Raw genomic sequence first — 448,161 nt, forward strand, 5'->3', positions numbered from 1 at the left:
CCTCTGAGATCTCTGCGCTCCTCCAATTCTTGCCTCTTGCACCTCCCCAATTTTCATCGCTCCATCATTGGCGGCCACGTCTTCTGCTGCCTGGGCCCTAAGCACTGGAATTCCCTCCCTAAACCTCTCCGCCTCTCTCTCTCTCTCTCTCCTCCTTTAAGACGCTCTTTAAAACCTACCTCTTTGATCAAGATTTTGGTCACCTGTCCTAATATCTCCTTATGTGGCTCGCTGTCAAATTGTGTTTGATAATCGCTCCTGTGAAGCGCCTTGTGAGGTTTTACTACATTAAAGGTGCTATATAAATGCAAGTTGCTGTTGTTGTACCTAGAAGAGGATAGAAAGATGAAATGGTCACATGATTGCATAAAAGAAACATATACCACGAGGCAGTGCACAGCTTCAGAGTAGATGTTACAGATGTTGGGTACGGTAGCATAGTGGTTATGTTACTAGACTAGTAATTTGGAGTCATGAGTTCAAATCCTACCATAGCAGCTGGGGAATTTAAATTCATATTAATTAAATAAAATCTGGAATTAAAAAACTAGTACCAGTAATAATGGCCATTGAAACTACCGGATTGTTGTAAAAACCCATCTGGTTCACTAATCCCCTTTTAGGGAAGGAAACCTGCTGTCCTTACCCGGTCTGGCCTATATGTGACTCCAGACCCACAGCAATATGGTTGATTCTTAATTGCCCTCTGAAATGGCCTAGCAAGCCACTCAGTTGTAAAATCTCGCTTAAAAAAAAGTCATAATAAGAATAGAACCAGATGGATCACTAGGTACCAGACACGACAAAGGCAAACCAAGCCCAGTCGACCCTGCAAAGTCCTCCTCACAAACTTCTGGGGACTTGCGCCAAAATTGGGAGAGCTGTCCCACAGACCAGTCAAGTAACAACCTGACATAGCCATACTCACAGAATCATACCTTTTAGCCAACGTCCCAGACTCTTCCATCACCATCCCTGGGTATGTCCTGTCCCACCGGCAGGACAGACCAACCAGAGGTGGCGGTACAGTGATATACAGTCAGGAGGGAGTGGCCCTGGGAGACCTCAACATTGACTCCGGACCCCATGAAATCTCATGGCAGCAAGTCAAACACGGGCAAGGAAACCTCCTGCTGATTACCACCTACCACCCTCCCTCAGCTGATGAATCAGTCCTCCTCCATGTTGAGCACCACTTGGAGGAAGCACTGAAGGTAGCAAGGGCACAGAATATACTCTGGGTGGGGGACTTCAATGTCCATCACCAAGAGTGGCTCGGTAGCACCACTACTGGCTGAGTCCTGAAGGACATAGCTGCCATACTGGGCCTGCGGCAGGTGGTGAGCGAACCAACATGAAGGAAAAACCTTCTTGACCTCGTCCTCACCAATCTACCTGTTGCAGATGCATCTGTCCGTGACAGTATTGGTAGAAATGACCACCGTACAGTTCTCGTGGAAATGAAGTCCCGTTTTCACACTGAGGACACCATCCAACGTGTTGTGTGGCACTATCACCGTGCTAAATGGGATAGATTCAGAACAGATCTATCAGCTCAAAACTGGGCATCCATGAGGTGCTGTGGGCCATCAGCAGCAGCAGAATTGTATCCCAGCACATCTGTAACCTCATGGCCGGCATATTCCTCACTCTACCATTTCCAACAAGCCAGGGATTCAACCCTGGTTCAATGAGGAGTGTAAGATGAGCATGCCAGGAGCAGCACCAGGCGTACCTAAAAATGAGGTGCCAACCTGGTGAAGTTACAACTCAGGACTACATGCATGCTAAACAGCGGAAGCAACATGCTATAGACAGAGCTAAGCGATTCCACAACCAACGGATCAGATCAAAGCTCTGCAGTCCTGCCACATCCAGTCGTGAATGGTGGTGGACAATTAAACAACTAATGGGAGGAGGAGGCTCTGTAAACATCCCCATCCTCAACGATGGCAGAGTCCAGCACGTGAGTGCAAAAGACAAGGCTGAAGCGTTTGCAACCATCTTCAGCCAGAAGTGCCGAGTGGATGATCCTTCTCGTCCTCCTCCCGATATCCCCACCATCACGGAAGCCAGTCTTCAGCCAATTCGATTCACTCCACGTGATATCAAGAAACGGCTGAGTGCACTGGATACAGCAAAGGCTATGGGCCCCGACAGCATCCCGGCTGTAGTGCTGAAGATTTGTGCTCCAGAACTAGCTGCGCCTCTAGCCAAACTGTTCCAGTACAGCTACAACACTGGCATCCACCCGACAATGTGGAAAATTGCCCAGGTATGTCCTGTCCACAAAAAGCAGGACAAATCCAATCCGGCCAATTACCGCCCCATCAGCCTACTCTCAGTCATCAGCAAAGTGATGGAAGGTGTCGTCGACAGTGCTATCAAGCGGCACTTACTCACCAATAACCTGCTCACCGATGCTCAGTTTGGGTTCCGCCAGGACCACTCAGCTCCAGACCTCATTACAGCCTTGGTCCAAACATGGACAAAAGAGCTGAATTCCAGAGGTGAGGTGAGAGTGACTGCCCTTGAAATCAAGGCAGCATTTGACCAAGTGTGGCACCAAGGAGCCCTGGTAAAATTGAAGTCAATGGGAATCAGGAGGAAAACTCTCCTGTGGCTGGAGTCATACCTAACACAAAGGAAGATGGTAGTGGTTTTGGAGGCCAGTCATTTCAGCCCCAGGACATTGCTGCAGGAGTTCCTCAGGGCAGTGTCCTTGGCCCAACCATCTTCAGCTGCTTCATCAATGACCTTCCCTCCATCATAAGGTCAGAAATGGGGATGTTCGCTGATGATTGCACAGTGTTCAGTTGCATTCACAACCCCTCAGATAATGAAGCAGTCCGTGCCCGCATGTAGCAAGACGTGGACAACATCCAGGCTTGGGCTAATAAGTGACAAGTAACATTCGCGCCAGACAAGTGCTAGGCAATGACCATCTCCAACAAGAGAGGGTCTAACCACCTCCCCTTGACATTCAACAGCATTACCATCACCGAATCCCCCACCATCAACATCCTGGGGGTCATCATTGACCAGAAACTTAACTGGACCAGCCACATAAATGCTGTGGCTACAAGAGCAGGTCATAGGCTGGGTATTCTGTGGCGAGTGACTCACCTCCTGACTCCCCAAAGCCTTTCCGCCATCTACAAGGCACAAGTCAGGAGTGTGATGGAATACTCACCACTTGCCTGGATGAGTATAGCTCCAACAACACTCAAGAAGCTCGACACCATCCAGGACAAAGCAGCCTGCTTGATTGGCACCCCATCCACCACCTTAAACATTCACTCCCTTCACCACCGGCACACTGTGGCTGCAGTGTGTACCATCCACAGGATGCACTGCAGCAACTCGCCAAGGCTTCTTCGACAGCACCTCCCAAATTCGCGACCTTTACCACCTAGAAGGACAAGGGCAGCAGGCACATGGGAACAACAGCACCTGCACGTTCCCCTCCAAGTCACACATCATCCCGACTTGGAAATATATCATCGTTCCTTCATCGTCGCTGGGTCAAAATCCTGGAACTCCCTACCTAACAGCACTGTGGGAGAACCTTCACCACACGGACTGCAGCGGTTCAAGAAGGCGGCTCACCACCACCTTCTCAAGGGCAATTAGGGATGGGCAATAAATGCCGGCCTCGCCAGTGACGCCCACATTCCATGAACGAATAAAAAAAGTGCCAGGAGCCTATCCAAGATGCTCAAGAGTTGGTTCCCATCAAGAGTCAAACCATCTGTGGCAGATTTAAACAATATTCCAGGATACTGGGCCTGGCCTGTGAGGAATAGTTGCATGTCAAGCTAATCAGTTCAAAAGCTCTGCAGTTCAAGCCTGCACATGTGGAATTACTAAATGGAGTAGCAAGAGGTTCTTCAGACCTAAGGAGCTATGAATCAAATACTCAGAGGCTTATGCAAAAGCAAAATACTGCAGATGCTGGAAATCTGAAATAAAACCAGAAAATGCTGGAAACACTCGGCAGGTCAAACAGCATCTGTGGAGAGAGAAAGAGTTAACGTTTCAGGTCGAAGACCTTTCATCAGAATGGTTCTGACCTGAAACGTTAACTCTGTTTCTTTCTCCACAGGTGCTGCCTCACTTGCTGAGCTTCTCCAGCATTTTCTGTTTTTATTTCAGATTTCCAGCATCTGCAGTATTTTGCTTTTGAAAGGGATGATGGTGCAAGGCCAAAGGGGGGAGTCATAATGGGACAATAAAGAAACACAAAATGGATCCAGAGGAGGTGTAAATGGCAACAGCAGAACCATTCCTCAGAGGCTTATTATCTCTTCTCTCAAAATCTGATTCCGAATTCATACTTTCCAGGTCAGTCGATTATTGGAATTGAATAACTCACTCAATGGGAGAAACATATATCAAGTTTGATCAAAAGTTTTTCATTCCATGAAACAGTGTTAACATAAGAACATAACTAATAGGAGCAGGAGCAGGAGTAAGCCATAGGGGCCCTTGAGCCTGCTCCACCATTCAATAAGATCATGGCTGATCTTCGACCTCAACTCCATTTTCCCGCCCTATCCCCATATCCCTTGACTCCTGGTGTCCAAAAATTTATCGATCTCAATCTTGAATATACTCAACGACTGAGCATCCACAGCCCTCTAAAGATTTGCAACCCTCTGAATGAAGAAATTTTTCCTCATCGGTCATAAATGGCCAACCTCTTATCTTGAGACTATGACCCCTAGTTCTAGTCTCTCCAACCAGGGGAAACAGCCTCTCATCATCTGCCCTATGAATCCCTCTAATATTTTATACATTTCAATGAGATCAGCTCTCATTTTTCTAAACTCCAGAGATGAAAGGCCCATTTTACTCAATTGCTGCTCAAAGGGCAACCTTCTCATCCCAGGAATCAATCTAGTGAACCTTCGTTGCAGCCCCTCTAAGGCAGGTGTATCCTTCCTTAGGTAAGTAAAGACTATACACTGTACTCCAAGTGTGGTCGCAACACAGCCCTATATAATTGCAAGACCTCCTTACTCTTACACTCCAACCCACTTGCAATAAAGGCTAACATACCATTTGCCTTCCTAAATGCTTGCTGTACCTGCATGTTAACATACTGTGATTCTTGTACAAGGACACCCAAATCCCTCTGAATACCAACATTTCTTAGTCTCTCACCTTTTAAGAAATATTCTGCTTTTCTATACTTCCTACCAAAGTGGATAATTTCACATTTCCCCACATTATACTCCACCAACCACCTTCTCACCCACTCACTGTGTCTATTATGGATACCAGTGTTAATATGAAAAAAAGTGTTGAACTCAGCTCCCAAATTATGTACATTAATTTATGTAATACACAGGTATAATTTCAAAGTTTGCAGATGACACAAAACTCAAATGTAGTAAACAATGTGGAGGATATAGACTTCAGGAGGACATAGACAGACTGGTGAAATGGACAGACACGTGACAGATTAAATTTAATGCAGAGAAGTTTTAAGTGATACATTTTGGTAGGAAGAATGAGGATAGTCAACATAAACTAAATGGTATAATTTTAAAGGAAATGCAGGAACAGAGACACCTGGGGTATATGTACACAAATCTTTGAAGGTGGTGGGACAAGTTCAGAAGGGCATTAAAAAAAAGCATATGGGATCATGGGCTTTATTAAGAGGCATAGAGTACAAAAGCAAAGAAGTTATGCTAAAACACTGGTTTGATCACAGATGGAGTATTGTGTTCAGTTTTGGGCACCACACTTTAGGAAGGACGTCAAGGCCTTAAGAGAGGGTGTAGAAGAGATTTACTAGAATGGTACCAGGGATGAGGGTCTTCAGTTATGTGGAGTGACTGGAGAAACTGGGGCTGTTCTCCTTAAAAGAGAAGGTTAAGGGGAGATTTGATAGATGTGTTCAAAATCATGAAGGGTTTTGATAGAGTAAATGTGAAACTGTTTCAAGTGGCAGAAGGATCAGTAATCAGAGGACACAGATTTAAGGCAAAAGTGCCAGCGGAGACATGAAGAAACATGTTTTTTTTAAAAAACGCAGCGAGTTATGATCTGGAATGCACTGCCTAAAAGGGCAGTGGAAGTAGATTCAATAGTAAACTTTCAAAAAGGAATTGGATAAATACTTGAAGGGAAAAAATTTACAGGGCTATGGGGAAAGAGCAGCGGAATGAGACTAATTGGAAAGCTCTTTCAAAGATCCAAAACAGGCACGGTGGACTGAGCCTCCTGAGCTGTACCTACTATGATAACTTAACCTGTCTATATCAGTTTGCAGCCTCTTTGCATCCTCCTCACAGCTTACTTTCACACCTAGGTTTGTATCAGCAAACTTGGATACATTATACTCAGTCCCCTCATCTAAGTCACTGATATATATTGTAAACAGCTGAGACCCAAGCACTGAACCTTATGACACACCCCACAAGTTTCAACCCACCAACCCGAAAATGACCCGTTTATTCCTACTCCCTCTTTTCTGTCCGTTAACTAATCCTCAATCTATGCTAATATTACCCCCAATCCCTTGAGCCCTAATCTTGCATAACAATCTCTTGTGTGGCACCTTAGTGAATGCCTTTTGAATATCCAAATATAAATATACCACATCCACTGGTTCCCCCTTATCTACCTTGCTAGTTACATCCTCAAAAAACTGATAAGGAAATAGTGTTTGACAAATCTTTCATTAACTGTATTGATTCTGCCTAGTTATATTATGATTTTCTAATGTCCTGTTATTATGTCCTTAATAATAGATTCTAGCATTTTCCCGACTACTGATGTCAGGCTAACTGGCCTATAGTTCCCTGTTTTCTCTCTCCCTCCTTTACTTGGTCTAAACAGTCAAAGAACAACAGCAATTGAGTTAAAGATCTTTATTTGAGCACAAATGTTTTAAAGGACATGTGCATGGAATTATTTTTAAACAATGAAAAGCTAACACCATACATTCCACTGGAAAGCTTGTTCAAGCAAATAAACATCCCACTTACATTTGTGAAATCAAAAAAAATTACATCAGCTCACTTTGATATGATTTTAATACATACAATACTCAAATTATAAAGGTAAGTCCTGTAAACCAAGAGCTCTGAAGCTAAAGGATGACAATCCCTAAATTGATACTGTACTCATTCTGTCTAGTTTTGTGCTAAACTCATGTACCCAGATTCAGTTGGTAGTACAGCACTTGTTATATGCCAAACTAACCTGTAGGGGGAAGAAAAGAGATCTTTGTGAATAACTCAAACAGGAATTTTGCAACTACATCCTCTATGTGTTCTAACACTTCAGTGGCAATTACACTGCATAGCACAAAAATGGTTCAATCTTCAAGCTCAGGGCTCTGAAAGATCAATTTCTATGAGTGAGGTCTGAGAACAAGCTCGTTATCATCATGGGAGTAACCGTCATAATGAAGGGGCTGTAGCGACAGTGCTGGAGAGCACTGGACTTCCACTAGTGATCAAGAGGCCAAATCCCAGTCTCAACCAACATTCACACTTGTGGTTTCCTATGGGCTTGGTTTAGCCAGTTATCTGGGAGAAGAGCAAAAAAGACGAGATAGACACAGCTCAACCAAGGAGAACTTTTAACACAAGTCCATGGGTCTATCTTGCCTACCTGAGGATAACTTTTTTTTTTGGGGGGGGGGGGGGGGGGGGGGGGGGGAGTTGTGGAGGTGGGATAGTAAAAAGCAAAAAGAGAAACTTACCAAAATAAATAAAGTTTGCTTACCATCTAGGTTGTGCAACCTTAACCCTAATGCAGTATGAACCAAAAAGAATTCTGATCATAACAAACCCAATTTGGAAGCCCTGATCTAAGCACACTTTTTGACTTGCTGGTTATTCTGTAGCCAGCATTCAGTTGCACAATAATAGGGCAAAACAGGTAAGCCAATTTAACCTAAGGGGGTTGGGGGAGGGGGAAGCTTTGGGAGTGCAGGCCCCAGTTACACAGAAACCCATTTACCTAGGATTATCAGAAGATGCCAATGACTAAAGGGAACCTTTTAAAGTAAGTTAAAAAGAAAACAATTCTTTTTTAGCCCCAAATGAATTAAGACCAACTGGTCATCCACACAATTCAGAGTAATCATCAAATCTGACCAATTAAATCCTTAAGAACCTTCTTGCAAATACTTGCTCCTCTCCTTCCCCTAAATACTTCAGATATAATTTAAAAAAGGGGGGGGGGGGAATGGGTTGACCACTTTATGTAGATGATTCTTACAGGGGCATTAGTGTTTCAGAGCAGACATCAAGCAATTTGATGAAGGAAAAAACTGCACATATAATACTACTATTGCCTAAAAGCACACCTTTAAATGACCACAAAAAGCGACAAAAAAAAACCTGCAGATGCTGGAAAATCAAAAAAAACTCAAGCACATGCTGGAAACACTCAACAGGTCAGTCAGCATCTGTGGAGAGAACGATCTGTTAATGTTTTAAGTGTAGACATTTTGTCAGCACTGGAAGAAATTACAGGTGAAGAGCATTTATAAAAAAGAACAGGGCAAAGGGAAGGAGGGGGAAAAATTGGGTGCGCTTGTGTTTCTTCCCCCCCCCCCCCCCACCCTTCCCTTTTTTAAAAAAAAATGTTCATCTGTAATTTCTTCCACTTCTGATGAAGGGTCTACACCTGAAACATTAACATGCTGATTGATCTGCTGAATGTTTCCAGAATTTTCTGCCTTTAAATACTCAATTGTTTTTAAGTAGCCAAATGTTTGAAAATTTACAATTGGAAGAAAATAACTGACGAGAGGACAACACAATCAACTATGTACTTAAAGCTTTTACTCCTGAACACACGGTATTGTGACGTGCTGCCAGGTTTCCATCATGCAACTTTTCCAAACATTTCTTTAAAATAAAGAAACACTAAGCCTAGTCACCGTACCAAAAATCAATCACACCCCACACATTTATCCAAGCTGAAGTAACGCTATTGAATAATAGATGACCAGCTCTTGCATACAACACCAATAGTGTTGAACGATACTTCAGGTGCTATTGAAACCTACTGTGTTTAATGGATTGTTGAAGATAGTCATCATTACAATTAAGACTTTAAAAAGTTAGCTTGATATTTTACTCTTCCTTCTGCAAACGTACCTCCCCAATGATCAACAAACTGCCCAATAATTCTTCATACAGGAAAATATGAAAAAAAATATTTTTCAAACCACTGAGCAGCTGTTTCCCTAAAGTAGGAAATGCAGCAATAGTACCAAACAGTCTGTTCAAAACCCTTTGATTAAAGCCAAATATATCCTCCCCCCCTCCACTTCTTACAGGTAGACACACAAAATACACATTTTGTCCAATGAAAGTGCATCTTTATAAAGAACGTACAAAGAGGAAAGTTTTGAAAAACAGCAATTTCCAGTATTTAGTTTCCTTGGAAGGTGTTTTGTGCAGCAGCTGATGCAGCAGAAGCTGCAGCAGTGCGCACCGCACTGCTGGTGAAGACCCCCTGTGAAAATTCTTCCTGTGCTCTCTGAAAGCTGGCCCCTGTTCTGCGGAATATTGAATGTACCTGGAAGGGGGTGGGGAGAGAGAAAAAAAAACACAATCTTAAAAAAAGATTTAATTCAGATTTGTCCAAATTTACACCAGTATATTTCTTATTCTTCATCATCATCAACTTGCATTGAAATAATGCCTTTAAATGTAGGCAAGCATCACAAAGTGCTTCACAGAGGCACAAGGACAAGAAATAGATGTGGAGTCAAAAAAAGGGAGATATTTGGAGAGGGTGATCAAATGCTTGGTTAAGAGGTGGGTATTAAGGAAGGATTTAAGGCTGGAGGGTGGGGGGAGAGGTTTAGGGAGAGAATTCCTATCCAGTGGGGGGGATGCACAAGGCAGAGTCAAAGGAACGGAGAGTTTGGGGAGGTGGGGATTGTGGCCCTGGCAGAGGTTAGAGATATAGGGAGGGGCAAGGTCATGGAAGGATTTAAACACAAGGATTAAAAAATTAAGTGTGGGGCATTGGGGGACTGGGAGTCAATATAGGTCAACATGGGTTGGGGTGAGGGGTTAGTGGGATAGCATACAAACAGCAGGTTTTTGGATGAGCTGAAGTTTACAGAGCGTGAAGGATGGATGGCCAGGAGAGCACTGGAAGAGTCAGGTCTGGAGGCGTCAAAGGCTTGCTTAAGGAAGGTAAGTTGATGGAGGCAGGCAATGTTACAAAGATAGAAGTAGGCATTCTTACCCTTTGCATCAGAAACAAAGACAAGATTGCACACACTGTGAAGAATACTGCTACCACCATCATGACCACAGCCACAGCAAGGTTTGCTTTTACCCAACTAAGAGCTGCAATCCAACCACTGAAAAGAGAAATACAAATGGGTCTAAGTTAGTTAGTTGGTGGTACTTCATCGCTATTTTACAGAACTCAAGGACCATTGTTAAGGCAGGAGGCAAACCATTCTGGTTGGCTGAACTACTAAACAAATTGCAAAAACATGCCACTTCATAAACACAATAGGAAGATGAAGTAAGAGTCTTGGGGAAACCAGTGTAGTTCTACATTACTTACAGAAACTATATAAAGCTGCAAGTTTTTTTTCCCAAGAGAGGGTGCAGAAGATTCACTGTTGCCAGGTATTATGAATTTGAGTCTGCTGAATATATCGACTTGGGTTCATTGCATCAGCTGCTCCCACTTTACAGTTGACTTCTCACTGCCCTATATCTCCTAGCGCGACAGTCGGTCCCAGGAGTGCAACAATGAAACTCCCTTGTGTTCTGGACCAGATCTCTGTGTCTTATGCACGCGTACTCCTGCAATCACTCTGAAGATGGACTAGGCGAGATGACGTCCTGTTCAATTTGTAAGCTGCTTTATTCCACAGTAAGCAAAACAGACAGAATAGAGTACAGAATTTGATAAAAATCAGTATAACTTCTGTTTGCATACCATTGCAAAAATAAAGAATAAGTGCATAATAACCCACTCAGTGGACCCTTTACTTAACAAAGGCACTAACACTCCCTGACCAGAGCAAAGAATCTCCCCCTTGCAGCCTGGTGCTGCCTGCCTTTTTGGTCAATCGCTATTTTGTAGATTTACCATTTCCTACCATGCAAACATCTTAAAAATAAATCCCCTGGTTGATGATGATTTTGGTTTGGCAGCTCTTATAAATGAGGGATGAGTGCTGGAACATTTTTTCTAGTTGTGGCATTTATCTCAAATACAGCTAGATGCAGACTACACTTTCTTTCCTCCCCCTTCTATTCTGCCCCTACTTATTCTAAAACTCAAAAGTGCACCCCCACTGAACCAGTGTGTGACATTCTGCCTTTTCCACACCAGGCTCCCTCACGGCCTCAGAACGTGATTGCCAATTACATGTAATATACAGCACAGGAACAGGCCGTTCGGCCCAACTGGTCCAGGCTGGTGTTCATACTCCACACGGCCTCCTCCCACCCCTCTTCATCCATCCCTATCAGCATAACCTTCTATTCATTTCTCCCTCATGTACTTAGCATAGATGCCCGTAAGGGAAAGCTAGATATTCGCCTCAACTACTCCATGTGATAGCAAGTTCCACATTCTAACCACTCTGAGTAAAGTTTCTCCTAAATTGCTTATTGGATTTATTAGTGACTGTCTTATATTTATGACCCCAATTTTGGATTCCCCCACAAGTGGAAACATCTTCTCTACATCTACCCTATCAAACCCTTTCATAATTTTAAAGGCCTCTATTAAGTCACCCCTCAGCCTGCTCTTTTCTAGAGAGTCTTTCCTGATAGTTATAACCTCTCAGTTCTGGTATCATCCTTGTAAAACATTTTTGCACCTGCTCCAGAGCCTCTATATTCTTTTTGCAGTAGCCTGGCGAGATAAATCAAGAAATGTGTGTGTAGGTGACAACCCACCCCCACCCCCCTACCCAAGGCTTGAGTTTTAAAAGCCTGTACAATGTAGGAGGAAGGGAACATTGAGGAATGCTATGGGCCTCAACTACTGTATGTGGTGGCAAGTTCCACATTCTAACCACTCTCTGGGTAAAGAAGTTTCTCCTGATTTCCCTATTGGATTTATTAGTGACCATCTTATATTTATGGCCCCTAGTTTTGGTCTCCCCTTTGAGTGGAAACACTTTCTCCATGTCTACCCTGTTGTGTTTTGTTTGACACTCTGGACCCATGTTTATTGGGAACTGGGCAGAGACTGTCCAAACCCATTTCACATACGATCCAGACGCAGAGGACTCTGAACTCATCAGACTGGGCTAAGTTCAGTTACAACTGCTTTCCCTTCTGGGACAGTGTTCTTACACACCTGATGTAATCTGAAGTCTTTAAAATTATTGAGATAGTCATGGTATGATAGTCATAGAATCATTACAGAAACAGGTGGGGGCCATTCGGCCCATTGAGCCCGTGCAGGCTCTTTGTAAGAGCAATCCAGTTAATCCCATTCCCCTGCTCTTTCCCCATAGCCCTGCAATTTTTTCTCTTCAAATATTTATCCAATTCCTTTTTGAAAGCTACGATTGAATCGGCTTCCACCACCCTTTCAATGAATTCCAGATCATAACTACTTGCTGCGTACAAAAAAGTTTTTTCTCACGTTGCCTTTGGTTCTTTCGCCAATCACCTTGAATCTGTGCCCTCTGGTTCTTGACCCTTCCGCCAATGGGCACAGTTTCTCTTTATTTACTTTATCCAAACCCTTCATGATTTTGAATACTTCTATCAAATCTCCTCTCAACCTTCTCTGCTCTAAGGAGAATAACCCCAGCTTCTCCAGTCTATCCACATAACTGAAGTCCCTCATCCCTGGAATCATTCTAGTAAATCTCTTCTGCACCCTCTCTAAGACCTTCACATCCTTCCTAAAGTGCGTTGCCCAGAATTGGACACAATACTGCAATTGTGGCCGAACAAATGTTTTATAAAAGGTTCAACATAGTTTCCTTGCTTTTGTACTCTATGCCTCTATTTATAAAGCCTAGGATCCGTATGCTTTTTTAAACCACTTTCTCAATCTGTCCTGCCACCTGCAAAGATGTGTGCAAATATACCCCCAGGTCTCTCTGTTCCTGCACCCCCTTTAGAAATGTACCATTTAGTTTATATTGTCTCTCCTCGTTCTTCCTGCCAAAATGTATCACTTCGCACTTCTCTGCATTAAATTTCATCTGCCATGTGTCCACCCATTCCACCAGTCTGTCTATGCTCTCTCGAAGTCTATCACTATCCTCCTCGCCGTTTACTACACTTTCAAAATTTGCAGATGACACAAAACTTGGAACTGTGCCCTGTACACCCAAGTCCAAGTCATTAACATATCAAAAAATGCAGTGGTCTTAGTAATGACCCCTGGGGACACCACTGTATACCTTTCTCCAGTCTGAAAATCAACCGTTCAACACTACTCTCTGTTTCCTGTCACTTAACCAATTTCGTATCCGTGTCCACTGCCCCTTTTACCCAGTGGGCTTCAATTTTGTTGACAAGCCGATTATGTGGCACTTTATCAAATGCCTTTTGAAAGTCCATATACACTACATCAACCGCATTGCCCTCACCAACCCTCTGTTACCTCATCAAAAAACTCAATCAAGTTAGTTAAACATGACTTGCCTTTAACAAATCCGTACTGGCTTTCCTTTATTAATCCACACTTGTCCAAGTGACTGTTAATTTTGTCCCGGGTTATCATTTCTAAAATTTCCCCACCAAGGTTAAACTGATTGGCCTGTAGTTGCCGGGTTTATCCTTACATCCTTTTTTGAAGAAGAGTGTAAAATTTGCAATTCTCCAGTCCTCTGGCACCAACCCCGTATCTAAGGAGGATTGGAAGATTATAGCCAGAACCTCTGCAATTTCCACCCTCACTTCCCTCAGCAACCTAGGTTGCATCCCATCTGGACCGAGTGACTTATCTACTTTAAGCATAGCCAGCCTTTCTAGTATCTTCTCTATCAATTTTTACCCTATCCAGTATCTCAAGCACCTCCCCTTTTACTGTGACTTTGGCAGCATCTTCTTCCCTGGTAAAGACAGATGCAAAGTACTCATTTAGTAACTCAGCCATGCCCTCTGCCACCATACGTGGATCTCCTTTATGGTCTCTAAACGGCCCCACCCCTTCTCTTACTACCCGTTTATTATTTTTATGCCTGTAGACGACTTTTGGATTCCCTTTTATGTTGGCCACCAGTCTATTCTCATACTCTCTCTTTGCCCCTCTTATTTCCTTTTTCACTCCTCCTCTGTACTTTCTATATTCAGCCTGGTTCTCACTTGTATTATCAACTTGACGTCTGTCATACAGACTTTTCTGCTTCATCTTACTCTCTATCTCTTTTGTCATCCAGGGAGCTCTGGCTTTGGTTGCCGTACCTTTCCCCTTTTTGGGAATGTACCTAGACTGTACCCGAACCATCTCCTCTTTAAAGGCTGCCCAATGTTCGATTGGTTTTGTCTGCCAATCTTTGATTCCAATTTACCCGGGCCAGATCCATTCTCAACCCACTGAAATTGGCCCTCCTCCAATTAAGATTTTTACTCTAGATTGCTCCATAACCTTCTCTATAACTAATTTAAACCTCGTGATACTATGATCACTGCTCCCTAAATATCCCCCCACTGTCACTTGCTCCACTTGACCCACCTCATTCCATTATGAGTATGTAAAACATTGGCGTTTTTTCCAGCTCGCCCAGCATTGAAAGGAACGACTGGGTCGATGGCAGGAAGTTGTATCTCATTTAGAATTTTAAGTTACTGAGGACATGAGCTAGTATATAAACACAGAATCTTGAAACATATAATGCAACAAATCATCAGACCAGTTTTGGAAAGTACCCCAGGATGAAGAAAACCCACAATTTCAGCAGAAAAGCAAATTTTAAGGAGCTAGCTCACTTCCTATGGACATACAAACATAGTACAGTAGGACCTCGCTGTACCAACCTCTCCCACCAAAGCTACAGATTTACTAGAGGTCTGCTTACATTTGTTTGTGATGTTTGTTGCACCAGTCAAACCCAGTGGCACGACAGAACTTTGCAGATCTGTTCACACTGCTGCACCCTCTTGATAGATCAATCTGCCTGCATTGCAAACATTGCGGATACAGGGCATTGCCCCAGGCTGGTAAATCACAAGTTCCTATAATGGAACTCTGGACCTCACAATTTCACTCTATTGAAATGATCTTGTCCCAGTTGTTTTGGTAGGGCAGATAGTTGATAGCACACCCATTTTTAAAAAAAGGAACACCACTTCAAACAAAGACGAAGTTAAATTAAAATCTGGTTGAATCTTTTACATTATTGAGGTAATTAGCAAAAAAGTCTCTCTGGCTGGTTAAAGATTTTATGCAACCAAGTTTTGTATTTATATACACAAATTTGCAAGCTCATTTGAGCCCAATTCTCTTCTTCCTGCCCCTCGAGAAGTTCCTTGGGACATTTTGCCATGTTAAACGCTCTAAATAATTATTGTAAAACTAAACTAACAAGTCTACCATGGATTATATGAGTATGCAAAGTGTCATATAGGAGATTGAAAGAATATTATTCAAAATACAATATCTCTTCCCCACACACACCCACCCCTCCCCCCACAACCAAAATAAAGGGGACTTATCTAGGACAGGTACAGCTGAACTAATCAGTACTCCCTTGGGTTAGGTTCCAGCCAGCAAGATATTTGGGCATGGCGATCAGAATTCTGTACAGCTAAGAATCAACTTTTAAATGACATCAAACTGCATTAGAGTTGGCCTTTGCTTCAGTAGCAAATTTAATCTGGTCCGGTAGAAGTTTCTACAGTTTAGCCAAAACAACACAAAATTAGAATTAAGGGTGTGGGAAATAACGCAAAACTATAAATACTCTGTACAGTCTACTCCTCAATCCAAAATTGGTTAATTTGAAATTACTAGATAATTCAAATTCTTTTTGCACTTTTCCTGAAGGCTAGCGTTTTATTTCCCTTGGTTAAATCCAATTACTGGTCAATTCAAATCACTGGATAATTCAATTTTGCTTTTGAGCAAAAAAAACTACTCGAGTTATCAGGAGTAGAGTGCGTTCTGATGAGCACTTTATATTATCTTAATTATTTAAGCCAGACAAATGTTAGGAGAGGTTTGTATTGTCAGAAACACATGTAATTCATTTGTAGCACCATCTTTCTTGTGCCAGTATAGAAGAATATTTGCTTTGGGGCAGCAAGAGAAATCTAATCATCGAGTGGTACAGCAACCATAAGAAATGTGCTACAAGTGGACAACAGTCACAAAGGGATCTGCCAAGGCAAGCTTGTTTTGGGATTCCTGAGCCCAGACACAGCAGAGCAGGCAGATTAAGGAAATGGAGAGGCTTTAAAAAGAAACACACACACACAGCAAGCATGAGGATTGAGAAAGAATGGTCAGTATAAGAAATACGTGCCTCTCCAGTGACCAGAATAGTCAGCACGGAACGGGTCTGATCAGCTGCCTATACAGGCTACTGAAATCTGTTGAAGAAAGGGTATAGAAAAAGATGCAGAAAGCAACAGATAACTCACAAAAGACTCAAAACTCACACTGAAGAGTTACGCTTTTCTTTCACTTATTGTGGAATGGAATGCTTACCTGACACCCCATTTGGGAATGCCAACTGCCTGAATGACATAGAGAGCAATTTGACAGAAGAACACAAAGAAGAAGAAAAAGAAGTTGAACGAACTGTCGGACCTGAAAAACAAGATTCAGAAAAGTCAGTTCTTACAAAAACATTCTCCCTGGACATTTAACCCCTCCCACTTGCTCAGTTCATTCCATCAGTACCGTAACACTGAATGTGTGTTACATGAGACAACTACCTCTAAAATCAACTTTATAATCTTAAATGATTCTGTTACCTGGAAGTAGTAATGCTTGGCTGATGTCAAGATCTTGCTGTAACATCAACATCAGTGTTTTAATCCCACAAATTTTAATTTTGTAGTTTCAGCCTCATCACTGGATCTCAAGATTTGATTGGATTTTCATCTTAGCCTTCTGAAGAAATTTGGTTCTAGTTTTAGTCTGGGTCTTTTGCTCTCAAATTTTAGTCATATTTACGCTTGAATCTCAAAACAATTTTCTTTTCTTTCCCCATTTTTATTCTCATCTTTTCAGAATATTGTTTCAAAAACTTGTCATAATTATGTCACGATCCTTTCATCTCTGAAGAGTCAAAAAATGTTGAGAAGCAGTAATTTGGGATTTTATTTATCCATTTCAATTTCAAATGTTGTGCATTACTGATCAGTGTTGATTTAGACCTAGAAATCATTGAGATAATTTTCTTTAAGTGGCCTGTATTATTCTGCCAGTGAGAGCAGACAAGTGAGCCCCTTCAATGTCTGTGGCAGTTCCATCCTTGAAATGGCTGCCAAGGGTTGAAGACCACATTTAAAATTGAAATTATCTACGTAAACTTGTCATGCTGTAATTATACTCTCTACTAATGGGGGCACTGCAGCGCCATAACTGATGGCAGGATGTAATTAGTGTGAACAGTTTACATAGGCAGTTTCCATTATAAATGTGGACATCGGAATTTATAATCAAAATATAAAATAAGGACTGATGGTCCTTTACATTAAAATAGGGCCTCCATTACATCTGCTTGCCCTGGTCCAATTATCCCCCGTACTCTCATCCTGCTTCATCTGAAGATTACATTTGGTCTTGACTCTCCACGTGCAACCCCAATAACCCCCCACTCCCACAGCACTGACCCAGGCTACGCCTTACCTGAAAGCCTTGTAAACTGGCCTATACCAACAGAGGAAGGCACAAGGAGTGAAGAGTAAAAACCACAAGATTGCCAAGCCAAAGTCTACTCCATAGTCTGCTTTAACAATAAACTCAGCCAGGCAAGCAAGGAGGTTCAAGAATAGTGTGACTGCATGAACTGTTGGAAGAAAAATTTCAAAAAAAGCAAGATTTCAATGACTTAGACTAGCACATTTAACCAGGTGATCACTTCAAAGCAACTACATTCTAAAGTCAGACAATTATAGAATGTTACGAGTAGAAACAGGCCATTCAGCCCATCAAGTCTTTGCCAGTGTTTTTCTTCGCGTGAACTACCTACTTTCAAAAGGCAAATGGATCTATACTTGAAAAGGAAACATTTTCAGGGCTATAGGGAAAGAGCAGGGGAGTGGGACTAATTGGATAGCTCTTTCAAAGGGCCGGCATAGACACGGTGGGCCGAATGGCCTCCTTCTGTGCTGCATTATTCTATGATTCTATAAACTACCTAATCTAAATACAATCTCCTGCTCACGCATCCCCTTTGACAGTCCTCTTTTTCAAGCAATTATCTAATTACTTTTTAAACAGGATTTATGGGGTCTGTTTAAACAATGGCTTCAGAGAATTCCATAATCTAACCACCCTGTGTTAAAAAAAATTCCCAACCTCCCCTCTTATTCCTTTTCTGATCATTTTAAATTGTTACCATCTCATCAACCAGTGGAAACATTAACACAACAATCATAACTATTTGTAATCTTGTGGACCTCTATCAAGCCATCCTATAAACTTAACACTAATGAAAAAAAGTTCCAACTTCTAAAGTATCTTTTCATAACTAATTCCTCATCCTTGCTAACATCCCAGTAAACCTATACTGCACCTTTCCATTGCTTTTCTATCCTTCCTATAATGGAAGGCCTAAAACTGCAAATAAGATTCCACCTGCAGCCTAACTAAGGTCTTGTATAAGTTCAACATCATCTCCTTTCTTTAGTGTTCTATACCCCTCGATACAAAACCAAGGATTCTGTTTGACTTTTTTATGGCCCATCAACAAGAACTGCCACCTTTTCCTCTGTATCTGCATGCTGGGGTCTCTCTGCTCCCCTACTCAATTTACAATCTTGCCATTTAAGGTGCAATTCCTTTCCCTATTCTTACTTCCAAAGTATACTATTTCATATTTTTCTACATTGAATTGAATTTGCCACCCATCCGCCCATTCTGCTAGCCTTTCTCTACTCTTCCACAATTTGCCAGAATCCTAATTTGGTATCAGCAAATTTCAATTCTCATGTCCGGGACATTTACCCTATACAGTAAGTAAAAATCTCCCCATACATCAGAATTAACTGTTTACCAAAAATGGATAATTTAATCATAGTTTTCCTGCCAACACTAAAAATATACCACTCACTATATCTTTCCACTCTGAGAAACTTTCTTTTATTTCTACCCTTTGCTTTCTGCCCTCCAAACCACCTCTCTCTTCATGTCATCATATTCTCCTTAAATCCATGAGTCATTATGTCCACCATAAGTCTCTTACATGGTACCTTATCAATGCTTTCTGAAAAACTATACCCACTCCACTTCATTCAACTATCCTTTCTGTTTCTTCAAAGAATTTTATTAGGTTGGTCAGGCATGACCTGCCTTTTAGAAATTTGTTCTGAATGGCCCTGATTAATTCATGTTTCCCTAAGTGCTTAATAATTTCACCCCATATTATGGGCTCCAGTAACTTACCAACAACTTAGTTATTGACTTTGCTTCTTTGCAGGCTCAAGTGCAACCCATTTAAGATAACAAATCATGAAAGCTCCAATATAATGTAGTGGCTTTGTCACAGAATAACGCTAGATAATAACTGGGCAAGATGATGCATTGAGTCATACTGAAACCTGTACATACAAGCAGGTCCTTCAGTACAGACTCCACTCAACTGCCAATAAAGGCTGCGAGCTCTGCCCTGGATTCAAAAACGGTGTTTGTGCTATTTCTTTATTTAAAAATCAAAGCAAGCAAATCTCTCCAGCAGTTTAAGTATAGCAAAACACCCTGATTTCTGTTTAATGAACTTTGTGATTTGAGACACCCTGGTTGCTGATGTGAACGAGTCAAATTAAGCAGAAATACACATTTTGCATGCCTGAAACTTTAAAGAAAACACCTCTACTCGAATTTTTATAAATACTCAAAATGAACGGCTCATTTCATTTGACTAACTTATAATGTGGTAGAGCCCTTGAGGCTGGATCAACTAGCTCAGTGCAGATTAAGGGTGCAACATGGGACCTTTATCATATATACAGGTCAGTTACTCACTTGTCTTTTACCAAATGAAGCATGACTACAACTTATGCTGCACCCCGATTTATTAGCTTACATCAATAAAATGGTTGTAACTTACACATCCACAAGTAGTACAGCATTTTTACAGTCCTCTGGAAGCCTGCTGGAATGTCTGCTGAGAAGTCCTGGTAGAAGCATGGTTTGATGGGGCAGAACGGAGGGAAGGGGGGCCAGTTATTTCTTTTTGCTGTATGGAAGAATGAAGGAAGTTTAAAAAAAAGCTTTCAGACTTGTTAAAGGGGAAGTGTATTCTTCTAAAATGCCATAGAATTTGCAATGTTCTAAAGAGAATTATCAGTGCAAGTCAGCACCCACTGGTCATACTTTCAGCTGCTAAGCTTTATGCACTGAAATGGTTACTGCAGTCTAGGAACAGATGCATTGGGCAGAACTTATTCTGACATGACATTAGACAGTTCTGATATCTATGCACTTACTGGATAACTGCTTTCATTATATTTAACTTCATGCAACAATTCTCCTTTAAAGGCCCCAAGTGTAGGCTTAATAGTCTTACAACACAGTGGAGGTATTGCAACTGCTCAATCACTTCTGGAAATGATCACAGTTCAAGGAGGTAGTTTGTATTTGATCCTTTCCCAATTTTTAAAATCCGTCTTGCCCCAATACCTACGTTTATTCTACAGTGATCTATTCCCAACATTTCAAGGCGCTGTGCATTGATGTTTCAACAGGCTGCGTTGCTCAATTAAGTCCTAATGCTTATAAACAACAACTTGCATTTATATAGCAGCTTTAACATCACAAGACAGCCCCAAGTGCTTTATAGCTGAGGGTTGGGCCAGAGCAGCAATAATGAAGGAATTAGAGGAGATGGTCAAAGAAATGGGTTTTAAGCAAGCTTTTTAGGGTGGGGAAAGATGTAAACAAGGTGGAGGGTTTAGTGAAAGAATTCCACAGTGTGGGGACAAGATGTATGAAGGCGCTGGTACAGTAGAGATAGGAGAGAAAATGGACAGAATGAGGAGAGTATGAAAGGTGGACAATGTGAGCAGGAACATACAGCTGGAGGAGATTACTCAGGTAGAGCACAGCAAGACCATGCAGGAATTTGTAGACAAGGATTAGAATTTTAAAGTTGATGCACTGAGGGATAGGGAGTCAATGGAGATTAGCGAGGACAGGAGTGATATGCAGGGAGGACATATAAACGTATAAGGTTAGCAAGTCCTTACAATTATAATTTTCATTATTCAGTTCTTGCTCCTTGCGGTCTAGTTCTGCAGCTTTTTTCTCTAGTTCTTCCTGCTGTCGAAGTAGTGCCAACTGTGCAGCTGTAGCAGTGGCCTGAATAGTACATAAACAAAATGTAAGCAATCGCGAAATCCAAATATCTTTGTAGAAAAATTGCTCAAGTTTCTAATTTTCCATTTCTCCAAAACATTTTCACTTTGTGGTAGAAGCATAGGACGATCCAACTTGCAGACGTCCGTCAGGGGCACCGTGTCCAGCTGATAGTTATACAATCCTAATGCAGGACTGGTTCTGCTAATTTTCTCCCCCCATCTTGGATCTCTACTGCCAAGCAATGCTCAATCAAGCAGTCCAATGTTGGAAGAGGGGGAGGAAGCACTGGGTTGCACAGCAAGGTCCCACATTGCCATTTCAACTTTGGAATTCAAGCCCAAATCTCCCTTTCTGCTGGCTGCAAGTGTCCTACATGAAATGAGCTTATACCAACTTAATCCAGTTCTTGGTGTACACAAACCCACAGCAAAAAGAGACAATCTCATGCAAAGAGATTATAAGGTTGATGTGTGAAATTAAAGAATTATAATGGTGCATTAGGAAGCACTCTTCCGAGACTGAAATTGAGTTATATTATTGGGCCCAAGTCAGGGGAGCTTTACTTGGCGCCCCTTAATGTGAGACTGGAAATGGGGATATCTGCTGCCGTCACTGCAGCAACAGAGCCAAAGTGGAAAAGTGAGCCATTTTCAGAACTACTACAGCTCACACTGAATTTTTTTTTAATGAATTCTTGTGCACGTCTAATGTTGAAGGCTGTAAAACAAGATGATAAACAAACTTTCTCCTGCTGTATGGACAAACTGCAGTGATGTTGACAACAAAATTGAAGTAACTGATTTTTCAATTCAAGAACGAAGCACTATATGAGAGAAGGGGTCGGGGTGGGGAGGTGACCATATGGCCAATGTGGTGACAAACCCCATTAAGGGGGACTATCTTAGTGGTTCCCCACCCTCAATTTGAATGTCCACTTATTCAGTTGTACATACAGGCTCATGAAACTACTAAAACTACAAAAAATTGGGTTACAGTCTCAGACTGCGATTTGAACTTGGGATGCCTGTGTTTGAAGACCATCAGGATACCAAGATTTTTCAAACTAAATCGATACAGAAATCTATCTTTCCGATAATTGATCAAGAGGATATTAAACTGTGAGAATACACAACGGTAACCCAATTTGTAATGTTGCAGTTAATAAAAAAATCTGTCTTTTTCAGTACGCAGCTAGTTTGCCTACCTGATCCTATCTTCCTTCTCACCTTGTCTTTACATTCGAAAGGATTTCCCCCTAATAACCTGCAGGTCTCTGAGTACTTGTCATTGTTATTTGGAGTAGACAATGGACTGGATAAGGTAGTCAGAAACTTCCTGGCCTGCTGTAACAGTAGTATCTGCAATACAAGCTAGACAGTCTATCTCCATGATCTTCAATAGCTGTAAGGGCCCATCTCAAAAGTTCTCACTCCTACCTGAAGTGTACACAGTCATTGCTACAAGTTATGATCACACACAGTTAGGGTTGCACACTACAAACACCCCAAATTGCAAAAAACTCTCATTATCAGAATGAATGATGTAAAATAAAAATGATAGGTACTCGACCATTTCATCCCTCTAAATTGTGGAAAATTGCCAAGCTTTTTTTTTTACAAATTCTCAAAAAAAGGCACAGCTGAAAGGAAGAGTTCTTCAAATACAGTAGACACATCTGGTGGGTCAAAAATATTAGAATACTAGCAGATTTAAATCTGCCTCAAAAGCAAAATATACCATTTCATCAGAATAAACTTTCAGCTGGAGGTTCAAAGAGAAACCAATGTAACCTTAGATACATTTGGAGCATGACTGAACTTTTGAGACAGACTCTTGTCTTACTACAATAAGTACGTAGTACTGGTATTAATCTAAAAGCAACTGCAATTCTTCAGAAGATACTATTTATAATAATTCTGAAGTCAAATATCATGACTCAATACTAACTTTTCAGGTACGGTAATTTACTGAGTTCACTTCAGCTGTGAAAGTGCTTCAACATTGAAAGCTCAAGTGGTTTATAAAGGTCACTAGAAATTCCTTGTTTGAATTACTGTCTTGTAACTTGCCCCTGCTGCTGGTTAATTGCCTGTGAAGATGAATTCCGAGTGTGATAATACACCCTGCGCCGATTGTAGGTTTGGCAGCAGGAAATAGGGAACAGACTTTTTAAAAACAGTAACTTTAATATAAAAGTTGCATATATACATGAAACGACAGAAGAAGCCATCAAAATTGGAAGGACTCTGTAAAACATGTTGACTTAGAAAAGTACTTTTGTTAGAGGAATTTTGTAGCCTTAGCAATATTAATGAATCTCATTGTCACAGTGTAGGACCAAAAACAGAGATTCCTCAGGGAATGGTTGCTTAAATAGCAGCATTCTCCAACAGGCATTTCAGCATCAACTATTTGAGCTGGGAACAAACGCAGTGCCTATCACAAATAGATATCCTAATCCTCTTTAATGGAGCTTACACCAGCGTGGGTTTGGCACTCCACTATAATTGCAGCCCTTTCTGTGCATTATATAGCATTTCTAAGTTTCCTGAAATCCATGTTGTATATTGTGGACATCACCCGACTCCTTACCTTCATTTGCTGGCATCAAGTAATAATACTACGAGAATGAATTGCCATCAATCTACAGATAAGCATTTGCTTTCCCGTCACTAGTATTAGAAACCAAATCGTACTGAGATTTCAGTGACTTCTCAGCTTGGCAAATTGGGAGTTGAGAACATTATACTGGGAAGGTACCAATACGATCCCAAATGAGAAAAAAATAAATAAAAAAGACCTAAATCTATCCCATATCTAATTCAAAGTTTTCTTTATGGAAATTCATATTTATAACACAAACAAAAGCCTAGACTAATTCATGTAAAGTGGATCAAGTCCAAGTAATTGCACATGCAGGCCAGTGGCACAATACATTGATGTTGCAATATGCTGTATCATGGGAATGGTCAGCAAGCTTTAGGACTGATTTCCTGCATAGAGTGTTTTCAAGAGCAGACTGCCATTTTTCTACTCAGAGGAAGTCCCCAAGTTACATCAGGCAACTGCCACACAGGTGACTAATTATAGGCAGACAATGGCAAAGGCCTGAAAGCAACTTGCCTCCCCACCCTCTTAAATCAGGGAAATTGTACACAGTGGGTCCAGGATTAAACTTTTTATTGCTGTTAAAAAATTTGATACAAAACATAAAACATTGACGATCAGCAATTAGTATAGTTGATACAATCTGAGGTAAGGAAAGGTGAAGAATACTTATTTCAAGAGGTTCACCAAAACGATTGTCAGATTTTAGATATCCACATTATCTATGACTGACTACATAGATAATTGTTAAAAAATTACATTTATATAGTGCCTTATCACATCCTCAGGACATTCCAAAGAGCTTTACAACTAACTGAAGTGCAGTCACTGTTATGTAAGAAAACACAGCACCCAATTTGCAAACAGTAAGGTCCCACATAATGGCAAATGAACGGAGACCAGATAACCTGTTTTTGGTGGTGTTGGTTGAGAGAGGAACGTTGGCCAGAATACAACTCCCAGCTCCTCTTCAAATAGTGCCATGGGATCTTTTACATCCACCTGGGCAAACAACATCTCGGTCTGACGTCTCATCTGAAAGATGACACCGTCGACAATGCCGCACTGAAGTGTCAGTCTTAGATTATGTGCTCAAGTCCATAGTGGAGCTTGAATCCACAAGCTTCTGACTTACAGATTGGAGTGCTACCAACTGAACTAAGCTGACTAGTTGGTTTCTACAAGGTTTTGCATTTACTGTAATACTCCGTAGTGCTAACTGCTTAACGGATTGGTATAATGTTGAATCACCATTCCATACCTGCGGACTGGGTTCTACTGTAGGCTGCAATATTGCTGGCTGAGAAGGAATAGTCTTCTGACCAGCTGGCACTTTGGTATCTGAATTAGGAGGTGTCTAAAAAGAAACAAAACCAAGTTAAGAACAAACTAAAGTGCTAATTTTGAATTAAGCAGCTACAATCCCTCACAATCATTTTCCACACAGATGTGCTAGGAATGAAACCTGCAATAAGGGTCATTTGCGAATATATAAAATATACAACATATAAAAGTAACATTTGCATTTATATCATGCCTCATCTTACAAGCAGCAATGAGGTGAATAACCAGTTAATGTGTCTTTTGCTGGTGTTGGCTTAGAGGAATGTTGGCCAAGACAGCAGTTGAACGTGTTGTTTTCCTTCGGATACTGCCATGACATGCAAGGCCCACCTGAACCAATGAAACAGGTAGAGCCTTCATCTAATGTCTTATTTGAATTAATGTGGTACTGAAATAGGTTTGAATTCTGAACTTATTGCTGTACAGATTTGCAACCAAAATGTCAATTTAATTGATTCTTTCTGAATAGATGGGCAAGAAAGAAATTATGAGTTCATAAATCGTTCTGGTTTTATTACTGAATCCAAGATTTGTAGGAAATCCATATGTAGAGTCACTGACAGGCCCGTTATCTACGAATAATGGATTTTTAATGTGTGATGCCCAATTTGGCTCTTCAGTTGTCCTACATAAACCAACTCAATTAAAAAGAACCCATTTCATTCTTGGCTTATTGCAAAGACATCAAAGTTTCATGTACAACTAATAATTACTTTATTACATAATTCTATGTAGACAAGGATATAACCAGTCAATAATCATTGTGAACAGAATAACTTGGTTTTAGAACAATTATCTAACATTGTTTAATTTAGGTGAGAATTATAGTATCACAGACTTAACTGGGTTAAGTTATTTGCATATGAGCAATATTCAGCTTTGAGAATTACAGTGTGCGCTTAACAAAGTGAGCCGTTTCAATTTATATAGCAAAGTAACAGGTAGCAAGCATATTCTTCCTGTTTAAATCTACATCTTAGATGACGTTAATATAAAAGGAGGAACAAGTCGATGTGCCTTACAAACCAGGACCAGTCTCCTGTCTGTACTAAGTTAACTGATCTCAAGACAGAGGGATGACAGGAGTGCTACAACTGGTCTCAGTGTCCTGGATTAGGAAAGGACAAAACATTCCCATTCCTGATGCCTATCCAGTGATGCCTGTTGGAAATACACAAATGTCAGGTGAGGATTGTGTCGTGCTCAGCATTAGTTGTGTTTGCTCTGCACTTTCACAGTCAAGCCTACTTGAGTGAGGTAACACAGGACAACAGGAGTTCATGGACTGTACTCCAGTAAGGAATCAACATCTTCTAGTGAGGAGGGGAGCAGGAAACTAGCAAGAAAAAAAATTAACTTGTATTATACTAACTGCCAGGAATGCCTGAATAATGCAGATCTAAAATAACCCGGGGATTCCTCACGCGTTTCCAGTAGTTACTAAGGAACTTCTAACTCTATTATTCATGTCTGTAATTTTGCCAAACCCTATTATTTCCCCACACAATTACAAAATCAAGTTTAGCCTTTTAAGTTATGTTCTATAATATTTCAAATCAGTTCCACCATTGCATTAGACCAAAATATAAGATGGGCATTTAAAATGAAACTGCCACTAAACCAAATTTCCAAATGGGGCCTTTCAAAAATATTTCATAATTAATATACATCTTCTTACCAACTATATGTGCAGTCAAAATAAAGGTTTGACACGTTAATAATTTACACACCAAGATCTTTTTAAAGGAGGAATTCCCAGTGGATGACATTATAAATTACAAGCAACTTTTGGACAAGTTTAACTAGTAAATTACAACTAGCTATAACTTCCTGCTGGGTTGTGTTCAAGGCCGCCCTCAGTTACTCATCATCCAACAATCCATCCATCCTCATGAGGAAACACTGCAACTTTTCTGGATCTCTCCACTCCATCGAGCTAAGATCAAAAACTCATACGAAGACTTGCAGCCAAAACCGACCTCTGAGCACAGTATGTAGGTAAACAATCACTTTCTTCGCAACTCAGATTTATCCTTAAGGACAGCTGTGGATTGCTACACATACATGGCTTGAACTAGAAATAAGGAGCACTGCTAAAGTTCACTTTCTGGCTGAGCAGGAAGAACGAATAGCAACAGTGTGCCATCAAACTTACCAGCCTAGAATTCTCTGTGAATGGATTAAAGTCATCAATACCTTGCTGGTTGGCACTAGTCAGCTGAGTTACTGATGGATCCTGAGAAGACAGAAACACAATGGCTGTGAGCACAAGTACTATTGGGCAAACTTCACAGTATTATACAAAACAAGATTGACTCTTCCTCCTTCCCTGGGAGGGTGCGTACAGAATGGAAGCTAGATTAATTCATGGGTAACTATTAAACATAACTCAGAGCATGATATTATTAGCTTTCCTCTCATCAGTTTCTCTTCCTCTCCCTCCGATTTAAGCAAGGTTGTCTTGTTACCCACAGGGAGAAAGGTTGTTAGAATAATGGAATGACTAGCTGCAGATTCCAGTCCTCCACCCCTAGCCTGCCATCTCCTGAAGTACCAACTCAGAGATATACTGATTCTTGACTGTTAGGCCCCCTCTGGTACCTCACCCAAGTGTCCATTTTTCATGTGAACCTAGACAGCATCAGCAACAATTCGTTGAGTGGACCATAGCCACCTATACAGTTTCAATCAAGGGTTAGGACTGCAAATTTAGGAAGCAGAAACCCTGCTGATTTCCCCTTCCCTAGCCCAAAGGCACCATCCCCGAGATTAGATTAGTCAACAAGGACACATTATAGGATGTTCAGACCATTATCCTCTGGTATCACTAAATTCAGCTAGCAACAGAAATGCACAGTTACTGCATTAAAATAATTGTCTTACAGGTATGGTAACATGATGACCATCCACCAGTAGGGAACACTGAATGGTAACAGTTTATTATGTCAAGAACAAAATGTAGAGATTATTCACAATGAAATCATGTGAGCAGCCTTTGCAAAAGTTCTCTGGGGATGAGAAGGGGCTTATGTAATCAACTTTGAATTGCTGGTAATTGAATGTGGGACCTCTGGCCTGTGCAGTTCAATTACTATACATACCATATTTATCAACTGAGCCATTGGGGAGAGATGGATTTTTTACTTTAAAAACTTATAAAAAAGGATTGAGTGCAAATCTACTGATCTTTAATGCCTTCAATTTACTGCCTAGCCTTTTGTTTCACATCAGCATCATTAGTTCTAAACATTCCCTGGATTGTCTTTTGAATGGTGTCTCTGCCCAAAAGGACACACCCCAACATTGGCAAACAAGAAATCAATTTGTCAAATTTGAAGATGGAGCCAGATATTAAATTGTACATTGTATGAACAGTTATAGTAATGCATGTCAGTCTCAGCTTATAAAGTTACACCTGCAATTTTGCAACTGCTTCAACATCAGTTTACAAGTCTTGTCCAAAAATAAGCACGTTAAACTTCTCTTTTTGTCAGGGTGGCTTCCAGATTTGTCAGCAATATTCCAGTTTCTTGCCCAAGTGAACTAAAATAGACTAGCTGGTCATTATCTCATTGTTGTCTGTGGGACCTTGCTGTGACTACATACACTTCATTGGCAGTGAAGCACTTCGGGATATCCTGAGTTCATGAAACACATGATTTTAATGCAAGTATTTTGTTTCTATACCCAAAATTGAAGCAAATGCACTTTCAGAAAGAGTCACTAGATAATTATCAGGAGCAGGAACCCATTCTAACCTGATGAAATTGATCCAATTTTAGCTCTGCCCTTTGCCACTCCAATTGAGGTCAACTAACTCATCATAAAATATGTTTCGTGAAGGTTCAACATTGGAATGTGTGCTGGACAAAGAATCTTATACTAATCAACTGTGTATTTCAAACACCAGCAGCAACGACATCCCGATTAACAATCTGTTTGAACATTACAGAATGCAGTAACAATTGGCACATACAGCCATATAAATACTGTGGCTACAAAAGCAGGTCAGAGGCTGGGTATTCTGCGGCGAGTGACTCACCTCCTGACTCCCCAAAGCCTTTCCACCATCTACAAGGCACAAGTCAGGAGTGTGATGGAATACTCTCCACTTGCCTGGATGAGTGCAGCTCCAACAACACTCAAGAAGCTCGACACCATCCAAGATAAAGCAGCCCGCTTGATTGGCACCCCATCCACCACCCTAAACATTCACTCCCTTCACCACCGGCGCACTGTGGCTGCAGTGTGTACCATCCACAGGATGCACTGCAGCAACTCACCAAGGCTTCTTCGACAGCACCTCCCAAACCCGCGACCTCTACCACCTAGAAGGACAAGGGCAGCAGGCACATGGGAACAACACCACCTGCACGCTCCCCTCCAAGTCACACACCATCCCGACTTGGAAATATATCGTCGTTCCTTCATCGTCGCTTGGTCAAAATCCTGGAGAACCTTCACCACAAGAACTGCAGCGGTTTAAGGCGGCGGCTCACCACCACCTTCCCAAGGGCAATTAGGGATGGGCAATAAATGCCGGCCTCGCCAGCGACGCTCACATCCCATAAACGAATAAAAAAATACATAGGCTGCCACTGTTGGCACAAAAAAAGGTTAAAACTACAGGGTAAAATTGAATCATTACCGCAGAGTGAGGAGGGATTAGAAGGCTATTTTCTAATCTCTGGGATTAAATTAGTTCAATACTTCAATTAATGTCCTAGATTAGGTTACAATTAATGTCCTCGATTAGGTTATTACCTCAATTACAGCCCTCAGTAGTTTTAAGCATTGACCTACATTGCATCTGGTGAAAAGATACACAAGCTGGCTTTCAACTTGAGTAGCAAAATTAAATTAAACTGTAAACACATAGAAAGATAGTCAAACCATCAGTATGCATCTTGTAATACAAATTCAACTTTTAAATCATTTCCCCCCCATCCTTTCTCGTTTTGATTATTTTTGGTTAGTGACTGTTGATAACAAGAGAACATGCTTCTCGTTACTAAACTCGACCGTATTGGACTGCTTAAATTGAAATGGGTTAAGGATTCTCTCAGCTGTTGTTAATTTAGGTCCTTCAGTTTCCCCTTTTCCACACCCTCCGTCAGGACTTCACAAAAAACAATCGACAACGAATCAAGAGAAATTAAAGTTAGTCGCAAGAGAAATATGAATGACAAAAGCCATTTGGCCTATCTTGGTTTATCCATCCAAAAAGACCCTGCAGTCATCTCATCGCAGCATCCATTTGTTTTCTAAATGATTTCAGGGTCTTATTTTAATTCCCTTTCTTCTTATTCACCTCCATTATTCTGCCCGTAAGTCCATTCCATGTGTTGATCACCCTTTGTGAAGAATGTCCTGAACATTGACCTAAATTTGCCTTTTACTAGTGTCACCTCTCATGGTTTAGTTTGATTTAAATTTCCAGATTTACCTTTCCCATACCCTTTACTATCTTGGATCACCTCTCGGTTGCCTCTTTTCAAGGCTGAAAAGCCAAGTTTCTCCCGTCTTTTTCATATCTCAGTTCTCTGTCACTTGGGATTAGCCTTGTGGTTCTTCTCTGGGGCTCAAATGTCTTCTTTGCACCTTGGTTACCTGAACTGGACACAGTGCTCAAGGTAGTTTGACCAGAGCACAATACATTTTGAACATGACTTTCACAGACTTGTACTTCAGTGTTTTGGCTATATAGTTCAGCGTTTTATTTGCTTTATTGATTGCTGTTACATAGTGGTACAACTCAAAGTCTCTTAAGACTGTAATTTTTTGTATTTGTTTAATTGTTAAGAAAGTGCACTGGTTATGAAATTTCTTCTTTCAGAATGCTTAAAGGGATCACATATTTAAATAAACAGATTGGTTTTGCATCAGTATCAGGGCCAAGGCAATTAGTCAAACTGGAATACCAGCAACTTGCATCACATCAATAGAGAAACTGAGTTTGGATCTATATTACTTCAATGCAAATTAACGTGTAATATAATGCCTGCATTCCTAAAATACAGACAACCGGTTACATGATTATCATCCACCTAGTCACCCGAGGTACTTTGCTCACGATCCCCTACACTAGTGGGAACACACATTTAGTGTCTTATATCCTATGATACCCAAAAATCTAATTTTTAATGATACTGAAAATTAGCACGTGACAATTATGACACTAGTGACAACAATCTGAAATCATAAATTGATTTTAAATAATATCCAAGAAACTTATTAAAAAAGATATCCTTTTGCTATCCCCAATAGTTCAGTGACTTAATCCAGTGAGGAGCTGAACCAGCCAAAGCAGAAATGTACCAGGTTCAATCCCAGCCTATATCGAGCCAGGGCAATGGTAGTGATATTACAATAGGCCTCACCCTCCCAGTTTTGGGGGGGGGAAAATCAACTAAAATCCTGTTCCTGATTCCTATCTAGCAACGCCCGCAGAAAGCACGCCTGTGGATGTCAGGTTCAGCCCACCACATCTATGGTTAAATAGTCTACTGAGACTCAGTTGTGCCTTGGATGAGAAATGGCCTCTTGGTAAAGATAACCATATGGCAACTACTTTCCATGGAACCAAACCACAAGGAGTCGATCTTCAGGAGAAGAGGGGACAAGAGAAATTAAAGATACATCTTTTTGCAGCATACAAACTTCCAATAGCACAGAAAGACTCTTTTTCAAACGAAGTAAACTGCTTAAACTATAGCCTAATAAACTGCTCCAGTATTCCTAACTGCGCAGATACCACCTCCCTTATGCACAACTCATTAATCTCAGTCAACACTGGTCACTGTGCTTTATGTTTGGAACTGCTAGTTCGAGGCAGCCTGGGAGGAAGGTTTGTGTGTGGAACTCTGAACTCCACTTTACTACGAAACGATGAATTAAAAAGCGTTGTTAAACGTCACTTACAGGCTAGGTGCAACAGTAGGCAGAGAGATGTGGCTGTCAGGTTTTATCACCATTACAAATTTGTTGGTGGTGCCTACCACTGTCCCCATACTGTGTAAAAGCTTTAAATTTGTTTACAGTTCCAAGCAGGACCAAAACTACCCCATTTTTGTGACCATCCACCTGCCAAAAATTACATGTGAATTTGTTTCTAAGAAATATGTTTGTTGCTACACGTTATGCTTCCATGCTAAAGCAGTGTCGACACTGACAAAATAACTCTGATCCAAGGGATATTTTAAAACACCCAATTTATATGGCATAGTATATAGAAATTATATAACAACAGTAGTGGTATGACAAATCCTTTTGGAGTTTATAATGCACATTAAAAGTTTTTCTGTTTAGAATTTCTTCGGAAGTGATTTGAAAATGTGTGCGTTGGGGATCCCCCTGCAATATTGACACACTCTTTGGGACCCTTGGCCCAAACTTCCAAAAGACAGGGTCACCTACTCAAAACAGAGTTTTCAGTAGAGATTTTCAAAAAAAGTTATGAACAGAAATAACACGGCATCAGCAAAGAATATACAGAAAACTAATGGAGATTATGGGCTTCTTAGAATCTGTGTTTGGGGGGAGGTGGGGGTGTAATAGCAGTTTGAAAAACTACTTTCAAAGGAAGCTAACAATCTGTCCATCAGAAACCGGTGGATTTTGCAATAGACCAATAATGGGAAGTGTGCGACGGGGCCAATGAATGTTTGATTTGACCAGTCTCGCGCACACACACGCCTCTCCCAAGTACATTTACTATTAAGTTGTGGACGAATTAACTTTATCAACTAGGTACTTTAATAGTGCAGCTCCAACAACACTCAAGAAGCTCGACACCATCCAGGACAAAGCAGCCTGCTTGATTGGCACCCCATCCATCACCTGAAACATTCACTCCCTTCACCACCGGCGCACTGTGGCTGCATTGTGTACCATCCACAGGATGCACTGCAGCAACTCGCCAAGGCTTCTTCGACAGCACCTCCCAAACCCGCGACCTCTACCACCTAGAAAGACAAGAGCAGCAGATACATGGGAACAACACCACCTGCACGTTGCCCTCCAAATCACACACCATCCTGACTTGGAAATATATCGCCGTTCCTTCATCGTCGCTGGGTCAAAATCCTGGAACTCCCTTCCTAACAGCACTGTGGGAGAACCTTCACCACAGGGACTACAGCGGTTCAAGAAGGCAGCTCACCATAATCTTGTCAAGGGCAATTAAGGATGGGCATTAAATGCCGGCCTCGCCAGCGACGCCCACATCCCACGAACTAATAAAATAAATATCAAGCACAGTATCTGCATCAAGTAGTACAGCTGCTTAATAAATATGCTTTTTAAACTCAACTTTTGTTTCTTATGGAGATAACATATTTAAAATCTTTTATGCACTGTTCTTGGGATGGCACATCTTGTTTTAGGTTGAACACACTTCAGTAACTGATACAAATGATTTAGAAACAAAAACTGATGTAATTAAATTGGGAGGAAAAACTGGATCCAGTAAAAGGAAAAGCAATTTAAACTACTTACTTCTTTGTTTATTTTACACACTTACTTTTTAAATAGGCTCCATTCCTTCAAATTATTTTATAATAAAACTCAGTTGGAACTAAAAGAGGGGCGCGCTGTCCAAAATATCAACTACATTTGAAAAATATGCCAATGAACACCTCCAAGCAGTATGTTTCTGCTCACTTCCACATTAAATGGCCATCTTTGAACCTAAACAGAGAAGCTCCTTACTTAATGATTACTTTTGAACAAAAGGAAGCAGTTATAAGTGCACAAAGCAGAACATGTAACGGGGTAAAGTATGTGGTTTACTTGTTCAGTTACAGTTTATGGCTTGATGGGTAAATACATGGTGTGGCACTGAGCCACGCAGACTAGGAAGATCATAGGTTCTGTAACTGATCTGCATCAAGTTAGCCAATCTGAGCTGGAGGCTACAATGGGACTCATATCCTTGGACTGTGGGTGCAGGAAAGGGAGGGAAAAGGGGATAGAGAATAAGGAAGAGAAGAGAAAAGAGAAAAAAAGGTTTGTTATCCAATTGCCACTGCTGGAAGTTTATCAGTGACCATCAGGCAAGAAATGGAATTGGACTTGTCTGTCATGGCCATGGTTTGTCACCAAAATTCTCTGTTCAGATTCACTTGATGAATAGAAACAACATCATGGTGCAAGAACATAGCAGCTCTGTGATAAATATCTCACTGATGGCCTATTGCCCAAATTGCATTGCAAATACTTTTTCAATTCTGCACAGCCAAACTTAATAGTTTTCTTTGGGGCAAAGTAGCAGAGAGCTACTGCCACCACATCCCATCATGAGTTGTTATATTTGATTGGGATGGGGAAAGAACAGAAAAGGTGGAGGGAGAAGGGTGAAAATAAGAGAAAAATAAAATGAAGCTTGAGGACCAATTCATTTTCAACTGTATAAATTTTCCAATATTTGTCAAAGTATAACAACATGATGCATCAGATTTATAAAAACGGACAAGAGATATGTAAAGTTCGGAAGAAATATTAAAAATTGACTTAGGGGCTTGATAATGATTCATACATCTCACACAAACTATCAATGCTGTAAGTGTTGTGAAGGAATAAAAATCAGGAGTTACAAAAGGTGTAAATATATAGCATCACATCAAAAGTGAATCGAAAGCTAGCTTACTTCCTTCTTGGAGCCACACTTTGATAGGTTTGTGCTTCTGTAAATAATTATGCAGAACGGGATGTTCTCTAGGGCTGTTGCAGCTAGTAAGGAACCATTAAATATACTTCAGATAGTATATTTGAGTATCTCCTGTGAGGTTCTGAACAAAAAAAAAATCTGCGCGGATTGCAACATAGTGAAGGCACCAAACCTAGAACCAGTTAAAGTGACTAAAAGACATGGAATTTAACCAGTTAAACTTGTATTCGCTGATTAACTTTTTTTTGGAAAGTCACATCTCATTTGTTAAAAATGAAATTGGAATTAAGTAAATCAAAATTTAATAAAGCTACATTACAAAGGATCTGGATTGAGAGAAAACTATACTCAGCCTTAAAAATTATTCAAAAATGCTGTATTTTCAATTACTTTATATTTACATTTCAAGTCAGAATTTTAATCACATATCAAATAAATGTACACATCTTTATGAACTGAAATGCACAGGAACTCTATGCACCAAAGCTTTAGAAAATATGCATCTAAATCCAAAAAGATCAAAAACATTTGTGCAACCCAGGCACTAGCTTCAAAGAGAAGTAGAGCAATGAAAAATTGCATCAGACACAATAGCACATCATTTTAGTGGAAAACCTGATGGAAGATACTAGATTTACTGAACATGCAATGGCTTCCCACTAATCAGTTTCCCTCCCAATTTCATTCTTGGCTACCCTATCTTCTATCCATTCTACTTTTGCTTCACAAACTGTTCTATAATCCAACTGAGCTTCCATCAATACTGACACACTAGTTCAAGCCAGTAGTGTCAAACTGCTAGCCATCTCACTACCATACAATATAAATCAGTAAAAGCTAGTAACAAAAACAGGATCTGTGGTTTAAACAAAAGTACATAACAAGCTGCAAACTGTTAAGTGGAACTGCGGCACTCAAGTGATTTATTTTCCATCCATCATTACCCAATGTGTAGCCTCCATTTATAAATATACATGGAATAACTTTATATTTTTATCCTACCACATTCAATTGGTCAATTGTGTTCAATATTTACCTTATTAAAATGTTGCAGCCACTTTTCTCTATCAAAACTGCGTCAGTCTATATTTTCAGTTGAGCCCACTTCAGCATGCAGCTCTAAGGACACTTCAAATCTGTTCCTAACTACAATCTCTAACATGCATAGACACCGCCATGCATCAAGCATCTTCACAGAAACAACATTATAGTGCAAGAACACAGCAGTTCTATGATAAATGTCACACTGACAGTCTATTGTCCAAATTGAGTTAGCAAATTCTTGTTTCAATTCTGCACAACCAAACTTAATATTTTACCTGATGACAGGTCATCGACCTGAAACAATAACTCTATTACTCTCTCCACAGATGCTCTGAGTGTTTCCAACATTATCTGTCTTTATTTAGTATTTTAACTTTTTCTCTCTATATTGAGATGGGATAAATATCACATGTTAGCTAACTTCAGTTGCTGAACAGGCTACCCCCAGTGAGAAATAATACTAGTAAGGAGACAATAAAGGAGTTTTTTTTCTTCCCCCAATCCTCTCCTTGTCCTATTTTGAAGAGACTAAATCATACTAGAGTGCATTCCGGAGGTACTGGTAGCCTTCTAATACTTCAACTAACTGGCATTTCCAAGTGCTGACATGAATAGCAAGTGTCTGCAGGTCAACAGACCATGGGGGCCATCACAGCTGAATTCAATATTGTGCAATAAGATGAATTCTTAACAGGGGGTACATTATGAAGCAGCCACCTGTAGCAGGAATTCTAGCTAATTGCCTCTGGGTTTTGGAAGAAAAACCGAGGCCAAATGCACCACCATCGCTGTCACAGCCAACTTATATCAGCTAACCCATCGCAGACTAGGAACTGATCGAGGAATCTTTCTGGTCCAAAAGAAAAAAAGACTGAAACTGGTCATTCCATCCCCCGCAAAATTCACACCACAATATGGCGGTGAAACACAGCCCAGGAAGGTCTTGGTTCAGTTTTGATCTGGGCTGCGTTTGCCATTCTCAAATTGGAACACAAAAATCCCAATGCACCCCTCACCACCCTCACTTAGTGAGGGAAGTCCAAAACTAGGGGTCATAATTATATGATAGTCACTAATAAATCCAATAAGGAATGCAGGAGAAACTTCTTTATCCAGAGAATGGTTAGAATGTGGAACTCACTACCACATGGAGTGGTTGAGGCGAATAGCATCGATGCATTTAAGGGGAAGCTAGATAAACACACGAGGGAGAAAGGTATAGAAGGATATGCTGATATAATGAAGTAGGGTGAGAGGAGGCAGGCGTGGAGCATAAACACTGGCACAGACCAGTTGAGCCAAATGGCCTGTTTCTGTGTGGTAAATTCTATGTAATAACAAGAAGGAAGAAAAATGTGGTGAATCAATTATGACAACTGATGGTCAGATTTTTCTATTGAGGTTAACTCTGGATTTAAAAAAAAAAATCAAAACTAAAACCACGACAGTATTATAGTTGGGCGGGAGCAATAGCTCCAATCTTTGTGACATGACGACTGCTATTGACCTCTCCTAAAAGAATGAGCGAGCTGCACCTGCTTCAAAGCAAACTCTTAGCCCAACCCTGTCAGACAAGTTACTGAAACTTTCAAAATATTTTCCACACAACCTAACCCCTCACATGCGGTTAACAAGGGTCTCGGTCCCTGGTACATTTTCCAGTTACTTTTGGTTATTAAAAACAAAAAAAAAAGACATTAAAAAAAAGTACAGCCCAACAAACAGAATACCATGTCGCGGCGATCTAACTTGATTAACCGTCCACGTTTGTCCCGCCCCTTCTCGACGCCGAATGGCGCAGAAATGACGTCCCTGGCTCCTCAATTGGTCAGCGGGCACGTCAATCACCGCCCAGCAAGTTAGGCTTACTCAGGAATTTACCTCAATCGTTAGGCCCACCCAAACATTTGTTTACTTTCCCACCACCACCACGAACTACCAAATGAAATACAACAAATTAAAGACACTTATTAATTTTTTTTTTACCTGAAAAGGATTTATATCCACCGGATCCGCGAACGGGTTAGCGTCGAATTCCGACATCTTTTCCTAAAGTTTGCAAACAGCTCACTTCAACCCCCCCGAGCCGCTCGCGCTCACTTCCTTATGCCAACAGGCCGGAGACAGTGGCACTGCGCACGCGCGAATTACAGGTCGCTGTTGCCAGCCGCGACGTCTGTGACGTCACAAAAGAAGGCGGGCGCGTCGCCGTCGCGTCTACGTCATCGGAACAATGGCACAATAGAACTTTGCAAACTAACAGAAAGTTTTGTTGCGTGAACCTGGATCACAGGCATCATCCAGCATGACCCCCCCCCCCCCCAATAAAATATATATATGTCGGATATTAAAATAAAACCTCAATTCGTAGCTCCCCCCTTCTCCTGACACCTTCCCATGCCAGCGCAGTAGATGCAAGACCTGCCCATTCACCTCCCACACCAACCATCCAGGAGCCCATACATTCCTTCTGGGCGAGACAACAATGTAACTGGGCTTCCTCCAACCTAGTATACTGTATTCGCTGTTCACGATGCGGTCTCTATATTGGGGAGACCAAATGTCGATCACTTTGCTGAACACCTCCATTCTGTTCACAACCCCGAGCTCCCTGTCGCTTGCCACTTTAATTCTCAATCCTACTTCCAGCCTGACCTCTGTGTCTTTAGCCTTCTACACTGTACCAGTGAAGCTCGAGCAGTAGCACCTCTTCTTTGTACTAGGCACTTTGCAGCCGTGTGGCCTTAATATTGACCTCAACAATTTCAAGCCTTAATCACAGCTTCTATTTTCACTAAGACAGTAGGTACTGAAAACGTGGAGTAGGTGTACCAATGCTTCCAGGGCTAGGGGAGGGAGCGGGTTCATACTTGGTGTGGGGATCCCTCATCAGTATAACGTTGGTTGCTTTTTTCTTCCACCAGATTCTTGGGCAGCTGGAACCTGCTCTGCTTTGCTAGATTTTAATCTCCAACTCCCCCTCTCCAACTTAACTAACCTGCTTTAACTTTTCATACATTCTCTGGGTTTCATATATGTCCTTTATTTTTTAAATTTCTCTCATGATGTCTCCTTTTGTCTCACGCTAATATCACTTCTGTGAATCCACCATCTCCTGGTCTTCCCCAATCACTTGACAGGTCAAATTTTTATTTGCTTGTGTATATATTTTTCCCCTCTCCTTTCTCTCACTCTGTTACTTCTTATGAATGATTCTTCTGTAATATATTCTGGTTCTGATGAATGGCAATTGCCTGAAACATTAACTTTGCTTCTCTCCACAGATGCTGTGCCTGACTTGCTGGGTGTTTCCAGCATTTTCTGATTTGTTTCCAATTTCCAGCATCTACAGTAATTTGTTTTTTGCTTTTTTCAATTCATAGACTGGCTCAGTTGTTCTGGAGGTTGAGGGTTCAAGCTCCACTCCAGGATTTGACACTTCAGAACAGTACCTTTCTGAAGGAATGTGGCATTGTGGAGAGGTACTGTCTTTCAGATGAGAAGTTACATCAAGATGCTGTCTGTTCAGGTGGACAGTAAAGGCATTATTAAGAGAAAAACAGGGAGTTATCTTGATGTTCTGACCAACATTTCTCCCTCAAAAAAGCTGGTCATTTATTATTTGTGGGACTTTGCTGTGCATAGATTGGCTGCCATATTTACCTACACGACAAATGTGACACTTCAAAAGTAGTTCATTGAACTTTGCAGTGCCTTTGGGGGGGGGCCAGAAGATGTGATAAAGTACTATATAAATGTAAGTTTTCTTTCAACAATATAGGAAGGATAAATCAAAAGCCTGTTATTCATGGATTGTTATAGAGCACCTGCCACTCCAAACAATCTTATATGGAAGCACTAACAGTGCTGTATATCACCTCAAGCTCAAATTTCATCCACAACAGGTAACCAGCCCAAAGCGAACTACAACTCCCGGTAGGCACTGCGGACACGCACGCAACGTGGTTGCGTAACGGCGATGACGTCAAACGTAGATGCGCGTGGGTAGCGACGTCTGCCTGAGCGGAGTAATGGCGGCAGTGAAAGGTGAGCGGGAGCTTTCAATTGAATTAAAATCAGGGGGGATGGGGGGATGGGAAAGAATGGCGTCCGTCGCCGAACGATGGCCATTTCTGGCACTGAGGCTGGACGTGAAGTCGGGTAGGGATTGTCCGGCGGCCCCTGGACGGACATCCCATCAGCAGGAAACCGCGTCCCATGTCCATGTAGGGTTGCCAACTCTCCAGGATTGCCCTGGAGTCTCCAGGAATTTAAGATTAATCTCCAGGACGCTGCGGTGAGCAGCACAGGAGAAAAATAAAATCATAGGGACATTAAAAAAAATTGTGCTGTTTTCATTTTCTTTAAACACTTTTTTGTTTATTAGTTATAAAACATTTAGGAGTTGGGGGGGGGGGTGGAAGGCTGATTGACAGTCAAGAATCATCTAATTGAGTCATGAGTCTTTTCGCTTTCCAGTAGGTGTGGGAAGACGGTCATGAGGATGGATGTACTGGGTGGACCAACGGCAGCAGAGCGGGGACGGGTCAGTGGGAGGCGGGATGTCATGTAACGAAATCTCCAGGAATACAAGAGTTGGCAACCCTTATTCCCGTGTGTGTAATTTTGCAATATTAGACTATTATTATTGCATATTTTAAGGTCAGCCGGTAGCACACTTGCCTCTGACTCAGAAGGTCGTGCGTTCAAGTCCTACGTCAGAGACCTGAGCACATAATCCAGGCTGACACTTCAGTGCAACGCTGAAGGAGTGCTGCGCTGTCAGAGGTGCTGTCTTTTGGATGCGATGTTAAGCCGAGACCACTTCTACCCACTCAGGTGGACTTAAAAGAGACTATGGCACTATTTCGAAGAAGAGCGGGGGAGTTGTCTCCGGTGTCCTGGCCAATATTTATCCCTGAACCAACATCACAGAATCATAGAAATTTATGGCACAGAAGACGACCATTCGGCCCATCCTGTCCGTGCCAGCCGAAAAAGAGCTATACAGCCTAATCCCACTTTCCAGCTCTTGGTCTGTAGCCTTGTAGGTTGCAGCACTTCAAGTGCATATCCAAGTACTTTTTAAATGCGATGAGGGTTTCTGCCTCTACCACCCTTTCGGGCAGTGAGTTCCAGACCCCTACCACCCTCTGGGTGAAAAAAATTCTCCTCAGCTCCCCTCTAATCCTTCTATCAATTACTTTAAATCTATGCCCCCTGGTTATTGACCTCTCAGCTAAGGGAAATAGGTCCTTCCTATTCACTCTATCTAGGTCCCTCATAATTTTATACACCTCAGTTAAATCTCCCCTCAGCCTCCTCTGTTCCATAGAACACAACCCCAGCCTATCCAATCTTTCCTCATAGCTAAAATGCTCCAGTCCTCGTAACATCCTCATAAATCTCCTCTGTACCCTCTCTAGTGCAATCACATCTTTCCTGTAATGTGGGGACAGAACTGTATGCAGTATTCTAGCTGTGGCCTAACTAGTGTTTTATACAGTTCTCGCATAACCACCCTGCTCTTATATTCTATGCCTTGGCTAATAAAGGAAAGTATCCTGTATGCCTTCTTAACCACCTTATCTACCTGTCCTGCTACCTTCAGGGATCTGTGGACGTGCATTCCAAGGTTCCTCTGTTCCTGTACACTTCTCAGTATCCTCCCATTTATTGTGTATTCCCTTACCTTGTTTGCCCTCCCCAAATGCATAACCTCACATTTCTCCGGGTTGAGTTCCATTTGCCACTTTTCTGCCCACCTGACCAGTCCATTGATATCTTCCTGCAGTCCACAGCTTTCTTTGTCACTATCAACCACACGGCCAACTTTTGTATCAGCTGCAAACTTAATCATGCCCCCTACATTTAAGTCTAAACCATTGATATGTACACCACAAAAAGTAAGGGACCTAGTACTGAGCCCTGCGGAAGCCCACTGGAAACAGCCTTCCAGTCACAAAAACACCCGTCGACCATTACCCTTTGCTTCCTGCCACTGAGCCAATTCTGGATCCAACTTGCCACTTTCCCTTGGATCCCAAAAAAAAGATTATCTGGTCATTATCACATTGCTGTTTGTGGGATCTTGTGTGCAAATTGGCTGCTGCGTTTCCTACATTACAACAGTGACTACACTTCAAAAAGTACTTAATTGGCTGTAAAGCGCTTTAGGACGTCCTGAGGTTGTGAAAGGAGTTATGTAGATGCAAGCCCCTTGTTACTTTGAAGTGACTATTTCAGAGTGCATGCACACCAGCAGAAAAAAAATTAAAATGTAAAGTCAATTTCTGTTAAGAAATAAAAATGCAAATTTGAAATAAAAACAACGGACGAAATGCAGTCCCTGAAAAGAGGAGAATAGAGGTGAGTTCATCTTTAGGGTGTGGATACTTGGTTGGAACTAAATCTATTGCTTCCTAAAGTTGGATGAATATTCTGCAGTTTTGCTTGATTACCTTTGGGAATCGGAGAATTTATGCATTCTTTCAAGAGATTAAAAAGATGGGTTATAGAGTCCACGGTAGGATGATTTACATGGTCTGCAGAAGGAACTATGGCTCCTTGTCACTCCATACTTTCCTATGCTTGTATCTACTTGCCTTTTTTTGGAGTGCATTGTATTTCCGTTTTATTATACACATGATCACTGGTCTGAATTAACCTGCACTCTGTTTGGTCTCAGCAGGTTCAGATTTGTGGCTTTTTTGAGCTGGTCACTACACTTCAGGAATAATCAGTGAGAGACAGATCAATAGGATTAACGTAATTATTCCAAATACAGTTCAGGGACTGACTTCTTGATATTTAACATATGCTGCTATGATTAAAATTCAGTGAATCAAGAGTCCACTGGAATCAAGAAAGCCCGCTGGACCTGATTTACTGGTCACGAGTGAACTGGTACCTGGTGACTTGCAAGAGACAATAGGATATCAGTCATGCTTTGTGGCTTGGCAGCATGTATTCAGTTTAAGCCCTGTTAGGTAAATAAAATGAGAAATGGCCTGAACAATTTTAGACTCATACTGATGTGCAGGTTGTCGACAGGTTTCCGGATGAAATCAGATGATAGTGAATAATCAATCAATCGAATCCTCTCTGTTAAGTATGAAAAAATGGACTTGATGTCTTGCATGTTTTTAAAAAAAAATCTTGAGTATTTCATAGAATGATTCAGCTCATCGTGCCTGTGCTGGCTCTTTGAAAGAGCTATCCAATTAGACCCATTACCCTGCTCTTTCCCCATAGCCCTGCCGTATTTTCCCCTTCAAGTATTTATCCAATCCCCTTTTTAAAGTTACTATTGAATCTGCTTCCACTACCCTTTCATATCATAATTGCATTCCATATCATAATAATAATTCACTGCATAAAAAATATTCTCCTCACCTCCCTCATCGTTTCTACACTATTCTGCACTATTTCTACACTTTTTTATTTGTTCATGGGATGTGGGCGTCACTAGCAAGGCCAGCGTTTATTGCCCATCCCTAATTGCCCTTGAGAAGGTGGTGGTGCAGTCCATGTGGTGAAGGTTCTCCCACAGTGCTGTTACGTAGGAAGTTTCAGGATTTTGACTCAGCGACAATGAAGGTACAACGATATATTTCCAAGTCGGGATGGTGTGTGACTTGGAGGGGAACGTGCAGGTGGTGTTGTTCCCACGTGCCTGCTGCCCTTGTCCTTCTATTGTAAACAATTTTACAACACCAAGTTATAGTCCAGCAATTTTATTTTAAATTCACAAGCTTTCGGAGATTTTCTCCTTCCTCAGGCAAATGTTTCAAGAGCTCCTTGAAGCCTACGCATTTATACATATTGAACAATACATGGTGTTTACAGACCATGTATTGTTCAATATGTATAAATGCGTAGGCTTCAAGGAGCTCTTGAAACATTTGCCTGAGGAAGGAGAAAATCTCCGAAAGCTTGTGAATTTAAAATAAAATTGCTGGACTATAACTTGGTGTTGTAAAATTGTTTACAATTGTCAACCCCAGTCCATCACCGGCATCTCCACATCTTGTCCTTCTAGGTGGTAGAGGTCGCGGGTTTGGGAGGTGCTGTCGAAGAAGCCTTGGCGAGTTGCTGCAGTGCATCCTGTGGTTGGTACGTACTGCAGCCACTGCGCCGGTGGTGGAGGGAGTGAATGTTTAGGGTGGTGGATGAGGTGCCAATCAAGCAGGCTGCTTTGTCCTGGATGGCGTTGAGCTTCTTGAGTGTTGTTGGAGCTGCACTCATCCAGGCAAGTGGCGAGTATTCCATCACACTCCTGACTTGTGCCTTGTAGATGGTGGAAAGACTTTGGGGAGTCAGGAGGTGAGTCACTCGCCACAGAATACCCAGCCTCTGACCTGCTCTTGTAGCCACAGTATTTATATGGCTGGTCCAGTTAAGTTTCTGGTCAATGGTGACCCCCAGGATGTTGATGGTGGGGGATTTGGTGGTGGTAATGCCGTTGAATGTCAAGGGGAGGTGGTTAGATTCTGTCTTGTTGGAGATGGTCATTGTCTGGCACGAATGTTACTTGTCCCTTATCAGCCCAAGCCTGGGTGTTGTCCGGGTCTTGCTACATGCGGGCACGGACTGCTTCATTATCTGAGGGGTTGCGAATGGAACTGAACACTTTGCAACCATCAGCGAACATCCTCATTTCTGACCTTATGATGGAGGGAAGATCATTGATGAAGCAGCTGAAGATGGTTGGGCCTAGGACACTGCCATGAGGAACTCCTGCAGCAATGTCCCGGGGCTGAGATGATTGGCCTCCAACAACCACTACGATCTTCCTTTGTGCTAGGTATGACTCCAGCCACTGGAGAGTTTTCCCCCTGATTCCCATTGACCTCTATTTTACTAGGGCTCCTTGGTGCCACACTCGGTCAAACGTTGCCTTGATGTCAAGGGCAGTCACTCTCACCTCACCTCTGGAATTCAGCTCTTTTGTCCATGTTTGGACCAAGGCTGTAATGAGGTCTGGAGCCGAGTGGTCCTGGCGGAACCCAAACTGAGCATCGGTGAGCAGGTTATTGGTGAGTAAGTGCCGCTTGATAGCACTGTCGATGACATCTTCCATCACTTTGCTGATGATTGAGAGTAGACTGATGGGGCGGTAATTGGTCAGATTGGATTTGTCCTGCTTTTTGTGGACAGGACATACCTGGGCAATTTTCCTCATTGTCGGGTAGATGCCAGTGTTGTAGCTGTACTGGAACAGTTTGGCTAGAGGCGCAGCTAGTTCTGGAGCGCAAGACTTCAGCACTACAGCTGGGATGTTGTCGGGGCCCATGGCCTTTGTTGTATCCAGTGCAGTCAGCCGTTTCTTGATATCACGTCCCCAGATATTAGTGAGGAGGACTTTGCAGGGTCCACTGGGCTTGGTTTGCCTTTGTCGTGTCCGGTACTTAGTGGTCCGTCCGGTTTTATTCTTATTATGACTTTTCGTAGCAAGATTTTACAACTGAGTGGCTTGCTAGGCTATTTCAGAGGGCGATTAAGAATCAATCACATTGCTGTGGGTCTGGAGTCACATGTAGGCCAGACCGGTTAAGGACGGCAGGTTTCCTTCCCTAAAGGACATTTGTGAACCAGATGGGTTTTTACGACAATCCGGTAGTTTCATGACCACCATTACTGATACTAGTTTTTTTTAATTCCAGATTTTATTTAATTAGTTGAATTTAAATTCGCCAGCTGCCGTAGCGGGATTTGAACTCACGACTCTAGATTATGAGTCCAGGCCTCTGGATTACTAGTCCAGTAACATAGCCACCATGGTAGCGTACCCGTATCATGTCGACAGGTACAGCCTTCTAATCTGAGTATTTAAAACCACTGAACAGAAAGATTGCAGAGTTAGAATCCTCAGAACCATGTTCTGTAGGCTATTGCAACAAAGTTTTAATATTGCCCTCAGCTTGTTTCCCCTCCCTATATATAATGCCGGTAAAAGAGGACCATCAAACCATTCCCTTGGTTATGTTTTGTAACTCGGGTATCTGGTTAACCGTTATAATTCAGTCGTGGCTTATTGTTTGTATTGCAAACCAGTGAGATATTTCAGAGAGGCAACAGGCAAAGTGTTCATTGTAGAGGAACGGCGCCAGGTGTAGGACAGAGTCTTAGTACAGAAACCATGCCTGCACAAGGATTGGCGATCACATAGCACAAATTAGACAGAGCTGGCATCCTTGCTTCTAGATTCTTCTGTTACAATAAATCAGGAAAGTAATGAATAGCATTCAGGCAGCCTGCCTGCACAGTCAGCAGTAAATGCAGGTTAACAAGTAGGCAAATTAAAGGAAACAAAAGTGTTCTAGTTTTAGCCATGCAGAAATTTAGTAATCAAAATAAACAAAGAAGGACTGTGAGAGACTTTTCCAGTACCATGAAGATAATGAGCGAACCCTCGGACATGGGCTGTGATACTGTTTGGAAGGAGGCCAGTGGGAAAGGGTTTACAATAGTCTTACTGATTGACTTGTAATATAACAAATCAAATACATATTATAGATTGATGAATGATATCTGCGAGTGATTCCAAGGCAGTAATCTAGTAAAGGAGCTCAGATCAGGTTTTTAATGTAGAATGACAGATACCTTGAAGTGATTTCAAGGTAGTAACATAATTCAAGGGTTCAGTTACTGTCAGAAAGTGCAATAATAAAGGTTTATTTGCCCAGTTGTAACCTGCCAGGGATCAGCTAACTTGTCGTAGACCAGGGATTGAATGCTTTGGTCTGTAAACTTCAATACCATGTCATATGATAAATGATTGACTGGATCATCAGGCAGCTGATTGGATGTTTCCTCTTGCCCCCTCTCCCACAGCTGTTCGGAAGATGTTGATTTCTTGCTGGGATTCTTTCTGTGGACTCATATGACGTCCGGTACTCTGTCCAAGTGGTATAATTAATGTGAGAGGCTTGATGTCTGTCTATTTGACTGCAGAGGGCATCACCGTGTAAGAACATAAGAAATAGGAGCAGGCCATTCGGCCCCTCGAGCCTGTTACGCCTTTCAATAAGATCATGGCTGATCTTTTACCTCAACACCACTTTCCTGCCCTATCCCCATATTCCTTGATTCTCTTAGTGTCCAAAAATCTATCGATCTCAGTCTTGAATATACTCAACGACTGAACATCCACAGCCCTCTGGGGTAGAGAATTCCAAAGATTCATAATCCTTTGAGTTTCTGAAGACCTCTCTTCCAACTTCGCCACCATCTTGGATATTATAAAGACGTGTACTTATCAACCAATTGTGGGCAATGCTACAGGCAATTTACTTTTGTAACAAAAGAACAGTTCAGGTCCATCAGTGTCCACACTATCTACCAGACAGTATAATCTCATGCACCTCCCTCCTGGCTTGTCCAGTGCAATCTTGTGAACCTGGAGATTTGAACGATTGGATCCCAGAGCGGGTAAAGACTAAAAATTCTGCTTGGCTTGTAAGAATTTGCTACAATTTATTGTACTGTGTAGATTAGCAGCTTTATACTACATGATTGGTCAGAATGTTAAAACTATGCCCTGTACCTTGATGTATCTTTATTCTAACCTATACCAAAATTGGAAATCAAGTATCTAAGTGTTGCGCTGTAATTTGGAGACCGACGGAGATCTTCCATCTTTTGTTCCCCCAGTGTTTCCGCTGAGGTGTGTTGTGCAGCACTACGCCTGGGGGAAGGTTGGCCTGGAGAGTGAAGTGGCCAAACTCATTTCAAGTGGTGATCCCTCGGTAGTTATTGAACAAGAGAAACCATATGCTGAGGTATTTTGTTCACTTCACTTCAAAACAAATCCGCGATCCTTGTTTTAAGTGGGATGTGAGCTTTAAAGAGTGTCTTGCTGTCAGTATTTTCTTGGGAGTGCGTGAACTTTTCCAAGTTATTTTTGTTCTTCTTTGGCCGCTGTCCCCGTGGCGCTGGTGCCTCTCTGGCCTCCACCAGTGCTGCTCCGAGCCAGCTGCCAGGAGGCATTGAGACCGTCCTGCGGTGGGCTCTGATTTTTTTTTTTGCTGTCTGTTTTTCTTTCAGAGGTTGTGCTTGGTCTCTCTCTGCCCAGCTCTTCCCATAGGGAAATTGGATCGATCGGAAGCTTGAGGGATGTGGCAGGTTGCTAACATGAGCCCACATCCCCATTCTCTTATGGTGCTGTGCTCTTAGCAAAAAAAAAAATCATTCTAAATCAGCTTTGTCCTTTTTTTTTTTAGGTTAGCTTGGCTCCGCAGTAGCACTTTCACCTGAGTCAGAAGTTCTTGGATCAAGTCCCATTTCAGGGGTTTGAACACATAATCTAGACTGGCACTTCAGTGCTGTACTGTCGGAGGTGCCTTCTTTCAGACAAGACATTAAACAGGCCCCATTTGTCTGTTCAAGTGGGTGTACTGTATGGATGTAAATATAAGAAATAGGAGCAGGAGTAGGCCAATCGGCCCTTCGAGCCTGCTCCGCCATTCAATAAGATAATGGCTGATCTGATCCTAACCTCAAATCTAAATTCATGTCCAATTTCCTGGCCTTCCTCATCCATATTTGCCCAGTGATCTAATGTCTAGGCCATTCAGTCCAATCCAATTCCTCCTCCACTCAGACTCACCATTCCCCACTCCCCAATCACACTGTTCCTTAACTGATCCCGGGGTTTTTGCCTCCACTTCCGTACCTGAAGGTCTGTTCAATGTGTTGATCACTTACTGACAAGCACAGAAAAGAAGTGTCCCAGTTACTGTAATGTTGATTCTTGTGACAACTATATGAGCAGCAAACAAATCTGTGTTGTGGTAAATGAAACTTTTCTACACTGGAAAACATTGGGTCACCTATGGGGAAGAGGGAGTGCCGATAAATTCAGATGGCAGTCTTAAAAAAAATATATTCAGGATAACATACAAAATTATTCATAACATATTGCATTTATTTATGGTGTTACTGTGTTAATGAGCAACACCATAACACTGAAACTACATGCAATATAATTAAGAAAACACATTTTACAATCTGGCAAAATACAGAAATTATTAGCTAGCTTGAAAAGTGATGTTTTGTTGTGATTTTTCTATTAGTTATGGATGGGAGCACATCCCAAAGGGGACGCAGTGATCTGCGACAACAGAATTTCCCAGAAGACTCTTGGGCAATGGATTGCAGAGCATCCCGACTGTTTGGGGTCAAAGGCGAAAGATATTTTGCAAGGACAGCTGCCTTTTTTGTTCAAGGTGCTTTCGGTCAACATCTCGTTATCTATTCAAGCTCATCCAAACAAAGTAAGCAGAGAAATGGTTAAGTGGGGCTCTTAATGTTTCACCAGTTAACTGGGCAAGTAACCTCATTTGTTGCATAGAATCTACACTTCGTTTGATCTTGGTCATATTTTTTGTATGTGCACCTTTTAAATTCTGAACAAAACCGTGCCTTTAAGAGAGGAAAGCTTTGTGGGGAGAAAGAATGTCATTTCAAAAGCTGTTGAGCTGAATTACGTCATGTACATCGGGGAGACTTAATATTTTCGGCAGTATTTCCACTCTGCAAATGTTGACACACTTTCAGATGCCTCACACCTGACGTTTAAAGACAGTGGTAGCTATCCAAAGGAAAATAGTGCTATTATTGCAGAATTTCATCTTACTGGTATCCAGCAATGTAAACAACATGTTAGTAAGTTAACACAGAACTCTCAAGACATCCTGCTTGTAGCACACTGTCTGTCTGGCTCCAGACAGGCAGAAATCTGATGAACTCTGGCATCCCCTCGTGGGTCCCAGGTTGCTCTAAGATAACAGTGGAAAAAACAGATCAAAATTTGTACGTTTCACTGCCTTTTCTTCTGGATGCGAAAAGCAGTCATTTTAAGAAAAACATTCCCTCTTTGAGGGATGATAAACTGCTTCATTTATAACCCACGTAAAATCAGTGGTACAGAGTGAAAAAGAATGCAGTGGACCAAATTGCATGTCCACATTGATCGTGCATACAAGCAGACTGAGCTAACATTGTGTACATGCTACTGTGCAGCACCTTTGTATATACCCTTCCACCTGGACTGACAAGTGCTTGCAGCCACTCGTAATGACCAGCAATGCACCCACCTGTGTGGATTAGTTAAATATGTACATGACTATCTGCGCATAAAATTAATGTTTCCAAGTACGCTGAAGCAAAGAAAACGACTCCACTCATGGCCCTTTTTATATATTGATGGCGGCTGGTGGTGATGAGGATTCACGTACTCCACTTTCACCTCTGCCACTTTTTAATTCCAGCCCAGGCTGTTTGAACAAAAGTCTTCTGTCTCTCTGCCAACTGTAAGGGTCCTAATTGAAACAACGTTTGAGCAGTCTCCGTCAAGTACGAACACATAGTAGAGAACTATCCCTAATTTAACTGATGCAACCTGAATGCTAGTTTCACTTGAGAGGCCATAAATATGGCCGGTGTATGTTTACATAGGGTGCAGTAGGAGGCCCTCCTTCTAAGGCTGGAGTTGAGGCACTGGGGGAGCATATCCACTTTTACTATTTATAACAGAATCATAAACATGTTACTTATACATGTATGTACAATTTTGCTCAAAATGGTGAAGCAGAAATCCTCCCACTTTATTGGGGCAGAGTGGGGCAAGCTTCGCCTCCACTTTATTTGGGACAGAGTGGAGTGAGATTTGCCCTAAGCCTTTGCTCTACTTGACTCGCAACTGCTTCATCCTGTTCCTGTTCCCTGTCCCAGGGCTTAAGCGCAAAAAAATTGTAAATTGTGAACAATATTTTTTTTTTACAGAAATCAACACACTGTGCTGAATTATTTATAAAGTTTATGCGGTCATTTTCTGAATTGTTCAGATTTTGAAGATTAGTCTGCACTGCATTGTTCATAGTTTATGGAGTTTTGTCTTCCAGGAGCTAGCTGTACAACTCCACGCTCAGTTTCCAGATCGCTACCCAGATAAAAACCACAAACCAGAAATGGCCATAGCGCTGACTCCGTTTGAAGGGCTGTGCGGATTCAGACCGGTGGAGGAAATTGTTGGATTTTTGAAAAGTAAGATATGAAACTCCCCTGATATGTACTGGTAAGAACTTGAGGGAATCTCGACGAGTAGATTTGTAGATAAAACACTCCATGCTTTTTCCATATTCTAAATATACCGACATGTTAAGCCTAGGAATCTGTGGAGCAGTTGTGAGAGTTTAGTCTTCCTATTAATATCACTGTGTGCGAGCTCTGAACGATCAGTGATGAAAGTGTCATGTGGGCTCATTTGGTAGCACTCTCACTTTCGAGACTCATGATTCTGGGTTCAAGCCACACTTAGCCTAGAGGTGCTCAAGACTATACACTGCAGTGCAGTAATGAGGGAATGCTGCATTGTTTCACGTGCCATCCGTTTGCTTGCTCAGGTGGACGTAAACGATCCTATGTCACTATTTGAAATATAGAGGTGTCCTGGCCAACACTCTTCCCTCTACGAACACTGGCAAAAAAGTGTTATCTGGCATTCATTTATATGCCGTTTGCCAGACATTGCTGTGTGCAAATTGGTTGCTGAATTTACCTATGTAAACAGCAGTGATTGTGCATCAAAAGTAATCAATTAGTTGTAAAGAGCTTTGGGATGGACTGAGGATGTGATGAGGCACTATATAAATGCAAGTTCTTTCTATTATCTATGGCACCGTAATAGCTGGGATATCACTTTTTAATGTATTAATACAAAAATATTTTCTGAAGTCAATGGCATAGCCAAAGGAAATCAAACTATATTTAACAAAAAATGGTTTAATGTCCTTTGTTGCTTTTTATTTCCCTTCCTGATTTTTCTCCTGTCATCTAGCATGGCTCTTCATTCAAACATCACCCTCCAATACGGAGCAGGCTCGAGGGGCCGATTGGCCTAATCCTGCTCCTATTTCTTATGTTCTTATGTAATACCTTGTGTAAGTGGTCATTTTCAAAATTGAGTATGGATGGTTCAACTGTACGAGTCCTCCCAGTCAAGCCTGACTCTCCCGTCATCTAACATCTGCACATATGCATTTTCAGCAATTACCAGTATTAATCAGGGGCAGGAGGGCAAGCTGATGCTCTCGCTCTACTTTCCCCCTCTCCACTATCCTAGTGGTGCTGATGAAGTGTTACACCCAAAGTATTAGCCTGTCTTTCCCTTGCGGGTACAAACCGAGATGTGTGTTACCAGCATTTAGCAGATGTCTGACACTCACTGTTTTCCTTTTCACCTCTGAAACACGTGTGTGTTGTTGCAGATGTCCCGGAATTCCACGCGGTGATTGGCAATGAAGCTGCAGAAATGCTTGAAGATAGCACCGGTGACCCGTGCAAGTTATCTGATGCTTTGAAGAAGTGCTTTACTAGAATGATGAACTGTGAAAAGAAGGTCTTTGTTGATCAGCTGAATGTGTTGGTGAAGAGGGTGTTGGAAGAAGGTTCGTGACATTAACAATCAGGCTGAAGAACAGTGTTAAAGTCAAATGTAAATGAGTTTGCACTTACTGAACTAATGTTTGTAGTGAGATATTTCTTAAACATTCTTACAAGCAACATATGGAACTCTTAAACAAATATTTATATTTATCTACCACATCACAGCTGTCAGAAATGTCTCGCTGACACAAATTACTTGAAGTGCAGTCACTGTTATGCAAGTATGTGTCACAGCCATTTTGCACACAGCAAGATCCCACAAGCAGCAATGAGATGAATGACCAGTTGGTCTGTTTTTGATGGTGTCGGTGAGAGAGGAACGTTGGCCAGGACACCAGGAGATCTTCAACCTCCACAGGGATGGACAGGGCCTGTTTAATGCCTTATTTGCAGGACCGCACCTGTGGCAGTGCCACACTCAGTAATGCAGAGTGTCAGCCTGGTCCTGGAATGTGGTTTGAACACTGAGGTGAGAGTGCTACTGACTGCACCAAGTTGACACTTAGTAGGTAAATGACCAAAAATTAGAAATATAGAAGCATATAGCACAGAAGGGCCATTCGGCCCATCGTGCCTGTGCTTGCTCTTTGAAAGAGCTATCCAGTTAGTCCCACTCCAGCTGCTCTTTCCCCATAGCTCTACAAATTTTTCCTTTTCAAGTATTTATCCAATTCCCTTTTGAAAGGTACTATTGAATCTGCTTCCACCACCCTTTCAGGCAGTGCGTTCCAAATCATAACAACTCACTGCGTGTATAAAAAAAACTCATCTACCTTCTGTTTCTTTTGCCAGTTATCTTAAATTTGTGTCCTCTGGTTACCGACCCTCCTGCAAGTGGAAACAATTTCTCCTGATTTACTCTATCAAAACCCTTCATAATTAAATCTCATTGTTAAATCTCCCCGTAACCTTCTCTGTTCTAAGGAGAACAATCCCAGCTTCTCTGTGGTTTAAATGCTGCAATTAAAACCACAGATGCTGAGAAATAAGATGATCAGCATTGGTTCATCTTTCTCCCCTATGTTTCAGCCGTGCTCCTTCGTTGGAATCAGCTGATAAAGTCTCCTGGCTGAAATACTAACCTTTTTCAAACGCCTACTGACTGCGCTTTATATTTTCAACATTTTCTGTTTTCAGATTTCCAGCATTTGCCATTTTAACTTTTCACTCCTTACCCTATGCGTTACAACCCACAGTTTGGAACTAACAGAAGTCCCATGTTCTGTAGCTGCTGCAGGCAAGGACACTACAGGAAGTAACGGTGAGCTGTTGCTGCGGTTGCACTCCCAGTTTCCAGGTGACGTTGGGTGTTTCGTCATCTACTTTCTGAACCTGGTAAAGCTGCAAGCCGGAGAGGCCATGTTTCTGGGAGCTAATGTACCCCATGCATATCTTTATGGAGGTGAGACTTGAAGACTGCTTATAAAATGACAAGGCAAAAATGACAAGTGTCACCATGAACGTGATAAAGTGTAGTGATTTGGCTGGTCAATTTTTGCAAAGCTACACTGTACGGCTTTTTGTCACATGTTGGTAAAGCACAATTGTGGGTTTTTGGGTCCACTTGAACTGTGGAAAAAAGCCAACAGTACAATTATATGTCCGTCCACATTTAGACTGGGTCTGGAGAGAGCATTTTGAGTTATAGATGTGTGACCAGTGGGAGCAGTTTGAAGTGATGAGTCGAGTATTGTGCAACGTACATTAGCTTAAATGCAATATTTTTCCTATACTGTCTTTGTAGCAATCAACTATGCTAAATGTTGACACAAAAGCGTGACCAAAAATCGTGACAAAAAATAAGGTTTGAGGCAGAAATGCACCAGATTTTTAAATAATTTGGATCGCTCAGAATGATTGCACTGATATCTTTACTACTTTCCCCTTCAATCTTGTTTTAAGAGGAAATTTGACCAAATCATGCAGTAAAAATGACACTCTAATTCTGGAATCCGGTCCCGACCTAGCTCCGAAATGGAGTAGCGTGATTCCCCTCTCCGGGGAGGCTGTATACGAACAACAGCAGACAGGGAAAGGCCTTCTGGTCCATCCAGCCTGCCCCACGTTGTATAACTCCAGTGTAGTTTCACACCTTGGGAAGTCCCTTGAATCCTCCGTGCACTTTTATAAGCTTACCCAGATTTTCCTCTGTACCGCTTTGAGTGTGACCTTCCCACCCGTGCTTACGTGCGAATCAACACCTGCGTGGAGCTGTCTCTTGCCTGACTCCGAGTTAATTTCAGTGTTTGGAAACAAGGTGCTGCTAACTGCAAATTGATGCTGTAGGTTTGAGAGTCTAAGGAGTTAGTCTACGTGGTGTTAGCTGCTTTTAATGAATATTCATTCCACATATGTATGACAATATTGGGGGAAAGGCTCTTTAGTTTCACTGGATGTTTTCCAGTTTTGCAACCAGCCTTTGGTTCTGCAGTCAGGATAATGAGCTATTCTGAAATTAGGTGCTGTTGAAATATTTCAGTGATAGCATGTGAAATATCTAGCATGTGCTGATTAACTTTCATTTATCTGTTCTAGATTGTATTGAATGTATGGCGTGTTCTGACAACACAGTGCGAGCTGGCCTGACTCCAAAATTCATTGATGTTCACACCCTTTGTGAAATGCTCAGTTACACACCTGCACCAGCTAGTACGAAGATCTTCCCGTTCATTCGGGATCCTTGTGATCCGTGTGTTTTTGCGTATGACCCTCCGGTGCCTGATTTCACAGTGATAAAAATAGAGGTAAGGCTTGAGCTGTTGATCTGGAATTGTCACTCCGCTGCTGCCGAATACTTGAGATTTTCCCCATTCCTTGACTGGTGCATCTAACGTACGTACCAGCTCTGGCATTGCAGTGAAGCTGTTTCCATTTTTGCCATGACACCAAAGCTAGCGTGTAAAGAAATATTGACCCCAGCGATCTGAGAGGTGGCTTCACACCCAAACTACAGATCGCAGACTGAAGGGTGAACGCACTCTTCTGGTGTTGGACTAGCGAAGCAGAATGTGTAACGACAGTGAGGATGCAATGGAGAAATCAATATGGATTACATAGAATTTACAGCACAGAAATGAGCCATTCGGCCCAACGGGTCTATGCAGTGTTTATGTTCCACATGGGCCTCTTCCCACTCTATTTACGTTGTTTAACCCTATCAACCTATCCTTCTCTTCCTTTCTCCCTCGTGTACTTATCTAGCTTCCCCTTACGTGCATTTTTGCTATTCGCCTCAACCACTCTGTGTGGTAGTGAGCTCCACATTCTCTGAGTAAAGAAGTTTCTCCTGCATTTGTTATTGGATTTATTAGTGACTGTCTTATATTTATGAGCCCTAGTTTTGGACTCCCCCACAAGTGGAAATATCTTCTCTACATCGACCCTGTCATAATTTTAAAGACCTCTATCAGGTTACCTTTCAGTCTTCTCTTTTCTAGAGAAAACAACCCCAGCCTGTTCAGTCTTTCCTAATAGTTATAACCTCTCAGTTCTGGTATCATCCTTGTAAATCTTATTTGCGCCTTCTCCAGTGCTTCTATATCCCTTTTGTAACATGGAGACCAGAACTGTGCACAGTGCTGTAAGTGTGATCTAACCAAGGTTCGATGTAAATTATGCAAACGCACTGATCAGTACATACTGAGGAGAGGGCTGAATCTGTCAACTTCCATATCACCTGAGAACTTTATAATCAAAAAAATATATATTTTTAACCCAGGTTCCAAGTTCAATGAAACGATACATGATATCCTCCATTGATTCTGCAAGCATCCTGCTGGTCATTAGGGGCGAGGCCACAGCCATCGCTCCCCCGTCTCAGATCAACATCCGACGAGGATCCGTGCTGTTCGTCGCGGCCAACGAGAGCGTGCCCTTGGATATCTACTCGGTGGATGGGATGCTGCTTTTCAGGGCCTGCTGCATGCTGTAACCGGTCTCAACCTCCACTCCATATCCTTGTGATTAAAAAAAAAATGCACTATACTGTAGAACTGAACAGATTGTAATGGCCCAATACATGTGAAAGAGGTTAACCCTTTGACTTAAGTTTTGAATCTTACAAAAAAAAATAGCACTATTGAAATTTTCATTAAATAATTAGATTTTTTTTTCTGTAAGAAAATCCATTTGCTCTCTTTTCCTATCGCTCTTTTTGTTTGCTTTATTTCGGTTGGGATGATCTAGTGTCTTTTTTTTTTGTAGCTTCGTACTGCAACAACAGCAAATTTGTTTCAGTTCTTAACTATTTAGTTCCCCGCCCGCCCACTCCTCCGATCCATGAGGTTGCTGAATTAACACAGTACAGCCCAGCTGTTTCACGTTGCTTACCTCACTTTCCCGTAATGATATGCGGTCAGACATTATTTAATTTGCTGTTGAGCGTCGATGCCCGATTCCCAGTTGATTGGGGGGGTGAAAACCACGTCAAAGGGACATTGTTGCTTTGGGAGTCGGAGCCAGAGTTGTTGCGTTACTGAGGTAAAGAATAATGGTCCATCTTAGTGACATTTGATATCTGATATCAGGACTGTTGGGCTAACTCTGGTAGCTGCTATAAATCCTAGCCATTCTTTAAATAGAATAGGGCATTGACTTTTATTCCTGCACTAAAACGTTTTAATGTGCTGATAGTAGGTGAGGATTTCTTCACCAGTCCAGCTGTATCATCTCAAAATTTGGATAATGCACCAGATTTTTCAATTTTAAGGGAATTGTGTCTTTGGAAACTCTATCCTGTTGTTCAGAGCCCTCTGATAATTGTGTTGTAAATCATAGAATCGTACAGCACAGAAGGAGGCCATTCGGCCCATTGTGCCTGTGCCAGCTCTTTGAAAGAGCTATCCAATTAGTCCCACTCCCCTGTTCTTTCCCCATAGCCCTGCAATGTTTTCCTTTTCAAATATTTATCCAATAGTACATCATAGTATTGATTTTGTTTTTGATCATGTTTAAAACCGTACCATAATATATTATTAGGACATTGATATGGAGGGCCTTGTTCAAATATTTTAGATACGCTTTGGAATTCAGAAGAAAGAAATAATTTATTCAACTGCTGCTAGACTGTTCAGAGTGAGAGTCTCGGTGAAACTTGTGACTCTCTGCGAAGTCTTGAGACAAAGCCTACCTGTGACAATCCCCATGGGAATGGAGTCTCTTTTCAGCAAGTTTCTGGCCTGAGTTACTAACTGGCCGGTTACACCCCAGAGTTTGCAGTGGAATGAAATACCTCCAGCCCTGCATCCACTGCATCCGGGGAATGGACACTGGGAAGTGGAGGTATGACTGCACCCAATGCAAAGCAAACTTTCAAAACTTTTCAGCCAGGTGCTTGAACCACCTGCAGACTTTCAAAACTTTTGAAAAAGCTATTGTTGGCCAAGAGGCAGCTATCTCGTCAGCCTTTCCCCAACGTTAAATGTAACCAGCATTTGGTTGCCAGTGAGAAGAGCTGTTCTTTGCTCGACAGACTGAAGGGAGAACTCGCAGCTGGCATTATAACTCCAACCTGCCTGTTCCACATTACTGTAAGCAGTGGGCTTGTGTCAAACCAGTATCTGCAGTTTAACTGCATGCTGACATTCTGTCGGGGCTGTCCTTGAGTGATTGTTACAGACAGGTATCTAAACAGATGGTGTTGAAGACATGCTGACTTGTGTTACATTTGCTAATTTTATTTACAGTGAAAGTTTACCTCAGATCTGAAACATATTATGCTGCCATAAAATGTTGATCCTTTGTATAGTCTGGAAGCTGAGTTAAAATGAGAGCGAGAAAGAGGATACTTAATATTTTAATGAAGATATATACATAGTTGGAGTAGAATTTTTCCGCTAGAGTTTTATGAAGCTGAAGGAAAAATGTTAAACCTTTTTCTTAAATTGAGAACCCAAGGACATGATGAAGGTTGAAAACAGTAAAAGAGGTTTGGCTCCTTCAAGACACAATGCAGAAACTATTTTGAATTTTCTCAAAAGTGGAGGGGAAATGTAAATTATTCATATTGGCTGTCTTCCGCCAAACAAGTTGAGGTGTGCTCCCATGCTTAATTTTTTTATAATGGGCTTAGTTTAATATTGAACAGTCTTGAACTGATCTGAGTCATTTGCTGCCACTTAACTGGTTTAAAAAAAGACACGTAATTGTTAGACGCTAACATAAGGAAAGGCAGGCGCGACAAAAGAAAGTTACAAGTCAGGTAGAAGGGCCTCTGGCGCTTTTGTATGACGTGGGGAGAAGCTTGCCGCAGAGCAGACCCATGCTCTAATGCCCAAGTGCTGGCCAGTGATCTAGAAGTTCAGCTCTTGCACTTAGCAGCCTGCATTATGTGCTGCCTCCAACAGGCGATTTTGGAACCCAAGATCCTGGATCCTGGAACGCTGTTGGGTGGTGTACTCTGCATCCTTGCTACTGCTGGATCTTGTTGGCATGGGAGTACCATTCGCTGCAGTTGGAGGGGATGTTATCAATGTACAAACATCATTAAGCTTTAGCTCCTAATTGTTCAGCTTCTAAGCAGGGTTAATGATTGATCATAGCCACTGTGCACATCTAGAGATGGTGACAATTAAAAAGAAAATGGTTGGAAATCTGAACTGTAGTTCAGTCAACATCAGTAAAAAGAAAAAAGAAACAGGCTGAACGTTTGCATGTACACCCTTTGCAGGATGGAACAGAAATAGAAATTAGCAATTTCCAAATTAGCTCGCTCTCGATGAAGCCCAGCCGAAGGGGGATGAGCTCAGAATTGTGACTCAGATTTTGAAGGTATGTGGAGAACAGCCAGTATAAACAGGCAGGTTCATTCTACACTGATTGTTTATCCCAGCTGCCCCTCCCTCTTCTCTTCCAGGGAGAACTCCCCAGGGCCAATTTCTTCACTATATGTGAGCTGCTGCTTCTACTCTTGAAATGTTGCACATTTAGAGTTTTAAAAACAAAAATAAAATGACGTGCTCCTTAAGGAATTTGCACCTGCTACTCTGGGGGTTATGATTGATAAATCTTCACTTGGTATGGAACTGAGCTACAGAGACCAGGAAGCACTCAATTTTGATTCATGGGCTATGTTGTGTTCTTCAGTTGATCTCAGCAGGTGGGGTGGGGGAGGAGGCTTGGCCTTGATACCACCCTCCCCCCCCCCCCCCCCCCCTTGCTGACTCTCACTGTCTAGGCTTGATGTTGAAGAATGATGTGCTGCCACACCTGTCAAACCACATTGAGGGGAATTGTTTTTAAAACGGTACGGTAGTGTCGTGGTTATGTTACTGGACGAGTAATCCAGAGGTCTAGACTAATAATACAGACAACGTGAGAATTTGAATTCAATTTAAAAATCTGAAAATAAGAAGCTGGTATCAGTAAAAGTAACCACGAAGCTGTCGGATTGTCATAAAAACCCAACTGGTTCACTAATGTCCTTTTAGGGAAGGAAACCTGCTGTCCTTACGCAGTCTGGCCTATTTGGGACTCCAGTCCCACACCAATGTGGTCGCCTAGCAAGCCACTCAGTTGTGTCGAAACCACCCAAGACTACAAGGGATAGGCAATAAATGCCAGCCTTGCCAGAGACACCCACATCCTGAGATTGAAATTTTAAGAAACTCTGCATGAAGGTAGGAACCCAATAAAGGTGGGAGCAGCCATAGTAGCGGCATCCATGCCTGTTTTCCCTTTAAGGTCCCTGAAACTACCCATTGAACCTGGATTAAGGTTCCAAATCTAGTCATAAATAAGTTCTCACTTTCTCCAGTATTCAAACACTCTCGCAAGGTGTGGAAGGGTTCACTGAGAATTGAAAGATACAGGGAATGAGATCTGATGGACTGAAGATGATGTATGATCCTTTAATTGTGTCAAAAAGAAGCAGGTTGGTCAATATTTTGCTGTTTAAACACACCTTTGGTTTTAAGAGTGAATTTGGTGATCATTGCAGTTTGCTCAGTGTATAATGGTATGAATGTAAGGAGTCTTACAACACCAGGTTATAGTCCAACAATGGTATGAAATGATCACAAGTATAATGGTATGAAATGATCACAAGTATACTGTAACTAGAAGTATGTTCAATTATTTACCCATGTTCTTAGCTGAAGACTGGGATAATTGGTGTTCGTGACGATAATAAGGTGAAGGAATGTATGATCACTGACATGATGTGCACAGTTTGAAATAAAATGTGGGATTACTTTTTCATATGTCAAGGCTTTGTTTTTAATCCATGTTTTCCTTTTCACAATCGTTTACAGAGTCACTGTGTAATCTAAAATTGATAGATGAAGAAAAGCTGAATGTTAGATTGTGACCGGGTTAGGCATATTCAGAGGAAAAGGATCTTCCCGTCATCTGTTAGATGCCACCTTCTGGCTTCTCGCTCTAACTAAACTCCCACTGGTGCCTATCCTTGGTGTCCTGTTTGCCCCGACGTTGAGCTTCAGATCCCTTATTCTAACCACTGTCAACAACATCTCTATGTTTCCTGCCTCCTTTATCACATCACTCCCCCCCCCCCCCCCCAAATGCCACTGAAAATCTTGTTACCTCCAGGCTTAGCTCTGCTAGCTAAATCGATTTGGCCATCTGCTAACAGTACAGATGTGGGCCGTAATGTTTTGGGTGGAACTGGAAAGACAAGCGTGTTCCTAAATGGAGAAAACGACGGCAGTCATCAGAAGTATGATTCTAGCCGGGAACACACCTGTGGGCTCCACTTCCACCAGCTAACGCTGATATCTTACCAACAATCGGTACTTCCAGGACACAGGAGTGGAGCCAGTTGTTATAACCTGGAATGCCCTGCCTGAAAGGGTGGTGGAAGCAAATCCAATAGTAACTTTTGAAAAGGGAATTGGAAACATCGAAAAGGTCGGGGCTATGGGGAAAGAGCCAGGGGAGTGGGACTAATTGGATAACTCGTTGGAAGAGCCAGCACAGGCACGATGGGCCGAATGGTGTCCTGCGCTGTATACATTGGGGTGGGGGGGGGGGGGTAATTGTTTAAATCATAACACTCCCAGCCCATAGGGGGCGCTGTCGCACTCACATTCCGGAGTTACGCTTGGCCGGGCCTGGGTCCTTGTCGGCAGTACTATGGTTACAGCGGCAGGGGAGGTCATAATGTGCGGCGGCGGCCGGGTAGGGAGTGAGGGAACTCGGGCCGAAGCCGAACTCCCAGCCGCTGGAGGATGAGCTACAAGCCGGTACCCACCAGCGATGGTTACGTGACCGGTAAGGTGGCGGGTCAGGGTCCCAGATGTGGGGGGGAAAATCATGGTCCCAGATGTGGGAGTCAGGGTCCCAGATGTGTGGGGGGGGGGAATCAGGGTTAGGGTCCCAGGTGTGGAGCCCAGGTACTCGCAGAGCGGTATCAGAACTCCCTGCTCATAATTATAATAGCCTTAATTTAATAATATAATGAAATGTTTGTCATTTATCAAGTTTTTTATTATAAATTATATTAATTGTTTACCAATTTATTTTTTTAATGATTTTGTTATATTAAAGTTCATAAAGTATTAAAATTATAAAAGTAAATTACCAATAGTATTGTTTAGTTTTATAAAATTGAAAATATGAACATAAAATGTTGTATTCTAATTTTAGTTTGGTTCTAAAATGAACAAAATAAAATGCATAATGTTTAAAATTTTACATAAATGTATTTTGTTCACAATTTTATTATGTTAAATTTTAAACGAATTTACATAGAATTTACAACATGGAAATGTCATCTGTGCAATCCATGTCGGTGTTTATCCTCCACTCTACAGTAGTACTAATCCCAGGTGCCTGCCCTGTTCTTTAGTCCCCTTTTCAACCACCTATCTAACCTATTCTTAAATTGACATGGTCTCTGCTTCAATCACTAAGCATTTTACAGCTCAACAACTCTAGGTGTAAAAAAAGGTTTTACGTGCTCAGTGCCCTAATTCTCTTACATTTAATCTTCTATCTGTGCCTCTTCATTCCAAACCCCTTCAATCACTGGAAACAGTCTGTTTCTATCTTCTCTCTCCCATCCCTTCATAAATTTAAACACCTCTATTAAATCACCCCGCAACCACTTTTGTTCTAATGAAGAAAGATCATCCAAAATTTCAAGTCTTTCTTTGTATTTGTAGTTCCTTATACCAGGCAGCATCCGAGTGAATCTGTGCTGTACCCTCTCTATTGTGTCAATATTATTCGTATAGTGTGAAGCCCAAAAGTGCACAATACTCCAACTGTATCTTTCTAAGGCGTTAAGTAGATTCACCATTACATCTTGACTTTTATATTCTATATCTCTTGCCATAAGAGCTAGTATTCCACTAGCTTTCTTTAGCCACTTATAGAATCATAGAAGTTACAACATGGAAACAGGCCCTTCGGCCCAACATGTTCATGTCGCCCAGTTTATACCACTAAGCTAGTCCCAATTGCCTGCACTTGGCCCATATCCCTCTATACCCATCTTACCCATGTAACTGTCCAAATGCTTTTTAAAGGACAAAATTGTACCCGCCTCTACAACTGCCTCTGGCAGCTCGTTCCAGACACTCACCACCCTTTGAGTGAAAAAATTGCCCCTCTGGACCCTTTCGTATCTCTCCCCTCTCACCTTAAATCTATGCCCCCTCGTTATAGACTCCCCTACCTTTGGGAAAAGATTTTGACTATCGACCTTATCTATGCCCCTCATTATTTTATAGACTTCTATAAGATCACCCCTTAACCTTCTACTCTCCAGGGAAAAAAGTCCCAGTCTGTCTAACCTCTCCCTGTAAGTCAAACCATCAAGTCCCGGTAGCATCCTAGTAAATCTTTTCTGCACTCTTTCTAGTTTAATAATATCCTTTCTATAATAGGGTGACCAGAACTGTACACAGTACTCCAAGTGTGGCCTCACCAATGCCCTGTACAACTTCAACAAGACATCCCAACTCCTGCATTCAATGTTCTGACCAATGAAACCAAGCATGCCGAATGCCTTCTTCACCACCCTATCCACCTGTGACTCCACTTTCAAGGAGCTATGAATCTGTACTCCTAGATCTCTTTGTTCTATAACTCTCCCCAACGCCCTACCATTAACGGAGTAGGTCCTGGCCCGATTCGATCTACCAAAATGCATCACCTCACATTTATCTAAATTAAACTCCATCTGCCATTCATCTACTACTTTAAAACCCCCAGATCCCTCTGCTCTTGCACATCATCCAACTTTGCACCAATTTTTACATTTTTAGTTTTTCAAAATTAAACATAATGACACAAGAACAATATAAAATGTTATTTTCACCAATGTATTTTATCAAGGTTATAATTTAATAAAGTTTTAATTTAGTAAATTGAAGCAATTATATTTTTAAGTCATAATTTTTATATTGTATAATTAGAAAATTGAAATTAGTAAGTTTTTGACTTTCTATAATTTTGTTTAATATTGAAAAAGTGTGAATTTTATTTTCTAATTTTAATGTAGTTTTATTTTAATTTATGACTATTATAATACAATTATAAAATGTTATAAAATTTTGATCAGAATAAAGTTCTAAACAAAATAACCTAAAATTTAATTTTGTTTGTAATTTGATCAACTGCCAGAGTGGCTCAGTCGTAAACCCATTAAAAGAGCTGAAACTTTTCGAGTATATGATATGATACAGATTCCCTGGTCAGTGTTGAATTATTTAAGCCGGATAGTGTTGGTGGATGACTTCAGCACCCCTGTGCTAGAGAGGGGAAAATCAACCAGAGTTTCTACTCCTGATAACTATCTAGTAACATCTGCTGCAAAGTTAGCGCTTTCAAGAGGGAGGTAAAATGGACACTTTTTTAAAAAAAAAAATGTTTTCTCTTTCCTCTTATAATCTATCCCTTTGGGATCTGTCTGGAGCTTGTGCAATCTGCTCCCCAAGTCCCTTGTTGAAAGAGAGTTCTTAGTACTATTAGACACATCTCTTCCATCTAATGTTTCTCCTTGCACTCCTATAGCCCTTTTCTATAGCCTTTGTTCAGATCAAGAGCTGTTGGAGAAAAGATCTAACCTACATTTGTAACACCTCATGAGCTTGTTTATTTCTAAAAGCAGAACATGTCAAAATTAGGCCTTGTTTTTAAAATCAAAGTGAGTCATTGTCACTACTAATGGGTATCACTTGCTTCTGCACCTGGGACACATCTCGAACCTGGACATGTGATGTTTTTTTTTGCTTTCAATCACAGCTGCCATCTTCTCAAGAAGAAGAAAAATCCCCGCAGATTATTTATGTCTATCTTATGTTTTCAAAAATTGAGTGTTACTTATGAGCGAGCTGATTTGTTCATCGGAATAAGAAACCCAGTCAGTGTAAAGATGCTGGCAGTGTGGAGGGAGAACCAGATTCCTGTTGCTCAGTGGCATCAACTGCGAATCAGAATCTTGTCAAAGGAGAAGTTAGCCCAGTGCTGAAAAAGAAAAGAAAGTACTCGAGTGGATTTCCCGGTGCAGAAAACAAGACATCAGTGGCTAGAAATTTCTCTATCCATTACATACCTCTTGGGCAGAGTTGCATAGCTTACGGGTTTGTCTGAAATTCCTTTACTTGGAGGTGTTAACCCATTTATTTTAACCACCAAAATAGCAGAGAGGGCATTCAGATGAATGCATTGAGCATTTGTAACTATTATTCCACAATGTAACTTCAAGGCCGTAATAGATGTGAGCTTTGACTTGGGGAATAAATGTAACTGATAACACCTTGATGCTCCTTCCCGATACTTTTTACTCATGCTCAATGCAAAAGTCAGCTTCCATACACAAACCCATGCCTCATATGAGCCGAAACTTCACATAGTGCATACAATTTCTCAGATGGTGTTGCTTCTGGGCAAACAATGAACCCTTCTACCGCTGGGTTGGGTAACAGAAGTAATATATGGTCCACCTGGCGTATAGTCCAGATTTTCTCAAACTGCCAGAAAACATCATGCTACCAGTCCATGCAGTTCAGGCTAAGATATACTAAATTGAATTGTATTAAAAAGTATGATTATACAGAAGCAAGAATAAATTAGATTTTAAACTGTCCTCAATTCTCACCATTACTTTAAAACTATTTTTCTCAAACTAAGTGTTAGATTTTTGTTTGGCATGGGTATTAAGGGCTATGGATCAAAGGCAGGTAAATGGGGTTGAGGTACAGATCAGCCATGATCTAATTGAATGGTGGAACAGGCTCAAGGGGCTGAATGGCCTACTCCTGTTTCTATGTTAATGTGCAAGATAATTTCAGTAATTGGAATGAGCATCCTCCATTTAAAGTTGAGTTCTTCAAGTATGTCTGAAATAGATCTGGTCAGTGTTCAATAGATCACAAATTTAGGTGTGTCAGAAAATAGATTTGTGCAAATAAAAACACCTGTCGTTGCATATTTAATCTTGATGGTTCAGACTAAATCTGCTTGCCTTTTAAAAAAAAATTGCCTGCTCTCTTTCAGATAGGACGCAGAGTTGGCCATCATTTATTTGCTGTTCGATTCTGACAATCCTTGTTTTTCTGTTGGTGGTCATCACTTTTCCAATCACTGGATGGTTTGTTGTAAAGGTACGCAGTCTGAAACACCGAATCTGATTTGTACTTTTCCTCTCCCTCAGTGACCCTTTCTGTAACGGCACTGCACTGCGGTGTAGTGGAATTAAGTCGTAGAGAGCAGGAGGCCCCGGGCCTCTGGTCTGTGCTGAGTTACCTGATCTAAGTTGGCACAACTGTGGGCTACGGATGGAAAAAATTCAGCCAGATCTCCTGCTCTTGATCCCTATTCAGTGACTCCTTCTGGAAAATGTGTGTGTGTTTGTGTCGACGTTAGGTGAGAATAGGATCAGGTTTGTCTGGTACTGGAATTCTGAGTTTTGGCAGAAAAACTTTTCTTGAAATAAAAAGGAAGAACAATTGTAAAATGGTATCAACTTCACTGAAAGGAAGCTGTTAATTTATATAGTGCCTTATCATATCTCAACAGGCAATGAGTTAGCTTGGACGCAGTGACTGTTATGGAGGGAGCAATATTGCACATAGTAAGATCCCACAAACAGCAATGAGATGAACGACCAGTGAATCTGGTTCTGGTTCTGGTGCTATTAGTTGAGGGAGGGACATTGGCCAAACTTCCACTTAGAATGTTGGATTCGCACGGAGGGCCAATCTTCCAGCATTTACTGCTCCTCCCCCTACCCCAAACCAGCTTCCCTGTCCTAATATAACCCAGCAGCTGCATTTCAGGAATGTGATTAACACCAGGAACTGTGGACGCTGTTAAGTTTCATGACCAGAAACATTAGTTTACAATGATTTTGAAGAAGTCAAATTCTGCTTTGATTATACGGGACTCCAGGAAATAGACTAATGTTTTGGGATTGCCTCCTGAGATTCTGTCCCGTTTTTCCTTGGAAGGAGCAAATCATTGGCCTCAGTTGTGACTTAGGAACAGCTTATACTGCCACCATTGACTTGTAGATGCTTCACAGTGTTGGATAGAGGGAATTGGTTCTTACTAAAAGCTGTTTCTCTTTTCAACGACAGTCGGTGCCACAGTATGAGCGGATTGTCGTGTTCCGCTTCGGAAGGATCGTAAGCACCAAGGGCCCTGGATTTATCCTCTTGCTTCCTTTCATTGATCAGTGGCAGAAAGTTGATGTCCGGACTAAAGCTTTTGTTATCGCACCATTTGAGGTATGTGACCTTTTCAGCCCTGGTTTCTAGAAGGTGACTTAGATGAAGGGACCGAGTGTAACGTATGCAAGTTTGCTGACGATACAAAGCTAGGTGGGAAAGTAAGCTGTGAGGAGGACACACAGAGTCTGCAAAGGGATATAGACAGATTAAGTGAGTGAGCAAGAAGGCGGCAGATGTGGGAAAATGTGAGGTTATTTATTCACTTTGGTAGGAAAAATAGAAAAACAGAATATTTTTTTAAATGGTGAGAAACTATTAAATGTTGGTGTTCAGAGAGACTTGGGTGCCCTCGTACAAGAAACACAAAAAGTTGGTATGCAGTTACAGCAGGCAATTAGGAAAGCAAATGGCATGTTGGCCTTTATTGCAAGGGGGTTGGAGTACAAGAATAAGGAAATCTTACTACAGTTGTACAGGGCTTTAGTGAGACCTCACCTGGACATACTGCATACAGTTTTGGTCTCCTTATCAAAGGAAGGATATACTTGCCATAGAGGCAGTGCAACGAAGGTTCACTAGATTAATTCCTGGGATGAGAGTGTTGTCTTATGAAGAGAGGTTGAGCAGAATGGGCCTATACTCTCTGGAGTTTAGAAGAATGAGAGGTGATCTTATTGAAACATATAAGATTATGAGGGGGCTTGACAGGGTAGATGCTAAGAGATTGTTTCCCCTGGCTAGATAGGCAAGAATTGGGGGGCATATTCGCAGGATAAGGGGTCAGCTATTCAAGACTGAGATGAAGAGGAATTTCTTCACGCAGAGGGTTGTGAATCTTCGGAATTCTCTACCTCAGAGGGCTGTGGATGCGAAGTCATTGAATATATTCAAGGCTGAGATCGATAGATTTTTGGACTCTAGGGGAGTCAAGGGATGTGGGGAATCGGGCGGGAAAGTGGAGTTGAGTTCGAAGATCAGCCATGATCTGATTGAGTGGAGCAGGCTCGAGGGGCCTTATGGCCTACTCCTGCTCCTATTTCTTATGTGCTTAAGGTAAATATGAGGATAGAAATGACTGTTGATGATATTAGCAAAACAAGCACCAAATGCTGGTTTTGCCAGGAGCCACAGATGAAGCTGAGACAAGGACCCACATTATGTCCTAAATCATGAAAGTGCTAAACTGGGTCACGAGATCTGAATTCTGACTGTCATTCAGGCGTGTAACGCACACCAGGCCATTGTATGCGTATAATCTCACACTGCCCGTGTGATCAACTGCACATTATTCCCCCAGGCACCTGCAGTATGTTTATTTTTAAATTCTACCTCCCAAAGACAAGGACATGGGCACCAGACACCCTCCAGTTCCTCACGCAGAAAGCTTTTGAGCAGCTTATAAACTATCCCTCTAAATGTGGAATTTAGCTCACTCCCCTCGATTCGCGTTCCCGGTATATTATTTTGTTTCTCTGTTTTAGTCGTGTGGAAAAGTCCTCAAATTGTTATTTTCTGTTTAGTTTTTGTGCTGTGGGGTTAACTCGCTGGCTGTCAATGTGTGCCCACGATCCTGCGGTGCGATGACGTTCACACAACGATATTGCTGCCTCGTGCCCTTTCCCTGCACAGGGCAGCAGTATCCTTGCGTGAATGTTGTCTTGCTGAGGCATGCACGTTCGAAGCTCCCAGGTTTGATTCCTGGTCTGAGAATGAGTTACCTGATCCCTGTCAGGGAGTGGGAGGGGCAGTTGGGCTGTGCAATTGGCTCCTGTGCTAGCGAAAGGGAAAGAAATCCCCTTGATCGCTGTCTAGTTCCAGTTGTTCCTGTTGGAAAATGCACGTGTGTCTGTGTGGACCTTGCACAAGAATAGGATTGGGCCCTGCTTCGAAGCTTGCTGCTGTCAAATAAGCTGGTGGCACTCCCCTCAAGGAATTTGTAATTGCTCAGATCTGATCAGAGACCAACATTTTCCGGGACTGTTTACACAAATTTGAGGTTCTTGGGAGCGGCACGTCGCACTGCGCGGGCCAAGTGTCGGGATTTGTGAAATGTCGCACCACATCAAATCATTTACCCTACTAGTGGCCCACCTGCGTGAGGTACTGGAGGGTGTCTGGTGCCCATGTCCTTGTCTTTGGGAGGTAGAATTTAAAAATAAACATACTGCAGGTTCCTGGGGGAGTAACGTGCAGTTGATCACACGGGCAATGTGAGATTATACGCATACAATGGCCTGGTGTGCGTTACACGCCTGAATTACAGTCAGAATTCAGATCTCGTGACCCAGTTTACAGAGGACTTTGAACCTACGAGAGTGAGAGAGCCCTGAATATAACTCCCAACCACAGTTTACTTTTTCTGCCCCCCTCCCCGCTGGTTTTTGCCCCTCCTCTGACTGCACTGACTCGTGCTGGAGCGTGGTTTCACGGGAACTTAGAATAACTAGCACATCTTCCATGGCATTGCTCATGGGAGTTGGAGGCTACCCTACTTTATAAAGAGTGGAGCATTATGCCACCTTATCAACAGTATTATTCTGCTGCTAGCAATGCAGCTTTGTGTAATTGGTCTGTCCCTTATAAGACTGCCTAGTCTAGTTGCTTTAAGTAGGCACACCTGGGGTCAATTAGAGACTAATTGCAGTTAGACACCTCCCGAGCGCAATTACAGCGTAATTGTTTCTTTTTAGGTTGGCAACTGCTTGTAAACCCTTGCCTCCTCCCCAAGGTCTGACAATATCTATAAGAAATGACTGGCTTTTTGTTGTGTGTGATACAGAAATTTGCATGTGAGTCAAAATGTGACACCTGAAGCATGATGGGTGGGTCTCATAACTTTTATTTGTATTTTGGCACATCTCCAGAGAATATATTGTTTTATAAGAACAAGAACATCATAGCACGTAAAACATAATGTATTATCCTTCTGCCAAAATGTAGATGTGTGTCTCTTTAAGCCTCCACAGTCTAACTGCTGTTAAGTAAAGACTGGGTGAGTTCATACAGAGGTCCAAAAAAACACTGCAGACATTCTTGTCTGGTATTTAGTGTTCTTGGAGCGTTCCATGATTTCTTTATACTTTTCTTTCAAGTGTAATGTAAAAATTTGAGTGCGCCATTTTGAAGTGTGACAAGCAGAAATTGTGCACCAGGCGTACCTTTTTATAATATGATAGATATATTTACAAAATGGAGTTGTAATTTTTTTTTTCTTTGTTACTCCATAAACAGCAAAAGCATCGTCTAATCTCACAGTACATCACGCAGAAGGAAGGGTAAACTTTCATCTCTTTCACACAGGCAACAATTAAAGATGGAGCTCTGATCTTTATCGGTGCAGAAGTCCACTACCATATCTTGATTCCAGTCATTTCTGTGGTAGCAGTGCAGGATATCAACAGCACCTTGATAGACACTGTTCACCACGTGATGATGAACTACCTGCCCCGGAAAACGCTGGTGACCATCCAGGTGGATAAGAGTAAAACTGAAGCACAATTAGCGGTGAGGAACATAGGAACAGGAGTAGACTATTCAGCCGCCTCGAGCCTGTTCTATGTGGAATTCAGTTAGATCATGGCTGATCTGTATCTTAACTCCATCCACCTGCCTTGGATCCGTAACCCTTAATACCCTTGCCTTTGGAAAATCTATCAATCTCTGTTTTGAAATTTTCAATTGACCCCCCCCCCCCCCCCGCCCGCCAGCCTCAACAGCTTTGTGGGGGAGAGTTCCAGATTTCCTCTCCCCTTTGTGTGAAGAAGTGCTTCCTGACATCACCCCTGAACGGCCTAGTTCTAATTTTAAGGTTGTGTTCCCTGTTGTTCTGGACTCGCCCACCAGAGGAAATAGTTTCTCTCTCTCTATCCTGTCAGCTCCTTTTAATTATCTTAAACACCTCCATTAGATCACCCCTTAATCGTCTATACTCAAAGGGAGCTTTTTATTTTGACTGCTACATTGAGTGCTGATGCCAGGGCTATGAGGTTTGCTTGCAAGACAGCCTTTTGCTGCCTTGTTCATTGTATCAGTCTCTGCTGCTGTTAGAATTCTGCTGTAAAACTGCTCGCAATTACTGAACAAGATGCTGGTGCTTGGGTTTGCACCGTCCAGGAACAAGAAGCCCCATCTGTTTCACTGTAAAGTAATTGATTTTTGCATAAAAATTGCAGAATAACTTGAGATAGTTCACACTCCGGATTTTTTTTTAAAGTCAGCTTTCTCCCCTCTCCTGAAGACTGTGACTCAAGTCACGGTTCTAAAGCATGGAGAGGCCCTCTAGTTCTTCATAACCCAACTGGCGATTCTTCGTGTGTGAGGGTCGGCACTGAGTGCTTTTCCATGGAGGGCTTTGCATCCAAGCACAATTCTCTTCTTGCGCCCTGGAACGTTTTGCAATGTTAAAAGGCGCTATATAAATGCAAGTTGTTGTTCCCCCTAATAACCACATGCAGCAAAGATCAGAAGCGCGAGCACTGGCTGATTTTCCCCCTCCCTAGACTCGGGTGCTTCATCCGAGCTGCGATCAGCTAACTCAGCACAAAATGTGGATCAAACCCAAGGCCCTTGGGTTGTGTGGCTCATCACCTGATGCATTAACCTACTCAAAAAAAAAATCAGGGGTTCAAGGCTTTTTTAAGAAAACACAATTGCTAAAATTAAAATGTAGCTTTTATGTTTTGTAGGAGTTGAGCACATGGTTTAGGCTGACATTTCAGCAGGGTACTGAGAAAGTGCTGCCTTGTCCCAGATGAGATAAACTTAGCATATTTGTCTATTCACGGTGTCTGAGGTGGATGTTAGAGGGTCCATGGCCTATTCAGAGGAGAGCAGGGAGTTCTCCCAATGTCCCGGCCAATATTCCTCCCTCAACCAACATCACCAAAAAAAACCCTACAGATTGGTCGTCATTCTTGTCACTGCTGCTTGTAGGATCTTGCTGTGAAAAATGGCTATGATATAAGTATTCTATTGTCTGTGAAGTGCTTTGGGATGTTTCTGAGATACATGACAAAGCACCATACAAACAAAAGATCTTTCTTTAAATATAATGCCAAGCCAAAGAGTGTCAACAGTAATGAACCAGGTTGTGAGTCCAGCCTATAAATTCTTTTGTACCTCTGATTTTCCTGCGTTCCCGATGCCATTTTAGTGGTTCATGACAGACTACATTGCATGCTATCGCTTGCACCTGTGACAGAGCTGCTTTGACTCACCATCTCCTATGAGCTATCCCTCACGTAGTTATCCTCTTTCGCTTTACGCTGAACCTCATGTAACTCCTGCAATAGCTCAGTTGGTTAAAGCCAGTGCTGAACTCAACCCTACAGACCAGAAGGTGCCAGCTTCGACTCCTGATTTGTGCTGAGTTAGCCGATCGGCGTGGTTGTGCATTGGAGAAAATAGGTAATCCTTGCTGGAAGGAGCCCACACTGTGTGTGTGTGTGTGTGTGTGTGTGTGTGTGGGGCGAGGGTGAGATTGGGCCTTCTCATCATCAACGACTTGTATTTATATAGCGCCTTTATGGTAGCAAAATGTCCCAAGATGCTTCACAGGAACGTAATCAGACAAAATTTGACACCAAGCCGCATGAAGAGATATTAGGGCAGGTGACCAAAAACTTGGTCAAAGGTGGGTTTTAAAGAGTGACTTGAAGGAGGAGAGGTTTAGGGAGGGAATTCCAGAGCTTCGGGCCTCGGCAGCTGAAGGCACGGCCGCCAATGGTGGGACGATTTAAAATGGGGGATGCGCAAGAGGCCAGAATTGGAGGAGCGCAGAGATCTCGGAGGGTTGTTGAAGCTGGAGGAGGTGACAGAGATAGGGTGGGGCGAGGCCACGGTCAAATACTTATCAGCATTCGTGTAAAGAATAGCCACTTGGGTGAGCTATCGGCTGGCACGGGGTGTCCATGGAATCGTGCTGCAGCTGAGGCAGTGCCTACAGGAGAAGGTGGGGACTGGAGTAGGGAAGAAATACACCATTTAATGTGTGTGTGTTTATTTTGAAAATCGCAATCTTGAACAAAAGGTTTGAAGTGCTGAAATGTTTTGTTTTTTTTTTACTTGCAGTTTGAGATCAACGAGAAGACCAAGGACTGGGGTCTAGAAGTGGAACGAGTGAACCTGATTCTGCACAGGGTGTTAAAACCAACGGAAGAGCTTCTCCGAGAATCTGAGGCAGTTTTACGCAGCTCTCGACGAGACAAGCTAACTGTCCCTCTCCGGAAGCTAGCTATGCACATCCTGAAAAAGAGTAGCTCAGGATCAGCACGTTCTCCACTGTCTTCTGCACAGTCTTCGGCACAGTCTAGTGAGAGTGAAGGTTAGGCAAAGTTCTTCTAACATAGACTCAACTATAGAACACTTGTGAAAATTTATGGCAAGTTCAGCTCTCTGGAGGCATAATGCAGCAGGGTCCAAGTTTAAACCCACGTTCTTATTAATTTGCTTCTATTTCAAGTTGCTGGTGTGAACAAATTTCGGTGTTCTGTTTTATTATTTATCCACCAGTGAGTCAAGAGCACAAAGTGGAGCCCTCTCCAAACCTGTAAGGCCACTGAATTCAAACAGGACAAGCTAGAAAACAAGAAATACGAACACAAATAGGACTGCGCTGCCAAGGCTTATAGGCCACACGTGGCTCCAAGGGATGTACTCCAGAACCCCCCACCCCTCACCTAGTGGGTGAAGACACTGCCTGGTGTTACACAAAACCACACAAACCAGAAGGTGCCAAGCTGAGTTGGCTGATCTCAACCAGGGGCCACAATTGACCTCAGCGTTCCTGGGCTGGGAAGGGGAAGCAAAGAAAAATCCGCCAAGATTCTCGTAACCGATGGTTGCACTAGTACCCCTTGCTGAAAGGTGCGAGTGTACGAGCACCGTGGGAGAACAGGGTCAGGCTTGGCTGTGATGCCCTCCACTGGCCTGCTGTTGGTCCACAGTCCAGGTTCCCACAGGTCCCTGTTTAACCATACTCTAGCAAGAGTCAGTGCTTTTTGGTAAATTTGGTGTAAAACTACTAATTGTATTTTAAAACACAGGATTGGCAATATATTTTAGTAGCTAAGTTAATGGAAAGGTGTTAGTGCAAAGTGCTGGTTTTATTAAATGGTTTCCTTTTCTGCCCCATTTTTTCTGCAGTCCGCCTCCCCCCCCACCCTGACCTTCTGTGCTGAAAGAGTTAACTCCTTACTAGGAAATAGGGGTTGCCAACCCTCCAGGATTGTCCTGGAGTCTCCAGGAATTTAAAGATTAATCTCCTGTACACTGCTGTGAGCAACCCCAGAGAAAAATCATAGGGGTGTTTTTTTTAAAAATAGTTTTTCTTTCATTTCCTTTGAAGACGTTTATTTATTAGTTATAAATATATTGGAGAGGGGCAGTCAAGAATCATCCACTGGGAATCCAACAACGAGTCTGTTGGCTTTCCAATTGTAAACAATTTTACAACACCAAGTTATAGTCCAGCAATTTTATTTTAAATTCACAAGCTTTCGGAGGCTTCCTCCTTCCTCAGGTGAACGATTGGCTGGGGAAGGCGGGGATGCGCAAGAGGCCAGAATTGGAGGAGTGCCGAGATCTCGGAAGGTTGTAGGGCTGGAGGGAGGTAAAAGATCGGGAGGGGCGAGGCCATGGAGGGATTTGAACACAAGGATGAGAATTTTAAATTCTAGGCGTTCCCAGACTGGGAGCCAATGTAGGTCAGCAAGCACGGGGGGTGATGGGTGATTGGGACTTGAGAACCATCTACGTCACCCTTCCCTGGAGCCTGTTCGATATCTTGTTAGAGGTTTTGAGCCCAAAATTGCACAAAGCATTCTAAACACTAACTCAGAGAGGAAGTTTACCTCAGATGGCTATCGATGGGGAAATCCCAAACTCAAGTATGGAGAACAAGTCTGGCCACCCAGCGAATGCCTGGTCATCACCACCTAATAATTTCCCTTCTCTACTTCTTTCGCTGGATACCCACTGATCGTGAATTAATTAATCAATCTCGAGAAACAATTAAAACCAACACACGCGTTAGGATACAGGCAGCAGAGTTTTGGATGAGCTCAAGTTTTCGGAGGGTGGAAGGTGGGTTATCTGTAAATTAAACTCTCTGCCTTAACCAGATAAGCAATTAGGGGAAACCTGTGTGAATTTTTTTTCTCTCTGAGATGTTTGTGTTCCTTTATAGCCAGTGTTCAGATCCTATCTGACGAGGCTGAACCTGAAGAAGTTGAGAGTATCCTTATCAATCCAGACTGGGTACTTTCTAAAGTGAAGGTCCTTCTTTCCGAGGAGCTGGTGAAACAGATTGGAGCCTGTTACCTTTTCAATGTTAGCCAAAGGAATGGAACTCATAACTTGTATTATCTGGACCTCACCAAAGGTGACTTAAAGTTTCCTCATATACCTTGTCTAATGCAGATCTGTACAAAACGGGCGAAATTGCTTTTTATTGAAAAAAAATGGGAATATATTTTTGTTACACTATTTTGAAGAGTGTGATTGTACTCACTAGTGATTAGATGCACCAGTGGTAGTGCTGCTGAGTCGCTTGTTAAACTGATAATGAGTCACTTAATGAGCTGAAATCTGAAGCACCTACCCTTGGCGCTGGGGCTGCCAGTGTGTGGCATATTGCCTGCAGTGTACCATACGCAGCCCACGAGCCCTGGTGCTTATATGGTTTCAATTTGTCTTAATATTTCTTGCTGGTTTTAAGATATTATTCGCGTTTTTAAGTTCCATTAATGATAGCAGAGGTTTTTTAATCGCTATACTCACTGATGATGTTCGTCTTGTTTGAATTTTGTGGATCCAAGGGCTGTTCTTAGCATTTCTTCCTCGATGGTGAGGGAGAAAGGAATAGGAGGAAATGTTGATAGTGTGGGAGGAGGCTCGTATGGACCGACATGGACCAGTTGGGCCAAATGGCCTGTTTGTATGCAGAATATTCTATGTAATTAGTGTCGGCAACTGGAGAGATCTGTAAATGAGTAGGAACATTGTTTTAAACTATCACGTGGTCCGCGAGGAACCTAACCAGCTCATCAAGACAGAAATTTCACAAATAACTTGTGGAGGTTTTCCTTCTGGTTGACTCAGCTTGAAAAATGTGGGGGAAACCCACCGAACCAGCCACATGCTCAGCCCGCAGCAACAACCCTTCCCCACTCCGAAAATAAAACATCGCAGCTCATGTTCAAGCTGTTATTGGTGGGGACCACTCCCGGCTATCATTTGATAACAAGTTATCATCGACTCTTGGAACAGGCCAGCGATTTTCCTAAACTGTGAGGAAGAAAATCGTTTGACAGATCCTCAACAGGAGTCCTGCCATAGAAGTAGAAAATTTGACACCGCCATACAGGACAAATGCAGTTGAACTGTGCCTCTTGGATTGACGATGTCTTTAAAATCTGGCTTACATGTTTGACGCGAACATGCGTGCAAAAGAAGAAATGGGAGTTCTGATTTACTTTCTGTTTGGTACTTTGTGCAGTCCTGTGTAATAATGCCACACCAGCTTGCATTTGTATAGAGCCTTTAAAGTAGCAAAAACGTCCGAAGGGGCTTCACAGGAGCGTTATCAAACAGAATTTGACACCGAGACGCAGAAGGAGATACTAGGACAGGTGACCAAAGGTTTGGTCAAAGAGGTAGGTTTTAAGGAGCGTCCTAAAGGAGGAAAGAGAGGCGGAGAGGTTTAGGGAGGGAATTCCAGAGCTTAGGGCCTAGGCACAGCTGCCAATGGTGGGATGAAGAATATCGGGGATGTGTAAAAGGCCGGAATTGGAGAAGCGCAGAGATCTCGGAGGGTTCTCGGGCGGGAGGAGGTCACAGAGATGGGGAGGAGCGAGGCCATGGAGGCAAGAGAATAACAAAGTGCACTCTGGTGCTCACAGCCTGCCATTCTAAATTGCCGATCCATGGGACCTTTCACTAATCTGTGCCTCAGTATCACTTCATAGTTAGCATACAAGACCTGTGAAAACAAAGCCACCCATAGCAGGACTTGGACAACATCCAGGCCTGGGCAGACAGGTGACAGGGAATATCAGTACCACATCGGTGCCAGGCAGTGACCATCCTCGAGAAGAAAAGATCCAACCACCTCCACATAACCTACAATGGCATTGTCATTGCTGAATCCCCCCTATCATAAACATCCTGGGGGGGGGGGGGGGGGGGGGAAGTGAGTCACCATTGACCAGAAGCTTAGCTGAACCAGCCATATCATCAAAACGGCTACAAGAAGAGGGCAGATGTTGGCACTTTGCGACGATTGGCTCACTCCTCACCTCAAGACCTGTCCAATGTCTACAAAGCTCAATTTATAAGTGTGATGGAATACTCATGACTCACTTGGATGAGTTCAGCTGCAATGAGACTTAAAAAGCTTGATGCCATCCAGGATATGATAATTGAATGGCGGAACAGACTCAAGGGGCTGAATGGCCTACTCCTGTTCCTATGTTCATATAGAGCTGTCTGCTTGACCAGTGCCCTGCTATACTCGGCTCAGTATCCCAGCCCCTTCACTGCTGATGCCTTATGGTTGCAGTTATGTACGAGCTACAGGATGAACTACAGCAACTCACCAAGTTTACTCCGACAGCTCCAAGCTTCATGACCTCTCCCACCAAGAAGGACAAGAGCAGCAAGATCCCAGAAACACCATCAGCTCCAGATTCCCCTCCAAGTCACAAACCATCCTGATTTGGATCGCCGTTTCGTTCATTGTTGCTGGGTCAAAATCCTGGAATTCCCTACCTAACAGTTCTGTGTGAGCACCTTCGTCACACGGACTGCAGCCGTTCAGGAAGGCGGCTCACCACCAACACCACAGGACAGCTAGGGTTGGGCAATAAATGTGTCTTCACTATGTCACTCACATCCCAAAAACACATTTTAAAAAAAAATACAGTCAATACATTCACAAAGTCAAAAATACTCGTGTAGGACTGATTAGATTTTCGTACACAAATTTCATAAAATACGATCCGATTGAAGATCAATTTCAGATGGAATATTAGATCCTCTTCTGAGGTTGGGGCTCGGGTATCTAGCCCTTGTTACATCTGACCAGGGAGCGGTTGATGCTTCATTGCCCAGCACCAGTGTTCTTTTATAATAAGGCAAAAATCTAAGCAAGATGTTGCGATTAATTATTAACCGTCTGTAACCTCCTCTTGCTAAATTTCAGATTCTGGTAAGGCAGGCTACGGCATACCTGACATAGACCCTGATGTGACTCTTGAAGTGACAGCAGAGACCATGCAGGCCTTGTTCTCGGGGAACCTGAAGCCTTTATCAGCCTACATGAGTGGACGGATACGCATACACGGCGATTTGAAAATTGCGATGAAGCTGGAGGAGCTAATCAAGAAACTGCACCAATAGTGATGTAGCAGAGACATAATCCCACACCCACCCTGGGCAAAGACTCCTGAGTTTCATGTCTTTATTTTATTTACATTTCAGTTATTTTCTCAGAAGTTCTGTACTAATGTATTGTTAATAGTTTATGGACCAATAATCCATTCCTGAAAAAATAAACTTGTAATAGTAGGTTACATTGCCCTGTTCTGTTATATATCCTTCAGGTGCTCGGTCACTATTAGCTTTGCTACTCTCACCGATGTCTCCCCTATGTTTTTATGCAGCGAGTTGTTACGATTTGGAGTGCACTGCCTGAAAAGGTGGCGGAAGCAGACTCAATAGTAACTTTCGAAAGGGAGTTGAATATATACTGGAAAAGGAAAAATTTGCAGGGCTATGGGGGAAAAGAGCAGGGGAGTGGGACTAATTGGATAGCTCTTTCAAAGAGCAGGCACGATAGGCTTGTTCGCCTCCTTCTGTACAATTCTATGTCGTACCGGCTGTACAACTGTGTTGAACGTGCTCACTGTATATGTTAAGAAAAGTAGATATTTAAAAAAAAATGATTGTCTTTATTACAACAGTGACTACAGTTCAAAAGTACTCCTTTAGCTGTAAAGTACTTTAGAACATCCTGAGGTCGTGAAAGTTGCTGTATAAATGCAAGTCTTTTTTAATGCTCCTTGAAGGTGAAATGCCAAGGCTCCTTTATCTTGATGTGTATGTACTTGGAAGCTATACTATTTTTACAAAATCAAAATCAGTCTACGAATGAAACAAATGTGAAGAAATTAGTGCAATTTTATTGTGCTTGTAAAATATAATCAGGGTTAAGGAGAAATTCTGATTTATTTCTATATTTATTCTCTGCAGTTTGACGCTCAATAAAAAATGTTGTACTGCGGTCCAAATAAATTGTTACACTTTGTTTTTAGGGCCTGTGCTGTTGTAACCAATGATTCATTCCATACTTGTGGATTATACAAATAACATGCAGCATCCAGTATACAGTACCCATTTTCTATAACGATTAGATGCAGTTCATATTCTTAAAGGTGTTAGGCTAGGTGCATAGAGCTGCAGTTTTTTTTTGGGGGGTGGGGTTTGGGGAAGTTTCTCCCTTTTCCTATAATTTTTATCACCCAGCCTAATCTCTTGCAGCTGGGAGGACAGGTGCACAGCCTGTAGCTAGCCACTAGGAGGCACGAAGCATCACCTCGGTGTGACTCGCCCCGCCAATATGCCCTTGCACCTCTGCTAAGAGATGCCACAGCCTTTGCTCTGTGCCATCCAGCTCAAAGTTGCTCAGATCCACTGAGACCTATGGATCCAAATCTGTCCTTGAGGTCTTGGTTTGATAAGTCTGCTCTGGTAAATATAGATGGGCCAGAAACAAGCAAAATCTTCCAGATCTCTCACAGCCAAAGTTGACTGAATAAGTCTTCAGGGGCAAGGATTAACCCCATTCCCCTCTCTGGTGAAGTTTCTCATCATAGAAGCAATCAGCTCTAAAGCAGCTATTAAAGGATGGACCTTTCGTGCTTTGACACCACCTATAGAATCTTTGGGGTCATGGGCAGCATCCTTGTCCAGTGCCCTGATACTGCTTTTGCCATTTCTACCACCTTCATTCTGGTCCAGTCTGCCTCGCCTGTTATACTGGGAGGGCTTGAGGATCTTTTTGATTGAGATAAAATCTTGGGGATTTCTGATTCAGAGGCTGAGAGGAGGATGACCATGCTCTCTGGCCTTGTACCTCACTATCTCCTTGGTGCCACCTAACCAGTGATGTTGATTTGTCCTTTCAACCATGGTGGTGACCTTCCATATGAGCCTTAGCTTTTCACATAGGTTTTTAAAACATTCCATCTGGCTATTGACCCACAACTGGCCCAAATTGGCACTAAAGTGGTAACCTTACTTTAGAGATGGCTGGTTTGGTTAAAAAGAAAAGTATGGATGGCTTGCTGAGTTAAATCCCCCAACAATGACAGTTCTTTAAGTGCATCTTTACCTATTTCCCCTGGAGTTGGCCAATGGTATGGACTTATATGGATTTTTCCTTCACCTCCACTGTGAGCTCTCATAAATTCAGTTTGGGATCAGTTCGATCATGGCTGATCTGTACCTCAACTCCATTTACCCTGCCTTTGCTCCATATCTCTTTATACCCTTACCCAACAAAAATCTGTCAATCTCAGTTTTGAAATTTTCAATTGACCCCCAGCCTCAACAGCTTTTGGGGGGCGAGTTCCAGATTTCAAATAAGATGATTTAGTTCCTTGAGATCGTCCAACACATGCTGATCACTCCATGTGATATTTTGAATGACTAATTATACAACTGATAAAATATTAACAATATACAGTCTACTCTCAATGCAAAGTTATTTATTTCAAATTATCCGACAATTAAATGTTTTAACACTTTGCTGTGTTATTGCCGTTGCTTAATTCAAGTTATGGGATAATTCTAATTTTTAGTGCAAAAAAAAATGACTTTAGGTTATCGGGTATAAATTGTAATTTTATCCTGAGATGGGCATTTGAATTAGACTTAATTCGGGAATTTAACTCAACAGGAGTGAGTTTGAATTTCCAATGCTTGCATCTGTTGTGCATTAATTTGGTGGTGGGTGACTTCAGTTGAGTTTTCTGCCGCCAGATGGTGCCAAACTGCTGGAAATTGCAGAGCTCGCTGAGAATTAACATTGAGGAAGAGAGAAAATAGAATCCTTTACCTTCACTTATCTCTAGCATTGTTAGGGGACGTGTTTTATTGTAACAATAGGCGTGGTGCAAACAAAATGTTATTTTTTTGATTGTGCAGGAATTATTAAGTCAACAGCTGGTGCTTTCTTAATTAACAACATGTTTGTTACAATATTGGACCCGAGGAATTGCAGGATCAATTTTCCATATTGAAATTTGGAAATAGCCTTGCAAACAGAGGGGGAAAAAAATCAAAGAGCAAATAACAAGTTGCATTTATATAGCGCCTTTAACGTAGTAAAACGTCCCAAGACACTTCACAGGAATGTTATCAAACTAAATTTGACTCTGAGCCACATGAAATATTAGAACAGATGACCAAAAGCTTGGACAAAGAGGTAGGTTTTAAGGAGCGTCTTAAAGGAGTAGAGAGAAGCGGAGAGGTTTAGGGAGGGAATTCCAGAGCTTAGGGCCTAGGCAGCTGAAGGCACGGCCACCAATGGTGGAGCGAATAATATAGGGGATGCGCAGTATTTAATACAGTATTTAAATCAATATTAACAAGGTGAGAAATTTTAAAACATACTTTAATGAGAAATATAAAATACAAGAGCAGCTGCAGTTGTTAGCCGTGGCTCAGCACTCTCACCTCTGAGTCAGGAGATTGTGGGTTGGAGTCCCATTCCAGAGACTTGAGCACAAAATCTAGGCTGACACTCCATTGCAGTACTGAAGGAGTGCTGCACTGTCCAAGATGCTATCTTTCGGAAACCTAGAATCCAGACCTTAAAGATTCCATGGCAATATTTTGAAGAAGAGCAGGGGAGTTCTCCCTGGTGTCCTGGTCAATATTTATCCCTCAACCAACATCATTAAAACAGATTATCTGGTCATTATCTCATTGCTGCTTGTGGGATCTTGCTGTGCGCAAATTGGCTGCTGTGTTTCCTACATTACAACAGTGACTACACTTCAAAAGTACTTAATTGGCTGTGCAGCACTTTGAAACGTCCGGAGGTCATGAAAAGTGCTACATAAATGCAAGTTCTTTCTTTGCATTTAGGAAACAATTCAAAATTAATATAATTTTTAGTTGTCTACTGACTTGCTGTGTCTTTTCACGCTGCGATTTATTTGGTGGATGATTTGGTGACATTTATCGCCAGCATTCCCTTAAAGCTAAGGGGGATCCTGTTCCATAGAACGAGTTCACTTATAGATTTAAAATATTTGGTTCGGCTTCTCATTGAGTTAAGGTTCTATTTGTCTGGCGGTGCGTGGAGTCCGGGAGTGCCAGTAGTTCAGTAAACGATTAAAAAATCCACAATAGCAACAGCCGGTGAGCTCCCACTGTAACACGTCCCTTTAATAAATTGCCAAGTCTTGCATATAAATGCAGCATCATTTACAAGTATACAATACGGGTACTTAAGGACAACATTGGGGCAGAACTCGTCTATAAAGCGATATAACTGGAAATATAATATACAAGTGCTACTGTATCGCTTACGTTTGGGAAATAATTGAAAATGATCTATATTATATTGAACGTTAAGAGCTGACGGTACTTGACTATAATAGTGCAGAATATGTTTGTCAAAAATATTTAGTAATAGTCTAGATAAAATGTGTTGTAAATATTGAGGGTAGAGAAAATTTCTTTAAACCTTTTCGTTTGGGTATTGTTACATTTTATAGAGTTCTTTTAAAAAAAATAAAACTCGGGTTTCAGTTTTGGCTTTGCATTCCCAGGTAGTTTATGTATTGTGTTAAAATCAACTGTATATAGATTGCTTCCGAAGATCAACATTGAAAACCTTTTACCATAAACATTTCAGTTTTTATGAAGGTAGGGGCGGAGAAGCTGTGGGAATGAGACCGATTACAGGCAGCAGATTGGGTTCGTGACAAAATGCATCTTTGCTGAAAAGCAAGATGATCATTTCAATTCCGATGCGATGGATTTGGTTAATTGGATGGTCGGTGATCGAAGAGGCTCCAGCTGCGTCTCAAAAAATATACAGGAGGAAAAGGAAAAATGATATCCCACACTCAACTACCACACACCCCATGCACTAGACAGTAGAACCTCAATACGGTACCTAAAGACAAGCCAAATGTTGTAAATAAGACTTGAAACGAAATTGCAAGGGCTATGGGCAATGAGCAGGGGCGTGAGACTATTTGGGACAGCTCTTTCCAAAGAGCCGGCACAGGCACAATGGGCCGAATGGCCTCCTTCTGTGCTGTCTGGTTCTATGAAGAGTGAGCCTGTTCTATGGAACAGGACCCCCTGATTTACTTTTAAGGAAACGTTGATGTCAAATTTAATTCTGATTTCAAGCCACCAAAGAAGACACAGCAAGTCAGTAAAAGATTATATTAATTTTCAATTTATTTCCCAAATGTAAGCGATACAGTAGCACTTGTATATTATATTTTCAGTTAAGCAGGTTTTGAAATGCATCACTTTGTTAATATTTATTTTAATGGCTGTTTTACTCGGCAATCTTTGATTTTTTAAAAAAAAATAATGTTTGTCAGATCATTATTTTGGCAGAGATAAAATAGCCAACAGAATTGCTGGAGATCTGAAATAAAAGCAGAAAGTGCAGGAACCACCCTACGGGTCTGTCAGCTTCTGGGAGTGCATTTACACTGCAAGTGCAAGGTTGCTTGTTTCTGTTTGGGCACTGAGACTAATGTTTAGTGTAAATCCGGAGTCAGCACCCGAACTGACTCCAGTGTGAGACTCCCCGTGGGGGAGCGGTATCTCCACATTGACACTACACTCAAGTGAGGTGTCACATTGGGGCTCCCTCAGACCTCCTGGTCACCCCGTCAGCCGACTCTGCAGTTCATTTAAATATTTGGACCCTGCCAACCATTCCCTCTAAACATTTAAATTTTAACCGGTGGAAGAGGAGCTTTGTGCGTGAATGTAGCGACAGATGCGCAGAACTCTCTCATGGGCATTAGAATGGGAATTCCTGCTAAGCAGTGTAAACCAATATGGTGGCCACAAGCCACATGTGGCTAATCGGGAATCCAGATGTGGCTAATTTGCATTTTTGATTGGAAAATAATTAGCTCTTTCAAAGAGCCTGCATGGACACAATGGGCCGAATGGCCTCCTTCTATGCTGTAAGATTCTATGAGTAATAGACAACACCATTGGGCATGTGATCTCAATATTCGCATGTGAACCTTAATCTTTTTGTGCATTTGATGGTAAAATGGTGAGAGGAAAAGTAGAGTGTTTGACTGTTGAAGTGTTTTACATCCTTGGTTACTTATTCGTTATCTGCCAAAATGGTGTGAAACATGGGGGAAAGCGCCAGATTTCAGCACCATAGAAACACCAGCAACATCGTATATCCCTCTATACCCATCTTACCTATTTACATGGGTAAGATGGGTATAGAGGGATATGGGCCAAGTGCAGGCAATTGGGACTAGCTTAGTGGTATAAACTGGGCGACATGGACATGTTGGGCCGAAGGGCCTGTTTCCATGTTGTAACTTCTATGATTCTATGATTCTAAGAGGAGAGCTGTCACCGTGGTCAGCTCGACCACTTGGAATAACCGGTCCAGGCCAGCAGAAAAAAGCAAACCCAACCAATAATGAACAGGTCCAACAGGGCACGTTATGGTAACGGGCAGGGAGCATCCAATCACGTTCAGGATAGAGAGTGGGGGTGGGTCTGGATGGAGAGCGGGGGTGGGTCTGGATGGAGAGCGGGGGTGGGTCTGGATGGAGAGTGGGGGTGGGTCTGGATGGAGAGGGGGGGTGGGTCTGGATGGAGAGCGGGGGTGGGTCTGGATGGAGAGCGGGGGTGGGTCTGGATGGAGACCGGGGGTGGGTCTGGATGGAGAGCGGGGGTGGGTCTGGATGGAGAGGGGGGGTGGGTCTGGATGGAGAGGGGGGGTGGGTCTGGATGGAGAGCGGGGGTGGGTCTGGATGGAGAGCGGGGGTGGGTCTGGATGGAGACCGGGGGTGGGTCTGGATGGAGAGCGGGGGTGGGTCTGGATGGAGAGCGGGGGTGGGTCTGGATGGAGAACATGGTCTGAAACTTAACTGGACCAGCCACATAAATACTGTGGCTATAACAGCCGGCCAGAGGCTGGGTATTCTGTGGCAAGTGATTCACTTCCTGACTCCCCAAAGCCTTTCCACCATCTACAAGGCACAAGTCAGCAGTGTGATGGAATACCCTCCACTTGCTTGGATGAGTGCAGCTCCAACAACACTCAATAAGCTTGACATCATCCAGGACAAAGCAGCCCACTTGATTGGCACCCCATCCACCACATCAAACATTCACTCCCTTCACCACCGGCGCACCGTGGCTGCAGTGTGTACCATCCACAGGATGCACTGCAGCAACTCGCCAAGGCTTCTTCGTCAGCACCTCCCAAACCCGCAACCTCTACCACCTGGAAGGACAAGGGCAGCAGGTACATGGGAACACCACTGCCTGCACGTTCCCCTCCAAGTCACACACCATCTTGACTTGGAAATATATCACTGTTCCCTCATCGTCACTGGGTCAAAATCCACTGTGAGAGCACCTTCATCACACGGACTGCAGCGTTTCAAGAAGGCGGCTCACCACCACCTTCTCGAGGGCAATTAGGGTTGGCCAGAAATGCTGGCCTTGCCAGTGACACCCACATCCCATGAATGAACAAAAAAGAAGCAGGGCCGGGTTTGGTTGGAGAGCTGGGCCAGGTCTGGATGGAGAACAGGGCCGGGTCTGGATGGAGAACAGGGCCGGGTCTGGATGGAGAGCAGGGCCTGGTCTAGATGGAGAACAGGGCCAGGTCTGGATGGAGAACAGGGCCGGGTCTGGATGGAGAACAGGGCCGGGTTTAGATGGAGAGCAGGGCTGGGTCTGGATGGAGAGCAGGGCTGGGTCTGGATGGAGAGCAGGGCCGGATTAGGATGAAGAGCAGGGCCGGGTTTGGATGGAGAGCAGGGCCGGATTAGGATGAAGAGCAGGGCCGGGTTTGGATGGAGAGCAGGGCCGGGTCTGGATGGAGAACAGGGCCGGGTCTGGATGGAGAACAGGGCCGGGTCTGGATGGAGAACAGGGCCGGGTCTGGATGGAGAACAGGGCCGGGTCTGGATGGAGAACAGGGCCGGGTCTGGATGGAGAACAGGGCCGGGTCTGGATGGAGAACAGGGCCGGGTCTGGATGGAGAACAGGGCCGGGTCAGGATGGAGAGCAGGGCCGGGTCTGGATGGAGAACAGGGCCGGGTCTGGATGGAGAACAGGGCCGGGTCTGGATGGAGAACATATAAAATGCCCAGGAAAACTGAGAGAGATTCTTGCCCTTTGATGCTGTTTACAATAAATTCAGTGTTATTTATTTATATGAAGTTTGCTGATTTCCTTCAAAGGTATAGTATCAGTATCATAAATATTGCAGAGACAGCTAAAATACAATGTTCCGAGGTTCAGGCCACAGATCTGGGCAGAAGAGCTTTGCACGAAAACCCCAGGCACTTTATCCCGTGCAGATTTCTTCAGAAGCTAAGAAGCCTTCAGCAGAATTCTGACTTGGTATAAGGGTATAAAGGCTGATTCCTGGTGACACTGACATGAAGTGGCCAGGAGCTGGGACAGTTTTTTAATAAAAATTTTCTCTCTAGTTTCAGCCTGCGTTTGGACACAATTTAATCAATCACATTTTTCACCTTTAATCTGTCAAAACATTTTTGAAAAAGTCACTTTGTGTTACCATCTCGGTTGGTGATCCATGGAAAGTCATAATTATGACACTGGAGTCAGAGTTGGTTTGTTACCTGCTTTCTGACGGACTTCAGTTGCCAGACTAAGTCGCTGCTGTTGACCGATTTGTGAGACCCAACAGAATTGGACGGCAGAGCTGGAGGGCAGAGTTGGTGAAATCTGATTCAAAGCATCCCCAGCACCGGTTCAGGCCCGAGTGCTTGTCCCCGTTCGCAGCCCCAGCTGCAACTCATACGTTAGGACGTTCAAGTATTTACGGCTCAGTGGGTAACGCTCTTGCATCTGCGTCAGACGGTTGAGGGTTTAAATCCCAATCTGAAGACTTGAGCATGTAAGCTGACATTCCAGTGAAGTACTGAGGCAGTACTGAGATGTTAAACCGTGGCCCCGTCTGCCCTCTCAACTGGACGTCAAAGATCCCACAGCACTATCTTGAAGAACAGCAGGAGAGTTCTCCCCAGTGACCTGACCAATATTTATCCGTCAACCAACATAACTAAAAAACAGATGATCTGGTCATTATCACATTGCTGTTTATGGGATCTTGCTGTGCGCAAATTGGCTGCCATGTTTCCTACATTACAACAGTCACTACACTTCAAAAGCACTTCATTTGTTGTAAAGCACTTTGGGACATCCTGAGGTCAGGAAAGGCACAATATAAAATGCTTCTTTAAGTTCTTTCTTTTCATACCTCAGGACATTCAAATATTTTTCTGAAAAAAATGTTTTTCTTTTAAATGATTTCCCCCCACTATTCTCTGCTCCACGCATCAGCTGGTGCTGCGTGTGGCTATATTGACATCTGGCATCTTACCCAAGTGGCTGCTTATCATGCGTGGGTCAAAACAGCGCCAGCGGGGTATTTGACTATGGAAAGCATCACGATGGAACCTGACCATGTCTACACATGTATACTTTCCAGCAGGGATCACTGAATAACTATCAGAAGCAGCAATGTTGGCTGATTTTTAGGGCTGTAGTGGCTCCCTAACTGTTGCTCCAGGTGAGGTTAGCTAACTCAACATAGACTAGCGATTGAACCTGGGATCTTGCTGTGACGCTGTGGGGGGAGAACGTGTATTTGTGAAGTGTTTTATTTTAATTTAATTACTTTTAACGAGGTGTGTTATTGCCGTGTGAGGAGGCTTTCACATTCCCCACCGCCATTAGAGCCAAATGCAAAACTCCCATTATTGAACATTTCTATATGTTTGAATTGCTGTCCAGTGGCAGAGATAAACATCACCACTAGTTACATGACTGACCGTCAGATGCATCATTGGCCCAGTTATACTACATGCTGCATCCAACAGCACTTTCAATTCTGGGAAACGGCATGAGACTAGTTTCACACCTCTCCGGCCTCACACTCTTTATTGATTTGTTCTCGGGATGTGGGTGATTCTTGCAAGGCCACATTTATTGCCCATCTTTGGATGTGTTGAGAAGCTGGCTAGTTTCCTTGATCAAGAGTCAGATTACTGAGTCTGCAGCAATGATTGGACCTGGTTCTGAACTCCAATCGCCAGGCATGTCATCGTGATACCACCTTGCCCTCAAAAGAGATACTTCCTGTAGTATAGTGGTTATGCTACTGCACTAGTAATCCATTAGAACATGAATTCAAATGGCAGTTTGAGAATTTTAAGATTTTTGCTAGTCGAGGGTATTAAGGGATATGAAGCCAAGGCGGGTAAATTGAGTTAGGATACAGATCAGCTATGATTTCTTTGAATGGCGGAACAGGTTCGAGGGGCTGAATGGCCTACCCCCATTCCTATATTCCTACTACCCCACCCAACCCTAAGAAGATTAGACATTCTTGGGACTGAGGTACCTTGTTGGGGCAGAGTAGAGGGAGCTTAATGCTGTGTGTGACCTGGTAGTGACATATACTGACATTGGATGCCTGAATTGGGAGAAGTGTTTCATTTCTCAACACTAACATCCCTCACCTTGATCAGCACAAAATCCCAAATAAAAATGGATAGGGGTTAGAAAAATAAATAAATAAAACAAATTGCAGATTAGACAGCAGTATATACATGTTTATTAAGAGCCCACGGATGCATCGATTGTTACTATTTCTGTAGCATAACATGGTGCGGCTGAGCTGAAAGGGATGAAGATGAAATACGTTAAAAGAGCTTGCTACATGTCTACAATAGTGAACAGCTGTATCTGAAATGTATACGATGCAGTCCCAGCAGAAATGGCCCATCGCAGAGGGTCCACTACAATGGGAGCCCGGCAGTAACTGGAGCACTGCACTGCACAGCTGAATGTAGAAAACATGTGAACTTAAATTTCGATTTTTTGGTAGTGACAGCAAGCTCAAAGTCTTTCCCATCTGTCATCAACAGCAAAAATAAAACAACCAGAAACAGATCTTATAAGCTAATTCCTGTGGCCTTCCAATATAGGCATGCTGCTGGCTGGTTTTGAATATTTCAAACTAAAATTTGCAGGGCTTTGGAGAAAGAGCAGGGAGAGTGGGACTAATTGGATAGCTCTTTGGAAGAGCCGCCACAGGCACGATGGGCCGAACGGCCCCCTTCTGTGCTCTATGGTTCTATGAAATTATTTTTTTTTCAGGGGGGCAGCAATATAGAAATAGCTGAAATACTATTACTAAATATATTGGTAACTGAGTTTTACTGTAAATTTTAAGAAGTAAAATAATCAAAAGCGAATCTCTGACTTTTGATGAGACATCACAGTGGAATATTTGCATTAATCTCTGTTCAATTACAAAAGTCACAACAATTCCATTAAAAAGGCAAAACTGCAAATGCTGGAAATCTGAAACAGAGACTGGAAATTCTGGGAACACACAGCTGACTAGTTGTTATCTGTGGGAGAGAATTAATGTTTCAGCCCTTCATGAGAATTGGAAAAGGAAAGATGAACTAGCATTTTGATACAATCAGAACAAGAAGAAAGAGACCAACAAAAATCAGGACAAAGAACTGCATAGATCTTCTTCAAATTTCTGACTTTTTTTGTAAGCCAGCTCGGTTATTTGGATTACAGAATTCCCAGAGTATAACGATGATCCCAGTACTGGGATAAAGGCAGAAAAGGCTGGAAACACTCAGCCCAAACATTAACTTGTCTTTTCTATTTTCAGCTACCGATGGATTTCTGTTTCTTTTTCAGATTTTCAGCTTTTCAGGTCTTTTTAATTAAAAAGGAATCAACGCTGGGCTTCAGAATAAATTTAGAGCTTTCCACAGGCCCGGGTAACATATCTGTACCATTCCTTCAGGTGGTATTTTAATGCAGTCCTGAACCGGTTGATTTTGTACAAGTTAGAATTTGCGTTGAAATAGGGCATAAAGAGATTTGATCCAGGCACTAACTACCAGATAAAATCAAACACAATTTGAGGTTAAAATTGCACTGGGCAATAATAGTAACATGAAATACCTCTGCTATTTTCATGGAGGCACCAACCATTTATTTTAAACGGGTTCATGGTTAAAATAGCGGGCAGAGGAATTTCCTATAACGGCCCTGTAGGATAACACAGGGGGCTTAGTGTTGTTTAAACTGCATTTACTACCTGGTACCGTCATTCAGTAAGAGGGTGTTTTGATATACAGGGTAAGATTTGATTGGCACTGAATGTTTCAAGCTGTTGTGGTGGTAAAGAGAATATATAAAACAGACATTGAAACGGATGACATCTTATGACCTTGGTGCAAAATTTGTAAATTTATGTGTATATATATGTGTGTGCATATATGTGTGTGTATATGTGTATATATATATGTGTATAATATATATGTGTGTAATTATATACGTCTGTATATATATATATATACACACACCAGAGTATTTGCGCTGCGTTATGTGTAAGCAGTTAATTATTTCACCATTATCTCCATATCTCTCTTTAATATTTTCCGCTGACACACAAGACGGATCGGACTGATATTAACTGAGCCAAAATACAGGGATATATACAACAGAGGTTTCACAGTAAGATTCTCCCAGCGAATTCACCAAATCTCACCGTTAGCTTGAATTTGAAACTACGATTTTATTGTAACTAAGTCTTCAAATTCAGGATTTTTTGTGCAATGGGAATCACGAAAGGAATGTTCGGATTTAAAGGTTCTGGTCATTGATAAGAACAGTTGCTTTCATCGTTAAAGACTTAACATCCTAGGTGTGAATTTTGTCTCAGTTTCAACATAAAAAACAATCCAACACTTGTGTTCAGCTAATGTCTAGATTTTCCTCTTTATTTTGTTGCTACTTCTATTTGTAGACATTATATGCATCACTTGCGATTATCTGGAGTTATTTCAACTGGACAAAATGACTACCTGAAAAAATAATCTGTCACATTTTCATTCTGGGGAACTGTCATAAACTGTTGAATTTCTCCCGTCCTGTAGGATTCGGTTAGCTGGTGAGATCGCGCAAATTTCAACATTACATTTTTAAAGCTCCATTTAACTCCATGAATTTCTGAAGCTCATTATATCTAAATAGGGACTGGAATCATTTTGAACGCCCGATCCAGCTGCAAATTCGTTCAGAGGTGGGATTCAATTTCTCAGCCCCAACAGCAAATCTCAACACAAAGGTTCAGATAATATCTCCAAACATGTTGTAAATAAATGTACTTTGTTAATTTTATAACATCAATCATTTCCCTTTGATCTCAACCCAGAATGTTAATTCCATAAATTCTCACTGTTGAGCTGTCGTTTCATCGTTGATAAAGTGCATCGGTTTTTATAGAACTGACCAAAAAAGATACGGATTAGTGGAGACAAAAATTCCCCAGAATTGATAAAATATATCATAATCTCACTCCGAATGTACACCCTCATTCGGAGTACGTGAAGTGCTTTGAAGTGATGAAAGTTTATATAAAGGCATTATTTTATCTAACCGAGTATGGAAAGGCAAAATATTATAGCAAAACTCCACAAATGGTGTTTAAATATTTCCGAAATATGGGTCCAATGGAGATTGGGACGAAGTTTTATTTTAGATTGGGTGTGTTGGATGGAGAGCAGAACACACGGCGCCAGGTGAGGCTGGAACAATGGGTTGGATGTTGGATTTTAGTTTAACAACATGCATGAGCGCGTCTGGTTGATTTCCTTCGGATTCCCTTTCTTTTTCTGCACATTTGCTAAGTGCACAGTGTTGCACAACTATTCCAAGACGCTCCCCAACGCTGTAATGTGCCTATAACCGGCTCATGATTGGTATTGTACGAGGGGAGCAAGCGGCGAGGTGGGCTGGTGGGGCACTGAGGTCCTGTAGGGAATCAGACGCTACATCCTTTGCATATATATATATATATATGTGCGTGTGGGTTTAATTGGGTAAAGAACATTTTGACCATTATAGCTCAATGAAACTGGCCCCTGAACACTGTCTTCCCGTCCCCATTACAAATATTTTGAGCCGATAAAGTGGCCGAAATATCCAAAATATATATATCGGATAATACATACATATATAGATTATATTGGATAATATGTATATTTCTGATAACATATATTCATTAGACATCTATCTATCTATCTATCTATCTATCCATCTGTCTGACTGTCTGTCTATCCATCATGGACATAATCCATCAGATACATACCGAGTGTGAGATTCCAGGTGAAGAGGCGAGCCGGTGTCCTCACTCTGACCGTATACATTTGAGGTGCGGTGAATGTGTTGGGGGTCGGCTGTGCCCGGGTTTGTTAGCGATCTCCCCACTCTCCCCCCGCCCCTCTCTGCAACCATCACCGCGCCTTCTCTGCAGTTTCTGACCCTCAGTCTCAGCTTCCACGCTGGGCTCTGTTTCCTGCGCGCCCATTGTGGGAGACGTAATCATTTATACAAAGCATGTTACAAATAGATTTAGAGCATTGTGATTTTATATTAAAATGCATTTTAGAATTGCACACATCCATAGGAGATAAATTATAGGATGTATATCTGGGGACTGCTCACTATGTCTCTATACAAGGGGGACTAATGATAAAGTGGGATTTTTGGTTTATCCATCCCAGTGATAGTGTTTCTCTCTCTCTCTCTCTCTTTATCTCTCTTTCTCTCTCACTCTCTCGCTTCCTTCTGGAGAGGCTGTTGCTCTAAGGAGGAGGAGGCGCGGTACCTGGGAGAGGCTGCGCGCCGCCGGGGCTGGCGGGGGCGCGCCCGGAGATCCCAGCCAAAACTGACAGCTCAGGCACAGGGGTTTGTGGGCACCCGAAGCCCAAAACTGCCGTCAAAAAAAATGCCTCTTGGACTCGACGCGGCGCTTCGAGGAGCCGAGCCCGAACCCGAACCCCAACCCCAGGCTGAACCCTGCAATCTGTGCCCGGTGGGAGCCTCCGCCGCCGCCTCGCCACGTTTAGCCCAAACTGTGTAAGTTACGGTGCCAAATTCCGACGGCTCTCGGGCGTGTTCTGACTTACAGAAGAGCAATCCCTACATCAAACGGTAAGAAAGAATTGAATTTATTCACATTTCAGTCACCTTTAAATTGTGAAACTGATTTAGGCGGTAAAGGCATTCAGAAACCCATTGCAACTAAAATATAGTTTGCAAGAGTTCATCCTCAAGGTTCTTATTACCACAAATAAAGAGAAGATAAAAGTCAATCGGACATCATTGTTATAATAATAATAATAATTGAATTGTGTTTTCAAACCACATTTTGTCTATTTCCAAAATATAATTTTTCTCTTCAATAGGACATAATATTCATTCAATTGAATAAAACCTGTATCTCCCTCATTGCTGCCCGGTTCTGAGAGACACAAACACGTCGATTATTCTTTAATTAATATTTTATGACACAAACAATCCCCACCCTCCAAAAAAAAACAGTAACGAAATCTCGTGATTATGGAAGGAAATTGATTTAAAGCTGGCGACCGACGAATCAGAAATGAATCATAAATCCCCAAATTAAGTGCCAAACATCATTTTTCGATTACATTTATCTTACGTTACACAGAAACCTTTGGAGATCGGTGCACGGTATAATTTGATAGTGTCAATCTTACACTGATCTCTCTCCTTTCATCCGTGTCTTACATGAAAGACTGAATTGTTTGAAATCATAATCTTAATTTTAAAAAAAAGCTAATTCTGAAATTCTGAATTTCAGAGTCGAAAATACAAGTGACCTGACTCTGCAGTGTTTGAAATAGTTCCAAATTTGAACCGATGGCCGGAGACGAATTAATTTTTAATATCAGATGATAGAATTATTTAATAGTTTCTCTCTTCATAGGTAGCCAATACTGTCTAATCTTGATTCCCGGTGTAGCCAGTGTAATGTCACTGTCACAGGCACTTTAAAAATTCTAAACTTTAAAACTTGATTTTTTTTTCCTAGTATATATTTGGGGACTTTGTGACATTTTGCTAATGGGAAATGGGCGAATTAAGAAGCGGAGTGATCTTCCTATTTTCTCTCCCCACACCGGTCTAAGGCTGAATTAAATGCGGGATTACTTTTAGTTACCAAATCTCAAACAAAACAAACGCACGTTTGAGTTAACACATCAATAGAATCGCTTCTCGCCCCGTTTTAATAAAGTCTGGATCAATCTCCGCCGTTCAAGGAACACTAAAAGGTTCATCTGTGCTTTTGTATAAAACACCATCAGCTGAGGATTTCATTGTAAGTAACTCTCTTTTCTCCAACTCTGCGTTTAGATCAAGTCCAACTGCGAATGAATCTTAACTGTTTGCTTAGAGGGAATTTATCACCATCTAAAAATGGACAGAATTCCTGCACATTTGAATATTTGTGTTAAGGATGGAACACAATGTGTTGTGTGTCGTGTGTGCTTTAATTGGATGTCATCATGTATTACTGCCGGGCTAATGACATCCGGCCTGGGAGCTGGCTGCTCATATCTTCAGTTATGTGGTGACACTGGTGAAGCTGGGCTGTTCTCCTTACAGCAGAGAGGGCTGAGAACAGAGAATGTTCAAAATTATGGAAGGTTTTGATAGATTAAATCAGAGGAAATTGTTTCCACTGGCAGGAGGATCGGTAACCAGAGGATTTAAGGTAATTGACGAAGGAATCGTGGGGGGAGATGAGGACAATTTTCTTACGCAGTCAGTCATGATCTGGCAGGCACGGCCTGAATGAAGCAGATTCAATAGGGACTTTCAAAAAGGGAATTGGAAAGGAAAAAATTGCAGGGCTTTGGGGAAAGAGGAGGAGGAGTAGGGCTAATTAGAAAAGGTCTTTCAAGGACCGGGCATAGGCATGATGGGTCGGATGGCCTCTGTAAGGTTCCCTCTCTCCTGGTAGCAGTGCTGTAGTCTGCGGCGGGATCTAATAAACTATCCTTAAAACGTTACTTGTATGTTTTTTTTTTCCCTTCACTTTAGAGGGGGAAGATGGTAGACAAATTACTGATCTTGAGTGCCTGGTGTCTGACCAGCTTCTGGGTTGTCCAAGCCTGCCCAGAGCCTTGCGTGTGTCAGGATAAATATTCTCACCAGTTCGCCGACTGCGCTTACAAGAATTTCGCCTCAGTTCCCGACGGTTTGCCTTACAACGTGACAACCCTCAGCCTTTCCGCCAATAGAATCAAGTCCTTGCTCCGAAACTCTTTCGTCGGCGTCGCTCAGGTGACATCCCTCTGGTTGGCGCACAACGAGATCACCAGGATTGAGGAGGGCACCCTGGCGCCTCTGTTGCAGCTGAAAAATCTTGACCTTAGCCACAACCGGATCGTGGACTTCCCTTGGCAGGACTTGTACAATCTGACGGCGCTGCAGCTTCTTAAGATGAACAACAATTTCATGGTGGTCCTCCCCAGAGACGCTTTCTTCACCCTCAAGGACCTGCGCTCCTTGCGCATTAACAGCAATAAGTTCCACACAATATACGAGGACACCTTTGATTCCATGACCTCCTTGTCCCACCTCCAGATCTACAGTAACCCTTTCTCTTGCGGCTGCGAGCTGCAGTGGTTGAAAAGTTGGATCCTCAAGGCTCTGATCTCCATCCCGGAAAAACAGGACATCCTGTGCTCGGCGCCCGAGGAGTTGAAAGGGATGGCGGTGGTGGAGATGCCCGAGTTGCATTGCACGGCCCCGGTGGTGTATCTGACCTACCAACCGAGCAACGACAAGGCCGAGCTCTATGAAGGTTACATGCTCATCCTGCACTGCAACGCCACGGGGAATCCTCCGCCCGAAATCACATGGAAGATCCAAACGGCCAACAAGGAGATTGAACTCAACGAGGCCAACGTGGCGGAGGAGAGGAACGAGCTTCTGACTGCAGACCGCAAGCAGAGCCCGGACCGCTTCGTGGCTTTGAAGAACGGCACCCTCATCATCCCCCACTTGACCAAGTACGAGGAGGGGCTCTACACCTGCCTGGCCACCAACCCAATGGGAAGCAACGAGTCCTCCCTCAACGTGGTGGTGACCCCGTCCCAGAAACACGACCCCGGTTACATCAAGGACCCCATTCTGACCTCCACCGGGGGACGCAAGCCCGGCCTGAAGATGGGCAAGAACAATGTCATCAGTTGGCCCAAGGTGGAAGGGAAGGGGAAGACTCCAACGGCCACTGTGAGCAACGCTCCGGCCCGGGGACCCGTCTTGGTGTCGCCAGATGTGCCCCCCGGCGCACAGAACTGCGCCAAGAAGGAGGGCAGCCACTACATCTCCAACCACGCCTTCAACCTGAGCTCGGAGATGAAGCAGCACACTTTCGATTTTGGGGTGATCGCTTTGGAAGTGACCGAGACCGACGCCAGGGTGCAGCTGACCCCATTCCAGAGTTCTCCTAATAAGAACAACCTGGAGATGCTGTACCTCTGCACCGAGGGGGGTGGCAGAGAGGCTTCGGTGGTCCAGTGGTCCATGATTGAAAGCGGCGTCAACTCCTACCGCTTCCAGGGCTTGACTCCGGGCTGTAATTATACCCTTTGCCTCACCTACACCGGGCAAGATTGCCAGGTCCAAGTCGTCTTCACAACCAGGAGGAAGGTCCCATCCCTCCTCATCATGGTGGTGGTCAGCTGTTTTCTCCTGGGCCTGGCCACCATCCCACTGCTGGGGGCCACCTGTTGCCACCTGATGTACAAGTACCGAGGCAAGACCTACAAGCTGATCATGAAGACACAAGCCCAGGAGAAGCCGGAGAAGAACCCGCCCTGCACCTTCGAGGCCAGCGCCTCTTTCCACGGCTCGGAAAAGATCTACGACCCCAGTGAGGTCGGGGGAGGGAGTCTGGTGGCCGAATCCATTCCCGAGTCCCACAGCAAGGTCAACCAGGACGAGTTCGAAGCGGGCTCGGAATACAGCGACCGGTTGCCCCTCGGGGCGGAGGCTGTTAATATCGCCCAGGAAATCAACGGGAATTACAGGCGGCCGGTGCGCTGATCGGTGGCCGGAAACTTAAATCAAATCTAACATACCCAAACCGTACAATACACCAAACCTGTGGACCTTCACACGCCGTATCGTGTTTTTCTATATAATTCCAGGACTTTGCTGTTAATTTGCCAACAATCCCTGGGATCTGTGGATTGAGAGAGTCAGATCCAGGAATCCATAGGGAATTTCCGTCTGGTGCTGGAAAAAACGCAACTGAGACCAGCCTTCGAGAACAGCTCTAGAAATATTTGTTCTGGTGTCAAAATATATTGGTGCTCCATCGATCAAACCACAGCTTTGTCCTTCCTTTGTAGAGTCCTACCTACAGCATGTCTAATCGCCAAACCCTCATTGAGTATTCCCTCCCCCTCCCCGTCAATATAGTGAAGTAGATGTGTGTAGCTCTTAAGTGTTTAACTAGTACAATGTTGTTAAATTACATTCCGCAAACCAATCCTGCAGATTTACACTCGGTGCAAAAAACTTGACTTTGTCGTGTTGAGAGATTCGTCCCTTGCATCCGTTTATATCAAAGTGATGTTTTGCGTGCGTACAGAGTGCATTTAGTGTAAAGGAGTCCGGGGTAATTCTCCCACTCCAGAAATCGAGCGATCTTGTTGTGGGTTCTGGTGTGTGTGTGGTGTCTGGTTTTAATTCGATCAACTCTCGCTCCTACCTGCCTTTTCTTTTGATATACATTTATCTCTGTATTCAATAAATTAAAAAAAAAATCAAAATTCAGATCTAACTTATTATTTGGAATTGGTTAGAAATCTTCACTGATGAAAAGACATCGATTTTATTCGTATGGAAATAAACCAAATAGTGTAAGCAGAGATTTATTAAAGCAAATTATAGGTTATTATCACATGGCCAGCAGAAAGAAAAAAATACAAAATGAATTGATCCTTCTGCTCACTTGATTTCACTCCTCCAGACCAGAAACCCACCGTCTTCCCATGGACCCCCATATCTTTCCATGGACCCCCATCTTTCCTTAGACCCCATTGTCTCCTCATGGACACCAGTCTTCGCATGGACCCTACTGTCTTCCCATTAAAACTTTGCCAGCTGCCTGAACGAGGACCTGGTTTCATTTCTCTTCCAAAAGACATTATTGTTCACCAGTGCAACACTCCCACAGTACTACACCGGAGGGTCAGCCTTAGATTACACACACACACACACACACACGAGTCCTGATGTGGGGTTTCGGACTCAGTGTTAACTGTATTATGTCAGTTTGACCGGAAGTTAACAAGTTCCATTCAAGTTAACGAAATAATTAAGATTGATGCTAACTTTCTAACATTTATGAATCATAATCTATTATCAGACTGCGACTTCTACTAAATAACTGATATTTTTCAGCAGTTGGTGAAGTCAGGTTAAAAACACTGGGTTTCATTGAAGCTTAAGAATTTGATGACATTGGGATGTAGGAGTTTTAGTGGTTTTGAGTTAAGGTTATTTGTTTATAGTTCCTTTCCCCCTGATAATTACAAGATGGCTGGGAACTTGTCCCAGCTTTCAGCTAACAGTCACGGTGTTTGTTACTTAAAGATGCAGTAAGGTTGAAGGCAAGCAGGCCGACGTGACCTTCAGATTTACATCATCGCCAGCTGGGAGGTGTATAGTCTTTGTTCTGTGGACCCAGGATGGCAGGAATGAAAGCGGAAATTCCATAAGTAAATCAGAATCACAAAACATAACCTTACAACAGGTCTGTGCAGTGTGTGAATCTACTATACTGAACCACTGTACTGCAACATGTGAAGAACGATTTGGACAATTGCCTAGGCAGCAATGCATATTATGGGCTTTTCTCACATCTCACTTTGAAATTCTTGTGACCAGCCTCCTCGTACCAATTTGAGGAAATACTGCCTTAAGTCACTGGGTCCATGTGGCAAGGACAACACATCATTTCCATATAAATGGATTTGAACATTTTCAGCAAGGGTTTAAATGGCAGTTAGTCAGATCAATCAGAATTGAATTATTCCAAAAGGATCTTTGAGCTTGGGCGGCCCCTTGTGACATGGGGAGTGGAGGAGGGTGAAGAAAGAGGGAGAACGCGAATAGGAAAATCACCAGAACACATCTTCCTCTGGGTGCCAACTTTGATGAAGGTTAAAGGGATACTTTAGGCTCGAGATTTAAATTGAACTAAATGGGACTCATCAGTACCAGTGATGGGTCTGTCTGGTTTTGTACCGTCGGTGGCATTGGGCACAGGCAGATCCCGTCAGGCAACCCACCACTAAACCAAAATCAATAGCTGGTAACGTCAAACGACGGTTATAAAATCCCAGTTGCTGGCGCTGTCAAACCAGTGTGGTGCCCACCAGGGGCAGGCGTCAGTGCCTCCCTGTGTGGAGCTCCTGGTTTTATTGCTATGAAATGACTTGACGAGCACCATAATCTATAGCAGGTACCTTCATTAATGCCACCTCCTCTGAAGAATTACACGCGTCAGTGTTTTGGGATTGATTCTCAAATTGTAGTTGATGAATGAGCAATTCCGAGGGGTTGACTGCCATTTCCATTCGAAGCACAATAGTTTGTTACGAGAGCAATTTGATAACTATATAATTTACAGATTGCAGCTCGCAGTGAGATATTTTTACTTTGTCCCATTCCTCCAATGTTCCCCCATTCCCTTCACCCTATCAATGGCGGCTGTGCTTTCGGCCATCTAAACCCCCAAGCTCTGGAATTCCCTCCCTAAACCGCTTCCACCTTTTAAGACCTACCTTTTTGATGAAGCGTTTGGTCACCTCTCCCAATACCTCCTTTGGCTGCGGATCAACTTTTTTGCTCTGATAAAGCTCCTGTAAACTGCCTTGGTGACGTTTTACTACTTTACAAGGCATTGCATAAAGACAAGTTGTTGCTGTAACCCTACCCAGTGTGAATAACTGTACAGGATCCTGACTGCACCCAGCTACAGAAAGTAATCTGAAAAAAGAGCATGTATTCAGTTACCAGAGTGTGTGCAAATTCTCGTTGAACTCATTGAAAAATAACTCCAAAAAGTTAAGAAAAGTCCGAAATCATAATGATCGTATTTTATTTTATAAACAGTGAAAGAGTAAAACAGCAACACGGTAAAATACATCTAAGTCTCATTAAAAAGGAGCCACTTCTCATAAAAAGGTGATTAGTCACAGTGTTTTAAATGCACCATTGGACAATGTCTCATTGGAAACAACATTGGCATTTGATATTAAAATGGCTAAAACACATTGGAACAACCCAGGCCACTGTTGATGCTAATCCTGCAAGAATCTCAAATGTTTTTGGCTGCAGAGATCAGCAAGTGTTATACATTGAAAGAGGAAACATAATCGTGCAATCCTCAGAGTTTTAAAAAGGAACTTAGCCCTTCTATATCAGTTAGTGATGTGTTGAATTAACAGGTCAAGGCTTCATCAATCTCAAAATGACATTGGAAATGGCAGAATTGCACAGCAGTCAAAAGAACCCAAAGCCGGCCAAGTTGCCTCACTTGTTATTTGGCAATTGAATCAAATGATAACAGGCCCCAACTCAAAACTCTTCCTCAAGCTTATCATAGAATTGTAGCAACTAACCCGACAATACTGACTTGCCTCATGAATACAAGTATTCTCAGATTCTAACTCTGATTACTTCCACAAGTAATCTCACTCAGAAATTGCAGGATACAATAAACCTGGGCTCCTCGTCATTCACTGTCTGCATATTTATGTAGGGCTTCATATTTCAACATTACTCCTTTACTGAGCAAAATATTCCTTCAAGAAACACCAAACTGCTTCATTCAACAATGCCATTGGCTTTAGGTTACACACTAGAACGACTCTTGGTTCAACTCCCATTCAACAGAAAACCACAAAATATTTTCACTTTGGTTTACCAGAGCAAATGACAAAACAAAACACACGCGTGACCACACTAGACTGCTTTAAAGATCATTCAATAAATGACACGAGTCATGGATCAGACAAGCTTTAAACTCTGGCTGGTCCTACAAGTGGTCACACAATTTTTTCCACAGATTCATATCTTCCCACCATTTGAAATGATCCAACTGCTTCGAGATCAGAGCGACAACGGTCACTGTTGAGAGGACCCCGAAACTTTGAGGGTAGCCATATTTGGCTCTGCCATTATTTTCACTTGTAAACGAACGTGCAGCGTTTAATGGGTCCGCTTGGGCCTAAGGGGTTTCGTCTATTGTCACAAAGCTAGGAGACCCAAATTATATGTGCTCACCACCAGCCTGAAATACAGACAGAGTTGGGTGGATTTTGGCAACATCTTGGCACCAGGTGCCCTTTTCAACAAAGGTCAACCATCAACCAAATCTACTGCACCATGGCCTGTGTAAATTTAATACGGATATTTCAACCCTCACATTTCCATTTGAATCTAGCAATCATCTCAGCAAGGGACATCTGGCTGGGATCGTTCCCAAATTTACCTAGTGATGGGTTCTTGTGACTGCAATGGTTATGTATTCAGACTCATGGTCAACTACCTCTCAAGGTGATGAGCAATACTATTGCCCAGCGATACATCCAAATTAAAAAAATTTATCTCAACTCCTTCAACATAAACGCAGGATACTCCTGGCAAAACCGGTCTGGAGCTCAGTGGATGAGCTGTAACTTCAATCGCAGGATCAACGATCAGAAGCAATAAGCCTTCCAAAAAAAAAAGGAAACATGAACCTCTTGGTCATGAGTTCACTGGTGTAATCGTGCAGGAGAGAGCTCAATTAAAATTTAAAAACTCGGTGAGAATATGGTGTTAAATTTTCCATAATTCTTGGGTGTTTTAGCAAAAAAAATTTTGCATATTATTTTTTTTAAAATCAGTTGCTAAACTAGAAAACCTAATATATAAAATTTAAGGAAATGCAGCTTTGATTTTTTTCAGATTCTTACAATACTACAGTATAGTTTGTATTTTTTTTAAAAAAGTAGTTTTTGATGACACTTGGGCGAGATTTTATGCATCTCTTTGGAATCAGTTTACTCCAATTACATAGTCTCAGCTCTCAAAGCAGCTGCTTGTAGACATCTTCAAACCAGCACACAACACCATTAGTAACAAAGTCCTAGAAAGACAAGAAAACAATACAGGGAATAAGTATCTACTAGTAAATTACCCCTGGTGTTGACATAGGTCAGTTGATGAACACAAGCTTGTCTTTAAATATACAAGATGGCAGAGTTGGGAGAGTGTTCAGAAACTCGCCCCATAGAGCTACCTAGTGGCCAGAGCCTGTAACTACACCGTGACAGTTGACATAGCAAAATACGACCAAAAGTTGCAACAGGAAGTAAGGTGTATAGACAGGAAGTGTGCAACCTATACATGATTTTTACTGTAGATATATGACTGACCTGCTGGTCTAGATTAGTTGCATCAACAAAAGGAACTCTGATTTACACAGGATCCTATTCAGTTTCACACAGATCAGATTTATCAAGTTCATCTTTGCTGTGTTTGGAGGAACAGTTCAGTTCCCCATTTGTAACTGCATCAGTAGGTGAGCAAACCGTGGACCTCCTGGAGCTAATCAATGAAGGATTGTTCAAGAGCGTGAACATCAGCCACCATCTTGTCCGAGCTTGTTTGGACCTTGCCGTCTTCGTAAACTTTTGACTGGGCACCAACAGAATCCTCCCTGCAAGTAGCACCAAAACATACATCACATCACAATGGTCCATGAGGCTCGGAATCTCTCTGGCACGTAACACGTACAGCAGTTTGGGAAGCAGAGTTGGTTGGAGCAGAGGAGTTTCTGCAGTATGGGCGGAGGAGCTGGGAGATGCAAAATTGTGGCATTACACCACCACTGGCAGGAGAGTGTAATTACAGCGTGACAAGATTACATAGGCAATTTACACTATAAGCACGGATACTAAAATTTATAGTGGGATGAGTGAAGATGCAAGATTGTCTAAGATATCAACCCTGCATCCAGGTACTCAAAAAGGGCTCCATTTTCAGAGCTCAGGATGTCCACCTGTATCTCAAGGTCCTATCACAAATTTGTATCATTTTACAATGCTATGGATTTCAATTAAAGTGGCTGATTTTAAAAAAGGCACTGGGGGAGCAAGCCTTACAGCAGCAAGAGAGGGTGCAACAATTCTCTTATTGGCACAAGGGATTAACTGGGCCTATTAACTGCTGCCCATCTCCACTCTGTGCTACTTGGTTTACTTACTTACCACTGGGGCAACTGAGCTTCTCCTATTGAGGAAGAGACAGGTTTTCGGGGCAGAGCAGAGGTGGCTTTATTCTGCGTCTGGCTGCGCCACACCTGACCTGGGGAGTGCACGACATGGTACGGCACTCGATACAGACTGTGTGTAGGGTTGACAAACCCCCCACGATTGTCCTGGAGAATCCAGGAATTAAAGATTAATCTCCAGGATACGGCTACGAGCAAAACTCGGGAGAAAAATCACAATCACAGGGACATTAAAAAAAAATGTAATTTTCTCATTTTCTTTGAGCATTTATCAGTTCTAATAAAATATTGGAGACGGGATAAAAGGGTTGTTTGATTGACAGGGAAGCATCCAGTTGCGAGGGAGGGCGATGCGATGAGGATGGACTTGTTGGCCGACCAATGTAGAGAGTGTGGGGGTGGAGCGGTCGTGATGAAACCTCCAGGACAATGCCCAGAGTTGGCAATCCTGTGTGCCTGAAGAGATCGTTCTATTACCTGGAACCAACATTCCCCACTTTGGCGAGCACAAAAAAAAAACAGGAACACATCAGTGGATCCAATCCTGAATTTCTAAAATAAAAAAAGGAATGTTGGGGTATCTCCCAATTACAATTCCAGCCTTTTCCCTTCCCTTATACGGTCACTGACCTTCTTCAACATTTTTGCCTTCATCACTGCTGCTCATCTCCGAGCCTCGAGAGTGGAGTAGAAGAAAGCAAAAAGCTTTCATTACTGGATGAGACTGGCTGACCTCCACCACCAGGAAGTTGATGTAATTGTGGTAGCCTGCAGAAAAAGGAAAAGAAAGTGATTCTCTCATTACAGCACTTTTATTGACTTGAGGTTTCTTGACCTTTCTTGTTGCCAGTTCCTAGCTGTTAAAAATCGTGCCTGCACATATGCAAGGCAGGGATGGAGAGAAGAGAGAGGAGAAAATAGCTGGGCAAATGTTTCCTGGAGCTCTTCCCCATTTAATGGTCACTACAAGAGGCAGGTCACTCACCCAACACTGAAGAGTTCGGGGGGGGGGGGGGTGAAAGGAAAAAAGGAGCCATATCACAAACAAATTCATGCAAGGGGAAACACCACACTCCTAATGGACGCAGTCAAGTACAGAAGGAGCACGGTGCTACAACGGGGGTTCCTACGTTCAGCCCGCAGGGGTAACGTGCCTTCTTGCTGTCATCGTGGGATCAGCGGAGTTACTGAGAGTTTCCTCCCCCCACCCCCACTAATTGTAAACAATTTTACAACACCAAGTTATAGTCCAGCAATTTTATTTTAAATTCACAAGCTTTCGGAGGCTTCCTCCTTCGTCAGGTAAATGTCATTTACCTGACGAAGGAGGAAGCCTCCGAAAGCTTGTGAATTTAAAATAAAATTGCTGGACTATAACTTGGTGTTGTAAAATTGTTTACAATTGTCAACCCCAGTCCATCACCGGCATCTCCACATCATCACCCCCACTAACACTGCCTAGGCTCACTTGGAGTGGCCAGCACCTGTGGAACTACACACCAGCAACAGCCAGGACCTTTAGAAACTGGGAGGAGGCAAAAGAAAAAGAAAACCTTATTTGTAAAATACTAGCCAATCTCCTGTGGTGTTGCACATAGACTTCAGTCTTCAGGTGAAGTAGGGGATAATTGAATCAGGGCATGCAGACGAAATTCAGTCTCCATTTTAAAGTCATACGTTCTGTCCTTACTTTGATCTTATAATATTTAAATAGCAAAATGTACAGCAGTTTGGGAATCAGTAGAATCTAGGAGTTTCTCTGCTGTACAGGAAGAGGGGCTGGGAGATGCAAAGTTGTAGCACTACAGCACCACCACTGGCAGGTGGGTCTAACTACAGCGTGACAAGTTTACATTATAAATTAATGTGTCCATGCTTATAACAGGTAGATGCTAGATTTTTAATATATTATAGATTTTATCTGCTGACATTAGAAGCCAGCAAGTAAAAAACATTTCATGGTCATATCTGCCACATTTTCCACTATGAAACAAATATTTTGGATCCCAATTATAATTTGTACAGATTAGATTTGGCATTTGAAAATATTCCTTTTATGGAGAGCATTTGCTTGCTCCATAAAGGAGCTACCTAGTTAGCAGCTGAGGCTTTGTTACAAGCAACAAGCCCATTGAAGAGTTTTTTTGGTACAAGGAGAATGTCTTGTATTAATTGTTTGTAAAATGCATCTTATAACATTAGTAGCTGGATTACATAAATTCGACATCAAGTTGCAGCAGTGAAGGGATTAGAAAGTCCTTCGAAAGTAATGTTGAAAGTAAAGGAGCCAACTGGACACACACCACTACCATTAAAGGGGAGTAAACAGTCAAAGCTCCAGGACTGCAGCGATAGATCTTACCAACAATTTACAATAGAAATCAAGCTTTTTTTTGTTAAGAAAAAGGAAGAGGGGGCAAGGAGATGAAAACAGTAGCACAATAGTCTCATGTCCCAAACACACCATTATGCGGTGTTCAAAAGGTAATGGAGGTGGAAACTTAAACACACAAAGTTCAGAATAAGTTATGTTGGTTCATATCACATCAGGAGTTTGGCAAGAACAATTTGACTGGCTTGATTGATTTTTTGCAACACTTGAAAGTTTTGTTTTATATACACAAAAATTACAAGCCTTAAAAGGCACAGCTTTAAATGTAAACTTGACACTTTTACAGTATAGTGATACTACAGCAGGTTAAACTAAAAGGATTACACGACAACACCCAAGAAAGTTACCTGGGTCAAATAGCTCCACCCCACGATTTATAAGGCCGAGGTCCAAGCGACAAAAATGAACGATGTTGTACAGAGCTGTAAAGACCACTCGCCACACGCCGGCAATGACCCCGATCAGGACATTGAACGTAAAGAGCAGGTATGTGAAGATGTACAGGCTTCGTCTACAGAGGAAGAGAAACTTAAAGCATTAAGGTGCGTTTCTTTCCAAAACTTTTAAATACAGACAGACTGGACATTCATGAACTGAAAATGATGGTCAGCAAAGTCCCAACCCACCTAGAGTGGTGGTTGCACCAGTGTTTTGATGAAAGTGGGGTTTGTTGTGCACAGGCTGGAGTACGAGCCACAGGCTGGAGTACGAGCCACAGGCTGGAGTACGAGCCACAGGCTGGAGTACGAGCCACAGGCTGGAGTACGAGCCACAGGCTGGAGTACGAGCCACAGGCTGGAGTACGAGCCACAGGCTGGAGTACGAGCCACAGGCTGGCTCTTGGGGTTTGTGGCCTTTTTGGAAGGGTGGTGATGGGGGGCAGGAACACACAGTGGGAAATTAATTTTCTGACTGGTGCTGCTCCTATTCAAGCACTTAATGCACCCACACTAGACTCCTGTGTGTTCACAAGACATTAACCGACAGTTGAAATAAAAAACGCTTATATGAGCATTTTATATCATGCAAACAGCACTGGTTGGAAAAATATACCCCAAAATTCCTGTCCTGGCCAACGATTATCCTTCAACGAACATCACCTGGTCATTTATTTCATTGCTGTTTCTGGGAACTTGCTGCGTTTCCTTACATTACAACACAAAGTAAGAGTATTTCACTGGCTGCAAAATGCTTTGAGGATGTGAAAGACACTACATAAATGCAAGTGCTTTCTTTATAACGTGCTTGTACTAAAGCAGAAATTATTAGCAAACTCCCTCTTATCTGCAAATCACAGCTTTTGCATGGGGTTTGGTCAAAGGATCTTGACATTGTATTAACTGCATTTACTGAGTCTGCCCATTATCTACTATCTGAGGTAGAGTTGAGAAGATAGTTTGTCTACTTGAAGTTCTCGCCCAGTATGGAAACCTCTCCCCCCTCCCTCCTCCCCCCTCCCTCCTCCCCCCAACCACTCACTACATTTAAGTGACAGGTGAGCAAACACCACCTCTTTGTAAAATGGGGCCATTCTCGTTTAAAAATTTACCTACAACAGTTTCGCCCCCGCAAAATTCCCCGAACTCATAACTACGGTAAAGGTGTTATATAAATGCAAGTTGTTGTTTGTCAGTATATTCTACTCAACGGGGTGGGGAGAGAGGGGAACGAGAAATAAATATATTTGAGCACGGTCACTGGGGAGGAGTCCAGTGTGCACAGGTTTCCCTACTGGGGGTGAGAACTTCAAATATACAAAAAGTCTTCTCAACTCTACCTCAGATAGTGGATAATGGGCAGACAGGGCAAATGCAGTTAATACAATGTCGATTAACTAAAAGAAAACTTATAAATACCCACAACAGACCAAAACCTCTCGTACCTATTAGTGATGCTCAAGTGTTTGCCATCCTTCTGAAGGAACAGTAGTCGAGCTAATATGTGTTGAATCAACATGACCAGAATCAGTGTTAACCAGAAGGGCCTTTGAAGGAGAAAGAGAAAAAGTAAGAAGTGACAATCCAAAGAGATCATTACACATGCGAATCATCACCCTTATTGCAAGATCCATTTAAAACACTAATGGACCCAGACCCAAGGCAAGTGCAATTGGGGTTTTATGGAATTGTTGAAAGGCCAAATTTACACCAATAAAATTCAAACTCAAAACTTGATTTGCAGAGAGGACGATGACGGATTTCCCTCCCGACCCTTGGGCAGACTGAATGAATGTCGCGGTCGTCATGTTTGGGCAATTTGAATCCAGTGCTCAGTGGACGCAGATAGAATTTTCTACATTTTTGGCACTAATTTAACGTCCGGATGCTCAGACTGACCATTAGGAACAAACGCAAAAAACGTCTGCTCTGGGAGGAGACTCTCTTGAAGCTGGGTTTGCTGTGCAGCAACGTTTGGGAGGTCCACACAGACTCGAGTCTGCTAAAAGGGTTAAATTATGAGGATAGGTTGTATGGACTAGGCTTGTATTCTCTCGAGTATAGGAGATTAAGGGGTGATCTAATTGAGGTGTTTATGATTAAAGGAGCTGATGGGGTAGATAGAGAGAAACTATTTCCTCTGGTGGGGAGAATCCAGAACAAGGGGGCATAACCTTAAAATTAGAGCTAGGCCCGTTCAGGGGTGATGTCAGGAAGCACTTCTTCACACAAAGGGAAGTGGAAATCTGAACTCTCGCTCCCAAAAAGCTGTTGAGGCTGGGGGGCAATTGAAACTTGCAAAACTGAGATTGATCGATTTTTGGTAGGTAAGGGAATTAAGGGTTACGGAACCAAAGCAGGTAAATGGAGTCAAGATACAGATCGGCCATGATCTAACTGAATGGCAGAACTAGCTCGAGGGGCTGAATGGCCTACTCTTGTTCCTATGTTCCTGTAGGTGGCATAAAAGTAGAATAAAAAAGGACGATTCAGTGATCTGGACCTTCCAGCTAGGAGCTGTAATTGCACGAAGTAGGAGTCAGGAAATCACGAGTCCCACAACTCTGGATTTTTTGTCCGCTGGCGGATTTATCAACTGGTGCTCTCTGCGAGCGTCAGATTACAAAATCTCCCCTTTAAAAGCCGAAACAGTCTCCCAACACAAACACAGCACTCGGGCACAACACGGGCAAATTAGCAAACCGCTGGCGGACAATTTGTATGGAGCATTCCAATTATCAACTCGGAAAGTTCACGAGCCAGTCCTGCAGCCTCAGTGAGCGTGAGCTTTTGGGCTGGGGAAGAAAGGGGCCCTACAGCAAACAAAATAAAAAAACCCAAAACAACTGTTTGCCAGCGACACAAAAAGTACACGAGCAAATTCCAAATCCTGGAGCCTAGCGTTATTTTAAAATTGCGACTCATTTGAGCAGGAAGAGATTGAAATGTTTCTGCACATTGTACTCACCATACGTCCTCCACGATCTTAAAGATAATCATGTTTTGTTTGTAGATAATGGGAACGACAATTAAAACGGCAAATAGAAGAAAACATGTTAAGAATACCAGCTGCTGAATGAGGAGACCTAAAAATGGGAGAAATCACAAGAATGAGATGCCAACAGATTTTCAGACAGTCACTAGATTTAATGTCATTCTACGGCAGACTAAATCAGCCAGACACACCCAGCATCCACGCTGTTCCGATTCTCTGCCGACCTTCCCCCACGTACTGAAATGGGGCTGCACCTCCAGATAGCCAATAGGCCCACCACTTTCTCAAGGGCAACAAAACGCCGGCCTTGATAGCCGAATGAATTTTAAACAAATTTAGAAACAGGGGAGCAATGCAGTTTTAGCAACAAAATCTTAACATAATGACTCAGTAGTCAGAGAAACAAGAGAAAAACCCAAATATAATGGATAGCAAGTTCAGTTGCAGCCATAATATCAAAGCATACTGACAATGGCTACTTACAACTTGGGACAGGAGTGTTATTTGATTCTTGGCAATTGCCTTTACTCCAGAATCATTTTAAATGCCTCAAAAAGGTTACCCTGTGCAAAGATTATGGTGTAATTCCTGGATCTGCTATTATATTGGGGGTCACAGCTTCCACTAAAGTAGGTTAAAGAAGTTACATACCAACGAGTTAAAGGCAAAAACACTAATCTGTGCGCTGCACAATTTCCAGGCCACGGAGATTTTAACACCAGCTCATTTTAGGCCGGCTTTGCAGTAAATAATTTGAATCCTTGAAATACTTGTACACAAGTAACAAAAATAACAGTTGATAAGAGTAAATAAGGAGGCAGTTTGCACTGGCAGAGGGGTCAGTAACCAGAGGACACAGAGGGAAGGTAATTGGTAAAAGCACCAGGGGCGAGGGGAGGAGAATTTTTTTTTTAATAAAAACACAGTGCGTTGTTATAATCTGGAGTGCACTGCCTGAAAAGATGGTGGAAGCAGATTCAATAGCAACTTTCAAAAAGGGAATTGGATAAATACTTGAAGGGTGAAAAAGAAATTTGCAGGGCTATGGAGAAAGAGCAGGGGAATGGGACTAATTGGATAGTTCTTTCAAAGAGCTGGCACAGGCACAATGGGCTGAATGGCCTCCTTCTATTCTTTAAAAGATTGGAAGGAGGAGGGAATTGCAAACTTTCAGTGGGCTTCCACCAGTTACATGGCCGGGATTATAAAACTGTATCCATTTTATCTTTGACCTCTTCCCTCCCCTAAAATTTGAAACAATTAGAAATGATCCATCGCTGGTTACCTAAACAGACGTGTGCTATCTGGTAACTGGTGAAGCGCATCCAACAGACGACGGCAGATCTCGAGGGTCTGATGCGCTTCTTGCAATTGAAGACTTTTTGTGCGTCCCCTCTATGGAGGGCCTGAAGGTTGCCCCTGTAACAGAGCAAAATCCGAGTGAGCAGGTAGTTAAATTTAATAGTGTTTACATACCAATATGCACAGATACTCGATATTAATTTAAAAATTACAATTAGACTGTTTGCGAACACCAAGGAACACTGCAACAAGAGTTGACCATTCGGCCCCTTCAGTCTGTCCTGCCATTCAATTAGATCATGGCTGATTTGCATCAATTTACCCGCCTTGGTTCTTTATTCCTTAATACCCATTCCTGGAACATCTCCACTACCAATGGGTACGGCAGTGCATTGGTAATGGTCATAGACTGGCAATACAGAGGTTCAAACTCCACCAGGGCAACCAAGGGCGAGCAATAAATGAGGCATTCTCCTCAATCCTCTCAAAGTTCTAGATTCCCTTTCTTCTTAGTAGTTTAACCAGAGGTAGAAAGGACAGGGGCAACATATCACAGAAGATGACAAGTTAGATAATGACATAGAATTTACAGCACAAACAGGTCATTTGGTCTATGCTGGTGTTTATACTCCACACAAGCCTCCTCCCACTCTACTTCATCTCACCCTTTCTCCCTCATGTGTTTATCTAGCTTCCCCTTAAATACATCGGTGCTATTCACCTCAACCATTCCATGTGGTAGCGAGTTCTAACCACTCTCTGGGTAAAGAAGTTTCTCCTGAATTCCTTATTGGATTTATTAGTGACTATCTTATATTTATGGCACCCTGTTTTGGACTCCCCCACAAATGGAAACATCTTCTCTATGTCTACCCTACCAAACCCCTTCATAATCTTAAAGACCTCTTATTAAGTCACCTCTCAGTGCAGTCTTCCCTTTCCTAAAGAGAAGAGAGTCCCAGACAAGCCAATGATGGTACAATAATTCCATTAATGCTACTCAATGGAAATAGAATTCTATTTAAAATGGAGAACAGAAAGCAGCAAGATTCACAGGGATAAATTGGAATGTTTACATTGATGGAGCTTCACAATTTACTAACATTCACACACAAATGCTCTTAGCAAACTACATGCCAGAGTTCCAATATTGAGACAGGTATGGATTGCAGAAAAATGCATTCATCTTAAAAGCTGTGAATTATTCTTCACTGAATAGTATTTGTGCACATGAAATCCATTAGTAAATACAATCCCTCCCCTCCAGATACTGGGCTGGCAAAGGGGAAGATTTAAATTATAGTTTGTATGAAGAATAATGGAATGGGAAGACAATGGATCACACTCACGAAACAAAACCCAACAGACAAAGACCCAAATTTAAACTGCGCATTAAAAACAAATCATTTAGTTCAGTTTGAGCAAAGATAAACACGAGTGCCTCACCATCCTGGCCTTAGCTGAAGCAAAATATCTGCAATTGAGAGGCATATGCCACAAATATCCTTCTGCCAGCAGTACCTTAGAATCATGCAGCACAGAAGGAGGCCATTCGGCCCACTGTGCCCATGCTGGCTCTTTGAAAGAGCTATCCAATTAGCTTTCACCATGGCCCTGCAACTTTTTTCTCCCCTTCAAGTATTTATCCAGTTCCCTTTTGAAAGTTATTATTGAATCTGCTTCCACCGCCCTTTCAGGCAGCGCATTCCAGATCACATCCATAACTACATCCAAGTCTGCTTACAATACAGGACAGATTTTCCTCTTCGGTCCTGGGATGTTAGCTTGCTGAGGCAGAAGCCTTAATGTGAAAAATCAGACACAAGCTGCTCGTTATTTTCCATTAATTCAATTTAGGGGGCAGCAAATGGGGAGTAACTTGCACCCGGTTTTCTGATCGACCCCGTCAAGCTCTAGCACTGAAGAGGGAAATGGACGAGTACACATCGAGCTTTGGGTTGCAGAGATTTGTTTGCCTTGGTTACATCTAGACTCTACTATTCCATTGCTCTCCTGGCCAGCCTCTCAACATTCACCCTCCATAAACTACAGCTCATTTAAAATTCTGCTGCCCGTATCCTAACTCTCAACAAGTCCCATTCACTCATTGCCCTGTGCTCACTGCCCTACAATCAGTTTCTGGTCCTGCAACGCCTTGAATTTAAAATTCTCACCCTGGTTTTCAAATCCCTCCATGGCCTCGCCACTCTCCATCTCTATCCTCCTCCAGCCCTGCAACCCTCCAAGATCTCTGCGCTCCTCCAATTCTGGCCTCTTGCGCATCCCTGATTTTAATCGCTCCCCCATTGGCGGCCATGCCTTCAGCTGCCTAAGCCCCAAGCTCTGGAATTCCCTCCCTAAACCTCTCCATCTCTGCACCACTTTGACCAAGCTTTTGGTCACCTGTCCTAATATCTCCTTGTGTGGCTTATTGTCAAATTTTGTCTGATTACGCTCCTGTGAAGCGCCTTGGGACATTTTACAATGTTAAAGGCGCTATATAAATGCAAGTTGTTGTTGTTGAATGGAAATATAAATTTCTCAACCATCATCAAATGAATAAAATGCACATGTACTAGGTGCAATTCAACAGAAAATTTGTCTCCTTATCTGAGGAAGGATGTCCTTGCCATGGAGGGAGTGCAACAAAGGTTTACCAAACTGATTCCTGGGATGGCAGGACTGAGGAGAGATTGGGTCCACTAGGCCTATATTCACTAAAGTTTAGAAGAATGAGAGGTGATCTCCTCAAAACATATAAAATTCTAACAGGACTAGAGAGACTAGATGCAGGGAGGATGTTCCCGATGGCTGGGGAGTCCAGAACCAGGGGTCACAGTCTCAGGATACGGGGTATGCCATTTAGAACCGAGATGAGGAGAAATTTCTTCACTCAGAGGGTGGTGAACCTGTGGAATTCTCTACCACAGAAGGCAGTGGAGGCCAAGTCATTAGATGTATTCAAGGAGGAGATAGATATATTTCTTAATGCTAAAGGGATCAAGGGATATGGGGAAAAGCGGGAACAGGGTACTGAGTTAGACGATCAGCCATGATCATTTTGAATGGCGGAGCAGGCCCGAAGGGCCGAATGGCCTACTCTTGCTCCTATTTTCTATCTAAAATATAATAAAACTCATCCACAATTAGGAGAACAAAAAAAAAACTATTGGAACCTCCAAGAATTTTCTGCATCATAACTAGTCAGTCATGGAAATTTAAAAAAGTAAATGAAAATATCAAGTACCATTTTGTTGTACATATACTTACAGAAAATGGTTTATTAAAATAACAAATCAGGCTAGATTTTCTGTTCACCGATTGCAAATGGGCAGAAAATCTGCATCATTGGGTGCGTGTTTTTTTAAAAAAAAAAGTTACCTGTGTAAAACCATTGACCTCATTAATGTAGACAGGGTGACAAAACAGGAGACACCGACTGCAGATACGTAGCAGACTGTTGGGAAAAGGGAACGCATTAGTAGGCAGTAGTAGAGGCGGGTACAATTTTGTTTTTTAAAAAGCATTTGGACAGTTACATGGGTAAGATGGGTATAGAGGGATATGGGCCAAGTGCAGGCAATTGGGACTAGCTTAGTGGTATAAACTGGGCGACATGGACATGTTGGGCCGAAGGGCCTGTTTCCATGTTGTAAACGTCTATGATTCTATGATTCTATTATTTTTCATCGCACCGTTCAGATGTTATACAAACAGAACTTTGATCGTCTCTTCCCAAACTCCTAAGTGTTAACAGAAACCCATTAGCACACGAATGGTGATTAGGTTCAGTAGAGAGCACTCCCACATTGGCTGTCGCAGTGTTTATAGTCCAAGCTGTGGGCAACCAACGAGGAAATCAATGCATAGAAAGATCGGCCCTCTGATGGGTGTTACCATAAGCAAAAAAAAAACCCAAACCACCTCAAATCTAGATACTCAGTCTTCCACAATGCTTCGGCTTTTAAACCATTTGCAGGAATTTGCTCGGGTCACCTTAACTTTTGGGCGGATTCTGTACAGATGATTAATGTCCTGATGTTCAAATATTTAACTCGTTAGCACGACGACAAAAGTAGCCCTCGTTTGATTCAACAGAGGGACGTTTGACTCAATGCACGAAGAGCAAATTTCCACTCTGGCGTACCCACACAATGTCGGTTTGACGGAGAATTCAGAGACTTCCCTTCACACCAGTAAGTGGAATCGCATTGTTACAATTAAGCAACCAGTTAGATACAGATAGGAAAAGCGAATCAGTCTGCAAGATGAGAGCTTGTAATCTAGCGGTGAGCTGCTGAATGTGAAATGATTTTCAACCATAATAAAATTAAATGATTTCCTTTCATCAATAGAAAGATTATTAATAAGTCAAATAAACTGAAGTCAAACTTGAACATTTCCTTATCGCAGTATGACCCTAACAATTTTTAGATGGCTGGATAAAGGGGAGAAGGTTGTTGGTAGTCATTTTTAAAAATACCCATGCACGCAGACTAAATAGCAGCCAAGCTGGTACCTTCGATGATCCAAAAGTAATATTTGACAATATGGAGAACTTCAGTCCTATTTTCCGAAAGATTGATACCAAATCCCTCCAGTACGTAGGAGATCTCCTCTCGGACTCCATCCCGCATCTTCTGTAGAGTAGGGACAACGTGCACTACAAGCAAGAGAGCAACCTGTAGGGGGAAAACCAGTGGACAGCCAGGATCAGGGGGATTTATAGCGAGGCGAAAACAAAAATATAAAACCCTGGAAATCTGAAATGAGGAAAATCGAAAAAAAAGACAGGTTATGGTTAACACTTGAGATGTAACCATCAGAAGTGGCCACAACTCGCTGGGTCAAAATCCTGGAACTCCCTCCCTAACAGCACTGTGGGAGAACCTTCACCACACGGACTGCAGCGGTTCAAGGCAGCGGCTCACCACCACCTTCTCAAGGGCAATTAGGGATGGGCAATAAATGCTGGCCTTGCCAGCGGCGCCCACATCCCATGAACGAATAAAAAAAAACGTAACCTTTCATATGGTGACTGACCCAATGTACATTCCCAGGAATGTGAGTGTTCATAGCTGTATTTAAATAACAACTTGCATTTATATAGCGCCTTTCACAACCTCAGGATGTCCCAAAGCGCTTTACACAGCCGACGAAGTACATTTTTCGGAGTATAGTCACTGATGTAATGTAGGAAACGCGGCAGCCAATTTGCACGCAGCAAGGTCCCACAAAATATTGGCCAGGACATCGGGGAGAACTCCCCCTGCTGGTCTTTGAAATAGTGAAACATGACCTTTTGGGAGAGGGCAGACAGATTTAACGTCTCATCCAAAAGACTTAAACCCCACTACCCCTCCCCAAACCCCGTACTCATGCGACCATTCCACAGGATGTGTTCAGATGAAAGCCACACAAACAAACAAAAACTGAATTTTGATTTAGTAATGAAAAAATAATTTCTTTTCCTGAAGGGAAGGTATCAGCCAAACCATGCAGACTCAATTTTCCTTTTCTCCTACACTCAAAAATAAAAGCATAAAATATATTTTCCTTCTACAACATTTGGAAGAAATGCCTCATATTTTCTTCAACCATTTCAAGGTGATGAGAAAGGCCTTACTTCTGTTAATTATTGCCTCATGTGGCCTTAAAATTAAGCACAGAGACCAGACCTGGATTACAGCTAGTTAAAATACTGACTGAAAATTTAAAGAGATATTTAAGTACATACAGCAGAAAACATGACCAACACCTGACAGATGAATATAAAGTTGGTGATATAGATTTTTTTTTTAAAAAGATCTATTTTCAAGCCAATTGTTGTTACCTGATAAACAGAAATTATTGCCACAGTCAATGACACAACAAGTTTTGTTGGAATGCGGAATCCTGCAAAAGAAGGCAGAATAAACCGATGGCAAAAATTCAGCAAGAAGTCCTCTCCTCTCCAGACCCCCCCCCATCAACATTCGTCACAGAATGAGCATGTGAACTACTTTCACTAATGCAGGGAGTACTCAAATGTTCCAGTGTGAGGGACCCCTGCAAATATCAACGCTCTTGTTCAGAGAGCTTCAAAAAAATAAAGGCAGGGCCAGCAACTTAAGAGTTAGACGGTGCTACTGCTGCAGAAACAAACAGTCTCATTATTACTGGCAAAGAGAGACAATGGAGCTGGGAAAATCGGTCAGAATTACAAGGGTACTGAGAGAAGGTAAAGATTTCACACAACGACTCCACAGATTCCCCATAGAGCTCAACAGGAGACTTCTAGGACAGTGTGGACCTCAGAAGTTTTAAAACCAATGCACTAACGTGATTCTTCAACCAGCTTGCGTCACTACAAAAGGTAACTCGGAGAAGCTGTACCCGACTTTTCACCCCCCCCTCCCTTCTTCCAAGGGCGGACTTTGCTTTTGTGATGGGGTTTAAAAAAAAGTGATAGTTTTCCTGGGGGAAGCCGGGCTTGTTCTCCTCAGAACAGAGAAGGTTAAGGGGAGATTTACCAGAAGTGTTCAAAATGATGAAGGGGTTTTAATAAAAGAGAAACTATTTCCAGTGCAGGAGGGTCAGTAGCCAGAGGACACAAATTTAAGACAATTGGCAAAAGAACCAGAGGATTTAAAAAAAAACTCAACCTTCTCTGTTCTAAGGAGAACAAGCTCGGCTCCCCCAGGAGAACTATCACTTTTTTTAAAACCCCATCACGAAAGCAAAGTCCGCCCTTGGAAGAAGGGAGGGGGGGTGAAAAGTCGGGTACAGCTTCTCCGAGTTACCTTTTGTAGTGGCGCAAGCTGGTTAAAAAAAAACTCAAGCGAGTTATGATTGGAATGCACCACCTGAAAGGGCGGTGGAAGCAGATTCAATAATAACTTTCAAAAGGGAATTGGATAAATACTTGAAGAGGAAAAAATTTGCAGGGCAATGGGGAAAGAGCAGGGGAGTGGGGCTAATTGGATAGATCTTTCAAAGAGCTGGCAGAGGCACGATGGGCCAAATGGCCTTCTTCTGTGCTGCATGATTCTAAGAGATGAAGGAGAGGCCATTGAAGAGAAATATATGCAATCATCATCTGCAACCTTATAGAAGGTGTACAGGGATGGAGCAGTCTAACCCAGGTATAGTTGGGAGTTGCGATAGTTTGTAAAATGGTTTTAATACACCAACTTCAGCTTTAAATGGTACCTTCTACTGGCAGATAGATGTACGATCGTATCAAGGTCCCTATCCTGGACGAGAGGCTGGGCTGCTCTGTGCTGGCACTAGAGGAGGGGGAAAAGCAAACATACATGAAGCTCTTTGAACTACTTTTATTGGAGTCACAAAACAGCATTACATCTGAATGGCCATTAAACACAGGCTCCCATAATAGATCAGAGGGTCAACGTCTATTAAGTTACTGAGCTGCATTGACCAGGCTCCAGGCCCATGTTGAGTTAGCCGATCCCAGCCAAGTTGGCGGTAGGGACATTACAAATGGCTTCAGCGTCCCTTGGACCCGAGAGAAGTGCTCAGGGTTTCTGGTGGCCTTTGCTGGAAAATGCACGTGCGCGGGGATAGGCCCAGCTGCGAGGACCACCGCAGTCAAACAGCCCGGGGTGGTGGAGGAGGAAGAAGAGGAGAAAATTAATGAAAAATAAAACTGAAGTCATTCTCTGACCTGTTTCGGGAAGGTTTCTTTCTCAGCAAAATCTTTAGGTAATCCGTGTAATAGTTATCAGCCAGGCACTGAGGAGGAAACAAGATTCTGGTGAGTGAAAAGGCCCAGGTTTGGCAGCTCATTCAATGTTCACAAGTGATCAGGCAACAGCACAAACTTGTGTTTGACTTTTGGTGAACTTAAGCCCCCAGTTATACTGCCAGCTGCGCTGTACTGGGGTGTACTATTATCAGTGATGTGAGCAGGCAGTGGAAGTTTGGTCGTTCGCTCACACTGGCGTAGGGCAGGCAGGGGGCGGGGATATGGCCCACGGCCCCCGCCTGCCCGAAAGCAGCCGACTGCAACGTGTAGCTCTTTCCCAGTCATTAGAATCAAGCTGATTGGTGTAGCAGCCCACCAGGGTAATTTTTTATTTAACAAACATCACTAAAAGTTATACCATAGCCAATAACCAACACTTAGCGGAGAGTGTACATCGGTTAGGCGGTTTCTAAATGTCGACTAACTGGGGCAAGTGGGGAATTCAAAGTTCTTGTGTCTTTGTCTTAATGGGCCAGTCTTCTGGTCCATTGTCTGCATGGATGTGATAGAGGGCAGGTGGATGATACAATGGGTTAAATTACTACCTTTCACCTCGAGGGCAGATGGATGCTACAGTGGGTCAAGACACTACACTTTAGCTCTGGGGCCTACCCTCTAAAGCAGGCCAGACTGATGGAATTGAAGTTTCTCAGTCAAAAACTAATTCATGTCAATCCCACGCAGACCAGTCTCAGTCCAGCTTAGAGTGCTCGAGACACAGGACGTAATTGGTAATCTCACTTGGGGAAACCATGGGATTGCATGCATGGTTAAAAAATGCCACTTTAGTGCAGTAGGGGGTTCCCTTCAGAGGCTGGGGCAGAGTAGAGGGCCTTTTACACCTCAATTACTTTGAAGGATGAAATAGCCCCAGGCGCAAAACTGTGAACTAAAACAGAGCAACCAGTGCCATCAGATGTGTGGAGTTCACATATGCTCAGTTTGCTGTTGCCAAGTCTACCCTGAAATATAAATGGGTCAGATTCAGCAGTGAGGGACCTGTTTATATTACACAACTGCTTCCCATTGGGTATCTCTGCATCTAACCGTGCTATGCTTCACCTACAGATGCTGGGCGGCTAAAATGGAAAGTATTTCAATCACCAACATCCCTCATCTTGATAAGCACAAAAGCCTCTGCTTGCTGCATTCAGCTACAGTAGGTGAGACGCATCAGAAGGTAATAGACTCTGCTCTTGCCAGGTTAACAAAAGTAACAACAAATCGAGTTTTATAGAAAATATAAACTCGGATTTAATGCAACACAAGCCAATTCTGGCGCACTGAGAATCTCAGAAGTGCACAACTGCTGTAGGCTTCTATTAATCTTGGAACCTTTCTAGTCCAATTTCTGTTCAAATTATCCATGTGACCTTACATCACCTCCCAAACTTCTGAAAGTCCAATTCCAATGGATGGGAGGCACCTATAAATTTCCAAGATTCAAAACTACAGCACCATGGAGCCTTTAAAGAGAGACTGGGTTATAGGGTGAACCGGATTCCTGAATTCTTTATGCTGAAAGTCTTTCGGAGCTGAAGACACAAGTAAGGACAAAAAACCTGCTTCCAGGACCAGTGAAAGCCAAAGAAATGCAGCCTATTTAGTTTGTCTACAGGCTAACAAACATCTAGCTTTAAAAAAAAATTTAAACAAGTTCTACAATGAATCCACTTTCAGCTGCTTTAAGTACATGAGGAAATCTAACTGAGCTGGTGGTTTAATATAATATGCAGCAGACGGACACAATGAGCAACTTCACTCTTTGCTGTCGTTAGGAACGCGGATTAAAATGAGTGGTTACAGAAATCAGATTACCACCTAAAGCAGACCAGGATTAACCAGATACACACCATCAAAACTAGCAGTAGAAACCAAAGACAGAACAAGTATAAACCCGCTGGCAGGCGTCAGCCAGGGAATCGAGGCAATTGTACCACTGCCTCATTGAAGATCACAGGATCCCCCTAATTAAGTTTGTTAGATTACAGTATAGGCTGTTCAGGACTTCAATCCCGAGATCATAGGAACATGAGTAGGCCATTCAGCCCCCTCGAGCCCACTCCGCCATTTGATAAGATCATGGCGGACTTGTGATCTAACTCCATATACCCTCCTTTGGCCTATATCCCTTAATACCTTGGGTTGGCAAAAAGCTATCTATATCTGCCATTACTCAACCAGCAGAGGCAAAACCCATCCTTGGACCAGCTCAGTGAACTATACTTGCTGACATTTTGATTGCTCACAAGCTCAACCTGGGTCTCTCAGAGCAGAGATACTGTCATTTTGAACAGTTGGTTTGGAATCGATGGCGCACATGGGATTAACAAAAATCAAGTGTTAAACAGGAAATGGCCATTCAGCCCATTCTCCCCAATGTTATCATATACAATTTGCATTCTCATGACCTCACAGCATATTTAAAAATTTTATGAGGGAAGGCCATTTAAACAGAGTTAAAATTCTCAAGAAGCCAAACTGGAAACTTCCTCCAGTTAAGTCTGAAATAATCATTTACATCTACAGTGAACTGACACCTTCAATCCCATTTACAGCCAGATCATCTATTGAAAAGCACTCGGTACCAAACGCTTATGGAAGTCTATTCATCAACCATCGTGGGAAAATCATTTCTGTGAATATCTCACACAAGGATTGAGTTATTTTGTATTTAAGCCCTCTAATTTTGGGATCGCAATTGAAGACTAAAATCAGTGATCAGTAGGCAATGGTAACAGTCAGCAGTTGTTTACGAATGGGGAAGGTAATTCAGCAAGATCTACAGGCCTCCCCATTACAGCATTGGTTCTTGAATGTTTCCAGGGTTTTTGATCCATTAGTCTATCCAGGAGTCCATTCCATGTGTTGGTCACTCATTGTTGTGAAGAAAATATTCCCATTAACAGCCCTACTTTGAAACGACGTCCTCTTATCCAACTCTCAGATCAATATTAATTTCCTGGATTTGCCTTTTACGATGTTATCTATCTCCATAAGGTCACCCCTCAGACTTTTCATCTAGGTATAAAGTCCAAGACCAGAGTCTCAGTCAGAAATTTAAGCTAAATTTGACACTTACTTGACGCAAGGACAGATTTCCTGATGTCTCAACATTCCTCACCAGCAACACAGGATAAACGAGACTTAGAAACGCCAAGCATAAAAGCTGGGGGGAACTTCTCAGTAGCGAATAGTATTTGTAAAACTGGAGAGTGAAACAGATCAGATACTGAAACTTATTACAAAATTACGCAAATCTCTTGCTTCACCTTCAGATTTTCTTCCATCGAGTGGACTACTCAACTTACATTCATTTCTCTTACATGCCCCCCCTTCCCAGCCAGAAAGACTTGCATTTATATAGTGTCTTTCATATCCTCAGGATGTCTCAAAGTGCTTTATAATCAATTAAGTACTTCTGAAGTGCAGTCACTGTTGTAATATTGGCAACGCGGCAGCCATTTTACACCCAGCAAGGTCCCACAAACAGCAATGAGATGAATAATCTGTTTTAGGTGTTGGTTGAGGCAGGACACTGGGGAGAACTCCCCTGCTCTTCTTCAGAGTAGTTCAGTGGGATCTTTTACATCCACCTGAGAGGTCAGACGGGGCCTCGGTTTAAAGTCTCATCCAAAAGACGGCACACCTCCGACAGCGCGGCACTCCCTCAGTACTGCACCGGGAGTGTCAGCCCGGATTGTGCGCTCAAGTTTCTGGAGTGGGACTTGAACTCCACGATCTTCTGACCCAAGAGAGAGTGCGACCCACTGAGCCAGGACTAACACCCAACCAGGTGGTTTGTGGAGGCTCAGGGCTCAACACAGAGAAGACCCTGTGTCTCCATTATGGAGAGGAGCAGGACAGCTGGCACACATTGGTGTTCCTATTCAGGTCAATGATTTCAGCTCCTGAATTTGGTGAGCTACAGCACTGAGATAACACAGCAACTACTAAACAGAGGGCAGTGGGTTCAAGTCCCATGGCCTTGCATCACATCCATTGGTCAGATTTTCAGATAACAGCTATTTGCCAGGGCACCAGATGGCTAGCCTGTGCCAAGCACAACATTCCACATCGAGTGGGAAGTAAAGCAGGGCTTAAAACTTTGGCTGATTATAGACTACCACCGATAGCCCTGCAAGTGATAAACAGGCCAGCCCCCAAGTGGGAGTTGAAGGTAAGTAGTGTTGCCAATCCTCCAGGATTGCCCTGGAGTCTCCAGGAATTGAGGATTAATCTCCAGGACATGGCTACGAGCAAAACCCAGGAAAAAATAATTGGGACATTAAAAAAAGTATGACTTTTTCCATTTATTATTAGTTATATAAATATTGGAGACCGGATAAAAAGGCTGTTTGACTGATAGTCAAGCATCATCCAATTGGGTAATTAAGAGCCGGTTATCCTTCCAATTGGCTGGGAAAGGCAGTGCGTAGCGATGATAGTCGTGTTGGGCGACCAATGGCGTGAGCGTGGGTTGGAGGCAGGAAGTCATGTGATGAAACCTCCAGGAATACCTCCAACCAGAGTTGGCAACCCTAACGGCAAGAGTGTAAAAGGTATTTCTGGCCATATCTACTGGGATAGATGGACTCTTGCCGCATTCAGGGAGCTAATATTTGAAAAATAATTAAGTTTGATTGCAATCAAGGCAAAAGCCGATTGAGGTTACTCCTTGGTTCTCAGCGTGACGAAGCAAAAGGAACTGAGTCTTCAGGAGAAGAGAAAAGGAGCATTGTACTGGTTTTCTACAAATCACTTCAAGCTGCAACAATAGTAATACTGTTTGTGCAGTAATTAGCGTTAGAACAAATCTCAGATAAGACAGTTGCATAAGCAAAAACAAAATAATTACCTTGGATGATAAAGGGCATTCAACTTTCTGCCAAACGAGAACACCACAATGTAGCCAGGATAAGAAACTGCCCAGCAGGTATCCCACTTTGCTCTTGACCGTTGCACATGCAAGAAGGGGATAGTACAAGGCTGGATAGTAAAGCAAGGCCATGCTCTTCCAGTACTCTTTATATATATATAAAAAAAAGGACAAAGAGATTGCAATTTTGGTTGCAGCAGAGAACCCAATAGTTCGCGAGTTCTTCCTCTACATATTTATTTATTACAATATTTCCTGCCCGTAGATGTCACTTTGTGTCACAATTTCTGGAGTACCAAAAATATTTTTGCTTTCAATGTTCATAAAACACTGCCATGTAAAACACAGCCACTTTATAAAAATAAATACACACAGTGTGCTCAGAACACTCAGCAGGTCAGGCAGCATCTGTGGAGAGAGAGAGATAGAGAAACAAGAGTTAACGTTCCAGGTCGATGACTCTGCACAGATGTTGCCTGACCTGCTGAAGGGTTCCTGCGTTTTATGTTTTCGTTTCAGATTTCCAGCATCCGCAGTATTTTCCTTTCATCTTATAAAGAGACCACAGCCAGGGTACCCGTCGTAGATAGTCATTTTTCCAGTGTGTCGAGTGAAGTTTTATTTATACCAAGCGTCACTTGCATGGAAGTAGATTTGTGCATGTTGCTTTGTGGTACAAAATTGCTCCTTTGGAGGCCAATCTCTTTCTAAAAGGCTACAAAGCACAATATCATTTTAGTGCAAGCCTCCATTCTTCAGTTAACCAGCCATTGGAATTCGCAATCTGTTGTGGTAAATGAACAGTTGGTCACTGAAAGGTCAGTTGTGTTGGAACATGGACCAAGGCAAAAAAAAAGTTACTTTAATTCATTTCAGACCTTGGAACTGAAAACATTCCACTTAGAAATACCTGGTTATTATTTTTAAAAGGGTCCCTTTCAAGTCACAGGGCAATTGACCTTCAGTCCCGAGTTTTTTTAAAATCATATAAGAGTTTCCTGCCTAAAGTAAAAGCAATTTTGTCAGTTTACCTGCGGTCTCCTTTGTGGATTCTGTGATGAAGGGTAAAGGATGGTCGTCCAGAACCACGACACACAGGGAACAAAAGAGAACGCCAAACACAGCAGCGGCAATCCCTCTATGGTAATCATGCTCGAGGAAACCAACTGGACTGTAAATATACAAGAGCATTTTACCTGTATTAAAATTAAGTGATCAAGTAAAGGAAAATTATTACTGTATGTGGCTTTGATCTGCATTAAAGTACCCTGATCAAATATTATTTTATCAATAAGACACTGTCTTAAGGGGAAGCTAGATAAGTACATGAGGGAGAAAGGGATGGAAGGATATGTTGATGGGGTTAGATGAAGTAAGGTGGGAGGAGGCTCTAGTGCAGCATAGGCCAGTTGGGCCGAATGGCCTGTTTCTGCACTGAACTACGATGTAAATGCGTAGGACGTATGAGGGAGAGAAAATGAAAAGCAATCCATTCATAAATGCTTCCTAATTCATTACAACAACTCGCATTTATAAAGTGCCATCAACGTAGTAAAATGTCCCACGGCATTTCATAGGAGTGTTATCAGACAGAAATTTGACATTGGGCCACGTAGAGAGATATTTGGCCTGGTGCCTAAAAGCTTGGCCAAAGAGATAGGTTTTGAGAAGCGTCTTAAAAAGGAGGAGAGAGAGAGAGAGAGAGAGAGAGGTGGAGAGGTTTAGGGAGGGAATTCCAGAGCTCAGGGCCTGGGGAGGTGAAGGCACAGCCACCAATTGTGGAGGGAAGACAATCGGGGATGCGCCAGAGGCCAGGACTGGAGGAGCGCAGAGATCTCGGAGGGTTGTAGGGCTGGAGGAGGTTACAGAGATAAGGAGGGGCTTTCTCGAGCATCCCAGATTTTGAAGGATGGGATACACTAACACTGCAGTTACTGATCCAAGACCAGAGGCTGCAGTTTGGGTTCCAGTCAGACAGAACCCTGTTTACACCACCTGGCTAGAACACTAGCCGACTTGCTCAGGAGGCAGCTCCATGCAGGTCTGGATAGACATGTGTACAGGGCTCTCCCCCAACAGTTAGACATTTAAATGTTTATTAGAGAGGGGAGGAGAGAATCCCTGCTCTTTCATTGGCCGTAAAGCGCTTTGGGACATCCTGAGGTCGCGAAAGGCACTATATAAATGCAAGTCTCTATTAAAACCTACCTGACCTCAATTTAAAACGTGCCCAGGAGAACTTCAAACAACCCCAAATGCTCTGTGAGCCAGGTTTACCACTGCACTGGATTTGCCTCCAGTGAGTCCCAGTCTGCTTAACAAGTTGCATTTATATAGTGCCTTTAACGTAGTTAAAATGTCCCAAGTCGCTGGAGCGTTATCAGACAAAATTTGACACCGAGCCACATAAGGCGGCATTAGGACAGATGGCCAAAAGCTTGGTCAAAGAGGTAGGTTTTAAGGAGCGTCTTAAAGGAGGAGAGAGAGGTAGAGAGGCGGAGAGGTTTAGAGAGGGAATTCCAGAGCTTAGGCAGCTGAAAACATGGCCGCCAACGGTGAAGCGATTAAAATCGGGGATGCGCAAGAGGCAAGAATTGGAGGAGCGCAGAGATCTCGGAGGGTTGTAGGGTGGAGGAGGTCACAGAGATAGGGAGGGGTGAGGCCATGGATTTGAAAACAAGGATGAGAATTTTAAAAAACGAGGCGTTCCCAGACCAGGAGCCAATGTAGGTCAGTGAGCACAGGGGCAATGGGAGAACGGGACTTGGTGTGAGTTAGGATGCGGGCAGCAGGCTCCAGATTCAGTTTGGCACCTGGATTTACACAGCCAAGTTTTATGCCAGTAGAATTCACTTCACAACAACGCTAAACTTGACAATGTAAACGCACTGATACTGGATCAGATTTACCCGAGCTCTCGTGTCAATGTGATTACTTTTGTGTGTTTTTAAACAATAGGAATTCTTAATGAGGTTAGTTGTGTCGATCTTACAGAATATTGTTACACATGCATAAAGAGGGGATTAACCTCATTTTTTGAAACCTTCAGGTTTTAAATCCCACTTTAATGAGTAACCATGGACTGTACCATCTCAACACTGAGTTGGGGGGAGGGGGGGACATTTTCAGAAGAAAAACATTGAGCTGAAAACTTTGCCCAAACAAGTGAGAATATGAACATGTTATATAATAAAGCCAGGTCTTGGTGAAAGCTAAACTCGGGCAGCTCACATATTTCCAGTTTATAATGAACACTGGAGGAGCTAAAGCACGTTTAAAAAGTTCAAGCAGTGCTTTTATTGGGCACTGTGTACAAGTGTTACGAGACTGCCCAGTAATCTGATCCATTTTATCGAAGGCAATATCCAGGATGAGAACAGAAACAAGGCAGACACACTTGTACAAACATTGCTAAGTAGATGAGTTTTCAGTACTCCCACCACACTTAATGCGGTGATGTATATACACCCATGTCATGGGTTTGACCTCCGAAACCTTACAGTTCAGTTCATCCAGGGTTCAGGCATTGAATTTGGGGGCCTGAGGAAGAGCAGACACTTAACTGTAACAGGCCGGGCACTGCGTTGCAGAAACTCCTGCACAATCTGCGCCGCTTAACAAAGAACGACAGGAAGACCAGCACCACAAACTGAAACAGAGAACAGAGAACAGGGAAGAACTCAACATATCGAAACATAGCACCCGGCCGAAGCCCCCGCACGATCTTCCATCCATTCTGACTTAACAGATTATTCCAAACGCTTCTAAATTCTTCCCAATACCGGTTTCCCCCACTAATTTAACCCCTCTGGTCCTGGTTTCTTTACCACATTTAAAAAAAAATCCTGTCCGAGCCATGTAATATTCTACCTCAGTGAGGTCTCCCCAGTACTGGCCCTTAAAGGGGAGCTGCTTTGAATTTTCCTCAACTTTAATTTCAATCACATGGGGTGAAGGGGGGGGGGAAAAGTTCGGGGAAAGATTTACACCATTTGCTATTTACAGCACAAACACATACAAGAAACAACAAAGTTGCTTTTACCTTTTACATCCTCAGGATGTCCCAAAGCGATTCAGTCAATAAATTGCTTTTAAAGTGTATTCACTTTTTTAAAAAAAGGCAAACACAGCAAGATCCCACAAGCAGCAGTGCAATAAATTTTAGTGATGTTGGTTGAGGGATAAATATTGGCCCAGGACACCGGGAGAACTCTATCCGTGCTGTATAACTCTATGACTCTATATGGGATTAGAGTAGACAGGGCTGATGGCCGGCGCGGACACGATGGGCCGAAGGGCCTCTATCCGTGCTGTATAACTCTATGACTCTATGACTCCCCTGCTCGCCTTTGAATAGTGTCACCAGATCTTTTACATCCACCCGAGAGGGCAGACGGGGCCTCGGTTTAACATCTCGTTGAAAATACAGGACCTCCGACAGTGCAGCACTCCACTAGTACTGCACTGGAGCGCAAGGAACAAAGGAGTTTAAAATTCGCACGACAAATGGTAAAACAGTAGAAATCTTCCCGCAATAAGGTTGAGAGAGTTACACAACAATATTGTAAATTACTTGACTCTTTATTTCACTCCTACTCACTAGTCTTGCTCACTTGAGGAGAGACACAAGACAACTTAAGACTCAAAGAAATTCATTCGAACCCACACATTAAAAGCTGAATGAAGTAAAAAAGCAGCAAACTTACAGATATACCTGCCGCACAGATATGATACGAATCAACTCGGATGGTGGGCTGACAGGGCGTTACAACACTACCGAACAAAGAAAAAAATATATAAAAGCAATATTTACTTCAGTCATTACAAGTTCCATGAAAAAAAAAATTGAAATGAACTTTCGAATCAAAACCAAACTTACTCCCTGGGAGGGTCGGTGGGTTCGTCTATGTACCAGTCAGGATAGTCCATATAGTCGACGCCATCAAATTCACTTCTGGAGGCCATTCTGTGCACTGTTCCTCGCTTGGTCAGCGACCCAATACAATGCTTCTCTGATCCTTGGAATGTTGCCTTTTAAGTGTGGGTACCTTGTTGCTCCAAGTGCATTGGACTGCTGATCTGGATTAATGAGCAGAGTTGATGAATGGATTTTTTTCCCCCCCTCTCTTTCTCCTAAAGACGTGTTTAGCACCTCTGGGACTAACGTCAAAACAGGTCACACTGGGAAATACACAGTTAAATGGCCAGTCAGCAGCATAGTTATTTAAACAAAGAGCAGTGCATCAACAAAATGCAACAATAAAGCCAAACACAACTTGGCTTGTGAATACAACCAGGAGGTTTGTTTCATTTAAGGCATCAGATTCAAAAGACTTTGCAATAAGATGTATTAAAAAAAACATGGCATTTGAGTCCGATAATTATATATTAGGCCAAAATCAAAATTCCATATTATTAGTGAAAATTAACTGACACAAAAAGAGAAGTTTCGAAATAATAACGTACTAGCTCAATAGTTTTAGTAGTTCTGGCATCTGGTGGGACAGTCTGACCGTTAGAGACAGATCCACTTCAATTAAACTATTGAAATAAGGAGTAATGAGAGGCCACCTTTTTAAAAGTTAATTTTTAGTTGTTTGGCAGTCATTAAGACTTGCCGTGTTTTTAAACTTAGTTTAGACTTTCTTTTAAAAGCGTACCTGTTTTGTGGCGTAATTAGTTACTTTCCAGCTGGGCAGATAAGCAAGGTTGCACTTTTCAATGATTGCAGCGTGCGATATCTCTTTAAATCAAAGCTGTCATATTGCCGGCAAACCAGTAGAAGCAAGTTCTGGATTTCCGCGTTTCACTGCGCATGTGCGGTCGCTGGAACTTGCTCCTCCATTTTGCCACTAACGGTGAGCGCTGTTGAGCACTCCGTTATTTAGCGAGTGATTTCTACCCCATGGTCTTGGACCCTGGTTCAGACGCTGAATGGAACGTTGAGGAGTTATAAAACTACTAAAGTAACAGCGTTGTTTCATTTCGCCTTCACCATATTACCCGACTAAATTGGTATCTGCAGTTCCCAGAGTTTAAATGCCTGGTTGTTTGCTGAACAACTCCTGCGTATTTAAACCGTCCCCTCCTCCTTCATCAAATTCAAAGACCAGAAGCAAGAAGAAGCCAGACTAGCTGCTATAGGAGGAGCCCATGGTCCATCTGTGTCCAGTACCACACACACTTTACCTCCTCTTCCAAAAAGGCTACGCCACCTCCTCTTGCCCCAATAAAGTCGTCTAAACCCTCTTGAGCTATTGGCCAGGAAACAAGTTACAAATACACCAGACAGCACCTGTAACAATTCGGGGCTCCAGTCAGAGGAAACTCCCCTCCCAATGGGGGTGGGGTTTAAACCAATTTCATTCCACCCATCGGAAAGAAACACCAGACCCCCCCTCACTCGTGAGGGTTGCAAGTAAAAGTACACTTTGACAAAGTGCTAAATAAGACAGGAAATATATATATAGTCATTAAAAAAACATTCTGGAAGTGTTGTACTGGTCCTCGTGCTCCGATTCCAAGCAGGGTTAGAGGGTGTTCGAAGGTGCTGGTGTTGTGTCTGTGTACTTGTGTCTCCCATTCTAAGAAATGGGATATGCTTTTTTAAAAAAAATACAAGAGATCCGGACACAGTGACAGTGTTAGGCTGAATGGAACGGGACAGATTGCTCAACAACAAACTTCACGTTAATTGGTTCTATCATAGGAACAGGAGGAGGCCATTCAGCCCCTCGAGCCTGTTCCGCCATTCAATTTGATCATGGCTGATTTGCATCTTAACTCCATCTACCCTCAGTCAGTGATCCCTTTGTATATTTAATTACACTGCTGGGTAAGATTGCTTATGACACGCATGCACCAAGCAGAGTGTGACCTCCAAATCTTGGGGTCTAGAGCAGGCTTCCTAGAACTAAAAAAAGGGGCAGAAAAGCAAACTCTCCTTTTTTCCAATGACCCCACACTCGAGTAAGCAGTCTCAGAACAGAACATGCAGTCAACACCTTAGAAAACGATTCAGAATAGTAAAGCTGTATAAATAAATTGACCAACATATGGAGGATGCAAGATTCAGTCTCCCTGTTACATTTATACACAAAGGGTTGGACCCACCACTGTGGGCTGAAGCAACCAATCCAAGAATGACTCCAAATTTAGGCTCAAACCATCTTGCAGAGATTCCACTTTAGATTAGGGAGCCACTAACCATCTCATTGGAACTGGAGTTTGCCCTCATGACAGATTCAGGAACAAATGTGCATCTACGGGCAGCTATAATGCAACAGAGAGAGCAAGAGCGAACAGTACAATGGTGAGAATGCAAGGCTGTCCTATACAGACGGAAGCAGCATGGTAGCTCCACACAGCTGCAGTTTAGCCTTGCCACTCGAGGAAAGACTGACAAGGCCACATTTATTGCCCATCCCTAGTGCCCAGAGATGGTGGTGGTAACTGAGGGGCTTCAGAGTGCAGTTAAGAATCAACAATGTTGGAATCACATGTAGGCCAGATCAGTCAACAACAGCAGGTTTCCTTCCCGAAAAGGACATTAGTGAACCAGTTGGCTTTTTAACAACAATCACTTTTACTGAAACCAACTTATTTCCAGATTTAAAATGTTTTTTGTTAAAAAAAAAGTGAATTCAAATTTTCAAACTGCCATGGCGAGATTTGAACTCACGTTCTCTGGATTACTAGACCAGCAACATACCACTACACTACTGTACCCAAGTACCCGAGGACACTACCTCCAGAGGAGGGTTTGGTGCCTATGACTCCACAAGTGATGGGTTCTTTATATACAGGTTTGTCTCCAATGGTACACTTGCCACAAGGGAAAATTCTCTTGAGGCACTGAGGAGATCACAGGTTGGACATCATACTGGTAGCTGTAAAACTGCACCCGATGAGAAACTTTCTTGTTTAAACTTTAGTCCAAAAACATCTCATGTGGTCCAACAGAAGACCTTTGCATTTCTACTGTCCTGTCGGCACTTTGTCAACATTAGCAATTGTGATGGCTTTTCAGCGGAGATATGCAGGGGGTATCTGAAGTATTCGAGCTTTGAAAGATACAACTCCACAGCACTGCAGAGGCAGCAGTATAACTCCCGAGCTGCTAGCTCACCACGCTAAACCAGCCATTGGTGTCAAAAAGAGTACAAAATGAAGACTACTTTTGATCTGAATGAATAGGAAAATTCCGAGGTTGGAGCTGGAAACTTGGCACCAAAGATCGATGGGCACATTTATTCCAGATCACAGACAACTAACATAAACTGGGAAAAAATTATTTTACAGGTAGAGGAGCAGTCTATTCAGGATTGCTGCCCTTGTACCATTGCACTTGGTTTGGGTGGAGATCACTGAATTAATTGGCCTGCTCACAAGTGAAAGGGAAGTGACAGTTGGTTTTGTTGCAAGAACAGGTTTCATATAACGAAGAACCAAAAAAAGAAGTAAAAGTCTAACAATCACAACAAATTCACAATGGTAAATTGAATTTACAGCACAGAAACAGGCCATTCGGCCCTACTGGCCTATGCTCCACACGAGCCTCCTCCTACCCTACTTCAACTAACCCATCAGCAGAACCTTCTATTCCTCTCTCCCTAATGAACTCATCCAGCTGCCCTTTAGATTACAACAGTGACTACACCTAAAAGTTCACTTTAAAATACTGTCCCTTTTGATTTTTGAGCCCGAGTTACATTCATTTTACTGAAAGATGAATCAGGAATACAAAGTTCAGATGGTGAAGAAAAAAGATACAAAGTCAGGTTTTCTTTACAGCCCTTTTGAGGTCGAATCCGAAGATTACTTACTGGCAAAGTCATAACCCCCAAATTCCCATGCAGTCAGGTGACCCAATGCCTCAAGCAGCAACCCATAGACTTCTTCACACAAAGGATAATGGAACTCTCGAGGGGCTGAATGGCCTACTCCTGGTCCTATGTTCCTAACACATGGACATCACCACCTGGCCCCCTTAGAACTAGCTTTTTGGACCATAATCATTCATCATCAGTGCCTCAGCAGTCTTGCCTCAGTCTGTAAAATAAATTTATACAAAGTTGCAAAGACCTACCATGCTAGTGGATCAGTTCACTTTCACCAGTCTCTGGTTCAGGCCTTCCACATGTGCACTTCCAACACACACGATGAATAAGACGTCAACAAGAGGGCCGATTTTTAAAAAAAACTGAATTTACAGCACAGAAACAGGCCATTCGGCCCTACTGGTCTGTGCCGGCGTTTATGCTCCACACGAGCCTCCTCCCTCCCTACTTCATCTCACCCTATCAGCGTATCCTTCTACTCCATGTATAGAAATTTACGGCACAGAAGGTAGCCATTCGGCCCATCGGGTCTGTGCCGGCAGAAAAAGAGCCATCCAGCTTAATCCCACTTTCCAGCTCTTGGTCCGTAGCCTTGTAGGTTGCAGCACTTCAAGTGCACATCCAAGTACTTTTTAAATGCGATGAGGGTTTCTGCCTCTACCACCCTTTCAGGCAGTGAGTTCCAGACCCCCACCACCCTCTGGGTTAAAAAAAAACTATTCCTCAGCTCCCCTCTAATCCTTCTACCAATTACTTTAATTCTATGTCTCCTGGTTATTGATCCTTCTGCTAAGGGAAATAGGTCCTTCCCATCCACTTATCTAGCTTTAAACGCATCTATGCTAGTCACCTCAACTACCGCCATGTGGTAGTAAGTTCCACATTCTCACCACTCTCTTGGGAAAAGTAATAAAAGGCAGGTGCAAGTTATAAATGCACACTTGGTGAAATAAACCAGAAGTAGTTCATTCTTCAGTTTCTTCCCTTCCTGATAGTGAAAACTCCTTGCTGTTGACATTCTTTCAATGTCACAAAATCTTACAGCACAGAAGGAGTCCACTGTGCCTGTCGCACTAGTTGCAGTCATACTGTAGTCAGCACACTGCACAAACTACCCAGGGCGCTCTCACTACTGGTTCCATTTTGGGCTTGGAAGAATCTGCAGCATAATCCTACACATTTGGCACCAACATTTTGTGGACAATATGGGCACCAAACATGCAGTATTGAAACATGAAATAAAAGCTGCAGATTTTGCGCAAGAACATTTACGGAATTTTTGATGGGAGAACAGGGACACCGCATGGCATCGATGTTGGTGTCAGCCTTGACTCAGTGATAACACTCTCATCTCAGAGTTAGAAGGTTGTGAGTTAGAGTCCAACTCCACGGACTTGAGTACAAAAATCTAGGCTGGCACTCCCGAGAGGGTGCCGCACCGTCAGAAGTGCCGTCTATCAGATGAGATGTTAAACCAAGGCCCCGTCCGCCCTCTAAGGGAGACGTAAAAGATCCCATTGCACTATTTTGAAGAGGAGCAGGGGAGTTCTCCCCGGTGTCCTGGCCAATATTTATTCCTCAACTGACATCACTAAAAACAGATTTTCTGGTCATTATCGCATTGCTGTTCGTGGGATCTTGCTGTGCGCAAATTGGCTGCCGTGTTTCCCACATTACAACAGTGACTACACTTCAAAACGTTACTCCATTGGCTACAAAGCGCTTTGGGACGTCCTGAGGTCGTGGAAGGCACTATATAAATGCAAGTCTGTCTTTCTTTCTTTGAAGCTGTGCATCACCACTTGACCAAAATCTTTACTCTTCAGAAGGATCCTGAGTCAATAAATATCTTGTCACTAGAGATAAATGTGTAACCTTTGAGAGTTTAGAGAACATTCTGCAGATTCCTGTGTAAATATTTGTATTGGACTCAAATTACACTCCCTTCCCGAGATGAAGGCAAATTGGGTACAAATTGTTTCACTTCCCCTGCAGAGATTGGAGACTGATCAGACAGCCTTTTTCCCGTTGATTCACAATTGACCCTCCACAAGGACCAGTTGTATTAAAAAAAAACCCTCTAAATACTGATTTGCGCAACATTTTCATAATTGCTAAGTCAGAGAGGGATTATGATGTTAAATGATTTTAAAATCATTGCAGGTTGTGATAACAAAACAAGAAGTTGAATATTATTTTGTGTAACCTTAACAATTAAAGCTTCACAGGAAAAATACTTGCTGTTCTACCAAGCCAGCCATGAATAATGAAGTAAGCATGCAGAACTGGAGTGGTCGGCCAGTGAACATTGTGGAAAAGGTCATAAACCCACTGAGCAGTCTACAGATTTTCTTTCATTAAAAAGAAGTCTTCAGTCCGCTGCTTTTAGCACCACATTTGTCTCATACCGACACGGAGACACAGACAATTTACAGAACAGAGCAGTTAGCGCCTCCCCAACAAAGATCAACTCTCAGCACAGGCCAAGGATTAGACTTGGAATCATTGGTTTGTATGGCGTTTCACTACAGCGGACGGTACCTAGACCAGCGTAGGATAGCCATGGGGTTCAGCTCTGGCGACACCCGTTTTAGCCACATGCACTAACTTTAGCAGAAAACACCTCACGCACACTCTCACAATATGGGTAAATGTACTTCACACGTGTGTGTGTGTGTGTGTGTGTATTTCCTTAAACATCCACCGAGGAAGTAAAGTTCTCATGATCAAAAAACACTTACAAACTCTTCCTTTTCATCTTACAAACAAACGCACAAAAAAAGGTTAAATCGCATAATATTGCGATCACATGCCCAATGACAGGGTCTATTACTCATTTTTTTATTTACTAATCAGAAACATAATTAGCCACATCTGGATTTCCAATTAGCCACATGTGGTTAACGTATTGGACAACACCGGCCCAGACCCACTGGGTCATTAGGGGAGCCTGCGTCTCCTTTCTAAAAGCTCTTGATTTATGCTGTTGCTTATCTGGTCACAGGATCTGTAGCTTTAGCCTAACGTACCACTCCCCCCCTCTAGGGTTACAAGGTTGTGGGTTCAAGGCCCACTCCTAGCATTTGAATACATCTTCTTGGCAGACACTTGGTGCAGTATTACGAAAACCCTGCATTGTCAGAAGGGCTGTCCTTTTGATTAAAACAAGGCCCTGTCTGCCTGTTCTGGTGGTTCAGGTGAAGGATAAAGTTCCCAGGGCATTATGAAAGGAGTATTCCCAGTGTCCTGGTCAACACTGCTCCCTCTACCCTCAAAACCAAAGACAAGTTACTTGGTTGTTTACCTGTTTGTTGTTTGTGGGATCTTACCATGTTTCCCTACACTTCAAAGTAATTCATTGTGTGTGATGCTCTGAGAGACGTCTCAAGATTTGATAAGCCGCTATATAAAGTTTTAAGAATACCCAACTCATCAAATATTTGGGATTGATTCCTTGGTGGACGTATTCCACCTCCGCCCCCATGGGATAAAGACCCCTCTCTCTGTTGCTTGTAAGGGCCCCCAAGATTAAATGAGTTGGCAGTCCCCAACCCATTATTTAGTTAGCATGGTACATGGGCCCATAATTTGGATGGCACAAAAACTTGCATTTATACAGCACCTTTAATGTAATAAAACGTCCCACTGTGCTTCACAGTCGCATCAATCAAAATTTGACACCAAGCCACAAAGCGATATTAAGACAGGTAACCAAAAGCTTGGTCAAAGAGGTAGGTTTTAAGGAAAAAGGAGAGGTTTAGGGAGAGAACGAGAGCTTAGGGTCCAGGCAGCTGAAGGCACGGCCACTAATGGTGGAGTGATGAAAATCAGGGATGCTCCCTGCTGTGTTAAAAGGCATTCTTCGGAGGTTGGCATTTTAGGGCAGTAGAAGGAGCTTTGCTCTTCATCTAATCTGTACTACCTGTGACTTTGATACATGAGCTGTTAGGTGCAATAACTGGGAAAGTATTTCTTTTCCCAACACTGAATCTTCACGTTGTTGAGCAAAAGTTCCTCCAAAATACATCTGTTTCATTAAACACAACATACTTTAGCCAGACATGTTCACTGTGCTGCATCTGGCACAGCTACTACATAAAACAAAACTTTATGGCCCAATAATCCTGTTTTGGGAACAGCCTCAGTGTCATCTTCCTGCTTCTAATCATGAAACAGTTGTTTAGTCAGAATTATTTGAAGAACACATTCAGGATTAATCATCAGATCAATCTAACAAGTTTAAAAAAAAACCCATCTGTTTCCGTACTAACTGAGATCTCCCAGGTGTTTAATTTCAAAGGTCTGTGATGTTCAGCAACTTATTTATTAAAAAAAACCCTTCCCACCAGAGCTAAACAAACTGATCAAGGATCAAGTCTCACTGATGAACAGAATTTAATATGCAAGAAGTTACACAAGAATTTTTTTTTAAGACTTGCATTTATATAGCAACTTTCACAACCTCAGGACATCCCAAAGTGCTTTACAGCCAATTAAGTACTTTTGAAGCATAGTCACTGTTGTAATGTTGGAAACAAAGCAGCCAATGTACGCATAGCAAGCGCCCACAATCAGCAATAAGATAACGACGAGATAGTCTTTTAGTTGAGGGATAAATAATTGGCCAGGACATTAGCACTTCGAATAATGCCATGAGATCTTTTACATCCACCTGAGAGGGTAGACGGGGCCTCGATTTAACATCTCATCCGACTGATAGCACCTCCAGCAGTGCAGCACTCCCTCAGTACTGCACTGCGAGTGGTCAGCCTAGATTATGTGCTCGAGTCTCTGGAGTGGGGCTTGAACCCATGACCTTCTGACTGAAGTGAGCGTGCTACCACTGAGCCACAGCTGCCTGAATGACGCATACAGGGCGGTTGAATGAGCCACTGATCCAGCATCAATCACAGCATGTCAACAGGTGGGAGGTGTTTAACCATTAAACCCCACTTACATGAGGAATGTTTGTCGGATGGCCTTTGAAATGGTTTGTCTCGAAATTCTTAAGATAACCAGTATTTCCCAAAAAGTAGGACTACGTAACCTTGCTGACTTGGAATAATTCACAAGTTATAAGAGGCTTGTTGTAGCAAACCAGCACACATTCCTCATTGTACTGTGGTTCACGATTTTAAGGCACATTACTGTAGGAGAGATAGGGGTCCCACTTCACAGACACTAAGGTTAAAATGCAAGTCCAGAGTTACAGCCTGACTGTGCAGTGAGGTTGAGACTGGAGGAGATAGCCTAACTGGTCAGACACAAGGAGTGCAAATCCAGTGCAGCGTCATATTGGATGTAGAAACTTCACTGGAAGACTTTTTAAACCCACCTGCAATTAATTTGTTTAGACAATGCCATAGTCATCATTCACAGTCTAAAAATCTAACTACTAGGAGAGAAACTCTACATGTGTATGGAGGTAATACGACAACAACTTGCATTTAGTTAAACATCCCAAGGTGCTTCACAGGAGCGTTAATCCGACAAAATTTGACACCGAGCCACAGAGATATTAGCATAGGTGACCAAAAGCTTGGTCATTGAAGTAGGTTGTAAAAAAACGACTTAAAAAGGAAGAGAGGTTTAGGGATGGAATTCAGGTAGCTGAAGGCACAGCAGCAATGATGGGGCGTTGGAAATCAGGGATGCGCAAACGGCCAGAATTGGAGGAGTGCAGAGATGGTGGAGGGTTGTAGGACTGGAGGAGGCTACAGAGACAGGAAGGGGGCGAGGCCACGGGAGAATTTGTCCACAAGGATGAGAATTTTAAAAAAGGCATTGCTAGACCAGGAGCCAATGTAGGTCAGAGCACAGAGGTGATGGGTGAACAGGATTTGAAGCGAGTTTGGAGACGGGTAGCAAAGTTTTAGATGAGCTCAAGTTTAGGGAGGTTGGTTGATGGGTGGCTGGCCAGGAGAGCATTGGAATAGTTGAGTTTTGAGGTAACAAAGGCATGCAGAACTGAAGTTTCAGCCAGATAATCTGTTCTTTTTAGGTGCTGGTTGAGGGATAACTATTGGCCAGGACACCTGGGAGAATCCCCCTGCTCCATCTTCAAAATAGTGCCATGGGATCTTTTACATCCACTCAAGAGGGCAGATGGGGCTTTGGTTTGACATCTTATCCGACAGTGCAGCCTGGATTTTGTGCTCAAATCTCTGGGTTGAGACTTGAGCCCATATCCTTCTGACTCAGAAGTGAGTGCTACATGCCAAATCACAGTTGACAAACTATTGTAAACAGACTCTCCAAACCTGGACTAGCCAGAAATTACCCAAGAGTCTTGGACGCCAGTCACATACGTTATCCAATTAATAATTACATTTTAACTTTGGCAGAATGTTTATTCTCAAACATTCCACGCTAAATATTGCAAAGTACAAAACAAGTAGATGGTTTGATGCGAGGGCGAAGTGGTACAAATAAATAACATCATTTCACAAGTTGTGGTAGATGTTACTCTAGGTCAAATACCATATGTCCTTTTTCAGACAAGATTGGATCATAAACCAAATAAAAAGTTTTTGTAATTAACATCTGCAGCCAATGCCCCTAACCATATTTTACCTTTAATCTCCCCCTCCCACACACAAACCACCATAAAGCACCCAGACTGTTTACTAGAGATTACACGTTTGACCGTAATTATCCAGTACAATTGGTTCACAGTCTCCCATCTGCAAGGGAGTAAGAAAATTAAAATTATATAGACTATACAGGCCATTTGGCCCAACAGGTTCATACTCCCTTCCCACTTCATCGAACTCCATCAACAGGTCCATCTAGTCCTTTCTTCCTCATGTGTTTATCTAGCTTCCCCTTAAATGCATCTGTTATTCACCTCAATAACTCTTTGTGGTAGTGAGTTCCACATTCTAACCACTCTCTGGGTAAAGAGGTTTCTCCTGAATTCTCTATTGGATTTATTTCTGACGAGCTTATATTATGGCCCCTAGATCTGGTCTCCCCCACATCTACCCGATCAAACTCTTTAATAATCTTAAAGACCTATGGTTCCCATTCGAACCCAAACTCCTTTCAACCTGGTATCAACTGGAGTCTTCACTTTCAACACTAAAACTACCTTAAAGTTTTCAGTCGCTACACTAACTTTTCTGACTCAGAAGCCTATTCATTGATTTATAAATCGCCAGTGGATGAGAGCCCAGTACCTGGAAGATTGATCTTTAAAACAAAAAAAAGGAAACTCACTAAGTTGGAAAAACTACAAACTTATACAGTGAACGAAGTTTATCTCTTACTCCAGACCCTCATTTTCAGATCAGGGACCACTCCAATATAAAATCATTAATTGCAACATTAACTTTAATTAGCAGGAGTTATTAATGGTGCTGTTTTACCTCTTGTGTTGGTCCAACTTCAAACCAGTGTAAATACACCCGACTCCATCGTCTGAATGGATTTGAAGGAATCCGTCACTGCAGCAGCCAGTCCCGTCTGGAGGGAGTTTAAAGGCAAAGTCCAACCAATGCAACCACCCCACTCGTTAGATAAGTGATAGGAGGAGGAGGGCACTTTAAATTGCTGTGCAAGTTTGCCCAGGTACACAAGTTGTAGCAGCGGATCAATGTGCACCTTTTTACATAATCTAACCCCCCTCACTTCTTATAAAAGGGGAGGCTTAAAACACACAAAAAAATGTGCACCTTTCTGTTTTGTGCCTATTCACTACACTAATCAGCCTGGCTTGTAGAAGCACAGACATTTCTCGGGTGGTTGCGCCCGCCCGCTGTATTTTATCAAATATCTTAAGCTTCCTGGTGCAATTTGTACCAGACTTGGGGAGAGAAGAAGAGGAGGAGGAGAGGAGAGGGAAAAAGTTCATGAGCTTTAAGAAAAAAAAACTAGTCTTACCTGCAACCCTGTTCTTTAAAACTCTCCTATTTAATTATTTCCTTTGTTGGTGAAAGAGGGTTGAAGTTAATCTCTCTCACACACAATGTTAAACAAAAGGCACAGTTTTTTTTAAATGTTCCAGTTGGTTGAAATCCTGACTCCCTTTAAACCTTCCAATGCCGTGTTCCCAATTAAATGCGTTTGTTGTCACTTTGAGTTTAAAAACTGCAAATGTAACTGAATGCAGTTAACTTTTATGACTCTGTGGTAAGGTTCCCACTGCAAGTGTGGACAGGTTTGAAGTGCCCGGCCCTGTGTTTACTAATATACTGTCAACTTGCACTAATTTTGGTTTAAAAATCTCCCTGGTTTTGGCTTATCTTATTTTCAGCTCTGGCTGCCTGGCCCCTCTTCCTCAGTCTTGTCCGTGCCCGGATGGCCCTGGAGAGATGTGGTACGCTCGAGGCCTTCTGTGACCAGTGGGCACCGTAGGGTCTAAAAGTGTCTTATCGACACTAGCAATAATAGTCTAATTTAATGGGTGAGGTTACTTTTGGTTTTGTTGATTTATTTGAAGCATCTTAATGGGACCACACCTTAGACTACTGCATTTGTGATGCTGACTCCTCTCTGGTAATACTGGGGCAAGTCAGTGCCACCCCTGTTGGTTCAATTAAAATAAGCCAGACCAAACAACAGCTAAATCCAGGTATGTAGTCTTTTTGATTCCTGTAGGGCCACACCCAGAGAATTTAGAGCCAAAGCTTGAGCACTCCAGGTGTGCTCATGGGTTACTGCTGGATTTTAATCACCAAAACCATGCAGTATACTGGCACAGTGCACTGGAAAGCCACCCACCACTGGAAGGACCACCCTGCCCATTGGGGTATTGGGTTCCAGCGTTACCTTTGGGAAGGATGTTGGCCCCCACCTTGTGATAGGTTTACCCTTCCAGGTCCTGTCAATCACCTGGCCTGGCTTGTAATTTATCAACCTAGCCTTAGAATGCCACCAAGATCAGGTCTTGGATCACCAAGTCTGTGGCAGGATTCAGTTGGTTCCAATCTCCAACTTGATGCCAAAGAGACCTGTTTACCCCCTTCCCAAAGTGTAAACTATCACTTGGGTTGTGACTCTTTCTAATTGGGTTCAGGTAACCATTCAAGGCAATGTCTTAATGGACAGAGTGGCCCCAAGGCACTCCACAAAGGAGAAACAGACACCAAGCAACATTAGGAGGGAAGGTTGGAAGAATGAGCCTTTCAAAAGTTGGAAGAGAAGTGACAAGGCAGAGGGGTCCAACGAGGGAGTCCCACTGAGTAGGGCTGAGAGAGACCTGAGTGATTAACTATTAATACAATTATGAGGCTGCTTCCCTCTTATCCTGGTCAGTGAGTGTTGTGATGGCAGCATGATCCTACAATGACAGCTGGTTCTGTTGTCAAACAGATAGTTCCCCAGCCTAAGGGAGACAGCGCAGACCCTCGTCACAGGGAGACAACACAGACCCCGGTCAAAGGGAGACAGCTCAAGGTCAAAGGGGGCAGGGTGAAATTGGTCTCTGCTGATAACTGTGATTTCAAAACAATTACGAATTAAACATGAAGTACAAAGAGTGCCCTTGATGGTTTACCTGATAAAGGCAGCGTGTAACTGAGCCACACAGACCAGGAAGCTCTCGGGTTTCTGTGCTGCATTAGCTAATCTCGGCCGGATTGCAGTAAGTGAGTTACAGCTGGCCTTAGAGCTGCTGGGCTTCGGAGAGCTAAATCAGTGCACCTAATTGTGACTACTATCCAGTGACCCCTGCTGGATAGTGGGTGGGTGGGTGGGTAAGGGCTAATCTGCGATGTCTCTTGTAGTTGAATTATCAGTCAACACTCACTGTTTAGACTTGTAGACGATATTTGGTTATTTGGGCAAGGGGTCAGAGGGCTGGCACTTTCCGTGGAATTGTACCTTAGCATAAGTCAGTGTCTCGGGCGGTGGGGGAGAGGGGAAAAAGATTGGAGAGGCCAAAATAATGTCTGTGAAGTGTCACATTGCTTCATTCAGATATTGTGTGTGTGTGTGGCCTACAGTTCAGTCCTGGCCCTCAGTATACGGGTGAATGCTGTAGTAAATGGGGCAGAGGTTGGGGTAAGGCACATTATTGGGACACAGTACAGAAAACTTGTACCTGAGCTGCACTAGGTTGAACCTGGGAGTATCTGGTGCTGAGAATCGAATGAAAAATATTCCATTCGCCATTGCTAGCGTCTGTTTGTGAATTAAAAGTTCACTATAAACATACATTTTTTTTTATAGAAGACATATTTCGTGATATTTTACCCAGTGGTTTTAATAATATTAACGGTAATTTTGGGGTCTGTGTCCCACCATCTGCGTTCAGTGGTTTTGATTGTGTGGCTTGACCGCTGCCTTGTTTCCACGAGAGCCTCTAGGTGGCACTGTTGGTGCTGTGACATCTGGAGGTCACAGTTCAAAGTTGGTCTCTAGGGAATTAGCAGTGGCGACAAATGACCGATCTGAGCTGCTGAGTCCTCGTTCTTGAAGCAACAAGTTATTCAACGTGTTTCAGTTACACCAGTCAGAATACACTGACCTCCCACTGGGGAAGGTGCAGTTTCCTTTTACATGTCAGTGCACTGATTCGCACTACGTGGTGGGACTTTAGCCCATTTTCCCCAAATGGAAAGCTCCAAAGTTTGAGCCATGTTATCAGACAGGAGATTGAAGGCTCCAACACGCATTGTTAAAACAAAGCTATTGCTAGTATTATGAGGGGAGATAATTTTTTTTACGCAGTGAGTTGCTATGATCTGGAATGCGCTGCCCGAAAGGGTAGAGGAAGCAGATTCGATAGTAACTTTCGAAAGGGAATTGGATAAATACTTGAAAAGGGGAAAAAAATGAACGGCTATGGGGAGAGAGCAGGGGGAGAGTGGAACTAATTGGATAGCTCTTTCAAAGAGCCAACAGAGGCACGATGGGCTGAATGGCCTTTTAAAAAAATTCGTTCATGGGATGTGGGCGTCGCTGGCGAGGCCGGCATTTATTGCCCATCCCTAATTGCCCTTGAGAAGGTGGTGGTGAGCCGCCTTCTTGAACCGCTGCAGTCCGTGTGGTGAAGGTTCTCCCACAGTGCTGTTAGGTAGGGAGTTCCAGGATTTTGACCCAGCAACGATGAAGGAACGGCGATATATTTCCAAGTCAGGATGGAGTGTGACTTGGAAGGGAATGTGCAGGTGCTGTTGTCCCCATGTGTCTACTGCCCTTGTCCTTCTAGGTGGTAGAGGTCGCGGGTTTGGGAGGTGTTGTCGAAGAAGCCTTGGCGAGTTGCTGCAGTGCATCCTGTGGATGGTACACACTGCAGCCACTGTGCGCTGGTGGTGAAGGGAGTGAATGTTTAGGGTGGTGGATGGGGTGCCAATCAAGCGGGCTGCTTTGTCCTGGATGGCGTCAAGCTTCTTGAGTGTTGTTGGAGCTGCACTCATCCAGGCAAGTGGAGAGTATTCCATCACACTCCTGACTTGTGCCTTGTAGATGGTGGAAAGGCTTTGGGGAGTCAGGAGGTGAGTCACTCACCACAGAATACCCAGCCCCTGACCTGCTCTTGTAGGCACAGTATTTATGTGACTGGTCCTGTTAAGTTTCTGGTCAATGGTGACCCCCAGGATGTTGATGGTGGGGGATTGGGCAAAGATAATGCCGTTGAATGCTAAGGGGAGGCGGTTAGACTCTCTTTTGTTTTTGATTGTCATTGCCTGGCACTTGTTTGGCATGAATGTTACTTGCCACTTATGAGCCCAAGCCTGGATGTTGTCCAGGTCTTGCTGCATGCGGGCATAGACTGCTTCATTATCCGAGGGATTACGAATGGAACTGAACACTGTGCAATCATCAGCAAACATCCTCATTTCTGACTTTATGATGGAGGGAAGATCATTGATGAAGCAGCTGAAGATGGTTGGGCCTAGGACACTGCCCTGAGGAACTCCTGCAGCAATGTCCTGGGGCTGAGGTGATTGGCCTCCAACAACCACTACCATCTTCCTTTGTGCTAGGTATGACTCCAACCAGTGGAGAGTTTTCCCCCTGATTCCCATTGACTTCAATTTTACCAGGGCTCCTTGGTGCCACACTCGGTCAAATGCTGCCTTAATGTCAAGGGCAGTCACTCTCACCTCACCTCTGGAATTTAACTCTTTTGTCCATGTTGGGACCAAGGCTGTAATGAGGTCTGGAGCCGAGTGCTCCTGGCGGAACTCAAGCTGAGCATTGGTGAGCAGGTTATTGGTGAGTAAGTGCCGCTTGATAGCACTGTCGACGACACCTTCCATCACTTTGCTGATGATTGAGAGTAGACCGATGGGGCTATAAGAGTCTGTGATTTTAAGACCATCAAATGGCGATCAGTGACTGGGCCGGTTTTTAAAACAAACCCAGTCCGATGGTAGCCCTGATTCATTTAGACTTTCGTCACAGGACTGGGAAATACTCAGTAAATCTTTTCCTCCTCTCCTAGCCTAGAGGTCTGAGGCTGACAGTAGTGTCAGTAACTGCTCCCTGTGTACGGTTAGAGCTGCTTTAATATTTGTGCAAAGACCTGTGCTTGTGGTCAGACCTAGTTCCTGCTGCTTGGGCCTTATCGTAGCCGGCCAGCTGCAACCTGTAGGTGGCTATGAAGTCGTCTTTTACTGGGCCTTAGTTGCAGCTGGTTGCACAAGGTGAGGGAGCAGCGTCACCAACAGAATCTTCGAGCAATACGAAAGCTCTGTGCTCGCTGGCCTACATTGGCTCCCGGTCCGGCAAGCCACGATTTTAAAATTCTCATCCTTGTTTTCCAATCCCTCCATGGCCTCGCCCCTCCCTATCCCTGTAACCTCCTCCAGCCCTACAACCCTCTGAGATCTCTGCGCTCCTCCAATTCTTGCCTCTTGAGCATCCCCCGATTTTAATCGCTCCACCATTGGCGGCCGTGCCTTCATCTGCCTCGGCCCTAAGCTCGGGAATTCCTTCCCTAAACCTCACACCTCTCTACCCCTCTCTCTCTCTCTCTCTCCTCCTTAAAACCTACCTCTTTGACCAAGCTTTTGTCCACCTGTCCTAATATCTCCTTATGGGGCTCGACGCCACATTTAGTCTGATTACGCTCCTGGCTGAAGAGCCTTGGGGACATTTTCCTACGTTAAAGGCGCTATATAAATGCAAGTTGTTGTTGTTAGCCAACTCGGGATCAGACCCAGAACTTGCTGCATTGATTGTTTTTTTAAGCGAAAGACTTAAAAAAAAAATATATAAATGGGAACACTTGAGGTAAAATCACTCGGTAAATTTTAAGAGTATAACACTGAGCATAGGGTTATTGAATTGTTAACTCCATGCAACATGTTTTTCTAGATCAGTTTACCTGAGTTGCTTTGAGGTGCTGTGCCTTAAGCTTTTTTTTTGGCAGGTAAAGGAGACGGCCTTTGTCTAACTCATCACCTTGGTTATTATAAGGCATATACACCATTGACTTTGAAGTGCACTCTGTTTGTTTGATGCAGCGCTTTGATTGGTGGTTGGTTGCTGCCTAGATTCTCGACAACAAACTGCACAGATTGTGTGCACCTTGTTCCCAAAAACCAAAAGTGATGAGGGAACAAGGGCCGTTCTTGCATTTCAGCACAGAGTACCTGTTCATTATCTCATTAGAAACTGAGCCTTAAGGTACCCGCAGTGTGTTCTCGGCCCAGGTAATGTGACGCTGTCTGCTTTGTGAATTCTCCTGTTGCTGTACTTTTAAACAATGGAAGAAGTGACAACTATTGAAAATCCATGACCTGGGAAGATTACCCCTTTACGTCACTCAAATCCAGTGGAGTTTAACACTCTTTCTTGCTTTTTGTTGCAGGTAGCACTTTCATCCGGCGATAGCTCTTTGGAGAGGGGCAAACGACTCCCCCGCAAAGATATGCACAGGCCGCGGTTAAAAATCGAAAACAAGGAGTTAGACTTTGAGTTTGAAATTGTCAACGTGCAGTTTAATGAACTGGGACGATATGCCTTGAGACTGACTGTCGAAAACCCGCTCCTGGAAGGCTCTGGGACTGGCGTGCGGCTGTGGGTGAACAATGGTGATGTGCTGTGCACAAACACGGGAACTACTGATATCATCGCGCAGACCAATCTCAACGAAATCTACCCCGTCCTCAAGAAGAAATTTGTTTTCAGGCTTCCTAAAGGTAAAATCATTTCATGACAAAAGTATTCCGGTTGATATATACGAATTTAACTTAAACCATAGAAAGTGCAGAATTTGAGCATTGAAGTAGAATTTTATTTGTGTTTACTGTGGGCCTGATTCTCAAATGTCTACAACATCTATAGCCCCTTTAACGTAGTAAAAAGTCCCAAGGCACTTTACAGGAGTGTTTTCAAATAGTATTTGACTCCATACAATCTCATTCTATGTGACACCGAGCCACATAAGGAGATATTAGGACAGGTGGCCAAAAGCTCGGTCAAAGAGTTGGGTTTTAAGGAGCGTCTTAAAGGAGGAGAGAGAGAGAGGCGGAGAGGTTTAGGGAGGGAATTCCTGAGCTTAGGGCCTCGGCAGTTGAAGGCACGGCCGCCAATGGCCGAGCGATGAAAATCGGGGATGCGCAAGAGGCCGGAATTGGAGGAGCGCAGAGATCTCGGAGGGTCGTAGGGCTGGAGGAGGTGACAGAGATAGGCAGGGGCGAGGCCATGGAGGGATTTGAAAACAAATGTAATATCTAGTGCAGAAGGTGCTGGAGAAAGCAGCAAATGAAAGCAATTTCACCTCTGAGACCTGAGGTTGAGTGCGGCCCAGACTGATTTGCTCCCTCTGGGTATGGTTTACTTTTGCCCTCTCTTACTTCCTTGGTCCTTCCTCTTTTTTTCTGGTTCTATATTGAAAAAAAGGATCCCACATGCCACTAGTTTTGGGCAGTCCCGTCCAGCCCTTAGTGAGTGTGAATCCACAGCACAAGAAGCCATGATTCAGACTTTGGTGGTAGTCTGACTCAGGATGATCAGACTGCTGACTGGTGCCAAAAAATGGTGCTGTTAGACAAAGCCCAGTGCCACCAAAACAACTTCAAATACCTCTCTATGAGGTCCCTCTAGGAGGCAGCTACCACCAGTAGATAATTGGCGATTGGTCCAAACTGATGCAGTCCCAACTTATCTTTTTTACATAATGGTGGCAAAATCTGTGCCAATAAACCATTCTGAATCCACTCCCTCCACCATCGGCACACCGTGGCTGCAGAGTGTCCTAAACACAGGATGCACTGCAGTAACTCGCCAAGGCTTCTTCAACAGCACCTCCCAAACCTACGATCTCCACCACCTGGAAGGACAAAGGCAGCAGGTGCATGGGGACAGCACCACCTCCAAGTTTTCCTCCAAGTCACACACCATCCAGACTTGGACATATATCGGCCGTTCCTTCATCGTTGCTGGGTCAAAATCCTGGAACTCCCGACTTATCAGCACTGAGGGAGTACCTTCACCACACGGACATCAGCGGTTCAAGAAAAAGGCCCGCCACCACCTTCTCAAGGCCAACTAGGGATGGGCAATAAATGCCAGCTTTGCCAATGATGCCCACATCCTGAATTAAATAAAACCTTACCGTGCCCTGTGCAAGGCTCCCAGTGGACTCCATACAATCTCATTCTATGGTGTGTGTACTGAAGATATAAATATGGGCAATTAGTCAGAGGGTCCCTGCCTGGCAATCCTGCGCAGCCCGCACCTGTGCATGCCGGATTTTGTCAGGACCAGGAGCAGATCCACCAGGGAGTCCTCCGACCAGTTAGGATGGCTGATGTTGGAAATCTGCAGAGAGTAGTGTCAAGGCACATCATTAAGGGGGCGTAGATGGAGCTTTATCCTTTATCTAACCTCCCCTGCAAGCGTTTGATGCTTCCCTCACCTTAACATCACATTGCCGTTTGTGGGATCTTGCTGTGCGCAAATCCAGCGAAAGAAGTAGAGAAGGGAAATTATTAGGTGGTGATGACCAGGCATTCACTGGGTGGCCAGACTTGTTCTCCATACTTGAGTTTGGGATTTCCCCATCGATAGCCATCTGAGGTAAACTTCCTCTCTGAGTTAGTGTTTAGAATGCTATGTGCAATTTTGGGCTCAAAACCTCTAACAAGACATCGAACAGGCTCCAGGGAAGGGTGATGTAGATGGTTCTCAAGTCCCAATCACCCATCACCCCCATGCTCGCTGACCTACATTGGCTCCCGGTCCGGGAACGCCTCAATTTTAAAATTCTCATCCTTGTTTTCAAATCCCTCCATGGCCTCACCTCTCCCATTCACTGTAAGCTCCTCCAGCCCTACAACGCTCCTTCAATTCTTGCCTCTTGCGCATCCCTGATTTTCTTCGCTCCACCATTGGCGGCTGTGCCTTCAGCTACCTAGGCCCTAAGCTCTGGAATTCCCTCCCTAAACCTCTCCGCCTCTCTACCTCTCTCTCCTCCTTTAAGACGCTCCTTAAAACCTACCTCTTTGACCAAGCTTTTAGACACCTGTTCTGATATCTCCTTATGTTGCTGGGTGTCAAATTTTGTTTGGTGACGCTCCTGTGAAGCGCCTTGGGATGTTTTACTATGTTAAAGGCGCTATATAAATGCAAGTTGTTGTTGTTAAATTAAGCTGATTGTCACAGAAGATTCAACAGAGATGTGATCTATCAGAGACATAGGACAGTTTTTTAAAACATTCAATCCCAGGATTGGGCATTTATTGCCCATCTCTCGTTGCCCCTTGAGAAGGTGGTGGTGAGCCGCCTTCTTGAACCACTGCAGTCCGTGTGGTGAAGGTTCTCCCACAGTGCTGTTAGTGGGAACTGATGAGATCTCGAAACCTTCCCTCCGTGGTTGACTGAAACCATTCTCCAAACGAGTTGAAACAGGTCATGGTTGTATCTTGGAGTTTGGTGCCATGGCCTCTCTGGCAGTAGTGAGAGCAGTCCTCCTGGTGCACCAATGCCCTTTGGAATTGAAGTCTCCATGCAGTTGACCAGTGGGATTTGAGACAGGGTGATTTGACCTATAGAAATTGCCTTCTGCAGGAAAGGCCAACTATATTCCTATTTAAAGACCCGTAAAAAACATTCAGACTCATAGCGGGGGTAATTCACCATCAGAATTACCCCCTTAGGGTAATGAATAGTCTGATTTTATGCTGACAGTATTGGCTCCTGCATTGAGCAACATGTTACAGCATAATTATCTCTGTTTACTATTCCTTCCTTATGTGGCTCAGTGGGTAGCACTCTTGCCTTGAAGTCAGAAGGTGTGGGTTCAAATCTCACTTCAGGGACATGAGGACAAAGTCTAAACTCACACTTCCAGTGCACTACTGAGGGAGCGCTGCACTGTCGGAGGTGCCGTCTTTCGGATGAGGCGTTAAACGCAGGCCCCCGTCTGCCCTCTCAGGTGGATGTAAAAGATCCCATGGCACTATTTCGAAGAATAGCAGGGGAGTTCTCCCCGGTGTCCTGGACAATATTTATCCCTTAACCAACATCGCCAAAAAAAAAGAGATTATCTCGTTGTTATCCCATTGTTGTTTGTGGGAGCTTGCTGTGCGTAAATTGGCTGCTGCGTTTCCTACATTACAACAGTACTTCATTGGCTGTGAAGCTTTTCGGGACAACCTGAGGTCGTGAAAGGTTGATAGAAATGCAAGTTTTTTTTTACAGGATACTGTCAAAATGATAAAAACCATGATGTACGGCTACGTATCGAAGCCTTTCGAATAACGGGCTCATCTATAAAGAGTGGAAAGAAGGCAGGAGAGGCATTTTTTGCCATCTACCCGCGCACAAACGCACCGAGAATAAATGTTTTCGCGAAGGAAAACGAGGACTTTTACTGCTACAGCAATATCATGGCACTGCTGCGTGCTCAGGACGATGTGCTCACCATGCATTGTGGGAGAATGGCTTATAGTGTCTCTTTCCACGAGGTGCGACTCCCGAACGATGTGCCACGGCACGATTCTACACCGCTGATTAACAAGGAGGGAGGTCACACTCATCCCGTTACCCCAAGCTCACCGTCAGTGCCAACACTGGACATGCCTCCATCTTCTACACCGTTACCACAGCAACGGACACCAACTCTGGCATCGCATTCACCCATCCCTCAGGTAGGGGCTGAATATACTGATGGGACTTTGTTTAAATTGGATGTGAGAGGAATTCCCCGATGGTCAACGGGGGGTGAATTGTCAAATTCCTGTTGTATGTTGTAAAATGGTATCAGTAAAAGTGACCATGAAGCTGTCGGATTGTTGTAAAAACCCAACTGGTTCACCAATGTCCTTTAGGGGAGGAAACCTGCTGTCCTTACCCAGTTCGGTTTAGGTGACAGCCGTGGCTCAGTGGGTAGCACTCTCATCTCTGAGTCAGAAGGTTGTGGGTTCAAACCCCACTCCAGAGACTTGAGCACATAATCCAGGCTGACACTTCCAGTGCAGCACTGAGGGAGTTCTGCACTGTCGGAGGTGCCGTATCTCAGATGAGATGTTAAACCCCGTCTGCCCTCTCAGGTGGATGTAGAAGATCCCATGGCACTATTCGAAGAAGAACAGGGAAGTTCTCCCTGATGTCCTGGCCATTATTTATCACTAAAACAGATTACCTGGTCATTATCTCATTGCTGTTTGCGGGATCTTGCTGTGCGCAAATTGACTGCGTGTTTCCTAAATTACAACAGTGACTACACTTCATTGGCTGTAAAGCGCTTTGGGCGTCCTGAGGTTGTGAAAGGCGCTATATAAATGCAAGTCTTTCCTTTCTATTATATGTGACTCCAATCCCACATCAATGTTTGACTCTTAGCAGCCCTCTGAAGTGGCCAAACAAGCCAGTCAGTCGTATCAAAACTTTACCAGCAGTTCGAGAATTAAAATCCATCTGTCATCCTCACGCTATCATAATATTTATTGGTCACAATCAAAAGACCTGGGCCAGACCTCGGCTTATGTAGGATTAGGTACTGTCTTATGCCCGTGTGTGATATAAACATATACCAGCAGAAGGTGTGCTGGTTCACTAAGGATAGGGAACGTGCCGTGTAATCCTGTTTGGGGTGGTGGGCAGTTGCAGAGATTTTGTGGCTTAGTTGGAAGCTAGAAAGCTCCTGAAAAACATGTAAATAAAGTTGTGTTCTGGAGATATCTGACCCGAGCACAGAAAAATTCAGGCCGACACTTCAATGGAGTGCTGAGGAAAAGACTCGCATTTATATAGCGCCTTTCATGACCTCAAGACGTCCCAAAGCCATTTGCAGTCAATGAAGTACTTTTGAAGTGTGGTAACTGTTGTAGGAAGCAATATAGGAAACACGGCAGCCAATTTGCGCACAGCAAGATCTCACAAACAACAATGAGATAATCACCAGATAATCTGTTTTTAGTAATGTTGGTTGAGGGATAAATATTGGCCAGTGCACCGGGGAAGAGCTCCCCTGCATTTCTTCGAATAGTGCCATGGGGACTTTTACGCCCACCCGAGAGGGCAGACCGGGGCCTCGGTTTAATGTCTCATCTGAAAGACGGCACCTCCGACAGTGCAGCACTCCCTCAATACTGCACTGGGAGTGTCAGCTTGGTCCTACGACCCAGGATTGCTCAACTTGCTGCTGTCGCTAAAGGCTGTCGGCCATTCAGCCAATCGTCAATCCGAGCTGTTGGATGTCCCTACTAGGCTGACTTTGCTGCTGCCGCCTGCTTCTCCCGTGGGCTTTTAGTGTTTACGGTTTTGTTTTCGCCCCCCCCCCCTAGCCTCAACTGCAGAATGAACCCGTGGAAGAAACCAATCCGGCTCCATCACCACATCCTCCTGAAGAAAGTCTACCTCCTAGTCCGGAGGAGGACCACCAGCGGTTGCCTAGCGATGCCAGCTTCCATCTTTCATCACCTGAGCACACGCCTGTGCGGACCCCTGAACCACTTCCCCACACACGTGTGAGTATCATGGCTTAGACGGAGCTTTTTGTAAAGCAGGAAACAGATTTAAGAATGTTAAGTACAGGGAATGGGGTCATGCAGTAGGGTTAGCACCCTGACCTTTCACCAATGTCTTGTCCAGAATTGGACAAAAGTCCCCTCCTGTTTCTGAGAGCCCCAATGGTTTTTAATTGGGCTGTGGAGGCCTAAACTAGTAAAGATTTTTGTGATCCAATCCCTCCATGGCCTCGCCCCTGCCTATCTCTGTAACCTCCTCCAGCCCTAAAACCCCCTGAGAACTCTGCGTTCCTCCAGTTCTGGCCTCTTGCGCATCCCTGAATTCTTTCCCCCCACCATTGGCGGCCGTGCCTTCAGCCGTCTAGGCCCTAAGCTCTCAAATTCCTTCCCTAAACCTCTCCACCTTTACGTCAACCCCTTACGACCTACCTCTTCGACCAAACTTTTGGTCACTTGTCCTAATATCTCCTTATGTGGCTCCGTGTCTGATTCCGCTCCTGTGAAGCGTCTCGCGGACTTTTTAACTACGTTAAAGGCACTTTATAAATGCAAGTTGTTGTTGTAGTCCTCCGTAGTACAAATCTGTCAATAATTCATCGTTAATTAGCACTGAATTGACAGCCTCACTCATATAGGGCCAGAAAGAGGCAAGAAATGAAAATTGCCATAATGCTGCAGTAGGGGGGGTGGAGTTGAGGTAAAGACACGTGTTGGGAGGGAAAGGGGGGGGGAGAAGATTTAAAGTTAGCAAAAATATGAAGGTGTTTCTATCTAAAAAACCAGGTGCATGATTTTGCTTCACCTGGTGCAGAGCAGAAATGTACCTGCATTGCTGGAGCCGAGCAAGTGAAGCTTTAATTTGCCACTCTGTGCCATGGGGGACCTGGAAGTGATTGACACTGATGCTGAGTGAAAAAACGTGCAAAGTGTTCGATTTCCTCAGTGCTGACATTCCTCATCACAATGAACAAAGAATCATCCCTTCTCTCTCCCCTTCCTTCTCATTCTCTCTCTGTCAAGGCGCACACACAGTTTTTGGTAAACACTGTTCCCTGAATAACATTTGCTTGACCTGTATTCCCTTGAGTGCAGGAAATTGAGGGGTAATTAAGATCGAGGTGTTTAAAATGTTGAGAGGATTTGGTAGGGTGGACATGGAGAAATTATTTCCTCCGGTGGGGGAATCAAGAACCAGGGAGCACAATCTTAAAATTAGAGCTTGGCCGTTCAGGAGCGAAATCAGGAATCGTTTTTTTCCACACAAAGGGTAGTGGAAATCTGGAACTCTCTCCCCAAAAGGCAGTGGATGTTGGGGGACAATTGGAACTTTCAAGACTGAAATTGATGGGTAAGAGCATCAAAGGATATGGAGCAAAGGCAGGAAAATGGAGTTGACGTGCAGATCCGCCATGATCTAATTGAATGGCCTCCTCCTGTTCCCACTTGACATTTGGGATAATTTTGGGGAAGGAAAACCTTCTCGACCCTGACAGATTATTGAAGGTTTCTGAAGTAGAGCCGTGCTTTTCGTGTGTAAAAAGATCGCAAGAAAACAGCTTTGCAGCAGAACATAGCGAGCCATTCAATATGGCGATGTATTTTCTTTAGAAACAGCGCACAGCAACGTGAGAAACACTGACAGGAGATAAAAGCTATCAAAGCTAGGGCAAAATAACAAGGAGAAGCATCGGAGAATGTGCCATCAAAAATTCTGTTTTAAAAATGATGCTGACCGCCCCCCCCACAAAACAGCTCTCTGATAAGGTGTTGGAGGCTTCATTGTTATTCTACGAGCCTTCTCCCAGAAGAGCAGATCTGTCGGACTAGGCTCACCATTAAGGCACTTTGAAGGTGCTCAAAATACTCGGAGCTTTGTGCACTGTTCCTGTGAAGGATATTTGAGGTGAAGTCACCTGGGAGATGAGACGAGCCACGTGAAGCAATAGGAATTCCAGCTTTGCAGTCTCAGCTCACCGAGCAGGCGTACTAAAACTACCGTAGGTTTTAATCCGAAGGCAACGTTTCCCAGCGCATGGTCCGTCTCGCAGATTTGTCTGACGTGATGCTTTACCAACGCTTGTGGCTAGGGCAAGTGATTCATTGCCACTCAATATTTCGACACAAGACCGTGCTACACAGAGTGAGCGTAGGATCCCATGGGATTCGCCTTGGGATGTCCCACTGAGTCTGCCACTTAAACCTTCCGAGGTACAGATTTCACCCACCATTTGTGAGGTTCCACCACCGCCTTAGCACAGAAATCACCTGTTTTGGGGGGAAAAAAAAGTTGGGGTGGGTTTCAGTATTGTTTTCAGCTTTTTTTTTTAATGTTTCCATCTCAGAAACGAAAGGGAAGAAGTTTTCCTGAGTATTTCTGATCTATCAACAGTGGGAGTCTAAGGGAGCCTGAAAAAGATTTGTGCCAGTTGGAAGGCAGTGTGCAATTTGACCACGGCCCCTAACTACGCTGCCCGCTTTGATTCTGAAGCTCTTCTGAATTTCCAACTGCTGTAACTTGGAGCGGTTCAGTTACAGTCCTCAATATTTTTGGACCAGTTGTTGCTTCTTCCCTCCCTGTTCCCAACACACCCATTCGAGTCTTGCTTTGGCTCTGTTTCGAAAGCTTTCCTGATCTGAAAAAACGTATTTGCACAGTGAGATAGTGTCGCAGGAATCGATAAAGGCAACTTTCGAGGCAGGTGGGTGCCATGGTTGACCTGGAAGTGTTTGATGCTGACACTGGGGCAAAGGGAGGAAAGTGCCCAATTTCCTCATTTGTGATATTCCTCCTCACAATGAACACACAGTCCTCACTTGTCTTCCCCTCCCGTTCCCCAGCCCTTGCGTGCGCACACATGCAGAGGCCTGGACTAATAATCCGGAGTCATGAGTTCAAATCCCGCCACGGCAGCTGGGGAATTTAAATTCAATTAATTAAATAAAAAATCTGGAATTAAATACTAGTATCAGTAATGGTGGCCATGAAACTACCAGATTGTCGTAAAAACCCATCTGGTTCACTAATGTCCTTTAGGGAAGGAAACCTGCCGTCCTTACCCGGTCTGGCCTATATGTGACTCCAGACCCACAGCAATGTGGTTGATTTTTAATTGCTCTCTGAAATGATGTGGAGATGCCGGTGATGGACTGGGGTTGACAAATGTAAAGAATCTTACAACACCAGGTTATAGTCCAACAGTTTTATTTGAAAATCACTGCTCTCTGAAATGGCCTAGCAAGCCACTCAGTTGTAAAATCTCGCTACGAAAAGTCATAATAAGAATAAAACCGGACGGACCACCCGGCATTGGACCACTAGGCACCGGACATGACAAAGGCAAACCAAGCCCAGTCGACCCTGCAAAGTCCTCCTCACTAACATCTGGGGGACTTGTGCCTTCATCGTCACTGGGTCAAAATCCTGGAACTCCCTTCCTAACAGCACTGTGGGAGAACCTTCACCATACAGACTGCAGCGGTTCAAGAAGGCGGCTCACCACCACCTTCTCGAGGGCAATTAGGGATGGGCAATAAATGCCGGCCTCGCCAGCGACGCCCACATCCCATGAATGAATAAAAAAAATGCGCATGCATGCACACACGCGCACTCACACTTACATGTATTCTGTGGTTGATAGCTAACACTATCCTGATTCAAAAACGTATTCACAACAGCGAAATCGTCTTTATTGTCACAGGATAACCTAAAGGGAACTCTTGCGGATTGTGATTGACTTGAGGAACAGCTGACATCATTAACATCTGGTCCACATGTGCTGCTTGTAGCAGACGTTGACGGGAAAGCTGCAGTCGGGGAAAACCACTGCCACAAGTAGCATTTCTGTTTTGTCAGTGCTGCTGGCACTGGGTGGGCTCTGGTGCCAACAGATGGGGCAATGGCATGGGAGGTGCGAAGGAATGAGAACGGAGGGAGAGCAGGAAATAAGGAGTTAAGTCGAGTGACTCACCTCCTGACTCCCCAAAGCCTTTCCACCATCTACAAGGCACAAGTCAGGAGTGTGATGGAATACTCTCCACTTGCTTGGATGAGTGCAGCTCCAACAACACTCCAGAAGCTCGACACCATCCAAAACAAAGCAGCCCGTTTGATTGGCACCCCATCCACTACCCTAAACATTCACTCCCTTCACCACCGGTGCACAGTGGCTGCAGTGTGTACCATCCACAGGATGCACTGCAGCAACTCGCCAAGGCTTCTTCGACAGCACCTCCCAAACCCGCGACCTCTACCACCAAGCAGGACAAGGGCAGCAGGCACATGGGAACAACACCACCTGCACGTTCCCCTCCAAGTCACACACCATCCCGACTTGGAAATATATCGTCGTTCCTTCATCGTCGCTGCGTCAAAATCCTGGAACTCCCTCCCTAACAGCACTGTGGGAGAACCGTCACCACACGGACTGCAGCGGTTCAAGAAGGCGGCTCACCACCACCTTCTCAAGGGCAATTAGGGATGGGCAATAAAATGCCGGCCTCGCCAGCGACGCCCACATCCCATGAATGAATAAATAAAAAAGTTAGAAATAGAAAGAAATAAGGAGAGAAGTCAGAAAGAGGGAGAGCTTGAAATAAGAAGAGAGAGAAGTAATAAATAGAAAGAGGGAGACGTCAGAAATAGGAAGAGCGAGAGCAGGAAATTCGTTTGGAAAGTTCCAAAAGGGCAAATAAAACAATTTGATTAAAATTGTGAAATCTGAACCTTCAGAGACTGAGAATTTTTGGCTGATGAATGTAGTTATAAATGAGGGGATTTCTGAGAAATTTCAGTTCAAGGGTTGTAAACAACAGAAGACACTCTATGCCTGGTGACAAGGCAGTGATTGTGACACTTTACTCACTAACGAGTAGATTATCTAATTAAATTGCTGCAAAAAAGAGACCACTGAATTGGCTACATTTTATGACCTATAACTTCAGGTCAGCTTGTTCCTTTACATTTCCAGCCAAGAGCACATGCACTAATAGTCAAGTAGTACATTAGGTAATTGAAAATAAACTTAAACTGGTGCTGTTTTAAAAATAAAAAGTAGCTACGAGTGAGTTACAGGTTTATATGTGGAGAGACTGGAGAGCCTGGGGTTGTTCTCCTGGAGAGCAGAGAAGGTTTAATAGAGATTTAATTGAGGTGTTCAAAATTCATGAATGGTTTTGATTGAGTAAATAAGGAGAAATTGTTTCCAGTGGCAGAAGGGTCAGTAACCAAAGGACACAGATTTAAGGTAATTGGCAAAAGAACCAGAGGAGAGATGAGGAAACATTTTTTTATGCAGCGAGTTGTTATAATCTGGAATGCACTGCCTGAAAGGGCGATGGAAGCAGATTCAATAGTAACTTTCAAAAGGGAATTGGATAAGGTTTTGATTAACTGTCCTAATATCTCCTTATGCGGCTCAGTGTCACATTTTGTTTGATAATGCTTGTGAAGTGCCTTGGGACATTTTGCTACGTTAAAGTCGCTATATAAATGCAAGGGTATTAAGGGTTATGGAACCAAGGCAGAAAAACAGAGTTAAGATACAGATCAGCCATCGTCTAATTGAATGGCAGATCAGGCTCGAGGGGCTGAATGGCCTACTCCTGCTCCTCAGTTCCTAAGTTGGCAGGTAACTCTACTCTGCCTGTCATTCTATCACATTGCGCAACTGCCTGAGTTGATTCTGATATCGAATTACCTGTAACTCATTCCCAGCTATTGATTGATTTATATGTATAAAAAAAGCACAGACTTAATTCTTTTTCATCCAGGACAAAGCAGTCCTCTAGATCGGCAGCCCATCCACCACCTGCACGTTCCCCTCCAAGTCACACACCATCCCGACTTGGAAATATATCGTCGTTCCTTCATCGTCGCTGGGTCAAAATCCTGGAGCTCCCTACCTAACAGCACTGTGGGAGAACCTTCACCACACGGACTGCAGAGGTTCAAGAAGATGGCCCACCACCACCTTCTCAAGGGGCAACTAGGCATGGGCAATAAATGTCGGCCTTGCCAGCGACGCCCATATCTCAAGAACGAATAAAAAAAATTAAATACTAACACACTTGCCATTCGTGGAATGTCCACTAGTGGCTGCACAGAGCTGGTGATGTGATGGAAGGGGCTGAAATGTCAAACGGTGAAGCTGTATGTTTTTCAAATTTGCCCACAGGATGCGGGCGAGGCTGGCAAGGCTGAATTTAATGCCCATGTTACGTCACACATTCACCGGGCTCTTTTGGCACAGCTGGAGATCGCTAACGACAGTATAACTGTGGGCTGCTCCACAGCTTTGTACCTCCCTCCTCCCATCTACTTTATTATTCTGTGTTTATTATGTGTGTGTAAGAAGGTTCCATCAGCAGCGATTTAGTGCTGCATTATGTTCCATTGTGCCTTGGAATCCTCGGGGAAGCGAGCAAGGAAATAGGAACGGTGAATTATTAATTAATTAGAGCAGATATTTTTAGAAGCTTCATAAATGGTGAGACACAGACCTGAGAATTGGGGTGTAACAAATGTTGTCTCGATGTTGAGAAAGGGAGTGAGAGATGAAATAGGGCAAATTAGCATCAGTAAGTGGGGGAAATTATTGAGCATCTTATGTGGTGCTGTCAATGTTCATCGAACCAACACCGGGCCCATAGTGAAGAGGCAGCATGGGTTTTAGAAGGCAGTGATTGATCCTTCAGATATGGATTGGAATTCAGTGAGGGATCGGCTACGTTAGTGGCGGTGTTCAGCCGTGGCTCAGTGAGCAGCACCCTCGCCTCTGAGTCAGAAGGTTGTGGGTTCAAGTCCCGCTCCAGAGACTTGAGCACGAGAGCTAGACTGACACTCCCAGTGCGGAACCGAGGGAGCGCTGCACTGTCGGAGGGTGCCGTCTTTCGGATGAGACGTTAAACCGAGGCCGCGTCTGCCCTCTCTGGTAGATGTAAAAAGATCCCATGGTCGTATTTGAAGAAGGGCAGGGGAGTTCTCCCCGGTGTCCTGGGGTCAATATTTATCCCTCAACCAACATCACTGAAACAGATTACCTGGTTATTATCACATTGCGGTATGTGGGATCTTACTGTGCGCAAATTCGCTGCTGTATTTTCTACATTACAACAGTGACTACACATCCAAAAGTACTTTATTGGTTGTAAAGCACTTTGGGATGTCCTGAGGTTGTGAAAGGCGCTATATAAATGCAAGCCTTTCTTTCTTAGTATGCTTTTCTCAGACACTATTTTATCATGCAAATGGCCTGATGTTTTGAACCCTGCGTCTTTCACCTTCTGATGCACTGAATTAGTACAGTCCTGGCCTAACAATTAACGCTGATCACCGTGAATTGCTTACTCGAATTCACATAGGATTCCCACTACATCTTCTGCTGAATTCGAAAGCTGAAAATGCTGAACGGCAGACCCATTTTACACAGTCTACAATCGAATGAACGGACGTGAAGGTGGCTGAATACAGTGACACCTCTATTCCTGGCCAGAATGGAGATACTTGGTTAATTCCCCCATCAATCACGCCGAGAGACCGCACCACCGTTTGTGAATGGGATTGATTTTATGCACATAATTTGTATTCCGTAACTATCCTCCAGTCACTGCATTTTGCTGGAGAAATCACCCCGCTTTTATCGGGAGAAGTTGCTGTAGTTTCGGTCATGAGTTCTGCTTGCTCTAGTTCGTAGAGACTCTTTTTAAATAGACCCTGTGGACTGTTTGCTGTAGTGCGCTGTTTAAACAGACTCTGATTGCTGTAAAATAGACGGTTTGCTGCGAGTCCTGCCGTAAGTCCTGCCCCGCCTCCAGTGTCAATAGACACTCTGAATGAATGAAGATAGAGACGTGGGCTATACCCCAAAAGCAGCTAGACAAAGTACATACAACTAGAATAATTATTTGAAAGAGTCTGTTGTTCTCCCAGCTCCTGGCAAATTCTTGAAATGACACAGTTCCCTTGTTGTCACCTACTTACCAAGCTCGATACACCTGATCATATATCAGCACTGCCTGAGTGCTGAAAGATTCTTGTGTTTTATACCTTCTAAGTCCTTTGAGATTAAAAACAGTCTCTTTAATGATTCTTTGTAGCTGTCAACTTTTAAGGTAACAAATCGTACACAATTGACACATAGCCTTGGTCATCCCAAGAAATCACAAAACACTGAGCTGGCAGTGGCTCCAAAGTGCATATTGACTCATTACGCCAGTTATAAGCCACATTTCTGTCTGGGAAAGCTGCTGGGCAGAACACACAATATCGGCTTTTTAAACACACCATAGCCATCAAAGAGAATCTTTACCGTAACAAGTTCTTGATCAAAAAATTCTGTGCACGTACGTTAGACAAATCAATCTCAGCCACCCATTTCAGGTCTCAAAAAGGTAGATGGGGCTCAATATTAAAATTAAATTGCCGGGTGCATTGGGGGCGGGTCGGGTGGGGGCTGCGAAAATGGCAAAAATCCCCAGAGGGTTCAGAAGCCAGCTCCAACCCCCCAACTTCCGAGTATCCCACAGACGCGCGGGCGTTCCCGAATCCGGAGGCCTCGCCGGCAATTAAAGCCAGCGGGACGATAGTTAAAGAATCAAATGTACCTCTTTGAGGTACTTAAGGTACTTTACTTCTGACATATTCGGTAGTTAAAACGATTTTAAAGTTACCTGGGCGGCTTTCCCACGGCTTCCGATTCATGCCTGGTGGAAGGGCCGGATCAGGCAAAAATAAACTAAATAAATTAAATAAAAAACCATTGCACAAAGTTCAAACACAAAATAAACCTGCCTTTCCACCCTGCTCCGATGTCCGATGTCCCTCTCTGATCTCCCCCTCTTCCCCCCGCCGATGTCCTCCCGATCTTCCCTTCTCTCCCCCTCCCCCGCCGATCTTCCCTTCTCTCCCCCTCCCCCGCCGATCTTCCCTTCTCTCCCCCTCCCCCGCCGATCTTCCCTTCTCTCCCCCTCCCCCGCCGATCTTCCCTTCTCCCTCCCCCCCGCCGATCTTCCCTTCTCTCCCCCTCCCCCGCCGATCTTCCCTTCTCTCCCCCTCCCCCGCCGATCGTCCCTTCTCTCCCCCCCCGCCGATCTTCCCTTCTCTCCCCCCGCCGATCTTCCCTTCTCTCCCCTCCCCCGATCTTCCCTTCTCTCCCCTCCCCCGATCTTCCCTTCTCTCCCCCTCCCCCGATCTTCCCTTCTCTCCCCCTCCCCCGATCTTCCCTTCTCTCCCCCTCCCCCGATCTTCCCTTCTCTCCCCCCCCGCCGATCTTCCCTTCTCTCCCCCCCCGATCTTCCCTTCTCTCTCCCCCCCCCGCCGATCTTCCCTTCTCTCCCCCTCCCCCGATCTTCCCTTCTCTCCCCCTCCCCCGATCTTCCCTTCTCTTCCCCCCCGCCGATCTTCCCTTCTCTCCCCCTCCCCCGATCTTCCCTTCTCTCCCCCCCCGCCGATCTTCCCTTCTCTCCCCCCCCGATCTTCCCTTCTCTCTCCCCCCCCGCCGATCTTCCCTTCTCTCCCCCTCCCCCGATCTTCCCTTCTCTCCCCCTCCCCCGATCTTCCCTTCTCTCCCCCCCCCCCCGCCGATCTTCCCTTCTCTCCTTTCCCGCCGATCTTCCCTTCTCTCCCCCTCCCCCGATCTTCCCTTCTCTCCCCCCCCGATCTTCCCTTCTCTCCCCCCCCGCCGATCTTCCCTTCTCTCCCCCTCCCCCGATCTTCCCTTCTCTCCCCCTCCCCCGATCTTTCCTTCTCTCCCCCTCCCCCGATCTTCCCTTCTCTCCCCCCCCCCCCGCCGATCTTCACTTCTCTCCCTTCCCGCCGATCTTCCCTTCTCTTCCCCCCCGCCGATCTTCCCTTCTCTCCCCCTCCCCCCATCTTCCCTTCTCTCCCCCTCCCCCGATCTTCCCTTCTCTTCCCCCCCGCCGATCTTCCCTTCTCTTCCCCCCCGCCGATCTTCCCTTCTCTCCCCCTCCCCCGATCTTCCCTTCTCTCCCCCCCCGTCGATCTTCCCTTCTCTCCCCCTCCCCCGATCTTCCCTTCTCTCCCCCTCCCCCGATCTTCCCTTCTCTCCCCCTCCCCCGATCTTCCCTTCTCTTCCCTCCCCTGATCTTCCCTTCTCTCCCCCTCCCCCTGATCTTCCCTTCTCTCCCCCTCCCCCGATCTTCCCTTCTCTCCCCCTCCCCCGATCTTCCCTTCTCCCCCCCGATCTTCCCTTCTCTCCCCTCCCCCGATCTTCCCTTCTCTCCCCCTCCCCCGATCTTCCCTTCTCTCCCCCTCCCCGATCTTCCCTTCTCTCCCCCTCCCCCGATCTTCCCTTCTCTCCCCTCCCCTGATCTTCCCTTCTCTCCCCCTCCCCCGATCTTCCCTTCTCTCCCCCTCCCCTGATCTTCCCTTCTCTCCCCCTCCCCCGATCTTCCCTTCTCCCCCCCCGATCTTCCCTTCTCTCCCCTCCCCCGATCTTCCCTTCTCTCCCCCTCCCCCGATCTTCCCTTCTCTCCCCCTCCCCGATCTTCCCTTCTCTCCCCCTCCCCCGATCTTCCCTTCTCTCCCCCTCCCCCGATCTTCCCTTCTCTCCCCCTCCCCCGATCTTCCCTTCTCTCCCCCTCCCCCGATCTTCCCTTCTCTCTCCCTTCCCGCCAATCTTCCCTTCTCTCCTCCCTACTGATCTTCAATTACATTGCGATCGCGTCGGAAAAGGTAAATTTTTTCATTATTCGGATTTGCTACGGGTACCTTCACCCCGCCCCCCCCCCCACCCCGCTGCCAACCCGCCCCCCCCCCGCTGCCAACCCGCCCCCCCCGCTGCCAACCCGCCCCCCCGCTGCCAACCCGTCACCATTTCAAGATTGAGCCCATAGAATCCATCTTCGAACTGGGTCAGGCTAATCTACTAGAATTTTTGGAAAGCATTCAATAAGATTATTCATGCGACACTTTAAGGAAAGTAAGGTTTTGGGCACGGTGGTGTAGTGGTTAGATTGCTGGACTAATATCCAGAGAACGTGAGTTCAAATCCCACCGTGGCAGTTTGAGAATTGGAATTTAGTTGAAAAAAATATCTGGAAATAAAAAGCTGGGTGTCAGCAAAAGTGACCATGAAGCTGTCGGATTGTCGTAAAAACCCCAACTGGTTCACTAATGTCCTTTTAGGGAAGGAAACCTGCCGTCCTTACCCGGTCTGGGCCTATACGTGACTCCAGTCCCCACAGCAGCATGGCTGACTCCTAACTGCCCTCTGAAGTGGCCGAGCAAGGCAATCGGTTGTATCAAATCTGTTACTCAGCGGTTCAAGAAGAAGGCCCAACCCCACCTTCTCAAGGGCAACTAGGGATGGGCGATAAATGCCGGCCTTGCCAGCGACGCCCACATCCCGAGAATGAATAAAACAAAGAGATTCATTTGGGTTGAAATCGTGCTGTGTGATTAATAACAAAACGTGTTCCTGTATTTGTGTAAACTTCCTTTCTGCATCATTTTCCCAACGGGTTTATTTTAAATGAGCCAACGCCGCCTTTAAAACAGCACACAAAGGGAATTCGAAACAAATACATGTTTGTCACAGAGTGTGTTCTCAGTCCATTTGAATTAATGGCAAATTAGCGTCTGGATTTGAAAACTGGCTGGACGGCGGTGTCCTAAAGATGAATAATTCCTGGCTCCTGACCCCTGGTCTAATGTAAGTGTGTGGACATTGGCTGATGGCTTGGCTGTGATGCCCCTCATGGTCGAATAGGCTGATGAAGTATCGGAGGGCAGGCAGCGCCTGTGGAACTGGGCTCCAGAAAGTCAGGGAGGAGGAAAGAAAAACAGAATAGATTGGGAAGGCGCATCCTTTGCTGCCTCTCTTTAAGAAGTATATTCATCGGAGAGGTGACGACACACTCGGCTTCTGTAAGTCTGTTCAATGCTTTTCTCTTTTCAATTAAAAATTGTGGCCTTGAAATGTTTTCCACAGAGAAGATATTCTGTAAACCTCTGCCAAAGATGAGAGTGCTTGATAGTCACTGAAGTAGTTCAATCACGCCTAATTTACTAGCTAAATTGTAATCAATGAACCTTGAGACAGTCACTTACAAAATAATTGGATTTATGGGTTGGATTATGTTTTTTATCTATGTGTTCGGATTCTTTTTCCTAATGCAAAAGCTGAACCAGGACTGTTGTACTTAAGAAAAATTATTATTCATTCCTGGGATATGGGCGTTGCTATCAAGGCCGGCATTTATGGCCCATCTCTAGTTGTCCTTGGAATCAAGAGTGTGGATGTGGACAGTGCTCGTACCTCTCACCTGTCCTGGTTTAATCGGACATTCCAATTTTTGCAGGTGAACCTCGATTCTGTCCCACAGTCCTGAGTGCAGAGCGGCATTCCCAAATTTTAAAATGTTCCCGCCAGCCTGTTGGTCACGGACCTGTTTTTGGAGGTACGGGAGTTGGGAGCAAGGGCACATCTGAAATCAGCTCAAATTAGCTTCCTCCTGCTTCCCATTGGGATCAGCACCTCGTTGTATTTTGATGGTAAAAAGAAAGAAAGACTTGCATTTATGTGGCGCCTTTCAGGACGTCCCAAAGCGCTTTACAGCCAATGAAGTGTAGTCACTGGAAACCAATTTGCGCATAGCAAGATCCCACAAACGCCAATGAGATAATCACCAGATAATCTGCTTTTAGGTTGAGGGATGAATATTGGCCCAAGACACCAGGGAGAACTCCCCTGCTCCCAGAGTGTTCATAGAAAAGGCCTCTATCTGAAACATTGGGGGGTTATGTTAGCCTAACCTGCCTGGCGGGTAACTGGTGGGATAGGATCAGACACCTGTATTACACTCCCAACGCAGTATTTTTGGGAAATACTGGTTATCTTAAGAATTTCGAGATAAACCTTTTCAAAGGCCGTCAGACAAACATTCCGCATGTAAGTGGGTTTTAATGGTTAAACGCCTCCCACCTGTGATTGATGCCGGATGAACGGCTTATTCAACCACCCTGTATGAGACATTCAGGTGTCAGCCGTCGCTCAGTGGGTAGCCCTGAGTCAGAAGTTTGTGGGTTCAATCCCCACTCTGGAGACTTGAGCACAAAATCTAGGCTGACACTCTGTACTGAGGGAGTGCTGCACTGTCGGAGGAGACATTAAACCGAGGCCCCGTCTGTCCTCGCAGGTAGATGTAAAAATGCCCACAGCCACTATTTTGAAGCGCAGGGAAGTTCTCCCCGGTGTACTGGCCAATATTTATCCCTTGACTAATACCTAAAACAAAAACCCAGATTATCTGGTCATTTATCTCATTGCTGTTTGTGGGATCTTGCTGTGCGCAAATTGGCTGCCGCGTTTTCTACATTTCAACAGTGACTACACTTCAAAGAGTACTTCGTTGGCTGTAAAACACTTTGGGACGTCCTGAGGTCGTGAAAGTCGCTATATAAATGCAATGTTCTTTCCTTTGAATTCATCACAGTGCGTGCAGGGAGTACAGGCTAAGGAAGGTGTGAACAACTGGACCAATTGTTGAAGATGCCAGGTTAATGCCAGTGTACAGTACCAGCTGTAACGAGGAATGGAAGAAAACCTCACATTTATATACAGCGTTTTATCACATCTCAAAGTGCTTCACTCACCATGAATTACTTTGAAATGCAGTGACTGTGGTTTTGTAAGTAAACATGTAATATCCCCTCTATATTGTAAATACACCAATTTTAACTGACTGTATATCATTGCTTCTGTCGGCTGCGCAAACAGTGAGAGCTACGTTTTATTCTGCGCAATGGCGATTAGAAAATAGAAAACCATGAACGTTGGAAATAAAATACAAAAAACGGACAACAGGTAGAGGGTAAGGGTAGGTTAACACGTCGGGCAGGGAGTTCGCCAGGAACTGTAGCAGGATGAACACATCACAGGATCGACGAGGAGAAATCGGGACATGTTCACGGACAAACGGAAGGAGGGAAGGGGAGAACAACAGGTAGAAATCAAGAATTCCAACCTCTCCGCTGTCTTAAAGGCAAAAACCAGAAAACGCTGGACTCGCTGTTTGGAGATTTACAACAACAAACAACTTGCATTTATATAGCGCCTTTAACGTAGTAAAATGTCCCAAGGGGCTTCACAGGAGCGACCGAGCCACATAATAAGATATTAGGACAGTTTGTCCAAAAGCTTGGTCAAAGAGGTAGGTTTTAAAGAGTGACTTAAAGGAGGAGAGAGAGGTAGCCAGGCGGAGTGTTTAGGGAGGGAATTCCAGAGCTTAGGGCCTAGGCAGCTGAAGGCACGGCCGCCAATGGTGGAGCGATGAAAATAGGGGATGTGCAAGAGGCCAGAATGGTGCCAAGGGATGAGGGACTTCAGTTATGTGGAGAGACCGGAGAAGCTGGGATTGTTCTCTTTAGAGCACTGAAGGTTAATGGGAGATTTAATCGAGGTGTTCAAAATTATGAGGGGGTTTTGATAGAGTAAATAAGGACAAATTGTTTCACTGGCAGGTGGGTCGGTAACCAGAGGACCAGAGATAATTGGTAAAAGAACCAGAGGGCAGATGAGGAGAATTTTTTTTTAATGCAACGAGTCATTATGATCTGGAATGTGCTGCCTGGATGGTGGATGCACACTTGAAAAGGAAAAAATTTGCATGGCTATGGGGAAAGAGCAGGGGGAGTGGGACTAATTGGATAGCTCTTTCAAACAGGCAGCCCAGGAACAATGGGCTGAATGGCCTCCTTGGTGCTGTATGATTCTATGATTATAAGATTCACTCAGCGTCTGTGGAGAGAGGAAGGTAGGATTAATGACCTTTCATCAGAACCCATATGAACTTAGAGGTTTTTAAATATAATATATCTTTCAACAAAGGAGATAGAAAATTTAGACAGTTATACTAGAGTAATATAGTGCTGCTGTTACCTGCAAGGGAAGTTCAAAGCTATAAACTCAGGGTTCAAAGGTTGTTTATAAATCATAATGCGTCATTCTCTTGGTTTTTACGACCTTGTTCAAAACACCTTTTAACGCTTCCCATTATCTCTAATTATCTCCTATAATTAAGCCTTGTGACAGCTGAAATGTTAAAAGGTTGTTTCGTTTTACACTCAGCAAAGGCACCAAAACAGTACTTAGCTGCTGCAGCTATGGAAACAATGAGCGGGAGAGTGCTTGGTGTAAATTGTAGTTGCAGTATATTGTAGATGCTGTATGTAGCTGCAGTATATTGTAGTTGCTGTATGGAGACCAAAGCAAGAGGAAGAGTAAAATAGTTTGAGAGAAAAAAATTCAATGCATGGTGCGGAACTGAGCCATTTAAACTGGGACCAGAAAGAAAGATCTTGCATTTATATAGTGCCCTCCATTGCCTCAGGATGTCCCCTCTCGCTTTACAGACAATGACGTACTCTTGAGGTGTAGTTACTGTAGGGAAACGCAACAGCCAATTTGCACACAGCAAGCTCCCACCAACAGCAACGTGATAATGGCCAGATAATCTGTTTTTAGGGGTTGCCCTCCTTTGAAATAGTGGCCATGGGATCTTTTTACGTCCACCTGAGAGGGCAGATGGGGCCTCGATTTTAACGTCTCCCTGTTTCTGTTACTGCCACGTTTCCTTCATTGCAACAATGCCTACACTTCTGGGCTGCAAAGTGCTTTGGGGAATCCTAAGGTCGTGAAAGGCAATATATAAATGCAGATTCTTGCTTTTTTTCTTTCAATATGTGTGGGGGTGATGTCACAGATAATAGCTTATGGAATTCAATTCATAGCAGCTGATCTGATCAACACAGTTACTAGTCCATCATAACTTATCGAACCTACTTACGTCAATCGGAACGAATTTCATTGATCATTTGCAATCTCTCACCCTCCCTCCGTGTCTCCCGAATGCATTCCCTGCCAGCTCCAGGTGCAGTTCTCCTGATGAGGGCTGTGGTCTGGGCCTTGCCCTCCCAGCGAAAGCAGTCGATGATGAAGTGAAGGTTCTGTCAATATAATGGCCCAGATTTTGCGGGAGCGGGGCATCTCGGGCGAGCCTGGCTCGTTAGACATTTTTCCCTCACCCTTCGGCTCAAAAACGTTTTGCCCTGTAACTTGCTGGAAGTGGGAGCTGATAACAGCACAGTGAGGGCAACGGGGCACTGGGACTTTGGTGAACGACGGGACCGACAGTCCATCTCCTTAACCGATTGACATTTAAGGATTGAGAAAGAAGCAGACGAACAACGGAGAAGAAACTAGGGTGCGTTAAGAGTCAAATCAGGTACAGAAAGAGAACTAGAGGGCAAGACAGGTTGGATTAAGAGAGAGAGAGAGTGGGGGGAGAAAAGAGGCAGGAAGGAAAAAATTAAAACATTGGGGCTCGCGAAATAACAGTGAGCTCAATGGCGTTATTAGTGGCGAATTGGAGGAGTGAAACGTGGGAATCCAGAACTTGCTTCTACTGGTTCACTGGTGATATGACAGCCTCGAATTAAAGGGATACCGCACGCTGCAATCAGTGAAATCATTGAAAAAATGTAAACTTGCTCATCTACCCAGCTGGAAAGTAACTAATTACGCCACCAAACGGGTACACTTAAAAATACAGGTCTAAACTAAGTTTTAATGACTAAAAATTAACTTTTAAAAAGGTGGAGCCTCATTACTCCTTATTTTAGTAGTTGTTGGTCATTAAAATTTTTTTTTAAAAATTAAGAAATTAAAAAAAAACTTTTCCCTCTGTCTCTTTTATTAAATTCAATTATTTCTTACCGTCTCTTTCTTTCGCTGTCTATAACTTTTTACATTGATTTTATTGTTGTGCCTTTCACTTCCTGGTTGCCAAGCCTCCAGAAAGAGTTGACGCAGCGGGTCAAAAATGCTGCGATCTGATTGGTCGAGGGGAGAGATCGCTCCTCCCTCTCCTCCCAGGGTCCTAGCTTCACCGGAACTGACGCTGGGATCTTCTCTGCTTCCTATTCGAGGAGGTGCCTGAAGAAGAGACCGCGGTAACGGTGCTCGCCGGTCCGTAGATTTAGACTGTTGGTTCGCTGCTCCGAGCGATTTCTGCGACTGGTGGCTATTCGCAACTCATGGTGTATCCCTGCCTCGCCAAAAGTTGCTGGGTGATTTCCCCCTTGAAAGCGGCGTTTTTTTTTTGCTGCAAAATCCGGGCCAATACATCTTTGAGAAATTCTCTTTGTTTTTTCACCTTCTGCGTTCCCAAGAGTGCCGACTCTCACTTAGGGTAGAACTGCATCGTAGGGTATCTCATGCAAGTGGTGGATGAGAACAGAAATAAACTGTGTCGAGTAGCAGGAAATGGTAACTTCTTGGTTTCTGTGGTCCCACCATTGCGAGGGCCCCAGTCGAGGCTCAGCACCACCTTATAGGGAGTGGAGGGAGGAATTGGAGAGGAGCTCACCTTGAGATACTCTTCCATTCATTGGTTGCTTTGGTACATAAGACATAGGAGCAGGAGTAGGCCATGCGGCCCCTCGAACCTGCTTCGCCATTCAATAAGATCATGGCTGATCTTCCACCTTAACTCCACTTTCCCGCCCTATCCCCATATCCCTTGATTCCCTTGGTGTCCAAAAATCCATCGATCTCAGTCTTGAATATACTCAACGACTGAGCATCCTCTGGGGTAAAGAATTCCAAAGGTTCACAACCCTCTGAGTGAAGAAATTTTCCCTCATCTCGGTCGTAATCGGCCGACCTCTTATCTTGAGACTATGACCCCTAGAGCTAGGGTCTCCAGCCAGGGGAAACAGCCTCTCAGCATCTACCCTGAAAAGCCTTCTAAGAATTTGGTACGTTTAAATGAGATCACCTCTCATTCTTCTAAACTCCAGAGAGTATAGGTCCATTCTACTCAGTGCCCAGAAGGAAATTGGAGGCCGAGTGCTTGGGGTATGAAAGCAGGAATAATAAGAGGAAAATATCAAAATGTTGAGGGGTTTTGATAAATAGGGAGAAACTATTTCTCTGCAGTGCAGGCTGTGAGACTGGGAGATCCAAAACCCAATACAGCTGGCAGGAGAGTGTAATTAAAGAAAGAAAGAACTTTCATTTATATAGCGCCTTTCATGACCACAGGAGGTCCCAAAGCATTTCACAGCCAATGAAGTACTTTTGAAGTGTAGTCACTGTTGTAATATAGGCAACGCAGCAGCCAATTTGCGCACAGCAAGATCCCACACACAGCAATGTGGTAATGACCGGATAATCTGTTTTTTTAGTGATGTTGGTGGAGGGATAAATATTGGCCAAGACACCGGGGAGAACTCCCCTGCTCTTCTTCAAAACGGTGCCGTGGGATCTTTTACGTCCACCTGAGAGGGCAGACGGGGCCCTCGGTTTGACATCTCATCCGAAAGACGGCACCTCCGACAGTGCAGCACTCCCTTAATACCGCACTAAACACTACATGATGTGCTCAAGTCTCTGGAGTGGGACTCGAACTCACAACCTCGTGTGATGCACTTTATTTATGAATGAGCTCGGAGGGTCAGTGATCTATTGGAAACAAGCTGAGGAGTGCACAGCTGTCGGGTTGGGACCGAGGGGTGCTATTAGTGGAGAAGAACACTGATGCTCTCGGGTCTGTGTGGAGATAAACGAGGCCTCAGTTGTTTTGTTTTCCCCGTTGGATGCGTCTGATTTAATTCCTAATTACTGTTTACTCTAAAAGGCAGCAATCACAGGCTGTTTCGGCAATGCAGCCTGTTAGCCACGGCTGCAGAGGAAGGAAAGGTCGATGTACGAACTGCTTCAGAGCAAACTGTGACGGGAGCAGGGCAGGCTGCTCAAATCGCAGCCGCAGAGGTCAGTGGAAGAAAATAAGACACGTATTCAGGGGGTAACGACAGGGAATTCAGCAGCAGCCCCTCAGGGGTTTAGCGAAAGGGGGAAAACGGCAGGAACTAAGGTGTGAGGTACCGTTCCAAGCACGAGACAGCTGGGGAATGCTTTAGCTGTCTGTTCAGTACATGAAGTGGTACCTAAACCGTCGGTGACAGATTGGGAACCCCGAGCTACGGCTTGTAATGAGGGAGTAGTAGCGAGCACCGTGTGGGGTAGGGCTATGTCCCCACGGCAGGAGTCTTGAGGCTTTTCCATTTATCACAAGGACAAGCTTAAAAATAAGGTGCTTGCCTTACAAAATAAAATTGTGGTATTGCCCACGTGCTCAGTGTGGAAGGCTGTTACTTTTTTTTATATATGTCTCTTTAAATATTTTATATATAACTAACAGATCTAATGATGACTTGCAGGTTGTGTGGTTTTTTTGATAATGGGGTGTGATCAGCAACGTGACAGGGAAAGTGTGACAGGAAGTAGGTGTAACACTTACAGTAGGTGTGTATTATATCCAAGACTTTTACAATGTGGAAAATGCTCTTGTGTTTATTTGTACCATTCTTTACGTTAAAGGCACTATCTAAATGTGTGTTGTTTAACACATAATCTTCAGATATCAAATTTTAAAAGTATAAAAGCAAGAGCAAGAAAGCCTGTCATTTCACGCTGGTTTATTCCAACCTGGAGATCACACTTTAGGGACACCCGGGAATCTGCAGACTTAACCGTTAATTGCCCTCAGGATTTATAGCAACTGGGCTTTGTGGCTTAAAGGGACAGGCCGTCTTAAACACAGCTCCAACCAAGCAGTAGAAACATACATTTATATGGAGTGATGTTATAGCGCATCACCCAGCTTGACACGAGCAATCCATGGGAGAGCTGTTAGTAATCAATTAAATCTCAAAAATATAATTAGGAAAAGCAGCAGGCCTCTCAACAAAAACCACGAAAATAATAGATAGAAAATAGTCCCAGTTTTTTTTGTGTGCTGTGTTTCGCAGTTCCACCTCGTTTAAAATTCGCAGTGTTAGCCCAATGATAAACGAGGCCCAGTCCAGCTCGAGGTAAACTGTATTATGGAAGCTGTTCATCCCACTTTAAATGAGTGTGGTGCACAGGGTCAGGCTCAGCGTCGATGGCTTCTGTGGTTGAATAGCCCATTGACATTTTGGGGCTCAATTTTCGTGCAGTGGTGCAATTCAATCCTAAATGGTTAAGGACCGGTGCCAATCTAGCCAGGAGCGTAGTCTGCTTAACAGTCCACAATCTTTCTGGGTAACCTTCATCTGCAAACTTATTCCCAGCAGCAACTCCAGCTCAGAACTATTGCCTAATTGGGAAGGGGGTGGTGGGGGTAGAGAGAGAGAGAGAGAGAGAAAGAATACATTGAAAGGAAAAAAATTTGCAGGGCCACGGGGAAAGGGCAGGGGCCGTGGGACTAGCTGGATTGCTCCTGCAGAGAGCCGGCATAGGCTCAACGGGCCGAATGGCCTCCTTCTGTGATTCTATTGTGTAAAGAGGATGTTTTTAATTTCAGTGCAAATAGATGGATGATGGAAATGTGAGGATAGGTGATCTTTGGTTATATTTCCTGGAGGTGAGTGAGATGTTTTAAAATCATGGAATCATACAGCACAGTGGGAGGCCATTCGGCCCATCATGCCTGTGCCAACACTTTGAAAGAGCCATCCAATTCGTCCCACTCCCCCACTCATTCACCATAGCCCTGCAAATTTTTCCTTTTCAAGTATTTATCCAATTCCCTTTTGAAAGTTATTATTGAATCTGCTTCCACCGCCCTTTCAGGCAGCGCATTCCAGATCATCACAACTCACTGAGTTTTAAAAAAAAAAGTCTCCTCATCTCCCTCCTGGTTCTTTTGCAAATTATCTCAAATCTGTGTTCTTTGTTTACGCCCCTCCCACCAGCGGAAACAGTTTCTCTTTATTTACTCTATCAAAACCCTTCATAATTTTGAGCATCTCTATTAAATCTCCCCTTAACCTTTTCTGCTCTAAGGAGAACAATCCCAGCTTCTCCAGTCTCTCCACATAACTGAAATCCCTCACCCCTGGTATCGTTCTGGTAAATCTCCTCTGCACCCTCTCCAAGGCCTTGGCATCCTAATAAAATAACAAAAGGGAATTGACCGGGTCATGCACCAATCTTCCCTCTGGTAGGGGAATCCCAAACAAAGGGAGCTTCCTCGGGGAGGGGGAGGTTCTCCCGATCGGGCGCTGTAACTTTGGTAGAGCATCAGCGGAGACCCCGTTCATGTGTCTATGTAGCTGATCCAGGGTGGCGGGGGTGGGGGAAGCTCCCAACTTTGGAATTTCGAGCTTAGCCGGTTAAAGGTGAATCCAGGACGGCCTCTTCACGCAGTGTGGGACTGGCACTGCCTCAGTGGCCAAAGGAGCAGCCAATCGAAGGGGTAGAATTTCCAACTTGTGACCTGGACGTAAATCTGGCCATGGACGTCAGCCGCCCATCATAGAAACTGCCCCACTCGCCTTGCCGTTCAATTAATGAGACCAAAGGAAATGAAAGTGAAACGGTTTCTATAACGGGGGACCGATGCCCAGGACCATAGATTGAAAATCCACCCCAAAGTGTTTAAAAGGGAGATGGATCCTTATTTGGGAAGTAGGGGGTGTTAAGGCATGGAAAGAAATGGCAGAAAATTGAGATTAGAAGGATACAGCAGCCATGACTTACGACATGATGAATTAATGGACTAGAGTTACATAGAGCAACATAGAGCCTACAGCACAGAAACAGGCCATTCGGCCCAACTGGTCCATGCTGGTGTTTAGGCTCCACATGAGCCTCCTGCCACCCCTCTTCATCTCATCTCCCTACCCCATCTCAGCTCCTAAATCCTGGCAGGCTGGTAGATTTAGTCAGTAATCAATTAACTTTGGAGCCCCTAATTCGTGCTGATTGATCATGTAAAACTTCACCACTCAAACATCAAGGGGGTTCAGTTCAACTCATGCAGCAGATTTTGAAATTTCAAGATTCTATCGACTGAAAAACTCATTGGCAAAAATAATCACAACTACCTAGAAATGGGATTTCTTCTATTGATCCATTCAGACTTGTAGAAAGAAAGACTTACATTTATATAGCGCCTTTCATGACATTTACAGCCAATGAAGTACTTTTTGAAGTGCAGTCACTGTTGTAATGTAGGAAACACGGCAGCCAATTTGCGCACAGCAAGGTCCCACAAACAGCAACATGATAATGACCAGATAATCTGTTGTAGGTGTTGGTTGAGAGCTCCCTTGCTCGTCTTCAAAATAGTGGTCATGGGATCTTTTATATCCACCTGAGAGGGCAGACATGGCCTTGGTTTAATGTCTCATCTGAAAGACGGCACCTCTGACAGTGCAGCGCTCCCTCAGTACTGCACTGGAATGTCAGCCCAGATTTTGTGCCCAAGTCTTTGGAGTGGGACTTGAAACCCACAATCTTCTGACTCAGAGGAAAGTGTGATAACCACTGAGCCATTGCTGCCACCTATGTAGACTTTGTCACTGCTGTATAATATCTGTGTGTACTGAACTCGCATTTTACCATCCAGAAACTGGAAGGAAAAATAACGATTTGTAGAGGTTAGTAAATGGCTCTGCAATATCTGCTTAACACCTTCATTCTCTCTGCCACTTTATTGAAGGCATAAACCCATTTGAAATAAGTGAGTTAAGCCTCTATTAAAATAACATTCACAACAATATGTAAACACATTAAGCATCATACATTAATATCACATGCAGTAATTTTGAGGCTAATGTCCCTTAATCGTATCCTGCAGATGAAATATACTGAAAGATGATACAGCTGTGTTAAAAGAGATGGTAAAACAATGTGCACTATCTGCGTTCAACCATTTTACAGGACTGATATGTAACATTTATCCTCCAACAGACTAAGTGATTGTGTTTCTGAATTGATGTTAATAGCATTCCACTAAAGTGAGGACCTAATTCATCAGTGTTGACAGCAACAAGACAAGAACTGTCTGTCAGGCTGCGAAAATGCATCATAGGAGCACCAGGGGATTGTGTGTTTTTGGGGGTGCGCCCGTTATATCGTCACACGTCACGGGGCGGGGTCGGCCGGTGAGAGTTTGAGCATCTCAGCTGGCATCTCCATGACAAAAGGTTACAAGATAGCTCAAACCCTTTTAACGGAAGGTTAGCATTGTGCACAGTTCTGGCCTCTATATTACCAAAAAAAAGGATATAGAAGCACTGGAGAAAGAGCAAGAAAAAGATTTACAAGGATGAAACCAGAACTGAGAGGATACAACTGATAGGAAGAACTGAATAGGCTGGGGCTCTTTTCTCTAGCAAAGAGAAGGCTGAAAGATGTCTTTAAAATTATAATGGGGTTTGATAGGGTAGACGTAGACAATATGTTTTCACTTGTCAGGGGAGTCCAAAACTAGGGGCCATAGATATAAGATAAATATCCCAGTATCCACAACCTTTTTGGGGAAATAAAAGAGTTCTAGGCTTCCACTACCATTTGCTATTTAAAAAGTGCTTCCTGATTTCACTCCTAAATGGCCTAGCTCTAATTTTAAGATTATGGCCTCTTTTCTCCCACCAGAGGAAATAGTTTCTCTATATCCACCATATTGAATCCCTTTATAGTCTTAAATACCTCGACTGGATCACCCCTCAATCTTCTAAACTCAAGGTATTACAAGTGAAGTTTATGCAACCGGCCGTCATAATTTAACCCTTTAAGCCCCAATGTAATTCTGGTGAACCTGCTCTGTACGCCCACCCGAGGCCAATATTTCTCTCCTGAGGTTTGGCGCCCAAAACCGAATGCAGTTCTTTAGATGGGGGCTGACCAAGGCTGTTTACAACTGAAGCATCACTTCCTCACTTTTGTATTCCAACCCCCTTGAGATACAGGCCAACGTTTCATTCGCCTTTTGGATTACTTTTTGTGCTCTAGCTTTTAGTGATCTGTGCACATGGACACCTAAATCCCTTTGCTCCTCCACAGTCTCTCACCATTAAAAAAATCTTCTGGTTTGCCTTTCTTAGGTCCAAAGTTACATTTCCCCACATTGAACTCCATTCGCCACAGTTTTGTCCACTTACTTAATCTGTCTATGACCCTCCTCCCATATACACAACTTTCTGTGCCTCCTAACTTAGTAAACAATTTTACAACACCAAGTTATAGTCCAGCAATTTTATTAAGTGTCATCTGCAAACTTGGATTTTTTTTTTATTCGTTCATGGGATGTGGGCGTCGCTGGCGAGGCCAGCATTTATTGCCCATCCCTAATTGTCCTTGAGAAGATGGTGGTGAGCCGCCTTCTTGAACCGCTGCAGTCCGTGTGGTGAAGGTTCTCCCACAGTGCTGTTAGGAAGGGAGTTCCAGGATTTTGACCCAGCGACGATGAAGGAACGACGATATCGTCCTTCATTTAAGTCATTGAAATAATAGCTTGCTATCCCTTAACTTGTTGCTGCGGATTTTGTGATACAGAATTATTTTAATTAAAAGTTAAGGATTATTTTACAGTTGATGTGGGAATTTACAGTTAATTTGGTAAAATATTCTTTTGTTCTTCTAATTTTCTCCCGTCCTTTCCTGACTCTTTCTGGGACACGGTTCCGCAGGCATTGAACGGCCTTTCATGCCTTACCGCAGGCACGATTCTTCGTGCGTGACCTTTGACACTGCATGTTGGCAAGCTATTTGACTATGGGGAGGAATTGAAGATGAGCCCGTCCTCATTTCACTAGACAGTGATCAGGAATAGGATTTTTGCTGATTTTCCCCCTTCCCCATTGGAACCATTGGTAGCCCACTTTCACCCCAGGGGAGATCATCTAGGAACAGGACGCAATAAAAACAGAAAATGCCGGAGAAGCTCAGCAAGTGAGGCAGCATCTGTGGAGAAAGAAACAGAGTTAACGTTTCAGGTCGAAGACCTTTCGTCAGAACTGGATTATTCTAGGAAAAGGAGGAGGCCATTCAGCCCCTCGAGCCTGTTCCGCCATTTAATTAGATCATGGCTGATCTGTTTCTTAACTCCATCTACCCGCCTTGGTTCCGTAACCCTTAATACCCCTTACCCAACAAAATCTATCAATCTCAGTTTTGAAATTTTCAATTGACCCCCAGCCTCAACAGCTTTCTGGGGGAGAGAGTTCCAGATTTCCACTCCCCTTTGTGCGAAGAAGTGCTCCCTGAATGACCTAGTTCTAATTTTAAGGTTATGCCCCCTTGTTCTGATCTCCCCCCACCAGAGGAAATAGTTTCTATCTATCTACCCTATCAAACCCTTTAATCATCTTAAACACCTCAATTACATCACCCCTTAATCTTCTATACTCAGCATAGACTACAGATCAAACCTGGCACCTTCCTGGTCTCAATGCCTCAGTTACAGAGTCCTGTGAAATATTCAACATGGGCACAGGATATGAAACCTGCCTTAAATAATGTACCAGGCTAATATTTCCTGTGAGGGTTTTAGATGAGATGCGAGTTATTACTTCAGTCATTCAGATGGTGACTTTTGGATCACAGCAGATTCTGCAGGCGATGAAATTTATTCTGCAAATTGCTTCTGAAATCTCAGTGATAATCTAAACTGCTGCCCTAAAGGGATTATTAGTTTTTGCAGTTTATATCTCAAACTCTCAGTAGGCAAAGGTTGTAATGAAAGAATGTCGGAAGTCCTGGTGTCATGTTCCAAAAATGTAATTCATTGCTCTAACTTTAAAGAACAGAAACTTAATGATATTCATGAAAAATATTGAGGCAACATTGTACAAAGTGTAGCCTTCCTTCTTTAAAGGAAAAGAAGGAACTTGTATTTCTATAGCGCCTTTCACGGTGTCCCAGAGCCAATTAAGTACTTTAGGTGTAGTGCTGTTTACTGTTGTAATGTAGGTAACGCACCAGCCATTTTGTGCACAGCAAGCTCCCACGCACAGCAATGTGATAATGATGATAATCTGTTTTTAGTGGTGTTGGTTGAGGGATACATATTGGCCAGGACTTCCCTGTACTTCTTCAAAACAGGATCTTTTACGGCCACCTGAAAGGGTCTCGGTTTAAAGTCTCCTCTGAAAGACAGCACCTCCGACAGTGCAGCACTCCCTCAGTACTGCACTGAAGTGTCAGCCCAGTGTTTGTGCTCCAGAGTGGGACTTGAACCCACAACCTTCTGACTTAGAGGCGAGAGTGCTACCCACTGAGCACTGCCTTCCCCAGCCAATTGGAAAATGAACAGACTCTTCATTACCCAATTGGGTGAATCATGACTGTCAGTCAAACAGACTTTTCTCCCCCCGAACTCCAATAATTTTTATAACTAACGAACAAAAGTGTTCAAAAAAAAATGAAAAAGGAACAATTTTTTTTAATGCCCCTATGATTTTTTTCCCTGGTGTTGCTCGCAGCAGTGTCCTGAAGATTAGTCATTAGTTCCTGGAGACTCCAGGGCAATCTTGAAGGGTTGGCAGCCCTAGAGACGAGGCTATGTGGGAAGAAATTCTGCAGCATGTCTATAAATGAAACTCAGAGAGACAAAAAGTACGGTGGAATAGGCAGAAGTTCACGTACGATCTGGATGGTGCATGGTCTGGCACTCATGGACAAACTATCCTTCCTGAGATGTGGAGACCATTTGGTTTATTTGGTAGCGGTGAGTTGGTTTTATAAGGCCTTGCTTTCTATTGATCTATTTGTACAAAAAAAAGTAGATGGGGAATTTGCAAACTGTTTCAGATTTTGGTCACTTAACTAGTTGACCGGATAAGCTAGATCTTTCAATCTGGCTTGTTTTTCCCAGTTAAGTAGATGTTGCTGTGATGACCTTTGTCAGTTAAACTCTATTGCGTGTATAAAGGTTGGTATAAAATGGTTCTTGCTCCACTGAGGCCCCATCGTTTCCTAATCTGTCATTGTTATTGTAAATTAATGTTTAACTGGCCTCTCTGCTATAGTTTCCTTCCTGATCCATTAGCTCGATTACACGGTACAATCCCAACACGGTCAGTTGCGTGGTGTTAAGTGATTCAAGGGAACACTTATTGAATACTTGGTTAACCAAATTCCATCTCCTTGAGAACATCAGACTCATAAAGCTGCGTGTGAATCTCCTTTAATAACTGAGCGTAACAAAATAAAACAAATAATTGAAATAATCTAGACATATTATTTATCTTCTTGATGTCAGAGTAGGCCCTATCTAATCTTTAACAATTTAATTCAGGAGTTACTGCACATCAGGGGACCTAGAATACTATTGTTTCCTTCCTAGTGTTTACCTTGGATACAAACGGCCAGTGAAAAGGCATTATATTGTCTAGTGCTTTAACCCAAGCAAGAGGAACCCAAGCTGCCTCACTGTGGTGGATGTTATGAGAATATAATATGGATAACACACTAGCTTCACGGCCAAATTCTTTTGGAGTGAAGAACTAAGGATCATGTGATGTTTGATTTGGTTTTCTGTATAAGTTTTAGATTTCTGTAGGGTTTACAATTCAAGATGAGTCACAGTCCATTTTAGGTGACTTTGCAGATAGATACAGAAAGTCAAAAAGATGGTTCAATCCAGATGGGTAACTTCACAACGAAAACTTGCATTTATATAGCGCCTTTAACATAGTTAAACGTCCCCAAGGCACTTCAGAGGAACGTTTTTTTTTTATTCGTTCATGGGATGTGGACGTCACTGGCGAGGGCGGCATTTATCGCCCATCCCTAATTGCCCTTGAGAAGGTGGTGGTGAGCCGCCGCCTTGAACCGCTGCAGTCCGTGTGGTGAAGGTTCTCCCACAGTGCTGTTAGGAAGGGAGTTCCAGGATTTTGACCCAGCGACGATGAAGGAACGGCGATATATTTCCAAGTCGGGATGGTGTGTGACTTGGAGGGGAATGTGCAGGTGGTGTTGTTCCCATCTTCCTGCTGCCCTTGTCCTTCTAGGTGGTAGAGGTCGCGGGTTTGGGAGGTGCTGTCGAAGAAGCCTTGGTGGATTGCTGCAGTGCATCCTGTGGATGGTACACACTGCAGCCACTGTGCGCCGGTGGTGAAGGGAGTGAATGTTTAGGGTGGTGGATGGGGTGCTAATCAAGCGGGCTGCTTTGTCCTGGATGGTGTCGAGCTTCTTGAGTGTTGTTGGAGCTGCACTCATCCAGGCAAGTGGAGAGTATTCCATCACACTCCTGACTTATCAGACAATATTTGACACCGAGCCACATATTAGGGCAGGTAACCTAAAGCTCGCTCAAAGGGATAGGTTTTAAGTCACGTGTTAAAGGAGAAGGAGGAGAGAGAGGTAGAGAGGCAGAGAGGTTTAGGGGGGCAATTCCAGAGCTTTGGGCCTGGGCAGCTGAAGGCACGGCCGCCAATGGTGAAGCGAAGGAAATCGGAGATGCGCGAGAGGCCAGAATTGGAGGAGCGCGGAGATCTCGGAGGGTTGTAGGGCTGGAGGAGGTTACAGAGATAGGGAGGGGCGAGGCCATGGAGGGATTTCAAAACAAGGATGAGAATGAGCAATGCCCTTGGTTGCATCAATAAAAGAGAGCGAGAGAGGAGTAAGGTTCTGAAGGAGAGGCTGGGAGGTGAGAGAAGGATCGGGTGCCAGGAGATTTGTTTCTTATTGCAAGATTAACATCTGAATAAAGCAAAACAAGAAACAGATCTGCCAGAAAGTTGTATTGAATCAATAAAATGAATTTTTAAAAAGGTCAATAAGAGCCAGGCCCTCATATAATCGGGTAACTTGGACACGGAAATAAAATAGGAACACAATGTGAAATAGTTCCAAAATAAAAATATTCAGTGTTAAATGCTATCTCAAGAATTATATGATTATCTGCTGCTGACTTCACTGGAGCGGGAGGAGGATGCTCCCTTTTCAGTGTTCTCTTGCCTTTGAAAGTGCGGGATTTTTTTTTGCAGCGGGCAAAAATATGAAGGTGATTGATTTCCCCAGATATTACCAGTCATGTCTCTTGCAGTGGGCCAGCGAGTAATCAGATTTACCCGCACTACTGTATTCACACACGAGATTAAGCTCCGTGGGTGTCACGTCATTGCTGCAAATAATAAGAATACAAACCTCATCGCAGAGACTCGTTTATAGGTCAACAATGACTACATTTATGTGCAGTCAGATAGATGTGTGAGTGCGTATGTCAGACCCTGTTAGATCAGAGCTGGAGAATGCCCAGGAGACACCTGGCTGGGTGAGTTAGTTTCCAGTTCCGCTGAGGCATGAAATAACAGCGCAACTTACTGACTTGCTTAGCCACATGTGCGTGTTCGTTCCCCCGCCTTTCGTTCTGCAGTGATTCTTCTCGATTCCTTGCTGATCGTTGCTAGTTTGTCCCTTTTGTCCTAGGGTCAGTATATCGAGAGGGGGGGGGCGCGTAGGTACCAACTGGTAAACGATACGTTCAGGACTGAGCCAAAGAAGGGAATGGGAGGCTGGGAGAGGGGACTGACATGGGAAAGCCCAGAACAGACACAAGAGCAGGAACGGGCCAGGAGCGACTTTGCTTCCTGGAACGGGTGACTGCACCTTTCTGGAGCAAGCTTCAGTACCATCAGCCACAATGGCTTCATGTAAAGCGACCCCCCCCAACTTTCAGCCCTCATGCAGTGACCTAAATTTCCAGTCTTGTATGTTACAAGGAATTACACAGAACTTATCGCACAGAAACAGGCCATTCGGCCCAACTGGTTGGTGCTCCACACGAGCCTCCTCCCTCCCTTCTTCATCTATCCTCATCAAGATATCTTTCTATTCCATTCTCTCTTTCGCCTTAACTACTCCTTGTGGTAGCGAGTTCCACATTCTAACCACTCTCTGTATAAAGAAGTTTCTCCTGAATTTCCGATTGGATTTATTGGTGACAGCCTTATATTTATGGCCTCTAGTTCTGGTCTTTCCCACAAGTGGAAACTTCTTCTCTACCCTCTCAAACCCTCTCATAATCTTAAAGACCTCAATCGGGCCACGGTTCAGCCTTCTCTTTTATAGAGAAAAGAGCCCCAGCCTGTTCAATCTGTACAACCTCTCAGTTCAGGTATCATTCTTGTAGATCTTTTTTGCACCTTCTCCAGTGCCTCTATATCCTTTTTATAATATGGAGACCAGAACTGTGCACGGTACTCCAAGTGTGGTCTATTTATTTACGAGTAAATACTGTAATCTCCCCATATTTTCCCCCTGTACATTTTTGTAGCTATAGATAAGATAAACCAATCTTCAAGAACTAAGAGGGCTCTTATTTTTTGATGGCGTCATTACACATGGTGTGCCTATAGGTGAACTGCAGTTAATTGTCCTTTAAATGTATTTTCTTATTGATTTGGTTGACTGTTCCCTTCAGTTGTTTCATAATGGAAATTTCCAAAAGATTAAAAATTAACAGGTTTTTAGTTGCTATGAAACTCTTAATGTGGATATTTTGGGGAATGTTTCGAAACCCTCAGAGGTCAAGTGCACTAACTCTGTAGTCTATTAGGTCAGTGTTGAGTTGCTCAATCTAGTTGCAGCTGTACTGGATCAATCCCAAGTTCAACACTGAGTACCGGGAAATAGCCATGGTCATTAACTATTGTTAAATTAAGAACTAGACTGCAGGGGTGGGGGCCTGGAGGGCCGGAGAACATGGCTGGACAGGGATGGCCAGCAGGATTGGGTGGGAGGACATAAAGGGCAAGATGGGGTTTGATGTGGTGGAGATGGGGTTTTCTGGGCTGGAAAGTTGGAGGGTGGGGTTCGGTGATCTGGAGAGAGGGAGGAGGGTAGGGGTGGAAGGTGATGGATTATTAAACACCCCTTTGCTGTGCTTCTCACTGTCCCAACTAGTAATAGTTCATAGCAGTGGGATATAAACAATATACATTAACCCTTCACAGCCAACACAAAAATTACAGAGAATGGCAAAAGGGAGACAATTCGACAGAACCTGGGGCGCAGTAATACTGCACTTTCACACTGGTCTGAAATGGTTGTGCATCAATGTGTAAAGTGACAGTATAAGTCGGATCTGACTGGCATCTGAGCCCACCAAAGCCAAGCAGGGTGAGACCCCCCTCCAAGAGGCTGTGTCACATCGCGCAGGCTGTGGTATAACTCCAGTTATTACCGACTATACATGATGGCTGAAGCAGTGGTGATCTGGACATGAATCCAAGCAGATTTTCAGTGTTTTCCTTTAACCTTGAAAGAAAAGAAAGAATTGCATTTATATAGCTCCTTTCATGACATGCCAAAGCACTTTACAGCCAATTAAGTTCTTTATTGACGTGTAGTCACTGTTGTAATGTAGGAAACACGGCAGCTAATTTGCATAGAGCAAGATCCCACAAACATCAATATGGTAATCACCAGATAATCTCTTCTTTAGTAATGTTGGTTGAGGGACAAATTTTGGCCAGGTTACCAGGGAGAATTCCCCTGCTCTTCTTTGAAATAGAACCGTGGAATCTTTTAGCTCCACCAAGAGGGCGGACGGGACCTTGGTTTAAGGTTTCATCCGAACGACGGCACCTCTGACAGTGCTGCACTCCCTCAGTACTGCACTGGAGCGTCAGCCTAGATTTTGCGCGTAAGTCTCTGGAGTGGGACTTGAACCCAGGACCTTCTGACTTAGAAGAGAGGGTGCTACCCACTGAGCCACAGCAGCCACCTCAAGTAATAACATATATCGGATTTATACCGGAGTGTTTGACTGATGGCAGTCATGGTCCTGGACTAACAACCCAGAGGTGGTGAGTTCAAATCCCACAGTGGGAAGTTATGAAATTGAATTCAGTGGATGTGGTCATTTGAGAGCTGAGAAAAGCAATGACTATAATTGTTATAAAAACCTCGCTGGTTTGCCAATGCCCTTCAGGGAATGGAACCTACCGTCCCTACCTGATCTGGCCCACACGTAACTCCAGTCCCACACCATCTGGCTGACAGTTAATGCCCTCTGAAGTTGGCTAACAATTGTAAAGACCTTTACTTCCAAGTCGACTAAGGACGACCTTCAGGCCAATGAGGGATGGGCAGTAAATGCGGCTTTGCCAATATCACCCACATACTGAGAACAAATTAAAAAAAAAAATTGTTAAGTTTATTTTGCAAATGATGAAGCTGCCACAATTGCAGGATCCAGTCCTATCCTACTTCTGGTACAGCACCCTCTGGTTATTCTCTGAGTAATTCATTTTGAACTTTGCACCATCTGTAAATTGGAGCTCATCCAAAACTCTGCTGCCCGTATCCTAACTCGCACCGAGTCCCGTTCTCCCATCGCCCCTGTGCTCGCTGACCTACATTGGCTCCCGGTCCGGCAATGCCTCGATTTTAAAATTCTTATCCTGGTTTTCAAATCCTTCCATGGCCTCGCCCCCTCCCTGTCTCTGTAACCTCCTCCAGCCCTGCAACCCTCCGAGATTTCTGCTCTCCTCCAATACTGGCCTCTTGCGGATTCTCGATTTTCATCGCTCCACCATTGGCGGCCGTGCATTCAACTGTCTAAGCTGGTCCCTAAGCTCGGAAACTGCCTCCCTGAACCTCTCCGCCTCTCTACCTCTCCTCCTTTAAGACGCTTCTTAAAGACTCTTTGACCAAGCTTTTGGTCACCTGTCCTAATATCTCCTCATATGGCTCCCTGTCAAATTTTATTTCATAACCTCCCTGTGAAGTGCCTTGGGACGTTTTACCATGTTAAAGGTGCAAGTTGTTGTTGTTTTAAATATCCTCTGGTCAGTTAAGGGACAATTCATCGCAAATCATCAATTACATCCCTTGCATAAATTTGCATTTTACCGTTGCCTTGTTCCCAGTAACCTTAGTGTATTGGGATCCTGGAATTGCAGGCTTCACTTTCCCCACAGGGAATAATTCCAAATCTTTCATGTTGAAAATTCGGAATTATTTTCTGATGTTCCGGTTGCCATGGCGTTGGTCGCTGAAAGGAGCTTTTTAACCGCGTCGGGAGACTAGAGGCAGCAGAAACCCAGCACACATGAGCGAGATGGTGAATCTCTCATGGACCGCTGATGGACAGGAGGCAACTCGCAACACGTCTTGTGCACACAATTAGTTAAACCCACAGGAATTCCACCAATGCAGTCTTAATAAATCCTTCGCTATAAGAAGCCACTTACCCAATCTGAGCACAAGTTCCATAATTGCGACAATTTGTTCTTACTGCAGTCTGCATAACGTAAATTGATAGATAAACCTTTTTTTTTTCAAAAAAAATAAAAGACAGCTTTATCCTGTCCTGTGATAAATCACTTCAGGTTAATTTTACAAACAATGAGAGCTCCTGTGATTCTGCTTGTTTCTTTCAATCGTTCCAAACCCTGTGGATAATATTAAGCTGCAGGACATTAGAAATTAATTCATTTTAATTAGCGCCTGGTGTAGTCTGTCTTAAAGTCTGTAAATGGGAAACAGTGAGTAATAGAAACCTCCCCCCCCCGACCCCAGTGAGTAATAGAAACCTCCCCCCCCCGACCCCAGTGAGTAATAGAAACCTCCCCCCCCGACCCCAGTGAGTAATAGAAACCTCCCCCCCCCGACCCCAGTGAGTAATAGAAACCTCCCCCCCCCGACCCCAGTGAGTAATAGAAACCTCCCCCCCCCGACCCCAGTGAGTAATAGAAACCTCCCCCCCCCGACCCCAGTGAGTAATAGAAACCTCCCCCCCCCCGACCCCAGTGAGTAATAGAAACCTCCCCCCCCGACCCCAGTGAGTAATAGAAACCTCCCCCCCCCGACCCCAGTGAGTAATAGAAACCTCCCCCCCCCGACCCCAGTGAGTAATAGAAACCTCCCCCCCCGACCCCAGTGAGTAATAGAAACCTCCCCCCCCCGACCCCAGTGAGTAATAGAAACCTCCCCCCCCGACCCCAGTGAGTAATAGAAACCTCCCCCCCGACCCCAGTGAGTAATAGAGACCTCCCCCCCACCCCAGTGAGTAATAGAGACCTCCCCCCCACCCCAGTGAGTAATAGAGACCTCCCCCCCGACCCCAGTGAGTAATAGAGACCTCCCCCCCCCGACCCCAGTGAGTAATAGAAACCTCCCCCCCGACCCCAGTGAGTAATAGAGACCTCCCCCCCACCCCAGTGAGTAATAGAGACCTCCCCCCCACCCCAGTGAGTAATAGAGACCTCCCCCCCACCCCAGTGAGTAATAGAGACCTCCCCCCACCCCAGTGAGTAATAGAGACCTCCCCCCCACCCCAGTGAGTAATAGAGACCTCCCCCCATCCCAGTGAGTAATAGAGACCTCCCCCCCACCCCAGTGAGTAATAGAGACCTCCCCCCATCCCAGTGAGTAATAGAGACCTCCCCCCCACCCCAGTGAGTAATAGAGACCTCCCCCCATCCCAGTGAGTAATAGAGACCTCCCCCTCACCCCAGTGAGTAATAGAGACCTCCCCCCCACCCCAGTGAGTAATAGAGACCTCCCCCCATCCCAGTGAGTAATAGAGACCTCCCCCCCACCCCAGTGAGTAATAGAGACCTCCCCCCCACCCCAGTGAGTAATAGAGACCTCCCCCCCACCCCAGTGAGTAATAGAGACCTCCCCCCCGACCCCAGTGAGTAATAGAGACCGCCCCCTCCCACCCCAGTGAGTAATAGAGACCTCCCCCCCACCCCAGTGAGTAATAGAGACCTCCCCCCCACCCCAGTGAGTAATAGAGACCTCCCCCTCCCACCCCAGTGAGTAATAGAGACCTCCCCCCCACCCCAGTGAGTAATAGAGACCTCCCCCCCACCCCAGTGAGTAATAGAGACCTCCCCCCCACCCCAGTGAGTAATAGAGACCTCCCCCTCCCACCCCAGTGAGTAATAGAGACCTCCCCCCCACCCCAGTGAGTAATAGAGACCTCCCCCCCACCCCAGTGAGTAATAGAGACCTCCCCCATCCCAGTGAGTAATAGAGACCTCCCCCCCACCCCAGTGAGTAATAGAGACCTCCCCCCATCCCAGTGAGTAATATAGACCTCCCCCCCGCCCCAGTGAGTAATAGAGACCTCCCCCCCACCCCAGTGAGTAATAGAGACCTCCTCCCCCTCCCACCCCAGTGAGTAATAGAGACCTCCCCCCTCCCACCCCAGTGAGTAATAGAGACCTCCCCCCCCACCCCAGTGAGTAATAGAGACCTCCCCCCTCCCACCCCAGTGAGTAATAGAGACCTCCCCCCACCCCAGTGAGAAATTGAGACCTCCCCCCCACCCCAGTGAGTAATAGAGACCTCCCCCCATCCCAGTGAGTAATAGAGACCTCCCCCCCACCCCAGTGAGAAATTGAGACCTCCCCCCCACCCCAGTGAGTAATAGAGACCTCCCCCCCACCCCAGTGAGTAATAGAGACCTCCCCCCCACCCCAGTGAGAAATTGAGACCTCCCCCCCCCACCCCAGTGAGTAATAGAGACCTCCCCCCCACCCCAGTGAGTAATAGAGACCTCCCCCCCACCCCAGTGAGTAATAGAGACCTCCCCCCTCCCACCCCAGTGAGTAATAGAGACCTCCCCCCTCCCACCCCAGTGAGTAATAGAGACCTCCCCCCCCACCCCAGTGAGTAATAGAGACCTCCCCCCTCCCACCCCAGTGAGTAATAGAGACCTCCCCCCCCACCCCAGTGAGTAATAGAGACCTCCCCCCACCACAGTGAGTAATAGAAACCTCCCCCCCACCCCAGTGAGTAATAGAGACCTCCCCCCCCCACCCCAGTGAGTAATTGAGACCTCGAAGACCAGGAAGGTTCCAGGTTCGATTCCCCTTCTGTGCCGATCGCAGCAAGGGCAGCGGTAGTGGTTAATTGGCCTCAGTACCCCGCCCCTCCGTTAAAGATTTCCGCACCTTCTCACTTTCCAAGTGTAGAAAATAATAAGCCAGCAGTAATGTATTTGTGAGATGTATGCTCTCGGTTTGTGGGTGGGATGAGAACTAATTGGGCAGGGGGAGAGAAGCAGAGGTCATCGAGCCCACCAAGTCTTACATTATCACCCTGTAGGGTCTTCCAACAGAGTGTTACACCACAGCGGTTATGCTGCGGTCGCCTGTCCCCAGTTCGTGATTAACCCCTCCCGCCTCAGAATTGGGATCTCGTACTACCACATATTGTTAATCATGCTCTCAGCTGGGGTAAAGAGCTTTAATTTTAGGTGTAATGAGCAAAGTCGCTCATTTAGTGCATCGAGATTAAATTATAAGTAGCAAATGTTTTACTTATAAAATGTGATTTTTGTGTGTTTTTATATCCATAATGTATGTGTTGAAAACTTAATTAATCCATTAGAGTTTTTTTGTGGTTTCCTGAAATGGATGACCTTAGAATTAGAGCGCAAAAGATTTATATTAAATTCTCCTGCAATTGTCTTTTTCTTTTCCCAATTTTCCACCTTTCTCATCCTTCCCAATGTGCCTCATCCTACCGGGATGTGATTCCATGGTTCTTGGTAACTCTCCAGTGGCCGGTGGGTGCTGGTAGCCAGTTTGACCACAGCCGAAAGAAAGACTGACTTGCATTTATATAGCGCCTTTCACAACCTCAGGGCGTCCCAAAGTGTTTTACAGCCAATGAAGCTATGCACTGAGCCATGGCTGACACCGTGATGAGGCGGCCAGGAAGGGTTGTTGACCCAAGGCCACTGGACTCATTTAAGAAGCATCTAGATGGTGGAACGGGGAGACGGTGGGGGAGTTCCTCAGGGCAGTGTCCTAGGCCCAACCATCTTCAGCTGCTTCATCAATGACCTTCCCTCTATCATAAGGTCAGAAATGGGGATGTTCGCTGATGATTGCACAGTGTTCAGTTCCATTCGCAACCCCTCAAATAATGAAGCAGTCCGAGCCCGCATACAGCAAGACCTGGACAACATCCAGGCTTGGGCTCATAAGTGGCAAGTAACATTCGCGCCAGATAAGTGCCAGGCAATGACCATCTCCAACAAGAGAGAGTCTAACCACCTCCCCTTGACATTCAACGGCGTTACCATCGCCGAATCCCCCACCATCAACATCCTGGGGGTCACCATTGACCAGAAACTTAACTGGACCAGCCATATAAATACTGTGGCTACGAGAGCAGGTCAGAGGCTGGGTATTCTGCGGCGAGTGACTCACCTCCTGACTCCCCAAAGCCTTTCCACCATCTACAAGGCACAAGTCAGGAGTGTGATGGAATACTCTCCACTTGCCTGGATGAGTGCAGCTCCAACAACACTCAAGAAGCTCGACACCATCCAAGTTAAAGCAGCCCGCTTGATTGGCACCCCATCCACCACCCTAAACATTCACTCCCTTCACCACCGGCGCACTGTGGCTGCAGTGTGTACCATCCACAGGATGCACTGCAGCAACTCGCCAAGGCTTCTTCGACAGCACCTCCCAAACCCGCGACCTCTACCACCTAGAAGGACAAGAGCAGCAGGTACATGGGAACAACACCACCTGCACGTTCCCCTCCAAGTCACGCACCATCCCGACTTGGAAATATATCGCCGTTCCTTCATTGTCGCTGGGTCAAAATCCTGGAACTCCCTTCCTAACAGCACTGTGGGAGAACCTTCACCACACGGACTGCAGCGGTTCAAGAAGGCGGCTCACCACCACCTTCTCAAAGGCAATTAGGGATGGGCAATAAATGCTGGCCTCGCCAGCTATGCCCACATCCCGTGAACGAATAAAAAAAAAAAATCTGCATCAAATGGGCCTCGTTCATCGTGCGATTGTTACTGCTGTTTTCCATTCAGCCACCGATAAATTAGGCTTTGATTGCAATCAATGGGAGAATCACCCTCCTGCATGTCCTTAATCTCAGCCTGTCAACTTCAACCTGTCACCTAGAACATGCAGGGGACTCCGGGGTGCTAGACATTTCAGATTGTTAGTCACAGGCCATTGCCTTTGACGAGCCCTGAGCTGTTATTAAGACTTACTGCTAGCAGTCGGACAATGCTCGATTGAACAGTCAAGAGGCGAAAAGCTCGACAGCTATAACAACACGTTTAGGGAGCAGCAAAAGAAATTTAGAAGGTTCATTTCACATTGACAGCAAAATCAAACTAGATCAAAGCAAAAAGTGCCTCAGGTGTTTTAAAAAAAATGTTATAAATCAATTTATTAAACTTTTATAAGTAAATATTTTCGCTTTTCTGAAGGGGAATTTCATCATCAATGCACTTTTATTATAAATTGCTAGGTCACTTGAGAACAGGTCATGTTTGGGTGTGCAGTGGTCACGTAGACTGGAGTTATACTGCTAGTATGAGGTTGCTAAACTTGGCCTGTATTCCCTTGAGTACAGGAGATTGAGGGGGTGATCTGATCGCGTTGTTTAAAATGTTAAAAGGATTTGATAGGGTAGATACGGAGAAACTATTTCCTCCGGTGGGGGAATTAAGAACACGGGGACATATCATTAAAATTAGAGCCAGGCCGTTCAGGACAGAAATCTGGAATTGCTTTTTCACGCAAAGGGTGGTAGAAATCTGGAATTCCTTCTCCCAAAAGGCTGTGGATGCTGGGGGACAATTGGAGCTTTTCCAGACTGAGATTGCTAGATTTTTGTTAGGTAGGGGTATTGGGGGATATGGAGCCAAGGTGGGTAAATGAAGTTGAGGTACAGATCAGCCATGATCTAATTGATTGATGGGGCAGGCACGAGGGGCTGAATGGCCTACTCCTGTTCTTATGTTTCTAGTCCGACATGATGAGTTTTTCACTTGTTCCAAAGCTGGTTTCAGGACCCAGCAGGTCCATGTTATGGATGTCAACTCTCCACACTTGATATACAGAGCTCCACACTTGATATACAGAGCTCCACGCACGGTACACAGAGCTCCACGCACAGTACACAGAGCTCCACACTCGATATACAGAGCTCCACACTCGATATACAGAGCTCCACACTTGATATACAGAGCTCCACGCACGGTACACAGAGCTCCACGCATGGTACACAGAGCTCCACGCACGGTACACAGAGCTCCACGCACGGTACACAGAGCTCCACGCACGGTACACAGAGCTCCACACTTGATATACAGAGCTCCACACTTGATATGCAGAGCTCCACGCACGGTACACAGAGCTCCACGCACGGTACACAGAGCTCCACACACGGTACACAGAGCTCCACGCAAGCTATATGGAGCTTTACATAAGCTATACAGAGCTCTACATATGCTATACAGAGCTCCATGCATGATTGAGAGTTCACATATATATGAAGCTCTGTGTATGACTGAGTGATCCCCCCATGATTGAGAGCTCCATGCAATATTTAAAAGGGAGCTGAGGTTACTTTGCTTGAAGTCTCCTTTTGCTTTTTTGTCTGATTTATTGATTGGGAGAACCAGAATGTTTTACAATAGGGTTTCAGATCCCTCCATTTTTGAATGTCACTATTCCAGAATCCTTTTATCTTCTTTTGTTGGCTTTTCATGCAACATTCAAAAGAGCAGCCAGAGTATTTCAGCTCGTCATTTTTAAAGTCAATTTAACGGCCAAGAATGATGATGAAAGGGCTGGAAACCAATCGATGTGCTGCTCTGAATACGAACCATTCAACGTATTTGTTTCAAGATTGTTTTTCAGAAATCAAAAGGTTGTGAATGTTGAACAAAATCAATAGTCTCTGCAGATAATATTGTGACAATTCAATTTGGGACTGGATGAAAGGATAGTGAAGCTTAAAAATAAGGTTACAGTAAATGAAAGATTGGCTCCAACTTGGTTTTGCATCAGTCTGATAACGTTCAATTGTCAGAACTGCCTTCTTCATCTCCCCTGTGCGTTGGTTGTAAGTCTCAGTCTAATGGACTTGGCATAAAATTGCCTTGAATTTGGCACTAGATTGGCCGTCTTGCTCAGGTCATGATAATGTCATCATGTCACGGTCCTTCACTTGCTCCCTTTTCCAGCCAGAAGGTCATGGGTTCAAGCCCCACTCCAGAGACTTGAGCACAAAATCCAGGCTGAGACTGCAGTGCCAGTACTGAGGGAGTGCTGCACTGTCAGAGGTGCCGTCTTTTGGGTGAGATGTTAATCTGGAGCCTTGTCTGCTCTCTCAGGTGGACGTAAGATCCCATGGGACTATTTCGAAGAAGTGCGGAGGAAATCTCTCCAGTGTCCTGGCCGATATTTATCGATCGACCAACATCACAAAAACAGAATATCTGGTCATCATCTGTTTTTGGGACCTTGCTGTGCACAAATTGGCCGACACGTTTCCTACATTACAACAATGAGTACAGTTCGAAAGTACTTCATTGGTTGTAAAGCGCTTTGGGACGCCCTGTTGTTGTGAAAGGCGCTATATAAATGCAAGTTCTTTTCTTTGGCGTTGTTGCGAGGCAGAAACCGCTTCACAATTATGTTAAAGTTCGGATGTAAATTCACCGCTAGATGTTATAACCTTAAATACCATTTACCTAACATTCTGCTTTAATGTGACGACACAGTAAGGGGAATGGATGAATATTGACTGATTGTTGCACCCTGTTATTATGAAACTGGCTTCAGTCTTCAATACACGCAAAGGAGTCGCTTCATTCATGACAGTTGCTTAATTGGCAAGGCTTTTGTTGAATATTTGATGCTCCAATTCCCGATAGAGAGTGAGAGGGGATGTGGTGTTTGCTGTATTATTGATTTCAATTCCAAGGATGCAGATGGATATTCCTGAGGCTGGTCTGAGGATTAATGATTTTGTGCAAACAGAAAGGAATGAAGAAGTGATGAGGATGTTTGACAGGCACCCGCCCCTACAGGAAGTGACCGCTCGCACATCTCGGAGCCTGTATTTCTATTGCTGATGTAGCGTTGCTGTGCAGCAATGCACAAATTGCAGTATAACTCTGGAGTCGGCAGGTCGCAACCTGTCTCTGGAAGGGAACATTGCCAGAGGCCCCCTGAAGGAAGCTGCCTCATACTGCGTGAATCTGATCCCATATGAACGATGACCCCCATCCCCCCCCCGCCAGTGCAGTGCACTCTTGCCTTTTAGGTTGTGGGTTCAAGTCCCACTCCAGAGACTTGAGCGTAAAGTCTAGGCTGCCACTCCCAGTGCAGTTCTGAGGGAGTGCTGCACTCGGAGGTGTTAGGGTTGGGTTGCACTCTAAACTTTTGCACTGGGTGTGTGGAACCTCCTGCCCCAGGTCTTATGGTCATACCTAGTGCGAAAGTTTAAAAAATGCAGCCCAACCCGAACACCTCGCCAACCCGGTTTTGGCACCGCACTGGGCGGGGGGGGTCATAGTTCACTTATATAGCACCTTCCACAACCTCAGGATGTCCCAAAGCGCTTTACAGCCAATGAAGTAATTTTGAAGTGTAGTCACTGTTGTAATGTAGGAATCGCGGCAGCCAACTTGCGCACAGCAAGATCCCACAAACAGAAATGTGATAATGACTGGATCTGTTTTCAGTAATATTGGTTGAGGGATAAATATCAAGCAGGACACCAGGGAGAACTCCCCCTGCTGTTCTTCGAAATAGTGCCTGGGGATCTTTTATGTCCACCTGAGAATGCAGACTGGACTTCAGTTTAACATCTCATCTGAAATACAGCACCTCCGAGTGCAGCGCTCCATCAGAACTGCACTGGGAGTGGCAGCCTAGACTTTATGCTCAAGTCTCTGGAGTGGGACTTGAACCCACGACCTAAAAGGCAAGAGTGCTACCCACTGAGCCACAGCTGACACTGTGACACTTGAGAGAGAGAGATTTCATCTGGTCAGTCTAGTCTGGGTTCGAGCTCAGGTACCAGAGGTAAAGAGTAGAGGCCTAACCCACCACTGACCCGACTCTCCTCCATCTGTTGTTGTTTTAAATAATATCCACCATCATTAATTTATTTGAAAGGCGTTATGTTTTTGATCAGTTTTTTTGTGCGGCTCACAGCAGCTAATGAGATCGCAGCTCACCGTGCTGTCACATGTTAATATGTCGACATAGCGCAATTAACAAATCAACACAATGTGAAGTTGACTGACAGACATTCTTGCATCTGCTGGCTACTGTGCACCTCTCAGAATGAATTACAAGACAACAATCCAATTGAGGGGTTCGGGTGACGTCGAGAGCTTTTATGCATGCCATCTGAATTCTGGGATTGGATTAACTTCACTTAAACCTATCAGCAAGTCCTTTATGCAATTTGTGCTTGTCAGTTTTCCTTGGAAATACCTCACTCTCTCAGTCTTCCCTCCACCCCCCCCCAATACAATCTTTTAAAACTTAAGGCTGACATCACCTGACCAATATTTCCTCTCGCCTCATCTACTCTTTCCACTCTTGCTTTGGGCCTTGGCCGTTCACCTCAGCTCCCTGGGAACAAAAAGCTGCAGCAAGTGAATTTGAAAGTGATTCTCCGTGGCCTATTAATGTGGACATAAGACCTATTGTGTGGGGCACACGTATGTTAATTCTACTTAAGTTTGGTATGAGGTAAGGTCCATGTTTGATGTCCGGTCTGGGCTGGAGCAGCTGATCTTAGACCTTAGGCTAAGGATTGAAGGGAAAAAAAAATGCCAGGGTTCCTCCTCATGATCGCTGTCCCAGTGACTCCTCTTGGAAAGTGGGCCTGAGGAGTGATCCAGCTTGGCGGCGATGCCCTTCACTGTAGAATAGCTGACTGGCACTCTCCATCTAGGCTCATGCATGAAAAATGGCCACTTGACTAAGTGACTGGAGGCTGTGGCACCCTAGCGAGAGTTAGCACCTTTAAGAGAGGGAGGGAGGACATTTGAAACACATGAGCGGCTTTGCATGTAGGAAGATTGGACATATGGGGCGTCCATCACTGTGAGGTGTGCAACTTTCTTGCCTTGCTGCACCTCGTAAATCTGGCCAACAGGTCTTAGAGAGGGTGCAGAGGAGACGTATCAGATTGATATCAGGGATGAGAAACGTCAGTTATGTGGAGAGACTAGAGAAACTGATTAGAACGTGTTACTCACTACCATGGAGTGTTTGAGGCGAATAGCATGGATACATTTAAGGGGAAGCTAGATAAGTACATGAGGGAGAAAGGAATAGAAGGATAAGTTGATGGGGTTAGATGAAGTAGGGAGGGAGGAGGCTCGTGTGGAGCACAAACACCGGCATAGACCAGATGGGCCAAATGGCCTGTTTCTGTGCTGTAAATTCTGTGTAATTCTATGTAAACTGGGACTATTCTCCTTAGAGCAGAGAAGGTTAAGGGGAGATTTAATAGGGGTGTTCGAGATTATGAAGGGTTTTGATAGAGTAAATAAGGAGAAACTGTTTCCACTGGCAGGAGGGTCGGTAACCAGAGGTCACAGATTTAAGATAATTGGCAAAAGAACCAGAGCGGAGATGGGAAGAAATTTTTTAGTGCAGCGAGTTGTTATAATCTGGAATGCGCTGCCTGAAAGGGCGGTGGAAGCAGATTCAATAGTAACTTTCAAAAGGGAATTGGATAAATATTTGAAAAGGAAAAATTTGCAGAACTGTGGGGGATAGAGCAGAGGAGTGGGACTAATTGAATAGTTCCTTCAAAGAGCCGGCACAGGCACGATGGGCCGAACGGCCTCCTTCTGTAAGATTCTACGAACAGCCCCTGAATTGAGGCTTGTACGTAGGCAAGGGACAAGGGGGTGGGAAGAGAGCCTGAAATTCCCAATGGGCTATGAAATAAATTCTTTGCTTTCGGCTCAGGGGAAAATTGGCTCCTAACCGTTTGTACCGGGGAAGAAGAACTCAATCTAGAAAACAGGATTCATCATGGACTGTCCCAAGTTACCCGTCCTATCTGCATTCTGCAGAGTTTTGTTTATCTGGGCAGGTCCGTGGAACAATTGTTCATATCTCCCTCCTCACAGCTATCCAGTTGCATCTAATTTTCCTCAACCACATTGTGTTGTCATACGTGTTGCGGTCGTGAACTTGTCGTGTGATCTCAGTGTTTACGATCACGTCAGTCAATTTAAACACAGCTGCTTTAGCTGTGGCTTTTCAGCTGTTCGTTGTGTGTGCCGTCAGCCCCCTCCCCCAGTCGCACCGAGAGTATGACCGTGCTCAGGGCTGCTGAACGAAAAAAACAAGTTTGTTTTTATGATAATGGGATTTTCCCCGGTGTTTTGGTGACTGAATTCCACAATTTATTCATTCTCCTCTTAAAAAAAAAACACCGTTCGCTGACCCTGGCCACACTTACAGAGATCTGCTAAATTTCTACATGGGGATCAAGGCAGGACTTAAATGAGAGAAGTTAATTTTTGTTCAACAATACTGCTTTGCCCTGTATTTTTATTACAAACTAGGGGCTCTCTTGCAGTATTGCTTGCAGCGAGTTAGAGACTATGTTGTTTTGCAGAGTATTCTGCAAAATAGCTCCATGTATAATTTTGCTGCTCAATTTGTAAAATGCCCTGTGCCTTTAAGGGCTAGTTGCCATAAATAGGCACATCCAGAGGTCAGTTAAAGGCTTGTTCTTGCAGGGCACAACCTGAGGTCAGCTGGATGGTAATTGTCGCCATGGCGATCGGAAGCTGGTTGTAAATCCCCAAAGTCAGAAAACCAGCAAAAAAAAAGAGGACGGGCCTTCTTTTATTGTGTACTTTATAAAAGAATGATTGTTTTTGCACTTGTAACAAAGTGTGACACTTGGAAGTGTGACGGACAGGTGCAGATGTCAAGACTTTACGGAAGCAAGCCTCCTGTGGCATTGCTCATAGTAAGTCAGGCAATGTAAGGTCATAATATACGTTGTACCATGTAAAGTGTAGGTTGGGCCCCTTTAAGGCTAAAGCCTGGTGTTAATAAACACTAGGTTCATACAGAGTAAATTGAGAGGCTGCTGCTGTTTAGCTAACATTGGGTGACCTCATACAGATGTTAATTAAGAGACTATGGGCATATTGGCTCCAATCATTTTTGGAGAGTTCCTTTAAATGTGACATTGGAAAGTGTGACAGGTACGTATGATGCACACACATTATAGAAGATGGACCCAAGCTTACACTTATGACTATTATCCAATAAATAGTTGTGAAAACAAAGTGTTAGTTTGTTTTAAAGAGCCAACCCTGGCTCAGTGGGTATCACTCTCGCCTCTGAGACAGAAGGTCATGGGTTCAAGTCCCACTCCAGAGACTTGAGCACAAAATCCAGGCTGACACTGCAGTGCGTTTCTGAGGGAGTGCTGCATTGTCAGAGGTGCCGTCTTGCGGATGAGATATTAAACCGAGACACCCATCTGCCTTCTCAGGTGGATGTAAAAGATCCCATGGCACTATTTTGAAGAAGATGGGGGAGTTCTCCCTGGTGTCCTGGGCCAATATTTATCCCTTAACCAGTATCACTAAAAAACAGATTATCTGGTCATTATCACATTTGTGGGATCTTGCTGTGTGCAAATTGGCTGCCGCATTTCCTACATTACAACAGTGACTACACTTCAAAAGTACTTAATTGGCTGTAAAGCGCTTTGGGACGTCCTGAGGTAGTGAAAGGTGCTATATAAATGCAAGTCTTTCTTTCTTAGTCACTAGCTTGTGTCATTTTGAGTGTCTCCTCACAATTGATAAAATTGTAGTAAACGTTAATTCACGACTATAAACGATAGTGAGGATCAAAAATGAATTTGAACGGTTGTTAAATGTAAACAGATTCTTTGAGCAGATTGGTTCTCCACTGACCTTGGGGCTAAATAAAGGCAGCTGCCATTTTGTGATTCCAATTACTGTAATTTTCTGTTTGCCTTTTCTCTCCGTGTTACTGTCACTGCAGCGGTGATGGTATTTGTCAAGATAAATTGGATTGATTTGGTTAAAGTCATGAAACAAATAGGCTGCAAATGCAGTCAATTGACAAAATATTAAGACAGCACGATTCAGGAACGGCTCTGTGATTTGTGGGTTATTCTATGTCTCTTAAAGGAAATCTGACAGTATGCGAACAAGGTGCAAATGCAATCATATTACAGTTTGGACAAAGGATGATGCGGGAGCTGATTTCCCTGTTTCCCCGCCTGTAATTGGATTGATTGAGCGCAGTGAACACTGTAAAACCCAATAATTAAACAGGTTAATTAGTATTAAGTCCAATAATTTATGGGTCCCTTTCAGGTGTGCGATCCTCCACACCCAAGTTTCCTGGATTTGCTGCATCCCACTGCTCCATTACACCCAGGAAAATCTGCCCTATCATCTTTTTCTGAAAGAAACCCTCACCAGTTTTCTTTGCCAGTTTTTCTGCCCTCCCTCCCCTGAAGGCACTGACTCCTCACTGGCAGTCTGTTCCAGGGGGGTTTTTCACGTTCCGGTGTCTTGCTTAAGTGGCCGTTTCTCATGCGGGTGCTCTGACAGTGAGTGTCAGCAGGCTGTTTGACTGCTGAGGGCTTCACAGCTGAGCCCAACCCTAGTCCCCGACCTGACGTACACAGACAGACAGAGACACACGGATACACAAAGACATACAGACACATACAGACACACACTCGCTGACACATACACACGACAGACAAACATGGATACACAGAGACACATACAGACAGGCACGGACTCACAGACAGACAGACACACACACACACACACTCGCGGACACATACACACAGACAGACAGAGACAGACACACATGGATACACAGAGACACATACAGACAGACACGGACAGACAGACAGACACACACACACTCGCGGACACATACACACAGACACACATGGATACACAGTCATGGACAGGCAGACAGACACACACTCGCAGACACATACAGACAGACAGACACGTGCAGACAGACACACATGGATACACAGACACATACAGACAGACACGGACACACACACACAGACAGACACACACACGCAGACACATACACACAGACAGATAGACACAGGGGTTGCTGGTTCATTATCAGGACACTGGCCAGCTGTAGCACTGATAAATACAGCATTTGCCTTCACGTGGAAAATCAGACAGGTCTGAACACACGTTGAAGCAGCAATACCGACAGAGCGAAAGTGGAATCTCCCTCAGCCACCAGTTTGGATTTGCTCCATCTGTTGATGGCGTGCAGTCAGCCCCGAGCAATCAGCAGATAGACAAAAACATCTGACTTGCTAATTTGCCCCAGCTCACTTCAATCTTGGTTTCATTAACACTCGGACAGATTGTATTTTCACACAGACGTCCTTGGAGAGATGATTCCCTTCCGAGAAGAGAGTTAAGAGCCCTGTGTGTATAATGTGCCAAGTGTAGAGAAAGATGTGTGTACTAATGATTACTAATAATGAGGGAGAGGATGATGGTGCTCAGAACCCACTAGTATATGATGATGAAGTTTCACACTCATTAGTAACTCAGCAGTACAGGCCCCGCCGAGAATTAAGGACGATATTTAAGGGGGATTATGATTAAGAGAAACAAAAAACAAAGAATTGCTGAGGCATAGCAAAATTATAAACAGAAAATACAAGAGCAACACCAACAACTTAGTGCCTTTAACATAGTAAAACATCCCAAGGCCTTTCACAGGAGTGATTACCAAACAAAATTTGACACCGAGCCACATAAGGAGATATTAGGACAGGTGACCAAAAGCTTGGTCAAAGAGGTAGGTTTTAAGGAGCGTCTTAAAGGAGGAGAGAGAGGCGGAGAGGTGGAGTGGTTTAGGGAGGGGGCGGACGTGAAAACAAGGATGAGAATTTTAAAATCAAGCAGGAATTTCCCCCACAGTCACTCATGCTTCTGTGCCCTCAAAAAGTATTTTCATTTATAGAAACGGCTCCAGCTTTTGCAAATGTTTTTTTCTCTTCTATATTATTTATTTTGCTTTCGTGGTTTAATTTATCTTTAAAAAGTTTCAACTCTTTCTCCCCCCTGCCACACACCTCATAATATGGGCCATTCCAAGGCTTTAAATCTTCAAGGGCTGGGGAAACAGTATAGATGAGCGCACTGTTTCTGGGTGGGACGGGTTTGATGTACGCGATGGTATTTCCTCATCCCTGATGTATGTCCGCAGGGAAACCTGGCTGACTCACTGTGTATTTCTGGCCTCGCCCCCTCCCTGTCTCTGTAACCTCCTCCAGTCCTACAACCCTCCGAGATCTCTGCGCCCCTCCAATTCTGGCTTCTTGCGCATCCCCAATTTTCACCCCCCACCATTGGCGGCCGTGCCTTCAGCCGTCTAGGCCCTAAGCTCTGGAATTCCCTCCCTAAACCTCTCCGCCTCTCTACTTCTCTCTCTCCTCCAAGCTTTTGGTCACCTGTCTTAATATCTCCTTATGTGGCTCGGTGTCAAATTTTGTCTGAAGACACTCCTGTGAAGCGCCTTGGGACGTTTTTACTGTGTTAAAGGCGCTATATAAATGCAAGTTATTGTTGCTTTTAGCTATTTACAGTGTAATCCTCTGTGCATCCTTCACACCTGGCAACCAGCGGAAATGTTTCCCCAGTGGAATCTCAACAGCCACTGAAACACGCACAGCTGCACTGGCCCAAGAAATGATTCCTGGATGAAAACAGAATGAGAGAGAAAGATAGGTTCACACTTCAGTTCAAAACGGGTTTCAGATCTGCAGCGAAGTGAAATTCGAAACAAAAGTTTTATTATTTCTGCTATTATTCCTTCACATAATTTGTTATTAAGATGTGTCGATATTTGCTTCTGAAAAGCATTTGTTGCACTTTCTCCATTTTACCGAGTTAGAAATAGTTTCAGGTTTTCCGAATGTCTGCAGGCGTCTCTCTTTCATTATTTTAACTTATCCTGTATTTATACAAGAGTTTTTCAGGGTTCTCATTAGTATTCAGTTTAACACATCAATCTCCACCCCACAGGCAAGAGGATATCTTAAATGTCACAGGATTTTCCCTGACTCAAATTGGTTTTAACAACATGGATTACAAAAGGCACAACTGACACTAGCGCTGTGTACAATGAGACCTTGGGGACATACAAGTGTAGGCAATCTGTCTCCCCAGTGTGGGCGGAGAGGAAAAGAATGATTGTCTCTCGGCCGATGGCTACTTGTCCAGTGTGGATGCTCCAGTGGCTCATGCTCTCTATCTCGCTGTGCGTTTCTAAGGAATATATAGAGAAGGCATTTGGATGTGTGGAATGGATTACGAGGCAGTAAAAGGGGCTCAGACGGCATCGTAAAGTGCGAGAGCGATGCTTAAGTAGCTCTTTCATGAAGATTGAGGTTGCATTACGACCAGTAATTCACTGCCAAGTATCCAGCTTTTATACACTGTGGGGAATAGTTCACGCCTGCTGCCACTTCACACTGCCATGTGGTCCTTCCAAATGTTGAATCACGATATAGGATCTCGTATAGTACCGATTGATTTTGGATGGTGAACTGTCAAGGAGATCTCCATGTAATATATAGAGGATAGCCTATCAGTAATGATGTATGCCAGGCTTTTCATAGTCGTCCAAATCCCATAAATCACAAGCGCGAGTGTGTTCTGATTTGACTTTTGCACGACTGCAGGAAGCATGGAGCTCGCTATTTCGAAGCTTTGGAGTTACGCTGTGTGAATATCAGTATATGAGAAAGAAAGACTTGCATTTATACGATGCCTTTCACAACCTCAGGAAGTCCCAAAGCGCTTTACAGCTAATTAAGTACTTTTGAAGTGTAGTCACTGTTGTAATGTAGGAAAGCTTAAAGTGTTCATAGGAAATTCCTTTCTCCACTATTTTAACAGAAGCGTTAACCAGCTCCTGAGACGTTAACCCGATTAAAACAGATGAGTTAATACCTCCACTAAAATAGCAGAGAAAGGAATTTCATACGAGTGTGTTAAGCATCTGTACACTATGGTTCACACTTCATAACTTCAAGGTCTGAGTGTTAAATTGGATGGGTGCACGTCTCCTGGGAAAGTTATTGTCTGGATAAATTCTGCAACACCGTGTGTTACTGCTGACTGCTGTAGTTGTTTTTCATTTTCTTGCATGTTAAATTTCAGCTGTAAAATTAATGTCAACTGATGGATAGCTTAAAAGTAATTGCATTAGCTAATCGTAATCTACAATGGTTTCCGAAACCGTTGGTTAATAAAAACAAAGTGAGTATTGATAACACTGTGTCAGGCTTGAGTTGGAAGCTGGACTTACAGCAAACAGTCTATTTTATAGTAAACAACAAGCAGAGTTTATTTAAACACCACACTACGTCAGTCTATTTACTCAACAAACAGAATCTGTTTAAAAAGAGTCTCTACGAACTACAGCAAACAGATCTCATGACTGAAACTACAGCAACGTCACCCGATAAAAGCAGGATTATTTCTCCAGAAAAATTCAGTTACATAATGCGTAAAATCAATTCCAGTCACTTTCAGCAGTGCGGTCTCCAGGTGTGATTGATGGGAGAGTTTTCCAACCATCTCCATTCTGGCCGGGACTTGGGGGTCTCACTATATGAAGCGTAATAAAAATTATCAGAGATCTGAGACTAATTGCGTAACAACAGATCTGTCATCAACTTCTATTCCCAGCAGTTCTCTTGATTCCCTCCTCCCTCCAAACGCATGTGTTGTTTCTGACCCTATGGCTACTGTTTCCTTCAGTGTCCTCTCCCGGTACCATGTCCCACAGCTCCATTACCCCTCTGGGTGAAATAGTTCTCCTGCCTTCCCTTCTTCCTCCTAACTCCCTCAGTTTTAACTTGTATCCCCTGGGATTTGAATCCCTTGTCATAATGTACAATTTTCCCGAATCGATCTTGAAAACTTCCGACGGGCTCACCTTGGAAAACAAGTCCAATTTCCTTAATCGTTCCTCATAGAATCGTAGAATGATACGGCACAGAAGGAGACCATTCGGCCCATCGAGCCTGTGCCGGCTCTTTGAAAAAGCTATCCAATTAGTCCCGCTCCCCCTGCCCTTTCCCCGTCGCCCTGCAAATTATCCCCTTTCAAGTATTTTATCCAATTCCCTTTTGAAAGTTACTACTGAATCTGCTCCCACCGCCCTTTCAAGTAGAGCATAAGTCCATAACTTAAACTCCTTGGGAAACTGCTCCTTAATAGCTCACATTTCTGATGTTGATCTTTACATTTTATTGTTTAATATTTTTAGCACGTGGTCGCACTTTTATGCGGCGGAGTTGTATCCAGTTATTGGCCCGTTATCGTGCTGGCCAGGCTGTCCTTGCAAATGCACCCCAATGGCCCTGAGTTACACCAATCTCCGGACAAGAAGAGTAACAATTGGTGCAGCAGAATCTTTGAGAAATGATCCACAATTGCCATTCGGAGCCCACTCTGTACGCTCATAATAATTGTTCCTGTGCGCGGTGCATTACAAAATTTCAAGCTGTTTCGTAGGCTTAATAAAATATAATGCTCTGGGCGATGTGGTCACGTGTTGTGTGCAGGCCTTTGCAGGTATCTGCTTTCTTCTATAAAAGCTGTGGACTCAGTTGAATTATTCAGAAGGCTTGCGATGGGAATCCCATGTGACCCCTGATTTTATTTGATTTTATTTTGGTTGACTACCTCCGACCAATGATGAATATTCCGCTTTTGTGACTAATCGTTTCCAAGGGCCGGGGTGATGACCCGGGCGACTGTTTGCTGAAATTCTGTGCGAGGGAACTGGCGTTAAACCCTTTGGAAACTTAAACGTCATCAAGCTTGGAAGCTGCGACTGAATCGATCCAAAATTGGACAAGATATTATCCATAAGGAAATGAATTAGTTGAGGTAGTAAGGTGTATATTTAGTGGCCATCTGTATTACTAAATGTAACGTATGACATGAGAGTTGTAGGGTATTAATTCCCTCTTGGACATTGCCAGAATTCATAGGAGAGCTCCTCTATTAATTAGTCCCACAAAGAGTTTTGTTTATCGCACCAGCTTCAACTGAGACTTTGCATTTTTAAAGAGCTTTGACGACGTACACAGACCAGAGGACGTTTGAGAAGACTGCACAGGTACATCTATTGAATATTGGTCCTTTGTTGGTTGTATTGGAAGGGAAAGAAAGAAAGGACGTGCATTTATATAGCGCCTTTTACGATCTCAAGATGTCTCATAATGCTTTGCAGCCAATGAAATACTTTTGAAGTGTAGTCACTGTTGTGACGTAGGAAACGTGGCAGCCAATTTGCGCACAGCAAGATCCCACAAACAGCAATGAGATAATGACCAGATAATCTGTTTTAGTGATACCGGGGAGATACTTCCCTTCAAGACCTGCCCCTGCTCTACAAAACAGTGCCATGGGGTCTTTTACGTCCAACTGAGAGGACAGATGGGGTCTTGGTTTAAGGTCCCTTCTGAATAATGGCACCTCCGACAATGCAGCACTCCCTCAGCTCTGCACTGGAGTGTCAGCCTGGAGTTTGTTGCTTAAGTCTCTGGAGTGGGGCTTGACCCCACGACCTTCTGACTCAGAGGCGAGAGTGCTGCCCACCGAGCCATGTCTGAGAATCAGGGCAATGTTCAGCGTGGAATAATTTTAATTGAGCACAGAGCCAGAGACAAGAAAACAAAGGTCACTTTTGTGAGGAGAGGTTTGGAGAATGTTGATGATATTTTCAAGCATTGGACCAGGACTTTAAAGATGACACATTTGGACTGGAATGTGAATTCTGCTAATAGGATCAGAACAGAAATCTGTGTAAGCTCCGTTCAGCTACCCCTTTCTACAAACAGAGCATTAAGCCACTTGAGAGAGGAAAGCAGCATCATTTACGAGTATACCGTTATGTTCTATTTCTAAAAGACAAGAGAGGGGGTTTTAATATATTTTGGCGCTTTTTACGTTGTGGTATTGTCAAGTTTAAAAAAATTAAACCAATTAAAAGTTTCAGCATGGTATTCTATCACATCGGAATATTGTAGCATTAATATATTCGGTGTTAACCCCTTCATTAGTCAGTTGTGGTCATGTTGATGCTCTAAACGTGGCATTAAATAATGGTTGTCGAGTGATTTACCTGATTGTTATTTATTGTTGAAAATATATTAAATCTTGCTTCTGTGTGCACTTCCTTACTTTCTGTTGTCATCTTTTTGTCATTCTAAATTCGTACGTCCCCATTTAGAATGGAAACTGCCCATGTAAACAGTTCATGCAGTAATTACACCCTCCTGCCAGCAGGGGCACTCCAATGCCTCCATTTTGAGTCTCTCAGCTCCTCACCCTGTATTGCTGAGAAACTCCCTTGGTCCACCCCACTTTCCATGGTCCACCCCACTTTCCTTGGTCCACCCCACTTTCCATGGTCCACCCCACTTTCCATGGTCCACCCCACTTTCCTTGGTCCACCCCACTTTCCTTGGTCCACCCCACTTTCCATGTGCAACACCACGGCAGATCAACTAATGTATAACAATCGTCTCACCTCGGGCATCGCAGTTTCTTGCTTGTGCGAAGTATGTATCACACTGCCACCTGATTGATTGATTTATCTGATCTCTTTCCAACCTTGGCTGTTTCCTGCATTAAGGCCTTTGGGTCTTCACCTAGGTCGCTCAATAAAAAAAGCTGGTTTGTTTGATTGACACTTCCATTGATCGCTCAAGGCCTTGACTCCTGACAATTTTCCCGATTGTCATGGGCCCAACCCAGTCCAACAGACACAGATCTACCAGTGGAGAAATAAGAAAACTGGGCATTAATTGCATCTAAGCCAGCCACTCCAGGCCCTGATTCCCCATCCCCCCACCCCCGCCACCTGCTTTACACTGTGTGTAGTTTTTGACCACTTGAATTTTGTGTTCTCCCTCATCTTTCTGTCGTGACACTTGTTTGTTTTAGTTAGTAACAGCAACAACTTGCATTTATATAGCACCTGTAACAGAGTGAAACGTTCCAAGGCACTTCACAGGAGCGATTATCAGACCGAGATTTGACACCGAACCGTATAAGGAGATATTAAGATAGGCGACCAAAAACTTGCTCGAAGAGGTAGGTTTTAAGGAGCGTCTTAAATGAGGAGAGAGAGGCAGAGAGGTTTAAGGAGAGAATTCCAGAGCTTAGGGCCTCGATGGCTGAAGACACGGCCGCCAATGATAGGGTGAATGAAAGCGGGGATGCACAAGAGGCAAGAATTGGAGGAACGTAGAGATCTCGGAGGATTATAGGGCTGGAGGAGGTTACCAAGATGGGGACTCCAATAATTCTCAAAAATATGGCTAGGACATGGTGGCATTCGCCATCGCTCACCAGTTGAGGGATTGGCTGTGCAACATGGATCTCAAAGATGCATCCTTCTAAGTACCCCTCATGAAGGAACATTGGAAGGGTTTCTTCCCACTCCAAGTGACGGAAACTTGCAAACACTACAAGGCACCTTTGTCCAATGTCTTGGCCAATTGCTTGTCTGTGGTGAAACCCAACCAGTGTCTAAAAGAGTTCAATGCGTACCTCCATTTGATTTATTGCTTGCAGGAATAAAGGGCAGACTTTGGGTTATCCAACTGGGTATCCAAGCAGAGAGAATCCATTGTTTATGTAATAGCAATATTTAAAAAACTATTGCAAAGATTCAATTGAATTTTTTTAACACTTTTTATAAAAATGATTATCATTTTTCAAAAATGCCCTCAAATTAGTTCCACATTTTTGCACTGTGGGAATTGCTGGAGTGCGGAAATGGACAACTGCCCCTTTTAACACCCCCGCCAGAGAAAATATATTTTTTTCGAAGCCAGGTCGCCTCGCTCCATACCGTGCTTCTATTCTTTTCTAAACGTCTCCTGCGATCGTTTGCATTTTATGTGCAGAAAGGGTTTGCACTGCCCTTTCATGCATCTGTTGGTGCAGTTGGAGCTTTCAGTAATCACTCTCGTAAGCTTTGACCTTGAGTATCCCATTGTGCACCAGTACATGGATTATTCTTTTCCTTTCTGCATGCTCGCTCAATACCAACATGTTTCTGCAGATGAAGGTTATTATTAAGTAGTTGAGGCATAATTGGGACTGACTCTAGGCATTTTAATGCATTCATCAGCAAACCCTTTATGTAAGCGAATAATCAAAGCATTGAAGTCTGTGGTGCGTTTTGAATTTAAACAGGAAGTTTTGATATTTGGGGGCAAATGTGGCTTTTAATGGATGAGGTGCTTGACGTCGTATAACAGATCAGTGGTCTGTATTAAAATGGCTCACAGCGAATGTGTGTACGAGAAGCTGCCTTTCTCGTTTCCCTTCAAGACCTTGATCTGTTCAGTCTTTCCTCCTTCCTCCCCAGCCTGTGGAACTGTTCCTCGATACTGACCAAATGTGACGGGTCTCAGGCCTGAAGTGTAGTTTCAGGCCGGACGCTGTTAACAGGCACAGCAACTCTTCTGCATTTTGGCAGGAGGCTCGCACATGAGCTAGCCATTCCCATCTTAAAGGAGGAAGACTTGCATTTGTATAGAGCCTTTCATGGCATCAGGATGTCCCAAAGCTCTTTACAGCCAACGAAGTACTTTTGAAGTGGTCACTGTTGTAATGTAGGAAACACGGCAGCCATTTTGCGCACAGCAAGATCCCACAAAGCAAAGTGATAAATGACCAGATAACCTGTTTTTAGGTTTTGGTTGAGGGATAAATATTGGCCAGAACACTGGGGAGAACTCCCCGACTCTTCTTTGAAAGAGAACCATGGGATCTTTTTACGTCCACCTGAGAGGGCAGGCGGGGCCTCGGTTTAACGTCTCATCCGAAAGACGGCACCTGCGACAGTGCCGCACTCCCTCAGTACTGCACTGAAATGTCAGCCTAGATATTTTGTCAAGTCTCTGGAGTGGGGCTTGAACTCACAACTTCTGATTCAGAGGCGAGAGTGCTGGAGAGAGATGAGCATTGCTAGAAAGTCCTGAATAGACACGATAGCTGGTGAGTGCACACCCCAAAGTGAACAAACTCACAACCGTGGTGAAAATAAGGACCCCTTATTACGTCCGTTCACCAAACAGTGATCTGTAATCCAGATTTATTCTTCGATTATTACAGTTAATGATTTCTGAGTTTGTAAAATGATATTTTGGGATACAATATATGAGTAATTTGAGACATGACGTGGTGAGTGTAACAGGCTTTGGGAGAAACAGGTAGCTGTGGACCTATGGTTCCCAAAGCTCTCCATCACTGGGGGTTTCCTCGTCTCATGTCTGGGTCTGTTGTAGACTCATTGATAGAGATTGATTGCTCTGATTAGTCAACAGTTCCATTATCATTGGATCACGCGACTACCAGGCTGGTGGAAGGGGAACTAGACGGACCTTGGTCTTTTTTCCTCAAGCAATTTCTATGTTCCTAAGTTGAGAATGATTTTTTCACTGATTTAGGTGGTGGAAACACCCCCTGGAAAGACTGAACCGACACTCACATCCGCCACCAATGACTGGCACGTCTCAAGACCTGGCAAGGAGTCAGTTAGCATAATACTGCACGGAGCAACCGACCTGCCGGCCCTCAGTGACGGCTCTGTGCCTCAGCCCTTCGGGACAGCGTGAGTACCGAGCTCTGTTGTTTCTGGAAGGAATGTCGTAGAATGAATGAATCGCGGAGATGTGGTGAGTGGGACAATGCCTAAAAGCGTTACATTTCCTGATGGACCCCCCCATGCTCCCCGGATCTTCTGTGCCAAGTTCCTAATATACGTTCCCACTGCATTAAACTTCATGCTGGGAATTCATAATAAATAAATAAAAATTTCTATTTATTTCATTTTGATGAGGCACAGAATATATTAGGTAGTATTATACTTTACTCTGTATCTAACCCATGCTGTACCTGCCCTGGGATTGTCTGATGGGACGGTGTAGAGGGAGTGTTACTCTGTATCTTACATAGAACTTACAGCACAGAAACAGGCCATTCGGCCCAACTGGTCCATGCCGGTGTTTATGCTCCACCTCCCTCCCGACATCATCTCACCCTATCAGCATATCCTTCTATTCCTTTCTCCCTCATGTACTTATCTAGCTTCCCCTTAAATGCACTCACCAGCTATTGTATCTTTCTAGCAATGCTCATCTCTCTCCAGCACTCTTGTCCCTGAATCAGAAGTTGTGGGTTCAAGTCCCACTCCAGAGACTTGACAAAATATCCAGGCTGACACACCAGTGCAGTACTGAGGGAGTGCTGCACTGTCGGAGGTGCCGTCTTTCGGATGAGTGGTTAAGCCCTCTCCGGTGGATGTAAAAAGATCCCATGGTACCCTTTCAAAGAAGGGCCGGGGAGTTCTCCCTGGAGTTCTGGCCAATATTTATCCCTCAACCAAAACCTAAGAACAGGTTATCTGGTCGTTTATCACTTTGCTTTGTGGGATCTTGCTGTGCGCAAATTGCCTGCTGCGTTTCCTACAGCTGCCAATTAGTCGGATTTGCCAATAAAGGGACGGGGAGGCCGCTAATCATCCCAGCCCTGCTCCAGAATATCTACCTCCAGAGGAGGTCCATCAGTATTATAAAAATGGAATACTCTGGAAAAGAAACATTTTGATTTGGTAAATGTCAAAAAATCTGCGATACCAAATATCAGCCTCGCACAGTTACTCCGATAGTTAAAACTTGTGGCTCTTTGTCAGATGCGGTTTGTTTTTGAGCTTTGCAAGTTTGCCCTACCCCTGACATCGATCCTTCTGATCAGGGTGGAGCATATATATAATGAAAGAAGTGCTTTGTGCTTGAAGTTACTGTGTACTGAATGTGGCCTCTGATTTCCACATGGCAAAGCAAAGTCAATGAGCTCATAAACTATTGTTAAGATGCAGCCTGATTATACCCATTCATAAATCATATGACTGCATTAATATGCAATTACTTTATCGCAGCTTGACGATGTGTTGTTGGACGGGTCGAACAGTATTAGTCTCACCGTTATTAAAATGGCTGGAAGCTCTCCACATTTCTCCAGAGTATCAGTAACGCGATGATTTATACCTTTATGTTCGTCTGCATTAAACAGGAGCTTGGTTACTGGAGACCAAGCAATTGGCAGGGTTCGGCTGACTGTTTCGTTCTTATTGACGAATGTTAGGTAGAAGGGACAAGGCCCGAAGAGTAGGTCACCACCAGGACATGGGCTACTCTTTTGGTTGAATTCTGGCCTCTTGCGCATCGCCCACTTCCTTCACCCCACCATTGGCGGCCGTGCCTTCAGCTGCCTCGGCCCTAAGCTCTGGAATTCCCTCCCTAAACCTCTCCGCCTCTCTACTTCTCTCTCCTCCTTTAAGACGCTCCTTAAAACCTACCTCTTTGACCAAGCTTTTGGTCACCTGTCCTAATACCTTCTTAGGTGGCTCGGTGTCAAATTTTTGTCTGATAATCGCTCCTGTGAAGCGTCTCGGGGATGTTTTACTACGTTAAAGGTGCAAATTGTTGTTGTCAGATGTTAAACCGAAGGCTCGCCTTCCTGCCTCAGTGCTTAAGGTGGACTTTAAAGGGGGAATTTTACCAACTTCGCTTGGCGTATATTGGAAATTTGGGGATGCGCAGTGCAAGCAGGAGAGTCTCCCTACTGGCCATAAAAACTAGGAATTTTACCCCTGGAGGAGCCTGTGGTTAATACTCGAAGAGAGCAGGGCGTTCTCCCCTCAAGGATAACAGGCGGCCGATCACACCCGCCAGTGTACCGTTTGGCGGTGACAGTTAAAATCTACCCCCTTGTATTGGTTGTGAAGCATTCTGTGATGTCCTGTGGTCATGAAAGGCGCCATTTAAATGCAAGTTCGTTCGTTCTTTTAGTCAGGCCTCTGGTTTAAGTAAAATACCAGAAGCCACAATTCTTTTTATGTACCAAACGTGTGCTAAAGACATTTAAAGCCCATTTTTTTATTTTGAAAAGATAGCTCAAAGTACATCATCTTGGCTGCAGTATCAGGGGAGTGCTGCATTGTCAGAGATACCGTTTTTCAGATGCTCTGCTTGTTCAGATCCCACGACAATATTCGAAGGAGGACGGCATGGTTTCCTGACATTTATTCCTCCCCCAGTCAACACCACCAATAAACAGATTGACTGGTTGTTTATCTCTTTGCTGTTTGTGGGATCTTGCTGTGTGCAAAATGGCTGCCACCTTTGCCTCCATACTGTATTTCAAAGTAATTCATTGTACGTGAGGTGCTTCTGACACATGTACTACATGTACCTTACAAGTATCGCTCACCAGATGCTTGCCTTGTATTTCCTTGAGTTTGGAAGATTGAAGGGTGAGCTGATCGAGGTGTTTAAGATGTTAAAAGGATTTGATAGGGCAGATACGGAGAAACTATTTTCTCTGGTGGGTGGAATCCAGAATAAGGGGACATAATCTTAAAATTCGAGGTAGGCAGTGCAGGAACAAAATCAGGAAGCACTTTTTCACACACACCTGGTAGAAATCTGGAACTCTCTCCCCCAAAAGGCTGTGGATACTGGGGGTCAATTGGAGCTTGCAAGACTGAGATCGATAGATTTTTGTTAGGTAAGGGTATCAAGAGATAGGGGGCAAAAGTGGGGAAATGGGGTTAGGGATAGATCAGCCACAATCTAATTGAATGGCGAAACAGGCTCGAGGGGCTGAATGGCCTCCTCCTGTTTCTATGCACTATATAAATGCAAGTCTTTCTTCTCAAAGGGGACAGTTTATTATTGACTGTGTTCTCAGTTTTTTTTAAAAAAAACACTACAGTTCAACAAAGTCATAATTCAAAAAAAAATGCTAATCCAGAAATTTGCTCGGTTAATTTGGGAAGGTTTGGTCTCACAAACTGACAGCTGACCAACAATCCCCCTCCCCACCCAGTCAGAGTTCGATGAAATCATTGCTTCGATGCAGCTTGCCGCCGATCATGAATTTTTAACAATGCACAAACTCTCGTAAACCTTTTAGCTCTGTGGCTTTCCTCCGAATGCAATCATCACTTTCTAGAACAGGTGCTATAAAACATTACAAATCATTGCCCCCGGGGGCAGCTTATAAACAAAGAAAAGAGAGAGACTCCTACGGACCTCTTGAGTGAACCAAATGTGGCTTTTTTCTCCCTTATAATCCTTTGATTATATATGTATGTATGTATATGTATGTGGGTGTCTGTGTAAAATTGGAAGGTTGTAGTCTTGGAGGGTTTTGATTAGACAAGTACATCCATTATTCAATTTGTTTATCGTGAACTGGAATCAGAGAACCCGGCTGCCAGAGTAATTCATGCTCTCGTGATGGAAGGCTTATGGCTTCTTCACAATAACAGATCCACTGTCTAGATAATGTGAAATTAAATGGCCGACAGGAAGTTTGATTCACTTGAAAGAACAAAGCGTTAACAAAAACATTGTTACTGGATGTGAGACAAGGTTGGCTTTAAGAGACAGGTATAGTGCCAGTGTAATGTTTGGGAGAGAGGCGGGCTCGGAGCCAGGTGAAATTTAACCTTTTTAATTAAAATACAAATCTGGATGCGTTGCTCTGTGGCCTGCGATTAAAATATAAATTTTTAAAGTTTGGTGCGGCTCCGCAAAATGTCTTTTGTCCCATAAATGACAAGTGGAGCAAAATTCCAGCAAAATGTATTATAACCAATTACCAACAGCTCCGTTAATCAAGCCCAATGAGTACAGTGCCCTTTTTATCTTTATAATTGTATAATCTATCGATCGTTTAATATAACCAAGGTAATTATCTATATATTAAATTAAAAATCTCATGTATGCATGCGTTTCCGACCATCAGCTTCTCTTCCTATTGGCGCTATTCTTGCTCGTGTTTTTAATGTCAACAGTTAACGTTACAGATACCCATGGAATGAGTTATAATGGGAATTTCCTATGTAAACGGGTCCTGGTGATGTGGTATTTACAGCCTGTGGCCACCAGGTGGCGATGTAACTGCACAATACCCTGTATCCTCTCTCACACTATGAGCAATGCCAGGGGAGATGTACTAGTACTGAAGGATTTATTAATGTCTCTCCTATTTTCTTCCCCGCCTCTACTGAAGGTGCTGGCTCTTACGGAGCTCCAGTTCCCCAGGTTCTGCCAGTTCCCCTCCAAGTCACACATCATCCCTACTTGGAAATATATCGCCGTTCCTTCATTGTCGCTGGGTCAAAATCCTGGAACTCTCTTCCTAACAGCACTGTGGGAGAACCGTCACCACACGGACTGCAGCGGTTCAAGAAGGCGGCTCACCACCACCTTCTCAAGGGCAATTAGGGATGGGCAATAAATGCTGGCCTTGCCAGCGACGCCCACATCCCATGAACGAATAAAAAAAAAGTCCTCCAATAGTTTGCTTGTGTGGCCTGTCCTCATGTGTGAATCTTGATGGTGAGTGTTGGTAGGCTATTCACTTCTGGGAGGCATCACCACTGAGCCCAATTCAATTGTCACCAGAGAACCACACTCCTGAACTTCCCAGTGGGGAGTCACTGGCGAGCAACCAGAAGCTGGAATCTTAATTGGTTGCTTTTTCCTGTCTTTAGCTTCATGCAGTGGGACACATCTACCACAAGCTCTAGCTGTCTTCAGTTAGCCCAGGGCCACAGCACTCTCCAACAAACTGTCCATAAATTACCAAACTGAGGAAATGCTCAATTATCTTCTCTTCCTCTCACCGTCTCCTCTCATACTTTCTTCCCTCTTGCTCTCTTGCTCCCACCTCTTCATCTTAGTCTCCTCCCTCTCACTCTCCAATCCTGTCCTCTCCCTCTCACTTTCACCCTCTTTCTCACTTTCACCCTCCCTCTCACACTTACTCTCTTCCTCACCTTCCCCTCATTCCCCTTCTCGCCACTCCCTCTCCTCTTCCCCCTCACTTTCCATCTCCTCTTCTCCCCATTCTATCCCCCTCCTTCCCTCCCTCTTCCTCACCTCCAACCCTTCTGTCTTTCCCTCTCTCTCCTCCTCCCTTTCCTCCTCCCTTTCCTCCTCACTTTCCTCCTACTTTCCTCTCCTTCTCTCTCCCTTCCTCGCTCTTCCCATTTCCTTTCTCTCTCCCCCCTCACTACCTCCATACATGCCAACCAGGAAAATAGCAAAGGCTCACCGACAGCTCGAGAACAGTCGGAAAATAGCCTTATAACTTGTGAAGACAAGAAAGTACACTGAGAGTGCAGCAGGACTCAGGCTTGTCATAACTGTGGCTGCAGAATTCCATCACTTTTATTGCAGGAGAAAAACAACGGAGGTATTCAGAAGCACAGAACAGCAGTGGTGGGTTTATTGAATGGAATGTGAGTTCTGAAGGTGTACGAGTTATTTTCTAGCAAAGTCTGGGGCATACCCCCACTCCCAGGAAAGTGTAGATTTCTGACACTTCATTTGGTGCATTTTGAGTCGACAATAATTCTGCCTTTCAAGTCAAAGATAATTTTTTCATAAAGAGTAGTTATCGATATTTTAAATATGAAAATTAATCGCAGGGACTCCCATTCAATTTTAAATGCCTTTTCATTGGGACTGTAATGCCAGATATGTCATTAACTTGTGAACTGAAATCTTTTACAAAAACACGCCTTCCATAATCCTAACCTGCACTGCATTCTATATTCACAATACAGCTCTTGAATGCTTCCTTTTAAGTCCTGTTATGTCGCCTTGGGCATGGTGTAACTTGCAGAGGATCGTGTTTGTGATGTGATTTGAGTTCATTTTAAGGCTGTGAATAATTGCCAGCCGTTGGGGGTTTCTTGCTGTTGAAGTAGTGCAGTACTGGCAAAGATTGGGCGATTGGCTTTCTGACTATGTGGAGCCAGTGAGGGGGGGGCCCTCCCTTTCCCGGGCCTCAGAAGTGCCAGCCGTGCCTCAGTGGGCCTCCTGAGTCAGAAAGGTCGTGGGTTTGAGTCCCACTCCAGAGACTTGAGCGCAAAATCCAGGCTGACGCTCCCAGTGTTCTCCCCGGTGTCCTGCCCAATATTTATCCCTCAACCAACATCACGAATAAAACAGGTTATCATCTCATTGCTGTTTGCGGGATCTTGCTGTGCGCAAATTGGCTGCCGCGTTTCCTAAATTACAACAGTGACTGCACTTTAAAAGTACTTAATTGGCTGGAAAGCACTTTGGGACGTTCTGAGGTTGCGAAAGGCACGATATATAAATGCAAGTCCTTTCGTCATTTCACGTCAGCCTGTGATTTCCTGATATGCTGCGGCCGAGGGGAGATGTTAACCCCACCCCCGTACACTTGGAAAATGGAACCCTCTGCGGAATTTCTTATTCTAGGTTCCCTTTGGCCTTTACTGTGATTTAAAGCATAGATGAGGTCATCTAATTTGGATGGGTAAGATTCACGAGCTGATGAGACGGAATAGTGATACGCTTCCAGGAAAGTTATGATTCATACACGGGATCAGAAGTCACGTGAACGATAAGATCACACGATGGACACAGACTCTTAGCTCATCCATCCAGACGCAGCCAACAGTTCCTCCCCCTTCTCCCAGCATCCAGCTCCTTCCGAAGATGTTTTTGCATATTGTGCGAGACACTTGCTAGAGCTGCCGTCTCTCACTGTGTGGTTTCCGTGCTGCCTAAAGTCAGCTTGCTTGTGGCTCAGTGGGCAGCACCCTCGCATCTGAGTCAGAAGGTTTTGGGTTCAAACCCCACTCCAGCACAAAATCCAGGCAGACACCTTAGTGCTGTATTGTTGGAGGTGTCATTCCTTTGATGAGACGTTAAACTGAGGCCCTGTCTGCCCTCTCAGGCAGACGTAAAAGACCCCACGGCGCTATTCGAAGAAGAGTAGGGAGCTCTTCCAGTGTCCAGGGGGCATAATCTTAGAATAAGGGGCTGCTCTTTCAAAACTGAGATGAGGAGAAACTTCTTCACTCAGAGGGTGGTAGGTCTGTGGAATTTGCTGCCCCAGGAAGCTGTGGAAGCTACATCATTAAATAAATTTAAAACAGAAATAGACAGTTTCCTAGAAATAAAGGGAATTAGGGATTACGGGGAGCGGGCAGGAAATTGGACATGAATTCAGAATTTGAGGTTAGGATCAGATCAGCCATGATCTTATTGAATGGCGGAGCAGGCTCGAGCGGCCGATTGGCCTACTCCTGCTCCTATTTCTTATGTCCTGACCAATATTTATCTCTTAACCAACATCTAAAACAGATTAACTGGTCATTTATCTCATTGCTGTTTTGTGGGATCTTGCTGTGTGAAAATTGGCTGCCACATTTGCCTGTATATAAAAGTTGAAAAGCAAGTCATTTACACGTGAAGAGCTTTGGGATGGCAAGAGAACATGAAAGGTATTTAAAAACTGGATAGCCAGGTGGTGAAGGATAGAACACTAGAGCCTGGTCTTCAGTTGCTTCCAAGCCTTTATTCAGAGTTCCACACAACAACACACACCACACCCCAGATCAGCTCTCTTATAAATGGACACAAGGAAGTTCCCAATTGATACACACCACCTGAATACAATTAACACTAATTGATCACATGGATGCAATTAAGTTCTTTCTTTATTTCCTTCTTTTCTTTCTTCCCTCCCTCAAACCTCTTTACCACCTCTCTCCTCACCTTAAAAAGCCTTCTTAAAACTTACCTCTTTGACCTTCTTCTAATTTGTCTCCCACTTGTTGCTCAGTGTAAAGTGGGACTGTCTCTAATGCGAGAGGCTCTGTATATAAACGTGAGTTCTGTTTGTAATTTTCCTGCTTCCATCCCTGATTTCCATCTTCTTGGCTTCCTGCTGCTCTCCCTCTGAGAGGGACAGTTCTGTCATCAGCACAGGAACCTTAGGAACAGGAGGAGGTCATTCAGCCCATCAAGCCTGTTCTGCCATTCAATTAGATCCAGGCTGATCTGTACCTCAGCTCCGTTTACCTGCCTCAGTTCTATATCTCTTAATCTCTGACCCAACAAAAATCTATCGATCTCAGTCTTGAAAATTCCAATTGACCCCCAGCGTCCACAACCTTTTGGGGGAAGAGAGTTCCAGATTTCCACTACCCTTTGTGAGAAAAAGTGCTTTGTGATTTTGCTCCTGAATGGCCTAGCACTAATTTTAAGATTATACCCTCTTGTTCTTGATTCCCCCACCGGAGGAAATGGTTTCTCCCAATCTACCCTATCTAATCCATCTATCAGTTCTGATCTGTGTAGGGTTGGCATGGAGAAACCAAGCTATTTGGCAGTGTCCATTCCCTTGGGTGTCAACCTGGCTGAAAACTAAACAAAACTCAACCACGGTGAGTGCGTGTCGGACTTGAGATGATAGCTACCTGCTATCGAATGTATTGGAGGCTGGGATTCAAATCCGGGCTCCGAATTGGAGTCAGAGGGACCAGGGCCATCCCTAAGAATTCCTAAAGTGGTAACTCTATCACCGTAACCTTGAGCTCATCCAAAATTCTGCTGCCCGTATCCTAACTCGCACCCAAGTCCCGTTCACCCATCACCCCTGTGCTCGCTGACCTACATTGGCTCCCGTTCCGGCAATGCCTCGATTAAAAAAATTCTCATCTTTGTTTTCACATCCCTCCCACGCCTCGCCCCTCCCTATCTCTGCAACCTCCTCCAGCCCTACAACCCTCCGAGATCTCCGCGCTCCTCCAATTCTGGCCTCTTGCGCATCTCCGATTTCCTTTGCTCCACCATTGGCGGCCGTGCCTTCAGCTGCCTAGACCCTAAGCTCTGGAATTTCCTCCCTAAACCTCTCTACCTCTCTCTCCTCCGTTATGACGCTCCTTAAAACCTACCTCTTTGACCAAGCTTTTGGTCACCTGTCCTAACATCTCCTTATGTGGCTCGGTTTCAAATTCTGCCTGATAACGCTACATTAAAGACGCTATGAACATGCAAGTTATCGTTGGCCAAAGGTGACATTATGTCAAACCATTCCTCTTAGATAAGAGACATGACGAGATGGGGAGAATGCTGCACCTTAGCTAAACTGAAAGAGGTGATGTTTGAAATGTACGTGTGACCCCCCTTCGGCCCCCAGCGGAAAGATGAGCTCAATGAGACTTTTGAGCAGAGAGATGAGAACGGGATGTGTCAGGTTTATAGCACCATTTCACTATTCTTTAAGAAAAAACAATATTTATTACTTGTAGCCGAATGCTTTGATGCTACATCCTCTGACAGTAGGTGCCTAATTAAGCCGATGTACAGATATCTGTTTGTAGCCTAAAGCTGATCCGAGTCCTGTCCTGTGGCAGGGGGTCTCGTTGTGAGGTATGTGTGACCGAGGCCTGTTCTCCTCCCCCCTCTCACAGTGTGGCGAAAGAATTAAAAGGGATTGCTGATAGATTCTCCCTGTTTGGGCATTCAGAGCAATCTGCTATTTTCTTGAATGAGCCCAATTTGAACTCGCACTACATTTAATTTAATATCTAATGAATAGTGCAGCGAATTCACATTGTAATCCTCCTCCTCATGTGAAGCCATCAGTCCTCGTTGTTCTATCCAACGTGCTCACGATGAGTAACGTACTGTGACTAATCTAGTTTAATGCGCGTCTGCGAATACATAACTGTGTGCAGAAGTAAGTGGGGATGCTGGAAATCAGTGATTTTAAAAATCAGAATATTCTGAAAATGCATAGCAGCGAATTCTGATAGAGAGAGATAGAGAGAGGTGGACTGTGCCAGCAAGTAGAAGGAAGAGGTACTGGCAGCACAGGTGATGGAGGGGTCCGGGAGGTCGAGTTCTACAAGGCCTTGGTGAGGGTGCGGAGGAGATTTACTAGAATGGTACCAGGGATGAGGGACTTCAGTTATCTGGAGAAACTGGGGTTGTTCTCCTCAGAGCCGAGAAGGTTAAGGGAAGGTTTAATTCTGAATTCTGACGGGTTTTGGTAGAGTAGATAGGGAGAAACTGTTTGCACTGGCAGGAGGGCCTGGAACCAGAGGACACAGATTTAAGATAATTGCCAAAAGAACCAGAGGGGAGATGAGGAGAATTTTTTTTTTAATGCAGATCTGGAACGCACTGCCCCAAAAGGGCGGTGGAAGCAGATTCAATAGTAACTTTCAAAAGGGAATTGGATAAATACTTGAAAAGCAAAAATATGCAGGGCTATGGAGAAAGAGCAGGGGGGAGTGGGACTAATGGGATAGGTCTTTCAAGGCACGATGGGCCAAATGGCCTCCTGCTGCACTGTAATTTTTCCCCTTCATGTATTTATCCAATTTCCTTTTGAAAGTTTCAGGCAGCGCATTCCAGATCATAACAACTCACTGCGTTAAAAACATTTCTCCTCACCTCCCCCATTCGGCCCATCGTGCCTGTGCTGGCTCTTTGAAAGAGCTATCCCATTAGTCCCACTCCCCTGCTCTTTCCCCATAGCCCTGCAAATTTTTCCATTTCAAGTATCCGATTCCCAATTTATCCCTTTCAATTCCCTTTTGAAAGTCATTATTGAATCTGCTTCCACCGCCCTTTCAGGCAGCGCGTTCCAGATCATAACAACTCGCTGCGTAAAAAAATTCTCCTCATCTCACTGCTGATTCTTTTGCCAATTACCTTAAATCTGTATCCTCTGGTTACCCACCCTCCTGCCGGTGGCAAAGTTTCTTTTTATTTACTCTATCAAAACACTTAATAATTTTGAATATCTCTATTAAATCTCCCCTTAACGTTCTCTGCTCTAAGGAGAACAATCCCAGCTTCTCCAGTCTCTCCACATAACTGAAGTCCCTCATCCCTGGTATCAGTCTAGTAAATCTCCTCTGCACCCTCTCCAAGGCCCTGACATCCTTCCTAAAGTGCGGTACTCAGAATTGGACGCAATACTCCAAAATTAAGCGGGGGTTGGGAGGGGGAGAGGAAGCCAGAGTCCAGAACGAGGTATGAATTCACGTGGGTGTAAAATAAACCATCTGGAAGCTTTATGAAGCTAGCTAGCAGATAATTATCACTTTGGGACCAACGGTGATGCATGATAACAACAGTCAGTATATGTAGAGTGTGGCTGATTAACACATGGAGGGAACCTGCTGATAGGGACTGCATCAAAACAAATGTCAGAGAGAGAGAGAGAGATATCAACTGTTTCTTTTCAAACCAGACTGTCATTAATTTTTGATCTACTGATAGCTTTGAGGGCTGGGGGAGTGAGAGGTCAGACAGGTCACAGGAAAAATGGAACATCATGAGCTATTGGCGAATGAGGAGGGCCCAGGAGATATTGCCTGACTCTTTAGAAATATCTAAAGGACCTATGGAGAGTCCATATGGTCGCCATGCTCACAGTTACTGGCTCATTAAAAGCTGGAAATACTCAGGCAGCCCGTCAGCATGTGAAAAGAGAAAAGGTAAGTTAATGAGATGCTCTGTCAGGTTCGGGTCTGATGAAGTATCTCCAAGCAAAATCTTAAACCCCCCTCTTTTCTCTCTGCCCATGTGTGGTTTCAAGCACCTTTTTTTGCTATTATTTCTGATTTCCAGGACTCGAATTTTTATCTTTTTACAATGAGGGAGGTCATGGTATCAGCTCAGACACGGCAATAGAGTTTACTCCGAGCGATATTTGCATCCAACTATGTAAGGGGAGGGGGAGGAGAGGGAGGGGTTTTGGGGGGAGGGGGGGGTCTAGGGAGGGATGAAGTGTTTAGTCACGGTACTCCGGCCAACATGAGTGTGGGGCGGGCTTGATGGATGAGCTGGCCTTTCCCTGCCCGTCGATTTGGTATGTTTGTATGTGTCGTTTGAAGTTACCATCTACGTTATTTTAATGGAGCCCCACTCTCTAAAACTCCCCCTCAACCTCCTCCACCTCTTCACCTCCCTCTCCTCCTTTAAACCCACCTCTTTGCCAAGTTTTTGGTCTCTCCTTCTAGCATCTCCTTCTTTGGCTCAGGGTCCGTTATTTCCCCCCTTTGCCTTTCTGAAGCACTTTGGGACGTCTTTGTTTGCATGAAAGGTGTGAGTTATTGTTTGCAATAAAAAGGCTTAAATACTCCTTTAAAATAAGGGACAAAATAATTTCAGACCAAGGGAATACCTAATATCGCACAGGGTCATTTCTAAGCTATCAAGTAGTTTAAAATAATTAAGGGGAGGGGAGTAAATTCACATTTTAATGGAAGTGGGAGAGAAGCTTGCTTGACTCCTTAATTCGTCACTTTCTAACGAGGTTACATTTGAGAATTGTTCATCGTAAAAAAAGCACAAGCCCTCTGTCACTGTTCGTTAACAAAAACTGGGAGAATGGAACCAACGTGAGCAGTTTGAGTAAACTTGCCCCTTTTAAAACCATGACGGTTAACTAGCACGAGTTCAGGGTCAATCTTGTTTAACCAGAATCCGTTTGTTAACTCTCAGTTTGTCACCCAGCGTAATGAACTGTTTGTAGGGTGAGTCTGTCTGTAGGCATGTCTGTGAGGTTGACAATTACCCTTGCAATGCAAGTGCGGAGAATAAGGGCGCTAAATTGGGCCGCGTAGCGCCCGTTGTTTCGGCGCTGCACGGCCTCTCCAACATCCAAGATGGCGTCTTGGCTGCGCACGCACGTTTCCAGCGTGACGTGCGCCGGACGCCATCTTGGTATAGGAGTTAGCACAAACGCAAATACTGAACGCTGGCTGCATGTAAAGTGAGGAGAAAATGGATACAATCAGTGAGCAACGCTGATTTAATGTGATAGACACCATTTTGGGACTTAACGCTCAACTCAACGCACAGTCTTAACCCTGACCGTGCGAACGTGTCTTAGAGTGCCTGCAGGACCCCCACCAGCGCTAATTAAAGGGACCATGCAGGATTTACGGGTTAGTGGCTGGACTATTGCTTCTGGCTGCCGAGACATTTGTAACTGTTTTTGGCGGTCTCCTAGACTTGAATACAAGGACTAAGGGACATAGCCTAACATTTAGAGCACGGACATGCAGGAGTGAAGTTAGGAAATGCTTCTACACGCAAAGGGTGGGGGAAGTTTGGAATGCTTTTCTACAAATGGCAGTTGATGCTAGCTCAATTGTGAATTCTAAATCTGAGATTGATAGATTTCTGTGAACCGAGGGTATTAAGGGATATGGGGCTAAGGCGGGCATATGGAGTTAGGTCACAGATCAATAATGATCTCATTGAATGGCGGAACAGGCTTGAGGGGCTACATGCCACTGCCACTTGTTGCCTCCTGATATGCGCCACCTTCTGCAAGAAAGCGGGACGTGTGTCTGGGTGATGTGCCTGTCATGGTTGAATAGCTGCCAGCATGTGAGTTGTGGGTGGGCGGCTTGAAATAGTGGTAATGTGTAAGGGTGAGAGGAAACATCTGATTGGAAGAGTTGAATACTGATGGAAAGAGTTTGTTGGTATGTGGGTGATGGATGCAGCTAGTGTTGCAGTTGGTAGGAGACGCCACTTGACAGTTGACCTCACTCACCTTGACCACTCGTGTCAAAGCATTGAACTTCTTCCTGCACTGCATCAATGTTCATGATGCTGTGTGCCTGGCATTGATTCGTCCCCCGCTGCCTCCCACTGCCTTTTGGCCATATGTCTGGGGGGGCCTCTTGCAGATATAGGATGTCCCTCCTTCTGTCCACCTCTTGCACCAAGGCCTCTAGTGCATCAGCAGAGAATCTTGGTGCACGCACTCTCGCAGGCCTGGTACCAACTCAGATCAGCAGATTGGTGAGGTCTGGCATGCAGATTGGAGGATGTGGGATTTAGTAGTGTGCACCCTTTATTCAATGTTTTAACATAACTCATCAGTGTGTAAACATAGGGATCGGAGCTGCATCTGAGTTTTGCATGTGCGATGTCTGATCTCTGTTCAGACTCCGAGCAGACAGCTACTTTCAGCAAAGAACAGGTACCAGCCACCTTTAAGAGATTTTTAAGAGACAGCCAGCCTTTAAGAGACTGGAGCTCCCCCTGCTGGTGGAAAGTGCAAATTGCATTGAATCCTCCTGACAATGCTGATTCGGAACGCTGCTTGAAGGTACGTCCTCAGGCCGCACGAAAGTCTCGTCCCGCCTGCGCAGGGACCATTGGGTGCGGGGTAATAGCGGATCGCGCTACCCGCGCCCAATCACAGGGGGAAAGATTGGATAGGGCCTAAGTGTTAAGAAGGAAAGCTGATTCTTAGTGAGGCCATGAGACGGGGCCTGCCGTGTCCGCTGGCTCGACGAGGGACAGAGAGCAGAATGTAAAATTCGGGAACTTTTGCCGTACTTTGACCAGACATGCGTTGGGCACTGAGTGTATCTTCACTGCCGGTTATCTGCCTGTGTAACAACAACAACAACAACAACATATAGGAACAGGAGTAGGCCATTCAGCCCCTCGTGCCTGCTCCGCCATTTGATAAGATCATGGCTGATCTGTGATCTAACTCCATATACCCGCCTTTGGCCCATATCCCTTAATACCTTTGGTTGCCAAAAAGCTATCTATCTCAGATTTAAATATCGCAATTGAGCTAGTATCAATTGCTGTTTGCGGAAGAGAGTTCCAAACTTCTACCACCCTTTGTGTGTAGAAAAGTTTTCTACTCTCGCTCCTGAAAGGTCTGGCTCTAATTTTTAGACTGTGCCCCCTACTCCTAGAATCCCCAACCAGCGGAAATAGTTTCTCTCTATCCACCCTATCCGTTCCCCTTAATATCTTATAAACTTCGATCAGATCACCCCTTAACCTTCGAAACTCTAGAGAATACAACCCCAATTTGTGTAATCTCACCTCGTAACTTAACCCTTGAAGTCCTGGTATCATTCTAGTAAACCTACGCTGCACTCCCTCCAAGGCCAATATGTCCTTCCGAAGGTGCGGTGCCCAGAACTGCTCTCAGTACTCCAGGTGCGGTCTAACCAGGGTTTTGTATAGCTGCAGCATAACTTCTGCCCCCTTGTACTCCAGTCCTCTAGATTTAAAGGCCAGCATTCCATTTGCCTTCTTGATTATTTTCTGCACCTGTTCATGACACTTCATTGATCTATGTACCTGAACCCCTAAGTCCCTTTGGACATCCACTGTTTTTAACTTTTTACCATTTAGAAAGTACCCTGTTCTATCCTTTTTTGATCCAAAGTGGATGACCTCACATTTGTCTGCATTGAATTCCATTTGCCACAGTTTTGCCCATTCACCTAATCTATCAATATCGCTTTGTAATTTTATGTTTTCATCCACACTGCTTACAATGCCATTTGCATTTATATAGCGTCTTTAACATAGTAAAACATCCCAAGGCGCTCCACAGGAGCGATTATCAAACAAAATTTGACAAAAGCTGACAATGAGCCAATTTAAAAAAAATATATATATTGTGCTGGAAAGATAAACAAAAATAAAAAGTGTTGTGGAACCTCCATTATATCTGCACTCCCGATTATCCGCCAGAACTTTCAACAGGGCAGGGCCTCATGAGGGACATCCTTTTGTGTGTTTTCCCGTCTGCCCTCTCAGGTGGATGTAGAAGATCCCATGGCACTATTTCGAAGAAGAGCAGGGGAGATCTCCCCCGTGTCCTGGCTGATATTTATCCCTCAACCAACGCCACTAAAAACAGATGATCCGGTCATGATCACATTGCTGTTTGCGGGATCTTGCTGTGCGCAAATTGGTTGCCCTACCTTACAACAGTGACTACACTTCAAAAAAAAATACTTCATTGGCTGTAAAGCGCCTTGGGATATCCTGAGGTCGTGAAAGGCGCTATATAAATGCAAGTTTGTTCTTTCTTTCCTTTCTATTTGGCTGGTTCCTGCTCTAAGGCCTGATTCCGCAGGAAGTCTCTGATCTTCACCAATTGGCGAGTTGAGCAGTCTGTTGGTGCCGCTATAGGCCATGCGCCCCTAACGTGTAAATGAGCCCGTTCCTTGGGGATTCGGGAGGGGCTCAAGGCCGGGCAGAAGTGGAATCTCAGCTTGGCCGCCGTGGAATTCGTGCCCTTACCGAAGATCGGGCCTAGTCGGCGAGTATACGCGGGTCCTGCTTTATCGGTCCGACAGGCGGGTCAGCCCGCTCCGAGAGGGGTCAGATCCTGACCGTTGCGCGCTCCGGGGACACTTGGACAGCGAGGCGTCTTCCGAAGCGAACAGCGTCCCCCCTCAGGAGTCTGCGGACACAGCGGCGGGCGAGTGCGCGCAGACCCGGGCGACTCTGGCCTACTGCTCGCCGCGGCGGGCCAGACAATGGCAGAATTCACCTCTCGGCCCCTCGGTCAAGGGTTTGTGTCCTTCTTCAGGGCAACTGGAAAGAAAAAAACTGGAAGAAAGGAGCGGAGCGTTTAATGAGGCTGTGTGTGCGGAATTGGTACTGCCTGATTAGCAGCGCTCGCTCATTACCTATCGTGCCTTAAGGGCCTGAGGTAATGATAATCCTTTTGGGTGATCCTGATCAGGCAACTCTTCAGAGCACGGAAAGTAACCACCCTGTTACACGCTGATCCCTGAAAGAAACACGCATTAAATCAGCAAGATTAGCCATAGGGGTCTCACGAGGACCGGGATAGGGGGGGGGGAGAGGGATGTTAATGGTCTCTGCCACCGTGCCCTTTGTCTTGCTGCTGTGGAGCAGGCCTTTAAGCCTTCGGAGGAAGAGCCAGATGTGTGTTTACGTGATCGGCTCTGATCGAGGGAGAGATGTCCCCGCCATTAAACCAGGATTACCAAACGGATTGCTTGTCGTGGAGCGACTGAAAGTGTGACAACTTTGTAAAGATGATCCGGGGTTGCAGCTGGGAGCCCGGTGGAATTTGTTGAACGCGTTTAATTAGCTCTTGGAAAAGGAGGAATTCCTTCCTTCCCACGTGGAGTTTCCTTTCACAGCTGCTTCCCACCGCTCGGTATTTTGTTCGGGAAGGTGAGCAGGGAGCAGACATTTCACCCCCAAAGGCCAACAGCATCGGCAGACCCCAGCACTAGCGTCCTATAACCAGCTCTGTTGAAGTGAGTGTTTACAGCAGTTTCAGACTGGAGCTATACTGCCACTCTGCCAGTGCGAGGGGAGAAACAATTCCCCTTTCGGAGTGAGGGGATAGCGGCAGTGCAGCTCTGGAGTCAGATCGGCGACCCGACTCCTCGATGTGCTCGAGGAGGAGAAATGAAACCCTCAGCAGCTAGGCTTTCAAACCAGAAGTTCGTGTCGCAGGCTGCAGTATAACTAGTTTTCTTCGGAGTTCAGTTGGGCAGGAGGACGTCTGAACTCACTGCATCACGACACTAGCATCACTGGACGCACCGTGAAAGAAAGTACAGTTCATCGGGTGGCCCAACCCGTCTCACATAAACCGTGTGATCGCACAATGGGGCCTGAAACTGGCTTCAGAACCCCAGAAAAGTTGAAGGCCGCAAAATAGCGGTGTAACTCTGATCTATGCATCCACTGCACACTGTGTGCAACTTAACAGTATCCTTAGAGAGGGAACTCGCTACCACGAGGAGTAACTGAGGCGAATGGCATCGATGCATTTATGGGGAAGCTAGATAAGCACATGAGGGGGAAAGGAATAGAAGGTTGGAATCTGGAATGGACGGCCTGAGGGGGTGGTGGAGGCAGATTCAATCATGGCCTTCAAAAGTACTTGATAAGTACTTGAAACGAAAAGAATGTGCAGGGCTACGGGGATAGGGCGGGGGAGTGGGACTAGCTGGTTTGCTCGTGCATAGAGCCAGCACGGACTCGATGGGCCAAATGGCCCCCTTCAGTGTTGTAACTTTTCTCTGATTCTAAGGATATGTTGATAGGGTGAGATGAAGAGAGGTGGGAGGAGACTCGTGTGGAGCATAAACACCAGCATGGACTAGTTGGGCCGAGTGGCCTGTTTCTGTCCTGTACATTCGATGTATTCCAATGTAATTCTATCCTCCAAATTCTCTCTCTTCATTGCGATAGTCTGGCACACACAGCTGGAGCATTAGCACTGATTGATGTTGCAGTTCAGGCTGACTTGTGCCATGGAACTGCCTGTTGAGGATGAATTAGTGAACAGGGGATCTCAAATAATAAAAACTACAACAAATCGTACTCATTAAGGAGAGGCGTCCCATTCAGGGAGATGTGTAAAGCAGAATCGGGAACTCACTGGGCTGTGCCTGGTATGTGCCAGGGGCACAGTGTGACTCTCAGCAATGGGGGAACGTTCGCTGTGGTCACGATTCTGAGGGAAATTGTAAAATTTATCCGAAAGAAACGGTGAAAGGGGAAATCATCCTGCTCTGTTTAAGACGTCACTTATCGCACAGGAAATCAACAACAATTGGTGCCTTTAACGTAGTAAAACATCCCAAGATGCTACACAGGAGCTTAGTCAGACAAAAATTTGATACCAATCCACATAAAGAGATATTAGGACAGCTTGGTCAAAGAGGTAGGTTTTAAGGAGGTCTTAATGGTGGAGAGAGAGGCGGAGAGGGTCGTGGAAGGAATTCCAGAGCTTAGGGGCTAGGCACGGCCGCCAATGGTGGAGCGATGGAAACCAGGGATGAAATCCCCTCCCCACATTATGTGATAACTGCCATGTTGTTTGAAGTTTTACTTTATTTGCGGTTTCCGCTTTTCAGTGACGCACACGTGACCCTTTAACCCCAGAGTGGGGTCCTGGCCTGCCTCTGATGGGGAGTGATGCAGGACGTAGTCTCTCACGGCCTGTGCCTGATCCGGTCATCCCAGCGGGGAGTGCAATTTGGGAACGGATTCCGATTGCCAACACTGGTTGGTGGTACTCCGAGGAATTTCATCACATGACCTCCCGCACTCAACTGCCCCGCCCACGGGCTCCCGCCATTGGTCACCCGACACGTCCATCCTCGAAACGCAGCACCTAGCCCCGCCCCTCCGCCACCGATTGGATAGCGAACAGATTCTTTGTTACCCAGTTGGACGATTCTTGGCCGCCGGTCAAACAGCCATTTTTTCCCGCATCTTTAAAATTTTTATAACTAATAAATGAAAGTGTTCAAAGAAAATGAAAAAAGACCCACCACTTTCTTTCAACACCCCTATGATTTTCTCCGGTTTGCTCGCAGCAGTGTCCAGGAAATTCATGCTTAATCTCCAGATACTCCTGAACGATCCTGGAGGGTTGGCAACCCTAGGATAGATGGGAAAATCATGGCAGTAGGCACCAGAGAGCTTTCGAGATGTGATCCCTGCCGGAACTGCATGATTGTGGATTCACCCCCTTGTACCCCTGGGGCTGTCAAAACCGGGGTTTCAAAAGCGTTCAGAGGTTGAATGTCCGATGCACTTCCAGAGGGTTTGGAGAGTGGAGACTCCTTTACCAGCACCCCCACTACATATAACATTGAACGACAGCGGGCAGGGCTCAGAGTGTGCGTCTATCGGTTCCTGTTGGCCGAGTCTGATTTACAGCCAGACTGTAAATTACAGACTGCCCCAGGCTGGAACCGATTCTGTGGCCTTTAGTGTTTTTCAGTTTGCAGTATCCATCTCACTAATTCTGTGAAATAGGCCTTCGCGTTGTGATGAAATAATCTTTTACGGTAACGTTTTATTTTGCTTCCATAGTAAAAGTGGATCTGATGAAGAGGCAAACCAAGTAGCCCAGGGTGTTACCCATGCCACCATCCATCTGACCCACTCCCCATCCTGGGAGGAGAAAGTAACCGTGGAGATAGATGAGGAGAACACCAAGGATGAAGGTGAGAGTCACGGTCACCAGATTGATTAATCTCCCGCCGGTTTCATTTCTGATAAACTTGAAAGTTTCCTCTGAATCTTTCTCCCCATATCTTTTAAACTGTATTCAAATTCTCAAATTGCCATGACAGGATTTGTACTCATGTTCTCTGCAATGTTAGTCCTGTAACATTACTGCTACACTACTGCACGCCCTTTACTGTGTATGATTTCCTCTCCCCGTCTCACCCCAAACCAGGGCTGTAACCGTCAGCCATATCCTCCCTCCATACTGCCATCTTCTCCTTGAGCCCCCTCACCCTGCTACAGCTCATCGCACTTGCAAAAACCGCCTCAAAACCCTGACCTTTGAGCATCTCCCCTTTGTGAGACACCGTGGGACATTTTGCTTTGTTAAAGGTGCTGCCGGAGGGTCGGTAATCAGAGGACACAGAGAGGGGGGGATTAAACAGAGAGGGAGATTACACAGAGAGGGAGATTAAACAGAGAGGGGGAGATTAAACAGAGAGGGGGAGATTAAACAGAGGGGGGGGGATTAAACAGAGAGGGGGAGATTACACAGAGAGAGAGAGATTACACAGAGGGGGGGATTAAACAGAGAGGGGGAGATTACACAGAGAGAGGGAGATTAAACAGAGGGGGGGATTAAACAGAGAGAGAGAGAGATTACACAGAGAGAGGGAGATTAAACAGAGGGGGGGATTAAACAGAGAGGGGGGGATTAAACAGAGAGGGGGGGATTAAACAGAACGGGAGATTACACAGAGAGAGAGAGAGAGAGATTACAGAGAGGGAGAGATTACACAGAGAGGGAGAGATTACACAGAGAGGGGGAGATTAAACAGAGAGGGGGAGATTAAACAGAGAGGGGGAGATTAAACAGAGAGGGAGAGATTACACAGAGAGGGGGAGATTAAACAGAGAGGGGGAGATTAAACAGAGAGGGGGAGATTAAACAGAGAGGGGGGATTAAACAGAGAGGGAGATTAAACAGAGAGGGGGAGATTAAACAGAGAGGGAGATTAAACAGAGAGGGGGGATTAAACAGAGAGGGAGATTAAACAGAGAGGGGGAGATTAAACAGAGAGGGAGATTAAACAGAGAGGGGGAGATTAAACAGAGAGGGGGGGATTAAACAGAGAGGGGGAGATTACACAGAGAGGGAGATTAAACAGAGAGGGGGAGATTACACAGAGAGGGAGAGATTACACAGAGAGGGAGAGATTAAACAGAGAGGGGGGGATTAAACAGAGAGGGGGAGATTACACAGAGAGGGAGATTAAACAGAGAGGGGGAGATTACACAGAGAGGGGGAGATTACACAGAGAGGGGGGGATTAAACAGAGAGGGGGAGATTACACAGAGAGGGAGATTAAACAGAGAGGGGGAGATTACACAGAGAGGGGGAGATTACACAGAGAGGGGGAGATTACACAGAGAGGGGGAGATTACACAGAGAGGGGGAGATTACACAGAGAGGGGGAGATTAAACAGAGAGGGGGGATTAAACAGAGAGGGGGAGATTACACAGAGAGGGGGAGATTAAACAGAGAGGGGGAGATTACACAGAGAGGGAGAGATTAAACAGAGAGGGGGAGATTACACAGAGAGGGGGAGATTAAACAGAGAGGGGGAGATTACACAGAGAGGGGGAGATTACACAGAGAGGGAGAGATTAAACAGAGAGGGGGAGATTACACAGAGAGGGGGAGATTACACAGAGAGGGAGAGATTAAACAGAGAGGGGGGGATTAAACAGAGAGGGGGAGATTACACAGAGAGGGAGAGATTAAACAGAGAGGGGGAGATTACACAGAGAGGGGGAGATTACACAGAGAGGGAGAGATTAAACAGAGAGGGGGGGATTAAACAGAGAGGGGGAGATTACACAGAGAGGGAGAGATTAAACAGAGAGGGGGGGATTAAACAGAGAGGGGGAGATTACACAGAGAGGGAGAGATTAAACAGAGAGGGGGAGATTACACAGAGAGGGAGAGATTAAACAGAGAGGGGGGGATTAAACAGAGAGGGGGGGATTAAACAGAGAGGGGGAGATTACACAGAGAGGGAGAGATTACACAGAGAGGGGGAGATTACACAGAGAGGGAGATTAAACAGAGAGGGGGGGATTAAACAGAGAGGGGGAGATTACACAGAGAGGGAGATTAAACAGAGAGGGGGGGATTAAACAGAGAGGGGGAGATTACACAGAGAGGGAGATTAAACAGAGAGGGGGGGATTAAACAGAGAGGGGGAGATTACACAGAGAGGGAGAGATTACACAGAGAGGGAGAGATTACACAGAGAGGGGGAGATTACACAGAGAGAGGGAGATTAAACAGAGAGGGGGAGATTACACAGAGAGGGGGAGATTAAACAGAGAGAGGGAGATTACACAGAGAGGGGGAGATTAAACAGAGAGGGGGAGATTACACAGAGAGGGGGAGATTAAACAGAGAGAGGGAGATTAAACAGAGAGGGGGAGATTACACAGAGAGGGGGAGATTACACAGAGAGGGGGAGATTAAACAGAGAGGGGGAGATTACACAGAGAGGGGGAGATTACACAGAGAGGGAGAGATTACACAGAGAGGGGGAGATTACACAGAGAGGGGGAGATTAAACAGAGAGGGGGAGATTAAACAGAGAGGGGGAGATTACACAGAGAGGGAGAGATTACACAGAGAGGGGGAGATTACACAGAGAGGGGGAGATTAAACAGAGAGGGGGAGATTAAACAGAGAGGGGGGGATTAAACAGAGAGGGGGAGATTACACAGAGAGGGGGAGATTAAACAGAGAGGGGGAGATTACACAGAGAGGGGGAGATTAAACAGAGAGGGGGGGATTAAACAGAGAGGGGGAGATTACACAGAGAGCGGGAGATTAAACAGAGAGGGGGGGATTAAACAGAGAGGGGGGGATTAAACAGAGAGGGGGAGATTACACAGAGAGGGAGAGATTACACAGAGAGGGAGAGATTACACAGAGAGGGGGAGATTACACAGAGAGGGGGAGATTAAACAGAGAGGGAGATTAAACAGAGAGGGGGAGATTACACAGAGAGGGAGAGATTACACAGAGAGGGAGAGATTACACAGAGAGGGAGAGATTACACAGAGAGGGAGAGATTACACAGAGAGGGAGAGATTACACAGAGAGGGGGAGATTACACAGAGAGGGGGAGATTAAACAGAGAGGGAGATTAAACAGAGAGGGGGAGATTACACAGAGAGGGAGAGATTACACAGGGGTGTTAATTGATAAAAGAACCAAAGGGGTGATGAGGACAAATGTTTTTACGCAGCGAGTTATGATCTGGAATGCGCTGCCTGAAAGGGCGGTGGAAGCAGATTCAATAATAACTTTCAAAAAGGAATTGGATAAATACTTGAAAAGGAAAAATTTGCAGGGCTAAGGGGAAAGAGTGGACTATTTGGACTATCTGGCACAAGCAGGATGGCCCGAATGGCCTCCTTCTGTGCTGTATGATTTTATAAAATCCCCAACACATAAACCTTTGCGACTCGTCGGCCTGTCAATTTAACAACAGCAACGTACCTATTTAGCTGATTTCGCGCTCACCCGTGACAAAATGCCTCAAGATATTTTACAGCAGGAAGCGGGAGAGCGGTTACAGGAAGTGACCTCGCCGCAGCAGCCAAAATGAGGTTTGATAAAATTGGAAAACCTGCAAAGAATGTGTAATTAGCATCACGAGGGCGTGCTTAACCTCCGAAAACCATATTGCAAAATCCCAGTAAGTCTTTAACTAGTTCTGCCAAGGAATTTTGTGATTAGACCTGCTTACAAATGAATGACTAATTTGTCTAATTAATACTTGCCACTAAATCAGCAGCTTATTGTTTTATGAAACACTGGCAGGCTTGTCCAGGGTAAGGCCGTTTAACAGCTAATTTCCACAGTCACAGCTGCCCCCTGACGGGCAGTCCCTGTTGACGCCAACCACTGACAATGTGTCTCTCCGGTTGCTGTGCGTAACGGCACCGTGATTGTGTTCACGATGATTTCCTTGGGATGGTCTTCCTCGCAGGGCTGTAAAGATGAAGGGCATCTCCCTGCCCAGTGACCTGCTCCATCCTCCCCCTCTGGGTCATCGTCTTCCAGTTGAGCGACGCCACATGACTGTTCTCCAACAGTGTGCCAGCGACTGAGAACATAGGAACAGGAGGAGGCCATTCAGCCCCTCGAGGCTGTTCCACCATTCAGTTACAGCATTGCTGACCTGCACCTCAACTCAATTTTCCCGTCTTTGCTCCATATTCCTTAATACCCTTACCCAACAAAAATCGATCGATCTCAGCCTTGAAAACTCCAATTGACTCCCAGCATCCACAACCTTTTGGGGGGAGAGAATTCCAGATTTCTACTACCAAAAAATGCTTCCTGATTTCGCTCCTGAATGGCCCACCTCTAATTTTAAGATTAGGTCCCCTCCCAATACAAAGGAAAAGGAACAACTTTTTTTTTTGAAAGGAAAATCTAGAACATTCTGACACAGGCCCTAAACATTGGGTTTTACGAATTTGTGATGTCCTTGTTTCCACCTGCATGCTCCCATTGATAGAGTTGGTCCTGGGCGATTTATTCCAAAATATTGGACCTTTAGACGTAGGATGGTCACTGACTGGAACCCCCACCATGAAGGTCCTCAATTTCCCCCCTTCCACACCCCCCCCCCAACTGACGGATTGTGGATCTCCTGGGTGTTGGTTTCTCCGACCAGTGGGCGAGCGACTAAACAGGGATCGTTTTATGATGCTCTGCTCCCACTGTGAATCCTCTTTGACGGTGAGCATGGGGTAGAGATGGGACCATAAGGCCAGATTCCCCAACCCAGGCTTGTTGATGGTGAGACTCACAAGATGACCCCTTAACAACTCCTCCTCCAAATTTAAAGGAGAAGTATTTTCCAACCCCACAGCATTCCCTTTAAGTGTTTCGCCTGAATCAGTGGGGGATAATTTTAACCAAACCCACGTGAAACCTACACGATTGGGCACAATGCTGGTTTTGGATTCCTTCCAATTTTAACAGAGAGTAATATTCCGGTCTGGCAAGTTAGGTTAAAATCACCCTCACGTATTTCAACAGAGCAGGAAATGAGGTGACATTCAGCCCTCTCTGATACTTCTCCAGATGCTTTAGAAATGGTGGTTTGGGGGCAGGAGGAGATTTCCTGACTGACGCCGTTCCCGTACAAACCCTTAACGTTCTCGTACCGAGGACGAAATTTCCCGTGACCCTGAGCCACGGACAATCAACCGCCCGGTGAGGGGTGTGGGGAAATCTGGCCCTAAATTCCTCCCCGTGCTGTTTCAATTCAAACGTTAAGCCATTTCTCTTTAAGCGAGTCAAAGCCAGCGTGAAGAGAGCTCGGGGTGGGGTGAGGGAGGGATTTGGTAAGAGTGTGTTCAGCCGTTTGTACGGGAAGAGCGCCAGTCGGAAAATCCAACTCCGGCAAGTTTTCCGTGGAGGGAACCAAAATTGGGGTGAGGAGGAAGAGACTGTGATTGATATAAAAACAAAATGAAATGGCCTAAGGTTATCCCGCGATATTGGATCAGCGTTATGCCCTGACTGAAAAACAAAGCAGATTAATGTTTTGCAAACTTCAATCAAGCTGAAAATAATATTTTTTTTTTGCGAGGAACGGATTCCCCAAAAGCATTCAAGTGACCAACAGATTGTTTGGGAAATGGTGAAGGCCTTGGGAACGCAGAGTTAATATATTTTCCATCTGTTCGTCCCCATCCCCCGGACGTGATGGTCTTAAAACTGGCAATCTGCTTATTCTGTTAGATTGAACATCACATGGTCCTGACGTATCCTTAGCATTTCTGCCTGATGCATCATTGATGCTTATTGATTGTTTCTCTGCCTCATAGGCAGCTATTGATGGCTCGGCTCACTGCCTGATTAGTTAGTTAGAGCAACCAGTGCATGATACGTGACTTTCTAATTAGCCTGAAGACCTTTCATGTAACCTGTTAAGCAGGCTGACACTGAATTGAATTTAAATGTGCTGACTGTCAAATGCTGCCATTTAAATATTATATTTTCTAATATTAGATCTTCTGTCGTAGAAGCATGGAAGGAGGCCATTCGGCCCATCGAGTCCGTGCCGGCTCTATGCAAGAGCAATCCAGCTAGTCCCACTCCCCCGCCCTATCCCCGTAGCCCTGCAAATTTTTTCCTTTCAAGAACTTATCCAGTTCCCTTTTGAAAACCATGATTGAATCTGCCTCCACCTCCCCCTCGGGCAGTGCATTCCAGATCCTAACCACTCGCTGTGTAAAAACGTTTTTCCTCATGTCGCCTTTGGTTCTTTTGCCAATCACCTTAAATCTACGTCCTCTGGTTCTTGACCCTTCTGCCAATGGGAACAGTTTCTCTCTATCTACTCTGTCTAGACCCAGTCATGATTTCGAATACCTCCATCAAATCTCCTCTCAACCTTCTCTACCCCAAGAACAACCCCAGCTTCTCCAGTTTATCCACGTAACTAAAGTCCCTCATCCCTGGAATCATTCTAGTAAATCTCTTCTGCACCCTCTCTAAGGCATTCACATCTTTCCTAAAGTGCGGTGCCCAGAACTGGACACAATACTCCAGTTGTGGCCGAACCAGTGTTTTGTAAAGGTTCATCATGACTTCTTTTGTACTCTATGCCTCTATTTATAAACCCCAGGATCCTGTATGTTTTTTTAACCGTTTTCTCAATCTGCCTTGCCACCTTCAACGATTTGTGCACATATACCCCCAGATCTCTCTGTTCCTGTACCCCTTTTAGAGTTGTGCCCTCTAGTTCATATTGCCTCTCCTCGTTCTTCCTACCAAAATGTATCATTTTGCATTTGTCTGCGTTAAACTTCATCTGCCACATGTCCGCCCATGCCATCAGCCTGTCTATGTCCTCTTGAAGTCTATCACTATCCTCCTGACTGTTTACTATCCTTCCAAGTTTTGTGTCATCTGCAAATTTGGAAATTGTGCCCTGTACACCCAAGTCCAAGTCATTAATATATATCAAGAAAAGCAGTGGTCCCAGCACTGACCCCTGGGGAGCACCACTGTACACCTCCCTCCAGTCCGAAAAACAACCGTTCACCACTACTCCCTGTTTCCGATCCCTTAGCCAATTCTATATCCATGTTGTTACTGCCCTCTTTATTCCATGGGCCACAATCTTGATGAAAAGCCTACCAGCACTTTATCAAATGCCTTTTGAAAGTCCATATACACATCAGCTGCAATGCCCTCATCTACCCTCTCTGTTACCTCATCAAAAAACTCTATCAGGTTTGTTAAACACGATTTGCCATTAACAAACCCGTGCTGGCTTTCCCTAATCAATCCACCCTCGTCCAAGTGACTGTTAATTCTGTCTCGGATTATCGTTTCCAAAAGTTTCCCCACCCCTGAGGTTAAACTGACTGGCCTGTAGTTGCTGGGTTTATTCTTACACACTTTTTTGAACAAGGGTGTTATATTTGCAGTTCTCCAGTCCTCTGGCACCACCCCGTGTATCTCCGGATGTTTGGAAGATTATGGCCAGTACGAGCGCAATTTCCACCCTTACTTCCCTCAGCACTGTCGGAGGTGCCGTCTTTCGGATGAGATATTAAACCGAGGCCCCGTCTGTCCTCTCAGGTGGACGTGAAAGATCCCATGGCACTATTTCGAAGAAGAGCGGGGGGAGTTCTCCCTGGTGTCCTGGCTAATATTTATCCCTCGAGCAACATCACTAAAAAAACAGATTATCTGGTCATTATCTCATTGCTGTTTGTGGGATCTTGCTGTGCTCAAATTGGCTGCTGCGTTTCCTACATTACAACAGTGAGCACACTTCAAAAGTACTTCAATGTAAAGCGCTTTGGGACGTCCTGAGGTTGTGAAAGGCGCTATAGAAATGTAACTTCTTTCTTTCTTTACCCAGCTGTTCTCAAACAGGGCGATCTCTCGCTAAACCAGGGTTTACAAATATCTGCTTTTGTCTTAGTTCCAGTTGAACTGTGCTTTCTGGCAATCAATGCCCTGGGTGATGTCTCCTCACCACCCATCTGAATGAAGGGAAGACTCATCTAGGAGCTATCCTGGCACAATATGTTAATGGGCACTGAATGGGAAAGTGCATCTCATCTAGGGTATTTTTTTTAGTTCCAAGGATTTATAGTCTCCAAGCCAACAAGGTGTTAATGGATATATTGACATTCAAGTGAGAGACTGATGAATAAAGGTTTGAGCAGTGAAGCTGGAGTTTTTTTTTACAGGTTGTACAATGCCTCTGAGCTGTCATTTTAGACAAAGAATATCGACCAGGCTTCCAATAAAGGATTGTATTGTGTAATTTGTGTATGTTCAGAAGGAGCTTGCATTGAACCACTTCAGGGATACAGATCCACTAAAGTCTGCTGCACAATTCCAGCATTCTTCCTTTTGGAAGGAGCGGTTTGGGATGCCAAATCCGGGGACGGATTTTCCAGCACCCTGTGCCAGGTACTATTGGATCACCTGTGTGCAGCGAGTACAGGAAAATCTGCTGGGGAGGAACGCAGGAAGTAAGGGAGTGCCGTCCGTTAATTCAAGACAATAGAAAAGTGGGCAGGAAATTTGCTCCTCTGAGCGAAGTGTTTGTTACTGTCCGAACACTGCAACGTTGCACAGGAAACTTATAGAAGCAGTGGATCTGCGCCCCCAGTATGGCTCGTACAGAATGAGCACATACTTTATTTTTTTTGGGAGGGGCAGAGATAGGGTTGCCAACCCTCCAGGGTTGATCTGGAGTCTCCAGGAATTGAAAATTAATCTCCAGGACAGCAAAAACCGGGAGAAAAATCATAAGGGCATTAAAAAAAAATGGTGGTTTTGTTTGATTTTCTTTGAACACTTCTGTTTATCGGTTATAAAAATGTTGGAGCTTGGGGGGTGCGTGGGGATGGCTGTTTAACTGATGGTCAATAATCATCCAGTTGGGTAAAGAAGTGTCTTTTCACTTTCCAATTGGCAGTGGGAAGGCGTTGCAATGCGAGAATGGATGTGTTGGGTGACCAATGGCGGGACAGTTGGAAGCAGGAGGTCATGTGATGAAACCTCCAGGAAAATGTCCGACCTGCGGCCTACAAGGCCTCCAATCGATAGCCCACTCTCTCCAGCTTAACTGCTTGTTCGGAACTTGTAGGCCGCAGGCAGCTATCTCAGATCAGTATTAATAGAGTTTGCACCCCCCCCTCTGTCACACCAGATAAGAAATGCTTTGTGATAAATGAGGGAAGGGGGTCAGGATAAGTGAATTTACTGCAGAAAATGAATTTGAATTGCAAAGTGAGACACAAAAACATTTTTTATTTTTGACACAAAAGCCAATGGAATAAAGTCAAGCTCTGATCTCCTCTCTCCTTATCTTTGGTCCTCACCTTTCAACAAATCCACATACTTTTACCTCGAATTTTGGTTGTGGGAGAATGACACCAAACTGACCCCTGACCCCTGTCCTGTGCCCCATAGGCCCATTGGAGCCTGACTTTGAAAACAGAGATCTAGCTGCCCGTAAGCAAAAATGATTCTTTCTCATCTTCAACTGAAGAAAACAAAATGCCTCAGTTTTAAACACAATTCGAGTTACAGGTCTGAGAGAGGGCCGAGCCAGCCCAGAACGCCAAGTGTGCTTTCCCTTGGTACAATGTAGCATCATGAACAGGGATGCTGAGCTGGCTCAGCATGTTTGGAAAGCCATCATGATAAGGCCTAGAGTTGGCAGCAGATCAGGACATTCAAGTGGGTCTCTGCTGCCATCAGCCATGGGGAACCCAGTAAGCTTATATAAATGCCATGGTGTCAGCTGTGTGAGGTTCATCGTTGAGTCAATGCCTTTGGAGTGAGGTACTAGTGCCTATACATATATCTAAATTACATTAAAAGGCATACATGGGTCGTACGTTGCATTGAAAACTGCTATTCAAACATTTTCTATGGAAATTACCATGTTACAATGTCCACGTTTGCTTGTTGTACTTCCCTGTGATGCCAGTAGATGGAACTCTCATTGGAGTTAGACAGCAACAATGGGTAAGAGAGAGACTGTGTCCACTGAACATGTGCAACGCCACAGGTGATACATTAAAAGTCTGGCCTAGAGTGTGCATTTCCTGTAAATGCTGCACTTTCTTCCTGTAACACATTCCCCATCACACCTTGTTGATAATACGCCCAGTGTTGAGCAAGAGTGTAGCCTCTACCTCAAGAAAACGAAGGACGCACTTGCATTTCTATAGTGCCTTTCACAACTTCAGGACATCCCAAAGTGCTTTACAGCCAATAAAGTACTTTTTGAAGTGTAGTCACTGTAGGACAGGCAGCAGCCAATTTGCGCACAGCAAGATCCCACAAACAGCAATGTGATAATGACCAGATAATCTGTGATTTTGGTTGAGGGATAAATATTGGCCAGAACACCGGGGAGAACTCCCCTGCTCTCCTTCAAAATTAGTGCCATGGCATCTTTTACATCCACCCGAGAGAGCAGGCAGGGCCTTAGTTTAACATCGGAAAGACGGCATCTCCGACACTGCTGCACTCCCTCAGTACTGCACTGAGGTGTGACAATGTAGGTTTTGTGCTTAAGTCTGTGGAGTGGGACTTGAAGCCACAACCTTCCTGAACTCAGAGGCGAGAGTGCTACCCACTGAGCTCCAGCTGACACTAAGCCGGGGAGGATCTGCTGTTATATTGAGAAGATAGGTTTATCCTATTTTGCAACTCACCCAGTATAAAGTGAGTGAGCTTCAGAGCCATTTGCAGCACCACATCCCCATTATAATCAGTGCATTATGCAATTGACTGTACAGCCTGATGGGAGCACTTAGTACACTACAACTGATTGCAGCTCAGTACATTTATTCATATGAAAATGCTTCTATTTGTGAAGAATAAAGGCGGTTTTGTGTGCTGGCGGCTAATTATGAGGGGAGCAAAGGTGAAGCTGGCAGCATGATTACAGGCTGTTCAGTGACAAAATCACATCTGGGCTTTAATGGCTGCTGGATTGAGTTGACTGAAGCTATGTGCACAGCATAGATATTGAGACAGGGGAAAAGCAGCGTTTAGCCATCGACTGGCCCACCATATTCTGATGGCTGGCTACAATACCGTCCTTTCATACTGGGAAATGTTACAGTAGTAAAGCTCGTTAAAGGTCACCGCTCAGCTCACAGAGGCCGCATGTCGTGATGTGAGGTAATCACACCTTCTCCCGCCTCCGAGACGTATTGGTTGCTATTGTCAAGTGAAAGTTAGCTTCCGCGCTTTTTGAAACAGAAGATGCTGGAAATGAGCGGCAGGTCTGTCGACACCTGAAAGAGAGAGAGAGAAATATTTTAACGATTTCCCCCATCTTTCTCTTCTCAGAGGCTGACCGAGCGGCCTGTGCAATCCCAGCATTCGTGCTTTTGTTCTCCATTTGTTTTTGCTGTCTTCGCTCTGCTTGCTTAAGTTCGCAGAGGTTCAGGAAAAAGTGTTTTGTGTTCTTTCGAAACTGGAAATAGAATTGAAATCATAGAATCGTACAGCGCAGAAAGAGGCCATTCGGCCCATCGTGCCTGTGCCGGCTCTTTGAAAGAGCTATCCAATTAGCCCCACTCCCCTGCTCTTACCCCCTCGCCCTGCAATTTTTTCCTTTTCAGGTATTTATCCAATTCTCTTCCGAAAATTACTATTGAATCTGCTTCCACCGCCCTTTCAGGCAGCACATTCTAGATCATAAGAACTCGCAGTGTAAAAAAATTTCTCACCTCCCCTCTGGTTCTTTTGCCAATTACCTTAAATCTGTGTCCTCTGGTTACCGGCCCTTCTGCCACTGGAAACAGTTTCTCCTTATTTACTCTATCAAAACCCTTCATGATTTTGAGCACCTCTATTAAATCTCCCCTTAACCTTCTCTGCTCTAAGGAGAACAACTTCTCCAGCCTCTCTATGTTAATATTAAAGATGGTAGGTTTATTATCGGAGATGTCGATCTGGGGACTTCAGATGCGTAGATGGGCCTTCCTAGTGTCAGTGGAATTACTACAGAGACTGTTGATTTATTCCAGAAAAGTAGAATAAAACCTTGAAGCTGAGCTCGATCCCTAGCATTATCTTCCAGCTCCTTGTCGTGTAATATAACTTCCTGTAAAAAGAAAATTTTGCATTTATATAGCGCCTTTCACAACCTCAGGACGTCCCAAAACGCTTTAGAGCCAATGACGTACTTTTGAAGTGTAGACACTGATGTAACGTAGGAAACGCAGTAACCAATTTACGCACAGCAAGATCCCACAAACAGCAATGAGATAATGACCAGATAATCTGTTTTAGTGATGTTGGTTGAAGGATAAATATTGGTCAGGACACCGGGGAGAACTCCCCTGCTCTTTGAAATAGTGCCATGGGATCTTTTACATCCACCTGAGAGGGCAGACGGGGTCTTGGTTTAACATTTCAGCCGCAAGACAGTGCGGCACTCCCTCAGTACTGGAGGGTCGGCCTAGATTTTGTGCTCAAGTCTCTGGAGTGGGACTTGAACCTACAACCTTCTGATATAGAAGCAAGAGTGTTACCTGTTGAGCCATAGCTGACACCAAAGTTTCAAGTACAGATTTTTTCCACCTCTGAGTTTCAGTCTGTGTCTTGACTTGATGTACAGGTTCAGCGAGTGAGTTGTTCAGTCTCTGCTGGGTCATTTTTGGAGAAAGAAAACAGATCCGGAAAGTTGCTCTTCTCCACCTTTACCCCCTGCTCTTAGTGGGGTAGATTCTACACGCGCACACTCCAGATATGGAGTCTCACCCGTCGGGAGCACGCATCGGGAAATGGTGCGCGCTCAGCCCGGAATTTTCAGCCCACTAATTTTAAGGAACACCAGGCAGGATTGAGCAGGAGCAGAATTAACCCTTTAGTGCGCTCCGCTCTATAGCAAAGGGGGGAGATTTTTAAGCTAACCCGCCCATCGGCAAACTGACGCGATCGGGTGAGATGCTGGTTTTACCCTGCCTGATTTCGCTCTCCATTGGAGCCAGCGGAGAGTAATATTGGGCGGAGTGTAAAACCAATCCTGTGGGGTTTCCCGCCCTGCGAGTTAGGTTAAAATTACCCCCATAACCTCTGGTTTCTTTTACCTGAAATTGTGGCGTTATTATATTGGGGGCGAAACTCTTAATTTTAGCAAAACAAAAGGATTTATTTTTTTCCGAAATGAGCAGCGTCAGGAATCTTACTCCCTTTTTGTCAGTCGCACAGGCCGAGTCTTTATCCTGTGCGTGTACACTGACGCAGGGTGATCAGGAAGAATATAAAACATAGCGAAATATGCAGGAAGCAAATAGCACCAACACACTAGGGTAGAGAATTGAGCTTTTAATGTTTGATTACATTTCAGTCACTGAAATGCACTGCTAATCTCGACTGATCCTCTCCCTCCCGTGTAGACCAGCTGTTGCTTAATTCTTGCTTTCCGGCATGGCTGCCTCCGACTATGAATTAATTGCTGTTTCTCTTCATCCTCCTGCTCATGATCGTCGTCATTCCCCACTAGCAGCCATAGGCGTTTTCGAACAGCGGGAAGCTTGTGCCAAGTAAGTCCTCGTCTGCTAGATCCGTCCGCGTTCCAAGTCATTAAGAGTTGTTCTTTTTTTTTTGCACTGCACTCTTCTTTTTTCAGTTCGACGTTGCAATTATTAAGTTGCTACTGGGGAAATTTATACCCCACTCCCCCCGCCCCCCCCCTAGTCTCACGCAATATAAAGATGTCCCAAACGCACCGTTGACCACATTCGGCCCCAGAATGCGATTTTAAAGGTGTCAGCTGTGGTTGAGTTGGTAGCACTCTCGCCTCTGAGTCAGAAGGTTGTCTCGCTCCAGACATTTGAGTACATAATCCAGGCTGACGCTCCAGTGCAGCACTGAGGGAGTGCCGCACTGTCAGAGGTGCCGTCCTTCGGATGAGACATTAAACCGAGGCCCCGTCTGCACCCTTTGGTGGACGTAAAAAGATCCCATGGCCACTATTTCGAAGAAGAGCAGGGGAGTTCTCCCTGGTGCCCTGGGGCCAATATTTATCCCTCAACCAACATCACTAAAACAGATTATCTGGTCACTAATTTAATTGCTGTTTGTGGGAGCTTGCTGTGCGCAAATTGGCTGCCGCGTTTCTTACAGTGACTACACTTCAAAAGTACTCAAATGGCTGTAAAGCGCTTTGGGACGTCCTGAGGTTGTGAAAGGCACTATATAAATGCACATTCTTGCGTTTACAGCTACAGTATGAGAGACAAGGAGGTACACCAACTTCTGCCTGATCGGCAATGGCACCAGAAATGTGCAAGAAGTGACAAATTACATTTAATATTTTCACGAATAAATAGAATAAGACCCACTTAGTTATGATTAATTTTTGATTCGATGCAAACGTCACTATTGTCCTTCATTGGCTTTTGCATTCACCCTTGAAATGACTGAGCGAAGGTAACCTTTTGTCTGCCTGGTGTTAAATGGCACAAATGGAATGACTTTTGGCAGCCTTCCATTTCCTTTGCAGGGTTCGCTCTGAAAGGTCGCGCATTAAAATAATGCAAATCCTATTTGCGCTCTGATTTCTTTATTTTTATCCTTTCGAGCTCATTAACATGTTGGTTCTTAGTCACTGCCAGTTGAACATTTTACTCCTTCCAATCAATAACAGCATTAAATAGTCCCAGGTCACGTTTGGCACAAAGCACACGCAGTGTAGGGACATTACCCCAAACATAGAACCACACTCTTTCAATGAGCTTCAATGTGAACCTTAGAACAAAAAACTTTCATGAGCTTTCAAGAAAGAGCTTTCTGCTTGGTCCCATTCCCTGCCCATCTGCCAAACACTTCCAAATGTTTCTTTATCAAATATTTATCCATTTCCCATTTAAAAGCCACTATGGATTCTGCTTCCGCAAGATTTGTAACAACCCTCTGTGTGACAATAATTTTTCTTATCCTCTCCCTTTGTTTTTTTTGGTGATAATCTTGAATTTATCCCGTCAACACACTGACCAGTGGAAATAATTTTTTCTGAGATACCTTATCAAAACTCTCAGAATTTTGAATACCTTTTAATTTTTTTCATTCTAATGAAAAGAGCTCTAGTTTACATAAGAACATAAGAAACAGGAGCAGGAGTAGGCCATTCGGCCCCTCGAGCCTGCTCCGCCATTCGATAAGATCATGGCTGATCTTCTACCTCAACTCCACTTTCCCCCCCGATCCCCATCTCCCTTGATTCCCCTAGAGTCCAAAAAACTATCGATCTCAGCCTTGAATATACTCAAGGATTCAGCATCCACAGCCCTCTGGGGTAGAGAATTCCAAATATCCACAACCCTCTGAGTGAAGAAATTCCTCCTCATCTCAGTCTTAAGTAGCCGACCCCTTATCCTGCGACTATGCCCCCTAGTTTTAGACTCTCCAACCAGGGGAAACAACCTCTCAGCATCTACCCTGTCAAGCCCCCTCAGAATCTTATATGTTTCAATGAGATCACCTCTCATTCCACCAAACTCCAGAGACTATAGGCCCATTCTACTCAATCTCTCCTCATAACCCAGGAATCAATCTAATGAACCTTCGTTGCACTGCCTCTAGGGCAAGTATATCCTTTCTTAGATAAGGAGACCAAAACTGTACGCAGTACTCCAGGTGTGGTCTCGCCAAAGCTCTGTACAATTGTAGCAAGACTTCTTTACTCTTGTACTCCCTTGCAATAAAGGCCAACATACTATTCGCCTTCGTAATTGCTTGCTGTACAGCATGCTAACTTTCTGTGTTTCTTGTACAAGGATATCAAATCCCTCTGAACATCAATATTTAATAGTTTCTCACTATTTAAATAATATTCTGTTTTTCTAAACTTCCTACCAAAGTGAATAACCTCACATTTCCCCAGGTTATACTCCATCTGCCACCTTCTTGCCCACTCACTTAACCTGTCTGTATCCCTTTGGAGACTTTGGGCATGATTTGAACTTTGAAAAATGGGTGGGTTGGGGTCAGGGGGGCATTCAAAATCGCAACCGTTTCAGACCCGTCCCCAACCCGCCCATTTCCGGTTTTCACCGGGGTGGGACCAGGGGTGGGCGACCAACCCGGTCTCAGGAGGCGGGGTGATAACTAAAATCTTTCAAGAAGGCTCCGGGCCTCCATTTTTGCAGAATTTGCGATTTCAACCTTTTGGGGGCCGGGATTCCCAGGCCTTCTATTACACGCCATGTGAAAGGAGGTGAGAAGACCCGAAACTGCAGGTGAGTGCCTTTCTGGCAAGCTTGTGGGCACGGGGAGGACCAGAGGGCTTCCCCCAGGCCCAACAAGCCTACCTGCAACGACCCCCCAACCATCGCGAACCCGCCCCCCTCCACATCTCCAACCCCTCCCCAACAATCGTGGACCCCTGTGATGACCTCTGATCCTGACACCCCTCCCCTGTGACTGACCCCCGATCCCTCCCCCATGACGGACTCCCCCCAGTGACCCCCATGCCCACTGGTGCCCCCGTTCCCAGCAGTGCCCCATGCCCCCATGCCCATCCATGCACCCAATGCCCCCACGCCCAATCCATACAATCAAAGACTTACCTGAACACGTCCTCTCCCTGGCTGGTCTCCCATTTGACTGAGACCAGCCTGTTAATGAGGGTTAGTGCGTTAGAGTCAGTGCGTCAGGGGTAGGGTTAGGGTTACTGTGCAGGGGTAGGGTTGGGGTTACATCAGGGTTAGGTTTAGGGTTATGGTTGGGATAGAGGGTTAGGGTAACTGTGTTTGGGTTGGGTTAGGATTAGGGGGTAGGGTTAGGTGTAGGGGCATTAGGGTTAGGATTAGTGCTTTTGGGTTAACGTAACATTGCGTTAGGGTTCGGGGTTAGTGTTAACCACAAGGATGCGAGTTAATTTTTTCATATGAAGCTAAGTAATAATACAATTTCATGGAAATACCACACAGCGATGTCTTCTTACTGTTCAGAATCCACACTGAATTCCATAACCTTAGATTCAATCATAAAGTAAAACGGGTTGGTGTTGGGTTATGGTTAGGGTTAGGGTAACACTGCATTAGGGTTAAGTTTGGGGGTGTGGGCAGGAAGGAGCTCGTCCCCTCTTGTGTTTGTATTCTCATTTCTCGGGTTTTTTGTTTCACCGGGATCTGCCACTTCTGTTTGGCTCCTGGTTTTATATTGCTTTTGGTTTTATTTTAGTAGTTTTTCTTGCCCCATGCTGGTGGTGTGGTTGATCCTGGTCCCCATCAAACTCTGACTTTCTGGTATGCTTTTTGTGTCTCCTACTGTGATGACAGATAAAAAATATTTGTTTAACGCATCTGCCATTTCTTGATTCTCCATTATAATTTCTCCTGTCTCACCCTCTAAGGGACCAATGTTTAAATTTGCTGCTCCCTTCCTTTTTACATACTTGTAGAAGCTCCTACAATTCGTTTTTATATTTTTTGCTAGTTTACTTTCATGTTCTATTTCCTCCCTTTTTATCAATTTTTTGATCGTCCTTTGCTGGTTTCTAAAACTCTCCCAATCCTCAGGCTTACTACCCTTCTTGGCAACATTATAGGCCTCTTCTTTTAATCTAATACTATCCTAAACTTCTTCAGTTAGCCATGGATGGATGCCTTTTCCCATGGAGCTTTTATTTCTCAATGGAATGTGTATTTGTTGAGAATATTGAAATATTTCTTTAAATGTTTGCCATTGTTTATCAACCATCATACCCTTTAATCTAATTTCCCAATCTACCTTAGCCAACTCACCGCTCATACCTATGTAATTGGCTTTATTTAAGTTTAAGACTCTAGTTTCTGACGTAAGTAGGTCACTCTCAAACTCAATGTGAAATTCTATCATATTATGATCACTCTTCCCCAGAGGACCCTTTACTGTGAGATTACTAATTAACCCTGTCTCATTACACAACACAAGATCTAAAATAGCTTGTTCCCTGGTTGGTTCCATGAAGTATTTGATTTGTCCAGTCTATATGAAGATTAAGGTCCCCCACAATTACTGCATTACCTTTGTTACAAGGCAATGCAGTAATCGTGGGGGACCTTTTTATTATTTCATGATTAATACTCTGTCAAACGGTATTGCTACTATTTGGGGGCCTATAAACTACTCCCACCAGTGTTTTCTGCCCCTTGTTATTTCTTATTTCCACCCATATTGATTCTACTTCCTGATCTTCCGGCCAAGATCCTTTCTCACCACTGTCCTTATGTCATCCTTTATTATTAGGGCTACACCTTCTCCTTTTTTCATTCTGCCTGTCTTTTCTAAATGTTATGTACCCTGGAATATTTAGTTCCCAACCTTGTTCACTTTGCAACCATGGGCTCAATTTTAAAAGTAAAAAACAGATGGGTTGGGGGCGCGGGGGGGGCATTGAAAATTGTCACCATTTCAGACCCGTCTCCAACCCGCCCATTTCCGGTTTTCACAGGGGCGGGACGTGGGGCGGGCGGCCAACCCACTCCCAGGAGGCGGGTTGGGCCTTAAAACCTTTCCAGGAGGCATCAGGCCTCCATTTTTAACTAATTCCTGATTTCAACCCCCAGGGGGCCGGGATTCCCGGGCCTTCTGTTTTACGCCTCGTGAAAGGGGGCAAGAAGGCCCGAGACTGCAGGTAGATGCCTAGAAAGGCACAGCTTGAGGGCCCGGGGGAGCAGGAGTGCTTCCCCCAGGTCCAGTAAGCCTACCTGCACCAAACCCCCCCACGCAATCGCAGACCCCCCTCCGATCGCGGACTCCCCCTGATCGCGGACCCCCGACCCCGATCATCGCCCTCTGACCTCGATCCTCCGACCCTGATCTCCCGATCCCCCGACCCTCCCCCTCAACGATCGCTGACCCCTGTGATGACCCCTGATCCCGCCTCACCCTGTGACTGACCCCCAATCCCATCCCCCATGACTCGTGACCCCCGTGCCCATCTATGCCCACCTGCGCCCACCCGTGCCCCTTGCCCACCCATGCCCCCCCATCCCGCCCCCCACCCCCACTCCATGCAAACAAAGACTTACCTGCAGACGTCTTCCACCAGGCTGGTCTCCCGTCCGACTGAGACCAGCCTGTCAATCAGACGGTCAGTCGGACGGGAATCTGACAAAAAAAAGAAAAGTCAAAATCTGAAGGACATCCAGGAAACCCGTACTAATGGGCTTCCCGACCTCGAATTGACCCCGTCACCCTCTTCCCGGCTCCCTTTCAAATTTGAGCCTCATGTCACTGTAATGGCATTTAGATCAAACCCATTGATCTCTATTTGTGCAACTAATTCTTGGCCTCCTTTTCAGCTGTGCTCATCTCAAAAGGGTTTTAAGGGTTTAGGGTTAAAAGGGATTTAAGTGCCGAAAGAGTTTAGGATTAAAATGGTTAGAGTTAGGGTATTAGCTTTAGGGAATTAGCGTAGAAGGGTTTAAGGTTAAAATGCTTTTAAGGGTGTTCAGGTTTTTGGGTTAAAGGGGCTGCATTAGGATTTTGAGTTAAAAGGTTTTTGCTTAAAGATTTTAGCTTAAAAGGTTTTAGGATTATAAGGTTTTAAGTTAAGAGGTTTAAGTTAAACGGGTTTTAAGTTAAAAGGTTTTAGCTTAAAAGGTTTTAAGTTAAACGGGTTTTAAGTTAACAGGTTTTAGATTAAAAGGTTTTAGCTCTAAAGGTTTAAGTTAAATGGGTTTTAAGTTAACAGGTTTTAGATTAAAAGGTTTTAAGTTAAAAGTTTTAAGTTAACAGGTTTTAGATTAAAAGGTTTTAGCTCTAAAGGTTTTAAGTTAAAAGGTTTAAGTTAAATGGGTTTTAAGTTAACAGGTTTTAGATTAAAAGGTTTTAAGTTAACAGGTTTTAGATTAAAAGGTTTTAGCTCTAAAGGTTTTAAGTTAAAAGGTTTAAGTTAAATGGGTTTTAAGTTAACAGGTTTTAGATTAAGAGGTTTTAGCTGAAATGGTTTTAGCTTAAAAGGTTATAAGTTAAACAATTTTAATTTAAAAGGTTTTAAGTTAAATGGGTTTTAGCTTAAAAAGTTTTAAGTTTAAAGGTTTTAGCTTAAAAGGTTTTAAGCTAAACTGGTTTTAAGTTAACATGTTTTAGTTTAAAAGGTATTAGCTAAAAACATTTTAAGTTAAAAGGTTTAAGTTAAACGGGGTTTAAGTTAACAGGTTTTGGTTTAAAAGATTTTAGTTTAATAGGCATTAAGTTAAAAGGTTTTAGGATTATAAGGTTTTAAGTTAAAAGGTTTAAGTTAAACGGGTTTTAAGTTAAAAGGGTTTTAAATGAACAGGCTTTAGTTTAAAAGTTTTAAGTTAAAAGGTTTAAGTTAAATAGGTTTTAGTTTAAAAGGTTTTAGATGAATAGGTCTTAGCTTAAACGGTTTTAAGTTAAAAGGCTTTAGATTAAAAGGTTTTAGCTCAAATGGTTTTAAGTTAAAAGATTTTAAGTTAAAAGGTTTTAGCTTAAAAGGGTTTTAGATTAAAAGGCTTTATGTGAAAAGGGTGTAGCTTAAACGGTTTTAAGTTAAAAGGTTTTAAGTTAAAAGGGTTTTAGTTAATAGGTTATATGGTAAAGGGTTTTAGCTTAAAAGGTTTTAAGTTAAAAGGTTTAGGTTAAACGGGTTTTAAGTTAACAAGTTTTAGATTAAAAGATTTTAGCTTAAACGGTTTTAAGCTAAAAGGTTTTAAGTTAAACGATTTTAAGTTAAAACGTTTTCAGTTAAATGGGTTTTAAGTTAAAAGGGTTTTAAATTAACAGGCTTTAGTTTAAAAGTTTTAAGTTAAAAGGTTTAAGTTAAACATGTTTTAAGTTAACAGGTTTTAGTTTAAAAGGTTTTAGATGAAAAGGTCTTAGCTTAAACGGTTTTAAGCTAAAAGGCTTTAGATTAAAAGGTTTTAAGTTAAAAGGTTTGAGCTCTAAATGTTTTAAGTTAACATGCTTTAGATTAAAAGATTTTGGCTTAAACGGTTTTAAGCTAAAAGGTTTTAAGTTAAACGATTTTAATTTAACAGATTTTAAGATAAAAGGTTTTAGGTTAAAAGGTTTTAAGTTAAATGGGTTTTAAGTTAACAAGCTTTAGCTTAAAAGGTTTTAAGTTAAAAGGTTATAAGTTAAAAGGTTTTAAGTTAAAAGGTTTAAGTTAAACGGGTTTTAAGTTGACAAGTTTTAGCTTAAAATGATTTAGCTCCAAAGGTTTTAAGTTAAAAGGTTTAAGTTAAATGGGTTTTAAGTTAATAGGTTTTAGATTAAGAGGTTTTAGCTGTAACGATTTTAATTTAAAAGGTTTTAAGTTAAACAATTTTAATTTAAAAGGCATTAAGTTAAAAGGTTTTATGTTAAAAAGTTTTAGGATTATCAGGTTTTAAGTTAAAAGGTTTTAAGTTAAATGGCTTTAAGTTAACAGGTTTTAGCTTAAAAGGTTTGAAGTTAAAAGGTTTTAGCTCTAAAGGTTTTAAGTTAAACAATTTTAATTTAAAAGGTTTTAAGTGAAAGGGTTTTAGCTAAAAAGGTTTTAAGTTAAACAGGTTTTAGCTTAACAAGTTTTAAGTTAAAAGGTTTTAGCTTAAAAGGTTTTAAGCTAAATGGGTTTTAAGTTAACAGGTTTTAGCTTAAAAAGGTTTTAAGTTAAAAGGTTTTAGCTTAAAGGTTTTAAGTTAAAAGGGTTTTAAATTAACAGGCTTTAGTTTAAAAGGTTTTAGCTTAAAGGTTTTCAGTTGAAAGGTTTTAGTTAAACATGTTTTCAGTTAACAGGTTTTAGTTTAAAAGGTTTTAGATGAAAAGGTCTTAGCTTAAATGGTTTTAAGCTAAACGGCTTTAGATTAAAAGGTTTTAGCTTAAAAGAGTTTTAGATTAAAAGGTTTTAGCTTAAAAGGGTTTAAGTTAATAAATTAAAGGGTTTTAGCTTAAAAGGTTTTAAGTTAAAAGGTTTAAGTTAAACTGGTTTTAAGTTAAAAGGTTTTGGCTCTCAAGGTTTTAAGTAAACAAGTTTTAGATTAAAAGATTTTAGCTTAAACGGGTTTAAGCTGAAAGGTTTTAAGTTAAAAGGTTTTAAGTTAAACAATTTTAATTTAACAGATTTTAAGTTAAAAGGTCTTAAGTTTAAAGGTTTTAGCTTAAAAGGTTTTAGCTTAAAGTGTTTTAAGTTAAAAGGTTTTAAGTTTAAAGGATTTTGAGTTCAAAGGTTTTAGCTGTAAAGGTTTGAAGTTAACAAGTTTTAGATCAAAAGATTTTAGCGTAAAAGCTTTTAAGTTAAAAGGTTTACATTAAATGGGTTTGAAGTTAAAAAGGTTAAGCTCTAAAGGTTTTAAGTTAGCAAGTTTTACATTAAAAGATTTTAGCTTAAAAGGGTTTTAGCTTAAAAAGGTTCTAGTTAATAGGTTATAAGTTAAAGGGTTTTAGCTTAAAAGATTTTAAGTTAAAAGGTTTAAGTTAAACGGGTTTTAAGTTAACAGGTTTTAGCTTAAACGGTTTAAAGTTAAAAGGTTTTAGCTTAAAAGGTTTTAAGTTAAAAGGGTTCAAGTTAATAGGTTATAAGTTAAAGGGTATTAGGTTAACAGGCTTTAGCTTAAAAGGTTTTAAATTAAAAGGTTTTAGCTTAAAAGGTTTTAAGTTAAAATACTTTAGTTTAAAAGATCTTAGCTTAAAAGGTTTTAAGTTAAAAGGTTTTAGCTTAAAAGAGTTTAAGTTAAAAGGTTTTAGCTTAAAAGCTTTTAAGTTAAAAGGTTTAAATTAAATGGGTTTGAAGTTAAAAAGGTTAAGCTCTAAAGGTTTTAAGTTAGCAAGTTTTACATTAAAAGATTTTAGCTGAAACGATTTTAGCTTAAAAGGGTTCTAGTTAATAGGTTATAAGTTAAAGGGTTTTAGCTTAAAAGGTTTTAAGTTAAAAGGTTTAAGTTAAACGGGTTTTAAGTTAACAGGTTTTAGCTAAAAAGGTTTTAAGTTAAAAGGTTTTAGCTTAAAAGGTTTTAAGTTAAAAGGGTTCTAGTTAATAGGTTATAAGTTAAAGGGTATTAAGTTAACAGGCTTTAGCTTAAAAGGTTTTAAATTAAAAGGTTTTAGCTTAAAAGGTTTTAAGTTAAAAGACTTTAGTTTAAAAGATCTTAGCTTAAAAGGTTTTAAGTTAAAAGGTTTTAGCTTAAAAGGTTTTAAGTTAAAAGACTTTAGTTTAAAAGATCTTAGCTTAAAAGGTTTTAAGTTAAAATGTTTAAGTTAAACGGGTTTTAAGTTAACAGGTTTTAGCTTAAACGGTTTTAAGTTAAAAGGTTTTAGCTTAAAAGGTTTTAAGTTAAAAGGGTTCTAGTTAATAGGTTATAAGTTAAAGGGTATTAAGTTAACAGGCTTTAGCTTAAAAGGTTTTAAATTAAAAGGTTTTAGCTTAAAAGGTTTTAAGTTAAAAGACTTTAGTTTAAAAGATTTTAAGTTAAAAGGTTTTAAGTTAAACGGTTTTAGCTTAAAAGGTTTTAAGTTAAAAGGTTTTAGCTTAAAAGAGTTTAAGTTAAAAGGTTTTAGCTTAAAAGGTTTTAAGTTAAAAGGGTTCTAGTTAATAGGTTATAAGTTAAAGGGTATTAAGTTAACAGGCTTTAGCTTAAAAGGTTTTAAATTAAAAGGTTTTAGCTTAAAAGGTTTTAAGTTAAAAGACTTTAGTTTAAAAGATTTTAAGTTAAAAGGTTTTAAGTTAAACGGTTTTAGCTTAAAAGGTTTTAAGTTAAAAGGTTTTAGCTTAAAAGCTTTTAATTTAAAAGGTTTAAATTAAATGGGTTTGAAGTTAAAAGGTTTTAGCTCTAAAGGTTTTAAGTTAAACAATTTTAATTTAAAAGGTTTTAAGTGAAAGGGTTTTAGCTAAAAAGGTTTTTAGTTAAACAGGTTTTAGCTTAACAAGTTTTAAGTTAAAAGGTTTTAGCTTAAAAGGTTTTAAGCGAAATGGGTTTTAAGTTAACAGGTTTTAGCTTAAAAAGGTTTTAAGTTAAAAGGTTTTAGCTTAAAGGTTTTAAGTTAGAAGGGTTTAGCTTAAAAGATTTTAAGTTAAAAGGTTTTAAGTTAAACGGTTTTAGCTTAAAAGGTTTTAAATTAAAAGGTTTTAGCTTAAAAGAGTTTAAGTTAAAAGGTTTTAGCTTAAAAGCTTTTAAGTTAAAAGGTTTAAATTAAATGGGTTTGAAGTTAAAAGGTTTTAGCTCTAAAGGTTTTAAGTTAAACAATTTTAATTTAAAAGGTTTTAAGTGAAAGGGTTTTAGCTAAAAAGGTTTTAAGTTAAACAGGTTTTAGCTTAACAAGTTTTAAGTTAAAAGGTTTTAGCTTAAAAGGTTTTAAGCGAAATGGGTTTTAAGTTAACAGGTTTTAGCTTAAAAAGGTTTTAAGTTAAAAGGTTTTAGCTTAAAGGTTTTAAGTTAGAAGGGTTTAGCTTAAAAGATTTTAAGTTAAAAGGTTTTAAGTTAAACGGTTTTAGCTTAAAAGGTTTTAAATTAAAAGGTTTTAGCTTAAAAGGTTTTAAATTAAAAGGTTTTAGCTTAAAAGGTTTTAAATTAAAAGGTTTTAGCTTAAAAGAGTTTAAGTTAAAAGGTTTTAGCTTAAAAGAGTTTAAGTTAAAAGGTTTTAGCTTAAAAGAGTTTAAGTTAATAAATTAAAGGGTTTTAGCTTAAAAGGTTTTAAGTTAAAAGGTTTAAGTTAAACTGGTTTTAAGTTAAAAGGTTTTGGCTCTAAAGGTTTTAAGTAAACAAGTTTTAGATTAAAAGATTTTAGCTTAAACGGGTTTAAGCTGAAAGGTTTTAAGTTAAAAGGTTTTAAGTTAAACAATTTTAATTTAACAGATTTTAAGTTAAACGGTCTTAAGTTTAAAGGTTTTAGCTTAAAGTGTTTTAAGTTAAAAGGTTTTAAGTTTAAAGGATTTTGAGTTCAAAGGTTTTAGCTGTAAAGGTTTGAAGTTAACGCGTTTTAGATCAAAAGATTTTAGCGTAAAAGCTTTTAAGTTAAAAGGTTTACATTAAATGGGTTTGAAGTTAAAAAGGTTAAGCTCTAAAGGTTTTAAGTTAGCAAGTTTTACATTAAAAGATTTTAGCTTAAAAGGGTTTTAGCTTAAAAAGGTTCTAGTTAATAGGTTATAAGTTAAAGGGTTTTAGCTTAAAAGATTTTAAGTTAAAAGGTTTAAGTTAAACGGGTTTTAAGTTAACAGGTTTTAGCTTAAACGGTTTAAAGTTAAAAGGTTTTAGCTTAAAAGGTTTTAAGTTAAAAGGGTTCAAGTTAATAGGTTATAAGTTAAAGGGTATTAAGTTAACAGGCTTTAGCTTAAAAGGTTTTAAATTAAAAGGTTTTAAGTTAAAATACTTTAGTTTAAAAGATCTTAGCTTAAAAGGTTTTAAGTTAAAAGGTTTTAGCTTAAAAGAGTTTAAGTTAAAAGGTTTTAGCTTAAAAGCTTTTAAGTTAAAAGGTTTAAATTAAATGGGTTTGAAGTTAAAAAGGTTAAGCTCTAAAGGTTTTAAGTTAGCAAGTTTTACATTAAAAGATTTTAGCTGAAACGGTTTTAGCTTAAAAGGGTTCTAGTTAATAGGTTATAAGTTAAAGGGTTTTAGCTTAAAAGGTTTTAAGTTAAAAGGTTTAAGTTAAACGGGTTTTAAGTTAACAGGTTTTAGCTTAAACGGTTTTAAGTTAAAAGGTTTTAGCTTAAAAGGTTTTAAGTTAAAAGGGTTCTAGTTAATAGGTTATAAGTTAAAGGGTATTAAGTTAACAGGCTTTAGCTTAAAAGGTTTTAAATTAAAAGGTTTTAGCTTAAAAGGTTTTAAGTTAAAAGACTTTAGTTTAAAAGATCTTAGCTTAAAAGGTTTTAAGTTAAAAGGTTTTAGCTTAAAAGGTTTTAAGTTAAAAGGTTTTAGCTTAAAAGGTTTTAAGTTAAAAGACTTTAGTTTAAAAGATCTTAGCTGAAAAGGTTTTAAGTTAAAAGGTTTAAGTTAAACGGGTTTTAAGTTAACAGGTTTTAGCTTAAACGGTTTTAAGTTAAAAGGTTTTAGCTTAAAAGGTTTTAAGTTAAAAGGGTTCTAGTTAATAGGTTATAAGTTAAAGGGTATTAAGTTAACAGGCTTTAGCTTAAAAGGTTTTAAATTAAAAGGTTTTAGCTTAAAAGGTTTTAAGTTAAAAGGTTTTAGCTTAAAAGGTTTTAAGTTAAAAGGTTTTAGCTTAAAAGCTTTTAAGTTAAAAGGTTTAAATTAAATGGGTTTGAAGTTAAAAAGGTTAAGCTCTAAAGGTTTTAAGTTAGCAAGTTTTACATTAAAATATTTTAGCTGAAACGGTTTTAGCTTAAAAGGGTTCTAGTTAATAGGTTATAAGTTAAAGGGTTTTAGCTTAAAAGGTTTTAAGTTAAAAGGTTTAAGTTAAACGGGTTTTAAGTTAACAGGTTTTGCTTAAACGGTTTTAAGTTAAAAGGTTTTAGCTTAAAAGGTTTTAAGTTAAAAGGTTTAAGTTAAACGGGTTTTAAGTTAACAGGTTTTAGCTTAAACGGTTTTAAGTTAAAAGGTTTTAGCTTAAAAGGTTTTAAGTTAAAAGGTTTCTAGTTAATAGGTTATAAGTTAATGGGTATTAAATTAAAAGATTTTAGCTTAAAAGGTTTTAAGTTAAAAGACTTTAGTTTAAAAGATCTTAGCTTAAAAGGTTTTAAGTTAAAAGGTTTAAGTTAAACGGGTTTTAAGTTAACAGGTTTTAGCTTAAACGGTTTTAAGTTAAAAGGTTTTAGCTTAAAAGGTTTTAAGTTAAAAGGTTTCTAGTTAATAGGTTATAAGTTAATGGGTATTAAATTAAAAGATTTTAGCTTAAAAGGTTTTAAGTTAAAAGACTTTAGTTTAAAAGATCTTAGCTTAAAAGGTTTTAAGTTAAAAGGTTTTAGCTTAAAAGGTTTTAAGTTAAAAGGTTTTAAGTTAAAAGGTTTTAGCTTAAAAGGTTTTAAGTTAGAAGGGTTTAGCTTAAAAGATTTTAAGTTAAAAGGTTTTAAGTTAAACGGTTTTAGCTTAAAAGGTTTTAAGTTAAAAGGTTTTAGCTTAAAAGGTTTTAAGTTAATACATTAAAGGGTTTTAGCTTAAAAGGTTTTAAGTTAAAAGGTTTAAGTTAAACTGGTTTTAAGTTAAAAGGTTTTGGCTCTAAAGGTTTTAAGTTAACAAGTTTTAGATTAAAAGATTTTAGCTTAAACGGGTTTAAGCTGAAAGGTTTTAAGTTAAAAGGTTTTAAGTTAAATAATTTTAATTTAACAGATTTTAAGTTAAAAGGTCTTAAGTTTAAAGGTTTTAGCTTAAAAGGTTTTAGCTTAAAGTGTTTTAAGTTAAAAGGTTTTAAGTTTAAAGGATTTTGAGTTCAAAGGTTTTAGCTCTAAAGGTTTGAAGTTAACGAGTTTTAGATCAAAAGATTTTAGCTTAAAAGGGTTTTAGCTTAAAAAGGTTCTAGTTAATAGGTTATAAGTTAAAGGGTTTTAGCTTAAAAGATTTTAAGTTGAAAGGTTTAAGTTAAATGGGTTTTAAGTTAACAGGTTTTAGCTTAAAAGGTTTTAAGTTAAAAGGGTTCTAGTTAATAGGTTATAAGTTAAAGGGTTTTAAGTTAACAGGCTTTAGCTTAAAAGGTTTTAAGTTAAAAGACTTTACTTTAAAAGATCTTAGCTTAAAAGGTTTTAAGTTAAAAGGTTTTAGCTTAAAAGAGTTTAAGTTAAAAGGTTTTAGCTTAAAAGCTTTTTAAGTTAAAAGGTTTAAATTAAATGGGTTTGAAGTTAAAAAGGTTAAGCTCTAAAGGTTTTAAGTTGGCAAGTTTTACATTAAAAGATTTTAGCTGAAACAGTTTTAGCTTAAAAGGGTTCTAGTTAATAGGTTATAAGTTAAAGGGTTTTAGCTTAAAAGGTTTTAAGATAAAAGGTTTAAGTTAAACGGGTTTTAAGTTAACAGGTTTTAGCTTAAAAGGTTTTAAGCTAAAAAGGTTTTAAGTTAAAAGGTTTTAGCTTAAAAGGTTTTAAGTTAGAAGGGTTTAGCTTAAAAGATTTTAAGTTAAAAGGTTTTAAGTTAAACGGTTTTAGCTTAAAAGGTTTTAAGTTAAAAGGTTTTAGCTTAAAAGAGTTCAAGTTAAAAGGTTTTAGCTTAAAAGAGTTTAAGTTAAAAGGTTTTAGCTTAAAAGCTTTTAAGTTAAAAGGTTTAAATTAAATGGGTTTGAAGTTAAAAGGTTAAGCTCTAAAGGTTTTAAGTTAGCAAGTTTTACATTAAAAGATTTTAGCTGAAACGATTTTAGCTTAAAAGGGTTCTAGTTAATAGGTTATAAGTTAAAGGGTTTTAGCTTAAAAGAGTGTTAGTTAATAAGTTATAAGCTAAAACCATTTAAGCTAAAACCTTTTAACTTAAAACTCATTTAACTTCAAACCTTTTAACTTCAAACCACTTCAGCTAAAACCTTTTAACTTAAAAACTCTTAGGCTAAAACCTTTTAAGCTAACACCAGTTAATGTAAAAGCCGTTTAACTTAAAATGTTTAAAGTTAAAATCCTTTAAAGTTAAAACATTTTAACTTAGAACCTTTTAGCTGAAAGGGATTTGGCTTAAATAGTTTAAGTTAAAACCCTTTTAAGCTAAAACCTTTTAAGCTAAAAACTGTTAACTTAAAACCCATTTAACTTAAACCTTTTCAGTTAAAACCTTTAAAACTAAAGCCTATTACCTTAAAACCCATTTAAATTAAACCCTTTTAACTGAAAATGTTTTAGACTAAAACCTTTTAAGCTAAAACCTGTTCACTTAAAACCCATTTAATTTAAACCTTTTAACTTAAAACTTTATAATCCTAAAACCTTTTAAGATAAAACCTTTTAACTTAATGCCTTTTAAGTTAAAAGGTTCTTCGTTGAAATGTTTTAACTTTTAAGGGTTTTAACTAAAAAGGGTTTTAAATTAAAAGGGTTTGATAGGGTTTGACGTTAAAAGGATTTTAATTAAAAAGGCTTTTAATTTAAAAGGGTTAGTATTATCGTTTTAGGGGATTAGGTTATTAAGGAATTAGCCTAATATAGGGTTAGGGAATTAGGGGGTTTAGATATTCGGGAATTAGGGTATTAGGGGGTTAGGGCTAGGGCTAGGCTTAGGGCTAGGTTTAGGGTTAGGGCTAGTGTTAGAGCCAAGGCTGTACTATTTTAGGGTTAAGGTTAGGGGTTAATGTTTAGGGTCAGTGTTAGGGGTGAGGACTTTAGCATTAGGGTTTGGGCTGAACGGGATTTAAGTGTCCAAAGAGTTTAGTGTTAAAAGGGTTCGAGTTAGGGTATTAGGGATAGGGTATTAGCTTTAGGGAATTAGAGTCTAAGGGTTTAGGGTTAAAAGGGTTTTATGGGTTAAAATGGTTTTAAGGGTGTTCGGGTTTTAGGGTTAAAGGGGCTGCATTAGGGTTTTAAGTTAAACGGTTTCAGCTTAAAATGTTTTAAGTTAAATAGTTTTAACAGGCTGTGGTTTAAAAGGGTTTTAGTTGAAAGGTTTTAATTTAAAATGTTTTAACTCAAAAATGTTTTAACTTTAAAGGTTTTAAAATTAAACGGGTTTTACATTAACAGGTTTTAGCTTAAAAGAACTTTAGCTTAAAAGGATTTAAGTTAAAAGGTTTTAGTTTAAAAGATTTTAAGTTAAAAGGGTTCTTACTTTAAAGGTTTTAACTTTAAAGGTTTTGATTTGATAGGGTTTGAACTCTAAAGGATTTTAATTTAAAGGGTTAGTATTATCGTATTAGGGGATTGGGGTATTAAGGAATTAGCCTATTATGGGATTTGGGGATTAGGGTATTAAGGGTTTTGGTTATTAGGGGTTTGGGGAATTAAAGATACTGCGGGGGGGTTTGGATATTAGGGCTTTAGTGAATTGGGGTATTGGGGGTTTGGGTATGGGGGCGCTAAATTGGGCCGTGTAGCGCCCATTGTTTCGGCGTTACACGGCCTCTCCAACATCCAAGATGGCATCTTGGATGCGCACGCACGTTTCCTGCGTGATGTGCGGCAGACGCCATCTTGGTATAGGAGTTAGGGCAGGCGCCGATAACAAACGCTGCAATCATGTAAAGTGAGGAGAAAATGGAAACAATCAGTGAGCAACGCTGATCTAAAGTGATAGACACCATTTTGGGACTTAACGCTCAACTCAACGCACAGTCTTAACCCCGACCATCTGAATGTGTCTTAGAGTGCCTGGAGGAGCCCCCCCACCTGTGCTATTTAAAGGGACCATGCAGGATTTACAGGTTAGTGCCTGGATTATTGCTTCTGGCTGCCGAGACATTTGTAACTGTTTTTGGAGGTCTCCTAGACTTGAATACTAGGATGAGGGGACATAGCCTAACATTTAGAGCCAGGATGTACAGGAGTGAAGTTAGGAAATGCTTCTACACACAAAGGGTGGGAGATGTTTGGAACGCTCGTCTGCAGACAGCAGTTGATGCTAGCTCACTTGTTAATGTCAAATCTGAGATTGATAGATTTCTGTGAACCAAGGGTATTAAGGGATATGGGGCTAAGGCGGGTATATGGAGTGAAGTCACAGGTCCACCATGATCTCATTGAATGGCGGATCAAGCTCGAGGGGCTAAATGCCACTGCCACTTGCTGCCTCCTGATATGCGCCACCTTCTCCTGCAAGAAAGCGGGACGTGTGTCTGGGTGATGTGCCTGTCATGGTTGAATAGCTGCCACTTTGTGTGGCCTGTGAATTGTGGGTGGGCGGCTTGAAACAGTGGTAATGTGTAAGGGTGAGAGGAAGCATCTGATTGGAAGAGTTGAATACTGATGGAAAGAGTTTGTTGGTATGTGGGTGATGGGGGGTGTAGTCTGTGGAGCAATGGATGCGGCTAGTGGTGCAGTTGGTAGGAGACACGACTTGACAGTTGACCTCACTCACCTTGACCACTCGTGTCAAAGCATTGAACTTCTTCCTGCACTGCATCAATGTTCATGATGCTGTGCACCTGGCATTGATTCATCCCCCACTGCCTCCCACTGCCTTTTGGGCAAATGTCTGGAGGGCCTCTTGCACCCGCACCCCCCAAACCCCCCCCCCCGCGGATATAGGATGTCCGTCCTTCTGTCCACCTCTTGCACGAAGGTCTCTAGTGCATCAGCAGAGAACCTTGGTGCACGATCTCTCGCAGGCCTGGTACAAACTCAGGTCGGCAGATTGGTGAGGTCTGGTGTGCAGATCGGAGGATGTGGGATTTAGTAGTGCGCAACCTTTATTCAATGTTTTAACATAACTCATCAGTGTGTAAACATAGGGATGGGCTCTGCATCTGTGTTTCACATGTGCGATGTCTGATCTCTGCCCAGACTCCGTGCAGATAGCAGACTGTTATTTTCAGCAAATAACAGGTACCAGCTACCTTTAAGAGATTTCTAAGAAACATCCTCCCTTTAAGAGGTGGTGGTGGAAAGTGCAAATTGCATTGATTCCACGAGCAAGGCCTGGAAAGGAAGGCTGATCGCAGGTAAGTGCTCGGGTGGGTCCAAACTTGCGTCCTGCCTGCGGAGGGTCCATTGGGCGCGGGGTACGAGCGCATCGTGCTACTCCCGCCCGAAACGGACCATTATCCAATTTTTCCCCCTAGGGGTTTAGTGAATTCGGGTGTTTCGTATTAGGGGGTTAGGGCTGGGGCTAGGCTTGGGGCTAGGTTTTGGGTTAGGGCTAGTGTTAGAGCCAAGGCTACACGATATTAGTTTAGGGTTTGGGGTTAATGGTTAGGGTCAGTATTAGGGGTGAGGGTGTTGTGTATTTGGGTTAGGTATTAGGGTATGGATCAGGGCTTTAGCGTTAAGGTTAGTGCATTAGGGTTAGGGTTAAGGTTAGTGCATTAGGGTTAGGGTTAAGGTTAGTGCATTAGGGTTAGGGTTAAGGTTAGTTCATTAGGGTGGGGTTAAGGTTAGTGCATTAGGGTTGGGGTTAAGGTTAGTGCATTAGGGTGGGGTTAAGGTTAGTGCATTAGGGTTGGGGTTAAGGTTAGTGCATTAGGGTTAGGGTTAAGGTTAGTGCATTAGGGTGGGGTTAAGGTTAGTGCATTAGGGTTGGGGTTAAGGTTAGTGCATTAGGGTTGGGGTTAAGGTTAGTGCATTAGGGTGGGGTTAAGGTTAGTGCATTACGGTTAGGGTTAAGGTTAGTGCATTAGGGTGGGGTTAAGGTTAGTGCATTAGGGTTAGGGTTAAGGTTAGTGCATTAGGGTGGGGTTAAGGTTAGTGCATTAGGGTGGGGTTAAGGTTAGTGCATTAGGGTGGGGTTAAGGTTAGTGCATTAGGGTTAGGGTTAAGGTTAGTGCATTAGGGTTGGGGTTAGGTGGTGGGGTTCAGGGTTACGGATAGGAATTAGTATTGGGGTACACTGCTTTGGGGTTTTGGTATTAGCTTTAGGTTATTAGCGTTATTGTATTAGGTTTAGAATGTTAGACTTAGGGGTTAAAGGTTAGGGTCAGTGTTTGGGGTTAGGGTGTTGTGTATTTGGGTTAGGTATTAGGGTATGGATCAGGGCTTTAGCATTAGGGTTAGGGTTAGTGCATTAGAGTTTGTGTTAAGGTGAGTGCATTAGGGTTTGGGTTAGGGTTAGTGACACTGAATTAGGGTTAGGGTTAGTTACACCGCATTAGGATTAAGGGTTAAGGATTGATATTAGGAGTAGGGTATGGGGTCGAGTTAGGGTTAGTGACACTGCACCGGGGTTAATGTAACTAACCCTAACTCAAATTCTATCCCCAAGGTGTTGGGGTAGAGGGTTAGGGAGTTAGATTTAGCGTGTTAGGGTGTTAGGGTTGGGGTTAGGGGTTAGGATCAGGGTCAGGGTTGGGGCATAGGGTCACATTCAGGGGTGAGGTGGTTTGGTTCAGGGTTAAGGTTAGGCGGTGAGGGTTTTCAAGTTACAGTTATGGGCTGCGGGTTAGGGTTATGGGTTAGGGTGACCCTCAAGGATGTGAGTTAATTTCTTCATATTAAGCTAAGTAATAATACAATTTCATGGAAATACCAAACGGTAAGAATTTCCTAGTGTTCAGAATCTTCAATGAATTTTGTAGCTCTCGAGTCAATCAGAAAGCAAAACGGAGCACTTTAATAATCTTGATGAAAGTGGTCCTTTTGTGAGTGATGCTGACCTACATCAGACTTGATGAAAGAGAGAAATCTCCAGTGTAATAGAAAAAACATCTTTCCTCTTCAATAAATCCAGCTGTTGCCCAACCAAAAAAAATTAAACACTGTATTTATATTTTCACTTTCGAGTACTGAGTAAGTTTTGCAGCTTTTACGATATCCACATTTTCTCTCCGTTTAAAAAATATGGAAATAATCTTCAAAAATGAACTAAGCCGATTAAAAGGAAATCCGGAAAAAATGGCTTCACACAAAGGGTTCTCTAATGTTGGGAATAGAGCAGGATAGTGAGAATGTGAACTTACTGACCCCACCAGAGTCACAGCGTGGTGATCAGAAGGGGGAATATCGTCCGGGATGAAAATTAGGAACACAGGAATTGCTTGACAAAGAAAGACCAAAGTCCATCTACTTCCCCTTCTACCAGCCTGGTAGTTGCATGATCCAATGATAATGGAGTTGTTGACTAATCAGAGCAATCAATCTCTATCAATGAGTCTACAACAGACCCAGACATGAGGCGAGGAAAACCCCCAGTGGTGGAGAGCATTGGGAACCTCCCGAGCATGTTGCACTCACCACGTGTCATGTCTCAAATTATTCATGTACTCTATCCTAGAATGTTGTTTCCAGAAAGAAATTGATCTAATTTGCATTTGAATGAATTAATCCTAACTGCATCCATCATCTCCTGAGGGAGCCTGTTCCATGGATTCACCACTCACTCATTGAAATATTGTTTTGAATCTGCTCCCCTTCAAGTGCGGGCCGCGTCCTCTGGACAAGCTCAAATGGCTTGTCGTGGTCCTACATTGTCTAATCCCTTTACACAATCCTAAAAACAGCAATTATATCACCTCTCAACCTTCTCTTTTCCAGTGAGGACATGTCCAAAATCAACCGAGTGTTTGAAAGGGAGACAAGGGTTAGGAAGTAAGGGTGGAGAAAGTGGGGAATCGAAATTACAAAATGAGGAACAGGAGGAGGCCATTCAGCCCCTCGAGCCTGTTCTGCCATTCAATTAGATCATGGCTGATCTGTATCTTTACTCTATCTATCTACCTTGGTTCTGTAACCCTTAATACCGCTGCCTAACAAAAATCGATCAATCTCAGTTTTGAAATTTTCAATTGACCCCCGGCCTCAACAGCTTTTTGTGGGGGATTTCCCCTTTGTGTGAAGAAGTGCTTCCTGACATCACCCCTGAACGGCCTAGCTCTAATTTTAAGGTTATGCCCCCTTGTTCTGGACTCGCCCATCAGAGGAAATAGTTTCTCTCTATCTACCCGATCAAATCCTTTAATCATCTTAAACACCTCAATTAGATCACCCCTTAATCTTCAATACTAAAGGGAATACAAGCTGAGTCTATGCAACCTGTCAGACAACGAGCCAAATCGTACATTCCTGTTCCCATGTTTCCATGTCTGTGAAGTTAAGGACTATTGCAATCACTGAATGTTTCATAAATTGATGGATTTTCAGGACAAACTTTAAAAGCTTGTTTGTTTTTTGATGCATTCCTTGAAGTATTAATTCCTAAGTTGCTGTCTCTTCCCCTGCTGTGCTATTGATGTTGTCTGTGCTTTCTCATCTCATCTAGAATGAAATCCCATGTGTTAGAGATTGTTTCAGTGGATTTGCATCGAGTGCTCTTTGCCGTACTCAAAATTAACTTGGGGGGGTGAGGGGGACATAGAGGTGCCAAGTGATCCGCCTTAGAGTGCAGGTTTCCACTGCAAACTGAGTTTCTTATCTCAGATATGAAGAATTTGTATTGTTGAACTTGTTTCAGGGTTCAAGAAAATCCAACATCAAATGAAAAATAAACCAGAATTAGGTTAATAACAACTCAACATTCAGCATCTCCTGCGAGCTTACAAACTCCATTTTGAAGACAATTGGCTTGAATAGTTTGGATCTAACTGGTTGTTTAATTGATAGATTCTCAGGTTCTGATTGTTAAGCCATAAACTCTACTCAATCTGATCTAAAACACTGATACTTGATGAAGTAAGAAAATGTCTTTAAATGCTGTACTGAACTGATGGTTCCCTATAAACTGTGTCGAACCTGTGCTTGTCAGCTGTTTAATGACCAACGAATGACATCAGTCTTGGGGGAGGTTGATGTGAACATTTTGGGGTTGAGGTGGCTCCAAGGGTTAGTAAAGGAATCCATCTTGTATGAAAAGAATTCCTTTATATGAAATTCCAGTTTTATATTAACCTCTATGGTTGAACACCTAAGCCTTGGATTTCTGTAGATGGTTAACGGTACAATTTCTGTACAGAGCTCGTGAGCAGTCTGCTTCTAAGGCCAGGTCACACGCAGTTCACATTTAGAGATTAAGTTACCTGTAACTAGCCATAATAATTCATTGTATGTCTGGATAGTGCTAAACACCAGTCTGTTAGTCTTGGTTAGTGGTGGTTCGAAAGATATAAAAATGGCGAAATTGTAATGTAAGGTTGGGTTTGGGGCAGGCTTGATGGTTCAGCTGGTCTTTTCCTGCCTGTCATTTTCGTATGGTATTGACATCTTGAGGGTTGAGCTTAATGGACTGTAATAGGACCGTAAGAGATAGGAGCAGGAGTAGGCCATTCGGCCCCTCGAGCCTGCTCCGCCATTTACTGAGATCATGGCTGATCTCATTTTTACCTCAACTCCACTTTCCCGCCCTTTCCCCGTATCCTTTGACTCCCTTGCTGATCAAAAATTTGTCTAACTCAGCCTTGAATGTATTCAATGACTCAGCCTCCACAGCTTTTTGGGGTAAAGAATTCCAAAGATTCACGACCCTCTGGGAGAAGAAATTCCTCCTCATTTCCGTCTTAAACAGGCGACCCCTTATTCTGAGACTATGCCCCCTAGTTTTAGATTCCCCCATGAGGGGTAACATCCTCTCAGCATCTACCCTATCGAGTCCCCTCAGAATCTTGTATGTTTCAATAAGATCTCCTCTCATCCTTCTAAACTCCAATGAGGATAGACCCAACCTGTTCAATCTTTCCTCATTAGACAACTCTTCCATACCCGGAATCAACCTAGTGAACCTTCTCTGAACTGCCTCCAATGCAAGTATGTCCTTCCTTAAATAAGGGCAGTAGAACTGTACGCAGTACTCCAGGTGTGGTCTCACCAGCACCCTGTACAGTTGTAGCATGACTTCCCTGCTTTTATACTCCATCCCCTAGAAATAAAGGCCAATATTCCATTTGCCTTCTGGATTACCTGCTGCAGCTGTAATGTGTGCAGCAAAGTGTCCTTTGTAATCTTGAGGTTAGCCGTGAGTGTGTAACATTTAGCTTTTAATATACGGCAAGTGTTTGCCTAAATGCCACTGGGCACAGAATCAATGTAATATTACAGAACTTACCTTCCTAACAGTCTCCTTGGATTTAGATGTGTGTAGCTTCCCATTTTACTTTTTGTGCAGTGTTTAGTTTGCGGTAGAAATGTTGTCTTGCTTTTATCTCATTGCTCCACAGTGGTGATCCTGAATATTGCAGACAGCAGAACCAAAGAGCTGTTGGCCAGCTACCGTGTACCTGTCACCTACCTGCAGATGTTTCATCATTACCATATCGAATTGATACAGGTAAGCTCTGCAGGTGGATGTGGAAGATCTCATGACTCTATTCGAAGAAGAGCAGGGGAGCTCTTCCTGAGCCCTGGCCAACATTTATCCCTCAACCAACATCGCTAAAAACAGATTATCTGGTCATTATTACATTGCTGTTTGTGGGATCTTGCTGTGCGCAAATTGGCTGCCTTGTTTCCTAGATTACAACAGTGACTACACTTCCAAAAGTACTTCATTGGCTGTAAAGTGCTTTGGGACATCCTGAGGTTGTGAAAGGCGCTATATAAATGCAAGTTCTTTCTTTTCTTTCTATGGAGGTAATACAGAATCATAGAATGGTTACAGCACAGAAGGAGGCCATTAGGTCCGTCGAGCCCGTGCTGGCTTTCTGCAAGAGCAATCCAGCTAGTCCCACTCCCCCACCCTATCCCCGTAGCCCTGCAGTTTTTTTTCCTTCAAGTACTTATCCAATTCCCTTTTGAAAGCCACGATTGAATCTGCGTCCACCACTCCCTCAGGCAGCTCATTCCAGATCACAACCACTCGCTGTGTAAAAAAGTTTTTCCTCATGTCGCCTTTGGTTCTTTTGCCAAACACCTTAAATCTGTGTCCTCTGGTTCTCGACCCTTTTGCCAATGGGAACAGTTTCTCTCTATCTACTCTGTCTAGACCCTTCATGATTTTGAACAACTCTATCAAATCTCCTCTCAACCTTCTCTGCTCTAAGGAGAACAACCCCAGCTTCTCCAGTCTATCCACGTAACTGAAGTCCCTCATCCCTGGAACCATTCTAGTAAATCTTTTCTGCACCCTCTCTAAGGCCTTCACATCCTTCCTAAAGTGCGGTGCCCAGAACATATGATAGAAGTTATAAATAATTATGAAAAGATGGGAGAGGCTAGATAGAAGATGTTTCCAATAGTTGAGGGATCCAGTGTGATGCAGCACGGACCCATATACACCAGGAAAGGCCAGGTTCCATCACTGGCCTGTGCTGAGGCGTGCAGTGAGAAAGCTGCAGTGAGTCTCAGCATTCATGGGCTCAGGGGAGAAATCGGCCAGCATTCATGGGTCAGCTAGAGAATTACGGGTTAATGCTGTCAGCCCACCTTTCCCTTTCAGATCCTGTGCACTTCCAGCATTTTCTGTCCTTAACGCTGAAATTCAGTTCACTTCTCTGTGCTTAGAATGGGTCAGCTTGGCTCGGTTGGTACCACCTCAGTCAGAAGGTCGTGGGTTCGAGTCCCACTCCAGTACTTCATGGTCAAGGCTGACCCTCCAGTGCGGGACTGAGAGAGTGCTGCCCTGCTGGAAATGCCTTCCCCTTCAGATGAAATGTTAAGCTGAGGCCCATCTGCCTGCTCCGTCAGTTCAGGTGGATGTTATAGATCCCATGGCACGATTCAAAGAAGAGAGAGGAGATCTTTTGGTGTCCTGGCCAATATTCCTCCCTCAGCCAACGCTGCCAAACATCGATTAACTGCTTATTTATTCAATTGCTGTTTGAGGGACCTTACTGTGCACACAATGGCTGCGGAATTCACTTCATAACAGTAATTGTATTGCACTAGTAATTTATTGTATGCACTTTGGGAGGTCCTGAGAAATGTGCTATATAATCATTATTTTTTATATTCATTCGTGGGATGTGGGCGTCGCTGGCGAGGCCGGCATTTATTGCCCATCCCGAATTTCCCTTTCTCCTGCTCTCAACAACAACAGCAACTTGCATTTATATAGCGCCTTTAATGTAGTAAAACGTCCCAAGGCGCTTCACAGGAGCGATTATCAAACAAAATTTGTCACCAAGCCAACATAAGGAGATATTAGGGCAGGTGACCGAAAGCTTGGTCAAAGAGGTAGGTTTGAAGGAGCGTCTTAAAAGGAGCAGAGAGAGGTGGGGAGGTTTAGGGAGGGGTGGGACGGGAGGGGGTGGGGTGGAGCAGCCTCTAAAAATCTGCATTAATGTGGTTTCTTGGTTGACTTGCTAAAGCTCATCTCTAGGGAATGCCTGAATGTGACTGTGAATCAGGACAGGGATTTGACGGTGTTTCTATCCTTGACTAGAGCACAATGTTCCAGCTGTACTGTTTTTAAGCCTGTGTTTCTTTTACTATATACATAATTAATTTTATACAATTATTAAATATAATATTAAAAGCAGTAACAGTAACAAAGTCAAGCAATTAGTGAAACAAATGGTGCAGCCTCCTACAGCGTGTCCTTCTAGTCCCTTCTCCCTCATGTACTTATCTAGCTTCTCCTTAAATGCACCTATGCTATTTGCCTGGGCTCTGTGGTATATGTGCTCTGAGTGTCTGTGTGGTATATGTGCTCTGAGTGTCTGTGTGGTATATGTGCTCTGAGTATCTGTGTGGTATATGTGCTATGAGTATCTGTGTGGTATATGTGCTGTGAGTATCTGTGTGGTATATGTGCTGTGAGTATCTGTGTGGTATATGTGCTCTGAGTATCTGTGTGGTATATGTGCTATGAGTATCTGTGTGGTATATGTGCTGTGAGTATCTGTGTGGTATATGTGCTCTGAGTATCTGTGTGGTATATGTGCTATGAGTATCTGTGTGGTATATGTGCTGTGAGCATCTGTGTTGTATATGTGCTATGAGTATCTGTGTGGTATATGTGGTATGAACTATATGTGCTGTGAGTATCTGTGTGGTATATGTGCTGTGAGCATCTGTGTGGTATATGTGCTATGAGTATCTGCGTGGTATATGTGCTGTGAGTATCTGTGTGGTATATGCGCTGTGAGTATCTGTGTGGTATATGTGCTATGAGTATCTGTGTGGTATATGTGCTGAGTATCTGTGTGGTATATGTGGTGTGAGTATCTGTGTGGTATATGTGCTATGAGCATCTGTGTGGTATATGTGCTATGAGTATCTGTGTGGTATATGTGCTGAGTATCTGTGTGGTATATGTGCTGTGAGTATCTGTGTGGTATATGTGCTGTGAGTATCTGTGTGGTATATGTGGTGTGAGTATCAGTGAGTACACACATTGGTTTGAATTACGTTCGAGACTCCATCCATCTTGAATTGTCATTCTGGGGCTTCCCTATTGGAGCTGGCACTGCGATCAATCCCCATGTTTATTGGTATCTGATTGATGTTGATTTTATTTTTTGTGCCTCTTTCCCTCCCAACTCCACCCCCCACACCCCCACCCCCCCAACTCCAGCCCCACCCCTGCGTCCCATCTGGCGTTCGTTTATATGCCACCGTCGTCCGAAAAGGCAGCGTCATTCCTCGGCAGGAAGGGTTCGCTTTCACTGGCTTCGAGGTGGGACCCGCACTGAAATCGGACGTGTGCGACGAAATAACGTATTTGGAAAAAAAAAACCACACCAAAGGATCATTGAAAGAATTCTGATATTAATCTAGGCGATTCCACTGTGGGTTAGCCACAATTCTCCATTTGTACAAAATAATATTCGCTTTAAAAAGCGACCTTATTTACAGATGTGATAACGCTAAACATGTATTTAGAAAACTGAGAAGGGCATCTGTTACTCAAAGGATATTAATATTAATGCATGCAGATGTTAAGTTAGTGTGACTGTTAATTGCTCTGATCCAGAAAGTACACTCTGGGTTATTAATGTCAGATTACTGTGTTGCTTTGTAAACTTTTCATACTATCCCGTTTCTATTAATGGGTTAACGCCTCTGAAAACAGAATCGAGGGGGAGGAGCTTGAGATGAACACATCTTATGTTTGTATCCACGGTGTAATTTCAGGCCACCGCGGCCCCCCCTCACCTCCCTGTGCCTGCTGATTCCTCTGGTGCCATGGCAACCGAGGCGTTAAAAGCATTACAAATTCAATCATTATCAAATGCTCCTGTCTGAATCCTCAGGTTGGCCTGTCAGACCCCCTTTTTTTTTTACACTGAGGTTGTGCGGCTGATGGGCGTCACCGACGGCCCCGGGCTCTCCACCGTCGATGACGTGGGTCTGTAAAGGCGCCATCGGATTCAGGGAACTGGTTTCGCAAGGAACCAATGCGGGAGAATTTGTCCGTCGCCCATTCCACTAATTCAGCTAACTGAGCCTCTGCGTCGCAGGGCAGATCCCAACTACAGGCCCCACCGAGCAAAAGGGGGAAGAGCCTAGACAGAAATTTCTGTACACACATTGTAGCCCTGATGGGGCGGGAGGGGAGTTTCCTCAAAATGGCGGCAGTGGGGGGGGTGTCGAGGTGCGTTCCCGACACGATCCTGCCCCTCCCACCCCCACCATTTTAACCAGGCAGAATTTGGAGGGCCGCCCGCAGGCGGGGCTCTGCTTGACAGGTTGCCGTCGCGGCCTGATGATGTCATCGGTGCCGCGCCGCCATTTTAACTGCAGCAATCGGGGGGCCCGAAACCCGGCGGGAGACGAGGGAGCGTCCAGGGAGAGGCCGAGGTAAGTGTTCTTTTTAACAGGTTTTTGCGAGGACTCCTTGTGGGCCAGGAGGAGCAGGAATTCTCCTGCACATCCCGCAAGGGATCCTTGGGCCTCCCTGGCCCTCACCCCCCCCCAACACTAACCATATGCCGATCACCATCCCCTTGGGTCCCCGATGGCGTCAACTCATGCCCCAATTCCCGCTCCCGCCCACTGGCGTTGACGTCATTCCCGCTGGTTTCGGGCGGGAGACGGCTCGGCGCTATTTAAGTGAGGCCCGGGAGTTAAAATGGCGCCAGGCCTCATGCTAAGGTTGCCAACCCTCCAGGATTGCACTGGGAGTCTACCAGAAATGAAAGATTAATCTCCTGGACGCTGCTGCGAGCGAAACCCCTGGAGTCTGTTTACTTTCCGACTGGCCTGGGAAAGCAGTGCGTCGCAAGGATGGACATGTTGGGTGACCAGTCGACCAAGGGCAGGAGTGCAAAGGTCGGGCGGTTGGAGGAAGGACATCAGTGATGAAACCTTCAGGAATACGTTCAACCAAAGTTGGCAACCCGACCTCACCTGACCTCTGTATGGGGCGGGGGGGGGAGGGGTTTCCCATCTGCCCCAGCACCCTGTCCGTCCCAAATGCGCCCCACCTTAAAGTCGGGGCTTCTATGTAAGTGCTTTGTAAAGGCACTAGTAACGGTCGAACGATGGAGAAGATTGTCCGAAGGACTGCTGGAAATCGGAAGGAACAGAAAATGCCGGAAGGACACAATCGGTCAGTCAGCATCTGGGAGAGAAATGGTTGATGGGTTTGGTGCAAGAGAATGTTAACCTGTATTTCCCCTTCTTAAATTGACTGACCTTGTGTGTAATTCTAGCAAGTTCTGTTTTTATTTCAGTAGTGATGAAGTCGCAGGGGTATGGCGTCCAGGAGTTTGGGATAGGTCAGCGGGTTGAAGGAGAGGGCTAAGGGGATACTCCATCTTGTTTACTAAATGGCTTTACGTTGCTGTCAGGTTCTTCTTCGAGCTGTGGAGAATCCACTGAAGGATCCCTCGGGCCCACTCCTTGCGGTGGCTAGAATAGTACCCGACTATGAGTCCTACAAGTAAGTGTCTACATTACAACAATCTCACTGCTTAATACCTGAAGTTACAATATCCCTACACAATTCACAGAACCACACAGGGTGCAAGCTGACTCCAGCGCTCAAATGTGAAAGAACCTCGTTGCGTTGGACAATGTGCCGTGAAGCGTCTTGTAACGCTCACTGCGAGTTGGATGTAATGCTCAAAATTGGAGTGCGAGGCGCCGAATGACAATGAGGTTTAAAATCTCTGACTAACCGTTCCCAACAGCTGCTCCATCTCCGAGGCCTGGATTTCTCAAGATATCTTTCTGATATTCGAACTGACTGGCAGTGGTTGTCATGGAGTCTGAGCACACTACAGTCACGTCTACGCTAATGGTTACAATGATTGCCAGAGAGATATGAAAACTGTACTCAGGACTTGGCTTTGGCTTTAGTTATCAGTTGGATCTAGCATTCACTTTAGCTATTTACAAGATCAAGCACTATATCCAGAATGTGTGTATGCATACATCTGCCTCGAGGTGAACGCCAGGTAGGGACCCAAGCTGTTCCATCATTACTTATTAATCTTCACACCTTTGGTGGGCTTTGACCCTTCACCTAAGTCTCTCAATTAAAATCAATGCAGACACAGCACAGCCTATTTTGTGGAGCATCATTATTTATATGTAATGTGTTCTTGTAGATTGATGTACGTTAATTGAGAAACCTAGGTGAAAGGCCAAGTCCCACCAAAGGAGAGCAGAGTAGTGAAGACCACGAGGTGGATCAATAAGTAATGGTGGAGCAGCTTGGGCCCCTGCCTGGCGTTCACCGCGAGACTGGCTTGCCCAATTTAAGCCTGGCTCTCAGGAGAGACGAGCTCCTTCCCCACAAGGAGTGTGGGGAAATTGAGCGATGAGTTAATGAGCGTCAATATTGTAAAGCCTCCTAGCAACCAGCTGCAAAGCGTCATTAGGGCAAGGCTGGGAGCAGTGGAGTGGCTGGTGAAGAGTGTGCAGCACAAAAGGAATCCATAAGAAGGATAACAATGCAGGTGGGGTTGGATTTTTTGAAGTATGATAGACGTAAAGACATTAATAGATTTTTTTTTTTAAAACAGAGATGCAATGTTGATGAAGACGCCCAGGCCGGCTGGCATTAATGTCACCACAATAAAGTACCCGAATCTACACCAGTCCTTTTTTGATGTTCTTCACAGCACCAACCAAGGTCACCCACAGGTAGGTGACCTGCTCACGTCAAGGTGTCCCAGTGTGCCCGGGACTGTTGATGTGGTTGAGTCAGAGAGACTTCAGTAATTTCCCCCTTACTCTTCCTCATATACAAACCCAATCGCCTGGAATTTCCGTGGGAGATCTTCGGTAGAAAGCTGCCGGAATTCCCCGGGGAAATGGGGCCAAATTTACGCAGGGCGATCGGGAGAACCCGACGGAAATTGTCCCCCAATTTCTTTGTACCTTTTAGTTTTACTTTGATCACTGTGTTATCACCCCTTCCCCGTCACTGAAACTACTCAGGTCCAGGTCCTAAACTGTGGAATTCCCTCCCTAAACTTCTCTACCTCTCTCTCTCCTCCTTTAAGACGCTCTTTAAAACCTACCTCTTTGACCAAGCCTTTGCTCACCTGTCCTAATATCTCCTTATGTGGCTCGGTGTCAAATTTTGTTTGATGATCGCTCCTGCGAAGCACCTTGGGACATTTTTACTACGTTAAAGGCGCTATATAAATGCAAGTTGTTGTTGTTGGTATATCTCCATAGAGATTGGACAGCTCTTGAGAGCTGAAAGAGTGAAAGACAAATAGGAGTCATTCAATAAACCAAAGCAGTGATTTTGCCGTTTGGAATCATTGACAATCCAATCGAGCCGTGGGGCTCAACTGCAGTCAACACTCAGCTGACCTGCGTTGACCTATTGCATGGAAACTGAATGAGCCAGTCAGAATCGAGCTACTGGAACCCAGTGGAGTGAGGAAGGGTGAGTTGGAGATACTTCCTGCACTGTGTAGAGTTGGCACGTACACTAAAAGTACAGTGTGGGGCTTTTAAAGCCAGTTTACGGCTAATGGCTGGAACTCGGTTGGGAAGTGAGCTGGGGGAGATGTAACTCACATGAGTTTTTTTTTTTGGGGGTGGGGCGGGTTAGTAGAGGGGGCCGGTGATTGGAAAGGGGGAATGGCACCATCGTTCGGGGCAGGGGGCGTTGGCACTGGCAAGGGGCGGGATTAATATTGGGGAAGGGGGGAAGGCATCGACTGTTCGGAGCTTGGGGGGGGGCGGATAGGAGCGGTGAGAGGCCTCGGGAGGGAGAATTGGGTGGGAGACTTGATCTCCGCAGTCCTCGGATAGGTTGGTGAGCTGAAGAACGACATTACAGCACCAATAACCTTGGGGACAGAGCTGGAACGACTCAACCAGAGGTAAGTTCAAGCAAGGGTGGAAATGGTGTCACAGGAAGTAAGGGTTGCACTTACAGGAAGTGCGCAATATCTAGTCTGTGACCGTCACAACTTAAAGCATCAGGCGTGCAAATTCTGCTTCACGCTCCCGGTTCAAATGTCATCTTCATACAACAAACCGCAACTGAACAATCTAAAAATATATCAAAAACAGGAAGGAAGCCAGTCATTTCCTGCTGGTTTATACTGAGTTTCATAATCTGTCCGCTCTTCAAGGGAAAGAGCCAGGAATTTACGAGCAACTGCTAATCTCACCCCCCCCTCCCCGTGACAGCAATCAGCCTCTAATTGACCTCGGTATGTGTCCATTTAGCTCCCTTTCCTACAGGGAGCAGCTGAGCGATGACCTTAAAGGGACAGGCCAGGTTAAGTGCAACTCCATCTTAGCAACTAGACATCAAAGCGTGCTCCAGACCCCAGAGGACTGATAATAAGCAATGTCACGAGAGATCAAACAGTAGCTGTTTTATTACCTTCCAGTGTTTGCGCGTGTGCGCACACAACAAGGAAGATTGACAGATTGAAGGCAAACAGAGCAACCATTGCAAAATTCTGGTCCTGATATATCGATGTGGGAGCAATTTAGAGTACTGCCCATTATTTTATGTGTCAATAATTATCAGCTACTCAATGAGAGGTGATTTTCTTTCTCTTATTGATTATTGATTTTAGATTGGAGTTTGGCATGAGTTGGGGAAGAAGGAGGATATCAGTGAGACCAAGGAACAACAGATGGGCAAGAGCAGCTAGTCGGGGAGATGTAGCACAGGATGGGGGTGTGACACAAGACGACACGTAGTGTGACAGCAAGAGATGCAGAAGGAGATGCTCCAATCTGGTCCATCTCGGATCAGCTGGTTCTGGAAGAGGGAGGTTTAACATCTCCTGCAGTGTGAGCGAAATTGTCCACAGCAGAATCCTGCCAAAACACAACCGGTCAGGACGGACAAAAGAAAAACACACTTGGCCAGACTTGGATACCACGGTGCTGATTACTGCGTTCCGCAGGTAGGGAAGAGATTTGGACTTGGGTGTGTCAGCTTTCCTGTAGTATTATGGGCTGCATACAGTGACACTACTACTGCAGGCCAGGATGGAAATGATTGGGTAATTCCCCCATCAATCACGCCTGGACCCCGCACTGTGGCTGGGATTGATTTTATGCACATAATTTGTATTATGTAATAATCTTCCACTCACTGCCAGTTTGCTGGAGAAATCGGCCTGCCTTTATCAGCTGCATGTAGTGACTCCACTATTCCAGGCCAGAACGGGGAAGTAGCTTTTTTTAAACAGACAGCTGCGTATAGTGAACACCAGACACTATTATTAAAGCACAAGGGAGGTTTACAAATATTATTATTCCATCAGTTGCAGATCTCAATATATAATTAGCAAGTCGGGGCAGAATGAAAATAGATTTTGCCGCAGCTCGTTTGCTAGCTTGGATTGCCGTAATTTGAACACAGACTACGAGGGCTTTTTTCAATTCCGAGTACTTTCACAGTGCTGCTGTCTGCCCAGCATGCATTGGGGATTAAAGGTTTTACTGTCACTCTCTATTACCGTCTGATGCTGCCTTATCTTTCCCCCTCGTGCAGCTTTCGGGAGGATCAGACTGGCAGCCGCCAGGAATCAAGGCCCCGAGTGTGTCAGCCTTCAACAGCCAGCTCTGTCGGTGCTGTACTTTGCAAAGACTGTGTTTCCGTTTAGTTCACTATCACTCGAACCCATGGCTCGCAACAACTTTTGTTTTATCGTGACGCAACCGAAACCCTGAGTTAGAATCATTCAGCACAGAAGGAGGCCGTTCGGCCCGTCGAGCCCGTGCCGGCTCTTGGAAAGAACTATCCAACTAGTCCCGCTCCCCCCCCCTTGCTCTTTCCTCGTAGCCCCGCAAATTTCTCCTTCTCCAGTACATATCTAATTCCCTTTTGAAAGTTACTGCTGAACCTGCTTCCACCGCCCTCTCAGGCAGTGCGTTCCACTGGCTGCGTAAAACATTCATGAAACAGAAATCGGATTTTCTACTTTTATCACCAGGCTGAATTCATAACTGGGATTTAAGCAAAACAAGTAGTCCAGTAACCCCTCCCCCAACGAAATGACGTTCTGCGGAAAGGGTCGTGACCCCAAACATTAACCCATCCTTTCAGATGACGGTGAAACACACTATTTCTTTCAGGTTTCCAGTCTTTGTCTTTTTTCTTTTTCTCTCCCCACTAGATTAGGTTTAGTTTCTGATTACCCCCTCAACCAGTCAGGTCTGTTCTAATTTCAGTGGCTTAGCCTTAACCTCTTTAAAAGTAAGTGGGCCGGTGCATTTGTTGAAATAGTAGAGAAAGGCATGTCATCCAAATGCCTCCGTCCTTGCAAATCCTCCGGCCCATCTCCAGCCTTCCTTTTGGGCTGATTCCTACCCAGTGAGGAGCAGCATTCCCAGGGAGGAGCAGCATTCCCAGTGAGGAGCAGCATTCCCAGGGAGGAGCACTGGTTGGAAATCCCGAGACCGCAGCCCCCGATCGTCTGGTCCTTTATGGACATGCGTCAGTCCCTGGATGACTGTCATCTCTTCACTGCGCCCAGGCAATCCAACCCGCCCAGGGTTAGCCATTAGCTGAAAGACATGGTCCCCCTCCCCGCAAATAAAGCCTCCTGAACACGTGTGGCCAAGTCCATGAGAAGGAAGGGTTTGAAATACTAAATAATACCTCCTTTTAATGAACATGATGACATCCCATGACTCACACAAGGGAGTCACAAACATGGCAACCCATCCTGTGAAACCAACCCCTCACTAGTAGTGAGATGATTAACCTTTGAATCTTTTTTTTATTCGTTCATGGGATGTGGGCGTTGCTGGCGAGGCCGGCATTTATTGCCCACCCCTAATTGCCCTTGAGAAGGTGGTGGTGAGCCGCCTTCTTGAACCGCTGCAGTCCGTGTGGTGAAGGTTCTCCCACAGTGCTGTTAGGCAGGGAGTTCCAGGATTTTGACCCAGTGACGATGAAGGAACGGCGATATATTTCCAAGTCGGGATGGTGTTTGATTTGGAGGGGAACGTGCAGGTGGTGTTGTTCCCATGTGCCTGCTGCCCTTGTCCTTCTAGGTGGTAGAGGTCGGGGGTTTGCTGTCGAAGAAGCCTTGGCGAGTTGCTGCAGTGCATCCTGCAGAGATGAGACAGTACACACTGCAGCCACATTGCGCCAGTGGTGAAGGGAATGAATGTTTAGGGTGGTGGATGGGGTGTCAATCAAGCGGGCTGCTTTGTCCTGGATGGTGTCGAGCTTCTTAAGCGTTGTTGGAGTTGCACTCATCCAGGCAAGTGGTTAATCTGGTTTTGGTGCTATTGGTTAAGGGGTGAATGTTGTCTGGGATACTGTTGTAAACCGTGTCCAGCAGAGATGAGAACTCCCTTAAATAATGCTGTTGAGTTGTGATCATGCCTGTCTAGATCAAGGGCATAACACGAGGGTAAATTGAGGGCATCCTGGGCTCCCAGCGATGAACGTGCTCAAGGGAGCATTGGAATGAAAAACCGCCTCAGGCAGCCGCACAAAAAGGCCGCTAGCCAATCGGCAGCCCCGTTTTAAAACTCCGCCCGATTTGCTTTTCCATTGAGGTCAGTCAGGCGGAGTGTAAAACAGGGCTGCCAATCGACTCCCTCCTGTTTTGTGCTACTGCCTGAGACAGGTTTGTACCTCTGTGAGTCGGTGACGTGGGGGGGTGGGGGGTGATGATATTACAGTACCGATTCTCCCCACTCCTCTTCGAGCTCAGCTCCTCACCGGGAAAGCGGGAATGCTGGATTTACCCCATCCATGTCGAATTGAGTACACAGGCAAGGTAGTGATAGGGGTCTAAAGGTACATTGAGAGTATTTGGGGTATAAATTTCTGTAGGGCTGTCGTGCAGATCGGGCGATAGCGAGTCGGCGAATAGCCCAAGAGGGATTTGTACAGAAGGAGCGAATTCTGGTACAACTCTATTATGAGGTGATATTCACATTTAAATTACGTCTGTTGGCTGGTGTAACTGACACGTGTGAGTTTCAGGCACAGATCCACACTCCAGCTTCGAATATTTATGAATACCCTCCCCTGTTATTTGTTTTTAAATCAAATTTTGCAGAGGCCGAGCTTCTGTCTGGCACCAACAGGCACCTGTTTACTCCCCAACATTTCTTCTTGCTCTGTCTCATCTCTGCTGGACAGTTTCCAACAGTGAAAGCAGCACGAGGACTACATCTGACCCTTTTGCGTTATTCAGGATAAAAAGTTCATCTTTCCTATATATATGCAAATAATACTCATTCACATTGAGAGGATTACGGGCAAAACTACAATTGTCGAGGGAAACTTTTGTCCTTTGTGCCACTGATGAATTTTCTCCTGCATTGCTTGATGTAAAATAAACTCACTGGCTTCTGATTAGGACGGATGTTTGTGTGTGTGTGAGTTTGTGTGTGTGTGAGTTTGTGTGTGTGTGAGTTTGTGTGTGTGTGAGTTTGTGTGTGTGTGAGTTTGTGTGTGTGTGTGTGTGTGTGAGTTTGTGTGTGTGTGAGTTTGTGTGTGTGTGAGTTTGTGTGTGTGTGTGTGTGTGTGAGTTTGTGTGTGTGTGAGTTTGTGTGTGTGTGAGTTTGTGTGTGTGTTTGTGTGTGTGTGTGTGAGTTTGTGTGTGTGTGTGAGTTTGTGTGTGTGTGAGTTTGTGTGTGTGTGAGTTTGTGTGTGCGTGAGTTTGTGTGTGCGTGAGTTTGTGTGTGTGTGAGTTTGTGTGTGTGAGTTTGTGTGTGTGTGAGTTTGTGTGTGTGTGAGTTTGTGTGTGCGTGTGTGAGCATTTGTGTATCTGCGTGCGTATGTATGTGTGTACGTATGTGTATCTGTATGTGTGTGTGTATGTGTGTATGTGTGTATCTGCGTGTGTGTGTATCTGCGTGTGTGTGTGTATCTGCGTGTGTGTATCTGCGTGTGTGTATCTGCGTGTGTGTATCTGCGTGTGTGTATCTGTGTGTGTGTGTATCTGCATGCGTGTGTGTGTGCGTATGTGTTATGCATGCGTGTGTGTATCTGCATGTATGAGTGTGTGTGTATCTGCATGCGTGTGTGTATCTGCATGCGTGTGTGTATCTGCATGTGCGAGTGTGTGTGCATTTGTGTATCTGCATGCGTGTGTGTATCTGCATGCGTGTGTGTATCTGCGTGAGTGCATGTGCGTGAGTGTGTGTTCCTGCAAATAGTGGGGAACCCAGTCCCAGCTTCCGAAAGACAACGGGGTAGATCTTGTCTCTCTGCGATAGTGTAAAACAGGTGTTAGTGAGTCGTAGCCGGTTTTACATCTCGCCCGATATTTATTTCCATTGAAGTCCGTGGAATGTGAAGAAACCAGCTCCGGAGCGGAGAATGTGTGTGCGAGTTTTTTATGTCCTGCTTTGTTTTTTATCCTTTGAGCAACAGCCGGTGAAGATTGATCTGTTTGCTCTATGTAGTGAGACGGCAAATGCGAGTTTAAAGATTTTGTGGACAAAAATTTATCTGGGCTCGTTTTCGGGCCCAGAATCAACGCTGCATGGACATGGCGGAAGATTTGGGGGAATACTTTCTATTTGAAGTACCCCCCACCCCATGCCTAAACTGAACTAAATGAGGTAAAAAAATAAATCTTCAGATTTTTTTGCCACGTTTTAAGCAGAATACTCCCTCCCCAAAGCTAATGATTCATGTACAAGCCACACTTTGCTGCTTAGCTGTGAGCTTGGACAGTCGATATTGGCTGGTTTCAGTGTCAGCCCTGTCCCAGTGGTAACACTGACCATCGCGGGTTCAAACCCCACTTCAGACACTGGTGCACTTTATCACAGCTGACGCTCCCAGTGCAGTGCCGAGGGAGTGCTGCACTGTCGGAGGTGCCGTCTTTCGGATGAGACGTTAAACCGAGGCGTCTCAGGCGGATGTAAAAGATCCCATGGCCACTATTTCGAAGAAGAGCAGGGGCGTTCTCCTCGGTGTCCCTTTATTTATCCCTCAACCAACGTCACTAAAACAAATTATCTGGTCATTTATCTCATTGCTGTTTGTGGGAGCTTGCTGTGCGCAAATTGGCTGCCGCATTTCCTATATTATAAGAGTGACTACACTTCAAAAGTACTTCATTGGCTGTAAAGGGCTTTGGGACGTCCTGAGGTTGTGAAAGGCGCTATAGAAATGCAAGTCTTTCTTTTATTGCTCGTACAGATATCTTCAGTGGAGCCACTAACCCTCTCCCTACACAAACTGGCACTGCAATATTGGGCAGTGGGCTGAGGGGAATTTGGAAATAGCTGCTGAAGCCCAAGGGCAGTAAAACCTCTGGTATTTGGTGTCTGGTGGGAGAGAGAGGGAAAGAAACTCATATTCCTACCCTCGCCTGCTCTGGTTGTGCCACCAATAGGCTGCGTTCCGGAGAGATGTTGGAGGTGTAACTCCCTGCTCACCCATCACTTCCAGTTACTGCGTTAAAGGCGAGCAGCCATGAAAATGGACAGGACACCCACCAACAAATTATTCATTAAAAAAACAACACGGTTAAGCCTTTTTATTAGAAATGGATCTCGCTTTTACTGCCAGGATCAGCCAGTATCTTTTGAAATGCACACATTGCTTGAGAGATCACCAGCCAGCGATAATTATATTAGGATAAGATTGATTTTAGCTTTACTTGTGCTTTTTCACGATACTGGTCTGTCCTTCTCTGAAAGCCAGATGCTATACAATTTGTTATCCAAAAAGATGTCATGTATATTCCACTCATTAATCTCAAGTTTGCACATTTCTTACAGGAATTCCATTGTGGTATACCTGTTATATAACGGAACTGACCCTCAATAAATCAATCTTTCTAGACTATCGTTTTATCCCTTTCCTGCACTATACTAAATCATCATTGTGTTCTTCTTTACGATACATTGTACACCACACGCAAAGAGGCCCCAGGATGGCTGCTGAGGGAGATGGTAAAATGTCCCATTGGTGCAGTCGGGAGAACTTTCCTGAGGTTAGGACTCTGGCAGTCGTGCACTGTGAATTACCACCCAGAATTTACTGGGTGCAATGCTCCAGTCTTGGATGTCTCGTAGAAACGTAGGAACAGGAGTAGGCCATTCAGCCCCTCGAGCCTGTTCCGCCATTCAATTGGCCGATCTGTATCTTAACTTCATCTACCTGTAACAAAGGATATTAAAAGACTGGGGATTGCACTAAAATTCACTCCCTTTTAAATAGGATAGGACCTATTTCCAGAACTCTCTGAGAAATAGTCGTGTGTGTGAGATTCTGAGACGAATGGAAATGCCTTCTAGCTGATTGTGTCACCCAGTCCTCTTGTGGAATTTGTCAGATTTCCTTTAAAACAAATTGATAATTTGCACTCTTACACAGATCAGCAACTCTCTGGTTGTGTTACAAATGGTGATTGGTGAAATAGTGATGGATGCTGTCAGTGAATAAAGGATTTCCCCACAGAGACATTCACAGAGACTCTAATAAAGACTCAAACACTAACAGCGTGACATTTATGATACTTTAGAGAGGGGAAATGCTCAGGTCTATCAATGTGAATCTGTGCAGTGAGTGACTGAATCCTACCCTGGGTGCAGTAAAAGGAAAACAGGCAGAGCCCTCAGCTACAGGGAGCCAATGTCAAGATATCCCCATCCTGAGGTCGATTAGATGGTAATTGTTTCTGTGCCGATCGACAGCTGCTTGTACATCCTCGGCTCGTCCCCAGATGAGAAAGAAAAACCGGCAGGAAACGACTGGCTTTCTTTCTCTTTAAAAGATTGTTTCGCATCTGCGCCAAAATGTGACAGAACTATTTTGTAGATTTAACGGAGTGAATCAGCCTCCTTATTTTCTCTTCATCTGATCTTCCTGAACTACACTTCATTCAGACACATCCTTATGAAATGTGTGAGTCAGTATTTACTCCAATATTACAGCAACTTGCATTTATATAGCGCCTTTAATGTAGTAAAACATCCCAAGGCGCTTCACAGGAGCGATTATCAAACTGAAATTTGACACCGAGCCACAGAAGGAGATATTAGGAAGCTTGGTCAAAGATATAGGTTTTAAGGAGCATCTTAAAGGAGGAGAGAGGGGTAGAGAGGCGGAGAGGTTTAGGGAGGGAATTCCAGAGCTTAGGGCCGAGGCAGCTGAAGGCTATGGTGGGGGGAAGGTGGGGCGATTGTTTAATGGATGCATTAAATAATCGCAGAGACTTCAGCTGGTATCTGGGACACAACCTACTGACACAACCTAATGACCTCTTGGGTAAGGTGCTGGTCATTCATGGAACTGTATCCCAGCAACAGTCAGCCCCAACTTAAACCAAACTGTCCCAGGAGTTTCGTGCTGTTCCCCGCAAATTGCCTGCCCAGATCCGCGCTCCTTCACTTCTCTCACTGGTATGTTTCATCAGTGCGACCCGTACCCTACTGCTGCCAGATCAGCTGCGGCCTAAAGCTGCTGAAATCTCCTTGTTCTGAGTCAGAAGGTCGTGGGCCCGAGCCCCACTCCAGAGGCTTGAGCTCAAAATCCGGGCTGACACTCCAGTGTACAGCACTGAGGGAGTGCTGCACTGTCAGAGGTGCCGTCTTTCGGATGAGACATTAAACCGAGGCCCCGTCTGCCCTCTCAGGTGGACGTAAAAGATCCCATGGCACAATTTTGAAGAAGAGCAGGTGAATTCCCCCCCGGTGTCCTGGACGATATTTATCCCTCAATCAACACCACTATAACAGATTATCGGGTCATTATATCACATTGCTGTTTGTGGGATCTTGCTGTGCGCAAATTGGCTGCTGCATTTCCTACATAGCAACAGTGTCTAGACGTCATTGGCTGTAAAGGTGCTTCGGGACGTCCTGTGGTCGTGGAAGGTGCTATATGAATGCAAGTTCTTTCTTTACACAAACTGGCAATACGATAGTGGGCAGTTGGCTGAGGGAAATTTGGAAATAGCAGCTGAAGCCCAAGGGCAGTAAAACCTGTGGTATTCTAGCTGCTCCCTCCGATCTCTCATTTGTTGTTCTTTAAACTGAAGGTCTCAGTTTTCAAACTGAATCGGAGCGGATATTTTAAGACTCACCGTTACCATCGCCACAATGCCCCTCAGTCTCCTTTGCTTTCCTCCCCTCAAGCCCAGGGACTGTTGCTTGGATACGGCCCTGAGGTGGTCAGCTCCTCTCTAGTGTCTTGTCTACGTGCCCATTCCTCACAAATGAGCCTAGACAAAAAGTTTAATGAGCTTTTTTCTTTGACCATGAAGCATCACGGCCGATTATGTCCGAGGAAAAATACTGGGGGTGCTGGAAATCTGAAACAAAACCCGACAATGCTGGAAACGCTCGGCAGGTCTGTGGAGAAAGAAGCAGAGTTAACGTCTCAGGTCGATGGTCCTTTGTCAGAACTGGAAGAAGTTGAAGATTCAACAGTTTTTGAGCAAGTGCAGAGCCAGGGGAAGGAGGGGAGGAAAGAAAGGCCATCATCCTGAAACATTAACTTCTTCCTCCACGGATGCTGCCTGACTCGCTGAACATTTCCAGCATTTTCTGGGGTTTTTTTTTGCAGCTGTGAGCACTTTCTAGAAGGAGTCGCCAGACTGGGATCAGCATTGGGAATTCGGGATGGTTTTTCCCTCTCTCTGACACTGGCTAACTTGACACCCAAATACTGCCCCCTGGTAAGGTCACGTAACTCAGCACAGAACAGGGATTGGATCTCGGCCTTTTCTGACCTGTTTGGCTCGGTTTCACGCTGGGCAGGAGAGTTTGAAAGACTTTTATTTTTTTAACTTGTATTTGGCCCAAGGCCTTCTTATGCTTAGATAAGCAACGTGTCTGCAGGGCCACAGGCACAAACTGAGCTCGCCAAGGACTGCATGCCATGTTTTGCTGGGGGAGGAATAAGAGTCACGTTAATTAATGGGAAGCATTGATGTGACATCTGCATTTAACGGTCCCTTTGGGAAAGAAACATTAAAAATGAAAGGAATTATTTAATACTTGATTTTAAGCCATTCTATTTAAACAGAGTGCACAGAGGGGGATGGTAAAATATCCAGGCCATCCTCCTTATGAAGAGGACCTTGTTCATTTAGTGTTAGCTTGTCTCAGTTGCCTCTGAGAGAGAAGGTTCAGATGCACTCCAATGCATCTAGGTTGTTCTCTCAACTAACGCCATTAAAAAAAAACATGTACTGGCCATTCATCTCAGTACTGTTAGTGGGATCTTGCTGTCCACAAAATGGCCGCTGCATCCGCCAACATGAAAACAGAAAATGGCTGCACTTCAAAGTAATTGATTGTATGCGAGGTGCTTGGACACTTCTCTGAGAGACGTGGCTGGGCAATATATAGATAGAATCATAGAATCATAGAAGTTTACAACATGGAAACAGGCCCTTCGGCCCAACATGTCCATGTCGCCCAGTTTATACCACTAAGCTAGTCCCAATTGCCTGCACTTGGCCCATATCCCTCTATGCCCATGTCTTCCTTATTTCGTCTATTCTGAGGTTTCTTGTGGGATAAATCCATCGTGGCACCTCCAAAGCAAATCAAAAAATGTTCAAGTCCGTTCCCTCTGCAGAACCAATAACCTTTTTAGCATTGCATCTCTCGTGTAAAGGAACTCCACACTTAAAACCTACCTCTTTGACCAAGCTTTTGGTCACCTGTCCTAAAATCTCCTTATGTGGCTCGGTGTCAAGTTTTGTTTGATAATCGCTCCTGTGAAAGGCCTCGGGACTGTTAAAGGTGAAAGGCGCTATACAAATTCAGCTGTTGTTGATGATGGAAAATGTCCTATCTTCTGCTGGATTTTATCTGTCGATCTCTGGCGCGGGGCATGGCACCAATGGACCATTACCCCTTCTGCCAGCTCATTGCAAACACTCTTTGGTACAAATGCTTATCAGCCCTCGGGTGGTCTCTGGAGCTGTCAGCAGGAGCAGCACACTCCCCGCATCTGGCAGGGGTTCCCAGCGGCCAAGACTGGTGGCACTATGATGAGATAGAGTCAGCAGTGACAATTCTGAGCAGCTTGTCGGGGAATACTTTGATTTTTTCATCTCTTTATTTTGTTTTTGTTTGTTTTTAGAAACAAAATCTCTTAATTGTTATTGTAAGATCGCATTTAACATGCAAAGAATGACTGGAACTTTTAAAGGGGCAATGTCTGTTTTTAAAAAACAAAACAAAGAGGCAAGCCTCCCGTTCAATGCATTTACAAGACAACCTTAATGTCACTACAGAGCAGTTTGGGCTAAAGTTGGGGTGTGGATCCAGAGTTGGGAATCAGAAATCGCTTTGCGCTGGCCCTGAGGTTGTGGTCTTTAGAGGCGTCCAAGATTATAAATGGGATTTTTAAAGGTAAACGCAGAAAAAAACACTTTAAATTAAACTGTGAGAGTAGAACAAAGAGACACAGGTTCAAACCAGTAAAAGGCAAACTTACGACTGGTGTAAGGAAGAGCGATCAACGTATGGGTTGGGCTCCCAGATAGAGTAGTGGGACAAGAACTCAGGAGTCATCAGATGCTGTAATGGGGGGAGTGAAGGGACATTCTGGATCGACAGAGATGGGCTGAATGGCCTTTCTCATGCATAGTTATCCTATGATTTTGTGACCCAGGCTGTACTCAGATATTATAGGGTATGATCAACCAACATCACTAAATCAGACTACCTGGTCAATATCTCATTGCTGTTTGTGGGATCTTGCTGTGCGCAAATTGGCTGCTGCGTTGCCTACATCACAACAGTGACTACACTTCAGAAGTACTTCATTGGTTGTAAAGCACTTTGGTGTTAAAGGTTGTGAAAGGTGCGATATAAATATAAGCCGAACTTTTTATGATGATCAGTGTGTCTGGTTCTGTTTTATAGGTGTCTCATGCAGGCTTTCCTCAGGAGCAACCAAACTGGAATTATTCCTTCCTGTTCCAGGGCCGGGACTGTGCCACCATCTTCACTGCAGGAGCTGCGCTCGTGCTCGAGTACTATTCGATCACCACTGGTGCGTGCGCACTTTTCTCCGGTGGTAGATGTGAATGGTAACGCCTCATTGTACAGAGACTGTGTGTAACCTTCTCAAATCTCAGCCGGGTTCGCTTAATGTTCAGTGAACTTTGAACTAAACTGCCTTTGGGTTTAGGGCCCAGGGAGAGAGTGAAGCCAATGGAGCCTCCGTGTCTCCCTCTCCTGCCTTTATACTGTCGTCACGGAAACCTGGGCCTGTGTCATGTGACAGACTCACAGTCCCAGTTCCTCACGTGTCTCAGAGTCTGTGGCGTGGCGATGTCGTGGTGCGCTGGCACCGTGGCGATGTCGTGGTGCGCTGGCACCGTGGCGATGTCGCGGTGCGCTGGCATCGTGGCGATGTCGTGGTCCGCTGGCATCGTGGCGATGTCCTGGTGCGCTGGCATCGTGGCGATGTCGTGGTGCGCTGGCATCGTGGCGATGTCCTGGTGCGCTGGCATCGTGGCGATGTCGCGGTGCGCTGGCATCGTGGCGATGTCGTGGTCCGCTGGCATCGTGGCGATGTCCTGGTGCGCTGGCATCATGGCGATGTCGTGGTGCGCTGGCATCGTGGCGATGTCGTGGTGCGCTGACATCGTGGCGATGTCGTGGTGCGCTGGCATCGTGGCGATGTCCTGGTGCGCTGGCATCGTGGTGATGTCGTGGTGCGCTGGCATCGTGGTGATGTCGTGGTGCGCTGGCATCGTGGTGAGGTTGTGCTGCAGTGACATCATGAACTGGGAGAGTGGTCCGTGGACACCAGTCATGATGCCACTGGAACTTTGTGGTGTTGTGAAAGGGAGACCTTCACACAAAATATCTGTTGCCAGGTAGACTTTTTGTGGGGAAATGTATTTTGGGGTAGGACAAAGTTCAAGGGACATCACGATTGAGGAACGCTGTCCACGTTTCACTCTCCCCGTTTGTGATGCCTCCGGAGCATGACATCACCATGACATCACCAGAGCATGACATCACAGTGACGTCACCGGAGCATGACATCACCGTGATGTGTCCAGACCATGACGTCACCATGTGGCAGAGGGGAAGCTCACACAAATGGCAGTATGTCCTCTTTATTTTGTTAGCACACCCATTACACTTCCACATAAACTCCCGGCTGTGCTATTTTGCCAGCCTGTTTATTTTAAACAGCGAAACGATTGCATTAAAATAGAACAAATCTGGACCCGTTATCCCGAGAGGCAGACTCTGAGACCCACAGCTGTGAGTCTATCACCGAGATGTGAGGGAGCCACGTTTCGGAGTGTAAACACCCAAGGGCTGCCTCACAGATGCCAGTCTCCCTAGAATTCAAACGTACACCTTATTAAAGCAGCTTTACTGTGGCATCTCTTCCCAGCTCGAGGAGGTTGGTGAGTTCTGATTAGTCCCTGTGATTCAGTCGCTCCATAAAAGCCCTTAGACAGAAGCCATTAGCCCAGAGACAGAAGCATTTTCATTCCCTGGGTAACAAAGTTAGAATCACAGAGCCAGTAATCCTGTGTGTGTGTGTGTGTGTGTGAGACAGTAAGGGTAGGAGGGGAAACCAAGACCCCCAGATCAGGCCAGCCGACTGCTTGTAGCTGTTAACATCTCCATTATAGTTTTACAATTCAAACCGGTTAATTGGGTAAATATAAAAGTGGATTTTCTGTTCAATGATGGTCTCATGGTGCGCTCATTTCAAATTGGTATCTGCGCTGTTTTACTGGTGATATGGTTCAGTCAGTCTGAGGCCATTAGCTGCAGAGTACAGTATACAGCTGATAAGGCCCCTTGTTTTACTGTGAAAGTCCACACCCATTCTCACCCTAGAGCCTTGTGTGCGAGTGTTTGTACTCAGCACTGTGCTCTGATTGATGGTGTACCCACACCCTCACCCGTTAAAAGAGATTTTGCTCAAGTTTTATAAAATGCTCGCAAAGTCCAGCAGATCCCCCTCGGGTTGACTCTGCAGTGGGGTTTTACTCAATGCAGCATCAGGTGGTCTTCTCCAGGCTGCGCTCTAAAGTGGGATCTGTACCCCAATCTCACTCTGGTGTTATACTGTCGCAAAGTGGAAACAATATCAATTCGTCCTTAGACCCCAGACTTCCCGGGAGGCCATGGAACTGCTGTTCCATGAAACTATTCCCTCTGGTGGAGGGAGTCCAGATCAAGGGGGCATAACCTTAAAATTAGAGCTAGGCCATTCAGGGGTGATGTCAGGAAGCACTTCTTCACACAAAGGGGAGTGGAAATCTGGAACTCTCCCCCACAAAAAGCTGTTGAGGCTGGGGGTCAATTGAAAACTTCAAAACTGAGATTGATAGATTTTGGTTAGGTAAGGGAATTAAGGGTTATGGAACCAAATTATTGGAGTTAAAATACAGATTGGCCATAGTCTAATTGAATGGTGGAACAGGCCCGAGGGGCTGAATGGCCTCTTCCTGTTCCTACTGTCATGATCCCTGTACTCTGACTGATTGGACTGTGATTAACACACTTTATTGTACCATTATCACCAACAGTGATGAACACCGTCAGTTGGCAAATGCGCAGCCCACTGGGAATCTCGGTGGTGCCCCTGAACCAGGGCGTCTACCACACGTTAATGGCGGAAAGCGGAGGCCGTGGGGTGCGGGTAGATGGCCTACCTGTGCAGGTGAGCTGTTTTCGCGTTGGACGCCTCTTTCGTTGGAAACGAGTCCCTCGGTCGCAAAATGTGTGAGATGGGGCATTGGAATATAAACAAGAAAGGGGGAGATCCAGAGACCCCCCCACCGCCCCCACCACCCAGCTGGAAGATGCCGGGTGAAGGAAGGGTCACCTCAGCTGTGCTGCCCCCCACAGTCAAATAGGCCACTGACGCCCTCTGTCTGTTCTCACAAGTGAGGGATGGCTGATCGGGCGAGGTGCAGGAGCACTGGTGTGGAGATCGTATCCCAGCAACTTCAGAAGGAGTGGGGGTAGGGGGGGGGGCAGGAAAAGGATAAAAATTGGGTGCAATGGAAGACGAGGAGGAATCAAATATTTCAACAAACAAGCAAAAATGACATTCTAAATGGCACAATCTGAATCTCTTTCCGTGACCAAGTTAGGATGGAGTGAACTCTGTTGGGTTTTTGATAAAGGTTTATTACAGCAGGCCTGGTGCCCTGCCTGAACTACCCTGACTTGTGCTCCAGAACTAGCTGCGCCTCTAGCCAAACTGTTCCAGTACAGCTACAACACTGGCATCTACCCGACAATGTGGAAAATTGCCCAGGTATGTCCTGTCCACAAAAAGCAGGGCAAATCCAATCCGGCCAATTACCGCCCCATCAGTCTACTCTCAATCATCAGCAAAGTGATGGAAGGTGTCGTCGACAGTGCTATCAAGCGGCACTTACTCACCAATAACCTGCTCACCGATGCTCAGTTTGGGTTCCGCCAGGACCACTCGGCTCCAGACCTCATTACAGCCTTGGTCCAAACATGGACAAAAGAGCTGAATTCCAGAGGTGAGGTGAGAGTGACTGCCCTTGACATCAAGGCAGCATTTGACCGAGTGTGGCACTAAGGAGCCCTAGTAAAATTGAAGTCAATGGGAATCAGGGGGAAAACTCTCCAGTGGCTGGAGTCATACCTAGCACAAAGGAAGATGGTAGTGGTTGTTAGAGGCCAATCATCTCAGGACCAGGACATTGCTGCAGGTGTTCCTCAGGGCAGTGTCCTAGGCCCAACCGTCTTCAGCTGCTTCATCAATGACCTTCCATCTGTCATAAGATCAGAAATGGGGATGTTCGCTGATGATTGCACAGTGTTCAGTTCCATTCGCAACCCCTCAGATAATGAAGCAGTCCTAGCCCGCATGCAGCAAGATCTGGACAACATCCAGCCTTGGGCTGATAAGTGGCAAGTAACATTCGCACTAGACAAGTGCCAGGTAATGACCATCTCCAACAAGAGAGAGTCTAACCACCGCCCCTTGACATTCAACGGCATTACCATCGCCGAATCCCCCACCATCAACATCCTGGGGGTCACCATTGACCAGAAACTTAACTGGACCAGCCACATAAATACTATGGCTACAAGAGCAGGTCAGAGGCTGGGTATTCTGCGGCAAGTGACTCACCTCCTGATTCCCCAAAGCCTTTCCACCATCTACAAGGCACAAGTCAGGAGTGTGATGGAATACTCTCCACTTGCCTGGATGAGTGCAGCTCCAACAACACTCAAGAAGCTCGACACCATCCAGGACAAAGCAGCCCGCTTGATTGGCACCCCATCCACCACCCTAAACATTCACTCCCTTCACCACCGGCGCACTGTGGCTGCAGTGTGGACCATCCACAGGATGCACTGCAGCAAACCGCCAAGGCTTCTTCGACAGCACCTCCCAAACCTGCGACCTCTACCACCTAGAAGGACAAGGGCAACAGGCACATGGGAACAACACCACCTGCACGTTCCCCTCCAAGTCACACACCATCCCGACTTGGAAATATATCGCCGTTCCTTCATTGTCACTGGGTCAAAATCCTGGAACTCCCTTCCTAACAGCACTGTGGGAGAACCGTCACCACAGGGACTGCAGCGGTTCAAGAAGGCGGCTCACCACCACCTTCTCAAAGGCAATTAGAGATGGGCAATAAATGCCGGCCTCGCCAGCAACGCCCACGTCCCATGAATGAATAAAAAAATGTTTAACTCGGCCCTTAATCCAAGTGCAAACTATAGATCTGAGTGGACCTCCCCATTAGACTTCACCTTTGCCTGTGTTGTCCAGTTTTCTCCTAAAACCAGCCCCATACCTGCGCCATTCACCCTCAACAGATGTTCTCCACAGTTGACATTTCCTCAAGGAAGGAGTTCTCCCTGTGTCCTGACCAATATTCCTCCCTCAACCAACATTGCCAAACACAGATTATCATTCTCCTTACTGCTTCTTGTGGCACATTACAACATGACAAGTCACTACATTTCAAAGAAAATCATTCAATTGTTTCAATGATGTGCTGAATACAAGTATTTTTCCCCCCATCTCTATCTGGAGTAATTCTGCAGGCGCAGCAGGGGGCTGAGCTTATAGAGGGTTGTAACATTGTAACTGCTATCCTCACGGCCTACGCTCCCTGTGATCACGGCTCCCTACTGGAAGCACAGGGTTGTGGAATTACCCTTTGACCTTCAATCCTGCTTCCAACCAGATATTTATCCCTCTCCTTTTTAAAGGAGTTAACCAACGTTGCTTTACAGTACAGGTAACACAAAACCTCATTGTATATTTTCTGTCTCTGCACAGGGTAACTGCTTGAGAACGACATCCAACACCAGTCCAACCGTAGGGCTTATTCTCCGGCTTATTGGCTCTGAGGTAAGTTTGACTGAAACATAGAAACATAGAAAATAGGAGCAGGAATAGGTCATTCGGCCCATCGAGCCTGCTCCGCCATTCAATATGATCGTGGCTGATCCTCTATGTCAATACCATATTCCCGCTCTCTCTCCATATCCCTTGATGCCTTCTGTGTCTAGAAATCTATCTCTCTCCTTCTTAAATATATTCAGTGACTTGGCCTCCACAGCCTTCTGTGGTGGAGAATTCCACAGGTTCACCACCCTCTGAGTGAAGAAATTTCTCCTCATCTCAGTCCTAAATGACCTACCCCGTATCCTGAGACTGTGACCCCTCGTTCTAGAGCCCCCAGCCAGGGGAAACATCCTCCCTGCATCCAGTCTGTCTAGCCCTGTCAGAATTTTATACATTTCAATGAGGTGACTAAATTTGGTTGCATCCCTGATTTTTCCATCGCTCCACCATTGGCGGCCGTGCCTTCAGCTGCCTGGGCCCTAAGCTCTGGAATTCCCTCCCTAAACCTCTCCGCCTCTCTTTCCTCCTTTAAGACGCTCTTTAAAACCTACCTCTTTGACCAAGCTTTTGGTCACCTGTCCTAATATCTCCTTATGTGGCTCGGTGTCAAATTTAGTATGATAACACTCCTGTGAAGCACCTTAGGATGTTTTACAATGTTAAAGATGCTGTATAAACACAAGTTGGTGTTGTTGATGGCTCATCCCACCGTTTTCTACTCTCGTTTATCACTTCCCATGACCTCAAGTCTGTAGAACCCCTTATCTCCCTTTGTCTTTCCTTCCTCCTATATGTTGCACTCGTGTCACCCGAGCACTACTCCCTAATTTATCTCACTGCCTTCTCTCCTGCTGCCATCAACCTTGGTGCTATCTTGCACCTTGGGCCTTGGGCCTTCATCCAAGTCTCTCAGTTAAGAATATAAAGCCTTTTGACTTGTGCAACGGAATTTTATGTGCGTGTCATTCCATGCATGAAGTATACCAGAACAGGCTTCAATTAGAAAATCATTACTAATTAAAATTCAAAGAGACCTTCACAAGAAACACTGGACCAAGGTTTTCCATTTGGTGACACAAAACACCACTTTACTGATTAGAGGGCAAAGCAGCACTGACATTACATAGGATCAGCAGGAGGCCATTCAGCCCCTCAAGCCTGTTCCGCCAGTCAATGAGATCATGGTTGATCTGTATCTTAACTCCACCTACCCGCCTTGGTTCCGTAACCCTTGCCTATCAATCTCAGTTTTGAAATTTTCACTTGACCCCCAGCCTCAGCTGCGTTTTGAGGGAGAGAGTTCCAGATTTCCACTCCCCTTTGTGTGAAGAAGTGCATCCTGACATCACCCCTGAACGGCCTGGCTCTAATTTTAAGGTTATGCCCCCTTGTTCTGGAATCGCCCATCAGAGGAAATAGTTTCTCTCTATCTACACTATCAATCCTTTAATCATCTTAAACACCTCAATTAGATCACCTCTTAATCTTCTATGCCCAAGGGAATACAAGCTTAGTCTATGCAACCTGTCCTCATAATTTAACCCTTTTAGCCCCGGTATCATTCCGGTGAATCTACACTGCACCCCCTCCAAGGCCAATATATCCTTCCTGAGATGCGGTGCCCAGAACTGAATGAGGTGCTCTAAATGGGGTCTAACCAGAGCTTTATATAACTGTAACATAACTTCCACCCCATTGTATTCCCAAGGTAAAGGCCAAGATTTTATTATTTTTTGTACCTGTCCGCCAGCTTTTAGTGATTTCTGTGCTTGGATCCATAAATCTCTCTGCAGTCTGACCAGAATCTGGTGTAAACAAGTGTTCGGCCTCAAACTGGTACATGACGTATGACTTAGCCCTTAAACTCTCCATTTACAAAAATCTCAATGAGGAGAAAATGAAAAACAAACACATGGATAAAACAAATAGCTTCCGCGGCTACATTTGAACCCATTGTACATGTGCATGAGTTCTTAGTAATCACCCTTCACTGAACTAAGATGAATGTTTCAGCTAAGGACTATCCTGCCATTAAATGATTTGCTGTCCCTATTACAGTCCCACAGCTACTGTCAGAAGAAACTATATTAAGATAATTATGTCAGAGTAACTGGCACAAACAGTAAAACAATACTTCTCAGACACGTGTGGCACAAAACAATCACTCACAAATAATCTAATAATTCAGTAATAACAGAGGAACATTTGTCAGGACATGCAGGAAGACTGTAACTGGCTTTTTCTCACACAGTCTAGCAACGTAGAAATAACTGCAGGAAAGACACCTACTGAAAGATTTGCATTTATATAGCACCTATTGTACGACCTCAGGATGTCCCAAAGCACTTTACAGCCAATGAAGTGTAGTCACTGTTGTTATGTAGGAAATGCAGTAGCAAATTTGTGCACAGCAAGATCCCACAAACAGCAATGTGATAATGACCAGATAATCTGTTTTTAGGTGTTGGTTGAGGGATAAATATTGGCCCAGGAGACCTCCCCTGGTCATCTTCGAAATAGTGCCATGGGATCTTTTGCATCCATCCACCTGAGAGGGTAGACTCAGTTTAATGTCTCATCTGAAAGCCTAGATTTTTGAGCTCAAGTTCCTGGAGTAGGACTTGAACCCACAACCTTCTGACTTGGGGACCAGAGTCCTACTCGCTGAGCCACAGCAGTTTGTATTCAACTCAGAATGACAATCAATGGAATGAAAATCAGAGGGGTTCTATTAACGGCCCCCTGCCATATTACCGCCCAAACAGTGACGACAAGAATCTACCCCATTATCTGTGTTTCATTTTCAATTCTAACATAGTGCTCCTTTTGTCTGTTTTGAAGTTATTTTCTGTTTTCTCCCTCTTTTACTGCATTGTAGTATCCTCCAGCCGAGAGGGAGCCCGGGCAGTCTGGTTCGAGGCTTTTTATTGCTCTTGGCGATGGCAATTGGGGGTTGCTTATAGCATTAAGTGGAGCAAATTATTGTCATACGTTTTGTTGAATATTTTAGACTTTGTAACAAAATGAACTGTACTCAATGGACAACATAGGTCCTGAAATTGTGTTACCCGTTCATCTGAAATTCCTTCCTCTTCCTGTTTGACAGAAGGCAGAAATAAATGGGCTAACAGCCTCTGCTAAGATAACAGAGGAAAGAGTTTCAGACGGCCATGCTACGCGTTTGCAAGGCAGCATCCCGTGGAGCCATTGCAGTTTCTAATAATGAATACCATTCTTTTGTTGAACTTCATTTCACTTTAGTGTGTCCTTGTGGTAAAATACGATGCATTAATATGAGTCGGAATAAAGCATAATGATATGGTGATTTTATTGATATTCTGTGGGTGCCTTGGGGTTTGGTTGCTGAGGAGTTCACAGTGGTGGTACTTATGAGTAATTGCCCATGGGTCAAACCGAGAGACTGTGCGTGTGATACATTATTCACAAGGGTACAACTTAGTGCAGAATTAATTTGTTTTATTACAGCTGCTTGCCAAAGTAAATTAACAGTTCCAGCCAAGCACTAAACTACCGAGGTATTTATTTTTGGATGATTGTTGTGACACTGTTTTATGGGACAGTAATTTGTATCTTTTGTGGTCAGGCTTATGTGTGTAATTTAATATATGCAATGGCCACTGTTTCAGATTTCTTTATTAAATCCCAACCTAATCAACGCAGCTGTCCCCGCTGTTATTTTCGCTTAACATCAGGGCACCTCAGATATCACCAGCACCGGTCCTTGTGAATTCTCCGTCAGAGAGATAGCCCAGGGAATATCAGTTTACAAGATATCTGATGAGACCATAATAGACTTATGTTTATATAGCACCTCATCACGTCATGGAAACATCTTAAAGGGCTTCACGTAATGAATTATTTGTGAAGTGCAGTGATTGGTGTTATGTAGGCAAAAGTGACAGCCATTTCCTGCCCTCAAGGTCCCACAAAGAGCAATGAGATGGACAATGAGCTAGTTTGTTGCTTGTCGTGGTGTCGGGTGAGGAGAGATGTTGGGCAGGACACTGGGACATCGACAACGTGGCATCTGTAATGTAAAAAAGACATCCCTGGGCTCCTCACTGAGCAGCTAAGGAATGGGCGCCAAGCTTCTGTGGGAGGGTTAGGGGGTGGTGACTGAAATCTTGGTCAAAGAGATGAGTTCCGAGAGATCTTTTAAGGCTGGAGAGGGAGGTAGAGAATCAGGAAGGCATTTGGAGAGGGAGTTCCAGAGAGTAGGGCTGAGACAATGGTAGAGCGGAGGGAGGGGGGAGCTACAGAAGAGGCCGCAAGATTGTTGCAGAGGTAGGATGGGTGGGGGCCATGGAGGGATTTGTATAAGGATGCGGCTTTTAAATTCGATAAATCAGGGGATGGGGAGGCAGTATGAGTCTGCAAGGATAGGTGAGCGAGACTTAGTGTGGAACAGGATACAGATGGATGAAGTTTTGGATGACTTTGAGTTAGTGGAGGGTGGAGTTCGGGAGGTTCTAAAGAAGAGCAATAGTGAAGGTGTGGATAAGGATTTTTGTTGGCAGTAGGGGCTGAGGTGGGCAATATTGTGGAGATAGAAGTGAGTGGTGATGAATAGCATAGCATTTGAAACTCAGACTCTCATCACCAAGACTGCTTACTTCAATCTCCGCAACATTGCCCACCTCTGCTCTATCTTGCCCCCACTGCTGCCACACACTCTTAACATTAACTCCATTCCGCTGCTTGGCTGATTGCTCAGGTTGTACGTCACCCTGCTGCTCTGTGCAGCTGCGGGCGCAGTTATAGGGACTAGGCCACTCAGCCCATCCAGGCCTGAGCAACGTTAAAAACGCATTCAAAAGAACATGCTTATGATGTCCCTACATAAAGTGAGCTGAGCAAATCCCTCCCCCTACCCCCCCAACTTGTTCAGCCAGTTTTGTTTACTGAGGGTCTAGAGAAAGGAACTCTGAAATTTACTTTATGTGTCAGATTGAACAAAGTCCACGAACAATCTCTTTTCCTCCCAATAAATAATAATGGAACTTTTTACAGGGAGGGTGAAGCATACACTGTGGGGGAAACCAGATGATTGTCTGGTTTGTGCTGATCTGTGGCTGTATGTGAAGAACTCTCAGGATTAGATGATCCAAAGCTGGTCTCACTGCGAGTCCTTGGATGGCCTCCCCTTCCTAGCTGTTGTATGTGTTGGGATCTTGGTGGATGGACAGGGGAGGTAACTAGCTCCCAGGGGATTGTCTGAATAACTAAAGATCAAAGCTCAAGTATTGGTTGTGCATTGAGCTGGTCGGAGGTTCAATAATAACCTTCCAGAATGTCAACTGCCTTGGTGCGTGAGACACCATTTCAAAGTAGTTCCCTTGAGAAGAGATCTGAGCTACTAATGGTTAAGAACCCTTCCGCATAATTACTCTGAAACTTGAAATGCGGGGGAGGGGAGGGAAAGAGTGTAGAAACGGGCCTTATTAAGCAGAACCTCTGCTACTAAGCAAGATGGCTCTCTCTGCATTGAGTGGAAACCTCCTTCTGACTATCTACAGGTTAAAAAAGTTTTGATTTTGAAAAGTATCTTTCAGTTTCTACACAGTACGATTAATTTTCTCCCGTGCAGCTTTTTCCCTTATTTGCACTGTCTAGTTTTGCAATCAATGCTAGCTGATATTTACATGGTATTTACAGCACAGAAACAGGCCATTCGGCCCAACAGGTCTATGCCAGTGTTTATGCTCCAGACAAGCCTCTTCCCGTCTTACCTCATCTCACCTTAACAACATAACCTTCTATTCCTTTCTCTCTCGTGGAATTATTGATTATCTCATAATTTTATTTGTTATGTCTCAAGTTTATGTGACATGACTAGTTTCCCAAGGCAGTAGAACAAGCAACAGTGCACAAGGAGAATTTTGGCTCCATTTTGGCAGCCATCTTGATTAATGGTGCAAGAGAACCATTGGCCAAAAATACAGCTGAAATACGTGTTTTTTTGTTGTTGAGTAAAATTAAGAATAAATTAGTCGTTAACTAAACTGAATATTTTTTCACCAATTCAATTTGGAATAAATTCCTTATGAAGATAAACCTAAAATAAACCTAAAATTCAAGATAAAGTGAGGAGAAACTTCTTCACCCAGAGAATGGTAAGAATGTGGAATTCACTACCACAAGGGGTAGTTGAGGCGAATAGCATGGACACATTGAAGTGGAAACTAGATAAACACACGAGGGAGAAGGGAATAGAAGGATATGTTGATAGGGTTAGATGAAGAAGGGTGGGAGAAAGCTCACATAAGCACCGGCATGGACCTGTTGGGCCGAATGGCCTGTTTTTGTGTTGTACATTCTTTGTAATTCTTTGAGACAGAAGGATTTTTATTTTTATTTTCTTTTGCCTTTGCACTCCCAGCAGTTGGAGCCTCACCTGCCAAAAGAGTAGATTAGAAATTTAGGTGCACACTGCTCCCAATTTTCTGACAATGGTTGGAAAATGGTGGGCAGGTCTCAGCCGAATTTCCGATACGTGCTTTTGGCAAGAAATGGGAGTGTCTCAGGTGGACGTAAAAGATACCATGGCACTCCTTTTTGAAGAAGAGCAGGGGATTGCTCCCTGGTGTCCCGGCCAATAATTATCCCACAATCAACATCACTAAAAAACAGAGTATTTGGTCATTATCACATTGCTGTGTGTGGGATCTTGCTGTGCACAAATTGACTGCCGTGCTTCCTGCATTACAACAGTGACTACACTTCAAAAGGAATTCATTGGCAGTAAAGCGCTTTGGGACGTCCTGAGGCCGTGAAAGGCGCTATATAAATGCACGTCCTTTATAGAGCAAGTACAAAAACTAAATGCTTGGTACAAAGTACAGAAATTGAGACGTTCAAACAGTAAATTAGCCATGTTAAATTAACAACTAGTTTTCACTCAGAAGAGGCTAAATAGCACTTGATCCTGTCTTGTACAATTTAATTCACAACTTCCCTTCTTATTACAGTATATAGGCTTTGTGAACAAACTTGGGGTCACTAACCACCACTTCTTGATTTGTCATCTCTCTCACCCTTTCCAAATTTGGTGTCCCCCACCCTAGACCCAAGTTTCTCATTTTCTTTTTGAAAATTAGAAATCTCTCCTTTTTTTTTGTTTCCTATTATTTCTTTCCCTAAATTATTATAACTCTAGCCGAATGAATGCTGCGGATATGTTAAACATGATAGAGGATATTCATCGTTGGCTATTGATAAAATGCATCCGCTCAGTGAGCACACACATCCCCCCCACCGTGTGATAAGGTTGTAGCGTCTGTGCAGTTGGTTTCATGACTAATGAGTTGGATACAATGGGGGCACGTGGAGAATTAATGTCTTTGTGGGACAGAATTTGTCAGTCTCACCCTCGCACCACCCCACAGGAGCTCGTTCGGACAAGAGCTAATTGAATAAAAGTGGGTGAGGAGGGCTGGTAACGCATGTTGTTTGGTGGTTCAGGGAGAGGTGGCTGATAAACCAACTTTACTTTCAGCACCACGGACAGCAGCTGCATTCACCGTCAGTGTAATCGCACAAAGCTGATAAACTGTTGCATTTTACATGACCTGGGCTCCTGAGACCAGTGGGCATCATTTCCATTTGACAGTGCCTGGGTCCAATTCTCTGATGTTGGACAGGGATTGTGTGTTTTTTTTTTGTTGCAGTAGAGGCTTGCATTGTACTAATGAAATACGGAATAACTTCCGACAGCATTAATGAGGTAAGGTAGGTCAAAGAAACCAAGAACAGCAGATTAAAGCTGTGCTGTTCACATAATGAGGGATAGGTATCTGGGGAGTAGAAAAAGAAAAGGAGTTGAGAAGAGGCTGGAAGCAGGCTAACTTAGCATTTTCCCTAAAACGCCCTATCCATGTACTCAAGAGAACGATGGTTTGTTAGAGATAAGCATTTTGGAGTAAATTGCTGTCAAAAAACACACATTCAAATCTCTAGCCATAAATGATCTTTTCCTTTATTTAAGTGGGTATAAGATCTCGTTTGAAGAGCTACAATGCAACATTCTGTTCGCACTGCACTGGGCTGTCAGCCTGCATTATACACACACGAGTCCCGGGGGGAGGGGAGTTCCCTCGGAGCTTCTCCCGCTAGAACTTCGACGGAAACGCAGCGGAAACCTGCTCACGCGCACAAACTGCCGGCGTTACAGAGGCTGAGCGGGAGCAGTTCCGAGGAAATTCACCCTTCCTAGAGAGGAGCTTGAATCTAAAACCTTGTGAGGTGAGAATCGTGAACCGTGAGCCAAACTGGCAATATTTACAACAGAGGTCACAGCTTCGTATTGAATAACCTGGTAACTGATCACTTAAAAAATCATGTTTGTAATAACTATTAACCCAGTCTTGCACTCTATCTTGTACTCGTGTTGCAAAAGCATGTATCAATGTTATAATGACTGAGATTAAGCTGCCTTATAGAGCCCCATCTAAATACTCAACGGTTAGAAGGAATTCTGATTAAAAGCAGCATCTTTCAGTTTTATTCAGCCCATTTTGCTTGATTTTAAAAATGTTTGCTCATACAGTAAAGTAAATGCTGATAATGTTTATCGGGATTGCAGACTTGGAGAGATTACCGAGCCAGAGAGCACTGGGGAGCTTAATTATTAAGCAGAAACGTTGCTGAATCATCCTTGGGTTTATGACTGTCTGTAGTCGTCTTAATTCAGGCTGACTGGCTTCTTTAAGCCAATATCACCAGCACTTCACTGTTCAAACAAAAAAAAACTGAACAGAGTAAACCAGAAACAAATGTCCATGCCCGTGATTCTTTAATTATTTTGTTTTGAAAATGGTTAAAAACAAAAAGATCTTTCATCACCCGAAAGAAAAAAGTACAGGTAAATGTTTAAGGCAAACCCTTCATCGGAACCTGAGATAGATAGCTTTTTGGCAATCAAAGGTATTAAGGGATATGGGCCAAAGGCAGGTTATTGGAGTTAGATCACAGATCAGCCATGATCTTATCAAATGGCGGAGCAGGCACGAGGGGCTGAATGGCCTGCTCCTGTTCCTATGTTCCTATGAACCCATTCTGATCGAGTTCTAGAAATTACAGCACAGAAAGAGGCCACTCACCCCGTCGTGCTCTTCAATTGGAACTGCCTGCTCCAATTCCTGCCCTTTCCCTATATCCTTTCTTACAAAAATTAATATTTTTTAAATACTTACCCAATTCCTGTTTAAATAATATAATAGTTTTGGCCTCAGTGGCCACTATTCTGATAACCCTCCGTGTGGGAACCAACTCCCAACCTTCCCCTGCATTCTTCTATTGATAACCCTAAGTCCAGGCCCCTTTATCATTGATTCACCACGATCACCATTTCTTTTATCATGTTTTTCCGTTCAGAACGCCAGTTCTTTTTATGTCTAGAGGTTTAGAATTTCTCTTTCAGTCATCTCGACATGCAGGTGAGCAATAGGGGTTTGAATCGTTCACACATTACAAGAAAAACCAAATTAAATGTTGTACAACTGGCTTCGTTTGATTGACTTTATAAACCACAGGAGCAAAGCTACAGGAGTTTACACCTTGAATAACTCCTAAGATTCTTACTGCCTTAAATGACTATCTATCGGTATGTACCAAGATGGCTCTTAAGGGAACTTTGTAATTATTGTCCATGTAATGCTGAGTGTGTCTAATACAAATCCAGATGGTGGACATTAATTACCTAAAGCGTCAAGTTGGCTCAGTTAGTAGCACTTTTGTCTTTGAGTTAGAAGGTCAAGGGTTCATGTCCCACACCAGAGACTTACTGACACTCCAGTGGAGTGCTACACTGTTGGAGCTGTTAGGTGTTAAATCAACTCCCCGCCTGCCTGTTCAGGTGGATGTAAAAGATCCCATTGGACCTTTTTAGCATGAGCAGGGAGTTCTCCTGCAGCCCTAGCATTCATCCCTCAACCAACACCATCAAAAAAGACTAACCTACCATTTATCTTATTTCATGCACGTGGGATCTTGCTGTGCGTAAATTGACTGCTGCGTTTACCTACATAAGAACTGGGGCTACACTTCAAAAGCGCTTTGGGACGTCTTGAGGACACGAAAGGCGCTGGATTAAAAACAAGTCCTTATAGCAGAGCGTCATTTAGTTAGAATAGGTTGCGGGTTAGGATTTGGGCCTTTACAGATGACTCCTGTTTAAAAGAATTCAAAATACTGCGGATGCTGGAAATCTGAAATAAAAACAGAAAATGCCGGAGAAGCTCAGCAAGTGAGGGCAGCGTCTGTGGAGAAAGAAACAGAGTTAACGTTTCAGGTCGAAGACCTGATGAGATTTAGGCCCATCATTTCCTGCTAAACAGGCGCAGTTTCATTTCTCTGGCTGGTCTCCAATCAAATTGTTATCAGACAGCGGGCTGCGCAAGTGTCCAACAAGGTCATCGACCTGAAACGTTAACTCTGTTTCTTTCTCCACGGATGCTGCCTCACTTGCTGAGCTTTTTCCAGCCTTTTCTGTTTTTATACATGAATACAATGTGGCCTGAATGTTTTTGCTCAGCCCTCCCATTAGAAAGTTCGACATTTGCACAGCCCGCCGTCTGATAACAATTTGATTAGAGACCAGCCAGAGAAATGAATCTGCGCTTGTTTAGCAGGAAATGATGGGTCTAAATCTTATTAACGTGTAGAGTAAATTGGTGTCTGTCTTGTTTTGAGAGGAAGTGCATGGAGGTGCATTACTTGTGTCATTAAAATCAATCATATCCCACAGAGCTCTCTTTGACCACACATATGAGTTAAAAGACACAATATTATATTTCCACCATGTTAAAAGTGATGTTTGTGTCATTTCCCCTCTCCTCATTGGGCTCATTCTCACTTCAACTGAATCCATTGAAATCGATGCAAAATTGGGCAGTCAACTGGTTTACAAAATACGCACGAGGTGTTGGTTAATGGAGACAGACAGGAACACTTAGCGTTGTTAAAAGCGCAGGTATAACCTGGGGAAAATCCACTCACACCAACTTGCGAGGGAAAATATAACCTGTTGTTACTTGATTATAAAAGAAATTTGGTCAAAAGCCATGTCTGACCTGTTAAATAAACCAGGAGATTGATGCATACTGTCAGAGCACTGAGATACAATGATAGGCTCGCAAAATGAGCTTTTCAGCCTTGAGAGTAATCTATCGAGACGTGACCTTGTAGAGGTAGTAAATGTAATGGGAGATTACTTGCTGGACCTTGCACACTGCCACTTTTGCCTGTGAACAATCGTCACTGCAGTGCAAAATAACCCACTGTATGTGAAACTGTTAGAACAGTAATGAGGAAACTCCATTTCTGGCCTGCATAAGGGGCAGTGAGCTCAGCATCCAGCAGTGAAACCGGCTCGTGAGGTGTGGGTCTGTGCCTCCATGGGGGCATAAGATGTCACCTCATTTCTATTACAGTGCTGCCTCTGGTGCCAGGGGTGCATTTAAAGCAGTGGAGAAAGCCCTCTGTAACCAAACTAGAGTCAGCAGAAGCGAAGAGTAGAAGTGAATGTGTCACTTTGTTAGAAAGAATGAACAAACTTGCATTTATATAGCGCCTTTCACATCCTCACGATGTGCCAAAGCGCTTTACAGCCAATTAAGTGTAGTCACTGTTGTAATGTAGGAAACGCGGCAGCCAATTTACGCACAGCAAGATCCCACAAACAGCAATGAGGTAGATGACCAGATAATCTGTTTTAGTGATGTTGGTTGAGGGATAAATATTGGCCCAGGACACCGGGGAGAACTCCCCCCTGCTCTTCTTCGAAATAGTGCCGTGGGGATCTTTTATGTCCAATTGAGAGGCCTGACGGAGTCTCGGTTTAACGTCTCATTCAAAAGACGGCACCTCCGACAGTGCAGCACTCCCTCAGTACTGCATTATGGTGTCAGCCCAGATTATGCGCTCAAGTCTCTGGAGTGGGACTTGAACCCACAACCTTCTGACTCAGAGGCGAGGGAGTGACCCACTAAGCCAAAATGCTTCATTGTCTGTTGTGGAAATGACTCCATAAAAGCAACCAGAACTTTTCTTTATATATTTCAGCGACCGGATTCAATTCTGGCCGCGGCTAATCCCCACCATTTGCCGACCCTGGACTCTAAACCACTGGGGACCCTCCTGAACATAAACCAGCAACAAGCCACAGTTGCTGCCCTATCTACTGTCAGCCCAGACACCTCCTCAGGACTATACCTGTCAAATATGGAAGAGTTGACCCAATCTCCAACCCAGGATGGGACTGCAGTGTTCCCAAGAGCACCTCATGCAAAGGTACTTTCAAAAGATTTTAATTTTTACAGATGGAAATTTGAGGGAGCAGTGTTGCTCTTTCTAGAGGGTGCAGCAGTGACAAGCTGCAGCCTTTTATGTTTATTTGCTGTTTCACTCATCGCTCTCCAGTTTTCCACATAGGTGCTGCTGTGCGCATATATATAAGGCAGAGATAATTGCTGAGACTACGATCTAAGTGGTTCTGTACTTGGAATCAATATTTAAGCTAGCTCCTTCAGCCTAGAAAATCACCATGGCAAATGGGGAATTCAAGCCTGCCTCCTGCCAGGCCTGTCAATCCACAGGACCCTTGTCCAGTGTCACTTTGGGGGTAATTTTAACCTAACTCGCCAGGCGGGAAACCCACAGGATCGGGTGGCAGGGCTGGTTTTACACCTCGCAAAATATTACTCTTCATTGACTTCAATTGACTAAAATCAGACAGGGTGTAAAGCCAGCATTTCACACGATCCTGTCAGTTTCCTGACGGGCGGGTTAGATTAAAATTACCCCCATTATCTTCCTTCTTCTGACGAGGAAGCTGTAGCTGCAGCAGCTGTCAGAGCATTGCCTCTCCTCAGTGCATGATGACGTTTGGGTTGTGGTGTTCCCGATTGTGATCACCGCAGGTGTATCGAGAAGTGACTTTTAGCTTATTAGGGAGAAAATCAGTGAAAGAAAATGAAAGGACGGACTGAAGAACATAAGAAATAGGAGCAGGATTAGGCCATTTGGCCCCTCGAACCGGCTCCGCCATTTAATCAGATCATGGCTGATCTTCAACCTCAACTCCACTTTCCCGCCCAATCCCCATATCCCTTGATTCCCCTAGAGTCCAAAAATCTATCGATCTCAGCCATGAATATACTCAATGACTGAGCATCCACAGTCCTCTGGCGTAGAGAATTCCAAAGATTCACAACCCTCTGCGTGAAGAAATTCCTCCTCATCTCAGTCTTAAATGGCCGACCCCTTATCCTGAGACTATGCCCCCTAGTTCTAGACTCTCCAGCCAGGGGAAACAATCTCTCAGCATCTACCCTGTCAAGCCCCCTCGAAATCTTATATGCTTCAATGAGATCACCTCTCATTCTTCTAAACTTCAGAGAGTATCGGCCCATTCTACTCAACCTCTCCTCCTAGGACAACCCTCTCATCCCAGGAATTAATCTCGTGAACCTTCGTTGCACTGCCTCCAACTTTATTTATTCAGTAAATTAGTAAACAATGTTCTGACCACTGCTCAATCTTGCATTTATATAGCGCCTTTCACAACTTGAGGACGTCCCAAAGCGCTTTACAACCAATGAAGTACTTTTTGAAGTGTAGCCACTGTTGCCATGTAGGGAAATGCAGCAGCCAAATTGCGCACAGCAAGATCCCACAAACAGCAATGAAATAGATGATTGGATCATCTGTTTCAGGTGTTGGTTGAGCAGTGGTCAGAACATTATTATTTACTTATTTACTGAATAAATAAAGTTTACCAGAGCTTTATTTCTGTAAGGATTTGATTTTATAAAAGTGGATGTTATTTTGCTGTTTAACAAACCGTACGCATAATAAGTTAAACAAATTTGCTAAAATGAAATCATGTGGAACAGTAATCCTGGTTTTGTCAAGTTGCAATTATTTTTATTGAGAGATTAAATGAAAGCCTTTTATTTATGCAGCACTTTTTTTTACAACCTCAGAAACATCTCAGTGTGTTAGAGTGAAGTGCAGTCACTGCTGTTATGAGGGAAAATGCAGTGGCCGATTTGTGCACAGCAAGATCCCACTAACAGCAAATCAATGAATGAATCCATTTTGGGGAGTGTTGGTTGAGAGTGGAATGGCACCTGGAGAACTCCCTGCTCTTCTTGAATGTCTGCCTGAACCAACGGGAACAGACAGACAGGGCCTCGTTCTAAACACCTTATCCAAAGGACTGCAACTCCTCGTTTATGGTGGCGGAGTGGGAGAAGTTCGGAGGGAATTCACCCCCTTATGTGTTGAGGTCCTGGAGTGGGTTTTGAACCCACAACCTACTGACTCAGGTGAGCAAAGGTGACATTCGGTGTCAGGGACTACTGCTAACGATATCAGCGTACAAATGCTAATAGGCCAGTATAATCTTACTATTTTGCTGGAGGCGTTAACCCATTTAGAATATGAAAGAACTTGCATTTATATAGCCTCTTCCACCACCTCACGGCATCCCAAAGGGCTTTACAGCCAATGAGGTACTTTTTGAAGTGTAGTCACTGTTGTAATGTAGGAAAGGCAGCAGCCAATTTGCGCACAGCAAGATCCCACAAACAGCAATGAGATAATCTGTTTTTAGTGATGTTGAAAAAGGGATAAATATTGGCCAGGACTCTGGGGAGAACTCCCCTGCTCTTCTTCGAAATAGTGGCCATGGGATCTTTTACCTCCACCTGAGAGGGCAGACGGGGCCTCGGTTTAACGTCTTATCCAAAAGACGGCACTTCTGACACTGCAGCACTCCCTCAGTACTGCACTGGGAGTGTCAGCACTAGATTTTGTGCTCAAGTCTCTGGACCCACAACCTTCTGACTCAGAGGTGAGAGTGCTGCCCACTGAGCCACAGAGAATAAATGGGTAAACAGCCACATTAAAATAATAGCAGACAGAAGAAGATTGCACGACAGTATTAAGCATTCGTCTGTAAATATCTGCACAGGAACTTCTCGGTTACAGCTTGTTACTTTTGACTTGAGCTTTGAGGATCGCTCATGTCTTCAGAAAGTAAACAGTGTCCATGTGGTGCGTCATCTTGTGGTGAAATATATTCTTTGCCAAGTGCAGTAAGAAGTGAGGCAGGAGCGCAGGTAACCTGGGGGTCTTCAGGAGTACAAGCCCTGTCCTATAGCTCTGATATCTTTTGAAAATGTAAACGTCGCCTCTCCATAAGGAAATTCAGCTGGTCGATGCCTTCTTTTCTCCTCCAGTTCGCCCTCCAAAGGACAGTTGTTAAGAGGCCCATCCAAGCAAACATTCCATCTTAAAGCTGCCAGAGCAGGGTGGGGAGCATGTATCAGGACGTGTGCTGATTCGTGGCCCCCTCCCAATACATGGTCCTGATGTGGGTTGGCAGCATTGCCGGGAGTGCCAAAATTGAGTCCTGTGGGAGATGGAGGATTCTCACTGAAGAGATTTGTTACATGACCCCTAGCTCAGCTCATCTGCTACTGAATCTCTCATCCATGCCTTTGTTACCTCTAAACTCGACTATTCCAATGGCCTCCTGGCCGGCCTCCCAACTTTCCGCCCTCTTTAAACTTGAGCTCATCCAAAACTTTGCTGCCCCGTATCCTATTCTCAGCTTTCTGATGGAGGGACTTGAAAACAAGGATGAGAATTTTAAATTCGAGGCATTGCCGGACCGGGAGCCAATGTAGGTCAGCGGGCACAGGATGAGCGGGACTTGGTGCGAGTTGGGATACGGGCAGTAGAGTTTTGGATGAGCTCAAGTCTGTGCCCCTGCTCTTTATAAAACAGCGTGACGTCCAGCTTATCCTGAGCAATGCCACGGAAGACCCATTAGTCTTCATCAAGTTCTCCGGGACTGTCTATGGATTAGACGGTGAGAATCGGGCTGAGGGCAGACAAGGACGACCAGACGTGGATCAATTGAGGCTTTCAACATCAGTCAGATATTAAAGTTCTTGGCATTACTAAGAGAATGAGAGAGCCTTTTATTTTTTATTTGCTCGAGTGCCTGTAGGCTACAGTTGTAGTTATTAAGATTTTTTTTTCCGCTCACAAACTCTTGATCTTTTGTTATTTGAGTTATAATGCAAAAGGGAAAGAAAAGGCCCCTCAGGCATCTCACGCCTCCCATTCTCCACTGCAGAGCCTGTCAGAGAACAAAGGGAAAATAATTGAAAGGTGCCTGAACTGGTGAGTGGAAAAAAAATACATTTTGAAGAACTATATGCTTCGGTGGATGTTGAAATCACCCGAAGCTTCATCTCAAGCATAATGTGGTCGCTGGAAAGTCGAAACGGGAGCTGTATGGAGTACTCATTTCAGTTAGAGAGAGCGGCCTTTCCCCATTGATTGGCATTCCCCATCTGATTCCCCCTATATCGTTGCTGGCATTTTCAAAAATAATTGCAATATATATTTAATAAAAAACCTTATTTAACAAAACCTATTACTTGTGTCAGAAACACGGGAGATTTTATCAGTAGGGGCAAGCCTTTGGAACAGATAATTAGTCGTTCTATATACAGGGGGAGTTGACTAAAGATGCCACCACATTTAATACCTGTCATTTTACGAGTGTAAATGCTTTAGTTGTTTTTGAAGGAGGATTTTTTTTTACATTGGAATTAGGATTGAAGCATAAATTGGGGCTTTTTTCTTTAGAAAAGAGAAGGCATGATCATATTGAATGACATGATGTGGAGATGCCGGTGATGGACTGGGGTGGACAAATGTAAGGAATCTTACAACACCAGGTTATAGTCCAACAATTTTATTTTAAAATCACAAGCTTTCGGAGATTATCCCCTTCGTCAGGTGAATCTGACGAAGGGGATAATCTCCGAAAGCTTGTGATTTTAAAATAAAACTGTTGGACTATAACCTAGTGTTGTAAGATTCCTTACATATTGAATGTCAGAGCAGGCTCGAAGGGCCGAATGGCCCACTCCTGCTCCTATTTTCTATTTTCTATGTGACCTATCCGAGGTCTTAAAAATTATGAAGGGGTTTGATAGGGTAGACGTAGAGAAGATGCTTCCACTTGTGGGGGAGATTCCAAAACTAGGGGCCATAAATATAAGATAGTCACTAATAAATCCAATAAGGAATTCAGGAGAAACTTCTTTACTCAGAGAGTGGTTAGATTGTGGAACTCGCTGCCACAAGGAGTAGTTGAGACGATTAGCATAGATACATTTAAGGGGAAGGTAGATAAACACATGAGGGAGAAAGGAGTCGAAGGATATGCTGACAGGGTGAGATGAAGAGGGGTGGGAGGAGGCTCGTGCGGAGCATAAACACCAGCATAAACCAGATGTGCTCTGTGCAGGAAAATAGCTGTCTGAGAGGAGGAATGGAGCATTTCTCTACTTCTTGTTGCCAGCATCAGTGTCGAGCTCCTCCAGGCCATTCATGGTCATGGCATGGGTTAGGAGCAGATTAAAGCTTCCTCTGCTCTGTGCTAACTTCAACTATGCATCGTAGCCCACACCTCTCGACTGTGGCTCATCTTCAGCTCCTTCCACTTCATCTTCGGAGGACCATCGCTCAGTCACTGCATCATCAGCAACCTTCTGTCATAACCACTTTGCAAGGTTTGACCTCCCTCCTTGCTTTGAAACGCCTCCTAAAATCTAGGCTATGGGAGGAGGGAATGGAGACTGAGATCGTCAATGTTAAATGAACACTTTTTATTTCCGAACTTGTACAAGATAATTCTTTCTGAAATAATAATGTATCTTCAGTTAGGAAAAGAAAATCTTTTTCAATTATTGATGGGAAGGATTTCTGTGTTTGTTAATATAAAAATTTACCAGAGGTCTCACTCATTATGCTTTCTTTTCATCTGTTTCCAACTGAAGCTTTGGTATGGCCGGTGAAAAATGCAGGTCCAAATGATACAATAAGGTCAATTTAATGAAACACGGCATCAAAATGTGAAATATCTTCGGATTGATATTTTGAAAATGGGTGCCAGCTTGGCTTGGCCCTCTCGCCTCGATTCCCACTCCAGGACTTGAACGTATACTGTAGGCCGACAGTCCATTGTGGCGCTGAGGGGGTGTGGCCGTGTTGGAGGTGCCCTCTTTAGACGAGATACTAAACCAAGGCCCTCATCTGAGGGTTGGGGCGGATGGTAAAGATCCCTTGGTATTGTTGAAGGAAGTGCAGGGAGCTCTCTCGATGTCCTGGTTAACATCCCTCCCTTAACCAACAGTGCTCAAAGCAGATTAACCGGTCATTCTTCTCATGGCTGTGTGCAAGATGGCTGTCGCACTCACCTATATAATGATGGTCACTGCACTTCACAAGTGTCTCACTGTATGTGAACGACTTTGAGACATTTCTGAGAGATGTGATAAGGTGTTATATAAATACAACTCTTTCTTTCTTAACACTTTCTGTGCCTAGATTACAATGTGATCAGTACAAAAACACTAGATATTACCGATTCTCCCGGGAATGCTGAGGTAAACAACACAGTATCATTAATATCTAAATTGCTGCTATTATCCTTATCTTGAGGTAACAGAAAGAGCTAAAGATTGACTAAACCCTATTATACCCGCTAAATAAAATGTAATTGTGGTGTACTATTCTCTAATCTGGACCTTTTGAATTTGCAATTAAATTTTTGTATCAGTGTTGTGCAGCTGGGATTCAGGCAGATTGCAGACAAAACTAAATGGATAGAAAACACTGATCTTGTTCCTCAATTGTGTCGAGTCTTTAGGAACTGAGATTAACCATTTCCCAATAAACCATTGAAGAGACTAATTAAATTGTCTACTACAGTTCTGATTCGAAAGGGAGCTGTAAACAAACCTTTAGAGAGCAGTTTGATCTTAGTGCAGCTGATTCTGCAAAGCAGCCTGTTTGATGTTCCGTGATTCAACAACACTAGCAGAGTATTTAACATGAGGTAAGATTGTCAGGAGTATTTTGTTAGAAACTCCACAGAATTTTTAATTGAGAAGTCTACTGTGCTGTTATTCCAAAGCACCATTTATTTCGAAGTGACCCTGGATCTTTAATAGTGCAAGAATGTATAGTGCCCAAGAGTGACATCGTTTTGTTCACTATCTTAATGGAGACGTTAACCTATTTAAAATAGCTTGGATCAGTCGATAGAACTCTTGGCGTCTGAGTCAGAAGGTTCAAGCCCCACACTTGGATTTGAGCACATAATTTGGGTCAACACTCTGATGCAGGACTGAGGGGGGCGTTGCATTGTCAGAGGTGCTGTCCTTTAGACGAGTTGATAAAAACCAGGCCCCCATCAACCTGTTCCAGTGGTCTAGGTAGGTGTTAGTGATCCCATGGTACTATCCGAAGATAAAGCAGGGAGTCCCAGTCAATTATCCTCTCTCATCCAACACAACAGAAGGCAGATTAATCAGCCATCTCATGGTTGTTGATGGGACTTTGCTGGATCCAAAATGTTTGTTTACAAACAATAGTAGCTGCAGTTCAGAGTAATACGTTTCAGGCAAAGTACTTTGAGATGTGAAAAGACTCTTGCATATATACAAATGCCTCCTTTCAGTGAAAGTCACTGTTGTAATGTAGGAAAGACAGCAGCCAATTTGCACACAGCAAGGTCCCACAAACAGCAATGAGATAACGGCCAGATAATCTGTTTTTAGATAATCTTTTACGTCCACTTCAACATTTTAAGTCTTAGTCAAAAGACGGCACCTCTGACAGTGCAGCACTCCCTCAGTACTGCACTGGGAGCGTCAGCCCAGATTTTGTGCTCAAGTCTCTGGAGCGGGACGTGAACCCACGACCTCTCAGACTCAGAGAGGAGTGGGCTACCCACTGAGGCGCAGCTGACACTATGACAGACAGCACATCATATGATGAACACAGATGTGCTTTAGATGTGACATTTTTATTAGATTAAATTAGTTTTATTAAACACGACAAATGCAATTGAACCTTTAATTATTTCTGTAGCTGGAGTACATCATATTTTTTTTTTAGGCGTCTGAGATTGTCATGAATTACAAACAAGTAACGTTACTACAGACTCGCAGTACTTGTGAAAAACTGTTCCTAAAGCATTAACCCAGTACCAGTAAAGTGAGTGATGTCTTGTAGGCTGGTCTTTTGTTGGAATTACGAAAGCAGAATTTTATCTTTTGTCTGTAATGCTTAAGAGGAATAAGAATGTCATGGCAACCCTGATTGCCCAAATAAGGACAGACTATTCTGACCAGAGGAAATAAGAAACAGCTGTGAAACATTTTGAGTAATTAAATAAAGAAAAGGGAGACTAATGTAATCAAAGAATTTAATTCAACATTCAAGTTTACTTTCCTTTAATAAAGAGCCAATTAGATCGTCTGAACCCTGCACAGAAAAACCTAAAAGATGTCTAATGAGAAATGTCTCCTTTACAAAACGATTGTGTGTCTGTATGTATATCTCTATATGTGTGTGTGCATATACGTGTGTGTATATCTCTGTGTGTATATGAATATATATATGGGGTGTGTGTACATCTGTGTGCATATGAGTGTATATGTGTATACATATATATATATCTGCGTGTGTTTGTGTGTATGAGTGTATATGTGTTTGTACATATAGCTCTCTGTGTACATGAGTATATGTGTGTATATATAGCGGGGGGGATCAGGAGGGGGCCGAGCAGGGGACGGAGACGATCTTTGGGACTGCTGTGTTGCCAGGAGGAGAACTTCTTTCCCTTTTTGGTGGCGGCCTCCAGCGGTGCCTTTAAGCAGCCCCAGTTAGGCCGGGTGTAGACCTGGTTACCCTGAACCCAGCCAGCCGAGCCCGGCCCGGCCCAGCCCGCCGGTGTTCAGGGCAGCCCAATTAGGCCCCTGTTTGCATATGGAAAGGGCCTAATGTTTCAGGCACGGGCCCTGGACGCCTGCACTGGAACATTTACCAATATGGCGGGCGGCGCACTTCCAGCGCCATATTGGATGCTGAGGCGCACGTTTTACGCCTGTAAAATCGACGCGGCTTCAACGAATTTGCAGGCCGCAGAGTCTTGAGATCGTAAGGATTGAAGTAAGGCGCTAGAATTCAGCCAATCACAGTGCTGTGTGACTCCTTAGGTCGGAGAACTGTCATTGGTCTAGGCTTTGAATGATTAGTCACAATAAAGATTACTGTGTCTCCAATGACACCAGTTTGAAGTCAGCTGTAAATATCGTCATCCCCGATGAACTAAACGTTCAACGTTTTAGAGCTGCTTGAATCAGTCTCCTTGTTATGTGAACGTAAACTATAAATGTCCTGGATAACTGCCTGAGGGATTTTAATGGAGAGATGATCAGAAATATTGGGGTATGAAGTTTCTTAATAAGACCATAAGCGATAGGAGCAGGAGTAGGCCACTCGGCCCCTCGAGCCTGCCCCGCCATTCAATGAGATCATGGCTGATCTGATTTTTACCTCAACTCCACTTTCCCGCCCTTTCTCCGTATCCTTTGACTCCCTTGCTGATCAAAAATTTGTCGAACTCAGCCTTGAATGTATTCAATGACTCGGCTCCCACAGCTTTTTGGGGTAAAGAATTCCAAAGATTCCCGACTTATCTACTTGTGCGATCGGATAGTCATTTGAAGCAGAGGGTGACGTGGAAATGGAGAGGACATCTCCACAAAGGTTCCATTAGCCCCTGGGACAGTTCACGAAACCTTTTAGAACGTCATTTCACACACACACACACACACACACACACACACACGGCTCATGGATTGTACCAAGTAATGGCCTCTCGATATGAGTCAGTGAGACTTCACGTACTCACTAATTAGAAATAAACAAGAACAAATGGAGAGCAACAACCTTTTCATTGCTAGATCACTGACCCGGCCTGCGAGACATTGCAATCATGAATCTGTGCCCCATCATTCACCGTACAAGGCTCCACTGGAGTCCCAAACGTACCACGTTACCCATCTGTATATAGAATAGAATCATAGAACGATTCAGCTCAAAAGGAGGCCATTCGTCCCATCGTGCCTGTGCCCTTCCCCCATAGCAGGTGTTGTAGCTTGCTTAGTTTGATGTAGCAACTCAGTTTTGCACGGCTTTCAAGACAAATGGCAAGATAGCTTAAGTTATCAAAGTGTGGCCCTGTGCTGACGGTGCATTTTGTTGATTGGATGAAAGCTCCCTCTAAAATTCTCTCTGATTTTGGTTCTAAAGGGTAATAAAATCACCGTTGCATGCTCTTGCTCAGATTGATCCTCAGACAATCAGCTGCACTTTCCTGTGAGCGAGGGCCTTTGCGTCTATCCACTCTGTTCAGTGACGTTCAGTCTACCAAAGGCTCCACTCCTTCAGCCCTATCGGTTCACAATTAATGAAAACCATTATTAGTGGAGACGAGAACATATCACTGTCCGTAGTGACTCTTATCCCAGAAATGGACAGCCCAGATTTTGTGATTAGCTCTTGGAGAGGGGAAAAAAAAGTCGAAAAGACGATGAGTGGGTCAGAAAAGTCTAGAAACGCACAGCTGGTGTTGGCTTTACTTTGGCAATACGCTATCGATGTCCCCAATGCAGAATCCCACTGGTCTTAATTCTGTGCCTCCAGCAGCATCTGAGATCTAATGGCTCTTGGTGTCTCCTCCCCTATTGGGTTGTCTGGAAAAACAAGGTTAGAGTGGAGCTGGCAGATCGCTGGACACCACTTCAAGAGACTTGAGCGCACAATCCAGGCTGACACTCCCAGTGCAGTACTGAGGGGCTGCTGCATTGTCGGAGGTGCCGTCTTTCGGATGAGACGTTAAACCGAGGCCCCGTCTGCCCTCTCAGGTGCACTTAAAAGATCCCATGGCACTGTTTCGAAGAAGAGCAGGGGAGTTCTCCCCGGTGTCCTGACCAATATTTATCCCTCAACAAACATTGCTAAAAGCAGATTATCTGGTCATTATCTCGTTGCTGTTTGTGGGAGCTTGCTGTGCACAAATTGGCTGCCGTGTTTTCCTACATTATAATAGTGAAATACACATCAAACTGTACTTCATTGGCTGTAAAGTGCTTTGGGATGTCCCAAAGTCATGAAAGGCGCTATATAAATGCAAACACTTTTTTTCTTAGTAGGTACATTATTGCTTTCTGTTATTTTCGATGCCGCCATTGGTATTTGAGATGCTGAACTCAACCCCATTGGTTTCAAACCCTTTGAATACTTATCGGTTTTAACCATGGGATTAAGGAAATTAATCCTTTTGTCTCCCTGTCGGTTTAGAGTAGTTCATGAACTGATTATAATGTCATAAAATGGCACTTAAATTGGAGCTCCATTAGTTTTGCCCCAGAGAACAGCACAAAATTCCATTTTAGTTGAATATATATGAACAGCTCTCGAACCACATACACTTTGCCACTCCCAGGAGTTTTACAGTAACAGCACGCTGAGATATTTAGTGTCAGATTCTACAATACACTAAATTGCCATAGCTCTTAATGCTTCAAAGAACAATTCTAAACTGGCAATAAGCAATGTGTGAAAGGCAAATTGTAGTGTTACATAGCGGTGGCTGTTAATCTCTTTCTGGGATTGCACTCTGCTCCTAACTCCAGCGTCCTAATCCCTCCCATGGCTGAATTGCAGAAATACAGGCTGCATTTAGACCACCATCAGTTCCATTTCACTTCACACCAGTGCTCGAATTGTAAGAGGTAAATCTCCGACCTTTCTCCTGATCGGAAGCCTTGTTCGCCCAGACTGTGTATCAGAAATTCAGGCGCCTGCTCTGCACGATTCTCTGGCTATTAATTTCAAAGCAGCGACTACCTACTGCTGCAAACTCGTAATTTTGAGACCGCTTGCTTCACGTCAAGTTTAAAGTACGTTTATGTAACAAAATATAACTTCCCCTCTCACAGCACGATGAAAGAATGTAATTTGAGTGGACTTAAAGGGGGCTGGGGGCTGGGATTGTACCCTGGGGGCTGGGATTGTACCCTGGAGGCTGGGATTGTACCCTGGAGGCTGGGATTGTACCCTGGGGGCTGGGATTGTATCCTGGGGGCTGGGATTGTACCCTCGGGCTGGGCTTGTACCCTGGGGGCTGGGATTGTACCCTGGGGTCTGGGATTGTATCCTGGGGGCTGGGATTGTACCCTGGGGGCTGGGATTGTACCCTCGGGCTGGGCTTGTACCCTGGGGGCTGGGATTGTACCCTGGGGGCTGGGATTGTACCCTCGGGCTGGGCTTGTACCCTGGGGGCTGGGATTGTACCCTGGGGGCTGGGATTGTACCCTCGGGCTGGGCTTGTACCCTGGGGGCTGGGATTGTACCCTCGGGCTGGGCTTGTACCCTGGGGCTGGGATTGTACCCTCGGGCTGGGCTTGTACCCTGGGGCTGGGATTGTACCCTGGGGCTGAGCTTGTACCCTAGGGGCTGGGCTTGTACCCTGGGGCTGGGATTGTACCCTGGGGCTGGGCTTGTCGCCGGGGGCCAGGTCTTCCTGGGAGTAGTGCTCCAGAACTTGAGTGCATAATCTCAGCTGACACACCAGTACAGTGCCCAGGGAGTGCTGCACTATTGGAGGTGCCTTCCTTCATCTGAGACATTAAGACAAAGGCTATATCTGACTGTTGCAGTGGTTTACGTGCATGATAAAGATCACATGGAACAAGTCGAAGAAAAACAGGCAGTTCTTCCAGTGTTGGGGCCAACCATTCCTTAACCAAAAAAAAAACAGGTTACCTGGTCATTCCTCTGTTTTGCGGGATCTTGTTGTGTGCAAAGTGGCTGGCTGGGTTTGCACACAAAACAACAGTCACTACCCTTCAAGTAATTCACTGTTTACAGAGTGTTTCGGGATGTTTCCGAGAGAGGTGACAGAACCCTGTATAAAGGCAAGTCTTTATTTTCTTTTTCCTTCAAATGGCCAGAGTTTGTTTGAATTTGGAAATTTCTTTGGCGTTTATCCCGATGAGGATTGGCCTCTGTATTACAGACGGAAAACGGTTTATGTCAACATAATAGAACGACACTTCCAGGAGTTGCTATTTAAGGGACAGTGTAACAAGTCCTTTTTGTTTTGCACCAGTTGTGAAAGATTTCCAGATTTCCAACAATTTTCACCAAATCATTTTCCTGCCCTCACCCTCCCTTAATGTGATGGCCACATCTAGTTATGTTTAGCAGCCTTGGCTACAACTGGTTTGTGACACCAGTGCATCCAAGACAAAGGGAAGCTGACATTTGTTTATGAAATGACTGTGGTGAATTGAAGCCTTTGGGATGTGCCCTCTCTCGATTAACACAGCTCTTCATCCTCGTCCAGTCCTGGCGATTGTTCCTGATGTCTGTAGCTTTTCTCAACCTTAATTAGATTTTCATTTATCATCACTCCTTGGCTCATGTCCTAAAAACATTCCGACTCCTGTTTTCTCCTTTCACGTCTATTTGTTTTAAATCTTCCACCATGCACATTTTCAGAAGGGATTTTACTTTTTTTTAATGCGATCAAAGGAAAATGGGAGCGTTTATCTGAAATGGTTGAAAAAAGCAGCTTGCACAATCCCTATAAAACCACCCCATGTTGTGCGGTGCTAACAGTTGAAGGGAAAGGGAATGAAAAGCATTTCGCACTTTACTCTCAGAGGAAGCTTTTAGATTTGTTCTCTGCCTCTTGATGCTCCTCGTTTGTTGTTTCACGCCCTTTTTTATGTCCTTCCCTATAGCTCTTGCATCCTTCTTTGTGCATGTTGGACTCCATGAGGTGTTTCAAATGTCAAAAGGATTCGACAGGGTAGACACGGAGAAACTATTTCCTCTGCTGGGGGGATCTCAAGAACGAGGGGACGTAACCTTAAAATTAGAGCTGGGCCGTTCAGGAGTGAAATCAGGAAGCCCTTTTTCACACAAAGGCTACCAGAAATCTGGAACCCTCTCCCCCGAATATACAAACAACCTAATATAACGTGTCATTTGCTGTCTTTCTCTTCCTTCTGGATGTTTTTATGTTTCTGCCTCTCTCTCTCTGTTTTTTTTTGGTTGTTTGTATATTCGGTGGCCCTGTAGGTAACACCTCTCTGTCTGCACACTGTGATTGCCTTGGCAACGGGCAGTTGGAAAGACTATCTGTAATCACCAGGTATTGTTCTGTGATTTATAAATGCGAAGGGTTCGAGGATTTCATTTCCACATTCACCTGAGGAAGGAGGAAGCCTCCGAAAGCTTGTGAATTTCAAATAAAATTGTTGGACTATAACTTGGTGTTGTAAAATTGTTTACAATTGTCAACCCCAGTCCATCACCGGCATCTCCACATCATGATCTAATTGAATGGTGGAGCAGGCTTGAGGGGCCTACTGCTGCTCCTACGATGTCTTCTTCCAATCCTGGAGCTCTCTAGACTGATCTCAGAATAAGATATTAACCGTACTATACCTTGACTATTAATAAGAAAGCCTTGTATTTATATAGTGTCTTATCATGTCACCCAGATACATCTCAAAGCAGCTGACATACTATGAATTGCTTTGAACTACTGAGTCTGTTGTTATGTAGGCAAACATGGCGGCCATTTTGCACACAGCAAAATACCAGAAACAACAATGAGACGAGTTAATCTATTAAAGGTTCATTGTGAAATGTTTGGCCGATTTAAAGTTTGTTCATTTTCCAACGTTTGTTATGATTTATAATTTTTCTAGAATTGTACAAGATTCTACAAATGAACAGTTTTAAAACAAATTAAAACAGAAAATGCACAGCAGGTCTGACAGCTTCTGAAAGAGGAAAGAGAGGAGAATTTTTCAGATGCAGACAGTGAATTCCTTTCTAACATAAAGTCCCACCCAAAGCATTAATCTGCCTTGTTCCTTTAGATTCTCACTGACCTGCGGTATATTTCCAATTTTCTTTTTGCCTCCTGTTTCAAGGAAAACTTGCTCAGTTTGAACGATGGTGGATTTTGAAACTCAGCAGCATTTCAGGAGCATAAGGAGGCCATTCAGCCCCTCGAGCTTGTTCCGCCATTCAATTAGATCATGGCTGATCCGTATCTAAAATCCATCTACCCGCCTTGGTTCCGTAGCCCTTAATACCCTCGGCCGAACAAAAATCTGTCGGTCTCGGTTTTGAAATTTTCAATTGACCCCCCAATCTCAGCGGCTTTTTGGGGGAGAGAGTTCCAGATTTCCACTCCCCTTTACATGAAGAAATGCTTCCTGATGTCGCCCCTGAATGGCCTAGCATGACACTTGTCATGCGATGGGGGGGGAAGGAGGGCCAATTGTAACACATTTCAGATTACATGAGGACGTCTGTCCTTGGTAGACGGATGGATTGTGGGTAATTCCCTTCCAAACTGCTGACATGGTTTAATTAAGATTCTGCTTTGACCAGACGGGTCCCTATGGGGAGGCTTGTGATTATATTAGAATGAATCACTGCGTCGATTTTTAGAGACTTGAAGGACACAAATTCATTTAAAACATGTTATTATATTTAAGCTTAATTTAAACATATGAACATTTCAATGCAGACGGATTTGCAATTACCATAATCCAGTGTCGTTAGATATGTCATTCATAAAAACCTTTAAAAATAAACTGAGGGATTGAAAGTGACATAATGCATATTAACAGAAGTCAGCAGGAGCCAGATTCCCCTTCTGTTTATGCACAAGCTTTTATTAAACGACAAGTAAGGTTTGAAATCAGTAACAGAAACCTGAACAATGTAATAACTTTCAGATGCCGTTTCAATTAAAAACTAAAATTATAGGTTGATCATGAAAAGTAGTCGCTGTTAAAATGGCCGGGAATGTAAAGCTGGCTTTAGAAGATAACAGATCATAGAATCATACAGCACAGAAGGGGGCCGTTCGGCCCATCGTGCCTGTGCCGGCTCTTTGAAAGAGCTATCCAATTAGTCCCGTTCCTCTGCTCTTTCCCCACAGCCCTGCAAATTTTTACCTTCAAGTATTTATCCAATTCCCTTTTGAAAGTTACTATTGAATCTGCTTCCACCGCCCTTTCAGGCAGTGCATTCCAGATCATCACAACTCGCTGTGTAAAAAAAGATTCACCTCATCTCCCCCTCTGGATCTTTCACCAATTATCTTAAATCTGTGTCCCCTGGTCACCGACCCTCCTGCCACTGGATACAGTTTCTCCTTATTTGCTCTCTTCAAAACCCCTCAACAGTTTTGAACACCTCGATTAAACCTCCCCTTAACATTTCAAGGTCACCTGGCTGATATTTCTGTGAGGAAAAGTGTCTGATGTAGAGACTTAGAAGAGAGAGGGTACCGTACAGTCACATCAGGTCCACAGTGAATAGGAATGTTTTTAATGTAAAGCAGCTTGTAGCTTTGTCGTCTCTGAGACAACCTGTGCATCAGTTGGGCTGCACGCGAGGGATGTCAAATAGAGGCAAAAAGCTTACCTGAGGGCAGGCTGTAGACTCCGTGTAACTATGTAAAGCATCCGCGACCGTATGCTGTAATTATGTTATTGAACAAAGCACTCAAACAGCTCTGCTCTGTATTTCTACCATGTCTCGTGACCCTCCAAGCAAAGGTCAATGGTGCGTTAGGTAACCTGGAATCTACTGCACTCCCAGAGGAATATTCATTGGGGCTGCTCACTGAGGCAGAGATTATTAAATACGTGCAATCTTTGGAACAAAATGTTGATCAACTTACAGCTCTTAAAACATCTGCCACTCCAAAGCTCAAAATCACTGATTTGTTGTCGAACTAATTATAACATTAATGACCGTCTTTACAAGTCTTGTACATCATCAGCATAATGTCAGGCACTTGGGCAGAATTACATTGCATTTGAAAGAAAGAGGAACGACTTGCAGTTTACCATGTCTCTTGGAAATATCCCAAAGCAATTCACGTGGAGTGAAGTCCAGTGATTGTTGTTATTTCGGCAAACACAGCAGTCAATAGCACTCAGCGTTCTCCCACAAACACCAAGAGGCAAAGGAGCAGTAAATTTATTTTCGGTGATGTTGTTTGAGGGTGAACGTTGGTCAGGACACAGGGAGAACTCCCTGCTTTTCATCAATTCGTGCCATGGGATCGTTAACACCCGCCAAAACCATCTTAACATCTCATTTGAAGTTGCCGCCTCTCATAATGCAGCACTCCCTCACTATTGCACTTCAGTGGAGCTCAGCTGTGATGCCCTCCACAGTTAACTAGCCAGGCCCCACACACACACACACACACACACACACACACACACCTTTCACGACCTTTGGATGTCCCAAAGCAGTTTACAGCCAATAAAGTACTTTCAAAGTGTAGTCACTGTTGTAATGTAGGAAACATGGCATCCAAATTAAGCACAGCAAGATCCCACAAACAGCAATGTGATAATGACCAGATAATCTCTGTTTTAGTGATGTTGGTTGAGAGATAAATATTGGCCAGGACACTGGGGAGAACTCCCCTGCTTTTTTTCAAAATAGTGCCATGGGATCTTTTACATCCACTTGAGAGGGCAGACGAGGCCTTGGTTTAACCAAAATTCCGAAAGACGGCATCTGACAGTGCAGCACTCCCTCAGTAATTTTGATGCTCTTAATGATGGGGATGGAGAGTATGGATGGTAATACAGTCCATGATTTCACATTACTAATGCTGGGAATGTACAATTAATGTTATTTAGCATCAGTGCATCAGGAATAGAATTTAATCCAATATATTTACTGATCTGAGCTCGAGGAGCCCAAGGCTTTGGAACATTAACAACACTGAAAGCCATGTTTTATGCCCTTGGAATTGTGAGAAAGAAAATAAGGATAGCTGACAGTAGCTTGCAACACATTTGACACGGGGGATTGTCCAGGGATGAAAACTAAAAATAAATAATAATGCATTGTCATTCCTTAATGAGAATTACAAAATCAGACTCGACTGGAACTATGATCAGTAATTGCTAACGTCCTGGTTTATGTCACATGGATGATAGGGACTGTGGAACTGTTGGATGTTAATCCTTCTGAATGCAAAACTCGTTAGGGACTGGAATTGGCGAGAGTTATTAGTCACATAATCATTTCTGTAAACAAATTACTAGCCAGACCTAAGTGAGCAGACATCTGATTAGGAGATCATCGTACAGCATGCAGTTGCTGTTTCAAAGGCTTAATAAAAACTTCTTGAAATGTGCAACTTTTCCTCTAATGCAATTCAGGTCGTTTTGTCATTTAATTTTGAATTTTCGTGAACCACCAGATCGATTATGACATGACATTTGGTGGTTCCATCCATTTGGTTTGTAATTGTTCAAGCCTGTTGTACTTTTTCATGGGCCCGCGATTCTGCTGCTAGAACAAGGGAGCTGGATTTAACGATGTGAGCAGAGCTATCTGATGGACAGACGCCATTCTCCCAGAGTAGAAACCAAACAAGTGCCAGTGTAAAAGCAAGTCGAGACTGACCTCAGTCTCACCAGCTCCAAGATGCAGCAACAGCAATGATACTTAGGTTTGAGTCCTTTAGGGTAATAATCTCAGCTGTGGCTCGGTTGGTAGCTCTCTCACCACTTAGTCAGAAGGTCATGGGTTCGAGCCCCACTCCAAGAGACTTTGAGTATAAAAGCAAGGCTGATACTCCCAGTGCAGTACAGAGGGAATGCTGCACTGTCAAAGGTGCCGTCTTTCGAATGAGATGTTAAACCAAGGCCCCCTCTGCTCTCTCAAGGTGGATGTAAAAGATCCTGTGGCATTATTTCAAAGAAGAATAGAGGAGTTCTCCCTGATTTCCTGGCCAATATTTATCCCTCAATTAACATCACTAAAACTGATTATCTGGCCATTATCGCATTGCTGTTTGTGGGATCTTGCTGTGCATGTTTCCTACATTACAAGAGTGACTACACTTCAAATGCACTTCATTGGCTGTAAAGCACTTTGGAATGTCCTGGGGTGGTGAAAAGTGCTATATGAATGCAAGTTCTTTCTTGCTTTCTCCCAGCTGTAAAGTAACTACTCGAAGTGGCTTCAGTCTAGTCCTAAGGGGACCACACAATTTACAGCAGAAAACACCCATAACTTGGCACTAAATTGGGCCCGTCACTTGGAAAGGACACAGAAGTGGCTGATGTGAGAAATGGTAATGTTGCGCTGATGCTGCAGGCATGGCTGTGCTGAGGTTGAGGGAGAAAGTGTTGGGCTGGAACATCTGGCCAGTTGTGGACCTGACCTGCAAAGGATTGATGCTACCTTTGGGTGCCTGAAGAAAATGGCCTCCAAACTCTAATAATGACCTGACCACACAAAAAATTAACAAAAAAATAATTTACTCTACTTAAATCAGGAACTTTCTTATCTCTTGTACCCTACAACACTTAATCTGCTTTTATATTGTTGCGATGTCAGCTGCTAACATTCGAGTCTTACGTGAAGGTCTTTTCCTGTCCGTCATTTTATGTTTGTTCGTAACCTAAAATGTTTGTACCCACTTCATTGCAGCAAAGCTTTTTGCTATTCGCTCATGGGATGTGGGCGTCGCTGGCAAGGCCAACATTTATTGCCCATCCCTAATTGCCCTTGAGAAGGTGGTGGTGAGCCGCCTTCTTGAACTGCTGCAGTCCGTGTGGTGAAGGTTCTCCCACAGTGCTGTTAGGAAGGGAGTTCCAGGATTTTGACCCAGCAACGATGAAGGAACGGCGATATATTTCCAAGTCGGGATGGTGTGTGACTTGGAGGGGAATGTGCAGGTGGTGTTGTTTCCATGTGCCTGCTGCTCTTGTCCTTCTAGGTGGTAGAGGTCGCAGGTTTGGGAGGTGCTGTCGAAGAAGCCTTGGCGAATTGCTGCAGTGCATCCTGTGGATGGTACACAATGCAGCCACAGTGCGCCGGTGGTGAAGGGAGTGAATGTTTAGGGTGGTGGATGGGGTGCCAATCAAGGGGGCTGCTTTGTCCAGGATGGTGTCGAGCTTCTTGAGTGTTGTTGGAGCTGCACTCATCCAGGCAAGTGGAGAGTATTCCATCACACTCCTGACTTGTGCCTTGTAGATGGTGGAAAGACTTTGGGGAGTCAGGAGGTGAGTCACTCGCCGCAGAATACCCAGCCTCTGACCTGCTCTTGTAGCCACAGTATTTATATGGCTGGTCCAGTTAAGTTTTTGGTCAATGTTGACCCCCAGGATGTTGATGGTGGGGGATTCGGCGATGGTAATGCCGTTGAATGTCAAGGGGAGGTGGTTAGACTCTCTCTTGTTGGAGATGGTCATTGCCTGGCACTTGTCTGGTGCGAATGTTACTTACCACTTATCAGCCCAAGCCTGGATGTTGTCCAAGTTTTGCTGCATGCAGGCTCGGACTGCTTCATTATCTGAGGGGTTGCAAATGGAACTGAACACTGTGCAATCATCAGCGAACATCCCCATTTCTGACCTTATGATGGAGGGAAGGTCATTGATGAAGCAGCTGAAGATGGTTGGGCCTAGGACACTGCCCTGAGGAACTCCTGCAGCAATGCCCTGGGGCTGAGATGATTGGCCTCCAACAACCACTACCATCTTCCTTTGTGCTCGGTATGACTCCAGCCACTGGAGAGTTTTCCCCCTGATTCCCATGGACTTCAATTTTACTAGGGCTCCTTGGTGCTACACTCGGTCAAATGCTGCCTTGATGTCAAGGGCAGTCACTCTCACCTCACCTCTGGAATTCAGCTCTTTTGTCCATGTTTGGACCAAGGCTGTAATGAGGTCTGGAGCCGAGTGGTCCTGGCGGAACCCAAACTGAGCATCGGTGAGCAGGTTATTGGTGAGTAAGTGCCGCTTGATAGCACTGTCGATGACACCTTCCATCACTTTGTTGATGATTGAGAGTAGACTGATGGGGCGGTAATTGGCCGGATTGGATTTGTCCTGCTTTTTGTGGACAGGACACACCTGGGCAATTTTCCACATTGTCGGGTAGATGCCAGTGATGTAGCTATACTGGAACAGCTTGGCTAGAGGCGCGGCTAGTTCTAGAGGTTTGTTGAGTCAGATCTGCATGCTGGAACTACAGAACAATATTGTAAAATGATGACACTGACTTTATTATCATTTGTTACAGTAAGTGTATCCCAGCCAGATTCCCAGTGTTCAGCTGCTACAATTTGGACACACACGATGATATCATGATACAATTAACATGGTACTTTTTAAAAAATGCTTTACTGGTTGTTATTGTTTTTGTATCTTCACACTCAGTCCCTTGGAGAATAGTGTGAAGTAGAAGGATTCGCATAACGGTTAACAGTCTGTCAGGCCGTGACATAAACGCTATTTCCATGGCCGTAACCGTCTTTATACCAGACGATAGGGTGGTTAGTCTAGACGGCGTGGGGGTTTCTGGGCTCTCTGGTCTCTGCTCGACGGGACTGTCTGGAGCCCCGGTCTCCGCTCGACGGGACTGTTTGGAGCCCCGGTCTCCACTCGCCGGGACTGTCTGGGGCCCCGGTCTCCACTCGCCGGGACTGTCTGGAGCCCCGGTCTCCACTCGCCGGGACTGTCTGGAGCCCCGGTCTCCGCTCGCCGGGACTGTCTGGAGCCCCGGTCTCCGCTCGCCGGGACTGTCTGGGGCCCCGGTCTCCGCTCGCCGGGACTGTCTGGGGCCCCGGTCTCCGCTCGCCGGGACTGTCTGGGGCTCCGGTCTCCGCTCGCCGGGACTGTCTGGGGCCCCGGTCTCCGCTCGCCGGGACTGTCTGGAGCCCCGGTCTCCGCTCGCCGGGACTGTCTGGGGCTCAGGTCTCCGCTCGCCGGGACTGTCTGGAGCCCCGGTCTCCACTCACCGGGACTGTCTGGAGCCCCGGTCTCCGCTCGCCGGGACTGTCTGGGGCTCAGGTCTCCGCTCGCCGGGACTGTCTGGAGCCCCGGTCTCCACTCACCGGGACTGTCTGGAGCGAGGGTTGGAACCCTGCACCTTCTGACCCAGAGGCGTGAATGCGACCACTAAACCAATGGCTCACTCCATCCACTGCCGGTAATCTGAAATAAAAACAGAAGATGGTGTAAATACACTGCAGGTCAGTCAGCACCTGAAAGCACAAGGACAGATTGATGAGTTGAGACCGATTAGCGGAACCAGGGAGGGTCTGTACTGATCTTTTCCTTTTCCATTTGCTGACGGACCTGCTGTATATTTCTGGCACTTGTTGTTTTTTCAGAATACTAGTATGTAATGATGTGTAACACTAAATAAGTGATTGATTAATAAAGGTACGATGAATATGCTCTCTGCTATGGTCTGGCTGTCTGCTTAATATGCTGATAAGAAGGGATCTGTCAGCCTTTGCTGTCTCCCCTGCCATATCCATCCATTAACTCACTGATTTACCATCTCCCCAGGTCTCCAAAGAGGGACAGGCCCCAGAGTTGAACTAATTACACCTCCATGTACCGTGGGATGCTTTCATCTCACTTAACCTGAGGAGAAAATGAGGCATCGATTCCACTTCATGCCGTGTGAGCTGAATTTAGATAAGCCAAAAACGGGTCCTGTATTATCACTTCCCCCTCATCATATGACAGGCTGATAATGGTATCAGAACGAGCGAGCGTGGCATTGAAAGTTTAGTGTTTCGATAAGCGCAATCCTTTACACAGCGAGAGGTTAGGATCTGGAATGCACTGCCAGAGGGGGTGGTGGAGGCAGATTCAATCACGGCCTTCAAAAGGGAACTGGATAAGTACTTGAAAGGAAAAAATTTGCAGGGCTACGGGGATAGGGCAGGGGGAGTGGGACTAGCTGGATTGCTCTTGCATAGAGCCGGCGCGGACTCGACGGGCCGAATGGCCTCCTTCTGTGCTGTAACCTTTCTATAATCCTAACCTTAGAAAGTGGAAATGGCCTGACAGCAGATACACGGTGTCTTTGCCAGTGGTGAGTGGGATTATGTTTCTGATCAGATACAATAATCGCTTTATTTAAAGTGAGAGCAGTCTGTGTACGCATAAACACAGGATCAATTTAGCATTCAGTGCACGGAACTCTACTCATTACAGACTTCCCAACCCCCCTCTCCCCCCCCAGGGCAGCTTTCATTGTCCTTACCTTCCAGTCCGAACAGAAAAAATTAATTTAAAATATTTTTTCTGCTTTGATGCAACTTTTAAAATATATCTGTGTGTTAAAGTCATGCAGAGTCGGTTTTCGCAATGACCGTGTTAACACATTCGACTATTTTAAGGAAGGCCATTTGTTTTTAATGGGTTAACCTTTTGGATAAAGCAGCAGGTGGAGGAGTCTCGTGTGAACATTTAATACTGAAACCACCCGGCCCTGATTTCAAGCTGTGTTTAACTTAAAGGGATTGGGAGAAGAAAAATTAATATGACAAGCAATTTAAAATGAGATGAAAAAAAATCGTGGTGAGACACAGGATATGGGGTAGTAATTTCTCTTTGCACGTGTCCCTTCATGCAGATATTACGGGGGGGAAATCCCCTGGATTTTCAGCGATTGGACTCCAGAGTCACTGCATGGCATATAAACGCTCACATTCCATGAGTCAGTCAAAGGTCACTTTAAGTTGGGGTATGCAATGAAAAAAAAGAACGAATTTTGATTTCTATAGCGCCTTTCATGACCTCAGGATGTCACAAAGCTCTTTACAGCCAATTAAGTACATTTGAAGTGTGCTCACTGTTGTAATGTAGGAAACGCTGCAGCCAATTTGCACACAGCAAGCTCCCACAAACAGCAATGTGATAATGACCAGATAATCTGTTTTAGTGATGTTGGTTGAGGGATAAATATTGGCCAGGACACCAGGGAGAACTCCCCTGCTCTTCTTCAAAATAGTGCCATGGGATCTTTTAAGTCCACCTGAGAGGGCAGACGGGGCCTTAGTTTATCATCTCAATTGAAAGACAGCACCTCTGACAGTACAGCACTCCCTTAGTACTGCACTGGGAGTGTCAGCTATGGATTATGTGCTCAGGTCTCGAGAGTGGGACTTGAACCTGTGACCTTCATAACTCAGAGGCAAGAGTGCTACCCACTGAGCCACAGCAGAAAGGGGAGTCTTGATCCAGCAAGCCTGGTACTGCCCAACTGGCCACTGTTATACTGTGGGACCCATTCTCAAAAGCTGATCCTGGGAGGCTCAGCTTGGCAGCCAAAAATTATCTCCCCACTAGGTCTCCCTCATTCCTGACCTCTGCGACCGTATATTTGTATGTGTTGCAATCGAATTGGGGCCAGTCAGTAACGGCAAGATTATATAATGATTCTGAATACAATCAGGAGACTATTTAAGGTCAGTTCAAATTACTAATCCCATTTCTTCCTTTGGGGAAACAGTGAAAGTCAGAAGTCTAATTGATGGATAGAGAGAAAACATAGTTTTTAAGGATTGAGAGTTACACGTCAAAATTATGAGGTGTTTTGGCAGAGTAGGTTGGAAGAAACTTTCCACTGGCAGAAGGTTTGGTAACCAGAGGACACAGATTTAAAATAATTAGCAAAAAAAACAAAGAGGAGATGAAGAGAATTTTTTTTTACTCAGTGAGTTGTTGTGATCTGGAATGCATTGTCTGAAAGGGCGGTGGAAGCAGATTCAATAGTAACTTTCAAAAGGGAATTGGATAAATACTTAAAAAGGAAAAATTTGCAGGGCCAAGGGGATAGAGCCAGGGAGTGGGACTAATTGGATAGCTCTATCAGAGAGCCAGTATAGACATGATGGGCTGAATGGCCGCTATCTGTGCTGTATGATTCTATAATTAATGCATCCCATGGTACCAGTTGAAGAATGTCTCGACCAACATTCATCCCTCAACCAACACGCCCAAAACACATTGACTGTCTTTGATCTTATTGCTATTTGTGGGATTTTGCTGTGTGTAGAATGGCTGCCATGTTTGTTCACATAACAACAGTAACTAAACTTCAAAAATAATTTATTGGCTGTGAAGCACTTTGGGACATCCTGAGGATGTAAATGCAGGTGATATCCTGGACTAGTTTCAATCTCTTAAGTTGGGGGGGGGGTCGAAGAGGAATTTCCCAGATTTTCTTTTCCCAAATTGGCCTTGGGTTTTAAAGCTGTTTTTTTTGCCTCTCCCAGGAGGTCACATGGTTTCGGGTGGGGCGTATATTGTTACACACAAGGTTTCACAATTGTGTGGGACAGGCTGGATGGACCAGAGGGTCTTTTTCTGTCCCTCATTGTCTGTAAGTTCCTACAAGATGCCCACTGAGGAAACCTTTGCCGTTTTGTGCATCTTCTCGCTGGGCCAGAGGGCGCTCTCTCCTTTCTCAAATGTCGGAATTAGGACCTTGAACTTTCAAGATATTAGTTGTGCTCAGATAATAGGCTACAAAAGAAAGTTGAAGTAATAAGAACATATCATTAATTAATCAGGTTTCCAGCCTTTGTAGTTTTTCTTCTGTTCTTTATTTAGATGATTAATTGTCCCTCATTGAAATATAAATTCTGGGCAGTTAAAATCCCACATTTTCCTCATTGTTTGAGGAATGTAGCATTGTTTTGAAATGAGATGCCCTTTTTTTTCATAAAACAGGTTTGTTGCCATGGTAACTTTCTTAAGGGTCTTAATTAACCTCCCTTCCCCCACATCCCCATGTCCAGCCCTATTCTGCCAGTTTATTACCAGCTGTTGCTAAGCAAGGGCTGTGTTGTAGCGACCAAGAGAGGTGAACTGACAAAGCATTTATTGTGCGTCCAAGAATGGAAAGTGCAATAATAAACGTGGCAGGAAGCCCAAGCCTTTGGCGATCAACTGATAGTCTGCTGCTGTGCGGCTGGAGAAGGCTATTCTGTTTGCAGAAATTGAGGAGGGAGTTTACTGCCAGACTCACCTTCCAAAAACCACCTTACTAACGCCGCTTGCCAAGAAATAGATGCTTGAAATGTTGCATCTGTGCAATGATTGGGTTAGTGGGTTGTTTGCTTTGTATAAGCTCAAGTGTGCTAGCGGTCGACAGGAACAAGACTGTTGCTATTGTGAACCCAAATCAATATTTGATCCCAGTGGTAACTAGGCAGAGGCTGCTTGGCAACCTTTCAGAGAGAGGCTGAGGAAGTGGCAAGGCCACACCAGTGAGCTGGCTACTGTGTGCCTTGGGTACTCTACGGACGAGGAAAGGGGACCGTAAGTCCCAGGTTTACGATGGACGTTTGATTTTAGGAGGAGGCTGGTTTATGGTCGGAATGCGTCAAATGGCCGCATACTACAGGCCCCATACAGCAACTGTGAGTATTTGGAAAGGAAATTAAACTTGACCTGTACAGAAAACTCTCCAGTCCTACCAGTACTTAAGGGAGTTGTCTCTTAATCTTTGAGTTTTGGTGCCCAACTGTTGCATCATTTTGTATCAACATAGATGTAGTACTTAAATAATGAGTTGATTCACGTATAGGGTTGCCAACTCTCCAGGATTGCCCTGGAGTCTCCAGGAATTGAAGATTAATCTCCAGGACACTGCTGCGAGCAAAAACCCGGGAGAAAAATCAATGGGGCGTTAAAGATAAAATCGTATGTTTTTTTTTCTATTTTTTTCGAACGCTTCTGTTTATTAATTATAAAAATATTGGACATGGGGAAAAATGACTGACAGTCAAGAATCATCCAATTGGGTAACGAAAACTCTCCCGATTGGCCGTGGGAAGGCGGAGCGCCGTGAGGATGGACATGTTGGGCGACCAATGGTGGGAGTGTTGTGGGGGGGGGGCGCGGGTCAGTTGGAGGCTGGAGGTCATGTGATGAAACCTTCAGGACTGTGTCCAACCAGAGCTGGCAACCCTATTCATGTAGGAGTCATCAGATTAACATAAGCTTATGCCTCAAATTGCTGAAAGAGTAATGTTCCAGAAATGCCTCTAATTGATGGCTTCACACTGAATTGTAACCTTCCTATCTCCTAGAAGCATTTACAAAATGTGATCTGCAATAAAAATATAGACCAATAAAACGTGCTCCCTTTGAGAGTGCGGCTTCCTGGCTGGGATCACTGAATTTAGACCAGCATTTCAGGTACAGATCCCTCGTCAGATCTGGGAGCTGGGAAATAATTGAGTCTGTTCATGGGACTGAGCAAAATGATGGTCGAAGAGAGAGAACAAGAGGCAAGAGTCAGATATACTGCGTCCGAGCATGAAAGGGCAGTTAATCGCTAAAAGTAATTTTTTCTTTTCGCAAAGCTGTAACGGGATAATAAAAAAAGTGCAGGATGATATGCAAATGTGATCTTACTAAGGTGGTGAAAAGGCTTCACAAAGACAAATGGAGAGGTTCAGGGCTGGGCAGGGCGACCAAGGCTTGATTCCCCATTTGGCTCTAATCTCGCCCTCAGCCAGTGATTTTCAGTGATGTTGGTTGAGGGATAAATATTGGCCCAGGACACCGGGGAGATCTCCTCCGCTCTTCTTGTGGCCATGGGATCTATTCCGTCCACCTGAGAGGGCAGACGGGGCCTCGGTTTAACGTCGCCTCCGGAAGACGGCACCTCCGACAGTGCAGCACTCCCTCAGTACTGCACTGGGGCTCCGATGGTGGGAGTGCTGCCAACTGAGCCCCAGGTGATATTCACTGGTCCATTTTAGGTGTGGAATCCAAATAAGAAAAGTTGTGCTTTGATTGAGCGGCTGGGAGCTCGTTCCAAACATTCTTCCTTCCAGCCTATTGTGGCGCTCTATTCAAAATATTGATGCTGTAGCGTCATAGTAATGGCGGCTCAATCATTGCCTTGATTTTCTCTCATGAAGTTCTACTCCATGTTGGGTTATCTCATCTGTGGTCCGGGCAACAAGGTGACAACCCTGTGAGACAACTCGTTAATGGGTTAAGAAGGGTTCAAATGCAATCTGTAACACATATAAAGAAGCTGTGGTACTAATTTATTTTCCGTGAAGTTAATATTTTGCTTTGTCCGACCGGTATTCTTTATTCCTTTCTAGCTTCAGCAGGACAGAGTTAGTCTTCCATCCTACGATGCACTGGCTCAAATACTCCCGGAGTATGACTACCTCTTCCGTGTTACTAATCCAAAGGAGAAGCAAAAGAGGGAACAGCCTCCGTCAGTCAGAGCTCCCAATCCTCTTCAGACCCAACAGGCCGCTCTGCTCTCTCAGAAAAGGTGGAGTTCCCTTTTAGCCTGGCTAACCATTAATTTCATTGTAGATGCTTGCAGGATGGCTAACCAGTCTGTGGGCAGACAAACCACTCGAAAGCAGAAGGAAAGAAGTTGCATTTATATAGCGCCTTTCACGACCCCAGGACGTCCCAAAGCGCTTCACAGCCAATGAAGCACTTTTGAAGTGTAGTCACTGTTGTAATGTAGGAAACGCAGCAGCCAATTTGCGCACAGCAAGATCCCACAAACAGCACTCTGTTAATGACCAGATAATCTGTTTTAGTGATGATGGCTGAAGGATAGATATTGGTCTGATAAATATTTATCTGGTTACGCTGCTGTGAAGCACCTTGGGACATTTTACTACCTTAAAGGTGCTATATAAATTCAAGTTGTTGTATCTCCTTGGCCGAGCTTTTGGTCAACACTCCCACTATGGCTTGGTGTCCTCTTCTTCTGTCCCTGTGTAGGGCCTTGCGATGTCTTTTTATGTTGAAACGACATAGGTTGTTATAGTCTTAATCCAAACCAGTTTAAATATCTTCCTTCTTGTCTACAGGGAGCCGACAATTGAGGACCATGTTGAAAACCAGGAAATCACACATCATGAAGCCCAGGTGAGTAGAGTGTACTGAATAGACTGACACATGCTTTATACAGGCTGCCAGTGCCTTGATGGGTTAAACGGCAATCTCTCAGCGGGGCAAATTCTTTTTTGCCCTTTTAGTAATCTTTTGTGCATGCCATTTCCTGGACTTGTGTGTACATCAGGTACTGCATAGCCGTGGTTCAGAGGCACGGCGTTGTGAGTTCAGAGTCCCACTCCAAAGACTTGAGCACAAAATCCAGGCTGACACTCCTAGTGCAGTATTGAGGGAGTGCTGCACTGCTGGAGATGCTGTCTTTCAGATGAGACATTGAACTGAGGCTCTGTCTGCCCTCTCAGGTGGAAATCAAAGATCCCATGGCAATATTTTGAAGAAGAGCGGGGGAGTTCTCCCCGGTGTCCTGGCCAATATTTATCCCTCAACCGACATCACCAAAACAGATTATCTGGCCATTATCACATTGCTGTTTGTGGGATCTTGCTGTGCACAAATTGGCTGCCGTGTTTCCTACACTTCAAAAGTACTTCATTGGCTGAAAAGCACTTTGGGACGTCCTGGGGTTGTGAAAGGTGCTATATAAATGCAAGTCTTTATTTTTTCATACATACCAGATATTGGATTCTGCACACATTTGGACATCAAATATTATACTTACACACATGTAACTATTTGTATTCTGTACGCGGGCACTGTAGGGATGGTAGGTAGGATACAGCTGATACAGTTACAGACCTAGAGACTGTTTACAATGGGGTCGATTTTACCAGTTAGCTCTCCTGGTACAGAGGACTGCGCAACGGGAGCGCAGACTGGGAGTTCGAGCATGGGTGTGCCTGCTTTGCAGCCCTCGTGCTTTTCGGTCCGTTTTGATTTTAACGGACGCAAAATCGGGAGGGCCACAAAATCAGGGCGCACTGACCATTGTGCGAGTCTGTACAACGGGGAGCGCGAGCTGGTTACATTTACCTCATCGTTTTCACTCCAAATTGGTTCTGGGATGAAGCCTGCTTCAGAGGCTGGTTTACTTTGTGCTGGTAACTCCCCCTCTGAGCTTGGAATAAAATCCGATTCCAGGCATTTTTGCCTTTGAGAGAGGTGCAGCCGACCCCAGTCGCTCGGTTCCCCCCCGACCCCACCTCAATCAGCTGCACCCCTGCACAACCCGACCTGCAGGGGGCCCAGCAGCGTCGAGGATTTGGGTTGCCAACTCAAGCTGGACCTATTCCTGGAGGTTTCATCCGCCTCCAACTGCCCAGTCAAACAGCCTACTTTTTTTCCCCATCTCCAATATTTATATAACTAATAAATGGAAATATCAAAGAAAGTGGGAAGAAAAACACCAGAAGTGTCCAGGAGATAAATCTTTAATTTCCGGAAACACCAGGACAATCCTGGAGAGTTGGCAACTCTTTCGAGGACCCATGAAAATGGTTGGCTTGAGGCCTCCTGTTCGTACTCTGATCTACAGGCCTCAGTTGAGGTCAAGGTGCCTGATGAGGCTGCACCTGATACCAGCACCTGGAGGTCACTCTCCCGAGTCAGCAATAAAAAGAAATGATAATGAACGATACCTTCAGGCAGATGTTGAATCCATTACCAGCCTCCTGTTACCAGTGTAAACGAGGCACACAATTTATCTCTATTCTGTCCAAGAGAATTGGCTTAATTAGTTTAATTAATTAATTTCAGTGTAAACCTAATTTGATTGCCAGCCCTGGGAAGTGAAATCCGTTCCAAGCTGATGCAGTACAGTGATAACTGAATGTACATGCAGGGGATTATTTAAATGAGCACTGAATTCATCGAACCTTTTTTTTGGGGGGTTATTTAGAAGCACTAAATGTCGCAATTTGTCGGAAGCTGCTTTTGCCTTGCTCCCAATCAACTTTTCTGGGACACCAAACAACAACAACATTTGCATTTATATAGCGCCTTTAACGTGGCCCCCGTCACAAACTCCGTTCTCTGGCCACCGATTCCATCACCCTCCCTCCACTGCCTCAGGCTGAAACCTCAACGTCCTATTTGACCCTGAGCTGAGCTGAACTGCCGACCCCATATCCTCTCCATCGCCAAGACCGCCTACTTCCACCTCCGTAACATTGCCCCTCTCTGCCCCTGCCTCAGCTCATCTGCTGGTGAAACCCTCATCCTGCCTTTGTTACCTCTAGACTGGACAATTCCAATGGTCTCCTGGCCGGCCTCTCACTTGCATCCTTCGTAATCTTGAGCTCATCCAAAACTCTGCTGCCCGTATCCTAACTCGCACCATGTCCCGTTCTCCCATCACCCCTGTTCTCGCTGACCTGCATTGGTTCCCGTTTTGGCAACACCTCGATTTTAAATTCTCATCCTTGTTTTCAAATCTCTCCACGGCCCTCGCCCCTCCCTATCTCTGTAACCTCCTCCAGCCCTGCAACCCTCAGATCTCTGTGTTCCTCCAATTCTTGCCTCTTGCGTATCCCTGATTTTAATCGCCCCACCATTGGCCGTGCTTCATCCGCCTAGGCCCTAAGCTCTGGAATTCCCTCCCTAAACCTCTCCGCCTCTCTACATCTTTGACCTCCTTTTAAGACGCTCCTTAAAACCTAACTCCCTGCCCAAGCTTTCGGCCACCTGTCCTAATATCTCCTTATGTGTCTCGGTGTCAAATTTTGTTTTGTTACGCTCCTGTGAAGTGCCTTGGGGACGTTAAAGGCGCTATATGAATGCAAGTTGTTGTTGTTGCTGTTAAAGTGCGTCCAGTATTCCCAGGCACCAACATCCAGGCTTGGGCTGATAAGTGGCAAGTAACATTCGCGCCAGACAAGTGCCAGACAATGACCATCTCCAACAAGAGAGAGTCTAACCACCTCCCCTTGACATTCAACGGCATTACCATCGCCGAATCCCCCACCATCAACATCCTGGGGGGGTCACCATTCCAGAAACTTAACTGGACCAGCCATATAAATACTGTGGCTACAAGAGCAGGTCAGAGGCTGGGTATTCTGTGGCGAGTGACTCACCTCCTGACTCCCCAAAGCCTTTCCACCATCTACAAGGCACAAGTCAGGAGTGTGAGGGAATACTCTCCACTTGCCTGGATGAGTGCAGCTCCAACAACACTCAAGAAGCTCGACACCATCCAAGACAAAGCAGCCCGCTTGATTGGCACCCCATCCACCACCCTAAACATTCACTCCCTTCACCACCGGCGCACTGTGGCTGCAGTGTGTACCATCCACAGGATGCCAAGGCTTCTTTGACAGCACCTCCCAAACCCGTGACCTCTACCACCTAGAAGGACAAGGGCAGCAGGGACATGGGAACAACACCACCTGCACGTTCCCCTCCAAGTCACACACCATCCCGACTTGGAAATATATCGCCGTTCCTTCATCGTCGGTGGGTCAAAATCCTGTAATTCCCTTCCTAACAGCACTGTGGGAGAACCTTCACCACACGGACTGCAGCGGTTCAAGAAGGCGGCTCACCACCACCTTCTCGAGGGCAATTAGGGATGGGCAATAAATGCCGGCCTCGCCAGCGACGCCCACATCCCATGAACGAATAAAAAAAAAAGATAAAGCTGGAAGTCAATTTAATTTGGCCAGCAGATGGATAAGTAGGATTTGTCGAAATCTCGCGTTGACTTGATTTTGATGCTTTTTCTTGTTACTTTTTACCAATTACTTTCACATCTACCTTTGTGCTATTGTCTGTGAGGCTGCCATTTTTCTGCTTCCTCCCGCCCCGAATGCCTGTTTCAGACTGGGCACTGTAGGGGAGATTTTCCACTTGGTTCTCCCACACTAACTGCTGGGAGCTCATGTCGGGAATGTGTACAGGCCCATCGCATGATTTTATTAAGGCATCCAGATCCTCCCTTGTCCCTCACATTGAACAAACTCTGCTTTGTATCTTGGTCCTCTGTCGAAGCGATGGCCAAATCAGAGTAGCTCACATCGAAGTACAAAATAAAACGTGCCTCGTGTTATTAATATGTTGAAAGACTGCGGAGGTTGTTCAGTGAGAGCTGCAGCAAGGCAGCCGCGCAGGCACATTGTAGAAGGTTACATGCTGCCCTCTGCCATCCTGACTGTGAAATCAAAGATTTTTTACACTGAGAAGGAATCTTATTAATTCCAGCCGCAGAAGCAACTCCCTCTTCCAAAGGAGCAGCTGCTTTGCGCCTTTTTTTGGGTGTGTTTGAGTGAGGTGCAGCTGATCGCAAACAGACGGTTTTCCTGCCAATGGCTGAGCTTATAAACAGGAAGAGATTTTTGCACTAGCCCAGGCTTTCTAACTGGTCGGGCGGCCGACTGGAAACGGGGCTGATTGCGATCCCAGCGCACTGCATGGGATGAGTAGGTGACCCACATAACGTCCGAGGCTCGTCATCATCACTGACCTGGTTAAGTGTCAGTCGTGGCTCAGTGGGTCGCAGTCTCCCCTCTGGAGTCAGCAGGTTGTGGGTTCAAAGACCCACTCTGGAGACGTTGAGCCCAAAATCCAGGCTGACACTCTAGTGTAGTGCTGGACTGTCAGAGGTGCTGTCTTTTGGAGGAGACGTTAACCCCGTCTGCCCCCTCAGGTGGACGTAAAAGATCCCACAGCCCTATTGGAAGGAGAGCGGGGAGTTCTGGCCAATATTTATCCCTCAACCAACATCAGTAAAACAGATAATCTGGTCATGATCACATTGCTGTTTGTGGGACCTTGCTGTGTGCAAATTGGCTGCCGTGTTTCTTACATTACAACAGTGACAACACTTCAAGAAATGGTTGTAAAGAGCTTTGGGACATCCTGAGGCTCTATATAAATGCAAATCTTTACTTTCTTCCTGAATGATAAGGAACGATATCGATGCAAGTTTTCTCTTCAGTCTAACCAGCCTGTAGGACTCGTATATAACAGTTGTTTTGGCTTCACGTCATCAGTTCAATGGTTAAGCTGTGGAGTCTGATTATAAGCAGCAGCTGCTGAGACAGCCTGAGACATTGATATGACAGTGATGTGAGATAATATCTTGTACCTCATTTACTGATCCGTTGGACAAATCTGATGTCGGTGTTCTTGCCAGTTCATGAAATTGCCCCTTTTGCGCCGGGGGCTGATTTCGACAAGCTGGCAGATCCATCTTTAAAAATGGCGACTGCCAGCACTGAACTCTCCTGTCCTGGTGGCTCTCCTGAGCTGCACTTTTCTCTTCATGTTGCAGCCACCTCAATGGGATCCGAAATCTCAGTAAAGCAATATAACAAGTCAGGCTTAAAAGTAAAGGGCAGAAGGAGGTTGGATGTTAGGTCATCCTCCCTTCCCTAGAGATTGGTGAACCTGTGGAACAGGCTGCCAGCTCGTGCAGTGAACGCTGATTGGCTGAATCCCTTCAAAGGATCCTTTATAATCCACGTCATTGCATTGGACCACAGATTAAAGATGAAAGAACTTGCATTTCTATAAATCATTCACCATATCCTCAGAATATCCCAACCTAAAGCACTTCACATGCACTGGGGGTCATTTTGACGTGTAAAACAAGGTGATAGTGAATTAGCCGCCTGTTATACACCTCTCTCGATTTTCATTTCCGTTGATGTTGGCAGTGTAAAGCAGGCTGCTGATTTGCTGTTGCCTGTTTTAACCATGGCCCAAAGTCAAAATTACCCCCATTTTTTTGAAGAGCAGTCACTGCTGTTATGTAAGGAAACACAGCAGCAAGAGCAAGATCCCCAAAAAACAGCAGTGAGACGAATGGTCAGTTAATCCGTTTCTGGTGGTGTTGGTCGCGGGGAGATCTTTGGCCAGGACACAGGGAGAACCCCCCCCGCTGCTCTTCTAACGCCAGGAGATGGGTAAAGTCCACCTGAACCACCAAAACTGGCAGAAAGAACGTCTCATCCAAAGGACTGGACCTCCAACAGTGCTCTCAGGTTACCTGATGGATCTTCAGCTCTGTTATCACATAATTGAATGTGGACTTTGTGTTGCATCCTGAAACACTGCTTTCATCTCTGACAGGCAGAGCCAACTGATGGACTGCCTGAACACTGGAGACAAAATCCTTGCACATAATATAAACAAGAACAGAGAGCTTTAAGTGAATTTAATGTCCTAATCCAATCTTAGCGTTATGATAATATTGGTAAACCAAGGGAGCTTTGCTTTTTGTGATTTATGCTGTTATTTGAGCCCCTTGATTAGATTGCTGGCTCATAATTCATTTCGAGATAACCATTGGGGACAAGAGGCTTTTCCTGTCTGCGTGTTTTTAAAAAAAACGTTAGCTGATCTCCTGTGGCATTGCTCATGGGCAATCTGGGGTTTGCAGCATGGTTGTGGTGTTTAGGTGTTTATATCAGCTATGTTTAATCTGAAATATCCTTTAAGGAGCACTGCTCAGGCATTCCCTGGTGTAAATGGGCACATCTGAGGTCAATTAGAAGTTAATTGCTGAGGGAGGTTTCTGTAGATTGGCAGCTGCTTGTAAATTCCCATTTCCTGGCCCTTGGGAGAGGACACGTGTATTAAGGTCAGAGAAACCTGTAGAAAAATAACTGGCTCTCTTTCTCTTTATTTAATACTTCTGACACTTTGAAGCATAACAGATGTCCCTCAAAATGTGGGGGATCTAAAAAAGGAATTGCAAAGGCACCAGATGCCCCTTGGCACCATGTTTTATGCTTTGGTGGTTTTTTAATATTCATTCTTGGGAATGTGGGCATCGCTGGCAAGGCCGGCATTTATTGCCCGCCTCTAATTGCCCTTGAGAAGGTGGTGGTGAGCCGCCGCCTTGAACCGCTGCAGTCCGTGTGGTGACGGTTCTCCCACAGTGCTGTTAGGTAGGGAGTTCCAGGATTTTGACCCAGCGACGATGAAGGAACGAATAGTCCAAGAGCAGAGACACTTTTCTGTGGAGCAAAGAGCTTAAAAAAATAGTTAATTACTGAAACTGTGCGTAGTGCATCATTCCATCACCCCAATCGCAGGATTTGTTCCAATGATTGTGTGGGATTCCTGTTTATTGCGTTGGCAAGAATTGAAGGCCTAAGAAAACATTCCCATTTGTACAACATTCCCCTGTCCGCCATTTTAATGGAGACGCTAACCGGGTTAATGCTTCCGTTAAAAGAGAGGACTGGAATGCGAACGAGTTGAACAATTGTCCAGAAATATCATCTCGAGGATCAGAATGACTAACCGGTAAGTCTGGAAGATAAAGTTAGATATTCTCCCCGATCACTGCATCTTTCTCCATCTCTGTGCTGTCCTGTGGAAGTGTTCCCAGCCCTTCCTCAGGTTTCCCAACTCAGTGCTTCACACAATGAATTACTTTGAAGGGCAGTGACTGTTGTAAAGAAAGAACTTGCATTTATATAGCACCTTTCACAACCTCAGGCTGTGCCAAAGCACTTTACAGCCAATCGAGTACTTTTGAAGTGTAGTCAGTGATAGGATACACAGCAGCCAATTTGCACACAGCAAGATCCCACAAACAGCAATGTGGTAAAGATCAGATAATTCGCTGATGATTGCACAGTGTTCAGTTCCATTCGCAACCCCTCAAATAATGAAGCAGTCCGAGCCCGCATGCAGCAAGACCTGGACAACATCCAGGCTTGGGCTCATAAGTGGCAAGTAACATTCGCGCCAGATAAGTGCCAGGCAATGACTATCTCCAACAAGAAAGAGTCTAACCACCTCCCCCTGACATTCAACAGCATTACCATCACCGAATCCCCCACCATCAACATCCTGGGGGTCACCATTGACCAGAAACTTAACTGGACCAGTCACATAAATACTGTGGCTACGAGAGCAGGTCAGAGGCTGGGTATTCTGCGGCGAGTGACTCACCTCCTGACTTCCCAAAGCCTTTCCACCATCTACAAGGCACAAGTCAGGAGTGTGATGGAATACTCTCCACTTGCTTGGATGAGTGCAGCTCCAACAACACTCAAGAAGCTCGACACCATCCAAGATAAAGCAGCCCGCTTGATTGGCACCCCATCCACCACCCTAAACATTCACTCCCTTCATCACCGGTGCACAGTGGCTGCAGTGTGTACCATCCACAGGATGCACTGCAGCAACTCGCCAAGGCTTCTTCGACAGCACCTCCCAAACCCGCGACCTCTACCACCTAGAAGGACAAGGGCAGCAGGCACATGGGAACAACACCACCTGCACGTTCCCCTCCAAGTCACACACCATCCCGACTTGGAAATATATCGCCGTTCCTTCATCGTCGGTGGGTCAAAATCCTGGAACTCCCTTCCTAACAGCACTGTGGGAGAACCGTCACCACACGGACTGCAGCGGTTCAAGAAGGCGGCTCACCACCACCTTCTCGAGGGCAATTAGGGATGGGCAATAAATGCCGGCCTTGCCAGCGACGCCCACATCCCGTGAACGAATTAAAAAAAAAAAAAAATTTAGTGATGTTGGTTGAGGGATAAATATTGGCCCAGGACACTGGGAAGAACTCCCCTGCTCTTCTTCGAAATAGTGCAGTGGGATCTTTTACATCCACCTGAGAGGGAAGATGGGGCCTCAGTTTAACGTCTCATCCAAAAGACAGCGCAGCACTCCCTCAATACTGGCACTGGGATGTCGGCCTGGACTCTATACCCAAGGCTCTGGAGTGGGACTTGAACTCACGACCTTGTGACTCAGAGGCAAGAGTGTTGCCAGCTGCCCCACAGCTGACACTTGTGTCTGTAGACTAAACAAGGAGGGTACAATGCCTGTTCCTTTTCATGGTGCGTGCGATGTGAATTCTGCTGCCTGCAGGGTAAGCCCTTTCATGCGACAGCTGTGAACCAGCTCCACCAGCTGGATGGCAATAAGTAACAGAGCCTGAGCAGGACAGTGTGATTCCTCCCAGTGACGGACGGGGAGAATACGAGAGGTGACTTCTTACAGGGTACTCAGCCTCACAGGAGACGTGCTGTTTTAAAGTGATCTTAGTCTGTTTTACATTATGACTGCAGGAATTAAAAATAATGTATTCATTCAGATTAATTTATATTCAACCCTTAAGCCACAGTTTCATCAAATTAATTTTATGCTGTACTGTATTTGTCCGTTCTACTTACATTTCTGTGCCTACTCAATTTGCTTTTTATATATTTTATTTTTAAAGGAGATGGGTGTCATAATCACCTTGAAGGTGTCATTTTGGCTCTGTAAGTAGCACTCTCGCCTCTGAGTCAGAAGGTTGTGGGTTCAAGTCCCACTCCAGGGATTTGAGCACAAAATCTAGGCTGACACTCCCAGTGCCAGTACCGAGGGAGTGCTGCACTGTCGGAGGTGCCGTCTTTCGGATGAGACGTTAAACTGAGGCCCCGTCTGCCACTCTCAGGTGGGCGTAGAAGATCCCAGGACAATATTTCGAAGAAGAGCAGGGGAGTTCTTCTCGGCGTCCTGGACAATATTTATCCCTCAACCAACGCCTAAAACAGATGATCTGGTCATTATCACAGTGCTGTTTGTGGGATCTTGCTCTGCGCAAATTGGCTGCTTCGTTTCCTACATTACAACAGTGACTACACTTCAAAAAGTACTTAATTGGCTGTAAAGCGCTTTGGGATATCCTGAGGTTACAAAAAGGCGCTATATAAATGCAAGTTCTTCCTTTATTGTTCAAAGCGTTTGTGAAGATTGTCTCTGGTTTGTGGTGTTCATGGATATTAACAATTCTTAACAAAACAAACTGTTATCTGTTATTGATTCAAAAACAAGAAATACATTTTAATATCACTCGGTGAATCGTTCGCACGTTATTATTACAAACGGTTTCTCGGCTATTCTCTGATTCGGACAGCTGAACATTTTTAATTTTATCTGTAACTTAATCGAGCGTACGGTGTAACACTGCACTAATATCATTTGTTTTTATTACAAAGCAATGTTTGGGCAAGTCGGCCATCGCTCTATGTTCACAGACTGTTTATTGGCAGACAAGAAAAGCTGAGCTGTTGTGTTTCAGGCATCGGACAAGCTGTAAAGATGCCTGATGTTTTTATCAGCGTTTAAAATTCAAGGCAGTCGGGCCTGAGCTTGATTTGTGACCTGTATGATTGCTGTTATTTGGGCTCCATCATGAGCTGAGAGCACAGGAGCTGTGTATTTGATGGAGGTTCTATCTCTTGTGTAATCATGAATCTTCCCCGTGAACATTTCAATTAGAAACGCAATTTCACTCCATCGTCCCAGGGGAGGCCCACAGCAGCCTTCAATCAACTCCCCATAATCACCCGAGCTGCCAGTTCACCATCAGGAATATACTAAAGATATTAGTGACCCTGCCTTTTCTGGCGCTTTAATGCTGGACCTGGTGCAGGTGCAAATGAGCTTTCTTTGTGGAGATTATTTTTTTTTTAAAAAGTGCAAAATTTGAAATAAAAATGTTGGAAATACGCGACAGGTCAGTCAGGGTGTGAAAGAGTGAGGCAGGAAAATAGCAACAGGTGCAGGCCATTCGGCCCCTCGAGCCTGTCCCGCCATTCGATGAGACCACGGCTGATCTGCCTCCTGACTCCATTTTCCCGCTTTGGTTCCATGTCCCTTTAATAACAAAAATCTATCGATCCCTGTTTCGGGTCCTGCTGGCGATGGAGGCTCACGTTATGCTGTCTTTAAGCAGCTTTTACATCGGGAGGAGTTCGTTACCTGTGCTGTTCTCCCTCCTTTGGCTGCAGTCCTAAGTGTAAATAGCCCCACCAGTAGGGGATTCATAGCACCATGGGCATATTGAAAGAACCTGCTGTCTTATTTTGTTTGAACCAAGAAAATAGGAACAGGTTGCCCTCATTGCCATGAAATAACCCTCAGTTACTGACAAGTGTCCCTCTTCTATCAGGAGACCACGACTAAAATAATTGTTTCACGATAACCTGAGTGTGGATGCGTAATTAAAATATGGTTCCGTTTTAGCATGGGGATATGTCTTGAGGTGCCCACTGGTCACATAACACTTGAAGCGAACCGGTGGGCACAGCGCGATCCCACTCCAGGGCCCCCGGGGGACGCACAAATCCTTTTGAATGGAGGCAATCAGTCGGAGGGTTCCCAAACCTCCCCCACCCACCCACCCACCCGTCGTTCCTACACGGCCCGGACCTGTGAACTTTCGCCAGGCAGAGGAGCAGACCGACCGAGAGCTCTCCCTGACTTACTGGAGCCGGGTGACCAAGGGCGCAGAGCATAGTGGGGAGGAAGGCAGCATCCTGCTGCCCCATTACTACAACAAAAAATACTATCAGAGCACTTTACAGCGCAGAAGGAGGCCATTCGGCCCATTGTGCCTATGCCGGTTCTTTGAAAGAGCTATCCAATAAAGTCCCACTCCCCCGCTCTTTCCCCATAGCTCTGCAAACTTTTCCTTTTCAAGTATTTATCCAATTCCCTTTTGAAAATTACTATTGAATCTGCTTCCACCGCCCTTTCTGGCATTTTCTCTTTTGAATTGTGACCGATGTGCTGTATATTCTCTTCTTGTTTCAAACCTGATGTATGCTTATTCGTTACAAATATGGACCAATTCTTTTGAGGGTTAGTTTGAGGGGACTATTTTTTTTGCGGGGAGCGGAGAGGAATGTTTCGTCATGTTTACTTGCCATGGAGTTTGGCCAGTTCTGTGTTTGAGATAGCAGAATTCATGTGTGTACGCCTGCCTGTGTGTGTGTGTGTGTGTGTGTGTATGTGTGCGTGTGTTTGAGTGAGATTGATCACAAAGGTCAGTAGAGTTCACTATCATAATCTGCGTTACTTGTATCCTTTGTGAAAAATTGGAGCCTTGCCGGGAGCTTGCTGTGTCAAGGCAGCAGAGTGTAAAAGCATGAATACATTAGACTTTCAACTGGAACAAATTAATGAATTGAAGGAAAAGAATGCACTTAGACGAGCATCGCAAATCAGACCGTTTAAACAGGGGCAGCGTGCCCCTCATTTAAAATTAAAATAACCCAAATGAATTATGTAGAAAATACAAAGGGTGGGATTGAAAGATTTTATATTTCAATTGAAATATGCAAAATTTGTTTGTGTTTTGAATTTAATTATATATTCTGAACTCATGTTCTCCAGCTTACATTTACTTTATTTAAACCAGAAGATATTTTGAAAAGGAAACCGCATTATGGAGGCAAAGATTTACTTATTGAGCAAAACGTCTGCCCCTTTTATGTGGCATGCTGCTTTACACATCTCTTTGAATGTGTTTTCTTGTCTGGACGGATTTTGCCTGCTTATAAGCAGCCAGCTTGATTTTGAAAGGCGCTATATAAATGCAAATCCTTTCTTTCTTCGTGGAAGTGCAAGTGGGTGAATCTTGGACTGAAGACAGAATCGGGCTGGGCTGCCATGCCCGCTGATGTGGAATGGCCGTTTGGATGAGGTACCGGAGAGTGGGACTGTACACATGTCAGCATCTTCAGCAGGGGAGAGGAGAGGAGAATACTGGCAGCAAAGGACAATTAAGAAATGAGTGAGGTGTTCATTATCATCAACAGCTACTTATTGTTGCCCGACAAAAGATAAATGTTCGTGGACCCAGCATCTACCACTAAGAATGTGAAGGACTTCCTAATCTTAACATTTCAAGGTCTGTTGGGGAAAATCTGTCAAAAGTAAACGACTCATTTTGAAAGCATCCTTGGGGTAGGGACCAGCTGAGCTTCAGAGATAAGGAGACCTTCATAACCCAGCTGGAACAGACAAGAGTTGATAGTGAACTCTGTATCTGCTAATTCTCTTCCTTTCGACCCATTGTATGTTTCCTGTCTCAATTTCTCCTTGTTTGCCCGTTGGTACGATGGCCTGGGATCTGCGCGGTGCGATGTGACGATGAAAGCTTAGCATGTGCGTATCAAATTCCTTTGTCCACCATTCTAACAGGGGGTTTTAACGGTTAGCTCCCCTGTTAAAATAGCACACAGAGGCATGTGATACAAGATGGATGATCTCCCCTGGCAGCGCTCCTGGAAAGTTGGAGGGTACGTTGTCTGCTGCTGAGCTGGAGTAGTTTGCACCCTTGGACTGCCCCCCTTTTAAGGCCACAAGATCTAATCGGCTGCAAGTCACATCTGGAAGTCAATCAGAAGCTAATTGCTCGTGCACATCCTGAGGCCAGTTAGAGGATATCCAGCCTGTTTGCCCTTGATGGGTAAAAGAAAGAAAGAAAGAACTTGCATTTATATAGCGCCTTTCACCACCTCAGGACATCCCAAAGTACTTTTGAAGTGCAGGAAACTCAGCAGCCAATTTGCGCACAACAAGGTCCCACAAACAGCAATATGTTTTAGTGATATTGGTTGAGGAATAAATATTGGCCAAGAAATCAGGGAGAACTTCTTCGAATAGTGTCACAGGATCTTTTACATCTACCCGAGAGGGCCTCGGTTTAACATCTCATCCAAAAGACAGCACCTCCGACAGTGCAGCACTCTGTCAGTATCGCACTGGGAGTGTCAGCCTAGATTATGTGCTCAAGTCTCTCGACAACATAGACCTGCGACACATTGACAAAGGGAAGCAGTGCTTATTGGTCCTCCAGCCCCCTGCTATCAAACATTAAAAAACACCTTCTGAGGCCGAAATTTTGAGCAGTCTCAGGGCTCCCTCAGTGGCTTAGCTGGTAAAGATTCTGCCCAGTGATGGAAATGTTGGCTCAGGCTTTCTGACGAGCAGGCCTCTCTGGTGGGCCGGAGAGATGCCTCTTGACCCTGGCTGACTTTCCCGCCTGGGGACATTTGCACGGTGCTGTTTCCGGGCCCTTTTCTGGAAGGAACTCTCGAGCTCCCTCCATTGATATTTGAACGCTGTTGAAAAGTGGGGGGAGGGGGAAAAGGCACTGACGCAGCGGAGCACGTCTCTGAGAGCATTTATGGCCCTGATCCAGTGGAAAACTAATAAGGATATGGCAGAAAACCTAGGCTGTTTTGTATAGACCAGGATGATCCTAGGTTCAATGTTCTGTCGGTGTTGAGCTGGCTGATGTCGGCCAGCCTGGAGTTGAAGAGGGGGCGAGGACTAAGACACGTGGGTGGGGGACAATAATGTTCATAGGTGGGGAGCAATGAGACCTAGACAAAATCTAGGCTGACACTCCAGCGCAGTGCTGAGGGAGTGCTACGCTGTCAGAGGTGCTGTTTTTCAGATGAGACATTAAACCAAGACCCCGTCCGCCCTCTCAGGTGGATGTAAAAGATTCCATGGCACTATTTCGGTGCCCTGACCAATATTTGTCCCTCAACGAACATCGCTAAAGCAGATTATCTGGTTATTATCAGATTGCTGTCTGTGGGATCTTGCTGTGCACAAATAGGCTGCGGGATTTCCGACATTACAACAGTGACTACACTTCAAAAGTACTTCATTGGCTGTAAAGTACTTTGGGATGTCCTGAGGTCATGAAAGGCATTGTATAAATGCAAGTCTTCTGGGTGGGAGGGAAAGAGGATGGAGGCCTAAGAATGTGAAATTTAAGGAACTCCGCAGCTAATCAAATTGTGCCATTTCAGTAATTTGTCTGTTGGACGAGCTCACAATGGAACACACTATGGATGGCAATTGAAAAAGCTCAGCTCAGCAAATAGTCCCGTATCCACAACAAATCTTCGGCACGTAGGATCAACCCTGCCTCCAGTCCCAATGCATCATATTATGTCAATACTCAAATGTTTTGGAGAGAGCAGACATTCAAAAATAGGTTACAAAATATGTTTCCTCTCTCCAAAATCAAATTAAAAAAAAAATGTATAGTCTAAAGAACACCTGATAAAATAATTTTATAAACTGAAACTTCAAACAAAATGGTTATGTTTTCTTCACATGTTAAGCCAATATTTCAGCACAGGTTTAGGAGGAGGATATATTTTGAGAATCAGCCTTTGTTGTGACAATTGGGATCCTTCTGTCACAAATGAAAAGTTAACCTTATCCACAATAGTTGCAATTTAAGTTTTTTTTGAAGAGGGGATCTTTTCACCACCTTCCCATTCCCCCGATAAGCTGACCTTGGCATTCGAATCCTTGTCTCAAATTTGTAATGCTGGGTGTTTTTGAAGCAGGCAGGAGGGATGGGTCCACTCCTCACCAAGGCCTGCATTAACAACAAATGTATCGCATTAAGGTTCCAGTACAGCTATTAAATTAACCACCATTTAACAGCTTCAAGCTTCTGGCACGTACCTCACTGCTTTCCCAGTTGTCAGTAGTTACAACAGAGCCTGTGGCGTTTTGGTGTTTTCATTTTGAGGCAGCATTTTTGAAAAATCGTTATTTTTGGAGGCAAAACATACTTTAAAATAGCAACATTTTTTTCAATGTATACTTCGGCTCGTTACGTTTAAATCCTTCCACGGTCACGCCCTCCCCCCTCCTTAGCTCGGTAACTTCCTTCAGTCCTACGACAGCCCCCAACCAACTCTCCGTTCCTGTTGTTCCTCCTTTGCCTCTGGTGCACCCTCTTTTCCCTTCACCTGTTCATTCAGCCACATAGGCCCCACTCTTTGAAATTCCCTCCCTACATCCCCTGCATTTAAGGACCTTCCTTTTTGACGATGCCTCTGGTCACTCCTCCTGACTGCCAGTCTCCCATTTTTGAAAATAAAGAAATAACTTGCATTTATATCGTACCTTCCATGACCTCAGCACTTTACAGCTGATTACAACAGCAACTACACTTCAAATGTACGAAACATGGCAAATAATTTGCAAACAGCAATGAGATAATGACCACATAATCTGTTTTAGGGATAAATATTGGCTAGGACACCAGGGAGAACTTCCCTGTTGTTCTTCAAATTAGTGCCATGGGATCTTTTACATCCACCTAAGAGGGCAGTTTAACATCTCATTAGAAAGACAGCACCTCTGACTATACTGTTAGCCTGGATTACATGCTCAAGTCTCTAGAGTGGGACTTCAGCCCATAACCCACCTGCCTCAGAGGCAAGAATGCTACCCACTGAGCCACAGCTGACACCTTGCATTTGAACTCTGCCATTGGTCTCCTGTAGGATGATGGAGGAAGCAGTTCCGATGTCAGATCCGAAGACCCACAAAAATAGTGGATCTCCTCTGGCTCAGGTCAGAGTAGGTTAGGCTATTCACTCTGAAGGGTGTTGTCATCTGCACAAGACCTGCATATCAGGAGTCAACACCAATCAAAAAGACATGTTACCACTATCCACTTACTTCACTGCCTCTCACCATATCCCTCACGGACCTCCATTGTATCTTCCAACTCACCCTGAACAATGCCGTGTCAAATGGACTGGCCAACTTGACAAGTTTCATTGAAGTGACCAAACTGCCGAGGGGTAAAGATTCTCGCAAAGCCTCCCCAATCCTCAGTGGGTTAGGAAACTGTCCTAGACTACAATAACGTCACTGCCAGGTGCGCAGAGCAATGAGCAATCATGTGAGCACAACGTCAAAAGACTTTCGTCTACACTGAGAGGCACATAAGAATAAACTTAGTAATCCTGTGCTCCCTGACAGCAAAGTGTGGGTTGGAGATGGGGCTACAACCCTTGATTGTCCAACTCGTGCTCCTGTCGAGCAAGGCTCCATATCAGAGTGCTGGATCATTGAATAAACCCCATCCTTCCCAGAACCACAAGCATTAACATTACACTAAGATGAGTTTTTGTAACGTTGTTGTTTGCAGTTCTGTTCCTGGGTGCAGCGATATTAGAAAATTCATGGCTAAACACTTCACTCGCACTGTTACTTTTGATTTTTACCAGTCGCGATACTGTACACGATGTGCTATACCAAGAATGAAATCTCAACCCTTATTTCCAAGGACCCAAGCTTTCTACAGATAGTATTACACAGTATTGGGTCATCTACAAACACTCGAGCCTTATAGAAAGAGACTTGCATTTATATTGCAGCTTTCATGACCTCAGAACGTCCCACAGCGCTTTACAGCCAATTAAATACTTTTGAAGTGTAGTCACTGTTGTAATGTAGGAAACGCGGCAGCCAATTTGTGCACAGCAAGCTCCCACAAACAGCAATGTGATAACGATAATCTGTTTTAGTGATGTTGGTTGAGGGATAAATGTTGGCCAGGGCACCAGGGAGAACTCCCCTGGTCTTCTTCGAAATAGCGCCATGGGATCTTCTACGTCCACCTGAGAGGGCAGACGGGGCCTTAGCTTAACGTCTCCGACAGTGCAGCACTCCACTGGAGTGTCAGTCCAGATTTTGTACTCGAGTGTCTGGAGTGGGACTTGAACCCACGACCACCTGCCAACCCACTGAGTCACGGCTGAACACTTTCAGCTTCTTCAAATTGATCAGCCTGGACTATCGTCATTTGCATTGGTCCTCGGGTTGGCGCCAGCCTCAAAGTAAGCTGTAGCTGGTTTCTGGTTAAAGCAAATGGCGATAAACCCTGTTCCTGAGCTGCAGGTGGGAAAGAGTGGGACTTGGTAGGAGCACTTGGAGTGGGTTTGGGAGGTGGGATACAACTGGGGGCCTCCAGGGGGCAGGAAATAGTGGAGCCGGAGGCAGTGCTTTCCAGGTGGACACAAGAGGGAGGAGAGCAGAGCTGGAACTGTCAATGGGGGTTGGGGATTGGGGGCTGGAGGAAGTAGTGGTTGGGCAGAGCAGATAAAAATACCTGGATTAACTGGGGAGGGGGGACACTTAATTATCATGGCAACCAAAGACAGGTTCAACAGCGTTTTCCAACAATCTGATTGGTTCGTGGTGTCATACAATTAGCACGGATCAGCCAGGAACATTAGAGGATATACGATCACACAATAATAGAGACACACAGGCACTAGATAGTTAATAATATACATTCTGATTATTATTCTGGTTGAGAATCTCTTTAATTGCAATATTGTGATTAATTTCATGGTACAAAGGTTATTGAGATCGTCATTCCACCAGGAGCTCAATGTCATAAGTTGCAAATAGATTAAGTTGACCAAGGACATGGGCGGGATCATTTGTGTCTCTCAATTTCGCATATGAAGCAAGTTATAGTATAATCATAGGTATTACTGCTGCTCTTTGCCTGTGTTACTGCCACAATCTATTAAAAATAAGGTTTTAGGGGTACTGGATGATGCAGTGGTTTAGACACTGACCTTTTACCTCTGGGAGCTGGGTGCAAATCCAACGCCATGGGGTGAAAGCTCCATCTGTCTGCTAACTGTAAGGATCCCACATGGCTCCATGGTAACACTCTCGCCTGAGAGGTTGTGAGTTCAAGCCTTGCTCCAGCACATAATCCAGGCCGACACTCTCAGTGCAGTACTGAGGGAGTGCTGCAGTGTTGGAGGTGCCGTCTTTCAGATGAAACGTCTGTGCCCTCTCGGATAGGTGTAAAAGATCCCTTGGCACTATTTCGAAGAAGAGCAGAGGAGGTGCCCTTGGCCAACATTTATCCCTCAACCAACACCACTAAAAACAGATTGTTTACTCATTGCTGTTTGTGGGATCTTGCTGTGCGCAAATCGGCTGCTGCGTCTCCTACATCACAACAGTGACTACACTTCAAAAGTACTTCATTGGCTGTAAAGTGCTTTGGGACGTCCTGAGGTTGTGAAAGGCTCTGTATAAATTCAAGTCTGTCTGTCTTCCTTCCTTTCTTTTTTTCCTTCCCTCCCTTCACAGTAGATGTGAAACTACCATGAAGCACGCAAATTATTTTCATTTGGGTCTGGGCCCAGTCCTTCTGCTGGCAGGTGCTGTGAGAGTGTGTGCTGGTAGCCAGTGTGTTCCTGGTGTTAATGTATGATGACTGAAGAAATAATGATTGTGACATTATCACTGCATGTGCATCCTGTGATAATCGACAGCTGACTCCCGGGGGGAAAAGTGCGATCACTGTTTTACTGTAAATCTGATAACTCTCAATTGAGCTTTACTTTCTCGTCTGCCCTTTGGTGATGAAAATTGAATCATTGCAAGTGTTTCCGTCAGATTTGTTATGAAACGACACAAAAAACTAGAGATAATGTCAAATTTGTTGTTAAAGTCACTGTTGTTACAATATACTGCAATAAATAAGAGGCTGGACATTACTCATGGAATCTTACAGCACAGAAGGCGGCTATTCGGCCCATCGTGCCTGTGCCGACTCTTTGAAAGAGCTATTCAATTAATCCCACTCCTCCCGCTCTTTCCCCATGGCAGTGCAAATTTTCCCCTTTCAATTATATATCCAATTCTTTTTTGAATAAAGTGGTGGTATTATCTAATTGGTCCTATGAACAGATGGAAGCTTAACACATTTGTATGATATTCCTCTGCCTTCTATGTTATTTAGGGAAGCGTTAGCACGCCCGTTACTAAAATCACAAAGCGCAATTTCAGCGCCCCCCACCCCGGGTACACAAAGTTGCTTTGGTTCCCATTCTCTGCCCTTTGTATGCTGCAGGAGCTGGATAATTACAGGGCAGCGATGCAAAAGATGGCCGAAGACATCATTAACTTGAGGAAAGACATCGCGAGACTGGAGGCTGAAAACAGCAAATTGAGGAGTGAGCTAAGCTTGCATCAAGACCTAGGCCGAGCACTGCTGGATGACACAGACATTGATGTGATGACCAAGGCAGAAATAGCTGACAGAATAGGTGTGGTCTAAAGTACTTTCACTGCTATTGTGAGACGAACTTAGATGGAAAATAAGTAATCTCGCCGTAGATTTTTTTTCTTGGCTTTACTTGTGATTTTCTCTGGGTTACATAACTTACTTTAACAATACCTAATGGCACGAGTTTTCACCACCAGTTGACTCGGTGTTTATGCCATTAATGATACAGAAGATACACGGTAAAGAGCAGTAGGATGCAACGTATGTACAGGGGACCCTCGGGTATCCAACATATTAGAGGGAAACAAGAAAAGAAAGAGCTTTCATTTTTAGAGCACCTATCATGACCTAAGGACATCCCAAAGCGCTTTGAAGCCAATGAAGTACTTTTTTTTGAAGTGTAGTCACTGTTGTAATGTAGGAAACACGCCAACCAATTTACGCACAGCAAGATCCCACAAACAACAATGAGATCATAAAAGAAAGAACTTGCATTTCTATAGCGCCTTTCATGATCTCAGCACCTCCCAAAGCGCTTTACAGCCAATGAAGTACTTTTGTAATGTAGAATGACAAGATAATCTGTTGTTAGGTTTAGGGATAAATATTGGCCAGAACTCCCCTGTTGTTCTTCGTGATAGTGCCATCGGATAATTTACACCCAACTAAGGGGGCAGATGGGGCCTCGGCTTAACATCTCATCCTAAAGGACGGCACCTCCGACAGTGCAGCACTCTCTCAGTACTGCGCTGGTGTGTCAGCTTGGATTATGTGCTCAAGTCCCTGGAGTGGGACTTGAACCCACAACCTTCATGACTCAGAGGTGAGACGTGCTCCCACTGAGCCGTCCCACTGCTAAATTGGTCAGCGTTCCGCCCGTTTCACACCCAATAAACAGGCTCAACGCATACTGATTTCTCCCTCTTCCCCCCCCATGTCACAAATCCTGAGGCTACCCTTCATGGAACACCTTTTTAGTTCTATATTTAAGCTTCCGCCAGTTACCTTGATTGATAAAGTCACTAGTTCTGATTGTTGCCTTAAAATGAGGAACAAAAACTGTGTAGATATTGAACTGATGGTTTAACTTTCTTTTGTGTCTTGATGCTCCTATGGCTTCCAGTTTTATTGAAACAGAAACTGGCCAGTGAGACTGCAGAGCTTCTAAATTGCAAAAGCAAAGTGCAGCAGCTTCAGAATGAATTGATTCGGGTGAGTTGAAAAGATGAAAGGATATTGTTTTTTAAGTTCCCTGGATGGCTCAATGTGGAACTGAGCTCGTCAAACCAGGGAGTTCTCTGGTTTGATGCCTTGTCTGCGCTGTTAAATAATTAAGATATTTCTAATAGATAGCTGCTCACTTGAATGAATGTACCTGGCCTTTTGCTGTTCAGAATCACATCAGATGAAAAAGTAAAGGCCAGTGACCATGCGTATTGTTTTTGAAAACTAGTAAATGTAAGTTGAATGGTGAAAAATATTTCTTTTTCAAAAATCTGTTCTCGCGATGTGGGTGATGCTGGCAGGACCGACACTTGTTGCTCTGAGCAGGCGGTGTTGGGCCTGCTCCTTAAATCCGCTGCAGACCATGTGGCGATGTTGCTTCTACAATGGTGTTAGGTCAGGAGTTCCAGGATATGGCAAGGCTGCTTTTAAATGCTGGTAGAGTGATAGATAGGATGTGTGGTTCATGCCCGTGATCCCCCAGACATAAGAGGAAGTTCGAAAAAAACCCCAGAGGCGCAGCATTTCTCAAGATGCTACTGGCAGAGCAGTGGGAACAGGCTGATGGTTCGTTCCACCAGCTTGGGACCGTTGTGTGCCAATCTGTCAACTCTCACTCAGCCGCAAAGCAACTCTGTCGTTTTCGTTTAAAATGTGCCCTATATAAAAAAGACAGTAAATCAATTATACTGAAGTAAAGGGTTCATCGTTTTGTTAAATCTTTATTCACTCTTGTCGCTGGCAAAGCCGGCATTTATTGCCCATCCCTGGTTGCCCTTCTTCTTAAACCGTTGCTTTGATACAACTCAGTGGTCTGCCAGGCCACTTCAGAGGGCAGTTTAAGAGTCAACCACATTGGTGTGGGACTGGAGTCACACATAGGCCAGATTGGGTAAGGAGGGCAGGTTTCTTTCCCTAAATGGAAAGGTTCACATTAGTGAACCAGTTGGGTTATTACGACAATCCAACACTTTTACTGATATCAAATTTCCAGATTTTTTTTTCAACTGAATTCAAATTCTCAAATTCTAGATTTGATCTCTGGATTATTCGTCCAGTAACATAACCATCACACTACCGTACCCAGTACCCGTCACTTGTGATATGGTTCAAACCATTGGCCCCACTTAATCTATGGGCAACAAGTCATTACCAGCAGCGTGCCTGGCATGTGGAGAATGGTGGACACAGGACAAACTGCAAAATCCCAGCCATAATGTCTCGATTTACTTTTTGGACTCTCAAGATTGAAGATTCTGTGTGATTGTAGTCACTGATTAATAGGCATGATATTATTGTCCTTGAGAGCGCTCAGAGTTGATCGACAAAGGTGATCCAGGAATTTATAAAGAAAGCTTAAGGAGGTTGTGCTTTCTTCTTTACGGAAAAGAGGACACTTCAAGCTGATCAAGTTGAAACTTTCAAGGTTATGAAGGGGATCGACAAAGTTGGTCCAGGAGGAAATTGTTCACTATGGTGAAGGGTTGAAGCACAAGATAAAAATGAGTAAATTAAGAGTAAGAAGGGAAGCCAGGTCAGTCTAAGGCTAATAGGTTTGTGGGCTAATAGTTATGAAGAAAGGTCAGTGAGGAGAAGAGTCTAAATGGAGACTGGAGGATGCTAAAGATCCTATGGCTGGCTTCAGCGAATACCCAAAAGTTCTCCTGGTGTTGTGTCCAACATTCCTTCCCCAGTTAACATAACCAAAAACAGATTAACTGGTCATTCACCTCATTGTTGTGTGTGGATCTTGCTGTGTGCCAAATGGTTGCCACATTTGTCTACATAACAACAGTAAATCACTAAGTGAAGTATGAGAGATATAATGAGGCACTAAATGAATGTACATCTTTCTTTCAAATATGGACATAACCTTCAAATAGCAGGGAAATTAGATGTACGTTTTAAGTTTGTGAATTTTTATGTTGACCAAGTATGAGCATTGGGGAATGAAACCTTGTTCCATTTAAAACACTGTTAGCCATAGACTTAAGCTTCCTGTAATCTGCCTGAACCTAAAATTCAGAAGTCTACCTTCTATTGCATGAAAATCTCTACTTCCACACCTACCACCCACATGACCTCCGTTTGCTGTTGAATTGTAAGCAATTCACACTGTGGCTTCCATCCTTGAAGAATGGAGCAGAGGCTCATTTCACATGAAACCCTACAGCCAACCTATAGAAGAGATTTTATTCCATTAGTCAAGATTCAGTTTAAACTGGTTTTAGAGGTGAAAGGATGGTATTCTAACTAAGTACCATATTGTACCCAAAGTTCAATGGGGACATCTACATGCTCTGTATATGGTAACCTAGTTGAGAACAGATCAGCCATGATCTTATTAAATGGCGGAGCAGGCTCGAAGGGCCGATTGGCCTACTCCTGCTCCTATTTCTTATGTTCTTATGTTAAATGGGAATCAGAGCCAATTTTGGACAAAGACTTGTTTGAGGGAGATGGCGAGCAGATAGTTGGCTGGGTCGATATTATCTAAAAGGGACAAGCTTGTTGGGCGTAATGGGCTTTTTGCGTTCCTGAACTATGCTGTAACGGCTGACGTTGCAGATATCTTAGTTCATTCAGATTTTTGCGTCACGTTGACTATTACAGAAGAACGATCGTGAGACTGAATTATTGCGGCTTCAGAAAGCACATCAGCAGCAACAAGCAGTGTTACAGAAACACCAGGACAAAATACACAAATTAAAGATTCTGGAAGACACAATACGGCAACAAGAAAAGGTATGATGCTGACTGGTGAAACCGTTTCTAAAAGGTCAATGGGATGATATATGTAGAGTTGTAATGTTGAACATGTTTAGTGCTCAAAAATCCAGTCTTGAATGAGAAATGAACCATAATTAGGTTTTATTAAGGCTTAACGCTCTTGCCTAATTGATGCAATGTCAAATACTAATGATAAGGGAACATCTGTACATTAAATACGCAAATTAATATAAAACAATGACAATTACTGAATTCCCTGTGACTGGCGGGCACTGCAAGGAATTGAATGTATTATTCACCTAAATTTTACAATTGGCACTTGAAAATTTACCAGATACTGGGGCCGGTTTTCACTTTTGGGTGGCTGATTGGCCGTCAAGTGGACGAAGAGGCCCGGGACCTTTTGAGCTCGGGCCTCATGCAAATCTCGCCGGAGAACCTCACGCCCGGGAAGGGAGTCCCGCTGCAGCCTCCGCAATATCAGGCGGCTCGGATTCCGCACAGGCCCGCAGGTAGATCCTCGGAGGGGGAGAGAACACTGGGTGGGGAGGAGGGGCGAGTCTGGGTCAGCAGAGACCCGCGGGATGAGAGATATCGGGGGTGAAATTTGACCTGGGCAGCGGCGCAGAACGGGCGGTATTGCATGGGCCACCTGTTATACTCCCTCCCCCACTTAATATTCAGCTCTACTGAAGTCAAAGGGACTGAATATCAGAGGAGGGGTGGGGGTGGTATGATGGCCGGCCAAATTGACACCACCCATTTTGAGCCCAGGATCAATTTCTACCCCGTTTCCTCGGGCATCCATGAGAGCACCCAGCTCTCCCATGGACTGCATGCTTCGACGCAGAATAAAGCTCCATCCATTCTACGCGAAGCGTAGCTAACATTTTTCCCACTTAATGTCTTTTTAATGCAGGTTATAGAAAAAATGGAGAATCTCTTGGATAAAAAGTTGAAGGAGAGACCGAGGGAGAAGCCTGATGCCCCTAAAAAACGCACAGGTAAATTCATTGAAATGTCTAGTTTAGGATATTTCCATGAAAAGTCACTTCTGAATTTGTCAGTATTTTTTTCTCTTGAAATGAAATGTTTGTTGTGTATTTTGACAATCAAATTAAAGAAAACATTTTATTTTTTTAAATATAAATGGATTGTAATGTTGGATATGGTATCAGGTGTTTACATTGATGAATTGTACTGTATATTATATTGATGAATTGTGTATTGATTTGTATATTGTTATTGTATATAAATTTGTATATTGAATTGTATACTATTCATACTGATGAATTGTATTATATATTGTTATTGTATGTTGATTTGTATATTGTTATTGTACATTGAATTGTATATTGTTATATTGATGAATTGTACTCTAAATTGATGAATTGCATATTGATGAATTGTACTGAGTCCTTAGGTTGCTTGTATTTGAATAGGGATTGTTGATGACAACATAAGAAAAGAGGTGGAGTCTGTCCTGTTGGCAGAGAATGCCCGATTGCATGAGGAGATAGGAAAATTACGACACCAGCCTGGTCCCATCGTTCTCCAACGTCCAGTACACTCAGTGAAGGTATGGTTTGTTTAATAGAATAAATGAGGTTTGCCTATCAAGTGACAATTGAATTGACTGTGCCCCTTTAATTAAAAAAAGCTTTTCATTTGCTATGTATTTGCTCGGCTCAGTTGGAAGCATTCTCCGCTGAGTTAGAAGGTCGTGGATTTGGGCCCCACACAAGGACATGAGCTCATTTTTTTTATTTATTCATTCATTCATGGGATGTGGACGTCATTGGCAAGGCCAGCATTTATTACCCATCCCTAATTGCCCTTCAGAAGTTGGTGGTGAGCCGCCTTCGAACTGATACACTGGTGTCGTACTGAGAGAGTGCTGCACTGTCAGAGCCACTGACCTTTGGATGTCTGATAATCTGCTCAGGAAGCGGTTAAATGTGGCATTGGGGAGATTGCAGGGCACTCTGGAAGGTTGAAATCAAATGAGCCGAATTCATTTTTTATCCAGACCCATGGGCTCGATTTTAGGAGGGAGGGAGGTTGGCATTGTGGGTAATGCGCCCAGTGAATTCGGGGTTCTCCGCACGCGATTGCAGCCTAATTGAAGCCACTTGCCTCGGCTTCCGGATTTCGCGCTGGACAGCTGCGCAGCGGGCGGACTGCGCACCTGCATCATAGGCTGTCAGCTGGAGGAGCCCTATTTAAAGGGGCAGTCCTCCACTGACTGATGCTGCAGAAAGGAGCCAAAACTACAGCATGGAGCAGCCCAGGGGGGAAGGTTGCTCCCAGGTTTAATAATGCCTCACTCCAGGTCCTACTGGATGGGGTGAGGAGGAGGAGAAGGACAGAGATCTTCTCCCCGGCAGACGGGAGGAAGCGGCCTGCCTCTGCCGCCATGGAGGCCTGGCTCGAGGTGGCAGAGGTCACCAGCGCCACCAACATATCACGCACCTGCACACAGTGCAGGAGGCACTTCAATGACCTAAGTAGGTCAGCCAAAGTGAGTACACTTACTCATTCCCCTACACTCCGTCTACCACATCACTGCCCCCACCCCACATCTCCTTCTGCACTGCCAACACTACTCTATCACATCACTCCTCACACCCACTCAAAGCTCATCCTCATCTTACCTGCACTTACTCACCTCACCAGTACTCATCCCACCACTACCACTCAACCCAATCCTCATACAATCTCATGGCTCCGTCTCATACTGACACTCTCATGCATCTCTTTCACAGTCAGCCTCACTCAACCTGCCACTACCTGTGCTGCAGCCACAGGGCATGCATCACATATGTGCAGTAGGCAGCGTAAGGCAAATGTGTCGTGAGCATGATGGGGATGCACAAGGGTGTTTGAGGGTTTGTCATGGTTTTTACTTATACTTGATTTCTGATCAACTCACATTACATATTATATTGTCACCACTACTGCCACGTCTTTGCGAATCTTGTCTGGTTTGTGCTGAGGATCACCACGAAGACCCACACCTGATGCCACCCAGTGTGTCACTGCAGAGTGGGTGTAGGCATATTTGCAGGGCTCTTTTGTGCAGACGACTGAGAGACATCGGCAATGTCCCCGGTGGCACCCTGGAAGGATGCGGAGGAGAAGTTGTTGAGAGCAGTGGTGACTTTGACAGCGACAGGTAAGAAGATGGTGCTCGGGCCAGCCGGGAGCAGCTCAGTATGAAGGAGGCTGCAGATGTCCACGGCTACATGTCGAGTGACTCTGAGCCTCCGTGTGCACTGCTGCTTAGGGAGGTCCAGGAAGCTGAGCCTCAGTCTGTAGACCCTGTGACGAGGGTAGTGCCCTCTGCGACGCATCTCTCTCTGTGGTTGCCCTCCCTCCTGCTGTGCAGGTGGATGTGTCACAGCACTGTGTTGTGGAGCTCCACGTGTCAGAGGTGGATGGCGAGGCTGGCGAGGCTGGTGATGCTGTTCGTCCTCCGAGGAGGTCATGACTGCAGCTACGGCGGCCCCCATCCGGAAGATGTACGTTTGAGGGGGTCCGCAAGGTAGGAAAATGTGTCTACACACCGGGGTTGAGGTTCCAAGTTTGTGAATTTGATTGTTAGGAGGAGGGTGGTGGAGGCCAAACTTTGTCCAAAGTGACAGAGTGGCCTCCTGCAATGAGTGAGGGTCTTCCCCCACCCCCACCACCTGTCAAATGGACCTTTGCAGCTGCAACAGGCTGGTGGCTGCAACACGTCCATTTCAACTGGGAGTGTTTCCCCCAGTACGGGAAACAGGCTCAGTTTGGATGAAAATCCCTCCCCTCCTAAAATATCCTACAAATCAGGTCTCCTAACGACCTGAACCGTGTAATTAATTGCCTAAAGTGGGATCCCACCGGCTTTAATTGCCGGCGGGAGTCCTGCATGCGGGGGCTGCGCGCGCATCTATGCGCATCACTGGGGAACCCGGAAGTGGGAGGGTTGGAGCCGGGCTCCGGACCCGCCCCGGGAATCCCCGATTTTCGGAGCCCCCCCCGCCCCGCCGCCACGAACCCGCCGGCTCGGACGTCCAAAAATCGAGCCCATGATCTTAGATCTTAACTCTGTCACTCAGAATGAAAACTTCTTACGATTTTGATGTAAGGACGTCTCTTATTTTCCCGTCCGACACACTGGTCTGATTGACAGGCTGGTCTCAGTCGGACGGGAGCAGAGCAAGGAACAGGATCTTTTCAGGTAAGTGTTCAGGTAAATCTTAGATTGTATGGGGGGGGGGCACGGGAGGACACGGGGGCATAGGTGGGCATGAGAGTCATGGGGGGGTCAGTCATCGGAGGTCAGTCACCAGGGGGGGGGTCAGTAATGGCGGGGGTGATCGGGGGTCATGGGGGTGGATTGGGGGTCATGGGGGGTGATTGGGGGTCATGGGGGGGGAATCGGGTCAAGGGGGCGCGATCGGAGGTCAGTCACCCGGGATCAGTCATGGGAGGGGTTTGGAAGTCATTGGGGGGGAATCGGGGGTCATCGTGGGGGTCCGCGATCATTGTGGAGGGGCGTTGCGATCGTTGAGGGGGCCAGCGATCGTTGTGTGGTGGGGGGGCCTGCGATCATTGTGGGGGGGGTTGCTGCAGGAAGGCTTGTTAGGCCTGGGGGAAGAAGTCCAGCTCCTCTGGGCCCACGGGCTGTGCCAGAAAGACACTTACCTGCAGTTTCGGGCCTTCCCGCCTCCTCTCACGCGGCATGAAGGAGAAGGCCCAGGATTCCCGGCCCCCAGGGGTTAAAATCACAAAACCTTTCAAAATGGAGGACCTTGAAAGGTTTCAGTGACCAACTCGCCTTCTGAGAGCGGGTTGGTTGCCTGCTCCTCGTCCCGCCCCGGTGAAATCCAGAAATGGGCGGGTCTGAAATTGTTGCAATTCTCAATGACCCCTCGCCCCCAGCCCACCTGGTTTTCCCAGTTAAAAGTGTGCCCCATATACCAGCCTTAGCTCCAAATCCATTAATACCTTTGCTCAACAAAAATCGATCAATCTCAGATTTAAAATTAACGATTGAGCGAATATCAACTGCTGTTTGCAGAAGAGAGTTCCAAAGTTCTACCACCCTTTGCGTCTCGGCGTGTTTCCCAACTTCACTCCTGAAAGTCCTGGCTCTAATTTTTAGGCTATATCCCCTAGTCCTAGATTTTAGAGGCCAGAAGGCCTGTCGGAGGGTCCTGTACGTTTCCTGTTTTTATTTCAGATTTCCAGCATTTTTCTCCATGGCAAATCTTTACAATGATCTTTTAATGTCCCACTTTTCCTTTCAGGATTCCTTTTCTGACTCAGAGAAACTAAATTTATTAGCAAACTTGGAAAAGGCCCAGGGACGTGTGCAAACACTGGAGATGCTGGTATGGAGATTTTGAAAGGTGCTTTCAGAGCATCCCTTTGTACTGCTTAATTATCTGATTGCTGCTGGTACAACACTTTGTATGTGGATGCACTAAGGTACATCTTTGAGGGACAGGAGAGGAGGTAACTTAGAATGGTACTCTGCATCTCCACTGCTTCTGCAGAGGTCTGTGTTAGAACCATCCCAGTAAAAGGGAATATGCAGTAAACGGGAATATATTGAGAGGGGTAGAGGAAGTGAGAGACCTTGGAGTGCAGTACTGGTAGATAAGGTTGTGAAGAAGGCATACGGAATGCTCTCCGTTATTAGCCGAGGTATAGAATACAAAAGCAGGGATGTAATGATGGAACTGTATAAAACACTGGTGAGGCCACAGCTGGAGTATTGTGCGTAGTTTTGGTCACCACATTACAGGAAGGACGTAATTGCCATGGAGAGAGTGCAGAGAAGATTTACAAGAATGTTGCCAGGGCTTGAAAATTGCTGCGAGGAGAGATTGGATAGGCTGGGGTTATTTTCCTTGGAGCAGAGGAGGCTGAGGGGAGACTTGATTGAGGTGTACAAAATTATGAGGGGCCCAGATAGAGTAGACAGGAAGTACCTGTTTCCCCTAGCAGAGAGTTCAAGAACTAGAGGACATAGATTTAAGCTGATTGGCGGAAGGATTAGATGGGACATGAGGATTTTTTTTTTTACCCAGAGGGTGGTGGGTGTATGGAATTCGCTGCCCGAATTGGTGGGAGAGGCAGGGACCCTCAACTCTTTTAAAAAATACCTGGACCTGCACCTAAAGTGCTGTTAGCTGCAGGGCTACGGACCGGGTGCTGGAAGGTGGGATTAGAATGGACACCTGGTTGTTCTTCGAGCCGGTGTGGACACAATGGGCCAAATGGCCCCCTTCTGTGCTGTATCTTTTCTATGGTTCTAAAAGCCACTGAAATTACACTGTGCAAATACTGGCATCCAAATGCATAACACATACTTTTGTTAACAGTTGTATTAAGATAGTTGACAAAGGAATTTCATACACCGATATTTTCATAATGATTACGAGCCTGTACTGCAACACAACTGTTACAGCAATGAGCACAAAATCTAGGTTGACACTCCCAGTGCAGTACTGAGGGAGTGCTGCACTGTCGGAGGTGCCGTATTTCAAATGAGACATTAAACCGAGGCCCTGTCTGCCCTCTCAGGTAGATGTAAAAGACCCCATTGGCACTATTTGGAAGAAGAGCAGGAGAGCTCTCCCTGATGTCCTGGCCAAGATTTAGTCCTCAACCAACATCACTAAAAGCAGATTATCTGGTCATTATCACGTTGCTGTTTGTGGGATCTTGCTGTGCACAATTTGGCTGCTGCATTTCCTACATTACAACAGTGGCTACACTTCAAAAGTACTTCATTGGCTGTAAAGCGCTGTGGGACGTCCTGAGGTCGTGAAAGGCGCTATATAAATGCAAATTCTTTTCTTTGTTTAATTTACCAGTCTCAACTCTGAGTGGCTTGGGATTGAAAGTTCAGTGAATTCAAACAGCAAGGAAAACATTTCTCCAGCCATTTTTTGTTTGTTTCAAAATATCGTCTGGTGAATTTTATTCTTATTAAAGTGAGAAATGCCAGTTTTTTGCAAATGAGCAGTTTTAACCTCCAGTGCCAGCAAGTCAGTTATAATATCAATCCATATGGCTTGTCTTGGTGAGGTTATCACTTTGGTGCCAGTTTGCACTGAAGTATGAGTATTTTATTATTGGTTAGTAACTAAACTATTGGTTAGTTTTGTGTTGTGGACTTCTGTGCACCAGGAACCAGTTTGAAAATCATAGAGTGTTGTTTTATTTTAAAATTTTACAGCCATTTGGGATAAATTGACACCTTAAAAAGGGAGCAGGATTAATATCTGTTGAGAAGAGGGCTTTCAGGTTTACAGACATATTCATAGCACTGCTTGATTTTTTTTTTCTAGGGGAAGTAGGAAAAGAAACATAAGGGTAAATTTTCTATTTTCTCCGCACTCCCAGAGTGAAGTTTCGAGCAGAGCTCCTGATTTTCTGTCCGTCGATTTTATTTGATTAAGAGCTTCACACTGTATTATGGGATATGGGCCAAAGGCAGTTATATGGAGGTAGATCACAGATCAGCCATGATCTTATCAAATGGCGGAGCAGGCACGAGGGGCTGAATGGCCTACTCCTGTTCCTATGTAACTTGGCCCTTCAGTGTTAAAGTAGGGGATCTGCAGGTGGTGCTTATCGTCAGGGGAGAAGCCATGATAAAATAACCATAGATGGGCCCTGGATAGAATGGGCTTGATGCACTAAATGGCCTTTTCTTTCTCCGGACTTTCTTATGTTGTTGGTCTGGGCTGAATTTGAATCCAGGTCGGAGAGTGGCTTTGAGCTTTCCCAGAGAAGATGTGGAAGTCACAAGAACAGTCCCCACAGACGACTCTGGAGCACCTGCTGGTGTTCAGTATGACTGCGATAGTGACAGATGCCTGGAGCAAAACACTTGCCCTCTCGAGCAATGATGGTGCATGGTGTGAGGAGACCCCCCACCCCCAAAAAAGGGGGTGAAAATACTTTTTGAATCTTTAGCAGAAATATTTGGCAATTTTATTTTTGTTTGCTTACCAAAAATTGGATCTACAATTAAACGTGACACTATCGTGGGAGCACCATCACCACAAGGGCAGCAGTGGCTACATTTCAAAAGTACTTCATTGGCTGTAAAGCGCTTTGGGACGTCCTGAGGTCGTGAAAGGCGCAATAGAAAGGCTCACTGCCATCACGTTAGGGCAATGAGGGATGGTCCACATCTCAGGAACAAATAAGTACAAGTTCAATAAAACCAAGGCAAAACACTGCGAGAAATCGGAAATAAAAACAGAAAATGCTGGAAACACTCAGCAAGTTTCAGGTCTGATGAAAGGTGTTTCCAGGATTTTTTTGCTTTTAAATTTTTTTTAAAAGTTCACCCTTGGACAGACTATAGTAAATGTTCCCTGCTAACTGCACCACAGTAGGTTAAATAGCAGCAGCTTGATAATTTGTATCCAACCTCTCATAGTTGAGATAAGAAAAAAAGCTTAATATCTGAAATAAAAACAGAAAATGCTGGAAATACACACAGGTTTCTTTCAGGTGCTGATAGGCTTGCTGAGTATTTCCAGCATTTTCTGTTTTTATGTCAGTCTCCAGTGTCAATGGGGCTTAACAGTGGAGTGTTTGGTACAGCTCCTGGATTCAAAGTGTTAGCATAAAATAAAGCTCAAATTCGATGCAGTGGCTCATTGGGTTACATGTAAATTATTTCTGACTTGGACGCACCCTGGAGGTTTCAACTAAGCCATGATTTCTGCTAGAAATAATTGATGTTCATAGATCTCCACTGTTTATTTGGTAGATGGAGGAGAATTCACGGAAATGGGGGCGAGAGAAACAAGATATGTTGACAAGACTGTCTGAGTACGAACATGGTTTCACCAGAACATCCACCATGGTGTTACATGACTTTCCATTGGTGAGTGAAGTGCTTTTCCTCGTACTGTTTGTCCACTGCAAATCTTTTGTTTTCTTTTAGTTTTTTTTAAAAGAGATTTTTAATTGAGAAACCCAGATGGGTCAAGGGCCAAATTGGACAGCACCTGCGGGGATCGGGGGGGGGGTGAAGAGAGTTGTAAAAAAAATGAGATAAGTTAGAAAGTTGTGGTTGGGTGATTGCGTTTTAAAAACCTGTAGATTGTAAGAGGGAAGGAAGATTGACGAAGATAAGATGTCCCACTGTTTTGAGGTACTGGGATGGGATGAGTTGCATAGAATTACATACATCGAATTTATAGCACAGAAACAGGCCATTCGGCCCGACTGGTCTATGCCGGTGTTTATGCACCACACGAGCCTCCTCCCACCCTACTTCATCTCACCCTATCAGCATATCCTCCTATTCCTTTCTCCCTCATGTGTTTATCTAGTTTCCCCTTAAATGCATCTATGCTATTTGCCTCAACTGCTCCATGTGGTAGCGAGTTCCACATTCTCACCACTCTCTGGGTAAAGAACTTTCTCCCGAATTCCTCATTGGATTTATTAATGACTATCTTATATTTATGACCCCCTAATTTTGGACTACTGCACAGCTCCTAGACCTAGTTACAAAACAGGATCGCGGAGGCCCAGAGTTAGATTTTTTTTTATTCGTTCACGGGATGTGGGCGTCGCTGGCGAGGCCAGCATTTATTGCCCATCCCTAATTGCCCTCGATTAGGACTCCATAGGGCACTTGCTGCTTTTAATATTTTCCTTTGTCATTTTAACAGAAAAATGCATCAGATTCACTTTTGACCCAAAATCGATATGGAATGCTTGACCCTTTGGCATGAATTTCAGAAGAGGAATTTACACACGATATATCAAGAGAACATTTAATTTGAATGCCTAGTCAAATCGAAAATGAACATTGTAGCAAATAGCTAATTCAATATATAAATCAAAGCTGGTTATAGCTATCCAAAAAGAGAAAAAAAATCTGCTTCCTTGCTAAAGATACTGGTTATTTTTGTTCACAAGGCTCTGACACAGAAATACTGAATGTAAAGAAATATATATAGTTATTTTCACAAAGGTCTTAATTGTAATTTATTAATGATTGATACGTACATCATTTATTGACAATTAATGATCTGTAGATCGATAGCTTCTATTCATTGGAGAAAAGTCTCCATTTTTATATGGAGTATTTTTACACATTTGAACATAAGGATAACATATTATCCAACAAAGATTTCCATTGTTTGGTGTTTTGTTTTGGTGGGGAGAACGTGTTAAGGTGCATTTATACTGCAGCTAATGGCCTGAGACCAGTAGCCACATTGCTAGGAGTGAGTGACACCTCCAGGGACTTCTGAAGTGGTAGAGGCCATAATGCCAGTCTTTCAATGTTGCGTGAATGCTCAGACTGCTGCCATACAGGCTTTGGGTTAATACATGATCTCCTCCTTGGAAATCAGCTGGGCTGAATGGAGAGAGTTATTGATTTCAGCAATGTCACCGCTGCAATAGATAGACCTGACAAGTGAGGATGCTGTGATCTCTCCCAATGACAACACAGTCACACCATTCCTCCATTCCCCTCTGATGACTCAGTGTGCCAGAAACCGGGCATTGGCCATGCTGCCCCACATCTGTGGAAGTGCAACAGCCTGAAGCAAGAGCACCTCGGGCTACACCAACAGAGGTCGAGAGCCACCTGGGCCCTAGGAACCTTTCATAGACACTCACCTGTCCAGCCACAGGATTGTACTATGAAGCACCAGACTGGGTAGTCGAGCACAACACACACACACACCATGGCGGCAGGCACTAGAATCAGATGTTTAAATGTGCTACTGCTCAAACCACTGATGGTAAAGGGGAGAACTCCAGTAAACAGTAAAACACTGAAAAGAAAGATATCATAATCAGGGGTATTTGCAAGGGTAGTGGTTTAATAATGAATACAATTATCACTTCCTATCATGATACAAATACATACAAAGCATAAATACATCAGTGAAGCCAAATCAAGAAAATGTTTGTGTAACATGATTTTAAGAGGAAGTACACAAATGCTAAGATAGTAGCCCTATTTAACCTAAAACTGGATAAGTATTTGAAAGGAAAAAATTTGCAAGGGTACGGGGATAAGGCAGGGGAGTGGGACCAGCTGGATTGCTCTTGCATAGAGCCGGCACGGACTCGACAGGCTGAATGGCCTCCTTCCGTGCTGTAACCTTTCTATGATTCTATGATTCTAAAATTGCAAATAAATCTACATCATAAGCACTAGAGGCTAGAAATTGCTTTTGATTATAGCAGACAAATAAGAGTCTGTGTTTATTATTGCATATTAAAGCCTTTGACCACTTTGAAAATAACGTTTGCATTTGTAGAACTATTTAGTTTGTGAAATAACAAGCATTCAATGGCAGTTGCAATTTGGTGATTAAAGCAACAACAAAAAAATGAAGAGGGCATTGTGGTCACAATGTACAATTTTCAAATGGTCTCAGTTCCTGAACAGCTCACAGTGCAAACCTTAAACAATAGTTTGCTGTATAAAGATTATCATTTTTATTAAACCTAAATTGAAAACAATGATTCTGTCGCGTCATATGCAATTACCAATGAAAATCATCAATCATTGTCATTGCTTTTGTCTTACTTGTTGGAAGACAATTTATTCAGAAACAAGAATGCTACTTTAACAGATGTGGGGGAAAAAAAAAATCAAAAATAATTTAACCTACCTATCCCAGCAATTTAAAAATGCACTCCTGAACTAATATAAACATGTCAATAGAATATAATATTTAAATTGAAATTAATGTTAAAAATCATTGATCAGAAAAGAAAACTCACTTCCCCCATTTCTTCAAAAGATTGCCTTAGTACAATAGTGGCAATCTCAGGGTATAAATGTGTACTCATCAAGGAACATTTCTTGGTTGTGCCGAAATGCCTTAATCTGCAGTCTAATAGTGTGCAGGAACTAATTCTTGTGTGACAGGACTAGACATGCCTGTTCTTGATAGTGAGTGTACTACCCAGTTTTTAATTATGTCTAACAGCAATGGTTACTGATGGCTAAATTGATTTCCCTGTAGCTGTTAACTCAGCTTGAAGACATGTTCCTAGTGGTGACCCCCAGGGATCACAGCCTTTACTAATGACCTGGACAGCGATGTTGAGAGTACGGTAAGTAAGTTTGCAGATGACACCAAAATCTGTGCAAGGGTTAAGACGGTAGAGGAGTGCAATCAGATCCAAAAAGATTTCGATGTGCTTGGGGATTGGGCCACACATTGGCAAATGACGTTTAATTTAGATAAATGTAATGTCATGCGTGTTGGTAGGGCCAACACAGAATACACATATCATTTGCAGGGAACAATACTGAAAGAGGTTGAGAGAGAAAAAGATCTTGGTGTTATTGTGTACAGAACACTGAAGGTTCATGGCCAATGTAGAGAAACTGTAGCTAAAGCTAACAAGGTATTAGGTTGTATTAATAGAACCATTCAAGATAAATCAACGGACACCATCTTGACACTACACAGGACACTGGTCAGACCGCATCTAGAGTACTGTGCCCAGTTTTGGTCCCCCCACATGGTGGGTGATATAGTGGCCTTGTAACTCTCCTCTGGACCTTTTCCAAGAATGATTCCTAGCTTAAAGAACCTCAGCTACTCAGGGGTTCAAGGACTTGGTCTATTTACTTTAGAGCAGTGTAGACTTAGAGGTGACCTGATAGAGGTCTATAAAATAATTAAATCGATAGATTATTCCAGTTCAACAGGTTGGGAAGGATCACGGGACACAAGTTTAAACAATGAAAGAATAGGAATAGACTGGATGTTGGGCGGTTCTCCTTTTCCCAGAGGATTGTGAGTCTCCGGAATACATTGCCGTCTGGTGTGGTGGGTGCTGACTCTTTACATGACTTCAAGAGGGAGCTGGACCGGGATCCTGACTGGAGCAGAGATCGCATCATATAGAAGGTAAGTGTCTTTATAGATAACATTTGGTCCATGGGGTCTCCCAAAAGGGCGAGGTGCCCAATGGTGCCTCAAGTTCTTTGTTTCTTCAAGAAAAAGGGGTCAGCCTCCCCTGTTATCTTCCACCTTTCAGGGGTCTGCAGAAGCAGCTTGTGTTCCACCTCTGGTCTTAACCAATCATCACCTTACACAGTGGCTCATAACTGTTTTGCCTCATCATACCTAGTCTTGCCTTTGTGTCAAGGCTGGGAGTCCCTATTGCTCCAGGCCTCCCTTGGCTCCTTCAGATTCCCGGCCATGTAAGGCTCCATTATTTATGGTGCCCAGTATCTGATAAAGGTCCTAGCTCTAACCAAGTCAGGAATGTTTGTCTGTTTCATCTTTCAGCTTGTTCACATGACCAAGCCAGAAGGCGGAATGCTGAGGCTGCCTTTCTTGCAAATTGCTGTGATCAAAGAGCCCCCTGCCCTGATATCAGTCCTGTTCGGTCCATACATCCAGCACCAGAGTATTTAATTACATACAATCATATAAAAGAAAAAGATACACGTGCAGACGCCATTATAGCTATTTCACTTGCCCACTGTACTATGAGCAAGGGTACAATCTTGCACCCGTTAATTAATCGCCAAGAAATGATGAAAGGAACACAAAGTGCTTCCTCCACAAATGCATCTTTTCTTTCTTCACTTGATGGACTCCAAAATTAATGTGATGGGGCTCTCCGGGACGAGGATAAGGTCAAAGGTTGTTCTCACTTCAACCAGCTGGTTTGTTTCAATTTTAAAGTTCTGGAGCATCTAAAAATGAAACAGGACGATAGGCATAGAGTCAGGTATTGTAGCATTTCAATTCAACAAAGACTTGTCACAAAAGAAGCAGAATGTTAAATAAACAGCAAGTGAAAATATCATTCTGTCCATCCCACCTCACACTGCTGCTTAGGTCAGTACTCAGGCCCAATTTTATCTCCTTCCCATCTCACATTCATCGACAGATGCCAAATGTATTTTATTCGAGAGATTTGCTGCTACAGAAATGTTCTTAAATCCCCGTACGGTTTATTTTATTGGAACTATTTATAAAACCCTTGCACAAACATTGCTGAAAATTGGGAAAGTATTAAAATGTTTGAAAATGTTGGGTGTTTTTTTGATGGATTCCTCAAAATGTATTAATCTGACTGAAAAGGTTGAGTGATCCTCAAAGGCAAAGTTGTTATTGTGACATTTACCAATGTCTAGCATAAAACTAACGTGTGACTTACGTGAATTAGAAACAGCAGCATTTCTGCCTCTGCGATCCTGCGCCCAATGCACTGCCGTGGTCCAAACCCAAAGTTTAGATTTTTGAAGTAGTGCGTTTCCTGGTTCAGCCACCTTTCCGGGTTGTACCTTTCTGGCTTGTAAAATATCTCCGAGCTTCTTCCCATGGCGTACAATCCCACCTGCACTAAGGTCTATAGAAGAAAGAAACCAAACCCCATAATACTGGTTCTATATCAGTGTCGTCCAATACATTAGTTAACAAGCCACATCTGGCTAATTGGGAATCCAGTTGTGCTAATTGCATTTCTCAACTATTAAAAAAGCGTCGTTGGTCATATTATCTCAAATATTCATATTCGCATGGTGTATGCATGTGAACTTTAACCTTCTTGTGCGTTTGTAGGTAAGATGAAAAGCAGAGTTTGCAAGTGTTTTTTGATTATTGTGAGTGCTTTACTTCCTGGTTGCTGAATGGTGATAGATGTTTGTTCAGTAAATATACATACCTGAAGTACATTTACCTGTATTGTTTGAATGTGTGTAAGGTATTTACTAAAATTAGTGTTAGTGGCTAAAATGGAATGTAGCCACACCTGTGGCTAGTCAGCAATTTCTATTGGACAATTCTGTTCTGGATGGCAACAAAACAAGCACTTAAGTTGCTAACAGATCTTTCAGGACTAAACTCTTGACCACCAGAGTAAAACAGTTCCAGATAAGGTAGAAAAGATTTTTTAAAATTCATTCATGGGATGTGGGCGTCGCTGGCAAGGCCAGCCTTTATTGCCCATCCCTAATTGCCCTTAAGAAGGTGGTGGTGAGCCGCCTTCTTGAACCGCTGCAGTCCCTGTGGTGAAGGTTCTCCCTCGGCGCTGTTAGGTCGGGAGTTCCAGGATTTTGACCCAGCGATGATGAAGGAACGGCGATATATTTCCAAGTCGGGATGGTGTGTGATTTGGAGGGGAATGTGCAGGTGGTGTGCTGGTGCCATTTTGTGATGTAACATTTACAACTAATTGCGCAGAATATTCAACTTTATAATGTTGTGAAGTAACAGATTTATTGTTGGTCATTATAAAATTTGACATTGTGGGAGTTTGTATTTACTTGAGGTTGTAGACATGACAAGCTACCCCAAACTCACTGTATTTCCAGAAATCAGGGAAGCTATAGTGCATATCTAATAATATCACCACTTTCATTATTAGAAGTTAGTATAATATAGTGAATAGCCGTGTAGTATGTGCAGGAATGTTATGTCTCTATATAAATGTAGTCACTCCAAATTTTCCTATCAGTTCTCCCAGCACTGCAATGTTACATCCCCCTTCCTGCTATACCAGTGACCATAATAGTAATGGTAATGAAAAGTATGGATTGCACTAGCAATATTCAAACATTATATATACTGTAAATTATCAATATTGGGAATGGCCTAATGAGTAAATACACTGCATTTGTACTACTGAGTCATACAGACTAGGAAGGTGCCAAGTTTCATCTCCACTCTACGTTAAGTAAGCTGATCTGATCCAATGAAGCATTGGGCACTACTGCTCACCTCAATGTCTCTGGACGTGGGAGGAAAACAAAATGCCAGGATATTGGTTCCTGTTCGCTATCCATTGCCCTCGCTGGAAAGTGAATGTGGTTGGATATCAGGTGAGGACAGGATTGGCTTCAGCAGTGATGTACCCCATGATCAAACAGCCTATCACCACTCACTATCTAGGTTCACATATAAAGAATGGCTACTTGAAAAAGTTTGAAGTGCAATCATTGTTCCCATGTAGAAGGGGTGAAAGGATAATAAAAATTGGAGAAGTGTTTTGGGGGGAGATGGATGGTGCAGTGGATTACAACACTATCTCTTTGCTTCTGGGAACCATTGCGCTCTGTGAGGTATTTGATTATCTATATCTTACCCCAACTGGTATATGATAATTTTGCAACACAATGTCTTCGTTTGTATATCGCTGTAAACTTAGAGCTACTGGATGAAGCCTGTAAATATAAGTAAATTACATCAGTAAGAGACCTTGAAAAGGAAAGGGGAAGCAGTTAGACAATAACCAAAGTGACTAAAATGTTATAGATTACAACTTGATTCCTTGAATGAAAGACCTCAAATTTCGATACTAAAACCTGACAATGGAATGGTTTTACCATTTTCTCTAAAACATATTTCAAATCACTACTGTCCTGTCCAGTTAATGCTAGCTGTCAAGATTCAGAAATATTATAGTCTGTATAGTATATTGGAAAGCATACTTGACTGTGAAAGTAAACACCAATGTGGCTGACTGTTAGGCGATGCGAGATAAGGCTCTATTTTTGTTTTATTTGTTTAGTACAATTCCTGTTATCTGCGTTCCGATTAACCATGTTTTGTGGCTAATGGGAGACCACTGGGAGTCAGGCTTGTCAGATTTTTTTTCCTCCTTCACTTGTCTCCTTTGTTCTGCTCCTGCCGAAACTCATTTGGCACTGGATCAGCTGATCTGCTGACTTAAAGCTCCCATACACACAAACACCCATGACTTTGTTCTTATTTGTAAAATGTTTCAGTTGCTAAAGGACCAGAGCAAGACGGTGACAAGAGGTCCCGATAACAATCAAACGCTCCCATCTTCAGATACGAGTACTAAAAGCAGCATGAACTCTCTTCCAATGATCCAAGGGCAGAATGCGCAGTGCAAATATCAGCAGAGCGGTCGACTTTAATGCTAGTGTTACATTAAACACCCAGTCTGCTAACTGGCACAGGAGTGGCTCTGCTGGAAGGATCACTCACTGGAGGTGATGGTATGCTGCCTTTAGCTCTAATTGGGAAGCTTACTGTTGGTATTGGAAGAAGCATTTTCGGTTGCTCTAGTGCCAGCTGATCTTACAGTTAAGGAGGGGAATGCTGCTGTGGAATCTCGATATTTGGACAATTTTCATTATCCACCTGGGATCCGTCTCCATTGTGGCAGATAATCGAGATTCCGCTGTAGTTTAAAATGGAGCTATTTTTAAAAAAATTACAGAAGTACTGCATACTCTAGTTTTAAAAAAAACACAACCCTTTGTCAACTCCACAAAATAAAATCATCTCAGTGTTGCATTATCCCGTTAAATGGTAATTGGAATTTGGATCTGGATGGGTATCTATAACTATAATTTATTTTTATTTGTAAAATGTTTCAGTTGCTCATTTATTACTTTTGGAGACCTAATCTTGGGTGATATTCCCTGTTGCTTGACCTGTGGGAATTGCTGCACTAGATTAGTGCATCAGTTCTTTTCACGGGGAAGGTGGAAAACACAATAATGTGTAGGTGTACTAGGGTTTAGTTTGTTCATTTTGGCCAGATGAGATATACGGTGGCCAATCTGAAGCACATGCAGATAAGAGAATCATTTCCAATTCTATGTTATGTTATCTTTTGAACGTTGCACAGATTGGCTGTAGATGGAAATTTGAAAATCCAACACGGATAACTATATTAGTTGAAATTCAATTCTGTTTATGAGGCCATTTGAACCTTGCTGCCATGCAAAGGCCTCGAGGCCGTGAACTTTGAATATGACCCCATCTGATAGACATTGCATCCATTACCAATGTTAGAGATTGTGGTGCAGTGTTTAACCTGAACCCCGACAGAACATTCAATTCTTGTGCTCATTTCAGTGCACTAAACAAATCATTATCAATAGGTTGGGGAACCAATGATTTAGGTTTAGCCGCAGAAGACTTATGAAAAGCCTGGGAAAAAGTAACACAGAAATGGCTGCACTCCCCTAATGGCTCCATTAGTAAATGCATTGTCCACTGTGAAGCTGAGGTTTACCGGACAGGAAGGTCCCAGGTTTGATCCTTAGTTTATGCTAACCTTGGCCAACATGGTAATAGGGGTGCTACAATTGACCTCAGTGTCTTTGGCACAAGGAAAGGAAAAAAATCAAACAGAGTTCTTGCTGCTGATTGCTAATCAATGAACTTGGCTGGAAAGTGCATGAGTGAAACAGCCGTTATCTCCCAAGGTCAAAGTGATCTGCCAATGCTCACTATCACTTGAAGAATAACATTTGGGTGAGGCAATGGAGAGAGGTTGATGGCGTGAAATTGTACTTCAGCGTAAGTCAGCATCTTGCAAAGGGAAAAAATGAGGAGAAAGAAAAGCAGCTGTTGTCCAAAATATATCAGTGACATTCAGTCGGCATTAAAAAGGAGATGGCAGCCAACAAGCACTAGAACACATGGGGGGGGGGGGATTTTAACCCCCAGGAACAGGTGGGAGGTGTAAATCGAAACTTTTTTGATCGCGACCGCAACCTGGCTTCAACACGCCCACTTGCGGGTTTAATGTGGGTGCGTTTGGATGCGTGCATGGAACATACTCGCCAAGGTCTGCGTCCCCAATTAGTGCCGGCAGGCGGGTTGTTAGCGGGGCAATTAATATCGTTCCGGGACGTCAAGAACTTTTTTTTTTAAAAACTGAATTTAACATAAGTTCAAATTTAACTTCTCCAGCGCGGGTTTCCTGGGCCTTCTGATTCTCGCCAGTGAAAAGGAGGAGAGAAGAGCCAGGTTATTGCACTGCTTGTGGGCCAGGAGGAGCAAGAGTGTTTCCTCCAGGCCCAACAAGCCTACCTGCCTCGATTGGACCCCCATGATCGGCCGAGCCTCCCAGTGTGCAAGACCCCTATCTACCTTTTCAACTCTTCTCCTGATGTCCTCCATGGCCCACCACCCCCAATCCTCTCAACGTCCCCCCGCCCCAATCTTCGCAGGGGTCCCCCCGCCCCAATCTTCGCAGCGGTCCCCCCGCCCCAATCTTCGCAACGGTCCCCCCGCCCCAATCTTCGCAACGGTCCCCCCGCCCCAATCTTCGCAACGGTCCCCCCGCCCCAATCATCGCAGCGGTCCCCCCGCCCCAATCATCGCAGCGGTCCCCCCGCCCCAATCTTCTCAACAATCCCCGCACCCTGATCTTCTCAACGGTCCACAGCCCACGATCTCTCCCTCCCTCCCCCTGCTCCCCTCCGAACCCCTTTCAATCAGGCTGGCTGCTGGGTGCGAGACCCAGAAGTACCATTTTTAATCATTCAATTAGGGTGTGATCGCACGTTCTGATCCGCCATCGTGCCTGAAAAATCCCCCCGCCCCCGCTCTCTTCCCGACTCCAAGTCAAAATTACGCCCGTGGAAGCAGTATGTTGGAAAAAGTGACATTCCCAGAGATGTTCAAAGGAAATGCTCAGAAAAGGGAAGTGTTACTCTAACTTCAACTGATACTTCTTAAAACTAACAAGGAAATCAAGTGGAGCAATCCCAGTCAATACTGGGCCTTCGTCCAGTAGAGAAAACTCACTCTTGTGCTAAATACCTGCAAATGCTACAGTCACTGATACAATCACAGAAAGGTATGTTGTAAACACTCTGGTGGCAGAAGTCAGGCCAAAAGAGAATAACCTTGTACTGATAATTTCTTCACTGTATATGAAACTTTGGGAGCTCCTCGTACTGAGGAAAAATTATCGCATAGAACTGTCTTAAAGGTACTCAATAACCAACTAGAGTTCCAGGAAGACTGTCTGAATGGTGTAAAGCACAGTGACCATTTTGATCTTCTCTTCCAAAATTCAAAAATGCTATTTATTTGATAAAATGCAAAGCCTATTCCCTAACCCAAGTGTCTAAAGCTGTTTAGTTAACATGCTGAACAATTTGCATGTTTAGTAGAAAGAGTGAATAGGGAGAAACTGTTTCCACTAGCAGAAGGGTTGGTAACCAGAGGACACAGATTTAAGGTAATTGGCAAAAGAACCAGAGGAGAGATGAGGAGAATCTTTTTTTAATGCAGCGAGTTGTTATAATCTGGAATACACTGACTGAAAGGGTGGTTGAAGCAGATTCAATAGTAACTTTCAAAAGGGAATTGGATAAATACTTGAAGGGCAAAAAAATTGCAGGGCCATGGGGAAAGAGCTGGGGAATGGGACTAATTAGATAGTTCTGCCAAAGAGCTGGCACGGGCACGATGGCCCAAATGGCCTTCTTCTGTGCTCTATGATTCTAGTGGTTATTCAGAAAACCTGAAAGAAATGCAGAGCAATTGAATTCAGATGATATCAGTCTAAAGGAGGCAGATGCAATGGATCGTTGTGTGTGAATCTATATTCTATGTGATCCATTAATTTAATTGTTTCCTGTTTTCCTTGTAAATAAAGTTGGAACTCCTGTTTGCCACAATGAATTTGTCTGTGCGCGAATCATAAAAACCCAAAAACCTTACACCTCCAGTCCACTAATTCTCCCATTATAGCATCCAGCAGCATTTTGAATGTTCCTAAAGTTCCTGTAGCACGCCCGAAATATTATTCCAACATTTTATCACTCTTTGAGTAAAGAAGTTCTTCTAACATTGGATTAAACTTACTTTTCACTCATTTAAATTCCCTTAGCTTACTTTGAAGTAATATTCTGCATTTAACTTGTCGATGCTATTGAACACTTTTTTAGATTTTGAGGTGCTTGCAGCCCATAAAGGAGTTCCAAAAGCACTGCTAATGCCGAAATGGATGGAGCCATTTGATTGTGGCATCATTCCTGGATTGTTAGCGAGAAATAATTCACAATTCTGAGGTCTTCTGGAAATTTTGAGGTTAGTATATGTATGTATATATTAAGTGAATCTTCTGTGGCACTGGTCATAGGAACATTAAATAAGACAAAGTAGAATGTGGGGGTTTGCCATTTTACGGGTTAATTGCTATGAATTCTTGAAATGAATGCTGGAGTCAGTTACAAGTCACCCTGTAAACCAGAACCCCAACTCTGTTTGACTGACAGGTCAATTAAGAGGATAAGAGACATTGTGAAACTAGTAAATTCTTGGAGAAGGGAAGCTGAATCACAGCATTTTTGGATTGTTTTGCATCTTTAATACGGCTGAGTACAGGAGGTAGAAAGTGTTTAATTTGTTTTTTTAACTTTCCTATCTTTATACCTAGCTTGGAGCTGTTGAATTGTTTTTAGTTTGTCGTACTTACTTGTCTGTCGTCCGTTACAGGACTAGGGCTTGGAGTCAATCACAGGGGAAGAATGAACCAATAAGGTGTGATAAAATAAATGTGTCTAGGTTAGAATAAATTTGCTTATGATTAAGTGTGACTGAAAGGTGTTTCACATATGTGTGTGATGGTGCACAACATGCAAGACTTTTAATGTATTAATTTGTAATAAATAGTAAAATGCATTATAGCTATGTTGCAGCATTTAGTTTGCTCATTTCATTAAATCTACCCTGGTTGTTTTTTTTGCTTTTTTCCCCTTACCTTCCCATGCCATACACCATTCTCCAACTGATGTAGGGGTCGAATGTTAATCCAGAGTGGGGGGTGGGGCGAGTGTGAATCACAATCGCCTGTCATTCCATTCAGTCCAGAAGCGCCTCGACTTTAAAATTCTCACCCTTGTTTTCAACTCTTTCTGTGGCCTTGCCCCTCCCTACCTCTAACCTCCTCCAGCCCTACAATTCTCCGAGATCTCTGCGCTCCTCCAATTCTGGCCTCTTGCGCATCCCCAATTTTCTTCGCTCCACCATTGGCGGCAGTGCCTTCAGTTGACATGGCCCTAAGCTCTTGAATTCCCTCCCTAAACCTCTCCGCCTCTCTACCTCTCTCTCCTCCTTTAAGACGCTCCTTGAAACGTACCTCTCCTGTCCTAAGATTTCTTTATGTGGCTCGGTGTCAAATTTTGTTCGATAATCGCTCCTGTGAAGCACCTTGGGGTGTTTTACTATGTTAAAAGTGCGATATAAATGCAAGTCACCTCCTCAGTCTTTCTAAATGCCATAAGAATTTGAGAGGTACACATCTGTTGCTTTTCATAACTACAAGATGTTTCTTACCTCAGTGTTTCCTTCAGTGCAGCTCTGAGTAGTGGCACTGACTTTAACATCTGTAATGGATCACCCCCTGTTTTCTGATTGGCTGCTATAATCTCATTGCGTAATTTCTCCTGTACGATGGGGTTTTTGGCAAGCTCGTACATAGTCCATAATAGGGTCATGGAAGTCTGTTTCATGAAAATAAAATTACAAGATTACAGCAGATTTTTAAAAAGTTTATATTGATAGAAAGTATGACGATTGATGCACACATATATGCTATGTATAGTGTCTGTCCACATTTATCATACTTACCAAGGAAGCTGAGATTGACCTCTACACAATCAGGATTGGGAACCCTGGGTGATTTTTTAAACCCCTTTCTTCCCTAATCCAGCGATGATGTGGAGATGCCGGTGATGGACTGGGGTTGACAAATGTAAGGAATCTTACAACACCAAGTTATAGTCCAACAGTTTTATTTGAAAATCACAAGCTTTCGGAGGCTTTCTCCTTCGTCAGGTGAAGTGTGGGATTCCTTGAATGTTACCGCATTTATAGTCCGAGAACAATACCTGGTGATTACAGATAATCTTTCCAAATGCCCGTTGTCAAGGCAATCAAAGTGTTCAGACAGAGAGATGTTACATACAGGACCACCGAATATACAAACGGCCAGAACAAAAGACAGAGAGAGAGAGAAACATCCGAAAGGAAGAGAAAGAGAGAGAATGACCCGTTGTATTAAAAACAGATAACTTTTTTTCGCTGGTGGGGTTACGTGTAGCGTGACATGAACCCAAGATCCCGGTTGAGGCCGTCCTCATGGGTGCGGAACTTGGCTATCAATTTCTGCTCGACGATTTTGCGTTGTCGTGTGTCTCGAAGGCCGCCTTGGAGAACGCTTACCCAAAGATCGGTGGCTGAATGTCCTTGACTGCTGAAATGTTCCCCGACTGGGAGGGAACCCTCCTGTCTGGCGATTGTTGTGCGGTCTCCGTTCATCCGTTGTCGCAGTGTCTGCATGGTCTCGCCAATGTACCATGCTCTGGGGCATCCTTTCTTGCAACGTATGAGGTAGACAACGTTGACCGAGTCACAGGAATATGAACCATGTACCTGGTGGGTGGTGTCCTCTCGTGTGATGGTGGTATCTGTGTCGATGATCTGGCATGTCTTGCAGAGGTTGCTGTGGCAGGGTTGTGTGGTGTCGTGGACGCTGTTCTCCTGAAGGCTGGGTAATTTGCTGCGAACGATGGTCTGTTTGAGGTTGGGTGGCTGTTTGAAGGCGAGGAGTGGAGGCGTGGGGATGGCCTTAGCGAGGTGTTCGTCGTCATCGATGACATGTTGAAGGCTGCGGAGAACATGGCGTAGTTTCTGCGCTCTGGGGAAGTACTGGACGACGAAGGGTACTCTGTTGGTTGCGAACCGTGTTAGTCTTCTGAGGAGGTCTATGCGATTTTTCGCTGTGGCCCGTCGGAACTGTCGATCGACGAGTCGAGCGTCATATCCCGTTCTTACCTCGCTGGACGATTTGTGCTGCGCCGCTCTGCCATTAGCCTCGTGAAAACGGCAGCTCACCCACAACCTTTCTGTGAGTTTCATGAAATTGCTGCATTTGTGCATTAATTGCCTATTAAAATCACTGTAGAAAGCTAGGGCTGCTACTTAACACCATAAGTACCTTTCTAATGGGGCGTCTTATGTTCCTACAATGCCAATCAACCTCTCAGGCCCAGAAAGGGAACAATTTAAACTGTGGAATCTCATTCCTACAGGTAGTAAATTATTGTTAGAGATTCTTAAAACTCAAAAAAAAAATTTTCTTACTTTTCCTTTTTGTCTCTTTTTTTTCTCTCAATGCAATTTTTCTTTCTTCTCTTTATTTCTCTTTCTTTACCTGATTTGACTCTAATTCACTCTATTTTCTTCTTCATTGTTCCTCTGATTCTTTCTCAATCCTTAAGTCCCAGTGGTTAAGGATTGTTCACCAAAGTCCGTTATCAGCTCGCACTTCCATCAACTTACAGGGCAAAATGTTTTCCGAGCTAAATGGTGAGGGGAAAGTCTAACTAGCAGGGCACGCTGTGAGATACCCCACTCCAGCAAAATCTGGGCCAATAACTGAATTTGTATTAGTCAACACATTACTTTTCATTTAAGTTAAACAACCAATAATGTAGGTAATTTTAAGTTTATACACTGCATTCTGGGCTACACTTTTATGTCACGCCCTCCCTTCCTCAAAAACTCCAATCACTCAGTTAAACCACGGCAACTCATGCCATCCACCAAAATACTCTCCTCTGCAGTTTTGAGCAAAACCTACAAGCAGGACCATTTCCAATTAACTGCATTTGGACCATAACTAAGAGATTCTCCCAGTTAATTGCTAACACATCAGCTGCTATCTTTGTGAATGGGGTACTGGGATCCATAAAATACACATGTTGAGAGTGATGTATGTGAACCTCCCTTTCTCCTTCTGACTGTCTCTTTTTCTTTTAAAAATGCATTCTTGGATTTTCACTCAAAATCTTTGATAGCCTCTGTGTTTTTGGTTTTTCTTATCATATTTTGACTGCTTTCTAAATCATTCCCAATGCTATGGCACTTCTACAGATTTTTGGATGGTGAAAGAAGGATGGAATCATGCACACATTCCTAGTTGTAAATTTAAAGGAACAGTACCACTTTTGTTAACCTAGGTGGGGTTTCGTTTCAACAATTTTTTAGTCTTGCCTATTATCTACACGTGATTAGTCAAATAATTCAAAATACAGTTTTATTTGAAGGGTTACTTTGTACAGTTACTAATTATATCACTATACACAAAATAAAATTGTTCCTTGTTATTCAGAAACCTAAACATTATACTTGAATGATAAATGCAAGTTATATAATCGGAACTTGTTCAATACTGCGAATGTCCTTTCCTCCTTTTTCCTGCTATGTTATGATTCACTGTCAAGTGATGAAACATTTTTCTCCTACCGTGTCAACTCCACCTGCCATAAGCTCTGTAATGCTAGCTTTGATGTCATCCACGGATAACTTGTCTTGCAGCAATAGATCTGCAACAACCCCGGAATACTTTTTGTCATTTTTGAGTCCCAGATGGAACTGCCTGTATGATTTCTGTACAAACGCATTTGCTGTGATTGAAAATAGAATGTATGTTATTAAAAACTTGGTTTTCAACCAACTTCAAAGCACAACTATTTCACTGCTAGGCAAGGATTTTTCTATAAACTAGCAATCTAACCATCACTAATCATACTTAGTATTCTTTTCATTGCATAATTTTGCTACATATTTTTGCAGCAGTCAATATCATTTTGTCAGTGTTTGATAAGCTATGTTGAACTTGATTAAAAAGTATTACCCCCTAGTATCCTAAAGCAGATTGTTTTAGCATTTATGCAAAGCCATGCTGTTCCCTGGAGACTGAATGCAGATTTGTGCCATGGATGTCCACATGACAGGTTCTTGATCTCAGTCATGACACTGGGGGAAGCAGTGAGCATAGGACAGGCATGTCCCAAGTGAGAGAGCAAGAATCAGAGAGAGTGGGAGTCTCCTGGGGCAACTCACAGTACACAGCAGCACTGTTTGACATCCTGGAGAAAGTTTCCTAAAAAAACAAATTTGGCTGAGGTATAGTGTGTAACATGTGGAGTCCTAAAAAAAGAGTAGAAAATGAGGAGGTTAAAATAAACTTATGACAAACTCTCCCATCTTGGTCGCTCCTCTTGGTGTTGCTTCCATCTTCGCTCCCTCAAGCCCAAGGGGTGCAGATTTGAGCACATCTGGTGCACAATTGGTTTAGCTATCCAACAGCAGATCCATAACCACACCAAACACTATCAGGCCTCACTCTCCTCTGCTTAAACCGCCCACTACTTTAGGATCATTCTCGAGAGCAAAGATAAGCCCGTTTCTTTTCTCCATGACCCAACTTCTCCTTAAACCTCTCTCCCCACCTCCTCTATCCTCATCTTCAACAAGTGTGAGGAGCTCATGGACTTATTTGTCACTATAATTGAGACCATTCGTTCAGCTGCTTCTGTTGCTTCCCCCTTCTCCTTGCCACCAATCCAAATCTCACCCTTGCCCTTCCCTGAACCCGCATTTTTCTCTAGTTTCTCTGCCATCTCAACTCATGCCATCTCCAAGCTCATCTTGTCCATGAGACCATTTCCTGCTCCACTGAACCCATTCCCACCAAATTGCTGATCACCCAACTTTTCTTTGTAGCCCCAATGCTAACTGACATTATAAATAGTTCCCTCTCCTCAGGTACTTGTCCCCCTTTCTTTCAAAACCGCCATCATCACACCTCCCCTGAAAAAACCCACCCTTGACTCTTCTATCCATGCAAACTACTGCCCCATCTTCAACCTCCCCATCCTCTCCAAAATCCTTGAACGTGTTGTCGCCTCCCAAATTTAAGGTCCAGCTTTCCCGTAACTTCCTGTTTGAATCTCTCCAATTAGATTTCCGCCCCTACCAAGGCAGCACTAACCAATATCAAAGATGGCATCCTCTGTGACTGTGGTGCATTATCCTGCCTTGACCTCTCTGAAGCCTATAATACGGTCGACCACACCATTCTTATCTAACTCCTCTCCTCAATTAGGAACAGGAGAAGGCCATTCAGTCCCTCGAGCCTGTTCTGCTATTCAATCAGATCATGGTTCATCTGTACCTCAATTCCATTTACCCGCTTTTGATCCATATCCCTTGATACCCTGACCTAACAAAAATCTATTGATCTCAGTCTTGAAAGTTCCAATTGACCCCCAGCATCCATAGCCTTTTGGGGGAGAGAGTTACAGATTTCCACTGCCCTTTGTATTTAAAAACTGCTTTCTAATTTCACTCTTGAATGGCCTAGCTCTAATTGTTAGATTCTGCACCAAATCCCGCTCACTCTTCAACCCTTGTCTTTGCTTGGCCTCCAGTCCCCCAATTTAAATTCATACAAAACTCTGCTGCCCATATCCTAACTCGCACCAAGTCCCATTCACCCACTACCCCTCTGCTCACTGACCTACATTGGCTCCCAGTCCGGCAACGCCTTGAATTTAAAATTCTTGTCCTTGTTTTCGAATACCTCCGTGGCCTCGCACCGCCTATCTCTGTAACCTCCTCCAGCCCTACAACATTCCGAGATCTCTGCGCTCCTCCAACTCTGGCCTTTTGCGCACCCCCGATTTCCATCGTCCCACCATTCAGTTCTGGAATTCCCTCCCTGAACAATTTAAGATTATATAACCATTACTAAAATTGTTCATTTCCCTACCAATGAGATGCCTAAGGCCTTTTAGTAGTGTCCTACATTAAACAATCAGCTACCTCTGAAACTATCATGCAGTCGCAACCATACCTAACCAAACTTGAATGAAGCATGCATTTTTTTAAGTGGCCAACTTAGGGGTGTAGAGTTCAAGTCCATGTTGTTCTTATTTGTCATTGGAGATTGATGTTCCCTCAATGGCCAGGTTTAATTTGGCCTCAGCTGAGGGATTAATCACAGTGGTCAAAATGCTCCATACCAGGAAGAGGTATGTAGTAGAACAAAGCCCAATTATTAGAATTGCCAATCACAGAAAAAGCGCAAATGCCAACTGAAGATAAATCTGTGACCAGGAATGTCCTTGCTGAAAAGTTTGTTGCTAGTGGGAAGGTACTGGAAGGAGTAAAACCAAATTAAAAATAGAAATAGCCAGTTTGCATTAAATAATCAAAATTTAATCGGAAATGGGAATTCAACTACTAAATAATTGGGCTTTGTTCTACTACATACCTCTTCCTGGTATGGAGCATTTTGACCACTGTGATTAATCCTTCAGCTGAGGCCAAATTAAACTTGGCCACTGAGGGAAAATCAATCTCCAATGACAAATAAGAACAACCTGGACTTGAACTCTGCACCCCAAAGTTGGCCACTTAAAAAAATGCATGCTTCATTCAAGTTTGGTTAGGTATGGTTGCGACTGAGGCTCTATCAGCTATACAAAACCCTGGTTAGATCGCACCTGGAGTACTGTGAGCAGTTCTGGGCACCGCACCTTCGGAAGGACATATTGGCCTTGGAGGGAGTGCAGCGTAGGTTTACTAGAATGATACCCGGACTTCAAGGGTTAAGTTACGAGGAGAGATTACACAAATTGGGGTTGTATTCTCTAGAGTTTCGAAGGTTAAGGGGTGATCTGATCGAAGTTTATATGATATTAAGGGGAACGGATAGGGTGGATAGAGAGAAACTATTTCCGCTGGTTGGAGATTCTAGGAGTAGGGGGCACAGTCTAAAAATTAGAGCCAGACCTTTCAGGAGCGAGAGTAGAAAACATTTCTACACACAAAGGGTGGTAGAAGTTTGGAACTCTCTTCCGCAAACGGCAATTGATACTAGCTCAATTGCTAAATTTAAATCTGAGATAGATAGGTTTTTGGCAATCAAAGGTATTCAGGGATATGGGCCAAAGGCGGGTATATGGAGTTAGATCACAGATCAGCCATGATCTTATCAAATGGCGGAGCAGGCACGAGGGACTGAATGGCCTACTCCTGTTCCTATGTTCCTAATTTCCATATTAACAGAGGCCATCTGATTCATCCTGATTTCTCACCATGTGCAAAAATTGTATCCCAAGCATCAACGTGATCTAGCCAGATCTTCGAATTGATTGATTTCAGTAGTCTGGGTGGAATATAAAGCATTGGTGATGTGGATTTGAACATCAATGTAACTGAATCAATAAACTTTTGCGATGTAGTGTCATGGTCACTCTGCAGTAAGCCAAGACGTTCTCCATATAAAATGTGGCAAATAGCTGTAAAAAAAAAGAATAAGGAAGATTTTTCATTATCTCGATATGAATCAGTGTAGAAACATTGAAGATATTGGGGGAAGGGATGGGGGAGAGGGGAGGGAAGGGGGGGGTCGAGATTGGGAGGGGGAAGCAGCCTGGGGCAGCAGCAGACCAGCTTCATCTTGTGCAGCCTGCCTCTTGCTCCCACATAAAATAATTTAAAACTTACTTTTTTGGGTCTTTTTTGGCTGTTATGCCTGTAAAAGCAGGCGAATGGTGCACAGCAATCGCTGTCCTAAAATAGCAATTGTGATTTACACCTTAAAAGGGGCCCACTGCACTTCTGCCGCCCAGCAGTAGGCCCCTGTAAAAGTGACAGCAGCTCAAAGACTTGGTGTTAACTGGATGGTAAGTCTACCAACCCCTTTTGAGGCCGTTACTGCTCTGTTAACACAGATTTCAATGAGTTAGAATCAGCCCCATTGTGCCCCCAAGTTTAGATTTGAAAGGTGGCTTCTTTGATATATATTTTCTCTTGCAACCTCGCCCACAAACTTCAGACCAGCCCCAACTTTCTGTGGCGAGTTTAGTTCATATCTACCACGCAAATACAGCATGCCTTCAATGCATTTCAGTGGTGAGGCAGACAGCGAGATGTTGTTTTCACAAAGCTAATGGCGGAGCAGTGCAACTCAGACAGCAACTTTTGGATATTTGAGTTTAACCGTGCATCTGCCCCTTGCCTGAAGTTGTTGTACCATTTGTGCATAAATAACGATGCGTGCCATTAGCCTCAATGTTATTTTGACAGCAAAATCTGGCTAATATCTTTGCGTTAAGAACAAAACTGCAGAATTAGCACCAGAATGTGAGTAATTTATGTAAATAATTGAATTGAGCTCCTCCCAAGGAACAGAATTGGCGCCGATTCCAAATCTGGAGTGACTTTAAAGGCACTATAATGTGATATAAAAAGGTATCTCTCCCCCCAAAAAATGAACATAACATTCATAGTCCTATCTGTAGCAGAACATTCAACAAAAAACAAAAATTAACATTGATTCAGTGATTTAACAAAAGGAACTGTTTTACCTCCGTGTGTTAGCTGGCATTAGGAACATGAGTAAGAGATTTGCATGATATCACTTCATCACTTAGTTCATACATGTGCTAACGCACTATGCCACTCAGCTATGTAACACATAAGAACATAAGAAATAAAAGGCGGCACCTCTGATAATGCAGCACTCCCTCAGTACTGCACTGAAGTATCAGACTGGATTAGGTGCTCAAGTCTCTGGAGTGGGACTTGAACCCACAATCTTCTGACTCAGAGGCGAGAGTGCTGCTACGGCTGATTCTTAGCACAAAGGGTTTCATCTCAACAGCAAAGAATATTTGCAGTTGAGCCACCCATTTATCTCTTAAAACGCTGTTCTCAATGAAAGCTGCAGTACAGGAATTTGTACCTATATAAGTAAAAAAATATTTTTAAATTGTTTTGAAGAATAATTTTCAAAAGGCTACAACATGTAGATAAAGCAAGGTAATGGAATACCCAAGTAAGTAGGTAGTATTGGATCCTTACATTCAAGCGCAAATTTGAAGAGATCATTTGAGAGGTCGGCTGTCCATGTACCTCTCCCACTCTTCTCAATCTTTTTGTAAATCGAGGACACAAAATCCAGCACCACTTCATTGAGAAGCGGCACAAACTTCTGGATAATTTGGGGTGAAATCACTGCTTTATTTAAAACTAGTCGATCTCTTCTCCATTCTTCCCCACTTCTGTTAAACAGCCACAACACAAGAAAGATTATTAATAGGTTATCAGAACCTGTGTGTTAAGTATCTACACTAATGACCATTGTCTCTATCCTCCAGCAATGTCCCTATCTCTCTGAAACCACTATTATCATCCCCTTCCTCAAAAAAACTCCTCAATCCCTCACTCTCATTACAGAAGTTCAAGACAACACACCACCACTTTCTCAGGGCTACTAGAGACACGCATTAAATGCAATCTTGGCAGCACTGCCTACATCCTGAGAACAAATTAGAAAAAACAACAATCCACCATTTTCTCCTCCCATGCTCATAAGGTTATGTCCAGTGTACTTCTCGGTTCCATCATTCCCACTCTTCTTCACATAAATTACAAGGAGAGATTACACAAACTAAGGTTGCATTCCCTGGAATTTGATCGAAGTTTTCAAGATATTAAGGGGAACTGACAGGGTAGATGGAGAGAAACTATTTCAGCTGGTTGAGGAGTCTAGGACTAGGGGACATAACCTAAAAATTAGAGCCAGGACTTTCAGGAGTAAAGTTAGGAAACATGTCTACATGCAAAGGGTGGTAGAACTTTGGAACTATCTTCCGCAAACGGCAGTTGATGCTAGCTCTTTTACCATTCTGCCTTTTGATGATATCATCAGTAAGCATGGAGTCTGCTTCCAGATGTTCTCCAAAGACATCCAGCTATATTTCTCCATCTCCAATTACAATGTCAGATGACATGTTAAACCGAGGCCCCATCTACACTTTCAGGTGGGCATAAAAGATCTCATGGCGCTATTCGAAGAGCAGGGAAGTTCTCCCTGGTGTCCTGGCCAATATTTATCCCTCAACCAACACTTAAAACAGATTATCTGGTCATTATCTCATTGCTGTTTGTGGGACCTTGCTATATGTAATTTGGCTGCTGTGTTTCCTTCATTACAACAGTGATTACACTTTAAAAGTACTTCATTGGTTGTAAAGCACTTTAGGACGTTCTGAGGTTGTGAAAGGCGCTATAGAAATGCAAGTCTTTCTGCCACTCTAATGCTTTCCTTGCCGGTTTCCTGAGTTTTACCCTCTGCAAATTGCAACTCATCCAAAATTTAATTGGCCACATCCTATTTTCATGGGTTTGTTAACGTTCACTGGTTCCCATTCTGCCTATGCATCAAGTTCAAACCCCTTGTCCTCTTCTACAGATTACTCCATGGCCTCGACCTTTCTGCCTCTGCAACCTTGCTCAGCCTTTTGTTCGTGTACCTGAACTTCTGTTCTTCCAATTCCAGCCTCCTTTATTTTTCCCTCTCTCTTCATTCCACCTAAGCTTCTTTGCTTGCTACATCTTTCCTCTCCTTTAAAAGCCATCTCAAAAAATACCTCTTCATTCTTGCTTTTAAAGATGCAAGTTGTTGCATCATCCTATATTTAAAATTACAACCTCTCATGCATTCAGAAACAAAAGTGATAAGTTTGCCATAAATTTGCACTTACTTCAACAGGATTCCATATTTTTCTTTTCTATGGTCCCTGTAAGCCATCCATGGCTTCAACTTCAGCCTCTCTGGCATCGTGCCTTCAGCTTTAAACAAAGTTGCAGCATCCTCAGGATTAATAACATTTACGCTGTTGTAGTAGCCAATCTGTTCCCTGCAAATGAACAGAAAGCATGCCATAAGGGCCACATTGCTCCAGTGGCTGATCTAACTAATTGGGTTGAATATACGAATAGAACAGAGTATTTAAACTCAATTCAGATGGATGAGAGAATTAATTTTTGTTATGCACCATAATTTGTATAATTTGTTCAACTGAAGAGATTGGAACTACTTTCCTATACTCATTTCAGTTCCAGAATTATTGCATTCAATGCTTTGAAAATTATGGGCATGATTTTGACTCCGAGCCGGGAAGGGGACGGGAGACCAGCCAGGGAGAGTACGTCTTCAGATAAGCCATAGTTTGCATGGATTGGGGGGGGGGGGGGTGGGGGGGAGAAGGGGGCATGGATAGGCACAGGGAGCATGGGTTGGCACGGAGGTCATGGGGGAGTTAGTCATTGGGGGAGGGATCGGGGGTCAGTCATGGGGGGGGATGTCGGGATCGGAGATCATCGTGGGGGTTCATGATCAATGGGGGGGTGTCGGAGATCGGGGCGGGAGTCTGCAATCATTGGGGGGGGGGTCGGAGATTGGGGGAGGGGGTCTAAGATTGTTGGGGGAGGGTCGGAGATCAGAGAGGGTCTGCGATTATTGGGGGGTTGCTGCAGGTATGCTTGTTGTGCCTGGGGGAAGCACTCCTGCTTATCCGGGCCCTCAAGCTGTGCCAAAAAGGCACCTACCTGTTAGTCTCGGGCCTTCTCGTCTCCTTTCACGTAGTGTGAAAGAGAAGGCCCGGGAATCCCAGCCCCCCAGGGTTGAAATTGGAAACTCTGCAAAAATAGAGGCCCGCAGCCTCTTTGAAAGGTTTTAAAGCCCGACCCACCTCCTGGGAGCAGGTTGGTCTCCCACCCCTTGTCCCGCCCCGGCGAACGGAAATGGGTGGGTTGGAGACATGTTGGGGGCGGGTCCGAAATGGTTGCGATTTTGATTGCCCCCCACCTGTTTTTCCTTTTTAAAATCGTGCCCCATATATTTTATAAAATTGTCATGTCTGAATCTATAGCTCAATGATGTTACCACTATAATTATTACAAAAAAATAAATAAATCCATTTTAAATGTCACTGATGCTAAAACTTAGGTGATGTGAAATTTGATCAAATGCTAACTAAAACATTTATGTTATATATTCTTCAAATAAATAAAGTTCCAATTGTCTACAACTAAAAATATATACTAGAGATAAAAAGGAAAAACTGCAAATGTTGGGAATCAAATAAAAACAGAAACTTCTGGAAATATATATTCGCCCATAAGCATCTGAAGAGAGAAAAGGCATGTTAGCGGTTTGGGTGTAAACCGTTTTTCAGGCGAAGATTCTCTATCTAAAACATTAACTTGTCCTTTCTTTTCTCCGATGCTGATGGACCTGCTGTGTATTTCCAGCATTTCCCGTTGTTATTTTAGAAATGTATGCTAACGGCATAATAATTATATTTGGCTGTTGGAACTGCACTAGCACATAATCCCTTGCCCTCTCAATTATATTTCCTATTTTCCCTTCCTCACAGCACCTACTCATGCTGGGGGAAGTTCCAAGAATACAAGCTGTTCTCCAGTACCCCATCCAAGCAGCCATTCTTCATGTATGAGTCCCAACAGCGAGTCCTGATACATGCGATTTAATCATGGGACATCATATCTAAGCCAAATTCTATGCTTATCCAACACCCATGCACTTGCATTTCTGCACAAGTCACTGAGTCAGGAGGCTGAGAGTTCAAGCCCCACTTCATGACGAGTATATAATCTGGGTTGATACTCTAGTGCTGATGCAGTAGTACTGCATTGTCAGAGATGCCATCTTACAGATACACATTAAACTGGACCCTGCCTGCTCTCTCAAGTAGATGTAAAAGACCCCATGGCACTATTTGAAGGGCAGAGTATTTCTCCCAGTAAAAACAAGAAAATGCTGGAGAAGCTCAGCAAGTGAGGCAGCATCTGTGGAGAAAGAAACAGAGTTAACGTTTCAGGTGGAAGACCTTTTGTCAGAACTCACTTGCTGAGCTTCTCCAGCATTTTCTGTTTTTATTTCAGATTTCCAGCATCCGCAGTATTTTGCTTTTGATTTAGCGTTTCTCCCAGTATCTGGCCAACATTTATTGCTCAACCAGCACCATGAGAAACAGATTGACTGGCCATTCATCTAATTGCCATCCATGGAACCTTGTTGTGTGAAAATTGGCTGCCAAGTATGTCTAAAAAAACAAAATCAATTAATTGGTTTACTATCTCTTGTTGGACTTGAAAGCAAGCATAACTCTGGAAGCATAAGTGATTAGAGTGAGAGCCTCATAGAGCAGATAGGAATCTACAGAGTGAAATGAGAGTGACATGGAATGATATAGAGTCAGCGATGGGCATTTAATAACTGGAAGATAGGAGCCAAAGGCATCAAGCAGCAAGTTAAGAGTAAGCGAAAACAGGCCCTCCAGAAAGATTTTTTAAGCAGCTTTATAACAAACTACAGATAGAAAATGGGATATCAAAACAGAGAAAATAGAAAGTGAGAAACAAAGACAGAAAAAAAAGGAAAGCCAATTACGTTAAAAATAATATCTAATTTTCCTATATCCTGTGCTTATTTCCCCTCTATTTCTTGTTCAATTTCATGTATACATCTATCATGGATTAAAATAACTTGATTATTGAAGTTATTAAACTATGACTTCAAAAATTTTCTTGTTCCGTTTGATTGAGTGGGTGCTAAATTGCGCTGTTTAGTGCCCGTTGTTCGGCCTTAAACATCCAAGATGGCATCGTGGCTGCGCACGCACGTTTCCAGCATGACGTGCGCCAGACGCCATCTTGGTGAAGGAGTTAGCGCACGCGCAAATACCGAACGCCGGAAGCACATAATGTAGGGAGAAAATGCGTGCAATCAGTGTGCAACGCTGATTTAAAGTGATAGACATCATTTTGGACCTTAACGCTCAACTCAACGCACGGTCTTAACCACGCATACCTGAACGTGTCTTAGAGTGCCTGGCGGACCCCCACTAGTCCTATTTAAAGAGACCAATCAAGATTTACAGGTTAGTTGCTGTATTATTGCTTCTAGCTGCTAGTGGAATAGGAAGTATTTTTTGAAGCTCCCTATACTTACTGAGAGTTCCTAGAACATTTTGAGAGTGGTTTGGCAGGTACTGCCTTACAGTTCGGAAAGTTACAACCCTGGTTGAACAACATTTCTGGCAACCATAGGTGGTCTGCTAGGGCTCCCGCTGGGCATTGAGCACGATTGGGAGCATGCAGAGAGGCCACGCACAGCAGGTCAAGCTACTTGGAGAGGGAGGACAAGGAGGCTCTGGGCACTGAGCAGGGGGCCATATCCAATGAGGGCCTTCCGGGACCAATTCTCTTACCTCAACATAATCGAGGAGGATTGCATCCAACGCCTGAGGTTCACCAAGGAAGCCGTGACCAAGATCTGTCAACTGGTGCGGACACAACTGCAGCCTCAGAGCAGGGCGAGGACAGCATTGCCTGTGGCTGTGAAGATCACCGTGATGCTGAATTTCTACGGCTCAGGATTATTTCAGTCCTCTGCTGCCGACATGTGCAACATCTTGCAGTATGCAGTGTACTGCTGCATAAGGGAGGTCACAGACGCACTGTGCGAGATGAGGAACAGGTTCATCATCTTCCCTCTTGACAGAGACAAGTAGAACGAGTGAGCACGGGGGTTCACTCACATTGCTGGCTTCCCTATGGTGCAGGGTACCATTGACTGCACGCACTTTGCACTGTGTGCCCCGCAAATCAACTCGGCTGTCTTTGTCAACCGAAAGGGCTTCCACTCCCTCAATGTGCAGCTGATGTGCGACCACACGCATCGAATCATGGAGGTCAATGCCCGTTACCCTGGGAGCAGTCACAATGCCTTCGTCATTAGGCAGTCCAACGTGCCAGCTATCTTTCACCCACCTCGGCAAGTCAAAGGCTGGCTACTGGGCGACAAGGGCTATCCCCTCACGCCATGGCTCATGACTCTGATCAGGAACCCAAGCACACATGCACAGCAGGCCTAGAATGAGAGCCATGCTGCCACATGCAACATCGTGGAGCACCCCATAGGCCTTCTCAAACAACGCTTCCACTGCCTGGACTGGTCTGGAGGAGCCCTGCAGTACTCAGCTGAGTGGATGGGCAGATTCGTGGTGGTATGCTGCATGCTGCACAACCTCGCCATCATGAGGGACCAGCCTTTGTCACCATGATTGGAGAAGACCCTGAGAAGGAGGAGGCAGAGGCTGATGAGGAGGAGGAAGAGGCTGTGGAGAAGGAGGGGGAAGAGCCGGAAGAGGAAGTGGAGGAAGAAGCAAGGGTGCAACGTGGACCACATGCCTTGTCTGCAAGGGCTCTGCGTGCTCGCCTGATCCGTTCCTGCTATCAATAATGTCAACTACATCCCCCAACTCACCAACAGTCCTACACTCCCTACCTTTCCGCTCCCACAAGACAATTAAATCGCCCTCCATCTGATTACACATTGGTTTCCCCTCAGCTTGTCACACAAATAAAAACCACCACCAAATGCAAATTCAAAGTCACATTTATCAATAAGTGAAATTATGGAAACAGAACAGAACTATTCACCCTTGTGCATTGCCTTAGTGCCTGTTGTTTGTGTGCCTTTACCTATCCTAGTGGTCCTACAAGGTGCTTCCCCAGTGGCTGCAGCATGGGTGGTGGGAGGCTGCTGGCCTTCAATGGAGGCGCGTGCAGATGGCCTTGGAGGATGACCTCAAGCAGCTCTGGGCCAGGAGGGCCCAGTTTCAGACTGCACCATCTCAGCATGGGCTGCAGCAGTGTGGCCTGCCTAGCCGATAGGCAACAACAAGGGCACTGGCGGAGTGGCAGGAGTGGGAGCAGGAATGCTGTCGTCCTGAGAGAGGACAGCAGGTTCGACTGCCATGGCGCCACTGCCACTCTCCCGGGGTGGCTGTCAAAGTGACCAGTGCCATAAACTTCTACGCAACTGGTTTCTTCCAGACAGCAGAGGTATATCTGCTAAATTTCACATGCAGCAGTGCACTGATGCACAAAGCAGACAACAAATACTTTTTTTTCCCAGGGCTAACTCCTTCATCACCTTCCCCATGAAAAGCAGCAGCCAGCATTACAGAGCATTTCATTTTTACCATGTGGCAGATTTCCCCAAAATGCCTTCAGGAGGGGATTCCTGAAGGCATGCATAGGGCCATACCATGCTTACCCCCAATCCCACAACCTTCATGAGCAGAAAGGGGTTCCATTTCATTAATCTGCAACTGGTCTGTGACACGGTTATGTACATAAATGCCTGTTATCCTGGTAGCAATCATGATGCCTTCGGTTTTTGACAATCTATGGTGCCATCATTATTTGAAGGGCAGGAAGATTTGGTGGATGACCACTAAGGGACCATGCATATTCTTTTCATTCCTAGATCATGATCTCCTTGAGAAAGCCAACAAGGAGTACTGAAGAGAATATAATGATACAGACATGGTCATCACTGAAATCTTAAAATAAAGATTCAAATGCTTTGACAGATCAGGGGAAGTGTTGCAGTACAGCTCTGCCAATGTCTCAAAGATCATAGTAGTATGTTGCATATTGCACAGCTACCCCATTCAGAGGTACTACCATGGAACAGGTAGAAGAGGACCCCCCAATGACAACTATTGACAGAGGATACTGAACCTGGGCCTAAAGGCATTCTCTAATGGATGAGACCTTCACTTAAGTACTTATTCAGCATGATGCACAAGAATGTCTCTTCACATTTGTCTACAAAACAGACCAATATTCAATGCCCTCTGCCTACCTAGACTACCGTGGACACTAAGCTATTTTTCTGTTGCTGTCTTATACTGCTCAAACCCGTGTTAACTATCAGTTGGAATAAAAGAAACCCATTTCATTCACCCAGTACTGTGAACATCATGCGTAGTGAGTGTGTCTTACCTTGACACTTTCCTTTGTGAAACTGTATGTTGTGTACCTTCTACTACCTAACAGTAGTCCATCTAAGTGACTGCCCAGTGGGAAGAGAAAATGTGGCTGGCTTCTGGGTGTCAATCTCTAGGAATAGAGGTGGTCTAGCACCTCTTTGTATTGATTTAAGAGATGCCCTACACCTAATGCTGCGGTGTCACACAATCTGTATGAAATCATGTCCTGAGAGCATGTACATTTCTTGTATAAAATAAAATAAAATCCAATAGCATTATTTAAGGAATAGCAGAGAGTTCTCCTTGCCAACATCCTTCCATCAATCTTATTGCCTACCCTGTGTAGAAATATAAATCTTATGTAACTGGTAGCGATCTATCAGCTAGATCTTTTCTACTCTAATGATTAATACTTCTGATAAGTAGTAGTGCTTCAAAGAAACATTTTGCAGAGGTGTTATATTCAGCCACAAAGTATATTTTGCATTATTGTTTATACTATACAAATTTAGCTAGTTGCAATGCTCTGTGGATGGCGAAGTTGGTTAAAATACAATTGGTTAAGATTCATTAGAATCATAGAAAATTTACGGCACAGATGGAGGCCATTCGGCCCATCGTGTCCGAGCCGGCTGAAAATGAGCCAATCAGCCTAATCCCACTTTCCAGCACTTGGTCCATAGCCATGTAGGTTATGGCACTTCAGGTGCACATCCAGGTACTTTTTAAATGAGTTGAGAGTTTCTGCCTCTACCAGCCTTTCAGGTAGTGAGTTCCAGACCCCTACCACCCTCTGGGTGAAAAACTTTTTCCTCAGCTTCCCTCTAATCCTTCTACCAATCACTTTAAATCTATGCTCCATGGTTATTGACCTTTTTGCTATGGGAAATAGGTCCTTCCTGTCCACTCTATCTAGGCCCCTCATAATTTTGTACACCTCAATCACCCCTCAGCCTCCTCTGTTCCAAGGAAAACAACCCCAGTCTATCCAATCTTTCCTCATAGCTAAAATTCTCCAGTCCTGGCAACATCCTCACAAATCTCCTCTGTACCCTCTCTCGTGCAATCACATCTTTCCTGTAATATGGTGACCAGAATTGTACGCAGTACTCAAGCTATGGCCTAACTAGTGTTATATACAGTTCCAGCATAACCTCCCTGCTCTTATATTCTGTGCTTTGGCTAATAAAGGAAAGTATTCCATATGCCTTCTTAACCACCTTATCTACCTGTCCTGCTACCTTCAGGGATCTGTGGACATACACTCCAAGGTCCCTCACTTCCTCTACACTTCTCGGTATCTCCCATTTATTGTGTACTCCCTTGCTTTGTTTGCCCTCCCCAAATGCATTACCTCACATTTCTCTGGATTGAACTCCATTTGCCACTTTTCTGCCCACCTGACCAGTCCATAGATATCTTCCTGCAGTCTACAGCTTTCCTCCTCACTATCAACCACACGGCCAATTTTTGTATCATCTACAAACTTCTTAATCATGCCCCCTAGATTTAAAAATCATTAATAGATACCACAAAAAGCAAGAGACCTAGTACTGAGCCCTGCGGAACCTCATTGGAAACATCCTTCCAGTCACAAAAACACCCGACGACCGTTACCCTTTGCTTCCTGCCACTGAGCCAATTTTGGATCCAACTAGCCACTTTCCCTTAGATCCCATGGGCTTGTACTTTTTTTACCAGTCTGTCATGTGGGACCTTGTCAAAAGCCTTGCTAAAATCCATGTAGACTACATCAAATACACTACCCTCATCGACCCTCCTTATTACCTCCTCAAAAAATTCAATCAAGTTAGTCAGACACGAACTTCTCTTAACAAATCCATGCTGACTGTACTTGATTACTCCGTGCCTTTCTAAGTGACGGTTTATCCTGTCTCTCAAAACTGATTCCAATAATTTGCCCACCACCGATGTTAGACTGACTGGCCTATAATTACTCGGTCTATCCCTCGCCCCCTTTCTAAACAACAGTACAATGTTAGCAGTCCTCCAATCCTCCAGCACCACGCCTGTATCCAGTCAGGATTGGAAAATGATGCTCAGAGCCTCTGCTATTTCCTCCCTTGCTTCTTTTAACAGCCTGTGATACATTTCATCTGGCCCTGATGATTTATCTACTTTCAAAGATGCTAATCCCCTTAATACTTCCTCTCTCACTATGTTTATCCCATCCAATATTTCACATTCCTCCTCCTTAACTACAATGCCTGCAACATCACTCTCTTTTGTGAAGACAGACGCAAAGTATTCATTAAGAACCAGACCAACATCTTCCGCCTCCACACACAGGTTACCTTTTTGGTCTCTAATAGGCCCTACTCTTTCCTTAGTTATTCACTTGCTCTTAATGTATTTATAAAACATCTTTGGGTTTTCCTTGATTTTACTTGCCAATATTTTTTCATGCCCCCTCTGCTTTCATAATTTCCTTTTTAATTTCACCCCTGCACTTTCTGTATTCCTCTAGGCTTTCTGCGGTATTGAGTTCTCGGTATCTGACATAAGCTTTCCTTTTCTGCCTTATCTTACCCTGTATACTCCTTGACATCCAGGGGGCTCTAGATTTGGCAGTCCCACCCTTTCTCTTTGTGGGAACATGTTTACTCTGAACCCCTTGAATCTTCCTCTTGAACGCCTCCCACTGCTCTGACATTGATTTACCTTCAAGTAGCTGTTTCCATTCCATTTTTGCTAAATCACGTCTCAGCTTAATAAAATTGGCCTTACCCCAATTGAGAACTTTAACTCCTGTTTGATCTTGCCCCTTTTCCATAACTATGCTAAAACTAACTGAGTTATGATCACTACCAGCAAAATGCTCTCCCACTGCTAATCCTTCCACCTGCCCAGCTTCATTTCCTAAAACTAAATCCAGAACTCTTGTTGGGCTTGCTACGTGCTGGCTAAAAAAGTTCTCCTGAATGCAATTTAAGAATTTTGTGTCCTCTATGCCTTTCACACTGTTTGTATCCCAGTTGATGTTAGTTAAGAATCTATTAACAAAATGCTGGCTCAACAAGTAATGAATTCTAAGTGAGTTTGTTTCTGTCCTGTTGTGATTTAAATTTACAACAGGTCAGTGCTGTACACAGAAGTTTGTGTATTACGTTTCAGAAATTACTTATAACAGAGCCCCTTTAAATGTGTCCAATTCAAATACAGTATTGTTGCTAAGGTACATTAACTTACCTGTAAATCAAACCATACTTATTGAAGTTATTTAACATGAGATTGTGCATATTTCTGATCTCATTGTTCTTCCAGAACATATACGCATTGATCCAGTTGTTTTTCCATTTGCCCGGTAATTCATCGTAGGATTTCACAGTTTGGTCAGAAGATGTATACGATTCACTTGTTCCTGACTGATTCCTGCGAATGAAGAATGGATTTCCATATTCCACGGAGGAAAAGGAAGTCTTTTGACCATAAATGCTGCCAGATACAGAGAGTCGGAAACTTCCCCTGATCATTATAACATTGACTCTAACTCAAATCTGATTATTCTTTTCACTGTTGTTTTTATACCCCAACCTTCAAGGACTACTTCAAGGTTGGTATCCAGGGCATCCTCTAAAAGCTAAATTTAAACTTTATTTGTTATTGTGGAAGATCATGACGCAATGCCACTGGGTAAAAAGCTACAAGTCACTTTCTTCGTACTATTTGGTTTATGTATTTCTTTGTGTCAGCTCCTGCATGTGTTTGTATGTGTCTTTAGAAGATTATGTTCAGTAACATCATCTTGCAAATACTTGCAATATATGTGCAATTGCACAAAGCTATATAATTTTATGTAGCTAGAAAAGGCAGTACTTAATTAAACAATGCCATTTACCTAAGTCCCATAAATGTAATCATACAACTTTCATAGTTAAAACATTTTGATGAATTTCCAACTGCCATACTATAAAATCAAAAAGCCTTATTTGCAACCTGATTATCATTATCACAGGACACCCAATCCAATGCTGTCAAATTGCAGGATCATCCTTTATTGCTGACAAACCAATCCACGCTGTCACAGTGCCACCTATCTTGCAGCTTCTAAATGCAGGGCTGCTCACTCCCATCTGTCCCTTGCAGTTGTGATGCCTCCCACATCCTGAACTGTGAGCCTGAATCCCATCCTAACCTCAAGCCACCTATCTTGGAGACAGAGGGTGGTGACCCTGTGGAATTCTCTACCACAGAAGGCTGTGGAGGCCAAGTCACTGAATATATTTAAGAAGGAACTAGATAGATTTCTAGACACAAAAGACATCTAGGGGTATAGGGAGAGAGCGGGAATATGGTATTGAGATAGAGGATCAGCCATGATCATATCGAATGGCGGAGCAGGCTCGAAGGGCAGAATGGCCTACTTCTGCTCCTATTTTCTATGACAGCGCTGGGAGGTATCAGATACAACCTCTTGTGTTTTTTAGTGGTTGGTTAGTGTTTTTCAGCGGTTAGTGTTTTAGTGTCAGATAAACAGTAAAGCGCCTTAAAGCTAAACAAACTGTTTAAATAACTGTTAGCTAATATGGCAGGACAGCTGGGGCCTGTCTCATGCACATTCTGTGCCATGTGGGAACTCAAGAACATTTTGTGTGTCCTGGAAAACCACATGTGCAGGAAGCGCCGCCAACTGCTTGAGTTCGAGCTCAAAGTTTCTGAGCTTGAGCGGCGGCTGGCGTTACTACAGTGCATACAGGAAGTTGGGAGTTTCATGGATAGCACGTTTCATGAGGTGGTAACCCTGCAGCTATCGAGAGTTCAGGCAGAGAGGGAGTGGGTGACCACCAGACAGATTAGAAGGAACAGACAGGCAGTGCAGAAGTCCCCTGGGAATGTGGCACCCACAAACCGATATTCAGTGTTGAATACCAGTGAGGGTGTTGACAACTTGGGGGAGTGCAGTCAGGAGCAAATCCACGGCACCGTGGGAGATTTAGCTGCACAGGGGTACAAAAGAGATTCCGTTGTTATAGGGAATTTGATAGTCAGGGGGACAGACAGGCGTTTCTGCAACTGCCAACATGAGCCCTGCATGGTGTGTTGCCTCCCTGGTGCCAGGGTAAAGGACATCACTGAGAGGGTGCAGAACATTTTGAGGGGTGAAGGGGAACAGGCAGAAGTTGTGGTCCATGTGGGAACCAATGACATAGGAAGGAAAAGGGTCGAGGTCCTGCAGTCAGAGTTTCAGGAGCTAGGGAGGAAGTTAAAAAGCAGGATCTCAAAGGTAATAATCTCTGGATCACTGCCAGTGCCACGCGCTAGTGAGTATAGGAACAGTAGGAGAAGACAGGTTAATACATAGTGTAAGATTGTACCTTTGCTCATAGTACAGTGGGAAGCAAAACAGCGATAATGGCGCCTGTATGTGTATTTCTTTTTGTATGATTTTGTGTAATTAAATACTCTGGATGTGTGAAACACACGAGACTAATAGCAGAGCGGGGAGCTGTTCGATCACATTAACTTGCAAGGAAGTCAGCCTCAGCATTCAGCCTTCTGGCTTGTTTACACAAACAAATTAAAAGATGAAACAAACATTCCTGACCTAGTTAGGACTGGGACTCTTATCAGATACTGGGCAGCCGTAAACAGTGGAGCCTTACAAGGTTGGTCCATGAAACCTGGCCTGGAATCTGAAGGAGTCAGGGGAAGGCCTGGAGAACGATGGACTCCCAGCCTTGATACAAAGACAAGACTAGATGAGATGAAGGTAGCCCAGGCGGGGGTGGCTTTCTTCAAGACTCCTAGACAGCCACGACTCTACCGTGTGGAATGGGTGATATAATCTCTTGCTCTGTGTTGTAAACCACTGCCCCAACATTGCATGTGTTGGTTCTTTTGTGAAGTTCAATAAAGCACCTTTTTACCAAATTGGAGTCATGTTAATTATCGGCAATTGAGAGTAAAATCTCAACAGTAGCTAGAGAAATGGTGCAGTAGGGAGGGCTTCAGATTCCTGGGGCATTGGGACCAGTTCTGGGACAGGAGGGATCTGTTCAAGATGGATGGATTGCACCTCAATAGAGCTGGGAGCAATGTCCTTGCGGGGAAGTTAACTAGTGCTGTGGGGAAGGGTTTAAACTAAATTGGCAGAGGGATGGGCAGCAGGTTAGACACTAGAGAGGAGAAACAAGGTGCACAGAGGACTGGGAGGGACAAGTATCACCAGAGTAAAGAATCATTGAGAAATAGGAGGGATCAAACAGGGGCCAAATGTGAGGCAGTCTAAGATTAGATTGGAGTGCATGTGCGTAAATGCATGTAGCATGGTAAATAAGGTTGGTGAGCTGCGGGGGGAGGGGAAAGTGAGACATGGTTTATTATTGCTGACAAGAAATTTATATTCCTGGTGAGAATTGTCAAGGAAGGTGGCCTTCAACATTGAAGTAAAATGATTACAGAGAGCATAACAAAATAAATAAAATCTCTTTCATGATAACTTTTGGCATCAACAATGTTGTTACAGAAAGATAGATGTCATATCAACTCTACTTGGATTCCAGGTTGTCAACATAAGAAATAGGAGCAGGAGTAGGCCATACGGCCCCTTGAGGCTGCTCCGCCATTCAATAAGATCATATCTGGTCTTCGACCTCAACTCCACTTTCCCACCCGATCCCAATATCCCTTGATTCCCTTAGAGTGCATCCGATGGCTGAGGTTCACCAAAGAGGTCGTGACAAAGATCTGTCACCTGTTGCAGCCACAACTATAGCCTCAGAGTAGGGCAAGGACAGCATTGCCAGTGGCTGTGAAGATAACCGTGGCGCTGAACTTCTACGGCTCTGGATCCTTTCAGGTCTCTGCTGGCGAGCTATGCAACATCTTACAGTGTGCAGTACACTGCTGCATGGAGGCACTATATGAGATGCGCAACAGATTCATCACGTTCCCTCTTGATAGAGAGAAGTAGAATGAGCAAGCATGAGGGTTTGCTCGCATTGTAGGCTTCCCCATTGTACAGGGTGCCATTGACTGCACGCATATTGCCATGTGTGCTCCACATGTCAACTCGGCCATCTTTGTGAAATGAAAAGGGTTCCACTCCCTCAATGTGCAGTTGGTATGCGACCACACGCAACGCATCATGGAGGTCAATGTCCGCTACCCTGGCAGCAGTCACGATGCCTTCACTATGCGGCAGTCCTATGTGCCAGCTATCTTTGAACCGCTTGGCAAGTGAAAGGCTGGCTATTGGGTGACAAGAGCTATCCCCTCATGACTTATGGCTTATGATCCCGGTCAGGAACGCACGCACACGTGCCGAGCAAGCCTACAATGAGAGCCATGCTGCATCAAGCAACGTCATTGAGCATACCATAGTCATCCTAAAGCAATGCTTCCACTGCCTGGACCGTTCTGTTGGAGCTCTGCAGTACTCAGCTGAGCAGGTGTCAAGAATCATCATTGTATGCTGCATGCTGCACAACCTCGCCATTATGAGGGAACAGCCCTTGCCACTGATTATCCGGCAAGACCCTGAGCCAGAGGAAGAGGAGGAGGAAGAGGCTGAGGATGAGGGGGAAGAGATGTAGGGGGAAGTGGAGGCAGACACAAGGAACACTGGCAGGGTTCTGCGAGCTCACCTGATCCGTGAGCGCTATCAATAACGTGAACGACATCTCCCAAGTCACCAAAAATCCTACACTCTCCACCCGTCCTCTCCCACATGACCATCAAATCGTCCTCCATATGATTACACATTGCTTCTTCCCTCAGCTCATCGCAGAAATAAAAACCACCACCAAAAGCAAATTCAAATTTATAAATTAGCACATGAAAAGATGCAAACAAAATGAGATTATTCACCCTTGTGCAATCCCTTAGTGCCTGTTGTTTATGTGCCTTTACCTATCCTAGTGCTCCTACGAGGTGCATCCCCAGTGGCTGGAGCGTGGGTGGTGGAAGGCTGCTGACCTTCAATGGAGGAGCGTGCAGAAGGCCTTGGAGGACGACCTCGAGCAGCTCTGGGCCGGAAGGGCCCGGCTTCAGGCTGCACCATCTCGGCATCGGCTGCAGCAGTCTCGCCTGGCTGGTTGATAGGCAAGGGCTCTGGTGGAGTGGCAGGGGTGGGAGCAGGAATGCTGGTGTCCTGAGGGAGGACTGCAGGTTCGACTGCCATGGCGCCACTGCCACTCGCACGGGGCGGTGCCTCAGCAATTCTGGTGATCAGCTGGAGAACGGACTGCTGTGATGCCCTGTAAGTCCCGCCCAGAGCCATGATAGCAGCAGCCTGCGCTTCAACCGAAGCTTGCAGACCTTTTGTAACATTGGTTTGTGCTGCAACGGCACCTGTTTGTGCTGCATCAGAAGCCGTGACGTCGGCCATCAGACGCTGCATCATGGTAGGTTCCTCAGGTGTGCTGATGGAGGTGACCACCCATTCCATGTTGGAAAGGATGGGCTCCAAGCTCTGCACAAAGCCCTGTGCCAAGTTCAAGGTGGGCTCCCCCATACCCCTTGACATTGTACGCAGGCTTTTCAGTGCACCAAGCATTTGGTGGCGAGTTGGCACCTGTAGTATCCATTACCTCCACCCTGGTTCCTGCGCACTTGTGCCCGGTGTCTCACCCTGTGCAGATCCCTCCTCTAACCTGAAATGCAGGAAAATATGGAGTAAGTTATCAACAGCGAGATTGGTGAGCCAGATAATGCCTTTTCTCTCTTGGTTTCCTTCATACTTGTCTCATAAAATGGCCGACCTCCAGCAGCAGGAGACCCAGGAGCTGGCCTCCAAGCGGGTGGACATAGAGAACAAGCGCTTCTACCTGAACGTGAAGCAGAACGCCAAGGGCCGCTTCATCAAGATCGCCAAGGTGGGCGCGGGCGGCAACAAGAGCCGGATGACCCTCTCCATGGCGGTGGCGGCCGAGTTCCGCGACTACCTCGGGGATTTCAACGAGCACTACGCGCAGTTGGGCCTCTCTGACTCGGGCGTCGGCCTGAGCTCTGACGAGCCCCGCCGTGCGCTGAAGAGCGAGTTCCTGGTGCGGGAGAACCGCAAGTACTACATGGACCTGAAGGAGAACCAGCGAAGTCGCTTCCTGCGCATCCGCCAGACCTTAAATCGAGGCCCCGGCTTGGGGGGGATGCAAAGCCAGACCATCACCCTGCCGGCCCAAGGGCTCATCGAGTTCAGGGACGCGCTGGCGCAGCTGATCGACGACTACGGCGTGGACGACGAGCCGTGCGGCCAGTCTGAGTTGCCCGAGGGCACGTCCATCACCGTGGACAGCAAGCGCTTCTTCTTCGATGTGGGCTCCAACAAGTACGGCGTGTTCATGCGAGTGAGTGAGGTGAAGCCCTCTTACAGGAACTCCATCACCATCCCCTATAAAGCCTAGTCCAAGTTCGGCAGCGCCTTCAGCAAGTACGCCGAGGAGATGAAGGAGATCCAGGACAAACATCGGGACAAAAAGGAAAAAGCAGGAACTAAGTGTCACAAAACATATTTGAAAGTTCTTTATCTGAATGCACGTAGCATTCGTAACAAAATGGACGAGTTAACGGCACAAATAACTACATATGGGTATGATCTTGTGGCCATTACAGAAACATGGCTGCAGAGTGACAACGACTGGGAATTAAATATGCCAGGGTATTTAACAATCAGGAAGGAAGGGGAGGTGGGGTGGCTATGTTAATAAAGGAAGGAATCACTGTAATACAGAGAAATGATATTGGGACAAAGGATCAGGATAATGAAACAGTTTGGGTAGAGATAAGGAATAATAAGGGGAAAAAAACACTTGTGGGCGTAGTATATAGGCCTCCTAATAGTTGCAACTCTACTGGAAGAAGTATTAATCAGGAAATAGTCGGGGCATGTAATAATTATGGGGGATTTTAACTATCATATTAACTGGACAAATCAAATTGGGCAGGGCAACCTTGAGGAAGAGTTTATTGAGTGTATTAGGGATGGATTTCTCGAGCAGTATGTAACTGATCCTACAAGGGGGCAAGCAACCTTGGACCTGGTCCTGTGTAAAGAGCCAGGATTAATTAATAATGTCCTAGTTAAGGATTCCCTTGGAATGAGTGACCATAACATGGTTACATTCCATATCCAATGAGAGGGTGAGAAGGTTGGTTCTCAAACAAGCGTACTGAGCTTGAATAAAGGAGACTATGATGGTATGAGAGCGGAATTGATCAAAGTGGACTGGGAAAATAGATTAAAGGGTAAGACGGTACATGAGCAGTGGTGTTCATTTAAGGAGTTATTTTACAACTTTCAAAAAATATATATTCCACTGAGGAAAAAAGGGTGTAAAAGAAATGACAGCCATCCGTGGCTAAGTAAAGAAATTAAGGATAGTATCCGACTAAAAGCAAGGACATATATGGTAGCCAAACTTAGTGGGAGGATAGAAGATTGGGAAGTCTTCAAAAGACAGCAAAAAGTAACTAAAGGATTGATTAAGAAAGGGAAGATAGATTATGAAAATAAATTAGCAAAAAATATAAAAACAGATAGCAAGAGATTCTATAGTTATATAAAAAGAAAAAGGGTGGCTAAGGCAAACGTAGGTCCCTTAGAGGATGAGACCGGGAAATTAATGGTGGGAAACATGGAGATGGCAAAAATGCTGAACAAATATTTTGTTTCAGTCTTTACGGTAGAGGACACTAAGAACATCCCAACACTGGACAAACAGGGGGCTCTAGGGGGGGAGGAGCTAAATACGATTAAAATCACTAAGGAATTGGTACTTAGTAAATTAATGGGACTCAAGGCGGATAAATCCCCTGGACCTGATGGCTTACATCCTAGGGTCTTGAGGGAAGTGGCAGTGGGGATTGTGGATACTTTGGTAATAATTTTCCAAAATTCTCTGGACTCGGCAAAGGTCCCGGCAGATTGGAAAACTCCTAACGTAACACCCTTATTTAAAAAGGGTAGTAGGCAGAAGGCTGGAAATTATAAACCAGTAAGCCTAACATCTGTGGTGGGTAAAATTTTGGAGTCTATTATTAAGGAGACAGTAACGGAACATTTGGATAAACATAATTTAATAGGACAAAGTCAGCATGGCTTTATGAAGGGGAAGTCATGTCTGACAAATTTGCTTGAGTTCTTTGAGGACATAACGTACAGGGTGGATAAAGGGGAACCAGTGGACGTAGTGTATTTAGACTTCCAGAAGGAATTCGACAAGGTGCCACATAAAAGATTATTGCTCAAGATAAAGAATCACTGGATTGGGGGTAATATTCTGGCATGGGTGGAGGATTGGTTATCTAATAGGAAGCAGAGAGTTGGGATAAATGGTTCATTCTCGGACTGGCAACCAGTAGCCAGTGGTGTTCCGCAGGGGTCGGTGCTGGGTCCCCAACTCTTTACAATCTATATTAACGATTTGGAGGAGGGGACCGAGTGTAACATATCAAAGTTTGCAGATGATACAAAGATGGGAGGGAAAGTAGAGAGTGAGGAGGACATAAAAAACCTACAAGGGGATATAGATAGGCTGGGTGAGTGGGCGGATATTTGTCAGATGCAATAAAATATTGGAAAATGTGAGGTTATGCACTTTGGCAGGAAAAATCAGAAAGCAAGTTATTATCTTGATGGCAAGAGACTGGAAAGTACTGCAGAAAAAAGGGAACGGGGGGTCCTAGTGCAAGATCATCAAAAAGTTAGTATGCAGGTGCAGCAGGTGATCAAGAAGGCCAACGGAATGTTGGCGTTTATTGCTAGAGGGACAGAATATAAAAACAGGGAGGTATTGCTGCAGTTATATAAGGTATTGGTGAGACCGCACCTGGAATACTGCATACAGTTTTGGTCTCCATACTTAAGAAAAGACATACTTGCTCTCGAGGCAGTACAAAGAAGGTTCACTCGGTTAATCCCGGGGATGAGGGGGCGGACATATGAGGAGAGGTTGAGTAGATTGGGACTCTACTCATTGGAGTTCAGAAGAATGAGAGGCGATCTTATTGAAACATATAAGATTGTGAAGGGGCTTGATCGGGTGGATGCTGTGAGGATGTTCCCAAGGATGGGTGAAACTAGAACTAGGGGGCATAATCTTAGAATAAGGGGCTGCTCCTTCAAAACTGAGATGAGGGGAAACTTTTTCACTCAGAGGGTGGTGGGTCTGTGGAATTTGCTGCCCCAGGAAGCTGTGGAAGCTACATCATTGAATAAATTTAAAACAGAAATAGACAGTTTCCTAGAAGTAAAGGGAATTAGGGGTTACGGGGAGCGGGCAGGAAATTGGACATGAATTTAGATTTGAGGTTAGGATCAGATCAGCCATGATCTTATTAAATGGCGGAGCAGGCTCGAAGGGCCGATTGGCCTACTCCTGCTCCTATTTCTTATGTTCTTATGTAACCTAGCCTCTAAAGGATGCACAGTGTCAGCATATCAGCTGGTGGATGCGAGTGTCAGATTGAGTGATGGTGAGGCTTCCTCCTCCTTCTCCTCGGATGGTGCCGGTACCTGTTCTTGGGTATCTGCAATGACAAAGGGAAACAGTTGAGTTTTGGAGCGGGGAGAGGAGCAAATAAGACGTGCATGCTGACACCATCTGCAGCACGTGAGTCAGAAAAGATTGAGGGATGACGGAGATGTGGGAAACGAGGAGGATTACGTATGCAGAAACCCCCTTCGTAGGAACCTCCAGCGCCACCAGTGGACACAGCCGCAACGACAACCTGGCCAATGATCTGCAGCACCGTCTTCTCCAGGGGGGTGAAGACACGTAGGCGTGCCGTCCTCCCTCGGGTCTCTCCTGCTGCTGGCTGTTATGCGCCACCTTCTCCTGCAAGACAGAGGGAAGTGTGTCAGTGAATATCCTGTAAGGTGTCTGGGTGATGTGCCTGTCATGGTTGAACAGCTGCCAGTGTTTGTGTCCTGTGAGTGGTGGTTGTGTGGCCTGCGAGTGTGGTACTATGTGAGGGTGAGATGCAGCATGCGAAGTTCAGCGTTGTGTACGGATGGGCAGCGTTTATTGGTGGGTGGGTGAGGGGAAGGTGTTGTGCGTGGAGTAGTGTAGTTGGTAGGATGTGCCATTTGACACTTGTATTCACTCACCTTGACCACTCGTGTCAAATCATTGAACTTTATTCGGCACTGCACTCACATGCGCAGTAGTGCTCCTGGCATTCATCTCCTGGGCCACTCCCTCCCAGTGCCTGTGGAGCTACAATCTGGAGAGTCTCCTGCCACCCTGCAGGTACAGGATGGCCCTCCTTTTGTCCACTCCCTCAACCAGGGCCTCCAGTGCGGCGTCCGAGAACCTTGATGCACATTCTCTTACTGGTCCAGCAATCCTGCCTGCCATCCTGCACTGCTCTCATTGACAGTGCACCCCCACCTTAAAGAGGTGCAGGCTGCCTTTAACTAGTGCTGGCCACGTCCCATTTCGGGCCACCTGCTTGTACCTGCAGCCTCTCAACCGCGCGGGTAGCGCTGGCTGCACATAGAAGTCATGTAAATGATCAGGCAGCACAAATCTCATATGCTGCCTACATCAGAAGCACCGGGCGCAGGTTAGTCACGGACCGCGATACCCGCGCCCGGGTTCGGGGGTTATCGAATTTAACCTCCCTAGTGTCCTTCATTCTGCTGACATACTTTGCATTTTATTGTCATATAATCTTTCGCTCACTGTGCAACTGAGACACTCAAAACTTTTTAATTGGCATTTGGAAAAATATGGGCTAATAAATGAAAGTCAGCATGGATTTGTTAAAGGAAAATCGTGTTTGACAAACTTGATTGTGGTCTTTGATGAAGTGATGGAGAGGGTTGATGAGGGTAGTGTGGCTGATCTATAACAAACATGACCACTCACTGAATAAAAGGAGCAGTGTTATCAGGGATCGATGGAGAGATATTAACAGGAAGTCGCGATGAATGAAAGGTTACCAGAACCAAAGTCAGAGGAGGGTGATTATGTGCCTCAGGCAATCCAATAAAATCATACAAAAAGAGCTGTGCAAGATGGCCAGGCATAGACTCGACAAAAGGGAGAGGGTTAGGAGACATTTTCTTTTATTATGTAGACAGTTCTCAAGACGTGCAATAATCTACTAGGAACACTACTGGAGGCAGAATCCACAATAGCTTTTAAAAGAGAAGGGGGTAAATATTTGAAAAAAGATTAGACAGCTATGGGGAAATGGCTAGGGAATGGGACTAAGTGGACAGCTCTTTCCAAGAGCTGGCACAGATGTGATGGGCCAAACAGCCCACCTTCTGTACTGCAAAATTCTATAAGTTTCTTTGTTGTTGATTTTCAAAATTGCCAAGGAAGCTTGGCCTGTTGCAGTGGTCAAGGGAGGGGTCTGGCCAGGGGCAGGGGCAGGGGCACAGGCCTGCTTTGGGCTGAGGAACCACAGGGCCACAAGCTTGCTCCTGCAGCCCCACACCCTCTCTTTCCATACGATGGGTGCTTGCTGTTAGTAAGACTCCGCACCAGCAGCAGCGTTTCACGCGATTATACCTAAAATGTTGGGGTTTTTTATCCTTCCCTCAGTACAAGCTGCACAACATCCCCAATGTCGACAAATCCAATACTCAGAGCTGATTGGTTTTGTTTACATACAGACTGGATACAATGTACTGTGCAGGTTGAACTTGTTATCAGCTAAACCAACACAAACTGGAAATGAATCTACATGTCAGTTGGGTTAAATTTGCAGATGATACCAAACTACTGGAATTGAAAGAAGCAGTCCAGAAACTGCAGATGGTGCTAAATAAAATCTGTAAGTAGACTGAACAACAAAAGATGACATTCAATGCAGACAAAACCTTTTTCTCCCCCCATCTTGAATATTTTTACATTCCAGAGATGAGGGACTTTAGTTACGTGCATAGACTGAAGAAGCTGGGGTTGTTCTCCTTGGAACAGAGAAGGTTGAGAGGAGATTTGATAGAGGTACTCAAAATCATGACAGGTTTGGACAGAGTAGATAGAGAGATGCTGTTCCCATTGGCAGAAGGGTCAAGAACCAGAGGACATAGATTTAAGGTGATTGGCAAAAGAACCAATGGCGACATGAGGAAAAATATTTTTACACAGCCAGTGGTTATGATCTGGAATGCACTGCCAGAGGGGGTGGTGGAGGCAGATTCAATCATGGCCTTCAAAAGAGAACTGGGTAAGTTACTTGAAAGGAAAAAAAATTGCAAGGCTACAGGGATAGGGCGGAGGAGTGGGACTAGCTGGATTGCTCTTGCATCGAGCTGGCACGGACCCGATGGGCCAAACGGCCTCCTTCCATGCTGTAACCTATCTATGGTGATAACTTTATAAATAAAAAGGGTTTTTTGATGTACCTCCATGATTTTTTTTTTGTCTCTCCTGGGTTTTTGCTGGCTGCAACTTGCTGAAGATTAATCTTCAATTCTTGGAAAGTTCGAGGTCAATCCTGCAAAGTTGACAACCCTCTTGTGAACAAGTGCGCACTGAGCGCCAAATAGTGCGCAAGCGCACTGAGCGCCAAATAGTGCGCAAGCGCACTGCGCCGCTCCCGCTTCCAGAACCCGCCGGTTCCGATTCATCGACAACCCGGGGGCCGTAATGCGCTTGCGCTGGGCAACGGCTGCGGGGTCCTCGAGCGCGGGAGGTTTAAAACAGTTAAATGGCGGCTTCGCTTCTCGCTTGAGCGCTGTCGACATAATTGTCTTGACTTTTTTTATTTGCAGCTGCTGCTGCCACCATCGGTCGTGTGGTACTTGCAGCTGCAGCTCTGGAAAACATTCTAGTTTTATTCGGTTTAAGGTATATATATGTATATGTGTGAACTATCAAGTATGTTTAAACTTCGATATGATGCATTTGCTTGAGCACCTATACGCCACTCGTGGACTATGACATTAAATCAATAGATTGTCAACCTTTCAACAATAGATCTTGTGCTGCACTGTCTGGTAACAGGTCAATTCTCCTGTTGTATCTGAATCCCATTTTCCAATCCTCCCTGGCTACAGGCATGGTGCCGGAGGATTGGAGGACTGCTAATGTTGTACCGTTGTTTAAAAAGGGAGAAAGAGATAGACTGAGTAGTTAAAGGCCAGTCAGTCTAACCTCGGTGGTGGGCATATTATTGGAATTGATTCTGAGGGACAGCATAAATCGTCATTTAGAAAGGCACGGGTTAATCAAGGACAGTCGGCATGGATTTGTTAAGGGAAGGTCGTGTCTGACTAACTTGATTGAATTTTTTGAGGCGGTAACAAGGAGGGTAACGCATTTGATGTAGTCTACATGGATTTTAGCAAGGCTTTTGCCAATATCCCACATGGCAGACTGGTCAAAAAAGCAAAAGCCCATGGGAACAAGGGAAAGTGGCTCAGTGGCAGGAAGCAAAGGATAATTGTTGATGGGTGTTTTTGCAATTGGAAGGCTCAGTACTGGGTCCCTTGCTTTTTGTGGTATGTATTAATGATTTGGGCTCGATGAAGAAGTTTGCAGATGATACAAAAATTGGCCGTGTGGTTGATAGTGAGGAGGAAAGCTGTAGACTGCAGGAAGATATCAACGGACTGGTCAGGTGGGCAGAAAAATAGCAAATGGAATTCAATCCAGAGAAATGTGAGGTAATGCATTTGGGGAGAGCAAACAAAGCAAGGGAGTACACAATAAATGGGAGGATACGTAGAGGAACAAAGGGACCCTGGAGTGCATAGCCACAGATCCCTGAAGGTGGTTTAAAAAAGCATACGGGATACTTTCCTTTAATAACCGAGGCATAGAATATAAGAGTAGGGAGGTTATGCTAGAACTGTATAAAACATTGGTTAGGCCACAGCTTGAGTACTGCATACATTTCTGGCCACCACATTACAGGAAAGATGTGATTACACTAGAGAGGGTACAGAGGAGATTTACGAGGATGATGCCAGGACTGAAGAATTGTAGCTATGAGAAAAGATTGGATAGGCTGGGGATGTTTTCTTTGGAACAAAGGGGAGATTTAATCGAGGTATATAAAATTATCATAGAGTAGAATCATAGAAGTTTACAACATGGAAACAGGCCCTTCGGCCCAACATGTCCATGTCGCCCAGTTTATACCACTAAGCTAGTCCCAATTGCCTGCACTTGGCCCATATCCCTGTATACCCATCTTACCCATATAACTGTCCAAATGCTTTTTAAAAGACAAAATTGTACCCGCCTCTACTACTGCCTCTGGCAGCTCGTTCCAGACACTCACCACCCTTTGAGTGAAAAAATTGCCCCTCTGGACCCTTTTGTATCTCTCCCCTCTCACCTTAAATCTATGCCCTCTCGTTATAGACTCCCCTACCTTTGGGAAAAGATTTTGACTATCTACCTTATCTATGCCCCTCATTATTTTATAGACTTCTATAAGATCACCCCTAAACCTCCTACTCTCCAGGGAAAAAGTCTCAGTCTATCCAACCTCTCCCTATACGTCAAACCATCAAGTCCTGGTAGCATCCTAGTAAATCTTTTCTGCACTCTTTCTAGTTTAATAATATCCTTTCGATAATAGGGTGACCAGAACTGTACACAGTATTCCAAGTGTGGCCTTACTAATGTCTTGTACAACTTCAACAAGACATCCCAACTCCTGTATTCAATGTTCTGACCAATGAAACCAAGCATGCTGAATGCCTTGAATGACTGGACTGGATAGGGAGGACCTATTTCCCTTAACAGAGGGGGTCAATGATCAGGGGGCATAGATTTAAAGTAATTGGTAGAAGGATTAGATGGGAGCTGAGGAGAATTTTTTTCACCCAGAGGGTGGTGGGGAACTCAGTCTGGAACTCACTGCCTGAAGGGTGGTAGAGGCAGAAACCCTCAACTCATTTAAAAAGTACTTGGATGTGTACTTGAAGTGCTGTAACCTACAGGGCTACGGACTAAGTGCTGGAAAGTGGGATTAAACTGAATAGCTCTTTTTTTTCCAGCATGGACACGATGGGCCGAATGGCCTCCTTCTGTGCCGTAACATTCTATGATCCCAATATAGCTTTGAGACCACTTGTCTGTGTGGCAAAATAGGAAAATTTTGGTGGTGTATTTCATTTGTTTTAAAATAGTTAGAGACTGTCTGCCTTCCTTTGACAAATTTCAAAATGGAGACCAGAGTCTAATTGTTTAAGGGAACCAGACAGGTTGACTGATCTGGAAATTAAGCAGATAAAAGGAATTTTGTTCTCGGAGTACATTCAAAATTTACATTGTCTGGATCCCATGCTGCCAAGACTTATGCAATGTGTAATAAATTGCTTGTTGGTATGCCATGAAATGGACCCTTCATATAGTGTTTTTGATCTGGATGATTCAGAAACATGTCTTTGGAAATTCTCAAATTGTATAACATCTGTGGGTTTCTCCTGTGACCTTTAGTTCTGACTGGAGATCGGTACTCTGCGTGTAATAGGAATTTTCATCATCCACATACAATATCACATTATGGAGTCTATGAAATCCTGTTTCATCCAAAAGATGTGATGTAATCACTTCAAATTTATTGACCAACGATCTACAATTTGGCATAACATAGATAGCATGTTATAGCTACTTAATCTGCACAAAGCAGTTATGTTTTCAGCAGATTCATTGTATTCTGCATATCCTGATTATTGCTAATGCATTAATGTCCAAATGTGACCCATGAGCCCTGGCAACTCAATTTCTGTTTGCACTTTTATACTCGCTGGTTTGTCCTGTTTAAATTTTGTTACCAGGAGGTTTGAAAAGGACTGATAGTGCAGTTGTCTCATTCATGGATAAATCCTAAATCAGAATGCCAAGATCTGTTAATTTTGGCAGCTTCAGATGTATGGAAAATTAATATGAAGATTCATTTGCAATTTATATGTGGCCCAAGGCTCATTAGAATGCACTTAAGTGCCCAAAATGCTTGAATACTGTTGCTCCAATGTGGCAATTATTCTGATAAGTATTACACCAATTTAAGAATTATTTTTGTTTTGTGAATTAGTAACCAAACAGTGAAGAGATTTTAGCTATTAACCATTGTATAGCTTTTTACAACAATTATGGTTCCTTGCATCGTAAAATTTTGAAAACTTCAGTTTTCCCTCTGTTTCAGTGAACAAGTTAGAATCTCCAAGTTAAGATGCACAAGAACAAAAAAGCCTGGTTTTCTCAAAGTGTGAGTAGACACATCTGTGATCTTTGGGGTATGTACTGTACTTTTTATTTGAAATTATTTTATACTCTAATAGTTCCTGTCAGATCTTGATTTGGATTTTTCTCTTGATGGGTGATTAGTTTACTACAACCTACTTGCCCCAAGGCTCATTTTACACTGTTGAGAGTAACCAGATTTGAAATATTCAAATAAAAACCCAGTGGTCTTTAAGCAGATATGTGGGTACCACAAACAGTGATGAAAGGGCAGTAAGTTTCTCTGGCCAAATTATGGGGCAAATTCAAGGATGAAAAAAATTGTAAGTTGTATTTGGAATGCTGTTTCCATAATGCTCAGAGTAGGACAATGTGCCAGTGATGGGATGCTTTTTAAAATGTATGTACATAAAGTGATGTTAAGCACAATTTCTAGTTTTTGGTACATTAGGTATAAAATCACAGTGGGTATGTCTCTGAATTCCAAATTACTAAGAAACTAATAATTTCCATCCCTGACAGCATTATTTTACTGGTTTACATTTGGAAAAAAAATGTACATTTAAGTATTATTATGTATTTTTAGTATTTTTATGCTATAGGATTGTCATAAATGAAACGCACTGATCATGTCTCTGATGTATGCAATTCTTTACTGAGTGTGGAAGACCAATATCTTGTAGGGCTGCAGGCATTAGTTATGACTTTTTTAATGGATGCTTGCCTCTGATTGCTAATTGCTTAGTGCCATTTGTGAATTACTTTGAATTGTCCACCTTTTGGGTATTAAAATGGTGAACCTTGTCCATAGAGTAAGGTATTCTAGGATTTCAAAAAAGTTAATGTTCTTAATTGGTATATCCATTAATATGCTGCATTACTAGTATTTTGAAGAAAAATACTAATTGAAGTGTTATTTTACAAGTTGGTATTTTTATATGTTTTAAAGCTCGAATATACACTAGGATTTTGTTTTGGTAAAGAAGGCAAAATTAAATTAGCACTTATAATAACTGCTGAGATTTATAAATTCCGCAACTTTGCATTTCAGCTTGTATTCCAAAAACTGCTTTTTAGTCAATTTAAGTGTGTAATAAATGTAACAGATATGCTTTCTCAAACAGTTTTTGTAACTTGTATTATATTGCCTTCTTGCATCATTATATTGGAATCTACCATTAAACATATCTTTGAAAGAGCTATCCAATTAGTTCCACTCGCCCTTTCTCCAGAATTTTCTGAGGCTTCGCAGAACTTTACAAAGTTTACCCTGTAGTTTCATTTCATGCTTTGTTAGTGCAAAAAATAATTTGAAATTGAAGTATTCATCTACTGTATAAGTTGGACTATAGTTTTTTAATAGTCAGACTTGTTACTAAAAAATTGGTAGTACAAAACTGTTCTTAGAATTTGTTGGAGTTTCTGTGTTTAGTTGAGAAGTTTACCTTGATAGTCTGTTGATCCTTGTGAGTTTGTTTTGCACTAAAAAGGTTTGAACATGTTTCAAGTCCTGTTGGAAACTTAGAGTTTGCAGTTGCCAATGATTAGAGTAAAATATATTCATATCCATTTGGTGATTTCAACACATGACTTCTGTATTTCTTCCTGCAGTCACTGAAGGTGGGATTATTACAAACTGGTGTTCAGCTGATTTCTTATTTAGTAATGATGCTTCACATCCTGATACACAGAGGTATAACACCATACAAATTGTATATTTTAAATCCTTTTTGATGTTAAATATTACAGCTTAATTTTTGTACTCTTAAACAAAAATAAGAAAACAACAAATAAAACAACAAAGTATTAGTGAAGGTCACTAGAATGTAAGCATAACACTAGGAACCCCATCATAAGATGTTAAATGAGTGAGCAATTAATTCACTGTACTTTTATGGCATATGCCATAAATGTTTTAAACCAGAACTTTTTTTGTAAAAAAAAAGAAAAATAACCAATGCAATGTTAATTACCATTCATTCTTGCACCACTAGTAAGATCACATGGCAAGAAGCAGCAGGAAGTATTTTAGCACAAAGTTACATTTTTAGGTGGCTTTTTTTATTTATTCGTTCATGGGATGTGGGCGTCGCTGGCAAGGCCAGCATTTATTGCCCATCCCTAATTGCCCTTGAGAAGGTGGTGGTGAGCCGCCTTCTTGAACCGCTGCAGTCCGTGTGGTGACGGTTCTCCCACAGTGCTGTTAGGTAGGGAGTTTCAGGATTTTGACCCAGCGATGATGAAGGAACGGTGATATATTTCCAAGTCAGGATGGTGTGTGACTTGGAGGGGAATGTGCAGGTGGTGTTGTTCCCATGTGCCTGCTGCCCTTGTCCTTCTAGGTGGTAGAGGTCGCAGGTTTGGAAGGTGCTGTCGAAGAAGCCTTGGCAAGTTTCTGCAGTGCATCCTGTTGATGGTACACACTGCAGCCACGGTCCGCCCATGGTGAAGGGAGTGAATGTTTAGGGTGGTGGATGGAGTGCCAATCAAGCGGGCTGTTTTGTCCTGGATGGTGTCGAGCTTCTTGTGTTGTTGGAGCTGCACTCGTCCAGGCAAGTGGAGAGTATTCCGTCACGCTTCTGACTTGTGCCTTTTAGATGGTGGAAAGGCATTGGGGAGTCAGGAGGTGAGTCACTGGGCTCTGCTGATACCCATGTGCTTAAACTAAGCAGGTCTTGTTGGAGACTTACTTATGCATTTCTATCTTATGCAATGTGAGGAAGTCATAACTAGTGTCAAGATCCAAGAGACTATCTCCTGTTGCTGTGCTCTTAAATTTGAGGGGAATAGCCAGAAATTCAGAGAAGCTGTATCTTTGCTTGTGCTGTTACAAGAAGGTGGTCAGTTAATGTTAATAACATTTTAAGTATTACAGACCATTCAGTAGATTATTACTCTTTTGGCACTTTTCAAACTGTGAGTCACATTTCTACTCCTGAGCTGCATTATGTAACTCAGGTTACCCATGGAGTAATGGAAGGCAGCTGACCATCGGCATAATGATATGGTGAAAGTTACAACCTCTACATTAATAGCTGGCAAATTTTGAAGGGCTGTACTTTCAAGTCCCTTTATAGATTTTTAAAAAAATCTATGAACTAATTTAATGAAATAAGAATATTTAAATAATGAGGTAATCCTTTGGACCAGCTTCAGGTTTAAATGAAAGTTAGCTTCACGGGCTAATGAATGTATTCATTGTTTTATTTTTTAGGATCTTCGAGAGTTTGGAGTTTGTGGAGAACAAGGCTACAGTTTTTCATGCTAGTTATCTATCGGCATGTGAGGAGTCTGAGCTCAAGGGCAGTGTAGCCATGGGTCACTTTCTACTTCCTCCTTCCTGCCTTCATGAAGGTTAGTGCAGCTAAGCTGATAAGAGAGACAATGGGCTCGATTTTCGGACCCCCGAGCCGGCGGGTTCATGGCGGAGGGGCTCTGAAAATCGGGGATTCCTGGGGCGGGACCGGAGCCCGGCTCCAACCGGCCCACTTCCGGGTTCCCCAGTGACGCGCTTACATGCACGCGCAGCCCCCGCATGTGGGACTCCCGCCGGCAATTAAAGCCGGCGGGATGCCACTTAAGGTAACTAAGTAGGTACTTCAGGTCGTTTGCAGACCTGATTGACCTGATATTTTAGGAGGGGTGGGATTTTCAAATCAACTGAGACTGTTTCCCGTACTGGGGGAAACACTCCCAGTTGAAATGGACGTGTTGCAGCTGCGAAGGTCCATTTGACAGGTTGGGGGAGGGCGACCCTCACTCATTGCAGGAGGCCACTCTGTCACTTTGGACAAAGTTTGGCCTCCACCACCCTCCTACTAACAATAAAATTCACAACCTTGCAACATCAACCCTGGTGTGCAAACACATTTTCCTACCTTGCGGACCCCCTCAAACGTACATCTTGTGGATGGGGGCCGCCGTAGCTGCAGTCATGACCTCCTCGGAGGACGAACAGCATCACCAGCCTCGCCGTCCACTTCTGACACATGGAGCTCCACAACATAGTGCTGTGACACATCCACCTGCACAGCAGAGAGAGATGCGTCGCAGGGGGCACTACCCTCGCCACAGGGTCTACAGACCGAGGCTCAGCTTCCTGGACCTCTCTGAGCAGCAATGCATACGGAGGCTCAGAGTCACTCGACATGTAGTCGTGGACATCTGCAGCCTCCTTCATGCCGAGCTGCTCCCAGCTGGCCCGAGCACCATCTTCTTACCAGTCACCACTGCCCTGAACAACTTCTCCTTCGCATCCTTCCAGGGTGCCACCGGGGACATCGCCGACGTCTCTGTCGTCTGCACAAATGAGCCCTGCAAATACACCTACACTCACTCTGCAGTGACACAATGGGTGGCATCAGGTGTGGGTCTTCATAGTGATCCTCAGGAAAGGGCATTATTGCACAAACCAGACAAGAATGGCCAAGACGTGGCAGTAGTGGTGACAATATAATATGTAATGTGAGTTGATCAGAAATCAAATATAAGTAAAAACCATGACAAACCCTCAAACACCCTTGTGCATCCCCTTCATGCTCATGACACGTTTGCTTTACGCTTCCTACTGCACATATGTGATGCATGCCCTGTGGCTGCAGCACAGGTAGTGGCACGTTGAGTGAGGCTGACCGTGAAAGAGATGCATGAGAGGGTGAGTATGAGATAGATCCATGAGATTGTATGAGGATTGGGTTGAGTGGTAGTGGTGGGATGAGTACTGGCGAGGTGAGTAAGTGCAGGCAAGATGAGGATGAGCTTTGAGTGGGTGTGAGGAGTGATGTGATAGAGTAGTGTTGGCAGTGCAGAAGGAGATGTGGGGTGGGGGCGGTGATGTGGCAGACAGAGTGTAGGGGAATGAGTAAGTGTACTCACTTTGGCTGACCTACTTAGGTCATCGAAGTGCCTCCTGCACTGTGTGCAGGTGCGTGATATGTTGGTGGTGCAGGTGACCTCCTCTGCCATCTTGAGTCAGGCCTCCATGGTGGCAGAGGCAGGCCGCTTCCTCCCGTCCGCCGGGGAGAAGATCTCTGTCCTCCCCCCTCCAGTCGGACCTGGAGTGAGGCATCATTAAACCTGGGAGCAGCCTTCCCCCCCCCTGGGCTGCTCCCTGCTGTAATTTTGCCTATTTTCTGCAGCATCAGTCAGTGGAGGACTGCCCCTTTAAATAGGGCTCCTCCAGCTGACAGCCTATGATGCGCCTGTGCAGCTTTCCAGCGCGAAACCCGGAAGCAAAGGTAAGTACCTTCAATCAGGCTGCGATTGCGTGCGGAGCACCCCGATTTCACTGGGCGCGTTACTCACGTGCCCAGTCGACTCCCCGCTGCCAACCCGCCTCCCTCCTAATATCGGGCCCATTTAATTTTAAAGACAATGATCTCATCAGTGGAAATTGTGAGGAGCCGGCATGGATTTTGGGCTCTTATTAATTAGAAGAATCCTCATGATTTGTTAGGTATGTGTAGGAAATAAACAGTAAAAGCATGGATGGCACTAAAAGAAGATATTGTAGGGCATGTCTGCTTTATAGACAAAAGTAATGACTGGGGCATGTCATTAGAATGGTGTTTTTTCTTCTTAACCAAAATACAAAGACTGCTGGGCTGAAGAAGGCCTGTATTTGGTGAACTGACAGATTCTTGGAACCTGGTGAAGCGACAGTACTTGAACGAAAATAGAACACAAACAAAATAACATATCACTGTTGCTGGATGATGTGTTAAAATGTTCATGCATATCTGAAAATAGTCACCTTGGATAATTTATGATTGTTTTCTATATTGTTCTCTTTAGGAAGGTTAAACAGTAAAAAAAAATAAAATGTGTTTTTGAACAAGGGAAAATATAGCTCCCTTTTTTAGCCTTTGCATCCTTTACAAGAGGCTGCAATACTTAATGCAAATTGTAAATCAAATTTCTACTCCTCAACTCTATTATGTATCCCAAGTTACCTGTGGAGTAATGGAAGGCAGCAGACCATAGGCATAATGAAGCAACCCCTGCATTAATAGGTGGAAGTGGTGACACTGGCAAACTTTCAAGTGCTGCACCTCATATTTATTTTTAAAGAGAAATGTTTGTTTTTAAACACCACTGCAGTTATGTTTTTTGAAATGTCTCCTTTCATTCACTTACAGGGCCGCATTGATAAAAGCTTCAGAGCAGGCTACCTGCCCACCATCTCAGCCAACAAATTATTAATGTTTTATACAAAATGAAAAACATACTAGTAAAAATAATAATGGGAATAAAATGTTGCTACTTTTGTTTTTTTTATTGTACAAAACACTAAATATTTTTTATTTGATTTATGCCATTATACTCCTTTAAAGTTTTATCTTTTTTAATAAGCAATATGCATCTGGCACTCTCCAGTACCCCTGCCAAGTGGCCACTTTTCATTAGCTCAGTGTAAGCAACATTAGAGTGGTTCTGAAAATTGGGGTAAGTAGGAGTGGTGTAGCACATGGGAGTCAGTGGGGGTTGAATGGTGGACATGTGGGGATGGATTCTGCAACTTTTCTTAATTGCATTGGGGATCAAGGAATATTGTTACAGAATGTTCAGGAGATTGAATGGATGCCGTTGAATCAATTGTACATGGTCTGTGAAAGAAGTGGGCCAAATGGCCTTTGCTTCTTCCATCCTTTCTTTTATTTTTAACATAGTGATGTATATATTTAGCATATGTCACATGTATTTCCTATTCTTAATTATTTAGATATCAGCCGAGGCTCAGTGGTAGCACTATCGCCTCCTGAGTCAGAAGGTTGTGGGTTCAAGTCCCACTCCAGAGACTTGAGCATATAACCCAGGCTAACGCCCAAGTGCGGTACTGAGGGAGTGCTGCAGATAAAACGTTAAACCGAGGCCCTGTCTACCCCCTTAGGTGGATGTAAAAGATCCCATGACACTATTCGAAGATGATCAGGGGAGTTCTCCCCGGTGTCCTGACCAATATTTATCCCTCAACCAACATCACGTTTTTTTTTTAAAAAGCAGATTATCTAGTCACTATCTCATTGCTGTTTGTGGGAGCTTGCTGTGCTCAAATTGGCTGCCCTGTTTCCTACATTACAACAGTGACTACACTTCAGAAATACTTCATTGATTGTAAAGTGCTTTGGGACATTCTGAGGTCATGAAAGGCACTATATAAATGCAAGTCTTTTTCTTTTTATTTAAGAAATTAGAGCTGTAATTGGCAGTTTCATTTGGGAGCAGGAAAGCCCTTTGCAGCCTCAGCAGGTGAGGTTATTTGTTTCCTTTTCGTATTTTATTCCTCAGGTAATATGGTAATTACGTGATGTATTTAAATAGAGTTGCACAGTATTCCAAGTGAAATGCAATAAAGGTCCTCAGTATAACCTCTAGTATACGCTTGGCAATTGTACACTTCCAATGGGGGCTTCACTTGATGGGAGTGTGGGGCCATAGATTGGGCTCCGATACCGTGGCAGCAATTTTCTGAATCACATGTTCATCGAATGAAGCTCCATGCTGACTGCGCAGAATTGCTGAATTTACCCACTGCTCCACTATTTTGGTGTGTATCCCAACATTCTGTTTACTTTCTACATTGTCTTGATATTAAAAACACTGAGTCTACTGTGACTCTTAGTTCCTTTTGAAATTCTCTATGTGCTCATTCTATTCCCTTCATTGTAGATCTATGTTGCTCATTTTTTCTGCTAATATGCAGTACATTGTGTTTGCTAGTATTAAATTTCATTTGCCATTTGTCCACCCAATTACATAATAGATCTAAATCTTTCTGCAAAACTGCTTCATCCGCCCCTCTTGCATTTCCTGTTTTAGTGTCAAGCAAATTTAACAAACTACAGTTAGCTTCTGCAGCCCAGGCACTTTGTTTAGAGGCTACATGTACATGTATATACACATTCAGACATGCTCTACATAAATCTACAGATAGGCACATAGAGATTTGGAGAGGCATTTATTTACAGGCAGTGAAAATACCATCTATTAGCTTGATGTAGGTGCTTTGCTATAGGATTGTGACTGTTGCTTTAAATTTTAACACAAAATTTTAGCCACATGAAAGAGGAGAGATTTCAAAAAGGAAGACATTTGAAATATGCCAAAGGCCAGAAAAGGAAAGAATGGACCAAGCTGGGTTAGATGTTCCTAACAATGGATACAGGTTTGTTTTTTCAATTTAATCTGTACCTCCATTAAATGCACTATTATTTAAGATACAAAATGTACCATAATTTCAATAATGAAAGCCTTCTATTCTGTGTTTTTAACAAAATAAAACGCACAAACATACATTGTATATCATTGCTTACTTTAGCTCAATATTACCTGAGGTACATTGTTGCCACTTATACTATCTTAACAGTTAATACATATACATGCTGCATGGCTTTTTCTAACCAATCATCAAGACTGTTAAGGTCAGAAGAGATAGATCATTCTACCCTGGCATCTCACAGCACTGCGGCAGCAGTCTGAGCATCCTTGGGAAAAGCTCTGGCTGCCCCAAAGGCCTCTGGCATGGTTGGCCTTGTAATTTCTCTAATACTTGAAATGTGTTCTTCTAACAAATGCTTAAGTGTTTTTCTTAATTTTGAATTCTCTTTTCAGTGTATTCAAGTGTGTTGAATGCTGGACATTTTGGTTCAGCCTGATATAATGACTGTACGTTTTAAGTACCAAATTAGATAGAAATCCTCATTTATACTTTCTAATTACATTTTTAAGAGCTTTGAATTAATCCCTTAATTAAAATTATGAAGCCGTGGATTACAAAACAGACCATTCTGACTATTGCTGTGGAATAGTGCCAAAAGCGAGTTTTTAAAACCAATTTTCTGATAAGAAATTAGGTCCTCTGTGAGCTCTCTGTTTTAATGTGGCCAAAATTGAGTTTCCACACTCTAGTGGCATGATTGTACAATATCAGAGGCTTCTGAATTTGATCGATAAAATAAGCATTGTCACGCTTAAAATTGCCACAACTGCATTTATTCTGAGTGTTGTCCCACCTCATTTAATTTAGATATCTTTTATTTATTAAAAACTTGCTGATTCCGTGGAGCATTGCTTATGGGTAGTCTAGCAATTGCAGAACAGTTTTGATGTTTAGCTGGTAATGTGGCCTGTCCCTTTAAAGTCAACGTTCAGGCACTCTCTGTGGGGCAGTGGTCGTAATAGGTGTACACTGAGATCAATTACTGCCTTATTGTGGTGGAAGTTTCTCTAGATTGGTAGCTGCTTAGTTGTTTTCCTTGGGGAGAGGTCAGGTTATCTCAGGATTACCACACTTAGCAGACAATGACTGGCTTTCTTTTTCTCGTTTACTTTTTAAAAGTTTTTTTCAGTTGTGATTTCTTGATGTTTATGCAAACGTCTAAAGTGACAGATGCATAGAAACATAGAAAATAGGAACAAGAGTAGGCCATTCGGCCCTTCAGGCCTGCTCCGCCATTCAAAATGATTATGGCTGATCATCTAACTCAGTACCCTGTTCCCGCTTTTTCCCCATATTCCTTGATCCCTTTAGCACGAAGAAAGATATCTATCTCCTTCTTGAATACATCGAATGACTTCCCCTCCACTGCCTTCTGTGGTAGAGAATTCCACAGGTTCACCACCCTCTGAAGAAATTTCTCCTCATCTCGGTTCTAAATGGCATACCCCATATCCTGAGACTGTGACCCCTGGTTCTGGACTCCCCAGCCATCGCGAACATCCTCCCTGCATCTAGTCTGTCTAGTCCTGTTAGATTTTTATATGTTTTGATGAGATCACCTCTCATTCTTCTAGTGAATATAGGCCTAGTCGACCCAATCTCTCCTCATACGTCAGTCCTGCCATCCCAGGAATCAGTCTGCACTAGATGCAAGCCTTTTTATAAACGGGTGAATGACCCATACCCTTTCTCACAGAAGAACCGGTATATCTTAGAATCATAGAAAGGTTACAGCGCGGAAGGAGGCCATTCGGCCCATTGAGTCTGTGCCGCTTTTATGCAAGAGCAATCCAGCTAGTCCCACTTCCCTGCCCTTTCCCCGTAGCCCTGCAATTTTTTTTCTTTCAAGTACTTATTCAATTCCCTTTTGAAAGCCATGATTGAATCTGCCTCCACCAATCCAGATCCTAACCACTCGCAGTGTTCAAGTTTTTCCTCATGTCACCTTTAGTTCTTTTGCCAATCACCTTAAATTTATGTCCTCTGGTTCTTGACCCTTGCACCTATGGGAACAGTTTCTCTCTATCTAATCTGTCTAGACCCTTCATGATTTTGCATACTTCTATCAAATCTCCTTTCAGCCTTCTCTGTTCAAAGGAGAATAACCCCAGCTTCTCCAGTCTATCCACGTAACTAAAGTCCCTCATCCCTGGAATCATTCTACTAAATCTCTTCTGCACCCTCACCTTCACATCTTTCCTAAAGTGCAGTGCCCAGAACTGGACACAATACTCCAGTTGTGGCCAAACCAGTGTTTTATAAAGATATATCTTTTAACTGTGTTTGTTTTGACAGGCTGAGGGAGGTTACAGTTCTATCTTTTACAGCAAGTAACAATATTGGGTGCAATTGTAAAAGTATTTGGAAAGATTACAGCACCACCTCTGGAGCAAGCAATGATAACATGGATTACCATTACAGCTTTACCCATTGATTCCAATGTACTGGGAGCATTACAGCTTGACTCATTGATTCCAATGTACTGGGAGTATTACAGCTTTACTCATTGCTTCCAATGTACTGGGGGCATTACAGCTTTACTCATTGATTCCAATGTACTGGGGGCATTACAGCTTTACTCATTGATTCCAATGTACTGGGGGCATTACAGCTTTACCCATTGATTCCAATGTACTGGGGGCATTACAGCTTTACCCATTGATTCCAATGTACTGGGGACATTACAGCTTTACTCATTGATTCCAATGTACTGGGGGCATTACAGCTTTACCCATTGATTCCAATGTACTGGGGGCATTACAGCTTTACCCATTGATTCCAATGTACTGGGGACATTACAGCTTTACTCATTGATTCCAATGTACTGGGAGCATTACAGCTTTACTCATTGATTCCAATGTACTGGGAGCATTACAGCTTTACCCATTGATTCCAATGTACTGGGAGCATTACAGATTTACTAACTCAGGATTTTAATTTAGGTATGTAGATAATCGATTAGATGTAGAAGATTTCAACCCTTCTATTTTTTTACAAAAAATTGCTGCAAAGGCAAGTCTAGAGTCCTGATCACATTTAAATACTGTTTGAATATTAATGTTTTGTCAGTCACCGTATCAGTAAGGAAAGACGATAATATTTCAATGTTGCATTGTAGTTCCCATCTGCTTCCACAATGGAAATGATACAAAACACAGCAAAGGGCAAAATCAGGCACATTCAGTGCTATATGTGACCCGTGTTCACTTAAATAAATTGGGATGCTATTAAATTAGTAAAATATGGGGCTAATAATAGTCTTGGCACAGTGCTGCTGGTAACGCTGCTCCCTTTCTGCTCCATGTGCCTGCACAGACATAAGCTGACCTCACATGATAATGTAAAGTCAGCTGATTTGAATATTTTAGTGGCACACCTGGCACGCAGCCCATGATGTGCTGGGAGTGTCACAACGGTTAGGAACCACAATGGCAGACCAGTCAGCCAGTGAAGGCTGCTGGTTGCCTGTGGAGCACTTGGAAGTGGGGCACAAAGTTCCCATTGAAGAATAGGTCAGTAGGGACCAGAGGAATGCTGGGGGAAAGGAAACGTTGACATTTTCTAAAGGAGAAAGCCACCCTGGATTATAACTTACCCTACCTATTGGCCACCCCTGAAACTGCTTTCCAAATGGTCACTGAGCAACTAAAGTGCCTTTCGAGTATTCATGTTGCATTATGGAAAGGCTCCTAATTTAAATATTTTCTGAGCTTTTAATTAGCATTGTGCACAGGCTCCTAACGCTGCAGTTACTGTCTGACCACATTGAGATGTGCTAAGCACATCAGGTGGAAAGTAGGCATGTGATAACATGGGAAGCTGGCACTAATCCTCTGAGGTGCCCCTATCACTTTATCAACCCTAAATGTTACAACCGATGTTTTAGCTCATGGATAAACTTAAGTGTTTGAAGTTCTGTATGTTCTAAAAATTTTTGCTGTATAACATTTTCAAAGCAGAGACCAGAATTTAGTCATTGAAACGCCATCTTTTGAAGCTGCGTCTTGTCACGTTCAACAGATGTACCCTGTAAACAACATGGTTACTGGTAAGAATTAGATTACATTTATAATTCAGAAACACTGGTAAAGTGTGCTGATTTTAGTTATTTACATGCTAAAAATGTAGTTTTGTAGTGCCAGCTTGGTAGTACTTTTACCTATGAGTTAGAAGGTTTTGGGTTCAAGCTGCATTGCACGATTTAAGCACATAACCTAGGGTGATATTTCAATGCAGTACTGAGGGAGTGCTGCATTGTTGGACGTGCCGTCGTTTCAGATAAATCGTTAAAATCAAAGTGCCATCAAGTAGACTCAACAGATCCCATTGCACTATTCTGAGAAGCACATGGGAATTCTTCCAGTGTCCTAGCCAACGTTATTCCCTTAACCAACACCACCAAAACAGATTAACTAGTCCTTTATCTCATTGGCGTTTGTGGACCATTGCTGTTTGCAAGTTGTCTGTTGCGTTTGCCTACGTAACAATGATTATATTTTAAAAGCAATTAATTGACTTTGAAGTGTTTTGAGGCATCCTAAAGACATGAAAGACACTATGTAAATGGAAGTTCTGTCCTTATTCACTGATTCTCCATTTACAATTTGAATTCACTTTGGGATGCTGTCCCTTCAAAACATTCATGTGTCCAACAATCTTGATTGGGTAATCTTACCCCATTCTCTCATGTATAGGACCTCGTATGAGGCCAGTCCTCCAGTTCTTTTTCTCCTATTATTGCCATTAAATTTTTCTCTTGTGTTTCACACTGGGAAATGTTTATTTTTCACCACCTATAGCTTATTTTTGCTGTGTTTGTTAGTTTGCCGTGGTCTGTGACTAGTATTGCAGAGAAAAATGTTGAGGTTTTTTTTGCAAAAGTTTTGCTCTCGCCATTTTTGATCAGCTTATTTTTTGCTGTGGCCAATACTTAGTGACTCAATATCAGCCCACCAAGGATTACTTCAATTAATTTGGTTCTAGTTGTGTGTGTTTTAGCCTCTGGTCAATGCCAAATCTCACTTTTACAAATGTGATTTGAATGACATGAATCCTTGCTGGTTACCAACACATCACATCTGTATTACTGTCTTCTATTGTTGCATAACTTTTTAGAAACATGAATCTGGCTTGAAACCCAGAGGAATTGGCCACTTCTGGAAGAGGCTCGTGTTGATAAACTAAATTAAGTGTCTCGCCGGGGGCAGCAGTGCTGCCTCTGGAACTGCCCTACTTCGGCGATTTTGGCTCTTGTTGTATGCCAGCTTGGTCTAGAATAAAGAAAACTTTTAATTTAAACAAATGATGCTGGTAAAGGAACATGCGTATATGTAGCTGTTTTATCTTCACGGGTGAGTCAGGGATAGCACTTTCAAATCCTAGGACAATGTATGTCATTCATGCTTTACCTTATGCATGATTTCATACAGCATACAAACTCATTTACCAGGATGTGATTGAGACTGGATATACGCATTTGTTCTCGATATGCTCCCTTTCGTTTACCCTTATTGGACAGTCTGTGCTTCATAAAATATGGGTTTACAATAGCAGCCAAGTTGAATTTTCTTTTTATCACTACATTACGTTTGCATAATAATGTCAGCGGTCACACAATGTTTGCATCAAATTGTGATATCAAAAGCTCACTTGAACCACAAACATGTCATAGATGGCCTCAAGATCCATGCCTGTCATTTACTTATCAGTGTTGACTTAACCCTGTACTTTTGTGCACGTCATCTTCAAGATAACTTCATGCCAGATGTGTTAGCACCTGGCCTTGGTGGTATTAAGTCAAAAATAGTCTGGCTTCTTCCAGGATCTCATCTACAAGTTCAGACCAAGACTCATTCATGAAATGAGCTTTCCTGTGCACAGCTGAGACACAATAGCCCTGGGATTGTCTTCCTCTCGCTGCTGTTATATATACCAGTTCAATAGCCATTAACCAGCATCAGAAGTCTGAAACCAGCAATTCGAGGTAAATTGGAATTAGCCAGATTTCTGGTATTGACACCAAAGTAAAAGCACATGGGATTTTACATAGAAGAATGTTAGTAAACCTATTTATCGTGTTTATTATTGCTAACACTCCCGAGAACCAAAAGCAGAAAACATACACTTTAGCAACAGCCGCACGTCTCCTTTACCTAACTAGTGACTGACTCGTCAATGGTATTTCAAGCGCAAAGTGAAATCTCCCATTCAGAGATGAGATGTAATGCTGGGGCCAAGAAGGCATCTCAGGCCAATGTCCCTTACAGCTACCTGGCTGAGGCTTCCAGATTGTCCATCAGGGCCCCAACAAAGGCTCAACAGTTCCAGGAAAAAGCCCATTTGTTGATCAGGGGTATGCCATGTTGGAAAGCTAAAGTTAATTCTGATCTAGATAAGTTCCTTGATTTTTCTAAATTTCTGTTAATGCTGATGGCACATTATAAAGATATGACTTCTTATACCCATTGGGGTAGATTTTAGTCTTCACTGTCTGTGTGGTAATCTAACCCTTTATAGAGCTGCCTGATGAAAATCAATGAATGAATAATCAGACTGGTTCTATAAAGGATGTGCAATTCACTCTGCTAGATTACCACCCAGGTGGTGAAGAAAATCTACCCCATTGTCCTTTTAATATGTATTGTGATTCTTAAATAACAGAGTGTACACAGACGCATTTTTTTTTTCATAGCACAAAAATCCCAGAGCATACGACAAAATACAGTAACCTTTGTGCAGTTATTGAGTTACAGGCCTACTATGTAACAATTGAGAACATTCTCTTTCAGTTTAGTCTTTTTTCAGTTAGTCACTTAATACCAGTTTTTAACGAGTCTTAAAATCACACCAAAAAAGTATAGTGTAATTAAATATATAATGTGTGTCTAGAACATACAACTGCTGCTGATGCATGTTTCATAAGACAGCAGTATTATTTTTATGGGAGATGTATGCTGTTTATATGGCCCCTGTTGCTGTTAAACAAACGAGTGATTCTCCATTGTCTACAGGACTTATTGTACATTCCTCTATTGTAGTGCTCTAATTCACATCATGGCCTCTATTTTAGGAGGGAGGCGGGTTGGCAGCGGGGGGGTTGACTGGGCACGTGGGTAACGCGCCCAGTGAATTCGGGGTGCTCCGCATGCGATCGCAGCCTAATTGAAGGCACTTACCTTGGCTTCCGGGTTTCCCGTCCTAGACCTGCGCAGTGGGCGCACTGCACAGCCACATCACAGGCTGTCTGCAGGAGGAGCCCTATTTAAAGGGGCGGTCCTCCAATGCTCCTCCTGCAGCAAACAACCAATTTAGGAGCATGGAGCAGGCCAGAGGCAAGGCTGCTCCAAGCTTTTCTGACTCCTCACTCCAGGTGCTGCTCGATGGGGTGAGGAGTAGAAGGGAAATTTTTTTACCATCGGATGGGAGGAGGTGTCCTCCCTCCGCCACCAAGAAGGCCTGGCTGGAGGTGGCCGAGGAGGTCACCAGCAGTGGCAATGTGTCCAGAACCTGGGTGCAGTGCAGGAAGCGATTTAATGACCTAACCAGGTCAGCCAAAGTGAGTATACTTACGCATTCTCGCACACTCCGTCTTCCACATCACCACCACCACAACGCTCTCACATCACTCCTCACATCCACTAAACTATCATCCTCACCTTGCCTGCACGTACTCACTGCCTCAGTTCCCATTCGAACACTACCACGCAACCCAATCCTCATACAATCTCATGGCTATGTCTCTCACGCACTCTCCCATGCATCTCCCTCACGCTCAACCCCACCCACACCAATGCATGCAGCGGGTCACCATGCAACATCACTCAATCATGCCTCTGTGTTTTGCCTTGATAGGAGAAGAGATGCCAGAATGCCCGGGAGAGGGCAAGGACTGGAGGGGGCCCGCTACACCAGGTGGCGTTAACAGATGCGGAGCAGCAGGCACTCGAGATAAGCTGCACGCTGGAGTGCCTGTCTGTGACGGACGCCGAGACTGGGATTGCACAAGTGGCTGGTGACAGAAATCTAACACTCGGCACTCATGATAGCGAATGATCTTAGCATCACTTGGCATCTGCAGCGCCTCAACATCTGTCCACATGCTTAATATTACTTTCTATTCTCTTGCAGGCGCATCTGCGACCGCCGTGACTGTGGAGGGCGATTCCTCAGAGGACCTGCCGGCCTCTGAGGGTCCATCGTCACATCTGAGCCATCCATCCACCATCGCAGATACACACACGTCGGTGGGTCCCCGTCCTCACTTAGTTGGGCTTGCACATGGTGAGTCACCACGCACATGTGAGCACGAGCAGACCCTGGTGGCAGGGGCAGCCGTGGAGAGTCCACGTCGGTGGGAGCACTCTTCTCCAGGCTCTGCTCAGCTAGACCCAGATGCTGAACCCTGGGGGCCAGCCGTGAAAAGGAGAGTCATCGAGGGGCAGCAGCACATTGCCGAAGTACTGGAATAGTTGCCGCACGGACTCTCCACAATCACGCAGAGGATGGAGGAGTCCATTTCCTGCATGAGTGGAATACTGTCACAGGGGCAGGTAGGTGCAGGAATGTCTGCGATGGAGGAAAGGCTAGCCTCCATCAAGCACGGCTCAACAACGAGTCCATTCAGGCCCTGACAACGGCTGTTCGGATTCAGGGTGAGCAACATTCTGCCGTCTTAAACAGGCTGACATATACCTTACAACTGGCCTTCCAAGGCTTCACACAGGTCCTCCAAACTATTGTCCAGCAGGGTGAAAGTGACAGATGTGGGCCTGGGCCAGGAGAGGGATGATGGTGAAAGGGGACATGGAAGTGGGGACGCCTCTCAAAGCGCTCCCACGTCTCACCCGTTGCCCCCCTCTCAACCAGTACCTGCAATGCTGCCCCCTGTCCAGGTGGCCGAGTCTGCCCCTGCACAGGTGCAAGTGGAGCAGTCTTTGGAGGGGCCCTCACGGGCACCGAAACCCAGAGGGCGTCCGCGCAAAGCATCTCATCGGTCAGGGCATGGACAAGAGCAACCTGCCACTACCTCTGCTGAAGCCACAGGGGTAGCACCACGTAGGGGTTCCCATAAACGTAAGGCGAAGGATTTGTGAGCACAAAGGGGATGCACAGGGGTGAAAGACGAAATGTCATGTTTTTCATTTATTTTCCTTTGTTTTGCAAAAAATCATTAAAATTGTTATCACCACTACTGCCACATCTTTGAAAATCTTGTCTGGTTTGCGCAATAATGCCCCTTCCTGAGGATCACCATGAAGACCCACACCTGATGCCACCCATTGTGTCACTGCAGAGTGGATGTAGGTGTATTTGCAGGGCTCATTTGTGCAGACGACTGAGAGATGTCGGCGATGTCCCCGGTGGCACCCTGAAAGGATGCGGAGGAGAAGTTGTTGAGGGCAGTGGTGACTTTGACAGTGACAGGTAAGAAGATGGTGCTCGGGAGCAGCTTGGCATCAAGGAGGCTGCAGATGTCCACGACTACATGTCGAGTGACTCTGAGCCTCCATGTGCACTGCTGCTCAGAGAAGTCCAGGAAGCTGAGCCTCGGTCTGTGGACCCTGTGCCGAGGGTAGTGCCCCCTGCGACGCATCTCTCTCTGTGGTTGCCCTCCCTCCTGCTGTGCAGGTGGATGTGTCACAGCACTGTGTTGTGGAGCTCCATGTGTCAGAGGTGGACGGCGAGGCTGGTGATGCTGTTCGTCCTCTGAGGAGGTCATGACTGCAGCTACGGCGGCCCCAATCCGGAAGATGTACGTTTGAGGGGGTCCGCAAGGTAGGAAAATGTGCCTGCACCCCGGGGTTGAGGTTGCAAGGTTGTGAATTTTATTGTTAGGAGGAGGGTGGTGGAGGCCAAACTTTGTCCAAAGTGACAAAGTGGCCTCCTGCAATGAGTGAGGGTCTTTCCCCACCCCCACCACCTGTCAAATGAACCTTTGCAGCTGCCCCAGGCTGGTGGCTGCAACATGTCCATTTCAACTGGGAGTGTTTCCCCTAGTGCGGGAAACAGTCTCAGTTTAGTTGAAAATCCCTCCCCTCCTAAAATATCATGTCAATCAGGTCTGCAAAAGACCTGAAATATCTACTTAATTGGTTTAAGTGGCATCCCGCCGGATTTAATTGCCGGCGGGAGTCCCGCATGCGGGGGCTGCGCGCGCATCTAAGCGCGTCACTGGGGAACCCAGAAGTGGGCGGGTTGAAGCCGGGCTCCGAACCCGTCCCGGGAATCCCCGATTTTCGGAGCCCTCCCGCCACGAACCCGCCAGCTTGGATATAGTCCTAAATGTGAATGATGTGTTAACTTTCGCCCACTGTGTACTCCATATGGTAACAGTTCCTTTGGTTGCTGTGTGTAGTGACATTGTAAATATGCTTTCCTTTGCTCTACCAAAATCACAAGCATGTTTTGTTGCAAAACAGAGCAACCAGAGAAATTCTTACCCATGCATGTGTAGGAGTCGATAATGAGGTAAATCAGGAAGTTTTGTAACATTACTTTCGCTTTAAACAAGGGAGTTAGATTCCAATTAAATCGAATGACATAGTTACACAAGCACAATGATTACTTAATACGGTGTAAAGAAATGAGAAATAGGTTTCTTTGTTGCTCTGGGATATCTTCAAGCTTCCAACATTTACTTATGTATAATTGGTTGTATCTGAAATTTCACTTTGAAATATTTCCTTCAATGAAAAAGACAGATCTACCATTTGAGATTTAAAAATTGCTACATCTCTCTGCACAGTTTGTCCAAGACGCGCAGTACGCAGTTGAATTAATGCTATGTCTACAAGGAAAGCAGTGTAGGGGGAAACAATTTTGTTATAACTGTAGTAATTTGTTTTGTTACTTCTGATTTAGGTTTTATTTCTATTGACGAGCTGAAGAAATACCAAGGAAATTTATATGACTTCATTCCAGGCTGTGCACGTTATTCAGTATGTCGCATCCAGAGTGAAAGGAATATGTTCTCAGTTTTGAAATGCAAATACAGGAACCGCAGTTTTATTCATACAAATTAAACAAGGCTGAAATCAGTAATTATCAGTGAAGGTAATAAACCTTGGTGTAGCCTGTTGTGCTTCACTCACTGATAAAAGTGCAAAGATCAAAGAAAATCTTTGTTTACTGTGTAAACTGTTTTGCTGTTTATTGAACTGTAATTCTGGTATGTTCACAATAATATGTTTAATGTTGCTAAAAGTAAAAGTATTGCCACTTTAGATAAAATGAATAACCGTTATGATTTTACATAGAAAATACAGAATGGAAACCATCCATGTTGGTGTTTAACTGGCACAGGAGAAGTAGACCTAATCCCAGGTGCCTGCTCTGTTTCCATATCTACGCTGCCATCCCATCATAATTTAAAATACCTCTATCAGATCACCCTGTAATCTCCTCTGTTATAACATAAACAGCCCCAATTTTCACATCTTTCTTCATATTCATATTTCATCATACCAGGCAGCATTCTAATGAATCTGAGCTGTACTCTCCTTATTGCCTCAACATATTTTCTTTCGTGTGGAGCCCAAAATTGCACACACAACTGTGGTCTCACGAAGGATTTATATAAATTGGTCGTTACATCTCGACTTTTATATTCTGTACCTCTTTCCAAAAAAAACCAGTATTCCATTAGTTTTTTTTAAATGACTGTATTCATGAAAGTGTCATTCTTGGCTCCGTGTTAGCACTCTTGCTTCTGAGTCAGAAGCTTGTAGGTTCAAAACCCACTCCTGAGACTAGGCAGTACTGAGTGCAGTACTGAGGCCCTATTTGAAGTGCAGGGGCATTCTTGTGTCCTGTCCAACATTTATCCTTCAAGAAACATCATTAAAACAGATTATCTGGTGGTTTATCATTGCTGTTTGTGGGATCTTGTTGTGCACAAATTGGCTGCCGCCAATGACTGCTTCTTAAGTACTTGATTGCCTGTGAAGTGCTTTGGGATATTGTGAAAGATGCTTTATAAATGCAAATAAATATATATAAATCTTATTTACTTGAGGTGCTGCTTTTAATGTTTTGTGAACCTGAACTCTCAAATTCAAATCTATGCCATCCATTAAAAGTACAATTATTTTTTACCAAAATGTACCACCTAACACTTTATGACATTGAATTCCATCTGCCACTTTTTCGTCTATTCCACTATCTTCTCAATATCCCCTCGCAACTACCTTTTTGGTTCTTAAATTGAGGCTTAGTAAATAATTCTAACGCCTCATCCAAAAGACGACACCTACGACATTGCAGCACTTCCTCAGTACTGCATTGAAGTGTCATCAGCCTAGGTTATGTGCTCCAGTATCTGGAGTGGGGTATGCAGCATACTGGAGTGACTAGAACTGCTCCAGATGCACAAGGTTCCTGCCCATCAACGATGGCACCAGAGTGCCCGATAAGCAGAGATCTGCTCTATTGGGTCTCCTTTTGTAGTAAGAAATTTGAAAGTATTTTAGTGCATTTTTTTAAAATCTAAAAGTATATACTGACATTAAAAAATAATGTTTTTTTTTTAAACAGGAAGCATGTTGGGAGTACTCAGTGTGTTGCAGGCTTTCGTTGCGGGTGGGAAGAGCTAACCGCGAAACTTAATAAAAATAGGAATTTGCTTCCCAATATATTCCTCTGTATATACGTTTTATTGGAATTGTAGATGTGTTTAAAGCACTGCATTTACGAATTTGTTAAAATGCGAGGTATAAAGGAAAATATCTGGGCTGTTAATTAAATTTTCCTTTTCAGAAACTGTAATGAGCAGACATTGCCACATGAGGGCAGTGTGAGAATGTTTCACGAATTATCTTGCATTTTCTAAGTACAAATTAACAGGCAGAACTTGCAGTTGACCCGTGCCTGTGGAACTTTATTCCAGCAACCTTAGGAGGGGGCAGAAAACTGTCAAGAAAAAAAACTGTTAGTGATTCAGCGTGTCACATTAAGAAGCACAGATAAAAATCTGTAAATGCAACTTTTAAGCATAAATCCACAAAAACACATAACTAGCCGCATGAATATAGACCCATTGCTGTTCTGAGTATTATAAAACAGGATAATCTAGGAATCCCTTCAGAGTCCATGCTCAATTTTTAGCAATCCAATATTGGATTAAAGTAGTCAAAAGCAGAGAAAAGAAAGTGCAGTAATTATGTCCTGCTCTTCTGTCAGTCACATACATTATAAGTATGAAATGTAGTGTGTATAACCTAGTGGCAATTTAGGTAGGTGAGCATTTAACATGGTTGTATGATATTCCTCAGTGTTACACCTGCATGTTAAGCGATTACTGTTGGTGATAATAGCAATGTCCAAGCTCAAAAGTCATTTTTCTTACAAAAATCAGGAAGATGGGTTTTGCTTCTACTATGTAGAAGACTATTAAAAAGGAAAAGATTTGCATTAATATAACACTTTTCATGAGCTCTGGACATCTCAAAGCCAATTAAGTACTTTTGAAGTGTAGTCACTGTTGTAATGTTAGATTTGCACACAGCAAGGTCCCACAAACAGCAATGTGATAATGACCAGATAACCTGTTTTAGTGATGTTGGTTGAGGGATAAATGTTGACCAGGACCCTGCTCTTCAAAATTGCGCCATGGGATCTTTTACGTCCACCTGAGAGGGTAGACGGGGCCTCGGTTTAACGTCTCATCCGAAAGATGGCACCTCCGACAATGCAGCACTCCCTCAGTACTGCACTGGAGTGTCCGTGTAGATTTTATGCTCAAGCCTCTGGAGTGGTACTTGAATCAACACCCATCTGATGCCGAGGCGAGAGTGCTACCCACTGAGCCACAGCTGACACTGTTAATCACTGAATTAGTGCTCTGTGACATCAGTCTTGAACTTGTCTTTTACTAAATTGTACTGAACTGCAGAAGTTTACACCACAGGAACTCCATTCAGCCCACTGTATCGTGCTGGCCCTTTGCTACAGCAATCTAAAATTAATTACATTGCCCCAGTATCCCCATAGTCCTGCTTCAAATACTTATCTAATTTTCCCTTAAAAGATAGAATGTTCTCTATCTATTTCGACCGATCCCTGTTGCAAAGCTCTAACAACCCACTGCATATAGAAAAGTCTCCTAGCCGCTCGTCACTCTTGATGACTATTTTAAACTGATAGCTAATACATACAAGCTCCTTCTGGCTCCACAATAATCTGAAAAAGAACTCCCACTCATCTCTTTTCTGAGCAGCCTGCAGCAATCCCTTTAAGACTAAGGTCGATAGACTTTTGTTAGGTAAGGGTTTCAAGGGATATGGCCCAAAGCTGGGGAAATGGAGTTGTGGTACAGATCAGCCACGATCTAATTGAATAGCGGAGCAGGCCTGGGGCTGAATGGTCATTCATGTTCTTAATAACTGCTGGTTAGACCGCTCAATGCCTGGTACCAATAGGTTGGCATGCATGGTGTACGCTGCATCTATTGGTATCTCACAACTTGCATAGAACTGCGATTTGCATATTGTATACGGGCCCCTGTCCATTCTGGTGAAGGCCCTTAGCAAAATGGTGGCGGATCAGGAGCGAGAACAGGTCTGTGCTGCAAATATTGGGGTGCTACCGCCCTGTACCCACCAGGCGGAGCCCCTCAAAACCAGGCCTCTAGCGTGATGGTAGAAGGTGCTGGAGGGGTGTGTGAATACACTTCCTATCAACAGCTACCAGTATTAGAAATGATGTACGACTGATGTTACTAAGTCCCCTCAGTCATCATCTGACTTTTCCATCAGCTCAGACCTCCTCCTTCTCTGTATTCCCCCCAAAATTGAGAATGATTGGCAGCTTGAACAAAAACAAATGTGAGAAGGTAGGTTAATGTAGAGAGGAAAACTATGGAAAAGGTAAAATTGCATGAAATGGGGGATGAAAATGAGCAAATAAAATGTAAGAAGAACAAAATCCCCCTTAAAAAACGATAATGAAATTGATGGCACCAGGAAGCTAATAATTTGCAAAAGATTCAACTTTGAATAATTTCCAGAATATTCCTTGATAATTTCTAGAGCTGCACCCAAAATTATGCACTAAAAATATTCTATAAGTGGTACATCATGCAACTGATACATGGTGCTGTTTGCACAATATTGGCAAGATTGATATTGCAAAATGATTTTACAGTTTATTAGCAGGAGACTGTATGTGGTAATTATATAACACCTCGAGAATTTTCAGTTAATCAGAGAGAGCCAGCATGGATTTGTGAAAGGTAGGTCGTGCCTGACAAACCTGATTGAATTTTTTGAAGAGGTGACTAAAGTAGTGATGATGTGGAGATGCCGGTGATGGACTGGGGTTGACAATTGTAAACAATTTTACAATTCACAAGCTTTCGGAGGCTTCCTCCTTCCTCACCTGAGGAAGGAGGAAGCCTCCGAAAGCTTGTGAATTTCAAATAAAATTGCTGGACTATAACTTGGTGTTGTAAAATTGTTTACTAAAGTAGTGGACAGGGGAATATCAATGGATGTTATTTATATGAACTTCCAGAAGGCATTTGATAAGGTCCCACATAAGAGACTGTTAGCTAAGATAGAAGCCCATGGAATCGAGGGAAAAGTACGGACTTGGTTAGGAAGTTGGCTGAGCGAAAGGCGACAGAGAGTAGGGATAATGGGTAGGTACTCACATTGGCAGGATGTGACTAGTGGAGTCCCGCAGGGATCTGTCTTGGGGCCTCAATTATTCACAATATTTATTAACGACTTAGATGAAGGCATAGAAGGTCTCATATCTAAGTTTGCCGATGACACAACGATTGGTGGCATTGTAAGCAGTGTCGATGAAAACATAAAATTACAAAGCGATATTGATAGATTAGGTGAATGGGAAAAACTGTGGCAAATGGAATTCAATGTAGACAAATGTGAGGTCATCCACTTTGGATCAAAAAAGGATAGAACAGGGTACTTTTTAATGGTAAAAAGTTAAAAACAGTGGATGTCCAAAGGGACTTAGGGGTTTAGGTACATAGATCATTGAGGTGCCATGAACAGGTGCAGAAAATAATCAATAAGGCAAATGGAATGCTGGCCTTTAAATCTGGAGGACTAGAGTACAAGGGGGCAGAGGTTATGCTGCAGCTGTACAAAACCCTGGTTAGACCGCACCTGGAGTACTGTGAGCAGTTCTGGGCACCGCACCTTCGGAAGGACATTTTGGCCTTGGAGGGAGTGCAGCGTAGGCTTACTAGAATGATACCCGGACTTCAAGGGTTAAGTTACAAGGAGAGATTACACAAATTGGGGTTGTATTCTCTAGAGTTTCGAAGGTTAAGGGGTGATCGGATTGAAGTTTATAAGATATTAAAGGGAACAGATAGGGTGGATAGAGAGAAACTATTTCTGCTGGGTTGGGGATTCCAGGAGTAGGGGGCACAGTCTAAAAATTAGAGGAGTGAGATTAGAAAATATTTCTACACACAAAGGGTGGTAGAAGTTTGGAACTCTCTTCTGCAAACGGCAATTGATACTAGCTCAATTGCTAAATTTAAATCTGAGATAGATAGCTTTTTGGCAATCAAATGTATTAAGGGATATGGGCCAAAGGCGGGTATATGGAGTTAGATCACAGATCAGCCATGATCTTATCAAATGGCGGAGCAGGTACGTGGGGCTAAATGGCCTACTCCTGTTCCTATGTTCCAATTATGCGTAACTGAAGGCTCTTTCTATTGTTAGAGGGCTTTTCTAATTATACTGCCTTTTGTTTCGATTCTCTGACACATTAAAAGAAATATAATTTAACTTTTAAAAAGTATTTCTGTATAGAATTATATAGAATCTACACCATTTGGCCCAACAGGTGTAAGCTGGTGTTTATATTCCACATGAGCCTCCTCCTTCTCTAATTACCTCTTCTCACCCTGCCCCCATATCCCTCTATTCCCTTCTCCCTCATGTATGTATCAAGCCTCCCCTTAAATGCATCAATGTAAATAAATTCCTCCTAGATTCTTTATTTCCTCTGTTTGTGGCTGTCTTGCATTTATGCCCCTTTGTTCTGGACTTTCCCACAAGTGGAAACAGCTTCTCCACATCCACCCTATCGAAACCTTTCATCATTTTAAAAACCTCTATTAGGTTGCCCCTTAGTCTTTTTTCCAGATGAGGAAAAAAACCTGCTTAATCTTTCCTGATAGTTGCATTCTCTCAATTCTGGTAACATCCTTGTGAATCTTGTCTGCAATTTCTCCAGTGCTTCAATATGCTTTTTGTAGTTTGGAGACCAGAACTGCACACAGTACTCCAAGTGTGATCTGATCAAGGTTCTATATACCTCTCTGTTTTTGTATTCTATTCCTCTAGAAATTAACCCCAGTACTATCTTTGCCCTCTTTATGGCCTCATCAACGTGTATTGCTACTTTTAGTGATTTATTTATCTGTGTTCCCTTTGCCTCATTTTATTTCTGACCATCCAAGAAATATTCCTCCTACCAAAATGAATCACCTTCCACTTCGTTATATTGAATTTCATTTGGCATTTATCTGCCCACTCTGCAAACCTGTTTATTTCTTCCTGTATTTTGATAAAATCCTTCAATTTCTGAGTCCAAATCATTTGCGTCCCAGCACTGATCCTTGCGGGACAACACTTCCCACTTTCCACCAATCTGAGAAACTTCCCTTAACTCCTACCCTCTTGTGTTCTGTTTTGTAGCTGTCTTTCAATCCATTCTGCTACCTGACCCTTAACTCCACACCCCCTGATCTTTGTCACGAGTCTCTATGTGGCACCTCATCAAAGGCCTTCTGAAAGTCCGTGTAAGAACATAAGAAATAGGAACAGGAGTAGGCCATACAGCCCCCTGAGCCTGCTCTGCCATTCAATCAGATCATGGCTGACCTTCAACCTCAACTCCACTTCTTCGCCTGATCTCCATATCCCTTGATTCCCCTAGAGTCCAAAAGTCTATCTATCTCAGTCTTGAATATACTCAATGACTCAGCATCCACAGTCCTCTGGCGTAGAGAATTCCAAAGATTCACAACCCTCTGCGTGAAGAAATTCCTCCTCATCTCAGTCTTAAATGGCCGACCCCTTATTCCGCGACTGTGCCCCTTAGCTCTAGACACTCTAGCCAGGGGAAACAATCTCTCAGCATCTACCCTGTCAAGCCCCCTCATAATCTTAAATGCTTCAATGAGATCACCTCTCATTCTTCTAAAGTTCAGTGACAGGCCCTATCTACTCAACCTCTCTTCATAGGACAACCCGCTTATCCCAGGAATTAATCGAGTGAACCTTCGTTGCACTGCCTCGAAGGCAAGTATATTGGGCGCTAAATTGGGCCACGTAGCGCCCATTGTTTCGGCGCTACACGGCCTCTCCGACATCCAAGATGGCGTCTTGGATACGCACGTTTCCAGCGTGACGTGCGCCGGACACCATCTTGGTATAGAAGTTAGCGCAGATAATGAACGCCGGCTGCATGCAGAGTAAGAAGAAAATGGAAACAATCAGTGTGCAACGCTGATTTAAAGTGATAGACACCATTTTGGCACTTAAAGCTCAACTCAAAGCACAGTCTTGATCCCGACCATGTGAACGTGTCTTAGAGTGCCTGGAGGACCCCCTATCCGCGCTATTTAAAAGGACCATGCAGGATTCACAGGTTAGTGGCTGGATTATTGCTTCGGACTGCTGATACATTTGCAACTGTTTTTGGAGGTCTCCTATACTTGAATAGTAGGACTAGGGGACATAGCCTAACATTTAGAGCCAGGATGTGCAGGAGTGAAGTTAGGAAATGCTTCTACACTCAAAGGGTCGGAGAAGTTTGGAACGCTCGTCTGAAAACGGCAGTTGATGCTAGCTGAATTGTGAATTCTAAATCTGAGATTGATAGATTTCTGTGAACCGAGGGTATTAAGGGATATGGGGCTAAGGCGGGTATATGGAGTTAGGTCACAGGTCCGCCATGATCTTATTGAATGGCGGAACAGGCTCGAGGGGCTAAATGCCACTGCCACTTGCTGCCTCCTGATGTGCGCCACTTTCGGGATGTGTGTCTGGGTGATGTGCCTGTCATGGTTGAATAGCTGCCAGCGTGTGCGTGACCTGTTGAGTTGTGGGTGGGCGGCTTGCAACAGTGGTAATGTGTAAGGGTGAAAGGAAGCATCTGATTGGAAGAGTTGAGTACTGATGGAAGAATTTATTGGTATGTGGCTGATGGGGGTGTAGTGCGTGGAACAGTGGATTGACAGTTGACCTCACTTACTCACTCACCTTGACCACTCGTCTCAAAGCATTGAACTTCTTCCTGCGCTGCATCCGTGTTCATGAAGCTGTGTGCTTGGCATTGACTTCGTCCCCCACTGCCTCCCACTTCTCTTTGGGTAAATGCCCCCCCCCCCCCCACCTCCTGCGGTTATAGGATGTCCCTCCTTCTGTCCACCTGAACCAAGGCCTGGAGGGCATCAGCAGAGAACCTTGGTGCACACACTCTCGCAGGCCTGGTACCAACTCAGATCGGCAGGTTGGTGAGGTCTGGCACGCAGATTGGAGGATGTGGGATTTAGTGGTGCGCAACCTTTGTTCAATGTTTTAACATAACTCATCAGTTTGTAAACATAGGGACGGGAGCTGCATCTGTGTTTTTACGTGTGTGATGTCTGATCTCCGTGCAGACAGCAGACTGTTATTTTCAGCAAATAACAGGTACCAGCTACTTTTAAGAGATTTCTAAGAAACATCCTCCCTTTAAGAGATTGGGGCTCCATCAGCTGGTGGAAAGTGCAAATTGCATTGAATCCACGTGCAAGGGCTGGAATGGAACGCTCGTTGGAGGTGAGTTCTCAGGCTGGGTGAAACTCTCGTCCTGCCTGTGCAGGGGTCATTGGGCACGGGGTACTAGCGCATTACGCTACCTGTGCCCAAAAACGGCCCTTATCAAATTTTTCCCCCATCCTTCCTTAGATAAGAAGACCAAAACTATACGCAGTACTCCACGTGAGGTGTCAGCAAAGCCCTGTACAATTGTAGTAAGACTTCCTTACTTTGTACCCCTTGCAATAAAGGCCAACATGCTATTTGCTTTTCTAATTGCCTGCTGTACCTGCATATTAACTTTTTGTGTTTCTTGTGCGAGGACACCCAAGTCTCTCTGAACACCAACATTTAATAGTTTCTCACCATTTAAACAATATTGTTTTTCTATTCTTCCTACCAAAGTGAATAATCTCACATTTCCCCACATTATAGTCCATCTGCCAGCTTCTTACCCACTCACTTAACCTGTCTACATCCCTTTGCAGACTCTTTGGGCTCGATATTAGCACCCGCTATCAGGTGCGATCCTGGCGGGGGGGCTCCGAAAATCGGGGAATCCCGGAGCGGGTCGGGAGCCCGGCTCCAACCCGCCCACTTCCGGGTTCCCCACAGACGCGCTGACGTGCACGCGCAGCCCCCGCATGTGGGACTCCCGCAGGCAATTAAAGCCAGCGGGGTGCCACTTAAAAGTATTTATTCTGGTATTTCAGGTCGTTAACAGACCTGATTAAGGAGATATTTCAGGAGGGGTGGGATTTTACAAACAACTAGGACTGTTTCCCGTACTGGGGGAAACACTCCCAGTTGAAATGGACGTGTTGCAGCCATCAGCCTGTGGCAGCTGCAAAGGTCCATTTGACAGGTGGAGAGTGGGGGGGAGACCGTCACTCTTTGCAGGAGGCCACTTTGTCACTTTGGACAAAGTTTGGCCTCCACCACCCTCCTCCCAACAATCAAATTCACCAACTTGCAACCTCAACCCCGGGGTCCAGACACATGTACCTAGCTTGCGGACCCCCTCAGATGTACATCTTCCGGATGGGGGCCGCCGTAGCTGCAGTCATGACCTCCTCGGAGGGCGAACAGCATCACCAGCCTCGCCGGCCATGCCGTCCACCTCTGACACGTGGAGCTCCACAACACAGTGCTGTGACACATCCACCTGCACAGCAGGAGGGAGGGCAAAGGCAGAGAGAGATGCGTCGCAGAGGGCAATACCCTCGCCACAGGGTCCACAGACCGAGGCTCAGCTTCCTGGACCTCTCTGAGCAGCAGTGCACACGGAGGCTCAGAGTCACTCGACATGTAGTCATGGACATCTGCAGCCTCCTTCGTGCCGAGCTGCTCCCGGCTGGCCCGAGCACCACCATCTTACCTGTCGCTGTCAAAGTCACCACTGCCCTCAAAAACTTCTCCTCCGCATCCTTCCAGGATGCCACCGGGGACATCGCCAACGTCTCTCAGTTGTCTGCACAAACGAGCCCTGCAAATACACCTACACCCACTCTGCAGTGACACACTGGGTGGCATCAGGTGTGGGTCTTCATTGTGATCCTCAGGAAAGGGCATTATTGCACGAACCAGACAAGATTTGCAAAGGCAGTAGTGGTGCCAATATAATATGTGATGTGAGTTGCTCAGAAACTAAATATAAGTAAAAACCATGACAAACCCTCAAACACCCTTGTGCATCCCCTTCATGCTCACGACACGTTTGCCTTACGCTGCCTACTGCAGATATGTGATGCATGCCCTGTGGCTGCAGCACAGGTAGTGGCAGGTTGAATAAGGCTGACCGTGAAAGAGATGCATGAGAGGGCGAGTATGAGATAGATCCATGAGATCGATCCATGCTGATTATTTTTAATTATTTTCTCCATCTCTAGATGTTTTGTTAGCTGAACTACAAAAAAAAACACTAACACGTTGTAAATGCAGATCGAATAAAGAAGTCTGAGATGTTTTATATTTTCCAAAGGCTTTGTTAGTTCCTTTCTTTGCCTAATTCTCACTAACCTCCTTAGCCCACCTGCCTTTGTGGCTCCTCCCTCAAGTTTCACAATGGGTAATGTAACTCAGGGTTAATATCACCAGCGGAGCAAAAATGAACTATGAATTTATGCACATCAAAACTCCAGAGCAAGATTTAGAAGATAAAATGTGCGACATCAATACTAGCTATGAGGGACTGATTCATCACCAGCTGTGTGTGATAACCCACTCTGTCAAATGTTCTTTGTAGGGCTAGATGGAAAGTGACTTTTTAATTTGAATATCTCTGAAAGAATATTGGGGGTGAAGTTGTCCTTGCACGATACCACGAATCGGCCGCCCGCTTTACACTGCACCTGTTGATAAATGACACATTTATTAAAAACCGAGCAGGGCGAGAAATGGGCTACTGATTCGCTATCGCCTGTTTCCTGCTACCGTCCAAGATCAGTTTCACCCCCATTTAGTGAAATACCTACATTTTGAAAGATCTGCAGTATAGTAAACAATTTGGTCTCGTACCAGTTAATTCCTGTTACGTCAGCTGTGCCCTTATTGCTATTTAATGATATCATAAATCATTTTGCCTTGTAAATGCTGCAACAGCTCGGTTGGTTAATGCATCAGAATTAGAAAATAACACAGAAGTGTTTTGGCTGTTTGCTGAACTGGTGAAAGAAGAGCTACTTTTTTTCTCCTTCCCAGTTCTCCCCAGTGTCCTGGCCAATGTTTATTCCTCAACCAACAGCACTAAAACAGATTATCTGGTCATTTATTTAATCGCTGTTTGTGGGCTCTTGCTGTGCGCAAATTGGCTGTCATGTTTCCTACATTACAACAGTGACTACACTTTAGAAGTACTTCATTGGCTGTCAAAGCGTTTTGGGACATCCTGAGGTCATGAAAGGCGCTATAGAATTGCAAGTCTTTTTTTTTTCTTGTAACAATTCAACATTTAGTATTGTAAAAAGTGACAACATTCGACGTGAGCTATTAAATCAGCCAGTTCAAATGGATGTTAAAAATCCTGCGGAACTATTTGAAGAACAGTGGGGAGTTCTGGTACCTGGCCGACATTTATATATTAACCATCCGCTGCCCCCCTCCCCCCCCAAAAAATGGATCACCTGGTCATTCGTCTCCACTGATGTGTGTATGGGGGATCTTGCTGTGTCCAAAATGTCTGCTGTGTTTGCCTGCACAACAAAAGCCTCTACACTTCAGAATAGTTTATTGCATTCGAGCCACTTTGAAATCTTTCTGAGATACAATCAGGCACTATATAAATGCAAGTCTTTCTTCTAATTAGGGCTGCAGCCTCTTTCAGTAAAAGGCAATTGCACCATTACCTATTTTCCAGCAGAGTTGCTCAATTTGTTAGCCCCTTTGTAAATGGTCACTTGGCAAATCTTCCCTGGAAAAGCCCAGAGTAGTGAAATAGGCAAGATTTTGAAAGAGATTCTTTGTTCAGGCTAATGATTTACTTTGCCCTCAGTGACCCGAGGTAAGTACGGTATAACTATTGACACTAATTCATCTTTCCCTTGAAAGTAATTACTTTCTTCTGTGATGGAGGAGAAGAATAGGTAGCAGCTCTGAGCATTGAACAAGAGAGGGCAGTCCCTTAAGGTCAAAGCAACAGGCGGAAATTCCAGCTTTGGAAACCCCATGAATAGAGAATATTCATTCCCGGGATCTTCCAGTCCGCAACTACCTGTGACAAAGAGTGAGACAAATCATTCCTGGCAGTGGACTGCCTAAATCACTGCAAAGACCTGCTTACCACAGTCGAGTTAGTTCCATCATAAAGCTACTGATGTTCCCAATATCTTAGATTGTAGATAATGTGCTTCAGCAACAACCCAAACAAAGGATTCCTTTTATGTATTTTGCCTGCATCGTTTCCGCATGCTTCATCTTTCAGCTACTGGTGGAGATTGCGATGTTCACTCTTTGCTGTTGTTTGGTTATTTCCCCCTACCAGTTCCTCCTTCCAAACAGCACGGGGGAAAGAATCCTTCTGATAGCTGTGTTTTAGGAACATTGTAAACGTATCAGTAAATTTCCTGGATTCACTGTTTCTTATGAAATCATAGGAGTTCTAAATGAAAAGATCAGCAGAAATTTTCCCACTATATTCACAGTAACACATTTTTGTCAGGCAAAGGTATTAAGGGGTACGGAACCAAGATGGGTAAGTGGAGTTAAGATACATGATCTCATTGAATGGCGGAACAGGCTCGAGGGGCTGAATGGCCGACTCCTGTTCCCATGTTCCACCAACACAGAAGCCTGAAAATTCCTGTTCTCGCACGAATCAAAGGGGAAACAGTTGTGAGTTGTTTGTATGATTTAAAAAGAAAGAACTTGTATTTATATGGAACCTTTCACGACCTCAGGATGTCCCAAAGCACTTTACAGCCACTCGAATGCTGGCTTACTTCTGATATTGAGGATTTGCATATCTTGTGTAATCTGTGCGTGCTGCCCTCCGCACAGTGATGGCACATTCGCATAAGCAGCTTTAAATGGCTCCAGCAGCCATTCAAACTGCAGCATTCTCATCTGGGACTAAGGGGAAGGTGTTTCCACCTGTAAATTAATGGCCAGTGGAGGCTTTTTCATCCATTCACACCCCGCCAGATTTACTGATGTTGAATTGAGGCTGATGCTGCAGGATGTAAAAGAAATCAGGGCTAATACTCTTTAGTATTGAAGGGTACCCTCACAGTAGAGACTGGTGAGCAAGCCTTTCAGGAGAGGGCTGAGACAACCCATGCTGTCTGCACCACACAAAGGACCCAGACACAATTACTTAAGTGGCAGCCTGATGAAAGCTCTGGGCCCACTTCTGTTTGTAACACCAGGTGGGGCCCACTTCTGTTTGTAACACCAGGTGGGGCCCACTTCTGTTTGTAACACCAGGTGGGGCCCACTTCTGTTTGTAACGCCAGGTGGGGCCCACTTCTGTTTGTAACGCCAGGTGGGGCCCACTTCTGTTTGTAACGCCAGGTGGGGCCCACTTCTGTTTGTAACGCCAGGTGGGGCCCACTTCTGTTTGTAACGCCAGGTGGGGCCCACTTCTGTTTGTAACGCCAGGTGGGGCCCACTTCTGTTTGTAACGCCAGGTGGGGCCCACTTCTGTTTGTAACGCCAGGTGGGGCCCACTTCTGGCCCTGGCACTTGCCATGCATGGAAACAGGATGTTTGTAGGCTCCTCCCTTAAATGGTCTGCAATAGGAAAGGCGTCTGGATAACAAGGCAAGTGCACATTCTGTGCTAGACCGTGTACTGCCGGCAGAGAGGCTTCTCCTGAAGTTACAGATCGTCACACGGGAAGCACATTGGCCCAACCGCCGATCCCGGTTTGTATGGCCGGGGGTGCCAACAGCAATAGTAACCACAGCAAACCTTCACCCCCCCCCCCCTCCACCCTTTGCTTCGTCATGATCGAAGCTGGTGATCCTCCCCAGCAAAAGTTCCATGTGTGTACCTTAAGGGTCATTTTACCAGAAAATACTTCCTTATTTATATTTTTAAAGATTGTTCTTAAATTCAGCAAAGTTTACGTTTTCTTGTGCGATGGGTGGCCCTTGCAGACCCTGAGAGGGGTTATTTTAACCTAACTCGCCAGATGGGAAACCCACAGGATCGGGTGTAATGCTGATTTTACACCCCGCCCAATATTACTCTCCGCTGACTTGAATGGGGAGTAAAATCAGGCGGGTTGTAAAACCAGCATTGCACCCGATCCCATCAGTTTCCCGATGGCGGGTTAGGTTGAAATTGTACCCATAAGTTTGAGGATTTCATGGTTCTACATCATTTAGGTAGCACTGTATGTTGAAGGTTGATCACACCAATGCATGGTAGAGGGGATGCTTTTGGGTTGGTCATGGAGGGTGGACGCTGGGCTCACTGGACCATGAGTGGAGTTTGGGACACAGTCAAAACTTGTACTCCATCATTGGCACAGGCACAATAGACCAAATGGTCTTCCACACTGTGAATTCTATGGCTCCATGTATAATGACACACCTATAAATAAGAATATGAGGAACCCAAAGCATTTCCATTTGTAGGTCACAGCAGTATGGCCGTGTATTTTATTTTTTTTGCATCTCTCTTGCCCCTCCTGTCTTGGATTGCAACTCATACAATCCAAGTATGGTGGTGTGATTCCACGGCTGACAACAGCACTATGGTACCTTGTCCATTTGTGGCCATTTTTCACGCAAACTTTGACCTTGAGTATCAATAGGCTACTTGACCGTAGGGGATGCTCTCACTCGATTTTACGCTGCATTGACTTGAATAGAGTGTGAAATCGGGCGGGTTGCATTAAAAACGAGCATCTGATCCCAGCCCGCCTCGTTCCCGCCTGGCGGGTTACGTTAAAATCAGCGCCAGAGTATCCGCACACTTGCATTTCCACCAAACCTCATTGGGTAGCGACGGGGAGCAGGCAGCCCTGGTCTGGTTTCACTTTTTTCTTTCCCACTCCCTTTCCCTCCCTAGCTCCAGGGATAGGGAGGCCGTTAGTACGTTTCCTTGTCTGAGATCAGACAAGTCAGCACAGATTAGGGTGGAATTTGGGATCTAGCCAGTATAACTCACTGAGATATTTTGTTATGTACCCACGCATTAACCCCGTCGGTAATATGGTAATATTTTTTATATTAAGACCAGATTATTTGACGCTGTACAAACAGTTGATTTGATATATAAGATAATAGCTGGCAGTGTGCTTAAGGCTTACATTCAGTTCAACAGTTCTGTGTGTACCAACAAATGACAGTAATAATTGAAAGGCTTATCAGCATCGATAGGCTTAAAATCACTGGAAGTTATTGGTTAGACAACATAATATGCGTAGTATAGGTTTTAATTTTTCTTTTCTTATCATCAAGGTGTGTTAGTTCAGCAGAGGGAGTGTGACAAAAGTGGAAAGATAACACTGTCAATAGCGATATAATATCTGAGCACATAAGGGATCAGATAAGAGATACTATTATATTACAAGGATTATTTTTAAAAACAAAAAAGGGGGAGAAAGAGTGGAAGTCAGAGAGAGATCGAGAGACAACAGCACACTTTGTGTAAAAGAATGTCTTAGTTGGGAACCCAAAGGTGTGGATGGAGAGATTTTGAATGTAAGGAGAAAGGATTAGAGAGTGCAAGACAATCAGAGTCATTTATGGGAAGAGAGAGAGATAGAGAGAGTCACACAAGTCTCGATTTTTGGCTGACAGCACCCCCTCTGTAGTGGGGTGAAATGGCAGACTTTTCCTGCTGGGAATGCCAGATCGCAGGATCACCTCTCGAAAGCAAATGCCCGTGCATTTACGAGGGTAATCATTGAACGAACGATTGGGGAAGGACATGAGCTGGCTCTCCAACCAGCGACTTTCCGTTCCTCTTGACTCAGCCACGTGCCAGCCATGACTCAGTGGGTAGCACTCTCGCCTCTCGAGGTCCCACTTCCGGAACTTGAACACAAAATCTAGGCTGATGCTCCAGTGCAGTACTGAGGGAGTGCTGCACTGTCGGAGGCGCCGTCTTTCAGAAGAGACGTTAAACTGAGGCCCTGTCTGCCTTCTCAGGTGGAGGTAAAAGATCCCATGGCACTAATCTCAAAGAAGAGCAGGGGAGTTCTCCCCAGTGTCCTGGCCAATATCTATTTATCCCTCAACCATCAGCATTATCTGATCATTATCATATTGCTGTTTGTGGGACCTTGCTGTGCACAAATTGGCTGCTGTGTTTCCTACATTACAACAGTGACTACACTTCAAAAAGCTTATTGGCTGTAAAGCACTTTGGTCCTGAGGTTGTGAAAAGTGCAATAGAAATGAACCATTTCAAAATTGAACCATTTGACGCTGATGGACTTTTCAGTTAAGACTTTTGAGCTGTACATATTTAATTAGATTAAAACAATTCCCTGTCTCGTACTATTTTACACAGCTCACGTTGTATTGTGTGCGGAACCAAA

The 448,161-nt window shown here is 44.0% G+C and overlaps 8 protein-coding genes and 1 pseudogene across 11 annotated transcripts; 6 read left to right on the forward strand and 3 right to left on the reverse strand.

The window, feature by feature from the left end:
* Window positions 1–6,869: 6,869 nt before the first annotated feature.
* On the reverse strand, window positions 6,870–38,257 carry LOC137304807 (secretory carrier-associated membrane protein 2-like). The gene is made up of 10 exons (XM_067973533.1): window positions 38,108–38,257; window positions 27,566–27,646; window positions 25,328–25,423; window positions 21,348–21,459; window positions 20,210–20,338; window positions 17,788–17,947; window positions 16,639–16,740; window positions 10,237–10,354; window positions 9,372–9,555; window positions 6,870–7,218 (listed from the first exon to the last, which is right to left on the reverse strand). The coding sequence occupies exons 1-9, from the start codon at window positions 38,162–38,164 to the stop codon at window positions 9,409–9,411; spliced, it is 1,002 nt and encodes a 333-aa protein (XP_067829634.1). The 5' UTR covers window positions 38,165–38,257; the 3' UTR covers window positions 6,870–7,218; window positions 9,372–9,408.
* A 1,874-nt stretch (window positions 38,258–40,131) lies between these two features.
* mpi (mannose phosphate isomerase) lies at window positions 40,132–60,763 on the forward strand. Its single transcript, XM_067973534.1, has 8 exons — window positions 40,132–40,168; window positions 47,777–47,904; window positions 49,198–49,398; window positions 51,028–51,169; window positions 52,393–52,572; window positions 53,799–53,972; window positions 55,106–55,314; window positions 56,289–60,763. The coding sequence occupies exons 1-8, from the start codon at window positions 40,153–40,155 to the stop codon at window positions 56,499–56,501; spliced, it is 1,263 nt and encodes a 420-aa protein (XP_067829635.1). The 5' UTR covers window positions 40,132–40,152; the 3' UTR covers window positions 56,502–60,763.
* An 830-nt stretch (window positions 60,764–61,593) lies between these two features.
* On the forward strand, window positions 61,594–79,461 carry stoml1 (stomatin (EPB72)-like 1). 2 transcript variants are annotated; one of them, XM_067973535.1, is made up of 7 exons: window positions 61,595–61,798; window positions 66,032–66,138; window positions 67,114–67,263; window positions 70,507–70,710; window positions 73,276–73,528; window positions 75,392–75,586; window positions 78,407–79,461. In XM_067973535.1, the coding sequence occupies exons 1-7, from the start codon at window positions 61,756–61,758 to the stop codon at window positions 78,601–78,603; spliced, it is 1,149 nt and encodes a 382-aa protein (XP_067829636.1). In that variant the 5' UTR covers window positions 61,595–61,755; the 3' UTR covers window positions 78,604–79,461. The 2 variants fall into 2 exon arrangements, with proteins under 2 accessions (XP_067829637.1, XP_067829636.1); XM_067973536.1 differs by lacking the exon at window positions 70,507–70,710 and having other exon boundaries at window positions 61,594–61,798.
* Window positions 79,462–93,171: 13,710 nt separating this feature from the next.
* Window positions 93,172–98,180, forward strand: islr2 (immunoglobulin superfamily containing leucine-rich repeat 2). Of its 3 annotated transcripts, none has more exons than XM_067973538.1 (2): window positions 93,172–93,519; window positions 95,437–98,180. In XM_067973538.1, the coding sequence occupies exon 2, from the start codon at window positions 95,446–95,448 to the stop codon at window positions 97,447–97,449; it is 2,004 nt and encodes a 667-aa protein (XP_067829639.1). In that variant the 5' UTR covers window positions 93,172–93,519; window positions 95,437–95,445; the 3' UTR covers window positions 97,450–98,180. The 3 variants fall into 3 exon arrangements, with proteins under 3 accessions (XP_067829639.1, XP_067829640.1, XP_067829638.1); XM_067973539.1 differs by lacking the exon at window positions 93,172–93,519 and adding an exon at window positions 94,565–94,711; XM_067973537.1 differs by lacking the exon at window positions 93,172–93,519 and adding an exon at window positions 94,941–95,107.
* A 2,318-nt stretch (window positions 98,181–100,498) lies between these two features.
* stra6 (signaling receptor and transporter of retinol STRA6) lies at window positions 100,499–139,976 on the reverse strand. The gene is made up of 18 exons (XM_067973540.1): window positions 139,656–139,976; window positions 128,328–128,527; window positions 128,155–128,221; window positions 127,012–127,097; window positions 124,480–124,619; window positions 123,428–123,594; window positions 121,652–121,777; window positions 118,489–118,556; window positions 118,014–118,090; window positions 116,656–116,717; window positions 115,342–115,504; window positions 114,204–114,279; window positions 110,806–110,939; window positions 109,494–109,611; window positions 107,971–108,072; window positions 106,436–106,599; window positions 104,327–104,464; window positions 100,499–103,123 (listed from the first exon to the last, which is right to left on the reverse strand). Exons 2-18 carry the CDS (start codon window positions 128,411–128,413, stop codon window positions 102,894–102,896), a joined length of 2,004 nt encoding a protein of 667 aa, XP_067829641.1. The 5' UTR covers window positions 128,414–128,527; window positions 139,656–139,976; the 3' UTR covers window positions 100,499–102,893.
* A 6,134-nt stretch (window positions 139,977–146,110) lies between these two features.
* ccdc33 (coiled-coil domain containing 33) lies at window positions 146,111–366,366 on the forward strand. Its single transcript, XM_067973542.1, has 23 exons — window positions 146,111–146,381; window positions 149,887–150,335; window positions 151,986–152,156; window positions 208,277–208,440; window positions 228,344–228,477; window positions 265,138–265,247; window positions 268,434–268,535; window positions 270,652–270,743; window positions 271,831–271,951; window positions 285,113–285,242; window positions 287,758–287,891; window positions 290,517–290,588; window positions 302,667–302,894; window positions 330,502–330,680; window positions 331,237–331,294; window positions 350,682–350,877; window positions 351,961–352,049; window positions 354,675–354,806; window positions 355,711–355,795; window positions 356,234–356,370; window positions 360,083–360,166; window positions 363,574–363,690; window positions 364,487–366,366. Exons 1-23 carry the CDS (start codon window positions 146,111–146,113, stop codon window positions 364,547–364,549), a joined length of 3,318 nt encoding a protein of 1,105 aa, XP_067829643.1. The 3' UTR covers window positions 364,550–366,366.
* Window positions 365,634–396,577, reverse strand: LOC137304813 (cholesterol side-chain cleavage enzyme, mitochondrial-like). Its single transcript, XM_067973541.1, has 9 exons — window positions 396,259–396,577; window positions 386,941–387,096; window positions 385,256–385,455; window positions 383,485–383,688; window positions 379,844–380,004; window positions 376,871–377,037; window positions 370,899–370,977; window positions 368,973–369,164; window positions 365,634–368,505 (listed from the first exon to the last, which is right to left on the reverse strand). The coding sequence occupies exons 1-9, from the start codon at window positions 396,540–396,542 to the stop codon at window positions 368,392–368,394; spliced, it is 1,557 nt and encodes a 518-aa protein (XP_067829642.1). The 5' UTR covers window positions 396,543–396,577; the 3' UTR covers window positions 365,634–368,391.
* A 5,185-nt stretch (window positions 396,578–401,762) lies between these two features.
* On the forward strand, window positions 401,763–407,804 carry LOC137304594 (transcriptional activator protein Pur-alpha-like; annotated as a pseudogene).
* Window positions 407,805–408,669: 865 nt separating this feature from the next.
* On the forward strand, window positions 408,670–432,363 carry terb2 (telomere repeat binding bouquet formation protein 2). Its single transcript, XM_067973282.1, has 8 exons — window positions 408,670–408,815; window positions 412,129–412,219; window positions 413,778–413,859; window positions 415,381–415,520; window positions 419,353–419,414; window positions 420,221–420,330; window positions 424,341–424,432; window positions 431,245–432,363. The coding sequence occupies exons 2-8, from the start codon at window positions 412,156–412,158 to the stop codon at window positions 431,403–431,405; spliced, it is 711 nt and encodes a 236-aa protein (XP_067829383.1). The 5' UTR covers window positions 408,670–408,815; window positions 412,129–412,155; the 3' UTR covers window positions 431,406–432,363.
* Window positions 432,364–448,161: the final 15,798 nt, after the last annotated feature.

Source organism: Heptranchias perlo, chromosome 38 (genome assembly GCF_035084215.1).
Source record: "Heptranchias perlo isolate sHepPer1 chromosome 38, sHepPer1.hap1, whole genome shotgun sequence".
Lineage (NCBI taxonomy): Eukaryota > Metazoa > Chordata > Chondrichthyes > Hexanchiformes > Hexanchidae > Heptranchias > Heptranchias perlo.

Bases quoted from the DNA above. Each gene is read 5' to 3' on its own strand.
- terb2 (XM_067973282.1), top strand. From the start codon at position 412,156: ATGCACAAGAACAAAAAAGCCTGGTTTTCTCAAAGTGTGAGTAGACAC. The intron at 413,860-415,380 runs GTATAACACCAT...TTTATTTTTTAG, and splicing joins TCACATCCTGATACACAGAG to GATCTTCGAGAGTTTGGAGT. The intron at 415,521-419,352 runs GTTAGTGCAGCT...TTTTTATTTAAG, and splicing joins TCCTTCCTGCCTTCATGAAG to AAATTAGAGCTGTAATTGGC.
- stoml1 (XM_067973535.1), top strand. From the start codon at position 61,756: ATGAGCTACAAGCCGGTACCCACCAGCGATGGTTACGTGACCG. The intron at 61,799-66,031 runs GTAAGGTGGCGG...GCTCTCTTTCAG, and splicing joins CAGCGATGGTTACGTGACCG to ATAGGACGCAGAGTTGGCCA. The intron at 70,711-73,275 runs GTGAGGAACATA...TTTTACTTGCAG, and splicing joins AAACTGAAGCACAATTAGCG to TTTGAGATCAACGAGAAGAC.
- islr2 (XM_067973537.1), top strand. From the start codon at position 95,021: ATGTTCAAAATTATGGAAGGTTTTGATAGATTAAATCAGAGGAAATTG. The intron at 95,108-95,436 runs GTAATTGACGAA...CCTTCACTTTAG, and splicing joins CGGTAACCAGAGGATTTAAG to AGGGGGAAGATGGTAGACAA.
- ccdc33 (XM_067973542.1), top strand. From the start codon at position 146,111: ATGCACAGGCCGCGGTTAAAAATCGAAAACAAGGAGTTAGACTTTGAG. The intron at 331,295-350,681 runs GTGAGTAGAGTG...TGTATGCTGCAG, and splicing joins TCACACATCATGAAGCCCAG to GAGCTGGATAATTACAGGGC. The intron at 352,050-354,674 runs GTGAGTTGAAAA...TGACTATTACAG, and splicing joins TTCAGAATGAATTGATTCGG to AAGAACGATCGTGAGACTGA.
- stra6 (XM_067973540.1), bottom strand. From the start codon at position 128,413: ATGGCCTCCAGAAGTGAATTTGATGGCGTCGACTATATGGACTATCCT. The intron at 109,612-110,805 runs GTAACCAGCGAT...TCCCATTTTTAG, and splicing joins GATAGCACACGTCTGTTTAG to GTCTCCTCATTCAGCAGCTG. The intron at 104,465-106,435 runs GTAACTTTCTTG...CTTTTTCTGCAG, and splicing joins GGTGGAGCTATTTGACCCAG to GCTACCACAATTACATCAAC.
- mpi (XM_067973534.1), top strand. The intron at 49,399-51,027 runs GTAAGCAGAGAA...TTTGTCTTCCAG, and splicing joins TTCAAGCTCATCCAAACAAA to GAGCTAGCTGTACAACTCCA. The intron at 53,973-55,105 runs GTGAGACTTGAA...TATCTGTTCTAG, and splicing joins CCATGCATATCTTTATGGAG to ATTGTATTGAATGTATGGCG.
- LOC137304813 (XM_067973541.1), bottom strand. From the start codon at position 396,542: ATGATCAGGGGAAGTTTCCGACTCTCTGTATCTGGCAGCATTTATGGT. The intron at 385,456-386,940 runs GTAAGTGCAAAT...GCTGTTTAACAG, and splicing joins AAATATGGAATCCTGTTGAA to AAGTGGGGAAGAATGGAGAA. The intron at 380,005-383,484 runs GTGAGAAATCAG...TTTCAATCACAG, and splicing joins GGATACAATTTTTGCACATG to CAAATGCGTTTGTACAGAAA.
- LOC137304807 (XM_067973533.1), bottom strand. From the start codon at position 38,164: ATGTCGGAATTCGACGCTAACCCGTTCGCGGATCCGGTGGATATAAAT. The intron at 27,647-38,107 runs GTAAAAAAAAAA...CTGTCTTCTCAG, and splicing joins TGGATATAAATCCTTTTCAG to GATCCATCAGTAACTCAGCT. The intron at 25,424-27,565 runs GTAAGTTTGATG...GTTTCTTTTTAG, and splicing joins TCACAGAGAATTCTAGGCTG to ACACCTCCTAATTCAGATAC.